Source organism: Leptosomus discolor, chromosome 2 (genome assembly GCF_034619465.1).
Source record: "Leptosomus discolor isolate bLepDis1 chromosome 2, bLepDis1.hap2, whole genome shotgun sequence".
In the NCBI taxonomy this organism is placed as follows: Eukaryota; Metazoa; Chordata; class Aves; order Leptosomiformes; family Leptosomidae; genus Leptosomus; species Leptosomus discolor.
This window is the reverse complement of record NC_141392.1, coordinates 119,051,484-119,543,044: the sequence shown is the minus strand read 5'-3', so window position 1 is coordinate 119,543,044 and position 491,561 is coordinate 119,051,484. Positions and strand designations below refer to the sequence as shown.

At 41.4% G+C, this 491,561-nt stretch overlaps 6 protein-coding genes across 9 annotated transcripts; 3 read left to right on the top strand and 3 right to left on the bottom strand.

Annotated features, from left to right (window-relative positions):
• Window positions 1-14,439: 14,439 nt before the first annotated feature.
• Window positions 14,440-30,176, top strand: LOC104339941 (WD repeat and coiled-coil-containing protein-like). The gene is made up of 3 exons (XM_086461622.1): window positions 14,440-16,359; window positions 26,148-26,268; window positions 30,010-30,176. The coding sequence occupies exons 1-3, from the start codon at window positions 14,440-14,442 to the stop codon at window positions 30,174-30,176; spliced, it is 2,208 nt and encodes a 735-aa protein (XP_086317748.1).
• A 13,704-nt stretch (window positions 30,177-43,880) lies between these two features.
• Window positions 43,881-53,716, top strand: LOC104339719 (WD repeat and coiled-coil-containing protein). Its single transcript, XM_009949117.2, has 4 exons — window positions 43,881-43,930; window positions 46,298-48,176; window positions 50,888-51,005; window positions 53,088-53,716. Exons 2-4 carry the CDS (start codon window positions 46,317-46,319, stop codon window positions 53,357-53,359), a joined length of 2,250 nt encoding a protein of 749 aa, XP_009947419.1. The 5' UTR covers window positions 43,881-43,930; window positions 46,298-46,316; the 3' UTR covers window positions 53,360-53,716.
• Window positions 53,717-64,810: 11,094 nt separating this feature from the next.
• On the bottom strand, window positions 64,811-104,109 carry MFSD2B (MFSD2 lysolipid transporter B, sphingolipid). Of its 2 annotated transcripts, XM_086461621.1 has the most exons (15): window positions 104,062-104,109; window positions 98,532-98,648; window positions 94,575-94,699; window positions 90,256-90,379; window positions 88,112-88,190; window positions 83,959-84,132; window positions 78,269-78,303; window positions 77,993-78,083; window positions 77,777-77,898; window positions 75,374-75,457; window positions 73,671-73,751; window positions 69,377-69,486; window positions 67,989-68,132; window positions 66,270-66,446; window positions 64,811-65,222 (listed from the first exon to the last, which is right to left on the bottom strand). In XM_086461621.1, exons 1-15 carry the CDS (start codon window positions 104,107-104,109, stop codon window positions 65,165-65,167), a joined length of 1,569 nt encoding a protein of 522 aa, XP_086317747.1. In that variant the 3' UTR covers window positions 64,811-65,164. The 2 variants fall into 2 exon arrangements, with proteins under 2 accessions (XP_086317747.1, XP_086317746.1); XM_086461620.1 differs by lacking the exon at window positions 78,269-78,303 and having other exon boundaries at window positions 83,963-84,132.
• A 2,502-nt stretch (window positions 104,110-106,611) lies between these two features.
• On the bottom strand, window positions 106,612-121,664 carry UBXN2A (UBX domain protein 2A). The gene is made up of 6 exons (XM_009952688.2): window positions 121,624-121,664; window positions 120,048-120,183; window positions 118,087-118,196; window positions 116,323-116,463; window positions 111,226-111,390; window positions 106,612-108,441 (listed from the first exon to the last, which is right to left on the bottom strand). Exons 1-6 carry the CDS (start codon window positions 121,662-121,664, stop codon window positions 108,153-108,155), a joined length of 882 nt encoding a protein of 293 aa, XP_009950990.1. The 3' UTR covers window positions 106,612-108,152.
• Window positions 121,665-134,265: 12,601 nt separating this feature from the next.
• Window positions 134,266-210,484, top strand: ATAD2B (ATPase family AAA domain containing 2B). 2 transcript variants are annotated; one of them, XM_086460344.1, is made up of 28 exons: window positions 134,266-134,421; window positions 149,348-149,502; window positions 150,270-150,316; window positions 151,362-151,515; window positions 153,712-153,814; window positions 154,339-154,447; window positions 155,762-155,878; window positions 157,311-157,386; window positions 159,198-159,296; window positions 160,482-160,593; window positions 161,330-161,445; window positions 162,213-162,387; window positions 163,173-163,261; window positions 164,284-164,443; window positions 165,419-165,509; window positions 171,192-171,503; window positions 175,309-175,441; window positions 177,375-177,561; window positions 178,238-178,423; window positions 179,042-179,177; window positions 179,490-179,686; window positions 182,210-182,369; window positions 185,723-185,845; window positions 190,486-190,623; window positions 204,085-204,780; window positions 206,369-206,496; window positions 207,646-207,774; window positions 210,199-210,484. In XM_086460344.1, exons 1-28 carry the CDS (start codon window positions 134,266-134,268, stop codon window positions 210,238-210,240), a joined length of 4,326 nt encoding a protein of 1,441 aa, XP_086316470.1. In that variant the 3' UTR covers window positions 210,241-210,484. The 2 variants fall into 2 exon arrangements, with proteins under 2 accessions (XP_086316470.1, XP_086316469.1); XM_086460343.1 differs by having other exon boundaries at window positions 149,321-149,502.
• Window positions 210,485-224,585: 14,101 nt separating this feature from the next.
• On the bottom strand, window positions 224,586-477,953 carry KLHL29 (kelch like family member 29). Of its 2 annotated transcripts, XM_086461618.1 has the most exons (13): window positions 477,693-477,953; window positions 374,448-374,561; window positions 367,963-368,104; window positions 366,657-367,199; window positions 298,637-298,775; window positions 283,191-283,390; window positions 276,570-276,829; window positions 263,478-263,676; window positions 260,189-260,371; window positions 257,229-257,409; window positions 244,934-245,127; window positions 236,526-236,670; window positions 224,586-224,769 (listed from the first exon to the last, which is right to left on the bottom strand). In XM_086461618.1, the coding sequence occupies exons 1-13, from the start codon at window positions 477,951-477,953 to the stop codon at window positions 224,586-224,588; spliced, it is 2,745 nt and encodes a 914-aa protein (XP_086317744.1). The 2 variants fall into 2 exon arrangements, with proteins under 2 accessions (XP_086317744.1, XP_086317745.1); XM_086461619.1 differs by lacking the exon at window positions 374,448-374,561.
• Window positions 477,954-491,561: the final 13,608 nt, after the last annotated feature.

Here is a 491,561-nt window from a genome sequence, read left to right as displayed (position 1 = left end):
CCGGTGGAGCGGTGCCGAGCGCTGGCAGGCCGGGAGGGCAGGGGAACAGGTCAGCGCCCTCCTAAACCCCTCCAGCGAGCGGGACGGGTCTGGAGGCGGGGGGGAGGGTCAGGGTTTTCCCAGCCACAAAGAGCCGCGGGGGAAAGCGCCCCGGCTGGCGCGTCCCGGGTGCATGCCGAGGGGAATATGCACCCCTCCGTGCCGGTGAGGGGCAGGGGCACCCCCCGGTGGTGCCCCCCCACGCCAGCAGGAGCGGCAGGTCCCCAGCAGGCCATTGAGTTTCACTGCGCAACGCAATTTAGAACCTCCTGCCCTAATCCGTGTTTTAAATAAGAAAATCTATGTATGTAGGTATTGCTCAGGTGCTCCCGTGACGTGGGATTACTAATTCGAAAGCCCGTGCAAGAGCTACAGCTACTTCTGATGGGTGCGCCCAAAATAGATGAAAAATACTATTTCCTCATAAACTCGTTGTGTACATGAAACTCACATTTCCACCGACTCTAAAGGAATAGTTCTGTTTACAGTTCTGTGCGTTCCAGGTTAAAAATTAAAATGGAACCTCAACATCATCAGTCTTCCAACTGAAAGAGCTGTCTGTATCCATCTAATTCCAACCTGCACTTGTGGAGTCTCCTTCTCTGGAGACGTTCAAAACCCGCCTGGATGCATTCCTGTGTGACCTGCTCTAGGTGGTCCTGCTCTGGCAGGGGGGCTGGACTAGATGATCTCCAGAGGTCCCTTCCAACCGCTAACATGATTCTGTGATTCTCTGACATTGCTTTTTCAGGATTTTTATCTGTTATGAAGTGAATTCCATTCAGGGAAAAAGATCTCCATATACACGGGGCAGTTGCCAGGATGATCGAACTGGGGAATTTCTGTGTTGTTTTGTAACTGTGATAACGTGGCCCTTGCATCTATGCTCTGAACAATACTGCCCATCTCCACCCTGCTTCTCAGGCTCTTCTGACCAGACACTCTGTTCACCCGCATGCTTTATTGTCTGTATGTTTTATTGCAAGGCAGACACTCCGAAATTACTAGGGCTGGCTGGCCGAAGCTCCCCCAGAAGTGGGCAAGTGAGGAAAAAGCATGAGTCCACACCAGTTCAGAAGCGGCAATGAGGACTGGACAGAGATTCCCTTAGCCTGCCTCCCATCCCAGTTAATTCTGCAGCTGTATAAAATAAGCAGTCACTTACTTCAGTTCATCAGAACAGGTCTGTAACAGTGCGAATTCTGAAAAGGGATTTTTTTCAATGCCAATCTCAGAATGTCATTTGAGATCTGATCGCTAGAAAGATACTAAAAATGTGTTTGAGAAATAGGAAAATGCCAGGTAGGAGATAAGTGGCACAGAAGTATTAAGAAGACATGAACATTGCTAATTGCAAATGTGCCTCAGAGTCATTACAGAGTACAAGGACGGCACAGCAAATGATGAGCAGGTAAGGGGAGTTACAAAGTGAAATTCTGTGTGCACAGTGTCTTAGTAGGGCCCTTGACTTTACAAGAAAGGCTGCTTTCATCCAGGCTCCAGGTAAATGTCTACGTCCTCTCAGACTATCAGAACATCAGAAGGCATAACTCTGATGAATACAAGCAATTTATACTTTGCTGTGTTCCCTTTAGCCTTTGCAAGTGTGTGCTTCCTTTGATCAGGGCTACACATCTCCCCGTGACAGTGGAAGAGTAGTTATTCCTGAGCTGTGTCTTGTGACAGGAGGAGATTGGACTCGATCACATAATAGATATAGTTCAGAAGGGACCATAGAATATCTGCTCCAAGCGTCATCACAAATAACAGGCCTTAAAGACAGACCCCAGCATCCTCAGGCAGACTTACAACCACAATAAAAAAGCAAAGCCCACCAACAGCAAAATGCACAAGCCTCAAGATGGGAGTAGCAGGGACCAAGCAGTGACCTAGGTCTAAACCTGCCGTAGTTGTAAGCATCCTATCCCATGGCCTCTTGCCCTGTGCAGGGTCCCTAAATGCAGACATTTTGGGCGTAAGCTAATTAGATCCCCTACACATGGAAAGAAAGGTGAGATCAAATTCCAAGACAGAAAACAGGGTCTGTGGAGGGTATCTCAAAATTGTTGGGTGAATATTTTTTAAAATCTTTGTCACTGCAGATATTGAACAAGTAATGTTGTTCTTTTTCACCTTCTAGTACTCACCATCATCAAGGTCCACTGTTGTTAACTACACAGCATATGAACATCTTGGAAGAGAAGACTGAAGCAAGGAACGTCCCCTATCTTCAGGAAAGTCTCTGAAATACAAAGGAAAGTGGTTTAGGGTTGGCAGAGAATTGGAGGAGAGGCAAAGAGGACAAAGGGGCTAAGAGGGAAAGTCCATGACCAAGGAAACTGCTAAAACCAAATTATTGAAGCAGACCGGGACATGGGTGTTTTAAAGAATGCTCTTTGAAAGCTATTGCAGGACATCCACCTTCTCCTCCTTTGGGATCCAGCATATCTGTACCAAGGATAAATTCTCGGCTTTCATGGCTCTGCAGGGCCCACCTTCCCGAACAGCAGTTTACCACAAGACCTTGCCACAGCATGTCTTTCTATCCTGGCAACAAAACCAGCAGCCTGGAAAAGCAGGGGTTTCTCTGAACCTCCCTTCCCGAATGTTATGATGGAACCACATGACTCCAATGTCTGAGATTCCTCAGTGGTCACAAAGAGGACAAGTTGATCACAGGCATTATGAGGTTTTGCAGAAACCCCAAACCTCAAAGTTTAGCAGCTGAGTATTTAATTTTCTTTAATTAAACCCCCTACAGCCTGCACTATTTACAAAGTATTTATGCATTTCCACTTTTAGGAAGATAAACAGTTTTCAGCTTTCTAGGGTGTTTTAGTTTAGTTCATAGTTCCTATATTGTGAAATCCCTGTGAATTCTTCACTGTTTTTAAAATCTACAAAGGATCTACAAATCATCTGTAATAGAATCCACATGCACATGAAGAGCACCCCTAGAAGGCCAAAGCACTAAATTGCCCATAAATGGAAAGCACAAATTCTGTAAACATATAAATTCGTGGAGGCCACAAAAAACCCCAGACAATACACATTTCCCTCACCAGCATCTATGGAGAAGGACTCAGCGTTACTTTGAAACACAACTGCTGTTCCATGAACAAATAATGCAAGCAAACTAAAAATGCTTTACAAATACTGACCTTTCCACTCGCTGAACCAACATGCACCATCAAGTAATTTTAATCCAAAAGTGTACAGGGCATGCAAAACCAGCACCACACTGGAAAAAAACCGACCAAAATAAACACCGGCCTGCACAGCTCAGCAGATCACGTCACTGCGAATGTTCCTGTGCATCACTAGCGTTGGTAAAAAAAAACAGAGGGTCAGGCCAGAACTAGTGATTTCCCTCAAAGCAGGTGCCCAGGGCAATTCTGATAGCATACCTGCAGTGACAGCGTTTGATGAATGGATCAAAACATACCAAAAATCTCAACGTGCCTGTCATAGGAGGGCTGTCTCGCTTCTCAGCACTGCTGGTTACTACAAGCCTGCAGCACAGTCACCTCCTCCCAACTAATACTCGTTCCAAATGCCCCAAACCAGACTAAAGCTTCCTGAAGCAGTTATTCTGAATCCTCATCTTCCTCTTGGAACTCCTCATCCACAGCTGTATCCATAGTTTCCTCTTGCAGCTGTAGCTATGAGTGCAAAACTGCAGGTGGAATTTTTCAGTAGTGCTAAAACTGACTTGAAAGCTGCCACCTCTCTCTGGCATCCTCTTCTGCCTCACCGGGCTCTTCCAAACTCAGATAGTCACTTATTCTCTATCGTAGCACTTACATGTAAGTCATTACGAAGGTCGTTGTCCTGATCTTCAAAGTATTTTACATGAAACCACAATGGGTGATGAGTGGATTGAGAGCAGCCCTGTGGAGAAGGACTTGGGGGTGCTGGTGGATGAAAAACTGAGTATGAGGCAGCAATGTGCGTTTGCAGCCCAGAAAGCCAATGGCATCCTGGGCTGCATCAAGAGAAGTGTGGGCAGCAGGTCGAGAGAGGTGATTCTCCCTCTACTCCGCTCTGGTGAGACTCCACCTGCAATGCTGCGTCCAGCTCTGGGGCCCCCATCAAAAGAAAGACACAGACCTGCTTGAGCAGGTCCAGAGGAGGGCCACAAAGATGATCATGGGGCTGGAGCACCTCCCCTGTGAGGACAGGCTGAGAGAATTGGGGTCGTTCAGCCTGGAGAAGGCTCCGGGGAGACCTTATAGAGGCCTTGAAGTACTTAAAGGGGGCTACAGGAAGGGGAGGGACTCTTGATCAGGGAGGGTAGTGGTAGGAGAAGGGGTAATGGTTTCAAACTGAAAGAGGGGAGGTTTAGATTAGATAAGAAGTTCTTCACTACAAGGGTGGTGAGACACTGGCACAGGTTGCCCAGAGAAGCTGTGGCTGCCCCCTCCCTGGCAGTGTTCAAGGCCAGGTTGGATGGGGCTTTGAGCTACCTGGTCTAGTGGGAGGTGTCTCTGCCCATGGCAGGGGGGTTGGAACTGGATGATCTTTGAGGTCCTTTCCAACCCAAACCATTCTGTGATTCTGTGATTCTATAATCCTATGACTCGGTGAGGTCACCTCAGGTATGCACAAGGAAGAGCTCCAGCTCATCGGGATATACACCACCAGCTGCTAGAGCCATGAAATCGGTAGCTTCTGCTCCGGAATGGAGGCAATACTTCCACGAGACCAGGGCCTAACTAATGGAGGTCACTTCCAGAAGAGATTAATGCAATTTACCACTTCCAAAAAACCGTGGGTTTAGATTAATGTCTTCAGATGGACTCATGCTCTCACAAGCCTCTGTCTCCTCAGTACAAGAAAAGACACTGACATATTGGAGCAAGACCGACCAGTCCAATATGGTTAGTGGCTTGAGAATGTGGAGAGTGTGAGAGAACTGTGTTTGTTCAGCCTGCAGAAGACAAAGCTAAGGAAGGATCTCAGTTGCTGTCTACAACCACCTAATGGGTGGTGGAGAGGATGGTGCCACACTCTTCTCAGAGATGCTTGACAAAAGGATAAGAAGCAATGGACACAAGTCATGGCAAGAGAAGTTGTGGCTAAATGTGGGGAAAACAGTCTTCACAAGATGAGTTATCAAACAAAGCCTTGAGGAACCTCACTGAACTTTGAAATCAGCCCTGTTTCAAGCAAGCAGTTGGACCATATGGCTTCTAAAGATCCCTTCTCCTAAATTGCTTTGTAAGTCTGTAACATTTTTCCTACAGAAGGAAGAAGAGAAGGAAATAAAGAAATGGTAGTGAGTTCTGAAACTGACTGCATGACCCTCAGTCACTTTGGTTCTGTTTGCAATGCATAATGCCCTAAAGTGACTAACACAGCTACTGGGCACTGCACAGCAGTGCATAAAAACTAGCTAGCACCTCTGATGCAATGTAAATATGAAGTTGCAGTATCCATCCAGGCTAATTAGAACTCACGCAGATTGCTGCACTGATACTGCTTCACTGCCAACTGTTTTGAAGCCAGCTTGCTGAACTGAAGGTACGCTCTGAATTGCTCTGTGCCTCAGTATTTCATTTATATAGAGAGAATGATGGTTCTGCCTTGTCTATTTAGGTTGCAAACAATTCAGGGCAGAGGTCTTCTTGTATTATAAATAAATGTAACACCTTGGGGACCAGAGCCTAAACTCGGGGCCATGCAGTGTGGTCTCAAAAATAAAATTTCCAATAATAATATCACAAGCAAACAGCCCAAGAGGATTAGATTTTCTCTTCCATCCAATCTTTCATAGCAAAAAAAAAAATGGATTAAAAAATGTAAGTAAGTCTATCTTTCAAACTGAACAAAACAGTACTGGAATCACATCTATAATCAGTAAACTAATTGTTCCATCTCTGTCATTTCCTTGGAAATTACAGAAGAAAGCCAGTGACTTTGAGAAACTTTGTATTTACAGTGCAATACATTTGCTCCCTTCTCCAGTACAACTCTTTTCTCTATAGTTTTGGTATTTAATCTGCTTGGTGAAGAAATGTCACTGGCAAGACATATTGGAAGCAGTTCAAACAACAGAAGAAAACCAAACAAACCGCAAATATTAGCTACAAGCTTCTGATTAGTCTTTCGATGATTTTGGAAAATGTAACTGTGGAAAAGAAATTAACTGGCATTCTCAGTCCTCCAGATAAATGAATCAAGGGAGTTGGGTAATAGATTCAGAAAATTAACGCCGTATTTGTTTTCTTTCATCCTACATGTACAATTATAACACTATTTAATGAGTTTCTAGAACTTCCCAACCAAAATGATCTGCAGTTACAACTAAAAGATCAGCAGGCAGAGAGGCAGGGTGTGCACATACCAGGACAGCACAGATAGATTGTAAAAAGTTGGGGGGGTTGCATGAAACTCCAGGGACGGCTTTAACTCTAGGTAAGTGTCAACAGATCGACAACAGCCACTGAAAATCTCAGGCTTTTCTGCATTCATCTCTAGGACAGACCACAAACACTAATCTTTCTGGTATTCAGCTCCTCATCAGGGTTGACCCAGCATTTGGCCTTTAGCTCTCTTACAGAAAGGCAAAGCTGAGTCAGCTGTTCTGGGTTTTGCATCTATGGAGCCAAGGTGGCTGAATCCCAGAGAACAGGTATTTAGGTATTAAACTGACACCTCAAGTGGAAAAATTTCTAATCCTTCCTACTAGTGAAGTACAACAGTATATTTTTTTTTTCTTCTAAATTAAGGCCTTTTCTGAGCCAAAAAAGAAGTCCAAAACAGAACCATTTCAGCCTTTCAGTAAAAATGCAGACACCACAGGACCTTCAATACAATTCTACCTAACACTTAAACTAGCTTAAGGGTGATGGATTAAAATTATCATCCACTATAGCTCTGGTTCAGCCTACACGGAAAGTTATAGGTGAACTATCTAAAAAAGCAGGTGGATAACAGCACAATGTTACCACTGTTTCGTTTTAATTATCGGGTTTGTGTTAGAACACTCACCAATATATTTATCTATATCATGGGGGGAGAGGTAGGGAGTTCTTGCCAAGTCTAGCTAGCAAGAACATTTCTAGGGAAGACCAAGTCAAAGGTGATTTGTTACAAGAATTTCCAAATACAGCTGGGAGGTAGCTCTCTTCAGATATTTCTGAAATTGTCCCGTAATCATCCCTAAAGTAGAACAGCTCTAGCAGTGACAGCAACAGCAAAACTATTCATGTAACCTGGCCATCGGAAGTGTTATCATCATACACACCCCATACATCAAGCAAAATCAGATTCAGAAAAAGACCCAACGATCTTTCTCAATCAATATTCTCAGCCATGGTTTAACTGCTTGAATGGATACTGTAATCCATGTGATTCAGAAGCAACAGATTTTGATATACTTTATGAAATTTGCTTTCTAGTGTGCTTTCCAAAACAGATGTTGCTAAGAGTTTGACTCTGTCTACACTGCCAACCAATCAGTTTCAATACGGTGTTATCTGGCTCATACTGTCCTGAGTTCCTTTACAATAATGAATTATTTTCCCAGGGCAGACAGATTTTAAGTGACCTTTACAAATTACCAAGCTGGGACAAGTATGTACCTGCTAAAAATATTACTATCCTTTGTTATTCTTCAAGTCAAAATGGGCTTTCAAATGAGAGTGATCTAACTGAGCATGCACACTCTAGCAAAGAGCATTTAGCCATGCAAGAAGTTCCGCAAATGATAAAAATATCACTTCAAAAGTACAAATTTACCTCATCATGTAAAAAAAGAAGGAACTAATAAGAGACGTCTTCAAAAACAAATACATTTAATGCCTGTGAAAGAAAAAGACTGGCATAATTTGGAAGCTGAATGTTGACTTACAGATGGAAAGACCTATTAGATCATTCATTCCCTCTCTTTGCCAAACAGGAATGTTTCCTAAAGAACATTTCATACTCTTCTGTGTAGCCTAATTTTCATAATGTGAGTCCTGGAGTTTCTGTCACTTTCCTTAAGATTCTGTTCCACACAAACCCAACTCAAGCTCAGGAAATGCTTTTTAAGAATGCCATTGAAAACTTGATTGCTGTATAAAGCAAGCACAAGAGACTGGCATATACATATGGGAGTATTAAGACACAAAATAGTGGTTAGAGAGAGAGAGGGCATTCAGCAGTGGGAAGGATGTGGGTAGGAAGTATGTAGCCCTAGAAAAGGCTGTCAGTGGGCTGATCATTGATAAATGTGCTAGTTATAACAGACATGTGTGTAATGATGACACAACCATTCCTTGGCATTCGTCTGTCCATAACTATGTCCTATCTGAGTACTTCAGCGAGACTCATAAAGCAAGAGCCATTTAATCTATTTTAGGGACTTTAGGATGGAATGAATCATGCCCTAAAAGTATCTATTTCTCACCACTGACTTTTAAGGGAGTCAGTAAGTAGAGTCTGACTTAGACAGCTACAGTGTGTATGCCTAGAGATATGTTAGAGAGCTGAGGCTCAACTCTGTTGCCCAGTGGGAGCTTGGGTACTACTTTCATGTAGGCAGCCATATGCATATACCTCAACATAGAAATGTTAATTTGTGAGAAGAATCCCACCCCTACAATTAAACGGGAAATTCTCTGTGACCAAATTCGCATAACCACCCTCTATGTGCTTTCCTTCCTAATTCCTCAACTATTTTGCTTTAGCATTGTGAAAGCCAGAAAAACAGTGAGCCCAACAACCTTGCTGGGTGCAAGAATGAAGTGGCCTTCTGAAAAGATTTGGTTTTCTTCTCCCCACTGCAATGAACCACGAGAGTCTCACTCTCTCTCTACACCACAAAAGGGAAGGCTTGGTAGATGAACAAATTCTCCGCCAACTCTACTCCCCCAAATTTGCTGGACTGCTATGTTAGAATTGCACCATATTTGCCTTTCTATTACAGGAGAGAGGGAGTTCCAAGAACCGCAAACATCAAGAGGACTGTTGACGACACTCCTGGATGGATAGCTCAGGTTGGAACAATATGACGGAGCATCTCTGGTGGCTTCCCTGAGATCCATGGGGATTTCAGAGAATTGGAGGTCACATGTGAGAGGACTCGCTGCAGTCGGTCATATACTTACTGCATTTGGAAAGTTGCCGTCTAGCAGCATATCGCTGAGTGTGGAAGTGAGTTCACAGAACTTCTGCAAGAAGCTGAAAAACTTTTGTCTGTACTCTTGCAGCAGTGTCTCCTCCATCACATGTGTCTGCACACTAGATGCCTCTATTTAGCAGATGACAGATCAAGCCAGCCTGTTACATTTGACCCAGGCAGTCACTCCAGAAGGGTAAGGCCGTGGCACTGCAAGTGTGAAAGAAATAGTCTTAGAAAGAAGCTGTGACTTTCCTGCCTGAAGTATCCTTAGTTTGAATATCGGTTGCATTGAAAAGATCAGGGCCTTTTCTTTACACAATAATTTGCATAAGTGGTTTTTTAATTAACCAAAGCTCTTAACAGTTTTCTTAAATATATTTATGTAAAAAATACAATCTGCCATTAGATCTTTCCCACTTTATGTGACATACATACAAAAACGTGCTAGCTAGTGGGTTAAATCCCATTCTGAGAGCAGTAACAGCACACAGACATATCACTGTCAAAAGAATTCTGATTTACATAGTGTGATCAGTAGATCTGCTCTGACAGATTACGTATTTTGTATCTTTATTAACTGTGCATCATTTTTACATTCTGTTCCAGTTAGCTCGTGACAGATAACTATTTTTTAAAATCAGATCTCAAGGCAAAGAAATGTCAATGTGGAAAAATAAATACATTACTCAGGCTTGTTGAAAGTATTGAACTAAATGACACATCGACTTAAATTGGTGAAATCATGGTGAGTAGCTTTAAATAGAAATATTTTTGAAGTAAAAATACCACAAAGCATTAGGCATTTTATAAAGTTGAGTTGAATTAGTGTTAGAAAAATTATTACTCTTACGTTTTTATTACATATTGAGCTGGATTTGTCTTCCTCTGAAGTCACCAGGAATATTAACATCAATTTAATTAACTTGAAGCAAGATTTAGCCCAGAAGGAGTTATATTACCATGAATAAAGGAGAAAATGAAGTCTGAATCTCAGCTTTTCCAGCAAGGCACTGAACTCAGATCTTCAGAGATAGTTAGATATTGATCTCCCACTGGACAAGAATTAGACAGGTAAATATACTTAAGAACCTGGAACTCATTAGCTCTGATCCACATTGAACACAAAATGTGTTCACCGTTTCCCAAGACAGGTGAAGACTTAGGCACAGCAATGTGGGAAAACAGCAATATAAAATCAGTATTATAAAAAAGGGTCGCTCAGCCTCTGCCATGATGAGGGCTGGATTAATTTTCCAACATTCATTATGAACCATGGGAACTCAAGATTCATGGCTACTAACTAGCAGCTACGTGCAGCTCGGTGGGTGGTGGTCAGTTTTGGACTTTGTGTGCTACTTCTAACAACCATCTCCTCCAAAGCAACAGAGACTGGCTGGCTGGAACCAGTCTGCAGGACAGAGCCAGCCAAGGCGCCACCAGCTGAAACGCCTTGTTTAAGCCACAGGTGACATCCTGATCTGAGTTATACCAAAGTTAATCCGAGGCACAGAGATGCTAATAGGATCAGAATCTAGCTCAGTATCAGTGTAAAGGCTGTGGTCGCTCACTGGAGTGTCTCAGATTACTAACAGATTACTCTTCGCAGTGCTTTCTTGGGTCTCAACGGAAAACTGTACAATTGCCAGGACAGTTTTCAACTACCAGCCTTTATTCTGAGCTTGAGCTATATAGATCTGCATGCCAAGGTGACACAGAAATATTATTTAAACTTTTTTTCCAGAAAAATGCACTAACTGAATGAGGGGAACTTGGGTTTTCCCCTCTAATTTTATCCTGTTTTTAAAAAATGAGGCTGTGCCAAAAAAAAAGTTCATTGTCTCTTTCATTCACCTTGTGCCTGCATCTGGAATTTGCTTTGATCCCAAGTATAACTTGTTTAAATTCCATAATCATGGCACAACTTATGGTTTGGGTTTTTTTTCCCCTTTGTATATTTTACAGGTCTTCCATGATTTACATAGTATTTTAAAGATACACTCTGAAAGGTAATCTTATCTCAAATTAGTTTCATCATATATGGTATTTATGGACGTACTAGATGATTCTGTTCTCACAGAAGTTTCTTGCCCACATTATTCTCTCCCTCCAAAAAGCCCAGAGAATGAACCATGGGAGGAAATTTTCCTTGAGATCCTCAAACGTTACCCCAAATGGAACCTGAGGTTCAAACTCAATTGCTACAGAATAGGCTTTGTGGTGTGTCCAAACTCTGCAGATTTCAAGGACACTGAGCCTTAGAGATTTTTAAAAAGGCCACAGCAAACTCGTCAAAGGTTTTGTGCCACTCCATGAGTCTGGTTTCTCAGTGAAGTTGTATTACAAACATTCCTTTTAGTCAGAGATCTCCGAATCTCCTTTGCTTTAAATGAACTGTGTGACTCCTTATCTGCTAAGCATCTTCATTGACTGGCTTCATTTTCTAGAAAAATTCGACCACAGGATATAAAGACGTTATGTGGTAGGAAACAGGAGGTGAATTATCCTGGCAAACCAAAGGTGCTAGAGTTTGAGGGAAAAAAGATCTTAACAGTGGACAAAGCAGTAATCACCTGTGAATATATCATGCCTCACTACCATGAGATGTTGTCATTTTTATATCTGAGTATCTTAGAGAATAAACTAGAAATAAACATAAATACATCAGATGAAGGCCTATTTCCTAGTGCTTTCAGAGACAGACTGAAACCTCACTGTGGCTCTGCTACAAATATTTTTCAAGACCTCAGTGTTTGTGAGACGTCCTTAATTGCAAAATTGAGGATGATTCTGTTACGGGCAAATCTCATAGATTCAGCCTTGTATTGCTCACTGATAACATCACAGACACTGCTGAGGAGCAGATGCATGCTATGAGACATGATGAAATAAAAAAAAAACTAGCAAAGGAAGTCCAGTCTTCCACACGAGTCGTCTGTGATCTCAAGATGTGTGCATAGCTGTCAGAACACACATCATCCTTAGTTAAACAACTTCTGAGCATTTCAGACATACTGATGCAGAAGTTTCTGCAACCAAAACGCATTTTAGGTTGCTAGAATCCAGCTGCAACATAGTTTTGTTACGACATGTAAAGCACCACTCAGAATGTAGATGAGATGGCTGTGCTAAAGAATAACTTTATCAGTTTCAGTAAAATACATCCAGAAGACAGCAAAGCAGCAAAGCAGCATTATTTTAAAGTAAAACAAGAATATCTTATACAGACCCTGCAAACTTGTGGAGCTGCTGGGATTGTATTTAGATGTAATCTATTCATTATAACTACTATGGGTAAAAAAAGCTGCCACTAATATATGAGACAATAATCCTGCTACCACTTTGAGGTAGTATAGAATAGTCAGAGCTCCTAGTGGAACAGGTATGGCGGCGTGGCATCTTAAGTGTGGCCTGGGCATCTGTGTCAGCAACAGGTAAGGTAAAATAATTTAAAAAAACATAGTTTCACTGCCAGTAAAGACAGGGACCAAAAATTTAGGAGTCTTGCATAAAAAGAGATCTTGTAAGTTGCATATTTAACTTTTTAATTTTTACCTATTCCAGTCATCACTGCTGACGTGTCCTTGATGAATATAAAGAAGTCTTGATTTTGTATGTAATCTTCATGAAATCATCTACAAAAAACAAGTAGCTGTGAATGAGAAGATGAAATGATTACTTTACATAAATTTGGGAATTCTTTAGTGGTACTCACCATCCTCCATAAATATACCAGGATAAAGGATACTTAAAAAATTCTTACAACTGCCTTCAACAAGAGGTCTGTTTTTCCCAGGTAATACTATAAAAATGTAGAAAGTATACATCAGCCAAAGATGCAGTATGTGTATAGTTAAGTCTTACATCTATAACCATAGTGATTATATTGATAATTTGTAAACCTCTGCCAGGACTAATTTATTCACATTATTTTTTCATGTAAACAGCAAGAGACACAAGTTACCTTAAAGCAGAAAGGAGATGCTGGCAAAACAAGAACTACAAAAAGATGCTGAGGATGGGATTCAGTTACCTCCTATATAAGCTTCTAATGCCATCTTAGACAGTCTAGGGACTATCTAGGGATCATCTCTGTTGCCAGCTGCCACTCCAGAATGGCACTACTCTTCTGTAAGTCTTATGCCATATTTGCTAGCCCAGTGTGGCTGTCTCAGATATCCTAGTGCACTGAAAAGAGTAATGGTTGCCTATGTTTAAGCAATGAATCCCACCCTGACAATTTATGTTCAACAATATGCAAGCTCTGTCCAAGCTAACCCCAGAAAAGGAGGGAAGAATGGAGACACCCAAGGTAGTCCATCTGAACCACCTCTGGTGAAGCAAACTGGCGTATCCTCACATGGCCCCACTGTGTTACATGAGTTTATTGGTTGGGTCTTTGTCAGCTCAAGGATCTTTGCATAATGTTCTGTTACATATTGTAGAAACTGCAGAGTTTAGGGAAAATTTTGGCTTCCTCTTTGCATTTTGGCTATATGATGAGGGAACAGTCCTCTGAGCAGACCAAGAAAGAAATCAGTATATATTTGTAGCTAGGAAATCTGTCCCAGTACAATGAACACTGTCATCAGCTGTCTGTGCTTCTAGACTATTTTGCTTTTTTTTAAGTCTCACCTCCCTTCATTTTCTTGTAGCTACTAACAGAACATGAGAACAGAACAGAGCATGATTTCCTTTTTCTACTTCTCTTTCATAGCCACTTCGGATCCTGCATCTTTTAAAGATGCTGTCCATCAGAGATTGCAATCTGCCTTGTACAGTTCTCAGGAATGTTTAAATCTTTTATCCTTCAAAGTCTGTCTGAAAGAAGTGTCAGGTCATTATTTCAGGCTGTAGCTTAATACTTAGACTTAACAGTGTACAGAGATCTCTCGCCAGCCTTCACCAAAGACCTTCATTCACTGAAGGTCAAGGTATTAGAGTGTTATTTTTAAATACACTCCCAGCAGTGAAGAGTTAAAAATAGACTTCTACGAAAACGTACAGTAATTGGTTAAACCTTGTTAGCCATCACATGAAGGTGATAACTCCTCCCAGGAAAAGACATAGCAAAAGCAGCTTTGACATGGATTTATACTTAGAAGAACAGCTGCAGGCTTACTGGGAAGGAGTTCACAATATAGGCTCTTGGACTATTAGCTGAAAAAACCAGCTTGATTCCGGAAAGGAAGGGAAGGAGACACGAGAAAAAAATTTCCTCATTGTGATCTGCAGGTGAATTCCATGGATTCTCTACTTTGGAACAACCACCAGTAGACAGAAAGCTTAGAAAGATGGAGCTGGGAAAGGCAAAGCTGCTGAGAACCGGCCTCAATGCTTTATATCAGGCCATCCACCCTGTGCATGGAATTGCCTGGACAGACGGGAAGCAAGTGATATTGACTGCTTTGTACTATCATAATGGAGAGCTAAAGTTTGGAGACTCAAGTGTTGTTGGTCAATTTGAACATGTTCATGGGCTTTACTGGGGCCCATGTCTCTCTACAGACAGCCCAGCGCTGCTCGCTGTTCAGCATAAAAAGCACGTTAGCGTCTGGCAGCTGGGCTGCAGCACTGCAGAGAGGAACAAACCCTTGATTTCTCAGACTTGTGAAGTTGGTGAGCCGTTTCCATTGCTTTCTCAGGGCTGTGTCTGGCATCCAAAGAAGGAGGTCTTGGCTGTGCTTACAAAAAGAGACGCTTCAGTCTTGCATGCTGTTCGTACTGACAATACTAGAGTTAAGGCAGATATCAAGAGCAGTGGGCTTATCCACTGTGCTTGCTGGACTAAGGATGGTAATCGTTTAGTAGTTGCTATAGGCAGTGCCCTGCATTCCTACATATGGGATGATGCTCAGAAAACTCTAAATACCTGCTCCTTTTGCCCAGTCTTTGATGTGGGAGGTTATATCTGTGCTATAGAAGCCACACTGGATTTCCAAATTGCTGTAGCTACGGAGCTTCCTTTAGATAATATCTGTGGTTTGAATGCGGGCATTGCATTTGATATGCCATCTGGTACAGAAACTGGTTCTTTAATCTCACAGTCTGCTCTGGTGCTTGGTGATGAGGAATACTCCATGGACCTACGAAGAAAGTCCACAGATTCAGACAGATCAGTTGTTGATTCACTTGCTTCTTCTTCGTCAGGTCCTGTGGATTTAACCCATATCCTTGCAAACCACCGTCGGTCTGATCCCGGTCCTCTTATTACTCTGAAACGCAAAGACTCTGCAGCAACAAATGGCCAAGATTCTTCTCACTTGATCTTGGTGACTTTTGAGAGGAAGGTAACCACTACCAGAAAAGTCACCATCCCAGGTATTCCGGTTCCTGATATAATGGCTTTTGACTTTAGAGCTCAGATTGTGGCAATAGCCTCTAATACTTCTAACATTGTTTTGGTGTGTTCAGTAACCTCTTCCTGCATGCCTCATATTCAACAAATCCAGCTGGAAAAAAATGAAAGGCCAAAGGGCCTATGCTTTTTGACAGATAAACTCCTATTGATTCTGATTGGCAAGCAAAAGTTCCCGGAGCCTAGTCTCATTCCATCTTCAAGTTCAGACAGGTATGTAATGCGTTTGATGATCAAAGAATTGATGCTGGAAGAAGATTCTTCAGCATTGCCTGAGACTAAGCAGAACACGTTTTATAACTTTGAATCCTCTGTTAATATACCGGGCAAAAGAAAGTTCTTTGAAAATCTTGCTACAGAAGACCAACCTCAAAGCAGGGAGCTATTAATACCAAGAAGCACAGTTATTCAGTCTCCTAGTGGCAGGAGAAGATTCATTGAAGAAGTAAAGAGCCCCAGTTATGAGCAGAGCTCTTCATCAAGTGTGAGTGACCTGGATGAAAAAAGGCTCCCAGGTGATCCCTCGGTGGCCTTGGAAACATTGGATGCTGAACCTACCAATCGTTCAGTGTCTCTTCTTGGTTTTGGAACATCTACCAGGCTTTCCAGCAGACCAGCTTCCCCTAAAGTGCAGTTCAATGTGATCCAAGAAACATCAAGTTCTCCCAAAAACAACAATATGCCAAGTGAAAGAGGAATGAATCACATATCTAGAAATTTAGAGAGACTTTGTGGCAGCTTCAGTGAGTTACAGCTGAGTCTTTCTGAAATAACGGACTTCGCTAAAAATGGGAGGAGGATATCTTTAGCCTATCCATGTTCACAGGAACCACCTGTCGTTCATATCACTTACCAGGTAACTTTTTTGTCAGCTTAAAAATATTGTGATAGGACACTGGATGTTTAAACAATCTTATATTTATTTAGCTTTAAATCAAGAGGATGCAGTTTAATTCTTATCAACCCATGAGAAATGTAACCTGAATTTGGCATCAAGCTTAATCTAAAATGGCATTACAATTTGTCATTGAAACAATGACTCAGGGTGATGTGGGTAACTTAGAGGATACTTCACGTGGGAGGTTTGTGCCTGTGCATTCTTTGATTATGCACAACTGCCCTGGATACTAGCTGATTTCGAGTGCGTCCATCAAAGAGAGAGCAGAGCCAAACAGTTGTGAATGTACAAAAGTTTTATATGTTAGTTTAGTACAGAGATGAGCCTATGAGTAGGGTGGCACAGTAGCCCACCAGAAACATACTCAATTCAAACCTGAGCTCAAATCCAAAGTCTGAAGATAGCTAGACTCTCATGAAGACTGAAACAAGTATTGAATCTCAATTTATGGAAAATTCAGATGGGCATGACATGAAGTCAGCTTATTTCTACTTTAATTTCTCGCCACTAATCTTCACAGAGCTGGACATAGTCAATTTATAAAACATATTACCACTTCAAATTTTCTGGAAAAAAAACCCTGTCAATATATAATTATCATTTCACTAAATAAATAGACGAATGTGAAATCATTGTGTTCCTGTCCCACCCTTGTTTTGGCAAAATTCCTTCAGTAAGAATTTCAACTAAGGAATGTAGGTTGGGTAATTATTTCTGGCTATTATTCTTTGTATAATTCACAGTAACACTAACATTATATTGATAATTTTTTTGGTCATGCTGATGCTAGTGGTATTGCTGCTAAAACTGGGGTCCCTTTCAGGATGTAGATGCCAATTATAAATGCATTCTTATCTACTGCAACATAAGCAGCATTACGTCAAAAGAATACATTACATTGTGACCACGCTGAAGTATGTACTTAGCAAACAACTCTGACTTCCTTTTAGTTTAAAGGAATACAAACAGACATCTGTGTACCTCCCCTTAAACACTCACTAAGAGAATGGTGACTCGATTCAATCATATTCATTACTTTTAAGCAATTGTTTACTTGGCAGTTAATCAGATTCTAATATGTTAGGTACTCTGGATAAAAGGAAAGCTTTCGATCTGAATTAGTCAATAATTTAACTTCAATACATTATAGGAATTCTGGTGAAAAAACCAGACGTGTCTATTTTAAATAATTAGGATTTTATTTGCCAAGAATCAAGCCCTTCTGTTCTCCAGCATGCTCAAATTATTTCTGATTTCTTAACATAAGTCAACTTATTTATTTAGCAAGCAGCCCTATCTCTTGGATTCAATTGGATTAACCTTTCCAAAGAGAAGTTTTGTTTGTGACACGTGACATTAATCTGAGATCTGAAGTCACTGTGCACGTTTGCTTCCACAAGCAGTAAGAATTAATTATCCTGTTTTTTTCTTTGGAAGCAAAAAAAAAAAATTAGTGCTTCTAAAATACTAGACTTCTAAAATATTAGACTAAATATATTTAGAAAGGAAGACTCTTATTTATCCGAACAGGTTAGTTTCACACTGAGCCAGCAGAAAGCACCACTAGCACCGCATTATAACGACTCAAAAAAAGTGCCACTTAATGTCTTTCCAACACATGTAGCTTTTCTGTGTAAGTCTCAACTAATGCCTTGCATAGTTCAGCCCCTCTTCTGAAACCTAACAGGATCACAGCACGATGCCAAAAAATAATGAAAAATAGTCCGATGGCAAAAAGGCCTCCAGACAGACAGGGAAATATTTGCTTCATAGACAGCTAATAATTTTCTCAGAAAATAGTTGTTTTGATTAGTTTGGATTCAGACATCTGAACCTTGTTCCTCCTTCAGGAGTTGATTAGTGCTCTGTGAGCTCAGAGACCAGCTGGGCTGTGGGTTCCAGCCAGGCTCTGTGTTCACAGTGCAAAAAGTCAGGAAATGGCTTTATTGCCTTATGATATAAATATCAGCCTGTGGAAAACATTCCAAGCTTCAGGAACACTGCAGTCCAGTCAATAATATGGCCATTATCTTTTAGCTTTTTGTGCCAAGTGCATGTCTTCTTAAGTGTTTGTATAAGCCCTAGCACCGCGGAGGCTCAATCTTGATTGAGGAAGCTATTGTACTATAAAATATAATGATCAATACTGCATAACCATATTTATGGATTAAAAGCATAAAAGGAAAGTTTAAAACGTAATAGATAAAAATGTAGTGATAATAAACAGGCAATAATTAACGGGCAATTACAAACGCTGTTGTGCAGAAGAATTATTGACATATTTATGTCTGTTTCCAGTTCTGTTTAGAAAACCATAATATAAAACAGAACGTGTATTAGTTAATAATTCATACTGTCTCTCACTAAATAGTCTTCAAAACCTTTGTTTATTCTGTTAGTGCTAGCCTACCTATAACTCCTCTGAAGTCACGTCCATGCAGTACTACCAGAATTTATATTCTTTGTAGCCCATAGCCATAAAAGGAAAACACGATCACTCACACTTTGGAAATGTCACTGCACTATCAGTTGTGTAATAGCATTCAGCCACCAGAGGTGACTTGATCATTCAACCCTGAAAAGCAAATATTATTGCTCTTTCATCACATCCAGACTTGTGATTCAGGATAGTGTGGGAGGGCAGACAGACACACACAGAGTAAGAGGATATTATTTAAAAAGGAAAAAAAAAAAAAAAAAGAGATGAGGATCAGTCACAGATTTGTTTCTGTTTCGTTTTGTAAAAAGATACTTTTATCACCCTTTTCCCCCAGAAAAGAAACAGCTGCAGAGTATTTAAACTCGCCTCATTCAAAAGCTAATTACACTGGAAATAAAGCCAATCTGGATTTGAAATTAATGGCATTTAGGCAAACCTCTCCAGGAGGAATACGATTAATCTTAATCCGAAGAATATCTTAAAAATACGACATTTTGCTCAGAAGCACTATTATGTCAAAAGTGTATATCACTGAGAGCATATATTGCATAATTAAGCAGGAAATAAATACCTTTTCAGCAATTAGTCAAGATTATTTTCTTTTCTTAGCACTCACCAATAATTGTATACAAGTCAGTTTGTACTTTTATAGGATCTTCATATAATTTACTATGAGAAGCTTTATTGCCAAGGTCAGCTATAAAATAAACAATTTTTTTTTACACAGAGCTGAGCAATGAATAGAAAGGATCCAAACATACGGCAATAAAGTTTGTCTGATAGAAATACATGAAGTTGAGATAAAGAAGGGCGGTATAAGGGTGGCACAGTAAAATGAGCAAAGACCAGGCTGCAATGATCAGCTGTAATAAGACCATGAACCCTTCTGAAATCCAAAGGGCAATTTTTGACTTGGGTTGAGCAATAGAAAGTAAGTCATGAAAATGATGGAAGAGGAAGGTGATATGACTGCTCCCTGGAGTAAGAAACTAGTCAGCCATCCTGAAGTTTAGAAGGAAGAGATTTAGGATGATAGTAAAAGAAAGACCTGCAGTAGTCAAGAGAAGGTGTGATTAATGCACGGATAACATTTTGAGCAAAGGTTGAGGGATTTGTTAAGAACAAATTCTGACAACAATGTTCTGAAACTGATCAATAGCAGACAAGCAGGGTTTGTAGAGGAGACACAATGGCTTTTATTAGAGCAGATGATTTGTTTGTTGGGTACAGAGACGCAAAAGAAAAGGACTATGTAATGTCAAAAATGAACCCGAGTTTTAGTACTGTGCAAAGAAAACAAAGATCTGAGTTAAAAACACCACCCAACTCAAAACATAAAGCTCATGGAAGCACAAGCATGAGGACAAAGGGTGCATCTTAGATGACAATATACCTGAAACAGCAGTTGTGCAACTATTAACAGGGAGTCAAGAGTAGAGAAATCATAGCATCATACCATCTGAAATGCTGATGCGCACTACAAATGCAAGCTGCACTGGGGTTTAAGCACCCCTGAGCACCTCAGACCTCTTCCAACATAAACATTTTACAGGCTTATGCTTCACTGACAGGTTAATTTGGGTTGCAGTTGGAATGTCCCACAGAAGGGCGAGCAAAGATATTAAGGTCTCCACCAAAATAAAATCAGTATCCACCAAAAATCAAACAGGAATCACAGCAACGGTAGAAATCATGACAGAGAAGGGGAGCAGCGCAGGCTGCCAAACCTAATTAATACTACCTGTGGCAATGCTGCATAAGGCTTAATGAGACACAGCACTTCGAATGTCAAATATCACACTTCTCATTCCTCTTCAGTGCTCTTCCTTAGCCATCTAACTCTCTTTTCATTGTCTTCTGGGCCAGAAGCCCCACGTCTATTTAATTTACTAGTTTTTTCTCATCCCGCACAATGAATGTGGGGGCAAGGCAAAAGCAAGCAGACTAATAGGTACTAAGGCATCAAAACTCAAATTACCACTCAAGCACAACACAAAGACCTGAAATCAAGGGTTTAAAAAAATGAAAAGAGCATTCTAGGCAACTACAGCCAGTTCATCTTACCATGCAGAGATGTGACTGACTAACCTGATACCTTTCCTTTACAAATAACAAATTATTAACACAAAGGATATGAAGAATATTTAAAATACCTGTAATTCAGTACAGTACTTGAAATCATGCCACGGGGGAAATTATTTGTTCAACAGCAGAGAATGGGAATTAATAGAAGAAATATAAAATAGTTAAGGAATTAGCCGTAAGGAACATGGTAAACGGTTATAGTAATATAAAAGAAAATGGAAGAAATTTACTAGTGGATTTTCTCATGATTGATCTTCAGGCTAATCTAAAAGTTTCATTAATGATCTGATGAGATACGCTAATAAAATCTGCATATGGCATAAAGTCAGTAATGTTTTCAATAGAAGATCATAGAATCACAGAATGGTTTGGGTTGGAAGGGACCTTCAAGATCACCTAGTTCCAACCCCCTTTCCATGGGCAGGGACACCTTCCACTAGACCAGGTTGCTCCAAGCCCCATCCAGCCTGGCCTTGAACACTGCCAGGGAGGGGGCAGCCACAGCTTCTCTGGGCAACCTGTGCCAGTGTTTCACCACCCTCACCACAAAGAATTTCTTCCTTATATCTAACCTAAACCTTCCCTCCTTCAGTTGAAAATGTTACCCCTTGTCCTATCACTCCCTGATCAAGAGTCCCTCCCCTTCCTATAGCCCCCTTTAAGCACTGGAAGGCCACTATAAGGTCTCCCAGGAGCCTTCTCTTCTCCAGGCTGAACAACCACAATTCTCTCAGCCTGTCCTCATAGGGGAGGTGCTCCAGCCCCCTGAGCATCTCCTTGGCCTCCTCTGGACCTGCTCGAGCAGGTCCATGTCTTTCTTTTGATGGGGGCCCCAGAGCTGGATGCAGTACTCCAGGTGGGGTCTCACCAGCGCGGAGTAGAGGGGGAGAATCCCCTCCCTTGACCTGCTGGCCATGCTTCTCTTGATGCAGCCCAGGATGAGATCTGCTGTGAGAGCACATTGCTGGCTCATATTCAGGTTTTCATCCACCAGCACCCCCAAGTCCTTCTCCCCAGGGCTGCTCTCAATCCACTCATTGCCCAGCCTGTAGCTGTGTTTGTGATTGCCCTGACCCAGGTGCAGGACCTTGCACGTGGCCTTGGTGAACTTCATGAGGTTTGCAGGGGCCCACCTCTCCAGCCAGTCCAGGTCCCTCTGGATGGCCTCCCTTCCCTCCAGTGTGACAACCACACCACACAGCTGGGTGTTGTCAGCAAACTTGCTGTGGGTGCACTCGATGCCACTGTCCATGTTGCTGACAAAGATGATAAATAGCACCAGTCCCAGTGCTGACCCCTGAGGAACACCACATGTCACTGGTCTCCACTCGGACACTGAGCCAGTCACTAATGCTTTGAGTGCGACCATCCAGCCAAGATCAGGATATTACACCTGTAATTCGATGACCTTAGCCTCTAGAATAAAAACAACAGATTGAAATGAACTAATATGAGCCACATAATGATATATTCCAGGATTAATAGAAGGAATTTCTGCTATAAAGTGGATATTCATTAGCTAAAAACAAACAAGGATGACAAAAACTTGCACCTGTTAAGTGACTACAAGATGACTGGATCAAAAATGTGATACGTTTATGAAAAGAACAAAGGCAGTCTGTGGGGACATCAGTGAGGTACATCCAGTAAGTACTGCAGTACTGGGTAGCGCAGCTGTGAGGCCTCATCTGGAAAACGTTTTACGTTTCTAGACATCCATGTACCAGAAAGACACATTCAAACTGCAATCGATCACTAACCCAGTGTTAGTAAAACCAGTTCTGATTGGTAGCATATTCTTATTTACATCACTGTTTCATCAGTCATTGAATTTAAGTTTATGAAGATGATCTTAGCATACAGGCAAGTGTAGGCAGTGCATTAAGAAATACAAGATAAATAGTGAAAAAGGTCAAGAGGCAGAGCATAGCTGACTGCTCAGTGGGGTTCAAAAAAGTGATAAAAGACATGTTTATTTGTCGTGCAGACATACAGTGTATAACATCTAATCCAGGAACCCCTTTTGCCTTGCTAAATGATTTTCTTCTCATATATATTTGCATTCCAAAACATGAGTTTTGAAAGACAGTTTGGCCACACCGTGATGGGCTGGCTGCTGCCCAGAAGACCCTGTATAGGCTATAAAACCTGATAAAGGGGCAGGTTGATGCGGATGAAGGAAAACACTTCTTGAATTGATGGTTTCTTTCTGTTGGATTTTTGTTGAGGGAGAGTTGGACTTGACATACTACAGGAACTTGGCTAAAGAAACTTAATCTGAAAATATCCACTCATGTATGTGGAAATATATTTGTTTCTTCTGTGATTAATGTGTTCTTAGTCTACCAATAAACTTCGGTTTGGGATAAAACAACTAACATCAAGAGATTTTAATCCGAGAACTGCAAGTCTTCTGGCTTCTATTTGAGATAAATGGGAAGTACTAAAGTGAGACTTTAGTTTTATTTCTAACTCTGTCACAAATTACTTCCATGACCTTGAGTAAATCTCTTAATCTTCCTGTGTAATGGTTTGATCACCGATAAAAAGGGAATACTAACGGTTACCTACCTCTCAAGAAGGCATCAGTTAATCTATGACATGACATGTGCAAACGTATTCCTCGAAGAGAAGGCATGTTACCATCACTTAAAAAACATTAAACAAAAAAGGCCAAATAATTAGAAGATTAAAACAGAGAAAGGTTTTTATCTGACAGAATTTGTCAGCAGACAAAAATATATGTAAAGATGATTAAGTTTATCATTATAAACAGAAGTATATGACAAAGACAGAGAGAATAGGTAATAGGAATGCTCACAAGTGATGGAAGACAAACAACTCTGAAACTTAAGCTTTGAGGTCTCTACTTGAAAACGTGGCTAGGATAAAAAATAGAAGCCATGTAGTTTTGTATATACAAAAATGTCTTTCACTTCCAATGGCTGTTCCAATAATAACTTGCAAGGCTAAGCAGAAAACATACTAGAACAAATTCATCCTCAGTATACATTTCCATTCAATGGATTATACTAGAACAAATTCATCCTCATTGTACATTTGCATTCAATGGATTTCAAGTCAACAGAAGCAAAGCTAGATTGTTTCCTGATTATTCTTGAGTCGAAGCATATCTATGTGAAAAAATGAACCACTCAGGTCAAGGCAATATGCCTGTCTCATTTACAGTCCACCTTTTTCTATAATTCACTAACTGAAGTACAAGTTTTGCTATTTCAACCTGAATTCAGGAAAATGAAGTAGTTGTTAGATGTGCTAATCCACAGCGTGCAGCAATGAAAAGCTTTGCACAAATACCTGTGCAGGCAAATAGCATCTCTGCAATGTAAATGCAAAGCACACGCTCACTCCTAAACATTCGGCCCCTTGAGTCTTAAGTGTATTTAGGTTCAATAGAATATAGTACCATATAATTTGAAGAGACCTAAAAATGACAAAGAAGTTCTGTTATATAGTTATAGCTGTAATAAAAGGTTACTATAGGTTTATGACTAAGAAAAGGATACTTCTTTGATGCATTCCTTAGGTACTTCCCTATTAATTACACAGCAACAAATTTCTGGCTGTTTTCAATGGGGACAGAGATGAGAAGACCTTAGAAAATTGGAAAGTTTACATTTTTAATGGAAAGATATTTTTACTGTTCTTACATCTTCAGTCAATCATAATTCATAAATAAATAACAATCAGCCATAGACTATCCGCATGGACAAAGGAAAAAAATAGTTCTGCAACAGTTGGTAGACAATCTGATTTACAGAATCTGATGTGATGGCCTGGCAGCATACATACTATGTACAGAAAAAATGAAAGTGATTGACTCAGAAAGGCTGTTACACAGCAGAAAAGGCACATGTTCGCTGAGTGAGCGACTGAGTCAAAAGACAGCACAATTAGAAATGAAGACAAGCATTAAAAGACATTTATTTAGTCAAAGGTTAGATTACTATGCACAGAAATAGAAGGTGCAGTTGTGAATTCGTTCAACTGTAAGTTTCATATTAGCAAGAAAGATTCAAGGGTATGAAGTAGACACAGACAGGGTAGGACTAGAACAGGAGTTCGGATAGATTACATCTTTCCAACCCAGTCTAAAATATTAGCTTGGATCCCTTCTAAATGTACAAAACACAAAGCTCTGGGAAATGGGACAAATAGACTGTTCATTCAAATAACAAATATATTAAATCTGGGGGTATTGCAAACATCAGAGACATCAAAGGAAAAAAGAGCATAACACAAGGGAACTACACAGGTGAGCAGTATGGAAAGAACAAAATGAAATTCAGAGGACAAAGTATAGGTTATTAGAAAGGTTATTAGAAGAAAAAGTCCCATTCACATATATTTTATAATGGTATTGAGTCACTGGAAAATTTTTAATGCTAAAATGACTTTCAAATGATAGCAGACAGGAAAATGTAAATGCAAATACAGATCCACGCCACAACCATTTTAGCTCAACTGTTTTGTGGTCCTTGCACTTTGCAGTATCAGAAAGACGGAACACAAAGGTGTTGACTCTCAAGGCCAGCTAAACGTCAAGAAGCACGAATAATGCCACCTTTATATTCAAGTGTGTTCTTTTAGTGAATGTCAGAGCAAATTCCAGGGCTGTAAATCCATACATTCCCTCTCTCTCAAAGAAAGTCACAGCATTCCCAAGCTACCTTGTTATGACAGCTTTTCATAAGCTGTCACCGTGTCCTGTCCCTCTGCAATTCTCTCTGTGCCAGCACTGAAGCTGTTTTACTGAGCCGCAATAGCTGACCGATGACTATCAAAACCACCCGCACGTACAGCTGACACTGAGCAGAGTACTCCTTCGCTCTGGTAGCATCTTGGACAACTTTATTCCAGGCATGATCTATTCTCTGCCACTGAATTGAGTCTTCAGGCACAAAGGCCCAACGGACGCATGTATGCAGGACCTAATACATCATCTACCCAGGGCTCACGCAGTTTTGAGCTGCATAAGCACACAAAGCAGAGGCATATTCCTCTTCACATGGGACTATGAGATTGCACTTAGAATTGTACTGCATGATGGCTATAAATTGTAGCAAAGGCAGGCAAAGGAAAAGCAAAATGACTAAAGAACTGAACAGGAGTAAGAGCAGAGGAATGGTTAAAGGAACTCAACTTGAAGGAAGTCTAAGCCTTTAACAAGATCTTTTCTTTTACATGCGTGCATTTGAAGAAAAGTTTTTCAAATGGAGCAGTTACTGAAGAAACAAAAGATGTTCTCCTCTGTGATGGCAAGATTCATTTGAATTTAGTCCAGCAGCTGTTTGATCTGCCCATTATTGAAATGAAACACGGTATGTTCTTTTTATTTCTGGTATCTGGTTTCACCTGAGATTTTTAGCATAAAAGAGGCATTTGTGGTAGAATAATTACCCCATATGGTAGTCAACTGAGACAGATAACTTGTTTTTGATAAGCATGTGTTTTCCTTTGTCTGAAATATGGCACGAGTGTCTCCTGAAATCACTTAAAAGCTAAGTAACTGAAGAACTACCTATTACCAGAGTAATACGTTAGATGCCTCTACAGAGGAAGGCTGAGAAAATAATCAGTACACTGTGTTACCTGGAAATAGAAACGCTTCCTTGAGACCTTTTGGCATTTTGATTTGCCCACCTTTACAAGCATGTCCCAGACCTGACAACAGAGAGTAGGTTGGAGAAAAATTCATTCTGAGAATATGCTATATATGTATCACATAGCCTTTGGGATTATTTTAATGTAAGATAAACAATGAAGCTCAATGTTCTAATTTGCCAATCTCATATTTCTAACACCCACCACCGATTAACTTGTAAGGACAGAAGCAGCTAGGGAAATCCTAGCCCCAGACTGGTCTCTGAATTACCTTGTCCCTCTCTGTTCATATATGCCACCTTCTCAGCAACATACATACTGCTATTTTTTACCCATTTCTCTATCATGCTTCTGGTGGCTTTTCACAATACAGTCTATTATGATCTTACAGTACACAGTAGTTGGTTATAATTATGATCTCTTTGCATGTTTTCTACACTGAGAGATCCATAAATTACTCTCTGTCTTACCCCTTGTCTTAGCCCCTGACAGGCTGAGACATAGTGACTTAATCAGTATACTCTGTCTTAGGAGAAATGAATTAAACTGTTGGTGAAATCAAGAAGAAAAGTAATAATATAAGCTATAGTTTTCTAAATAGTGACAGTTACATACTAGACTGCTATATAATAGGCTTATTGATGAAAAAGAAACCAGGCCTGGGATGTTACTGGTGTTGGCACCAAGGACAGTGGGAAAAAGAGATGTAAAATATGCACCATTCTGCCATTCATATTCTGTTTCTCTCCTTGTTGTTGATGAGACCACAAGAATGAAGAAAAGGGGCTACAAATACAACGCAAATCAGGGGAACTCCCTTTATCCAAGACCCATTGGCCATTTCAGTTTTCCCCAGGCTTACAGCAGTTTATGAGAGTTGGTCCAGAAGATAAGGATATGCAGGTTCCGTGTCTCTGTCAGCAACCTCTCTCGACTGTACAGTGCAGTGGAGCACACACGAAAACACACTACTTGCTGTTGAGGCCTGAGGTATTTCCCAGCAGGCTTCTGCGAGAACACAATGCCGCTTTGCAGGGCAAGGAGGACACCATTTTTGGCCTGTACTTCCAGCTCTTGATTTTGGAAACAAATGCCCATAATGAAAAAAGAGGTTTAGAATTCAGTATGAAAATAATAAATGATTGGTCTGAGAAAACCTATTTTCAGCTGTATAGAACAGTGGAATATTTGATTAGCAGAACCACTCCTCAATTTCATGCACTTGACTTCAGACATATCAAAAAGACAATGTCTCAGGATCACCCTAATGTGTCCTTCTTCCTGTTCAATGTGGTGCTCGGCTTTTCTGAAATTGAGTCCGTTTGTTGACAGCAAAAAGAACAACCAAAACAAGAATCTTTCTAAAATTCACCAAAGTCCTGCAAAACTATCAGGTTTGGGGCAGAAGTGGTTATGTAGGTCTTTATTCAGTGCTGACCAGTATGGGTTTATATTCCTAAATCTTTCCTTTGCCACAGGACATGAATATTAAATGTGATGTTTAAAAACATCGCTCCCATCCTTTAATACTATATAATTAAAGGGGACGTGATGAAAAGCGTGCTTGTATTACAGTGACAGCCTGGCGTTTTTTATTATGAATAAACACTTAAACATCAATGTATTAGGGGGAAAACAGTTCACAACTGTAGGCCAAATTCATACCCACAGCAAGGCTATTAAGATCACCAGCGTTATACGAGCAATGAACTTGGCCTCATCGTTTGCACTTTAAGCCCAGGACTGTAATGCCATTACCTGTACTAAATATAGCCTGTCATATAGTGCTCTGGCATTAGCACACAGAAGTCTCTCTTTTCAGCAGGTCATCATTGTAATAATTGTGCATAGCAAATTCTGCACGAGGTTTTTCCACCATTGAACTATTTTGTGGGATATGCTTCAAAGCAGGCGTTACCAATGACACAGAGAATTTCAAACATTTCGGTTGAAGAAAATAGAAAGTCCTGAGAGAGTTTGACAAAAGAGCATGCTTTATCAATTTGACCCACAATGTAAGTATCGATTGGGACAGCAGAATTTCCCCTTTCAGGCCCACTGCTTATCAAATCTAAAGTCTGTCCAGAATTAGAAAGAAAGTATTAAGAGCAGAAGATTAAAGATTCATGGTTTGGAATTGCAATCTTCTTATGATGTAACAGGTGACAGGACAACATGCAATAGTGCAGCAGCCTGGAAAAGTGCTTTGTTAATGGTATAAGGAGGGGAGATTTGCCTTGTCCAGGAACGTGACTCGTTATGACTGACAAAAATTAAGTATGGTTCTTCTGGATTTTCTAAATTTCATTTTTTCACATTCCTTTTCAAAACACTGTTTTATCTCCCCAAATTAAAAATTTCAACAGAACTTAACAGGGCTTTCTTTACCTCAGATCCCAACTAATGCCCCTGCTCAGCAACCACAAGATCATATGCTCTAAGAAAAGTGTGTGACACAAGGGCTCCCACAATGCTTCTCAGTTGCCACAGATCTTTTTTTCATTTTCATAAAATGTCAAACTGAAAAAAAGACAAGTAGAGAATTCACTATTTTATATAAGAACTGCGATATCTAGCCAAAAGGAAACAGATTAATCCCTAGAAAAAATATATATGGTACACATAGCTTCATTGGCAAGCTGATTTGCAAAAGAAAGTAAAAACCAAAGGGGAGTAGGTCTATTTTCTGCATCTATGCAATACAGAAAGTGAACCTGAATGGCTTTGATGTCTTTGTTTTTTAATCTTGCCTCTTTTTCCAGAAAAAAAAAAAAAGAGTATTAAAAATGTCATTCAGATTTTGTTCATTCTCTTCTTTATGAGAAGATTCAATAAATAATTAAAGGACAAGAAATGTGATTATATCAGCTTTTGTAAACCAGCTTTTGTAAATCATGATCTCTTTTGTAAACCACCTTCAAGGTCTAAGTTCCTTCCATTTGCTATATGAAATTGAAAACATACTGAACAGTCGTGGCTTGACAGGAAAGGAGATGGAAACCCCTACTTCATTCTAGAACAAATACAGCACAACCATTTTCTTTGCCAACTTTTTGAGTTTTTATGATCTCTTCATCATTTGGGTAGAGCAGATGAGCAAAAAAGGATAAGCAGAAGTAGATGTCACTGGAACAAAAGTCAGTGTGGAAAGGCTTGCCGAGTCTTCAGAAAATGGAGATACTTACTAGCAAAGACGCATCTGGTTTTTCAACTTAATTTAAATAAGGAACAAAATGCCTCAAGCCTTTCAAGACCTTTCTTTCAGCTTCCCTTTGCATTTACACACAGGTGCGTTTAGCATGGACTGTCAGACCTTAATGCCATTAGTGTAATAAGGCTTTAGCGCACAAAAAGAAAGCCTGCTCGGCTCGCGTGCTGGCTGACTTTTTAAAACGTGCTTGTACATTTACGTAACCAGAGCAGTACCCTCATTTTCTCTTTTTGCTTAATTTTTGTAGGCTCTTCTTGGATTGTGCTCACTGCAGACAAGGACGGCTTTGTGCCATTAATATTCAAAGCAACACAAGAGATAATCATAAGGGATGGAACTGACAGTTCAGAAGTCTCTGGAGGTCACTCCTACAAAAAAAGCATTTCAATGCGACCACCAAGCCGAGTGACATAATTTCTGAACAAAGAACGCTAATGACCTTCTTTTCTAATACAATACAGAGACATTCTGCAGTGTCAGAAACTGAGTGACTAGAAAGCTGTCTTCACTTCTTTCAGTGTATTTTAACTGTAAAATCTGTGGCATGGTTACCCTATAGCTAAATCCTAGGGCTGGCTGGACCCCCATGATTTCTTCTGAAGGATCAGACCTAGAGTGAAGTTTCCTACAGCTGCTGGACTGGAGCAGAGAGTCTAGCCACTACTTTAATTGTGGTCAGGATGTTCTTGAAGAAACAATATTATGCTAAAAATCATGCAGTAATGACCAATCTAGCTAATACAGGTATACAGTCCACACAAAAGCTGAAGAAAATACAACTAAAGAGCATCTATATTCATTAACAAAAACCGGGAAGGGAAGAGAAAAAACAACTCTTCAGGCTTTCTTTGCTGTTCCACTGGGATCCCATGGAAACCTGAAACATTTTCAGAAATCCTTAATTTTTATATAAAAATGTTCAATTACTAAAAAGGCTGCATCGCTGTCTCCTGTCAGTGTCTTACACAGCATGTAGATTTATACATGCACACAGAAGAGAAAGAAAAACGCTGCAAGGTAAATTAAGGATCAAAGACATTGAACATAAATTTTATTTGGCTAAATGCAGGTGTCTGCACTGAACTTGTCATCTAGACTCCTGTAAGATCAGTCAAAAAAAGCAAAGCACTTTTACAGATCACTCATGCCCTAACATAGATTACTAAAACTGATCGTGGTGAGCCATCCCTATTAAGTAAGTAAACAAGTGCCTATTCCTTTCCACTGACTGCAAAAGCAAGCTAGGGCGACTAGTTTAAATACAAATATTTACATTTAGGCAGACGAACCTCACCCTGAGACATGAGGCAATACAGATACATCTGAGAAGCAGGCAGACAGATTCATGAAAATTAAACTATCGTGATTATGGTGACAGAAACAGGCATAAGGGAAGAACTGAATGAACTCCCTAACTTTCTTCCTCTAAATACAAAGAGATGGGTAAAGTGTAATGAGTAGCCACGTGTGTGAGGCCTAGCATCTTGTACTGCTGGACAGGCCCCAGCAGAAACCATGGGAAGGCATGCCTGCTTCACCCTGTACATTCAACAAAACATAAAAGGCATGAGACTTACTTAAGCTACCATTAAGAGTTATTTTTCATACTGTGCATTTTGGGTCTTGTTAATACTCCTGGAGAGTCTTTTTTTCCTGCCTGGGAACCACAGCAAGCCTGTTTACAGAGCACAGATACACTAAAATCCAGTTACAATAATTCAGCCCATACCAAGGCTGGATCGAGAAGGTAGATCTACAGTCTGAAGGCACTTAATGGGTTTGGAGGTTTGGCATTAGTGCCATTCCAGTGATGCAGCCAGATAGCTCATGAGGAACAGTTTCAACTCCTGAAATAAATAAACAGTTTCAATTCACTGAATTAAATAATGTCCTCATGCAAGTATCGTCCCAGAGCCAAAGGAATCATCATTCTAAATCGCTTACAACCACAGGTATGCAATATAGCTGGGTGTATTTGTACCCCCTTGTTCGCAAAGATCTTTTTAAGCAGCCTCAAGGACCATTCCTGTTTGTAAAAAAAAAAAAAAACCCAATCCAAAACAAAATAAATCTGACCTTTTCACTGTTAAACACATCTATTACTTTACAGTTATTTGGTTAATGGGATTGCCTGCTACTTTGCGTGAAAATTGTGTTCAAAAAGGTATTGGTATTATTACTGCTTTAAAAACTGGGTGAAGTCATGCTTTCCTTCGCTGAAATCAGCACGAATCACTGAAATCAAATAAGGAACACAGAGGTTCACACACTTAGTATGGTGAGGGAAGACATTATCAGATTGCTAAATGACAGATGTCAAAGAAGCATACGTTTCTAATCCTGCAAATACACTTGAACAACATCCTTGCATCTCACAGCAATATCTGGTATTTACAGAACTTATGCTATGGCCAAGTAAAAGACAACTGAATTATAACTAACTAGAAAGATGCGAGGATATATTTTAGAGGACTTCTTAGGCTCAACTAAAGTAAGAACTAAAAGGAAATTTTTCTCACAGATACTATCTTCTACAGGTGGTAGTCTCATAGTTTGGTCCACTTGAAATGAGGCTAATGAAGCACAGAAAATACATTACATGGAACAGCCCTGCACTCTAAACATATGAACTTGAGGAAAAATGGGTTGATAACACACCAAGACACTTCTGTTTGTACTGTATAGTTTCTTTGAGTTCATTATATACATTATTCAAAAGGATTTCCTTATTGCTAGAGAAATACTCATGTTCTACCTTTTGTCATCTTCATGCCTTACTGCTGTTGCAACAACCAAAAAGGGAATTCTGAGAAGGTGAAAGTCTTAACTAGCGGAGACCAGTGAGTATCTAGGCACCAGATGCCTCAGAACTTATATTTATCACTAGACATTTCATTGTCAGTCTGTCACACTACCATTTTAATTTTTCATATATTACTCTTCTATAAAACAATCTGAATTTTGGCAACATCAGGAGTGAAAGGAGCTTCTTTGGATGGTTATCAAAGTCTGGTTTGGTTTGGTGTGAAGGAGATAAAAAGAGGCAAACTTTTAGATGACAAAATAGTTTCAGGGAGTAAGTGGTTGTAAAATTAAAAAACTTAGTTCTGTGATGCTTAATGAACTTTTGGATTTGTTACACTTTGGGTGACATTGATATCCCCTGCTCTATGATTCAAGGGTTATTGAACCTAAGTAGAAACTAATCTGCCTGAAGGTGCTATCATCACCCAGCACAATTAGTCTGGTAAGAAATGAGGACCATGGTTCATCTTGTTGGACACTTACAATTTTATACGAAGGCTTAGGAAAAATAGCAATTAAAATCGTATAATGTTAAAGAATAGCACTGCACACCCCCCGTTACGAACACACTATTATGTACATGTATTTGAAAATAAGTGTTTAAGTCATACACATGCACGTAATAATGGACAAAAATTGAATGAAGAAATACTTGTTTTCAGGTAGTGACATAGGAGCGCAGTGCAGTGCAGAACTATCTTATATAGTGTCTATCACAGGGCTGTAAAGTTAAAATTGAAAGTAATAGAGGCACTGGAAGAAGCATTGAAGAGATTTATGCAAAGCAGAGGATAAATTTTCAGCTTTGCTTTGGATGGAGAACAGATGGAGAATCAGTGAAGTAGAGAGACGTAAGATGACTGTTCTATTAAGCACAAGCTGTACAGAAGGCTTTTGCACAAACCGTGATAAAGGCGTGTGGAAAGTTCGGAAGAGTTTGTACTAAAGGAGTTGAGCAGACAGCAGGCTGTGAAAAGGAGAAAAGCATAGATTGAGACGCATTCACCGTCCTCCAGAAGTGCTATTTTATAGGGTCGAAACAAATCAGTTTAGAAAAAGGGGAGTTGTGCAGAATACCTAGATTCCCTGAAGGCTCTAATCCCCTCTTTTAGGCTCCTTATTTCACTAGCAGAAAGGACAGGGTGCTCTGTAACAGTAATGAGCCTGCTGGTGCTAGATTCCTGTCCAGAGTCACCCTGTAGGGGAGCCTGCCTTCTGTAATTAAAGCAGAGGAAAGCTAGGAAGACTGGGAGCTTAAACTGGAAGTCAAAGCAGAACAAGTACAGGCAGGATGCCGTACCAGTGGTGCTCAGAAGACTAAATGGTGTACCAGCTCCTCCAAAACATTTCCCCTGTGAGGAATAAACAATATACCAGAAAGTCTAAATCTCCATTTTCATTACTCTGCATCTTTATCCAGCACATTTATATGCATCCTAGTCTATTTCTAGGAGTTGGTATATCTTTACTTAAAAGTACAATCTGCTTCAAAGTAAAGTTAAAATTTACCTTACATTTCCCGTAACTATGCTGCGAAGCATGCAGCAGTCTGCTTTACTCTTCATGGTTTCTTGTATTGGCCCACTTCTTGAGAAAATGCTTACAACAGAAGTCCTGTGTGCCAGATAGGCTTTTTCTTTGTTGATTTTGAAAAAAAAAAATAAAATTGTGAGAACAATAATAAAACAATAAAAAAATTAAATGCAACAACGTCAAAGTCAGCTGAAATTCTGTTGGCCAATCCATGATGCTGACTTAGCACAATTAACTATTAGTTTGATATTCTTCATAATAGGTAAAAAATCAGATTGCTGCAGGAAGTGTATAGAGTAGGCCCTGCATGACCCTCAACTAGTTCTTCCCTTTTTCTCTTTGCTACTCCAGAACAGTATCATCTATACTCATGTGAAAAACCTTAAGTATCAATTTCCTTTAATATATTTTCAACCACTGGAACAGCATAAATAGCATCACCAAGCCTAACTTCCTTTCCCCTGATTCTCATTTTTATCTCTGTTTTCTCAGCTTGGACAATGAACATATTTTTAACCATTTTTAATTTCAGGTTTCCCTATCTTAACAGAAAACCACAAGCATTGGACCATTTTCCCTGTCCAATCTGTAGCTGAAGAGTCCTTCTGTCTAACCCAAGATAGTGCCAATTATTCTTAAATAACTCCTCGCAGATGTTTATCTAACTTGGTCTTAAAAAACCATCATATAGTACCAGATTGCAATTACAAAACCAGTCCTTTAGACCTGGACTCACCTGACATGACTTTTAAGCATGTGAAGTCAGGTGAGGTAAGTCCTAGGGGTTATGCAATTTTGCACATGGAAGTATGAATTTATTTTCCATTGTCCCACACAACATAAATTAACTTACGTATTAGTGGTTTATATGTGAATAGCAAATTTATATGTTTTTATACACATGTTAATCAGCCAATATTATGGCTTCATTTTTCTAACAGACTGAGCAATTTCTCAATCTTTATGTCAAATGCAAATTCACTTTGCTGAGATCCAGCACTTCCCTGCTGGTGCTCTCATCTAATGGCCAAGCAGAGGGCTGCCATTCTCTCCCACCTAATGACAGCTGGGTACCTCTCGTATGAGTTTCCAAAGCGCTCAGCGCAGTTCAGCCTCTGCTTGCAGGGAGCCAATGCTGTCCTTGAACTTTATGGTCCCCCTCCCTCCCCTGCCAGGTGCGATCAAACCTTCGGAGGCACGTGGTGCCAGAGTTCAGCACTGGCACAGGAGGACTTCCTGCGCAGGAGGTGACATTGCAGTGTTATACAGACTTGACAGTTAAAACCATTAGTAGTCGACAACCTCTGTCCTTTGGCAAGGATCCATCCCACTTGTCATCAGGCACCGCGATAACTTAACGCACAAGGGAGCCCGTAGCCAGGAGAGCAGTACAACCAAACACAAGTGTCTTACTACAGCCAAAACTGAACAAAAACTCCAGACAAATGCAAACCATTAGTTCACTTTAGAGACAACAGTCACTTCCTTCAAATCAAACATACTTAATACATTTCAAAAGTATAAAAGGCAGTGCAGAAAGATACAGTCCACAAACATCGTTTAAAAAATTAGTACAAAATTCACAGAATTGTAGAATCATTAGGTTGGAAAAGACCTCTAAGATCATCAAGTCCAACCATCAACCCAACACCACCATGCCCACTAAACCATGTCCCGAAGTGCCACATCTACACATTTTTTGAACACCTCCAGGGATGGTGACTCCACCACCCCCCTGGGCAGCCTGTGACAATGTCTAACTGCTCTTTCAGTAAAGAAATTTTTCCTAATGTCCAGTCTAAACCTCCCCTGGTGCAACTTGAAGGCATTTCCTCAATAATGTACTAATTTCAGCAATCAAAATATAAACTTTTGCCATGTAAGAAAAGCTCTAGTGTCCTAATTGGCCTCAGGGCCACAAAGATGATCAAAGGACTGGGAAGCCTGCCTATGAGGAAAGGCTGAGAGAACTGGGTTTGTTCAGCTCTGAGAAAAGAAGGCTTAGTGGAGACCTTGTCACCACGTTCCAGTATTTGAAGGGTGACTACAAAGAAGTTGGAGATTCCCTTTTACAAGGAGTCGCATGGAAAAGACAAGGGGTATTGGGTACAAGTTACTCCTGGGGAGATTCTGACTGAACACAAGAGGAAAACTTTTCTCAACAAGAACAATCAGCCATTGGAATAATTTCCCCAGTGAAGTGGTGGATTCCCCAATATTGGACATTTTTAAGATTCAGTTGGACAGGATGCTGAGCCACCTTATCTAGACTGTGCTTTTGCCAAGAAAGGTTGGACCAGATGATCCCTGAGGTCCCTTCCAACCTGGTATTCTGTGATTCTGATTGAAATTCAGCTGTGGGACGCTGAGGTGAAGTTTCAAAGTGATACTGGTGAAAGGCCTTCTCACTCTCCATTGGACTCCTGTTCATTCATCCTGCAGTCACTGGATGGAAATGTATGGGCCCAAAAAAGACCTACCAAAACACTTTTAAAGGGGATTAGTTTCTCAATTCAACCTACAGCTCAGCTGCACTGCTGTGCCAGCACAGTGGAGAAGGCATCATGATTCCTAAGTCACAGCAATGAATTACTAACATGCCCGTTGCTACCACATCTCATAACTTTTATGTCAGTGAATTCTGTGTCTCTGTAATTACCAATAAACTTATTTTTAACACTTCACTGTATTTTACAATAAGGCTAATTGCATTTCTTGACTTTTACGTACCATAGATAGCATCACCAACAATTAATGGACTAGTCATAATTTCATTTTATAAGTCTGATGCTAATTGTTTCCCTTGTTATCCTTCCATCAAAAACTTAGTTCACCTAAAAATAAGTCAAACAAGTCAAAAAAAGTGTAAGTCAAAATACTGGCTCCACTGCAAATTACTGTCAAAATTTCCCTTGAACTTCAAACAAGTCACGATTTCACACTCGGTTTGTAAATATTCTCATGCTCTTGTAACTTGTATACAGCTGTCATCTACGTTTCCATGTCTGCCTTTCCTTATTAACATTTTATTTAGATATCAATGATATTGTTATCAACACAAAATGTAGCTACACTGATCTTCATTCACACACTGTTATCTCAAAACACTTGTACCTGTTTAATAGCATAAAAGAGAAGTGTGCGTGATAACAGTGTGCCAAAATGCAGGATTAGCCTAAGAAGTAGCAAAGATGAAAGTAGTGCTTTTGCAGATTAGTTACATAAAAGGAAAACAGAAAATGCGACGGTAGGAGACAGAAGTATCTAGGACTGAATCGTTTACTGCCAGAAGAAAGGGTTCTCACAGCAAGATTTATAGAGGAGAAGGAGAAAAGTGTCCCCATATGGAGGCACAAGTAAAAGGAACTCCAGGTGCCTACCAGAAAGATTAAGATTTGAACAATCTCTCATGCGTGGATATTGTTAAATATCTGTAAACATGTGCTTTGTATAGCAGCTTGGTTCTGGACTAACCACACTTACAAGGATGTGTAATTTAAAAGAAGATACTATTTGTTCCGAAGAAGTATGCCTGAAAATGTGCTTGGAAAGGTTATTCCAAAGGAACAGCGTCATACCAAAAATCCTTCTTTACAACATAATTGTTTTACCCAAATCCATTTTCAAATACAAGGTTTCTCAAAGCCTATCTCATTTTTAATATGCATGATGTTATTTTGGGTTTGCATGTTAATTTATGGTACACAACAAACTGTGACTAGTCAGGAGACTAATTTTTACTTCCTAGCAGTTTCACAGCAGTGTAAGCACATTAGTTGGACATGGAGCTTTACCCTAGCGGACTGGAAGGCCCGTTTTCCTGCCCCAAAGCAAAGATTTTGACTATTCACGATTTGTCCTTTGACTTTTGCAGCTGTCTGTTCAACACCTGAGAACTGTTACGCCCATTCCGTGCCCCTTTAGCCTTCTATAAGCAATACCACTCCTTCAGTTCCTTTCACAGACACCACCCTTGGACCTCTTGTTACTCTCCCCTGTGCTAGCATTCAGTATCACTCTTAAACTGCAGCAGACTCGGTAGAATTTAGTGGAAGGGCTGTTTCAGACACAGGAGGAGCACTGGTGTAGGTTTCTACATACTGATAAAGTAGGCTGTCACAGCGTGAACAACTGCAGGGGGTGACAAAAACGTTCCTGAGTTTTCTACATTGCCCATGCCTTCTTCCCGGCGTAGACAACAATCAGCTGTTCGAAAATTAATTTAGACAATAGCCTGCGTCTCCTTTGTCTCTACCACAACCAGCAGTGTTGGACCTGCTGATGTCCAACCTGCCAAGGCGGGCTTCAGGAGACGTGGAGCGGTAGCTGCTTTCGGAGATGAGGTGTGGTAGCTACCACTGCAGAGAAAAGCAGTAATTCCTACTCCCTTCGTCGCTGTCCTAATCCCCCAAACTTTCACTGATCCTCTCCATTCCCCAAAGCCTGGAGCCACAAGGAACCCCCTGCAAGACCCTGCGCTACAGAGCACAAAATTCAGTTTTGCTTGTGCTATGGGAACACTGTGACCCCTTCTGGCTTCACTCAGCCGGGGGGGGGGGACAGACGAGATACTCCTGTGTCTCGCACACAACAATCCTGTTCACACACCCCACAACCATGTCTGCCTCATGGCATCATACTGACTCAGGTCTAGGTTATTTTCTGCAAAATTGCTCATCTTATATTATCTTTGTTACTAATCACCTCACAAAATTAAGATGGAACATTTTTAATCTAATAACAAAAAGCGCATAAAACATCTGTACCTTTTAGCTACTGATCTTAGAGCTTTACCACATCGTATTTTAGGGGTCTAAATTACATGACAGTGCCTCGTAAAGTTTTCCCATTAAGAAATACGATGATGAGATCAATAGCTCATTCAGTAATGTTTATAAACTGGATATTTTTTTTAAAAAAGGACACTTATGAAGTTAACAGGAAGTATCTTCAAAATACTCTTTTCCCTTATAACGTTATGTCCTCTGAATGTGTACATAGTCAATACGAGCAAAGAAAAAAACCTACAGAGTGCATAAGTAACAACTCTACAGCCTGTCTCCCCATCACATCCATTTCACCTTCTTTCCCTGTCGTTCTTTCCCTCTAATCACAACTGTTCTTTCTCAGACTGTCCTCTGTTCTTCTTAATGTCGTGTTTCAAACTAATCTGAAAAGCAGGCGCCCAAATGATACCACAAATTAAGTTATGAGAACGCAAATCTGTTCTCAGTGCAGGGACTGAGAACAAGACTTGTGAGGCTCTTCAGTGTTTGAGGACAAGCCTGACTCAATGTAAACACCTATTTTTAAAAGACAAAACGTGTGCTTTAAATGAGCGTGACCACAGGAAACCATTTCTGTAACTTCAGCTTTTTAACCACTTTTCCTTGCATAATTTCACTGCCCTACTTTCTGCTTTATATACCTCTCCTAAGGGGTTCTGCAGCACTGAAATCCCTGAAGTAACAGATGCATCACATATATCAGCAGCAAACAGCTTGAAAAGTTGGGGGAAAAAACCGAAAGAAACAAGAGATGTTTATTTGCATTACAGCTGCTGAGAAACAACCGCTGTGGCTAGGCACATCAGGGCTGTGTGAGTACCCGTGGCTACTGGCTGTCGGCCAAGTAGCCTACAGCAATTTTCATGCTGTTCTTCATCACGAAATAACCAGCCTGTGGTTACAAGTAAGATACACAGTGTTGGGGATGGAAATAAACACCTAGGTGTAATAATAACCACCGTCACACCACTCTGGCATGCTGGTAGGCTGAAACAATTCCATTTCAATCAAAATGTTATACAACTGACCACATTTTACAGAGCTGCAAATAACTACAAGTTTTGGTGATATTTCTGGTTCATTTGTAGAACTCAGTTAGTATTCCTACATGTAAGAGTATTTACATGATGAAAAGAAGTCTTAAAAAATACTCACCTGTATAATTATAGGTATAGGAAACAAAAATAAACATTTAATGTGAAAATATCTTCTGAGGCATTAGTAAATTGTGGTTTCTTCACCTGACAAAACACCATTTTAAAGTGATTATTTCTGTATATTAATATGGATGGTCAATTTAAGTTTATATGATAAGAGAAAAATGTGAAATCATCATTGTTAAACAAGATTCTTTCTGAGATTACAGGAATAAAATTAAACTCGGCGAACTGCTACTGTCTAGTACGGCCCCTGGTGGCTCAGGTTCACAGGCACCTAGTAAAAATGCTGCACAACCAGCCTCACTGCTGAAACACGTCCCCAAAAGTTTTCTTATTCATAGATGGCTTGACAGCGCTTTCAAACCACATCACCACCAAGCTGAAAAAATCAGAGGCATATCAGTAGTGCCTTAGGAGGTGTATTTTTCAGTCACTCTTACTCGTTATCCATAGGGAGAACGAGATGGAGAGCACAGGCTCTGTCTCGCCCTCTGCGAAGCACAGGACCAAGCACCCCAGGCACCCCCTACGCCAATAACCAATGTAATACGGTGCTGAGGGTTCGAGCACACGCAGTCCTGTAGAGGGGAGGGAGCCGACATGGAAAATGGAAACCACGACCCTTTCCAACCCACCAGGTGCCACACAGGCGCAGGCAAGAGAGAGCAGAGGTTCCTGGTGCTGTTCGTTCTGCTGACGCTGCTCCCTGTGTACTTCCCAGAGCTAAAAGAACGAGAGCAAATACGATGGTCGTCATTGCCATCTCCCGAGCAGGGCTCACCTCTGCTCACCTCTCGGAGAGGCATAACCCTGAGTGTACTAACATACGTTGTGAACACAAGAGTAGATTTCCAGGGGAAACTTTTCAGATTTCCTTTTCAATCCTGGGCTAGTTTCGGATTGTTCTCACTAGAGTTTCACCCTGTTAATGACAGTAAAAAAGGAAAATAGAGAGGATAAATATGATAAATTCTCATACAACTGAGAGCGGGTACTTGTGGAACAACACAGAAAAGCTGGCAATTGGATCCACTGCTTATCTTTCTAGATTAAAAATGTAACCTTGAAAAGCTCTTAACTATCTTAAATCTGTTTTTTTATTTACTTACTTACTGCAAGTTACAGCATCAAGCACCTGAAGCTGTCAGAAAACTCTCTTTCATTTCAAAAATACAACAGTTCAAACAAAAAGTCCTTTCCTGCGAGGCTGGTGAGGCACTGGCACAGGTTGCCGAGAGAAGCTGTGGCTGCCCCCTCCCTGGCAGTGTTCAAGGCCAGGCTGGATGGGGCTTGGAGCAACCTGGTGTAGTGGGAGGTGTCCCTGCCCATGGCAGGGGGGGTGGAACTGGATGATCTTTAAGTTCCCTTTCAACTCAAACCATTCTGTGATTCCAAATCCTATTCTCCACCCCTAGCATCCCTGTCTCTAGCCCATGGCCACTCTCCTTTGCTGAACAAGCTTCCAAAGGAACCTGGAAACTTTCAATTTGAATAGCAGCATTTTCTCTTCGACAAACCTTTTTCAGTATAATCATGTACAAGCAGAGTTCTTACTCCTTGCAGTCTTCTCAAACACACTGACCTCTATCTTACAGCATCTTGCAGGTGCCTTGTCAGCTATAAACCAGTCAGATTATGTTGAGCTTTTTCTGGGTAAAGACAGTACATGGAATTTTACCTTCTGTCCCACAGATATGTCTATATTCTCACCTGTAGTGCACCCCATGCCATTCAATTTAATCTAAAATCCATTTATTGAGCTCAGAAATTTGTCTGTGACTGAGGCAAAATTTACATTTAAATAGCATGTCCCTAAACCTCACCAAGTTTTAATTCGAAGATGAATGTAGAGGATCTGCTCTGTTGGTAGTTTGTTCCAGTGGTCACTCAAACTCACTGTGTCGTATAGATTCAAATTCATCCATGGCTCTTGTTAAACCTTCCTTCTCTAACTTAAAGGACTCTTTAGTTCAGATTTTTTTTTACTCTGCAAAGGCCTTCATGCAATATGGCCAAGTCACCACCTAGTGTTCTTCTTTAGAAGTTTGCTTACATATCTGACCTTGCAAGCATTTCAAGCACTTTTTTCACACCTTTGGCAGCTTTTTAAGGCACCTTTTCCAGGGTTTCAACGTCCTATCAGAAACGTTTCAGAAACTGCGTGACGATCAGACTGCTCCGCTGCACCAAGCAGTGACGAAGTGGTGCAGCCTTGCAACACAATCAACTTTAAAAAGGCTGCAGAGACTTGTAAGAAATTGTGCCCGATGCAATAAATCAGAACCAAAGCAGCCGTACTGGAGAAGTTCTGCATCCTATTTATATGCTTTCTTCACTTAAATGTGACCTCCCAACAACAACAAAAAAAAACAACAACAACCCAGCGAACACAAAACCAAGCAGGCGCACGTTTCATTTTGCAATTTTATCTTGTGCAGAAGGATCCAAACAACTCTCGGAACTTGCAGGCTTCGCCTTCACACCTGCCGGGCGGCAGGAGCTCTCTCTGACCGCCCCCCGGCCCCGGGGCGGGTGAACCGGCCCCGGGCTGCACGGCTCGGCCTGCCCCACTGCTGGTCGCCGAACGGCCGGGCACCCCTCACGCCGGGGGGGGGGTTCCACAGTGGGGGCTCAACGTCCTCCCGCCTGAGGCGCCTCCTCCGGCCCCTCCTCAGGCCGCTCCCTGAGCCACACGGACACGCGGGACGCGGGTCGGACGGGTCACAGGGGACGTGGCCCCCACCCCGGTGACCCCCACCTCGCCCCCCGGGAGCGATGGGGGGACGAGCCCCCGCCACCTCGACCGCCGCCCCTCAGCGCGGCCACCACCGCGGCGCCCCGGGCAGCCCCGCTCGCGCTGCCGGCGGGAACCGCTGTACGGGGAGCCTGGCCCCGTGGGACGCGCACGCGCGTCACCGCCCCACCCCCATTGCCTCCTGGGAGCTGTAGTTCTAGCGCCCGCCCCTGGTAGGCGCCGCCTGCTGGGTCATAGAGCTCCGGCGTACCCGGCTAGAGCGCCGCTGCCCGCCCCCCGCGGCCAGGCGGTGCGGGGCTGGGCAGGGCAGGGCCGGGCGGGGAGGCGGGGCCGGGCGGTGGCCGGGAGGTTCCCGGTACGGTACAGCCCGGCGCCGCGCTCCGCCGCGGGGAACGCTTCACCAGGCCGGGCCGCCGGGCGGGTGAGGCTGCCGGCGGTGGCGGGGAGGAGAGGGAGCGGGTGGGCCGCTTGGGGAGGTGGGGAATATCGGTGCGGGCGGGTCCGCGCAGGGAGCGGCGAGTCGCTGGTGCGGGCGGGAGGCGGCGCGGGGGAAGAGGCGCGGGCGGGCGGGTTCGGGCGCTCTCCCTTGCCCCCCCTGCCGTGACCACCCGGTGCCCCGCCGTGACGGCGGCTGGCGGAGGATCCCCCGCAGCGTCTCCTCGGCGCCCCGCCGGCTGCCCAGAGGGGCTGGGGCCAGGCGCCGCCTTTCACCGAGCACTCCGGCCTGCCCGCATGGCTGTGGCGGGAGCGGGACACCCGCCCCGGGGGAGCTCGGCCTTCACCGGGCCGTGGGGGGGTGTGAGGGCATGAGGCGAGGCCCGGGGCGGCTGAGGAGGCGGCTGCCTGGCGCTGAGGAGGCGGCTGGCGGGAGCCTCGCCGGTGGCGGCACGCCTCGACACCCCGTGGCCTGCGGCGGGGAGGCGGCGGTGGGGCGAGCGAGGGGGGGGGGCTCTGGGCTTGAGGCGGCTGGAGCGGGGTGGCCAGGGGGTGCCTCGATGCTTCTGGTTCCGCAGGGGCGCTGGGGATCACGCAGAACGTCTCCTGTATCGCAGGAAACTCTCCAGGCGGCCCAGCAGGGTTGGCACCTCAGCGTACCTTCCGAGGCGCCTCACCGGCTCCCTTCCACGGGTGAGTGCTGCCCAGCGGCGTGCGTGTGGCTCGGGGTGCTGGGGAACCCACCGCTGAGGGTTTGGTTTTCCTGTCAGTGGCGGTTGCTTGACAAGATCGATGTCGGTTATACTGGAGCTTAAAGGAGAGCCAGGGAGACAGTGGAGAAGTTGATTGGGAAGTATCTCAAGTGGTCTCTTGCCGTCAGGCAGGATCCAGTGTACTTAAACTTATCCCTGACAGATACTTACTTAATTGGCTCTTACAGATTATGGAATTCATGGAGTGCCTTCTCCCTCTCTCCAAGGTAACCTGCTTCAATGCTTAGCTATCATTTAGAGTTAGAATTTTTTCTTAATAGATGACCTAAATCTCCGTTGTTGAAACTAAGCTGATTATTATCTTGTGCTATCCAGAGTAGACCTGGAGAACAATGGGTCAGTGTTCTCTTGCCAGCAGACTGGTGGGTGTTTGCAAGTTTCCACTCACAATCTTCTCCAAACTGAGTGAACCCACTTCTCATGTTTCTTTGGTCCCTGAGCTCTGTTAAGTATTTCCACCATCCTTGGGCTGTTAAACTCAGAACTAGGTGCTGTACTCCAGTGGAGATACTGTTAGCTCTGAGGAAGCGGGGTAATTATCTCCCCTAAAAATTCCAGAATGATGCCGGCTTATTTGGCAACATTCTTACATTGCTAAAATAATCAAATTGTGATCTACTGTAAGCCAGATCCTTTTTTGCTATACTGCTACCCACAGAATTATTCCTGAAGAGGTATCCATGGGGTTTTTTTTCTTTACTAAGTATATTATTTTGCACTTGTTATTAGTTTGAGAAGAAGTTAACCTGGATCATCGTAACTTTTTCTATTTAATTTTGGTCTCTAAAATCCGCTCTTCAATCCCTCCCTCCAAGTTTGGGCTCATCCACAAATAGTTAAGTAGTGCCAGGCCCTGCACATTGTGATAAACCTTTCCAGTTTGGCAGCGTGAGTTTCTCAGACACTTTCTTCTTTTTTCATGTTTCTACTAAAGCTGCAACTCATTCTGTGCCATGGCTTTGCAGCTGAGCCAAATCCTACAGAGAATCTTAAGTGAGGAAACCACTGATTCCTTTGAATTTACTTCTGTGCACAGAGTAGGGATTGCTCACAGCTTAAAAACTAGAAATATGTGTGAAATCCTGAATCCTTGTGAAGTTTTCATGCCTTGCATACGGCTTCTGGATGTCCCAGACACCTGGTTACAGATTACAGAGCATGACGATTGCTGACAGTTTGCCATTCTCCCTCTTGAAGCTGTTGGGCTGTGCAGAGGGAACTGAAAAGGTTTCTCTAGAGATGTCAGGCACATCGTGCAACCCGTTTTTTCAAAAATAGTGGAATGAAGGTTTTCTGTGGCTTTTTCTAGCTATAAACCAGTAATTTCTACTTTGCAGGACACTGTGAAAATAGGTACTCCTAAAGCGATATCCCAATGATAAAAATGTCCCCAGAATTACTGCAGATACTAAAAAATAAAAAGGGCATTTACAAATGTACATATATTTTTGTATGGATATTCATATGTAGATATTCCACTGGTATGTGGAAATACCAGTCTGCAGGCATGATCAGCTGCCTGCTGCTTTCATCCCTTCTACCCAACAAACAGTGAGCTACAAGGTGGTTTGTGAACTTTGACAAAAAGGTGCTGAATCACTTGGGAAAAGAAAAAAAAATATTAAAATACCCCCACTGCATTACAGGATGTTGAAGATTATGAGTTGTTCCTGTGCTATCATAGTGTGGCTCATGCCTGAGGTAGATGAGTCTGTGTTCTAAGTTCTTTTACATTGTTTTCTATTTCATTTCCTCAGAAGAATCTGCTTGGATCCTAACTTTCTTCAAAATTGCATTTGGTTTTTCAGAGAGCTTTCTGGAATAACCATACAAATGTCTTGTTCTCACCCACTTAATACAGGATCCGATTTATAGTTAATACACTAATGCTTGGTTGTACTTGTAAGGGATTACTTTATCTGATCACAAATGGTCCATGAAGCTGATTGAGAGGCGATATTTTGGAAATCTTTAATACTGAAGTCATTTGAAAATACTCTGAGAAGCAGCAGCCTGTCGATTAGAATGAAGTGGTGATGAAAATGCAGCAGACTAAGATTAGGTGAACAGCAAAGTTTCTTTTTCTCAAAATTGCATTTCACTGTGGAAACATTGTAAACAAAGAAGTCTAGGGTTGAGGATTAAGCATAGATGAATATTCTGTGTATATTGACTTCGCTGGAAGGAAGAGTCTGGCATTGGCAGGGTCATAAGCAAAATAATCATACAGGTATTGTTCTCTGTCCTCTACAGTAAATTTTTTTTCTTTTCATTCTAACTTGTTTAGATGTCTCACATTAAAAATCATGGAGCTAGGAAAGGCAAAGCTTCTGAGAACTGGCCTTAATGCCTTATACCAAGCAATTCACCCTGTGCATGGTATTGCCTGGACGGATGGGAAGCAGGTGATCCTGACTGCTTTACACCTTCATAACGGAGAACCGAAATTTGGGGACTCGAGTGTTGTCGGTCAGTTCGAACATGTCCACGGGCTCTACTGGGGCCCGTGCCCCCCTGATGCCCCGGCTCTGCTCGCTGTTCAGCACAAGAAGCACATCACCATTTGGCAGCTCTGTTTTAACGTCACGGAAAGAAATAAGCTCTTAGTTTCTCAGATATGCGACATCAGCGAGCCGTTCCCCGTGCTCCCCCAAGGCTGCGTGTGGCACCCCAAGAAGGAGATCTTGGCCGTGCTGACCACCCGGGATGCCTCGGTCTTACACTCTGTTCATCTCAACAACTCCAGGATTAAAGCTGATATTAAAGGCAGCGGTCTCATCCACTGCGCCTGTTGGACGAAGGAAGGCAGTCGCTTAGTGGTGGGGGTGGGCAGTGCCCTTCATTCTTACATTTGGGATGATGCTCAGAAAACGCTGAATGCTTGTTCTTTTTGCCCGGTCTTTGATGTGGGAGGCTACATCTGCGCTGTGGAAGCTACGCTGAGTTTCCAAGTGGCTGTTGCCACCGAGCTTCCTCTAGACAAGATCTGTGGCTTAAATGCTGGTGCTGCATTTGAAGTTCCTTCGAGCGTTGAAACCGAGTCCTTCCCCTCGCAGTCCAGCTTGTGCGGGGAGGAGGAGTATTCCATGGATGGGGGGAAGAGGTCGCTGGACTGTGAGAAGCCCTTGTCTGTTGTGACATCTCCCGTGGATCTAACTCACATACTTTCTAGCAAGCAGGGTGCTGATTCCAGTCCTCTTCTTCATCTGAGGCCCAAGGACTACCTAACGGGAAGTGGCCAAGATTCTTCGCATCTCATCTTGGTGACTTTTGAGAGAAAGGTCACCTCTACCAAAAAAGTTAGCATCCCGGGCATTCTGGTCCCTGATATAATGGCTTTTGACCCCAAAACTCAAACTGTGTCGGTTGCCTCCAATACTTGTAACGTTATTTTAGTCTATTCGCTGACTTCATCCACTTTACCCAATATTCAACAAATTCAGCTAGAGAAAAATGAGAAACCAAAGGGTTTGTGCTTCTTGACCAATAAATTGTTACTGATACTGGTTGGAAGACAAAAATTCAGTGACCCTGCATTTCTTCCCTCTTCAAGGTCAGACAAGTACATGATCCGGTTGATGATTAAGGAACTCGTATTTGAAGTGGGTCCTTCAACATCTGGCTCAGTTAATGGGAGCTCCCATTTGAACCTTTCACACGTACCTCATGATCTTGCTGCAGACGTTCACCCTCTCAGCCGTGGACTCTTGATACCGGATCGTGCTGCCATGCAGTCCCCTACCAGCAGAAGGAAACTCATTGAAGAAATTAAGAGTCCTGTTTATGAGCAAAGCTTGTTGAACATGAGTGACCTCAAAGATAAAAAAGTTTCCATTCATTTTCCTCCAGTTGTTGAGCCTCTCGATGCCGAACCAGTTAATCGGACTGTGGCACTGTCTGCCGCGTCGCTAGCCTTTCCTAACAAGCCAACATCTCCAAAAAGGCAGGCGGATGCAGCTTCCAAAATACCAAATTCTTACAAGAATAACCTATTAAGTGAAAAGGAGGCAAGTTACTTTTCAAAAAACGTGGAAAAACTGTCTGGTAACTTCACAGAATTACAGCATCATCTCTGTGAATTAACTGAGCTGCTAAAATCTGGGAAGAGAAATCTTCCAGCGTACCCATCTTCACAGGAGCCCTCTTTTATTCACATCACCTGCCAGGTAATTTTAATATTGGAAGCCTTAATGATAAAATCAGGTTGTGGATGTGTGTTCTTTGCACAGATTTAAGACACGGACTCATGTCAGATTATGTGCAGGAAGGATGTCATCCGAGGAACGTTCAGTGTGTGCAGATTCGGTCCGTATGAATGACCTCGCTGCAGGCAGGTGCACCGGATCGGAGTCTTGTTTAGACTTAGTTAGGCTTTATGTAAGCCTGGCTTGGTTTTATCGCCCTTCTTCCTGTAATTGCATCTCAGTCCCTATTTATAGTTCTTTTAAATATTTGTATTTTTCTCTGATGGGAGGTGGAATGAGGGAAATATTTCAGATCATTTTTCTAAATTAAACTTCATGTATCCAAAATTATTGCCATTGCAGATGGATGTTGCAGTAGTGCGTTCATTCTTGCACCGCTGTCTGTACTGGTGGTATAAACAGAGCATTTCTGAAAAACAAACAAAAAAAGACCATTATCATGTTGTGGTCAATAGGATTAGATTTCCATCCTGTTGTAGGCGGGACTAATGTTCCAAGTCCCGTCACTCTGCAGGCTTTCAGTGTTTTTAAAGAGCTGTAATATTCGGGCACGTGCAGCTCCCTGTCCCTGCCCCGCGCTGGGCTGGGCTCCTTGGCCTGACCCGGGCAGCCGAACCCCCTCCTGCTGCACGGGGCTTCTGGCACCGCAGAGCGCCCACGCCTGACGGTTCACTTGCGGAATTAAAGCCTCGGGTGAAGTTCTAGGAAGGTGATGTTTTTCCTAGGCAACTCCTGGAGCTTTCTGTTTGGAAATTCAGTCAAGTGAGAATTTCCATGAGTGGGAGTTGGTATCAATCTCCCGTCCTCCTGTGAGGACAACAAAAATAATGGAGATTGAAACAAAAAAAAAAAAAAAAAAAAAGGAGAAATGCTTTGGCTCTGAAACTGAAATGTTGCTAATTAGTATTGAGAGCACCGTCTGAGAAGGAAAGACACCCTTAGGGACACGGTAGATAGTTCCATTAACATAGCTTAAAAATGGATTTAAAATCAAATTTCATGTGAAAGACATTTTCCTTGGCTGAAAGAAGGCACTTCCAAATCTCATGGTAGAAAGTTTAAGTTACCTGATTATCAAAAATTGGCACAAATCTACTAGGTCTCTTCTAGAATTCAGATTAATAAACCTTAGCCAATGTTCAAAGTCATTTAAATGACCATTTTCCTTTCAATAGACTCTTATTTTTCAGCTTTATTATTACAAAAACTTATTATTCTCAACTTTTGTAGCATTGAACTCTTAGTTCCTAGATCATATTCCCTCACCGTCCTCACTGTTTTCCATTGTAAACATTTGATTATTGTAATAACTCTTAATTTTTCTGGCTCTCTTAAATCTTAATTATATATGGGGCGTTACTGTGAAAAGTGAGTTCCCCTCGGCAGGTCTGGTGTCTCGTTTAGCTGTTGTCTAGAAGCCTACTTCAGTTGGAGGCGGCACAGATTCCCGTTACTCTTTCATATTCACCTCTCTTTTCACATACAGTCTGAAACCAAGTTACTGACCAGTTTGTCTTGCTGATCCGAGAGCTCGCTGAGCCACGCCTGCCTGGGAGGGCCTTGCCAGTTAAAGTAGAGCTACTGTCTTACTGTACATATTTTGATCACTGATTGTTTGTGGCAAGAAAAGCATTTGACTTTTGAATGACAAGCGACATTGGAAAGTCTGGCAGCAGATGCTGGGGTTTAGCTTTAGTCAGCATGGATTTGATTCACAAATGGTTAACAGGCAAACAGGCGTCCTCGCCTCCTGTGCTGAGCCCGGGTCGTCTCCCTACTGCCCGAGTTACGAGCTGTGTCTTACAGAACGTTGAGGAACCCCAAAATGTCCCAAATAAGCGGTGTCTTCAAGAGGGCAGAGTGTATCAGTGCAGGGAGCACAGAGCACGTGTGCGTCTCCAGCCTCCCCTCGGCCATACACCGGATGGATGGGTCCGTCCGCAGCAGGGAAGAGGAGCCAGAATTTACTTGATCGTGGTTTTGTCATGACCCAGCGGTGGTATCGAGGCTTCCCTGGGGAGTGACTTGGTTGTGTGAATTCTGTCCTATGCACAGGCAGAGTTTGTAGTTTTGGTAACAACTGATCTTTTGCAGATTTTAAAAATACTTTGCTTTGCCCCGTAGGGGTTATTCTTTGAAGGCACTTTGTGGATTTTAAGGGCATTGATGGTGAGAGGTGAGGCAAACAAGCCCTTCTGATTGAGACAAACAAGCCCTTCTGATCTGTCAGTCCGTTCCTCATCCCAAAGGCTCATGGGTGGGAGTTCTCACCCCTTCTGAAGTTGTGGATCAGGGAGGGGGGAGGATGGAAAACCTGCAGCTTTTCAGACGCCCCTGGAAAACGTCCCTCGGAGGCGCTAGGGTGAGAGGCAGGCGTGGGTGAAGCTCAGGAATTCTTCAGCAGCAGCAGCAGCAGCAGCGCACGATTTCCTCTGCTGTTGTTCTGGCACGTGCTGAATTAGCACAGTTGCTTGCTGCTATCGCTCGCAGATCATCCCTTTGAGAGCTGAGACTTTAAAGTATAAATCTTGCAAATGGGTCTGAATGAGTTTGACGTTCTGTAAATGATGTAGTTGAAGGCTCGTCTGTGATCCTGTGTTGATTAACGGCATTTTGACATCTCTGCTTAAATATACATCACAGTATCTAATGATTCTTTTTTGAATTTACAGAAGCAGCTTTCCAGGAGCGATGCAGATGAAAGACGAGCTGTTATTCTCTGTGGTGGTAAACTCCGTCTCAATATAGTCCAGCAGCTATTCAGTCTCTCTCTTGTAGAGATGCAGCACGGTACGTTGGGATGACGCGGTAACACCGCCACTCTGAACACGTGCGGCGCTCCCTGTGAGCAGCAGCAATGTGCCTAATCCCATCTGGAGAGAAAACAAGGAAGAAGTAATGAAAGATTATTAATAAATTTGTATTATTATTGGTGTTATTATTCATATTAACACTCATTCGTTTTGTAACATAAAGATTCTTCTCTGGGCTTTTACTGAGAGGAACCTTTACATTATTGAAAAAAATAATTGAGCAAACTTTCACGTGTTGATGCCCCCTTATCAAGTAGCAGGTTACAGAGGAAAGTGGCTGTCCCCCAGTATTTTATGTATGTTTTCAGCTATTCTAAATGGAGAAGCCTGAGCAATGAGGAGGTTAGAGTTGAGTGGTGGTTTTGGAATGCAGTTTTCTGTACTTTAATCTGTAGTCCCAGCGTCTGGTCCGCTCTAAGGAAAGGATCTCTCCATTTTAGCAGTGCGTTTCGCTTCGGTTTTCCCTGTGAACAAAACTGCATTTCTTACTGCTGTGGTTGCCTCTGCTGTCGTCCGTCCCACGCGCATCCTCTGTGTCGGTTCTAAGTGAGTTACCTTTGGCTGGGGTGCTTTTGAGGTCTGATCCTCCCTGCTACAGGTACCGTCTGTGCTACAGTCCGGCTACTTGCCTGCCCTGCCTGCTGGCAGGTTGCTGAGCCACTCTCCCAAAGCCTCAGGGCTGCTGTTCTTACCGTTGCGCCAGTTTTCTTTTGCTTTCGGTAGTTGCTGGAAGGTGTGTGGTGTTCCAGTACCGGGAGAAACCTCTAGTCGGGTGGGTCACTAGCGCGTGAATCTTGGCGAGGTTCTACCGCTCTTACACGAGTTTGGCAGTGCCCCCGCTGCCGGGTCGGTTCCCTGCATCGGAGCACAGCGACTGTTTTAGTGATGTCACGGCACAACCCAGAAACGTGCGATATACCCGGTGACGACAGTCAGCGGTTTTGCAGACACCAATCTCTTAATTTTTCAGACTGGAATTTTATTTCGAGCAATAAGACTTGAACAACTTCTTCCTGGCAAGAAAAATGTCCCCGTTACCTCTGTTAGTTCAACTTCTCATTTTTAGCTTAAAAATGTCGATTTAACAGAGTTGGTTGCCCAGGAATGAGTAATCATCATGCCTGTGACTAGCCTTTCTTGTTACATTTTAAAAGCAAATTTCTTTATTAATTCTACAAATATTACTAGACAAATGAGCACAGTAGGAATGGTATTTTCAAAGTCCTGAATCGTATTGATTTTGAAGTTTGGTCCAAATGAGATACTAAGCCAAAAGATTAAAGGGTTGCGTGCTTTTAAGCTACAATCTTCTCGTGACCTTACTTGTGACATGGAGTTACATAATGTAAATTTACAAACAGCTGGAAATGTTTCTCTGAATTCCCTCAGCCCCCACCGGCTCCATTTTATTTCTTCACCGGCTTAACGGGTACGAGTGTGAAAGTTTTCTGGTTTATGTGGGTTGGTAGAAGGCAGCGTTTCGCATTCAGTAAACGATTTCAAATGGTAAAAATAATGCTAATGGTGATGTGAAGTCAGATGGCGAATGGACGAGAGACACGAGGTTTGTACAGTATAGTACAGTATTTCTTCCTTGTATTTCTTGGGATGAATTACATTGAAATTACATAATAGAGGCAGTTTCTAAATTGTTTTTGTGATATTAATTTGTCATTTCACTTAATGAATTTCTGCTTTTTACAGTGTCTGCACAGCTTAAGTGCTGTGAAGTAGCTTATGAATACCTCATTAAAAACAGATCTGGGTGCTTATGAGTTCTGTTCAGAATTTCATTCCTCCTCCTCATTTGAAGCAAGCATTTATTATAGTCTTGTCTCCTAGGGGCAAGGTTGGTCAGAAAGCTGTTTCACGTAGTTATAAATTGTCCTTCATTTTTGAGATTATGCAACCTGTATCTCCCCATACTTTTTTTTTTTTGCTAGAAAAACTGTAAACATACGGAAGCATTTAACTTCAATTTTAGGAGAAAAATGTCTTGCACCTTAAACATACCTAATTACAGGAAGGCTTATAACCAGACATTCACATATCTCCACAGGTTCATCTTGGATTGTTCTCACAGCGGACAGCGAGGGCTTTGTTCCGCTGACGTTTACGTCCCTGCAGGAGGTGGTCGTACGAGATGCCAGTGCGAAAGGCTACAGCGCCCGTTCTTCCAAAACTTTGGACATCATCAGCTCTACAGAAGGGTGTAGGCCCGCTTCTTCTGAAAGCCTGGACATCACAAGTTCTTTGGAAGTCCTCAGAGACTGCTCCTCCAAGGCTTTAGACAGCAGCAGTGCTTCCGAACAACCCAGCAGTAAAATGTGATTTTTGACTGTGGTGTTGTCATACCCGTCTTATGTATGATGGGAAACGTCTAAATTTACGGTACAGGGCTGCAAATTCTAAACAACACTCTGTCTCCAAGCTCTGTTGGATTTCCATACCTTTTATTTTTTTTTGCATATCACTGTAAATTATTTATTTGATCCTTGGAAACGTTAGGGGTTGTTTTTTTATACTGAGCAGTTTTTTTAAATATGCCTCTGCAGCATAGACCAGGTCTTTGTATCAGTGGTTGAAAAGATGCGTTCTTGTGAGCTGAAGTTTACATCTTGGTCTTTAATCTGTTGGTGTTTTTAGATGATAGTCAGCTTGGATAATAAAGAAATCCTTGAAAACGCTGCACTGTCCCCCATTTCCTCACTTCTGTCAAAGCCTGAAACTTTACACTGTTGTTGCTTAGGAATGGTGCCTGCAGGAGCGCACGGGGGTTTGCACGGGTGTTGCTCGGGGTGTAAACACTAGTTGAGGTTTATGGAGTTTGGGACAAAGTATGATGGTGTGGAATAGCCGTGGTGTGGAATAGCCGTAGTGTGTAGAAGCAAGACCCTTTTCCCCTCCTGTGCCCACCAATAACGCCTCTGGGTGGATTTGGGGAGGTGGCTGTCATGTGTGTCACCTTTTGTGGTGGGCTGAGCCCCCAGCCAGCTGCTCCCCTATGCAGGACGGGGGACACAATGGGAAGGGCAAAAGCAAGAACAACCGGTGGGTTGAGGTAAAGAGAGTTCAAGAGGTGAAACGGAAGCAGTGGGTGCGAGCGGAGCAAACCGAGGGCGGTGGGTACGTCCCAGCGGCAGGCGGGAGGGCAAAGCTGCGTCACGTGTGACGGTGCCTTGGGAAAACGAGCGCCGTAACCCAACATCCTTTCTCGCACCTTTTATTGCTGAGCGCCGTGTCCGGTGGTGTGGGATATCCCTTTGGTCACCTGGCCCCACTGTGTCCCTTCCCGGCTTCTTGGGCATGGCCCGGCCTCCTGGCTGGCGGGGCAGAGCGGGAAAAGGCACAGCCTCGGTACTGCGCAAGCGCTGCTCCGCAACAGCCCCGGCTGGTGGGTTCAGGCGCCGATGCAGAGCACCATACAGGCTGCTGTGAAGAAAACTCCATCCCAGCCAGACCCAGTACATCAGTACAGGTGTAAAATGACTTTAGTTACATGTGAATAACTAAACATTTGCTAGTTAGTATTTCTAAACATCTCTTGTCTTCCTCTTACCTTGGGAACAGTACTGTTAACATTACCAACATGGCTTCAGTACTTCTCTTTTAGTTTTCGTAGCTAATGTCTGCTGAACAGGCTAAGGGAAGTCCAATAACCCATCACCTGGAGAACAACCAATTTCAAAGCTGGCAGAAGAAAACGTTTTATGGGCTTTTGTAGTGAGAGACACAAAATGCAAAGGTGAAATTTAGAAAACAGTGCAAGTTTCTGTAGCATGGGGGGCAGCATTGAAGAAAAGGCGGTAAGCCAAGATGCTACCTGTGAAATTAAAGTGTGGTAACGTTAAGCAGTTTATCAGGCACTAACTGTGTGAGAAGGAATTAAGTGATGAGATTATAGAATTGGAGCTGCTGTCTCAGGACTAATATAATTTTTTTTTTTATTGCCTATTTGGAAATTTAGCCATTGTCAAAAAATCATCTGTCCACAGAATACAGTATTAAAGACGCAACAAAGAGCTCTCAGTGTTGTGTGGTGCAACTGGAAGGTGGCAGCTTTCGATGAGCAGGGGAGGAGGAAAACAGGTGAAATAATTGGGCGATTCTGGGCTCCATCCTGTACGTTACAAGCATCCGTTCTCAGCAGTTGTCACTGCTGAAGCAGGAGGTGGTCCACGATCGCCGTTCCTCTTACCAGAAAGGCATCGACACCAGAGCCTCAGCACTGGGTGCATGTTCAAAGCAGGCTGGATGCTGGGGACGGTCCATGAGTCTTCTCAACCGCCTGATGGTCCTTCTTCATGCCAGTTCCTGGTTTCAACATCCCACTAACCCGTGGGAGGCGAGGGTTAGGGCTGAGTGCTCTCGGCCCTGCAGGAAACCTCTGCCACCTGCACGGGCCCCTGCACCCCGAGAGGGTGCCTGGAATTGCACGTGCCCAAAATGCTGCTTCTGTGATTTCGTTATGCAGCCAAACAGCACATAAAAATTAGCCAGAAGAGGCAGTGTCTCCTGCCAGAGGCATGCTCAGTCTCGGGTTGCTCCAGGCAGGTTTTCAGGACCCTTCCAGCTCCCCAGGTGAGCACCAGGAACTACACGTGCATGGGGCAGTGCTGTGTCGGGCAACTAGAGCAGAGACAGCAAGTGTGAGTCACCCACTAAAAGCTGGTCAAGGGATGACACTAGCTCTTTGTGGTGTTACGTCATGTGGACAAATACTGAATTTGAAATACAACCCTGGGAATCTCAGAAGAATTAAATCCTTACGTTTACAGAACTGCTTGTTTCTAATCAAGAAATCATTTCTAAAACTATGGGCAGGTCTGCACCAAAGTTGAACGTTAAACAAAGCCCAAATCACTGAAGATGTAGCAAGCATAATACTAACGGTAATGAAACCTTACCTACCGGTGCTGAAAACTTCAGAGAGGGATGTGCAAGCAGGTGGAAGTCACCATGATCTAACGCAGGGGGCTGGGGACAGGACTTAGCGGAATCTGCAACTGAGGCTGTTGCTCTCTTGCTAAGATACCCTTGGTAAATTAATAGAATCATAGAATCATTAGGTTGGAAAAGACCCTTAAGATCATCAAGTCCAACTGTCAACCCAACACCACCGTGCGCACTAAACCGTGTCCTGAAGTGCCACATCTACACATTTTTTGAACACCTCCAGGGACGGTGACTCCACCACCTCCCTGAGCAGCCTGTGCCAATGTTTGACCACTCTTTCAGGAAAGAAATTTTTCCTAGTGTCCAATCTAAACCTCCCCTGGCACAACTTGAGGCCATTTTCTCATCCTGTCACTTGTTACTTGGGAGAAGAGACCAACCCCCACCTCACTACAGCCTCCTCTCAGGCAGCTGTAGAGAGTGATAAGGTCTCCCCTCAGCCTCCTCTTCTCCACACTAAACACCCCCAGTTCCCTCAGTCACTCCTCACAGACCTGTTCTCCAGGCCCTTCACCAGCTCCGTTGCCCTTCTCTGGACACGCTCCAGCACCTCAATGTTTCTCTTGCAGTGAAGGGCCCAAAACTGCACCCAGCATTCGAGATGTGGCCTCACTTCAAATTAAGTGCTTTTTATATTTCAGCTGAACTGTAATAGGTGTTAATAATAATCTTGTGTATAGGTTATGTGGGCTGTAATGCTAGAAGTGTACCAAGTCTTATTTACGAATAAATTTAGTGGGATAACCAGCTTATTTCTTCCAGACAGTTCATCAAAAGGGTTAGAAAAGATTACATAAAAAAAAAAAAAAAACAAACAAAACCCACCCACACACAAAACCTTAGAGAAGTTAAACTTTGTTTCAATTAACACTTTGCATCTGAAAAAAGAGCAAAGAAACTAGTGCAAAACTGTTTATAGCCATTATCTTACTCATGTGTGTTGTTATTTACCTTAAGGACAACTTCAGGCTCGCTCCTGCTGCGTGAAAGCGTGAGTTCTGGGAGTTGCATTTGAAGCAGAGTTCCTAATTTACTTGGTTTTAAGTGTTTTTCTGAGCCTGGTTTTCACTGTGGCAAATTTCCCTGCATCCACAGTTGTAGATGGTACAAGTCGATACGGTGACGATGAGGAATGGTGTGTCTGGTGTACACAAGCTTGGGGATGGGACATGTACACAACGGGAGATAAAAAGCACTTGCTGGAATTTCCCTTGACCTTGAAGAGAGAGACGTTGTTATACTCAGGTTTGTGTCCATAAATGCACAGCTAATGGTTTTCAAAATCTCTGTGATGAAATGTTACTAAAAAAACCTTATGTTCATGTTCCGATTTCATTTCATTTTCTTTTACTTAGAGTTCTGATGGTTCGTGATTGCATGTGGATTTTGTTCATATCCGTACAAAGAAAGCCTGTGCTCTCAGTGCCTTTGAAGATAAAACCTTAAATGAATCTTTTTCATCTCAAATCAGACACTTCTATTCTGTTTACAATGTCCCCGAACTTTAAAAGATTAATTAACATTCAAAAACGAGGTAATAAAGTGAATGTCCCTTTATCTGTTGCATCCTTTGAGTCTAAAAGCAACTGCTAAAAGAACTTGCAACGCTATCCTATGACTTAAACCTTATTAAAATAAAAAGGTACAATAAAACTACCATTTCAGTGTCACAAAAACGAATTAGCCTGGGATAACGTGAGTTTCCTCATAAGCACATTTTCAGGTGTACACATTGCTACGCTGGTTGTACACCAACATGGTCATTATATACGATGTGTCTAATTGTCATGTAGTTAATAGCTTATTACTTCTCTCTTCTAATATATCTTCTAATTACAGGTATTATCCATATGCTCCATGGAATGTATCCGGAATTTCTTTTAGCATTAACGTGTTCTTCACCTGTATAACGTTCAACGAACATCCAGCAGTAGCGCTGAGCACTGGTGCCAACCAGGGGATCGCTCCCTTTCGAAGCGGCTTCCCATTGAAGGTCTGCAGTTCAGCTGGAATCCCAGAGCCGGGGTCTCCCATGAGGTCAGCCAGACGCTTGGGTGAAGTTAAGGAGCTGATAACCGTCTTCGCTCAGAGCTCCGACGCTTCTGCTTGAGGTAGAAGCTTATGGCTGCTGGTGAGCGTTCAGTTGGAGACTAAATTAATGGCATTGAAAAGCTGCTGCAAGAGTTTTTAAGCAATAATTTGAAGCCTCAAGGGATAATGTCTTCTTTGCTCCGGTCAGCTGTCCTTGGGGCAGCTTTGTTGGTGGCTTTGCTGGGAACCTCTGTGAGAAGTTTCTCCCAGTAGGATGGGACTCCAGTCCTACCGTTCCCATGGCCGCTGAGCAGCTGCAGAGCAGTTGCAGTAAAACAGGCTGAGCTGCACCGAGATTTTCTTTCAGTTTTAAAAACCACTTTTCAGTAAAAACCCCGACCTTTTATCAGGTGTGCTGAAATTCCTCTTGAATGGTTTTATTTACTTATTGCCAGCACCTCTTATTTATATCCCCCCTCCTTTTTTTACTGCTCTCTTGTTGGCAAAGGGGAAGGAAAGGGAAGAAAGCCAAAGCCACAAACCCTAGTGGCAACCACCACGTAGACCAGTAGACGACAAACTATCTCATCCAAAGATCCTTGGCTCTTCCATTCTGCAGAATGCAAGACCACACCACCAAGTAAGTGGCTTCTCACAACCAAGCATGAAAGACACACACACAAAAAAATAATCAAAGCTTCTTGAAGCCTGAAGCCTTAACATACACATACAGCTTCTGCCACCAAAGTCCCACCATGTTCCATTGCTTTATCCCCAGTGGGAGCATTATAGTTCAGGAGCAAATCAGATCATTCATCCTCAGCTCTCAGCTGTGAGTTTTCCAAATGAAACAAGTGGAGAGGTACAGGAACACGATGGAAAGCAAGGTGTTTTTTCTCCCTGCATCCTATTTCTTCTAAGATGGGTAGGTGCTGTGCTTCCTTCACCCCTAGCAGCTGCTTTTTTATTTTTGTGTAGTGGGATTTCAACCCCAGCTGGTGGTGGGAAGAATCATCTTCCAGCAGAAGTCCATGCCCAACACAAAATGTATTTGATGGATTCAACCTATTGCCTGCTCTGTCTTCAGTTTGTCCCACAAGATCCAAGTCCCTCTTTCCTATCAGTCTTTATTACTTCTCCAGGGACGTCTGGCTCTCTGGCGACTGCGAGCAACCACCTGAGTGAGGGCCACAGGCACACTAGTGTTCACCAAGCACCACCACTGACTGCTCCAAAACTATGCCCAGTTTCAATTAATTTCTGGATTAACTCAGCCTGCCCTGCAATGTGTCTCAGTCATGGATTTATCGAGCAGTTTCCTTTACTCAGGTCCACCTTGTAGGTAACAGGTACAATTGCTGCCCACCAGAGAGGACACGGTGGGGTCTGAAAAAGGTGAAGGAAAAGAAAGATGGAATTTGGGTTCCCTTTGTGTATCTTGCGTGAGTTCCTTGCGCATCACACCCTACGCTCGCTTACTGGTTCTCCTCATTTAGAGTGGGTCTATCAGGCTCTTCCAGATCGGCTTGATAATGTCCGCAGACACCAAGTCAGGAGTCACAGCACCAGGACCAAAACACATTCCCTTCTGTGCTGTGACACGGAGAAGGCCAACATCCCAGCAGGTTTTCTAACTGTCCCCTCTATCAAGCTCCTCGTTATTTCAGTTGCACGCCAGAAAAATTAAGATACGTCTTTCTCAGCTGTTATAGCATTGCTTCTGCCGACTGTCCAGTTCCTGGGAATCCTCCAGCACTGACATTCCACCCTGTTTGCTGCAGTCTCTGAACATCTTTTGGGTCAAGCTGCTGCTTTTTCTATTGATCTGCTTTTGTACGAATACGGGCTCAGGCAGGGGATCAGGGAGGGACAAGCTGAGCACGTGAATATCTGTTACCCAGAAAGTGTTCACTGATTCTCTGAGTCTCCTCTGCTCTGCATGTGGTATTTGGGTCTCCACATCCACCATCTTTCCACATGGTCATTGATGTCAATCCAAGAGCCCTTAGGGGAGGATTGCAGGGTGGTTTTAGGGAGATTTCTTCTCCTATGGCTCTTCTTTCACCCCTACAAGTCACTTCAGGAATTCTGGAGTTGCCCATTCTCTCTGTCCAGCCAGCTCAGCACAGCTGAGACTTTGCCAGGAGTCTGGAGGTGGCTTCAGTTTTGCATTCATCCCACACCGATGTCAGCAGGTTCTTCTGAGCACTGAGACCCACAGTCTGAAGTGACTGGCACTGGCAGAATCTCTGAAACTGCTGGATGTGGCGAATGTGCAGATTCTTCTTGATGACTTTGAAGGTGAGTTCTTTTTTGAAACACAAGGGCCATGCTTCCTCATGGGCTGCAGCCAACTTGGGACAGAAACTTCTCAGCCACTGTAAGCCTGGTTCCATCATGATGACAAGCTGGCGTCCTGAGCTGGCTTTAGGCAGGTGAAAAAAATCCTCTAGGCAAAACAGAGATGAAAGTCCATGATGGAGAATGCCAAGATGCAAAGGAAATCCTTTTGATCCTTTGCTGAATGGAGATGATTCCACGCACATCAGCAAAGACGAGCTGGCAGGGGATGGGTGCTGGGTCTCCAAAGCGTACCTCCGTCAGTGAAGCTGAGCAAGCGACCGTCAATTCCACAGGATCTGAGCAATCCTTCCTCACCATCCACAGCAGAAAGCAGTGAAAATGAGGACAGAAAGCTGAAGGACAGAGCTGAAATTCATAGTCTTGTCTAACGTAACTCGGGATGAGAAATAGATCAGGAAATAATATTTCTTTTTGCTTCCACACTTCTAGAGCAAACATTCAGGCTTCATCAGTGCCGCTGCTCTCCAGTTGGGGTGAGAGACCTCACCTCTGAAATGACACTGAGGACCCAGCTTTTCTGCAGAGTGACACGGCTTCAGGGCTGTTCTCCCTCTGTTGTTTGTCCAGCTCTGTGTGGTGCCAGTGTTTGTCTTCGGAGACTGTAAATTCTCAGGTGCAACACAGCAAAAAAGTCTCCTCCTCCGCTTCAGGGAGACGCATGCTGCTGCTTTGTCTTTCGAATGAAGCTTCCCAGCAAGTTAGCATCTGGTTTATGCAGCAGATTTGGTGCTTAATGATGTGAAAGCTATCCGATTTCATACTTTAAGCCTATAACATATACACATTTTTGTAACCATAATACTCAGCACTCTTGCTGGGTATCTGAACCATGGTCTTGCAGAGAGTTAAGGTAAAAAAAAAAAAATCATTCGGTGCAGCACGAGGAACTTGTGATCTCAAGAACTGCAGGAAAACAAAACCCCCTCCCTCACCTGCCAGTTATATGAATCCAGCTGACCTTTCCATCAATCGGTCTAGAAGTTTTCTGAAGGGAAAGACTTTATTATAACTTTTTGAGACTGTTTTCACATGACTATGATAGGAAATTTGTACAAGGTACTATACACTAGACTGCTGTTGGCTGTACCCCACAGCATAAGACTTTGAACTAACCTGCCTTCTCTTCCTCATCTTCAAAGAGCTGGATAGCAAATACCAAGTCTCAAAGGATCTGAGTTTCCCTTAAGTAAACTCCTCCTCTCAAGAACAGTGATTTAATTTTGCTTTTTCTACCTACAGCTCAGAAGGACAAGTAGAGAAGGAGATGAACAAGTGATAACTGTAAACAAACCATGAACCCCAAAAAAGTAGGGTTTGGCTTTAAAACATTGTCCACTTCAGCTCTCTTACTTAGAACGCAGAGGGTGAATAGAGAGGAGAGGATGCAGCAGGGATTGAATCTAGCAGCGGTTCTTATAAGGGGCAGGAGTGACTTAAGGTATTAGTACTCAAATCTACAGAGCCCTTCCTGAAACCCATGACCTGACACCGCAGGTCCCAGCCTTCAGGGACTCCCCAGGGCCAGATGCCCGAGGTGGTATTCACCTATTAAAGTGGGGGACTCAGCACGACTGATCTAATCCACCTAAGCTGTGGCAGGTCAGCAAGCTCAGGGGCAGACAGGGTACAGGAGGGCGGGAGAACACAGTTAGCAGGAGCCATGGCCACCCCCTCCTTCAGGGCCTGAAGGGGAACAGCAGCTCACCCACGCGCTTGGCTGTGACCCACGGCGAGACTCACCACCGGCGGTAACACACAGGAAGGTCATACGGCCTTGGAAGGTTTCAACATCATTTTTAGGTAGAAATTACAAGGGGGGTGAAGCTGCAAGAGAAGTCTAGTGACCGGTTCAGCTGCTGGCTGTGCCAGCAACCAGCCCAGCATAGCAGATCTGGGCTGCCACCACTGTCCTTCAACGAGGGCAAGGAACAGGCATGGCTTGCCATACGGGGGACTACCTGGTAAGATGTAGCTCCGTTATTCTTTTTTCTTCCTTTTTTTTTTGTGTAAATCCATTTGTTGGAACTGCTCATGTTGCCCATCAGGCACTCAGCTGGTTTAACCCAATCTCCCATATTCTTGCGACTGTATTTGGGTCTTACTTGAGTGAGAGCCCCCGGGGACTGAGCCTGGCCCTGGTTACTGCCAATCAGTGCAAGGCAGGAGGTTTACATCAGATTAGCATTTAATCCGAATGGTTGTCGATACAAGAATCTGCTGCTTTTGGCCAGACAATCTGAATGTACATAAAGCATATGTATGTATCCTTTCAACTGGCAAGGAGACGTACAAAGTTCGTTCACTTTACAGCACCAACACTGAGCCCTAAAAAAAGAACATTATAAAAAAAAAAAATCTTGCCCTGCACTTACTCTTCCATTCTTTTTACTTACAAAAATACATTCGTTTTCTTAACAAAAGTAGAACTCTGGTAATAAAATAAAATAATGAGATTTTCAAAATATAAAAATACTCTGCTACATTTCACCTACGGGAGCTTTCTATTTTATTTTGGCAGTGCCCATTATCGCTACCATAGGCAAAATGAAGACTGAGCACATCTCTGTTAGATAAATATCACATTGTCTCCTTGGAGAAGAGGAAAACAGTTTACAATCAACTAAGTTTACCTTGCAAGAGACTGAATTCAGATTGGGTGTTGTGCAATTTAGAGGTAACTGCACAATTGATCTAGAAATAATATCTTAAGCCACATTCAAATTACTCCAATTAACCACAGCCAGCAGTTTCTGCAGCCCTTTTATCACTGGGCTAAGTATTCGGCTTATGTACACTGACACAGATCCACTGCCTTGTAGCTACAGATTTATAGCAGCTCAAAACGTAACCCATTAAAAAAACATTAACAGCCTCTACTGGGATTTCTGGTTGTTTTTAAAGACGCCTATTCAGAAATACACAAATATTACAGAATAAATCAAACCCCCCAAACTGTTTTCTATGACGTTTTGGAGCTATGTGATATTACCACATAACTTACCTACTTTGAAGTGCAGTAAATCTGCTATTTAAAATTCCAGACTCAAAATTGTAAATAGGCTTATGGTTTTTATTGTTGCAAACACATCTGCCCCAGGCATACAAATCTTGATTTGTCCAAGAACCAAAACAAAAACCCCAGCCTTAGATGCCAATTCAACAGAAGTCTTAAACATAGTTAACTCTTACCCACGCTCAAAATATATCCTTAAAAGCTCACTCATGATTAAGCTTTTTGCTGAATTAGGACAGTTCACTAGGCCTTAGACTTCAAACTTGCCTGAGAAGGTTTCAGTATTAAAGAGACACTCAGTGGCTGCACTGATTTTACTTCACAGTGTCTTTCAGTAAAAGCTCTCCCAGTTTCCAGTCCCAGTGCTGTGAGTCACTTCTCAGATGGCCCTGAGCAAATTACTTGTGGTCACTGCCTCTGGTGACACCTACTGCAAGTGCTCCCGACAGAGCTGCAAGCCAGACCTCCAAAGGCACTTCTGGCACAGAATAAAGGCACCCTCCCACGTAGTGAAGCCAGTGAGCTGTACATTCCTGTCTTGTCTTGCATTGTGCTCATTTCTGCAAGGCAAGCAAGGCTTCAGCTCTTGGGTTCATCACCCTCCCCTCCACGTTTAGGTATGTCTTCAGAGTCCAGTCATTTTAGCTTCAGTTTGGAGTCATGCTCTGCAGGTCTCTGTCTCCACCGACTACAGAAGCAGCCCAGAATGACTAGGTCTGAACGTAAGTGCTCCAGAAAGTGCCTGAGGTTAGATGTGTCTTTCATCTACAGAAAGTGTTCAGCAGTGTGAATCTATAGTAGAAAAGAGGTTTCAGTTAATGTATTTAAAGCATGATGACACCCTTGACTGAAAAAACTCGCCATTTAAAAATCAGGTGTAGCCTCGTTATTATAAACCACTGTGTGCAAGCTGAGCTTAACGTCCATGCCATGGTGTTTTGTGAGGCAGAGCTCCTACACCACGTGAGAAATGGGTGAGTATCGTGATTACATAAAGGCCAAAATTCACAGAAATTTGAATGGCACAGTCTAATTTTTGGAAGGGACTACTGATTTTGGGTATCCTGAGTGGAGATGTTGATTTTGAAAACGTTAAGTACTCATTCTCTGACAAAGATCAGTTTACAGGTTTCAGAGGCAAGGAACTCCAGTAATGGGAAATCTAAGGTTCTGTTTCATACAAAATCTATAAAGTTAAATTACATCAAAATCTCTTTCAGAAAAACTCTTTGTGAGAAAATCCTCACGATATGTCTGCATCAGTGATTTGCTTCATTTCAAAACAAAGTAAATCCGAACTTTCCATAGTATACTTCAGGAATCCCAAGTGCTTTCCAAACACACTAGAGTGCAACTTACAGGTAGAGATTATGTTCAAAATCCCCCCCAGCCACTAAGGATAAAATACATCACGTGAGTTAAAATCTGGGTGGTGCATCACATTTACACTTTTTTCCCCTTGACCTACAAGTCCACAGACTCTCCTGTTGCAATGACATCACAGCTTGCTGTTAATCATTGAAAAACGAACAAAACCGACCCACACCTTCAACAGCTTACACTCATGAACATTTTGTAATGTCTTTTTTAGCGCAGTGCATGGAGTTATGTATTTTGCACAGTGGTGTCCCCTCTTGATTTCATGACCGTGTCAGAATCACCCTTTGTGCTTTTTTGATAACATGCGAGCAGAGAAACAACCTAGAAGGCTCTCACAGAGTTTGTGCATGGGATGTGAGACTGTCTTTGGAAAGTCATAGCATTCAGAGCTTTCAGACCAAGGTGTCCTCTTTGTGGTCATCCAGGTTCTCTGTGCTTTGATGGCTCCTTCTGTTAAAATCAGAACAAATGACACATGAACAGAATTCTGGCTTTTGTTGCTAACTAATCAAACTACAGTTTGGCAATCTCAAACTGAGAACCACCAGCAAGGTGTGGTTGTTATGGACAGTGACTACAGTATCTACACAGTGGCACCAGTCCCATTTCAGATTGTCTAGCCTGTCCCCTCCAGTCTGCAGCTGCCACTCAAGAAATCAGCTGGTGCACGGGAGGCCTGTGATGTGTCTGCCAACCCCAGGTGGGTACCTCAGATACCTTAGGGCAATGAATTGGTCCCAGATACCCATATGCTTAGGCCCTGGGACTGATCCCTTAGGCATGGAAATCAGTTTCCAACTCTAATAACTTGGGATAATAAAAACAAGACAGAGTAACAACGTATTTTGCTATTTAATCCATCAATCGGCTAGGGTAGACTGTTCTTACGTGTGTCCTCAGTATACCAAGGATTCATTTGACAGAGGTGGATGATTTTGAGCTAGGCAAGATTTTCTTTGCAAAGGGAGGAAAGGGGAGGAAGTGAGAGTGATAGGGTAAAAAGGGAAAGAACAGCTCAAAGCTGTCCTTTCTTTCTCTCCCACGTTCTTTCCTGCCTACGCCTCTAATGGTTTAGATGCTTCTTATATGCCATAAACACCAAGAATGCAGTCAAGAATCCCATTTTCTTCTATATAGAAGTAAATCGTAACTATTCACATTTTCTCCAGAAATTTAATTTACATAGAACATCCTTCATTTCTGTCTTGAAACACTGCACTGCAGTAGTGCTTTGTGCACCACCTCAGAGAAAAAGTAAAATATAGCAGGCTGATATATCTGATAAATGGCCCTCTAAGCAGGTAGTGCTACACTACAAGAATAAGATACTGGAGGATGTAATGGTACCGTTCCGTTAATAATTCAACTGATAGAGTGTTGTGTTGTGTTGTTGTAAGGGATACAGACATGTATGTTGGTAGCTAATAATTTTTTGCTCAGTATGAGTAAGAGCTGCTGCAGTGATGTTACTGCTGCTTGCTGCCAGTTCAAACCTACCTTAACACTTCAAGTGCAAGCTTGGTTTCCTTCCGACTTTCTTCAGTGATTGGGTAGAAAAGAAGTATAAACAAACCTACAAGGATGAGGATAGCAGGGACCGCTCCGATGAGGATTTTCAGGGTGAGGATCACATCGTTGGATTGTCTGCATATCCCTGGCTTGTACCCAGTAAACCTAAACAAACGGAAGTAACAGTGGTGTGTGTATGCCCGAAGTTAAAAGGCAGTTGTTCATCTGCAAGCCCCCTTCCCGGGTCACTCCTTTCCCCAAAAAACTCTTTAAAACTTTTCTCTCAATTTTTTCCGTCCACTTCACTTTTTCCTTCCCCTCATTACATGTTTCAAATCTTGTTTTCAAATCTCATCTTTGTGCTCGGTTTCAGGTAACGGCATCATTTCTGTGTTTTCTCATTATTATTACGTAACATGTAACAACTAAGAGGAGCATGGAATCCCATGTAAAGAAATTGATCTGTTATTTGTTTCCTGTTAATATTTAGCAAAGCATTTAGGCTCCGCTTTAAAAGTATGCAAGTAATCTGACCAATTTCAAGAGCAATAATTAACTTCAATTTAAACATACCCTTAAGCACTCTTCTCAAGGTAGACAAATTTACTCAAGTGCTTAGAGTTAGGTACACACTTACAGTTCATTGATTCAGGGCTTCCATGCAGTCCCACAACTGCTGATGTGCTCAAATTCCCATTCCCAATTTGTGGAATGAGTTTATTTTCCTCTGAACATGCACCTATGAAAGCTACAGCTCATTTGGCATCACTCTGTCTTCTGTGTTCTCCCACAAACATCTGCCTTGGCAAATTGCTGTGAGCTAACCGGAATGCAATTGAAGAGGGGCTAATTGGTGACCAGCCATTTGTTTGAGGGTGTTAGCAATAAGCATCTAAAATTCCTAAGTCCAAAATATTCGGCCAAGCACTGCCTGTTATTTAGCAGTTTCAGCTGAAGGCCCTGAAGCAAAACATTCTGGTTACCAAGACCTAACTTGGAGCCAAGGGCTAGATAGTATTTCAGCCGAGTTCCCCTCGAAGTATTTATTGTGTGTTTGTGCGCTGTAGCAGCTACAGGCAAAGGCCCTTTCTGCCAGGTCATGCACAAAAGCGGGGTAGGAGATGGCTGACCACTTTCTCAGCCTGACTGCCTAGTCAGAACAGACAAGGCAAAAGCAGGAAAAGAACACAAAGCATCTTCCAAACTGACATGGTCTAGGTGACAGGTAGAGAGCAGTGTCCAGTACCCTAAAACCATGCAGGAGTTGGTGATCCTTTTATGCTTAACAGGCACCCCCGAAAGCACTCCAGTCCACATAAAGACTTACAAGCTCATATACATCCTCCAGCCCAGGTGCAACAGGGAATGCACAAAGCAGCTGTCACTTGTGGGGACCTTCATCTGCTGAGGTCTCATGTTTAGTCCTTTATTCATACAAGCCACTAGAATTTACATGAGCAATTTGGAAAGGGGAAAATGTAAAGAGAAGTCAGGTCTTTCTGAACTGAAACATGTTAGGGCAGGTGACTTAATGCTCAGTGATCTGGCCTAGATGATAACAATCCCGTCTTCAGTGGTCAGCCATCTGGAGCTACTGGCACGTCCAGGCTCGGGGCAAAAAGGCAATTAACTCCACAGGGTAAAGGCGGAGTAACCTCGGAATGCTTTCAGAGTAGATCCACGAAGTGGAAACACAGTGTTACTTACTCCAGTCCTGCTGCAGAAATTCCTAAGCCAATTCCTGCTGACATCTTGGTAAAGAAAACATAAGAAGAATAGAAAATGGTTTCATGTCCTTTTCTGTGAGGATTTTGCAGGCGAAAGTTATCAACAACATCAGGCAGCATCGACCTACAGATGAGCAAGATAAAAGAAAAACTCAAGCCAAAATGTCTTCTCAAAGTCCAAACCTACTGAAAGACTACATCCTGCCTCCTTCTTTTAGGATCTGATTGATGTAGTCATGTACATGAAAGAATCCAGTTCAAAAAGTCCCACTGTTTGACAGGAGGGCAAAAATCTGTATAAGAAATGCCTGGCCACATATTACAAAGTAGAAAACCACTGAAAAACTATCAAACACTTGCTGGGAGGTGACAGAATTCTTTAGACTGACTGTCATTCCAATCAGAAGTTGTGATATTAAAAAACCCCACAACAAACCCCCATGTTTCTCAAGATTTCAAGGGACTCAATCTCTGAATAGTTTCACTCTGAAATAACTCTTTTGACAAGCGAAAAAAATTTTCAGACACCAACGAGGCCTATTCTCTCTCTACTTCAAAGAGACTAAATTCGGCAATGGGGAATCAGAATCGAAGCTGCTCAAATGTCAATTGTGAATTGACATTTTATTTCCAATATATGGCATGATTTACTGTTGGAAAAAAGGGCTTCTCACCCTTTGTGTAGAAAAGCTTATGTAGTCTGACAGCTTATTTCAAACTATGTTTCCACAATCTCTTGGAGTTTTCAAGGCATTGTACAAATGAGTAATGCAAAGCAGCAATCTCAGCAACAGTCTTGCTTTCTGGCCAATTTGACCTGAATAATAATTATTCCCTCTGGAGAGAAAACGTCCCATCCTGCTCATCCTTGAGTAGTTTTTTCCCCACATATTTTCAGTCCTCAGGAGCAAAAGACCTTGAATTCTCAGTTTCTTTCAATCATATCCTTGTGTTATTTGATCTATAACAGAGGACTGCTCAAGCAAGGACACATAGCTTGGCTTATGTTTCCTCTGCTACATTCTTATTTGCTCAGCATTAACTGATTTATCTAACTTCATCATTCCTGTAGTTATGTTAGAAACCAAACCCGAGCAACTGATCTGCTGTTATCACAACTCTATAGCTACTTAGATTATTGATTCATCTACATACTTTTATGCACAATGAGCAGTTACAGTAGACTTAATCAGGGCATGGCATCTGTCACCACTGCAAGTAACCTCTATTATAAAAGCAGAAAAACACTTTTGGAAGAAGTGACTCTTACCAAATTCTGCCTCTTTCGGAGGCAAATTCCATGTAGTTATACATACATATAACATAGACATACACCCTTTCCCCACCTCAAATGTAAAATTCTCCTACCATGGCAACAGAAGAGATGCTGCAATGCTCAGACCAGAGACAAAGGCCACAAAGTAAGCCAGGATCGGGTTTGGAATGGTCACTAGCATGACTGCAAAAGGAATCATCCACTGAGGAAGAAGAAAAACAGTAAAACATCTAATTTACAGTATGCACCGCTCAATGGTATATAGATTTTTCCCTTCAAAACATAAGATTGTGTTAGAAAACAGTTCATGCACAGCAATGCCTAACTTCAGCCTTTTGGTGAAATGGCACTGCCAAAGAGCCCTGAGCCAATCTGTGTGTATCACAGAATCAGAGAGCGTTCGGGGTTGGAAGGGACCTCGAAAGATCATCTAGTTCATCTAGAACCAGAGAAAAAGAGGACAAGCCATGGTGGTGCCTTCTCTGTTAGCAGTGCTAGATCTGTAACTGCACTAGTAAGTTAAACCGTCCCAAGAGCCTATTTACCAGCCACAAGGCCAACTGGCAGACCCTGGCCACATTCATACAGCTAAACGTTCACAGTCTCCAAAAGAAGTGTAGTTATATAAATATTTTTTGTGAAGAGCCCTTAAGTGGGCTAGTTCCCAAACTGTGCCCAGATACTTTTGGGAGACTGCTAATCAGCTTGTGCTAAGATTTTTCTGCTAATTTAGTAGCAGGGATGACCAAACACCAGTTTCTATCCTAGGCCAGTGCAACTATTTAATTTACTATTGGAGATGAAACCTCATCACACTGCAGTTCAAGGGGAGGGGCAGGGTTCGATGGTCATTTTAAACTGAAAATATCCCATTTCACGGATCATTTTGTGTCTTGAATGAAGAAGAGTTTGCTTACACCTTCATTTCTAACGGCCACTTTAAAGCAACGTAGATACTCGTCAATAACTAAAACCAAGAAGGCAACGTGGTTTACTCCCACGACGGACAGCCAGATACGCTCAGACATTGCGCAAGTCATTAAGGCTGCCCTCAAAACCAAACTAATTTGGGATGCTCAGGATTTGTTTTCTGGCAGTACTTTAAACCACCAGATTTCCTCAACCTCAACCTGAGGCAGTGGGTTTACAGGATTGAAAATCCTCTATTTTAAATGCTGATTGAATGCATACAGCCCAGCTGTCCCGTACCCATCACATGCTCCATCTCCCACGCCTGTGAACCATGGGCACAGCACATGTAGAATCCAGAACCAGGGGCTTATCTACAGGGCTTTTTAATGATGAGGGATTAGTTTAACATTAAGTGTTTCAATCCTCTATACTTGCAGCTTGGGAGTTGAGGGTATGAGAAGAGCTTTCGCAGAGAGTGATTCCCCTAAGCACTGCTATTTACAGTTCTGTATGATAAGTGATTTTGGGAGTCCTGGAGTCTAATCCATTATGTTTATGCTTTAAATGCATTTCCCATCTAAAGTATTTGCTCCTAACCTAAGGAAGCAGAAAATAACCTTTCCTGCCTGCAAGTTCCCAGCACAGACAGATAATCCTTGCATTAGCCCAATGTTGTGGCAAAACCGTTATTTCACCACAAGAGAGCACTCCAGCAATACAAGATTTTATGTTGCCTACAAGCAATTTTAATGACTGCCTTATGCTCCACATGGGACACCCACTCAGAAACCAAAGCACTTAAACAAAATTCTCAATCGATAATAATAATCACTGTAACTCTAATTTTCCACTGAAAGAGAAGCACAGCCCACAGGACTGAGGCTGCAATGCCCTAAAGTCTCACTCATGCAATGGTAGTGCAATCATGGAGGCAGTGTTCCTGCTGCAATAAACAGCTAATGCATCTCCTCCTTTCCTACTTGTAAAGCAAATAGTCTGTTATTGGCACCCTGCTCCCTAGTCACAGGGCTGCCGCCCTCCCAGTTATAACGATATCCTACAGTTATCACGTGTCTTCCATCCATTCCCTGAAAGCATTATGGAAGGTGACCCTACTGGGATGCTGAAGGTGGTACTGGACTGTGCAGCAGCACATTATTAAAGGCAAATCAGGAAAAGATGCAGCTAGGGTGTGAGTGGAAATGGGGATGGAAGAGTGGAAAAGGGGCTGCACAGCCATGATTCATCCAAGGGCACGCCTCCATGCTGCAGAGCGCCGATAGATGGCAAATGAACAACTGCATATATGTGGAGAGGTGAAAAGATTTAGGGCATTTTTGGGATTTGTTTTTCTTTTTCACTATATCCTCCAAAACCCACAGCCAAAAGCTATTTCTGACTAGGATGGAAGCTAGAGTTGTGAGAGAGTGTGATCTTCCACTTTCAGACACCTTGCCAAAACCATGAAACAACAAGCTGCCACACTTAAAGTTTCTCAGGACAACTTCACCTCCACCCACCAGCTGAGAGACTTACTGATTGTAAGTTCAACGATTGTCCCGGGAGGGCAGAGCAGACAATCTAAACGAACAGAGCACGGGGAAGCAGAAGCAAATAAACAGAAGAGAATAATTTCTAGCCTGTGCACCAGCCGGATCACGGGTAGAATGCTATCAAGGATCCTGCTTGGATATGACCCTGTGCTTCCAGAAAGTCTAGGCTTTAAACTTCTAGGAAGTTTAGATACTTAGTCAGTACTCAGACTGTTGGTCATCTCTTGTGCAGGAATGAGTAAAAAGGGAGCAGTATCAGTGGAAGGAAGCCTAGATTCTTGTTGCTGATCTACCTATCCTGCCTTCTTTACTCTTTTGGGGGTCTCTTCAACATAGAACCACTTTAACAGGAAAAATTAGTCTGGAGCAGTGTGAAATTTTTTTCAGGAAACTGAATTTCAGATTACATCTTCACGCTGAAAGGTTTTGAGAAAAAAATGTGTTTTCTCCCCTGTCTCCTTCCCGTCCAGAAGAACATTCCCTAGTGACAAACATAGGAGCCTTAAATGATGTGATTTTATTTCACAGTGAGAGAGAACAGATTAGTTGTACACATCACACAAGGTGGTTGTATAGGAAGCCCCTGTGATGCATTGCCAGACACAAAATCCATCACTGAACACACACTGAGTCCCTTGAGAAATGTCTACAAGGTGAAATAGAGAGGTGGTGCTTTTTTTTAATCCAGCCCCCACTTAGACCATAATACAGTCAAGCAACTCAACTGTAAAATTAAGTTAAACCATGTTTACAGAGGTGCTGACAGGCTTTCCAGTCACGTTAAACTAAATTTATAGAGCCAAGTTGGTTGAAGAAAGCATTTTTCATAGCCAAGTAGACAGAGAAGGAGATTTCCTAAGGAGGAAATCTGCATTCCCTGGTCCAGACAATGGTCCAATACTGCTTTTGGCAATTCTCTCCGCTTAAGTGGTAAAAAGAAATGAGGATAGGACTTGGATTCCAGATGCCTACTTCAAAACAAAACAATTCAGTATATTTGGAACATGGGATCTAAAGTTACTTCTGATTCTTTGGAAGTCATTCCAACACACAGATTTTAATTCCAAAAATTATAATTGTTCAATTATATTCAACAATTGTCACCAGAAGTAAACATTTCATCTTTGTTCAGATTTTGACATATAGCTTCAGGCTAGATTTTCCAAGTCCTCATGCTTTGTTGTGCACAAGGCAGACAATTTTTCTTTCCTCTTTCATAAGTCATTGAAGGTAAACAGTGGAAAAATGAGGAGGAATAGGCCTATACAATGACTCACTGAGGATGATGACAGCAAATTGCTACTGTCTGCACTAAGTGAAGGACTTAAAATAATCCACCAGAGATGAGGGCAGGCTCGCTGAGCTGGCTTTGCAGAGCTGTGTCAAAGTTAAACTAGGCTTCTTTTCTTAGGTAGGTCACCTATTTACCTCACTAATAACTGTCCATCTCCATTCAGAGGGACGGGGGCACCGCTGCTTTCTTACATTTCTAGAGAAGGATGTGTAACAGACTTCTGTTTCCTCCTCTGTGACTGAATTACAGATGGGGTCAACTCAGCACCACATTCAAAGACAAAACAAGCCTTGTAGAACAGATAATTTGTCAACCTGAGGCAACACAGATTTGAACTGATAAAACCTCATTGGGGTTCACTTCTGAGAGCAGTCAAATGCAGAGCTTGTGCAGGTTCTTAAATAAACTAGGACCTCCCTTCAGCATCAATCCATTTCTCAAAAGTTTCTCTTGGAAACTTGGAATCTGTCTGAACTTTGGTATAAAGATTTAAAACAAACTCTGAAACTGAGCAAATTTCGTGCAGCTTGGGGTTATAAGCACTTGAAAGAGCTCCTGAAGTGGCTCCAGTTGTCAAATGAAATGAGCACAAGCAGAATTTTTTTTTTTCTCTAAGGATTTGCTTACCGAAATCCCACATGCTGCACACTTCTTGCCAAATCGCTGCAGAAACTTCTGCCAGAAGGGAATGCTCACAGCTGCTGATACCTACAATTGACAAAAAAAACCCATAGCTGTACTGTGCTCACCGCCACTGTCTTCTTCAGCTGTGGAGTTCACAGACATCTTTTTGTCTAGTCTGAAAAGAAGGTGAACTTGCAGATTCCTGTTTCCCCTCATCCTTTGTGTGATTTTTTTTATTCACTATTATATATTACAAACAAAAGCTATCCATGAGAGAGTTTTCCACAGTCAAATATCAGAAGGCAGTGTCTTCAAATGTCCTTTTCACAATGTAAACCACAGCAGTTAAAGCTATACATGGTAAGTTATTAAAGTTCAAACATGTTGCAAGTAGTACTAACACCTTTTGTCTCATTATCTGAACCTGACAAGCGATAGGTGAATTAAGTTCTACCCCACCGTAGAGGAAGAAAGCTGAAGTGCAAGATACACTTACCTTAAGATATACTTAGAGTACATATCCCATACTATGTGTTTAGTCTTAGAAACAACCTGTAAGAGCAACGGTCACTTACAGTCAACACTACCATTTTGTGTGCTGTCATACTCACCTGATAGCAGCAACAACTGCAGGTAACATAGTACCAATGCACTGAAGTATTGTTACTGATGACAGTCTTATTGACCTAAATTCAAATGTTATCTTACTGTTAGAGTTATATTCCGCTCTTTACTGACTTTAACTCCACAGTCTCTTGTCTTGGTGTCCATTACTTGCATAGCATTAAGATACCCAACAGTCATCCCTCGCTCTCCAACATTTTGGTTTTAATCATTGTAAAAGATCTGTCTTATAATGTGGGAAAGGAAGACTCAAAACTGGGTAGAAAGGGTGGGAGGCTAGGACCAAGAAGTGGAAATGAATCTCTCCTTGGATTGTTCCAGCAAAGTCTCTGTGCCAAATGGGTCAGAAATCATGCATCAGCTTCCCTGAAAATGACTGCTGCAGTATTCTATATGGTGGATAGATTCTCTACAAAATATTTTAAAAGTGCAGTACATGCATATCACAGTAATTATGCAATGTTAAATGTTCTACTGGTGTTAAAAGGACTTTGGTCAGAAAGAGGAAAATGGCAGTTTTCAGCTAATACTACTTGTAATCATAAAGTAAATCACGCAATACAGGAGTTATGAGTATCACCTAAGCAAGCAGAAATCTACCTCTGCATGTCAAGAAAAAGGTTCTGTAAAAGGATCTTTTTATCACACTGCCAATTGCTCTAGAGAGAAATCTTCATATCTCTGGATATTTTAAATATTTATCCTTGCAAGCTGCCTAGCCCAGAAGGCTCATGGGTATGAACACACAAATTAAAGTTGTTTAATTTTCAGAATATCGGACTGGGGAAAGGGAAAAAGGAGCTAAAATTCCAGACCTCCTTTCTGGCAGCAGCTTTTCTACTCCTATGTAGGACAAAGTAACTTACAGGTAAAAGCAACAAGGAACGAAGTTCCAAAGCATTAGTTTTTTAGAAGTACAGTAGGGAACACCAACTTTATTTCAAACAGGCAATGCAAAAGATGGTGTAGATTCTTAACAGTTCTTTCTAGACACAAAACTCTTCCTGTCTTCTGTTGTTTTGCACCAAATACCAGTGAGAACCAGCTATCAAATAGAAGTATGGGAGAGAAGTGCAACTCACCAAGATGGTCACTACCAAATACTGGAAGTGATTGCGAAGATCAGCAGCATGAGTGCAGAATAGAACAAAGTTGCTCTGCTCCAGCTGTTGAAGACATTTGGTGACGACCAAAAAAAGACAGGAATATTAAAGACGACAAAAATGACATGGCACTCCATAGTAGGCAAACATAGTTGATGACTGATTTGTTATTGTCATTCTTCCCTCATTTGCAACAATTCAAAGAAGCAATAACTCTCCTGCTATCACTGCAGTAACATGCCAATAATATCGAGGCAAGCAAGAGGTAAACCATGCACCTAATACATAAAAATGACCAAACCAGGAACTGCCTTATGAGAGGATTCTATCTAAAGGCTTTATTCCACGTGTTGCGACTGCCTTATGTTGTTGTCACAGCCGCAGACTACTGCAAGAATTTGCCCTTCCTTTTCCACAGCAATGCTGTAAATCTTTCACCAGAAGCTCTTGCTCCAAAACAAGTTACTCTTCAGCTGCAATTACACTCATGCCAACCTCCTGTAGTAAAGCAGCTAACTGCTGGGTTTGCAGACAGCCTTGGCTATGGAGTGTAGCTTTGGGTCAGGTAACTCCCTAAGTCTCAACGCACTGGATGGGAGGATCTAGCTGCACTGCGTCACAATGACAGCTGAAGTCACTGCCACCATACTTTTGCAGAACTCTGGGGGGTTCTGAACACTAGCACATGGTTCAGGCCCAGCTCCAGCAATTCTGCAGAAGTGGAATGGCAGGGGAGGATTTAATATTCATGCCACAGCAGTACGATCAACTCTCGCTCCTTTGTGTGCTTGTAGTTTGTAAGAGGCCATCACCTGTGTACAAATTAGGATAAAAGTTATATATCCCTTCTCCATTGGCACCAAAGCCTTCCCTAGCTTGTGTCTCAGTTTACACTGCCTTCATTTTAGATGTAGAATATCATACTCTAGGATTACGGCCAATGCACCTTTACCTGCCTATTCCTTTGCTCACCAGCAATCCCCTCACTAGATTCCAAAAAGTCATTGTCCCTCCCTTGAATAACAATAGCAAGGGTTGCTCGTGCTGGCTGAACTGCAGCAATACAACTTCCAGCTTCTGCCTCCCTCACACTTTCCCTTCAGTCTGGACAAACAGAAAACTAAAGAGATATGAACTGCCTGAAGATCTTCCTTTCTCTGAGCGTTGTCAGCAAGTAGTTGGTTGCCAGCAACCAGATGTGCGCTGTATCCTTAGTGACTGAATGGATGCTGGAATGATCTGGACCAAAGGGAACTTTCATCTTCTCCCTGTCTCTGCTGATGCTCACAGTGTCTGCAGCTCCCAAATGTAAGCAGAAATGCTTCTGATATTGTTTCTCACCCTTGAGCCTTCCAGCAAGGATGTGACAGATGCTGTGAAGGACAGCCTACTAACTGTGCCCAAATCCAGACCAGCAGGAAACTTAAATGCTTCTTAGGCAAACTGACTTTTAAGCAGCCCTTCCAAGGAACTTACTAGTTCACCAGGACAGCGCTGCTCTCTTATATGCCTTGCTCTTGCCCTCTGTCCTGAAACTTACTTGATCAACAGCCCATGTGACTAAGAGTCTGTTGAAAAAAAATGTTAATATTATTTGCTTTTCAAAACAAAGCAAACTTCAACTGATACGTGCAGGTTCACTTTAAAATACCATATTTACTGAGTTGAATATAGCTCAAAAATTGAGCTTTAAAGACACTGCTGGACTATGGGGAGTAAGGGTTTCTTAGTGAGCAGTTTTAAGTTTTTCTACAGCTTCTCTCTATGGGAAGACATACTGCATCTTTTTGCTAGAGCCACATTCAACTGTGGGTTCTCATTTGCAAATTATCTCTATCTAGCTCTGAGACAGGTAAGACTCCTGCCTCTGAACATCTTCTTACTCTGACCTACTGCCTTCCATCACAAAAGACTCTGTAAGAGCCAGTTCAGCCAGCATCTGAGAACAGCCACCAATGCAGAGGAAAGGGGAAATGGTTTAAAGTGTCACGCACTACAGAGAGGAACAGAGAGAAGAGAAAAAGCATTTTCTAAGCAACTGGAACCACAGGAGACTGTAGATGGATAACATACAATGACCCAATCTGGGTCACTAGGACTGGTTCCTCACCGTTAATGGGAAAAAAAAAAGCGGCAAGCCATCTTTAAATGGTCAGGACTTCGGTTTTGCCTCTCGTTTGAAAGAACCATCTCCAGCCGCACAGGACCCCATGCACCAAAAAAGGACTCTGGTTCCCTACTGATTTGTAGGGTAAGGCACCACCCCCTAGATCACCACCTCCAGTCACCAGGCAAAGGTTGTTTGCATTTTAGCTGCCACAAACTCTCCCATGCTGGGAATGGAATAAGGCCAACACGCAGACTTAGAAAGTCTGAAGTTACCTGAACTGCTGTCGAGATGAGAAGAAATGAAGCTGTAAGCTTCATGTATGGACCATGCTTCATGGTGAGTCCAAGCCCCTTACAAAAAGGAATTGCTCTGTCTGAATTTAAGGCATAAGGATCTAAGAGGAGTAGAATACATAAAATAACAATCTTTTCCAGAGATGAATGTGAAATAATCACTTCTAAATCTAGGCATATTTAAATATATCTTACCATCTTTCTCCTTTACTCCAAGAAAAAGAATGACAATTCCAAGAAGATACACACCTCCTATGACGCCTGCTGCAATCATATAAACTTTTGCCTTTGAAAAGAAAAAAGACATATTTGAAATGGTGACAGGAGAATGACAAGTCATTATGAAAATCTCAGTTTCTTTCTGGTGAGACATCTGCAAATGAAGAAATGCCTGTCTACATACAGCCAACTGTCTGTCTTTTACCTCTGAAAAATGTTCACTTCTGCAGTTCATTTATAAACAACACCTACTTCAGGATAAATCCAGGGCATGTAAGTACATATTTCTTGCAACAAAAAAGAAGCTGTGAACAAAAGGGCTACTGTGTTGGCAACCTGAATGTTTTAAAAATTTGCTTATGTTGAGACTAGCTATAGACACACACAGTCATCTATCAAAAACATCCATAGAGTGATTCTAATTTTTAGTAAATCCAGTTGATCTAGCTACAGACAGCAATCTGTGTCTTCACGCTGGGTGGGGAAGGCCGCAGTACTGATGTAAACATAATTACTACAGTTACTGCATTTATACATAATGATAATAAAGACTTCCATTAGGCTGTAATAAATTTTAGAAATCACAGTTTTATGACAATGTTTCGAGAATATGGCAGCTTGCATGCTTGTTTTCCCAGTCCAGTGGTGCCCAGTGACAGGACAAAGGGCAACAGGCACAAACCGGAGCACAGGAAGTTCCACCTGAATGTGAGGAAAAACTTGTTTACTCTGAGGGTGGCAGAGCGCTGGAACAGGCTGCCCAGGGAGGTTGTGGAGTCTCCTTCCCTGGAGACATTCAAAACCTGCCTGGACACGACCCTGTGCAACCTGCTGTAGGTGAACCTGCTTTGACAGGGGAATTGGACTAGATGATCTCCAGAGGTCCCCTCCAACCCCTACCATTCTGTGATTCTGTGATTACTTAGTGAAATAGTCAAGCAAATTCAGAAATCTTTTCTTCCTATTAGCCAGGGGAACAAAGCCTCCAAAGATACCTCCCACACCATCAGATCACATTTATTGTTTCTATTTCTGACTCTGAAATAAAGCTTAAAAAAATTATTTTGCTTTAGTATTCTGTATTAATTTATTTTGTACTGTGTTATCAAAGATAAAATAAGTGCTGGTTACAGAGCTTTATGACACAATGATTATTTGATAGGAAAATTGAATTCCAAATTGTCAGTTATATGTTGCAAATGAAATGATTATAAATCTAGAAGCAGTCGGTAAATCAGCGTGCAATTACAAAAATGTACTCCCAAATATAAAATCACTTAGTATAGATGCAAAGGCAGTCAGATGAACCATGTCAGTATAGACAACCTTCAAAACAACACCTTTTTTTAAGATATTTACATTTCAGAAGGGGACATGGTGAAATATAGGAATGTAGGACTATTGTTTATTTCGGATAAAGGCCTGTTATTTCTACATGGGAGCTATAAATTAAGTCACAGAGTACTTTTATACTATTGGTTATGGCTTGCACAGACCACAGACTGCAGTATTGTATATACCTGAATTCACTTAAATGAGGTAATTTCAGCCTCAAAAGCAGCCTAGCCAGGAGAGAAAGGGCTGGAAAAAAGGATAGCAATAAGAATCCTTTATGAATTTTATATTCTGTGTCTACTTATTTGTTAATTTGCTCGAAGCAATTGAATTAAATGCTTTCTTTCACAGGTCATCATTAAGTGTAATTTAAACTATCATGGATATTCATCGTAGGCCAAATAAGATTCTCTGACCCTAAACAAAACTTGTTAGCCCATCTATGAACTATACCAATATCCATATGCTTGGTTTCCAGTAGGAAAGATCCACTTCTAAGCTTACAGGAACAATTTCAGAAGAGCTTAGAAATAACTGTTTCTTCCACTTCCTTTCCTTTAATTGTGAGCAAAATAGTATCAGTCATTCACCAGGTCCTCTTTTAAACTATGCGTGCTCTTGAGCAGCTAAGAATTAGGCCTTATGACCAAAGGAGACAGGGTCATACTCCTGAATGGCACTACAAGAAACAGTCAAGATTTGGCCTCTTCTAAATATTGTATTTTAGACTGATGGAGGTACTTCAGGTTCATAGACCCTAGTCCTGCCTCAACTTGTAACTCAGTGTCCATCAACCAAAATTCAAGATCCAACATCTGCTGTTGATGGTAATGTTAGATGCATATTCTGTTGTGCGTGGTGCAAACAAAAAGCAAACGCCCTGTCATGAGATGCAAGCAGCTCCCCCCCGTGGCTGGGTGGCCATGTACGCTCCTATAATCCCACCAAATAGACGTCTGGTTATGTGAACAGCAAAAAATTTCTAGTTCTCATAAAAGAAGGTAGCAAGGAGTGAGGTGGGTTGCCAGAGCAGTTCATTCAGACTATAGCCTCTGCCCAGGCCTGAGGGCTCTTTGGGGAAAAGGAAAGGAAAGAACAAGGAGTGTAGAACCTTACCCACGGAAAACAGTTGGACACCATAATCCAGACCGTTCTCAACCATGGGATGCTAGTCATATACAAAACCTGAGACGATGACATGCAAAACAGTGGAAGAAGGAAAAAACAAAGGCCAAAAGAAATGAACAGATAATCCTCACAAGAAATGAGGCTGCTTGTAAATAAGTAAGTGAAATGAGGAAGGTAATATCTTTAACTAAATCAACCCATATAGTTGAAAAAAAAAAAAAAACAAGACAAATTTCCAGTCACACTGTGACTTCTTCAGATCTGAAAAATGTTTGTGTGTCTAAAACCATTTTCATCGTTTCCCAGTGTCAGTAGGTAGTTTAACGAAAGATACTACTTCCACCTACAAACTCTGGCTACTTTAGGCTATGTATCTTTGCTATTTTTTCAAAACAAAAACCAACTTGACATTCAACTCGTTGTGAAGCTTCTTTCTCCATCTCTCCCCTACCTCAAAAAGGACAGGAAAGCAATGTGCTTAGACAGAAAGGACATAAATCCAGATCATGTATATTTTTTTCCCTTAAAGCCATTTAAGAGATCTGAAAGTGGAAGTTGGTGATTATAGCATAAAGCAGATTCAGACAAGGAATCTGCTGTGCAATGAAATTCAGCTTCCTCCATAACTTTTCAAGCTACTCCTCTTGACAATTCACAGAGCTGTAATAGCACCATAGTTTCCTACATCAAGCCATTGTCCTAGAAGCTAAAAAGGAAGACAGGATGATGTTCTGGGTCTTGTTAAAATATACACTATGGGTTACCCAACAAGCAACTTCAAAAACTCTTCAATCAGCTATAAAATGGCATGGCCACTTACCAAAGCAGCCCAGCTCTCCCCAGGCAGTTTCCCAGATCTGCTTTCTGAGAAGCCTTACAATGACCTGTGCCAAACACCAAGGATCAGGTGGCACAGAGGCAGTGTCTGGGAGCGAGGGGAGGCAAGGGTTGGTCCCCTTCCTGGAGTCTCAGTGCTGGTGCCAGGGTATGCAAATTCAAAGCATGCCTCAACCCAAGTCTTTAGCTTGCAATTTGACGGCTGCTGAAGAGTGGTAATAGGAACTATTCTACTGCAATAAGCAGAGCACAAATACATCCATCCTGATTTGCACCAAGCACCTGAGATTAGACTCAAGTCCAGGAATCTTCTTAATGGGAAATTTCATGTATCAGTTAATACATGCACTGACAGGGAAACAGATGAAAATATAAAAAGACTGAATCTACGAACTGGTAAAATGGAACCAACAAACAGCTGATTTCACAAGTGACATAGAAAAAAATCACTACACAAGGTAAATGTTTGATTCAGGGCCTGTTTCAAGACCACCAGAAAAAAATGGAAGATTATCAAATTGTGTTCATTGGGGTTTTAGGATTTTCTCCCAGATAGAAAACCTCCTTTGTTTCTCAAAAAATAGCAAATGGAAGCATGAAGAAATTAAATTACTTGTGCAGGATTACAAGAGAAATCTGCCGTGGAAAATGAAATAAACAAGCATGGATCTCTAGGTTCATTCCACATGTTAACCACTGAGCCGTGCTCCCACTAATTGCCTGTTACCAACCATTTACTTTCAACGGTGCTCTGTACCTTCACAAGAATACAGATTCCAAGTAAGACTTAGAGTTTTGTTCACATAACAGCCGTTAATCTTTACCAGAGATCTCTAGTGATATCTACTTTGAAAGCAGTATTGCTGAACTGAAAGATTCTGCTATAGCCACTCTTTCCATAGAATCACAGAGTTATTTGGGTTGGATGGTACCTTTAAAGTTCATCTAGTTCCAACCCCCCTGCCATGGGTAGGAACATCTTTCACTAGATCAGGTTGCTCCAAGCCCCATCCAACCTGGCCTTGAACACTGCCAGGGAGGGGGCAGCCACAGCTTCTCTGGGCACCCTGTGCCAGTGTCTCACCACCCTCCTCATAAAAAATTTCTTCCTTATATATAATCTAGATCTACCCTTTTTCAGTTTAAAACTGTTGCCCCTTGTCCCTTTTACCAGGCCCTGGTAAAAGGTCTTTTTCCATCTTTCTTGTATAAGTCCCTTTTATATATTGAAGGGCTGCAATAAGGTCTCCCTGGAGCCTTCTCTTCTGTAGGATGAACAAATCCAACTCTCTCAACCATTCTTCATAGAAGAGGTGTTCCAGCCCACTGAACATTTTTGTGGCCCTACTCTGGACCTGCTCTAACAGCTCCATGTCTTTCTTGTGCTGGGGACCCCAAACCGGGTGCAGTATTCCTGGAGGGGTCAAGTCAGCTTTTCTTGCTAAGATTCTAATTTAAACTGTAAATCAGCCCCTAGTGAAAACAAAGGGCGGCCATATACCTCCTAGCTACTTTACAGAGTTTGGCATCTTGCACCCTCAGCAAGTTTGCTGATGACACCAAGCTGTGTGGCGAGGTCGATGCGCTGAAGGGAAGGGAGGCCATCCAAAGGGACCTTGACAGGCTGGAAAGGTGGGCCCAGGCCAACGTCATGAAGTTCAACAAGGCCATGTGCAAGGTCCTGCACCCGGGTTGAGACAATCCCAAGCACAGATACAGGCTGGGCAATGAGTGGATGGAGAGCAGTCCTGGGGAGAAGGACTTGGGCGTGCTGATGGATGATAAGATGAACATGAGCCAACAGCGTGCGCTCACAGCCCAGAAAGCCAACCGCATCCTGGGCTGCATCAAAAGAAGTGTCCCCAGCAGGTCAAGGGAGGTGATTCTGCCCCTCTACTCTGCCCTCATGAGAACCCACCTGGAGTACTGCGTCCAGCTCTGGAGCCTCCAGCACAGGACAGACATGGAGCTGTTGGAGTGAGTCCAGAGGAGGGCTACCAAGATGGTCAGAGGGCTGGAACACCTTTCCTACAAGGACAGGCTGAGAGAGTTGGGCTTGTTCAGCCTGGAAAAGAGAAGGCTCCGGGAAGACCTCATAGCATCCTTCCAGTATCTGAAGGGGGCCTACAAGAAGGCTGGGGAGGGACTTTTTACAAGGACTTGCAGTGATAGGACGCGGGGTAATGGTTGGAAGCTGGGAGAGGGCAGGTTTAGACTAGATATGAGGAAGAAGTTCTTCACCTTGAGGGTGGTGAGACACTGGAACAGGTTGCTCCATCCCTGGCAATGTTCAAGGCCAGGTTGGATGGAGCCTTGAGCAACCTGGTCTAGTGGGAGGTGTCTCTGCCATGGCAGGGGGCTTGGAACTAGATGATCTTTGAGGTCCCTTCCAACCCAAACCATTCTATGATTCTACAATCTTCAGCAAAGCTCCTCAGTGTAATTCTGCTGTCACACTGAGAAGGGGTTGCGAAGACAACAGACAGGAAGCCTCATTTGCAACAGAGTTGTTGTCTCAGCTCTAGCATTACTGATTTTAATGAAGTCATGTTCATGCTCATCAGGCTGGATAATATGATATGGTATAACAGAAACACCTCCACCCTTCTCCCTAAGATATTTTACTGTGCTCCCATAGACACTTACTTGATGAGGCAGGGAATCTGAGAGGTCTGGAAAGCTGGGAGTGTCTCGCCAGGAGTCGGTTGTGTTTGCTGGGGGATTCACAGTGCAGTGATGGGAGGTATGAGCACTGGCCACAATCTGCCCTTGAACTGCAGCTCCAACCAAGGTCCCAAGCACTTCCATGGTCATTCCTAAAGAAGGAAGCACAAATGTGCACTGAGGATGAGAACTTGATTCCGCCACTGTCTGCAAGCTGGCTCATTTGTCTCACTGAAGAAAAACCTCAAACCATTTTCTTTCACAGCGAATAAGCAGAAAAAGCAATGCCAAGAACAGCAGATCTGGAAGTTCAGTAATAGAACATTTTCAAGGAAAGACAGTTTTGTCACCTATTTTCTGATCAGCTTTTAGAAGCCTCCATGGAAGAGCCTCTTTTATACAAGCTGCATGATAGATGCAGCTGACATTAAGACCTACAAGAGGATAACATAAAAACCTTTCATCTCGAAGACCAGAGCAGAACTACAGTTCAAATGTTGAATTCCATTTTTCCAAAGCAGGACTAGTAGCCATAACATTAAACTTTTCATCTCAAGCTTCACAGTAACTTGTGAAACATTTTTCAAGCTAGTTACCTGATCAGACCTCTAGGTTCTCCAACTGTAAAATAAAATTATTACCTCAGGCTTATGTTGGAAATAATACAGCTGCAAAGCTCTTGGAAACAGCAGGTGCTGTTCTTGACTGTCTAAGGCCACAGTCAAGCAGAACTAGCTACCTCAGCCTCAGAGAATGACTCAGATCACTAACACTGCAAGTACCATCGGAACAAGGGATCCTCTGAAAAAACAACCAAAGTCTCCATTTGGGAAAGATCTAACCATGGGCATCCAGCTCAAAGTCGGTCAACAACATGGCTAGTTGTTACAGCTCTGTTGCAGGCAAGTGGTGAGTAATGAGAGTTCTAGACCCTTCTCACCCTGAGGGGTTTCAAGCCTACCACTCCTGTGTCCATGCAATATGGCCATACTCAGCACCCCCATAGCAGGGAGATAAACTGAATTCCTGTCCCAGCTCCAGAGACTATCGACGCATTTTACATGAAGATACATAGGGTTGACTACATGAACAGATTAGGAACAGGGACCAAGCTCCCTGTTTATGAGGGAATGCTTTTCTAACCTAAACATCAGGCTTTTTCTACTTATTCTCTCTCAGTGGCTCCAGGGGTCCCACGTTCCTTTCTCAGAAGCACCACGGGGGATTTAAGGGCCTCTTCCAGAGTGGGTTGTGTCCTGGTGGTTATCATACTTTCCCTGGGAAGTGACAGGCGTTTCAAAAGCTCCCAGGTTTAGGTTTATTCAAGTTCCCTGCTCTATAACAGCCTTCCAAGGTGACCTTGGACACATGTCTTTTTGTGTATCCCTGGAAAGGAATAAAAGTATTTCTCCACCTAACAGGAGGGCAGTGCACACAGACTGCAAGGTGTTCCGACAGTGCAGTAACAAGGGCTGTATGTAGCTATGGAAGATCAAGTAAGGAAAAGGAAAGCACAGCTCCCTAGAAGACCTGGATCATTTAAACCATTGCTAGTATGTTCCCAAAGTGAATGCTTATGAATGGAAAATTCGAGGCTTCACAGAGCGTGAATTTAAACCAATGGGAAGTAAAAACAAAACAAAAGCTTCTTTCCCAAACCACATCCAGTTTTACTAACAATGTTACAGTTCAGTCCATACACACAAAAATGATGGTGGATGGTGGAAATCTCAACCTCAACCTGATCTGAAGTGTTTGGACACAAAGTAGTGTCAGTTGGGCCTTGCAGAGCTTCCAAACCATTGACTACTCAGTGCAAAGGCAATGCACCCGAGTCACACCTTTCATTCAAAATGCCACCTACACATTTGTAACCTTTATTTAGGGCTCTACAGCTGCGTTTCACCAAGCACTCGCAATAGAATAAAACTCAGGAGCACCATTAGAGGCAACAGAAATACAACTATTGTGAAACCTTATTTTCTAAGGAGTGGCAAGAGCTGAGAAACAGGCATATTTCAGAGTACTTGTGTGCTCAGAATTTATAATGTATTACATTCTACCTTAGCCAAGAAAGCTGATCTTTCAGAAAGCAGGTCGTACCTTGAAGTAGGTTATATTGTGCCCAGAACATAAGTAGATTTATGTTAAGGCAACTTTGGAATCCAGTATTTCTACCTTGCATTCATAACAAGAAGCAAGATAAAATTTATAATAAGCAGTTCTGCTTGTCTCCAGTAGAGGGTAATGGACCCTCTGATACCAACCTTTTTATTTTTTAAAGCACACTTCATATTACACAGCTGTTTTTCTTTAAACAGTTGAAGAAATGCCTGGACAACTAACTGCATCCAAGTCTATCAACAAGAAGAATTCTCTATGAAATCCAGAGAGGCAAAACTGTTTAAGTAAAACACTTCTTAAAAAAAAGGCAGGGGAAAAAAGATTCTTACATAATCACAACCATTACAAGAAAACTTGGCTCCAAACAAATATAATATTAAAATATACAAAAATAACAACATTTGAAAAGCCAAAACTATGGTTCATTCCATCACCCTAACTTGGCTTAGGAGAACAGCTGTACACTCAAAAGTTAAACCCTTTCTGAACAATAAAATGACACTATAAATATGTAACACCTCTCAGCCATGGAGTTCAACTGCTTTTATGAGCACAAATTTCACATGCCTATGAAGCCTTGCATGGGACTAGCAGATAGGAAAGTACATTTATTTGGATCACAGCCTCTGAAGACATAAAACCAGACAATAGAAAACACTAGGTACATGGATCTAGTTAGAATTTAGGCCACATAACTCAGAATACAGTCAGTGCCAAAGAATATAACACAACTGGAATCTCCTGCTGTTTAGTCCTGTCCTGTGACTGGCTAGCCCAGACTTTCTCTTGAGATAGTTGATGATGATGCAAATTGCAACTGTTCCATGTGGTCGGAAAGTGATTGGGTTGCTCAGGGGATACTGTACCTAGAATTTCTGACACGATTTTTTTAGCATTTCTGGCCATTTCATTGTGCCTCTATGGTCTAGTTTTCAACCTATTCAAGCAAGCATGTTGAGGGCTAGAAGGACTAATGGAAGAGAAAAGGGCTCTTGCCAGGAAGAGAAAACAGATGCCACAAAAATTACAAGTTATTCTAAAGAAACACTAAGGACAAGTTAAGACAGAAAAGTCCTTTGTGTGATATTTGACTGTTTTCTCTTTGTCTTGCTTACTGGTGGTGGCCATGAGAGACAGCAGTTACATAGTAAAGAAGGTGTGACAACAGAGCTGAAGAGAGTAGAAGGGAGGAAACTGTTCTTACATTCTTTTTATGATCTATACAGGAAAGCTTGAAAATATTTTCATTGCACTTTTTTTGTCTGATCGGATTGCTTCAAAGAAAAAACTTTGGTTTTGATTGTTGAAGAGCCAGAGATATGGTCTGGAAGCCCTCACTCTTAACTAATACAGTCAGAGCGCTAGTTATATTACAGCAAGATCTGTCCTTAAACTACCTGGCATATGTTAGACTTAAACAAACACAGATGAAATAAAAAGAGAAATTTCAGTTGGTGTAAACATGCACACAAAATTACTCTACTGTCCTTTTTGGTGAAATTAACTGCCTTGGTTCTATGAGTTTTTAGAAATTTTTCAGAGAAAACAAGTTTGGGATTTGAATTTACCACGTGAAACGCATCAACCTAAGGAAATCCAAACAAAAACAAACAAAAAAAGAGAAAATACTCAAAATTACTTCCAGACTTTCTTTAACTGAACATTAAAGAAGATCAGCACTTTGTTTTTTCCCCTACAAATCATCTTTAAATGAAATCATTATTCCCTACCCTGACTTGTGTAAGAGTGGTTTCTATTGTTTCGTCTGGCTAGCAATAAACCAAAAAGAGTTTATAGCTAATTTGAGATAATAAAACATTGATGTTTCCTATTTAGCTAGAAAAATGCAAGCATTTAGAAAATAAAATATTTTTCATCAGGTATTAAAAATCTCATATAAAAGTCCAGTTTAGGGACAGAAACCATTAGGAACTTCCTATAGATAAAAGAAAGATTTTAAATAAAACTCAGCCCTAATTCACATGAGAAAGCCCAGATCATACTCACGGTACGCTGTTGCAGAATCTCTCTCCTTTTGGTCTGTGCTGAGAAACATGGTGAGGGCAGAATACGGTACTTGGAATGACTATGTGAAGAAAGAACATCACTTAAGAAATGTCAGGATAAATGCTGTATTCCTTTGATATCCAGGAAAATGGTTTAATGTGACTTTGGAATTCACTCATTTAGAACATTGTATTTTTTAGCACAAAGACCTGTCTTTTCTCTCTGATTCGTAAAACGTATAAAAGGAAAAAAAGCATCTTTCATAATACAAATAATGAATAATAAATTACCAAGAGGCTTCACTTTGATGCTGTGCTCCTTCAGCTTCCTTGGGAAAACATCTTTCATAGCTAAGCTATAAAGCATCTAGTTTTCTTTCCACTAGGAGACTATCATGCTCCTAGCTTGAGCTAACTAACAGGAAGCAAAGCTGTAATGAAGACAATACAATTTTCCACTTTATTCAAACCAGAAGACTGTATAAATCCCCCACCATCTCACTGTAATTCCAGGAGATAACTGTGCAAACTACTTTGTCTTCAGCACACACTCCTTAATTCGAGTTAGGAATAGGTAGAAACACCCAATTGCTACGTCCACGCACTGACAAAAAGGTAGATGAGGACTGTTGCTTTTTTATTTTTACAGCACTATATCTAGCATGCAATTGATACCTTCCTGTAAATTCTTGGTGGAAACAATGCTCTGGTAATATTTATTGCAATGCTGGGTAAACGAGTTCCACTTTTACAGCAGGAGAGGCGTTATCTCCAGTAGTACTTGATTGAAAATAATTACTGAACATTAAAGTCTTGACCTTTTGGATGGTCATGATGTGAGTGGGATCCTGTCCTCACAGTGCTGAACTGAAATAAAATCTTGGAACATACAGATCAAACTCTCAGACTATTGTGAATTGGAAGCGGGACACGAACCTGCTTGAACAATCAAGTTCCCCGTGGTGTTTCCACCACCACAGAGATCTGTAGCCAGACAAACTAGACTCGCAATCCACGTCCTACTCTGTACAAAATGCATTTCTGTTCACCTCCACCAAACATGGCAAGTGTATATGTTTTCAAAGCTCTGCCATGGAAAATCTGGGGTTTTTTTCTTCAAAAGAGAGAGGAAAGAAAATTAATTTTTAGATTTATTTTTATTATTAATAAATATTATCTTAATAATAATTACTATTAAGATCATCTTTCTACAGAGGAGACAAAGGACCTAGGGAAACATTCCAGCTTAACACAGGAATACGGAATTCCCAGGTCCGACAGATCTGTAAACAGGAGAAAAGCCAAAGTCAAACAGGACATACAAACATTTAAAATGTCTGGGAACCACTTTTTCAAAACATGATCCAGTGGAATTCAATCAGCTAGGATACACCCTGCCAAATTGCAATGCAGCTGTCACTTCCAGTCCTAATCTGCTGTGTGATACTGCTTTGCATGGAAGATACCTCGATATTGACTACAAGGCAAAACAGGGTGATGCAGCCCCTACACGTACGGCATGGAACGTGTCACAGAAGTTCTTTGGGATCCACTGAAATGATGGCTTGCATAAATATTGCAAGTTCTGGGCTGCATTAAAAATTCACATGCTCAAACTCTTCTATCCAGGAATAAATATCTTGATGACTACCATCAGTACTATTTCAGCTCTGGTACCCTGACTTTGCGTTGCCTTCTAGCTTGAGTCAAAACACCCAGAATATGGTACTTGGAATGACTATGTGAAGAAAGAACATTACCTAGATGCCACAAATCTACTTGGTCTCCTAGTCTGCTCCTGAATATAGAAGTTATGATAAGTTAGAAATCTAACTGGAATTAGGAATCTGAATGTCTCTGTTGATCTACACAAGGGTGAATTGAGTATCTAGGGCACTGCCAATGAAAGTGACTGGAGGTAATCTGTCTGAATCAACAGGTTATTTGCCAGAGAAAGTATTGGCAGAAACCATCAACCTGCAGAGAGTCTGATAAAAGGACATCTGCCTATCCCTTAAACTCACTGGAAGTTGAAGTTAAATGTAAAATTTTGGTAAATCTCAGTTTACTAAATCTGAATGCATTAACGTAGATAGAAAACAAGCAAGTTACTGCTGAGAACATCATGACCTGTAATCTACTTACGGTGTTCAGTGCTTGGAAAAGGCAGTAGAAAGTCAGGTACCACGCAACTCTTCCCGATATAAAAGGAGGCAGGTACCACATAAAAAAATAGGACACAACTGTGAAGGGTGTATATGCCAGCATCCTGCAAAGATGATTAACATAGGTCAATAATCTTAACATAATAATAGCAAAGCACATTAAATTTTCCTGCTAATAATCAATATAATACAATTTATTTTATGTGCAGTTTTTCTAATACTCATTACAATAATGCCATGTTTTTAAGTATTAAGTGTTAGAGTGCATTAAATACACAGATTAATGTAAAATGTATAGAAGTACCTCCATAAAATGGAAAAAACCCCAGCAAATCTGAAGGAACGGAGTTATATTTCAGTTAACATCTGACTCAGAACAGACACAATTTCCTTGAAGATGCACTGTAACAGCATACCTGTATCACCATTCCTTAGTACATGTCTCAGACTACATATTTATTAGAAAGAACCACGGGAAACTAAGCTCTATTGTCACATCTCTTCGCACACTTCAGCAATTTTTACACAAGCCTACTTATTACAAAGGATTCCCTCTTCCAACGTTAATGACTTCAGTTTTCCTCTCAATTTAGCCTCTTCACTGCTACTTCAAGCAAGTGCAAATACGCTGATACAGTAAATGCTGGAAACAGCATAAAAGATAACGGACAGCCCACTGCTAGAGTTCCTACAGTCTGTATCTTCTTGGGTATATGCTAATTTGTTCCATTTAACTCAACAGCAAAACTCCCAATCACTTCAAACACAAAAGGATGATCTTCTGGTGAGGAAAGTGACTTAAAAAAAAAAAAAAAAAAGAACAACAGAAACTTCAATTCCAGACATTACCATTAAGCAGCAATTAATTACATTAGTCTAAAAATTATTGCATGCAAAAAACACTCGTCAGACTCCATGATATGGAAGGTGATATGGTCAGATGCTATTATTTCCTAAAAGTCTGAGCTGCAGCAGCACCAGGGCTCTGCTGTATTCTTGCAATCAAACATTAAACAATGTAATTAGATGACCAAGATCCCAGCAAAAAATATCCAAACACATAAAAGAGAAACCAGATTAATCCCTTCACAACAGCACTACTGACATTGGGGGTCAGCTGATTATTTTGCAATCGTGAACTGAAAACCTGGAATACAAAAGACTAATGTGGGTAAATAGTTTAGTAAAACAATGGCTTTCCCACACTGCTCTTTGGGATGGACAGCCTCACTGGGAGCTGAGCATTTATAAGGAAAGTGCCAGGTTCTGGTATTCTCTGTCCCTCCAATCCCAGGCCACAGTTCATCCACAGCTGGTCAGCAATGGAAAACACAACTAAGGGTAAAATCCTAACACATCTCAGGGAATCTACCTTCCTCTGCAAAAACATGAGCTCTTCCAGACTGCTGTCCAGACAGTCACCACAGTGAAATATTTTCATGGTCAATTTTTCATGCAACTTTTCAGCAATAACCCTCTTAGTACTCTTCTCCCCTTCCATCCTTTTTCGACATTTCCCTTTCCTCATTAATGTCAGTGAGTTTTCAGAGCTTTGCTGAAGTTGCTGAATACCTAATTGTTCACTGTTATCTCCTTTGACAAAATATTTGACCAGGTTTGTGTTTCAAGTCAACGTTTGCTTACACCTTTTAAACGTATTACATAAAAGATCAATAGTGATTGATGTCTTCTTATTATATTGAGTACAGTATTAAGCTATAGTTAAACATTCACCTTCTTTACTAATCTTTCTGCTTTGCTGGCAAGATTTTCTGAGCCATTTCCATTGCTTCACTTAAGAAGGCAGAATTTCAAATTACTAAAGTATTACTAAGCTAATGGAAGATCCATTTTTTGCTTTGTATAAATATGGTCTGTCCTCCAAAGGGTAGGAACAAAATTCCCATGAAAAAAATTACCACTAACAAAAAAACCCAGACAAAATCCTTCTGGAAAGAAAGCAGCCGTTTGGTGAACACATACTAAAGGGAGGGTTAGATAAGCACTTTTCCTGTAAGAAGTGAGAGTTGTACAGTAGTTGGTTTACAGTGCAAAGGGCTGATAAGTTCTTTCATATCCTTCATGAGGGCTGATATCTTGTTCTAGGATAGGAGTTATTCTAACATCAGTTTAACACTAACACATACATGTATTTGCAGTATTTTCAGAGAACTAGGAAAAAAGGCAGACTACATCTAACGGCATTTGTATAAAAATGTTATTTTCTTTTTGAATAACTTTGTTACTCGGTTAATTCAGTGCTCATTAAAAAGCACTTCATTTACCTGTGGAGTTACCATTTGCCACAAACCAAATCCTGAAGAGAGAAACAGCAGCAAGCTCCTCTTTCCCCATGGAGATCTTGACAAAAACTTTGACTTGAAGGCCCTTTTCCTCCTGGGGCCAAGAGCAGCTGCTCTCAGCCTTCTTCCAACATGTATCTGCCTTCTATTCTTTGTCAGATATAAGCTGGCCACAGACAAGTTTCTGTAGCCCTAAAAATCACACGACAGCATGAGAAACAGCAGCTAAAAAATCTAGGCTTATTTTCCATGAAAATTCAACTTCTTTGCTCACGCTACCACATTTACTCTTAGATTTTGTTGTGAATCAAGTTTGGGGTTACATTAATCCAAAATTCATAGTTAATTCTAAATATCTTACAATACATCCTGCATGAGACAGAGCAGTGATGAGAGACTCCCTATTTCACAAACTACTTAGTCTCCGCTTGACTTCCAAAATATAAAAAGCCCAACGAATAAATGCCCTATGGCATAGGCGAGCTTGGGTTCCTCTAACATGGACCAATCCTTTCCAATTTTCTTGCTTCACACCCATCAGTCTCCTTTCTAGACAAGTAACTTACTTTCTTCTAACCTCTCCTTATGGCACACGGACAGCACACATACAGATGTACTAGCTAGAGTGCATACAAGGGAAAAGTATGAAACAGTGAAACATTACACTGTCCCTTTAGAAATGCTGATCAAAATCTTACAGCACCTCACTCATTATAAAAGTCATTGTGATTTTTTAATGAAGTATTTCAATTACGGGGATGTAAGAGAAGCAGGACCGGAACGGCTGTTGTGAGGAAGAATGTCACAGAGTGTCAGGCAGTCTGGCTGCTGAGCCCTTCGATGCCATGGTGTCACATCTGTTCCACATGTATGCACACATCCTGTACTGAACTGAAAGGCCTAGAGAATTAAAGTTACTGGAGCTCCTGGAAGGCTGATGTGAGAAGCGAAGGCACACTGGGACACAAGTAGAAACAAGTTCCAACTTTGTGGAGGAGTGAAGCCAAACTAAAGGAATCCAGACAAAGATGAAAATTCAACCACAGATTCAAGAATGTTTTAGATCTGAGCTTCCAGTTTTGTTAACAACGCTGTGTCTTGGCTTTATTTGTTTGTGTCTCCAGTGGTGGAAAATGTCTTCTGTTTCCGTGGGTGAACACGTTAAAGGGAATCATAGAATCATTAGGTTGGAAGAGACTCCTGAGATCATCTAGTCCAACCCTTGACCCAACACCACCATGCCCACTAAACCATGTCCTGAAATGCCACATCTATACGTTTTTTGAAGACCTCCAGGGATGGTGACACCACCACTTCCCTGGGCAGCCTGTGCCAACGCTTGACAACCATTTTCATGAACAAATTTTTCCTAATGTCCAATCTAAACCTCCCGCGGTGCAATTTGAGGCCATTCCTCTTGTCCTATCGCTTGTTACCTCGGAGAAGAGACCAACCCTCACTACAACCACCTCTCAGGTAGTTGTAGAGAGCGATAAGGTCTCCCCTCAGCCTCCTCTTCTCCACACTAAACAACCCCAGTTCCCTCAGCCTCTCCTCACAAGACCTGTTCTCCAGACCCTTCACCAGCTTTGTTGCCCTTCTCTGGACAAGCTCCAGCACCTCAATGCCTTTCTTAGTAATAAGGGGCCCAAAACTGCACACAGCATTTGAGGTGCGGCCTCACCAGTGCCAAGTACAGGGGCACGATCACCTCCCTACTCCTGCTGGCCACACCATTGCTGATACAGGCCAGGATGCTGTTTGCCTTCTTGGCCACCTGGGCACACTGCTGGCTCATGTTCAGCCGGACGTCGACCAGCACCCCCAGGAAATAGATGTTGTGACAATTTTTCTTTTTGATTTTACATATGTAGAATGAATACAGTAACTGTTGTCTGGGAAACAGGCAAATAAAAGTGAGTCTAATTCCATGATCACAACACACACACAATATTAATATATATATATGTAAATATATGTACACATTTATGCTTACCAAGGCATGAGCCGGCCAATTTTTGTCCATCTACTTTTGCTAATAAAAAAGCCAGCAACAGGATCAGTAACTGCACCTGAGGCTTTGCCAATGAACAGCACCAAAGAGGCCTGAAATGGAGTAATCTGAAAGTACAAACAGAATACTGTAAACAAGAGCCATTGTTTCACAATACAATGAAAGAGCATAAAGCAACTTTCCAGAAAAAACCCTCAGTGTTTTAAAGAATAATGATAGTTCATTTACAAAACATGTCTGCTGCTGTCATAGAAATTGCTACTGGTTACCCACAGCAAACAAATGAGACACTGAGACAGGCACCACGCAAGAAAGGATTAGAGGGGGGAGAAGTGCAAGGAAGGAGAGATTATGATCGTGTTTAGAACTAGGAAAATGAGTCAGATAGTCAAACAGTGGACTAAAGCCCTTGTTTTAGTCATAAAACCTGACGGACTCTGTAATCATCCTCACTTTGCTCCCCTCATAGCCTTATTTCCCCATATCTTTACCTTGACCTGATCTAGAAAAAAGTAGAGGGAGCTGTTTAGGTGCATTATGTTTTTTCATCTCCTGAGATTACCAACAAGGCTGCCAACTGGTGGCATGTGGCTGTGGAAGAGGCTGTAGCACAGCAGACTTGATCCACTCAGAACTGAACTATGACAACTGAACTGCGTAAGGCACATCTGTTCAAAGTTGCCAGCACATGTTCAACAAATCTCACTTGCAAAATATTAATGGATTACGTAAGAATAAAATGGCCAAGTAGAAAAACCTTTGAATTTAACCCAGGAGGACCATACTTAAGTGCTATATAGAAATACAGTTGATCCCAGGCAACATAGTTATTTTCACCTATGGAGAGCTTAGGAATTCATATCACACAACGGTTAAAAAAGTTGGGTTCTCTTCCAAGTGCCCAGTTCATGCCACTGAATGTGTAGGCCTGAAAAATATCATTGAAACCTACATAAACATGAATGTTTCTCAAATCAATTATCAACAGAGAGACTGCCAAAACAGCCTGTGGGGCTTAAACAGGGACAGCAGACAAAACCCCTTCCGCTATATGCTTCATGCTATCGGTGCTCTAACGCAGCAGGAAGCCTGGTGAATGCGGCCGATACTCCACCAGGCTTGAGCTAGTATCCCCTGCTTTTCTGCAGAGCTTATTGCTCCTGGGCAGCATCACACGGCTTCCAGCTGGTGCAGGTCCCCTGCCCACAGAATTTGCTGTAGGTATTCCCTCGGAGGTGAAAGAAGGAAGCAATAACCTCTGAACGTCCCAGATGACCTTTGTAAAACAAACTTTTGTAATTGCATCTGTTAAATCTTAGCCCAAATTAGGTGAAACTGAAGGGGCAGCCAATCTTCCTGACACCACCAGCTCCGAGACACATACTGCATCCTCGAAAACTTGTGAACAGGGCAGGCTTGGGAACGGCAAATCTCCAGCAGGTAATGACAGCGGCTCTCCAAGCATCCTACTGCTGCAGTGTAGGACAAGGCTGGGATGAGCACTGTGCTGTGTCCTACAGCAGTTTGCTGATGTTGACCTCATCCACCTTCGCTGCCAGGCAGACTTGCCTTGGGGGCTGCACTGGAACTGCTCAGAAGTCACTACTGCTTCTCAAGAGACTAGTCAGCCAAAACAGCAGCCAGAAAGACACAGGGGTTGAAATACTGCAGTTACGAGGGATACAGGGAGAGAAAACTTAAAACTAGGTGGGTTTCACATTAGTATTTTGTTCAGATAACTTGAATAGACAGAAAGGAAGTGGATATTAGATAATAAAGATACTAGAGGTGGAAGAAAGCCTAGAGGAAAATTAAAACCTCTCTTATGTTAGGAGTGGAGTCTGTGTAGTCACCCTATCATCTTCATCATCAGTATGGGCTTACGCATCTCTTGGTTGCATTTTCTTAGCCCCCAAATCTAGACAGTGTCTGTCATCACCAATGCCAGAAAGTTCTCAGTGTTAATAAAATACAAGATAAAATATGCTAAATTCACCCATCTCGAAAGAAATAAAGACCAGGATCCTATTATCAGAGGTTTTGGTGTCTTCTAGTAATTTGACTCAACGATCCTGTGTGGTTTGGGGTTACAGTTATATGTCTGTAGTTTATACAAGTAATTTAGGTGGAACATGGAATTCAGGTGAAAAAACTGTAAGCTACAGAAAGTGAATACAAATGTAATTTTCTTAGAAAGGATCCAGAATAGGTAGAAAGATTACATCCAGCAAGTTTCACAATCTCTTAAAGAGCTAAAATAATTCTGCCCTCTAAGTGGGCAAGAATTAAATCCAGGTAGTGACTATAAAATTACATGCTCTACCCTGAAAATGTGTGGAAAAATTCACAGGATTTCAGAGCTGTTTATCAGGCCTTGAAATAAATCCTGTCCCTGCAGAATTACTTCAGAGAACAAACCAAACCATCAAGGAACAAATAATTAAGCCCCTAAATGAAGTAGTAAATCTATCATTACAAATATTAAGCAAAATTATTTGGTTGCAGGATGAGCTTTTTAACAAAATAATTATTGTTATATCATTTATTTAGGTAGTGCCTAAAGATGGAAGAATGGGCCCCCAGCTTTCTGGACACTCTACACAAACACAAAGAAATGACGACTCTCTAACTTCAAGAATTTTCAGTTTCTGCAATAAACAGAGTGTGGGGAAATTGCCATATTTATAAGCAACCTGGGAAAATTGTATTAATGTTTTTCTCATTCAGTTCACACTTCATCTGCAATGACTTGTATGTAAGTGTGAAACAGCTGTGGTCAGAGCTGCATCCAGCTCCCTGCTGCCTCTCCCAGTTACCTGTTCCACCTCCACCACAGACTCCACACCATCCAGTTGACATCCTTGACACTGCTGTCCAAAACTGGCCCCTTTTCTACATCTTGTGACTTTGATCTCAACAAGACACCCAAGTCAGTTTTACGTGCCAGTCTTACTGTGTTGGCAATTTCATCAAATCACAGCTCCGCTTCTGGCATCAGACTTTTATAAGGAAACCGTAAACCCAGTATTTTGGACATCTCCACCCCTCAAGTCACGATACCCTGTCTCTCGACATCTTAAACAGCAAATGGATAACGATATCTGATCCAGAACCTCCTGTTCTTTCCAGCAAATAAAAACAGTCATCAGCGCTGAAAGCCACTCATGTAGTTTCAGCCACAGCTGTTCTCACAGTCCCTGCAGTTTGGCCTCATCTCCCTAAAATCCTTTTTTCTATCCTGTCCCACCTAGTTACCAAGCAGACATACAAGACAACCCAAAACAGTAAAAAATGCTTATGGATGTTTTTCTTTGTTTCTCTGCTGTCGTGAAATCTAGCTGGAGCAGCTGAAAGTCAGATGAATGTGATGACTCCCACTGCTTTGTTTTACCAGGTCTGCTTCTGCACCAGAGAGCCGCAGACTGGACGCAAAGAACCTTCAGGAAGGATAACTCTGCTTGCTTTGCAAAGAAATTATCCTAGACAAACCAAATAAAGTTTATGTGAAATTATGTTGACTGCTGGATGCAACTGCAGTGATTTTTAACTAAACCAAATGAGCAAAACTTCACAACCTCAACATGGTAATGTTTCAGATGTCTCATATCTTATACTCTCTGGCTCTTGACACAGACAACTGCTTTTTTTTGTGTCTGCAAGCGTGCAAGTGCTACCGTGCCTAAAATTCTAATGTTCCCAAACTAAACGCAAACAATAGGCATTTCAAGACAAAGGGAAGTTGTGAAAAAAAAAAAGAAAAAAAAATATTTCTGGACAACCTTATGCAGTTTCCAGGATGCTGAACAGCTAGAGGCAATGATAACAAGACATTTTAAAAGCTTTACTAGCTAATTCACCTTTTATCATTCCAGGGACATAGTTGACAACATCAGGGTTGAAGTAAGTCTGCAATCTGTAAAGGTTTCTTGTGCTACTTACGTGGGCTATATCTAGCAGGTAGATCTGTAGGAAGAAAGCAGCAGCACTCCCTGCCATTTGGTTTGGGGCACCTCCGATTGCATAGCATAATTTGCCACAAAGGGAGAGCCTGTGTTCCTGTTCAAGATGAAGCAGAACAAATTATGAGAAAAACAAGGTACACAAGTTAAAAGCTATAGAAGTCATAAGCTTGAAGTGTAAGGTTAACACCAAACTTGGGTATTTGTTTCACAGGTATTTCACTAATAAATCCACAGGCCCTCAACCCCTATCGTCAGCAGGCATTTGGATGCTCATTGCTTTGATTTTTAATGGGTTTGTTCCTTAATTCAGCCCCTAAAAACAGATTACAGCATCCTGCAAGGGAATCTGGGTTTACCTACCTGCTTCTTGCAAGCTGTTAAAAAGGAACAAGTCTACAACAAGCAAGAAGCTGCAAAGTGCACATACTGGTACAATATTTTTCTGATCTTATTTTTGTCTTTGAATGTTTAATTCAGATGATTTTAAAGGCTGAAGACTTTTTTTTTAAAAAAAGAACTTCTCATATTAATCTTTCAGACCTTAATAATTGATATGTACTCTCATACCCTAGTAGTTAGACAACATTCATAGAAGGAAAGTTCCACAGCCAAATGCAGACTGAACAGATCGCAAACATTTGTGCTCTATTCCTTCTTTACTTTGTCACAAAATGCTGGTGTGACCCTGGCAAAGTCACTTGACTTACAGAAAAGTCAAGTCAAAAGGAAGATGTATCTTTTGTGAAAGTTGGCGTAACAGGGAAAATTATTTTGGGGCCCAAGTCCTCTTTAGGGGGAACTCATAAGTCACTCTAGGTGTGTTGAAAAAATTTCGTCAAACTGTGCTCTCTCATTTGCCTTTTGATGCTTGAAAAGTACAGTAAGTATCCAAGAATATCCTCTGATAGAATTGCCAAATAAAAGATAAAAGCTGAAAATAAGGTTTCATAACAGTAATTAAAAGACAAAAAATGCACAGAGTCCAACAGAAATTCTAAGGAAAACCACTGTGTTTTCCAATAGTAGGAGCTCCAGAATACTGGAAAGCCTTTAAAAAAACCTTAAGACTTAATTTCATGCCATAAAACTCAAAATACAGAAAGAAAATGACTCTTCATTAATCTTTTATTCCTATCAAAGTGACAACAAATCCAACTCAAATTTAAACTTTTAGGCTTCAATCCCTCTTTAAAGGTTGCTGTCAACAGGAACCAGGAAACATGAAGAGGATCAGCAATATTAATCCTGGGTCTGCCCTCTCTCTGAACTGACTACACAAGCCCTTAATTCTTACATTAGATCAGGATAAAAACAGAGATACGGTAATGAGATCCACCATGATAATATTCTGATACATTGCCTAATTGCTGAACATGTTAAAATTTACTACCGCCTTTACTACCTAACAGAATTTTGATAAGTTTTAGAATTCTAGACAGAGCTTTTCATCATCTCATCATTTTCCTTTGAACTGTTTTATCTGAGTGGGTGTGAACAAGCAAGCAGGAGTATCAGGACTCTTCCTTTTTGTGTTTCCACAGAGAAAGACAGGGTGGCATCCCATTACTACGCCCAGGTAAAGCAGACAGTGCCAAGGCACAAGCTGCACAGCAGGCCTCGCTTGTACTCTGCACTGGCAATTTTCTTCTTTCCAGGGGAAAAAAAAAAAAAAGTGGTAAACAATCACATGACAGACTTTATCAGAACAAGAATCTACTTAATTTGGTAACAGATTTTAAACACATCCTTGCTGTACAAAGTAATTCTCCATTTTTTTTAAAGTCTTATTAAATGTGAGCTTTACTAGACTTGCGGGGTCTATAGTCTTGTTCACTTCACTCATGACGCAGTCTTCTCGTACTTTCCTCCAGGGGCTGTGTACTTTTAAACTTTATAACACCATTTTTTTTTTTAATCATTCCCTCCTAGTCTCACCTCCATCCTCCCAGAAATTAAAGCACTTTAAAAGTTTATTTTCCTTTGCTACCTTCCACTCTGATCTCCAAGCATTAGCAAGATGACTTCCAGCTGAAATCAAGAAACATAAACCACTGCTGTCTGAATCCTGTATCCCATTCCACCCCCAAAATAAGCCAACAAAAACTTTTAGATCCATAATGCTGCTTTCCCACTTGTTTTTCCCAGTAGCGGTCATAGAATGACAGAATGGTTTGGGTTGGAAGGACCTTAAAGATCATCTAGTTCTACCCCTCTCTGCCATGGGCAGGGACACCTCCCACTACACCAGGTTGCTCCAAGCCCCATCCAGCCTGGCCTTGAGCACTGCCAGGGAGGGGGCAGCCACAGCTTCTCTGGGCAACCTGTGCCAGTGCCTCACCACTGTCACTCTAAAAATGTCTTCCTTCTGTCCTTCTTTCAGTTTGAAACCATTGCCCTTTGTCCTTTCAGTAGCTAAAGCCATGATAACACAGAAAAAGTAAGTGCCTATATATAGTAGACGTGATTCCAAAATATTTTTATAACACAAAGAATATTAAGTTCTTAAGAATTAGTCTAATTAAAGCTGTGGTGCAGGAAACAGTCAACAGAGATCTAAACTTCCAGGCTGTAGGCAGTTCTCCTGTCTTTACACCAATTTCATGGTTAGAAAATTTACAACCCTAATATTTTATTTAAAAAAAAAAAAAAAAAAAAAAGTCTCACTGATTCCACACACCCCCAGGATGCTGCTTAACTACTTTCTGAACCACACTCCCCGATCATCTCGGAGCAACATTAATACTTTGGTCACAGCAGTGGCTAAGTTTCCACTATATTTTTTTTTTCTTATAAATGTTATTTTCAGAACAAAACAAGCTGTGAGGTAGGCATAGCAAACAGAGATGTCAGCCACAGAAATGCAGGGAATCAGCAGTTCACAAACTTCCTGAAATGGAGGTTACATCCTGATCACTGTTCAATACCCGTTTTCCTTTTATTTTGCCTCATTACTTTTGGAACTCATTCGTACGTTAAGCCGTAACACACCACAGCAGTTCTACATGTGATTGACTCGTACTGTGAAAGGAAATGTCGCTGCATTCATCGCAGATCTGCTGCCTGGTAATTTCATTGAGAGCCTCCGAGTTTTTATCTGCTGAGAAATAATCATCCAGACTCCACATTCTGGTGTCTCTTTCCAAAAGCAGCAGCCTATAATCTACTTTGACTTTCCATACTGAAGTTATATGGTAATCACTACATTTTCTACCTCAGCACCCTATGAGACAGTGGTAAAAATGAAGGTAGGTCTCTGCACCAGTACAGTGGAAACATTTCTTTCTTTCTTAACTTCCTGGGCTTACAGTTAAGACTAGAAAAGACGCACACAGCAGCTGTCTGTTACAGGATCTAGAGGAGTAAGTCCCCCAGCTTTGGTTGGGTTTACATGGTATCGCTAATAAACGACACCAGAAACCATCCTGAGAAGGGTAACGTCGCACTCGTGCAGAGCAGCGTGACTGACAGCAGCGCACTGGCTATGAGCCCCTAACGGGGATTTTCTCTCAAGGCTGAATTTCCCCACTGCACTGCTTCCTCAAGCAACAGAAATTGCTTGGTTTCAGTAATTTCTGGTGAAAGCTTTTCCACCTGTGTAAGTTTGTCAGTAAGCTTAAAGTACTCCAGAAATTCACTAGAGATCTGAACGTGTAGGCAGTGGTCAAATAAGGAACAAAATATGGAGTATTTACAATGAAAATTTTGTTTAGAGACCCCCGTGGCGTCGTTGAATGTCAACATCAGCTTATTTCTACAATCTTTAGAAGAAACCTCCCACCCCAGCCTCTCATGTAAGAGAAAGGAAGATCAAATGAAGTTAACCAAAACCCCACTAAATACAAACCCAACACATCAAGTTATAATCTTTTTTTTTCTTCTCAGATTCACTTGACAATTTCATACTTATACATGCCCCAGCCATATCAAATTTAGTTGTGTTTCAAGGAAAACCAAGAAAGCACAAAAGCAAAGAGATTTGGTTTTGCTTCTTAAATAGAATAAGTTTAAATATTGCTACAGAAAATGAACGCATCTCATAGAGTGTATTTCCTTTATTTTTAATTCTCTAAGTTAAAACCATATTTTCATTCCCTTCCCCAACAGAACAGAAATTGAATACAGTGTTTACAACACATCATCTTATTTCTGAAGAAAGTACTTAAGCACATTGAAAACAGCTCTTTGCAACTGTGTGAAGATGTTGCATGAGCATTACGGACATAGGGAGCAGCTGCATTTTGTCCTAAGCTATTCATTATCAGTCGAGTCCAGAACTGAACCAACAAGTAATTTAAAAGCAGTAAGAAGAGAGAGTAAAACCTGTGACTCTGAGATAAAGGCTAGTCTAGGTTTATCTGAGAAACAATGAAAATGTCGCTAATGAGGAGCAGCTTTTAAGTCAGCTTTTCTCTCAATGTAGAAATAATAGCAGTATGGTCCCTCACAGAACAGAACCATTACAACTGTGTCTTAAAAGCACGGGATAGTCACAGGTGGCACCATGTCCCTCATACCAAGTATCTTGAGGACTGTTTTCAGGTTTCTTAGTGACATCAGCCCATCCCTGAGTGGAAGAAGTACCAGGAGCAGGGCCTGGGTGCAGACACCAAGGGCACACAAAAGAGGCAGGACACAGTGGTGCTTTCCTAGGACGTTCTCCCAGCAGCCGGCAACATAGCGCTGAGGGGCTCTACAACCCAAAGGTGGTGTACCCCTGTTTAAAACCTTCAGATTTCTCCCATGAATTCACCCAGATGCTTTCTGAACACAAAAATCCAAGCCAGAACAGCGTGTGCCCGCCGCGTCCCATCAGCTCCACGGCTTGAACGCCCCTCCACCGCACTGTGAAGGATTACCTCAGCCCCTCGGTTTTGAACCTGCCCCTGCCCAGTTTTACCAGATGCCCCCTCAAGAGCCAGGGAGCGCGGGGGGTCCTCACTTGCCTCTGACCTGCCTCTCCACTCCCAGCTCGGCAAGACCGAGTCTGAAGAGGAGGCGTTTAGATGTTCTCTCACTCGCAGCCCTCCTCGGGAAGCTGGGAGCCGATGAGAGGGTTTCCCCCAGGAGGGTGAACCCCCCTCCCGCCCGCGCCCCTCCCGGCACTCACACCCCACCTGCCTCCACCGCAGGGAGGGCACAGAGAGCGGGCAGCGAACGAGGCTTTTGCTGCCACCGAAGCACGTAGTGCACTCGAGGGACATTACACGGAGCCTCTCGGTGAGGGCGGGGCGGGCGGCAAGGATTTAAGAGCTATTTCAGGTACGTCGCTGAGACGGGCTGCGCCGCGCAAGAAGCGCCACACAGAACACGGCAGGAGCAAGTTCAGGCCGCCCCAAACACCCCCCGGGAGTGCCCACCCCCCTTCCCCGTAACCTACCGGCAATGTGAATAGAAACCCAGCGGGCTGGGGCCGGAGGGCCTGGGCGGGACCGCTCCTCACGCCCTGGACCCTAGCCCCGCGGCCGAGGGGCTCCTCAAGCCGCCTTTCCCCTTCCCCAGCCCCTTACCTCCTCCTCGGCCGGGCGCTCCGGGGTGTCCTTTGCAGCCCCCGCCATGGTAAAGCGAACAGCCCACCCCCGTCCGACACCTGCGTGCCCGGGGCGGGGCGGCGGAGGGAAGGAGAGGGAGAGCGGGTGGCGTCCTGCCCTCCCGACAGGGGCGAAGGCGCTATCGCTACCCTCCAGGCTCGGGAGAAGTTATTCCCCGAGACAGTGGCCCTCTCCCCGCCGCGGGCGAGGGCTGCACGGGCGAGCCCGCCGAGCGCCCTGCGGGCGGCAGGACACCCCCGTTCCTGCCGTCCCTCCATGCCACTGCCCCTGCGGAGAGGAGCGGGCAGCTCCCGCCGGCGGGAGCAGCAACGCCGCCTTCGCTCTAACCCGCGGCGGCTGCCGCGGCAGCCGTCCGTGAGGCAAACCCAGGCTTCGCTGTGCCAGGGGCCGGCTAACTAACCGGCAAACCCAGGCTTCGCTGTGCCGGGAGCCGGCTAACTAACCGGCTTGAGCGGCCGGCGAAGGGCCGCCACAGCGCCCGCCCCGCCGGTCCCCTCAGGGGCACCGCGGCCGCGGCTCCCGCCTCGCTCCCCGCTTGACGACCGGGTGTAAGGCGGTGGAGGTGTCTGGGGCGGTTTTCATCCAAAGTCTAAAAATCCCAGCTCTGTCCTGTTGAAGGGATGCACTGTTTTCCGATTTATATGCGTTTATAACCATGGAACCGGCAATGGGCTCTTCTGCCAACCGGACCCGAGATGACACAAAACCCGCACTTGACCCGGGGAGCACACTGCGGGGAGAGCTGCTGCCCTCAAAGCCCTGGAGGAGACACCGTTATTCAGGCAGTATAAGTTCACCACCACCGCCGCTCTGCCCACAGCAAAATGGTCTTGCAAGCATGCTCTGCATCAGAGGGGGGAAAAAAGAGGAATACTGCATTTTGAAGTACAAATTCTTTCAACAGTGAAACAGCCTGAGAAGAGGGTTTAAACAAACCAGGAAGCACACGAGGACTCAGACTAATCTATACACACGGGGCTTCCTGGCTCGACTGATCCAGAGCTCTGCTACCGACAGGGTTGCTTGGTGGGGACTGCAGAACCACGGCAAACCACACTGTGAAGTATTGGTACGCAAGTCCTGCGCTACCTCATTTGACAAGAATAATTATAGCAAATTTGCAAAATTCTGGAAGAGCAAGGCATTAAAAAAAATTTCTTAAAACCAGACCTTCAAGAAGTGAAACTGTGGCTTTGGTAGGCCTTGTTGAAAACTCTCTGAAGCTTTTAGGCTCCAAGGGGTCCCTAAAGGCTGAGGCCAGTAGGGCTTCGAAACAGAGGTGGACTGCTCAGTCCCTTAGCCCCAGTAAGTAATTTGTTCTAAAATACCAAGCTAGATACAAGGTATGCATGTAACATTCAAATACAACATTTAGGTTCTTCGTTTTCTCGTCACACAACATCCTCGTAACACTTTCAATCTTTATTACCTGTATTTGCATGTTTCTTCACGAAGGAAAAAAACTACAGAAGACATTTCCTCTCTTTGTTCTTTTCCAAGCTATTTCAATTTTGCTGTAAATTACGTTAATGCACAGGCTTTACTCAAAAGGCTTCTGAAGAAACAACAAATAACTGATAGTATTGGCGTGTTTCACAAACTCAAGCATTGATCAAGCTAGTTTTACTGTTGTTTGACCAATGCACAATAGCTATCTACAGTGCTGAGCAAGAGATTAGGCTGTCCAGACACTACCGGTAGCTAATCAGTCTTTACAAATTGACCGAAACCAATCAGATTTAGGAGCACCCTGTGTTCACTCCAAAGATTTTCTCCAAATTAGGAAATAAGTTATCCAATCACAGCTCGTTGCCTTTTTTTAAAGGCACTTTCTAGCCTAACATGGGATTAGGGCAGTGAACAGCACCCTTGACTTTTCAAAGATTTGCTCTCATTTTGTAATTAAGATCATGACACTTTCAAAGTGCAAACACACACTCAAGTACACCAAAGCTGTAGCCAGAAACACTCTATTTCAGTAAAGCACAACAGACCGCCAGGCAGAATCAAGCTATCCAGTCCCTTAAAATTCTGACAGCAGACATGAATCAATGTTGAAACACTAAATACTCACTGCTCCTTTCAAAAAACATGGTCTTTTGCTAACAAGCAAAATGGACTTACCTGCCTTAAAATTTGATGCACACCCCCCCCCTTCAATTACAATCTTACACTAATTATTTCTTTGAATTTCTATGCTGCAAATGCAGGAACAACATACTGCTACTTTGACATTTCATGCACCTTTTAGGTAAGAACAACTTACAAGGTAAGAACAGCTTACAATTAAGCAGGTGTGGTTTTCTAATGCTTAGTTTTAGATTAAGCCAAATTCAAAAGCACTAATTAATAAAATTCACTGTTCAGGAAGCTCTGCAAACTGAGAGTTGGGCCTGGGTCTGTATGTGACTTGTCTCTTCAATTTAATAGTGGATTTGTCTGCACATTTCTTCCCACTACTGAACTGGTAGCCTTTTCATATAGTAGAGGAGACAGTGCAAGAGGAAAGAAAATTTAGTTGTATTATTTGCTACATAAACCTGAATGACACAGTAGAACATGAAGTTTGTAGCACTGGAAACAGTTAACTGCATAGTTTTCAGAGATTTGCTTTCTGAATATCCTGAACAGATATTTGTGCAGTTGACTTTCATTTCAACTGCCCTCAAACATACCAGGAGAATGCTGAAGCAAAACAGTTTTACGTCCCTGGGAAGGAAGTAAGCCCATCCCCAGTTTGAAGTAACATGACTTTTAGACAGAATTCAAATCACTCCAGTTAAGTCATTTTCTATTTAGAACAAAACCAGGAAATCCCAAACCCATCTTTCATTTAACCATGCAAAAGAAGTTCAACCCCAACAATCATCCATTTGCGTAGGTAGCACAAACTGGTCAGTGTTCATTGAAGGCCCAAGGCGAAGTCTTACCTAGAGACTCTAGTTCCATTCACAAGCCCACAGGCTACTTAGCAAACACAGTACAACATCTTTAGTCTTTATGTTGATTTCCCCTTTAGCAAAACATGGAATAGTTGGCTATGAATCTTATGCCTCAAGTACTTTAACAGCAAAATAAAAGATTTGGATGGAAACGGGGCAGAAGGCAGGGAAGAACCCTCAGTTTTCAAATAAGGTTTTTTAACATCTTTGAAATGTGGCCACATGCAATGATTGTCTCAATCAGCTGGCCAGTTCAGGACAGAGGCAGATACATAATACAAAAGCAACTGTGTCCTTCTAAGCCACTATTCCTGCATGGTAATCTCCAGAAAAGCTGAAGTTTGTGTGTGACAAGGCTAAAAGTGGATCCCTATCCTAATGAGCTAGGTAGTTTAACATCACCCTATCTGTAAGACACCCGTAGCAGCACAAGAGAGGCAGAAACCACTTCAACCATTGGTAATAACAATTCCTTCAGAGCTTACTTTGAGGCACTTCATATGCAGTATGCACCAGACTACCTCATTTCTATCTTCTCACACATGCACCTACCACCGTGTGAAGACTTGATAGAACATTACGCTGCAGATTTTTGCGATAAAAGTTAAATCCTAAAGATACTGACATTGAAGATTTTCTCACGTTAGTTAGGACTTCAAATGTGAGCTTCCCTGCAGCATCTGTTGCCTAAAAATCACTGTGAGAAGAATGCAAACTGCAGCAGCTTACACTGAAATGTAAGTGAAACCAGTCAGTTCAGCTTCACTTTAGTCCAAAGTGCAAAAATAAATACTGTTTTTCCTTAAAAGGTGCTATCAGTAGTAATTAAGTCTCAGAGAACTGTTCTGCCTAAATACACTCATTAAAGAACTAAGAAGCTTTCTACCTAAGGAAATTCTAAGGACGACCTGTTGTACAGTTACCTCTGCTACATTATATAGCCAGGCTCTGACCACCCAGTACTTCTGTTACAGCAGATGATAGCACAGCACACATTTTGCTCTCTAAGAGCACAGTACGTGATGATGAGAGTGCTTCCAGATATTGCTGGTTACATTTTTGGCTTTGTCTAGTTCCACCTGTATGTAGTTTTTGGCCAGTTAAAACCTAATTTGATCTTGTACTTTTGATAGTACTTTTTTGCTCATTCTTGAGCTGTCCATTAGGTGTAGAAGTAGTTTTATAGTCATTGTCAGGCGCTTTTATCATTAAGAGTCTGAAAGGTTCAGTTGCTTTCCGAAGTCTCTGAACGACAACAGCGTTTTGCAGCTTTGCTTCCTCTAGCGTGAGTGTCTCGTCTCGCAGCTCTCGGAAGGGCAGCGAAGTAGTCAGTGTGAAGGGGACACTTCCCTCTGAGCCTTGATACTTTGTTATGAAGTCTCTGACATGGCTTATTCTGAGAAGAAAAAAAGAAAACTCAGCATTAGAGCACTCCAATCCCAATACAGACCATACGCAGAACCCACATGGGCGCCACAAGAAGAGAATGAGACACCCAATTCATGTAATAGCTGACGGCACAGAAACGGAGGAATACAGGTGGGGTGGTATCCTGAAGTGCCTGATCCACTTGAGAGGCAAAGACCAAGGTTTGCACAATCCAAGAGTAGTCCCAAGGAAAAAAGGACGAGTACCTTATTCTGAGCACTCAAGCGCTTCACTATGGCTCAGATGATAGTTACACAAGCCTACCATTTCCTAACCAGCTGGTGGAGCTCCTACCTGAGGCTTCCGTGGCCAAGAGCTAGAATAAAGGTGCCTCCAGTGTGTGGTACGTGTAGCAGAACTATAATAAGAACAAAGAAAAGTGTCTGGATAGCTTAGGAGTTAGCTAGGTCTAAATGTAGTCTCCTTCTACCAAAGCCGGTGCAGCAATGAATTCATCACAGATTCAAGCTGCCTGTTAAGGTGCGAAGAACCTTGCAACAAATGAAGCAAGACAGAGGTTTTCCTGTGCAAGAATCAGGATTGACCAACCTAATTAGAAAATGAAGATGTCAGGACACATCCGTACCAGTAAAACAAACGTAGTGTCAAAGTCCATTCTCTGATCCTGAGGCCAACTGGTAGACTCTGGCTACTGTCAAATTATTAAACTCATCCTTCCTCTCCCCCATGCACAGGGTAGCCCATGAGGTTTACTGCCTCCTGGGAATAGTCTATGACCTGAGCTAACACTTGAACCAAGCCTAGATATTGTTTGAGAAAGCACTAGTCGGCTTGTGGGAAAGCCATCCTAGCAGTTTAGCAGCACAAATGACCAAATTTTCATGCCTTAGCCTACTTCCTAGGACAGATAGAGTCAGCATCTAATTCCTGTGCACACAGGCCTCAGTTAAGAGGCAGTGCTTGGTCTTGTAAGCTCAGAGCCTGAAAAACCTCAAGCAGGAATAACTTATTCGTTGGACATTTACATGCACTATATCGAAGTTCATTGGGTCTCAAGAGCAAGTCAGGCAGTTGGCCACCAGCCATCTGCTTGAGAATGAACAAGTTGCTTTCCAGGCTCTGTACCCGATGCTCCAGAGTCACACCAACTTAGGAACTGCTCAAGAAAGGGCACAACTCTATTTAAGACATAGCTATGTGTGCCATTCCTACAGCACTGCACTGCTAGTTGCTTCACTCTCCTGTCTCCTCGATTCCCCATACTGCAGTGTCACACTGCTACCCTGCACTTTTGGTCCAGTGCTGTAACTTCAGTCTTTCATGAGTAATCATATCGTATCTAAAGTAGTAGTTACCGTGAAACACACACACGTTCTATCTGCAAAAGGGTGAAAGTAATCAATTTACCCAGGCAATACATATGCTACAGGTTATTTACCTATAGTTTCCTAAACAAAGAGTTGACTGTTTTCTACTTCTCCACTGAAAGCAGTGCTATACATGCAATCACAATGCTTGAGGATATGTACTCTAAAAGGATTTCCCCATTTCTTACAGGACAAACATGCTGGTCCCGTGGCAAGAGGATATGTTATGATGGAATATTTATTGCGAACTACTTCAAAAAGAGCATCACATCAGTAAGGCGGCTGTTCTGCTTATCTCAGACTTTTTTTTTTTCCTCTCCAAAAGCACTTAGCAGCTGTTTAAACTGCTATTTACCATGGAGACAAAAAGCTTCTAAATATACTTAAATGTGTGAAACCTGTAATAATTAAGCCCTCCAATGAAGTATTTACAATTAAAATAGCAATTAACCCTTCAGCAGTACATCACAACAGTGTTTCAGTTCATACTTCAGGCCACTAACAGCAAAGAAAAAGTTACAGTCATTAACCTTCAACTGCTGAGCTCTTCTGATTAGCCACAAAGACATACACAGTTTATCTTGACAGCAGCCTGGGTTGTCTTAAATCTATGATCACTTTAAATTGCTTCACAGAGAAACACAAGCAACATGTCCTTTCCACATGATGTGACTGTATAGTACTGAGTAATTTCTCAAATTACAGATTTGACAAAGGTCTCTGAAGACAGTAGTTCTACAATTTAATCTTAGAGTTAATCCTACTTTCTTGAAGCTCCTGCATACACATGCTGTGCTGACACCTTCTGATGTTACCCCCAGTTATAAGTCTTTTTGGGAACCAGAAATTTTACTAATTAAGAATTAAACACATTGGACACATTCCATTCTGTCCATGCTGACATGCAGGTGATGCACCTCCCCTGCCTAGCACCCTGACTCTGGCCCTCCCTAAAGGTTTCTCCGGCTCAATTCACATCCTCCAGCTCTCAGCTGTGGTGCCGCCTATGCCCAATGACTAACAGGCTTTTGACTAAGCAATTGGCTCCAGATGCAGTCATTTTGAGAGAGATCTGTCATCTTAAAAGCCATTTCCTCTAGTAATGAGCAAGACATACACCTGAACTTCCACTAACCTACAAAGAACTCCTACTGCTTCCTCAGATTTTCATTTATGCTCAGTTATGTGCTGACTATTAACATCAGTTTGCATTCCTCTTATGCTCCTTTCTTGTCAGCTTTCTCAGAATTTTTGTCAGATTTCTCAGAATCTGAAAGCAGGTTTTCTAGATACAGCTGAATACCAGTCCAACGTTAAGTGAACTGAGGAGGTAGATTATTCACAGAAATTAGAGACTCATCATGCATATGGGCATAGGACAAATAGTTCAGATGCAAATACACAGGACAATAAATAAATCTCACCTGTGAGAAACATTGAATTTCTGAATTATCCTTTCCCCATCAGCTAACCAGATCTGGATGTTAGTGATCGGCTCCAAATCATTTAACGGTACTAAAGGCAGGTGTCTTTTGTCATCAGGTCCTTGATGATCATCTCTTACTTTAGAGATTATCCTTGGAGTAGCACTGAAAAGAAAAGCCATACGAGGTCATGTCTTCTGTGTACACATGTTGGCTTAAATCTCCCCCCAAACCTCTGCTTCTAGAGCTTTCTGTCCTGTATCAGGGTGCATTGAGGACTTCTTTTTTAACAAACATAGGAATACTGACAAAGAAAAAAAGGTGCCATTTATAACTGTATGCCAATACTTTCTCTTGAAGAGTTCAACATGCTGAAGAATTTCACTTTGCTCATGTTAAACGTTTTTACAAGATGGAAGGGAACTTAAATATCAAAGGATTAAATATGAATACACAAGAGATGAAAGAGTCTAATCACACCAGTGAAACTTTAAGGGGTTTGAGTATTGAATTTGCATACTTAATGTTAATTTTCACCATAATGTGATTACAGTAATTCAATTTAACTGAATGTTGTTAGCCTTGATTTAGACCCCGGCATCATCTATTTCAGCTTAGAAGCATTACTCATCTATCAGAGAAATTGACTTAGTGTGATGCACACAGCACTTGGACTTTGTTTTTTCCTAAGGCACTTTTGACAGCTGACCCTACTACCATAAAGGCAAAGGTCCACAAAATCACTTAACAGAATGCAGGGACCTCAGTCCCAGTGCATGGCCTTAAAAAAAAAAAAGTTACTGGCAAACATTTTTATTCAGAACAAGTGTCTAAAGCTTACTGCTCCTTTCAGAACTAAGCTTGTTCAGCGTGTACAGTTTAAGTCATCACAAGGCCTGATCCAATGGGCACATCCTCAGCTCTTGTGAGTATAACCAGACATTTGCTTGCAAAACAATAGCAGCAATTTAAGGAGTGACCATTTCTTCTCTCAGCTCACCTGTGGTCGCCGACTATATAAAACTTCATGGTGGTTTGCAAAAAACCTTTCTTTTTGCACAGAAAATTGATGAGTTCTCACGCAAGAGAGAAGTTGGTAAGCAATGGCCACAGAGCAACAGCCTGAACAATACTACATCTGCTATGCAGACAAACTGCATCCTTATGTGCTTGTACCTGTCTTAGTTTAATCACAAAGCAGAAAAGTCACAGCCAATTTATCATTAAATCAAAGTTGGCTAACAACTTAATACATTCAAGCTAATAAAGTGAGTCCTGGGCTCAAGTCCTTCTCAGTCTGAGGTATTTCAAAAACTCTGATCACCCACCACCTAGTTAAGTGCCCTAACTTCCAGGCTATCAGCCAGTAAAGGCATTTCTTGTTTCTTCCATTGAAACTCTGCAAAAACAATGAGAATCAAGGAATCTCATTCCCAAGTGAGTGATAAGAGATGTTCATTGCAACTGGAGGCAGATGAGAGGCACGAATTGACTGTTTTGCATTACACAGAAATCAGCTGGGGCACAAGAACTTGGCACCAACAGATTCCAAGAGGCACATCTGTAGAGCATTCTGGCACTCCAAGTACAGGTGACTTACTATCACCCACCTGCCTACTGATTTACTTATCTCACACCCAGCTTCTGTTCATGCTTGACCTTAATACCAATTAAACCCTAATTGCCCTCCAAATCCGAGAAAAAAGCTGGAGCACCACCAAGATAATGTTAAACAGTCTTAGGAGCACAGCAAAAAAAAAAAAAAAAAAAAAATCAGGTCATACTTCAGTCCAGCAACGATCAGCTTTTGCTGTGTACTTCATCAGTGGTGTTCAGGTCCAGGTTCAGCCACTGGAGCACAAGCACTCCTGCGTGAGCCAGCTGTCTCCAGCACCGCGGAAGCTGGAGAGGGAGGCAACTGCACAGCTGCCAGGCCCCTGGTTTAGCCCATCAGTCACAGCTGAGTTCAGACAACTGCCACAAAGGGATAAAGGTTTTGGTGTCAATCTGACTTCCCCCATGGTCACATCTCAGAACTTGTGGTAGGCACTGCAGATGATTCTTTCAATAGCGAGTATGCGTGGAACAGAAGCCAACACATTAAGCTAAGCTGCAAGTTAGAAGAGCTATATTCACCAAGGTTTAAAGCGTTTCTACATGTAGCAACTTTGCTCTTTGCAGAACTGACAGATAAAGCCATCTAGTGGCGGGAGCTTTGAGTAAAGCCACAAACCAAGAATCTAAGTCTCTTATTAGCCTGAGATCAAAGCATTATCACCACTTTTAAAGGCTTACTCCTTTTATAAGATTATCAAAAGAAGATGTAAACCAAAGATCGAAGAGACCTAAGAGCCTCCTGTCAATTTTCTGAAAAGAAAAAGCCCAAGAGTTAGGTATCATGCCTTACCCTGACTAATGGTTAAGAAGTTTGACACACAGTGTTTTAACCTGATGAGGTTATAGAGCAAGCCCATTTCACTACAAGGGATTTCAGTCAATACTTTAATTAACATGCTTCTGAGGCAGTCTTTAAAATGCATTGACAAGCTTAATAGAAAAGTGTGGTTCCAAATCTTGTTACATCCCAAACTATTAAAAGTAGCTGAACAGTGGTAGCCAAAACAGAGTATACCCGTTAGTTATATAGGTTCGTAAGGGATATTGGAAAAGTCTGGTAAGTCTCATTTGTTTCTCCTGTACAACAAAAAGGGAGAGGATCAAGCTCATCTGAGTTATATCAACAACCATATTTCTAGTTCCATTCTTCATCCAACAAAAGTTTTAATGAGCCAGTCAACAGACCAATTCATAACTGCTCACCCACCACATAATCCCTCTGGGAACACTGGCAGAAAAATCTATATACTACTAAAAAATCTGCTTATTTGATAAGCAGAAGTTTAGCTAGGTCATAAGCTGAAGTTTAGCTAGGTCATAAGCTGAAGTTTAGCTAGGTCATAAGCTGAAGTTTAGCTAGGTCATAAGCTGAAGTTTAGCTAGGTCATAAGCTGAAGTAAACTATTCAGTCATTTGCCTCTCTCATTTCTGCCTAAGCACAAAAATGCAACTGTGAAAAGGGAGTTCTATACCTTAAAACCTGTTACAGGTCTCAGGCAGCACTACTATTTCCTCACAAAGCTTTTCTGCTGAAAAAGTAGTACGTGTATGCAATGGATATTTCTTAACATCAGGAAGTGAGCACTACCTTGTACTACCTTACTGAGTAAGAGCACTTACTGCTCATGTTTCCAACACCAGCAAAAGTATTCACTCATCTTTAAAGAAAACGCTCTGACAGCATAGCACTGAACAGACCATCAAGAGTAGGGAAAAAAAGGCATTTTATCCAGTCCATCAAGAAAAAAAAATGCTGAGCAAGTTGTAGGATGTCTCAGTGCACCAGACCAGTCAACCGCAATGCACAGGATCGCATGTTTCCAGAACCTAACTCGCCTGTTGGGAAGCAAGATCATTACTTGCTGCAGGCATGACAGAGCACAACAAGCAACCGAACAACCTACCGTTTAACACCGGTTAGCAGCAGAAACCCACACACTGAAGATGGTTTTGCTTTTGCTGTATACAGGTCTACTTGTAGACAAAATAAGCTGAAGTTCTTGACCCTCGTTTGCTCAGGATTTCAGTGCTACCAAGAGCAAGTCTTGCAGCACCTCATCCATCTCTCAAGGGCAGATTTTCCCTGCTGACCGTTATCTACTCAAGCATGTAGCAACTGAATGGACTGTGCTACAGAAACAGATGAAACTGATAAAACAGATACTTGCTTCTCTGAGGCAGCCTGGAACCACTCATCCTTTACTGCTATCAGTCTCTTACTCTGCACATTATTATCTTCTTCCCCTGCCTCATCTGTTCCTATCCAGGTCACGCTTTCCCTCAGCAGCAAGCCCCTTGCACTTAATCAAAACAAGCTGTTCACCTAAGGCTTCACCACAGTCTGCTAACCCCAGTGGGCAGGTCACTAGGCAGTCCCACCTCTGAAGGCTTCCTCTAGGCTCCCCCGCACTGGATGTGCTCTGTTCCCTAGCCTGAAGTCTGCTTTTATAAGCATGTAAGTCTTACACAACAGGGATATGTGAAGCAGATCATTCGGCTGGAGTAAGCAAAAGTCACAGGGATCAAATACGTGAACTCCTGGCTGCCCCTCTGCAACAGCCTTCCAAGATACAGTACTGTTTGGTTAGAAATCAAGTTCAGTTTTAGTATTAGTATTAGTGGCTGACACTGTCCAACCACGAGAGAGTCGTGGCGTAAAGGAAAGAGGATCACTGTAACATGCTAAAATGTATTACTGCAACAAACACGTGCTTGAATACTGAGGAATTTTTAAAGAATCCAAAGTGACCTCTTACTTTTTCAGTTCCCCTTATGGGACTGTCATACTCCCCTCTTCTCACACAAAGTATCACACATACAGCTTTCAAAGATATTCTTTTCTCTTAAACCACAGAACAGAAGAGTGACAACCTTTCAGCTAGAAACAGTTCTGCTAATATTGAGACCTTGAACAAAGGAAGCCAACAGCATCCCGGCTGTATTAACAGGAACATAGATTGTGGGAGCCAATTATCCCCCATGCATCGCTCATTAGACACACCTAAATACTCCATTCAGATTTGGTACCCAAAATAAAAGAAAGATGTTAGTAAACCGGAGGAAGTTCCACGGAGGGCCACCAAGCTGGCAGCAGGCTGGAGCATTCACCCTGTGAGGAAAGGTGCTTGTTCAGCCTGTGGAAGAGATGGTGTTGGGGGGACGCACACCCAACAGCAGCCTGCCAGGGTCATCAGGAGGCAGCAGCCAGGCTCTTCACAGCGGACGTGAACTGACACAAGAGATGTTCAGACTGGACATAAGGAAACTGCAGGCTGCATCCTGCAGGCTGCACAGCTTCCACTCCTGCAGGATGTCAAGGCCCAACTGGATAAAGGCGTGGGCAACCTCATCTGTCCCCACAGCTGCCCCTCCTTTTAGCAGGAGCTTGGATTAGAGAACTCCAGAGTGAATTACAAGATCCTTTACCACAGGTATAGTTCCCTTCAGCTCCTGAATCATAGATCACACCAGATTACTCACCTTCCTAATCTGTAACCATGTCCAGAAAAGGGATGAAAGACTGGCTTTTTCGATGACAAATACACCTTATCTTTTTTATCTTCCACTTTCACATCTATCTCCTCCTTATCAAACACTTTTCGTAGCTCAAAAGGCAGTTCCCTTATGAAAAAAAAAAAAAAAAGAAAAATAATTACTATACTGTTTTCAGTATACAAAATAGATTAATGATTAATACCTGTCCTATGTTTAGCCTTTCAAGGATGACGCTTTAAAAAAAAAAAACCCAAACACTTTTCAGGTATTTGCTAAGAGTTATGTTAGGTGCATGACATACAAACAACTTCAAGTTCCTGCACTGCAAATTAATTAGAAAGTGAACAATAAAAAAAAAACCCACCCAAACCCAAGAAAACCCCACCCAAAACCCATGATCATACAAGTTGTTGAATGATGTTCAAATCTCCTCAGCAGTTACCACTGCAAAGCACACATGTAGGAAGTTCAGTATCACCAAGTGGCTGCAAAAGGTTCAATTACTTTATAGGCAAAGTAAAACAAGAAGAAAAAAAAGACAATTGGCTTTTAAAGAGAAACAACTGAGTCTAGACACAACGTGTTTAATTAGAAATAAAAATGAATCTCAGCTTTTAAAAATTAGATAATCACTAATAGCTACAAACTCTAGTGCAGCAACGTCACCTCAGTAACACTTTATTTGCGTTCAGCAGAACACAATAACGCCTTTGTCTGTGAGCTCTGATGCGGATCCTACATTTTCGGGTGGTGGGGCTCAGCTGGCCCATGGGCCATACTAAGTACTTCCCTACCATCAACAATTATGCAGGAACCATCTTGTAATTAGCATCTTCACAAGCAAACGGTGGGAGAAAGGTGGGAAACTTTTGACACAGGCACACAACAAAAGCAAAGGGCTTTACACAGTGCAACTAATTGCTGTTACAACTAACACAGCTGACAGCCATAGAGGAGAAATACAGTGTAAAATTAGTGGTTTTGATGGGCTAGCAAAGTATGGAAAAGACAAAGAATACAATGGCTTAGTAATTTCACAGACTTGAAAAGGAATTATTAAATTATATTCTCTACAAAATTATATTCTCCTTTCCACTTGTATGGAGTGAGGAAACAGACTACAAATTAAAGGCTCAAAATTACAGTGGTCTATACAGTCAACCTGCTTTTTTAAAGTAACACTGCAAACACTAGCAGAAATCAGGACAGCATGTTAATTTTTAACGGGGATAAAAGTGAGATGGCTATATACACACAAATAGCAAGTTTGTACTAGGAAAAAATGTCTGAAATTTAAGACTGATCAGAGTTTCTTGATGTTACATGGAACAACTGTGCCCATTTAAGGCTTTTCATCAACAAAAAGGAAACAAAGACCATAAAACCAGAAATGCTCAGCCACCTGCGCATTAACTTCATTAGTCAAAGTACCATTTGATCAGTGGCTTTTACTGGGCACTCTGATTTATTCTTTATTTCATTCTGCACCTGCTGTGCCCCCTACCAACACTCACTTTTATCTATTTCATCAGCAACTGTATGACTACTGCAATGGAAAGCTTTACTAAACCTGTTGATGCTAAAACAGCCATTAGCACTGCAGGAACTGAGACAGGCAGTGGCCTACGCTCCTACAGGGATACTGCAGTGCAGCAAAGCCAAGCAGCTCTGTAAAAAATTTAGAGCATAAACTAAGTGCTATCCAAAGCACATGAACTCAGGCTGATTAAGAACACAAAACTCACTCACCCTTTTTTAATGGAGTCTAAGAACTGCTGGTTTGCAACATCAGCGTAGCTCCTGAGTTCGCCATCATTGACTGTAAACCCGTTTTTCCAAAGCTTTATGATTACATCAACCTATAAATTAAGAACAACTCTCATTATAACACTAATGTAAAACCAGCTTGGTGTACCCACAGTACCCTATGACTGTAAATCATCCACTGCATGGACTAAAAATATTGAGAGAAGGCTCATGATAATCTGTTTTGGCCCTGTGCCAACACACAGAGCAACTGCAAGGGGTAAGTGACATTTCTAAGTGTCTTGTGTCAATCAGGGATAGAAATAAACCTTCCCCCAATCACTTTGCTTTCCTAGGTCAAGAATGCTCCTTCAATTCAGCCAGAAAAAAAAAATATAAAAAAAGGAAAAGAACTGGAAGATCCCAGCCAGCCGCAACTCTTCAAGAGCTAATTTGAGAGCACACATGCCTGGTGTCGGAACACCAACTACCAGCATAGTCCAGCTGGGGATTTATTAGGGTAAAGCCTTGTTCTGATCATTCAGGAGGATTTTCTTTAAGTAAGGTGTGGAGATAATGCCTGTAGAAGCCTTTCACTCAGGAAATGCAGCAAGTATCAGAAAATTCACTTTCAGACAGTCACACATTTATGTTACCCTGAATTCCTGGGTATATGCAAAACCTTGGTGTTAGGGGAATGAAAAAATGATTTATCAGTAAGTCATTAACTTTGCCAGAGACCATCCACTACTTCAACTTGTGGCCCTCACACACTGTTCACTGAAATCTCTCCAACATTAACATGGATATATTTGGGATTGCATTTTCATATTTCTGCATTATGCCATTTAAGGAAGGATTTGATCATCCAGGTCTGATGCCTGAAATAACATCAACTTGACAGATACTTGGCCACATGTGAGGTACATGAAGCAGGTACAAATGCACAATTCACCTCAGCTGGAAATTAGTTTGAACTGGGCTTGATAGTACTCAATTTTCTTTATAGTACTTGACAAATTTTTTTTAATTTTTTTTTTCCACTGTGACTTGTTAGGAGATGATTGCTACATAAATACACAGCATGGGCAAACTACTGAATAAAATTCCTTCTCTTTTGGTTGGGCAATCTGTCAAAAAGGTGTATAGCAGTCATCAAGATTAGATTCCTTTAAGAAGTCTTGTCTCATGGCACCAATGCGTATGGAAGGAGTTCTCATCAGGGGTAGGTTCCTCTACAGTGAGCCAGTATGCGAGTTTAACATGGGCTAATTATTCCACACCAACTTCCCATTTAGCCCCTGACCCCAGCAGTGCCATGGAAGACTATTTCAGAACTGCAATTTAAGGAATTGCTCCTGACACTCCTTTTCTCCCAGGCTCAGCTGGGGATCCATGAACATAATGTCCAGCAATGCCCACTCCAAATTTCTCCTTGACGTCTTTGTTCTACACGGCCTTTTCTCCAGCCCCTTACCAGTCTTTGGGGAGTAACAGAGAAATGTGAAAAGGGCAGGATCACTGGGATACAAACCCGTACTAAACATCCCACTACTACCACACCTATACAAGTGAGAGCAAACGAAAAAAAAAAAATCTGGGCTATGTTTCTGCACAATAAGGCTGCAATTCTTTAAACAATTTCTTATGTAATACTAGTTGTCATTCCTTGCACCTCACGATCAGCTCACTCTCCTTACCAATAAAGCAGAAATGCCTTACCCAATGCCGGCGTAAGTCCTAGAACAACACTAAAACCACCATAACACAGTGAGAGCCAGGCACACAGAAGCACAGGCCTGGCTGACTAACAGGTGGAAGACTGTTCCTACTGCTGTCTGAATTCTGTGTGCATTTATTTACAGATGTACTAGATAAGACTGCTGGACTTCTTGCATTTATTTCCCAGAGTACTCCTGGAGTGCTATTATGTTAAACACGAGTATTTTTTCTTCACCACCTACCTGGTTCTTGACTGTAGTTGGGGGCATACATATAGCACCAACCTTCTGAGCTTCTTCAAAAAGGTTATCTACAAAGTAGTCACAGTTTTGTTCTGTATCATTCAAAATCTGATCACCAGTTCCCGATTTACACATCCTGCAGAACAAAGACACAAGTGAAAATGACGCCTCAGAGAGCACATTAGAAAACAAGCAGTTACCCTAGGAGTTCAGTACCAAGAGGTATAAAAGGCATGCTCCCCTGCACCCAGCTTGCTTGGCTGTTACAAAACATCAGGTCAACTTTGCCTTGTGCCTGCTCTAGAAACTTCTTACTAATCTCTAACCGCTCCTATTTGCACTTCAGAAGCACAAGTTAAAGAATGACAATAGGAAAGGTGAATTCATCATGCAGGAGTTTCTAAACTTGGTATCAGAGCAAGGAACGCAAGTTAGGTGACTCATACTTCTAATGTAGAGCATCAAACATTTAACTGCACCCCAGTGAAAGGCCTTCCTTAAAGCATTTCCATGACACAGGCTTGGGCGACTTCCTTTGCTGTAAGTTTTAAAAACCACATGCAAGAAAATTGCCCTGGGATTTACTCCCCCACCCTGGCTTGAACCTCCCCAATCCCAGCACCTCCACAGATGCACCATTACTGTCTTTGAAAGTGTGTTCTGCAGTTTCTCTAACAAGTGACTTGACACCACTTGAGCACACTGAAGAAATACAGTAGAAGGCTTCAGTACTGTGGAGACTGCCAGGGTATTAAAAACCTGCATCAACCATATCTTTTTATAGAACATCGTATATGTGACAGCTGTTTCTGTTAGCTTTTCACCAATCAAAATGCACAAATATGCAACCTGAATGAATGATTATCTTTCAGTTTAGATTCTTTGCATAGTAAGAGGATTATGCAGCTTTTGGTAAACATTGCAGGAGTTATTTCTATTGGAGAGCCAGTAACATCTATTTTAAGCAATTCAGAAAAAAAAAATCCCAGCTCTTGAAAAATACCCAGTTTTACATAAAACCCTGCATTAAATTCAAGAGTAGCAATGCTTACTTGAACGGTAATTAGATACATTTGCATAAAAAGGAATTGTTTGTGGTACATCTATGCAACGCTAAGAATCCCTACAGATTAACATCTTTAAACAAAAGAAAAACAACATTAAAGAATAACTTTCAAAAGTATGCTGTCCCCATTTTAGTTTTCTAATAGAAGAAAAGAAATTCAAAGCATTAATTTGGGTATTCACTATGCTTTACCTTGGAAACGTAACTGGAAAACCAAACACCTCCATATCAAATGTAGAGGTGCACAGTGAGTTAGCAATTTGGAAGGCTGACTTTCTACTTTAAATAAATATATATACACAGCTTCTTGCATCTAGGAAACACTCCAGGTATGTGAAAACTCTTTTAGGTTTTCGGGTTTTTTTAAATTTCAGTATATGTGGTGTAAGTGGATACAGAAAAAAAAACATTGACATTTTAAAACGTAGCGAAGTTTGAAGGGTCATGACAGGACACACAAACAGCAATAGGAAAGGACGAGGAAAAAGGGGGAGGGGAACTGGCACCTACCATTCTTTCTTTACAGTTTTGACATTGTCCATGTCTTTCATTCTGGTGCTTTGCCTAATTATGAAAAGAAGACTGTTTACAAACAAACCAAACCAAACCAATCAGACAAAGTGTCCAGCACGCTTTGTCTGCTTTTGTATCTGAAATGCTTTTTATAGTTTTTCCTGTGTTGGTAGTACATTTAACCAGAAACCCCAACCTCCCCCCCACCAAGTCTCCAGATGGTTCTTTGTTTTCCTGCAGTTTCTAATTTAATGACACATGAACCATGCATCGGTTTCAGACGTTCAAAAGGAAGGCCATTTTTCATAAATGTACAAAATAAATTCCACAAAAATCACGGGAACTGAAAATACCTGCCCATATTTACACTAAGCAAGGAAAAAATACCACATTCCTTTTCTGAGCAGCTTGATTTAAACTCCCCTGATTTTTCACACTACGAGGCAGTTGCAGAAAAACTGCATTGCCACTGCAGGCACTCTAATGACCTTCACCTTACAGTGTGCACTACTGAAAGGTGCAAGATTTGTCAGGTTCCTCTTCCTACCATACCTCAACATACCGGTGCAGCATCCCAGACACTGTGAATTATCATTTCTGGTTACCACTTAGCTGGAAAGAAAATCCTGGATTTGTAAGTAGTAAATATATTACAGGACTAGTCTGCCAAGTCAAAAGAAATGAAGAATGCCATACCGATCTCATTACACTCGCTTGCGAGCTCTCTGAAAAAAGTTACAGAAAGTCACAAAAAACCAGACACTCCCAAAAACATCCTTAGGGGGAAAAAAAAAAAAAAATCATTCTAAAATTAGACAAGCTCCCAGGAGAAATTTTAAGTTGCAGCTATGTTTAAAGAGTTATTCCTGACAACTGCTGGGTACGGGTTACACAGATGACATTCTGCTCCTGGCAGGTTTGGGACTAAGTCACAATATTGTGCGTGGCTTCTAGAGAGCGCCAAACTAAGCAATGACAGCCATCAGACTCCTGAAAAAGCAAGACTCAAATAAATTTTAAGTGATCTTGACATCTAAATTAACAAGATGGAGAGGTTAGGGGGAAACAACATTCACTGCAGCACTAACAACAACAAAAAAAAGTTAGTCAGTACTAATGCATGTTCCTCAGGAGGCTGATACTGGTATTCTTTCATCTTGAAGGTCAAATCCTTGTGAGATTCTATACATTCTATAGAAATGTAGACAAGCCTTCAAAAAACCCCCATAATGACCAAAAAGATTCAGTTGACATGTCCATACCGGGTTTTAAAGCCTTCAATTTAACTGGTGCTGTTATGCATCAGGTCAAACCACTGCACTCAGCACACTTTTCACATGTCACACAAGATGCGCTACAGTCTTCCCCCACCCCTCAAAAATGTTCTGCCAGAGCGTTAGATATCCATCAGCCAAGCCGGTGCTGGTGCATTATGGCCTTATCAGCGTATCTGGTCACTGTACTTGGAATTTTGTACCTGCACTTGGAAAAAACGAACTTTCAGCATCGAGTAAGTGTAGTGAATTTAAGAGTGCTTAAAAAATAGTTTTCCAAACTCCTCCCAAATCGTTTTAACATACTTCAGCACGAAGTACTTTTTGTTTTGTGTTGATGTGCTTATCTTCTAACCTTTCACTATTCAACAGACTACTCCCCAAAGCACAAGAGCCACCTCCAGCCATCTGCTTTTGTTGATTCTCTGTGACTTGTCATCAGCGCTGTTAAAAGAGACAGACACAATGAAGCAGCTCTTCAAATTAATTCTTTTGCTACATTAGGCCGTCCTCTAATGTGCATGAATAGTATTCAAAACTGGTCAGCTGTGAAAGTCGCTGTTCCTTCTACAGTACAACAGCAAATACACTTAGAAGAAAGGTTTGTGGTAATAGATCAAGGTAAAGAAATCAGCCTATACAGCGTATCGATGTTTATTATGACCAAAAAACCATTAGGAGATAGCGATCAGACTGCACTGCAAGCACTTTAGCTCAGCGAGCCAACCCAACCAGCACAACCAACCTCTCCCCGCAACTTCTGACAGCCATCCCCTAGGTGTCACATAAAACTTGAAGAGGTCTGGTACAGATTTTTTGCGTCTGTGACAAAAAACATCACAGAACCGAACCTTCACCTCCAGAAATTAAATTTAAAACCCAGGAAGAAGCTGAAGCTGCCAGCAGCCCACCACAGCTACATCTGGTCACTGGGGTACGATGCTCCCGGCCTCTCCTGGCACAGATCAGCTTCTACCTCCGGGGCTCTCCATCCCTGCCACCGGCTCCACGGGGGACTGGCCACTGGCCCAGCCGTGGCCTTCCACAGCCGGTTCTTTGAGACAAGCAGTTCTCACCTACACAGTCATAAACTTTAGTTTCAGCAGGTATTTTTCTGCTCCGTATTCTTGAGCCCGCACATCCAGTTAGAAAAACAAACCAGAAAGTACCTTTGGTGCTTTCCTTGCCCCGAAGGGCAGAAATACTCCAGCAGGCACACAAAGCCCCCCCCCCCCCGTGAAAGCCTGTCTTACTAACTCGGGCAGAAAGCAAACTGCTCAAGTTGAGAACTGTTTACAGCAGAGCACATCCCACCGCCACGCCACACAGAAATTAGGACTGAAAAAAACCCGCACCGTACCGTGTGACAAAGAAACGGGCAGCTACAGAGAAAAGGCAAGCGTCAATTAAAAGCGAGAGGCACATCAAATCTAATGGCCCGAACATGACTGATGTGCTCAGGTGAAAGTCACAGCACCAACGCTCCCTCCCCAGCTGGCTGAGGGGCTGCGCATTTTGGACAGAAAACTCCCACTCACAGCCCCCCGCCCCGCTCCTGCCAGCACCTGAACTTACCCGCACCCCGGCGGGGCTCTGCCCGCGCAGCGGCACACCGAGCCTCCTGCCAAAACCGTTGCCCACAGCCCGCCCCGCCTGAGCGGCAGCCCACGCCAGCACCCCGACGCGGTGGGCAGCCCGTGAGATATTTTTAGAGGCGATGAGGTAATAACGCGGTAACCACGCGGAGGAGTAACGCCCCAGGGTGCCCGAGAAAGGGGACGAGCCGGTTAACGACACCCCCCCGCTCCCCGACCTGCCCGCGCCCAGGGACGCCTCACGCTGACGCCCCGCTCCACACGGGACGGGACCGAGGGCCACCGGCGGAGCAGAGCGGGGGAAGCGGGAAGGCTCAGCCCGCCCTCCCTTCCGCCCTTCCCCCCCTCAGGACGGCCCCAGGGACGGCCGCGGGGAAAGTTCAAGCCGCGGTCGGAGCTGAGGGAGCGCTGGCTCGGCGGAACGCGCTGCCCCGGCCCGGCCTCTCCCCGCAGCGACTCACCCGGCCGCCGGCTACCGCGCCGCCCGGCACCGGCCTGCCCGCCGCGCCAACTCGTCACTGTCCCGCGCCCCACCGCGCACGCGCGGCCGCCGACGGCCGGGGCACCCGCTGCCCCCGCCTGGACCGGGCGAGGCGGGGAGGGGAGGGGCGGGAGGGGGGGCAGAGCTCCGCCCCCGCCACCCCAGGGGCGGGGCTTGGGCCTCCATGGCGGGGGCATGTGGGGGCGCGTCGCGAGTGGGGTTGCGTGGGGGGGGTCGCCTCTTCCCCAGAGCCTGCCCTGCCCGGGCTTACGGGCCGGTACCGACCGACCGAGGCGGGCCCCCTCTCGCACCGCTGCGGCTCGTCCTCTGAGGGCAAGGGGGCAAAATGGCCGGGCGGGCCCGGCGGGGCCTGGTGCAGCACCGCACCGCAGCGCTGGCTGGCGTCGCTGCTCAAGGGGCTGCTGTGGCCCTTCGGGGGGGGGGGGCGGGTAACCCTCTCGGCTTGGCATGCCGACGTGTTCCAGCGCAAAGGCAGACTGCTCCTGCCGACGGGAGGACAAAAGCTGCAGTTGATACGTCTGTGCGCGCGCGGGCAGGGGACAAGAAGCGGCATTCAGTGAGCCACCACAATGGGGGAGAATGGGCCCAGTGTCTGGGCCAGACGGCTGCGCCCACACCTCTGCTCCGGCCCAGCCGGGCTGCTCTGGCAGCACCGACGTGGAGCTGCCCCCGGCTCTTTGTCTTTCCAGCCCCGCGTAGACAGCAGGAACAGCCGCACACTGAACCCTTTGGAGATGAGGAATGCCTCATTATGCTGGAAGGGCTAATTAAGGGCGAGTGTTGACATATTTGCAAAGGAGCTCTGCCGAGGCCTCGCACCGAGGACAAAAGAGCGGCGTGGTGGTTGGAAAGCTCAGCCGCCGAGCTCCCAAGGGTACGTTAGGAAGGAGAAAATGGGACGGGGTCCTCGGAGAGGCAAGGAGGATTTAGCGGAGTCTCCCTGCTCCGTGCCGAGCTGTGACTTGGCGTGGCGTTGGGCCCTCGCCAGAGGTGTGCTCGGCGGGATGGTGGTGCATGGAGCTATCCAAAGCAAACACCGCGGGGCGGGCGGCAGAGCAGCCAGCGCCTGGGAACACATGCGGAGCGGAGCGAAAGCAGTGACTCCCTGCAATTCACAGCTTGCACCTGCATGCTTTTTAATAAGGGCTTTTTTTTTTTTTTCAATAATTAGCGATGCACTGTAAAACATTCAGAATTAACCTAAATTGAACAGCCACAACTAGCTAATTCACATTAATTAATGGGAAATCCACTGCGAATTTACAAGTGCGATCAAAGATGATTCTAAAAGCAAAGGTAATACTTCATTGAACGTCATGCAGGGCCTGTTTCTGCAATCCTTTAATCGTAACAATTACAACCACAGTCTTCAAAAACATTGAAATAAGATGCTTAGTCTCAGAGTTCAGTGAAGGTGAGTAAAAGAAGCAAAATCTGACCCTTGACAGTTGTTACTTCTTCCTCTTTGTAATGTACATCACAATGCACTAAACCTTTTGAAGGCAGTTTGGATTAATCAGTGAGTTTTAACTGGATGAGGCCTAATTACAGCTCCTGCCTATGAATCGTCAGGGAAGATAGTAAAGAAATTTGCCTTCTGTTTTGGTGTAAAATACATGGGGTCTTATCTTTCAAAATACAGATTTCTGAGATTCTGTTCTCCCTCATTTTGTTTAATGTTTTAAATAACTTTGAGATTTTTGGGTAGAAGGCACTTGTTTGTTACAAGTGTTATTGATTCCATTAAATGAAGTTTTATATGTTTACAACTTAAAACAAGAGCATCGTACCACTGTTGAAAAGTGCAAGGAGTTTACAAAGCTCTAGGCAAAACTTCAGAAGGTTGTTTTGCAGTGCTGGACTGTTATATGTTTTCTTTCAATATTTTAAGTACGCTGGCTCCATTTCATTAAACAGAAGTTCAGCAATATGCTTAACCCTTGCCTGGGCGCTCTTTCTGCAAACATTTTATAGGCCCGAAGGTAAACATAGAAGGAGGCGAGATTGGACTTACTTGGTGTAATAATGCAGTCTTCCCAACTGCAATCACGTATTGATTTGGAAGATTAGGTCTGTTACTGGAAATCAGAGTACAGCTGGAGCCATGCTGACCTACTACAATAGGAATTGGTGTCCCAGTGAATTTAGTGGTTTCTTAAAAGCTCTTCTAAGTACAGCTGTTCTCCCTCAGGACTGAAACTATTGACAAAGCATAGGAGTAAGAAAAATCTTCAGGAAGATATTACTGTGTCTTCAACACCAGTATAACGTAAAAAATCAGTTTTTCTTAAAAGCTGGAAGTTTTCAAGTAAGAGTGTTGTTAAAATCAAGACATCACTAAGATCCTTTTAGACTCTCTGTGTTTCATACAGCTTATTCTCTGGCAAGGAATAGTACACGAGATGGACAGAAACAAATGGCCCTTTTCTTACTGTGTGGTGAATAGAAGCAAACAGCCCAGACGGAGTTCGCTGAAAAAAACTCTGACAGGGTATTCACGAGATGAATACAACCATCTCATGCCCCCTTTGTCAGGAGAGATCAGATGCGCTGGGGTGGAAGACAGTAACAACCCCTCAGCGTGTTTTATAATGTAGGAGTGAATCTCAGTGTTGACAAAGTGTCGCAGTGTTTCAGCTGTCACCAACCATCCCGTCAAGGTCACACAAGAACCAGTGTATCTGAAAACAAGCAGAAAATTAATTTCGAAGGGATAGGTTTAAACCATATATTTAACAAGGTTAACCCGTGCCAGAGGAAACCATCAGCTACCTATAATTAACCATCAGCATATCAGCTGTATTGATTGACCTTAACTTGAGATAGCAGTTATTGCCTGAAGCCTTTTGTAAGTGTGTGCGCACAGAGCTGGAACAGAATGGGAGGGAAATGGGGCTGTAAAATAAACAGGAGAACCGAATCTGGTTATTCCGTACTTGGCAATTCCGTTGACAAAGACAGCACGTTCCTCTGCACAGTCTCCTTTTCCCACACGCTTCTTGCAGGAATGTTAAACCTTGTAGGCTGCCACACAGGGAGAAAGAGCTTAAGGAACCAACGTTTCTGGAAAGTTAGCTGTGCAATGGAAAAGTGAGTCCTTGTGTTACGGGAGACGTTGGGTGAACTGGCATTCGTGAAGAGGGTGTTACCCCCATGCAATGAAAGGAGTATCCACGCACGCTGCGGGACTCTTGGAGTGTAAATCCACAAGCAAAGTGAATAGAGCTTCAATTTTGAAAGTAGCATGGCATAAAACCATGAAAAATTCAAGGCAGCCTGAGCAACTGTTTGTGCCAGATAACACACATTTGGAAATAACATATGATGTGAATTCTCAAAGACACTCTCAAGAGAAATTATGATGATGATACGGTAGCGTAGTTTGAGATAGTTCTTGGATCTGTAACAAGAAAACATACTTCTAAAGCTAGGATTGTGTGTGAGGACTAGGGAGATTTATGAGCAAATAATGTTTCTGATGGACTTCCCACGTGACCTTAATCAAACCATTCTGCATTCGTATGCTCCTAAAGCTTATCTACAAATGTGTCAATAAATTGCAAGCATTTTAGGCAAGAGTCTGTTTTTTACTACAAAGCTATACATCACCCAGCATAGTAACAAGCTGGCGGTACTACTTTCATATGATTAATGATCATAAACACCAAAGTGAGATGATTTGCCACTTTTGTCCAAGATGGAAGCAATTTACAGCCTGAATGATAGTGAAAAAGAGACCCTGCAGATTCCTGGTGTACAATATCGTCAGCCTGTGTGTTTCACACAATTACTAGTATTATAAAAACTATCTACTGTAACTGTAGCTCAACGGGAAAAATGTTATGGAAGCTAATGGCTAGATGTGATGGGAAGATAATTTTGAAAGATTAGGAGGTAAGTCTTACCACTCCCATTTACATCATCTGAGAAATCTACTCTCTGCTCCCACTTCAAGTTGCACTGATGTTATCTATGGTCTTGCGGAAAACAGTCTTCAGATAGGTGTGCTGATAATGGGTCTGAACATTAACGATTTAATTCTAAAACACACGTATACATTTTTAAATGATAATTCAAATAATGAGCCATCTCTAATAACATTGCAAAACGCAATGTGGAGCGACTGCATCACCTTACGTGTTCAAGGCAGTACCAGTCCTGGCTACTGGACACTGCCTGTTTGATGTTTCCAAACTTGCATCCCATGGGCATATCTTCATAACGGACAGTTCTCAAAGGGGAGACCACACAATCTTAATTTCCTAACATCCCCTCGGGAAAGGACTTAGGGCAGGTTTACAGAAGCGAGATCTCTCGTGAATCTTTTTTATTTTGAGAGTCGACTGAACCCAAGATGAGCTGACAGCATGACCGAGAGGAGCACACAGGAGCTTAGAAATAGAGTCTTGAAAAGATGATTTGATTTCCATTCTTTGGAATGTTAGATCTATTCAGAGATACTGCAAAATAATCTCTGGTAAATTGCCCGTGATTGAAGCAAATGGTAACGCACTGAATAGAGCCCTCTGGTCCTTAGTAGGCTGAAATGCTCTACAAAAGTTCTGAATAAGAGATGAAGGACTTTTTCTTTTGTTGTAACACGTTCCCGATTTCCTTGTAAAATAGGGACAGGTAGCAACAAAATTTTCCATCTCCAAATATTTCTTGTGCCATTAAATACTACTCATGGAGCAAACAAGGCTTTTCATCCTGGGTCGTTTTTAAATGTCTTTTTACGTTGCTAAGTCCCAACAAGATTTCACTCCCCACGTCTCGGTTTAATGGAAAGGGATTCTTTTGCTCGAGTACTTTTTAATGCTTTTCCAACTTCCCAGTGGCGTACCTGCCACAGCAGATGGTGTGGCTTCTTCTTAATACACATTTCAGATACCTTCATCTTCTTTTCTGAACAACTGGAGACAAAAGGGTGTTGAACACTGCTGTAAGCTTCAGCGTCTGTTATAAACTGCTTCCATTTGAAATATAGTCCTTCCCAAAGGCTTTTATTTTGAGAAGCATTTAGACATCTGTCTGTAAGGCCAAACTACAAATCTTGACATTGAATCTTGCTGGGAATGAGCTCTACAAAATTTTTACCTAATACTTGTGGAGCGTGGCTCCAATCCTTCTCCCTTTCTTCATTGTCTTTTGTCTTTCGCTACTCAGGGTTCTTAGATTTTTATTTTTTTTTTCACAAAACTTTTATTGCATACAGTGCTAAAGAGGGTCAAAATAGGTTTTTAATTCTGTTCTGTCTCCATATGACACTTGAAACAAACAACGGATATAAAAAATGGGAACAAGTAAATTCTTGGGTTAGTGAAATTACTCTAAATGCATTTCTACAGTAACTCTTCCATTGTTAAACCACATTTAAATTTCTAAGTAGGTGTGATATCCAATATTAATCCTGTGTTAACCTGCTCTCTGTATTAAAAAGAAAAATGCCAGACAAAACTAACAAGCAAACCTTGTAATTTATGATTTATCAATTTACATCGTCAGTGCTAAGAATGGCGATGGAGCTCCCGTAGAAGCTGTAAAGCCGTGAGCTGTTTCAGTCAAAACAACTAGCCACACCTTGTAAGGGGAACAAGACAGCCAAGAAACCTGAAAATAAAACCATCTGTGAAAAACAATCTAGGGGCTAAACATCCAAAATGAAGCATGTTCCCTACTATGCTAACACAGTAAGAATAAACCACTAAAAAAGTTGAGAGGGGTGAGCAGGGATTTTGAACTACATCGATCCCTCTACAAGAGTAGTCCCTCGGGCATCATAAAGAGTACTCACTTGAGTATGGCTCAGGAATGAGATGAGAACACTAAAAAAAGAAGAAAAAAGGACACAACTATGGTAAAAATATTTAGTAAATATAAAATAAATAGCTTTTAAGTTGTGGGTTTTCTGTTGCTTCAAGCAGATCTGGATAGGCACCCAGGAAAGTCAATTTGCTTGCATAATGACCAAGTTTATTTTACTTTTAAAAAGTCATCAGTGTTCACAAGAGGAGGAGTGCTGGTTTGAATCAGGCATGTTGCAAACAGATGTTATGCAAGCTTCCCCAAACGGTCCTGCCAATGCATTGCAATCCTGAGTTATGACATTCACTACAACTGCTGCTGTCTGGGCCCTTTTTTGGGCCACAGATCGATCTGTTGGTTTTCCCAAAATGGGGATGATATTTTTGTGATGCATACAGAAACTTGAAGAAGATCAACATATTATTTTTCATTTTCAGACCAAAGAATTTGCGCACCACGTCTGAGTTACATGGCCTATCGGTAGTACAGGACAGAAACGGAAAAGTACGTTATTTGTCATCCTATGATTGTGATACTGACTCCTAGCAAACATATCTCCTGGTTCATTCCTGCGATGTGTTTGGTAAAGGACAGTCTCTTGCAGTTTCCTTCTATTCCTACTTTTGAAGGATAAAAGGAAGTGATTTCCAAACACCATTTGCAAAAACCATTGTAGGTTTTTAATTAAGATACTCCTTTAGCCTACAAGTGTATGAAATGGCTACATCCTTTCATAACCTTTGAACAAATACATGAAGAAACAAAGGATATAGAATCACAGAATCACAGAATGGTTTGGGTTGGAAAGGACCTTAAAGATCATCTAGTTCCAACCCCCTGCCATGGGCAGGGACACCTCCCACCAGACCAGGTAGCTCAAAGCCCCATCCAGCCTGGCCTTGGACACTGCCAGGGAGGGGGCAGCCACAGCTTCTCTGGGCAACCTGTGCCAGGGTCTCACCACCTTTGTAGTGAAGAACTTCTTCCTAAGGTCTAATCTAAATCTCCCATCTTTCAGTTTGAAACCGTTACCCCTTGTCCTGTCACTGCCATCCCTGATCAAGAGTCCCTCCCCACCTTTCCTGTAGCCCCCTTTAAGCACTGGCAGGCCACTATAAGGTCTCCCTGGAGCCTTCTCTCCTCCAGGGCTAATAAACCCCAATTCTCTCAGCCTGTCCTCATAGGGGATTTTCTCCAGCCCCATGATCATCTTCGTGGCCCTCTTCTGGACCTGCTCAAGCAGGTCTGTGTCTTTCTTGTGCTGGGGCCCCAGAGCTGGACACAGCCCTGCAGATGGGGTCTCACCAGAGCGGAGTAGAGGGGGAGAATCACCTCCCTCAACTGCTGGCCACAGTGAAACAACATATGAAACGTGGCCATATGAAACAACGAGTAGAACAACTATTGAAAGACCCTGCAGATGCTTGAACAGGAGCTGAAGTACTGTTGCTAATACAGATTAAAAGCTGTATGTAAGAATGTCAGATGAGAAAAAGACCACATTTACTACTCCAAAACACACTGTATTTTAGAGTATCCCTTAAAAATGAAAATTTGTTGCTGTTCTCCGTAGGAACATTTTTGCTTGGAAATCTAAATAGCCCATTTTCTTATTATATATCCTAATGTTATTGTTCCATATTTCAAAGTACTTTTTATATTTTTAAGTACATGCTCCACCATACTTTTTCAGCCTTTAATCTTGAAAAGAAAGATGTGGGAGTATGCAGGCAAAGCAGAATAATAGTTTTAACATGTTGTTCTTTACTAAAACATTACTGCACCTTCCATCTTTAAACAATAAAAGTACTTTGATAAAGCTTGTTTGAGCCTAACTGCCTGAGCCATGTGATCAGGAATTTTATTATACTGTTCTTTTTTGTTAAAGAAGCAAAAAGCACTGAAGTAACTTGCCCAGTGGTGCCAAACAAGTCAGTGTGAAAATTAAAAGCTTGCGACTTTGTCACCTACAGCTTCACGCTTGTATTACTCAGCTACATTTCTTTTACAAAGCTTTTGGCTTTGGGACTTATGTGCAGGCACTGCGATACATTCAGTAAAGGGCAACAAGTTGTGGTGAAAGAGGAGTGATTCTTACTGCACATCAGCGAGAAGGGATTGGATTATAGTTCGTGAATAGTTTGAAAAGCATTTAGGCATCCAATGTACTGTAATAAATACTATTCTTCCCTCCAAAATGCGGTTATTTGATCTGTGATAGAGGAGAAAAATAAGCTTTGCAACAGCTGAGCAATGACCATCAAACACAAGCTGAGGCTACCGGGCAAAACACAGAAGACGTTATCGGTGAGTTGTGCGGCAGTGAAGCAAGGGCACGTTCCCGATGGTCTGGCTATCCAGGGGATTTCTTAACAGTGAGACTCACCAGGCTGTGAAATAGTTTTCCACGGAAAATGGTAGAGATCCTATCCTTGGTGCGTCTGTTCGCCCAAGCTGTCATGTCAGTGACCGGAGCGAGCCCACCTGGGCGAGCAGAGCCGCCAGGCTCGAGTCCCCAGGTCCCGGAGCAAAGCCACCTTTCACCCTCCCGTGACCCTGGGCAGCCGCTTCTTCCCTGCCCTTGAACTCCTCACCTAAGCTCACCCTCGTCTCTCGGCTTAACCCTTCAGGAGGCGGCGGCGGCGGCTCCACCGCCCTGGCGGGTTACACCGGCAGCGCCTGGTGAGGCCCGTCCGGCGGCTCGCCAGCTCCTGACAGGCTTCGGGCAGGTCACGGCCCGGGGCCTGGGCCTCACTGGCCGCTCGGGGCCCGCTGCGGAGCCGGGTCCGGGGCCGCCGCCGCCCGGATTCCGCCGCTCCCCTCAGCCTGACAGGACGGCGCCCCCCGCCCCGGCTCCCCTGGAAACCGCCCCGCCTGCTGTGAAGCCGGCAGTCGCCGTCCCTCCGCTTGCGCGAGGCGGTGCCGGCCGCCTTCTCCCTCGGGCACGGCGGGGGAGCACAGCCAGGCGCCTCACCGCCGCCCCGCTCCCGTGGGACCCCGCCGGGGCAGGGGCCGTCGCCGCCGCCCCCACGGCGGATAGCGCCAGGCCCATAGAGCGCGCCGGCGCCGTGCTAGAACGTACGCAGCGGGGGCCGCCTCAGCCTGCGCGCGGCGGCGGCGGCGCGGTAGCGCCCCCTGGCGGCAGTTGAGAGCCTGGCCGCGGACCGAGGAGAGAAAGGGAGAAGGGACAGTAATGGCGGCCAGTTAGTGCGAGACTGAGCCGAGGAGGCGGCGGCAGCGACGGGAGGAGCCGGCGCGGCTCTGTCTGTGGCTCTGCCCGGCAGACCGGCTTCCCCAGAGGACTTCTTTTGCTTCCTCCCCCTCCCCCCTTCCCCCTCTCCCTCCCCTTCCCCTCCCTACCCGAGCCCCCGCCTGTCCGTCCTCCCTCCTCCCTCCGCGCCGGCGGCGGCGGCAGCGGCGGCGGCAGCGGCGGCGGCCCCCCGTGTCCCCCCTCCCCGGGGCCATGGTGAACACCAGGAAGAGCTCCTTGCGCCCCCTGGGCAAAGCGGCGGCCGCTGCGGCCGGAGCCGGCAGCCATTTCATCTCGTCCCGGACCCGCTCTTCCAAAAGGGGCACCAAGGCAGATGCGGCCGGGCTGGAAGAGACGGCGGCAGCGCGGGTAAGGACCGGGAGGTTCACGGGGGACGGGGACGGAGAGAGGCGTGGGGGGGTGGGGCGGGGGGCAGCGGCGGCGGTGAGGGCCTTGGCCGGGGAGTCGCTGGGGACAGCGCCGCTGCTGCCGGGGGGGCCGCGGGTACGGGAGCTGCGGGGGGGGGGGGGGGGAGACGGCTGTCGGCTTGAGGGGAGGAGGAGGGACGGCGGAGCCGGCGGGGAGCCCGGGGTGAGGAGGGACGGCGGAGCCGGCGGGGAGCCTGGGGTGAGGAGGGACAGCAGAGCCGGCGGGGAGCCCGGGGACGCGGGGGGGCGGCTGCGGAGAGCCACGCACCCCGCGTCCCAACTGGGTTCCCCGCTCGGCGGGGAGAGGGCGGACTCCGCCGGAGTGGTGAGAGGCGCAGGCCGCTGCCAGGGGCCGTGGGCGGCGGGGGCGGCCGAGGGGGCGGCCGGGGACACGGGAGGCGAAGTTGCTGTTCTGCTGCCGCCGGTGTCTGTGCCGGGCTGGGGCTGGCAGGGCCGGCGGCGGCAGGCGGGGGGGTCCGGCGGCGGCGCGGGGCTCCCCCTGCGGCCGCGCCCGGCGCTGCGCCGGCCGCCAGACAAAAGTTGGGAGCTGCGCCTGCAGCAACTTCGCAATCCTCGGTCCTTTTTTTTTTTTTTTTTTTTTTTTTCCGCTTTCCCTAAATGACCTTAGTTCGGCTGGAGCGGGTCTTCGCCGCGGCTTGGACGGGAGAAAGCTGATGGTTGAGAAAGGTCGCCCGTTGTTGTGACAGCCCCCCACCCGCCGAGCGGGGAGGGTGCAATTTTGCCGTCGGGTTTAAGTTAGATGCTTTCCCAACGTAACTTACTGTAATAGCTTTGGTGGTACGGTCTGCTGGCAAGTGAGTTCTACAGCCTGATTGGGAAAATCAACATTTGGTGAATTCTAACTGGAAGAAAGGATTCGTGAGGCTCTTTTTTTTCCCATGTTGTCTCTAAACAGAGTTGTTGACGACAACTGCATTTTTTCAGTTATAAGCAGGGCTTTTCTTTTCTTGACAAAACTTCACGTATTTCTTTGAAGATTTGAACCAGTGGTTTTAGTTGCCTAATTGGCATACATGTTTTAAAAGCAATGTAAATACGGAAGTGAAAATTGAGAGTCAAAGCATTTGACAGTCAAGCACCAACTGACAGTGTTCCAGCCTTTGCTAAGGATGAAGTTAATCAGACAAGTAGAAAAACAGCCAGAGGCAGATCAGAAGGATGACGCCTGGACTTTTAAGAAAACCTTTTGTCCCATCCTTTTAGTTTTAAAATACTGAAAAAAAAATCACTGACTAGATATTCTATATGTTTTGTGCTTCCCTTTCAGTTCTTTCACGCTTCACAGTTCTTCCCTTCCCCCATCTTACTTTTCCTTGTTGTCACTTGTTTCTTCCTTGTTTAATTTCATTAGACTCATGTGGATGCAGCACCGTAGCTGTAAAAAGCCGTTCTGCTTGTTCTAGTATGCAGTTTCTATTTATTCGTATTGTGGGTCTTGTGGTCTGTGAGGCGAAGTTTGGTGTAACCCTTACTGGCTTGCTTTGCAGGGAGTTTGCTGCTGCTAAAAGAAAAATAGGTTGGGCTTCTTTCCAAATATTTTTCATCTATGAATAGTATTTTAATGCTACAAAATATTTAAATTATGTTATTGTCATGGTGTAGGGAAAGGAGATTGTGCAAAATACTGTCATAAAATCTGTAAATACATACCAGGATATTACCCATGCTTTTAAAAAAGCATTTCTTCTAAAGTTAAGTATACATTTGGTGTATGGGAATGGACATGTTTCACTTCACGGCAAATATCATGTTTTTTTTTTTTTTAAAGATGCAGTTGCCAAAGATGAGCAGAAGTTACCCAGGAAGGTTTTTGTTTGTTTGTTTGTTTTTTCCCCTTTCTGTCAGTGAATTTTGTAATATATATATATATAGCCCACCGTATTTTAAAGTTGTCTTTGTACAACTGTTTTTATTCTTCAGATGTAAGTATTTGTCAGCGATACAGCATCTTTCCAAGCTCCTGAATCGTCTTCAAGTAGTGCCGGAGGAGGATTTCTGTGATTAGAACATGAATAAGTATAGCAGTAGGAGGACAAAGCCTCTGCTTTTGGAAGTGACTGTCGGGAGACAGATAGCGAGGCTGTGTTTTGTGCAGAAAGTGTACTGGGATTGTTCTCATGCAGTTGTATGCATTTTTTTTTTTTCAAAGTTGACTGGAACAGTGTGTCGTTTTGAAGTTATTTGGGTGTCATGTCAGGAAACCAGCCTTACTACCAGCAGTTAATGGGGTTAATGGGCAGCTAGAGTTTGGAGCTCTGGCAGAGACAGTACGCTTCTTATTTGCACTATGTGGCTTAATTTTCTTCCACGGAGGTTCTGACTTGGACTCACAGAGAAATGCTTTTCAGTGGCAATGCTTGTAATTACTTTTCAGAATATATTTTAAAAGATCATCTATTTGTTCCTTATTAGCAACAAAAACTGAGTTAGTAATCTAATGGCATCCTATAAGATGCTGATTAGACCACATGAGGGGTTAGAAGTTGCCTTCCACCTCTTTTATACGCATTTCCTTTCTCTCCTTTTTTTCCTCCTGGCTTTTTCTGGTATACATAGGGATTTTTTGGCATACGTTTGTGAGGATAACCTCGTACGCCTCCTCTCCCAAGAACTTGAGTTCAGTTGCTAGTCTTCCGGTTCAATGTTACGTTGAGTTGCATATTAATAGTGTCCATTTTTGTCTCAGCTGAATTCGGAAGCGACTCGCATTCTCTGGAAATGGGCTGTAATAGCCTCCAATGCCTTTATCGTGTTCTCTGTATTCCCTCTATAGTACTTGCTCATCTTAGAGAAAGCGATGACGTCAGCCTTGGGAAAGTAAACTGTTTTGAATTATTGACTGGTGACCATGCATTCAGTGATGGAGATGAATACATGTGTGTCCACTGACCAGAAGCCAGATTAAAATGAACAAAATCCCTCACTAAATGGATCAAGGAGCCAAGAAGTTTATTTTCTGAAATGATGTCATAGCAAAGTGCGTAGAGAGGGTATGGAGAGGAAAACCTGGTGTATTTTTTTCTTATTTCCAGGATTGTTTTACACACTATTTAATAGACATTGAAGCTATCTTTACAGAAATTTGTGTTCCGCCTCTATATAAATTATATGCGTGTTTTCCTTTCTAGCATTAAAACCTGGGAAGTCTTACAGCTTTATATTAAAGCATTCTGACAAGGAAAGGGCTTCGAAATCTTCCAAAGTTTTCAGAAACATAGAATTGTAACACAAGGCTTATAAATCCAGTGGACTTGATTCACACTATGAAAAAATTGATGGTACTGTGACCTTAACTGGTTAAATTTGTGCTGTAGATTTACCGGTGTCTTATGTTTTCAGGCATTGAGGTGTGATTGGTGGTAACACTTACTTGGCAATTGAAATTATTTTTCATGACCATCCCAAAACACAAATCAAAACTATTGATCAAGAAAACTAACAAATTTATTGTGGAATAAACACTCTTAAATCACGTCAGCGTATTAGGTAGACATTTTAGAAATGTATACAAGATTAGCTTAATTTAATTAGCCAAGAAAGCATTAGCAGTGTCTTAAGAGCTACTCGAGGGCACTGTGATAAATTGTGACACGTGATCCCAGCTAACGGTACTGCCGACATCGTTCAGCTTGCTCGGTGGCAACCTAGAGCTCTCCATTGTGCTTAATTGCTAACAGGAGCAAACGTGGACTTGAGGATTGACATCGAGGGCTCTAGTGTGGGGAGCTATAAAGCTAAGCAGCATTTTTGTGCTCTGTAATACCAGTGTATTTCAGTGTCTCTTACTGTAATTTCTCCGTCTGTAACAATAAATATTTGTCCTGATTTCTGAGTGCTACAGCAGCTTTTGTAGCATGAGCTCATTGCTGTGTTTTACTACTTCAAAAGTCTTTAATGGTCAGCTATTGAAAACATGGAAAATGAACTTTAAAAAAAAATTATTATTTCTCTTAAAATATTGGCTTTAAACATACTCCCTAGAGCTTTCTAAAAATTAAATTTTCCTTTATGAAATAGCCTGATTCAGATTAGCATATTTTCTTTGTCTTCTTTGTGAAGTGTCCTACAGTGTTCTGTATGTTCTGTGGTTTAGAATAAAGCTGTAGAAAAAGTCAGAGTTTCCTCCTTATGCTGGAAAAATTATATTTGCTGGTCACCTGCATGTAAAGCTCTTCAGGGGAAAAACGCTCCTCTCAAATATCTGTGTTTTTAAAGAACTGCATTGTCTTACTGTTGAAGTTTACAGTAACACCAATAAAGGTGCTGAGGCTAACGCTTTACAGTTCTTTGAAATACTTCCTGAAATATAGAGCCTTGTGAAGTTATTCCAAACAATTTCATTTAAAGGAAGATTCCCAAGAAAGCTCATCTTTTCAGGGTGTAATAAAATGTCAGGTTCTTTCTGGTTTAGTGGTCTGCTGCTCTTTTGGGACTTAGCGGGAGAGTATCAGTGATCTAAAGCGAATCGTGCAGTCTGTTCCTTAGTAGCATGGTATTAATACATCTGTGAGCGGTGGGAAATTGAGCAATTGTTGGAAGCAATCTATGTCCAAGTTTCTGTCACAATACCACACAGTCAGTATTTGTAATCCTTCCGTGTTTCCAAAGGGGTGTCCTGAGTTGGAATTCTTCCTAAGTATCTTGCCAAATTGGTCTGGGCCACCGTCAGAAGTCGAGACACCTGCGAAGTGTACGCGGTTTGTTTTGGGAGGCAGTTGCGCGTCCTGTTGGAAGCCGGTGATCTTTGCGGTCACGCTGTTGCAGGGCCTTAAAGGGAAGCAATCTCGGGCCTCTCCAGTGAGTGAGTAAGAGCTCCAAAGACTACTCAGGAAACGATGCTGATGTTGGTGTGCTGCATTGCTTCCTTTGACTTTGGGACAAGCCCAATATTCATATTAATAAAAACTGCTTCTCCAACTCCTGTCTCTTGGTTTAAACTTAAAGCAGGAGGCTTAACCCATTGCCGTGAGAGATCCCGTGACAGTTGTGCAAGAGTGGCGTACAGCTTGGGGTTATGCAAGATAATTAGCTCAGGTAATTATGTTCTGATCACCTCCATCCCCCTGCAGTTTCAGTTGGATGTGGTATAGTTTTGCACACCCTGCCCTAAATTGTCAAGTATTTGTTATACTGTGGAAAGGTTTTCATTCCAATGTAATGATGCTTTAAACGATTTCCACGTAAAACTTCATAAAACCCTTCTCAAACTAAAGCATCCAGCAAGTCGGCATCAGTGAGCTGAAGCTTTCACTGCTCTTATTTTTAGCTGAGACCATTTTAAAGGTTGCTGATGGTTTATTAGATGTTTTGGCTTGAAGGTATTACTTTGTGGGAGAGTGATATCACTCATGAACCCACTTTCATGAAGGGAGCTGACAATAATTTTTCAGACTTTTTTAATCCTTTTTTCTTTTTTTACTCTCCATGCTTTGCTGCTTTTTCTAAATAATTTTTCTGTCTCTGAGTTTACTCTTGAAATACTGTCTTTATTACCTTTGATGGGATTTTCATGGTTTATTTTAACCATTAATTTTGCTTTAAATTGTTTAAGTGTCGTTTTGCATTTATACTTGCTTGGACTCTTTTCCTGAATAAATTTAATTTCTTCTTGCTTGGTAGCTATTAAAACAGTCCACTTTTCAACCAGTTGTAAGATTAATGTGTTATCTTCTGTCAGCTTTTTCGTTTTGCACTGCTGAGTATGTGTATGCTCTAATAGCTTCAGCTGCAGTTGAACTAGGTATAAAGGAGGTAGCCTTAGTGCTTCTACCAGAAATACAGAATTTATGAGCTTGTCCAAGTTCTGTAGTTTTTGTAGCCTGTTCTGAATTTTGTGATTTTTATCCTTCTGCTTCTAGCAGTGTCTGTTAATGACCTGACTAATGTAAAGCTTTGGTGGAAAGTTTGTGTCCAGTTAAACTCTGAGCAGATACTTCAGTTTGAGTGTTTTCATAATTTGGGAAATGGGGTTTTTTGCTTTTCTCTAAACCCCAGTCAATTGCTTCATTTAAAATGGATAAGTAGTCGAGCCGAGCTATTTAAATAGCCTGAAATGAAGAAGCTGTTCTTTCTGTACACGTGGAAGAGATTACTTGCATTGAAATTTGTTGCCATGCTTCAGCAATCCCTCATTCCAAATACTTAATAACTACCTTCTATTATTTCTCTGATTCATTTTTCAGACCTTGAATGTTGTTTTTATTATGATTTAAATTTCAGTACATTAATCTTAAGATTTCATAGTACGATTTTACACAATTTTAATTAGCTTTTTCTTTTGAAATACTGTTTTCAAGTGCATTGTAGCTAGGGATATAGAAGTGTTTTTAATCCCACGGGTTTTTTTTTCATATGGAAGACTTCCTTCCTGTAGCTTCACTTGCTACAGGCGGTTCCTTGCTTAGTTTAGTGAGTGGAGTACCTGGTCATGTCCAAACCTTGGGGAACCCTCTGGTCTAAGGGTTCTCTCTGTTCGCCTACTTGCTATCCTCATTCAGATAATTCTGCTTATTTGTTGAGGTTTATAGTAGTACTAGAAGGAAGCTATGTCCTCCAGACTTTCTTTGGGATGGGGTTTTTCAGCAGGACTAAGGGTAGGAAAAAAAGTTGTTGTTTGAATGTTTGCATTTTTTCCACTTCTGAATTGTAATCATTCTTGACTGTTTACATAAATATAATTTTTGCTTTAAAAGTCTTTGTTAACAGAATATAGAAACCCATGGAAATGGTTAATAAGGTTCTGACTAAAAATGTCTTGCTTTTAGTATTCCTTCAGTGTTCCATTAGGAAGATCAGTGGTTTTAAAAACTTCTGATATGTGGATCTTCTAGAAAAACTTGTCAGTGAGGTGTGGACCCCCATAGAGCAGGTAGAGACCTCGGTAGACTTGCTCTTCTGAAGGTGTGTGATTTCTCATGTGCTGCAAGCTGTTAGCTCTGCAGTTGTGAAAAGGAATAGACTTGCCAATAGTAATGCTTGCCTGACCGTTCGATCAGCTGGATCAGGATCTGGTTATCAGTCCAGCTGAAACTAACCCTTCTCCCCACATCCTCCTGCTTCCCCTTGCCTCCCCTCCATCCCTCTGATTGGATTGTTAGCTGAAAATTCACAGTGTCTCCCTAACTTTAGTGAAGGCACAAAGGAGGAGTGAAGAACACTCATGGTGGAAATGCTTGGAGCAGGGCAGTGATGGCGGGTGGAGGACAAACCTCAGCTCACTGGTTTTGGGCTCTGTCATAGTTTGGCAGAGCCTGCTCTGTAGCTCACTCTCCCTTTCTTTCATGAACCTACAAGTAGGCTATAGATTGCAAGAGTTTTTTGGATGTCCGATCAAAAGCTGTTGGAAGGCACTCAACCTGGATACGAACAGGTGTCTCTATTATAGACAGAGGGAATGGTTGCAAGTGTGAAAATACACCATGAACAGTGTTGTAGGTAGTGGTTTCTGATTTTAACTTGTAAACTTTTAACTTTTCTCAAAAGCTTTCACGTTTATTAAATAACCTGAATTCTAGAGTTGAAGATTTTCAGGAAATAAAATGGAAATCTGTTGAAAAAATGAAGCAGATCTTCTCATGCAAAAAATATGTTTTTCACCTGAATGAGTTGGGAGGAATTTGTTCTTCTGAAAAAGTCTGGATGATGATATTTATATTCTTAATGGCTATTATCGATGTAGGCATAGTTTCCTGAAAAAAACAAACCGAAAAGCTGAATATTAAAAGAATTTAGATGATTCTGCAGTTGAGACATTCTTTACTATCATTATCACCAACGAAGTACAGCATTAATAGTTGTTTATTCCAAGATCATCAAACACTTAAGTGTGAATCTTGTTATTTTTCCTTAACACTCATGGAGAGCCATTGTCTGATAAATGACTGTGTGCAAACAAGTGGAAATTGGAGAATTGTGATCAGAAGATGGGTTCTTTTAAGCCAACTTTGTGTCTCTTCAAGCTATCAGTAAGGTTAGCACATGAGGTCCTTAATGAAACATGAAGTTCTTAGTAAGGTAGTTAATGTGCTTTAATCCAAGTACATTTTTTTCCAGCTTATTGTCACTTGAAGGCACAGGCAGTATACTTACTGGATTTTTAGGACATGAAAGTAGATGTTTAGCGTGCAGCAGTACATAGTGTACCGACATGAATGCAGTCTGCTGTATTATGCTGCGACCTGGAGTTGAGTCACGTTACCTTCTTCCCCCAGACAAGTGTAGCAGGTCTTACCTCTTCCCGCCAAGCAGGTAGTCAGTCCTCCCACAGAAGAGGGGCTAAGGGCATTTGCCAGGGAAATGTGGGTTGGGGTGTGGAGGAGCTTGTTGAGGATGTGTTGGTGCTGGAGAGAGTGGGTAGTGCAGTGTGTCATCCTGAAATTAGGACATAGTGCAGATGTGTAAGGCAAGGTGTGGTCCGTAGTTTGAGCAAGCTGATGGGAGCGTTTCGGCTACTGAAAATTTGTACCGAGCCTAAGGACAGTTGTAATCCTTTTTTTGTTGTTGTTGAAGATGCTATAAAGCAAAGTGACGAACTTAAAACAAAACAAAACAACTTGAAATATGGTTTGCAGTGATTTACTAGATTCTGTTCAGATGATATTATCACAGTCATGGTAGAAAATTTGTTTGATCTAGTTACTAGAATTTGGAACCAAATGAGAGCAAAACTAAAAATACCTCAAAGAGATTGTGAAGCCTTTTGATTTTTTTAAAATTCCTTAGTATGCCTAACCCAAAAATGCATTAGGAAGGATACCTAGCTCTTACTAACTTCCATCAATAGATCTTAAAGTAGATCTTTAATGCGATAAATTTGTAGAAGTTAATATATTAATCCCTTTTTTTTAACCTTTGCAGAAACTGATATATAAGCGAGCAAGTGGCTTATCCAGAATCACTGGACATACAGATAGAGAGTGGTTTTGGTGTATTTTATTGGTGTGTTTGAAATGGCGTTATAGCAGCAAGTTATTTGTTAACTGAATAGTTATCCGAGGGCAAAAATGAGTAATGAGCTTAACTAATTGGTACACTGGAGACACAATCATGTTTTTTTCATGAATACAAGTTTTATTTTGGAAAGACAACTCTTTTCATACCGTTGTGATAAAAATGTTTATTAAATGCATTAAATATCCCCAGGTATGTATTTTATTTCTTTTAATGGATAGCCTCTTCCACAGGAACTTTGCATGAACTGGTAGGGGAAAAGGTGGATCACGTTTTTTTCCACACGTGCTTTTAAAATATTAATCCAGATTATTAATATTCTGGGACATCTAGGGAGATATGTTGTTATTCGCAAGATACATTTTAAATTATATTAGAAATAACTGGATGACCTGGATTCAGTTTCTCCAGAGTTAGTAAGAATAAGATTGAGAGATGTCCAAAGTCGTTGTTGCCTTTTCAGAGAGTCAGATGGGGAGGAAAAAGTTACTTTTAAATATCAGAAGATAAGAATTAACTAAAGTTAGAAGTAGTGGTTTTTGAAAACCTGTAGCTGAAACAGATTTCTTGGAAATGCTTATTCCATTATTATTAAGACAATAGTAAATTTCAGGGTGTTTCATGCTTGTTCAGTGGGGCAAAAAGAAAAACTAACTAGAATAGTTTTTGCTTTTAACAAAATGCAGAGGAACAGGATTGGTCAGTTGAAGATTGAATGTCACTGTGTCTTAATTTCATGTCTTCGATGTGGGAGCAGGTCCCAGAAAAGAGAAAAACATCGATATTGAAAGGTTTAAAACATTAGCTTGAAAACTCTCATGTCTGACTTGTGCAGTTGTATGAGCTATCATGCTAACTTTCTGGGTGCGGCAGAGAGTTAGTCAGAAGAAGGGTGTGATCCACGAAATGTGGGGCAAGGAGAGCAAGTTTGACCATGGTGGAAAACTCAAATATTCATGTCTACATACCTGTGTTTTAATACAGCTGAACCTGTGGCAAACCAGATGGAGTCTTTTCAGAAATTGCAAGGTGTGGTTGTGGTTTGAATGTTATGTCGTCCCTTACTCAAAAACTCGATGAACTTGCGTTTGCGTACTTGGAGATGACAGTGATAGAGATGGTTCGTACTCGTCCTGTATTGCCGAGACTGCTGGATTATGGTCATCTTGGGTTGTTCAGACCAGCCATCTAGTGAGGAGTTCTTTGGATATTCTCTTGGCCAGGAGATTCAACTTAAAAGCCAGAAGAAACGAAAAGACCCCACCCTCTCTCCTTCAATATGGTAGAAGTAGTCTTTGTATTTTAACTTCAAAATTAATCGGCTATCATGCTTTAGCTAGCTGGTCCCTGTGATATACCTGAAGGCAAGCCCTTGTTGGTGAGGACTCCCTGGGTATGTGTGTTCTTCAGTCATGCTGAAAGACTGTGTTGATGTAGTCGCTTTTTTTTCCTAAGAGACTGAGAAGGAAGAAGTCAGTTTTATTAATTGATTTCTAGTTTATCTTCTTTCAAAACTTAAGGACTTGTGTTTAAATGTTATAAATAAAGCTCTGTTAGCATCAAATTATTGTTTTGAAATCTAGGGGTGGACATGGAAGAGACTACTGCTGATATTCTATGTCAGGGTTTTTGTAGCTTGTTCATGAATGTGTGTATTATAATAAATATTTTTCCCATCTTTTTCATGCAACGTAGACAAAACACAGAGATAAGTATGCAGCTATATTTATTTTATTGCTTTATTTACTTACTCATTTTAGATTTTGTTTCTAGATTTATCATTGCCGTCGTTCAGCTGCTTTCGGTGAAGGTGTTTTGCCAGAGTTTGCCCCACTACCTCTGCAAGACCCTTGTTGGTGAATCTTAGCTGAACAGCTAATTTGCAGTATTCGTTCAGCTGTCACATTCCATTTTACTCTTGAATCCAAAGATAATGAAGACTATGTTTTGCCAGTCTAGACCACGGATGGTATCCTGTTAACTCCAGTTATTTCCTTACTCATTATTAGTGAGAGTGCTCTCCGTAAGAAGCTGTGCTGGGTTCTGGTGGTTCTGGATCACAGCTGGAGTTTGGTGGGAGTTTTATTTCTGTTAGATCAATATAGTTGTGCTTAATTTTGTTTACCTCTTACCTGACACTAGGTAAACTCGTAAAAAATGAGTGATTTTTATGTGCTTGCTTTTTCTTTGTGGCTTTGGTATGCTTTTGAGCAATTTCTGACATGATTGAGATTTTATTAATTTGTATTGTCTGCATTCTCTCAGCGTGTGAGGATGTTTGCTTCGGTGCCAGTGTTTCATTAGGAGCTTCGAGTTGAGTGCATTGGTTCCTACTTCTGCAATTGCATTATTATCTTAATTTTTGAGTTTCTTGCTTGTATCATACATTTGTCTTTCTAGTCCCAGAACTAGTTTTCGTGATGTACACTGTTAAGTAATAAGTTTCTGGGTTGAAACTGAAGTGCTATTTTTAATCATTAAAGTTATAAAGAGACCCAGTTACTTGAGGGAGCAAGTTGAGTGCAGTGGAATCATTAGACCTCTTCTGCTATAAATGTGAGGAAGCGGTGGATAGATTGCTCTCTGTAAAGGCTGCTCAGATTGAAATTAATTTCTTTTCTTGTTCTAGCATATCCCAGTTTGGCTAATCTCTTGAGTGTAATGAAAGCTCCATCTCCATATTTTACTATAGGTAGGTGAAAGTTCTGGATGGCAGTCTAGGTGTGATTTCCCTAGAGCTTGAATTTTTAAGATTGTCTGTTAACTGGAAAATGGAGCTTGGATTCTTACTAATATATTTAAAATTTCAATGATTTTTCATTGTAGTAGCTTTGTCACTACTTCATGGTAAAACAGTTTGTATGTTAGTGCATCACTAGACCAGGTGTCCTAACTTAAGTTAGTGTTTGGGATCTACTGTCTTAAAATTTAGACTTGCTTTGTACTTGCTAGTGTACTTGTACTTTGTACACTTACTGTGTAGAGTTAATATGCAGACAAATGAGGCTCAACTGAAAATAATATCCTGAACAAGAAGAACCAGAGATTGTTGCCTCTGTTAAGTAAACCCCTTCATTGCTAGTCTAGTTCCTTGGGCAACTGCCCTGACGTGAGCACACCGACGGTTAGCCTGCCCTTCCATTTTTGGAAGCTATTGGCCAATATCTGTTCATTTGACAGTATTAGAGATCTCAAAGATACTCAGGTTTTATAAATTTTGTGAATATTGGTAGGTCACTAGCAGAGGGAGGAGACCTAAAGTACCAGATTTTGTCTCCAGGTTGATTACTAATACTTTGTTTTACCTGCCAGCTGACCGCTTGGCATGCACGTAGCTCAGGAGTAACTACATCGCTGTATTGCCTCTGACCAATGAATAGACAGGACAAATGAGGAATACTAGCTGATTTTGAGATTTGGGACTGGAGGGAACTGGTGGTAGTGCAGAGAAAGGTGGTCATAGGAGACCGGGGAGGAGTTAGGATTTTTGCATGGGAAGGGGTAGAGTTGGAGTATAGGAACGTGTGCATTACTGATTTCACTGCTCACAAAATAGCTTTAATGTTAGCCCTCATGAAGCTTCGTTACATGCTTGATCCTCTTCTGTAGTTTCATTTTCTCTGTCTCGCCTAGCCGGTTTGAAACTGGTTCTGTGGCTTACCTTGAAACTGCTTCTATCCTGCACAGGGCAGCTCTTGTAGTTTCAGAAAGTAGTTACTAAACCTGACATAGCAATGAGGTATTTCTCTAAGTCCACAGCTAAACTTGTGGCTGATTAAAGCAAAAAGTACATACACAAATGCTTACAGTGTTCAGAAGTGTGTATGTATGCTATTAAAGTGTTGTGAAAAGTCGGTATTGTGCGGTTACAGAGCATTAGAGAAAACAGCTGGGTGGCTGCGCATGTATTTTACAGGTGGTGTGTGTTAGGCGTGGTGGTAGTTACCTCTGCTGCCACTTTGAATAAGTCTTAGATCCCAAATTTCTACTTCACCTAGTTTAAAGTTTTAATTATGATCTTCTAGTATAGATATTATTTTGAGTTATGTTGATGTACTTCCTGAAGTGAAATAGTGAGGAAGAAAAAAAAGTGTGGAATTTGTTTTGGTTTTAGACTGGTGTTAAGGAAGTCCTAAGATTGAATCTTTATACAGACCTCTTTCTTTCCCTGGATTTACCTTAATGGACTAAAAATTATCAAAGTTCAAACTACTTTTAAAATGAAATGTGAACATGGGCTGGTTAACAATTAATACTAGTTTTTAGTATTTAGTATTTACTAGTGTTATCAAAAGTATTTATAAGTATTTATAGTATAAATAAAAATCATATTTTCAGTAAATAAATGCTATATCATGATAAATACTGTTTTTATTAATTTATTAGTAGGATAAGTATTTAATATTCGTTAAAAAGCTATTGGGGGACAGAATGTTAAGGTGTGATGCTGACATCCTGTTTCGCTCACAGCTTTCTCTCCCTGTAGACAGTGGTCCCGTCCTCCCCTCATGTTTTTTTCTTGCGTTATCTTTTGTACTTGTCTGATCCCTCAGTGAAATGATTCAGGTCACTAACCAGGTAGGAAGCTAATCCAACAGAAGGAAAGTGAACTGTGGAAGCTTTAGTGAGCTAGTTTGGTTTATGAGTGGGTCAGAGAAACAGAAAATGGTCAAAGGAGGTTGGAGGGGTGCTGTGTAGCCAGGCAAGGGAGTGCATGGGCCAGTCCCTGGGTTCAGGGGCGCTGAGGTGTCTTGTTGAACTGCGCCCGTACGTTTGGATTCCTTTAGGCTTTGCCACTTTCTAAATACTGTGCTGTGATAGTCTCTCTTCAGAACAAGACTTTTTTTTTTATTTTTTTTAAATTTTCTTGAGTACGTGAGACATCATGATGTTGAAGTATCTGGAGTACAAATCAGATTGTTGTTGTTAATAAGCCTGATGAACAAACAAGATTTCCGTTATTATCTCCTTGTATATAAATAAAATTATCTTTTGCTCTTAGTTTAAGTGCTTACTGACAATTCCTGGACCTTAATATTCGGAAATGGGTTACTCTGTTGTTGCAAGAGAGGATATTTAGTTTTTTAGTCAAGACTGTTTCCTTGAGCTAAAATTTGTGGTTTATAGAATCTTGATTTTTTTTTTTTTTTGTTTAAATTTGTAGTTCACCTTAACAGAAGCGCATCCTCCAAAGTTTGCTGTCTGTCCACTTCTTATGCACAGCTCTGAAGTAGGCCCTTGCTACTATCTCTGAGTTTCTGTCTACATTAGCTCTGATAAGCGCAGCAGAAAAAAAACCCTCTAGTAGTGTTTAGGTGCTTCTTAAAGGTGTTACGACTACTACTAGTGTGAATAATGCCCTTAATGAACACATTAGACAGCAAGTGCCGTCGAAGTATCCACTTTCAGTTACTCATAGCTGTGTGTGTGACAGTCTAGAGAAGAGAACAAGGTATTGCAAAACCCTTACAAGAAGGAAGACCTTAGTGTCACTGTTTAAGCATTTTAAAGACAAAAGATAATGTCAGCAGAGTAAATTCATGCTGTGTTTCTAAGTATCTTAATTTTCCTCAGTCCTTTTTTCTCTTTATTGCACCATTAGCTCTTTTGAAAGTAGGGTAAGAGTAGCAGTGTCATGTATGATATACAGAATACAGTGGGTTAGAATGCTCGTTCAGAAATAAATGTAAAGTATTCTAGAAAAATTTGACATTTAAAATTAAATATTTTAGTTGTTTCCAGTAACGTTTTCAGAATAAACATTTTTAGTATTTCACACAGGCTGTTACTAAGACTTTGATAGAGACTTCCCTTTTACTAAGTTTGTTTCCTCTTTTTCCATAAGGATATATACAAATGAGCCAATTAAGTATGGTCTGATGCTTTTTTCTTTTCAGAAAGATGAAGGTAGTGATGCTAGTTTGAGTGATAGCCACATATCTCCTCCCGCCAAACGTACCTCAAAACATGCTGATCCTGTGTGCAAAGACAAATCAAAATCGCGCAGTACTGGGCAGCGAGAGGAATGGAGCATCTCAACTGGACAGTCCAGGTAACTGGGTGCCAAGAGAGAAATGAAGTCTTACCAGTTTTTCCTGTATTGTTAACCCACTTACACTGTCTCTGCAGTGAGCTGCAGCTCGCACTGAAGAGTGTATTTTTGAAGTGTCTTATTTTCATACAATTTTCTTGTAGTTTCAGGCTCTGGGAACGTGGGTTTCCTTTCTCTGCATGTTTGTGCAAAAATGGAAAGTTAATTTTACTCGAGATGCAGTCTGAATTCTAGACTCTTGATACATCCGAATTTAGTGACTTAATTGGTATTTTTATGTACTCAAGCTATAAGAAGACATGACATTTTAATTAGGAAATCAGTATTATCATCTTTAGGGAATGGATAATGGTCAAGTTTGTTTCTTTCCGTTGTTGTTTTCAGCCTCTACCCTATTTGGTTATAAGGACTCAAGTAAATTTCTGTATTTTATTAAATACAGCCTCAGTCCTGCCACATTTTTATGACTTGAAAGAGAAGTAATTTGTTTCATTTTATAACTGTGATTAATAGTATTTTACAAAGTATTCTTGTGTTCATAAGGTTCTTCACATGATTACAAGTAATTATGAGACAGTGCAGACAGTATGTTCCTGGGCCATGAACTTTCAGTTAAAACAGATTCTTTTGTAGATACGTATTTCATATTTATGTACAAATCAAAATAGTTCTTGCAACGCATCCTGTGTGAGAATGACTGTAATTCTCTACCGGACTGTTGTCTGCTAGGATGTTAACATTATTTGTGTGTCTAATGTGTTTCCTAGGTTAACTTCTCAGCCTGGTGCTACACTACCAAATGGACGTAGCTTATGTAAGTATTACAGCAGACCTTTTTGTATCTGCTTTTACATTTAACAATGTTGTGTCAGTGATTTTCAGTTGTATATACTTTTGATAACTTTACTGATTACTCTTGACCATTTTGACCAGAAAAGTTACTGTTTTGGCTCAGTTTTCTTCTGTCAACATCTTGGATGCTCTCTGTGGACATGGGGAACATTCTTAGATGAAATTCCATTTCTCTTCTCAATTCAGACCTCTTGGCCATGATCTTATCTTGATGTTTTCCTTAATTCCCAAATTTACTGTTATGAACTAATTTTGGCCTTCCTCTCCCAGCTGGTCTCTTTAATTTACTTACTGTCTTTGCTCATTTAAAATTTGGCCTTCTGTGGTTCTTAACATTACTTAACTCTACTATTGCTTTAGAGAGACCTGCCTTGTCTGCCGCTCCTGCTAGCTTGAACAATTTTCCTATGTGCTTGTCCCTTGCAAACTTGACATCTCATTGCATATGTCGGCTAAAACTACTTTGTCTTTTGTGTCCCTTTTTCATCAATTCTGTCTTGTTTAGTTCTGTGTTGATTCTGTGTGTAAACCCATTAAGCATATTTGGTATTTTTATTGTTTATTGTGGTGCCTAAGGAACAATCAGAGCAGGATCTTTTTTTTTTTTTTTTTTTTTTTGGCACTGTACAGAGCAGCTGATATAAATTTGCTTGTGAAATCAATATGTTGTATCTGACCTTTTGATACTGTATTCGAAAGACTAAAAAGTGAAACTGTGGGCCAAGTGTGCATTTTAGTATTGTTGTTAACTTAAAAATATTGAATGCATATTTGTATGCCAAATTTTCATCGTAAAATAAGTTTATCATATAAGGAAACAAGTTTGAGTCTGAAGAAATAGCTTGTAAAACAACTTTGATAGGAATTTTAAAGATATATTTCTTTAGTGAATATAAGGGTGCTCGTAACTTTTGGTTTATTGTCCTTGCTAAGTATTCTCTTATTCATTCTTGTTTGTGAAAATGTTGTTTCCTGCATTTTGAAGTAGTAATACAAATTTCTCTTAGCTCTCAAAAGCCATCCCCTTCGAGGGGAAAAAAAGGGAGATGGGGACCATGCTTGCATAAACGGAGATATAGAAGTCAGAAAAAGTTGTCGGTCCAGGAAAAACAGATTTGAAACTTTGAATCAGAGTTTATTGTTTGATCAGCTAGTAAACAGGTATGTGGGGATACTTCAGTTGTATTCACAAAGCATCTTAATGATTTTTTAAAAAAGTTAGAAAACCCTGTCTTCCAGTGCCATCTCTGTGTTTTGCTGTGGGAATGTATTAGCGTCGAGGCAAGCTAGATTGTGGTTTGAGCTACAGGCTGCGTCCTGTGCTGTAACTGCCTGCGTTACCCACGCTCGAAAGGCAGAGCAACTTACCAGACTGTCATTGAGGAGTGAGCTGCTCTGTGTTTACACCTGGGTAGAACTGTGTGTGTTGGCAGTTACTGCAGAGCGGCAGACTGGCTGTAAATCCACACCCTAGTTTGTTTCTTCGTAACCTGTTTATGTAGTGATACCCTGAATGTGATGTAAATTGGTGATGAGCAGCAATGCTCGGAAGCTTTCTAGATTTTGCTTCTATGATTTTGATCATAAAATATCAAAAATTTGTAGCTTTCTTTTTCTTGTTTTTGTTTTTTACCATTTGTTAGTAATTCACATAGGGTGGGTGTCACTTTGACATTTACTGTGCAGACAAAGTAGGTCAGAGAGGGAGGCACGGTCTGGTCTGAGCATAGGAATGGGAGCCAGAAATACTTTTCTTGAAGTATTTGTTTCTGTGTGGCCCTGCGCGGGTCACTTAATATGCCTCAATTTTTCCCACCTATGAAGCAGGTTTTAATAAGTCACATCTGTGAGAGACTGCTTGCTCTATGCTTGGAAAATGATTTAAATATAAACATTTAATTGCTAAATATAATCTTTATTGTTAAATGTATTTTGTTGACTTTTTTATTAATTTAATTTTCTTTTGCAATTTGCTCAGTAACTACTTGGTATCAGTTTACAAATCTATATTGAGTTACATTTATTTTTCTAGTTGCAGTTGAATCTCCCTCTCCTCATCAACAGTAGAAAAAAGTCTACCATGAAGATTGTAATTTGATAAGATCATGGTACTGAAGTCTATATATGAACTTATACTGATAACAGTGTGTTCTGTAATCATTGGAGGTTTTTAAGATCAGGTTAGACACGTCTGTCAGGAATGATTTAGGTATTGTGTAGTTTGTTCTTGTCTGGCAGAGCAGGTGGACTTTTCCAGGTCCCCTCCAACCCTGTTTTCTTTGATAGCAAACTATAGCATGATTGTACTTGGAGTGGTTATGTCACACATCGCAGATATTAAAGAAGAATTATTTAAAATCTTGACTTTACTGACTTCTGTCACCAGAACTTCCCCTGACTTCTTTCTAGGCAGGATTTCACCCTTTAGATTTACTTTTAAACAGCTCAAAAGAAAGGAAATTAAAGTTTCTGCCTTCTTACTGTTATTATACAATTATAGTAGAACTCCAGTGGAAATATGCCATAATCACCGCAGAGAGCAGTAACTTGATGTTCAGGACAGGTGGCCAAGTGATTGACTTGGCCTGGCTAATACTCTGTTGTTTTCTTCCTTAGCAATGAAGCATCTTGGCCAAGGTTATTATTTCTACACCACCATTGTTTTGACAGCTGTTTACAAATACTTCAGATAATGAAAATGTAGACTAATTAAATAGTAGATGAGAAATGGTAGTGAGATCAGAAGATGAATGATGAAATTCTAGCTGTTACTGATTTAACATTGAAAAAAAAAAATCTTTTATGTATTAATGTCTTTCTGAAGCCAGGGTAAGAAGTTGTAAAGCTTATGGGGTGGAGGCATTAATTGCTTTCCCAGTATTATAATTATGTAGGTGAAAAGCTTTACTTTCTTATTCTGCAGACTTAATATTATCTTACATCTAATCTGACATCTAAGCAGTTACAAATTTATCTGCTACAATTTACACTGAGCAAAAAAGAATTTTAAAAATGTTTTTTCAAATTCTACAGCCTGATTTGAAGCCTGAATTTTAATGACATCAGCATTTTGTCTTTTGCATACACCTTAGTTTATATTCTGTAGGTTCATCTTTCAGTTTTCTCTGATGGTTGGTTTTGTCATCAATGGATAGATTCAAGTAGCTATCCTAAAATTTTCAGATTTTAATTCATTTGTGTATTTAGTTGACTTGTAGACCTTGGAATAGCCATAACAGACCGTAGAATTAGATACGTTAAGTTGTTGGATGTTATGTAAAATGTTCTGCATGTCTGCTGTTTTAAGACTGATTTTTTGTGTGTGTGTGTGTGTGTTAACTGTTACGTATATTTTAGTACTGCTGAAGCTGTCCTACAGGAAATGGATAATATTAACATCAGGAGAAATAGGCGGTCTGGGGAAGTAGAACGGCTACGGATGTGGACAGATACAGAATTCGTAAGTGCAGAGCGACTCAGAACTTGGATAAAAGTGGTATCAAGGGGGAGCATGTTTGTTTTTGCAATCTCCATACATTTGTCTGTAGCTCTGTTGAAAGGTTTCGGATCCTCTTCAGTGGATAACATAAAAAAAAAAAATCAATAAACTCAAACTCAGAACAAAATTCATGGATATATACTAAATCATACTTTCTTTATTGATGAATTGACTGCCATGCTCCCATGATCTACTGTGGTGATTCTCATTTGGTTTGAAGCACACTGGTAGTCTGAAAACAGGACCAGGGACTGTCACTGCGTTATTCCCTAAAACAGCTCGATACTGATGTTATCTATGTATTAGATGGACTAGATACTGAGAGACTGGTTTTACCACCTATTAAATGAGACTGAGTCTATGGAGGGCTCTGTTGGAAAAAGATTTGGGGGCTAGAGAATGTGTGGAGTGTTACTGAACTATGGGCTAACACTGAGGGTAACATGGGACAGTACTGATGGGAGTGTATATGAATTTTCTTCCAGGAAAACATGGATATGTATTCTCGAGTGAAAAGAAGAAGGAAATCACTGAGGAGGAATAGCTATGGGATTCAGAACCACCATGAAGTGTCCACAGAAGGTGAAGAAGAAGGTATGGGTTGTAAAGAATTGTAAGGGTTTGTCTGAAATACTTGTAAAACAAAGCTCTCCTCAACATAAGGTAGGAATTTATTGCACTACAGAAAGTAATTTGATTTTGCATCTGGATTTGGAGTTATTAAATAGACCAATTAACAAGACTATTGCGAATAAGTACACACTGAAGGATTCCTTCTCTTTAGAAGGAGAAGTTTTGGGGATCTCTACATAGTTTTCTTGAAACAAAAGCAAGTTTATCTGAAAGTAGCAGAAAAAGCCTGGTTTCTAAATGTGTATATACTATGTTCCTTTACTCCTGTTTTCCCTAACACTAATTGGAGCTTTCCTTATATTCCCTGTAACAATCCTGTGGTGGAAGCCAGGATGTGATGCATGTAGTCTGCAGCTATGCATGTTCTAACTGACTCGCTATTTCTCATACGCTGGGTGGCAGTTACCAGAAAGAATGTGTAATGGTCAGTTCTGCGTCCTTCCTTTGGGGAAGGTATTAATTAAAGTATCTGTTTTCTGTCCATCCACTGAATTTTGGAAGGCTTGTAGACACCTAACTGTATTTGAAATTCTACCTTCCTTTTAAAAATTTGGATGAAACTGGCCAGTGGGTTCAAAAAGTATTGAGAAAGAACGGATCATGGCTAACCTTGATGGGCATGATCAGCAGCATGCTTGGCTTCCTTAAGAAATCGGACTCAAACTACAGGGATCCGTCCAAGGTTCAGCGTGTAGTGTGTCTCAATTTTGAACGGACAAGTGCTGTAAGAGATGTGGTCTGTCCCAGTTAAGAAGAATGCAGTCTTAATTCTGAGATCCATGGATGGAAATTCCAGTCCTGTTAATAGATGGACCTAGGTGGTACCTTTCTGCAGTGTGTTTATTTGCTTTGTGTAAAAATGAGGTTGTGAATTTTAAAGTTGTACTTACTTTCATGCTGTGTCAAATATTTGTTTTTCTGAGGCTCCTATGGGAAAAGAGAAGAAAGGCATTATTCTTAATTTGAAGGATAATTATTGAAGGAAAAAGAGAGTGGATAGAAGTGATATTTGAAGTACTTTACAAATAAAACTAATCTGACTACATTTATTTTTCTTTTTGTTGTTTTTCCAGAGCCTTCTGTGGGAAACTAGAAGGAAGTTTGACAATGTGCTGTAGATTTATCTTTGTCTTCAAATTCCCAGTGATTTGCCAATTAGTGCCAGTTAATAAGAGGGGAATAATTCTCAGTGACCATTAAAATGTTAATTTTTAGGATGAAGATAGCACTGGCATCAAGTAGAGGTCTTCTGAAAATATTTTTTCCCCCCAACAGAGTCTCAGGAAGAAGATGGAGATATAGAAGTAGAAGAAGCCGAGGGAGAAGAAAATGATCGGCCATATAATCTCAGACAGAGAAAAACTGTTGAAAGATACCAGGCCCCTCCAATAGGTGAGGAACTACACAGTGCTCATGGAGTTCTGCTCTGCTGACCTCCAAGAATACCGTGGATGTGGGAAGGGAAAAGTTGGATGACTACTCCTCATCCCTGGCAGTTTCCATGCAATGCTTTGTGACTTCCACCTTGCCTCTGTTTTTGCTCACCACGTGAATCGGACTACTGAAACATAATCTATCAATTTGTTGTTGGTGGTGGCATTGCTAGTGCGTGCTGCCTCGTTGAACTTTGCCAGTACTGCCATGAGCTGGGCTCAGGGTCGGAGGTGAAGAGGGTTTAGGTCAAGAAATAGTTGACAGAAGCTGCATTCAGAAAGCAGTCTAGTAAATCAGGTAATTACATAGAAAAAATAGTTACTGTTACGCCTTGGGTAACTGTTTTCTTCTTGGGTCCTAAGCCTAATTCCTAACTGGAGATAAATTGCAGAACAGCAGTTACTACGTTGTTGCTAGATGAGAAATTTAGAATAGACTGTTTCAGTTGGAAGGGACCTGCAATGATCATCTAATCCAACTGCCTGACCACTTCAGGGCTGACCAAAAGTTAAAGCATGTTTTTAAGGGCATTTTCCAAATGTCTCCTAAACACTGACAGGTGTGGGGCATCAACTACCTCTCTAGGAAGCCTGTTCCAGTGTTTGACCACCCTCATGGTAATGTTTCCTAATGTCAATTCTCAGTTTGCCCTGGTGCAGCTTTGAACTGTTCCCACAGGTCCTGTCACTGGATCCCAGGGAGAAGAGCTCAGCACCTCCTTCTCCACTTCCCCTCCTTAGGAGGCTGTAGAGAGCAATGAGGTCACCCCTCAGCCTCCTTTCCTCCAAACTAGACAAACCCAGAGTCCTTAGGCGTCCTTACTTATAGGACATTCCATCAGGGATCCATACAGGTTCAGCGTGGTGTCTCTTGGTTTTGAACGTTTTACGTTTAAAATAATGTATTTGTGCATGTTTGGTTTAGATTAGTGGTGTATGCAGTATGCTAGATCTTAAGGCAACTTGGAAATTAAGACTCTGATAGAGAAATGCTGTTGTTTATTTGTTAAGAGAAATTTGTCATAAAGACATCCCATATTATCAGCTGTGAAGAGGTTTCTTTGTCGAGTTTCATACCCTGCGAATAACCTAAAAATGCTAGTGCCCTGGATGAATTATATTCTGTGCTGACAGCCATAGCTGTGATGATTTGAGGAGGCTGTGGGTGGAATTCCCATGACTGTATGAAGCCAAGTATGCTGATAGTGAAATAAAGCATAAGAGGTTTGATTTCCCTCCACCTCCCCAGTTCTTTTCTTAATTCGAGCTTTTGGAGAAACCGTTGATAACGTTATTGGTAAAGCAAAAATCTGCCACTTTTGTGCTGCATTTAGATTAGTTTATTATTCTTTTGTAATTGATGTTACAAACCTGTAACTTCTTTTACTCAGTGCCAGCTCATCAAAAAAAGAGGGAAAATACACTGTTTGATATTCACAGATCTCCTGCAAGAAGAAGCCATATCAGGTAAATGCCAGTCTTTTGGTATGTAGCTGTTTGTTTTCCCTCAGTATATTTCTATTAGCTTTTGATTTGCAAAGCATTCTTGAGTTGTACAGTTCATTCACACACATGTGCGGGTCTCTAATTGTATGTTAGGTTCAGGTCCTGGTCAGCATACAAATGTGAATTTCATAGCACTCCATAATAACAGTAGAAGCTTTGTGATAAACAGAATGGGTGCTGCGAGTGCTGGAGAGAGAGTTGTGCATTGCACACTGTAGGTTCTTCTGTGAGCGCCTATATTTAGTGTTTAAATCCAGAGCAGCAGTTTCACAAATGCCTCCTTTCTGTTCTACAAAAATAAACAAATCAGGGTAATGTTTTTTGTTTTGTTCCGGTTCAAATGTAATCCAAATAGTATTAACAACTTACGGAAATACTTACCAAGCGTAAGTTTTTGACTTTCATCTTTTGTGTCAAAGAAGTCTGGAATACACCAAGTTGTCTTGGAAATTGTTGATAGGCTTTATTTAACAAAACAGATGAGTTCAGAGCTTAATACGTTTTTTTAAAAAATAAACTTACTCAAAACTTCAAAAAGATAAACCTGTTCGGGAACAGAATCTGAGTCAATGAGTGCTAGTCTCCACTGAAACTCTTGTCTTATTGCTCAATTCAATGGCATAGTGAAAATATGAAAAATAATAAAATAATGGCAGAATCTTATGAGTCTACTAGTTTCTTTATAATATAAATAAAAACATTAAATTTTGAAGAGGGTTTTTTTTTTTGTTAAAGTGCATATGACAGTTTGTTGGGTAACCTCAGGACTTTTACTTGCTAGTAAGCTATAGAGTGTGAAACCTATTACTCCTTCAGGTTTAGCATGCTTATTGCTCCACGCTTTTTTTTTTTTTTTAATCTGTTCTAATCAGGACACTGTCATAAAAATTCTTCCTAATTGCATGATATTCTCTTTGATACATTTAAAATGTATCTAATTTGGGGTCATTGAACAGTAAAACTGATAGAACCGTGTAACCCTTTGGCAAAAAACAGCTGGTCAGTGCATTATCATGTTCATACAAATGCTGCAGCTCACTATACTCCCAAAAAATACACCAATTTTTACCAGTAGCCAACTTTTTCTTGCAAAAAGAGTGCCGACTTTTTTCAAATCACTGTCAAACTGAACACCTTTTTGTACAATGTAATGTACACTCTCTAATATTTCTGAAATACTCAGTTTTCTGAAATACTGTGATACTAAAATAAGAAATGGTTCATGCAGACTTTGAATAGTAGTTTTACTTAGATTCAGAAGTTAAAACTACAGTACAGGTATTTTGTGAAAGTGTTCTGCTGTTCAGAATCAATGACCTCGTAAAAAGAGACCATGTGCTTTAGGAAGTATGTTTTTTTTTTTTCCAGAGAATATTTAAAGGGAAACATCAAACTGAGTAAGAGATATTGGTATTTCTGTTATGTTAGAGGTGGCTAAAGAAGTTGGAAGCTTTCCTAAGTACAGTTGCTGCCTGATGAACTTGAGCAGCTTATTGATTGAATACTTCGTTCACTTGCTGAGGTGACATGGACTGGACCACATATGGGGATCTACTGTTTTAGTTATGTTGAAATCAGATATCCCCGTGACAGTAAAAGATGTTGTTCCCCTCCCAGATTTTTTTGATACTTAATAAATCTAAAATTTGCATGCATCTTAAACCTGAACAGTACTTCACTTGCCGTTTCAATTTTGTTTCTGTAAGAGAATCAGAACATGCCGTTCTACTCAAAAAGGACTGAGTTTTATCTTTGTTTTGCCACTTCAATAGGAGAAAGAAGCATGCCATTCACAGCAGTGATACAACCTCTTCAGACGAAGAACGTTTTGAAAGAAGAAAATCTAAAAGCATGGCCAGAGCAAGAAATAGGTATCAAAACATCCTTGGTCTTTAGGAGAGTTTGATTTTTATTATTCATCAGAAAACAAGCAGAACTAGTCTGTAATGTTCTATCAACTCTGCAGATTTTTTGATTCTGCCCGTAATTACCTGCAGACAAAGTTTAGGAGGAATGCTGGTTATATATTAACATGGATTTTGAGGTCTTATAAGTAGATAATTAACAATAGTGATAAAAATATGGAAAGATAAGAATATCTGTTTGATTCAGGTGGGTTCTGAGACAAACAACTTCTGTCAGTTAAAATAGATTTTTATTCTTGGTGTTACTTGGTCCCACTCAGTTCAGGTGTACTCCCAATACTAGCTCTTACTCTTCTCTCTTCCTGTTTTGTAACACTATGTGTTTTCTACGCAGCCAACACATAATTTTTTGACTTTACATTTATTCACCAGTTATCTAAAAGTGGAAGATCTACAAGGTATATGAGTAAATTTACATACTGCAACAAATACATTAGTTGGAAAACTGAGCAGAGTAAAAACTGTTTCCTCATCTTTTTTGCATCTTTTCCTGTCTGCCACACCATTCCCTTTTCAGTCCTGAGGAATTCCAGCAGCATACAACTACTAAAAGTGTAGTTCCAAGTGCAAACTGTATCTTACTGGTACCTTTCTTCCTCCCTTTATCTGTGTATTTGACCTGATGTAATACCTGTGTAGGGGCTTAAAGCTCCTTTGTATATGCTAGGAAGCTCAAATGGGTGGATGAGTTATGGCTCATCTGCAAGAAATATTTTTGTTTCCTTTCTTTGGACTCTAATGAGCTATATTTTAAAAAATCTTATTTTCCTGGTACTGGAATCCTTTTCTTACTGTACTGAACTTACGCAGTTCATCACTGTCAGTGGAGGGGGTCCTGTTCCTTTGGTCAATGTTGCTGCTTCTGTGTTTAATCAAAATAGTCTGTCCAGCTTAGTTCTCCAGATTGAAATGTCTGAATGGAAACATAAAACTATCTCTATATTTAAGGAACTTCCAGATATACAAGAATAATTACGACAATAAAAAGGTTAGTTGTGATTACATTATCAATCCAGGAAGGTTGCCTCTTGAGGTTGTAGAAGGCATTTAATCTCTTGGCTCTTCCCATTCCAGCAAAAGGATCAAAATCGAACAATATTTATTTGGTGGGGTTTTTTTGTTGTTGAACAGGTGCCTACCTTTAAACTTTAGAGCAGAAGACTTAGCTAGTGGAATCCTGCGAGAACGTGTGAAAGTTGGAGCAAGTTTGGCTGATGTTGACCCTATGATTGTTGATAAATCGGTAGGTTTTGTTAGAACTTCTTATTTTCTTTCCACAATTATGCATATGCAGAATTCACCACAGCCTTTCATTAGAGTTGAAGTAAATTCATAATAAGCTTTTGTTTTTTCTCAAAGCTGTTGTCTGTTTATTCCTTTGGGCTACAAAGCACTTGCTTTTGGCCTGTAGGTAATCAACAGGGTGCAGACATCTCGTAAATAAGCCAGAATACCAATTGCCCAACTGTTTTTCATTGTTTTACGAGTAATTGCAAACTTTGTATAGTAGAAGCTGGGATATGCTGAGCAGAGCAGAAAACAGAAGTACTGAGCCCGGGCTGGTCAACTTGGTGCTAGCCCTGTGGGTCCTGTGCCTGTGCAGAAACAGCAATGCCCGTTAGCTTATGGCGTGTGTTGTGCAGATGCTGCCGAATTATCACTAGAGCTGAACCACCGTCTAGAAGTATTTTGACTGTATTCACCTTACGCTGTGTCTGAGCTTAAAGCTGTCAGACTTGGGCTGGATCTCTGTAGATGTCCAAGCATCCCTGGCCCAGTTAACTTGTGAACCAGATAAACCTCATGTGGGCAACCAGGAGTTGACTTTCTCGACTTTTTTTACACTTCCAAAATTCAGGGAACTCCCACTGTTCAATGCAATGCTGTTTGTAATTTGTTTTTAAGTATGTTATAAGTAAAGGTACTTTTGTGGAAAGCTGTTACAATATATGCTTTGTATGCTTTGTTTTTTTTCTAAGGTGCGTTTTGATAGTATAGGGGGATTGAGCCATCATATCCTTGCACTTAAGGAAATGGTAGTGTTTCCTCTTCTGTATCCAGAAATATTTGAAAAATTCAAAATTCAGCCACCCAGGTAGGTGTATTTATTCTTATTCTTGTATTTTATTTTATTAAGCTCTGAAGAGTGCTTCACTTGAAAAAACATAGGAGATTGATTCTTTCCTTGAAGTGTTTACTGTTCAAATAGACTTACATGTTTGCCACCCGACTTGTCTGTCAGAATGTAATAAGCAGGATGAAGAGTTTTTCTTGTGGTGGGAAGGTAAACTTTGATTTGGTCAAAGAAAGAGTTCTCAAGTGTTCTATTTAGTAGCACCTTGCCTTTTTTTCCATTATGTTATGACATAATTTACTAAATAAAGCTAAATGCTGATGTTTCTTTTATAGCCGTAATCTCAGTAATGTTAGATTATGGGTTTAATATTTGTAAATTGGGCATTGTGGTGTGTGATTTAAATGGGTACACTAGTGTAAGTAAATTGAAAATTTTGTGATATTTTTGTCATTGAAAAAAGAAATATGTCCTCCAAAGAAGTAACAAACACTGGTTCGAGTATTAACATAAGATTTAATATTTGAAGAGGTATTTAACTAGTGTAAAACAAATGCTTTGGAAGCCTAATATGCCTTTGATTAACGTTCTCTACAAAGCAAAGATTTACTGATTTGAAAGCATAAAACAAACTTACATTTTATGAAGTCATGTGAGTATGCTGAATAATAATACTAGAATTGAAGTCTTTCTTCTCCAGGCTCCCTGTCTTCATTATAAAATTTGACTTGGAGTTTTTCAGGAGACATAAAATAAGTTTGTGACTGTGTTGATCCATTTATCTTCAGGGGCTGTTTATTCTATGGTCCTCCTGGAACAGGTAAAACCTTGGTAGCTAGAGCTCTAGCTAATGAATGCAGTCAAGGAGACAAAAAGGTGGCTTTCTTTATGAGGAAAGGAGCAGACTGTCTCAGTAAGTGGGTTGGTGAATCTGAACGTCAGCTTCGACTCCTTTTTGATCAGGTTAGAAGAAAATACATATTTTTCATATAATTTTTCTGTACGTTGTTTTTTTGTGTTGTAGGCAGCCAAAGTTACTTGCAATTGAAGCTAAATAACTGTAGATTTTCATAGATTGGGTGGGATTTGTCCAGATCATGCATTTAGATGAAAAAATGGAGGAATGCTGACAATAGTTTTTCTTGCTCTGAAAACTGAGAGGAAGAAGTCTCTTGACTTGATTAATGAAGAAGACAAAGTAGTTTGGGTAAAAATTGGAAAAAAAAAATCTAAATCAGTGAGTTTGAGTTTGACTGGCACGTTCAAGATAAATGTTACATAGAGGAAGATGCAGGATTTCATCGATCATATGTGTATTTTAGTGTCCTTATTTGGCTTGGAAGATTATGGACAGAAGAGAGAGTCACATAAAGTGGTGAAACGCAGTTGCACAAACGAAAGCTGTTTTCAGACAGAGACGTCTAAACAACCATGTTACGAGCAGATAAGATACTGCTTTCTGTAACTGAGTGTAAGGTGTCTCAGTTTGTCTTTAATCTCACCAACACACAGTAAAACTGATACACTGGTGCCATCTTGCTTGTTCAAAGGAGAATGCAGTCTTTTTTTGCTTTGTCTGAAACAGTACTGTAGTTGAAAATTCAGTTTTCAGACTGTACACTTTTTAACAAAGGTGTCTCAATATATCTGTTAGTTTAGCATTTGTAATAAAAACAAACTGTTTTCAATGTTGGTGGATAAATTGCGAATTAACAGTGAATTTTTTTTTTTTTTTTTTTGCATACCAGGCATACTTGATGAGACCCTCTATAATCTTTTTTGATGAAATAGATGGTTTGGCTCCAGTTCGTTCTAGTAGACAAGATCAGATTCACAGGTAATATTTCTCATATGCTGCCGTTATGTTGGTGTACGCTACGTTATCTTGGTAAACTCTTAAGTGTCATTTTATTCAGTTCCCAAGAAAGTTTTTTGCTTTTGCTTGAGCCCACTTACACTCGATTACTCAACAGATTGTTGAGTTTTTTTGGTGTCAAAAGTAATCTTTTCAGTTCCTCAAACAGACTGTCATTTGCTGGGAATCGAATTGTAGTGGCGAATACCCTTCAGCCACATCATTAACTTCAAGATTTCCACAGCCTTTCTCTTGGTTGCTGGTTTTGTACTGTAAACAGGTTGCCTGTTAGCAGCCCAAGAGAATAACCAGTTGAAAAAAAATTTATTCTAAAATGATGGATCGTAATGTTCTATGAATGAAGTGGGCACCCCTGTAATTTTGATTCTGGACGGCGTAGTGTGCAGACTTACTGGGAGTTGCTGTCGTGTCATTTTTAAAACATTTTTTACAACAGTTTATTGCTGGCTGGAATTTTTCTGGGGTGCTTTCAATCTCAGTTTTGCCGTGCTTTTTATGGCAGTGCACTTGTGTCTTTCTTTCCATAGGTGGTGGCATTTCTGTGTATACCTCCCTCCGCTCAACTAAGGGGGACAGGAGGGAAATTTTGGGGCCAACAGACTAGGAGGTTTTGGGAACACGTGGCTTTGTCTTGATGCACCTCTCTCCTGCCTGGTGCTACAGTTGCCCTGAACAGGATGATGCGTGCATTGTTAATGGAAGAGAACTTTTCAGAGCTGTGCTAAATGGCTTCCTCAGCTCATATTCCCCAAAACTTTTAAAGGAGGAAGTTTGAATTTGATGTAATCCTTACTGGAGTCATAATATTATGTTACTACAGATTGTATGAGAAGGTTTCTTCTTGCTTTGAGACTTGAAACAGTTATGTAACTGGGTTTTTTTAACTCAGCTTTTTTTCTTTGAAATTGCGAATGTTGCAGCTGAAAAAGTGAAAATTCTTGTGGTGTTCCCTATACATTCTTTTTTTGAAAACTCTCTTTTAGCTCTATAGTGTCTACTCTTCTTGCCCTCATGGATGGACTGGATAATAGAGGTGAAATAGTTGTAATTGGTGCTACAAACAGACTGGATTCTATAGATCCTGCACTCAGGAGACCTGGTCGCTTTGACAGGGAATTTCTTTTCAACTTGCCTGATCAAAAGGTAAAACTTAAAAAGGAGATTTATTAATAAACATTTCTAGTATATTAAACGTTTTAATGCCTGACAGCCAAGCTTATGAAATAAAAATATGCATTCTTACTTGTAAGAATGTTTAATTTCAAGAAGACATTTTTAGTTAAAACCACATTATATCCATAAAGTTCTATTGAACTTCAAATCTTCAGAATGTAGTTTAAACAGAGAGGTATATTGTTTGCATTAAACTGAGTTGCTGATCTAAAGTCTGTGGTTTTGTATGGATTTGTGTAATGAACCCTAACTGAACTGATGGAGGTTTGGACATTACGGTAAGAGAAAATAGCTTTATTATTATGTAGACTGCTAAGCACAGAAAAATGGTACATGCAAAGCCATACGTTGTTATATTGGCAACGGGAACATTTTAGTTCCTTGTTCCAGACTTCCTACAAACTCAGCCATAATATTTAATGAATCTGTACTTATAATTAAATTTACTTTGCATATTGATAGGTGTATTTGGATTCTATAGAATTTTAAAATGAAATAGTTTTGGAATTCATGTGTATGTACTATGCTACTCAGCAATAAATTGGTGAGGCATTTGACTGTAGAAGCTGCTCGTCATAGGTGCAGCAATTAAAAATTAAATAATAAAATTATGGTAATTCCTAGTAGAACACAAGTTTTGATCAGTTCACGTATAATGATGTTGTAGATTAAACAGCTATTAAAATGTGTAACTGGTATATTGAAAAAGTTACTGCTTTTATATATGAAATCAAAAAAAGAAGGGAAAACCTTGGTTCTTAAGAGACTTTTGAGCACTAAGTTCGATTTTATGTGTCTCAATGACATGTCAAAAACAGGTAAAATAACTTCATATTCACATGCAGAAATAATATTTTTGTTTAAAATATTATGACATGGATTTGACTTGCTAATTTTGATTTTTTCCCTTTTTTTTTTTTTTTTTTTTTTTTTTTTTTAAATCAGGCACGAAAGCACATCTTACAAATTCATACCAGGGATTGGAACCCCAAATTGTCAGATCCTTTCTTAGGAGAACTGGCTGAAAAATGTGTTGGTGAGTGTTGTGATGTTAGTACTTTTACTATAGATGCTTTCTCTTCTGTGTAAAGCTTTGAAGGTACGTTAAATGTATCAAGATATTTTATTATTTTTACCTTTCTAAACTTCTGTACTTTCAACAACACTCTTTTGTTGTAATAACAAAATACGCTTCTGTCTTACTAAAACACAAAATGAGTAGCTAGTAGTAATTTGAAAATACAATCATGTTTCCTTTCTGTAACATCACTGTCCTTATACAGAATGCATACCCTTAAAGAGAAGCAAAATGAAGTGGGAATTGGAGTCTTTAGGTAGACTTCCTGTTAAATTAGTGTGTTACAGAAGAGAGAGAGACATGGGGTTTTTTTTCTGTCTAGTTATGGAGGGAAAAAAAGAAAATCAGTACTTGCGTGGTTTTTTTGGGGTTTTTTTGTTTTGTTTTGGGGTTTTTTTGTTTGTTTGTTTTGTTTTTACTGACTGGCATGCTCTTCTCTGACAGAAATCCAGCAAACTAACCAGCCTTTCTAAAGATGAATTTTTTTCCAGATTGCTAGCACAGAACAACCTCAAAGTGTAGATATAGTCAGGGGGGAAAAAAGCACCACACCATGAGTACATTAAATATACCTTTGGAGCGCCCAAAGACCTGCTGTACTGAATGGAGGATGGTTGTTCAAGGTAAACCTGCTGCTTAAGAGCTAATCAGAAATAAACCCAAATATTTTTATAGTGAATTTAACAGAGGAAATGACCCTAAAACACACACCACAATCTCTTCTCAACAATTTGTCATGCAAAGATACATCCTCTGTCAAGTCATCTGCTTGGACAAGCACTGAAGTTCTCAGAAAAAGGACAGTCTCAAATATCTATGCATTGGAATCCATCAACAGAGAAATAAGAACTTTAAATTGAACATCAGTCCATTCAGTCAGCTACTGTACATCCGAATTATCCTCTTCATCCACAGGGACATCTATCATCGAAGCAGCATCCGTCCGCTTTTGATGCACAAAGATCTCAACATCTTCTGGTGAGGAGAAAACATAACTGTCCAGCAAACTCCAGTTTAAGCTTTGCCGGGTATAAGACAGCATGTGCCAAACCCATTTCATGTAAAGTCTGCTTGATTTGTGCAAAGACGTGGTGCTGCTTAGTGGGAGAGAGGGGAATAAATGGGATAAACCCCAGTTGTTTCTTTGAAAATTCACCGTATTTTTGCATTGAGAACACAACTATGTATTTTAAAATTTCAGACCGTAGAGAAAGCCATTTTGTAGGTTTGATTGGAAGACATTCTTTGTGCTCAATAAAACCTGTCAGTTCTGTGGAAAAGTCAACTAACAAAAAGAAATACGCTTTTCTGTTTTCCTTGGCTTTCCTACTGTCCAACTACTGTGCACTTGTCTCCGTTCTGTATCTTGGAATTTAAATATTTCCGTACATCCAAGATTAAAACCTTTTGACTATTACAAGGACTTTCTAAAACAGCTAAAGTAAGACTGGTTTATCTTCTTCGTCTTGAGATTGCCTCATCATTTCTATAAGTGAAATCTGCAGCAACTAATTTTTTAAACAGACTTTCCAGATTCTTTATGGCCATTGCAAATCGGACTCATTGGCACACTTGTCATATTGATACAGTATATACTGGACTGCTGTTTCCTCTTGTGTGCGGGTTTTCTTTAAAAACAACCAACCAAACACCCGCCCCCTCCCCAATAACACACCCTCTTCCCGAGTAAAAGCTGCCTAGACTCGACAGGCTTTTTGCACAGCATGGTTTATACCTCTCTCCAGTTCAACAAACTTGGCAACACTTAAATACAAGCATATGGATCCTAATGAAGAAAACTGCTGAAATACTACCAAAGTAGATGACTTTGGGGAAGCAGGTGTACATGCAACAGAACTTTTTAAGATCCAGGGGTGTAATCACAAAGAAATTAGAAGGAAAAAGCCCCAGGACTTTTTAAAAATAGGTTATTTCCTGAGGGTTGATTTTTTTTTTGTGTCCCAGGTGTTATGGGTTACATACCTTTTAGGAGATTTCTGTGTATGTGAGAATTAAAGAACCCGCTTCACCAAATGGCTGCGTGACTGCGATGTGTGTGAGACAAAGTGAAGCAGCTTGGGGAGAGCATAGAATTGCTCAGAAGACCGCACACTGATGTCTTATTAGTACGTTCAATAAACATGAATAATTATTATGTCTTTTTTTGGCCTTACTGGAGGTGGGCCCCAGATATCCTGAACTTTATAAATCCTTTCTTACCTCTTGTGCTTACTTCAGTGTTCTGAATGGTAACTTTCTGTAGGTGGAGAGACTGTTACCTATTAACTCATTCTTGTAGGAAACAAAACATATTAGCAACTGAAAAAGTGTGAGTTCTTCCATCTGTCAACTTGCAGATGAGTCTTTTTACAGTGTAATAAGGGTTATTTAAATAATGTTAAATAGAATTGTAAAGAAGCAAACCGTCATGCTCAAGATGCTTGTTAAACATACTCTATTCCATGCTTATTATTGCAGGAGTATTTTGTGGCAAAATGATATCTTGTTAGGTTTTTGTCTTTCTCATCCTAATACAGTGACAGAGGGGGAAGCTCTGGCATGAGTGTTGGTGTTTTTCACAATTTTTGAAAAAAAACGAAGTAGTAGTTACTTTTCATTTTTGTCATCCTGCAGAGTTGTTCGCTGTCTTTCCCTGCAGTCCATTTTAGGACTTGTAGGGAGTTGCACGACATCAATTGGAAGAAGTGGTCAAGATCCTTTCACCCAGTTCAGTACCAGTTTGTTGTAGGTTTTTTGGGGTGGATATTGGGCAGAAGAAATTTTAAAGAGGATATAAATTCTGCACAGTAGAGGTGGAAGAGTATGGCTTTAAAATTTCAGTCATCAGATGCATTCTTTGGAAACCTACTTGGGAATCCACTTGTTTGCCGTCCTGCTCTTTAAAAGCTGTGCTTGGAAAATGTTTAGCAGAGTGTGGTGGTGATGGGTAGAACGAAACGGGCTACTTGACAAGAGTATTTGTTTTGTGCTAAGTTAACATGTGCCAGGACATTTGCTCTGCCAGATTGAACATCCTTTGTGAGATGCTTCAAAAGTGGAAGCAAATGCTCTGAACCTTGGTTTTATATTATCGTGTCAATTTGGGCAAAAATAAATTGAAGTTATTTACTGTTGGCATCATACATTTTATTTTGCTTTGACAATACTTCACTCATTTTTTTTCTTCCTCGTAATCAGTGTACGTTTACTTCTTAGAAATAAAAAGCTCTTTAATGTTTCACTAGATACAGGGGTTTTGCAGTTTTCCTGTCACTGAAATGGGTGTACAGTATGCACAAGAGAGTCCTTCAGAGAGCGACACCAATTATTAGTCTTCAAATGTAATTGCTCCTGAGAAATGAAAAGTAGAAATGGAGACTAATTGTGTATCTGATCACCTGAGAATTTAATTTTAAAAATAGGCTACAGGCTATTATTTCCTAATTTTGCAATTCTTTGGAGATGTACAAGCGGTGATTAAAATGACTGTTAGAAAGTGATATTACAGCATTTATTAATAGAAAAATGGGAAAGGATATAGCTCCTGAGCTGCTGAATCTTTTGTCACAAAGGTACGAAACTAGTTTTTAAAGTGACAGGCATTTGATGTGCTGTATATCTCTAGCACATCTTTGATGTAAGCTTTGGTTTAGTGCCCCCCCAAATATTTTGTTTAATCCAATATGCTTGTTAGATAAGCATTGGATCAATTTAAATGGGAACGTGATATCTGATACTGAAAGAACAAAGCAGAGTTTAGAGGAAAAACCTCGGTTTTCGTTTCTCTGATGCACCTGTAGCTAGTGTCTGATGGGTTCACATGACTGATGGAGTGTGCCTGCACGGTTTTGGTTTCATGATGGAGGCTAGTTAAGAAAAAATAAGTAACCTTAGTGCTGAAAACAACTAGTTGCCTACTGATTAATATAATGGATGTATTTGAACATATTTCAAATGTCACGTATTTATTTTAAGGTAACTTGTGAATGTGGATTGCTACGTACGTTTTCGATAACAGTCACAGTGTGCTCATCAAGTTTACAGAATTGTAGCTACTAACCTTTTTATAAAATGGGAAAGCTTAGTTTAAAAGTTGCAGAAGGAGTGTGATATTGGTGATGATCTTCCATCTGGGTGGTTTTTTGCTTTTTAAAAATTACTTTCATGAATATATAAGAAACTCAGGTGGAATTTCAAGTCTCAGCCAATTTAAGTCATCGTTATAACTGAAAAGTTGGTATCTTACATTATTATCCCCCAAATTTGTATGTCTGATAGATGGGGATGGAAAACTGTCTCTCTTCCATATTAATTGCTTCCTTTTTTGTTTTTCAACACTGTTTATGGAATCAGCTTTGTTCCTTGTTGCTGTATGGATCTCGTAAAAATATGCGTGCCAGCAGCACTGAAAGAACATTAGAGGATAGAGAGAAATAAGGCAGGCTTCAGTTTTGGGACTTGGTGCTGCCAAGAGACCAATAAAAATGTAGAGTAGAAAAAGTGCAGATGGTGTAAGACCTGGCAGGGAGGAGGAAAAAAAGTTGATTGGTTAAAAAAAGTTGATAGTGATTAATTTAACTAAAGAATTGATTAATTAGCTTCTATAAACACTTTGTTGCAAATCCATGAACTTGTATGTGACAATACCTCAGTGCAAAACGTTTTCCTATAGCGATTATATTCTCTTTAGAAGAGTTTTCCCACTGGAAGAACGTTTTACGTTTTCTGAAAGATGGAGTTACATTGCTACAAAATACAGTGGCATATTAATGTCTCTTGCTGAGAGAGATGGAAAAATTTAAAATCTAATTTCTAGCTCTGGGGAAGAACTCCAAACCATTAGTACTGCAAAAAAAAAAAAGACACAGAGGTATTAAGTCTCTCAGTATTTCATAATTATCGGATCTGTGTTTTCCAGTAATGATGATTAAGCAATTATAGGTAGTTACCTGTAGATACTTACGAAGCTAGGCTAAATTAAAATTCTAATGGTTTTTAATAGTTTTTCTACTCTTATGATTATATTAGTAAAATTATGAAATTCTAAAAAGTCTGAAACATTTTTCTTCATAGTAAAAGTTCACATTTTTCCAAGAGTCCACAGTATGCTTTTTTAACGAGATTTCATCTCTTCCATATTCTACTCATGAAACATTTTTCTTTATACTGCTCATTTTCTCAGTCTGTAAAAGTTTAGTCGGTGATGTTCATCCAGTATAACAAAATTACTTTGCTATTAAAAATATATTCATGTAGAGATATTAAAGTAAAAAAGGAGGAGAGGGGCTAGACTGTAAAACAGAACACATACTTTAGACAATATTAAGGAAAAAGAAAGAGTGATGATGGGCGTATAACCCTGGGCTGAAAATATGCTGTATATCATACTATATAGTGAAAACGTAGGTCATTTTAACCTCAATGTGGAATTCTTTTCTCACTGTATTTCAATATACCTGTACATAATTTCTTGATACACAACACTGTCACTGGATTATGACCTGATAACCTTTTGGCAGATGCTTTGTGGACCTTGACAATTAAGTCTTACTGATTCGTTTTAGCTTTAGGCACATTTGAAATATATGGAGCACAGCAATGCTATTTCATGGAAGACATTCTTGTTTTTGTGTGCACTAGGGTACTGTGGAGCTGACATAAAAGCACTTTGCACTGAGGCTGCCTTGATTGCCCTGAGACGACGCTATCCCCAGATTTATGTGAGCAGTCAGAAACTACAGCTTGATGTTTCTTCAGTAGTTCTCAGTGCACAGGATTTTTATCATGCAATGCAGAATATTGTGCCTGCTTCCCAACGTGCCGTGACATCTTCAGGACATGCATTATCTCCTGTGATCAGACCACTGTTGGAACGTACCTTCACTAAGCTTCTTGAGGTTTTACACAAAGTATTTCCTCATGCTGAATTTAGCCAGGGTGACAAAAGTGAAGGTATGTGGTTTGGGTTTTTTTTTTTTTTTGCAAATGCTGTTTGAATTTGGAGATATTTCAGCTGGCTTTCTTGTGTTGCTAGCCTTAAACCTGATGTGTATTTGGTTCAGTGTTGTTAGTACACTGTTAGTACAGTTTGCTTGGGTGTTGTGTAATTATTTTTGCTGATTCCAGGTTGCTGTGGAATTGAATAAACTGACCTATATAGGTGAAGATCCAGTAGTGTGAGTGCCACCTGAAAAAAAGGAGAACGCCCAAGTCATTTACAATTTAAATGTGAGAAATAATGGGGCATAATCAGATGGCAGAATGGAAGAAAATAGTGAGATAGTGTTGCTCACTCAGTGTGTTTGGACCTGAATTGGTGGTCCTGTCCTGAAAGTCACTTAGCTGTCCCCAGTCCTTTGCTTGTTGATGGTGCAGAAGCAGGCTGCTAAGGAGTGCTATGGGGAGGTTGCAGCACAGCTGGCGAGACTGGGTTAGCCGAGATACCTGAGCCTGTGTAATGGTCATCTACTGGTTAAGGAGAAAGTCCTGAGGTTTCCCTCCCATTGAACTGGCCTGATGCACTCCTGATCCTCCGAGTTGATTCTACTGGCTTAGCAAGTGGAGAACTATTTGCTGTTTTGTCAAGTTAGCTTTTTGCCAAATTAGTGAGTAAAATCAACTCACTAAGGGGTCAGATGAGTGCCAGAACGCTGCTGCAGTGGGAGCAGTGGGAGCGCATTGAGGAAGCAGGGAGGAAGAAGGAACGCAACCGACTGTTTTGGCTGGCAGTGAGTCAATAGGTTCTGGGGTTTTTTACCCAGCTCTTCTCTGAGCCGTACTTCAATAGTTACTCTGGTCATTTCTTGGAAGTTAAAGGTTGAACAAGATGCCTTGGTTTTGATACCTACTTGTTCTGACATACTGTTCTTATCTGGGATCACCCTGACCCCCCCCCCCCCCCAACTATGTAAACAGTTCTTGTGGTTGTGTGTGATGAACTTGGAAATAGCCCAGTCATAAAGCAGATCTGTGACAGCCATGAATTTCTTTTCATTCCTATTCCAGAGCACACTTTCAGACTGCAGCCCAGGCAGCTTAAGCTGATCCTTGTGCTGGCTGCTGCAGTTTCTCCAGCCCAGCTGTGCATTTTTGCTTTATCCCTTCCACTTACTCAAGTACGTCAGGCCCTTTGTTAAACCATTTTAGCCAGAAAACTCATCCAAGAATGATGTATTTTTGTCGGGTTAGTTTTCTGCTGACTGTGGGATAGCTGGAGGTTTTAACAAGTGTTGGAGTTGGCATGAGATGCGGCCTGGGAGCGTGTGGTGGTGGGTATGGGAAGTGAGCTGGCTTGCAGCTGCAGTTAGGTCATATTAGGCTCCCTCGATTGTATTAGACTCTCATAACCAAAGTTGTTTAAGATGCTTAAGTCTCTCTGTATACTGGTAAACTGTTGGTAATGCCCAATTTAGAGATTGTCATTATTGTTGAAGAGTTGAATTAGGTGTCCCTGTCTTTGTGAAGTTCTAGTTCAGGATATTTTCTTTGGTTACGTATGTTATGTTTGTATTTATGACTGCTCATTATTGCTAACAAAGTGAGTTTGGAAGCATTCATTGATTTAAATAATAGTTTTACTAGATAATTCTGCTGCTATGGCTACTTTTAAATGTTTGTAGATAATTGATTTTGAAGAAAGATGAACTAAGGTTTCTTTTAACATTTCCTCTGTACCTTAGTTTTTCTTCTTACCCTCTTAAACCCGAGAAAACATTGAATAATAAGGTTAGTCTGCGTTAAGAACAGCAAAATCCAGTTTCACATACAATGATTTTAAATGTAGATGACATGCTAGGGCTTCAGTTTTTCCTGATTTAAGAGCCAGATATGTAGCCGATGCTTACTGGTGTGCTTGCAGTCTGCAAATCTAGATTGCTACATGCCTTTGCAGTTCACTAGTGATTCCTGTTTCTTGTAATTCAGTGAGTCAGGCAAGCAAGCAAAGGATGTTGCAGAGGCTTGATGCTTGGGATGAAAAGATGGGCTGCCTTTTTTTGACAATTATGTGTTTTAGGAAGTGAAAGCTGTGTCCAGTGCATGAGCATAGGACTCACCCTATGGTCTACATTTGGTATAGCAAAACCTCTGCCTGTTAGGGACTGCAGCGAGGCAAGAGTTAGGAGGCCTATGTCCAGCTGATTTGAAGGCCTCTATCCTTGCCCAGAGCTAAATGTCCGGCAGCTTCTGATCTGCTTTTTCTTGCTATGGACTAACTTTTGGCCACTGGTTGGTGCCTGCAAGCCTTTTTTATCTTTTCCCCCTGAGGAGTGACTGTCAGGTGTGTAACTGCATCATGCCTTGCCAAGGAATGTGGCACGTCCCCGTCCCACACCAGCACAATATTATTCCGGCCCAGCCTATGCTGTATCCAGTTCCTTACATCATACAGCCAACTAAGGGAACCTTTGTTGTCTCTTAATAATTTTTCCAGAGACTGTATCTCTAAATGCACAGACCTCAGATGGTGTCTTCATGTAACGCTTATCACTGCCTTGAAGTTGATTCCTTTGTCTCGTGGTGGTGGTTTGATCAGTGTAGCAGGACTTGTGCTAAGTCTTCATGGGAATCAGGCAAATCATGCAGTGGGTCCTATCTTTGAGAATAACGCTTTGATCTCCACTTTCATTTCACAGCAGTCCATTTTTCTAAGTGGCTGTGGCCAGCTTGAGCTACTGTTAGGCTGCCCGGTGGTTGCTCTGAACAGCAGTGTGCTGCGGTGACTGGGCTGCTCTGAAAAATGCTGCCCATCCATGGCAGAGCGTTCTGTTCCTCAGGAGACCTGGCCTCTGCGCCGCTCTTACTGTACAGCTGCACGGCTGTGACCATTTTCATCCCATCTGTGTGGACTGATTTCTCTATGGGAATGAGAAGGAGTGTCTTGCTTAGGGTAACATGAACTAAACTCCTTTCCTGGGGCAAATAGAGATCTTGCAGCAGTTTTTTCCCCATTATCAAATCGCAGCAGTCTGCTCTTAATCCTGTTGCAGCTCTGGTAGCTAATTTAGCTGTACGTGATTTTCAACTGTCAACTGGTTGTTTTGCTTTAGTGCTGTATTTATATTTTTTGCAGTTGTTTGTCCCTGCAGTCTCTCTTTTGAATGTCATCGGTCTCTTAGGTGTTTTGTTTCCGAAGGTTTATGTATAAAGTACTTCAGTTCATTATGCTACTATATTAGCAAAGGAATTAAAATAGGTTAAAGTGTAGTATATGAACATGGAATGAATTGAACTGATTTTGATGAAAAGTCATTTGATGTTCTTTGGCAGATTATCAGAGGGTGGAAAACAATTCTTCATAAACATAGTTTGTCTAGGTAGTCGTGCTGAGAATAATTTTGGAAGAAGTGTACCTGTAAAAATTTAGGCACTTTAGGGCAAATAAATAAGTACAAAATTCTATATAGTCTGAGTAATTACAGATTTTATACCTTTGTCCTTGAAAAACCTCTAGCTGTGACATAAAATCAAAGGAAGCGTTTCATAACAAGTTAAACGTTTGTTGTATTTGTGAAGTTGTTCTGCTTGATGGTTTAAAAAAGTAAATTGTAATTATATTAGACTTCTACAATATTTAATTTGTTTTGGTTTTTGAAATAATAAGTAATTATTCTGTGTTCTGATATTTAGACAGTTTTAACTGATTTTTTTCCTACATTTGAAAATGTGCTATAATTTCCATGAAGAAAATTATAATGTCTTTTCTAGTTTGTTGTACTTAGAAGCGATAAGGTTTTAATTAATGTATTTCTTGGAACAGATGTACCAAGTCTAATATTAGATGATAGTGAAGATGAGAATGCTTCATCAATTTTTGAGACGAGCTGTCACTCGGGATCACCAAAGAAACAGTCATCAGCTGCTATACATAAACCCTACCTTCATTTTACAACGTGAGTGTTTCTCTAAATGTGTATAACCAGACAGATAAAACCATGAAATTCTTACATCAGGAGAGGTGACAAAGATGATCTTTTGCTTTGTGGTGGCAATGGTGTTCTGTGACAGAAACACGTAAGTGTGTGGACAAGAGCTTCAGATATGTGAATGGTCTTAGGAAAGGCCACATCCTAGAAACAGTAGTCAGAAATATTTTGCAACAGACACATGTAGCATAGAAATAAGGATGTTAACAGCAATTCTTAATTGTAACAAGCTGTTCTGATTGGAAAGGTTAAGAACTGGGAAGAAAGGTATGTAGGAATATTTTGGAGGGACTGTTTGCTTTTTCTCAGTGTAAAGTATTGTTGAGCTCCAGCGTATGCAGCTGTTTGGATGCATTCTAAAATTCATGCATTCAGCATTTCTAACATCTTTTTTTCATTGTTTTTCATGGAAAGTTTAGGGAAAATGGGAAAAGTGTGTGTGAAATTTGGATGATTCTTTCCTATATAAATTGGACTGGCTACAGTAATTAATAATAAACTAACATCTCTTTGCTTTGTATTGAGAATAGTTTTGGACTACTTTATGTGACGGGTTCTGGAGGGAGTTTGCTAGATAAAGAAAATGAGGTTAGGAAAACTGTTCAGTAGTAGTACTGGTTAGGAGAGCCATCTTGTGGAAAACTACTAAAGTTTTTTTGCTAAAGAGTAATGCCAGAGCAGCATTTATGGAAATCTAAGCTTAAAAATACGGATTTAAGTTCAAATAGTTTGAGGTACATAGTCAAGTCTTTTAATGCCAAACTTAAGGTTTTGTTGTGAGATCGGGATGAGGGAAACCCAAAACCAAAACAACGATGTAGATTTGTGTGCCTGTGTGTCTAAATGAAGCCATCTTGAAGGGTACGTTTATTTTTGTGAAGTAGGTAAGCCTCCTTTAAGCTATCTTCCTGAGCATTTTTCGTTGCTATCTCTGTGTGTAACCACCACTGCCAGAACTGAAAAGCCAAAGGTCAACAATGTTCATAGCTGTTACAAAAGATTTAACCTGAAATAAAAGCAGGCAGTCTTGTTTCACTGCCCGAGCTGACTGATGTGCAGCTAAAAATGCCTTAATGAGAGAAAATGCAAGTTAATTAAAAGCTTTCTTGTTTCATAGTCAATTTTCTATAAATTGGAAAGACTTTTGATGGAAAAACCTAATGCTTCTCTCTTCGTGTCTCACTCTTCCCTGAAACAGGGCGAAAACCCCCAAAACAAACACACACACACCCCCCCATCCTTGTATGGATTCCTTAGGATTGCTCTCAACAGCAAAACCAAACAATAAGTTTACCTTTGCAGTTTTTCCTTTAAAATCTTTCTTCTGCCTGGAAATCTACTGAATAGAAGTGTATGATTATGCTAGAATAGAAGATGAGTAGTGATGTTATTCAGCTGTCCTTCAGGTCCTGTTTCTTAAATAAACAAAGTGTTTAAATGTTAGGTGGTTTTTGGAAATCTTGGTTGGCACTTAAGAGATGAATGGATTAACCTGGGATTCCTGAGGCTACTGAAGAGATGCTGTAGTAGTTAGGACTGAACCTAGACATGATTAGATTGGTATATTCAGTGGAAGTCCATTAAGTCTTTTTGTATGATCAAGGAATTGCTGTTAAATAAACTGGTTATAATAAAAATTTTCATGATTTTAGTATGTGCGTAGCTTCGCATAGATGAGTTTGAATTAAATTGTTGTGAAATCAAAGAATAGACAAAGCTTGAGTTACTAAGACTTGGAGTAGTGTTAATGTATAGTAGAGTTAGTTGAATCTTTTTTTTTTATTGTAGGAAACTTACCCATTACTGAAAGTCTTTTGGATTCTAAAATATCTTATTATGTGTCCATCCTTTGATAACAGCGGCATGTTAATTGTATTTTATAACTGTTCCTCTGTTGCAGGTCAGCTTATCACCAGCCAACCTCTTACAGACCAAGATTACTGCTATCTGGAGAGAGAGGTTCGGGTCAGACTTCGCACCTTGCTCCAGCACTATTGCACACTCTTGAAAAATTCTCTGTACACAGGCTAGATCTGCCAGCACTTTATTCAGTCAGTGCCAAAACGCCTGAAGAATCATGTGCACAGGTGACATTTCAGATTCTCTTGTAATGAGTAAATTAGGTAATTCTGGAACAGGTTAGTTGCAGCAATATAAAGGCAGCTAACTGCAATGTAACTTAAAAGCCAGGTTTTCATAGGCACCTTCTGGTTTAGCGTTTAAAAGAAAGGGGTCTCTGGAGAGTGACTGAGATCTCTCTGCTGGCTAGTGAGAGTAATTACATTTTTAACTTGCCTCCTCAGTCACATCGCTAATGTCAAGTTAGCTTAATCTAGATATTTGGTTCCTGATTTTCATTTTATCAGCTTGTGCGTGAGTTGGTGTGCTGTGGTTCTAGGTTCGTATAATTAGTTTTAAGTATTTTAGGTTTCAAAACAGTTTGCAGTGGATTTTGCATGGATTGCAAACCAGTTTAATTTTCATCTTGGTTGTTCAGTCTTAGCAAGTTTTTCAAACATATAAGACAAGTGGTTGTTTTGTAGTCTCCCTAGCACATTGATGTAAAATAGTTGAATGATACACAGCTAGCAGTCACAAACACTTGTTAGAAAGCCTTTAGCATTAGATAATTTTATTTTACTGGAACATTTGTATACAGAATACCACAAACATGAGTCATTTCGGAGTCCACAAGAATTTTATTACAAGTGATAATAACAATCAGTTTCTTAGTTTAAATGCCACTGTTTCTTTTTTAATTAGATCTTTCGTGAAGCTCGAAGAACAGTACCAAGTATTGTTTACATGCCTCATATTGGTGATTGGTGGGAAGCTGTCAGTGAAACTGTGAGAGCTACTTTTCTAACTTTGCTGCAAGATATACCATCTTTCTCCCCTATATTTCTCCTGTCTACCTCTGAGTCCATGTATAGTGAATTGCCTGAAGAGGTAAGTTTATTGTGGAAGGAGGTGTTGCTAGGGAGGTATGTGAGCTTCAGAACATTCTGATCATGTAAAAGCTTTCTGTTTTGCCATGGTTTTCTAACTTAATTCGAAATATGTCAAACTGAAAATGTGATATTAAATGTTTGTAATTTTCCTTCATGAGGGATGTATGTCCATGTTACTGATTTTCATAATCTCCATGCTGTTTTGCTGTTCATTTTGACAAATTACTCCAGTATAATAAAATGCAGGTTTAGTCTCAAGGCCTGACCTTAGCTTTACATCTTCTGAGGCTAAGGATGGGGGAGGGGAGTTCCTGTTTTTTTCCCCAACATTTTCTTTGATTTTTTTTTTTTTTCTGCTCTTCCTTTCACTTCAGAGGTGGCCGTAGTTACGACCTTGGGATACTGCAAGTTTAGGTGCTAGAGAAAATTCAGTGAGAATTAGAAGTATTTGTTTTCTCTAGGTTGTGTACACAGCTTTGGGTAGAGCTTACTGTCCTCTTGCCTGTGGCTGATTTTGAAAAGTTTGTGACTCGTGTTTTAATATGGTCATTACTCATGTATTTTTGAGGGGGGGCTCAGTTTTCATATGGCTCTTTTTTTTTTTTTTTTTTTTTAGGTGAAATGTATTTTCAGAATCCAGTATGAAGAGGTTTTTTATATTCAGAGACCAAGTGAAGAAGACAGATTGCGATTTTTCAAAGGGTTAATTCTTGATGAGGCAGCAATGCCCCCACCAAGAAGGAAACAGGCTGGTAAACTAAGTTACAGTAAAACCAATAATAATATGATCTGAATGTTGTATTTTGTGATATTTTCCTTTTTCAAAAAGTGTGGGTAAATGACACTTAGTGTAATTAACATTTGATAGTGTTAATCAGTGCCCAGAATGAATTTCGTGCATTAGTTATCAGTTTTGGAAAATGGGGAGCTGCGGGGTTAAGGATGCGGTGATAGTTAGATCGATGAAGCAGATTAAAGATATAATGAAATTTGGAGTGGCATCATCTCAAGGGCCACTGTGTTGTTACTGTTTCTGTTGTCTGACTTCTTGGTTTTTTCCCTAGCTCTTCGTGCTCTGGAAGTTCTTCCTCTTGCACTACCATGTCCTGCCCGTGAGCTATCAGAAGCAGAAAAACAGCGAATGGAGGACCAGGAAGAGAACACATTGAGAGAGCTGCGGTTGTTTCTCAGGGATGTTACCAAGAGGCTGGCCACAGACAAACGCTTTAACATCTTCAGCAAACCGGTGGATATTGAAGAGGTCTTGTTTCAGTAATGTGCAAACAATGAAGTTGAAACAATTAGAAAAAGAATATAAATTTAAAAAAGGAAATGGATAAGTTAATAAGAAAAATAGGTGTTTGATCCGTGATCTTTCCAATGTAAAATGCTGATTTTTAGCTTTTGAGGTAGTCACAGCCTCATCATCTGTGATGCAAGGAGTTGGAGCGTGTTCTTTGGCTACTAGTGACCTATTGAAAAACCTTGTGCATTCCTGTCAATTTTATAACTGAAATCAGCATTTAAAAATGCCATCACTCCTATCCCTACCAGTGCTCCTGAAATATTTCAAACCATAAATATAATTCTTTAATAAAAGCTTTTACAACATTGTAATCATAGGCTTGATAATATTGGGAAAGTGATCTGTGTTCTGTAATGTATTCAGCATTAATAGTATTGTTGAATAATTTCAGCAGTAGTGCTTGTGGATGCCATTAATCACAGATGGTAGCACATTATAAGGCATTAACTGGTCGATTATGGAGCATGCACACCTAACTGATGAGACAGTTTGATCTGCAAATCTATTTTCAGGTGCTGCCGTATGAATACGGTTGTGTTCAGCCTGACTTTGAGATCCGATGCTGGCCCACTGCAAGCTTTGCAAGTTTGCTAATTAAAAAAACCAAATGCTTAATTGCTCCTGAAGAGAAGCGTCTCTTTTGGAAGACATTAAGAGATGAATATGGGACATTGAGAGTACAGCATTGTAAAAAGCAGATTTGCAGTGTAAATTCAGGCATCTTTTATGGGCCCATGCAGTCCTCTTAATTTGAGCTTTCCATAGTGGTCGGTAGCTGACTGTTTTTGAAAGACTGGCAAGAGCTCTTTAATGTGGCAACTTACACTGTGAGCACGGTCTGAACAGTAACTTTGGATTATATTATGAAACTGCTTGGGAGCTCCATTATTGTAGGAAACTTGGAAACTCTTCATTCTTGTAACGCGGTTGCTTTCCCCAAAGAACTTGTGGTCTAAACTTATGTAAGTAAGGGCATGTAAGGAAAGAACGGATTACCGTCCTTGTTTTGTACATGGAGAGGATCAAAATTATTTAAAGACTTGCCAAAAACCCTGCTAATGTATCACAGCACTAGAAATTAAATGTGATCCTTTTCATCCCACCTGGTGCATTTGAGCACCAGACTACCCTTTCCTTTTCTATAACAGCCTGTCTGCTTGACTTTCTTGGAAAACGTGTTAAGTTTGTTCCACTCCTACTTGCGTTGCAGAGAATGCTGCTATGTGATAAGTCAAAGATTTTCCTGACTAATTCAGCAGCAATGTTTACAGTTTGCAATGAAGATTCTTTCTGATGATGGCTAACAAGAAAAAGAAGCCTGTGGCTTGGCTTTCCAATCACTGAACCAGTTATCATCATGTTTCCGTAGAGGGAGGCAAAAAGAGAATTTTTGCAATTTTAAGTTTTCATCATAAATTTCAATACGTGTATTTAAGGAATTAGTTGATAGGCTGCTGTCCCGTGAAGTAATGCATTAATGTTAGTTTATGTTGTAATATATTTTTGTACGAATGCCTGCAGATACTTTATTAAAAACAAATCTTATGGAGCCTTTATGACTTGATCTGAATATGTATTTAACTTTTCAGTACTTTGGCAGCCACCATCATACATGGGTAATTTCAAAAGAAAAAATGCGATATGGTTTCTGAGGTTGCCAGTACTTGTAATTGATAGTAATCTTAGTCATGTTGAAACATTCGAGTATAGGGGTTTTTTCCTTGAAAAGATTTTTTTTTTTTTTCTTAGTGAACTTTGTTACAGCAGCGGTGCTGATGCATTTGACTATCAAGCTTGAGACCCTTATGGTATCATTAATTACATTAAATACTTTTTAGTGTACCCTAGTGATTGCTAAATCTCCAGTTATGAGCTAAGCTCATAATAAGCTGTGAACTGTTGACACAAGGCTTTCTCTTTAGACTGCCCTTCTGAACAGTCAGTCTGACATCTTCAGTCGATAAAACCTGACTTTTTTTGTTGAACAAGTGACTGAAGGAACTATTCAATAGAAGGTATTTAAAAGCTGATAATTTGACTGTTCAGTTTAATGGGAACTTTACCTACAAGGTGAACAAAATATAGCTTCCCTAGTTTTTCCTAGTGTTTTGAGTTAGGCTTATTGATTTTGCCTTTCTAACCCAACACAGTGTTATATCATCATTTAAAAAAAAAAAAAAATCTGACTAAATAAAATTAAAAAACCATTTACATTAAAATTATTTGCCTCAAAAATACAATAATTTAATTTTGAAAGAGAATCTGATGAGCTACTGAAGAAAAAGTAGCTTTGGAAGTCTTGTGTTTTATTTAGTCTGATAAAACTTTTTTTTTCAACATAACTTTGTTTAGAAATCAAAATGTTTAGTTCATGTATTAGAGCTAAGCATATGGAATGAATATAAAGATGTAAAATTGGCAGTGTTCAAATGGAATGTATATGGTCCTGTGTCATTTCTGTATACTGTTTGTTTGTAGGTTTCAGATTACCTTGAAGTTATCAAAGAGCCAATGGACCTATCAACAGTAATAACCAAAATTGATAAACACAACTACTTAACAGCCAAGGATTTCCTGACAGATATTGACCTGATTTGCAGCAATGCATTGGAGTACAATCCAGACAAAGATCCTGGAGGTAAGGACCTACTTCTGTTGATGTATCTCAACCCGAAGGCCTGGTATTTAATCTCGTGTTTGGTTACTATTCAGGCATTTAAATAAACTGCATGCTCTGTGATAATTAGGATAAGCAAGTCCTAAGGGTCTGCGCTTTTAGTATTTTGAGGCATGTGGTGCACTGGGGGACATTTTAAGAGCAGAAGTACTACAGCATTCCGAGTTGTTTTCTAATAAATTAGGCTTTGTAGTTCCTTTTCGAATTTGATAGCTCCTTTTCAGTGAATAGACTTTGTATATGCAACAAAACCCCAATGTAATTTGGAGAGCTCTGTAGAGAATCCTGCACGCAATCTGGCAGTGGCCTCCTTTATTTCCACGTTGGCTTAGAGCATGAAATTCACACACAGACATTGAGAACTATGTATTTGGGGATAGAAGTAAAACAGGATAAATTGTCAGGCAAGAAAGTCAGTTGCAGCTGATTAGGAGAGATTAGAAGGTATTTTCTTGACAAAGTGCAATGGGATGCTTTCAATTAAATTGGAATTTGTAGATTGAAATGCATGTAAAAGTTCAAATTCATGGTTAAGGAAAGAACTAAGGAAAGAACATCTTGTGTGCTCTTCACTAGGGCTGCCTTAGGGTGTAAATTGCCAAAAGAAAGCCTTTCAATTGGCAGCTTCAAGAGTCATCAATAAAACAACAACAAAAAAGCACCCTTTTAATGTACTTGTGTTTTATGTGTGTGATACTTGGAAATCTGAGTCCATCTGCAAATGTCGTCCAAGCTGTTAAAAAGTTTTTCATTGAGTTTTGTGAAATCATTTTACCAGGTTAAAGCCGGTTTTTCTGTATTTTTCTTGCTTCTCAAATTTTTGATTTTCTGAGGCATTTGCAAATTTGGATCTGTGGGCTTGGTTGTTTAATTCTAAGAAATGTAGTCTGAAGAGGTCTTCTGAAGTTTTAGAGCAGGTCTTATGGGACTATAGACTTCAGGTCAGATCTGCTCTGGATCATAAACAACACAAGTTGCAGGTTCAGTGTGTCAGAAAATAAGATAGAAGAGACAGCTTGGGGAGCATTTAGTGGCAGAAGTTTTCATTGTGCTTGTCCAAAGAGAAAGAGTCTTAAGAAATATATTTAGGGAACCAAAATAGGGGTATTTTTTGATTTTCCTTGCTGTCAGGACTGAGCTGGGAAAAATGGATCTGGCTATTTCTACGTTAAGTTTTGGATTGGAGTTTCTCATCGTTGAGTAGGTAATGAAAGATAGTTCTGTCCTCTGCATTGTCAACAACTGATGATGTGTATTGCTCTCCTGGCGTGCAAGGTTTCTTGAGCTGTTGTACGAATACACTGCTGAAACAGCACATCGTGTCTATTCCAAGTAAGAATCACATGCGTTCAGGTGCATTAACTGAAGATTAACCTGTAAATGCTCACGTTCTTTGAGCTGGGCATATATGCTTGCCTTTGCTTCATGCTTGAATTTGCAGAAGAATTATACTGTACCTGCTTCTGCCCTGTCGTTCAGCTGGAAAGGCAGTAGCAGTACCAGACGAGCTGGTTTTATATGCAGTGCAGATACCTGAAGCTGGCTGCTTTGGTTTGTGGGGTTTTTGTTTTGTTTTGGTGTTTGTTTTTTTTGTTTGTTTTGTTTTAGTTTTTTTTGTTTTGTTTTGTTTTTTTTTTTCCCCTGCCCCTGGTACTTTGCTTTAAAATTTCAGATAGGTTATATAGTAAGATTGTTTTTTTCCTTTCTCTCCACTGTTTGGTCAGGAAATGTTCTTAAACGGTATTGGAAACATAACCATTGCGTGTTAGACCTAATAATAGTTGCCTCTTTGAAGCACTGTCTGTGGGAAAGTCTTGCCCATCACAGGATATGAGGAAAGTAGTAGTTCAATCAAATACTCTTGATTTTTTTTTTTCCTCCTTTTTTCCTCTTTATTTGTTTTGCAAGGGCATCTTAAACTTTATTATCTGACCAGCTTTTTGAGGTCTAATATTGCAAAATTACATCTGCAAAGAATGCAGTGTATTTTTTGTGATCATAAAACATAATGCTTCATAAATAAATGTGGGTAAATATTTCTAGTTTCCAGTTGATTTAAGTGGCAGTAGATTTCCCCAGAAAACATATGTAGAGCTTATTTGAGCTGGATACTCTTTTTCACTTAGCAGTTTTTCCAGCTGTAAAATTTGCTGTTTCTAGAATTATAAACCTTGTTTAATAAATGTTCACTGATATTCTTAATTGTTGTCTTTAGTGATTATTAACACAGATTAAATCTGCTAATTGTATAATATGTTGTAAGCGTTAGTGTTGATGTTTGCTGTTGAAGTACCTCCATCAGCTGGAAAAAGTAATTCAGTATGGATGAATTGACAAATCAAATATGTTTGTGCTAAAAGCAAACAATGAGTGTTGTAGGTTTCATTGAAAAGCAACGCTCTAGATGTCAATTTTCTCCACATATGGGCTTCTTAAATTACAATTACTTCTCAAAATTCAGCATCATTGGAATAATTTCTTTTGTGTGTTTCAAAGGTGTAGGAACTGTTCTTCTCTGAAAAAATGTTTTTTTCATGAGTCACATTTAGGCTTCCAGTGTGGGCAATATTTTTTGTCCTTTTCCCCAAATAGAGATGAACATGTAGCAAACTCAAGGCTTGTTTCTTGCCAGTTTTTCTCAACGGATTAAAATGAGAAATAGCTATTCAATACAAGCAATAAAGTAACCTGTTTTAGCACAATTTTGAATTTTCTAGCAGTTACTCAATAAAAATTAAGCAATAATTTAAGGGTTTTTTTAAGAACAAACAAACAAACAAAACCAATTGGGAGAAATATAGGCAAGCCAGGTCTACCTTACAGATTCAGGAGACGTCCAGTATGATTTTGCAGGCAGTGTAATTGTATGAATGTTCCTAGACCCCAGTGGGTAAATTAATTCCTGGACAAGTCTCCTGTTACTTTTGGGACTCTCTGTACTATACTGCATTATACTGTGTAGAAGCTGGCACACTGTGTAGAAGCTGGCACACTTGCTGATTCTAGCAAGTTTCTAAGGATTGCAAGTTGATTTAGGTGTGTTCATCATTTAATGTTTGCATTTGTTTATAAATGCCACTGTTGATTAAAGTAACAATTTGTACTTTTGAAAACTCCTGTATCTCTTAAATAGCTGGGTTGTGATTTTTGAGCATGCTATGGTGATGATCCATGTACATTTTCATGCATTTGTGGTATTTCCCAGTTACTTCTGTCTATATCAGTGTTGTAATATACAATACAGAACAACGTAAAATGGTAAAGAATTTGCATAATTGTGATAAAATTAAGAAGTGTGCTGTCCTGTTTTCTAGATAAAATAATTAGACATAGAGCTTGTACTTTGAAGGACACTGCTCATGCTATCATTGCTGCTGAACTGGATCCAGAATTTAATAAGATGTGTGAAGAAATCAAGGAAGCAAGAAGAAAAAGAGGTATGTTTAACTTCGTTTATCGTAACACAACGTATACGGGATAGAAAACAGAATTTGCAAATGTCCATATAAAATCTGAAATTTAAGATGAAATGTAGAATGCATGTCAGACTCAGTATGTGTTAAAGGATGACTGAGCTTGGAACTTGTCTATTTTGTCCAGCTATGTGAGCTGGTCCGATAAGGCACCGTCCTTCTTTACAAAAGATGAAAGCATTGCCAGTTGGAACAAAAAGTATTGTAGAACATGGTGAACAGAAAAATGTTGGATTTGCTGTATTAACTGAAGGTGTGGTGAAACCAGAGATGAATTCTAAAAATACTGCAGTGTAATAACAGTTACGATTAGGGAGAATGGCGTTTAAAACAGTGGATTTTCAGGTCACCCTGACCTGTGCTCAAGCATACTTTTGGTGGTAATGCTGATTAAGGAGCAACTATTACATCCACATTGAGGGGAGCATGAGGTTGACATTCTAATAGTCTAGGATCGGGAAATATAGCCCCCTACATTGGAGGACATCACTGACTTAATTTTGTTTAAATTAGTGCAGTTATTTTCAACTTGTATTCCATAGACCTCCAAGTCTGTGGACAGATTCTAAAGTGACTAGAAAAGGGTAATCAAAAGCCTAAACATATTCCCAGTATGGGAACAGGGCTCTGTTTATGTGAAAGATTCTGTACCTCCATGGAAAATTATTCAAGTTCTGAAAATTGAAAAAGGTTGAAAATCCCTGAACTATAACATTAGAACAAAATTTCATGCTCATTTAGGGATTACTGATTTCAGTAATTCCAGCTTTGCCTTGGCAAGTTGCCTCCTTCTTTGCCTCCTGCTTTGGTAAAAACCAGCATTATTAGATTTCTAGGTTGAATTTGGCTGATCTTAACTTACTGCTGCTGCTTCTTGAAATACTTCTATCAGTAAATTGAAGACCCGTTATTAATAATTTTTTTTGAACTATGCAAGTATCTGTAGGCTTTCTCTTCTTCAGGTTTAAATGGATGCAGTTCCTTTTATTTTCCCATTCAGTCATGCATTTTTGTGTCTAATTCTGTACAAGCTTCCAATGTGTGTTTTGAATTGTGGATAAGAGAAGCAATTGTAATTCACCGTGGTTGTAAAATAGGACTAATATAATGCCTTCGTTTCTCCTCTGTACTTTTCTATTAGAAGTATAAGAATATTCACAATTCTGGCCTTAGAGTCACACTGTGAGCTATGCTCAGTTAATTATCCATTATGAGTCCCCACGATTGTTAAAGGTTATTGCTTCCGAGGTTAAAGTAACTGCTTGTAAGAGCTCTTGGTTACAGCGAGTGACTATATAGCTTGTAAGTCCCTCCTTGCAAGTCTCCCAAGAGCTAACCGGAATGCTGCCCTTCTTTTTGTGGCAGTGACCAAGTAATACATATTTCTGGGGGCAAAACCTGCAGACCCTGTTGAAAGAGATGGGTTTTCAGAAGCCATAGTTAAGGCTGATGGTGTCATGCAACGAACTTGTTAAATCAGAAAAAGAGGACACTATTGGTGTCAGATGCTGGTTAGTGGACCTTCAGATACAGGTAGGTAACTAGCAGTACCAGTTGTTTGTGAGTGGCACCAGCTCACATACAACAATGGACAGGTTTCAAAGTGCATTCTGCACGTTGGCATGGAAACTGTTACAGAGTCACAGATATCTGCAAGTCACGTTTCAAAGATGCTCTTGCTTTTGGACCACATTGTGGTGGTTTCCAGAACAAATGAGCTCTTCAGTAGGTGCAGCTGCAGAGTGTGGAAGGCTGGGATCACTTACTGGATCAGCAAGGACAGATTTGGAATGCAGGGAAGAAGCTGAATTAGATTACCTGGTTATGAATAAAGAAAAATATATGAAGCTCTTGAGGTCTGAAGACCTCATGCTGTAAGACAAGCTCAAGAGATTGTCATATCCCTGGAACATGAGTTGTGTCAAAGATTGTGGTGTAGAAAGAACATCAAGAAGATGGCACTTCAGGCACGTAGTCTTGGCGCTGGCATTGTTAATGGATGGAAGGAGTGTGAACATTGATCAACCTTGCTGTTACTCCCATTTTACTCTACAGAAAATGCTCAGCAAGACAGCAGAATAGCAAAATCACAGTGCATCTGCTGGTCTAGACTTTGATATGTACCCTGTTTTGGAGCATTTCGGACAAGGGATGACAAAGGCATATACTTGCATTTTCTCCTTTGATTGGTTATTAAGGGATTTCTGGCTTCTTCTTTGGGTTGACCAGATGATCAGGTATAGAAGTGATCCCTAGATCCTCCGTCTTCCCCTCTGCTTCGTAATAAGAGTATATTTTGAAATAATGAGGAAATACTTGAGGAAAACTGTGCAAGCAGTGTAAACTATGCTGCTTGCTGTCTAAAGGCTTGGTGCTTTTAGGTCACTTAAATGCAGGGGTGGTTGTTTATACCAGCTGAGTATAGCCTGAGTGGAGCTACCTGATGAAATCATGCTGAATCGGGCATCCAGCCTCGTGGGCTGACCAGCGTATGGGGCAAAGTGGTGGGGAATTGAACCCTTAAGTACTTCTTTTTAATATCAACAAGAGATGTCCAAGCAAGGCCTTAAATGAATGTTGAGACAAGACACAGTGAGTGTGCTTCTCTGTATGATGCAGGTGCTTTTTTCAGCTCAGAGTACCCTAAGCTTCTCTTTTCATCTTCCTCTAAAAGTGCCAGACTGGCATGTATACAGTCTGATGGGGAAAAAGAAATAACACCATTCAGTGTCCACATTTCTCTGCATATATTTCTGGACTCATCTTGATAAAGAATCCTACCTTCAAGCCTTATCAGACTTAAAATTCTTAGCTTGCCAACAGATTTTTTCTGAAAGAAGGGCAATAATGCGAACAGTGGGTCAGAGGGGAAAAAAAAGTCCACGTTTATCATGAGAATCTACTAACAGTTCTTGGACTGAATATGAAACTTGTATTAACACCTCCTCAGAAGAGGTCAAGGTAGTGTTGCAGTTGTGAATTGAGTCAGAGTGGGTGGCTGTGGCCATCAGAAAGGAAATTTGTCTTCTGACAAAAAGAACATGCCCTGTACTTGGTTAGATCTTGGCCAGCATTTTCTTGGCTACATTTGGAAAGGCTTCAACATTCAACATGAGAATTAGATGGAGTCGGGAAAGCTGATCTGCATGAGGCTTCTAATAGATTCTCTGGAAATGTTATCAAGTGTCTCTGTCTGCAATCACAGAGGAGTTTAGAAGGCAAGTGACACACGCTGTAGGCTTTTTAATCTTTACGCAGTTAAAACGCCATTGATTTTCTGCATTGTGCCACCTATTAGCTCTTAATTTATTTCCAGGATACTGAAGATGAGGGTTAAGGCTATGAAGCTCCATATCCATTTTCCTCACAATTCTCTTGGCATGTTATTTAGCAATCTTAAATAGTTTTACAATGGAAGGTATTTTCTACATCGCTTTCTTTTTCCCCACCTTTTCTGTTTTTTTGACAGAGCTGCCATTTTTATTTAGTACTGAAACTGGTGACCAATCTCAAAAGAAATACTGCAGTATAACAGAATAATAAAATGTGTTATAAAGTCAGTATCTGTTCTTGTATTACTGAAATGAGGTGCTGTTGTTGAAAGACTGTAGATCTGAGGATAACAAGTTCTAAGTTGGTCACTTAAAAAAACCCAACTAGATTATTGGAATTTGCAGTTTCTTGTTGAAACCAGCAGATAACAAGGTGAAAGTGGTGGATGTTTCAAGTAATGACATATGCTTGGTATGCAGTTGAAAATACTTGTAGTGGTACCTAGAAACTTATGCTGTAACTATAAACTGTTAGGTGAGTGCTCCTTTGTGAATCTGGATTCTGCATCCATCAGTTTTAGAGCTTCTTGTCAGCTCTTGATCACTTGGTTCTGGTTACTACTGGAGACATAGTATGACGTTGTGAAGACTGTTCTGGTGGATGGATAGGAAATTGTAGTTCACAAATATGAAACTTCAGGGATTCATTTATGTCTTTAAAATGTGCTTAACCAATATGAAAGTTTGCAGTTTTAGAATTTAATTAAAAACCCTTTGAAACAGTAGAAGCTATTAGATGAACTTACGTTAGAGAAAGCAAACCAGACTTTGTTAGAAGCAGAATTGCATTTTTCTTAATATCGGAGCTCGTAGTGACTCTGAAATGGATCCATTTTACGTTAACATAGATCATGGTGACAATACAAGGTTTTTATTCAGATACTTTTTTTTTGATGTGGCATACAATGCCATTATGAATTGCCACTTATTTTAAATCATCTGCTTAAAATTAGGAAAAATTGAAACTGTCAATAGGAATTTGCTTTGTAGAGAAAATACAGATAGCAGAGTGCAATCTTTGGGGACCCAAGTGTGAGAGACAGTCATATTTTTCTAAGCTGTCAGAGCTGACAGTTTTAAGACCATACAACCGGTAAGTTATGTTGTCAGTAGAAAACAAATATTCTTGATTCTAATCTTTGTTTTGAATGTCTAGCTAAATATTAATTGATGTGTTCTTATTGCAGCATGGTATACCAAGTTTCTTTTTAAATTCAGTAGTTTTATGCAGCTTGGTTTATTTAAATAGGTATGGTTATCTTCTGTATGCAGGCTTATCAGTAACAGCAGAACAAATAAATCCTCATGGTTCTACTGTACGGAAGACAGAAGCTAGAGTTGAAGAGGCTTTTCGGAACAAACAAAAACCCACAATGGCGGTGTGGCCCAACTCTGCAAATAAATGTGCATGTGAGTAACTTGCGTGGTAATTGTGCAACATGAGAGGTACTTCCCATGGCAAACGTTTCATATGTGTCTCTGCTGCTGTTAAATGATTATTTCCAGAAGTAATTTTGGGCATGAAACACATGGAACTTTAGGAAATACTCTTTGTCTGGCTACATGAAATCTCTGCCCAAGAAGTTGTAAAGAAGCAGGATTTCTGTTTTTGTGATAAGGAATAACTCTTTCTAATGTACTATGAGTACTACATTTTTCTTTGTAAGAGACTGTTTTGGATATAAGACAACTCTGATCTAATGAGAAGATCACTTTTGTTTGTTCGATGAGTGTTAAGATTTGTTTACTCAGTATGTGTATTCACAGGTACATACCTACATGCAGCTTCATACTGCCTTACCTACACCATTGTTACTCCCTTCCTATCTTCAGTGCATAGAGTATCATACTAAAAGTTAGAAAAGAAATTGCAGATTTAACTGTATTTTCCTTTACGGCACCTGATATTCAATAGTCAGTACCCATTATTGGAGGATGTTAAGATACTCTCACTGCAGCCTACTGGATTAGTCCGATTAAGTGATCAAAATCTCTAGAATTGTGAGGAGTGACTGTGGTGTAGGTAATCAGAGACACTGCTAATTATTTTCAAGGGGTAAGTTGATTAGAACAGGTAAATACACAACAGATATTTTTGTTGTAAACAAAACAAAGACTATAAGAGAAGGTGAGTATAAGGGATATACTGGTAGTTGTGCATGGCTTTCCTGTTGAAGATGTGGAATCCATTGTTAATATATTATCAATTATTGCTTGATAGGCAAAGTGATCGATTGAAGCTGACAGATTTTCGTTGGTCTTTGTGCTGGCCTTCATGGTGCTTTTCTTTGATGAGAAAGAGTTTTCTAGGCATGGTACTAACTGCCCAGAGATGAACATTGTTTATATATGAATGATAGTGTTGATGTCAAATAGTTTAATTAATTAGAGGAGTATGGTTTTTATTTCCTGAAGCTGTAATTTCTTCCGTTTAAGGCATTAAAGTCAATTGTACAGAGTTATAGCTTGAATAAATTGTTATAGAATAAATTGATGATGTGGATCAGAGCTGTTCTTCATTTGGCAGCTTGTGCAAAAACAGAGAGGAGGGAAGGGATTCTCAATTTATTTTTTTTTAGTTTCCTATGAAATCCTAGATGGAGATTCTCACTCTGGCTGATCTACAGAGCACTTTCCTGGCTCTGCATGCTGTGCAGCAGACGGTAGGGTTTATAGACCTCCAAGCCAGACATCTCTTTGGGCAGAAAGATAGCAGCCATTACTGGTGGCTTGTACAAAGGGAAGCTCTGGTACCTCTGCTCTCTTCTCTACCTAATGTGGATGCAGTGGCAGTCATTTGAAGACCACAATCATTGACTGAAGGAAACTGCCAGTGTTTCTGTGTGTAAACAAAAAAGAAGTTAGTGTTAAGGCACTGTTCCTACTAGTGTTCTGGTGATTTAGGTTGGAAGGCAAGAAAATTTGAGACTTGGTGGTATTTGGGACTATGCTTAAATGAAAATCTGCCTTTTAAGACGGAGTCTGGCAAAGGTAACTAGTCCAGGAGGGATGTGATGCATCCATTAATCAACAGAGAGAACCGGGAACTGATGAGCAATCAGAAATCTACAGAAGGGATTCAGGTAGTACATGGGCACACTTAAAAGACTGATGTGGTAAGTTCAGTATAGACTAGAAGCTAGGAAGAGAAATAGTCTTAAAAGGGTGTTTGGAGGAAGGATCTACAGCAGGGTGAGAGGAGAACTGAGCAGATTGTAAGGAACTCGAATAGCAGTCACTTGTATGGTGGACTGTGACTGTATAAATGGAAGAAGGGATTTCTGAACAGAGATCATAAGAGTCATAGAATCGTAGAATGGTTTGGGTTGGAAGGGACCTTGAAGATCGTCTAGTCCAACGCCTCACCATGGGCAGGGTGCCTTCCACCAGACCAGGTTGCCCAAGGCCCATCCAACCTGGCCTTGAACACTGCCAGGGAGGGGGCAGCCACAGCTTCTCTGGGCAACCTGTGCCAGTGTCTCACCACCTTTGTAGTGAAGAGCTTCTTCCTAAGGTCTAATCTAAATCTCCCATCTTTCAGTTTGAAACCATTACCCCTTGTCCTGTCACTGCCCTCCCTGAACAAGAGTCCCTCCCCACCTTTCCTGTAGCCCCCTTTAAGCACTGGCAGGCCACTATAAGGTCTCCCTGGAGCCTTCTCTCCTCCAGGGCTAATAAACCCCAGTTTTCTCAGCCTGTCCTCATAGGGGATTTTCTCCAGCCCCATGATCATCCTCGTGGCCCTCTTCTGGACCTGCTCAAGCAGGTCTGTGTCTTTCTTGTGCTGGGGCCCCAGAGCTGGACACAGCCCTGCAGGTGGGGTCTCACCGGAGCGGAGTAGAGGGGGAGAATCACCTCCCTCAACTGCTGGCCACCCTTCTCTTGATGCAGCCCGGGATGCCATTGGCTTTCTGGGCTGTGAGAGCACATTGCTGGCTCATATTCAGACTTCCGTCCACCAGCACCCCAAGTCCTTCTCCCCAGGGCTGCTCTCAATCCACTCATTGCCCAGCCTGTATCTGTGCTTGGGATTGCCCTGACCCAGGTGCAGGACCTTGCACGTGGCCTTGTTGAACTTCATGAGGTTTGCACGGGCCCGCCACTCCAGCCCATGATAAGATAATTTTAGACGTAGAGTGAAAACTTTTTTATGGTCAAGACTCGGGATTTTTTTAAAGACTAAGGTGTATTACACAGGCAGAGTAACAAGGACAATGACTCATGTATTTTAAGTACACAGGATAAAAACTGTACTTTCTAACTAATAATTCTGAAAATCTACCATTTTTTTCCTGCTATTTGAACTTGAATTATTTTTTTTTTCCTTAGATAAATCTAAGGGAAAAAAATCACCTATCATAACACTATTTTCCTGATTAAATTCATTTTTTTAGGAGCTTTGTTTACTATATTTTAGAAAATAGGTGCAAAAAGGTCAATTCAAATTAAACACTTGAGAACCCTAAAGGAAATTATTGTCAAGCATCTTCTCTAAAAACAGAGTGGACTACAGGCAGAGCAGCAGCCTTGCCTGATTTAAAGCCCTGTTTAGAGCTAATACAATAGAGAATGAGAGTTAGTTTATCATGTGTTGGTTAGTTTTCTGAGGTTATGTATTTTGTATGAAACTACATTTAGTTTTTTAGATACCTATTATTTTGCAACTCAGTTAATTTTTCTAATGTATTTTAGATTTTTTTTTTTCTAATTTCATTAGACCAGAGGGGCTGTCAGAAATGTGGCACAAAATTATTGTTCTGTTTGAAGGCATGATGATACACGTTCCTGAGTAAGATTAAATCTGCAACTTCCATTTCCCTTGTTGAAGCTACACAAGGTGGTGGATTGTGTATCGCAGTATAGATGAGTTTTAAAAGTATTGCATTACTAGAAGTTGCTGAAAATCCATTTGGGAGAATTCTGACACAGATAATTTAAAATATTTCTATATTAACTGTGTATTTTATGAACAGTGCAAGGGTTCTCATGGGACCGTAGAATGGGACATAGGTCAAAGCCTGATATAAGTAGTTGTGTGATCATAGAATCACAAAATTGCTGTGGTTGGAAGGAACCTCTGGAGATCACCTAGTCTAACTCCCCTGCTCAGAGCTGGTTGCTCAAGGCTGTGTCCAAGTGTGTTTTGAGTATCTCCAAGAAGGGAGGCTCTGTGACATGCCCGGGAAACCTCTTCTACTGCTTGGCTGCTCTCACAATAATTCCTTTTTCTTAATTTTGAATTGAATGTCTTGTGTTTCAGTCTGTACCCATTACCTCTTGTCACTGGGCACTGATGAGAAGGGTCTCGTTTCGCCTTTGTACGACCGTGCGTGGAGAAGGAAACCGCCAGCAGTGTGCAGCTTGGTGTGTCTGGGAACTTAATCATTGCTATATGGTTTAGATGCACATTAGCACATAAAACATTAGCATCTCTTTAATTATTGGGGTGCTGTATAGTAAAGCTTTGTCCTACTGCTCTATTTTGCCAGTAGATGGAGTATGTTGCATATTATTTTACCGTCTTGCAGTTGCTTCCTTTAGTGTTACATACAAATGAACCGAATGGGGAAGATTCAGTTTTACATTCTTATCTTTTTTTGCAGTATTTAACAATAATATATTCTAGTGATAGACTGCAGATTTTCTGTTTTCTTCATGGAAAAGACGACTTTTGCTGCATGATAAATATGATAGCTGAGAAAATGGCATTTTTGGGAAATAAAAAAATTAAATATTTTGTGTGAAGTATTAAAAATAGAAGTTTTATATAGAAGTAATTTTATGCAAGATGAAGTAAATTCACTACTAACTTTTCCCAATAATTGAAGTGATCAGTGGTCTCTATAAAAAGAACTGTAGGGAAATCAAGCAAGGATCTTAAAAACTGCTGCAGAAAATCTAGTTTGTAAATAAATATTTTGTGTACCTTTTTGTGGTTTGTTTGGGCTTTTTTTCTAAATGGCGATCTTTGCTATCACATGAAACCATGCTTCTGATTTATGGTGGAAGTAGGTTTTGTTTTGGCAGGAGTATTTTTAAAAAAGATTTTTAGAGAGAAAAGGTCTTCTGTTTATAATCTTTCTCAGACCTTCTTTTATTCTCAGTCTTTGTCTGATTTTCACCTGTTCAGTCTCTCTTCTTTGACCTCTCTGCTACAGTGGTATCGGTGGTTGCTGTACTTCAGGCATTCATGTGACTACAGTAACGCCTTATCAAAGGACATGGCAGACCAGATGCCATATGGTTTTTATTATTTTAACTATCTTTTGCATTTTGGACTAGTTCTGAATTTGGATTCAGAATTTAGATACTGGCCTAACAGTCATCCAGGTGCTAACATTGGAATCGTAGTAGCTGCTGATGTTTTGTTGCAAATTCTACACTTGGTGCTGTTTTCTTTCCTCCTCCTGCTCTCCAGAAAAGGGATTTGACTTGGATTAATTCTCACGTGAGACAGAGGCAAGTACTGTAACTTGGCCAATGTGATTAAGTATTATTTTTTGGAATTTGAGGACATTTTACTCAGAGCTGAGACAACTGTCTCTTTTTGTTTATCATTTTGTTCTGGGTGGTGTAGGAGTTGGCATTCTGGATGAGAGTAGTTTGGTCTCCTGTATCTGATGCTGGCTTCAGCCATACGCTTTAAAAGGAAGTTGCAAACATTTGAAAAGTAAAAATTACTTTTTTTGTGCCTGAGTTTGAAGGAAATACCGATTTAGCTGATTCTGAGTTGGTTAACAGTTCTTTTAAAACCCATAGGCTTTGTAATTCTTCTAATTTAAAATGCCATTTAGTGAATTTGTGGGAGTTCTAATGAATCCTGACTGCCTCTTCTTCATTGGGATCCCATCAAACTTTTGAACTCAGTGATATGTAGTGGCAAAGAGGTTTTCCTTCATTGCTGTTAAGTACCTGCCTCTTGAATTAATCAAATATCTTTTTTCTGTGACAGAGGGCAAAGAGGGTCCTATTTACCTGCTCAGTGACTTTTTTTATATTCTCTTGTTGTTCATCTCCTTTGTAACTCAGTAACGCAAGATTGCTCAGCCTTTTTTTTAAGGAGGAGGATTTCCTGAACGTATCACCATCACCTTTCTTATAAACCTGGTAAAAAGAGAGACTTTTTAGAAAAAAAGATTTCTTTAATGAGATCTTCTAGAATTAATTTCTTTTCCTCTTAAGTGGCATGCACAAAGTGATGTAATAAAAAACAGTTTTAAGACCTTTTAGATACATCTTACTCCTTCCTCCCTTTTGAAAACTGTGGCAATGTTTGCTTTGAATTGTTTAAAGACTTAGCATAAGGTTTCTGTCTGCAGAAGTTGTTTGTTTTCTTGTGATTATTGCCCATTTTTTAACCTCAGTTGTCTTTGGTGGTGCTTTGTTTGGTTGGGTTTTTTTGGTTTTGTTTTTTAAATTTTGCCTCCTTGACACAGAAACCAACCAGCAGCCATGAGCCTTTCAGATATGTGATTTAAATGAACGCTGTAAACTCTATTGAATGTAATTTTAATTAGAGTAGGAGCCTCTTCTCCGCTTGTGAAGTTGCAGGAGAACTTTCCGTTCGTTCATGGCTCTAGCAGCAGGGAAGGTGTCATTCAGTGGTCCTTAAGAGCCAACTGAATGTATCAAAAATGTACGTAGCTGTAATAGCTGCTGTTGTAGAGAGCTCCTCATCAGAGGGAAAACGAGCCCACCTATAGAGGTGGAAGGTCTAAAAATGATCTCCACAGGTGATGTTAATCTGATTGTCTCTTCTCTTTTGACTTCATTTTTCCATTTAATTTTCCTGTGTGGCTATCTTGTCCTGTACTTTACTAACATAATTACTCTGGTTTCGTGTAAATTATATTTCTAGCTTGGTTTCCCAAGAAAATAATACCTGTGCTCTCTGTCCATCTCTGCTCTCCTAATAACTGGCAAATCATTTATCCAGGTTCAGGCAGATTTGACAAGAGTTGAGGGCTGAAAGATTAGATTCCTGCAGGTTTTGTGAAAATTGGTGGCTGGATAAATCTATGCATGTAGTGAAGGAAAAGGCTGTAGATTGAAAATGGTAGTTAGCTGTTCTGCTGGGCCTTGTTAGCTGATCAGTTGAAACGTTGTGTTGGCTAGGCATGGCATGCACACCTCAGATGGGGAATATCCTGTATCTGGTTCAGCTGGGGTGGGGAGGAACAGAAGATAATAGGGAGAGTTTTGTGAGAAATACTGGGAAGAGCTTGAGGTGAGAGCGTTATAAAGGATGGTAGTTAACTAGGGGGAGAAAATGCTGTAGATTGCACAGCCAAGGTTTTTCTTGGAAACGCGCTTCATCTCCTTGTGGAACTTGACTCTTCCTTGTTGAGTAGAAGTGCCCAGGTTCTTCAAGTATTTGTTTACGTAACATGAACTGTTATATACACTGATGAAGATCATAAATATGTGAAGTGGTTGCATAGAGGTTTTTTTTGAATGTATTTGTCAGGTCTGTGCCTGGAGTGCCTTAGTGCCTTCCATCTAGGTGGAGAAGGTCTTCTAGAGATTAGTTCTACAGTCACTTCAAGCTGGTCAAACTGCAGGTTACTACTAAAGGTGCTGTCTTGCCTTTTCATTGGTTGCATATTCCCACCATCTCCCCTGCGCCAGCACCATCGTTCCTGAGTTGGAAAACTCAACTGAAGGTGTTGAAAACTAACCCAGGGGAAAAAAACCCATAACGTTTCAGATGGATTTAGTTCCCTTATCTGTTACACTGCAGGAACAGTAGTGCCGGCACAAATGAGGTAGTGGAAATGCTGTAGCTGGCTTTGGAGGGAGAAATGACTTTGTCTGTTAGTGGAAGCTGGCACCTCATTTTGCTTTTTAAGCCATTGTGGAACTGTGCTCTGTTCTTTCTTGCTGCTTATCTCTGACTGCAGTTTGGGACTTTGTGACTAAAAACTCCAGAGACTTTCAAGTGGACTGTTCAGTGCCCCTTGGTAGGGAATGTGGAGCTACTGGAGGCAGCTAAATTACTGTGGCAGATATCTATATATCCTGGATGCTGCATAAGAGAGCATAAATTGCTGGTAATAAGTGCTTTCTCAAGGCTTTGAGTTACTTTACACGCAAGACATCAGAAAGAAGTTCAGGGGTTTGATCATGGAAGAAAAACTTAAAACATGTGCATTGCTTCAAGTGGTTCTTGATGATACTACAGACACAAAATCTAGATCCATGGTGATCTTGCTTGCCATGAGAAGAAGCTCCTTTGGATTTAATCCCCAGGAATTCTTCGTGAAATAAAGGTAGCAACAGAGAATCTGCTGTTTGATGGATGTGAGTTTTATCATTTAATGACAGAGGATTCACATTCTCTGATGGACTTTTAAGCAGTGCAGAGACATATAAGGGTCTTCTTTCCTGCAGCATAAAGTGAACTTGCTAGCCTCTCTGATACTGTACTGCACTCAATATACTGTAGTAGTCAAACTGCAGAAATTTAAAGAAAAAACATATCTGCTTTGACTGCAACATCTTCTCGTTAGAGTTCATCCATATTAAGGCAAGCAGACTTGCTTGTTAATGATTGATGATCTTTGAATCTTCTAATTATATCTGCTTCCTTTTCCAACTGGTAACTTTATTTCTGTGTAGTCTGCAGTTCTGTCACTGTACTGCTAGATTTGGGGCACAGCAACAGTGTGTACCTCAACCCTGAAGCTTCTGTACTGTTTACCCGTGCTTTTGAGATGTATTTTCCTGAGACCATACCAAACAGAAAGGTCACAGTTACCTCCAGATCTTGCAGAAATATTTCAGGAATGTGGGAAGGATTTTGATGATTTTTTTTTTTTTTTAAATATTGTTCCCATTGTTTGGTTTGTGGGGGTGGTTTTGTTTGTTTGGTTTTGTTTGTTTGTTTGGTTTTTTTTTTTTTTACTATCACTGTTCTTGAATATCCAAGAACTGTGCCCTGCTCTGGACAGGGTTGGTGTGCACCTCTAGATAAGAGTGTTTATTTCACCAGAAGATGTTGTCATTACTTGGTGTATCTGACTTGAGAATCTCCAAGCAGAACCTGTCAGTGGGCAAGAATTCTAAAAGTCCGCTACAGGCTTCGTTTTACTTAACTTACACCTGGAGGACTAGTCCTTCTGAAGTAAGTACAGAATTTCCTTTTCAATCATGGGAGCCCACCTCTGAGAGAAATGCTGTCTGCCTTGAGTTTAGGGGTCTTTCAGCCAACTCTTAAAGTGTCTCAACATAGGAATGGAAGAATTGAGAAACCTCGCTTACTACTTAACAAAATGTGGAGTAAATTTGTATTCAGTGATTGGTTACGTTGTCTTACATTGCACTTCTTAAAAACACCGCCTGCATGGACTGTGCACCTTGGAGGGGGGAAGTGGGGAAGGTTTGTTTTTGATTCATGTGAACCCAAGTGAAATGCTGTGTGTGACTTGTGGTCAAACAGGTATTTATTGCCATTAAAAATTCTGAATAACAATTTACAAAAAAGCAAACCAGGGCGAAGCTAGAACTGAAGTGAGGATCCCCTTGGCAAATCTGTAGAGGTTTTGTGAAGATTATAGAGAGAAGAGTTCAGCAATTCAGAAGGCAAGTGAATGTATTCATATGTGAATAATTGGTATTATAATAGTTTGAGTTACAGAAACTCAGTTCTACAAAGCAGGGTTCCTCTGACAATAGTATTTCTACTGCCTCTGGCACAAATACTGCCAAAAGAGTGGCTATCAATAGGTAGATTTCAGATGAGTGGTTTTAAAAGGAGTAACTGCAAAAGTGTTAAGGTGTTAACTTGCAATCGTATACACTCTGTTAATTTTTTTAACAGTTAACCTAAAGTTTTTTCTTCTGTAAATCTCTAGCCCATTCTGTTACTTATTGAAAACTTTAAGGTGACATGAATCATACTGACTGTAAAATAAGAAGTGTGGGATTCTGCTCTTGAATAGTTTACGGTCTTATAAAATACCAACATTAAGGTAGAGAAGAGGGGACTCCAGGTTAAGTTTATTTTTTAGCAGCAATGCATTAACCCATTAGTTTCTGCCCAGTAGCGCTTTAGTTTTGCATCCTGTGATAGCTTCTGCTTCCTTTTTTCAATCGTGTTCAACTGTCTTGCAGAATTCAGAGTTAAATTTTACTTTCTCCTCCCTCATGACAGCTTCTCAGGTTCGTCTTATTCTCGCAGTAGTGCCTTTTTCTTTCCAGTCAGTATAAAGGGAATCAATCTAGGTGATGCAATCTGGTGTTGACATCTACATTTGGTCACATGGTTCCCTGCTGCATTAAACGCTCCTCCTACTTGTACCGCTCCAGTAGCTTTACGGGGAGAGGTGGGCAGGACAGAAGGACAGACAGGTGGTGGGTTTTGTTTTTAAATGTTGTATTCCTCGCTCGACTTTTCACTTTTCCTAGAGGCTTGGCTGTCCATAAAAAGAAAAATCTGTGTAACTATGTTGTGGATGCAAAGGATCTGGAACCAAAATTTCTTCTCTTATCCCAGAAGACATTCCTTTGCACAGAGCAGTGCAGCCTAGATGAGAACAAAAAGGTGTCATTTTGAGGGGGCAGTTTAAATGTGAGGACTAGAAGTCTACTTTTGATGTGACCAAGAAGGTAAACATGGTGAATGAACTCAAAGATATATTAGGCAGGGGACTAAGAATCTCACTGAGGTCATGGAAATGATGTGGGTGATTTCGTGTTAAATAAATTCAAATGAGAGATTTAGGTGGGTTTATGAAAGCCTGAGGAGAACAGGATTCAGTGGATGGGATGGAAGGGGTTAAAGGCAGGAAGGCTTTTATTTGAATGACTGGGAAAAAGTTGATTCATAGATGTATAGGGACAAAAAGAACCAGGATTTTAGCAGTGTTGGTCACCTGTTGGTTACAGGTCTGGGTGGCTCTGGTGATGATAGTACTGCATCAAAGTAAGATCTGGTAAGAGCCTGGGAGGGAAAAAATTCAGCATTAACTGAGTTCTGTTGACTAAATGTGGGTGAAAACCCAGAGTAGCTCAATTATTGGTTTTGTCAGTAGAAATACTATTAAATGTTAGTAGGGTGTGTTCTGCAGTATCTGGCAATGAAATGCTGTTCTTTCCTAAGTTTCAGGAGTTGGTTGGAGATCTCAGGGTTTTTTTTTTTAATATTGTGACATAATAGCAGATTTATAATAGTAACAGTGTTTCAAGCAAAGCTCTGTTTTGTGTGCGTATTTTGATGAGGTTGCTGGAAAGTTCCCTTGTTTTGATGCAGTGTAAACCTCAGAATTCCTGGGAGGACATCTTCTGCAGCACTTTTTGTGGTTGCTTTGTCCTAATTAAAAACAGTAATAAGAAACAAGCACAATGTATGTTGGAATAGTGCTGCATGAAGGAGTGTGAGCTGGACTTGCTGACTGCCATTTAGGAAGAACTGAAATTTAATGAAATGTGTAATACAAGGATTAATTCCACTTCACTGTAATGTGATTTCTTCCACACTTAGGAATTTCAGGAATGTACCTGTATGTTTAGGCAATTATGGGTTCTCATCCCAGGTAGAGCTCACAGGGTGGACAAAATGGATGCACTAGTAAAATGGGCATATTCAAAGCATAATTCATTGATATAATAAATGTCAACTATATATTTGACTTGATATCTGACTCTTGCAGCAAATTCAGCCTAAAAAGCCAGAATCAGTGTATCTTTAAAAATTTCAACTTTCTTGTTAATTTATACACTTTAGGACGTACTGAATTTCCTTTAAAAGACTTTTGCTCCCCTTGTGTGTTTTTATTACTCATCTTTGGAGTAGACCTGAGGCTAAACCCATTGCCTAATAGGGGAATTTTTTTGTCTGTAAGTTTACATCTCCCTGTTTAGTTTCAGATTTATTAATGAAAATCTCTTGCGCAATCTAGGGAAAGATTACATGAGCTCCTGAAAATTATGTGAATAGGTTGTAGTTTGTCATCAATAAAAGGTGACACTGACTGTAGAAGCCACGATCAAATCTACAAAATAGCTGGAGAAAGGGGATTTATTTTTTTTTTTCCTCAAATCTTAACAGTTCTCCATAAGGATTATTTGTAACAATAAATACACATTCCAAGTGAGGCTATGTTGGGGTTTTTTTGTTTGTTGTTTTTTGTTTTGGTTTGGTTTGGGTTTTTTTTGCAATGGGATTGTATCTAGATAGCTCTAAAGCTAAAAGGTTAAGGTTTATTCCTGATGCAGTGGTCAGACTGCCTGCTTACATACACCACTCGTCGGGAGGAAATTCTGAAGTACAACTGTGCTTCTCTGAGCTTCTGTGAATTAATTCATAGCACTTGTACCTGCATCGTACTTGTATCTTCAAAGCAAGATCTTTGTAACTCAGTGTGAGGTAGGCAGACATAGATGTAGGAGTTAATACCCCATAAATCAAAGCAACCTACAAATACCAAGAACATTATGGAGGTGCTCAACACGAGAGTTCATTTTGAAATGGAAGAAAATTTGTTAAACTCTGGTGACTGTTGGCTGTGATTTTGAATTATTTTGAAGTTGGCCACAACTTCAGCAATTTTGCAAAAATATGAGCAGTCTGCATCATTACTTCAATTTAAATATAGAAGTTTTAGTTTTTCTCACTCTTCCATAGTCTTCTGAGCTGTGTCCTGTTAGTACTCTTGATGTTGATGTTAGTGTTAGGTTTGAATGGTCTTCCTTCTGTATTTGCTGATCATATTGCAAATGTGCCCCCAAACCTCTTTTAGACTGGTGCCTTAGTTGTATCTCACTGCAAATAGGATAGTAAAAAAAAAAAGCCCTTTCTGAAAACAAGTTTGCTCTGTGATTTTTGAAAGGCACAGAAAGTACAAATAAGAAATAGGGAAAATGAAGAAGGATGCAGAATAATGACAAAAGGATCACATGCCCATGTTGCTTCAGGTTGAGTTGCATAATGGAATGGGAGGCATTGGTGATGAGGCTAGTTTATGGACCTGTGCTTCCCCTTCTGCGTACAGACTCATTGCACTGGTGCAGGTGTTTGTGAGGTCTTGCTGTAGCCAGGATTGCTAAATGGTCTGGGTCTAAAGCAAAGATCCTAGTTTTTTCAAAACCACATTTTGTAACTGCAGTGAACTTGAGTACAGAGGTGGGAATGAATGGAAGATGGAGGAGATTTAGCTGATTTAGACAGTGAAGATGCCTTTGAGTGACAATAAATTGAAATGAGAAGTGCTGACTAGATACAGGGCAAAAAGCCTTTTCGCTGTTACGACAATTGTGCATCGGTATGGGATGCCCATTGAGTCTGCATCCATGGAGGTTTTCAATACATGGCTGGATAAGCCCTGAGCAACCAGGTCTGCCTTCATAGCTGGCCCTGTTTTGACTAGTAGGTTGGACTAGAGACTTTCTGATGTCCCTTCCAACCTGAATTATTCTATGAATCTGTGGATTGCACTTCCATTTGTTTCATTGTATATTGATTTCAAATCACTGAGGTTCTAAAAAGGGAAAATGAGAATAACTGTCTTTAGATTCTGCATTTACCCAAATGAGAATGACTGACTGAGCTCTACGTCACTGCTTAGCTGTTTTCTTTTTGTGTTTTACCTACGAACGGGTATATATAAAATACATTAAAATCCATGCAGTGGGAAAGGCTAGCAAGTCTAGAGTAGGAATTGTGTACACGACTGAGTGTTCACTCTTTATACTTCTGAAAGTCCTTGGTATCTGTAATTTGCTCGCATTGAAATCAACAGAGAGCTTGCTTTTTCTTTGAAATGTGAACACATTTGATTGCCTCACGTATACTGCAGCGTATTCTGATATCTTAGTATGTTTACTGAGGGGTACCTGTGCATCTGAAAGTTTCTTTTTTTCATTATAATTCAGTCCGAATAAGGAGAAAATCAAGACGGCGCTCACAGTGGGGTAAAGGCATTATTAAGAAGAGGAAAGTCAATAATTTAAAGAAAGACGAAGATGATGCAAAGTTTGCTGATGATGAAAACCATGGAGAGGACAGTAAATTGCTGGAAAATGGAGAGCTAGAGATCAGCACTGACTGCATTGAGGAGAATGGGGAGGAAACAGGAGATCTCTCTATGACAAATGATGAGTCCTCTTGTGATATTATGGATATAGACGCTGAGCAGAGGCTTAACAATGGCACATCAGGAAAGGAAAACAATTTTGCATCCACAGAAGAAGAGAGCTCAAATGAATCTCTGTTAATAACCGACAGTGTTACCCTGAGTGCTGAAAAGGAATTAAGGAAGGACTCTACATCGAAAGGGGACTGTGTGAATGGAGAGACATCTGTACACAGCTCAGGGGGTATACCTGTTCCAGCATGTCATAACGGTAAAATGGAATCAGTTGATGCTGTTTCACCCTGTGACAACAGCGATGGGGCTAGTAACAAGCAAAAATCTTCATCTGAAGATCAGCCAAAGGAGAAAACGGAAGCTTCCAGTGAAAGTCAAGGAGCTGATCTAGTGACAGCTGAGTTACCACATTGCAGCAATAATGAAAAAACACTACACAGCACAGATATTGAAACTAAAGATGCTGAGGCAGATAAGGAAGGTATAGCTTATTTTCAATGTATCTGTCCTTATCTTAGTGTCCAAGTTAATGTGTATGTATTTTTAATTTTAATAGCTTATGTTACCATTATTATTATATGAACTGCTGTTTATTTGAGACTTTTAGTATGCTTACAACATTTAATTCAACATAGATAAATTAGAAGTCCACCCTTGACTTGCTGCAGTGTTATCTTAGGCAAGTAAGTGTGTCTATGTACTTACATTATTCTGTTTATAGGCTTTATGGGACATACTGTAAATTCTGAGATAGCATTTAATTAAAGATTTAAAAAATACTATCAATGCAGAAAGGTGTATGATAAATGTTTCGGTCTATATGGTCCATCTATATGTTCCATGAGCTCTGTTTTGATTTATATGATATATTTTGTCTTACTTTGTTAGAGATTTATGATAAAAGTATTAGTGACTTTGGCTGAAAGACCATAGAAGTACAGAATGTATTCCTTTAAAAACATTTGCTCATAGCAAAAGTTAAAGCAGTTTAACTCATAGCAGAAGCCAGATAAACTGTTGTTTATCTGTTGGAGAAGGTATCTGGCTTTGGAGTTGCAGTCAACACAGTAACAGTGCAGCAAAAAGATAAGAGGAGGAGAAGGGAAATCCTGGTGGTGCATAAAAGAAGGGGGCACGTCCTTTGAAGACAAGAGACATAGTTTCCTCAGGGAGGAGAAATAAAAGCCTTACGCGTGATTGCCTTTTTAATTAGCTTTTCAGAATTATCTAAAAGAGTGAAATCTCTACTTCAAAAATTAGCACTGAGATTTACAAAGTAAATGAGCTTTAATGAGAGATCTGAATTATGAGAATATCACTGAATACATCTTGACTGTGTTTACATATTTTCTTTAAGGGTAGGGACAATAGTAGAAGAAAGATCCTAAGAATATCAGAAGAAGAGTCTGATGTATGTTAAGAGCCTTTACATTTCTAAATTTAGTAGCCGAATTTTGTATGCATTAAGGATGGTTATAACAGGGAGTCCTCAGGAAAAAAAGGCATTTTAAATAGTTGAGGAGGAGAAAAACAGTGAATGAGTGTAGGGAAAGAATCAGGAAATATTGAAGTCCAAGAGACTGGACAACAGCTTTAATAGAGAGGTGGAAGAAAACAGAAACGTTTCAGGAGTAGAGCAGATGTTAGAATTACTGAGGTGATGAAGAAATGGGATGCTTTGGAGAGAAAAATGAGGATTTGATTCACTTAATCAGAAAGATTATGAGCATTAGCTTAATATTTAAACTTCCAAGCTATGTTAATTTGACGTTGCTAAGTAGAAATGATACAATGGCGAAGCGTTTTCAGTGACGTTCCGTTTTCTGTTGGGACTTCCAAGATCAGTTTTAAAGATGACCAGTTTCGTGTGTTTTCTGCACTGAGGTTTTGTGCACCTATAAACATTGTGAATTCTGCAAAGCTTATGAATGGCATGCACTGCTATAAGCATGCTTGCTTAGTTCAAAAAAACCTCAAGAAACCAAACAAGAAAAATCAAACCAAAGTGAAGACACAAGCTGTTCATTTTGAGAGACTGATAGTGCTGATAATTGTTTTTCAAATTACAGGTATATTCAAAAGCAAGAAAACAAGAAAAGTCGCTATGGAACAGTCAAAGCCCACAAGTTTGGAGCAGGTCCCAGAGGAACCATCAGATCCCTTACCCTCTGTAGTTGTTGACCATGACAGACTAAAGGTAATGGAACTGAAAAATAAATGGAGCTGTTAACAGACTCCATGAAAAATGCTTCTCTGTTCTGAAGGAATGTTTCCTGTGGTTCTGACTGCAAACAAGTAGTATAGCAGCAGTAACTTTTGAAGATGATTTGTTGATCAGTGTTTTTTGGATGAAAAGTTACTAAAACTACTGAATCCTTACTGTCCCATCATTACTACCTTTACAAGTCCAGTAATGGCACAGCAGTCCGCTGTTTTAATTGCAGTTTTTGCAGGTACTCATATGTGTTAATTGGACCTGCCAGTTACTGAGGAACTGCTGGGTGCCTAGTAATTGGGAGTTAACGTCGTCTTTTTCCCTTCCCGTGTACGTATACTTGGTGGAAAGAACTGTTAGCGGATTGGAAAGCAAATCGGAATTTGTGCTGATGTTTTGGTGCCATAGACGGAACCCCTGCTAGTTAATTTTCTTTCAGTTTTGTTTCCTTTTAAGCAAAGTTACAACATTTGCTCTCTTCTGTTGTAGAAACTACCTTGACCTACTATGAAATTTAAATCGCATTTACTGTGGAGTACAGATGATAATCTCTTTGGAAACAATAGAAGGGTTATGAGAGGAAAAAAAATTGTAAATGTTACTCTCTGCTACTATGTAAAATACACACTTTCACCTTTTTTGTTTTATGAGCAGTTTTGCATTGTGTTGTCCATCCCCTTCTTTTATTGTACTGTTTTTCAACATTTGTGGAATTCCAAATGTGTTTCCATTTGGTACTTGATACAATTTCATGTCAGTGTAAGTTCTTAAAAATGTCTGCTTTAGCTATCAAAGCAGTTTTTGTGGTTTGCTTTGTCATAATTATTGACCAAGATGAAACGGGGTGAAGTATCATTAAAACAGAACAAACGTTACCCCAGCTATACTGAGCATAAAATCTAAGACAAGAAAAAAAGTGTGGGTATAAGCAGAGAAGTGAAAAGAGACGTTGAGTCCTTTTTGGATGTACCTGGAGGCACTGACCTTACTGATACCCAGGTGTGGTCCATTTTATTGGTATGTACCCCTCCAAAATGGGGCTTCCAAAGGAGGTTGCATTTCTGATTTGTCCTTAAAAAAAAAAAGTGATTATAAAAGCCCTCTTAACTTAACCTTTCGTTGTTCCAACAGAAACTGCTTGATTTGGTGGTGAAGAAAAGTGACAACCTGACTGTTGACCAACTTGAGAGATTGTATTCGCTCCTCAGTCAGTGCATCTACAGACATCGTAGAGACTATGACAAATCACAGCTTATAGAGGTGATGTTTACAGTTTCTTTTATTCTTTATCTGAATTTTGTGAGACTGATTTTTCAAGAACTAAGTTAATCTATCAATTTATTGTACTAGCAGGCAAAAGCTTTAAATAGACTTTGAGGGAAATATCTATAAATTGAAAAAAGTTAGTGTAGTAATGACTTAAAAAAACAGAGGTTGTTTCTAATACTACTTTCCTCAGAAAAGGATTAAGAATTTAACCTAAAAGAATGGAGGAAAAAGAGAATACAGCAGCATGAGGCACATACTAGCAGAGTTAAAATGGAGTAGAAGCAGTTTCCACATTTGTGCTGTGAATAACGGTGGACGTGAAGTGGCTACTTTATAGGCACACTGAGCCAAGGTTGCTGTGGTTGCCCTTACTTGCATTTGCATAACTAGGCCAAAAAAACCAACAACGTACCTCTGCTCCATGCATTTTGCTGATTGTGGTTTTCGTGCAAGACCTGAAAATTTTGGAGGCTTGCTCTAGATCGGTAGGTATACCCTTGGGGAAGTCCAATACAGCATTCAGCCAGCTGTCTGCTCTGCTGTCATCCTTTGCCTCTGAAGGGTTTGCTGTCCAAGGCCTCCTGTCTGCATCAACAGTAGGTTGGTCGTTTCGCCATTAGCATAGGCTGATCATAACTCTGGACGTGCATTCCCTCCAACGTCATTGTTCTGGCTCTAGAGGGGTTTGGATCAGTGTGGTGGGATGCCAGGTGCCCACCAAAGGTGCTCTATCCCTCCCCCTCCTCAGCTGTATGGGGAGAGGATGTACAACGAAAGGCTCATGGGTTGAGATGAGGACAGGGAGAGATCATTCACCAGTTACCATCACGGGCAAAACAGACTCAACTTGGGGAAAAAAAAAATTAATTTATTACCAGGCACATCAGAGTAGAATAATGAGAAAAAACCCCAAATCTTAAAAACACCTTTCCCTGAGCTGTTCCTTCTTCCTCCGCTTAACTTTATTCCTGTTTTCTCTACCTTCTCCCCCACCCTTAGTGGCGCAGGGGAATGGGGAACAGGGGTTGTGGTCAGTTCATCACACGTGATCTCTGCTGCTCCTTCCTCCTCAGGGGGAGGACTCCTCACGCTCCTCTCCTGCTCCAGTGTGGGGTCTCTCCCATGGGAGACGGTCCTCTGTCTGTGGACTCCAACATGAGTCCTTTCCACAGGCTATAGTTCTTCACAAACTGCTCCAGCATGGGCTCCTCTCTCCATGGGTCCACAGGTCCTGCCAGGAGCCTGCTCCAGCACAGGCTTCCCACGGGGTCACAGCCTCCTTTGGGCATCCACCTGCTCCGGTGTGGGGTCCTCCATGGGCTGCAGGTGGATATCTGCTCCACCATTAGCCTCCATGGGCTGCAGGGGGACAACCTGCCTCACCGTGGTCTTTGTCAGGAGCTGCAGGGGAGTGTCCGCTCTGGCACCTGGAGCACCTCCTCCCCCTCCTTCTGCACTGACCTTGGCGTCTGCAGAGCTGTTTCTCTCACATACTCTCACTCCTCTTTCCGGCTGCAGTTCCTCTTGTGCATTAACTTTTTCCCCTTTCTTACCGACGTCATCCCAGAGGTCCTACCATTGTCGCTGTGGGGCTCGGCCTTGGCCAGCGGCGGGTCCCTCTTGGAGCTGCTGGCGTTGGCTCTGTCAGACATGGGGGAAGCTTCTGGCAACTTCTCACAGAAGCCACTGCTGTAGTCCCCTTGCTACCAAACCCTTGCCTTGCAAACCCAATAAATCAGCTTGGTGATTTAGCTGATAACCAACACTGCTGAAAACAAGGACAACAATTGCTAGTTTCCAGTTGGATCACTGAACACTAAATATTTTTCTCCATCAATATTTTACAACAAAACCTGGAAAAGCCTTAGCGTGGGATATTGTAGAGTTACTGCAAAATAGTTTTCAAACCATTTTCATGCTATTCCTCTGCCATCTTCACCTAAAAATATGTTGAAAGTCTGTGCCAAATGTTAGGTAGATTAAAAAGGCATTTATCTAGCAGGAGTATATAGAGACCGATCTTTACTTTGATTCTCCAAAGGGTGCAGATACGTGTTTACAGCTGGGTCACCAACAGCATAAGTGTGCAGTAAGACTTGAATTCATGCAGTGTGCCATTGAAATGCTTTCTTAATACATATTGAGTACGTTATTTATAGAAGTGACCCTAATACACTTCGATTTTCTCATGACTGCCATAGTGGAGTGCTTTTCTGCATTAATACTACTTTAATTAGTTTCGTCTTTTACCGTCTTTTGCTAGCAGGTAGCAGCTAATGAATGGAAATGTCTATTTTCCTATTAATCATTTGTTCAGGTTTTTTAAAAAATAGCCCATTAAATACAGTCATGTAACCTAACTTTATTTCTGTCTCTGTGTATTAATGTGTAATTGATGCTTTGTGTCTGTTGCAGGAGATGGAAAGAACAGTTCATGTGTTTGAAACATTCCTGTGAACTCGTCAAGATGGGTGGGTTTATCCTCTCACACTGCTCATGGGAGAGCAGTCCTCTGAGCCATTCAGTTTCCATTTGCACCAAGTATGTGCGGAGCCTTGGTCTTAAGTGCTCTCTCTTTTTCTTTCTGTTGAATTTGGTGCTATTGTCTCAGGTACCTGAAACCAACCAGCCTACAAGAACCAAACGGAACTTCATATAGTTGTATCTGATATAAATAAAGAATACAATGCCACAGCTTGGAGATTTTTGGTGCTACAGAAACTGTTCTCATTTCTGCTCTTGTTCACTCTACATGCATTATCTTTGGGGAAACTTCAGGCAAAGTGGAGACCAACACATAGAAGAGGACTGGAAAGAGCAGATCTAAGTTCAATATTTTTAAACAGGCAACCTTTTTTTAATTTTTTTTTTCCAATTTTTCTCTTCTCTGGGGTAATGGACAAAAAAATCTGTTCTAAAGAAGGCAGTGATGCATTGTGGTAGGAATCTTGAGTAACTGGATGTACAGTAATTTGAAGATGAGGCTCTCTAGAACTGCCTTTAATGTGCCTTTTAGTCAATTGAGAAAGATAAGGCTAATCAATTGGTTTGGATTATAGCAAATGGCAATGTTAGAAAGCTGTCTTCAGAATGAAGATCTCCAAAAGGATGATTTGTATTATCTTCATTGGATGGCAACCAGTATTATGGTTCTATAATGCCTGTCTTACTCTACAGAACTAAACTAAGACACACTGAAAAAGCCACATACTTTACCAAAATGGTGAAATTCCTTTTTCATTGGTATATATTTGTTTTAGAAACAAGTTACACAGTGAAACTCTTCGGTGTTGCTAAAAATGAAGCATTTTCCCACCATCTCCTTGTTTTCCATTTTCAGTTCTTTAAGAAAACCGAGTTCAATACTGGCAGGTTTCTTTCTGAAGTTCCATGTTTGTAATATAGCTTGGACTGTGCAGTGCAGGTAAGAAGACGCTATAGTCGGTCAAACAAAGTCCTGGAGCCCGAGCTCACTTGACAATAAAACGTAAACTAGGCTTCACAACTTGGTCCGTGCAAAACACTGTTACTGTTGGGGGGATTGGAGGACAGCCTCTTGAATCGATCTGTTTGGATCAAAGTTCTCTGGGTCTGAATTGTGCAGTTCAAAACCTTTCCTTTCTGGCAGCTGGAGAGAACAGTCTAGGCAGTTTCAAGAAAAACATGTTTTATCACAAGCTCGGTATTAAACCGTTACCTGGGCCGATTTATTTCAAACCTACGTGGAAAGTGTTTTAGCGAAGTTGGTTGGTGTTACCATCGTTAACCGTTCATTGTGACTGTCCCTACGTAGCTGCGGAAGTGTCTTTCCAGAAATATGCAACACAGTGTGATTAGTTTTTAATGAGAGAAAACAGTCTTGGACTACTGCAGAGATACTGAGCTACCTCAGCTTTTTGTATTTGAGTTACCAACAGTGTTTATGGAGGACTGTAATCACTCTGCTCCCATTTACAAACCGAAGCTAAGGTACTTGTCTCCACCTCTACGGCTAATAGTAGTGTAGCGCTGCAGAGAAGCAAAACATGGGCCTTGGGCTACTGCAGTAATCCAAAGTGCTTTGTGTGTTATGGTTAAACATCATTCTATCTAGATCTTTTTCTCCCCCGAATGCCACTGTTTTCTTTATAGGTAATGGCAGAAAAAGGTTTTGGGCATTCGCGTCCATCTCGTTACACCTTCTAAATGCAACCCATGCAGAAACACTCTATTTTTTAGGTGGGAAAGTGCGATTAAAAACAACGAAAACAAGCAGAAAACACATTTTAAATGAGATTCTTTGATCTCAGATTTGATTATGGGATTTTTTTCCATGTTTCGTTTAGTATTTATTAGCATCATACCTGTTTGAGATATTTTTGTGTCTGGTACATTAACAGCATTTTGTATTTTGATGGAAATTGTTACAGACTTTAAGATTTGATTAAATAAAATGTAGCAGATTTTTTGTAGCAAGTTTCTGATAAAAGGGTTTTTTGCAAGTCTCAGGTTCTTGCTGCAGAATTTTTTAAAAATATTTATTCCAGTTTCACTTACTCGAAGTTTTTGTTCAAGTAACAGCAGCACTTGTGGAAGATAAAACTGCATACATTTTTAAGATAATAAATTTATATGAATTAAAGTTGAGAATTTTAGTCACCAGTGAGTGTGAAAAGGAAGTTTAAGCTAATGCCTAGCATTACAAATGGTTCTAAAAGGTCAGGTTTCTAAAGGAAAATTTTTACTGTCAGTTGTTGATTGGGAAAAATCGTAAGAGGCAACTTTACTAATTGAGGAGCTGCCATGTTCTTTTAGAGAAGAGTAGCTGATACCAGATATTCTAGTGGACAGCTTACCTAAAATGATATACTCGCCTTCCTAGCCCAAATAACCACACTTCAGTTTTTGTTTTCCTTTACAGATGTCTGGTGGTTAGAGAGTTAAAACAGCTGTTAATCTGTCCATGTGGTCTAAACTTGTTTACTCTTTGTATGTTTTTAATTTTTTTGCCACATAGCACTGGCAAGAGTCTGTACAAATTGACCTCCCTTCCTTGTTTCTTGTTGTGAAAATTGCAAATAAACTCCTGTGTGAGTCCTTGTGCTGGGGTCAAGGAAGTGGGGCCGCCCAGAAGGAAGGAGGTTTCTCTCTGGGGCTGGTGGGGCTGTCTTGGAGATAAATAGAGTTGCTCTTGGATGCAGTTGATGGCTATGGAGTTAATTGTATTTGCAAGCTTGAATCTCGCCTGTGATTAATTTTTTTGTTTTGTTTTGTGTCCTCTGTATTGTTACTTGATTTCCTCATATGCCAATGTATTTATAGGATTACTGGGTTTTGTAATATCTTGTCTTCCTTTTTTTTTTTTTTTTTTTTTTTTTTTTTTTAAGTTGGTGGGTCAGCTCTGGTTTTACCTTCAGTCTCCTGAACGGCAGGTCCTGCAGCTGATAGTCATTTATTTTTTTGTTCTTATTTTATTTTGTAATCACAACATAAGCTTGAATTTGGGCTTGTACTTGCATCTTTTGTATCTTGTACATTGGGTTATTTAGACATTGGGGAGTCCTGTTTGGTTTCATTAATGTGTGTCTACTTTGTGGATTAAGTAGACTTCCTTCATCAACTATGGTCTATTTTGGATTCTATAGTTTTATTCAGAACTGTGTTTAAATTGATGTTTTGCATTTTGACTTCATTTTACGTTAGTTTGATGTAAGTTATTTAATTTTTTTGAACTTCTGGAAATTTTGAACATTTTACTGTAATTTGTAATATAACTGCTGTGAAATACTTGAATAAAGATGACAAGAAAACACAGCTTTAGCTCCTTCAAAAATGTATTTAAAAGAAATGCTGCCTCCTAGCTGATTTCAGTCTTTGTCTTACCAGACCTCCTTGATTTCATAGTTCAGATATTTTACTCTGGGATCTTGCTGTTTTGTTATTTTGAGCGGTTTAATCCGTAACTTTTGTTTTCAGTGTTTGTCCATTAAAGAGAAAAGGGCATTGCACGTTGGCGAGTGAATAACGTAATTGTTATGAAGTTACGCTCCGTGCTTAGAAGGTGTTTCATGTTTAATTGCAGGGTACTGCCCAGGACTGCTTATAGTACATCAGCATCCAAGTAATACCAGTTTCTCATTAGAGGTTTTTTAAGGAAAAACTCTTTCCTTCCAGTTTCTCAAAGTTCTTACTTTGTGTGATTTTTGTTTGTTTGTTTTAAAGATGAACTTCTGATATATCTAGGAGTTCCTATAGTGTGTCTACCCGCCCTCCCCCATAACTCACACATAGGAGAGCAAGCTGCTAGGGGTTATGCAAGTGAAGAATCGACCCACATCTCGCTCGTTGGCAATTTACCTGGGGCTAACCAACTGCATGTGACGTACGTGATGTGGAACAGCGTATGAGAAGCTGTTCTGTAGGTCTGTTACGGCCTCGGCCTCTCTTGGTGTGTCGGACGTGTAACACAACCTGCTCATTTTCCTCTGTTCCTTTCTGTGTACCTTAAACTATAGGGCTCCTGGGCATAAGGCTAGCGGAGGAAGAGGGTCATAGTAATTCACTTCATGTCTGACTCTGATTCCAGTCATATGCAGCTTTAAAAGCACAATTAGATATGAAACACAATATCTAGTCTATAAATTATAAAGCACAATAATGAAGTTGATCACGGAGAGCTGAGGCTCCTCTTGTGTCAGCACGGTCAGATGTGGTGTTGGGCCTTGCAGACACCAGCACCACGCTCGGCACGGTCCGAGGGGTTTGCAGTCTGTGAAGAAGGGATGTAGGGTATGGGGTCCTGCGTGTCTCTTTCCATCTTCCGGGAGCGGGGATGGCCATGTTAACAGAGAGAATAGTTTCAGGCCTGGTTTCTGACAGTAACTGTTAAAATAATCAAAAAGGGACAAAACTGCTTTATTTGGGCATTGGCAAAAGGATTCTTGTAAAAACACTTAGTGAACTTTGGTGCTTCAAAAGCATGAATTAGTGAGGAATAGTTGGGTTGCATCACGTGTTGTTAATAAAGCCTTAGTAAAAGCTTGTGCAACGCTCATGTTTGTCGAGTGTTCACTGCTTAATGCTGCTTCCTTCTGCTGTTGGTTTCTGCCTTGAATGTAGTTTTGAAATGCAATTTCCCGTATTTCCTTTAATTTGCAGTGCTGCACATCCTCCGTTTTCTCCTTTAAGCTCCTCAGATAATTTATTTAAGTAAATTAAAAATGAGATCCTTTTGTTCTGTATCTTGGGTAGGATTTGGACTTAAAATATATGGGGTTTTAAGCTAGCACTGCATGTGCATAAATTCTGCCAGCTAAATGAGTAAACTTACGGACTGATTAATGAAGCCAAACACTTCATTTTTTTTTTTTTTTCCCTCCTACTTTTATGCATCACTTGTGGTCATGTAACTGTTATGTAAAAATGAGGGATTATAAACTTTAACACTAATTAATTCAGCTTCATTCCATTTCGAGTTGAGTAATTTATTTACAGTGTGATCATTTGCATAGGGAGTAGAGTATATTTCAGTTGAACCCACTGCCAGTCAATGGCTGTGACTACTACTAAATTCCATTTATTTTAGGAATGCATTTGAGTTATGCTATCTTGAACCTTACTTTAATAGTAGGGAAAATCCCTTTCCTTTAAAAATAGAAGCTGCTAAGATTTAAAACGGATTCCCTGCTTTTAGTGGAATGTTAGTGTAAACTGGCCGTCCCGATAGGTGGGTGCTGGGTTGGAATAAAGCTGCTTTCAGGTTGCCGGTGCAAAAGGAAGTGTGGAGCTGAGCTGTGTTAGAAGGCTCCTCGCATTCAGTTACAAGAGCGGGGGCAGCTTGAGAGCAGAGGAGCAGCTTGTTCAGGCTCTGCACTGGGGGCATCAGTGCTGCAGCACGCGGGGTGCGTTGGCGCACTGCGCGCGTTGAGTTGGTTCTGCTGTGGTGGGCTCCTCTCCGGGTTCGTCTGCTGCGCTCTCGGCAGGCGGGGATCGGGCAGAGCACGCGTGAAAACCGTGCAGGTCCCTGAGACGGGGTGGCTGCTGGGAATAATCTCACCATTTGTCATCCTGGGTTTTTTTTTTTTGTGGAAATGGATTAACGTCGTGATGAAAACCTCTTTGCATCAATGTGAAGTTCAAATTGTGCCGTAACCCAGAGGTGTTTGACCGTGTCCATATGGAAGTAGGAGTCTGCAGAAGATGACCTGTCAGCTTTGGGACTCTAGATTGGGAGAAAGGACAGAGCTGGGGAAAGGGCTCCCTTTGATGTGTTTATTTAGCAAAGGAAGTAAAGCAGAGACCAAAATATAGAAAATACATTCAATTTGGACTAAATTAATTTTAAGAAGTTGAGTCTTTCTGCTGTAGAATGAAAAGAGCCTAATTTTTTAGTTAAGGAACTATACAGCTATCTCCAAACCCCAGCTCTACTTCTGTGGTAAAGATCTTGTGTTCTCTTGCTGGCTTCATTACACCTTGTAGGACCCCCGCTGTCTGTGGAGGCCACCTGGAAGAACAGTGATACCCAGTTTTGGTGATAGGGAAGGACAAATGGCCAGTCCATTTTAGGTTTCTAATGAGCGTGATTCTGAAATGAGTTTTGGAGTGATGCCTACTGCATTCTCTGTGGCATTGTGAGGTAAAGGAAATATAATGTGAATAGTCATCTGTTGCAGGTGACTGTTAACATCAGTTTAGTAATAAATTACTGTTTTGTGTAGACATTTTAAGTATTGGAAGTACAAGCATGTAAGACCACATTTTCATGAAGCCCTGGAGATGTAGCTGGTTTAAAATTAATGTCTAGCCCTTATATTGGGGTTAGAGTGCTTCAGAGTCTTGCTCTAAAATGTAAAGCGTGTCCTGAAGGCAGAAGGCTTTTTTTAAAATAGCTTCTTTTTCACAAGATCCAGAGGACAGCCACGAAAGCACAAGCCGAGCATAAATTTTACAGTGTTAATCCTTTCCATACATGAGAATAAATTTTGGGAATGGAAATGAGCTGACACCGAGTGATGAGTTAAATGTTTAGCAATTTGTCACAAAAATTCGGGTTTATTCACGGAGAATGCTGTCAGCAGAAAACACTGGTTTGTTGAATCTGATGCTGTGGCACGTATGATTTGATCTCATGCATGCGCAGGGTCTGCTGACTTCTGGGTGGCTTGACAGTCCTTTCAAGAAAGGCATCTAGTCTTGATCTGCAGAGTTTGGACATCTGCCCCGCTCTTTGAGCTCTGCCCCGCTCTTTGAGCTCTGCCCCGCTCTTTGAGCTCTGCCCCGCTCTTTGAGCTCTGCCCCGCTCTTTGAGCTCTGCCCCGCTCTTTGAGCTCTTCATCAAGTGGTTAAGCTCATGCGTAGAAACACGTGCCTTGTTCCTCATTTGTTTTGGTTTGGCTTCTACTTCCAGGCACTGCTTCTTGTCTTCTCTTTATGTTCCAGACTTTTTCAGACCCAGATTTCCACCCACCCCCCCCCCCCCCCCCCCGAAGATACTAATGCACTGTGATCAAGCAGCCTCTCAGTCGTCTTTTTGCTGAGCAGAATGAGCTCTTTATGGCTTTCCCTGCATTTTCTCCAGCCTTTAAGTCAATTTTGTGGCTCTTTTCTGCAGTAGGTCAATTTTTCAACATCATCTAAAACATTTGTTCACAGAGGAAATTGATGTGATATTCCAGCATTGGTCCCACCAGTGCCATATATACAGCTAAAAATCAGATTCCAGCTCGCTGTTCCCCTTTTTACACATCCAAAGATCAATTTAGTCCTTTTATGCCATGAAATTGGGCTGGGAGCTCTTGTTCCTTGACTCTTCTCAGCCTCGCAGCTTTTCACAACGCTGTTCTCCATCCTGAATGTCAGCTTTCACATTCCCAACTCTGAGGTCCCGCTTAGCTTTATGAAAAGTTTTGTTTTAGTGGTGCCAGCCAGCCACAGGAGCCAGCCCAGTGCGTATGACTTGTTCGGTCCTCATCACCTCCTGCTCTGCCAATCTCTGTTTCCACAGGTCTGTGACTAGTGATTTATGTCAACATTTTCCTTCAAGAGCTGTGGAAGAAGAGGATCCCCGATCAGAAATATTCTGATAATGCCAAATTGAGAATTAGTCGAACAGATTAGATATTCCTCAATTAATCTGCCTATTTTTAGCCTGTTTAATATTTGCTGTCTGAATACTGTACGGTGGGAAAGTTGAAGTATTTTGTCACATGCTGTTGAAAATCTATTACCTTATCAATCAAATGTGTAATCCTGTCAGAGAATGAGATCAGGTTTGTGTGATACAGCCGATTTGCTAGCAAATCATCATATTCATTCTTATCTCTCTGATTCATGATCAGTTTAGTTAGATATCATCTTTCCGTTTTTACTTGGGATTGATGTCAGGTGAATGCCCTGTAATTACCCAGTCATTTCACTTGCCCTTTTGATAACTGTCACATTATCAGCACTCCTGCTGAAATACCCATGTGTTATTAAAAATGAATGTCAGCAGGGCAGAGACTTCTGGGCTTTCTGGAGATGGTCGAGTGTTAGGTTACCTCCTGAATTTGAAAACCCTTGTCCGCTAGGGAACGCCTGATACCCTCTCCAGGTAGTATGCGGTCTGGACGTCTTAATCCCCATAGGGGACACCTCTTGCCAAATAGAAAACAGAAATGTGAGCTATTCCCAAGCACTCCCTGCCGCATTTCCACTCTTCATTTTCCCTGGAAGGGCTGTGTGTGGCATTTATATGTTCCAGCACATAAACGGGCAGCCTGCAGAAAAGCTGGCCGTAAATTGAAGCAGGTGAAATTGAACTCGGTGTCAAGGAGTAACGGAGCACGGCATTCATTGGACGTGAAAGTAAATAACTTATTAAAAGGCACTGTCTTTTAATGGGAACAGAGTGGCTGCAGAAATTCCAGTGGGCTTGGAAATCTGGGCTTGCTTTGCAAGAGCTGATTGGTTTTACTTGAGTGGAGGGACAGTGTTTCTGGTAGAGCAAAATGCTCGTTACACTCTTAAGGCATTTGGTGCGTCGCCTTCACTGTTCGGTTCAACGATCCTTACTCTGATGCTGTCCACCAGCACAAGGACATTGCATTAGAAATTAGGGACTACTTTAAGTTCCCAAGGTGGGGAGAGGAAGTGGTCCCTTTCTACCTGCAAGAGCTATTGTTTTTACAGACATCTGTGTTTTTGATGAGGTGGGAAGCTGAAGCCTGTGTAGGAGTGCCACTGGTGACCTTGGTTAGGGGTCTGCTCTTTTGCCACAAAAACATGAGAAAAAGTCACCAATGCTGGATGCCGGAGGAAGTGTGTGTATTGCCTGTGCGGCGAGGCATGACTTTAAGCACTTTTCAGCTTAGGCCCCAGTTGTCATCACAATTCCTAGTTCCGTATTAATTTGCTTACAGGCTACATGCTGAAGTTGCCTGTCAAGCTATTAAAATCTGGGTTACTGGTGCTGTTCTCTGGACAGGTCGTGAATGAGTTTGATACCGTTGCCAGTATGAATTCTGCTGTGTAAGATCTGGGATATGAACTCCAAAGGAAAAGAGAGTGCTGTTCAAAAATAACAGATGATGAAATTAAAACCAGCAGGCAGCCTTTCAAACCTTCACTGTATAGACCACCACTAATGAAAAATTCAGAGGCAGATTTGGCTTGATGACAGCACTGGAGCTTCCTTCTCCCAGGTGGAGCGCCAAAACATTTAATTCTGTGTGTAAAGCTGCTACCGATGGAAGTAGAATTTGTTTAGATAAAGAAAATTGGAATTTGGTACTCTTCAAGTAATCTGCTGTCTAAACAGGAATTACTAAAAGTAGTGTGTTACCAAAAGTAAAAACACTGGTGAGTAGCAAAGGGAGAGTCGTTTTTCAAGGTAGTCTGCCAGTTTGGTTTGGGCTCCTCACTGTGAGAAAGACATTGAGGTGCTGGGGCGTGTCCAGAGAAGGGCAACGGAGCTGGTGAAGGGTCTGGAGAACAGGTCTGTGAGGAGCAGCTGAGGGATCTGGAGTTGTTTAGTGTGGAGAAGAGGAGGCTGAGAGGAGACCTTATCTCTCTCTACAGCTGCCTGAGAGGAGGCTGTACTGAGGTGGGGGTCGGTCTCTTCTCCCAAGTAACAAGTGACAGGATGGGAGGAAATGGCCTCAAGTTGCGCCAGGGGAGGTTTAGATTGGATATTAGGAAGAATTTCTTCACCGAAAGGGTTGTCAAGCACTGCAACAGGCTGCCCAGGGAAGTGGTGGAGTCACCATCCCTGGAGGTGTTTAAAAGCCATGTAGATGTGGTGCTTAGGGACATGGATTAGAGGTGGGCTTGGCAGTGCGAGGTTAACAGTTGGGCTCAATAATCTTAAAGGACTTCTCTAACCTAAATGACTCCACGATACTTTTTTGTTTCCAGTCTGCAGGAGTTGGAGACTGTGCTGGTCTGCTTGTCATGCTTGCGCAGCTCAGCTAAGGAGCCTGTGATGGCAGCTCTTGCCTTCATGAATTCTAACCTCAGTGAGTGTTTAATCATGCCTCAGAACAGATTAGCTTTTCGGAGGAAAAATGGTGTTTCTGTTCTGGTATCGCCGTCCAGCTTAATGTAATGAGTGATGGAAACACTGTGCCTGAGACACATCCATCTGCTTCCCTCCAGACCGATTTCTTTCTGGCTTTTTCTGCAGCCTAAAGTTATCAACCCGGAACACTTGCCGATGATGGGAACTCACTGCTGCCTTCCCGTACATGCTGGCATCTCTACTTCAGCCGAAAGCATGTTTTTGAGCCGACTTGAAATGGGAAAGAAGGCATTAAGGGGTGAGCTTAAGGGTCTCATCCAATTTAAAAAGCTTGTATTAGCATGACAAGTTGTAGAAGTGTCAGGATACAGAGTCAGCGTCTTCCTAGGGACCTGGCACAGGCTGTAGCCTGCCGGGACCTGACTGCCTATGCTGGTTATCCCCTATTATATTGTATTATTACATTAAGTCACCTTTTTCAGTTGGTGGTGGGGAGGCAGCATGGCCGTGAGACCTTGCGCTTGCATTTGAGACAACAGAGAAAAGCTTCGGGGTCGGTTCCAGATTTTTTCAGAGAAATTCTTCTCGAGAAGCCGGGCGGGTGGATAAGTACTTGAAGGGGTTTGTGCCTTTGCCGCATCTGCTGGTTAAACCTACTGGTACTCCTGAAGTCGGGCAGAAGCGCAGGCTGCAGCTCCCTCCCAGCTAATCCCCGCAGCTGCGGAAAGCGGGTGCTCGTGCTGGCGTTCAGTTTGTCTGGACTCCACCGGGGGCGAGCTGAAGTGTAACGAGCGCTCTCATTAGCTTGCTCCAATTGCACTGCGCTAAGCTCAGCCTTAACACCTACCTGCAGTTAATTAAAAAGATGGAGTTGCTGAGGTTTTATTAGTACAGCGTGTTTGCCAGTAGATGAAACAACGGGAGAAAGGTGGATGACTTGTGTAAATTGTCAGGGGTAGGTGATTACCTGAACGCAGTGAACAGCCCGATTTGGAGATCAGGCTCCTTCCCAGGTGAGCATCAAACCGGCGAACAAAAGAGTTTTTATCATTACCAGGCTGCTGAGCCAGCCTGTCCCCTGAATTTCTTAAAGCTTTTAAGAAGAAAAATCTCTGAGCAGATATGTGCACATGATTCATTTGGCAAAAGCGCTCAGCCAGCTTCCCAGAGGGGAACTAAAATAATTTCCACATACAAGTAAAGCAAATAGCCTGTGTCTTGTTCATCCTACCAAGTATTATTGACTAGTGCTGAGTAAGAGATCTTTGCAGAGCGTTGATGAAAAGGTTGGCAACTCATTCCAGTTGGTCTGGATTATTGCAGCATGGTTGTGTAATACTGAATTGCAAGTAGTCTTCATGGGCTGTTCAGCCTGAGCCACTAAGCCTAAACTAAAATGTTTAAAAACTGTGGCTCACGCTCTTAAATACTTGCATAGATGTACTCTGCAAGAACCAGAGACAATTTAATATCTGTTAGATTCTTCCTGTTGATGTGTAGAACAGATACTGCCTCCTGAGATCCAGCTGAAATGTTCCACTGCGCTGGTATTTGAGACTAGTTATATTTGGCTCATCTTAGTTCCGTATCCAGTTTTACAACTACCAGATGACACCCTAATGGAACATCAAAGAAACCACGAAGGGTTGCACTGAAGTGCTCTCTGAAAGATGTGCTCGGTGAGGTACAGAGCTCCCGCTCTGGATACGAAGGAATTTTGACCACAGGGCAAAAGTGGCTTTCATCTTTTAGACACTGCAGCAGCAGTGCAGTACAAATCCTAACTTCCATGTAAAAGGAAAGAAAAACCCAAAAAAACCCAACCCTGTTTATCAGTGCTTTTTTGAAGGTAGTTTCCTAAACTATCTTGAGCCCTTTTGTTCTTTACTTAGGAGTAAGTTTGGGAAAATAGATGAAACAGTCTTGCTGAATAAAATCCAAAATCGCTTCTAAGATTTTTTTTCGGAAAGGAGAATGGAAGTACTGTGGAAGCTACCGAGCATTTAAATACGAGCAACTCATTTTCGGGTTTGCACGAGAAGCTAGCTGGATGGAACGAACGCATTTTCATCCGTGGCTGGGATGAAACCTGAAGTCGCCGCTCACGCAGCCTTGTTTCTTGTGCAGTCGTGACAAAATTAATCCAATCTGGATGCTGAATCTAGATCTATAAATATATTTATTATAATATAACAAGAACTTAACAGTAAACATAAACTATATACAATACCATTACAGATAACCCTGTTTTTAATATTATTCACAGAAATAGCCAGTTTTGTTCCAGTGTGAGAAATGAAGAAATAAGCTAAATTGGAAATGTTGAATGTGTTTCGGTCTTGTTGACAGGTAGCACCTCCTTTGGAGGTAGACACACACCAACACTAAAATTAGTCCTGCCCCAGGCAGTTAGAAACTTGTGCTCCAATCTTTAGGTTCACACTTGCACCCTGTTCGACATAAATACTTTAAATGACATACTAGTATATAATTTTGTTGTGCTTATTATTTTTTTTCTTTAAAGAATAAATAAAACAACTGCATAACAAAGGCTGGAACCTCACTGTCAAAATGAGAGACTTGAGTCACCCTATAGCTTGACTCAGCTGACTTGAGCACGTTTTCTTTAAATACTGCAAGATACAAATTTCTTTTTTTTTTTCTTTTATTTTATAAACGATTATTAATAAAATAAGATGATTAGCTAACCATCTGCATTGATTTCCCCAAAGCTGTAGGCAGACCTCCCTCCCTATAAAAAGGCTAGCATATTTGGTATGAAATTCAACTAGAGATTAATGGTAAGATCTCACCCATGCCCTGTATAGGACCCTCCTCCTCGAATTACTGGCATGGCATTTGGGATTTGAGTCTGCAAAGGCAAGTGTGGCAACTGTTTTCCCTTTACTTGGAAAGAAATAGGACAATCCTTAGCTTGGGGTTACTTCCTATTTGTGAATTTTAAGATTCTTTCCCCTGCCCCCTCTGTGTTACCCAGTCCATCTCCCATTTGATCCTTTTATGTATAAATTTATAAAGAATTTCCACATCACAATGCTCTCTGGATAGACAATATTTTAATATATATAAAAATATAACCCCTGTGCTGTGCATATACTTACAACTCTACATAGTCATCATTTTAAGTCTCATACTGGGCTTAAGTCTATGCATTTTTCTACCATGGGATTTAAAGTTGTGTGTTTAAAATCTGTAAATAAGAGAAGGCTTCCACACCTAGGGGGAAACTTGAGAAATAAAATGAAATAAAAAACTTCTCAGGCTTTACACAAGAGAGTGGCCTATATCCCACCGTAAGGAATTTTTAGAAAGCCAAAACTGAGTGCGTAGCCACAACAGGAGGCATCCTCTCCGTTTGATGAACACGTGGAAATCCCCCACTACGCTGCGTGCTGCAAGGTGATCCCAACCAGAAGCCAAGAGCCAGTTCAGCAGGAGAATGCCCCTGGAGTCGACACTGTTTTCATTTTGCACTACGGGGATCGAGCGCTGCCCAGTTCACTCATCAGCAGAAACAGGGAGGAAAAGGATTAGAAGCGCCCCCCCGCCCCCGACCTGTGGGCATGGCCACACGTGCCCACACAAGTATCCCCGGGAGCAGAAACTCATCCAGCCCAACAGACCTTTGTTTAACTCATTTTACATGGAATTTGTTACCAATGGCTGTTCTTCTTCTCCCCAGTCCCCACCTCACCCCCCCTTCTGGGCTCTGCCCTAGAGGACCGAAAGATTCGTTTGAGCTGATGGAAGACTGACACCGATGTAAGCCATCTGTCACGCAACATTTCTCTCAGTCATTGGTATTGAAAAGCATGTATTTGTTAAAAACAAATGTAGGAATCAAAGTGGTAAGGGCACTTTGACCTTTCAAATAGATTGATGCCTAAAGTGTAATAGTAAAACTAATCTGCATGGTTATTTTAAGAATCAAGCTTGAGCTCTAAAGTAAAATGCAGATTATTTTTTTTTTTTTTCCTCTCTTCCCCAGCTTAAAAAATATGTGAAATTCTATTGCACCTGGGTTGACCAAAAGCCGACATCCAGAACAAGTGCCACTATAACATCTAGTGACACCCTTGTGTTATTAAGTTACAATATCTTACATAGCACGGAGCTCTGTGCTCCTTGTTCACCAAAAGGTGAGGATGATTTTTCTACATTCAATGTAGACACTATTCAAGACTTTAGAGCAATATGTTCACTGGCTGGCTTTGCTGCTGTTGCTTCTGAAGTAGTAGTATTCTTCTGGCCTGCTTTCTACAGGTACAAACAGTTGTTGCAAACATCCGACTCCTGGGTAACATCAGCCGCTCTGAATGTACTTCTTGATTACTACGCAGCCGTGTCGGAAAACAGGGCAGGGCATATTTGGTAGAAGTGTCCACGTGTTTGTTTTAGGGTCGTAGGCTTCCATGTTGCCCAGGGCGGGTCCTTCGCTGCTAACGATCCCACCAGTGGCATAAATTTTTCCATCCAGAACCACAGCGCTATAGTTTTTAAAAGAAGAAAGTTTTAGTTAGTTGTCTTACCCAACAATTTTCTTTTTAGACTTAAAACAAACCCAGTCTTCTGTAACAAGGGGTAAACAATGAATATACCTTTTAGTCTTATCTATATAAAGCTGTGTGGGCACTTCTCTTCCCTCTCCATTTCTCTCTCCCAAATTAATCCTTTCTCTCTTCCTGCCAGGCAGGTAAATGTTATCTCTAATTTAAACAACAGAAATTAGTCCAAGAAAGACGTTTCTCCAGCCCACGTATGGGATCTGCAGCACATGTAGCAGGACGATGTGTCCCTCTAACATCATGCACACGCAAAAGCAATCCAAGCAATTTGGGGTCCCTGCCGCCTCGGTTGGAATAAACCCTTGCTTCAATTTATCCTCTAATTATCAATTAATGCTGCAAAAGCAGGGGAAAAAACCCCTCCAAAAAATGCTCTGTTGCTTCAGCCCCTTCTGTGGCCGTGCTCTGGCATGGGATCCCGGAGATCCTGCTGGCTTGTCCCCCTCGCACACCCAGGAGAGGTGGTCCCAAGTGGAAAGCCAGCCCAGGGCACGTGGATCTGATGGCTGGGGACATGCAGCCGAGGGACTGGCAGGGGAGCTATAGGTTGGCTTCTGAAGAAGACAAAAAACCTTACTGCTTTTTTAAAAGGAAAGCGTTCGAGTTCAGACATCTCGTGCGTATCAAGGGTAATGAGGCTGGGCTAATCCCGTGGTCCGCAGGCTCTTGGCAGGACAGAAGGTGCGGAGGTGTGGAGGGTATTTGAAAGAAAAATTGCCCTTTGGGCTCATCTCCTCCTTCCACTTAACCCCTCGGCCTCTCCAGCAGCCGCGCGCAGGGCACGACACTTGCTTCGGGCTAATGAAGACGGACAAGGAGGGGCTGGGCTCCTGCCTGCGTGTGTGCGTTTGGAAAGGGCAGAAGGGCGGCAGCGGCAGCTGGGCGGGAAAAGCCTGTGCAGGGCTGCCGTGTCCTCCGGGCTGCCCTCCTGCTGGGCTCTGCTGCTCATCTGCCTGAAAGCTTGAGGTTGCCCCCCAACGTTTAGAGATGATGTTAAGCCGCCTGGGGGTGGCGGTGGCTTTTCTGGTAGTTGGGGTCCCTTCCAGGAGCAGCGGGTGGATGGTGGTGTGGGGAAGGAAAATGGAGACTTGGAGAGTGTGTACGCACCGGAGGAGAGCAGGGAGAAAAAAAGGGGGTGGGAAGATGAGAAATTAATTGCAGCCCAGAAGGTGGCCTAGAAAGTGGAGAAGGGTGGTAACCCTGTAGGCTTAGTAAAAGGAAATTCATTTCTTCTGGCTAATTCTGGAGCAGTGGGAAGAAGAAGGATAAAAAGCGATAATGGCAAAAGACAGAGCGCGCTGGAAGACGCAGGATGAACTGAGACTAAAATGGCACCGACGAAGCCACGTGTTTCTGAAGAACACAAAACTCTGATGTCCTTGCGGAGAAGCAGAGCCTGAGGTTAAAAATAAACCCACAATGACAACAGTGAGGACTCAAATAAGCCTAGTCCCTGGGTACTGCCAGGAAATAGGAAATAATGAGAATCTTGTCAAAATAACTGTTAATCTGAAAGGAGGAGGAAGGAGAGAGAGACTTGAAACACTTGATTAGAGCCTATCCACAAATCAGCAGGGCTGGATGATACATAGCCCAGGGTCCTAAGGGAGTTTGCTAATGAACTTACTGAACCACTGGTAATTATTTTTGAAACGTCAGGGAGAAATGGGAAAGAATGAGGACTTGAGTAAAGCAAGTGTCATCCTGAAAGACGGCTCTGAAAGACAACTCACCTCCGAAGGAGCCAGCGCTGGCGGCAGAGAGGCCCTGCCCAGCAGGGACTCCTGCCAGGGCTTGGGTCCCTACGGCCAGGAGGGAGTACAGGTGGCAGGACCAGCCATGCCAGCGAATCAGACAAACGTGCAAATTAAACCACGGTTTAGGACCTAAGATACTTGTTGGGGGGTGGGAAGCCCATCTCTGTACTGGAACAAGTTACTATTTAAAATCAAGACAGGCTGGGAATTACAGCTTGCAAAATGCAGGGGTGTGGGGGGGAAGATGGTCCCACCCCATGCTGAAACAGTCCCGGTGTGGTGGAGGGACTGCTGAAACCAGCAGGATGAGAGTTTAGAAATGAGGCCATGGGGTAGTGGTTGCCGTTTGTGTTTCACTTTGTTTCCCCTTCATAGCGAAGCTGAAGGAGGTGGAAGCTTATTTGAATTGGGATATGGTTTGGGATGTGCTGGGCGGAAGAGGGTCCGGTGTTCGAGATGGACTGCAGTACAGAGCAGCTTTGCTGCCTTCGTTCTCTAATGAAATGCTGATCAGTCATTAAAAAAGTACCCCTACACAGAGCTTGACAAAAAAAAAGGCAAATGGGTTAATACAGCAATTTTGTTGGGTGAAGTGGGAAAAACCAAACAAACTGCCAAACAAAGAAAAGATCCCCAAGAGAGATCTGGCTGCAGATCTGTCAATAATGGGCAATTAAGAGAAATACTAATGTGAAGCCTGGAGCCTGGGGTGTTGATGATCAAGGTCCAGTGCCCACGAATGGCCTCAGCTAAGTTTTAATTCACTGGTGTGGACACGCTAGTGTAGATGACAGCACCTCGCACCAGCACAGGCGAGGACCTCGGTGACCTATGGGGCCTGCCCAATACTGCTCGTTACCCGATGAGACTGCTCTGCACGGAGCCTCTGATCGGGGTGGGCAGAATGGGATGGACAGAGGGAGGACTCTGTGCGGTGACCTTTCCATCGGCGCTGTCGGTGACCCTGGGAACAGGAGCCCTTCCTAGCTGGCTGTGTGCTGCACAGCTCAAGTCTGGCCTTCAGTGCCTGGTGTCCCCTTGGGCACCTAGGGTTGGGTCTCCAAACAGGGACGTGGGCGCTTTACAAATTCCCGTCTAGTATCTGAGCTGCCCACGTTTCTTCTAGTAAAGGCTCCTCTGCGGCATGTTTAGTAGCAGCTACTCTAAGCCAGAGCAGGCGAGTAGCCAAGCACACCTTCCCGAAATGATCTGGGCCTGGGTTCCTCCCCAGGCCCTGCTCTGGATTAGGGGTCACAGCGGGTGGGCACACGGTGCTCTTGTTCTGGCACCCGGGCTACAGCACTGAAAGAAATTCCTGCCCAGCTGCTGGGACCAGCAACTCAATAGTGTAGCTAATGCCCTGGGGAAGAAATGGATGCTGAATTCCACCCTCTGAAAGACTGTATGAATTTTAAATGGTGATTAGAGTAGCTTCTGCCCCCTCGCTATGCAATTCCCATAGATAAGACTGGCATAAGGCTTAGTTTGTGAATCATGCCTGAGGTTAAGAGAAACAGGGAGCTACTCCTGCTATCAAGAAAGAGGCAGTTTGAAGTACGAAGCAGGTACTTACGTGTGCAGGGGACTTTGGAGACATTCAGGCATCTCCGGGGCTAAAGTGGCAGGTAGGTACTTAAGATCAATTAGGAATTTAGTCCTAGATTGCTGCTACTGTGCAGTATTAGGACAATCACTGCTAATTTCTGGGACCTTAGGGAATAGGAAACTCAAGTGGGCTCTAAAACCTTGAAGAAAGTGAGTGGAAAGGAGTATGCTCATTGCTCTTCATTACTGTGACAATATTTCTTTTCTCCCCTCCCTTCCATCCCATCAGCTGTAAAAACATCATTACCAAGGCTGACGTACAAAGAAAGAAATAATTACAATAATTAGGATGCGAGTTTATTGCTCGGTGCCATTAATCCTGAGAGATAAAATGATTACAGGCTGTCAGAGCCTGGGAAGGAAGCAAGCTCTGCGCCATAGAGCCTTGCTGTGGGGACGCAAACCCTCTGGCAGCTTCAGGGGCAGCGACCTCCCCAGCTAAGGAGCAGCTGGACCTCCGCCTCTCCAGCAGCGTGCCTGGGGTGAAGGTAATCGGCATCAAAACGGAGGTCACTCCATCCCCTCCTTCCAGGAAAATACGTTTCAGCATTTTGCAAATTATTACCCGGCAGGCTAACAACCCTGCTTCCTACTCCCTGGGTAATTACTGCTGCTACTGGAGACACTTCACCTACAGCCCTGCAGCCGATTCTCCCGAGCTGCCAGGCCATCCTTCCTTGCCCAAACCATGAGCGGTGGCAGAGGACCACGCTCTGATTATCCCCCCGACACCGCCACCATTAGTCCGGCCCATCCGCTGACCCCCACGAAGCTAAGAATCGCGCTCCTAAGAAAATCCCAGGGAGGCTGAGGTGCACCAAGGGCTGGTGGGGACCTGGCTGTCCACGGTCGGAGTGCTTGTGTAACCTAAACGCCCTTTAAACCTCTTCTCTGCCTATCCACCTTGCAGACCTTCCCCAGCCTGAGCAAACAGGTGGCAGAGAAGGTCCCTCTCTGACGGCTGGCCATTAAAGGGCTTGATAGAGGAAGTCAATCACTGAATCATAAAGTCATAGAACAGCTCAGGTTGGAAGGACCTCAAAAGATCATCTGGTCCAACTTTCCATGGGAAAGGGACACTAGATGAGGATTATCTAGCACCCTGTCCAGTTGCATCTTGAAAACTGCCAGTGATGGGGACTCCACAAGCTTGTTCCAGTGGATGATTGTTCTCACTGTAAAAAAATTCTTATATTGAGATGAAACGTCTCCTGGTGCAACTTGTACCCATTGCTTCTTGTCTTCTCCATGTAGCTCCTTGTGAAAAGAGAGCCTCCATCCTCCTTGTAGTCACTCTTTAAATGATGGATGAGGTTCCCCCCTGAGCCTTCTCTTCTCCAGGGAGAAGAGACCTAACTCCTTCAGTCTTTCCTCACAGGGCAGGTTCTCCAGCCCTTTGATCACCTTCATGGCCCTCCTCTGGACCTTCTCCAGTCTGTCCATGTCTTTTTTGAATTGTGGGGACATAGTACTCCTGCTGCGGCCCGACAAGATGTAGAGCAAGATGATCACCTCCTTGTCTCTGCTAGGAATGCCTTGCAGATGCAGCCTAGAAGCTGTTCTGCTTTTGTTGCTGCCTTTGACTTTGCATTGCTTTTTAATTAACATTTTTTAATCACATGTGAGCAAACCTACCCGTGCTCCAGCACCAGGGCTGGGCACACATGAGCTGGCGGTGCTTTCAGCTGGGGCCTTGCTGAGTTCAGCTGCCATTTGCTTGGTGGCCACCTTCCCACCAAGAGTGGTACAGACCCTCCACTTTTCATTCAAAAGCATCTTATAGGGAAAGTCTCCTGATGGGCAGTAATTTGGAAGCAACCCAAAGCAGAAGACGTCAGCACCAATTTTCTGTAGAGTTTGAGAGCTGAGTGCCTGGGAGTTCCTGCTCCAGCCCTTCACTCTCCCACTTGTGATGGCCAGACACCAAGCAGTGGGGCTACCAGCAAAGTTTGTTAATTATTATTATTATTATTATTATTATTATTATTATTATTAAATTTCCTGCTTAGTCCTGAAGATCTCATCAGTCTTATCAGGAAATGTTAAGAAAATAATTAAAAAAAATTCCTGTCTTGTAACGTCTGGGGTTGTAAAAGGTTTGAAATGGCGGAATTAGTGTGTTATTTTGACTCCTTGAAGCTTAATATCTTCTGAGGCCACAAATAAAGCTCCTCTCTCTCCTCACTCCTGGCTACGCACGTACACACATTCGCTAATTTATTTGGAGCAGTTCCGTAAACATTATTAAATGTTATCAGTTAGATACACACAGAATCTGCTTAAAAGAAGAAAAAAAATATCCCCACATTTATTAGTGGATGAATTTCCTTCCTGCCCCAAGATTTCAGGAGGGCTTCACTGGAGGTGGGGCTGAACGAGGCTTGTCAACTGGGCGGACTCAGCGCTCGGGTAAGAGAAGCCAGCGGGTACCAGCGTCTCCGTGCGGTGCTGGGCAGAGCGGCAGGCGCTCCTCAGGCTTTTGCTTAAACCAGGGAGCTGTCGGTGAAACCCGCAGCGGGGTTCGCAACGCCCAAGCGCAAGGCGTTGCTGCCGCCTCCGTGGGAGCCGGCGGTCAGGGTGCTGACAGCCTCGGTGGCAGTTTGCGGCCGGGTTGGCAGCCAGGTTGTTATGTTTGGGAGGGCTCGAGCTCGGGTGGCCGTGTTGTGCTGCCAGAGGTGTCGTCTTTACAATGAGATGGATGAATGAGGGTCCAGATTAGTCATGGTCAATTAGGAGGATATCATGCCACTTCTTGGAGCAGGATTATTAGTGTGGGTGTTTTGGCCAGGCTCCACTTATATTCTCCCCTACTCTGTGAGCACTTTCCCGTGCTAATGATCCAAAACCATCATGTGGCATCGTTACTTGTTGCTGAAAACCAACAATGTTTTATTCCGAAGTCCACCGCACATCAGTAAGGTCCCTAGTGCTCTGTCTGTATCAGTTAATCTTTAATACACACCAAAATCCTTCATGTCATCAATGGCTACAGAAAATATTGCTATCAGTCTGGTGTGGCAGTTCTCATCCGCTGTCCGTGGAGCATCATCCCAGCCACACGTCTCCTTCCAGACATGCTGGAGGATTTTGGTTTTTCCCTTCTGGACCACAAACACTTCCAGTTGCGAATGCTGCCTGCTGAACAGACCAGCCTTTATGCCTGCAGGCTCGAGAAGTGCACGGCCATTAAGGAACTGTGCTCCGTAATAGCTTCACCTGGGAATATGCATCCAAACAAGCTGTGCTCTAACGCCTTCCAGCGCCTGGAGTTACCATGAACTTTGCAATGAGGAAAGGAGTCAGCTGGGGGAGTCTGCGGCTGGTGCTGTACATTAGCAATGCCTAGTAGTTAAGCGCAGGAGTCACCATGCTTCGCTGTTCAAGAACAAGGGCTTATTTAAAAAAGAAGAGGGAAAAAAAGAAAAAAATCTACAAACTGACCCTGGTTTTGTGCTGTTCAGCCCGAGTCGAAGTTTTATTAAAGATTTCCATTCGGCAGAACCATCTAATAAATCTTACTGGTTAACAGTCAGAGGAGGAGGAAGAAAATGCTTTTCTGGTGTCTGTTGGGAATTGCTGGTACTAAATTAGCTGCTCTGGAATTATTGCTGGCACCATCACGCTGCCGCTCGTGGAGGCTCTCTGTAGCACACGCCTGTTTGCACGCTGCCTGCATCCTAAGCAAGCAGAATATGGAATTTTTAATCATCCACAGAAATGCATTCGGTATTCTTTTTGCTCGTGGAAAAATAAACCCTTGAAGGGCACAGTGGGAAGGGAGGGCGCCTGCCTGCAAAGCGAGGACTTGCCAGCGCTGGAAGGGAGGGATGTCTTTGCAAGTCTTTCTGGGGGAAGGTGTCCAGAAGAGCAAGGTGTGATCATCTCAGCTCTTCATCCCCATCAGCTGCTGTCTGCCGCCTCCGTCTCCGAAGATCTTGCAAACTTGGAGCTGCCAAACCGGGACGGGGTCCATGTGGCAAGCAGGACGTGCTTGCCTGATGTTTGGGAAATGCCAAATATTTCCCTCACCCGTCGTGTGGAGGATGTTCAAGACCTGCATGTGAACTCTCAGTAAATTTTACAATGCTTTAGGCATATTATTGCTCTTTGCCCACTTGGCGCCATCCCTCAATGGGTTAATTCCAGGTCAACACGAATTTCTTATTGGATTCCATCAGGCCAGGCTTAATCTCAAAATGATGCTCAATTCGCTCTTCTGTTGATTGTGAGCTGGAGTCCTGAACCATTTATTTTTTGTTTTTCATTAGAAGTAATTTAATGTGATATTAAAACCATTTGAATGGACCTTTAATTTTTCACGTGCAGGGAATGCCACAATACATTTCTTTTCCCCGTGCTCGAAGCCATCACGCTCCCCAGTCACTAACATGTAGAAACAGTGCAGATGATAAAAATAAAAGTGATGCGGTCAAGATTTTTCCCAGCAAATTTGATATTGAGTGATTCCTGGTGAGAGGAGATCGATAGCATGCAGTTAATTTTTAAGTTGTTTATGTTGCTGCTTTTAAACCATGTTTTTTGTGATCCATGCTAATGAGTGGAATGAGGAATTTATAGATTCATAGACTAAGGTCAGAAGGGATCTCTGTGCTCAGTTAATCTGAGCTTGTGTATGCGCAGGCCATGGACTTTTCCCCAGGCAGCATCTCTCTTGGAAATATATCTAATCTCCTATTAAAAACACAGTGTTGGTGAGTTCGCCCCCTCCCTGGCTGGTTCGCTGTTTAATTATCCTTGCTGTTGGGAAAGTGCCTCACTTCAAGGCTGAGATGTGTAACTTTCTAGCCCTCCTCGCTGCGCCTCTGTCTGCGAGACTGAAAGCTCTTCCACTTGCTCCCAGTGATCAAGTCACCTCTCAGCCTTTCTTTGATCAACTCCTTAAACTTCATGTCAAAGATTTGATTTGCAACCCGGGGTCATTTTCGCAGCTTCCCTTTGAACTTCTGTGGATATTTACCCATGTTGATGCGTGGACCTGCATTCATCTCGCCAACGCCATACGCAGCAGCTCTCTCTCTTCCCAGCTTCAATTTGTTTTCATTCCAGCGTTGGGGCTCATATTATATATATCCAATATTGCACTGGCCTTTTATCCACCGCATTGCGATGACAGCTTGTGTTGTATAGCTCTGAGTGGCCTCCTTTATGTCCTCCTCCGAGTGCCCGACTTTTGGAGGGGAAGGAGGGAGCAGGGCTGCTACAATTGTGCTTCCTCCATGTAGTACTTTGCATTTAGAATACCACTGCTAGCTTGAGACCACCCAACTGAGACATGCAGATAACTGGCTAAAAGAGCTCCTTCTGTAATAATTTTTCCCACCAAGTGTTATGCTACCTGCAGCCTTTACCAGGGGAGATTTTCTGTTACCTGGATTGTTGGTAGAAATATTAAATGGCATTGAAGAAGAATCAACGCTTGCTACCAGTGGCCTTGCTCAACGGTATCTTCTCATTAACAACTATATTTTGGTATCTGTCAGTGAGGCAGATTTAATCTCTCTAATGTGTGCCTTGTTAATTCCATATAATACCAGCCAAATACCTTGGAGAAATCACAGTATATTATAGCATCACAGTTGCCTTTAGCAGCCAGGCATGTTTTATTAAAAACCAAAACAAAGAACCCAATTGCCCCCTCAAAAACCAAAAGACAATGGGTTGGTATAACAAGACCCATTTTCCATGAAAGCGCGTCGATTGCTGTTCATTATATTATTAGCATCTACTTATTTGTTGCTGCAATCCCAAATTAACCACTCTGGTATTTTGCAGAGGACCAACGCGAGGCTAAGTGAGGCCACTTAGCCTGATGCTGGTACTTTGCGAAATTAATTGCTGCACTAAAATCCTCCCTTTCACCTTTTCAAAATACGGAAACACTTTGGCAGTGCCCTGATCCATCCTGAACTGTAAGAGTTATTGTAAGAGTTATTAAAAATCAACATTAGTGGTTCACTCAGCTTCTCAGCGAATCCTCTAAAGACGCCTGTGTCTAAGACGGCTGTGTTGCCTGATTTGAGAACTTAATTTCCAAGGTCGCATCTTTCCTTGCTGCCAACAGTGACTGCTTTTGGACTCTCACAGCAGAATATGGAACCAAACCTTCTTGCTCCCTTCCAAATACAGATGGGAAATACCCATCCCATCGGTCTGTGTTACACTTTGCTACCTCATCAGCCTCATCAGCAATGGTTTTATAACTGATTAAAATTACAAATTTGATCCCAAAAGGTTTAAAATGCCTTTCTTTTTATCCCTATTAGCCCTTAGTACTTCACTGGTTCCCTCAGCCTCCCGTAGCAGCAGCCAGTTTTTAACCTATTTGTTACTGAACCTCCCATTTTCTCTATTTCCATACCTACTGATTTATTTAGGTTTTATCATATGTTTTACACTTCCTTTTGGCTGAAATATTTTTCCTTGACCGTTTCCCAGCACATTTAAGAATTTTTGAAATTCTGCCTTTTTTTTTGGCATCCAGTTGGGAGGTACTGAACTATTCATTTTTGAGTGACTATCCCACCATAAATGTAGGTTTCCAGTCCACTCTTGCGTCAGGCTTTAGAAAAAAATGTCATTTAAAAGTTTGGAGTTACTTTTTACTGATGGGTGTCAGATTCTACTTAAGCAAAGCCAGTTTATTACGGTGCCTAAGCAGCAGCTTGTATTTAGGTCACCGGTTTACTCTCCTTGGTCCATCACAAGGTCTTCCACTGATTCCTTTCCGCAGGGTGCAGAGCAAAGCATCCCTTCACATTAGAAACCCTGTGAAGTTTTCAGGTGAGAGGCTCAGCCAACAGCCCCTGGTTGAAATCACCCTTGCAAGTGTATTCCAGATACTGAATCAACAGATTTTTGTACCGCTTTACAAAACAGGTGTTCAAAGAGCAGTTCGTCCCTCTCTATGAGAAGACACCGGCATGTATCAAATGTGAAAGTCCCTCGTGTTTCATTTTACTGGTTAGTGCTCTAATCCCGAGCTGCATCGTACCCTTTATTTCTGGTTTGCAGAAGAAAAATATCATTAGCAGCTGCCTGAGCACTACAGGCTCCTCCTCATCCCGCTTCACCTCCTGCCAGAGCGGAGGGACAAGGAAGACCTGTCCGCACACAGCCGCAGCCACCTGGCATGGAGCTGGCAGCTCCGACCTCTTTACTTACAACGAACTGTACTTCAGCAGCCAAGAGAGGGCACTCCATAAATTAATAAAAGAAAAGGAAAAAAAAAAAAAAAGGAGAAAACCAGAAAAAAAAAGCAAAAAGAGAAAAACTGGTCGTGCTTTCTTAAAAAGGAATTTTCTCATCTGCACCAAAGTGAAAGGTTAAATGCAACAAGTTAAAACATGGAGGTGTTTTTCAACCATAGGATGGGGACTAGGGACACCCCTGGGGCAAGGAGCAGAGCTGTTGGCTGAACTTTTGGGAGATGCGGGTCCGTTGCGGCCCCGCTGCTGCCCCATCGCTGCTATTCCTCCCACCCCAGCCAGTGTTTTGCCCGGGTGCTCGCCCGGCACGACTCCTCCACCCTGGTTTCCCGGCACGTCAAGACGCTGCTGCATCAGACATCGATAACAGCCCCTCACCCAGAGCCGGCGGCAGCGTTCACGGCGCAGCGATGGCATTTCCCCGTGAAAGGGATAGCTCAGCCAGTCCCCAGCGTGGGGAGCTGCTCTGCGAGGGGCTGGCGCTGCCTAAAGCCTGACACCAGCCCGCCTCTCTCTAACAGCCACGGAATACTTTTTAAAAGGCCTTTAAGTTCTGCCAGTACCTGCGATGGGTGCCAAGTTTTATTTTTGTCAGCCAGTTTGGGAAGTTTGTTAAACCTGTGACCGGGACTGGGGAAGCGAGCCCAAAAAGCAATCAAAAGCATGTAATAAATAATAATTAATATCAGTGTGTGGTGCTGACTCAGTGTTTTTTTTTTTCTTTCAAGGATCTTTTAGCTAGTTAGCAAAAACATGTTCCACATTATGGTGGGCTCTCCTACAGCGAATATTTATCATCCTCCAGTTATACATGGCAAACTGAGGAAAGCAGCATTCCTGTAGTCACTGGAAGAGCCCAACACACATCCCTCCCCGTGATCGTAAGGAGATACATGAACCATAGAAGGGTCCTGGATGTGCACTTTGGGAAATGCTGCATCCCTGAACGCCTACAAAAAAGAGATGAGGGAAACCCCGAGATGGTACACACCTCCCTTCCCCTCGCCCCTTCACTGTTAGGTTATATTAGCTTATTTATCAGCAGAAAATGTTAAGGCACCGGTAATTCAGTTTCAATGGTTTTTCTCACCTGCAGAACTGCCTGGAGTGGTTCATGTTGGGACCTGCTTTAATATTGCCTTTCTCTGGGTCATAGATGGTGGTTGCTCGTGCATAAGCTCCTCCAAGAATAAAGATGAACCCATTGAGAGTGACTGCAGGAGCATATTTGTTATCTGTCAATGGAAAGCAACACTGAGATCAGTTTTAGGCTCAGGTTTGGAGACTTTTTTTATTTATACATTCCCCTTATTTATAGATAAGTCACGTTTCTCTAAACCTCCAAGGTTAGGGAAAGAAAAATGAGGAAACCTTTCCTGGTTTTGTCCTCCTCTCTCCAAGTTCTCAAAGGCACGTTTTAAAGTTCACCAGTCCTTCATCCCCCAGTACGCACCTCCCTCTAAACTGGTAAAGAACAATTATCCTCTCCCGAAGCCTAATGGAGTCACCACGAAAGCTCCACTCTTACATATGAAATTAAGATGTCAAGTTGTTTCAAAATTTTGAATTGCTGCACATTTTAACTCAGATGCTTCTGATGCCTGTGCAGTAGCTAAGTACAGAAGAAACCCACAGCGCAGAGACCTGCTTAATAATATCCAATAGCTGATTCTCTTTTGTATTCTGCTTTTGCTTGTGGGAAGGTCACCCACATAATCCGGAAGATTTTCTCTTTTTCCCCTTCATTTGTCTTGTAAATTCACCTGCATTTTTATTTTCAGACGTGTGTGTACCTCCAAGCAGTCCTGTATTTTAGCAATGAACTGTGTGAGGTTGGAGTTTGAAATTAAGCAAGTCCCTTATCCTCAGACAAGTTCAATCAAAGCTTCCAAGGATGCTTTAAAATTCTTATGTTAGCTGTGGCATTATTAGAAATATTGGTAAAACTAGCCAGAAATTATTGAATAAAATAATTCTATTTTAATTAGTTGACTTGTCCTGTATGTTGCTAGCACGCCATATGCACATTATTAAATACGAGCCATTTGGGCTGAAATTCCTCATGATAGTGTCTGTCTTGATGTGATACAGCTTTTTTTTAAATCAACATTTCAGTGAAACCAATCAGCAGTGTCTGGGAACAAAAGATGGAAAATACATTGCTTTATTTGAGTTAAAATAAGTTTCACAACCAGTTCTCTAAGAAGCAAGAACCAAAACCCTTTGCAGCATGAAGCAGACATTTCCTGGGTGGCTACCCTGGTGTGAGGGGACACTTCTACTGAAATCATCCCTATGTGGCTGTACGTTAACGCTTCTCCAAAATCTACATTTTTATATGCTCAGAAAGGGGTGATCCTTTTGCATCTCCAGTGGAGAATCAGCCTGGACACAGTCCTGGCATCTTCAGCCCCTGCAGCCCTCCACCCAAGTGCGGGGAGCTGGGGGCAGCGTGCTGGAGAGGAGGTGCGATATCATCTTTACTACGCTCTTACATCTCCGCTAACAGCCTCTACATCACGTTGAAGGGCTCTGTGTGTTCCTGCCAGAGCAGTAAAACTATGACTGTGTCCTTTTAGGAAGACAAAAAGAGACGGGCTTAAACCAGGCCCAGCAGCTTTACCGTTGGCATTTGCTTACCTCTTGCACGGCCGGCCTTGAAACCCTGAGGTTCTTGTAAAGCCACCTTATTCCACTAAATATTTAACAAGAGATTTAATTTGACATGAGTTAAGCAAAAGCTGATGATTTTCTCCAGAAAAGAAATAATTTCCTTAACTGGGATTCGAACTGGTTAAACTAGAACGACGATGCCGGGTTTGTGCTGCTGCTGTTCCAGCATGGCCATGGGGTGCTCTGGCTCAGTTCACCGCACCCCACATTGGTGCATGCGCAGGGGGATGTACGCAGGTGCAGCACCCGGCATGAAAACACACAAAACGTGTTATGGGTTAAAGTTGGGCTCCTATTATGCTGAGTATCTACAGGCATATGTCAAAAAAACACGGATGTATTAGGAAAATGTCACTGATCCTTGGGAACAGATGGGAAGAAACTAATTCAGCCAGAAAATAGAACAAGGAGTATTCAGTTTCTTCTCAGTGCCACTAAGCCACTATAATTTATCAGAAAGACTTATCTGTCCTAACAACCCGTCTCGCATCCCCTTCCAAATCAGACTTGCATATGTGACATTTTTTCCAGTTAAAGACACTCATCAGAAATTTTCTGTAGTTAATTATCACGTCTTCCGTTTTTGGTTTTTTTTTTTTTTAATTCGACTAGCACTGTTTTGCAGAAGAATGAAACTTGCATTAAAAAACCCCTCAGCTCCCAAATCTCACAGGGAAATTATTTGGGGCTCCCTCAAGGCAGAAACAGTGACTTCTCAGGAAACTGAATCATTGACTTCACATTCCTTTTTGTTAAAGAAAGAGAGGAAACCCCCTTAGTTATTTTTATAGTGACTTTTTTTTTTCCTTTTCAAACAGGCAGACAGTCTGATACCCTTTTTCTTTCTTTTTTTTTTTTAAGAGGCAATCGTGTTTGATTCTCATCAATTTTTCAATACATCACCTATCTGTTGTCTTTTTACTGCTTTTGGCTTTATCTACGATTGCATAAATTGGTATAAAGTAAGACTGAGATAGGGAAGCAGAGAAAACTCTGCTGTTTCTTTCAGGAAGGGAGAAGTTCACAGCAAACAGTCTCCTAATCCTGATGAAGATATGGCAGAAAGACACAAGAGACACCCCTCCAGAGACAGGTAGAGAGAAAACAGTGTGTTTTATTTTTGTTTTGTTACCATGGAGGCAGAAATTATTCATGGATACAGGGAGCCTGGAAATCTGCTCATTCCTGCTACCTATGTGTGGATGATCACCTCCAGTCTTTAACCTTACTTTGTCCCAGGTGCTACCCACACTCTTCCCTTGTTGTTGTCCTTTCCAGGGCTTGGTAACCTCATGCAAACACTCAGGAGACTCCAACTTCTGTCGCTACTCTAAGTGCTTAACATGCCCATAGCACACAGCGGGTGGCCGGGGAGCCTAATTTTTCAAAAGCATGTCCCGGTTGGGCTTTTTGGTCAATGCTGCTGGGTGTGGACATGAGCTTCAATGGGTCAGAGGCTTACTGTGGGATACAGCAGGGACATTGGTTATTTCAAAAGTCTGCTGGAGGAAGGAAGAAAGAGGCGAGGAAGCATGGAAACAGAGAACCAGCCTCCTTTCCCCTCCAAAATTCAAGTGTTGGGACTGAGATATAGTTACCCGTTTCAGGCTGGAAAATCTTAAACGGGATTTCTCCAGGACAGCAAGCACACTTGAGATTAAAAGGCAGAATAAATGTAAAGGAATTAACAGATAAAAGGTACTCTTCTCTCTCCAAGTGGACAACATCATAACATCACTTTCCTTTGCTGATGCTATAGGAAAATATGCAAGTATTTCTATTCTAGTGACAGGACATTGCAGGAAGGGGTATGCACTCAACGACAATCCCAGAGCCGGAAGCGTCCGTCACATGGGGCTGATAATTTAATTTACAGTTGTGTTCCTCACTTACTAATGACAGCATGCTCTCTGTGATGTGTTTTGTGGCTCTTGTATCTCTCAGTACATTATATGGTCAAGTAGCACAGTTCTGCCCTCCCTTCATGATTGCTTAAAGATGTCACGGTGCCTTCCAGTAAAACGCTCGGTCAGAGGCTGAAGTGGCATTACAATGAATGGCAGCAGCACTTCATGTGGAAAAAGATCATTAAAACCACGATGGTCTAACATTTTTATCAGGAGGAAGAAATGCGGGCATGCCACCAGTCCAGATACAATGCCAACTGAAGGGTCTCCCTGCAGGCACAGGCGGCTGGTGGAGGGGTTGATGCAGATTGGAGAAAGGAGACTAGTTAACAGAAACTAAATCTATTTTAATAGTAAGTGTCTCTTCCCCTCCCTGAATACTATGCAGACAAGCTCAAGAATGGCATAGTTATGGATAAGATAACGTCCCTCAGCTGCCGGGAGACTGCAGTCTGATCCTTAACATAGCTCGTGAGGCTGAAGTGCAGATACTGCAATTAACAGCAGGGTCTCAGATGTCAGCCTTTCTGGCACGGTGCTCTCCTGTTAGCTGATTTCTCATAACTACACGACTGGTCGCGGGGCCCTATGGTTTCCCCAGTGACCCTTGAGCAGACCCTCCTCAGAGACCCCGAAGTTGAGTGTCCTCACTTGCAAATGCCGCGTTTTGTGTAAGCTGTGCCAAAGCAGGCGGCTTCTCCTGCCGTTGTGGGGCAGTCTCAGCATCAAATTTACAGGAAAAATGTTGATGAACTGAAAAGAGTTGGACAAAGCACAGCCACACAGGTGAAGCAGAGGTAGGAAGTGAAAGGGAGGACATCTGCTAAAGGGCAAACACAAAAATACTGACTTTGCTGGGTAGAGGGCAGAGTAAGTTTACTTAGGGGGGAACACATCAAGGAGCGGAAAAGCCCTTCTGAAGGGAGAATATGGCATATATGGAGGAGAAATGGGTGACACAAAGGAAAGTAAAATTTGAGCTTATTAGTAGGAAAACCACTAAGAACTAGTCATGGGAAGAAAAATACATTGATGGATGAGATGAAACACTCATTGCTTTGAGACTTCTAGGTGAGAGCTGGCCAAACCCGCACACGGGTACTGAACTATTGGCCTTGGGGAGAGGGACAGGCCAAGATGTACATCTGATTTTTCTTGGAAAGTCTAAAAATAAATTAATGGGAATGATTATGCCTTTTAGCCAAAATAAGGCATGGGGCAGTGCAGTAAAAACGCATAGATGCTGCTAACACAGTTTTCCAGATAGTTCTTGCATTTTTAACTCTGCGATCGTCTCACTTTGGTCAGATACATCACGGCAGGAGTAAACAGTATGGTGAGGAACCAGAAACTCAGATTAGAAAAGAGAAATGCTCATAGATCTTTGACATCTGTGTTACCACAGTTCTCTCCAGATTTTAAAATTTAATAGTGGTGATGACTAAACACTAGTTTTCTTACAATACAGAAACATTACTTGAAACTTGTAATTCCACAAATACAGACACTACTCAGGGTATTAAAAAAAGGTCTATTTTAGTGACCCGGCATGAAGGCGCAAAGTGAACTAAAAGGCAGCGACAAGATAATTAGGCTTACTTACAATCACTGACTTCAGCATGTCTATGGCCATCGTGTTAAATAAGACAAACCTCAGGAAGCTGGGCATGAAATACATTTTTAGCAGAGCTATCTAGGACAGCCGGGCAAGAAAGGGAAAGGAAGGTGCTGCAAGTATGTAGCCTGGGTTCATTTACTGTTGTAGGACTTCGGGTTGACAGCAGCAAACTTCTTACGGTTCAAAACACAAGAAGGGGATGTGCAAGGTGTTTTACCAAAAATACGCAACATGAAAGCCCTGAGAGGCTCCGTTACCCCAGTAACATCAAGCTGAGGGCTGCGCTGTTGTGGGAACATCTGCCAACTCCAAAGGTGGGGAGGACAGATGCAGGGCAAAGGTTGGGACACTGAGAAAGACCCTCTCCTCTCCAAACATGGATGTGTGTAATCAACCTACCCAAAGGTTACCACAGCATCCATGTGCAACGTGTTGTGAGTGTCATACCTACTGCACGCAGGCACCCACATCCCAACACCTCCTCGAAGATGAAGGCTAAAGAATAAATGGAAACTGTGAGTGAATTCTCTACTTTTTCCTAGAAGAAATCCAGGCAGAAGAGGGCAGGGGCTGAGCTGCATGGACTTTCTATCGGTCCCTACTCCATATCTCCTCTGCACAGGCAGGATGTCAGTATCCAGCCTGTTTCGCCTCCATTCAGGTTAGACAAAATATGATCCTCCTCCTTGCCACGGTGATGCCAGTGTTGCCTTGGATTAGGCCGGCACACGTCGCATTGGAAGAGATGGACCTGTTGGGTTCAAATGTGTGCCATGTTGTGTTCAACTCACTATCATAAAATACCACAGTGACTTGAGATGGGTACTACTGGTCTAAAAATCTCCACAGACCTTGGCTACTTTCAATTCCTGCATCTACTGTCGCATATCTGAGCATGCTTGAGGCGTTTTTAAATAATCTGTTGTCCTATTTGAGGTCAAACATGTTTCACTGACCTCTGGGGTGACCTTAACCAACACAACTCACTGTCAGATGTCTCAGCTGACTTAGCTCAGAGGGACACCTTAAGAATTCTCACAAATCAACACAAAAAGGCCCTGAGGCTGTCAAAGGCACCCCAGCAGTGATCATATCAGGGTTAATCTTAGCTCCACTTTGCAAAATGCACCCCAAGACTCCTTCTACTCCCTCTTTGTTTTAGACAAATATTGACTGTACTGCACTTGGCACAGCATCCAGTTCTCTGGGGATACTTTACAAATACAGGTGATACCAGGGTTCTTGTACAGCTGGAGAAATTAAAATATATTTCCAGTATTCCCACCGCCTTTTAGTGAAGATCAAGCATCACATCAGCTCAATTTCCCAGACATTCTCCACTGGGGTGCAATTTTTCAGGCTCTGTGTTATTTTACTTTATTTGCAAATAAATTGATGCTATACATCTCCCAACAAAGACACACAGCAACTTCGCATTTCATCATATATTTTATGCCTTCAGCTTAACTAATTAACTTCGCTTACACCAAGAAAATGTAAATACCATCTTTTAACTTCACCGGTATCTTTAATGTATTTTTGTTAGAAAATAATAGCACAACGGGTGATTAAGCCGACTTTGGATGGTTTGGATGATTTTTTTTCCAAGCATGCATGGCGTTGATGCCTGCAAGACAGTATAACGAGCCCAGGAAATGATTTGTTAGCTTCTGTGGCACTTGTACGGTTTTGGCAAGGAAAAGGAATACCTCTTTTCATAATGTATTCATTTTTGCAATACGCTGTGAGTACAGGAAAACTTCATACGGTCAGTCAGTGGATTAAATAAACAGCAGCAGCTGTAGCCATGTAATGGAAAAAGCCAGGCACCAGGGCTGTTTGCACTGCTGTATTACATAAACATGACTGGTGCCGGTTAACGCCCTCCCGCTGGGCGCTTCATGCTGCATCATATGCATGTCATGTTGTGTTAGGCTGGACACCAACAGCAGCAAGGGAGTCGGAAAGCGGCAGCGCTGGCTGCACAGGGAAGGCTACAGCTGTGGCCGTACCAGCTCCTCCTGACCTCATCTACTAGGGAACCCCAAGAAGAGAGGCCTAAAAATTATAACAAGCTGTAATAAGAAAAGCAGCTTATTTTAGCTTTCTGAATATGCTTAGGCCTCACCTGAGTACCTTATAACTGTGCTTCTATAATTTATTACTTGCTACTCCTATTGCTCTACCAGGCACAATACTGAGACTGTGAATTATTTTTTTTTTACATGAAGCACCTCATGTCACAGTTTCAACGCAACTAAGAGGTTTAGAGTGGTGAGACCCTGGCACAGGTTGCCCAGAGAAGCTGTGGCTGCCCCCTCCCTGGCAATGTTCAAGGCCAGGTTGGATGGGGCTTGGAGCAACCTGGTCTAGTGGAAGATGTTCCTGCTCGTTGCAGGGGGGGCTGGACTAGATGACCTTTAAAGGTCCCTTCCAACTCAAACTGTTCTATGACTGGATGCAAAAGCAAGCCAGCCCAGAGCAGCTTCTCTGCAATGACTGTATGAGTGCTGTTTCTTTGGCCACCAGAGTACAGCTGGACTGAAGGCTGCCCGCAGCCACCCAGCGCAGAGCAGGTGGCCCAGGTCAGCTGCCACCCTGCAGTAATGTCTTCATGAAGCTGGACACTAAACCCCACTTCCAAAAGCAGCCTAAACACTGAGGGTGCAAATCACCACAGAAATCAAATAAGTTGCAATCTTCTGAGTGCTATCCTAATTTTGGAAGGATGGCTGCACCTCTGATGTTGGCTTGTACAGGGGTGAGTTTGGCCTCTTGTCTTGCTCTTTGCTCTGTAAAACGTTCAGTGAGCTCAAGGGCATCAGAAACGAATCAACACGTTTTTAATAACTTACATGTTTCGGAGATTTCAGCCTCTGAAGCACATATGGCTTTGGGCACCACTGATAAATCCCCGTTAGGAATGACCACCACTTCTCACAGGACAGGAGGCATGTTAACAAACCCATGAGTAATAATCCATTAACTGAGCAGCGTTGTAAAACCGCATGGAGCAACACATGATGCCAGGATGCAGTTTCACTGCACTTTGCGATTTTTTGGATCTGAAAGTACTAGTTGTCCATACCTAATAACTGCTTTCCTTTCTCCTCTGCTTTGAACTCATCACTTGTAGCTGATACCTAGCTGTATTAATAAGTGACAATTGCCTTCAGCAAAGATCCAGGTAATTGCCTCTCTGGTATAATATACCATGCTTTCCACAAAAGCATTAAAATACCTGTAGCACAGAGATTTCTGTTGTGATACAGGTTTCGTCTGACACTACGCATCCCTTACCGATCATTGGAGACTCTATAAAACTCCAGGAATTAGTCTGAGGGATGTAGGACTGCAGGACCCCCGCAGCTCGGCCGGCTTCATTCACTCCACCGAAGACATAGATCTTCCCACCGCAAACGGTTGCAGCGGCTGAATGGACGGCCTTTGGCAGAGGAGCGATGGTCTCCCACTGGTTGGTGATAGTATCGTACCTAGGACGACAGCAACTGGAGTGAGCTGAGATGATGCAACACCGGGTGAACAGTAAAGAGAGGACAGACAGGCAGAGGAAGCAGGTTGGGATATAACAGAAAGGCAGCCTGACAAGGAGAAGAAAAGCAGAGGTGAAAATGTATTTTTTAACATCCTACAAATTCAGCCACTTGGTAAACAGTGTAACTAATGCTTTTTCTAAGCTCTTAAAACATTAAGTAAAGCCCAGAGAAAACTGGTTCTATTTTCTGTATATGCCTCTCAAATCTCATTATAGTCCAAGCTAAAGAAACTCAGGACATCTTTGTTGAGATGTCTTCCACTAATTAATTTCATTTAATGAGTATACAATGAGATTATTCTTGCAAATCAGTGCAGTGATATCCAATAGCAACCGCAGGCAGGCAACTGTTAATATACTTCAGTTGTTCAGCTTGTGGAATAGATCTCACCTGCAACATAATACAACACGATAGCTCTTTTTACTCCAGTTAACTGACCAGCGACGCACACTTTGTGCAAGAATAAGTTGCTTCCATTTAATTTTCATTGTACAAATCAAACTACTGTGCTTCATTGCAGGATGCTGCAAACGTTAATGCTGGAATAAGATTTCACCATTGCATCCATATTTGACATGAAGCAAACACAAAAGAGTATGCATGAAAGTGCTAAATTAGTTTAAGGTCATCAGTATCTGATTTAATTAAGCCATTGATCATAAGGGATGTGCAGTTAATAATCCATGGATGAAGATTCATTTTAGACAATGTCACAAGTACAGACGTCAATTTTTTAAAAGATTTTTTTAAAGATAATGTAGTAGGGATCTAAATAGCTGCTCTAAAATGAGTCTTGGATACAGTGGAAAATAATGTGATTTTTAGGCTTCTATATTTCCACATAATAGTATATTCAGTCAAATAGGAGTTTCTGGCGTAGCGATTATTCAGAATTGTTGACTGCAAGAACAGAAGCCCTCATTACCCATTCAAGGCTTTTGCTCTTAATATTAGTGATATGCAATATGCAAACATGAAATGAATCCATGGCCATGAACCCATCCGTAAAAATGATTTAGCAACAGGGGGATTCTCCCTTCACAACATGTCCCTCAAATTCTCACTGCCCAAACCTGGGGAAGGAAACAGGAGACCTGGTTACCCAGGACATTGAGAAGGCTGAAGTACTCAAAGAATTTTTTTGCCTCGGTTTTCACCGGTAAGTGCTCCAGCCACACCCCCCGAATCGCAGAAGGCAAAGGCAGGGGCTGGCAGAACCACCCACTGCAGGAGAAGATCAGGTTTGAGACCATCTAAGGAACCTGAAGGTGCAGAAGTCCATGGGGCCTGATGAGATGCATCCGTGGGTGAGAGGGTAGATGTAAAGTAGACATTAGGAAGAAATTCTTTACTGTGAGGGTGGTGAGACACTGGCACAGGTTGCCCAGAGAAGCTGTGGCTGCCCCCTCCCTGGCAGTGTTCAAGGCCAGGTTGGATGGGGCTTTAAGTGACCAGGTCTAGTGGAAGGTGTCCCTCCCATGGCAGGGGGGGTTGGAACTAGATGGTCTTTGAGGTCCCTTCCAACCCAAACCATTCTGTGATTCATTCTATGAAAATAAAAGGGAGAAATTATATAAATGGAAGAAACAGCACAAAATAATGTGCTTAATGAAAATGCATTAATGAGTTTCCAAGTAATATAACTGAAAGTAATTAACACTCTCATAAAACTGAAGCAAAAGCAAGAGGGAGGCAACCTTTAACTAAAAAAAAAAAATTAGGAAAGTCTCTTCTAATGAGCATGGAGAATGCCTTGTACCATGCCCTAAATTAGTTATTGAGAAATTAAATTCATCTACAACAAGTGATCAAAGGGGAGAAATATAACAAGATTAAACAACATGGTGCTGGGAGCATTTAAGGCAACACACCTACACTGGGCTGATTCTTAACATTTGGTCCCAAACCCGAGCCTGCAGATGCATTTTGACTGCACAAGCAACTCCTCCAGGTAAGGCACCATATGCTGCATCTCCTGCATTTGCCCACAGCACTCAAGGCAGCACTCACATCCATCCTAGCAGATATGCAAAAATCGTGCATAATATAAACAGTTCCATACATCACCTTTGGGTTACACTTTGCTAACTCACCTACTGCAGTAATTTGGGGCTTGGTAATTTAATTTTTGATGTCTTATTAAAAGCTGGTTAAGAAATTGTTTATAATTGGTTAGCAACCAGGAAAAGCAATAGAGCGGAGAACTGACCTAATGTTCCTTTCTAGTTCCTTGGCTTCTAAGATATAAATTATACCTGTCACCTGATATAGATTGTCTCACACCATCCATTCTAACTTAGCACCAGAAACATTTGTGGCCAGTCGAAGTGGTCTGAGCCATGCTGCCTTCCCGGGCGCTGGCAGAAGTACCTGGCAGACCACTGTTCCCAAGACAGATACGTTCCTGCCAACGACTTTCTGATCATCCTAATAGGTTTTTGGGAAGGAGGGGTTATACACTTCACATACGCTGGGGGCTGGATGTGGTTGGCGACCACATCTATAGGAATACTGGAGAAAAGTTCAAATTACAAAAACAATCATCCTTTTTCTGGATGACTTTCACTACTGGGACCTCAAGTCCCCTAGACCCTATTTTTCACCCACTTTCTCTGCTCTCCATTTATGCCCTACGACAACAGAACTGATTTTTCTTTCTCCGATCCTCCTTCATCTGTCACCAGGAAACCAAAAATGACCAGTTTCACTTCATCTGCTGAAAGTCAAAGGCTGCAAATCTACTGGATATAGGTGCAAGTGGGGCAGCTTAAAAAAACCCCACTCTTGTCTTAAGGGTAATTTGGTTTAAAAAATCAGTGAACCATAAAGCAAGTCCTTGTCCACCTAGCACAGGAATGTAACGTGGGTTTTACATCTGTCACTCAGTGAAGCAATCCACTTAAATGCCTAACTTACCCCTGGGGCTGAAGAAGAGGAGTTGGTGCCTTCATGGCTTCCTGATATCTGTCCATTAAGTCCCTCCATTCCCCAGGAATTCATTCCTCTGGTTCATTCCCTCTTTGCAAAACTGTAGACCTGATTTCTAGTCTGTTTTGCTTCAGCTCCCACCCCCCAGAAAGTAAGGGGTTTTTTTTTGCTATTGGATTATAAAGCTGTCTGCTATCAAATCTCTCACGTATGGACATACAGAAAATAATAAAGTCACCTCTTCATCTTCCATGGGATAAACTAAGTGGTCTAAGCTCCTTAAGTCTCTGCAAGGCAGGTTTCCATCATTTTGGTCTATCCCAAGTCAGCTCTTACTGTGTTCACACAAGGATTTGTACCAGATTAACTAAATTGGTTTAAAAATGAATAAATTTCAATCTTTGTAACCCTCCAGGACAGGAAATAATGACACCTGCTTTACCTCTCTGCCCTAGGGCTTTCCATCTGCTGAGTCATCTCTGGCGTTGCCATCACTCCACCGCCACTAGTGCTGGTGGGGCTCCTCAGCTGCCTGTAGCTCCGGCTCTGCTCAGGGGCCAGCAGGGAGGGAACTGATTTAAAGAATCATCACTTTGATCTCTTTCCATTAGTCAAACTTTGCATTCGATTCCCCTATTTGAAGCCATTGATGGAGACTTAATGGGAGCTGGCTTCAAGCCAAGCAAGGGTTTTTCTTCTTCCTCCTCCACTGCTCCCTCCAGTCCCAGGGTGTCCATGCTTGTCCTTGGCTATCAGCGTACCAAGCCCATCCAATTTTTTGAACTTGAAACTTGAAGGACATCTCCTTTCACATGACTGACTCCTGGTTTTGCAGTCCACGCTACAGACTCATGCGTGCTTTGACATGGATGCCCTTGCATGCCTTCCTCTGTCCCCAGAGCAGTCCCTGCCTGCAACCCTGTGGTCCATGGCCCTGCTGTGCTCTGGACATCAGGCTTTCCACGAGTGCAGGATTTCTGTGTCCCTGCCTGTCACTTCACATGCACCGAGCACCATCATCTCACCCGACCCTTGTGCGTCACTATCCTCTGGTTTATGTATTATTTATATACCCATGATACAGCAAATTATCTGAAACCAGCAGAAAATAGAGCCCAGGCTTGAAGAGAGCACACGCAGCAATAACCTTGTTGGTCCCACAATTCTCCACTCTTACCATTCCATCTGGGGGGGCCTGATCTTCCTCTTGCTTCACCCATTTTGTTCAATGCTTCCTTTCTTGCTCTTTCCCTACCACCCCAGTAAAAACGGCAGAAACCCCTTCATTTCAAGCTGTGCCATTTGCTTCTCTGTCTTCTTGACTTTTGATCTCTTCAGTACCTGAAAACAGCTGGGTTTTTTTTTTCCTGTCTCTTAATTTCTCTCCTAGGTTAAATAGCCATATAAGTATCTTCATTTATTTACATTTTAAAATCCTTTCATCACAGTCAGTTGCTTACAGACATGCACCCTCCAGTTTCTTATACATTATTTAATTCTGTTTGCAACAAAGCTGCTATTTAAAATAAAGCTGTATAGTGCCATATTGATCTGCTCTTCAGATGATTCACATGTTGTTAAAAATCGCATTAATGGATTAATATTTTTTGCCTTTTAATTTTCTTCTGACTGTTCTGAGGACTTAAGAAAGTACCCTTGGACAAGGCTATTTATTTAATTTTCTTAAGACATCACAGAATCGTTTAGGTTGGAAAAGACCTTTAAGATTATCGAGCCCAACTGTTAATCTCGCACTGCCAAGCCCACCTCTAAACCATGTCCCTAAGCACCACATCTACATGGCTTTTAAACACCTCCAAGGATGGTGACTCCACCACTTCCCTGGGCAGCCTGTTGCAGTGCTTGACAACCCTTTCAGTAAAGAAATTTTTCCTAATAACCTCCCCTGGCACAACTTGAGGCCATTTCTTCTCATCCTGTCACTTGTTACTTGGGAGAAGAGACCGACCCCCACCTCAGTACAGCCTCCCCTCAGGTAGTTGCAGAGAGTGATAAGGTCTCCCCTCAGCCTCCTCTTCTCCACACTAAACACCCCCAGGTCCCTCAGCCGCTCCTCACAGACCTGTTCTCCAGACCCTTCCCCAGCTTCGTTGCCCTTCTCTGGACACGCTCCAGCACCTCAATGTCTTTCTTGCAGTGAGGGGCCCAAAACTGCACCCAGCATTTGAGGTGCGGCCTCACCAATACCAAGTACAGGGGCACGATCAGCTCCCTGCTCCTGCTGGCCACACCATTGCTGATACAGGCCAGGATGCTGTTGGCCTTCTTGGCCACCTGGGCACAGTGCTGGCTTATGTTCAGCTGGTTGTCAACCAGCACCCCCAGGGTCCTCTTCTGCCGGGCACCTTTCCAGCCACTCATCCCCCAGCCTGTAGCGCTGCGTGGGGTTGTTGTGACCCAAGTGCAGGACCCGGCACTTGGCCTTGTTAAACCTCATAGCATTGGCCTCGGGCCATCAATCCAGCCTGTCCAGGTCCCTCTGCAGAGTCTTCCTGCCCTCGAGCAGATCAACACTCCCACCCAATTTAGTGTCATCTGCAAACTGACTGAGGGTGCACTTAATCCCCTTGTCCAGACCATTGACAAAGACACTAACCAGAACTGGCCCCAATACTGAGCCCTGGGGAACACCACTTGTGACTGGCCGCCAACTGGATTGAAATCCATTCACCACAACACCCTGTGCTTGGCTGTCCAGCCAGTCTTTTATCCAGTGAAGAGTATGCCCATCCAAGCCATGAGCAGCGAGTTTCTTCTGGAGAATGCTGGGGGAAACGGTGTCAAAGGCTTTACTGAAGTCTAGGTAGACAACACCCACAGCCTTTCCCTCATCCCCTAAGTGGGTCAGCTTGTCATAGAAGGAGATCAGGTTTCTCAAGCAGGACTTGCCTTTCATAAAGCTGTGCTGACTGGGTCTCATCATCCAGTTGTCCTGTACGTGCTGTGAGATGGCACCCAAGATGATCTGCTCCATAACCTTCCCTGGCACCGAGGTCAGGCTGACAGGCCTGTAGTTCCCCAGATCCTCCTACCAGCCCTTCTTCTAGATGGGTGTTACATTTGCTAACTTCCAGTCAACTGGGACCTCCCTGGTTAGCCAGGACTGCTCATAAATTATTCCAAGCGGCTTGGTGAGCACTTCTGTCAGCTCCCTCAGTACCCTGGGGTGGATCCCATCCAACCCCATAGACTTGCGTGTGCCTGAGTGATGTAGCAGGTCATGAACCATTTCCTCTTGGATTATGAGGGCTTCATTCTGTGCCCTGTCCCTATCTTGCAGCTCAAGGGCTGGGTACCCAGAAAACAACTGGTCTTACTATTAAAGACTGAGGCAAAGAAGGGATTAAGTGCCTCAGCCTTTTCCTCATCCCTTGTCACTGCGTTTCCCCCATATCCAATAAAGGATGGAGATTCTCCTTAGCCCCCCTTTTGTTGCTAATGTATTTATAGAAACATTTTTTTATTGTCTTTTACGGCAGTAGCCAGATTAAGTTCTAGTTGGGCTTTGGCCTTTCTAATTTTCTCCCTGCAAAACCTCACAACATCCTTGTAGTCCTCCTGAGTGGCCTGTCCCTTCTTCCAAAGGACGTAAACTCTCCTTTTTTTCCTGAGTTCCAGCCAAAGCTCTCTGTTCAGCCAGGCCAGTCTTCTTCCCCAATGGCTCATCTTTTGGCATACAAGGACAGCCTGCTTCTGTGCCTTTAGGGTTTCCTTCTTGAAGCATGCCCAGCCTTCTTGGACTCCGTGGCCCTTCAGGGCTGCCTCCCAAGGGACTCTGTCAATCAGTCTCCTAAACAGGCCAAAGTCTGCCCTCCAGAAGTCCAAGGTGGCAGTTCTGCTGAACCACCCCCCTACTTCTCCGAGAATCAAAAACTCTATAATTTTGTGATCGCTATGCCCAAGACAGCCTCAAACCATCACAATAGGTCCAGTGGGCTGTCTTCCCTAGTTATCTTCCTCACACTCCAGGAATCTCCTGGACTCTTTCCTCCCTGCTGTGTTGTATTTCCAGCGGACATCTGGTAAGATGAAGTGCCAATGAGAACAAGGGCTAGCGATTGTGAGACTTCTCCCAGCTGCTTATAGAATATTTCATCTGCCCCTTCATCCTGGTTGGGTGGTCTATCACAGACTCCCACCATGGTATCTGCCTTGTTGGCCTTCCACCTGATTGTTACCAATAAGCACTCAACCCTGTCATCACCATCATTAAGCTCTAGACAGTAGAAACTCTCCCTAACATGCAGGGTTACCCCACCACCTCTCCCTTCTTGCCTGTCCCCTCTGAAGAGTTTACAGCCATCCATTGCAGCACTCCAGTTGTACGAGTCACCCCACCATGTTTCCCTGATGGCAACTATATCATAGTTTTCCTGCTGCAAATGGCTTCCAGCTCCTCCAGTTTGTTGCCCCTGCTGTGTGCATTGGTGTAGATGTACTTCAGTTGGGCTATTGATCCCACCACCTTTTTGGGGGCAGAAGCCCTAATTCCTACATGACGATGTCTTAATAAAATAGCAGGTTCTGAAGCAGTTTCTAAAGCTTATTCTCTACATATTGAATTTTTTAGACTGTCTTTCAAGTACACACTGTCAACCAAAGTAATCTCCCAGTTTTAAACAACCCTATTGTAAAAGTGCTGTCAGGTCAAGGAGATTCATCTTCTTCTGTCCTTCAAACAGATAATAGCCACAAAGCACCCACATTTCCACACTTTTAGTCACATATATTGTCTTGTCAGCATACGCAGTCTTCTCAGCTCTTAAATTGCATATATTACAGGGCCCATCCATTATCTAAAAACCTAGTTCGTGGATCCACTTCATTTCGCTGCCTCCCAACTCAACTCATATCTCAGAAGAAGACAGAAAGTGTAATACCCTCTCGCCTAACACCTAATGACTCGCTCCCTGTCACACAGAAACTTGCCAGAGGGGCTTGATTGAGAACTGCAGCTGTGCTGTTATTTCCCTAAACACTCATTCCAAAAACATAACTCTCCCTGAACATATACCCATGTACAGCAAAAAAATGGACTTATAACTCATCCCCTCTGGCACATGCATATTGTTTTAAGATGAGTAACAAATGACTCCTACTCGTCTGTTTGTGATAGTCCTGTAATATTATCCATCGAGCTGGAATTTTTACTGCCTCTTTACAGACAAATGGCAGATAAAGGGTAAAAAATCTCAGCCCTATTGAAGCCGATGGGAAAACACCCAATGATTTAAATGGCACTGGAATTTCTGGTTGAGGCTGCACCCTTCAGCATCACTGACACAACCAAAAGCATGGAGAGAGGAGCAGAGGAGCTGATGCCATAAATCATTAGGAGTCTGGTGGTCCCTACTTGCTTTAATGCTTTCTAATGGTGCAGCAGATATATTAGGCACAGTCAGCATGTATAGCTAAGATGGGCTGACATTTGGTTTTAAAAACCAAAACACAGTAAAAACATCTTTGTAAGATTTTAACCATTCAGGATGAAATATTAGAAGAAATTCAGGAAAAACAGGTGGAGAACAAGGAGGAAACTGGGAGAAAAATATTATTTTCTTCATCTTCAAAGACCCGCTGTGGTGAGACACCCTGTAGTCTCCATGCTCTGTGGCTGCTAACTGGTGAGGTCAGGGCAGGTCACTTTGGACTGGAGATGTGCCCTCCACCACACCATGCATCAAAACCTGGCCAAAACTGGACATGATCACGCTTGAGCTAACTGAGCAAGCAGAAAGGAAAACGTGGTTGGGAAAGATAAGCCACGTGTGCAAGAGGGGAGGTGGTAAGTGGCCCAGTGAGGGAGGGTGTCCAGTACTTTGTGCTTCACACTGCCTGCACAGCCCAGGACAGGATTGCGCATCAGGCCTGGATAAGCCTCTGTGCCTCATCTGGGTGGATAACAGGGCTATAATCTCACATGTCTCCTTTGAGGTGAAAAACTAACCAAAACCCAAGAGCACATGACTCTGAAATTCAACACCGAGGGGAACAATGTAAACAATGTAATTTTTGGCATCATCTGACCTGAAGCATAGGATCATGTCACCTTATTACACCTTATTATTTTAATATAGTGCTTTTGTAAGACCTCCTGGAATGACTGAGAGGTTTCCCCACTCCTGAGAGATGTATCTCAGCGTCCCATCCAAAGCAACACAATATTTGAAGAAGGATGTGCAGCCCACACAGAAATATGGTGGGAGGATGGTTGCTTGTAGCTCTTGAGGGGTCGGGGGGGAAAGAAATAGAAGGCAGAGTCAAGAAGTGGGCATTAACTGCACATAAGACAGCAGACAATTAAGTAAAGTGACCTGACTTTGTATTTTAATGTGTTTTTTTTTTTTTTTTTAAAGTTGCAACCCAAATTCAGAAAGCCTCATTGCTTGCAAAAGTGGGTAGGGTGATTTAAATTCCTGAGCGCTCATACAGATTAGCTGCCTGGTCCAAATGGGAAATGCTTTTGTCTGAAAAGGCCTGACTTTGCTCAGCACAGCTATGAGGGTCAGCTTTTTCTCGCCTGCATTTCAAACAGCAGACCCTGAAACATCCTTTCCAAATCACATAGCTTCAGCCATGCCATGCTTTGCTTCTGTCATTTTAATACAAAGAATAAAAAGGAAACATCCCCAAACTTCTCTCATTTCTTGGCATAACCCTAAGGAGGCCATGATGCACTTTTTCCATGGCTTTGTCTCACAAGTCACTTTATAGACAATAGCAGATTAATTATAACCACGGGTTTAGCAAATCCCCATGACAAGACATCCTTATTGTGCTTGAGACAGCGTGTGCTGAAATGATAGGGAGGAAATCTGCTCCTTTCCCACATACAAGTCTCTTGGTGGGCTTGTTAGAACTGAAAACCAGCACGGCTGCTCTCACTGAGCCACGCAGGGTACGCCGAGGGCCTGAGCGTGACTTTGCAGGCTGCAATGTCGTTTGTGGCAAGGGGGTGGGTGCCTGAGATGAGAAGGAAGGAGAGGGGGTGACTTTGCCTGATTTGGGGCTCATTCAACTGACCAACATTTTGGATGCTTTGTTAAAGAGAGATCACGAGAATCAGAGCAGAGACAGAAATGAGACCCTGGGATAAATGAAAAGACAATTTAATCAACGACATCTATCAAGACACCTATCTGCAACAGCATTATTTCCATGTTCATCTTTATCGAGAGATGGAATGAAACATTGCATCTCTTTCCTGGGCTCTCTTCTTCCCACGTTCACAAAAACATTTCTGCTAGTTAAAATTTACTGACTTAAATTACAGGACAAATACCCTCAGAAATCAGAAACAAATCTGTATAAAACAGTGCGATTTCCTCCAAAGGGAGTCCCAAGGGCAGTGCCCACCTTAAGCTCAGGGTTAAGGAGGGGAGCAACACTCACATGTTACATCCATTGCTACGATTTATCATTCATTCTTTGCTGTCTGTGTTCTCCTGACCTGCTGAGAGCATCATCACCAACATCAGTTCTTCAGCCCGTGCCCAGGCTGGGAGAGAAGGCTCCCTGCACACCTTGTCTCACAGCACACGTCCTTCCCAGGGTCTATTTTGTCACATCCTGGTCTCCTAGGTAAAGTAGTGCCAAATTTGTGAAGACAGAGGAACACAAAACTAGGGCCATATGTGGTGACCACCCAGAGCCGGATGGGATCTCCCTGGCCATGCATATAGACAACTGGTCTGTCCTATGCACTGAACTAGGCAGAAACCCTTTGGGGAGAAAAACCCCAGTCATCACACAATTGAATTTGTATCCAAAAGCACATCTGCAGAAGGACACTTTATTTTTGGCATTTCCTAATTTCTTGTGTGTTTGACTTTGAAACATTAATAAACTTTTAATACAGGTTTTGGGATGCAGTATTTACAGTATCAACATAAATGAAAAAATAAACACTCCCTGCATAAATGGAAAATAAATGCTGCAGCACCAAAATCCAGAAATAATAGATTGAAAGCATCTTTAATCCTAATCTTTTGAAAAATGTTCTTTCTCTTTATTTATTTTTTTTTTAATCTTTCTTAACGACCTATCCCTTTTTGGCTCGCCTGTTAAGGCAACCTTTACTGTGAAATGCCTGCTTCAAAATGTTGCTGAAAAAGTATTCAAATTCTGCACTTGAAACTGACATGAAGAAAAAAACCTCCTATTTTTGGTTGCCAGATTCACTAAGGAAAAACATTTCACAAAAATGTATCATTAATCTATTGTCACAATGCATTTTCAGAGTGTTTGGGCAAGGCTAGGGCTGTATTGATCTTTTTGGAATGGAATATTCTTGTATACTGCATTTCTATTTTTTAATGGAAACACTGATATGCATGTAAAATTTATGGGTTTATTGAATGTTATGGTTGACATAAAATTAGTTGGTTTTGGAAGTCTACTTTGTGAAATGTTTCTTTTGCGCTTTTGTTCCTTCCTTTTCTTTTAAGTTCCATATACGAAAAGGAAAATTTTTATATCTAGAGCCTTCTTGAAAAGAGAAATTTCCATTCACTCCCATCTCTATTCAGCCCCTCTCGGCCAGGAATTCAAAAGTGTTTCCATTTATTGGTTGTTTTTCTCGGAGCTTGGCAGGTCCCAGCCACCGGCCAAGACCACCAAAGGGAGGATCTTCCTTCCTGCCAGGTCAAGGCTGAGGTGCTTTACCAGGAGAGCACATGTGAGAAACATACTTTGCTGCTGCTTTTTTTTTTTTTTTTTAAGAAAGGATTATTGTGGTCTGTAAAGCCTTTCATCAGTACTAAATTCAAAGGGAGTTTATTAGTTCATTGTATAATCTGTGTAAAGTGTCCAAAGAAGCTTAATTCCTCTCTTCGCTCCCCCGAGCAAACTAGCAAACACACTGGCAGCTTTCGTCTTTGGTTTTGAAACAATGCTTTCCACTGAAGCTTTAAAAAGAAATCTAATCCTGCATAGTTTCCTCCTTTCTTAGCTGTTACAAAAGCTTATTTTAACACATACAGCCCATTTGATGTGTCCTTTAAAAGGGAAATGGTCCTTTAGCATAGCATGAAGAAAAAGCTCCAGCAAACAGCACGGTTTTGGGTTTGTTTTTTTTTTTTTTTTTTTACCTTTCCACATGGTCAACGTTGCCTGCCACACCGACCCCTCCAATGGTATAAATTTTCCCATCGTACACCAGACTGTTATGTCGACACCTTGGGACTGTCATGCGGGACACGAGGTTCCAGTTATCGAGCAAGGACATGTAACACCAGACATCAGCGAGCGTGACACCCGACTCCATGCCGCCTGGCACCGCCGTGCGGGTGAGGGAAAGAAAAGGGGAGAATTACGTGAGATCCTGGAACGGCAGCAGCTTTGCACACAGCAATCAAAGCCAGTTACAAAGTAGAAACTCTTCAAATGACATTTGAGTAATTAAAATAAATCACCCTCAATATTGAGCATCTGTTCTGATGATGCATATCTGTGTCATTTATTCATGTGCCCCAAAGGCTGTTTTGTTTTTTTTTTTTTAATAAGATGACATGAAGAAATCAAGATGTCAGACTATGAGGGACACGTACATAAGGGGATAGACCCTTTTCAGTGTTCATCAATAACTTCAGGCTATTAAAGTACTGCAGCACTTCCAAGAAGGTGTCAGGAGGCAGAGCCTATCTTGGCTTGTGAGACACAGGCCAGTCTGAAATCTAAAATGCTTAATACAGTGATGGATTGAAGCAATACATACATGGGCTGAATAAAGTCAGTGCTTGCACTGTAGGCTTAATGTCTAATTTTCAGGGACAAATTTCTTATTTATTTTCATTTGCTGATAAAGGAAAGAACCATCTGTACCACTCCTGTAAAACAGTTCAAGATGCTCCAGTGAAATATTTATATTGGTCATTTTTTAACCTCTGACTGAAGCTTTCAAGGTAGCCACTTAGTGGGTGTCTTACTATTCCCATTTTGAAGCACAAAGAGGTGAAACGATTTATGTGAGACCACACCAGGTGTCAGTGGTCATGCCAGGAAAAGAAACTAGACTCAGTTCTGTGGTTTAATGAGAAAGTCAGGCATCCTCCTTGGTATTTTGCTCTCCAGACTTATGCTATGCAGTGTAAGGTCTAGTACTTGGAGCTTGCAGGGGTTCATTCCCAGTTCTGTTGGTTCCCTTTCCCTTTTTCCTGGATCTTGTAAGTTTAGGCAAAGTAAAATATCAACTGACACTCGGCTAGGTTTCCAGCCATGAGAGACTTCCAGCTCGCCTGTTGTAGCCACCGAATACCATCAGGTCACTCACCCAGATTCAAGGAAAAGGCCTGAAACAATCTTTGAATTTACGATTCAGCAGCTTCTGTTAGCAGGTATGGCACAGCCTAAAATGGCCCTACATATTGGAAAGTACCTCAGCTAAGAATAACTAAAAGTCAACATCTCACAAAAGCTTCCATAGAAGGCTTTTGCTCCAGAGGCAAAACGAGCATGGGCAAAAAACTGTCAAGAATTAATTTCCAATCAATCCTTAGGGCCTGCGGTATTAATGGAATTTAATACCACAGGCAGCAATTTACCATGGAAAATGCAGTGAGGGAACTTGGCAAGGGAAAGTCAACAGCTGTAACCCCTTACTGGTACTGCCTGGTGCATCTGCGCTCCCAACTACATCCTCGGATCACAGACATCTGCACTTCCCTGCCCAGGCTCCTCTTTTTATCATCAAACCTCCACTCAGCTGCCATCACAGCATCCTTGCATTGCCTGGTGGGAATTGCTTTTCCCCCTCCAGCCAAGCAGAGGTACCACCAGACTGCAAAAAACCAGACACCGTGATGCTACGGGCGTAGTGTAGACAGCTACTTTGGGAGTTAAAGCCTTTTAAGGAGCGTGGTCTCAGTTTCATCAAAACCAAGAAGATTATAGGGCTAGTGACTACTGTCAAAAGAGAGGTCTCAACAACAAGTACAAAACATAAATGCTCCTGTAAGCAAATACCGTAAGTGTAGGTCACATATTCAGCAGTTCAGCCTATCTGTCTCAAATTCCATAACCCACCATTTAGACTCAACTACAGCCAGTATTTTAAATTGTGTTTCTATGGCAGTGAAACCTCTTTGCATGCTTGATGGTTGTCAGACCTATTTTCTTCACATTGCAACTGCAAAATATTGCTGTTGACTGCTTTGAGAGAACGTTAATGCTGCAGAGAAATGGAGAGTGATAAAAGCAGGGAAATCCGTCTCTCCCAACCTCCCTCCCACTCCTCTTTTTTTTTTTTTTTTTTTTTCCCAGGAGCAGCTGGATAAAACTCTGTCATGTCCTTCTTTGTCTGTGTTGCCTGTGTTGTAAGGAGGCAACTTTTCTTCCAGTCCAGTAAGTCTGGGGGATGAATGGATTGAGAGCAGCCCTGTGGAAAGGACTGGGGAATACTGGTGGACAAAAAATTGGAAATGAGCCCAGAAAGCGAACCACATCCTGGGCTGCGTCAAAAGAAGCGTGGCCAGCAGGTCAAGGCAGGTGATTCTCCCCCTCTACTTCACCCTCATGAGACCCCACCTGGAGTACCGTGTTCAGCTGTGGGGTCCCCAGTGTAAGAAAGACATGGACCTGCTCAAGCAGGTCGAAAAGGGGCACAAAAGTGGTCAGAGGGCTGGAACATCTCTCCTATGAGGACAGGCTGAGAGAGTTGGAGTTGTTCAGCCTGGAGAAGAGAAGGCTCTGGGAAGACCTTACTGCGGCCTTTCTGTACTTAAAGGGGGTTTGTAAGAAAGACGGAGAGAGACTTTTTACTAGGCCTGTAGTGAAAGGACCAGAGGTAACAGTTAAAAGATTTAGACTGAGCACAAAGAAGACATTTATTACTATGAGGGTGGTGAGGCACTGGCACAGGTTGCCCAGAGAAGCTGTGGCTGCCCACTCCCCGGCAGTGTCCAAGGCAAGGTTGGATGGGGCTTGGAGCAACCTGGTGTAGTGGGAGATGTCCCTGCCCACGGCACAGGGGATGGAACTAGGTGATCTTTAAAGGTCCCTTTCAACCCAAACCATTCTGTGGTTCTACATTTCTATGAAATCTGCTGCTTACCTGAGAGATAGATGTTGTCCCCAGCGCTGACCACGCTGAAAAACTCTCGATCATAGAACGGCAGGCTGGCCAACGGGTACCACTTGTTGTTTTGAGGATTTAGGCAAGTGACCGCTGTTAAAGCACGTTGATTCATGCCAATCATCTGACGACCCCCAACTAAGACTATTACCTCGGCTACACCTAGGATTGAAGTAAGAAAATTAAATGATAAAAAAGTATCATCTCTCAACCAGGCAGGAGCCTATTAAAAAATACTCGTCAGTCAGGGTAATTTTAATGTACCATATATAAATCTGTTTTAGGCTGTGCAATCAAACTAAGAAGGGTGAGAAAAAAGGGAGTGTGTGTGTGTGGGGAGGTGGTGGGTGAGGAATGACACTATGAACATGCTTGGGAGAACTTGGGAGGGAACATGCCATCTGGGCAAAACTTGAAGGGAAAAGAAATAAAAAGGTAATTCCATGGGAAGATGTCCATTGACTTCAACAGTCCTTGAGTGAAACATGCGTGTAGCTAATACCTGTTTCACTGAAGAAAATGGGAAGTTTGTCAAGGATTGTGATAGCTTTGCAGCTTGGCCATTATCCAGAGAAAGTATATTTGGACTTTAACCTGAAGACCATGTTCTCACACTAAAAGCTAATGTCTGGAGGAGATTTAGGCTACGGTTATGGCTCTTCATCCTGATCTTCTCTCTGCATATACTCTGTTAACATACCTTTTTCTGGTGGGGTGGTTTTTTTAATTTTTGTGCTTTTCCCAGAGGAAGCAGGTTTAGATGTAGATGACATGCTCAAGCCATGGATCAGGGTCTTAGTGTGCTAGGAAACGTGACAGAGATGACTTCTGCCCTACTATAATTATTAACTGAGATTTATCTGTGCTTGAACAGCTCCCCCAAGCCCATAACACGCAGGGTCTACAGCAAGCCAAATTCTCTGTTTGTGTAAAAGACAAAACTTTTGCAATCCACATCTCAGAGTTTTTATTCCCACTTCACAGCCAGAGCTGTCATAGAAGCGTAGAATCACAGAACAGTTTCGGTTGGAAGGGACCTTAAAGAGCATCTAGTTCCAACCCCCTGCCATGGGCAGGGACACCTTCCACTAGACCTGGTCACTCAAAGCCCCATCCAGCCTGGCCTTGAACACTGCCAGGGAGGGGGCAGCCACAGCTGCTCTGGGCAACCTGCTCCAGTGTCTCACCAACCCTTGTAGTGAATAACTTCTTCCTGATATCTAACCTAAAGCTTCCCTCTTTCTGTATGAAACCATTACCCCACGTCCTATCACTACATTCTCCAATCAAGAGTCCCTCCCCACCTTTCCTGCAGCCCCCTTTCAGCACTGGAAGGCCACTCTAAGGTCTCCCAGGAGCCTTCTCTTCTCCAGGCTGAACAACCCCAACTCTCTCAGCCTGTCCTCACAGGGGAGATCAAATGTGATCTATCCAAGTGTTACTCCAGACATCCCCACAGTGATGTGTCACGGTTTAACTCTAGGACATTCTTTGTCTCCAGCCCCAAAAGTCAAGTGCTGGGGATAGTTCGCATTTTGCATTTAGCAGAAGTGTTAAAAATCTTTCTGCAGCAATTGTTAGTCCCAGTGCAATTTGTTGCCAGGACAAGTAGGCTCAGAAGCAGGACCATGTGGCCATGAGCTGGAAGGAACTGCCATTTCGGGAGCTGTGCTTGCGGCCGGACCCGTTGCTGCGAGGTGTTACGGTGCCCAGCCTAGAGACAAGTGTGCACGGGTGGCCGGGTCAGAAGTGCACAAGTGAGATTGCCAGCATGAGAGATTAGGAGCTGCAGTGGAGAGAAATGCGTCTTCAGAGTAATGGATTATCGTCATTCTTCATCAGCGTTTTCAAAAAATGTGTCATTCAAGCAAGGTTACTCTCTTAAAAGTTATTAAGTTAAAGTGCTGTACAGTTTTAAATAAATATTTCTCAGTAACAAGAGATCATTATTTTTGCACCATACCAGAAAATCTAATCACCTGTGCAAGACATAACTTGATTATAATCAATGACCTCGAGAGGGCATGTGACATGCTGCAGCAAGTTCACAAAGGGTGTTTAGAGATCCTTTGTGCCTACATGAATGCTGTTGATATGCAAAATAACATGATTCTATATAATTAGACTCTGACCTAAAAAACTATAATCACCCTCTCTTACCCTAAGAGAATCACTTTTCCCTCATCAACAAGCTTCTGGAAATGGATCATATTACACCTACAAATTTATATACATATAATAAGCACTTTTCAAAAATCCCTTCAAACATCACACCTTTAGTTGTCTTCAATGAAAGACTTTTTAAGGTAGATTGTTATTGAAAGTCCTCTACATTTCATCGTTCTGAAAGGTGCCTTGATGAGGCAGTCTCCAGAAGCTGCAAATGCCGTGGTTTGCTATGCCATCTCCGTGCCACATTAGCATTAGTGGCAGCGACAGAAAGTTTTGCCTGGCTTTGTGATTGTACTTACGGGAGGCAGAAGTACAGGCAGCGTGTTGAAACAATTCACCTGTTTCATCTGACTCCTTCTTGGATGCAGTTTTCCTATATGGTATTTGCACCACTCTGTTCAGCAAATATTTAGGGTATTTCTCACATCACCATGATACGGGCTTTGCTGGCAAGTTCGGCACTTGTTTTTTTTTTGCATGTATTTTTAAAAAAAGTAAAATGCATGCATTCCTCAGGTAAGAAACTTTTTGAAGAGACATGGTTCTCCGTAGCTGCTAGGTTTTTAAAAGGTAATATATCATGTGTGATCCATTTGTCTTGGAGGCCGCAAACAGCCTGAACTGTATTGTAAGACTCACCATATGAAAATAATGTATTTATACAGAGCTGTGAAAGTAAAGGTGTTTTATGAATATTAGTCAGATCCTCCTCACAAGAGGCTGAATGGCAAAGAAGCAAATTATTCACCTATTTTCGCAGCTAGAGAAACTGCGGCACAGAGGGCAAGCGGCTCACTTTCAGGACAATGGGGGAATGTCACGTTCACCACCAAAGATAGTAACTCCCAAAAATTAGGCTCCTTTTAGATCTTGTTGCAGTAGCATACATCTAAACACCCACGTCTGACCATTGGGAGAGGCTCCTAAATGCTGGAGCAAAGTAGAAATGGAAAATCGAGCTTGAAATATCATCAGGCTCTTAGAAGGAGCTAAGGGAAGGACCTGAGGTCTGTGCCCCACCCCAGGGCGAGTCCTGGCCACGTCCAGGAATGGTCAGACCAGGGAACTAGTGTTGTTGAAAGAAGTTTTGCTTTACCTGCAGAGAGCCTGGGCCGGGTCCTGGGCGTCTGCATCTCTTGTCGGGCGTGTGGCAGCATGTGATAACGTTTGGCTTCGTTCACTAGGTCCCGGCAAGCCTCTGAAGACTTTATCAACTCCTCGTTGTCAACAACATTTAGCAGATAGCTGGGATGGATGAAGGGGAGGCGCACCACTGCCAGCAACTCCGCAGCATACTGTGAGGGGGCAAAAAACAATAGCACGCTGCAGCCTTCATGCCAGAGCTCAGCCACTTGGCATCTCCGCCTCCTTCCCTGCAGACCATCTCGTTACCCAGCCTGGAAAGATGTTTGTCATGGATGCTGCATACAAGCCCTGCCTAGTGATCGTGTGGGACAGAGACAACGCAGCCCTCAGTGCTCACCAACCCAGGCTGCTTTTGGTCCCAGGAGACTGAAAATAATCTTCAAAAGGTGGCAACTCTTGTTATATAGCACTGTATGGAGGGACTTTTGAAATGAAAACTCATTCTGAACTCAGGCTGAATGCAACATCTTGTGCAGTGGAGACATACAGTAACCTTTGGAATCTTCTGAATTAACCTTGAAATGTGAGTGTATGTGAGTGTGGTTGTTGCACTGCAAAAAAAACCCCCAAACAAGTATTTTCTGGCACTGTAAATGTTAAACAAAAGCCTATAAATAGGGTGGATTTCAATAACTGCTATGGCAGAGACTGAATAATATCAGCCAATTTGCTAAAAATCTTTTAATTAATAGGGTTTATGTGCTGGTGAAACAAATAATGTAGCTCTATATTTTGGGAAAGTCAGACTCCAGAGGGTGCTATACAAATACTGACAGTAAGTTTCATCTTCTAAATAAATACATTAAACCTCGGAGGGTAAAGAACACCCAAGCAAATGAAGCTGTCTGTCACTGAACATGGCTTAAAGCAGAACAAAACCCCAAGAGAGAAAACTGCAATTGAAAAACCAAGAGTCCATCCCCAGATTGTTCTTTTTATATATAATTGGTTATATCACAACACAGAACAACAGTACAGTGAAAAGCAGAGTAATAGGAAAGCATGGTTCTCGAGAAGAAACGCACACAAACAGGATTCAAACTAAGGCTGCGCAGCAAGAAAAGATAATCATCTGTTGTAATAAATATTCATATAGCGACAGCATCCAAAGATCCCAACTGGGATTGAGGCCAGGATGCAAATAAATATTCCTGAGGTCCGTGTGACTGGTCCTGAGAAATGCTGGGCGCCAGCAGCATCTGCTGCCCTGCAGATGCCTCTGGTCTTCCAGAAGCTACTTGGCTCTCGCTTTCTTTTTCAGCAGCGAGCCTGTTCCTGCAGCACATGAGAGCCAAGTCACAGCAGGAGCAGGGATGGGAATCAGGCGGGGGCACAGCGAGATGGGAGGGCAGGGATGTGGCCTGAGCCAGATAATGGGCTGGACAGGCAGGTGAGGATGCAGTAACACCTGGGAATGCTTCCAGGGCTTCCCCTTTTCCCACCCAAACCGAAGAAGCAGGCTTCATCTGAGAGGAAAACAGGATTTCTCCTCCCAACAGCAATTCACACTGCTGTCCTGCCAAAGAGCCACATCAGCCTGTTATAAGCCCAGTCAAAGCGAGGATGTGATTACCCATGGGGAGCTGAACCCCACATGGCAGCAGGAAGATGACCACAATCTCTGGCTGACTCCTAGCCCCCTGCTCACCAGCCTTCTCTGACAGCGGGGCCAGCAATTTTAGGTACAGCCCAAAGAGTTCAGGTCTGGCCACCCTGCAGTTGTTTGCAGATGAAAAAGAGAAGTAATGCAAAAGGCACAGAAAAATGACAGTGCTCATCTTCTGGAAAAAATCCCATGTGAGTGGTGAGTCCATGGCTCCTTGTTATTACCTCTGGTGTGGCCCGGGGTCGAGTAGGGCTTGAGATCACTTCATCAGCCTCCAAACCAGAAAAGAAGACACTTCTCTCTTTTCCCTTGCTGAAATCCATTTCTAAGACACTTTCTAGGAGGTAAAACGGCTGCTCCCCTTCCCTGGAGTCACAAATGTCAGGCACTTGGCTGCAGATATCTTAATGTCATTAAACGGTACCTTGTAGGAGAGGGAGCAGTGGACATATGGCAGTGGGTGGCAAAGCTCTGATTTCAGGAAGTGCTTTTTTTAAGAAGGTTGGAGGCGTTTAACCTTACATGGGAGCCAAGACGAAATGTGGCATCAGGACATGGGAATAATGCGGATAGCGGGTATACAGGGCCGAGTCAGACAACCCCCACAGGGGAGGTTAATCCCCACTACAGCCTGCTCAGGAAGCAGCACGAGTCGCTAAAGGGCAGTTTAAATAAAGTTGTAAAATATATATATATATGTATAGCAGAACCAGCACCTTCCCTTGGTGTGGTGGGACACACCAGAGCTGCCCCTGATGTTCCCGAGGCAGGTCTGTGCTGGAAGCAGCTGTAACACGAAGCAATGCAGAACACAGGCACAAAGAGTTGTGCCACTAAACTGGGACACGGGGTTCAACAGGCACCACGATGTCCCGTAGTAGAGTGTGAATCAGCACTGGGAAGAGAGCTCCTCTCCGGCAGGGATAGACAATTCCCACAGGCCCAGCAGAGTGACTGCCTCCATCTCCCACCTTTCCCAGAATAAATGGGGCAGTGCCGCTGCCTGAGCACGGCGAGCTCTCCCTCTCACTGGCCCACCTTGCTTTAATTAGGTAAGTGAGAAAATGTCATTCTGTTTCTCTCCTGGATTTTCTCCCCCCTGCTCTCTCTCCTCTTTTGTCTGAGCTTGTGGCTTATTTTGAAGGGGAATAATAATTAGAACATCTTGCTCCCTTTCATCAGCTTGAAAGTTAATGTCACATATCAAAACCGATGTCACTTTTCACTCTTACTCTTCCCTCTACTCAAACAGCTAGAAAAAGCCGGCTCTGTGCGTGTGTGCACGACTGTGCGCTGTCGCGACTCGGGCTCGTTGCTGATAGCATTAAGGGTACATAGAATCGCAGTGTTTTTCACCAAGGGATCTGAGGAGTATGTACCATCGCAGCGTCTCTAGAAGACAGGAGAGGCTTTTATAAACCAATGGCTTTTCGCATCACCTCTTTTAAGCACTATAGTCAAGGGTGAATTTCATTTAGCCTCACTGATTTAAGAATATTCAAGTGATTTAGGCAATCAGCACTCGTCTTCTTTTTGATTCTCCCTCATGGAGGCTTCCTAGCTCTGTTAGCTATGATTGTACTAAATATCCTGTTACTATTATCCTTTTCATTTAAGACTGGAATAAGCACGGTAAAGCATTTCAACCTCCTTACCATCTGTTATTTGCTCTCCATTCTCTCTTGTCTTTCCGTTGTTCCTTACGTAGCTATGAAATATCTACTGCACCTACTGATGTTACTGGTTTTTATTAAACTAGAAGAATATCTGCGCAGGGCACATTGTCAAACTCAGCAGACAACAATCTCGAGTCCCTGGAGTTGCAGTTTGCACCTGTAACTCCAAGGATATTTTCTTCTCTCTACTTGGCTGGACAAGTAGAAATATTTTTCAAGTCTTTGCTGGGAATCACTTACGACTACTCTACAACATGCATCGCTTGCCAGGGTGAAGCAGAGACTATTAATATGTCCCTTCTGGCCTAAAATTAGGAGTTATCAACTCATAAATATGGGCGACCATGCCTCAGCTCCTTGAAAATTGACACTATTATGCAAAAATCTAATGAATTTGTTTAAAATGCTAGGGAAGTTTTTGAACACCATCAGGACTGGTTTTTCAGCATAGCTCCCGTTGGATGAAGGGAGCTGCTTGGTCTTTGCACACAGCAGAAGATCTAGTCCATAAACTTGCTGAGTAGTCCTGCTGCTGGATACCCCCGCAGTGCTGTGCACAGCTGGGGTGATTCTGCAGGAGCCAGGACACCGCTACTACATGAGCAAAGGGTTTTTGGAAAGTCACTGGGGACACAGTTGAGTAGTGACTTTCGAGAGATGCTATCTGACCTACTTCAAGGCACCTATTTCAGTGGCTGAAGTGCAAGCAGGGTCTTCAAGCAGCCTGCAATCACAAGTGTGTTTCGTAAAAAACAGGGAAAGAAAATCTTAGAAGATCTTATCTTTCCTTAATTACTGAAACATTTCAGGGGAGAGATTCAGCTCTAGATTCAGACACCTAAACAGGCACATACAAGCAAGTGTTTGCTTGTCAGCTAGACATGTGTAAACTCATGTTATAATTAATAGAGATTCAGTCAACACACTTAACACGGTCCCCAGAGCAATCCGAGCTGAGAGGATGCCTCACGCACCAGGGGAAGCAGAGAATATCAATGTCCCCTTCTGGCCTAAAACCGTGAGCCATCAGCTCCTGGGAAAGGGAGCGTGTTTCTCAGACCATGCCTCAGACCATGCCACACTGAGATGTCTACAACCAGATGTCAACCCAAACTGGAGGGTGATTAATTCTCTCTTCTGGTGGGAATTTTCGCCTCCATTTGCCCTTGGTACTGTACTCAGAAGGTCGCAGTCACGCTATGAGGAAGCCTAAATGTTATCATTGGGTCAGTGTTGACTCAGAGGAATATATGATCAACATGATCCACTACACCTTGAAGGTGACCCTTTCAAGCCTTTCCCTAATAATCTGTTCATACATAAGTTTCTCTCATCTCGGTAGGCAGGCCAGAGCTTGAGCAAACTAGATTATAAAACAGTTCAATGTGGCTTTTTTTTTTTTGTTCCTGGCTGGTAGTTTGAGTGAGGACATTTACTTTGATAAACTTTTTGTGACATTTCTTCTCCTACTAATTATATCGGTATTATGAACGCTTGCTTGCAAGTGGGCTTTGTTCTGGTATCTTCTAAGTCTCAGTTACAAAACCCTCTTCAGTATCACATTAAAAATAATCTTTTTATTCTCAAATCTCTAATCCAGTAAAATCCTCATAGGTATTCTCCAAAAGGACTCTCAATGTGCTCCTGCATAGACTTGGGCTACAACAGTGTACAGTTAGTTTTAAAAGGAAATATGTTTACTGCTAGAGAGTCAAATTTCCTGCTCCTTAAACACTACATTGGAAAGCTCTGAAGATTTTTAACATTTTTGAAGTAATGCCCAGAGAGGTTAAAATAATGTTTCCCTTATGCCTTATAACTCATCTGTCTCTCTAGTTTACTGTTCTTCCTACAAAGGACCCTTTGTGCTATCTGCCTAAAGAAATAGGCTTCAGCTAGAAATACAAACACAGAAGTTACATTACCCACATTACGATAGGGTTTTGCTCCAACAAACCGCTGTTTCAGCTCTTTATGCATAATTCCAAAAGAGTCTTTAAAAACATCATTACATAGGAATATATTTGATTCACCTGAGAGCTACGAAGGAGATTTGTGTCATCTCACACGAACCCTGGGTTCAGACTTGCCCCACGGCTTGCGCCAGCCCGATCTGAGAGCTGCAGCAAGGACCTCCTCAGACAGGAAGCCATCAGGGACAGATCTGAAGCAGAATCAGTTCCCCCACTGCATAAAACTCCTTCAAATGAGAAGAGGGCACTCTAATTAAAAAACACCACCCAAAACCCCCAAAACTGTGCTAGCCTTTGATGCCTACCCTGCGGCCAGCTCACGAACCGCCCAGCGGGCTGTGCCGACGGTGACGGCTGGGGATGCGGCACAGGGGCCATACAAGAAGGTGCACTGGAGGGGTGACGTGAGCGGGGTCTCCTCGCAACCCTCTCCAGCCTAGCCCAGGCTTCCCCAGTGGTGGTACCAGATATTCAGATACCCAACCCGATATTCAAAATATTGCCAGCTCCAAGTTTCCAAGTGCAAGCCCAGCAGGGAATTGGCTGGTTTGAGGAAGCCAAAGCTGTTCGTGCACTGCTTTGCCATTCTCAGAAATATGCCTTTTTGGGCTAGATTTTCATGGCGTTGCCCTGCTGCCTGGTTGTGAGGGTACTTGCTTTGATAAATCTAACCCCTGGGTTTTACAAAAACACACTGTGTTTTCAGTAACCTCCTGCACGTTCCTACACCCAAGGTCACATCTAAGCCCAACCTAAGCTCTCTGATGTGCTCAGTACATTTATTAATCCCCCATATTGACTTCTTGGAATTGCAACGCTGCCTTCAGATGAAACCAAAAGGCTTGGTAGCACGTCATCCGGCAGCCTCATAACACCATGAGATAAACACGCAGAGAAAATCTGGTTCGCGGGTGCTGGGTTCAGCCAGTGGCTTGGTGGCGGGATGCCACGTGCATAAATCTCACACCTAGCAAGAAGGAAAGAGCAGCCCCTCTGTCTTCCTGAAATAAGGTTTCAACGTGACATCTTTATGGCAGCACAGCTGACTAAACACTGTAATGTCATCAGCGCTGCGTAAGGCAAACTGCTGTCCTCTTCTCCGAACCGTTTGCAAAGCAGCACACGGGCAGGCATTTCTAGCAGTAATATGATGAGAGTTTTTTAAATACGCAGGAAGGCAAATTACTGATCCATCATACTTGGAATTCACCTGATCCTAAGGCTTAAAAACACTTCACTCTTACCATGCAACCTCTAGCTTGCTGACTAAACTCTATCAAATAAACCCCCAAACATTACTACAGAGGTGAGCGGCGTTTCTTTTGTTTATGGGCAGTCACCTATTCAAACACCTGTATGCACACAGATGCACCACAAAAGCATGCTGCCAACAATAAAATGGCTGAAGCTTCTAAGATGCTTCATAGAACCAAGCAAACTCCTGATGCGTCCATCCCTACAACACAGTGACACGTGAATCCATGTGCAATAATTCTCCAAAATGCTTCTTGCCTGTGGTGTGAAAGGATTCTGTTTCTGAAGGTCAGTTCTGAGTGCTGGGGCCACATGCAGCACAAGGCAACACAAGTGAGCACGTGTGAGGAGCTACTTGCAGATGTGTGTCTTTGTAAGGCTGTTGCTTCAGCCCCAGCAGAGAAATATTTTGTAAAATATAGGAAAATGTGTTGGAAAAGCCACAACTGAAGAAACTTAGGAGATTGGGAGAACAGGGTGCTCCTCAAACCAATTTAAACGTCAGAGAAATAATTCAGTAGATTTTCAGCCAAGGGTATTCCTTTTAAAAAAAGTGTAGTATGGGAGGAATTTAAGGAACTGCTAATGTCACCTGCATCCTCTTTTTTTTTTTTTTTTTTTTTTTTATTTAATGCAGTTTCTTCCTCCAATATATAGCCAAGGGCATGTTCCTGCACTGACTGTGTTCCTGCTGCTGCCTTTTCTTCTCTCTCTGTAAGCCTGTACAGGCTCTGAGTGTCTCTGCAAAAGCTTCATTTAAATCTGAGCTCTTTGAGCAGCCCGTCCCTGGGAAATCACAGGGGTTACAGCTCATCCCTTGCGTTTTTCACTTTCAGAGAAATTGGAGCTTCTTGTGCTTTCATTATGGCATCTTTTTGAATTTGCCTGCTCTTCCCACAAATGGATTTCAAAGCATCAGGGTAGTCTGGGCTTTTCAAAGGAGCCTAATTGAACTGTAATAGAGTGTTAGCGCCTAATTCACCTAGGTTCCCTTGGAAGCTTCCTTTTCATATTTATTCCAACACTGCTTTCCCGAAGCTCAATGCCCTTAAGTACACTGATTGACCGATTAATTTCCTATTACGATGAACTTAAGTAATTTGCACATGCTAGTGTTTGGTATCAGCTTCTGAGTATATCATTACCTCCTTGTCACCGCAGAGCAGAGTTGGGATTGTGCTTGTCCCCATCAGATTCTCCATTTTCTTGGAGCAAGCCACTCTTCTGCATAACTTTGGAGACTCTAAAATGTGCCTGAGAAATTATGCTACCATTTCAACAGCCTAACTGCAGACCAGGGGTCTTCCATCTGCTCTCTCATGGTTACCAACCCCTTTTCCTCTGCAGAATCTTGCCTCCGAACTGCTATTCTCTGTCACTGCCAAAATATAGCTCACGGGCATTTGTAGCATTTTTGACATAAATTGTCTTCTCCTTCTTTCTAGCACCTTTTTTTACCCTCACTGACAGAGACATGGCTTTCAGGTGAGGTTTGTGTTTGCTTAGACTAATTTGCCAAGTCTCAAATTCATCCCTGTGGTCCTTATTGTTGTTATACCCCTTGCATCCTTCCAGGCAATGACTCTCCTTGGGGCTTCAAACACTTGTAGATGATCCCTCTTTAGCTGTCATTAGGCCAAGTCATGCATATTCACATCTTTTAATCTTTTTTTTCTCACATCAGTTCCTTCAGTCTTTTAATCATTTGTGTAGCTCTTCTCTAAATTACCTCCAATTTGTCTACGCATCTCTGGTTCTCAGGCACCATGAAGATGCTGTTTAGACAAATCTGCCTCTGAGGACACAAGTTCATAGAAGCCTTGTTAATGCCTTTATGGGGGAGACATTTCATTTTGCTGCTGGACACCATGAATTTAAACAGGGTTTGAAAAAAGGGCACATGATTATAACCTTGCAGACTGCAACAAAAGGTGACTGCCAGTCAGCTGAGCCTCTCATTTGTCACTCATCAGCGCAGTACCTGCCTCTTTTCCAGCAGTACTCCAGGCAACTTGTTGAAATGTTTGTCTTCTCCTCACTTCTTGTCCCTCCTCAGGGCGAGAGGGAAGCTTCATGAGACTGGGAAACTTGTTTTCCCAAGCTTTCTGTTATTAATAAACATGTTAGTATGTTCTTTATGTCAGAGAAAACAGATACAACTTTGGACTTGCAGCAGAAGGTGGGAAAGCTTCCAATGAGCTTTGGTATGTCCATGCTCTGGGCAGGCAGCAAATCGCTGCATATCCAGCAACTTCACATCTTCCCCTTCCCATGCTGAACCAGGTGGGACTGCAGCTCTGTGTAGTCATCCACTGGATCCTCCCAACAACCCACCTGGGAGGCATCACTTCCCTCCAGCTTAGACTGTAAGAAATGGGGGGAAAAAATGTGTAACAACCTGCCCAAGGCCACGCAGAAAGCTGGGGGTTGAGCTCAGGTGAAGACGTCTTGGGGCCTGGCAGAAATCTGCTTGTTCGGACAGCTCAGACCATGCTGGTTTCCTGACAGTAAAGCCTCCATTATACAATTTATTTTTTGCATGAGTTTGCTGGAGTTGTAATAAGCTTATCAAGGGGATAACTGTTAGGATAAACCCTACAATCTTGTCAGTCAGTCAGGAAGAGAAATAAATAGAAAAAACCCAGTAGATTCAGTGTTTCCAGATGTGTCAGTTGACTGCAGGCTTTCCACTCAGTGACAAGCAATCAAGGTGACTCCTACAACCAGTGCTCTGTGTCCACTGGTACAGGAAATTACCTACTTAGTCCAGATGTCACATCACAGGCTGCTGTTTCTGGTTAGACCGATTTTATGCATCTGCACTACCAGCAGCACTAAAATAGCTCCATAAACATTACCATATCAGCTGGTGTGCTGCTCCAACGCACTGGATACAGTTATTTACCAAATCCTAGCTTAAGACATATGTCATTATCTGAACTGCCTTTCTGTTGTAGGTAGACGGATCAGTAACCTTTAAAGCACTGTTCTTCTCCTTTTGTAACAAGGCTCGGATGCCTTTTTATTTGTAATGCCACAGAGAACATTTATAAGCATAAGACTTTGCACGAGGACAATTTGCAAAATTAAAAGTCAGCCAGAACACAGCTTTTCAAGTTGCCTTGCAAGCAAATCCTGGTTCTTTCCCTGCCACTGCCTTCCAGCCTGGTGGGGAAAGAATTAACAAAAGCAGAAATAATTAGATATCTGAAGAAGACCTTTTAGAAAGACAAAGAAGAGCAGGAGGATAGCAAACTTAACACCCTTCCAGGAGAACAGGACGCTCTGTTGAAAAATCTCCTTCCCAGAGGCTCTCAGAAAGGGATCTGGACAGGAGGGGAGGCAGCGATGGATAAGTTGTCATAAGAGTGTGGCACAAGGAGCTGCCGTGTGGGGAACTCAAGTGGTGAGATTTACTGTCCCCAGGCATAAGCTTGCACTCCAGAGTGACACGAAGCCATTAAAGCACACGGAGTTTTGGAGGGCTGCAGGTGCCCTGGGGGCAGAGGGTGCTGATTTAGAGAGAAGGCTCCTGCTCCAAGCTCCTCTGTGGGGATGTCTCTGCTGAGTGAGCCCCTGCCAGGGTTTGCCAGAGAAGATGGACACGCAGGTGAGACGAAGAGCACAGACCTTTCCCTGTTTCTGCCAGACATCCACCTTTGGGAGAATCACCACTCCAGTGCTTGGAAGAAGCTGCCCGAGATGCATTTTAATCACCTGCTGTTGGAGGTATTGAAAATAAAAATGTGATGATAGAGCCTGTCCTGTCAGGCAAAGGGAGATGGGAGATAGGAAGAAAGTGTGGGCCCTGGAAATCCAGGCTCTGAAAGATTTAACTGCCAGGACTGCCTTTGGGAGAGAGAAATAAAACCAGGCTGGTCACCTGAGAGGAGCTCAGTAGAGCAGGAGTGATGTCTTGGGGCTGTTGCAATTCATGGCTAAAACCTCTCCAGCAACCCTCCCAACAGCCACCAGCCGGGTGCAGAAGCAACAATCCTGTTGCTGCGCTGGTGTCCTCCACATGCTGGTTCCCCACCCCAAAGAGTCTAAAGAGAGCTGAGTAAATCCCTCTGATCGAACTGTGAATAAAGTCAAACTATCCATGCAGAGCTCCTGCAAGAAGATCCATCCTGCATTTGGTATTGCCATGGTTGCCCAGTTCTGCAAAGCTCTGAGCAGCCTGCGCATCTCATCGGAGCTTGGGCAGTTCCTGGCATGGTGGGCCTTGCTGCACACCAAGCACAAATTTTCACTCATCATCTTTATCAGAAATAAGATTATTTAGGTCTATTTTCCTTCCTATGCACTGTCAGAGCTATTTGTTCCAGCACTCTGAAAATGCAGAAGTCATTATTGTAAAGATGGTACTTTCCATTGTAAGTATGAGTTCCTACTTTTAGCAAATAAGTACCTATTTAAATAAGAGCTGTATAATAGATCAAGCAGTGCACAGAGTATAAAAAAAGTGAGAGCTACGATCCAAAGAAACTGGTTTAGTGGTAGGCTTGGGCATGAAAAAAGTTATCTGCTTGGTATCTTTAATATTAATTTATTCAAGACCCTCATCTCTGGATAAATACAAATTAAAAATTAAAAGCCCTTGTAAAGTAATGCATGAAACCAAAGCACCACAGAGAAATTTGGAGAAGCAAATAAAACTGCCGTCGTAAACTACAAAGGCACTGCAGAAGCAGGGCAGAGGGGAAGGCAACTTGGAAATAAAAAAACCCCAGAAAACCAACATAACCACAACAGGAAAGGAAGGGAGGAGGAGATGGCAGTGGTGGAAGCAGCAAGAGGGGTCTAGAAAAACCACCACTTAAAAAAATAAATTCATAACATCACCGCAGCAGGGCGCAGAAGGAAATATTTAAACCGGCAATTTTGAGGACGTAACCTGGACCGCCTGGTGAGTGACACCTTCTGTTTGCACCAGGCAAACAGACTCCTGCCGCAGGGCTCCCGTACTCCGGCCCCTGGGAATAATCCCCGAGGTTGCATTAGGTTCAGAGCTCAGAGCTGCACAGACCTGAATGCTGTCATCAAACTTTAAGCAAGCAGGGAAATACTCTGTAAAACAGTGTGTTTTTCAAGGCCAGCGAGAGCCAAAAAGGGGCCCATTTCATTAAATCAATGATATTCTGTAAATGTTTTAGGCAATAATAATATCAGGCAATACTAAATGGAGGAGGTAGTCAGAGAGAGCGGCGGGTCCCCAGCACAGGATTGCCCTGCTGAGCTACATCACCTGCTCGCACAGGGCAGGACAAGTCTGGAGAAAGGCCCTGGGGGCTGCAGGCTGCTGGCGGGGACCAGGGGCTGAGCCAGCAGTGGCAGCACAGGGGGCACAGGCAGCAAGGCTTGGCCTGGCATGGAGTGCCTCACCATCCTTAATGCTCTTATCCTCATCCAGCAGCGCAGGGAGGCTGGGAAATGCTATTTCTCCCACTTTTCAGGTGAGGAACAGAGATGCAGCTGCTCCAGATCACATCCAATGATGTATTTAACATCCCATTGCACGTTTAGGTGCTTGAATTCCCATTTGAAAAAAGAAGGTACATCCTTTCATGATGTGGGATGGCATCAACAGTGCATGGCCAAGTGCTTCCTCGAGTCCCAGTCTGGTCCATAAGCAACTGGACTGTCCTCCTTAAACCAGCCCAAACTGACTGGGGATCAACAGAAGTTGGCCTTGCCAGGATAAGCCAGCAACTTTGGCCTCCAAAGGAGGGCAAAGGGGGAAAACAACCTTCCCCTTCTGGGGTCTGTGGGGACAACTGGTCTCCAAATGGAGAGGTTTGGGCTTCAGACCACCACAATTCACTGCCCACAAAAGCTGACGTGCAAGAGCTGCACTGAAGGCAAGTGGCAGCGTTTTAAATATCACCAGGGATGTCTTCTGGTCCCAAGGACAATCATCAGCCTCCAAACAGTCACTGCTCCTAGCTTTAATGTGGAGACAGTGCTGGGCAAAGAAATACACTTAGTTTCTTTAGTCAAGAGCAGACTGCATGGTTCAGATGGTTGAGGAAAGGCTAACTCTAATAAATATGTAACACCCAAGGGGTTATCTAAGCAGCCAATAAATATACAGAATCTTTCTTTTTAGGTAGTGAAGTTATACTCATTCAGTATGTGGCATCAAAACAAATACAGATTTTTCTGACAGATTTTTATTTCCCACTGTTACTAAAACACATCCCACATCCCCTTCTTAAAGCAGCATCTCACACAACTCTAATGCTTCCTGATTTGTTTCTGACCGAGCCTGCAGCCAACAACTCGAGGCCCTAGATTTGTACCATGGATGTCACAAACAAGACTTTGATTCTAAATGATCAGGTATGGGGATCAGATTTTGAAATTACATACATTTTGTGCATGGCCTACATTCCCTTTCTCTTTTTTTAATCTGAACTGCCCACCCCATCTCCTATGCACCCTCATGTTTAAAATTGCATGGGGATAGTTTCTATTTTAAAAGAGGCATTCATGGGAACAGAGCGAAGTGAGGCTGCTGAGATTATTTTTACCTGAGCTCTGATTGCAGCGTCCTTCTTAATCCACTTTATCACTGTTTCATACACCAGCTCCTCTGCTTTGGTGTTCAGGCTGTCATTGGACATGTAGGAAATGAAGTCGTCTTTTGAGATATTAAGGATCTCTTCCTGGTTTGCCACCTCTGGGAAAATTTGCAAGGCGTATGCTTTGGCCATGTTGTATAGTTCAGTGCACTGCATGGCTTCAGCCATGGCTAATATTCCTAAGCAGTTGCTAGCAGTCAGCTGTTTTTCTAAAAGGAGCAATGGGAAAAAAAAAAAAAAAAAAAAAGCAAGTGAATATTATGAAAAGCAAGGTCCACATTTTTACCGAGATCATGAAAAAGTAAGTGCCACAGACAAACCTCCAACCCTAATTAATTCCAGGGTGTTAATTAGAAGCAGTGCCCTGGGTTACTTTAGGGTTGGGGTTTAAATTACAAAAATCAAAGTCTGTCTAACAACTGAGCTGGGGATGGGGACAGAAATGCACTTTCTGAGTTTGCTTTTCGTGTAAGGCTTCATAAGGCACTGGGGAAACCTACTGACATAATAGTGTCTGGGGCTTCCCAAGGGACGGGAACCCAGCCAAGAGACTGCTGCTATTCCTACCGCCTACAATGTTGCTTTAAGAAACAGCAAAGATGTAAACGCCAGTGCAGACACTTAAGAATAAATGCAAACAGCACTAAGGACATTTCTGAGGATGCTGCAGTCGCTTTATGATAATTTTTGCCCTGTTCAGCTACTAAGCTACTTCAAATAAAAAAAAAAAAATCCTCCCCCCTCCTTTTTTTTTTTTTTCAAAGGAACTTTGTTGCTGCTGAATGTGATGACATCCCTTATGCAAAACACAGATTATACTAACGCCTTCTGTTAAATGTTGTGTAGTGGGTTTCAAAGAAAATCACGCACAGAGGAGACAGCATTATCTCCTACCCGGCAAACAGAAGTAACGGCACAGTGTGTAGCTTTGCGTTAAAAGTGTGCTACACCATACATTCGACTGTACTTTTTCCCTTTTCAGCTATTCTGAAGAAAATCCCATCAATTTCAGACGTTTATAAGAGAAACTCTCCGATTCTTCTCAGCTTTTGTTAACCAAGCCACTACTAATAGGCAGAATACATTCTTTTAAGATATAGGACCAAGAAAAAAAATAAAACAAGAGAGAGACAGACTGCAATAGATCACAAAAGCATCAGTACCAGTGGCAGGCTTCTGTGCTGTCAGAGGAGAAGTAGATCACATTTGGGCAGTGTTATATCCTATTTCAGAGCACTGGACAGGAATGTGTGATAGCCCCACATCTCTTCAAACAAAACTCCCATCAGATTGCTTCTGCTGGAAATGCTCAGGGATTTTTTCCCATCCAGCTTCTGCCTTCATCAGATTTAAAACCTGCACACTATCTATATGTGGCTTTTATTTAAACAGGATTAAGACTGACTTTTTTTTTTTTTTTTTTTTTTTTTTTTAACATGGCATGAGATTAGGAGTTCTGTGTTTTGTTTTGTTTTGTTTTGTTTTTTTCCCTAACTCTTTTTATTTTCTTTTACAGATCCAGCAATCTTGAAACTAGGTTATCTCATTTTGCATCAGTTGATTGTACCAACTCCAAGGAGCCCATTTCTTCAAGCAGACTGGAGCAGTGGCACTGTTTGCTGTCAGTAGATTTTGTCACTCAAAGACAGCCCAGAGACAGGCTGCAAACTGATAGCTACGAAGCAAAAAGCTCCCAAAATTTCTTCTTTTCAAAAAAAAAAAAAAAAAAAAAAAGAACCAAACCCCTCTTCCAGGTTTCTTGGTTCTGTCTGTTGGCACAGTTTCATGTATACATATGGCTGGGGGTAAAATAATCATCTAACAGAGCCCAAAACTCTCATCATTGCTTGGCAAACTCTCAAGCCAAAGACAAACCTGATGTTGCTCCACCTTATCCTCACAGGGTTTATAATAAAGGTAATAATCAAGTTTGAATCATTAAGCAGACATTTACTAGAGCATGAGGGAAAGACTTGCAAGAATGAGTCCTTGCCTTCAAGGGCCTGGATCTGCCTCTGTCAGGAGAGATTCCCATACCATCCCCAGCTGAGCCTGTGGCATAGGTCAGAAAAAGCTCTGGTCACAACGAGTTTCTTCTAATCTGGACAGGTTTTTCTACCTCTAACAATGCTGGGTGACTGATGCAGCCTGGTACACTGGTGTCCAAGCAGTTCCACCTTGTCCCTTTAGGCTTCACTCCTTCCTCTTCCCTGAGAAACCGCTCAGTGGCAGACCTGAACAACATTATCCCTGTCTGATTCAGCCAGTATTGTAAGGAGGGGTGCCAGGGAGATGCAGACTGGGGTATGCTCAGGAGGCTGGTGACACACTTCTTTGCACTTCATCACTTTTGATTTGATGAACACCACAGCAAGGTGGGCATAGTGATGTCTTTTTAAGGTAAGGGCTGGCATGTAAACTAGAGGGATTCATTGCAGGTGAGCAAGACAGAGGTTGGGGCAACAGCTACAGGAAGTACGGAAAATCTCTATCCTGTGAACAGAAAAATCCACATCCTCTATTTTTCACCTCTGACTCAAAATTGGGGGCAAGATTGATCTCTCTTGATGCCAGCTGTCTATGGTGCAACTGAGCAACCACATAAGTATCCTGTAAAGTCAAAAACATACAATTCCAAGAAGGAAGCTGGTAATATTTTGGATGAATCTGGTAATATTTTGGATAATGACTTCAAGGTGAGCAGAACCACGTCTTACCAATGCCTGTTATTCTTCACTAACTATAAAGGGAGCCTGCATGACTACTTAGATATAGACTCCCGATATATATAATACAGCCCCTCCCAAGTGACTGCAATCTAGGGGCACTTCTGGATGCTGACATGACAAAGACACCCAAGGACCAGTTCTGCTCCATCTGCTTCTGAGCCATTTCCCTTTGGACGCTGACATGTTTACAAGAATTGCTGGTTTTGCCACAGTGACACTGGACTTGTAATAACACATTTTTGTGCAGTTTCACCTTGAGTCCATTCAGAATACAACTGCTGACTACTAAGTTATTCCCAGCGCTCAAGGACAGTTCATAACAGACTTATGTGCGGACTTTTAAAGATACCAGGTGTAATCTAGCAGGTTCTCAGTACTTTGAGACAGAGCTGGATAGCGTATTTGTTTCTGTGTGTGTCACAATATTGCAGATCAGCAGCCAGTACTCTCCACTTGTGTTAGATGTGCTTTTGGAATGCGATCCTGTGCAGAGTCATCATAACATAATCAGCCAGGCAGACTGCTAAGGCCGCACTTCTGCAAGTGGGACGACTTGAGATAAAGTCATAGATAGATGGATTGTAGGAAGGATTACTCAGCGAGATTGCAGTAAGAGTATGATGTAAGCCCCCTCTGTGTGCATTAAGTATTGTATTTTTAATTAGAGATGGTTTCTAGATGATGACTTGGATATCAATAAAATTAGCATAAAACATGCATTTCGTTATCACACTCTGTGTACTTTTTGATGGGGATCTTATTGCTCAAGTATTCCTACTAGTGTCAAAAAGCATGTGGAGACAGGAGATAGGTGGAAGACTTCTGGATGCATTCGTTGTCCAGAAGATTTCACCTCTCCTGTGAGAGTGTTCCTCATTTCTCCTGTCTCCAGATATGATTGATGCATCAGTGTCTCCAGTGCTGGGCAGCGTAGTCCTCGAGCTGGCTCAATATTCTCCACCTTTGATGAACAAAAAATTACCCATAACACTTTCTCTTGAATTCATAAGGACCATAAAGGCCTATTCTTCCCTCAGGCGCATATGCCTATTTATGCAGGTCTCATCGCTGCTCGGTCATTCACTTTTTTCATAGCTCCCTCTCATACTCTTTGCAAATTTTGTCTTCATGCCCTTTGCCTGGGAGACTAAGAAAATTCAGAGCTCCTGCTCTTTCCTATTCTGCTCCTTGAATCTAACAGGTTCCATCAACTTCTTTAGCCTTAAGGAAGAACACTTTTATTTTATCATCAGCAGGCTGAAGTACAAGCTCTGAATTTGTTTATTCCTGTTTATTATTTGTTTATTTATTCACGGGGGTCCCTGCATCGAGGACCCAAACCGTAATACTGATGAATCACCTGAAATCTGATTTGAGCCATGACTGTGATGACAGTGTAAAATAAATATGAAAAAAAAACCCAACCAAGAAAAAAACCTTCAAGTCTTCAGCCATATGGATGGAGGAAATACCTTTGATGTCCTGACCAGTTTGCAAACATTTGCCCAGTTATCATATGGTGCCTGCACGAGCTTGTCAACATTGTTGCATCAGTTGGCACAAAACTGTTGTCATTTCTCATGGTCTAGACAAAAGCAGAGCAGACAGCATGTGGGGCAGAGAGAATGTGGCTATAGTTACCCCAGTGAAGCTGATTAAGAAATTTCCTGTTGAAATGAAACAATTTTCCTGACGCATTTGTGGCATGTTTCCACCAGAAAGTGCGAGTAGACTTGAGGTGCCTCTGCCCAGCGCTGCTGAGAGGCCCAGGATAGAGACACAAGAGCTGCCTGGACATCAACTGGTTAGGACCCTGCTGGAGTTTCATGGCTAAAAAACGATGACCTGAATTTTCCCTGGAAAAACCCCTGTTTTCTACCGTATTTTTGCTTTGTGGGGAGCAGAGGTGGCTGAGATGAATAGAAAAACCACAGCCATAGAGAAGAAAAAACGCCTTTCCCTAAACTTTTTAGATGGCAAATGTTCTACTATCTCTGTAGAGCAATCCAATCACAGCTATAAATAAAAATAAGCAATTACACTCCATGAATTCTCCAAATGAGAATACAAAATTCCAGTGACTCACCATATATCACTGAACTTATAACCAACTCTACTATTTCATACCATAAAATGGTTCACTGATTTTGAATATTAACTATTGCAAAAGAGAAATCTCACATTGATTTAGTGAAATAAATGTATTTTGGTTTTGTGTCTGAATCTTTAGAGACAGTGCAACTTAAACACATCTGTTCTTGGAAAGGCTGTATGATCTAATTACTTTAAAAGGTGATGAAGGGAAGCTGAGGGAAAGCAATGCCAGAGCCAGAGCCCTTACTCAAGTTGCACAACCAACACAGTGGGGTTGCAAAGCACAGATTTCACTTCCCCATTACCCACCCATTTGAGAATAGACTTTTAAATAAGTGCCATATAAAAAGCTGGAAAGAAGAGAAGAATGCAGTATCACAGACTCTTTACTGATGCCTGCATTGTACCAGCCTAGTCACACCATTCATGTTGCCAGCAGGTCAGTTTAGCAGTGAAAATTAACACAGCAGTAAACTGGGCTCATTTGAGTTTTGTGGGGTTTTTTTCGTTTGGTTGTGGTTTTTTTTTTTTTTTTTTTTTAAACGAATGCAGCATTTTCTAAACTCTCATCTTCCACACTCTGTAATTCTAAATGTCAGTTTTAAATGAGAACTGCCCAAGAAGAACCTAAAGTTGATGTAGGCTGAAGAAATATTTGGGGTCCAGAGAGAATGACATCTCCAAAGTTGAGGGAGCCTGAATAGAAATCAGATGCCCAAAAAAGATATTTGGAACTTTGACATGGGAAGTAAAGATCAAGTTCACACTTTTTGTATTAATAAGTTTGTCAATAATTTGTAAATTATTACCATCTCATTAACTGATATCATAGCCATGTTAGTGAAGGAGTGGCAAGTGATATGGGCAGGAATTTGAACCAACGTGTTTCAATTGAACTCCAGTTCCAGCTTGTTTTTTGCCATGACTGAAATGGGGATGGATGGTTCCAGTTCAGACCAGTAAAGCTTAGTTAACTGAGCTGGTCACCTTGGACTGTTTTGAAATAGTCTATATTGGAAAATGTAGAGAAAATTCAAGGAGCAGGATGACATGGTGCTCTGGACAAGAAGAATGGGCCCCTCACGTGGCCATGAGAGGATGGACAGAGGAACTGGTGATGACGTTGACCTCGCTGGGGCAAACACTCGCCAGTTACCAAGGGAGGGCACAGAAACCTTTCATTCCCATCCACCACTTGTGACGACATACACCCATCAGACCGTAACTCTGCATGAAAGAACAAACCCTGTGAACATTCAACCTGGAGTAGTTCAACCAGATCTTGTTTATGAGAGCATCGGGCATCTGAAAGATTTTCTCACGGATGCAAGAAAACTTCAGATCCTGACTCCTCTGTGGGAGTCCACCTCCAGCTCTTTCAGTGCTTGACCAAGCTGGCCTGGTGTAGCACCCAGCATTTGCTGTCACACTTATAAGCAACCTCTGTGTCGTTGGAAAACAAAATGTCATCACATCAAGTAAGAACCAAGATTCAAGAAAAAAGACTATCCACGATGTGAAAGTAGTTGCCACTCAAACACAGGCTACACTTCTATAGATCATTTTCCACTGGCCACTGTGTCAGCATTTTAAATCTCAACCCAAATGAATACTGTTTTTTTTTTTTTATTTTATTTTGTTATATTTAACCTTGCATTTCCTAATTATCTTTTAAGTGTTGTTAGAAAAAAGGCTTAAAAACCTTAAAAAGAAACCTTAAGACCTCACTAGATGGAACGATTCTTACCTAGAAATGAAACGCAGACTTTACAGAAAGTATGAAACTGGAACTTGCTGGCAGCTTCCAGTAGGGTTTTTGCATTGGCTGAATCTATGATCAAAGAACCTGTATAGACAAACTCCAGGAGTAATTCCAGGACATCCGCAGTGAGGTTGGACATGGCCAATTCCAGCTTCTCTCCGCTTCTGCTACTGTCTCGTGGTGACCTGGTAACAGCAGACAATTAAATTATGGACATTACACCATCCCCATTTTGTTGGCATTTATTGATTAGTGAGGGCTAGAAAATCGCTTTGCACCTCATTACATTTCTCCATTATTTTTGTTTACGGAACTGAAGAATATGAATTTTAAAATAACTGAACTTAAAAACTTTAACTGGATCTGAAAGAGAAGAGTCTTAAAGCAAGTCTTACGAAAAATCTGTTTATTGCTACTCTGCATTTTCATGCAAAAACAGTTGCAAAAGAAAAGGAAAGAAAAGGAAAAAAAAGAAAAAGAAAATGAATGAGCCAACATTAATGAAAATGAGGAAGAGGATTAGCTTTCAAAGGGAAACAATACATTTTAACATCTTGGTTAACATCTCATCTTCCAAGCATAATGTAACTTTTAAGGAAAACCCACTCCAATTTCAAGAGAAAAGGTCATCTACTTTTTCAGAAATCCAGCACTGCAATAATTTTAAATGTCATGTGCACTTAAGGATACATTTAAAGACCTTTTCATAAAAAATAACAATAATATTAATTTCTGTTTAGTTTGAACTTCTCAGTATGTTTTATTATAGATATGATATGCATATACAGATGGTCATACAATACATATATATGCTTATTCTAAAAATCTATTGTTCCCTTTTAGGCACTAAAGAAAGAAAGCCCTTCATGGCAATTGCTTTGAAAACTGAATACAAGACAAGATAGACAGACAAAATGGTTAGAGCAAAGAAGGGAGAGGGGGGAAAACAACAACCAGCTCTGCCACAGGAAGCCAGCAGCCATCCTCTAGGAGTTTCATGACTGTGGCCTACGGTTTTTCCTGCATGAAGTGCTGAACAATTTGGGGATCAAAGTATCTCCTGCATTTGAAGTGTGGATTAGTGCTTGTGAAATTATTGGACAAAAAGAAAATTATACTGAATTAAAGTAAGGGCCCAGTTCTTAATGCATGGTTGGCTGATGTGTCTGCAACACTAAAGACAGGTTACACCTGAAAGACAAAAGTGATGATAAATTTGGTAACATCAAGGAGGGGAGGGGAAATCTGTTGGAGTAAGAAAATAAACTCTTTTAATAGTTAGGACCATCCAGCACCTTCTCAAAGAAACATGAACTTCTCCTAGTCACTGGACAGTCAACGTCTGCTCGCTCCAATTCTGCTGGAGTACTTGCAAAAACCATTGCACGATTGACACAAAACCGGCATACGATGCTGCGTGACTTATACAGACTGGCCAAAGCATCACTATTCACAGGCAACGCCAGCTTTAAGCATGAGCAAGAACGCTACCCATCTCTTGGATTCACAAAGCTGCCTAGAAAGGTGATAGTCAGACCTCTACTACCATAATGGAGGAGAAATAAACAGCATATGAGGTTCAGTTCTCTTCCCTCACGACACCCCACCCCACCCACACCAATAACCCCTAAAATCACTTGCAGAAATGCTTAAACTTTGCAGTGGATGCTTTGTCAATGGTCTTCCATTGACCAGCCCCATTCAAGTCAAGGGCACAGCTTTAATTCATATGAAACTTTGCAGGATCAAAGCTTTACAGAGGTTTTGTTTTTCTACCGAAAGTATTTAGATGGTGTCCATTACCACAATGGAGGAGCAGCTAGCAGTCCTTAATTTCATATGCTTTTCTAAGGTAACAAGTGATTACTCCCATTCACAAAACAAAACTGAGGCACAAGAGACAAAATCACTTGCCTATGATCATAGAGAAAGTCAGGGGCAAAGCAAGGAATTAAACCCCATTTTTTTATTTAAATATTGGACTAGCCCTTTGCATGAGAATACAGGTAGCTTAGATCCTATTCCACAGGCAGACGGATAAGAATGCACCCTGATCACGATACCTGTGGTACCCCTGCATGCACAGATGCGTATGCTACTCTGAATCCTTATGCTTTATCACACTCTTGCATATGGATTAAATTTTGCATTCAAGGCAGAAAACCTCAGGTGTCAAAACAGAAGAGCTGCCATTTCCTAGATCTTCAAGAGGATGTCACAAAATGTTATTTTTTTTTCTTTTTCACACTCACATACCAATAACATGTCCCATATCTGATTTATCTCCAGTTGTGCACACATCCGGTGCTGCACCCTGAGCTATCAAAATGCCTCCTGGGACCGATGTAATTCTTGCTAAATTGTTTCCAGAAACAATTTGTACCTGACAGCGAGTTCATGTTCACGTGGGCTGGTTAATAAGGACGTTGCCTAAAATTTAAGTGAGATTTGGAGGTACCCAGCAAGCAACAGAATCAGGCTCTCAGCACTGTGGGAAGCCCCACTGTAAGCAATTATTTATTTAACGCCACTAATTGCACTGTGCTGGCGATGGCTGCGGGAACGACTGTGTGTGACCCATTGGGAATTGCACACTCTCACTCAGCGCAGAGACCAGGAGGCACAAAGGAAAGGATGACGTGACACCAATGTCAGTGTAGACACATACCCATGTTAGCAACAAATGCAAGCTGCTATTTTTCAGAATAATTAAGTAATAATCTCTTTTACTTTGTAATACACCAAGCAATAAACTGCTGCTGCAATTGATTAAACGCCAAAGAAAAGCTAAGGTATTTAATCAATCACTAGAGCCACTTACAGCAAGTATAATACAAAGCTACAGAGATTATTGATATTACACAATAAGCCAGAAATGGGAAAGAAAATCATCCCTATCCCTTTCTCTGCGATGCCTTGAATGTGTTGTGCTGTTTTGCTTGCGCTTTCGGCTCCACGTTCAGCTGGATCAAACACTGAGCGCAGGCTTGGTTCAGCCTGCACAGGGAAATCACAGCTACCCTGGCTTCCATGCTGGGGATCTGGCTTGGTACAGGCTGGAGATCGGACAGGGAATTGGTCGAAGCAGGTCCTAACGGATCAAAACCAAGTGTTTGAAGGAAGAGAAGAAAATAATGTGAAGTGACTGAAGTGGGAAATTCCATAGATTTCTTCTTGAAATGATTTCAGTGAATCACGTTGTGGCATCCCCCTCCAAGCCTGACTAAAGCTTTCTGTGTTCCTTGTTTTCACACGTATGAAATATCAATATGCTCTGTGCAGTTATACTTAATCTATTTGGGATGGAGCCACCTCTCAGCTGCTCTAGAGGAACTGCAATGAAGTGGCTAAAGCTGTATTACAAGAACAGAATTTAGTCCTGTAAATGCATATGCAGTGGATTGGGGGAAATCTGTATGAAGGTATACAGCTCATCCTGTATCACATCAGGAGGAGTTTTGTCAGTGGCATCGGTAGATGCAAACATTTAGAAAAGTCTGCTCTCAGAAAAGCACTGACTTCTTGCCTTAAGAGCTGGGAAAAGACACAGCTCTGCCTGGTACATACACTCCTGTTCCCCCAGTCCTGGCACTAACGGGGTATTTTGGGGATGGAGAGCCTGCCTGCTTCGTGTTCCAGTCTCGCTTGAAGCCAGGCAATGTACACTTGTCGTCCATGGACATCATTAAATGTGGCACATTCTGCTATTTGCCCTGCGAACTCTAAAGTTTAAACAGAATGATGTCATTTTATTGGCTTTGTAATCATTGCTCATATTATAAAGGTCACACATTTCACATTGTGGCAGAAAATCAATAGCTCTCCCAACAGCCTCTGGGGGAAAAAGTTTTGCTTCTGAAGAATAATATATAATAAACAATTTTAGTCCTTACTTTATCATGGCTGTAATCTTGGAGAATAGTTACAGCAAAAATCTGGCAAAGGCTGATATATAAACTCATTAAAATTGGGAAGTGATTTAGAACAGGACTTCCAGAAAGATTTATCTTGAGCTAAACAGCAAAGAGGTTTGTTTAGGTCTACATTTAAACAAGCTCCAAGAGCTCTTTAACAGCTTAATTTTATGGTAGCTGTTGGGGAATTCTTTCAGATTTACAAATCATGTATTTCTCCAGCAAGGTGATAGACCTGAGCAATGCGCAAGCAGAACTGAACCCACAGATAAGCAGGAAGCACAGATGCACTCTGAATCGGTAAGGGGGGAGTTAATGAAAAATATTTTGTACTGTCTTGACTAATTAGGTCTAATAAAATAAGGTCTTTGAACATGGTCTAGCTACTTATCCTTCAACTTAATTACTTAAACTAGAGAAGACAAAGGCAGAGGGAACTTTTTAACGCAAAAGATGGCTCGACTACACTCTCAAATAACAAATGAAAATCGGTGTCCCTTTCCGTTAACTAGTATATAGAAAAGAGCTAAAACGTTTAAATACTAATAGCAGGAAAAATAGCCCTGAAACCTCATCCACAAGATTTAGGAGTGGAACTGACAAAAGAAGAAGTAGAGAACTGTACATTTTTGGTATTCATTTGTCCTTGAAAGTCATTTCCATACATGTAATACACAAAGACAAGAATCAGCGCTAGTGTTTTCATGCTTAATAACGATGCAACCGAGTTTTCCGCATCTTGAATTATAAATTTATACCTCTCTATGCATTTTCCCTGCATTATTCGTATCAACACATTCACGTAACAGAACTTCTGTGTGATTCAGTTCAAAACATTTAATAGTGAGATGCCTTGATTTGCAAAGCCGCATTTAGATCTGGCTAAAGTAGCTGGGTAAGTGAAACGCTGCTAGCGCATCAATTTGTCAATTTATGGACAGCGCTACTGCCTCTAATTCAGGCTTCCCTCATGGTTTGGATATGCTGCCTTTAACCAGCTTGCAACATTATTTTGACTGACTAATGGTTTGGCTACAGCCTCACTCAATTTTAGATCAAATACAAAAAGCTACCTATACCCGGTACAGATGCCAGCCAACTCTCTGTTTACAAGCTATAGCCACAAAGTCAAAACAAATTCTGGATGTTCAAAATGGAGCCATCTGCACAGAATAAACATGAAAAATGTGAAACATTTTATGTAAATGTACATTACTGCCTAGGAACAGTTGGTTCAGCTTCCTCCCAGGCTGCCTGCTTGAGAACAGGAGGACTGACAGAGTTTGTGACACCTATTTACATTCGAAGCCATATGACTCACTGTGCCGTAGACTCAAAGGTATGATATATATTTAAGCTTTGTGCTCCAAAAAGGCACTGAAATAAATGGTTATCTTTTAAAATAAAGACACATTCAGAATTAGCATTTGTGATCTTTCCCTGGACATGTAGGGCTTGGTATGTGTCTTCTACTGTCTGCCTTTCCAAGGTCCATCATTCCTGTGTGTGAACAGAGCACCTAGCACCATTATTTGCTTCTCCCAACAGGAGACAACAGCAGAGCTAGCTCCATAATATAGTCTCAATTTTGTTCATATTGCACTCAGAATTTATTTTTAAGAAACAGGAAAACACACTGATTCTGGTAGTGTAATTAAAAAAAATTGCTATCTTTGACTTCTTATTGCTCAGCATCTCATACAACTTGGGAATCTGAATATCCTCCACTAAAAGCACGTTTGAGCTAATGGGAGGCTATGGGAATGCCGGCAGGCAGGCAGGAGCTCTAGCTCCAACCTGGACTGAGGCACCTGAAGCCCATATTTTGGGGTTGGTCCCTCCTGGTATGGACCAAAGCAACTGCCTGTCCCACCGGCCAGGTGCCTGCTGCCCTCTTCACCTCGTGCCCTCCCAGTATCTGCCCCATCAGCTAGACATACTGATCTGGCTGGCTTGCTTTCATAATTAGGAGCATAAATGTTTACCCTATGTTAATTGTGTTCCCATTCCACTAGAGTAAAATATTTTCTACCAAGAGAGATAGGACTGGAAAAAAAAATCACATTAAATTGCTTTGTTCCCTGGACGCTGTTTCGGTCTCCAGAAAACAGGAAACCCAAGACTTTTATGTAAGAGGAAGCACTTAAATGAAGAGAAGCTACTTCTTTTTATCTCTGTCAAATTATTCTGGTTACCAAAAAAAGGACTCCAGACTGGGCTAGGCAGCTTCTCATGAGGCTTAAGAGTCTGTTAGCTATGTGCTCATTAAAAACTCCTGTTCAAGTCTATACAATTTAGACTGAACATCTTGTTTACTGTGGAACATAATCCTCACAGCATTGAAACTCAGGGCAAAGAAGAGAGTGCAATGTTGCTGCAACTTAACTGTCCACTGTTTGACTTTTCATCATCTTCAGAGTTATTAATGGTTCAAAACCCACATGTCTTTTTATCTTGGGAGAAGCCACAGAGAAACTTCATTATAGTATAGCCAACCTTCAGCTATGAACAGAACAGACACGGCGCTCCACATGGAAAGTTGTATTTTGTACCGAAGAGCTTGATTTATTATAATTACATGCTCATGAGATATAAAAGCATAGATACTCAAACATACCAACATATATTTGCACGACACACGCACCAAGATGCATGTGCACACTGAGGTAACAGGTTATCTACTGAGTTATTCAAGTTTATGCAGCTGCAAGGTAATCAGTCATGTAAATGATGACAGGAAGGGACATTTATAGAGCAACATCATTGCAATATGTATGTCATAAGGCACTGAATGTTCTATTAAATAGGATTTAAAAAAAAATAAATTACACCCTAGCATCGCTTCCTTTGGAATTATTTTATCAGCTCAAAATGTATTAACTTGCAAATCTCTGCCTTCGTTATACTATCTTGTAGATAAATATTATCTTTGAGCCTCAGCCACTATCCATCTGTCTCATGAGAGAACAAAACATATACTCTAATGGTGGTATTGTATGATTACGATAAAGAACTAGTAAAATCACAAGATTAAATAAATTACATTGTTTAAACACAGGCTGGCAAATTTGTCATGAAAATTTACCTGACCAACAAATCCATTTGCTCACTTTTTACCAGAATGTTGATACAAACAATGTTCCTTGTTCCAGGCAAATAAAATTTGGCAAGACTAGTGCAACTTATTAGGGTTAAACGCTGCCAGTTTGCACCTGCTCTATCAGAAGAAAATCAAGGAAAATTAATGGCTGTGAGCTCGGGCATGCACTAGCAGCTCCTGCTAATTCACCATCACAGAAATGATCATTACAAACCAAGACGAGCAACGGGACTAACAGCAAATGCTTTTGTTCACGGACAACAAGGCCAGAATAAAATGAAACAAACAAAAGAGCCACATCTCCTATATTTCCTTAATGCTATTCACCGACAGAACACAATTTAACTGCTCGGTCAAGACTATTTCTAAAGGCGCGGGATCAGCGGCAGCCTGTACGCTATAGTGTCGGAGATCACAGTCGGAGGCACAAATCTGCTTCCCCGCTGAGATTTAAGAAAGAAGATGACGAGTTTGAAGATTCTGGCTTAAATGACTAGCAAGTGAATGAAGAAGTGAACAGCGAATGCCCTTGGAAGAACAGCATTTCACGACCTAGACTTCTGCTGTGGACTGAGAATAAACTGAATCTCACAAGGTACAAGTGGAGAAGTAAAAAACCTGGGCCAACAGCACGGGATCTAACTTGTTTGCAATTATCTCTGGCAGCCTAATTCAGCAAATATGGGGCAAAATAGCCTGTGGTGAGAGCTACAAATAAAAGTAAATAAAAGATGCAAGCAGGTTTTGGTGGATTAGATGGGAAGGAAGAGTAAAAATAAAATGACGGAATAAAAAAATTATTCTCATCAAACTTAAAGCTCGCTTACTTAACCAAGTCCTATCTGATTTGTTTTAATGATATTTATTACACCATCAAAAACCAGCTTAGCAGAGAGCTGGCACTATGCAGCTAATAAATCTGTTTCTTAGGAATGTGGTGAAATTTATACAAGTAATTATCTAGGTAAGTCTATCCAAGGCTCTTTCTCATCATTGCAATGTCTAGAGGGAAAACAATAATAAAATAATGATAACCACAATTATTATTTATTACTACTACTGTGATTATGGTAGTGCCCAAAGATCCCAATCAGCATTTCAGTAATTAGAATTAATTCTGTCAGGCACTGGTTCTTTCTCACTCAGCTACAGGGTGTTGCTAGTGCTTTTCTACAGCATATGTAGAGCCAACCTGTGCTCTGGACATCAAGGAAAGGTAAGATACTGCATCACCTATGGCCACAGTACATATGGCAAAGGGCAGGTAGCTCTTTTCATCCCATCAATCCCTGCCCATCCCACCCCACAGAACTGCTCATAGCATTTCAGTCACCGAAGCTTAGCGCTGTGCAAGCAAAACGAGGGGATCATGATCTGATATGCTCATAACCTGGTCATATTAATTCAAATTAATTACCCAATCCAGCAGTGGCTAATCCTTGATGATTTAAATGAAAGGAAGTGAACTGCTGATCCCTGGAGCTACCTGTGAGCACGCTGGAGTTGGAGAATTGATTACCCTCATTTTAGGGCAGGACTAGCTTTTGAAGTGGCCCAAAAATGACAGCTTTCAGGAACATGGCTCCACTTTCAATGCCGTGGAATTTTTTCTCATTGTCTTTGATACATTTAGCTTGAACTGCACCTCGTTAGATAACTGTTCCCTTTCACCCCTAAATTTCAACACCGTCAAGACTAGACAGGGCTGTGAGATGTAAGTAAATATAGGTAGGTCACCCGCACCAGCATCTTATGAGTGGTTGTATGACAGTTGCATGGCTTGCAGATAGCTCTAGCCAGAGCAAGAGAGGTGATTAGTCTGTCATTTTTCGGATAAGATTTGCAGGATTTGTAGTTGTGTCTAGAAATTATGTGAGCGAGAAGCCCAAACTACAGTAAATAGAGATGCTGTCAATGAGGGAGAGGAGTGAGAGGTTAAGTGATTCTGCTCGGTGCCTCTGCAAGGCAGCAGCTTAATTTCTGTGTGGCACCTCGAGGCTTGAAAAGGAGCCTTTCTGTCCTCCTTGCCACGGTTTCTCTTCAGAGAAGGGCACGTCGATCTGTCCCTCCTTTCAAAGCAGCAACCAGCCCAAGCCACTCACCCTCCTAATCCATGGCCATGCTCACCAGGCTGGCATCAGCCGGGCTGCGACGCCTGCTATGGGTTTTGTGGCAGTTCCTTAGCCTGGCAGCCCAGCCACACCACTGAATATCTGTAAGCTGCAATTCATTTATGTAGAAGACCATACATTTTTGCTTAATGAAAACATGTTTTCCAAGGCCTAGCAGCTGCAAAATTTGAAACGCAGCAGGCAGCTCCGACAGGCGGGCAGGCGGGCGGCTGCTTGGCCAGGCAGAGCAAGCGAAGCGCTCACAGAAAGGGGCCACTGAAAGCAGAAAGCTGTTTCCCGTGCTGAGATTTTGTGCCCAACAGGCAGCAATTATCAGTCCCTCGTTTAAGAGAAAAATATCACCCATAGCATAATTTACACCTGCACCCTGGCAGTAAAGGGTGAAGAATATTTTATCCTCCCATGAACCTCCCACTCTCATAGATTCCTTTAAATGGTTTAACAGAAACCACTGGCGCTGTCTGTCTAGGCACAATATACCTCTCCTGGCACCTGAAACAAACATCCGTTTTTTAAACCCCTATTTCTCTGTTTTCAAAGAAATGCTATAATTTGTTTCCACATTCATTCTGTTCTACAATGGAGCTGAAGCATGCAGATGTAAAAATGCTGCCTGCTCCTCTCCTGGAGTTAAAAGCAAGGTTCCTAATAAGCAGGAAAACACGAAGGGGTCACTAAGAGTAGATTTTTCTTTCATCTGCTATTTCTCATTTTGGGACTTTTACAACGTAAACACAAACCAGACAGTCTGTTTTCCAGACACCTAAATGCCTTTGCAGTTTTGTCAGACTGTTTCAGATGGATAGTGGCAGGTTTCTCTGTCTTGCATCCAAATGCTGCCTTTCCACACAATGGTGTAAAATGCAGAATGACATCTCTGTCTTCAGTGTAGGTGTAAAGCAAAAGGAATTTGGTCCTCTTGCCCTAAATGCTTTACTTCTCCTGCCCTCCCTTCAAGCCCTCAGAGAATACATACAACCCTATTTTAGAAAAAAAAAAAAAAATCGGAACACTTGAAATCATGGGCAAGGTATCATGGAAAAGCAATTTGGCCATGAAGTCACAGGCTCTGCCCTTAGGAAAAGAAGGATGAACGTAGCGTTGCCAGATTTCATGGCATCAAAAATGCTTGCTTCTTGTGACCAAATCTCTTTGTGCATGTGACTTACTGCTCTGTCCTAGTGGAATCAGGCAGCCAGGATGACTTCAAGATTAGAAAGCATCATTAAAACCAAATCTTGAAAACATAAAGCTTGTAGGACAGGATCCATGTGTCTTTAGTAACTGACCACAGAGAAATAAAACTAAAGTCTGTTTATAAAAGTCAGCATTTCAGCCAAGAAGAGACTTTTATGTCAAGTGCTTCCTATTATTAATGTCATATTTGGTAGAGATTCCAGCACTTTGGGTTGGGTTAAGAAGAAGAATGCAGCAAATTAAAATGTTCCGGTGAAACACTCTTTGTTACAGAAATATCAGACAGTTCATTTATCCAGCAGCTGTTATTTGTCTATCCCAAATACAGCTGGAAAAAATGATGCCTCTTCATGGGATTTTTCCATTCCTTCCTTCCTTCCAGAACACACACTTCTTCCACCATTTCTTCTAGGCAGATACAAAGACACAGAGCTAATTTCTCTCCTCCCCCAAACCAAGAATGGTTTAAACAAGAAAATCTGTGCTCTGTGAGAGGGTCATTTTGGAGATGGGTTTTTCCACTGATCCTGATCTATTTCTTTCTTTCTGTGTACATATATAAACATAAATATGTGACACTCAGAGAAACACCAGTTTCCGGAAGGAACCATTCATGTACTTTTAGACAACTACGATTCAGGCTGGGTGACTGGCCTTTCTGGGCAATGAAAACCGAGCACTTCCAGAATGCAATTCATGCTACTTATCATAAGGTGGGATGAACCGCCCTATGGACATCCTCTTCTTCCCTCACGACTGCAGAGGAAGCCTAGATAACCAGCTTAGGCTGGATGCCTGAAGGAAGCAATGTAACACCCATCATAAGTTTTCAGTCTAAGCAAATCACCTTGTCTCTCTCGTTAATAGTAAAGAGAGATTGCCTTCTCCTTCACCTCATATCTTAGACACCTATTTTATGGTGAGACGACTTGCCTCCTGGAGAGGCTATCTCCCTCTCTGCAGACTATAGCAATAGTCTAGAAGGTGAGATTAGACTAAACCTGCCTTAGGTGCCAACCTTGGGCCTAAACGTTGGTTGACTAACAGCGAGAGACAAACACCTCTCATTGCTCCAGAGGGATCTCCTGCCTCCTTGTGTATAGGTACCTGAATCAGGAGAAAGGGCCCCCTCTGTAAGCCTTCAAGGTGCTTCTCTTCATTGCCTGTACCATAAATTAGGCCCTTGCTTTGGGAAGGCTGATTTCTTAAGTACCTAAAATACAGGCACAAATTAGAGGCCAGAGTCAGGCAGCCTGGAAGCAACTGTGGTTGGCAGTGCACTCAGAATACACAGGATGGCACGCAGGGAACAGAACCCTATTCCAGCTGCTATGTATCATCCATATTCTCCTATACTGAAGTCCTATACTGCAGTAATCTTGTATGGGTCACAGTTTGAAGAAGCTGACCAACCACACGATGTGCCTAAGTGCAGATCAAGTGTATCAACTCCTCTATATGCTCTGTGCCTGAAGGAGCAAGCAGTAAGGCCAAATACTCAACACATACCTGTCATAAAGTAGGCTCAAATATTCACCTGAAAAAGGACATACTTTAAAGAGCATTTTATGAAGAGAACTTAAGGAAACCGAGCACTCCTTAAATATGTTTAATATTGTATAAAATTGTTCCTGAGGTTGTTAGCCACAGCCCCATAGCCCCTGAGGTTACTGCACTATGTCCTACTGCAGCATCAGCCTTGGGCATGCACCGATCTTCACACATCCCCATCCCTCCCCTGCACCTCACTTTCCTCCCTTCATGGGCACAAGGAAGTGGAACAGACGTCAGGAACATTTTACACCTGCTGTTCCTAATATACCTAGTCCTTTTCAGATGATTCTGTACTGAAAAGGACCAAGATTGTTTTTTATGGTCAGCTGCTGTTGGGAGATGAACGTCGAGTCCTGACTTAGGCTCAAGTGCTGCACAGCTCCTGACGGGGACTAGTCAATCCATTTCCAAGAGCACAGTGCTTGGTATGGTGCTGAGCTTAGGCTCAGGACTGGACTAACCCAACCTCAAAAGGGCTGTGCTCATATATTTAGAAGATTAATCACACAGAACAAGAACTTTCCTGGACGAGGACCAGAACACTCAGCACATTGCAGGATTAACCATTTTCTGAGAAATTAAGGGGGTTTCAAAGTGTGGTCTCATTACCAAATTTGTTTCACAAATAATAAATAACTTCAGAATTGTTTTGATCAATCAAACCTGGTTATCATCTTTTCACTACAGTGCAATAAAAATAACATAGTTTTTTCCCTGCTATGACTAATTCTCATCAAATAGTCTTCCTCGAGATGGGCAATAACTCTAGTTCTATTATGCTTTTTATCTATATTTTGTTGGGTTTTTTTGAGGAGGGGATAATTGATCTTATTTGTTTTTGAACATTTCCCTTTTATTCTTTTGAGACACTACTTGCTACTCTACCATCAGATACCAACTCCAACACACAGTGGAATCACCGGCAGAATGTGAGGCTAACAATAACTAGCCTGTGGCAAAGAACAGAGGAAATAAATACTCTGAAAGATTTTTTTTTTTTTAATATGGATGCACAGAGCACCTTCATGAATAGATCATCTTCTCATTGATGTTTCTGGTGACCCATTGGTGCCTTCAGTTGAAATAGCATTAGAGTTTAACCCTAGCACGCACTGACTGAAATGCCCTTTATATTATAATTACTATAAAGAGATCTCTCTTATTCTTTAAGAAAAACTGCCATTTCTTGTTTTGAGTTCTATAATAACACAAAGAGTGCAATATAATTCACATAAAGCTTTAAGTACTATCTCAAAGGAGCCACTAACAAATATCAGGAGAGGATTCCAGATGTATTGTATTTATAAACATACTGACTCTGTGAACTATAATGATTCTGCATTATTAAGGGCATGATCCTACAAAATACTGAGTGCCTCTTGCAACTGGAGTCCTTGACTTTCATTGACTTCACGGGGTTACTAAAAGTGCTAGGCTTTACACTACATCTTCTGAAAAGCAAGTCTTTAGAAATTCCACCCTATAGCCCTGAGTTTATTGTCTTGAAAAGGCACATTTGCTCACTTTACAGATTAATATTTATTTTTCTCACCTGACAGTTTTGCAAACTCAACTAGACATCAAGCTGGATTTTTCCCTATTCAAGCATCATCATCAGTAATAAAGGTATTTTTGCTTTGGATACACCTGTGCAACTCGATTAGCCTTCATCAAGGTTACATGTGCGACTGAGGTTATATATGAAAGACAACAGCGATGGAGAGACCTGACTGTGGACACAAATCGACCTCTGGAGTATTTATTGCTGCTGATGATGTGAAAGAAGACAAAAAGTGGTGAGGTTGGCAAATGGGCTAAACCTTGCACTATTTTCTTCTTGTAATGCATGTGAGCCTTATGCGAGCAGCTGAAAGACAATAAATGCTGAAAAGCAGGGTTTTGTTTTCACAGTCTCTTTTCAGGGCATTTGAAAAGGTTTGGGGTTTTTTTGTTTGTTTGTTTTAAATGAGTCCGTATCAGAGCAGTGTTCAATCTAATGTATATCTCCATTTGATAACTAAATAATAAAGCAGCAAGATTCCTCAGTGTGCTTCTAGAAAAAGATGCTGCCTGGTGACTTCTGCACACAAGCAGATGTCTTCGCAGCAAAATGACGGTCTTTGGCCAGTCAGTTATTGGATTTCTGAATTCTAAGATTTTTCTTTCCCTATAGACTCTACTCCTTATCACCCTAAAAAGCATATACTGTAGCCTTAACAATTAAATGATAATGAGCAGACAGAAGAGAAAGGACAGGAGAGATCTGGCATAGCTACAGTTAGCAATCATTAGATTTACAGAGGGGAGAAGACATGCTTCCTAGGCCAACATATTATTTATGAATAATTGATAAGGAAGTCAGCACAGTTATATCATAGAAATGTAATATATATCCATAATTATAAAACCAGCTTTGTGCAAAAGGACATAATACACTGAAAGGAGATACCAGCCAATATGCCATCCTGAAATAAAATACAGTCACTATTGTGTTAGTTGGCAAAATTTAAATACAGGATTTGAAGCAAGCAAAATGTTCTTTAATCCCATTTTTTAGCACAGTCCAGGCTCAGTCTGCTCAGGAAAATACTGCAAGGCAAAATCAGCAGCTGCATTAATTTGCTGATGATTGAGAGAAAAATGAAAGTTATCCTCATGTTTTTTTTTTCTCCCTACTTGCTACTCTAACTTACTAATAATACGAGAGTACCAATTTATTCCTATGTGAGTATATGAAGCATACAAATTGAAAAATCAATGTAATGGAAAAAAAAGATCATCATGCACTGTTTAGAATCAATCAGCTAGAAACAGAGGGGGGAAAATGCAAAGGCAGAGACATGATGTTTAGAAAATGTACATATTGTACCTACCCTAAGCTAGAGTGCTTGCAGGAAAAAAACTACCATTAGTCTAACATGCAGACTGAGCTATATTTTGACCAGAAAATTGTTTTATTTCCCATCTTTCCTAGAGAAATTCATCAGTTGTCTTTTCTTCTTTTAAAAGTCCTCAAATAATAAAAATATCAATCCCTTTGCCCATAAAAGACACACAAAAGCATGTAACAAAGATTTCAGGGTGAAGGGATTATGATACTCAAAATGCTTTAGTAGCAGGACGTCTCAGCATTGTTCACCAGAACGCTGATGGCTTATTGTAGCCCCAAGGACAGACTTTTGTCGTATGTGACAGAGTTCCTTGAAACCATCGACAACAATAGTTTTTAGTTGTGGTCTGAATCACCATTAGCAGTTGAGTTTAAATCTTAGATCTCTCAGTGGTGGAACACTTTCTTCGGCCAAAACCAGCCTCTACTCATCAGAAATAATTACACTGTACAAGTCAGATGTGTAACAAATGGGTCTTAGTCTCAGTTTGGAAATACATTCAGAGGAGGTGGAAAGAATGGCTACTGGCTCTGTGACAGGAGATTCAATCTTCATAAACCTGCAAGAGAGGGGAGGAAAAAAAAGCGACACAAATGCGCCCTACAAAAGAACAGAGCAGATCACAGCTGGAAGGAAGGCAAACCTTTTAATCAGGTCCTTGAAATACAAGCTGCAGGAAGCTAGAACATTTTGGTGGACTTCAAACTCTTTGCCTTCAACAATAATTTTCAGGTCTGTAAACTCTTTCGCTCTGCGTTGCTGGTTCAACTCCTTCAACATTTCTGCAGAACAGAGAAGACAGACAGTGCCAGGGTTCCCATTAAGAGTTTTTTATTTTTACTTTTTACTTTTCATTTTTTTTTTTTTGTAAAGAAGTAGAGAAACAGGAAACAACTGATATTTTTGTTGGTAAGACTGGCTCAACACAGACAGTCAGAAGTTACGAACATAACATATTAACAAAAAGAAAAAGAAAAAAGCAGGAACCAGTAGGTCTAAACAACTGAAATATACAGAAAAAACGCAAAAACAATCCTAAATTTGGAAGGGTTAAAAACAAAACCAAAATATTACAGCATCAGCAAATCAGAAACACACAGAATGCATTATCACAGAAAAGTTAAAATAATTTGTTATAATAAAAATCAAGAGCTAATGAGTTTCTATCCAAATGCAAATAAGTTCTGAACATACTAGAGTAATATTAGTAAAAATATGGTATCATGATGCAATATGAACTGGATATGGGTCAAAATAATAAAACCATAAGACCTGCAAAAATAACTTATCCTTAACATAGTAAAAATGTGTTAAGCCTCTCAGTTAACAGAATAAAATAGTAATTCTGTATAATATATAAATTACAGTGCATAAAAATTAGCCAAATTAACAATGCATCTTGCAATATACCTTAGCTACATAGGCTACAATTGTATATGTTTCAGAATTAGCTTAAAAGCATCCTTATGATAAAAAATAATCTCACGCAGAGAATAAATTACTGCCTTTTATAGCAATTCCCATTTTTTGCACTCCAAGGATTTTTACCATCACAGCATTTTTATTTTTTAGCCTTCAATGGCTTCATTTACAGCAACAATCAACTTTCACACATCATGAAAGAATCGTAATGATTAAAATAACCTATGAAAGTGTTTCCATCCTGCAATAAAGCACCTACCTTGTGTGATGCCTCCTTTTATAAAGCCTATTGGGACTAACAGAATGAAATAATAGTGTGCCACGTTTTCATGTGTGGATGTGAACTACTAAGCAACCTACATGTTTTATATGCTGGCTGGACTTTTAAGGGTAAGACTTCCCTCCAACTTTGCAGACCAAAGTGGCTATCAAGATGACTAATATACTTTTCACCTGGGCAATAGTCTGGTGGTTCAGAAGCCAGTGATCAAGATGATAAAGGAGCTGATTTTAAATACTAAAGGATTTTGGTTTTATTTTATGTTTGCAATAGGTCAAGGTTCTCATTTTCTCAGTGTAACACCCTGAACACTTTCCTCTTCAGACAGATCTGTAAATCAACAACAGTTCTTTACGTGGAGTCTCTCCTTACGCAAAGTAAAAGGGACTTGAAGACTGAGTAACTGTAACCGCATTTAATGCCACTGTTGGGCTTGGGCACTGGGCTGCCAAAGCATCACCAAGGGCCTTATGGTGAAATGAAGACACAAATAATCTTTGTGTTCTCCTGCTTCGTCCATGAAACTCAACAGGAATCACTTCAGCGAAGCACTACTGGTTAAACAACATGAAAGCATGCAAGTATATAACTGTTGCATGAAAAGAAATTGCAGTTCTCCCAAGCCCCAACATCTGTGGTGCACATTTTTCAGGCCTAAGTAAATAAATGTCACCTTGCACATTTATGTCTATTTAATGGAAACACAGTAGTGTCTGAAAGGCTAATTATTCTGTGCTGAAATGGGTCAGTGCTCTCCAGAGAGCAAGCAGATCATTAGAGAGGGCACAGAAATAACAGCAGGCTTGTGTCAGATCTATAATAGGGGAAAATAAACCACTCTGTCCTGTGGGTGCTATAGCTGGGACTATTTTTAACAAATTTGTCTGAGCTAAAGTACAATGATACATTTGGAGAAAAAACTTAAATCAGGAACCGAATGTTCACTCTTCTGCAGGAAACTTTCAGGCTTTTGCTGGAGGCGTGATGCCTAAAGTCTGACTTGACCATGAATGCTTCAGGCCTCAGTTAAAGACCAAGGATGCTTTGGACACAGGGGGTGTTCTACCTGATTTAGGGTCAAAGTGACTAAGGTCTTTGGTTTCACAAGAAAAGCACCAGGTGCTTTCTAGCTGCATATTTTTTGGAGGTGATTTTTCTGTCCCTTTTCACATATGAACGATTTTGTTTCTTTCTGTCTTGGTCCATTTTCCCACTTTCACTCACAGCAACTACATTTTCCTCCTGACCAATTTTCTATCATTTCATGCCTTAAAGACAGCTACTTTTCCCTCTAAATTTTCCGATATTCTCTTATCCGCTACTTAATTTCACTTTTGTTTTCCGTCATTCCCCTTTTCAAATTCGCCCAACTACTATCCTCCATCCCCATTTCCACTTTTCCTAAGTTCCTATTCAAGATCCTTTGCTCTAGTATCTGTGGCAGGCCTTTACAACCTTCCTTGCAGAAGCCTTTCAAGATAAGGGCTCCAACAAACACTAAGTCAAACGAGTTTAAAATTACACTTACACAAGGGGTCAATCTCCATCTGGCCTCATTCAATTTCCTCCTTATAAAGCTCATGATCAATTATTCTTAGTGTTGAAGACCACAACTGTATAGACAGATCCTGTGCTCCAGGAGCGGAATGGAAACAGAGTTTAGTTGCACTCTGAATGGGCTGGGGGCTTTCGGAGCTGAGCTCAGGGTATGTAGGACAGTAGAGACCATCCTTGAACTCATAGTTGTAGCCAAGATTGCCAAATAACCAGACACAAAGTTCAGCCACTGCACCTATAGGTGTTGTGTTCTCTGTGTTATTTTCATTCAGCATTGTGAGAGCTGGTTTGAGCATCTAAGTCCCCAGGTGGCTCCCCCAGGTAATGGGCTGATTACTTGGACTTTACTGAGCACCCTTTAATTACACCCAGTCCTGCAGTTCCTGGGCACAGTTTCTATCTACGCTCTTTACACACTTCAGTGTGCTTTATACCGCATGGATTCATTAAGGGATGCAAACCAGAAAACACAGGTCTGGAGCAGTGGTGCAATTTGGTTCATAAAACCCCAGAAATCAGAAACTGAAGCTCCACTTTTTCCTATAGACATTTGGAGGCCGTAATACCTTCCTTGTCCCCCTGTCTTGTTATAGTGCTTTCCACAGAAAGATAACTACGAACAGTCCTGTATTTTTTGTAGCTCTGTTTCTGAACTAGAAAGAGAAGAGGCAGGTGGAGAGGAGGAGGAAGAAGTCAGGAGACTGCATTGATTCATCGATCTTCCTCACTGAGGCTCCTTTGTATTACTAAATAACTAGCAGGCATTAGTATTGGACACAAGGTTATATCAGAACGGGCCCTCATTCTCAGAGTATTTGTAATGCTCACACTGTGCTTAGCCAGGCATTAATGATTTATGAGGACTCAGGATGAGTTGCAAAACAAATTTTTTCACCAGGTAATAATGCCTGCCGATGAGTTGTAAAAGGAGAGACAACACAGTGCAGTCCTGGCAGTGAAAAATTATCTCAGCTGTCTCCTGCTAGTCCCTCTTTTTGGCTCCTCCTAACTTTCAGTGTTTCCTCCAACAAATTTCCTGAAACCTTTAGAAAGGGATCTGCTGGAAATTTCCTAGTGGTTATTTATTCCTCTGGTTTCTTTGTTTTTACAAAGGGTTTTTTCTTTGCTTTTATTCTCATTTGCTGTTTTGGTTTGGTTTGGTTTTTTGGGGTTTTTTTTGTGGTTTTTTTTTTGTTGTTGTTGGTTTTTTTTTTTTTTGCGAGCCAGTTAACAATGAAGTGCAAGGACAGTTAAGGTGCAAGGTTTCAGCAGGGTGGGCACTGATGTTCCCTCTCCTCAGTGAATCTCAGCAAATGCTCTCGCATCCGTAACGCAAGGGATTTTCATTTCTGCCCCAGGTGCACACATGCATTGGGACTGCAGAGACCAAGCCAGTCCTTTCTGTCGTCTTCATCATTACTGATGCTAAACCATTCTTGGTCAAAGACTAGTTGAATGTTTTCTTCATAAAGAAGTACACAAGAGACACCCTTATGTTCTTCCACAATTACATTAGCCACGTAGCGGTAGAACCTAAAGGGGACTTGACCTGAAACCTGCAACTGAACATCTCTGTGGAGCTTGTGAAAGGAAGCACTTTCTATCTTGCCATTATCAGCCTTCATATCATTGCTTGGGGGCATTTAAACATAATTATATTGAGAATCCCAGAGACAATATGGGCCAGAAGGGGTAAGTGACTTTCCTCGGGTGAGGAACAGAGTCAGGAAGAACTCAGAAGCTTTCATTCCTGGTCCCCAGCTCCACCCATCACACTACATTTTCTCCTTCTTAATTAACGGACAAACTACAAATTAAATTGAAGAGCCCACAAGCCTTGGATCAAATGTAGGACCAAGAACAACTGTCTAATTGTGTAGATCAAGTAAAGGGAACAGAAACTATACAGTGAATCTTCTTTAAAATTACTTATAATCAGAAGTAAAAAAGAACAAGGAACTTATTCCCCAAGTTTATTTATTTTGTATTTCAAGCACAGTGAGACTGGATACTCAGTCAAAGATCCTTTCTAATGCACACTCCTGTGGCACAGTGGAAGCTCTCACGTTTATTTCCACTTTTAATGAAGAATTCTTTACTTAAATTCTAGTAGATAAGGCTTTAAAAGGGGGCAGCAAGAGTTAAAACATAATGAGCTGTGAAATACGGAAAAACACTTTTTACAAACAGTATTTTTAAAAATTTGCTCAGAAAAACTAACCTACTATAAAACTGCAAAGGGTAATTGATGAAACATCACTAATTATTGTTGTGAAGAACATGCAAGATGACCAGTGCTTGCCCAGACAGTCCCATGCTTTCATGATTGGGACAGAAAATGTGAGAGAGCCAAGAAAAGTTACCAGAAGGAAAATCCAATTACTTTTTTGCCTTAATAAGTAAGGAAATTAATTCCCAAGGTTATGCTCTAGTTATGCAAAACAAGCATTTTAACCATTAAGTGCCAGCCCTCACACACTTGCTTATTTTGATAGACAGTGGTAGAGCGTGTGTAGCTACCAGAAATTAAATTATGAAGCAAAAGACCTAGCAGTGAAACAGGAGTTATGAGTGATGGGTAAATGTGTACCATGGTGAACCCGTCCTATTGAACCACACAAGAATTCATGATTTTTCAACAATTTTGACAAGTCTCTGTTCCTCCTCACTGCTACGCCCACAGACACACAGAGAACCCCAAAGCCTGGAGAATGCCACAATAAACTGCTCCATGTACCCTCATGCTGTTGATGGGTATCTTGTAGCAGCTGCATAGAAAGGTAACAACTAAATGCTTAGTTGCCTCATCAGTCCAGTGTGGTGGTTTGGTGTCTGGCCGGGTTTTGGCAGTGGGGGAGGGGGCTATGGAGGTGGCTCCTGTAAGGGGCTTCGAGAAGCTCCCCGGGCTCCAATTTCGGACTCGCCTCTGGGCAAGGCCAGACCGATGGCGCCTCTGCGAATAACTATTTAAGAGTGAAAGAAGGGGTTGGTTGTGTCTGTGTGTTCTGTTTGGGCCGGTGAGCCAAGGGGGATGGGAGAGAGACAGCCCTGGGGACACCCCGGTCAGTGAGGGAGGAGAGGGGGAGCTGTGCCGGGGCAGGGGTTCCCCCGCGGCCCGCGGTGGGGTGGCGGCTGAGCCCCTGCAGCCCCTGGAGCCCAGCGGTGGCCCAGAGGTCGCCCTGCAGCCCGCGGAGGGCCCCGGGCCGGAGGGGCAGGGACCGGGCCCGGAGCAGCCGCGACTGCGGCCGCGCTGGAGCCGCCCGTCGGCGGGAGGGCGGCAGCCCCGGGAGGGCCCCGCGCTGGGGGGTTCTGGGGAGCTGCGGCCCCGCGGGAAGGGCTCGCGTTGGGGCGGGTGGAGGGGGAATGTCTGCCGGGAGAGGGACCCCGCGGTGGGGCAGGGGAGGGCTGCGAGGGCCCCTCGCCCTGAGGGGGAAGGAGCAGCGGAGACCCCTTGTGCCGGCCGGGCTGGGACCCCCATTCCCTGCCCCTGCGCTGCTGGGGGGGAAGAGGGAGCAGAGCTGAGCCCGGGGAGGCCGGAGGGGGGTGTGTGTGGGGGGAGGTGTGTTGTATTTAGGACCTGGTTGTATCTCTCATTCTTGATGGTGGTGGCTGTTTTGTATTCAATGTGTGTTGTTATCCCCAAGTTGAGTCTGTCTTTTCCTCATGACCATAACTGGTGAGTGAGCCCTCCCTGTCCTTTGTGTCGACCCTCAAGGCTTTTTGGTTGTTTTTTCTCCTCCCCATCCCTCAGAGGACAGGGTAGGGGTGAGCGAGCGGCTGCGTGGTGCTTTTGGAGCCAGTTGGGTAGGCTCAAACCACGACGTCCAGTCTGATGAAGTTACACAGACATACTTGGCATTGCAGTGGCTACGGCTGATCTCCACTCCCCTGGGGCACCTTGACACTGCAGACCAGCTACCACTGAACATCACCCCTTAGGGTCTCCCATAATTACTGGGCAGGAGGTTAGTTATTTTCCAGTTCACAGATACACCATCAGCTATGGCAGCTTCGATGTGGTGTGAAGACAAGTACACACCTCTGGAGAACAGCTTCCCACTTGGGCCTGAGGAGAAGAAAGAGGTCCCTTATTCTTTTTTGGCCAGAAACGAAATAGTAACAGAGAAAAAGGGGAATGCCTTGTGGGAATCATTAACAGATGAGGATGTCTCAGATACTATCTTGTGATCTTCAGCATCCTTCCTGGACTCTAAAAATTAAACATCCGTTTATCTGGACTGCCTCTGTAGTCAAATAGAGACAGAAACATGTCTCATGTACAACCCAGCCCCTGCTGTGCGCTCAGCCAGGTAGGATGCACTACCACGGGCGTCTCTCCCCAGGGATTTCCAAGGGAGATTAGACAATTAGCTGACACCAGACACTTTTTTTTTTTTTTTTGGCAAAGGAGAGAAATAATTTCTTGCAGATAAATACTTTCACTTTTTCCTTTTGGATCTCAATTCCAGTTGAACTTTTTCATCAAGAGCAGAAGGGGGAGGAGGAGTAACAAAGGCAGGACTCCCCTATATGAGGATCCTTTATTGGCGAGATGGGGGGGGCAGACAAATGGTGAAACACTCTTACTCTGTGCTGTGAAGTGCCAAGGCTGCTAATGGCTTGGGATGGAGGTGCAAAATGGTGTGTCCAGCCCTCCTGTCCCAGTCTGTATTGATTATCTAGTTTCCACAGGATGCCATCCTGCTCCAAAGGCATCTGAAAATGCTTGACTGCTTGTGGCCACCTCCTGGACGTTTTGCTTTCATAAGGCCTGGAGCCAAATACAATGAACTGAGAAAAGTTCAATACTGACTACAGGAGCAGTACAGCCCCAAAGCACAGGCGCAGCAAGGCCGTGCCCTACAGACTCTTGGCTACCCAGCTACACTCCCTAGTGAAGATGGAGCATATGCTGATGGAGAGGTATCACTGCTGGCACAGGTACACCAACCTCTGAACAAAAGGCAACGAAAGTCATCTTCTGCTGGGTTTTGTCAGCACAGCAATGTGAAATGCAAGGTGTGAAGTTGTCATACTCTGAGCTGATACAGCTATGGCAGTAGGACTTTGTAGTGCTGACCAACCTGTCCAGATCTTAGTCTTGTTGACAGTTATACACCTGTGCTGCTAAAGAAAACAGTAACAGATGCTGGAGAGTGAGGAAATATTTCCAAATCCCATACTGAACAACATGTCTGTGGCTCAAAGGACTGTTGGCCATGAGATTCCCCATTGTGCTAAATAATTTTTCGTTGTTCAAATAGACAAATTCTTCTCACCTTATAATGATGAGAAAGGGTCAAAAAAGTCAGCTGCAGTGATTACTCACTTGAGGAAGACAACTACAACTCTATGTGTAAATGGAGCCTTTCTAAATATATTAAAAACTCAGAGAAGTCACCATATCATGTTTTGAAACCAATTTTCAGGCTATTATCATCACTAGAACTGACATTAGGAGGTTCCTCAAGGATGCCTTCACACATCACAGAGTTGATATTTCCCTATATTAGGCCGTAGAACTATTTCAACATATTTTCTGACTATATTCAGAGATGAATTACATCCCTAATTTATAGAAAATCTACTTTAAATGTAACTTTGGAGAGATTTTGGCATCACAGTAATGCATAAAATAATAAAAAGGGGGGTTTGGGGGCTAGATTGCTTTGCTGCTTTGATTTATAAGGTAAAGTCTTCTATGGTATCCATGCTTGCTAATTTATAATCATACAGGGCTACAAATGCACAGTGAGTGTATGTGACTGGCTTTGAAAATGAACTGTATTTACATTACATATATGGATGCACAGAAAGAATGAGAAAAAATACGGAGACAATCTGATCTCTTTAGTTTTCCAACACGGGCTGTGATCCACACAAAGACAAGCAGCAAGACCAAAGGATCCAGCATAAAAATACCCACTGAGATGTTGAGATAAAGATGCAGCTTCCTATATCAGGATCTGCTGGGGTTTGGTTTTTTTTTTTCAGGATTCACCGCTGATTAAATATAAAGTTGGCTGCAGCCTGTTCTATATTGGCCAAGGCAAACAAACCCCAGGGGATCCCAGCAAATTGCCAGCCTGGCCCCCTGTTCCATATATAACCTGCCACTATTTCAGTTAGCACTGTAACTTGATTTCCAGGCAGACAATAATTTTCTCTGGAGACAAAATGAGACACAGAGACAGACAGAAAGAGAAGGGAAAAAAAAAAAAAAAAATCCGTGAGCGCTGGAAATGGAGAATAGCCCAGATTCAATGAGAAATTTAGTTCTGATTTGTTTTATTTACCAGCAGGCAGCCCTGAATATCAATATACACTTAAGGGAAGGCTAAAATACTTATTACTACGTGATCTGGGATGGATTCAGTATTATCCTAATTGCTTGTAGCAGAAGACCTGCAGATAGCTCTTAGACCTTTTTGATCTCTTTATGTAGTGCAAGGCATTAGCTAAACGTTTCCTAGTTTTGAAGGCTTTGAACAAGAAGCACCCATCTGTGAAACCGCTAGTGTAATCAACAGGCTCCCCGACATGTCAGCAATAGTCAAACGCTGACCAGGTTTGGTGGTGTGAGAACAAAAGCTGCGAGTTGTGTATTAACAGCAATCAGTCACACGCGTGTGCATACGTACAGCCGGCAGGCAAAACGCTTGTTTTCCAAAATAAGAAAAATAAGAAAAGACAGGTTGCTGAAAATAAAGTAGTGATGCATCCAGGACAAATTGCAAGTATTAGACTGAAAAAAACCCCCACAGAAAACTGTAAGGGGTACACCTGACAGTCAGAGACTTCAAAGCACTTAACAACATTAATTAGCAAGGGGTAGGGGTTCCTCTGCCCACTGTAAACAAAGGCAGTGCTGCCCAGTTTCAACAGGGGCAGGACTTAGTTTTTTCTTAAAATGTATGTAACTGTAATCAACACAGTTCTTTGAAATAAATCCGTCTTTACTGACCAGTGGTAACACACCTATTTTCTACCACTCATATACTGCAGTATATGTTGCCTAATGAAAGCAAATAAAACCAATTCAAATCTTTGGCACTGAAATCTCACCCTTTCAGAAGGTATTATACATCATCTATGAATAAAAAAGTACTAAATCAAGTATTTAGGCCTATATAGTTGGTGGAAGGCTTAGTACTGGGCATATGTTATGCACTGGGTTAAATGCACATGACAGCACCTCTTGGTCCGGTGGACATGTCCTGTGATAGAGAACTGTTCTACTGGTACAGACTGTGTCTCCACAATGAGTCTCAGTGATTCATTACACTATCAGAACAGACAAATGTAATCAAATATTGCAACATAAAAAAAATAAAAATGCTGCCAGTCAACTCCAGGCCCTCCGTTGGGGTAGTCCGCAACCCAACAACTCTGCTTCAACAACTGGTTCCCTGTTCTACAGCTTCAGGATGTGTCGGTCGGTGGCTGCACTGATGTCCACTCACGATTACAGAAGTAATTATAGTAGTTAAATACAAGGCTGTTAGCTTACCTAAGAATCATAAATGACTACAGGTTTGGAAAAAATTATAAATAAGCTATTGTTTGTGCCCCATGGGCTTTAGGAACATGGTATTTTATGTTAAAAAAGCCATAATTTGTGTCAGATCTCCTTTGAACATCTCCCTACTTACATTTTCAAAACTCTAGATTCTACCTGTCCTAAAAATGTGAAAGACTTTATATTTGATTTTTTGTCTTCTTTTATAAGGACTGTAAAGTTTTCAAAGTCTAACTGTGTTGTAGCTGTTTAGGAAATATTTTGTAAAATGTCCTTCTCACTTCTGCCTAACTCATGTTTTTCTTTAATAGGGTAAACCTTGATTTTTAAATCTTTATTTTTAAACAAACTTCTTGGAAGGTATTGTTGTTAATATTAGGTATTTTTGTATAAATCCTAGCAAAGTCACTTCCTAGTATCTGTGTTGCCTGAATAGTGAGTTTGTACAGTAGGCAAGAGAATGTGAGCTGTGACTGGCTGATAATGTAAGAAACCATTTAACTGCAAATGTTGTTCATATTCATAGAGGAACGAGTTATCAGGAAGTGTTTAAGTAGCTGCCTTACCAAACTCAGAATAAAAAAAAAAAAAAAGACACTTTTAAGAAGCCTGTTGAGATTAAGGGACAAAGATTTATTTAATGAGTATTAAAATTTATGGGCTCTCTAAGAATTAAGCAAGCTTATAAAGACTATTTTGAGAGCTGAATGGCTTTCACATAATGAAGATGGTTGATAAGACTTGGCTAAAACATTACAAGAACAAATGAAAACAAAGGGACACCTCAGAAAACACAGTGATTAAGTCAAAATTTCAACTGTGAAGGCAATATACAAATTTCACAATCATTTAATAATCCGAAAATGCTACTAAGACCAACTCGCAAAGGTGCTGAACCTATGAAAGGATGACAACAGGCAATTTTGAATCTAGACAAGCATGAAAGAAGCATGTTTTTCTCCTTCTGTGTAGTTATGGAAACAGAGAGATATAAAACCCCTCCTAACCGAACAAGGGCTTTTTTCCTCTCTCTGCTCCCATCCGCAACTTTACAGCTGTCACCACAAGTCATCCTGCTCGCTCCTGCAAGCCAGCAGGCAGCAAGCAGGCATCTAAGGCGAGGAGAGAACAAAAGAGGCTGCAATACAGCTTCAGTTCAAATGACAGCCTCACCAGGGCTCCAGATTGCACTGGGAAGACAAAGTTGTAAAGTTTTATGAAAGAACTGAAGTAAATTTCTTTTCTAGAGGTCTTAGCGGGAAATCAAAGATCTTTTTCAATTTAAGATACTAGCAGCTTCTCTTGCTAACGACCGAAATATCTAGACCAATAGCTCCCCAACAGTAGTTTGCAGGATGACAGGAGTCCATAAAACCACTTGCACTGTTCTGAAAAGCCATATACAGAGTAAAACATTAACTGTTTCCAGTTTGGAATCTGAGTGCTAAAGATATTGAAAGGTATGGGCAGAACAGGTAACTCTGAAAGACTTGTTGAAACCGTGCAGATCTGGAGAGGGGACATACTACAGCTTTAGGTAAACTGCAAATAACAGGATCTAATTCAGAAAGAAGATTCTCGATGGGAATTGATTTGTCTGTCTCACAATAAAAAATCAGAAATGCGCTGATGTAGATGATGTAGAAACCTCCTTTGGTTCACTGGACATAGGGAAAGTCACAATAGTATTTCCATTGATCCGTTTCTTGGGCTTAAACTAGAATATAATCCAGGATGCCAAATTTAAAATGGAAAGAGATGTCCATCTATAAGCTACTTTACTAATCTCTACTAAAACAGGGCTTAGTACTAATTTGGAGAAAAGGGCTGTCCTTGAGGTCCTCTCAAAAGGTGTTGCTTTCTTGCAGCCTTAAAGTCAGTGATGAGATCTCCAAAAGGAACATACAGACCTGGAAATGAAATAACCACCGTTTATTGTCTGTGGTCTTTTTAATTTTTATTTTGAACTCTTCAGGGACAAAACAGTTGGTGATTATTTACTTTGTCTTCAATGATATTTTGCCCTCTGACACAGAGCAGAATCTGGTGTCTCTAACTAGTGTGAGCCGTGTGTCTTAACTGGTTGCAGGAGAGATAATTATTATAATTTCATTTGTTATTTCTCATTTCTCTAGACCATTAATTCTCATATATCATATACATATTTATGAAAAATGTGGTACTTTTAATTAACTATATGGTATTAGCAGTTTATATGTACAAATGAACAACCCTGGGAACAAACTCATTAAAAATTTATGGATAAACTTCAAAGGCTTTGGGATTTCACCTCTTGTGTACTTGCCCTCTCCCTGCTCTGGCAGCAGAAGGCTAACACGTATTAAAAAGAACAAATATCTACCTGTGCAAAAGCTGCCCTTTACGTTCCACAGGAAATGTCAATATTTCAAAAGTTGGTTTTGTCTTCCCAAGTATCTGTGACCCTTTCTTTGGACTGAAGATTTCATACAGAGGGTTTTAAAAATGAAAATTGTACTTAATTTCATTTTTTTCATTTGCATTTACATTTTTACACTGCTTAATAAAATGTCATTAATAGTGACAATATGGCACAACTGTCATTTCTCACTGTGCTGATGTCTTTAGGTTAGTTTGGAAGCATTTTTCTAGGTCATTATTTTTAATTAATACAACGAATTAGTATATTTTTATTCAAAATGTCAAACTGTTTTAATCATAACACAAATATGAGATGTTAACCTAGAAAATAGGATGCTTCTCTGGTACTAAATAGCAGCAACATAATTAAAAGCACGACATTCTAAAATGAAAATAGAGTATTTGACCATTTTACATCTTAATGTACTATCATATCTACTTGCTATTTAAATTTTAGTAAACTGGATAATAAAAATAAAATACATTTTGAAGCAACATCATCTCTCATAAATTCTGGAAATACGGCCCTTGTTAATGATGGTTAAATGACTTTTCCAATTACTATGATTTGGAAAAAACTGTGATTGAAATGGTGTCTTACAGCAAAAAATAGTTTCAAGGACAATTTATTTCTGTGAAGCTACTGTCAATACTACATCAGGCGGCAGCTATTTATCTATAATCAGAGCTTGCTTTAACTCAGTTACGGCTGTGCAGTAACTAGCAGAGTTAAACTGACACAAAGCCCCTTTAAGTAACACTAAGTGTTTACCAGTTCTAACCAACACACCAGTTTAACTGAGAACAGAATTTGGTTCCCACTACTGTAATGTAATACAGTTATACAGACACATGCTTGCAACACCACCAAAGGAGCATTGTTTCTTGATTGCCTGATACTTTAACGTTAACTTTCTAGTCAGCTTATGTGATGGATTTTGTTTAGTTTTCCTTTTTTTCTGTTGTTACGTCTTTATTCTTCAACCCCCTCTTGTAACACTTGCAATCTTCTCCTAGCAGTATTTTTTTAAAGGCAGTAATATATCTTTGATTATATATGTGATTAAGATAATTCCATGCATGCCTAAGGACATTAAATTGCTGGACTGAAGTGTAATTTGGGTAGACTGCAACTTTTTTTGAAAAATACATAATGCTGTAAGTGCAAAATAAATCTGAAGCTAAAGCAACATCTTCCTTATCTGCAAGAAGTCTAAGAAACGAAAAAAGCCGAGAAGATTTAGATTAGATTTTGCAAAATGCCCAAGTAACTTTTGAGCCTGAGACTTAACAGCACTTGAAAATTTAACCGATCTATAATTTGTCATAAAGAAAAACAATGATTTCTCCTGAAATAATAGGGTCAAACTGCTTTTGACTAATCTAAGTAATGTCAAAGATTAAAAAGGTAAAGCTGGAAGGAAAGCACCTACTCTGTAATGGAGCTTTAAATCTCTGCTTGTTCTGCAGGGAACAGTCTGCAATGACAACTTCACTTAAAAGTAAGACATTCCCTTTTGTAGGCGACTATGCAATTCTTGTGTTAATACTCAAATTTTACATCATTTTAACATCTACCTTTAATACTGGTTTAAGTAAAAGAAGCCAGAGTTCAGGACTGGAAGAGCAAACTAGGTATTCTGACGGGGTTTTTTTATTCTGTAGCTGATGTAGCCAAAAAGTAGCCCAAATCAGTTCTTTCGTGGCCTTTAGTATTTAATCTATGAATGAGAAAAATTATTATAACTCTTTAAAAACAACTATGAAGTATCGAAGAGAGCTTCCAGAAGGGAAAAAGACATTCAATAAATGACTTGGTTTGACTCTTTTTGAAGAACCTTATTTTTCAAGTCCTTTTTGAAAGCAAAAAGAGAATATGGTTGCTGTACACTCTTTTTGGTGGAGCACTGAAACAAAGTCTTCCCTATGCCAAAAATTAGAAAGCCACTAAGACTGCCAGTATGTTGAACTTTAAAAAAAAAAAAAGTATGTTTTTTTAATATGTAACAAGCCTGCTGCTGTAGATTTTTATGGAATCTACTGACAAACAAGGCTGCCAATGATATTTTTGAGTTATTTTCTTTTTTTCTTGGAAGAAAAGGAACAGGTAGACTTATAGGCAAAATTCAGAGGAGTGAAGCTAAAGGATTTTCACTAGGACTAAACCTAGTGAAAAGACATCTTGGAGCAGGATAGCCATAAATAAAGTATGATTGTAAAGCAAGAAATTAAAAAAATAAAAAAAAAAAAAAAAAAGGAAGGACCTGGAGTTTCAGGGGACTATGCCAAGCCATAGAAAATGGAAGGCATGTGCCAAAGCACCAAAGGTAGAGGTCAAGACCAGGTTGGATGGGGCTTTGAGAAACCTGGTCTAGTGGGAGGTTGCCCCTGCCATGGCAGGGGGGTTGGGACTAGATGGTCTTTGAGGTCCCTTCCAACCCAAACCATTCTGTGATTCTATGAAGACCATAATGAAAATCTGATACTATTAACTGTGCAAAGCAGTGTTGTTTCAGGACTGTGCCACTGGCAGAAATCAGCCTGCAAATGATCAAAGAGGCTGTTTTATGTTATAAAAACCACTTACTATCTCACATACACGTACTAAAAGTGAACCAGGAACATTAATAGCTGTTTTGCTGGAGTTTAATCCTCACAGACCAGGCTAACTCTAAAATAATGCGAGTATAAAAGATTTTAGAAAGTTACACAACTTCCTAAGTGACAGGTATGAAGAGAGGAGCCCTCTGCTACATTGGACTGTCCTCAAAGAGACTTTTTTCCTCCCATGAAAACAGAATTATAACTATGCAGCTGTGGCAGATGTTAGCATATGAATATTTATATATCCAGAGGATATTTTGGTCTACCTCACCAGGCATGTTAATATTTGAATAGATTAATCAAAGCACTGAGTTCATGAAGCAAACTGCCCCCTCACCTCCTCATAGATGGATGTGCTTCATACTTTGTATGATGAGATGCTCCTGATGCACTCAGCCTCAAAACTCATGCCTGCATCACCTTGTCGGGTATCTCCAGACCACAAAAGGGAGTGCAGGGTAGCAGCAATGGGTTTTGAAAGGACCCAGGGCATGAGAGAAAAACAGCACAACATAGAGTGATGAAGTGTGGGCATCACTAGCTGCGGACCAAATGCAGGCTGGTCTGCTGATGCTGTGCTTGAACTTGTAACTCATCCCCCTAGGAATGACTTTCAGCTGTCCAAGGGTCCACAGGTCTAACTAGGCTGCACTTGGACCTGTGACAACAAAGCCCTCCGGGCACAGTACAGCATGGTTTTACCCCACCGGCTTAAGTCTCCTTTAACTCAAAATGCTCTAAATCAGCCTTCTGGCATCTAAAGCAAAGCACCACACATGTCCTGAGGCATTGGCCATGATGGGTTGGTGGAAACTTCATCAATAAACCTTAAATGCATTATTTTCATGGACCTATAGAAAATTTAGAGTTTGCATGAATAGTGGTAACACAACAAAATGTTTTAACCAGAACAGAACTATGTTTCTTTTTTAGAAACATGTTATGTAGACACTCTCACACACGAAAGGTGCTGACATTAATGTGGGAGGAATCTAAATGGCATCAAAGCAAGACTACACTTCAAATTGCTTTTCATGCCTTAAAAACCAGCAAAGGAGAACAATGTACTGTATATGCCTATTCATTCCCACTAGACTGGAAAGTAACACAACTCTTGCCCTTTTATCAATTTCAAGTTGAAGTACTTATTTTGTATGCCCATTTTCAAGTTTGTAACTTCACATATACGATATACATGCACTGGCAATATATAGTTAACTCAGTCTTATTTCCCAGTATTAATGCTATCCTATGCGGATCAATGTTTTTAATAAGAAGAATCACAGCTGTCCTTGAGTGATGGAAAAATAACTGAGCTATCATTATTAAAATCTTTCTTCTTTTTTTTTTTTTTTTTTTTTAAAAATGAGAAGTGAGGCATTCTTGAAAAATCTACAAAATATTTAAGGTAAACATCTGAGCAGGTTGCTTTTTCTCAAGGCTGGGAAATGCTAGAAAGATCTTTGATGTGTCAGCTTTGACAGTTGTTCCAGTCCACCTCTGTTAGCAATTGCAGCAGACGGCTGAGGATGCGATTGCTTTCCTTGTGCTCACTGGTCCCTCAGGTAGAGGACAGGAGAGCACTCCTCAAAATGCTGCTTATTAAAGTTGAATTGGATAAACACACTTGCATACTTTTACAGAGGGTACACAATTTGGGCTGAAATTAATCAAATCTACATTTAGCTGTGTAAAAGGTATTTAGCCTTAACTTCATTATCTAGGCTCCTTCCGTAGACCAAGACAGGCACCTCCAGAGGGGGAGTCTTCTCGCCTCCTCGGACATCTGTTTCAGCACAGCTGGGTTTCTCCCAGGATTGTCCATCTCTCTCTATTAAGCACAAAGGAAGGCTAGCTGATTATCTTTGATTAGCTGCCCACAATTTTCAACTCCTTTGATCTAGCTGGATTGACTCTCATCCACTGAAAGGCAGAGATTGCTGAGGGCTGCCTGCATCGCTCCCAGTGGACAGGGAGCACCCGGGACAGGAGCCACTGGCATGAAGAACACCATGCATATGCTGGCAGCTGATTAGGACAAAAAGAGGTCTCCTGGTCTGGGGAAAATCATCACGTGACTTTTTTCACTATTTCGGAAGTCACCGGGAGGAATTGAAGAGGCTTCTGAAGCCATAAAAGCTCTGAAAGCTCTGAAAGAAAAAGCATGTGAACTGAATGCAAAGAGGGAAAGGGGAATTCAGATAGAAAGAGAAGGAAGTTTAGGGTTTATTTTAACAACGAAGCTGTTGGTCTGGGCATAACTGAGGTGGAAAACTGTTATAACCCAAAGGCTGGATGACTGCTTTTGAATAGTAGCTGCATAAAAGCAAACCTTAATTGGTACTGTTTTGTTCCTGGACTATTCTGGTGCAACTTTAATTTCAATACTGCCATTCAGAGCCTAGAAGTATTTGCCATCCAAAATCACATTGAAGGAATAGAGTAACAATTCATAGATCCGCAGAGACTGAGGAACCACAGTAGCATATCTCATAGAGGAAAAAGAGAGCTAAATATGGATAGGAGACAATTTATTTATTTAAAAGCATTCAGGAAAGGTTGTCTTTAATCTGAATTACTTCTGCCAAAAAATAGTAATTTGAATGAGCACCAAATGAAGGGCAACTTAAGACTTTGATTTCTTTATGTATTTACACCACCCCACTGCTTGCTGGCTTCACCATCCCCTGCCACACGCTGCTGGCTGATTTTCTTAGGAGCTGCTACTCATCCCTGATCGCCCCCTCCACTGCGGCTGGGCTGTGATCCTCATGGCCCTGCTATCCCAGAGTCTCCAACCCTGCTGGCACAACAGCCCTTCCCGCGCCATTCCAAGGACAGGCACGGGGCAACCTCCGCCGCCTCGTTTGATGGTGAAGTTGACAAACGACGTGCTCCCTCTGGCTCGGGAAGTCCAAACGCACCCTCCGCGATTTTGATCAGAGAAGCAGCACGGCTCCGTTTGCCTTAGAAACCACGCATACATCATTGGAAACATTAAGAGCCACAGCCAGGCTGGGACTTAGCGCTCCAGCTTTACCCTGCAACCCAAATCTCCCGGCTGACAATGAAATGCTTCGTTGCTGCTCTGCCAGGACGTAATTTTCTTTCCACCCAGCAACAGGCACGAAGGCATTTGAAATCACACTGTAACCCTGACAGGCGCTCTGAAGCCTTTCAAGGCCAGCAGAAAGAAAAGACAGAGAGGGAGTGAAAGAAAGAAAGAGTATGCGAGGATGGGGAAACTATACTGAATTAGAGTTAATTAAACCCAAGCTTTGACAATGTTTAAATAACAGGATTCTACACCTAGCCCTGGAATGCCTGTACGAGCTGTCATTTAATTTAAAAGAGCACAATAGCTAAATGTCAGTCTCCAGGCAGATCTTCTGCACCTTTCTGATACTGTATTAAAAAATTATTATAAAGCAGAAGTTCAGAATTTTTTTCAGAGTTTGATAACAGCCCTCTCAAACTTCACATCACAACTACCCGATATGGCACTTGTTCATGTGAAACCAGGAGGAGAGTTATCGTGGATAGCGCTAGGAAACAAAAAACCAAAATCTTGAAATCATCTAAGCGAAGTCTTAGTCTAACCTGAAGATGAAAAATAAGAAAGTATTTTCCTAGCAAGACAAATCATCTAATAGAAAAATGCCCCAATAATAAAATCAGTTTATAAAAAAGATCAGAATCCCTCCCCCATTTGTAAAACATTTGATCAAAACTTAATGAATGTTGTACTGCATGGTTTTAAAGAATAGTGCTAATACTTGGCAGTGCTATGTTCAGCTTTTCATTTTTAACATGCTTTAAGAAGGATCTCATTAGTTCTCCCATATCCTATTCAGTGATGTTTGCGGATCCTTTTCAACTGCAAGTTTTCAAAAATGTTTTCTCAGCTTGAATTTATTTGAATTAGCATTTCTAATCAAAATCAAAACAATTAGAAATTAAGTACCATATTTTGATATAAAAGTTGATAAAGAAATCTTTCCTATTTTAACCTACTTTCTTGAAAATAGTGTATCTTCAATGAAGTTTGGCTACTGTTTTTTCAGCTATTCAACAGTTAAAATTTTGCTATATTCATATTTGGTTTTGGTATTTAATCTCATATTATTCACAAGACACCCAAAATCAGAAAAATGCAAAATGACCAAAATTGTCAGATCCGTGCACAGGAGTTATAAGGAAGAAAAATACAGCAAGCTAATATTTAGTCTTTCAGTAACGATCTTGATGCCCTACAGTATTTTAAGAATAGCATTAAGGGCTCCTGATAACAAACTCGACACATTGATTTGAATATATTTTTGACCCAATTACTAAAATAAAGTAAGGTCACTGAGGTAATCTATGGCAGAGGTAGCAATTTAGATGAGATGCTAATTTAGAAGCTCCTCTCTCTCAAAAAGTGGAAAACAACTTCGTTTTGCACTAGTCAGCTGGAAATACCACACTGGCGGGCGCCCCTCCAGATAGGAAATCAGAGGATGGCATCTCAGCTGCAAGTGATCCTGGTGCATGTAACAGAAATAAGATACTCAGTTTCAGCCAAAAGTACAAGGAGAAAGGTAATCACCAAGGACAAGATTCAAGTTGCCCGAGGACTCTTGTGGACACAAGCTTTAGGGTCATCTAGAAAGTGGGTGCATCGGCACTGCCTGACAGTGAAGCACCCAAAAACTCACTGAGCATGGAATCATAGAATTGTTTAGGTTGGAAAAGATCCTTAAGATCATCAAGTCCAACCCTTAACCTCACACTGCCAAGGCCACCACTAAACCATGTCCCCAAGTGCCACATCTACACGTCTTTTAAATACCTCCAGGGATGGTGACTCAATCACTTCCCTTGGCAGCCTGTTCCAGTGCTTGACAATCCTTTTGGTGAAGAAATTTTTCCTAATACCGAAGCATCTCGCTTGTGAGGCTTCAGCTTCCTGGACACCAACCCTCCAGCTCTCAGTCCCAAGTCCCAGACCACACCAAACTCCACTATAGTCCAGAGTACAGCATCAACCCTGTCCTGGGTCCAGAGGATCAAAGTCTGGGGACTACCTTCTCTAAAGACAGCGAATAACTGATTTCTGGCCGAATGCTGGAGCCTGAAAGCTACATTCAAAGGTAGGGTAGAGTGAAAGGAAGACTTCTGTAAGGTTTGTTTTTGAAATTGTTTAAATACTACCAGAAATCAGACAAATGAGGTGGATGGGTAGACTGCCTGACTGTAATAGAGGCTGAATCTCTCCCTTCCAGAACGCATTTATGTGTACCGATAACCCTCCCTTCCATTTGGAGGCTGTCAAATGTTAAATAAATGATCGGCTGAAATACAGAGAGCTCTTTGTGGGAGAACGCAACATCGAACTCTTTTAGCAGTTCTCCTTCTCACGCGTACCTGAAAGAATTTCAGTGTCGTACTGCAGTATGATGGGGTTGCTGAGACACAACATTATTCACACCGTGAACCATGGAGCCGAGCAAAAGGTGCCAGGAAATCAAATACTGTGATACAGGACAAATGACATTTCTAAAGACAACAAATAACTCTTTATTTCAATCTGGTGGAAGCAAAAGCAGAAAGGGACAACACACTGTGAAAAATACAGGAAATGAGAAAACCCTGGGCTATTAATAGTTTCAGTACAAATTAAAACAGCACAGAGAGAAATATTCCTCTTGTTCCCTCTGTTGGGCTCTACTGCCCTACTAAAAATCTTCTCTCTTTAAGCAGTAACCTTCACGGATCCTAACACGGGTCTAGATTTGCTTGTGTGCCTCTCTCTTGCTGAGAAATCTGTCCTTCCTAATTACTTCTAGAGCAGTGACAAAAACCTTGTTGATCCGACCAGACAAAATCTGGCAAGTAAAACATTCAGAACTGTAACTATGAAATGCCGACTGCTGAGAGACGGGGATGATAATAGCACTGTTGATAACAATGAAAGGGACATAGGGAAGGATGAGAACTTAATTTTTGGCCATGTTCCATTTAAAGCAACTACAAAAGACATCTAAAAGAGATGTCAGAGGCAGAGACTCTGACAAGACATCTAAGAGAAGATGTCAAAAAGGCAAGGGGCTGCTTACAGAGATTTCACTACCCGGCTGAAGTGATACAATCTTCCTTCTGGACTGTCTCCCCAGAGACTGAATACAGGTATAACGACAAGCGATTTCTTTTTTTCTTTTCTTTTCTTTTTTTTTTTTTTTTTTTTTTTTTAATTGAGAAAGCAAGACATTCTTAAAGGATCTTGATATACAATGTATTTTTGTTGCAAAACCTCATGTTACAAAGTGTGTTAACATCAGAAGCAAGCACTCTCTTCCTTGAGGGAAAACATGCAGCAGTTCTGTGGTTTACAGTGGGCAGATACACTAGTGGAAATGTTTCAGTGCTTTACTATTTAAGCTTTAAATAATAAAGCTAAATTTCTATCTCTTTTCATCTTTGAACAGTGGGTTACTTGTGTTTGGTCTATCCTCTGCAGTCTGTTGTAGCATTGTACAATACAGTCTCAAACACAGGTCCTTCTCTAATAGCCTTGAAGATCTCCTTCCTTCCTTCCTTCTTTCCTATTCAGAGGCATCATCGCTGTTTTCACTTGAATATTGACAGCATTTTAGGTGACTCATCATTCTAACTGATCTATCATGTCTCTTCTATTTAAAAACAAATGTATGAATACCACACCCTGTTTGAATGGACTTGCTGCTCTTCCAGGTTACCGTATCGTTATCCATTTTTTAATTTCTCCCCTGCTCTCTTATCAGTCATGACCAGTCTGGGATAATTATGAAAAGATCTTGATCTTTATTGATGAGAAGAGTGAGACTAGGGCATGGACATGAGGGAAAAGCATCAGAGAGGCCGTTTGTGCACCTCACTTTACAGCAAGAAGCCCTCATTAGCAATAGACTCAGGAAGGGCATGACTACAATGGAGACTGAGTCACAGGACTGTCAGTAAATTCTGGTTTTGCTCCTCAGAGTTAGATACTTTGTCGTGACCGGTGCCTTTCTGCATATCTGACTAATACTTGTTTGCAAGATTTTAAATATTGCTTTCCTTCATTTGTTCTGGGCTCAGGTCTGCCTGTTCTCAGGATGAAGCTGATGCCTTCAAAAAGCACAGGTTAAGCATTTTCTGCACCAGAGATGCTAATGTAACCTCACATCAGCATCTGTCTGCAGACCAGACTGATAAGCATCAGTATCAGAAACAGTGCCAATGCCAAGGGAAGCAAATGTACCTTCTGCAGGACGAGCAGTTAGTGATACAGAGCCACATCTTCTACCTAGCTGTATTTAGGGGAACCTCCCTGGCAACACTTTGTGTGTCCTTCATATACCTTAGGCGGGAACTTACTCTTTTGCTACTTCTAAAATGTTTTTTCTGTATCATTTCAGTTTCAGCTTGTCTTACAGAGTTTCTGTTGTCTTGGTCCTTCACAGAAAAATGTTGATGCCTGATGGACTCTTCTGCAATTGTAGTTTTGCAAGGAAGAACAACTTTCTTAGAAAAGCCAAGGAAAACACTCCTGCCCTCTGTTCTCCAATTGCCAGAGGTCTGCCAGACAATGATTCCCATTCAACTCACTCTAATGGAGTTTTCCATATAGTATGCATGTACAATGTACAACACACGATTTTTTTTTATCAGAAAAATACCTGTATTTTCAAATGCCATCTACAAGTTAAAAATACTCACCCATAGAGCAGAGATTCTGTTACTACCCTCCATAGGTATGTGCAGCACATTGGAGAGCATCATATCACAAAGAACATTTTTGGTGGCTTTTCTTTTCGATAATTCTGCAGTTATAACACAGAAGTCACTATTTCAGAAAACATAAATGCTGCTGCATTAGTGGTTCTGTGGCACATAACCCCCCCTTGAGCAGCGTAACTGAGAGGACCCCCCCCTGGATTTTCAGTGACTATGTTTTACAGTAAATGAGTGATAAAAGATGTACTGCTTGGATTCTTGTCTTTGCTAATAATTTCCAATATATATGAAGAGAATGAAACGTTTAAACTCAGGGATGGGGGATTAAAGGATATCCATGATGAATGAGCTGTAGAGCTGAAAAGAATTTGTTGTACATCCTGACCAATATAGCAGTGAAAGTAATCAATCCATTACCTCTCTACTGAGAGAAATGGCAGAGAGATAAGAGGATAATGAATGCCAGGCACAATACTGATAAGGAAGACACTTAAAATGACCAGCCAGAATATATTCCATAGTTAATAGTGCTGACAAAAACAGTGACAAAGTAATAATTTATTCATGGAATAAGAGCCATTCCTGTGAAAATCAAGGTAGCATTTTAAATTAAGGCAACTATTGAAATCAGAGTAGCCTTATTAACAAGTAGCTGTTAATGAAGTATTGTAGAAAAGAATACTTTTAAAGGCTCATTTTGCCATTAACATATGGGCCAAACTGCAAAATCCTGTTACTTACAAATGCAGATTTTTTTTTATTCTCTGCCAAACCTTTCTGGCTTTTTCCTTAACCCTTTTCTTTAATGCAATAAAAATTCATGTGAAGCTCTGCATATTCACATGCAGCCTGAATGGATAATGCTTTTGCCCAGTGCTGACATGCCCCTTATCCTGCAATCTTTTAAGAGGCTGACCTAGATTTTCAGTCCAATAATAACACTGAGTACTGCCAAGACTGAAATTTAAATATATTTGATGATTCAAAATGCAACACTTAATTAAGAAACCACACCTATCTAAAAACTGTTGGTTTTTCTGTCTCTGTGCCTGAAGAATGTGCTGTATGAACATACTGTGCAACATGAAGTGTTGGAGATATATAAGGAACAGCAGCAACTGTGTTGAACGAAATAAAATCTGCATTTGCTCCAAATGGCTAAGGTTATGACTAAAAACCAGGCTGCTCCATCCCAATTTTCTTTTCAGATTTCATTATACCATTTCTTAGCTGTTTATACTATTTCTAAGAATGTTTGGGGTCATTATCTGCTTGGAAACTGAACCTGTGGTCAAGCATACTGGTTTTCCTGGTACACAAACAAGCTATGTAACCACGCAACCTTCTGACCTAAAAGTCTATTATCAAAACTTTAAAAATTTCATTTTCGACAAAAATATCTTCCAATTATTCAAAGAATCTCTTTCTCATATTTCAGTCCTGGTGCCAGACAGAGATGGGTTTAGAGGGTTTATCACTTCCTACATACAATAATTTCCTCCCTGTATGTCCATGACAGATACTGAGCTGTACTGTCAGATTTGTTAGACAAAATTAAAGTGTAACTTTCAGGGATATTTTGAGAATTCTATTTTTATATAGAAGCAATTTTATATATCCATTATAGTTAGGAAATTGTCTATGCTAATAAATGTGCCCACCACAAACCCTAACCGGGCAACTGCATTTTTCCTCCTTCTTTCTAATAAGGATGGTGAAAATTTTCATAAGCTTAAAAGTATGTTACTTAGGTCCTTGACAAGAAAGCGTCTGAGGGAGAAAACAGTCACTAAATTAGGTAAAGGTTTCTTTCATGGGCAGCACAGAAATGCTTAGGGGACAGGGAAAATAGGTCTTTAATGTACATATACAATATCTTCTGTTGCAACTGAGCTCACAGAGCAGACGGCTGCAAGAGGTAGGAAACAGGCTTCAGATCCCGCAGCTGCCTGTATTAACCCACAGCCACTGAAAGCAAAAAGAGGGCTTGCTCGGTACTCTGAGCACAAAACAGACTTTTATTCAATTCCATCTGAGCTCACGCAGAGATAGTGACAGTTTTCTCAAAAGGGAACACAAGTCGCCTTCTCAGCTCCTGAGGGTCTGTAACGAGCCGCTCTAATCGCCTTAGAGTGGCTCAAAATAACTGGGCAAAGGAAATACTGCTAAAAAAATTGCTGAAGTAACCCCTGTTTTACGCTGAAACTATCCTATTTTGTCATGTTCTGTTCTGGGTTTTCTAGGTGCGATTCTGCCACATTGCAGTGGATAGACAGATAATTTTGAGAGATCTGATAATTCTCTTAGGCTCACAATACTCTGACTGATCACACATAGTCCCTATGGCTACAGAGCCTTCAAAAACCTGAACATTTGGTCCATGTGCACCCTCAATACTGGGGATTCAGAAAGCAGATGATATCCCCTTCACAACTCGCCTCCCCTTCTTTTCTCCCTCCCTCCACTGACCTGCTTTCCTTCCTGCCTGCCTTTCCCTATTTTTTCAAGAATCCCATATCTCTTTTGGAGGTCTTGTCCTTTTTTTTTTTTTTCAATGACTGGAGTTGGCAGTAGTGGATTTTGTGGATTTCTCAGGGAACTTTGTCAGGTTTCCCTGCATTGTGGGAATATGCCTCATCGGTTCTAAAGAAGCTACACCCCAACATCATGATGACCGCTGTAAAAAGATTCTGTCAGGAGCCCATGGTAACTGTCCTCCTAGAGACTTGGACTAAATCATCTCTTTGAGGATTATTTAAGTTCACGAGAAACGAAATCACCTCTCTAAGTGAACGCAGTCTTTTCTGGTTTACTTTGAACAAAAGGTTTGGTTTGATGGGGAAGAACGATATTAAAAACACTCAGTGCTCATCAACACCAATCCAACTCACAATGGTTTCCAGCTTACAAAGCAAGACGAGGAATATGAGGAATAAATTAAATGAATAAAATTAACATGTCAGCAGAGAAAGTAACTAATCTCTATCAAGTCTCTTATGTAATCCAGACCCTTTTGCTGCTGTTATTATTCAAAACCCTTAGGGAACCAAGGATCTAGGTCATCTGCAGGATAAAGAGTGTACTATCCAGGAATCAATATTCACAGTAGTAAATTAAATTATAGCCCTCTCCACGCAAAGAGTTTTATTATTACAACGAACGTTACCAATTTAAACTCAACAGGAAAAAATAAACCTAAGCTATCAGGTAACTTCTTCACTATGGCACCTCCCTATATGCTATGCTGTCACTTAAACTGTCAAAAATTCTTTAACTTTCCGTGAAATAAGATACTGTACTTTCCCAGTAAGCATATGGCTACTATAATGATAGGCTTAGATAAGCCACTGTGTATGTTGGAAGGGCCATTTCAATTAATACTGACAAAGTTATATTGCCATTAACACTAAAGAAACATCAGCACCACTGATGAGGCATTTGAGACAACCTACAGCATGCAGTTGCCACTTGCAATGGGATTTTTAACCACAGTGGTGCGATAACAGAATTTCTAACGCCTAAAATATGATAGAGAAGTCGATTTACAGGAATGCTGGTAAACCAGCCTAGCAGCCTTAAGAGCTGCCATTAGCTGCAGTGTCTCGGTGTAGTCTCCTACTGTTTCTTCCACGTTTTGGTGGTCAGACTGAATTTACCTATGACCAACACCCCAATTTAAGACACTGCCCAGATGCAAAAGTCAAGTCTTATGGTAGTTTTCAGGCTAATTGAAGTTGATAGCATATGATTGGGTACTGAAGGCAATTGTATAGCGTTTATCTAAGCAGTCACATTTCTGTTTTTAAACCTCCACAGAAAAGCTTCTCATTTCATGGTACATTATGAATCGCATTCATTGCATTAACTGATGAGGAAGGCAGACTGGTTTGACTGATTGCAAAAACTGGCAGAGCTCAACTCATCTTAACTGCGCACTCTAGGGCATTCATGTGCTGCTCTCTGCGCTGTGCCGGGTGCTGGCACAACCTCTGCTGCCTCCCTTGATCCAAGCAAAGGGAAGTGGCCCAAGTAGAAGATACAGAGCTTCCACTTTCCATCCCTAACAACATGCTGTTTCCTTGTCTAGCACCAGCCATGACTTTTTGGATTCAATTTGTCTTTGTAATCTGGTGAGAAAAAATGAAATGTGTAGATCAAGGAGAAATGTTGCTAAAGAAATGCAGCACTATTCATGTAGGAGAATCAGCCGATTCCTTTTCTCAGACGTATATAATCCCACACAAAAGACTCTATAAAGCCACATAACAATGCTACTTTGGGAAACTTCAGAAACCTGAAATTCAGAAAATTGTGCAAGTAAAGTGTTAAGATCAGAACTAAGGAATGAGAGAAAGAATTGCTTCATTTTTAGCTCAACAGTAAGGCAAGGCTCAAATACATCCAAACGCCAAAGTCACAGTTTGCTAGTTTATTACAGAACACCCGAGGCTCAGCTTGCACAGAAAATTAAGGAAGTTTTCCTTAATTGTTTCCCGAGTGTACAGATGACAACACATAACTACAATTAATATATTCTTCTGCTTATCTTGGGAGGTGGAAGGCGTTACTATGAACCGGTGCTTCTCTTGCCAAATGAACCAGCAGATGCAGCAGGCCCAAGAGATGCTGAACCTTCTGATCCCAAAGACAGCCAAGTTGTCATGATGCTTCAGCAGCATCAGATGCCTTTGAGGAAAGTGAAAGCACCAGGCACTGCATACTGACACGTGAAACGGGTTTTCACGTGCCACTCCAGCTGAAAGTGTATGGGAAAAAACCCACACGCCTGTCCTTCCAAGTGCGCGTGTCTTCTAGGTGAGGGGAAACGACCTCCCGAGATTATTGTCTCACTCTTGTTTCTGTAGTGCTCCTCTGCCATTCACAGCCAGAGGAGTGCCGAAACCATGCCTGTCAGAACAAAGAGCTTCTGTCAAGTGCCTCTGCTGATCATAATTAAAGTGGCACAAAAAAGATATTTAGAAAAATGGAGAAAGGAGAGAGCAGATGGATGGAAGTAGGAGCTGGTGGTTCACTTCTGGCTGCTTCTCCTCAGCAGTCAGATTGCAGCAATAACAATGGGCTTTCTCTCCTGATCTTATCCTAGCCAGATGATTAAATACCCTTTTTTGTTACTGCAGTCTCCTGGTGACTGAGATCTGCTCTGGTTATAGATGAACTTTTCCTTAATCATAGCGAAAAAATCACCAAAGCTGTTGCATTCTGTAGCACTCTGCGTTCACCAATTTGCTGAGAGCAATGCAAAAAAATAGTAAAAATAAAAAGCTCTTGCACATTAACCTACCTGGCCCAGGAAACACATGTTTAAAAGACCATTAGAAAGGACCTTTATTATGTTTGAGCATACAGCACAATTGCCAGAAGACAACTGACGGACAAAGCTGAAGAGCAGCCAGATCTGACCAGAACCCAAATCCTATCCATTTTATCCTCTCTTTTATCAAGCCCAAATCACACTCTCTCCAGCTCCTTTCCCTCCCTGTCTCTATACACACCGAGTTAACAAAAAATGTCTTGTAGCTGTTAATGAAAGCTTATAGCCTGCAATATACCGTTGAGCTGCTCTGATTCTATCTAATACACATTTTATTATTTCAGGATTAATAACAAGAACAACTGACAACACTACAATATACTTACATGGCACCTTAATTTGAAGATTGCAAAGGATATTACAAAAGACTGAATAAGTATTAATATGTCTTTGTCCCTGGCTAGCAGAAAACACTGATACACACACAAACAAAATTCATTTGGGATCTGAACAAAGAATCCTCATCTCTGAATGAGGAGGGTGTCCATAAGCCTACTGGTACGCACAACTTTAATTAGATATTAAGATACACCGCTGCCCCGTGACGGAGGTCAGTATGCCATGCAGGAGCTTAGCAAGTTTGCAGGCAGGCTTGGATGGCTCCAGTGGATTGTGTCCCACCGCACAGCGCAGTACTGTGTGTTCAGTACCATGAGCTCCTGTCAGGCTCACATTTACTGTGGTCACTCTGGTTTACATGGGGGTTTTTGTATATTTTATGGATTACACAGTTGAAATCAATGCTATATTATGGCTTTACAGTTAAGAGTTAACTGCGTGGCATTCATTTATTCTTTTGTGCTTTAGATTTTATCAGAAAGGTCTGATTACTTATCAGTGCTGATGCCACATGAATTACATCAAGATGAAGAATTTACATGAAAATAAGTCATCAGCACTTCGTGCTGAGTTCCATATGACTTCAGAGAAAATTATAACCTTCTATATAGTTCAAAATTCCTCCTTTAAAATCTCTTTACAGTATTCTATAGGAGGGATGAAAACCTTCCCCCTTTCTCCTCCCACTCCCCCCCTCAAAATCTAGAAAAGGATGCTATTATCTATTAAATTAGGTACCCACGTTAGTTTACAAAAGCATATATACTTTTAAAATAATCTCATAATTCTTATAATCCAATCAGATTATGCTAATTTATATTTTTATAGGCTTTATCTATATGATCTTATGCGTAATTTTAAATGCACAAATATTTGCAAGCTAAAATGATCATTTTGAGTATACAGATTGCAATATATTAGTATATGCTGAGATCATAATATGGCTGAACTGCAGTTTCGTTTGCTGTGTGTAAAACAGAAATGTAATTTATGTTCAGAATTGGACTGCAATGTTGAAATGATCCAATACCAAATTGTACACATGTATACAAATATCCAGCTTCGTTATTTTTACATTTAATTTCTCCAGCTCTAACAGCATCTATATGAGGTTTAAGACCAGGTAATTTCTGAATATTTGGAAACAGTCTCCCAGTACGATGAGACTCAAACATGTGTTTAATTGTGTGCTTTGCAGCCCACTTTAAGGGAGCTTTTAAAGTTATTGTTAATTGTGGCTACTCTTTGCTAAAGCTTCCCATCAGCAGATCCCTCTCCACTTTCCAAAGGAAGGCAGCACCATAAAGCACGGACTCTAGGACCATTGGCTGCTCTAAAGGACACGTTAAATATCTGCATAAATCATTGCCGGATTAAGGTCCAAGTCAGTTTGGAGTTTCTGACTGAAATCATTCCTTTCTGCAATAAACTAACACTCAGCTCATCAAAAATGAACACCAGAACAGACAAACCACATTTGGAAAAAAATACAGCTGGTGTAAACCAGTTGGACCACAGTATGATAACTCTAAAATGGCCAATGCCAGTTTTAAAATGCACCACCATAAAGAAAGCAAACACACGCTTTTCCAGCCCAAATCCCTGAAGGGATGTATTTTTTTCCTGAAACAATTATAAATAACTAAAAAAAAAAAAAAAAAAGATTTGGTAGGAAAATGCCTCCCACACAGCCTTCTCCACAGCACTGGTAATGTGTTGCTGTAACACTTTCTGTGAGTGATTATATATTTCAGCTTTCACAGACCCGCTGAGTTCAGTCATTTATTTCGATTAATTTAAACGTAGTTACAAATAAACTTTTGAAAAATACAGGTAAAATGTGATTTTATTTTGATTTTCAATTTTGTGCTTTGTTTGCCTTTATTCACATCTTTCTGCTCTTCCCCCCCAAAAGACACATCTCCCTCTCCTCAGTTTTCAAAGACGAGCCTTGCCACTCTATTACTCTTAGTCTGAACCTGGGAGATAACAGGGCAAATTTGACAAAACCTGTGCAGGAAATGAACACTCATTCATTTATTAGTGAGTCTCACTGGGCACTATTAAACTTGTAATAAAAAAGTTATCGAAAGGAAAAGAACAAACCTACTGAATTAGAAACCCAGACGTTGGTGATGTCTTCAGCTTTTTCACTAATTCCCAACAGGTTGTTAATGGACAACGTTGCTCCCAGCTACAGGGAATTAAGGAGTTAACACTTAAGGCTGACAGGGAGAACAAATTATGATCCCACTGTACAACATTACTTGCTCAGTATTGCTGCCAAGGGGCAGCAAAGGTTGGGGACCAGTGCACTAATCTCATTGCATAATTATAATATTACCTTTCAACCCATTTCTGGGAAATCCTGAAGCTCTGCACAAAGTGCAGGTGACTACAGCAATCCGGAGATAAGCAACACTGACTTGGGAGTCTCATTTCCCTAGCCCAGAAGTGATTACACAGGATAATTGGAGATGGTTAGTGGAGGTGTATGTATCTCTGGTAAATTCTAGATACGGTACTTTGTATCCTGCATTTTCAATATATGGGATAAGTACGTGAAATACTGAGACTGGGTATCTTGGGAGATTTTATGAATATAAATAAACAAAATATACTTTGGAAAGCAAGTTTGAGAATAGTTTTCATATTCAATAACAAATTACTTTTTAAATGTTTATGCATTTTATGATCAATGCTATTAGTTGTTAATTAGCTAAATAAATATGATTAACTGTGTGAATTTCTAAACCTTCCTATCTGTTGCTTAGATAAACAGTTACACAGTGAATGCTTTATTACATACATAAAAATGTCTCATGTTATAATGCATAAGTACATATTGATGTTACATTTCCCTGCTGTGATATATGCATTAAGTCCCAGGCCACTCCGAAAAGAAACTACAGATCTTAATAATTTATGTTCCAAGTTTTAGCCAGGATTATCAATGGTAGCTTTTGAACTTTTTCTTTTAGTAACATAATATATCATAGAAAAAATGCACAGACAAGCGATGTGTCAGTTTGATTTTTTCCACCTGATTCAGCAACCCAAAATTCAGACACAGCAGTTTAAGCAGAGTTGCACACTGAAGAATTTAAGTCTAAGCATTTAATCTGTTCTTTCCATAAATTTCTGCTGCTTGTGCTATTATAATGATGTTACCAGAGGAAGTTTATTTATATCACAGATTTTCAGCATCAGCACATTCAGAATACAACAGCAATCATTCATTCAATAGCTAACAGCAATGTAATAATATCATCACTAACACTCTAAATATCAAAAAAACATTTAGAGAAAAGACAACGGAAAATGAAGTCACTTTTAACAATCTGTAACACAGAATTCACTAAACCCAAAACGTATCTTTTAAATACACGTACACACAAGCCTGCACAGAAATAAATAGCAATTATGCACAGCTATTTTGCAGCAACAGGTTGCATATAATTAAACAATAATAAATAAGGGGATCTTTATGGGCCCATTAATAGGAACATGCACTCTAGAGAGCTGCATTTTAAGATCTTAAGCCTTGTGCATCCCAAAACACCTAAAGAGATTTTGTTCATGAGCAAACTATAGACAGCATGACTGTAAAGCAGCGGGGGCAAATCTGACACTGCTCTGTCTAGACTATGCACAACAGGATCGCTGAACGCAAACACGAAATGCCAAGACTGATGGTGACAGATATGAACTAGCTCTTTTTTTTTTTTGAGACTATGCACCATAACTTCTTTTTTAACAGGCTCAGATCTACCATGAAAGCTGTTCTCCCTGCTGTTCTTAATGTATATTGTAAAGAGCTACCGAGAACAGCACTTTAAGGAGTCACTTGTCATTCTCTCTTCCCTCCCCTGCCTGCTTCCCCAGTATTTAGATAATAATGGATCTGGTTAAAATCATGAAGTCCAAGAACGCACTGCAGAAGGTTAAAAAGGCTAGACCTGTAAAAGCACAGACAAAGACTTCTATTGAAAATGATGTGAACAAAGCACTACTCTCAAAAGGTGAAGAAGTGGTCAATCCTGTGTGTACCCCTGTTTTAAAAGAAAAAGTAAATTATTTCTCCATATTTTTGCAGCATGTGTGGGTGTGAGTGGGTGGTGGTGGAAGAAGTGCAGCTTCAGAAAATGAATGGGTGAGCAATGGGAAGAGGAAAGGCAATGCAAGTCAGAATAAAGTTTGTTAAAGCAACAGGTAACGTGAACACTGAGCTTGTCATAGGATTCTGCGCGGCTTCAGTCAAAATGGAAGCGTACATGAGGACCACTGGATACAGCCAAAGTGCTGCCTGGCTCAAGTGGAAAAATCACAGTGACTTTACTCTTCCAAGGGGACAGGCAGCTCAAAGATACTGACGTGTGCGTTAGCCATGGACAAGGAGATGTCTCAGTGGTGATGCAGTTTGCCTTTAAGCACAGATCTCCTAGAGCAACCTGTGAGCCCTGAGCAAAGGCTAAACATGAAAGAGGACGGTTTTCCAGATGGACTGGAAGGAGAACTATGTGGTGCTCTTAGAGACGCTTATAGGCATACTTCCCCAATGCAACCAGCAGCACAGGAAAACAAAGTCCTGGGTTGAAAAGGACAGATCGTTTCCTAAGCAGGTATGATGTTTCAGTTATGATGTCTGAGCAAAGCAACTTCTTCAGAATCGGTAGACAGGAAACGCACAGGTTTTTGAAGACCTTCAATCCAGTTAACATATTTGATGAAGCAGAATGAATGAGGGTGACAGAATGATTCATAAAGTTGGGAAACCTGAAGACAGTTTACAGTCTTTCCAGTACCTTCCTCAAAATCTGTGAAAGGAACAGCCCTGGTCACATCAAAGCCAAAGAAAATGAAGCTCCAGTGGTTGAGATGTGAGATGAGGAGAGACGGTAAAAGAGGGTTCGCTATGAGAATGACCTGGAAAGCCTGTGTCATAGGAAGGCAGAAAAAGCTGCAAAATTTTTGTATTCAACTTGGCTGTGAGGAAGGAGCCATACATATTGAACATGATGATAGCTGGAGAGCCCAGGTGAGATGATATTGTTGCTCACAGCAACTGAGTAAAGGAGGCAGTGACTCATTTGGTTTGAATAAAAGGAGCTTGAGCTGGTGGAAAGACACATGCAGAATTACAGGCTGAGATTTTAGTAGGACATAAGGACTGGGACCCATCCGACTTGGTGTAGATGTCTACAGCTGGGCCAGTTGTTCCTGGCTTTCTCAATAGACAGTGGAGATGTAGTCAACAGAGCCAACAGAGTCACATGCACAATTAATATTTTGAGTATCAGACTAATTGCCCCAGACTCCCTTGATCCTAGATCTCCACTGACTGGAAAAAGCCCATGACAACTATCTCAAATGTCAACATCTACCCTGTAGATTGCCTGAAGTAAGGTGAGATGAATCTTACCCCAGAAAACAGGTTTGGGGAGATCCAAAAATCATTAGACTAGATACGTCTCTCAACATAGTTTTTCAATCTTGCTGCAAAGTGTAATTCTCTTCTTGAGAAACTGAGGAGCAAGTGGATAGTTGTACAGGGGTTCATTATTGTAGAGGGCAAAGATGATAATATATAATGTTAGAACATGTGGTTCAATACATTACATGTTGTGTCTACTTAAATAATATGAATAAATCAGCCTGGCCTAGCCCAGGTATTTAAAACTATAGAACAAAATAAATAAATATAATTGTGGACAGAGAAAGCAAACTGCCTGGAAGGTACCAGCACAGTCACATTGAAAAATGCCACCTCATAAAGGCAGTAATCTCTCTCAGACAGATCTTCATTATAGCTAATCACTATTTTGCCAAAGGCACTTACAGCAACATATTTCTAGGGGAAGGAACAGGCAGGCACAGGGGAAAAGGAAGAAATTTCTCAAGCCCCTGGCCTCTCACCCCAAAATTGCAGCCCAATGTGAAAGTCAAATATTTCACTTCAGCTGGAAAATTCTAAGAAAGAGTTCAAATGGAATACTGTAGCAGGTGAAATTGAAAACGGGGCAGATAAGTGGTTGCAAGGCATATACTCCCTTCTGGCACTTTTTAATCAGGAATACAGGACTCTTAGGTGGAGGCAATATCACATACTTACACTGGATTATATGGTCCAAGTAATAACCTTGCATTGGTAATAAATTAATTTTTTTCCTATAAAAGTTGGTTTCATTTGAACACAGATATCTCTGCTGAGGGGTATAGTTGGATATTTCCACATCAGCACACATGCTTAGTGCAAAATGAACAACCGTGCTCTCCTCCTCCCTCCTGATGAAGCAAAGATAGTCCAAGACAAAGCCTGGTTAATAAACCAGTTGTAAACAATCAGAGAAGACAGGCAATGCACTGAGCTGTGAATTGCCTTTATACAAACCAGGGGATTGCAAGCTAGATATGGTGTGAAAGCCATCTTAGAACCAAGATAAAAGAGACAATAAAAAGAAAAAGATAGAGGACAGCAGACAGACAGAAAGCAGTAGGAATATAATTTCCTTGAAAAATAATTGCATTCAATTTATGCTTTTACCTGACACTCCCAGTACTAAGTAATCTAATCAGATGCATGTGGTTTTATTCACCAAGGTACACACGAAACATGCAATAAAACTCCCATAAAACATGACCTGTGATGACTCACTGCAGATTTAAGAGGGTATATATTTTTTTTTCTCCTCTTGCTCCACGTACCAAAGGTCTTTTGCAACCTTGTGGTCTTCTTCAACACCCCACCTCCCATGTAAAACTCTCCCCATGGTTTTAACCACATTTTTTGCTCACTTGCCCCTGTCATCTTTTTGGATTAGGGGCACTGGAGGTGAATCTCTCTCTTTTCTTTAGGCAAGAGGATCTAGCTGGAGGACCTCTGCTCACTGCTGTGAAGTAGCCATCCTTTCTGAATCTTAATTTTGCACGGCTTCCTACGACCAGCTATTTTTGACACTGAACATTTTATTTGGTTCTCCCCTAATTGAGTCTTAATGTGGAAGAACACACAGACATTCATAAGGGTCTAGCAGCATCTGTAAAACTTTCTTCCTCTTTGCTTTGCCAGTGTGAGAAGGGCAATTTCTTCAGTAGGAAAAACAAAATCCCAAGTTAATGTTTTCAGCAAGAAAGCTGGACAGGTATTTCATGCATTTGATTTAGAAAGAGAGCTAGAAAACAGCCAGGGCAAGACTGATACTCTGTGGAATAAAGGCAACGATATTGAGGATTTACTCATTTATATATCTAGGTTGTGTATTACGTATCATTAACAGATTTTGAGCCTTAAAAAAGTTTAAACTATAAAAGACTATTTAGCAGAAAGTATGCAGATCAGGCTGTATTTCACAAATTGATTTATAGTTGTTCTCTGATTGCAATGCCATTGTTCAACAAGCTTTGTACCAGATCCATTTTAACAGCTAGGACCTGAAATCAGCCCAAATACAAACCCATCATGAAGGGATGTGACGTTTTGATCTCATTTGCAGCTGATATATTCCAGAAGGCAAGCCCCAGTGTGCCAGTTTTCTACCTCCAAAATCTTCACCAGAGATGTTTCCCCTAATTTCAGCTGTTACACCCACACATAAAAGAAAGATCTCCTTTAGACCTGCAGAACACAAATCACATAGGGCATCACAGATCACTAGGAATGTCTTAACTTACCCCTATGGCCAAATGGAAAGCCAGGACGTCTTCCAGGGAACTCATAAAATCTGATTTTCACCTGCATGTGCAGAAAGCTGCAGCCCTTGTGTTGCTTTGCAGTTCTCTTTATGAGTAGCCCCATGCGTTTGCTTTATTTATTAATTTGGGTTATTTATTAACTTATACAAGACTCCAGACACTCTAAAATTATTAATTATATACACACTTCTCACGTTAAATTAATTAGACTATATATATAATTAAAGTAAATCTTGGCAGCCTCAAAATTGTCAGTCCTACAGGATCACAGTCAGTCAACTAGGAGCCTGTTTCATCTTCAAGGAATGATAGCCTTAGCCTTCCCATCAAATCTTTCTTGCATATATACTAAGAATATCACCAAGAAATTCAGATAAAAGAGCAGTGATTTCCAGACTCCTCGCAGACCGTCCTGCTAGCCTGATTTAGGACAAGGGGACTTAAGTAGATGCACATCCATCACACAGCATAGCATGCACCAGGGGGTGGGACCATTAGTGAGGTTAAAAAGTGAAATGGCACCAGAGTCACAACTGTTAATGGCAACCAGTAGAATTAGGATGCCTAGCTGTACACCTAGGCACTGTTAAGTGCCTGGATGGCCAGCGGACAGGCCCACTGATTGGAGTGACCGCTGCTTCCCCAGAATCATATACTTTCCCACATCTCTGAAGTTCCTGCCTTCTTGTCTCACTGCTCCAGAAGACCCCCTGGGATCCCCAGTTAAACCAAGCCCTGTGCTTTTCTCCTTTGCTGTCAGCTGTGCAACTTTCCCATTTGCTTCTCCCATGAGGCGTGTCCTGGGGCTACAGTTTCGTTACAACATCTGTTTTCTACAAAACAGGTATTTACTGTCCAACAGCTCCAGAAAGGGTATAAAAATTTAGGCCCTTTCCCACCCTCACAGATGATTTAGTGGGCCACGATGGATCTCCTTGCCTGATCTTCTAGCTCCATGACTGCCAGAACAGTCTAACTTCAACAGTCAGTGTCCACACTAAGGTTATTGAGGATGGCTACTCCCTTGAGAGGTGGGAGACATGAGTTTGAGTCCCTAACATAGAGGAGGGAACTAAGTCTGGGTTTCCTATTTGTCAGGTAAGATCTGTACCCAACAGACTGTTCTTCCTTGCCATCCCCCCTCTACTTGGTCATACACGAAATAAAGGTCTAAATAATGGAGTCTGAGGGTATGAATCCAAGTTTCCAAAAGGAACCCAGGTCTTCAAACCAGGTGAGATTTTAGATGTACCATTTTTTTTGTTCTCACCTATTACCTGTCCTATGTGTGATGCCCTGCTGTGCCAACTGTCCCTTGCAATCTCTGTTCTTAAAGACCAGCTCGGAAGTGCTAACTCCAGCCCAGAGCCCAGAACCTGACTCTGGCGCATTGGCGTGCTAATGCCTAAGCCCCTCTGGGGCCAGGGGGCCAGACAATGGTCCGGGTAAAAGAAAATAAAAGCAAGCAGAGTGGATTGCAGTGCCAGGGCTGGAGGGCAGCAATGAGACAGACTGAGACTGGTAGGAAGCCACAACAGCTCAAAGAGACTGTAGAAGTGTCATGGTGAAAGGCAGGCAGAAGGCTTTAGGGATTCAGCCAACAAAGGAATGGGTAGAAGGGTCTGCTTCAATATCTAGACCATGCAGAGGTACTATAATCTCTTTCCTGCTGCCGTCTAGTCAGTGGCTTTCTGAAGTTGCATATTTTCATTCCAGGCTGCCTGATAAAGACCATTCCAGAGGTGAAGGGTTCTTTTTCTTTTAGTAAAAATGCACTTTTTAGAAAACAATCCCATTCTCATGCCTTTTTAAGGATTTTAATCCCTTTTCTGTAATGAGAAAATGTGGGGGAAATATACTGCAATACTATTATTATCTTAAATTTAATAATATGTGAATTTTGGGTTTAATATGCAGAATTTCCAAGCTTTTTCTTCTACGCTGTTTTACCCATACACATGATTAAATCCATTGTGCTCTCAACAACAGCAATAGCGAAAGTTAGAGGAACCAGAGAAAGGGGTTTGCGTAATGAAAGCATGGACATAACTCTGTAGGTTTGCGAGTGCGGCTAGCACGATACTCAACTGCTAGAAAATACAGAACAGCAAACGTCTCATTTCTAGCTCCATTCTGAGGGTAAGGGAAAGGCTATCACTGACTACCTAAAAGAGAGCTTTCTGCAAAGCAGACTGCGGTAATCGGTCCGGAATTCCTGAGCAGTTCATAATTCAGTTCTTACATTAAACAAAAGGAGACAGCCAAGAGATAACAAAAGCGAAACCCCACGGGAGAGCAGACAAGCCATGGACATGACTGGCCACTTTGTACTCCTACTCCTGTTGCCCTCCAGTGAGAAGGCTGAATGCATTGTTTTAAATTTCTGAGTAAATATTGGTACTTGTAGAGGTTAAACAAGATGCTGTACTAGAACCTGCCAAGCTTTTATTTAAACCTAGCCAGGGGACAGGGTAGGCAGTTACAGGAGCATACACTGACAACTTCTTTTAATCCAATCACAGAGAAACCACCACAGGAATGGAAAGTAATGTAACAGGCAGGCTTGTCCAACTTGTCCTCATTCTCTACACTGAAGATTTTTTATTTATTGTGGGTTTTAGGATAAGAATATAAGCACACGAGAACAACATAATATACTAGCGTCACAGGCCAGCAGAAGCTGTGGTATCAAAACTCAAAGAAAACAGTTTTGGCGTCAGGATAACAAGAACTCATTCCACATTCCAGACCACTGAAAGTAGTGCAGCCTCCAGACAAATGCAGTATGGTCTCAATGGGTAATTTGCAAAGGCAGCTTGAATCATTTGGTCAGTGAAATCATGAAGTGCCACCTACTTCAAGTCCCTAATCCTCCATAACATAGAACCCTTGCAGAACTCCCACACGTCAAGTTGAACACATGCAGACCTATTCAGGGTTTGACGCAGGACTGTGCTGGTGCCTGACTGCCCTATATGAGGGAAAAAAAGGGCGTGTGTTGGAATAATGGTCAGGAGAAATTGAAACCCTGTTGGTAAATCAACATCAGGGACCAAGGCCTAAATAAGTATGTGTGTTAGCATGTGTTAGTCTCATTTCAGAAGAGAGGAGCAGATTGCCGAGACCAAGTGCTGTGACTCAAAGCTGTGTGACAGATATGCTCTGTGAACCTTAGCAAGTCACCACAATTTTATGTCTTGGCCTTCTTGTCTAAAGCGTGGGGGAATGACTGGGAAGGGACCTGTTCCAGCCAGCAAGCATGTTGGGGCCACGCACAGTGTCAGCCCTGTCAAGCTGTTTGCCACCTAAGAATCTGACGGCCCATACAATGGTAAAATATTTCCTCTGCAGATACTTAAGCAGTTGCGTTGCTCTAAGAAGCTTCCTTAGATGAGATTTCTCTGAACCCTTGCAATTAATTGTATTTTATGCTTATTAGTCAACAGCCAAAGGCCTTACTCAGTTATATTAGCATGATGCAGGGGAGAGCAACGTTTGGCCACCAGATATTCATCCAAGAAAAACAAGTAAGTCTGTGAGCATGCAAGGATGGTTTCCTAGGGAGGGAGTTTCGTGGTTGCATTTTCTGGTTTCCAGGAAGACTGAGCTCTGACAGAAAAAGTGAGGCCTTCCTAATGCTCCTGAGATGTTCCGCATTTCTTCAGTGTAGTCAATGTGGAAGTCTCTCTTCTCTACTTATTAGGTGTTCAATGAAATTGGGAGAAAAAATTACAGTCTTTGAGAACAGGAACCCTTTGCAAAATTTGGCTTATATGGGCTAATCAAATTAAAAAATAGTGGAACAATTTGTGAGAACCACTGATATCAAAATACTGTGATCATATAAGCTTCAGACCCTCACAGAAGTCTTGGACATCTCTTTCTGTTCTAAATACAAGCTGAATTGATTTTGGATGAAAGTGAGCATGCGGAAGTGGCAATACCACAGAAAACCTTTGTAAAATATTCAACCACATCTTCCCTACTCCCAGGGAAACCCTACTTACCTTTCCAGCTAGCTTGCATAAAAGGTAAACAAAGAGAAAATCCTGTTATTCTCATCCTTCTGCCATATGGATTTCTTTCTACTTTGAAATGATGAAATATTAATAGAAGGAGATTTCAAATGAAAACAATGAGATATATAAGCTTAGGAGAGGTCCTACAAGTGCCTCCTGCAGAATTTCTTCCCCTTTTTCTTCTAAAAATCAGATCTAACTACTGTGCAAGACACGATGGCAAGGCAGGCAGCTCAGAGCACTGTTTCAATTTAGCTGTTTTTACTTTCCTTTACATTTTTATGTGTAACACATGTTGATGAAAAAGAATGTTTCTTTAAAGAGATGGGAGAAAATCCCTACAATATCCTCTAAGGATCTCAGTTCTACAGGAGTGGGAGTTAATCTGGTCATATCACAGGGTGAAAACTGGGTCCAAAGAATCAGTGGCTAATTTTGCATATGCAAGTGACCTCTTAGGTCTTTAGTCATCTGTCACATGTATTACTATCAAGTTTACATACATAATTGCTCTAAACCATGCATACGTTTTTGTGCACATTTGTTTCTGAGACTCATACCCATATACACCCTGCTTCCTTCAGCTAAACAAAAATAAAACATCTTTTTCTCTCCACCTCTCATAGTAAAAAATGGTATCACCTGCACAATTAGGTAGGACTTCCCAACAGACTGGGGTCCTCCAGAAACCATAGTCTATTTCTGATCACTTTTGCTGCAACCTCTGATGAAGAACGACATGGAAACAGTAATTTGAGCGCTATCTCTTCCACATCTCATTGTAGGAGGTGGCATAAAGTAAGAATCATGGTATGGAAGGGGAAGGGGAAGGGGAAGGGGAGGGGGAAGAGGAAGGGGAAGGGGAAGAGGAAAGGGAAGGAGGAGGAGAAGGAAGGGGAAGAGAAGGAATCCACTGTCAGACCCCTTCAAATTAATTCAGGAAATACCCTGGCACCACTCTGCTGCTGTGCTTCAGGAACCTTCTTCAGGCTGGGGGAATGTTCTAATCCCAGGCCCTACACAGGCATCCAGGACTGGTAATGTTTGAGAAATCTGCCTTTAGAAGATTTTCATTCACAGTAATGAGGCAAACTAAGGCAGCAGCAGAACAGATTCACCATGACAATATATTTGGATTTCTAAGAATCTGATGGGCTAAAATGGATGGCATATGTATCATATTTTACCATTTACCCATACTTTTGCAGTTGTGCATTAATATAATAAATGCTATTACCACTGCTGACACACACTGGTTTTCTCTTAAGTCCTTGGCATGTTGGCCCATGCGTGTAAACCTCTGTAGGTTTGTCTTCTTGTACTGGAGCATCCTTAGATGGCCCAGCCTTCTCAAAAGTTCTCTGTAATTTTCCCAGTTGGAAATGGCTGTTTTTTTCAGGCTAATGGCTGTCTTGAAAGCTTAGTGGATGGGGAAAGAACACTGTCTGGGCATACACACAGATTACAATTAGTTATTCGCAGAGTATATTTTGATTGCAGAGCATTTTATACTTTATGTTCATTAAAGAAGCAGCTTTGCTTATGTTTTCCCCATGTATCCATGGTCAAATCTGTAAAAAATGAAGTTATTTTCTAATAAAATCTAATTGCTACAGAAGTACTAATGGATTTGCTTCTAAAGGAGTAGTCTTGGTCCATGTTCGTAGAATGTTCTTAATATTAACAAGGAAAAATTGTTCTTATGAAACCTTTAATTTGTCTGATATTGGGAGGATGACTATCACACTGCCACTAAAGAAAACTGAAGATGTTCTTCAGGGAAATTTTCAGAATTAAGACAAAGGAATGATAAGAATTACTTTTTTGGTTCAAATGAAAAGTCAATTTAACCATAGGAAGGGAAAGAGCAGGAGCTGTCAGAAACGGCTAATATTCTGAAGTTTAGGGATAATCCTCTAATGACCCTTGTAAGTATAAAGGTAATAAAAAAAGAAACTTTAATACAAAACAAAAATGAGAGTTAACCCAGAGATTCAAAAGAATAGTCACTAAAGGCGTTCTAAATCTATACTGAGAAATTCCAAGAGATGCTGGATCTCCCTTTCAGATGTAGAAAGATCTAAAGGTCTTTAAGGCTGTATGATAAAACCTCTTTGTGAAGATGAAAGAAGTGTACTTTATATTACATTTTGGTTTGTACATGCATCATCATGGGCCATGCTGTGAATCTGAGAGCCCTCTGAAACTCCACCACACTTTCAAATGACTGCTTCAAGTTTTAATGAACTGGGTGGACTTTCAAAATTTGTTTATTATCCATTTGCCTCAAATAACTTGGGACTAACAAATCACAACCCAAGCCTGCAGACTTTTTATCTATCACCAGCACTAGCCCAGGGGAAGCAAGAGAATGTCTTTGAACAAGGATTGATAAGATGTCTATTGACTGAGGATAAAGCCAAGCCATGCTGAGAAAGCAAAGCAGTTCATGGTGATTTTGTGCAGCTAATGTCTGATTGGTGAAAAGGCGCTTCTGAAACATTCTAAAATTAAATCTGTCTCAGTGGCATAGATGGATGCAAAGTACCATTAAACACAAGATCCAGGCAAAGCAACGTACCCCCATAATGGTTTCTATAAAAGAAAGCACAAAGTAAATACACAAATGCTTCGTCTTAGGTCAAAATTATTCTGCCTCCAAGCCCTGGATTTTGATGATAAGTAATGTAACGAGATTGGACTGGGATCACCAAGTTGTTTTCACTCAACATTTTTGCTCTTGAGTACTCATGCACTCTACTGCTAGAAAGCTATGGCAACTTGAGTGTTTACTTTATTGAATATACAAGTTTCCAGACACATTGTGTTGCCATCTACATACTTAAATTTTATTTTCACTGGTGCTGGCAAATAGAAAGAGGCAAAGTGTTATTTTTGCTTTCAGCATATGATATGCAGTAGAAGACAAAAGACAAATTGAAAAAATGTGTCATGCTCTGTAGCTAGAACACATACGACTTCCTGACTTCAGGCTGTCAGTAACCCATTAACTAAGACAAAACTGAGTCTGACACAGACAGGAGACAGACTTAACTTCAGGGACTGTCACATTTTAAACTGTAACTTATTTAATTTCTGGGAAGAAAGCAAGCCCAAAGGAACAAAGCCCTGAGAGTGGTCACCCATGTACTCGTGCTGAAAATAGGTGTTGAGGAGTTTTAACACCTTTTCAAAGATAAAATAATGAATTATAGACTTTTAAAAAAGTCTCATAAGTATGCTGGAAAAATCGAATGTGATGTTAAGATGCATGCATATTTTCTCATAGAAAAATGCCCCAAACCTATTTTCTCTAATGCCTTTGTCCCACTTCCTCAGGGTTAGTGCCACAGTACTGTCAGCAACCCCAGTGCTGGGGAAGGAGGGGAAGACTAAGCACAAGCTGTGCCTGCTGTTTTCCTGACATGGGCACTGAGGAACATGCTGTGTTGGACAAGGCTACCTGGAACTTTGGTCCCCTCAACCCTGGGGGCAAATCTTGCTGTGTACTTAACACTGACTGCCATGTCCAGCTTGGGTTTCACTAAAGGGATGGTAAGAAGGAGAATGAAAAACAGCTTCAGCCATTTGATGGTTTTAAAACTAAAAAAAATAAAACAAATGTCACAGCCAGGAGCAAGCCAGCCAAGTCAGTCCCCATTTTGGTCTTTTATTGCTATGTTTATTGCTTTGGTATTTCATGAAATGCTTTTGAAAGTGGTGTACTTTAAAGTATAGCAAAATAAAAATGCTAATCAATAGTGTCTCTATAGGGGCAACTACCTTATGCCAATTAAAGTGCCTTAGAGAAAAAAAGACTTCTAAAAACCAATTTTATATCTTACAGTGGCTTTCGAGGTGGGAGAGGGGCTGAAATCCAATTTCCCCTAAGGGAAGATTAGCCAAACACGATTTAACAGCAAGGTCTGCATGTAAAAGGATGTGGCTAATATGCCTGTCTAGCTGCCATGTTGTAAGCCAAGCTAACGGCATTATAGAATCTATTAGGGCGTCACACACAAATGTTACGGTTTGATCAATTCCCACTGCTGGCAGTGGTTTTTTTTAGTTTTGAAAGTAGAAAAAAAAAATCCCTACATGAAATAACATGCCATTGCAATGTTTGACTGCGTGCTTCTGTTGCACTTAAAACTACTGAGGAGGAATGTTTGGAGAATTCTGGCTACTAAAACGAACTACAAAATCCACTACTTCATACTATGTGAAAATGCAATATATTTTGCAAGCACAGTGACAGTTTACTACATGCGTCATAAAACAAAGCCATGAGACAGTGTCTGTGATGAACAGCCCATAACCAGCATCTCAATAAGGATGCAACAAGTGAGAGTTGTATAAAAACTGGCTTTAGTTTACTGAAAAGAGAAGGACTAGAAAAACTGGATGTGTAAAGTATATAAAATTGTGTACAGTACAAAGTCTGTAGAAATAAAATAAGCTAAGTCTGCCATGCCTCCCTCTAGCGGTTAATTCATAGAAATGATGGTGGTCAGTCTACACTCATTTAATTTGGGCAAAGAGCCAGGATTTGAAGTTAAAGGTTCAGCTTCTCTACTGGCAGATGATATTACAGAGGATGTTGTCCATCTGACGCTGTCATATGTGGGCTGAAGGAACAGCATGCTGTCGTCCCTAGTCCTAATGAATGAGGAAGATTTGATGGAAAGCATCATAGAGACCCTATGAAGTAACAGATAATAAGGAGAATTGGCAATAGAATGAAAACCAAACCATTTTAAGAGTAAGTATAGGAGAAAAGCAAAAAAAAAAACCCAACCCCCCACGAAACTACACACAAAAGCATCCAATGACAGGATGGAAGAACATGCATTTACTTGGAACTCATGAATAGGAGTTTGTAAGCATGGGCTCCCCAAGGATACAACTGTACTAGTAATTTCAGCATTGCCAGGGAATACTCTTCTGCAACGGAACTCAGTTGTGTCTGCCACTCACGTGGCTTTGGTCTGGGCCAAATAACATTCTCCTAACAGGACAGGGACCATTCCCAACAGACAATTTACACACAGGCATCTTCTCTTGATGAGTAGGTCAGTGTAACAAGAAGGATGCAGGCTGTTCTGTGCCACCTGGATCACTGTACCAGGGAGGCATCTCATAGGTACTTAATTTATTAGTGTAGATGAGGTCTGAGGGGCTTAATTCACCCAACATATCCAGACAGTACTGACTTCAGCATCAAACATACCAGCTTCTCATATGGGAACATATCGGATGTCTAACGGCTTGCACATGAGAAGAGACTGTCTATCATCAGATCTGTGTGCTGGACAGGAGACACAAGAAAAAAATATTCCCAGAATTTTTTTCATCTCTCTAAGAACCTGATTTGCCAACAGAGAGCAAATGGGTCCTGGAGGGCAAACTGTGCACAATTCAGACAGCAGCCAAAGGGAAACTTTCAAAGAAGAGATTTAAAGTAGCTCTGTGACTAGTTGAAAGTTATGCATTTCCCCACCTAATTTTAATTTTAAGGAACTGTTCAAAAATTTAGACTCGGAGAATCACAGAATAATTTAGGTTGGAAGGGACCTCTGAACTGTTCAAATAACTTCTAACAGAAATACAGAAGCCCAAGCCTTGCATTTTGGAAGAAGAACTTGAAATCTGAAATAACCATAAACCACCTCTTCCCTTTAAGTACGGATAAGACGTATGAGGAAATGGAGATGTGCAAAGCAGTCTGCAAGCAGTATTAGGCTTATAACTCAGCATCCAAATGTCATACCCCTATTCCAAGCCAGTTGCACAAGTTTGCTTGGCAATCAACACAAAAGATGGCCAGCCCTCTAGAAATGCCTCCTTCTCCTCTGATGATAGGTAGAGACTGGCTGGTGAGCTATGCGAGGGCTAACAGTTTATGTGGAAAAGCTAGGACCAGCACTTAGAAACAGATTCAAGACCCTAATCACGATTTTCCCTGCTGAAGCTGAAGTAGTTGAAGTCTTGCATTAGTGTGTGGGTCCTGGCTCTGCAAATGCTTTTGACCAGGTAAGGCCCTTTAGGAAGGATATAGTCCCACTGATTTTAGTGAAAAGCACTATTCCTGGCTGCAAGACCAGGAAGGCACTCATAATTCACAGAATGCTTTGTGCAGCGACCTTTTATTTTTTCTTTTCTTGTTCTAAATGTTACCTGTATAGTACTTGTATATAAATAAAAATAATGTAGCAACAGTACAATGGAGCAGATGTACAAAATAAACCAAGGTTTTACACTTGCCGGCAAGGTGTAAAAGTTGGTAGAGGCTGCAATTCTGATGGTCTTGCTAGGGTTTATTATATTGAAGTTTGTCTGAGTGGCTTCATAAAGAAGCTCCTAAAATACTCTGGTTTACTAAAGTCCTTGCTCCTTCCCTTATACCTGGTTCGATATATAAAGCTGTAATTTAATTCTTTCTGATGTTGTTCATGGGGTCTCTGAGATGACTATGCTGGAGAAAATGGAAAATGTTACAAATATCAGAGTTAGAAGCCAGCTGTTTTACAATTATGCAGGCCAGTATCCAAGATACGAAAAGATTAAAACCTGTGATTTTTAAAAAGTCTTCTCTAAAGCAAACTTGGGAAGAAGAGAGCAAGAAGCCATTCTGACTAACTGGGAAGTATTTTACACATTCTGGAAATCAAGCTGATGAATCAAGCTTGCAAAAGCAAACAAACCTCAACTGAGTTTGTTTAAGCTTCCAGGCAGACAGACACATGCAGGAGCAGCCGACTTTGGAGGAGCAACAAACCAGAGATTACTAATATTTGCATATGGCAGTGCCTCGAGGTTCAGTCAAGGATCAGATGCCCACTGTGAGAACTGCTGTCAGGACACGCGGTAGGAAGGTGGTCCTTTCCTCCCAACGTTTGTGATTTATTGGCCCAAACTTGCAGCAGATGCTGAGGTTGTGAACGGAGAGCACGATGCCTGCTCAGCACTGCCCATTCCTGGGCCTGGGTTACACTCAACAGCAAGGTCAAGACATAGGGAATGAGGTAAAGGTAAAGTGAGATGGCTGCTGTATATTAAGCCGAGGAATCTTTACGTCCATCTAAGTGTTGTCCTTGAAATTGAAAGGAACACCCTCCTCTTGAGCTCTAGATGCTATCTTGATTGTACGGCCAAGAGGTGGTTAGTGAAATCCTGTATGGAGAGTTGAGACAGAAGGGATCTATGCGGTGGTGTGATGCTCCTGTCACCTGCAGATCCTCTGTGCTAAACCAAACCCTAAGCCACCTTTAGGACCATGCCCGCTATTCCCTCTCCTTGCATGCTGTTTCACACCTGGTCTGTTTTTCTCTTTTTCCTAGCTTCCTTTTTTGTCTCCTGTCTAATTGATTCCAAGCTTGACCAGCTCTGGAATTAATTTAACTGCATGATATCATCACGACGACAGGCTCAGCCAGCTTGAGCTGACACAGCCCAGTGTGAGGGAGAAGGGGTGGGAGGAGAGCAGACCGTACTAGCCAGATGTCCTCCCAGAACAGAATGGTAAGCCAGAGCCAGAGGCTATACCATACCTGTGTGCCGCGAGCCTCTCTCTTGCGGCTGTGTGCAGCATGTGAATAAAGCAAAACAGGAGTTTCCTCCTTCCCATTCTTTCCTTTTGCCTTCTTTTGTCATGTTTGTCTGAAGAATAGGAATAATCTTCGCATCTGTGGCTGAACCTCCTCAACTTCACATTGTTCTCTTTCTCTGCAAGGATGTCTGGCACCACCTGAAAGGTGGTTAAGCAAAGGGGTTTGCTTTTTTGTTCCCCTTTAACAGTCCTCCAGCTAAAGCAAAAGGAACACTCAGACTTTTCAATAAAGAGGCCATGTAAACGCCTGAGTGAAATTAAAGTACTGCAGATTATCAGAATGAAAAATACTATCTTTCAGGTTGTCCTTCCTTTCGCTTTACTTACTGATCTCAGTAGAAGATTACAGAAGGTTGAATGCCCTTTTCAAACTCCATCTGTGCTAAAGCTGTATTGCTTCATATTTAAGCTTTTCACAGCATTTTTGCTATTAAAACTGCTACAAAGAATCAAGTCAAATTAAGGACAACATATCTTAGCAACTATACACCACTCGCAGTGAGAGAGAGGGCCCTCACATGCTACTCCAAAACATTCCAGAAGTGACACTTATTACTATAGTCAATGCCAACCAAGTGTCTGGCATTATCTGGGGCTGATGTAGTGTGCAACTGTAGGTGCAGTCACAAACAAGAGAGAAAACAGAGGGTGTAAAAGCCTCTGATTCCTGATCAACCCAGGGCCCTTTTCACCAAGAAGAATTTTTGTGGCAGCTAGATTCCTGTCTCCCTCTTTCCCTTTCCAGTTGGATGTGGCACTCCCCATCTCCTATATTTAACCACTGCAGCCTGGCAGCTGCTGCCTTTCCCCCAGGAGCCAGTCAGCTGCGCAAATTCTAAGAAAAGTGTTTAGAACCCAACAGGTGCTGGATCTCGCCGACTTGCATCCTTCGGTGCCAAACGGCTGCAGGCTGCTACCCAGCTCTCTAGTACAGCTGCTTGCGGAGCTACTTTGATTTACAGTTCTCTTGAGATGGCTTCAGTATAGGCAACTCAACAAAACAGAATAAATTCCCCGGTATACAAACAGAAAACTCTGGGGACCTAAGCTGTTGGTGATGCTCTTGAGTTTTCTTCCTGTCTTCCTTTGGCACATTACAGCTATGACTTTCTGTCTTTCAGGACAGGTCATAGATTTCGGAGGGGAAGTATTCTGTGGCCCCTGGTACATACTGGCACGTAAGGCAAAGTGATCCTTGGACTCTAACTACATGTTTCAGACACGGTTACCTGTGATTGCAGAAGATTGGACAGAATGACCCAGGAGGCCCTTTCTAGCCTTGCATTTCTAAAACTTGCTGCAATCCAAACAAATAAATAAGAATAATAACTTGGCAATCTTGCAGCTTCCCCCAAAAGAAAAAAAAAAACTGGTTCTTGTACCCTCCCTCTCCTATTCCTTCTCTTTTGACTGGATCTGTATTTATAGACCTACACATTTTAATATACATGCAGTCTTTGAATGAAGACTTCTGTCCTTCAGATGATTTCTGGCATCTGCATGATGTTTCCCACAGTGCCACCAGCTGCTTCCCCAGCTGCTTAAAAGCATACATATTTGAGGCCACCACAGCTATGGTCCTCCTGGCCATTTCCAGGATCCACTGCAGGAAGCCAGTGGCTCCGAGTATCTGCCGATTTCTGAGATTCTACGTAAGGATGGAAAGAAACCGTGCTTGTACCTAAGGATCATTTGTATGAAGGTAAAAGTGAATCAGCACGTGTGGCTCAGAAGAAACCAAGGCCAGACAGAGGCAGTTTCACAAGGGATTCCTAGAAGGCAAGCTAGGGAAAAGGAATTTCAAGTAAGATGAAATATTTTTTCATTATTAAACAAGTTAACAATAAAGCATAGCCTTAGGAAGGCGTATGTTTGAACAATTTGGAGCAGACAAGATTCTCAGTGCAAATCAGTGAAGGTTCATTGCTTTCATTACATTGCTGATGGTTTACACCAACTGAAGAGCTGCCCACTGTGTGTAATTTCTCTGGACCAGGGTGGAAAACTCATTAGGTTACATGCTCTTTTAATTGCTAATGAAACTGCCATCAAGACTCCTTCCAACCGGATTTTAAAATTATCCTGTTCCTTTTTAAAATCAGCAAGGAGCTAGAGTCTGAGACACCACCAAGGGAAGTTTTTACAGCACCAGTAGGTTAGCTGCAACAGATATTACACTGCCAGCCACAGCTAAGATTTAACATAGGAGAAATGCTAATAGGTCTATAATTCGTTGAGGTAAAAGTCTACCATCATTTAATAAGAAGGTGATGTAATTGTACATATTGCAGCTCCTTCTGCATTGCTATAGATAGCTACTGTACTTAAAGTGGACATTAATGCTAATTTACAATGAAACGCTGGCTGAATTACGTATCACATCCCCATGAGACTATAATGAACTCCCCAGAATTAATATTATTAATCATGGGCCTAGCGCAGGGGGCACATATCATGCATTTCATGTCAAAGGTTCTTATTAATAAACATTTCCATTTTCCCAGCTGATGAGAGCTAACAGCCTGCCAGAACTCCTTCTATCATTCAAACCTGTCCCAGCTTTATAACCCATAATAGAGCTCAGCTCCGCGCAGGTACCACTTCTCTCAGACTTGGGGTGGTCAGCACTTTGCAGTAGTCACTAGGCAACCTGCATGACGTATCAAAGCTCTGTTTTCACCGAAACAATTCTACAATACATCTGCATGGGGTCAATGGGGCCTGACAAGTGACCCCTACAACCGCATACGGTGAGACATGAAACACTGAAGATCTGACTCAAATGTTCAAAACTGAGGTTCTGCTTTGATTTTAACCCTCGCTGATACGCACGGGTCTGTGCAGTAAGTCAGCGGCCCAAAGCTATCGTATCATCCTGGCTATACTCATTTCTGAGATCCAGTTTTGCTGCAACAGATAACTTTTAAACTGCTACTATCAAAATCTTTCAACACCAAGAACTGAAGAAACTCCAGATCCTTTTCTCCCACCTGCCTATAGTTTCCATCAGAGGTGAACAATATTTTTCATGTAAAGCTTTTTGTACTTTATCCTTCCTTTGGCTTCCTCTTTTTACTTTTTAATGATGTTAAATAATAAAAAAGTCACTAAATTCCCTGTTCTTTTATGAAAAATCATAGTAATTTTTGCTGAAGATAGCTCCATACTCCCTACCATTGACAAGATAATGGTTTTATTAACGTGTACTTTGGACCCTACACTTACATACCTGTAGCATGGCTCCTCTGGAGTTGCTATGGTCTGTGTCAATGCCTGCTTGAGGAGGTAGGTATCTCTGGAATCCAGAACAGATCTGTGTATCAAGACTTTTCTTTATATAAATATTTCATTTGCGAGACTTTTTTTTTTTTCCCCAGCCAAAGTTACTATTCCAATACAACCTCCGCTATGAGAACAGAGTTGAGGTTGTTCAGTCTGGAGAAGAGAAGGCTCTGGGGGGACCTTATAGTGGCCTTCCAGTACCTGAAAGGGGCCTATAAGAAGGCAAGGGAAGAACTGTTACAAGGGTTTGTACTGATAGGACGAGGGGTAATGTTTTTAAGCTAGAAAAGGGTAGATTTAGGTTGGACATTAGGAAAAAGTTCTTTAATATGAGAGTGGTGGATCACTGGAATAGATTGCCCAGAGGGATAGTGGAAGCCCTATCCCTGGAGACATCCAAGGTCAGGCTTGATGGGGCTCTGAGCAACCTGACCTAGTTAGAGATGTCCCTGCTTATTGTAGGGAGGTTGGACTAGATGACGCCCTTCCAACCCAATACATTCTATGATTCTATGAATTCCTAGTCTGGACACAATTATACCAGTTTACAGATGTCATCACACTATCACTCTCAATTTTTCTTCTTTACTCCTTCCAGAATAAGTTATTCTATGTGTCTTTATAACAGTGTAATTGCATCTACACTGAGGAGCTCTGCTCTTCTCACTACACAAAGATAATTAATCCAAAACTTCTAGAAGACAAGTCCTAACAGCCTTCTCACCACCTGAATGCCAGTGATGGAAGGGGTGTATTTTTTCAGTGCACAGACTGGGAAAAAGCTTACCTGAGCTGCAATAAACAAACAAACAACTGCATTTCTGAGCCCTTCTTTGTGTCTGCTATCCATCTTTAAGACACTATTTTTTCAGCAGCTGAGAAAGGCTGTCTGGCTCTGCTTCCCAATCCTGGTTTTAAATGAAGAGGGGCCTGCTGCCGAGAAACCGGAGACCTCTGATCTCAGGCCTGCTCTATCTGAGGAATCTGCGACGGCTGTTAACTGCTGAGACTCCTGCACCAGCGCCGAAAATGATCTGGCAGGATAAAAAAGCAAGGCTACATTGCAGTCAGGACGGAGGAAGTACAGTCGGTTGGGCTCAGACTTCATTTCAGGCATGCATTCTCTCATGGTGTTAAAAATGGCAGCAACCCAACTCCATAAGGACCCAATGCTGAGAACTGCAGTCACGCTCCTATAGAGCAAACCTCCTGGCCAGCACTTGCCTGCCTGTTGCTGCTGACCAACACAGTTTGCTTGTGAGTTTTTGGGGGTATTTGCAGTGTTTCAAGTGTTCAAACTGACCATTTTCTCTACTCTCTGACATCCTTCCAAAAAGCCAAAATGGAGAATAACTCAAAATCTGCCAGAATACATACAGTTTTCTAACCTGTCCTACATCTCCCAAAATGCCTCACTGAAATGAAAAGCCGTGAAGAGAAAAAAAAAAGAAATCCAAATGTTGGCAAAGGAAAGTGTGAGAAAAGGGAGGGAGAGAGGGAAGTGGGTGAAGACAAGTTGTCTCTTAAAAAAATACAACCGTGATTCCCTTTTCTTTCCTTCCTTTATCCTATCCTGTGGGCATGTGGGCTAATTAGCATGACTCGTACATGCCTGCCATCGTATTACATAGGATTTACTACACACTACTCTTTGTTGAGAATTCTGCCTGTGTGGGAAGTACAACGTAATGGTGAAAGTAGCAACTTCTAAAGTCTAACTTTTCCTGCTTTACTAGGAGCTATCACCAGCTGTACAAGTCAATGAAAATTAACCTTCCACCCTACCCTTTGGATATCCAGTAAACTCAGATTTGATCCGGATGTTCTGATTTACACGCAGCTAAAATGCAATCAAATGCTTGATTTTGGGGGATAGATTTGCTTAAATTGTATTAATTCACAAGGATAAACACAATTAGTAGAGCTCATTAGCTTGCAAAATGTAATTTATTTTCTTGAATATACCCATTTCCTTGGATGAAGAGCTCCATTAGCTTTATTATATTTGCAAAGCTTATATAAAAATCCAAACCATGGCAACAAAGAGAAAATTGTTACTACACAGTCACAGCAGTCACTTTTCCATGTTAAATAAGTTTGGCATTTATTTATATTTAAATGAGACTATCTACAACTATCAAGACCAGGATATGGGGCAAGTACTTATACAGAATATAATTAAAACTAATTCAAGCAACAAATGTGGCCTGAAATTAAAATACCCCCCAACTTCTTTAACTGAAAAATGATTCAATGTTCTCCCTCAAAAACCCCGTTTATAATCACTTAATTATGATAACCAGCAATAGTAAAGGGACTCTAGCCGCTTACAGTCTCATAAGATGGGTCTGCATTCAGGCACGTCTGGTTTGCTTAGCGCTGTGCTTTAATTTTGCTGTAATATAAAGGCCAGAGAGTGGAGAAAATGAATACATGGCAAAGTACCTGTCATTACTTGTATCATATCACCGAGGTATTCTACACACATAACATGAAAGCGGCCGGTGCAATTTTCATACTGTTATCATTTTTGATATTATACTGTCTAAAAGCAGTGACACACAAAAGAAATGCTTTTATCATTTTCAATGCGGGGATGATACTAATTACATCATCTGTCATCATTATGCAGCTAAACAAAACTTTTCTTTCATAGAAAACTGCCATTTAGCAAATTAACGGGTAATGACCCATAATATACAGAAGATTGAAATTTGGGAATTACATTCACATTAGTTTGTTTTCTGCTTTCCCCTCAATTTTATTCCCTGCTACATCACGAAAAGGAAGAGAGATGGAGAATTTCTCCAACTATCTAATTTGCCAATAGCCCTACCGTCCTTTTGGAAATTGGTGCAGGATCATCTCCATCCATATCGATGCATAGTTTGGTTCTACTTAATGATACAGACTGTCTGCCAAGCCAGTAAAAGCCAGATGTTAGCATACTGATGCACAAAAAACCTGCCGCTGGGGCCAGATTTTCAAAATTAGACATGAAACAATGAGCATACATTTGCTTGCAAATAACGGATGAATGCTTGGAAACCAGGTACTGGAACGTGTCTTGCCTCCTAAAACCTGACCAGGTCACATCAGAAGATGGCACGTAGGAGGTACCTGAGATGTTCCTACAAGGAACCCAGTAGTAAGGCCAGGTAGGGTAAACACTCCTCCAAGGGCCCTCCTGCTGCCTGGACATTACTTCATGCCTGGTATAACGCTGCCGTAGAGCTATACTGTAGGAAACGTTTGAAAGAGAGGTCTGTAGGGATTACAGGAGGCATAAACCATTGTGGGTGAGCCCTTAGCTCAAACTCCCATGCTTTTGGGAAAGAAGAAGAGTAAAAAGACTTAATTTTTCATTGTATCTGATCATGCTATTTTCCTCAACATAGAAGCAGAAATAAAATGTAGGATAGCAGATGGATAATAGCACAGATTTTAGGTGCGATGTACTTACTACCAAGACAATATAGCAAATCCATCCACTAGGTGCTTCAGATACCCAGTAAAAGCAATTAAGCATTTGGCCTTTAATTCCCATCGTCCATATTGGGGTGTTTAGGACTTTTCTCTTGCCCGTAAAATGATTTCCTGACTTAAGTGAAATTCTGAACTGAATGTATCTGTAAAGTAAGGAGGAGTTCTCAGTTCCAATTTATCATTGTTAAAGTGGATTAAAGGATTTTTTATTAGTAACACTTAGAGCTCACTTGTTCATGTACCTGGAGACTTCTACCAGAGGAAACCTTCCCCCGCAGACAGCCTGGCCAAATCAAAAGCTGAAAATGAGCGTGTGATGAACACATTACACAGGCTGATGAGGGCCGTGATGAGCTGGGAATTAGTGAGGAAACCTTTGAGAAAAGACCAAGCACTGGTGGAAACGGCATACATGGTTCTCTTTTTTTCTGAGTCACTGCTGAACCAAAAAGCTCAAGTACCCTGCGGACACCACACTACTGCAAGTGATGTCTCCTGAATGAGATATGTAAGCATCTCTCTTAACCTTAACCCTCTTGGTAGGCCTTAATATATTAAACAGTGTAAGACAGCACTGGAAATGATGTGAGATAGCAGTGTAAGTAGCAGTTTAACATACCATGAATCAAAACTGTTGACAATATATGCCCAAATTAGCTTTAGTTATGCTAATGAAAATGATGCCTGGTAAAACACTGGATCTATGATATTAGAAGTAGCCTTCCATGAGCAGATGAGGAAAGCCAGCTTGATCACAAACAGGGATTTGTTTTGTTTGCTTACCCCACCTAGATCAGTATGTCTCAGTGTTAATAGGCAAATATTGTATTAATTTTAGGTAATTTTAAACCAACAATGTCAACATACCCTCTTAGTACAATGACAGCATAATAATACAAGGGTTGTACTTTGTTACATTGTACTTCTGACAGTGAAGCTGTGTTCACACTGAGGTTTCCATCTACTGAGACTCTTGACACTATTCCTGAAACTTAGGATGGGATTCAGGTTGTGGTAAGATACTTAAATTCAAGTGCATTCTAGGTGTACAAGCTCCTATAACATCTATGGAAACCCGATTAGTGCAGTCAACTGGGTGATTCAACCAGGCAACCACAGCAGCTCAGTGCAGTCACTGACACACTGGTCCCTGATGACCTCTGACACGTTCTGGGATAGCCAAGACCCCTACAAATAGCCAGCACCTATGGAAAAACTGTGTCCTGCCAGTCACCAAGAGAGCACATAAGATGTACTGCAGCTCTAGGATAAACATGGCCCTAGCTGCCCGTGTTTAAATGACAGTGATATGCTCATTTTCTAAATCTAGGTAAGTCAGGGAAGAAATCTTACCTAAGATTTGGTTAGGGTTCTTTAAAAAAACACTTCAGTTCTGAATATAAATGATTCTTCTTTCTCATTTACTAACCACATAACAACATTCAAAGACATCATCATGTCTTTTCCTTATTACAATGTCTTTTTTCACATATTCTGTTGTGCATTTAAGATTTTAAGTAAAAGTCTCTTCATTTGTTTTTGGGAGGCATGTTCAAGGTTCCAGGTAGGTTCCTTGAACTCTTTTGGTTCTGAGTTCAATTGGCTGATAGACAGTTATCAGCCCAGCCAAAGAGTATCTCTTTTTTCTTCACTCCAAACTTGAATTATTAATTTCAGTGTCTTGGCATAGCTCCAGACTGTGTAATTATAATCTAGATCCAGGCTGAGTAATTATAAATTATATCCTTAAAACCACCTCTCTCATTTCACTGGATGCAAGATGGCTACCTCTTTTTCTGTCCTAAACACACACAGTGTGGTCCCACTCTACTCCAAGGCTGGCTAACTCCCACTGCAGTGTGAAGCTCTCTTAAAAACCCAACATTGCTCTCAGCGCATTCAAAGGGGTAGGAACCAGCCAATGTTACTAATTCAATCAATGCAAAAGCACCTTGTATTTCTGAAAGAGGCTCCTTCTCTTAACTGCCTACTACAACATATTTTGATAATTAGAATTTGTCTTCTAAATATGTTAACACTTTATTTTCAGACACTTACATAGATTTTCAGTATATAAATAGTCCTTCTCTACTTTCTTTGACACACAAAAAGAAGACTCAGTCTCAGGAAATACCAAATCTTACTGAAACACTGAATCTAGCACTCCAACATCCAAGAATTTGGACAAAAATATATACTAAAATAATTTCCTGGTTGTAGTAAAATTTTTGAATGAGTTTACCCTTAAAGCCAAGAGGTGTTATCAGCAACTTTATCTCTATGACAGTGAATTAAAGCATCCCTGACTGGTAATACCTAGATTCACTGCACGTGGTTTGCCTATACGACGGCTTTGAGAGGAAAAAACCCAATGGTAAAGTAATGATGGCTTATCCAAAGGCATAAGGGGCCTTTCCAGGGAAGGGCTGTGGAATTCATTTAAGTTCTCACAGAACAAAGTCTTGCTGGTGCAGGGCTTTAACCCATTGACTGTTCTTGTAATGTACTCAATTTCTACTCACGAGCAGATTCGACTGCCCTTGAATAGCTGACCCTTGGACAGGATGTCAGATTTGCTTTTACCATTCTAGCAAGTAAAATTATAGAATCACAGAATGGTTTGGGTTGGAAGGGACCTTCAAGATCATCCAGTTACATCCCCCTGCCATTGGCAGGGACACCTTCCCCTACACCAGGTCGCTCAAAGCCCCATCCAATCTTGGACACTGTCAGGGAGGGGGCAGCCACAGCTTCTCTGGGCAACCTGTGCCAGTGTCTCACCACCATCACAATAAAGAATTTCTTCCTGATATCTAATCTAAGCCTCCCCTCTTTCAGTTTGAAACCGTTACCCTCATCCTATCACTGCACTCCCTGATCAAGAGTCCCTCCCCACCTTTCCTGTAGCCCCCTTTCAGTGCTGGAAGGCCGCTATAAGGTCTCCCTGGAGCCTTCTCTTCTTCAGGCTGAACAACCCCAACTCTCTCAGCCTGTCCTCACAGGGGATGTGCTCCAGCCTCCTGAGCATCTTTGTGGCCTCCTCTGGACCTGCTACAACAGATCCATGTCTTTCTTGTGTCGGGGTACTACAGTTGTTACAGTACTGAACACAGTACCGCAGGTGAGGTCTCACAAGAATAGAGTAGAGGAGGAAGAGGAGAAGAATGACCTTCCTTGACCTGCTGGCCACACTCCTTTTGATGTAGCCCAGGATGCAACTGGCTTTCTGGGCTGTGAGAGCACATGGCTGGCTCATATTCAATTTTTCACCCACCAGCGCCCCCATCTCACCATGTCTGCTCTTAACCCACTCATCGCCCAGCCTGTACCTGTGCTTGGGATTGCCTTGACCCAGATGCAGGACCTTGCACCTGGCCTTGGTGAATTTCATCAAGTTTTCAGGGGCCCACCTCTCAAGCCTGTCAAGGTCCCTCTGGATGACGGTCAAATGCATGTCTCTCCAATTTAGAGACAAGGATGTTGTGCAGGACGGTGTCAAATGTTTTCCACCAGCCCATGTAGATGACATCAGTTGCTCTTCCCTTATCCACCAATGCTATAACCTTGTCACAGAAGGCCACCAAATTCCCTTAGTGAAGCCATTTTGGCTGTCATGAAGAACCGTGTTATTCTGGGGCTGAAGGAACACGAGCCTCTATTCTTGCTACAGTTATACAAATGAAAGAGAGATTCCTGTATTTTTTCAGAGTGCAAGGACTGTACATACCGATAGTTAAATATCTGCATCTGTCTAAACCTGAAATCACTTGACTGACCCTGCTGGAGCTACCTGCTATCCATCTAGTGAAAAGTTTTTTCTGAAATGGTCCTGAAAAGTGCTTTTCCATTTGGATGCTCAATATGGCATGGAAGTATAAAAAAATCCTCCCAAAGAAATGCACCGTTCATAAAACAGCACAGTTTGGCCATGATAGGAGTATATCTAGCAGAAAAACATCTAAATCCCAACAAATTCAGCCATCTAGAAAATTCACATCTGTAACGAAGTCCGCGCAGCATGCAGGAAAAGGCAAAGAGCAGACTCTCCTGTTTGCTAGGTTACAGGCAATAGGAAACTACTAGCACTGCTCCTCCATCTGTTTTCCACAGGATGGTAGTGTTTTGTGCAAAATGATTCTTGTTTTAAAGAATATCCACAGCTTGGGGACGCATGGAACATTTCCCTATTCATTCACAAGGAAAACGTCAAGCAGAGGAGCTGGGTTTAATGTTGGATTTGGATCCTCTATAAATCAGTCAGACTGAACGGGAGTGTTAGCCCACATTTCTTCTACGAACTCTTCCATTTTAGCCAATTTTGTCTTTTTCATGCCATCTTCCTCATCCTCGCCCAAATACTTCAGTGTGCAGATTGATGGACAAAACATATTTTGTCTTCCTCTGAAACATCAGAGGAATCACGAATAAAAACACAATGTTTTCTTTAATCCTATATTCCTGGTTTTGGGTTGGTTTTTTGTTTGGTTGGTTTTTTTGTTTGGTTGGGTCTTTTTGATGTTGCAACACCAATGAGCATTGTGCAAAACATCATGTACAAAGTCTTTAGGCAAACCCTCCAATCTGCTTTAGCTCCTTGGAAAGTATTACACAGTCACACTGTGAAAACTTGACTAAGTATCTTGGCACCTTGTTCAGTCAAATGTTTCTGACTTAACTGTCGGTACACACAGATATGTGTCTATATTACTGTCTATGCTCCTGGTCAAATACGTATCTTGAACCTCCTGATTTTGTCAGCAGCCCAAGGATTTTTCCAGTACAGTAGTAAGCAAGTACACTACATGCTGTAATTTTCTGAATTTAATATGACAAAGCTTCATGCCACTTTTACTTGCACATCTAGATGATGGAAGTTTATGAGTAATAATTCCTACAAGCTTACGTACCTCCTTCCTAGTGATCATTTCATCACCTTATGATACTTTCCAGAACATCTAGTCTGAGAATCTAATGCAATAATTTGTAAATATTAAGACTGAACTATATACAAATACCTTGTTACCCTCACTTGGTACAACTAGAAAGCTGAATATCTGCTTAACACAAACTAGACTGAATGCAGGAAGCTTAACCATCCTACTGCGCAGAAAGAATTTAGTCATGAATCTTTGTGACAATGCACAGGAACACAACATACTTCTGTATGTCCAAGTATGCTAGGAAGAATTTTGTTTCATGCATCATTCAAGTTGTTGCCCAAATTATTTCTTTAAGAAAGAAAACCTAAAGAAAAGAAAGCATTACTACAAATGCTTGTGAACTTACCAATCATTCCTCTCCTCATAGTATGTATCCTGTGAACATAGAAGACATTTGAAACAAGCAGATTTGTGCACTGTTACACCAAAAGTAGTTTCCTAACAGCTATTCTTGCTTTTGCTTCAGCCAAAGTCCTAGTATCTTTAGTCTTACAAATATGCACAGCAGCTAAGAGAAGCAGTTAATTTAAAAAAAAAAAAGTTCCATAAAAGCACTTTGAAGATGCTTCCTATCATGTAATTGCATGTTAGTATTATTACTGACTGCAGCTCAAACCCAGCCTTGCCGTGGGACAGTGGAACTTATCATCAGCAATCTCAAGGCACAGCAGGGTAAGAAAAGTCGCTGTCTGGAAATGTTTGTATTTCAGAAAACTGTTTAGATTTTTTTAATCTAACACAGGACAGAATCATTCTCATTCTGAATTCAACAAGACCGAAATGATTCTTCTTCGTTCAGAGTTCAGGCACTGCTTCATGGAGGACTGCTGATAGCAAAAAAAAGCACATTTCCACTTTCTTGTAGGGAAACCAAAAATCATTTGCAATTTAATAAATCCACTTGTCTGGAGATCTCTGGAGATCCCAAAATAGCCCATTTTAAGAAGATTTAAGTATATACACAAATGCACAGTCTCGCTCCTGATGGGCCCAGCTTGTCTTGTTCGGACTGAATGTGAAGTCCTCATTCTTTGCTGACTCTGTAACAGCTATAACTTGACTGTCCATTTTTTAAGTCATGAAAGCAAAAGAAGTGGAATTATCCTGTTCTGAAGAGGAAGAAATCTTAGTGTGAAATTTAAGGAAAGGCCAAACTTGTGGAGAAAACTGAATGCTCAGGAAAGGTAGCTCTAAGGCGGCTCCAGGCATATTGAGGACAGCATGAAAAGAAACAGGTATGTTTCCCATTGCATCCAAAGGGTTGGATGCAGACAAGGGTTTCATCCAAATATGTGTCAGGAGTTGAACAAGACAGAGGACCAAGGGAAGACGAGGTCAGAGAAATCAGAAATTAAACACAAGGATTTCTGAAAGGAGAACAGAGACTCTGCAAGTGTTCTGGATAATTAGTAACGTTCAGAACATCCAAATGAAGTTCCAGCTCTCTGCAAGCGATTTTTGGAACAGCATTTGGATGGATGGATAGATAGCTTGCATGGAAATTTGGTCTGTATTTATAAAGAGTTGCCACTTATGTATTCTGTGCCAAAAGGGAGCCTTGATTTTGGTTATCATCCAGCCCCTCAGAAATTTTGCACTTTGTGAGTATAGTGGTGTATGGGCAGGAGAGAAAACAGTAATTCAACAGAACTCTGCCGCCTGTCAGATTTATCTTGAATGCATTTAGTGGTCACTGTCATGGACAGAACCATATTTCTTAAGAAACCAATTCTAAGCAAACCATGTCTTAAGACTTCAGGGTGGGAAGAAACTCAAGACATCTTCAAATGTATCATTGTCTAATTATCTACAAGTGATGACATAATATCACATAACAGAGTAAAATCCAAGTTTTTCAGCTCTATACTTTCAAGAACAGATGAACTACAGTTGCAAATCTGGTGCTTATTTTAAAAAAACAGCTATAAAAAACCCAGCATGGAGCAGATGACTTTTAAGAGCAGTTTCAGGGAGTTTTAACACACTTTAGCAACCTCACACTGTTTTTTTACAATAACTCTTATAAAATATTGGTAGTGGTGAGAGGCTCCTGCTCCAGTTGAAACTTTGAAATCTCAAGTCACTCACACACTGAGAGCTGTCAATCAAAAGAGAATTCGATGACCTTCTTTATGCTATACATCTGGCAGGCAACGTTCTAGAACTATTACAAGTCCTCTTTGACTCTTCAGTGCACTTAATCACTGTCACGACCTGACCGATAATGGCATTAAAAGACAGGGCAGGAATTACCAAAAATACTCCACCTGCAACACAAAAAGGTGAAATGTATTTCTGTCTCGCTCAAGCGATGGCTTAGATACCCTCATCAACTTTGCAATTCTGTTAAGATTATTCTAATGACAGCGGACTGCAATTAGTCTTGAAAAAGATTTGATTTTAGAGGGTCTGTTCAAGCAGTTTGCTTTAAGTTCATTACTGTGTGTGAACACGCTAAAACATGAGCCAGCAGCGTGCCCTTGCAGCAAAGGTGGCTAATGGTGCTCTCGTCTGCATCAGGCAAAGTATTGCCAGCAGGTTGAGGGGGGTTGATCCTTCCCCTCTACTCAGCACTGCTGAGGCCACACTTGGAGTGTTGTGTCCACTGCTGGGCTCCCCCAGTACAAGAGAGACATGGACCTACTGGACTCTCCAGATGACGAAGGGACTGGAGCATCCCTCCTGTGAGAAAAGGCTGATAAAGCTGGGACTGTTCAGCCTGGAGAAGAGAAGGCTCAGAGGGATCTCATCAATGTATATAAATACTTGAAGAGAGGGTGCAAAGAGGATGGAGTCAGGCTCTTTTTTGTGGTGCCCAGTGACAGGACTGGAGGCAAAGGACACACACTGAAACACAGGAGATTCCCTCCGAACATCAGGAAACACATTCTTACTGTGGGTGACTGAGCACTTGCCCTGAGAGGTTGTTGGTGTCTCCATCCTTGGAGTTATTCAGAAGTCATCTGGACACGCTCCTGGGCAAACAGCTCTAGGTGGGCCTGCTTGAGCAGGAGGGCTGGACCAGACAACCTCCAGAGGTCCCTTCCAACCTCAGCCACTCTGTGACTCTGTGAACTCTCAGGCATCATCACCAAGTTCAGCTTACAAACAATCACTAGTCATCTGTATCTTGGTACCATTTAGGCTGCCCCAGAAAATCAAGACTACCTTAAGAAAAACACAGTAAGAAGCACATACAATGCTAACAGACTTCCATGCTAACCTAACTCTCCTACAAGAAGCAGGAGACAGAATACACTGTTATTTCTACTGTAGACTTCCTTCTCCATAACTATATGCATGATATTCATATATATATATGTACAGATGTACACACACACACACTAAAATTTTATGTACAATTTTATATCTATAATTTTTATAATCTATCTATCTACATATCTGTATCTACAGATACAAAAATAAGGGAGATTTTCCTAAGGTTACACAGGCCATGTATTCTGGTGCAAGGTAGAGAACTGAAAACAGGCTTTCTAGAGTCTTCATCATACAATAGCCTTTAATTAACGTTATTAGAATTCCAAATACTAGATTGCACTTTGAATTTAAACACCCAATCACCCCCCCAGCATTTTCATGTCTATACTCAGAGAATTACAGGTCAAGCTGAAATCCCTTTGAAAATTCAGCCTTTTGTGAAGAAAAAGTTGATAGTTATTGACAAAATGTTGTACTCTGCCTTGTTACTATTCATGATTAAGGAAAGTAAATATTGTCTGAGGTCTAATGAGAATTCCAATGCAATAAAGTCAAGTGTGAAAGGTGCAATCAATAAGTGATGATGCAACAGTATTCGTTTGTTGTTTTGTTATTGTTTAGTTCATGGTATTTGGTGATGCTTGAAAATGAAGTGTTAAGAAATTAGTGCTACAAGGATTAACATTCAGATTTTATTTCAGATGTTATGTTTCTACAGTCATTACATTCTGAACACTAATTAGCATCTGATTTCTTTTCCCACTAGTTAAGGACTGCAAACCAAAGAATTATAGAACAAAAATACTACGGAAACAAACATCAATATTATCCATGAACATCCACAAATTAAAACCATGATGTCCATGGTTAATTTTACACTGCAGGAGAAAGTACTGCAATGAAGAACTGTATTTTCCTCATTTTTTTTGTGTTAGCAACTGCTTCAAAGTATATCAAGTTTATGAAGAATACATCTTTTCAAATGTATAACTGATCTCAGAGTCCAAGCTGGAACGTTTATCTTCCCTCATATGGCAAGGCTATCCACCGAGGGTTCAGTTTTGGATTTAATACAAGATTTGGATGTAAAGAAGCATACTGCCCCTACAAAAAGGACTAAATCTCAGTTACTCAGTTATTTTGCAAGGATACCAATCTCTTCTAGTCCTTCATCCGACTGATTAATTTCTCTCTGTTTGGGCTCAACTGGATTGGCAGGCACATAGACATTGGTCTCTCACTGTGCCATGGCATGGGATACCGGTACCTTGTGTCAGAAACCGAAGGGACGATTTCCGTCCCTCTCTCTTCTCTGCAGGCATGTTGAGCAAGTGACAACTTGTGCTGGCACATCATGTAGCCTGAAGATAACGAAATTATGTTTGAATATTATTTGCAACTCTGTATTTTCTGCAGAAGCCACACGAAAACCTGGCTATGCGAACTTCAGTGGATCTTCACTGAATATGTTCACAGTGAACATCTTCCCGGTTCTGAATGCTCTGCTTTATTAATTCCCCTGGCACTTAATCTTTAGATTAGAGAGCAAGACTTAGGACATGGATAGAAAACAAGGGCTGATTCTGTTCTAAAATATTAGGTTATGTGTCTATGTTAAGGTGACATGCCTTTTGAAGTCAGCTAGGAGTATTTGGCATAAATCCTATCCAAAGAGCAATTACAGGCCTAACCAGACACCTCTCAGAACTGCTGTTGATTGTGTATGGTGAAAGATCCCATGTATTTCATAAGGCAGCTCTACAGTTCTTCGCACATTGCTAAAAGCAATAATTATTTTGAAACATTATTTATATCTCTCATAATGTGACTGCTTTATAAATGCACTATTTAAATGGATCATGTAGCTAAGCTTAACATTCATATTTAACATATTACAGAAGCAGTAACAAATCCCTTCACATAATATAACCCAGCCAGACCAAGAAGATTCTCTAAAAATGCAAAAATTATTTTCTTACAAGTAGTTTCAATGGAATTAGATAGGACACTGTAAAGATATTGACATATCTGTTTTATATCACGATTCTTGTTAGCAAAATGTATTTTTTACACAGCCATGTAAATGACTCGACTCTTTCAGTCACGTAAGCGAGATCTCTTGACCTATTGCAAATGAGATGGCATACTAGCAGTGCCTTTAACTTTTGGTAACTTATTTGTTTACTTTTGTTTAGAAACGGTCAAGTAAGAAAGCTAGTTCTGTATGAATACAGTATAATGTGGCCCAAACATGTACACAGCCAAATGAAAGATAACTACGGGAAATAAAACATGATGTTTCAAATCAGCTCCCCAGTAAAGTCTAAAAATCTAAGAAACCCTACTATATCAACCAGCAAGAACTGCTCTTTCACTTAAGGGATAGTTGGGTAATTATTCAAACCCGTACAAGACTGGATTGTCAAGTGAAATAATAATACAGAGTATGTCAGGATAATGAGATAGATCTTAAGGCCATTAGCAGTGGCTCTTATTATAATACTGGCCAAAGTTCCCCAAGAAAGAGAGAGAATATTTAAATGGAACTTGTAGAGAACTAGTTTGAACTTTTATATTTGAACACCGTAGTACTGTCTCATACTTTCCATTCCTTCCTGGGGAGAAAGGTGCCTATCATGCAAGACTGCGAAAACAGTCAGGCTTCAGAGACTGAAATCCCTGAGGGCAGAAATTAAAACAAAAAATAATTTGAAAATCAAGCCACATTGAAATCCATCCAGTTTACATTAAGAATCTTATCCTAGTGAGGTTTTAAGGTCTGGTTAGACGCTCAGTTGCCTTCTTTTTCCCCATTCTTTCTCTCTCATTCAAAACAACCAAACCCAACATATACCTTCTCTGATGTTAGATTTGACAAGAAGAATTATAGCTTTAGACGTATGGGCTTTTAAGATTGGAAATGGAGGAAGAAATTGCTTTTTCTCTATAAAATAGGTCCTGCTTCTGAGACATTTGTATATGCATGCTTCATTATCTTACGTTTGTTTGTTTCTAACCACTACGGGAACAGGAATAACTCAAGAGCTGACAGTCATAGAGAAGCTAGCTACTCCCTGGGAAAGCAGTTGTCTAGCTCGTTTAGCAGTTTATAAGGTACAGTACGGCTAATGTGTTAGCAGTTGTCATGGATTAGAAATACGGCTTGTTTTAAAATTCTCCTTACGAGCCTCTCCTAGGTACAAACGCTTCCAAATACCGGACCAGAGCTCGGTCTGGCATGTCTGGAACACTCTAGCGAGGGACACTCCTCACCTTAATGAACACCTTCTTGGCTGACTGCACTCAGTGGCGCTCAGACAATTAGACTAGACTAGGGTTTACAGCAGGTTAAGCAAGAATGCTGACTGAAACTTTGCAAATCAAATATTAAAAGACTGATTAAATATTTTACGATCTTTTTACTTAGGCCTGATTTGAATTTTACTTCATCTGCTAGCCAGAGATATGCTGAAGGTTAATTGATGAAGGAAGAGTAAATAACAGCTGATGCTGCTGGCCCTGAGTATGCAAGGCATTCAAGAGTATTCCTAACCTCAAGTGTGCAGTCACTGACGTGCTCATTTGTCTCACTAGGTTAGTGTCACTAGGGCTCAGATATGTGATCAAATTACCGCAGTGAAAGTGGTTTAAGCTTATGTGTTTTTCCTTGTATTGTATATTTGCACATGTCTCCAATGACACCAAGTAATCCTTTAAACTGTTAATTTGATCATGTACCCGAGTATCCAGTGCAGTAAATTGGGATAGGTGGCTATGAAAAGTGGAGATGATGCCTTTTAGAAGACAAATAGCTTCCATGGAGAAGAGAGACATCCAGCAGAATAACTACAGCTCAGTCTACCAGGATTAGAGTATAAATCTCTCCCCTTTCTTCTTCTACAAAATCAAGGGTTTGTACCTCACAAACCTGAGCTGACAAATTGCTTTTGTGGATTTTGATTTTTCTTTAAAAGGGAGAGAATTAACAAAACTCTTATAAAGCAATTATTAGTCAATTTTTGGCTACGTGACTGGGACAGTCACTTAAAGCCCATCTAGACCTTAAAGAAAAATTTAGAAGCTCACCATCCAGCAATTGTTCTCATCATATTTGGAGCTTAGAGCTGAAAATTTAAAAGCAGTCCAAACATTTAGCTTTAGAAAAGTACTGCTGAGGTTGTGCCTGAATTCCTTTTCAAGAGATGTTTAGTAAGGATTTGTACATACTAAAGTACAATTTACGTAATGAGCAGGAAGAGTTATTGGACTAATAATTTTTAATGGAGATTCCTTGTCTTTAATACAGAGCTACACAATAGAACTTAATAGCTTGTGGCAAGTAAATAATTTACACGTGGATTGTGTCTGAATACAAATGTATACATAAAATATCACAGACTTAATGAAGCCTTTGGGGTGTTTTTTTTAAAATCAATTTAATTGATTTTGCAGATAGGTCCGCGTTTATATCTTTGTAAGCTACATTTCTCTACCTGCGCATGTGGCACAGTCATGATTTTTAATGGAGGCAGGGAAAACTCTGCAAATGAAATTAGAAACTAAATACACAGAGCGTAGGTATTTTTGAAGTGTCTAGGGTAAGACACTTGGAAATAACACTCCAACGTGACCCAACGGTGTGGCTCATTTAGAAACTACTTATCAGAAAAGGTCAACCTCTCAGGAACACTCATGACTATTCAGGATGTTTTGCAGCATTGGAGCCCAATGAAGCTGGTAATGAAGCGTTTTCCCCTTAACGCTGAACGTTTGGGGTTGTTCACAGCTTCAGTCAGCAGGCTTACTTTGCATTTGGCTTGGGCTTCTGCTAGAGTGGGAAGAAGACAACGGTTGAAGAAGGTGGTTAGCGTTGTGACTAAGGCACAACTGAAGCCAGAAGAAAAGTGGTTGGATGGAAACATGGGTGTGTGTTTCAAAGGGAGAGGCACGGGATGATGGCTGCTTTACCATCAGGAGCACCAGCTAATCTGACGGGCCCGGAAGCTGTCACTACAAAATACACCCACGGCTCTTTCTAACGCACTGCTTTTTGTCATCATTAACTCATACGAGGTATGCATCAAAGGAAAGTACGGAGATAGATGCCGGAGCTGAGCCGGCGGGCCCGAGGAGAGCGGCAGGGAGGCCCAGGGGTCCACCGCCATCCTTGGCCCCGCCGCCCGCCCCCGCCCGCGCGCCCCGCAGGGCCGAGCCGGCCCGCCTTACCTTTGGGGTGCCAGGGGTCCGTGAACTCGTACTTCCCCACGCCGATCGTCCGCAGCATCTGCACCCCGTTGGTGTTGTCGGGTCCCCCTGCCGCGTTGGGGGGCAGCGGGGCGGCCGCCTGCCCGTTGGTGGCGGGCGCACTGCTGGGCAGGGCGGCCGAGGGCAGGGCCGGCGGCGGCGGCGGCAGCATGGGGCAGGCCAGGTGGCCGTTGCCCACCGTCCCAGGGCCTGGGTGGGCCACCGGGCCCACGCCACTCATGGAGGACATGCTGAGGGGCTGGCTGTTGGTGTACAAGGGCTGGCTCTGGAGGTTGACCACCATGTTGCTGAGGGGCTGGGAGGGCTGCGGCTGGAGCTGGTAGTGGGCTGGCATCAGCGGGAGCTGGGGGGTGACGTGCGGAGGGAGGGAGGGTGTGACGCCGATGACGGGGGCCTGGACGTTGGCGGCCGGGCTGAAGGTGGGCGGCTGCGTCATCCCGTAGGAGTGCGTGATCAGGGCGGGCTGGCTGCCTGCCGCCACCGTGGTGACCCAAGGCGCTGCACCTGCGGCACGAAGGAAGGCTGGCAGTGGTGGCGGGCTTGGCATGGGGGAGAACAGAAGAAAAAAAACCAAACCACCCCCAGCCTTCCTCTCCTGCACCCGTCTGCTACCAAATTGCGCCGACGCACCCTTCTCCTTCACGGTACCTAAAGTGGTTCAGGATCTGCAGCTGTTCCCAACCAGTAAGTGTGTAAAATTGCTATGGTGACGTGAGTGCAATTGTTAAAATACTCATCAGGTGATGTGTGGAATGTTTGCAGCTTTATGTATTTTGCACTTTACGCAGCTTAAGCGCACGCTTCCAAGAAAATTAACCTCTTTCCCCACCGTGCTTTCATGGCTCCCCGACAAACACTCCGTGTGTATAATAATGGTGCTCCAGCCACTACAAAGAGATTGTAATTAGGCGTCTGGCATAGTAGCACAATGTATGATATGTGTCTGGAAGCTGGAAATCATTTCAGGTAGTTCTGGACATAAAAGAGGTCTTAAAGTATTACAGAGTGCCTTTTCCTCTAGTGAAGTCAGAGAAGGGGGAAAAAAAAAAAAAACACTCTAATGAACTTGCAGGCTTCTTAATACATTTACATTAGCCCCAGCACAGAAAAAACTTGAGGGGTCTTTACAATGAGAGAAAAACCGTGCTAAAGAATAAAGAAAGGGCTTACAATGAAGTCTAATTTACGGAGGTAAATGGAGATAGTGCACCGAATTTGCTTTGAACGATTTTCCCTTGTAGAATTACAAATAAGATTAGAAACATACCTGGGTTTTCATTCTCCCTCATCTGTTTAGATGGAGGCTCATCAGTGTCCCAGGGTGTAGACTGATTGATGGGTGTCTGTCCCCACCTGACGCTTGTTGCAAGTCCTTGAGGCTGATTTTCAGTCTTGGAAATGCAAGGTGTCTACCAGAGAGAGAGAAAAATATAGAATAAAAATGTTTAGACTATTGGGAATAATTACTGTTCCTCATAGCTAGTAGCTTGCTTGTTTGTGTTTTTGTTACAGTCCAAGAGGATATCCTAAGATCTTTAAATATCATTCTCCTCCAGGCTTGCATGAAATGTCCATACGGATAATACAATACATTTGAAAAAAACCCCAAACTTCTGGAAATTTAATAGGTCCACCTTTAAAAAAAATCCACAACAAACTAGCATTTTCAGAAATAAGTTGCTTCTTTTGCCTTGAAAACAAATTAAAAACCCAACTCAGATATGGTAGTATACATTCAGTCACATCTTACATAAACCGGGACAATCTTCTGTTTGCTCAAATCTCTTCCAAAAATGGTGAGTTTTGTTTAGTAGAAGGCAGAACAAAGGAGACTTATTTACAACTGTAGGACAAATTACTGTGGAACAGTAAAGAGAAGTCTTAGTATTTACTGTCTGTCAACCCTTAAAATTGAATGCCAATAAAAAAAAAGCAGCATAACAGTCATTGGCTGTTAAAGTGGGTATGTTGGCAGTTCTTCAGAGGCGTTAAAATAACTGTAAAGTAGGGGAAGGATCGGGGCTGAAAAATCATCAAAGGGGGCATGATCTGAAAGAGATTTCTTGATAAAGAAACTATCCCATGGATTTAAATGCTAAGCCAGCCTTCCCCTTGCAGTTTTAGAGGATCTTCCCAAACAACCATGCCTTTGCTGAGAAAAGGCCCGCAGAAAACAAGGGTGCTCCAAGAGGTCTCATTTATTTAAGTCTGCAGCATATTTCATTGCTGGAAGATTAAAAGTTTTTTTGTTTTGTTTTTACTGGTGTCAAAACCTCTAAACCAAGAAAAAGGAACCAGCTGCCTGTTGCTGAATGAGTATTGAGAACTGAAGCCATAAAGAACAGGAGACCAGTCTGAGTCATCGCTTGTTTGCCTTACATCTGGGAAGTAATTTAGCTCTGAGATGGGGGTACAGCAGCTCCATAAATGCCCTGGGTCACATAGTACCAATGAAATCTCTGTCAACACCAGCAACTTTTTTCCCCGTCACCAGTACCTCAATCACCCCATGAAAAGAAGTCATTAGCAGACCCATTTATGCCCTCTGCAAACACATGCACACCTTTCCCAAGCCCATCATTCATTCCTCCTGTCTTCAAATCCGCTGGAGGTGCCACTTCCTCCTGCCCTCCCTTCTCTCCCACTAACACCCCCGCTCGCTCTTCTGCCCTGCTCCAATGCTGCCTCCTTCATTCAAGTGCCTCTGGCATCTCCTATCACCCATTCCCATTTCCACCTGAGCTTTATCCTCCTTGGCCTCTGGGAGTCAGGAGTCCTGGGTGCAGACCTTCACAGAAGACAGGGTTTTCATTGAGCTGCTCTCTTTGCTCCCAGAAGCCACAATGGGAATATTTTCCCCACTAGAAATGGTGTACTTCATTAAATGCAGTTGTTCACAGGGAAATGTGATTATTAATGTCTTTTTTTTGGTATGGAATCTTGAAGTTAGAATTTTCAGCTTGCATCCAAATTATCATTTTGTTTCTCAAAATGCATCAATTTATTCTTTTCCATGGTTTTGGGGGTCTTTTTTTGTGTGGGGTTTTTTGGTGTTTGTTTTTTTTTTTTTTTCCTTTCCTTTTCTATAATTTAACTTCTCCAGATTTTTTCTATTCTACTGGCACTGAGGACAACAATATCCAGGTTTTAGGTTCACATTTCCTTCTTCCCCCACCATTTCAACTACTTCTACAACTTTTGCAATTGAAATAAAAATGAGAGTCAGGAAAGGCAAAAAGAGAGGACATGCAGACACGCAAGAGCTTTAAGATTCATTCTGTTGTATTGATGGCAAAGAAAGGGCAGGAGGGGGAAAAAAAATCTCAGTTTTGAAATGCTTTCTATTTATAAACTGTCCCGAGAAAAGGCTCAATCTGAATACCTTTAGCTTTTACATTGTACAAGGTCTTTGACACAGGAGGATATAACGCTGTTGGTGGTTTACTAGTTCATGTTAGCAGTATCCCTTTGGATCTAGCTAAACTGTTTAACAGTGGCCAAAGCACTCTGCAGTAGAAAAAGAAAGAAGAAAAAAGAAGCACCACCAGCATTCTCTGCCTATGTATCAGCTAAGATACTTCCCCAGAAACACTATTATTTATCCCAAACCAAAGCTTTAAAAAACAGTAAATGCAATATAGAGAACTGGACATTTTCATGAATCATCAAAGACAGACAGGAGGATTCACAACTCAAATCATGCCCCGCATGTTCCACGTGTGGCATCTGTGTGTTGCATTTCTTTGTTGTATGAACTGGTACTTGTAAGTGGGTTTGAAATACGTACTTCTCATTATTGTGTGGCATAGTCAAGATGTGCAGCTTCTTGTGTAACTTTGTTACATCCCCAAGCTGCTTTAAAACAGTGCTGATCTAAAATAAGAAAAAAATATTCCTGTACCTTAAATAATACAGAACCACACACATACTGTAATTTTAAAAGAACCCATATGTTCTGTACAGAATGGGTAAGAAAGGGACTATGTAACACAGCTTTCCTAAATCCTACAAAAATCTGGTTGCCTATTTTGCAACTGAAAGCTTGCTTTCAAAAAAACTAGAGCACCAGCTCAGACACATTTGAAATTGGTGGAGGTAGCACTCAAATCTAGATCTAAATCCCACACTTGGAGCATTAATAAAAAGGAAGGAGGTTTGCAGGTTTGCTGCCAATAAATACTTCTCCTCCGCTCCAGAAAATGCTAGGTTTTTCCAAATTCTTTTTCACTGAATATGCTCACAGACCCTACTTCTCAGAGGCTCAGTGGACTTAAATGCAGAAGTCCAGCACATTGCTTTCAAACTGTACTCCTGAGCTTGTATTTGATCAGAAAAAGCTAGAGATTAGTTGGTATGAAATCACAATGCACATTCATGAAACACAGTTTAGACAATAATGGTGGTGGAAACAGAAAAACAGCTTACTGAACTTCTTTTTATATATATATATATATATATATACACACACTTCTGATCTCTGATCTAATTTCTGCATTATTTTTCTTAATACATGAAGGGTTACATTACAAGTGTTACATGTCTCTGATCTGATTGCAGCAATTACCCATTTGCGTATCTGGAAAGCAAAATTATTTCCAACGTTATGAAACAAAGGAACTTTCTGTCCATGTGCTCAGGCACACGACAGCGCTTTATTTGATGCTTTTAATGTACAACACAAATGACCAAAAAACGGCCTGTATTATGCTAGTTGTGCAGGGGGAAGAGACGTGCTCCATTAGTGATCTGCAGACTTCACAGAAACTAATTGTACTATGTTACACTTTTATCTTTAGCTTTCATGTCAGATGCTGGTTTGAATTAAACACGAAACACACGAAACAAAGGAAATGCATTACAAAATCTACTGGGTATATGTTTTAAAATACTGCCAAATGTCTATTTACATGAAAAGACAAGAAGGTTTCTAAAAGGTCTGTTGAAGCCAGGCTAGCCAAAAGCAGCATTGGCTATTTAATTGCCTGAAATTCATGGCAGACTACAAAGATTACTAAAGCAATCATCAGCATCTTTGTAGCACCTCTAAAACGTCCAATCTGTGCTCTTTGTCATGAATAGAGTACCCCAAATCCAAATCTGAGGATTTTTTTCCTCTTTTTTTTGAAACAACCATTAAGAACAAAAAAAATTTTCAGTTGAAGCTTGCATTTCACCTCATGCCTGCAACTTTGAACTCCAGCAGTGAGCAATCTCCCAGTTTTAAGGAAATTAACTGCAATACAGATGTACGGGCAGAACAGAGCAAGATGGAACAATTTCAGAATTACATGAGACTAACACAGATAAGTTGCCAGGTTGTCGATTTTTTGTAGCTCAAACAGTCATAAACCATGGCCCATAGGCAACAGTAATTGGTGTACAGCTGGTCCACTGAACCTTATTAAATTAAAACATTAAAAACCTTCAGATTCATGGGGCTTTCCAGAATATCCACAAGAAAGTTCACGAGCTCACAGCAAGCAGTTAGTGCTAAAGATTGGGAATTAGCAATTTGGTCTATACTGCATCAGTTTACATGGTTACTATTAGGTGTTCAGGAGGCATAGCTACAACTAAGTCTGACTTTAAGTCCAAAGTTTTACAAATATTTGATGAAATAAGGCCTAAACTTTTAGTAAGACCTTTTCTACATCAATGAAAACATAAAACCTATGCACTACTACCAGCATTACAGAGTATGTTAGTGGAATTAAAAAAAAAAACAAACAACCCAACAACTACAAAAATACAACAACAACAATTCCAATACAATTTTCCCCAGGCTGAACATCACCAAACACTTCCTGGGAGGTCCTTATAAACACATTTGAACAATTTCCCCAAAGGCTTGTAAAACTGCTGACATACATCCTGCTACAGCTCAGAGTGGTAAGATCTATTCAAACAGTTCCATGAGCAAAAAAGAACTAATCTGGATAGAGGGATCCTATTTGTGGTTCCCAGTGACCAAAATTATTTTACTAAGGCCTTCATTTAAAGTGATGGATGAGAAGTAGCGATTCTCTATTCCAATTATCTGAAAGAGATTGTGAATGGCAGCTTAATACTAAGATAATGTATCCAATATGCAACCCACTCTACTTTCTCTCCCCATTGAAAATAAAAAGGCTAAGACACATGCATGCATACAGGTAAACATTCCCTCCCACAGATTCAGGTTTTATGGCCTGTCACGGGTAGAAGCAACTTCAATTTAATGAGGGAACTCCTTTTGAAGCTGTTAGCTATGCCTTGCTCTAACGAGTAATGACTGGTGGCCCTGGTTGGGTTTTAAGCCTGAACGTGTCTGGTGCTCTAAAAAGCCTAGTGGTCTCTGCACCGAAGAGTTTATGGTCTAATTTGTAGTTCACGCTGCTAAATATTGCATGGAACAGGCATTATTTGTGTGCCTGAGGCAGGCATGTAAAATCTGAACCACAAAGGGATAGATCTTCATCTGGGGTAAATTCCTATGCAGTGTTGGATAGGATTCCATATTTCTGAGTTCAGTCTGTGGCCAAAGAAGCTCTTAAGGGTGGATGCAGAGCTTTTAAAGATGCAGTGGTGACAGCAGTATCTCCCTGGCACTGCCTGTTGGGCTGGGCTACAGAAATGAAACTGCTGTTTTAAGAGATGGATGTACTGTAATGTATTAAAAACCTAAGAGATATGGACAGGCCAGCATGCAAGAGAACGAGCTGTCCTGCAGTAAAACCTCATTCAAGAACTTGCTCATGGGTGGAGAGATGAACTCATCTACGTTACAGCTCCCATCACTAGGCAATTCTGCGATGACACAGCGCTGCTTTTCTCTTTCCAAAGCTAATGTGGGAGCAGCGAGAAAGAGAATCATTCAGTTAACTCACAGGAAAAATGTTGCTGCCCTGCATAAAAGACAAAAAAAGTCTTAGTTCCCTCTTGAGTGAAGAGAATAATTCAATACTGGCATCTTAAACACCATCCAGTGATGAGCCACCAGCCAGTGTGAGCTCTGGAGCACTAAGGTATAGCCTCCAGGTGAGACACACGGCTTAGCAGCGGGGTACAGTCTGCATCCATTCCCTTTTTTTCAGAGGATTTAAAGACATTCCTCACCTTGAGGTTAACAACACGGGCTTGGAGAAACCCATGAGTGCTGTGGGGCCCATGTCCCAGACAGGCACAGCATAACTGCCTTTATCCAGTCCTGATCCCAGCTCCATGCATAGCGGAGTTTCTCACCACCCGGTCTGCGAGCTGCTAAGAAGGCAGATGTATAGGCATGTCCAGCTTCTTCCCCCCGCCAACACCGACCCCACCTTTCCCAGGCTGAGCCTCTTAGCCATCTCATTTGCATTTGTGCCTCGGTTACCCTCCTAAGTAAGACGGTCAGCCAAATCTGCAAGCTCTGACAATGCAATGGAAGATACCTCCATACTGGGAAGGGGTCAACCGCTACTGTCTCGCCAACCCTTTCTAAGGCTCACTATCCACATTGGCAGCAGGTCTGGGGGGGGTGAGAGGAGAAATGAGGTTATGGAAAAGGAGGGAGAAAGATGGGATAGAAGGCGGCTGTGAATTGACCATAGGTGGTATCTATTTCTTTCTGGTGGCTGCACTGCCCAGAACAATCACTGCTTTCACACCAATGCTCCAGTTAGGTGCTCAGCATTAGGGGGAATGAATGCGGGACCATGGAATGATAAGTGCTTCACAAATGGCACTTTGTATTCTGTCTTGGTAAATTTCACCAGCAGAGGCTCAGGTACTCACCCAGCTGCCTTCGTTTCTCAGCGAGAACATCAGGGAACGGAGCTGAGGTATCGAACCAAGGTCCCGGCTGCGACACTTGCTGCTCCAGGACACCAGGGACATCAGCGCACGACACTGGGTTCGAGCACAGAAGCCCCACTTTAGCCTAAGCAGAACCTCCTCTACTAACACGGTCGGCATGCAGATCAACCCCAAATCAGAGCAAAGCTACGAATGCAAAATCATCTCAACGGAGGAGAAAATGCGCAACATCAGGAACAACGCGGCAGCACGTACCACAGAGAACATGCACTATGCAACGCAAGAGGGCTCTCAGAGATCCTGCAAGCATCCCATGGTAGAGGCAGATAAATCCAGTTCATCATAAGTGCTTTTTGTCAGAGGGCAAAAGGAAATATGCGTAATAATGGAATAAGTGCTTGTCAGACCAGAATCCCAAGGGTGTACAAAGGATGTAACCCCAGTGTACTGGCAAAGCTACTCAAGAATGACCTAACGGCAGACTGCTTGAAAATGAAACATTTTTCTTGAATGTAAATGCTGGCCATTGATAGGTTCAAGTCACTCCATATGGCAATTTTGATGCAAATTTCCCACGGATTTCTTTTCATTATTCAAACAGGACCCTAAATTTCATTCTGGATCAGGGCCTAAAGCAATAGAAATAGAGAGAGGAATACTTAGAAAGTAAAAGTCATGTGACTTATGGCTCCAATCCCAGTATTCAGTTACTTCTGTAAAATTTCCCTTTTCTTGCATTGGATGCCGACATTTTACATTCGAGCCCTCTGAATTCAGTGTTCAAATTGTAGTACACACTCTGTGGCAGGAAAGTGCATGTTCTCTGCCTACACAGCAGGCACATGAAAAAAAAGGAAAAAAAGAAAACCAAGATAAGCCTGTGAGTGTTGAACAGTGCTGCATGATATTACCGATTTATTAACTTAGCTTGATCAATAAGGCTATCATCAAGGGCACATTTAGTTTGCACATAAATTTCACTTTCTAACAAGCACTTTTGTGTGCTCGCTTTAGTTTCCATAATCTGACCCAGGTCTCAGGAAGCTTTCTTTAAGGGAGAACAGAGAATTCTTTTTTTCTAAAAAAAGGATCAAAGTATACTCCGTCAACTCTCAAACAAAAGGACAGTCAGTACTGTACAAACAGAATGCTTACCTTTCACAGCAAAAAGCGAAATAAGCCTATAGGTCCAGATTTTTCACTGCCTTAAGTTCATCAACATCAATTGAGCTATTAAATTGTGGCTGAATCTGTCTTACAGCAATTTAAAAATTTCAACTTTCTTTGAGAGTCTTCCATCAGTAAGATGCTAATTTAATGCATAATTTAAACTCCACTGTCCTTTAACTCAGCATTTGTAAATAATTAAAAAAGAACTAAAAATCCTTTTACATTTATAAAGCTGCCCCCCTTTTTCTACTGCAAAACAACAAAGACTTTTCAATCAAGAATTTATTTAGTCTTTAAATCGGAAAGTAAAAGCCGTATAAAAGATGAGGAGAAACTGATTTACAAGATAAAACAATTAGCTCTGGGATATGTACATTAAGACTAATAAATTTCACATCATATTTGAAAGGAGTGGAGGAGGAATCCCAGACATATTAGACTTTATTCAAATTCTATTGAAATGTTCAATTAAGAGCATCTTACGAAGGTAAGTTATGCAGTCACTAAAATTAAGACGTGAAAAACAGGATTAGAGCCCTGCATCTCTCAAAGAGACTATACACTTTAATAACCCATCCGTTTTCCTACACACAAGATAACATCTAAACTCTGGCTATTCCTGTAATTGCTCTGGTCTTGTTAAAAATTAGGGTTTGCAGGAGAAATACAAACGTATTCCACAGAAAAAAAAAAAAAAGTAAAATAATATACTGCATTCCCTTTTAATCAAAATAACGTAACGTATCTCAATGATTCTTATTAAAATCTTTTCTTCTGTGCAGACAGATGAAAATGCATTTTAAGACTCAAACAAGTCTGTGCAAAAACAGCTCGAACCCATCAATCTCCCAGTTGATTCTTAAAAGAAGCTAAACATTCACCAAGCTGTTCCGACCAGACGTGACTGGCAGATCCTTTTTGGGAATGAGGTCTCAAGATGCAACTCCGCTTCCATTCAGATTCATAGTTTTAATAACACAAGAAGTTCAGTGCAGGATCAGCCAGTTGGACAGTCATTTAATTTGATTTACAATAGACTGCTAATATATGTTTTTTTCTGGAAACACAGTCACCGTTTTCTCCAATTTTTCCGCTCTGTAGGTTTTACATCAAAGCATTCCTGCTTATTTCGTTTCCATATCTCTATGCTACTGGTGGGAAGCTGCCCTGCTCTCCTGTTTTCCTTCGGCAGAACTGATTCGTGGACTAGCATGAACGCTCCAGCTGCCTCAACCATCCTTCTAAAAGATTTATGGCAAACACATTGCATACCAAGCTATAAATCTAGTAAATGGCTATTAGACATACTTTGCTGTCCACAGCCACACAATTTAAAGTAAAACAGATACTGGTATAGCTGTGGCTAGCATTACTAGTAGACCTGTCAAAACTATGCTTCATTGCCACCGTTTTTTCCAGGCACCTCACTCTCATTTTTGGGGTTTGATTCAAATGATCCTTTAGTATTACTCTATTTGTGGGAATCTGTGATGCTAAATAGCCCTTCGTCATCCAAAGATAAATGGGTACTGTTAAGATTAAGCTCTACTTATACTTCCTTCAACAACAAATTGCTTTTTATGACATTTTCCTTCACTTTATGATGAAATTCAGTCTGGTTCGGGCCATTGGACTCCTTAAGAAGAGGAAACCCATCAAGGGCAGGGAGTTTGCCCAAAGACTTCGTGCATCTGAAAATCCTCTGTTATGTATGTTGTAAATACAATTGATGCTACTGAAGCCATAAAACCTCCTACTCTCTGCTCTTGGGAAGTTAACTCAAAGTAAACCATCTCTAAAAATAATCTCCCACTCAAGAAACTTCAGGGTGACAGGGAGAGAGAGAGGGCTTATTGTGAGCCCTAAATAATGCAGGCTGGTTCTGTAAGCCATGTAGGGAAGGACAAGCTAAAATTAAATGACCTTTTGTAGGGATACCTAACCTACAACAGCAAGTCATGACCTGATCTTTCTAATTCTCCTCCTCCACTGTTGCAGGTCATGGTCCATCAGAAGCTACTATTTCTGCTAGGATGGGTGCAGGGCAGACAGTGCCCTCGTAACCCCCCAGGATGAACTGCCAGGGAGACCAGCCTGGGGTCTTTGCAGATAATACCCCTTAAGAGGCAGTGTGTCCCCTGCTGAACTTGCTGTGGCTTTCAGGAGAGGCAAAGGCAGTTTTAGCTGTTGTTTGTGCAACCATCACCTTGAGAAGACAAACAGAGCCTTGGTTTGCTGTAATAAAGCTTCAGTTAGAGCACAAATCTACAAATATCTAATAGTGCAGATCAAAATGGCCAACTTTGGTTACAAGTACCAACTGGAGTGAGAGAAGAGTCAAAACAGGATCAAACACCTACTTTAAAAAAAATAATTAAAAATGGGATACTTTCCTTTCCACACAACAGATAGAGATCAAAATAATCTTTGTCACAAATCCAAAATCTCCTTTCCCACCCATACCAGTTTTTGGAGTAACTGTTAGCTACTGATTGCACACCAGACTATCCAGACCATATTAGAACAAAGCACAGAGCGTTATCTTGTTTTTTACATTTATTGATGATTCTGTGCCAAATCCAAACATAGATTACATGCTGATTCCCTTAAAATCACCGAGTCATTAAGGAAGTTGAGTCATGAAGCAAGACCCTCCACCCAAGTTACCCAACACCCCTGCCTCAGAAGGGGTCACAGAGTTTGTGAGATTAAGACGCTTTGAAAGGAGACACAAACCTGGACTAGATGATCATTGTAGGTCCCTTACACTGAACTACTCCTATTCTACTCTTCCTATTCCTATTCCTATTCCTATTCCTATTCCTATTCCTATTCCTATTCCTATTCCTATTCCTACTCTTTATTCCTATTCTATTCTATTCTTTATAAACAATTAAAAATACGTATATATACATATATATACACATCTCTCTCCTTGTACTACTGAAATGTGGATGCTATTAAAATGGTCATTTCTGCTTCTTTCTAAAGGAAGTACAAACTCCATGTACTGAGGAAGAAAAACAAGAGGTAAAAGCTAACAGACTAGCTGAGGATCTGCTTTTCTAATGCTGCATTTGATTAATTATGTGATTTATTTTCAATGACTGGTTCAATCAATCCTGATCAAATTAACAAAGACTGATCAGAAATATCAGACTAAAACACAATACAAATGATTTGGTTCCAGGGGATCCAATCAAATGAAACAGGATTAAATTAAACAGTGATCGGATCAAGAAGAAGTTGCTGTACAAAGCCAGAAATTTATCAGTACTTCAGGCCATTTGCTGTGTCTGTAGGTTGCCATTTCCAGCTCTTCCTAGAGCTCTCAATAAACTTTAAACAAAATTGTTTTTCGTAGGTATCACAAAGGGAATGTGGAAATTACTACTACTATGACTACTACTACTACTACTACTTCACAGTACCATAGTATCTGGGGCTCTGCCATAGGAGGCACCCTCTAATGAAAAAATACTCCCCTACCTCCACCCCCAGCAGTCTGTACCCGAAGGAGTTTACAGTCTATGTGCATAACACAGAGATCAAAAGGTGACAGAATATCAGGATACAATCAAAAAGTCAGAAAAACCCATTTAATTCTACAATGCTAGCAAAGCACAAAGATGAAAAAGCTACTGTTCAACAAGGAGCATTAATGAAAGTTGCCAGTGATACAGCTGGAAATGTAGTTCTTACCTAAAAATCAAAGTCAATACAAGTATCACAGGCAAAGTACTTCCATTTGCTGTGTACAGACCTAAACCTTCAGCAGCCAACAAGGTCCTACAGCACTGAACAGAGATGTACCTTCAAACGCCTTGAGCTCACGCTGGTTCATCTGGACCCATTAGTAACCAGCTGCAAAGAGACCCTGTGACCAAAGCTAGGCAAAAGAAAGGCTGGGGACATCAGAAGTCAGATCATTTGGAATCAAAGAGGAAAATGTAAATGCTGAGAGAGAGTGAAACCAAATTCAATTCCTGTCCTTTTTTTCCATTAAGAGAATAATTCAAAAGATAAACTTGAGGGATGTGAAGTGGTATTCCCTAAGGACTTTTAATAAAGCTGCTTTAGGATGCTGGCAGGCAGTCCAGCTTGTGAATCCTGGCCACACATGCTACGGTGGGATGAGGAAGAACACTGGACTGGTGGATGTGCCACTCACGTGGCAGCTGTCCTCAGTAACACAAGACAGGAAAGCTACACAGCCACCAATCACGCTGTGCACATTAGGGATTAAGCAGAGGGTTTTGTCCAGCTTTCCAAAAAACACCCAAACAAACCAGGAGTGAGCCTGTAACCTGAATAAAAGCCAAAGCACATGTAAACAGGTGAGATCCAAATCAACTGTGGCACCCATCTAGCGTCTCTTATAGAAGCATTCAGGAGTTGTAGAGGAAGACTCCTGCCCTATCACTTGGTACAGTACCACTTCAGTTTTTAGGTATACATTGCCCAGTAACTGTAATCAGACATTATGTCCATCCTGTGAATGTGTATCTGTCACCTGACAGGATTTAGTCACTTGTCATCACCCTAGGACTTTCCATGTATGCAGGGAACAGACCGAGCCAAGCGTTTTGGCCCACAATAGGTGACACCTGGAGTGTCTGTTGGTCTTTGTCTGAAATTAAACCACTACAGACATCAGACTAACTTCTGATGGTCAGGAAGCTCGACGTTCACCCACAGGATCTGGTTTGTATGGCCATGGCCATGTGTCCTGGCCTTGCAGCTTACCATTTGCACCACAGGTATTGATGGTGAAGGACTATCCTTGTAAGACTGAATGTCTGATGAGCTGCTTTACTTACTGAGGTTGAGAAAGTATTTAAAGAAACATTCCTCTCTCCCTTCCCACAACTTATAGACTTAATATTTTATCTTTGTTTTCAGCTACCATGGTAAGTATATTTTAAAGCATCAGCTCTTTCCAGCCAAAAGACAGTTGGCATTATGATTAAGAACGCATTATTTTTTTCTATTCTGTCCCCTTAAAGGATATCTTATTTGTATGTGCAGGCTTTTTCGTCTGCTCTTCCTTGCTACAATTTTTTTCAGTCTCATTGCAATTTTTTTCATGAGTATTCTCAGTTTCATTTTCTTACTTTATTTTCCCCATGTCTCTATCTCTCTCTTCACCCTTTCTATCACGCTCTCTCCTAAGTGAAATGAGAACCCAATTATACTCCTGTTAGAACTGAACTTTCAAATCCATCACATGCTAGTGGGCTCAAAATTAGGCAAATAAATTCCCTCAACCCTACAAATTAAATTGAGTCTTTGCATATGTTCTTTTAAGAGCACAAAGATGTCAAGTACTCACCCAGCTGTCACAAAATATGATGAGCAGGCACTTTTTATTCATTTTCTAAATCGTTTGTCAGATTTAACCGAAATGCTAATGGCTCCAAAAGTAAATTCTAATCTATCCTAAATATCTGGTTATTATTTGTATTACAGTAGGACTTAGAATTGTCAGTTGAGGATCAGAGCACAATCTCAATGCATTTTGCTCACAAAGACAAAGATCATTTGGATGATGTGCAGGTATTATTTCTCATTTTCTCAAATTTTATTTCATTATTCTAGCCAACACCCTTCTCACAGGTATACTCAACTTCATTTAAGAATAAAAGTACCATCAGCTTGTAAGCATCATGACTTAACGCATCTGCTACTGAAACCCAGGTCCTACATCTGCTAAAGCCAGCAACTGTCTCCCAAGTGCATATTTGGAAGGAAAAAAGCTATCATGAATGTCACACTTTGCTCATGCTTCGTTTCAGTCAAAGATGGAAGTGGGGCTGAGCAAGATTAGCCTCAGCATGTGGATGGGAACTTGCACAGAGGTGCTGATGCTGGCGGGCTGGACACTACACAGTGCCCCTGTAACTGGTCTGTGTAGGTCCAGCATATCCCAAACTTGTAGGATTCGCTGCCCCGACACCAAATACCTGTATAAATACCTGTATATTATTTCTCATGTGGTCAATTCAACATATTCAGGGAACCTGTGATGCGACGAACATATCCTGGAGAGTTGTTCTCTGTGTACTACCCTGTCTAAGAACCTATTAGGCCACTGCTTAAAGCAGGAGGGCAGCAGATCCTGGCTGTCAGTGATAATCCACTGCCAAAATCAATATCGTTGGCAAGCTTGCTCCATGGATATTTACGATCAAAGAGCACATTTTCCAAGAACGTATTGTCAGTCCCATTGTCTTGGCCCAATTTCAACCCCAGTAATTACATTTCTGCCTGCCTAATATTCCCCTGCTGCTTTGAGGAGATGTGGGAGCCCTCTCATCCAGTCCCACATTGTTTCACAGCATCACGGCCACGTTCAGCTCCAAACTGGACAGATTTTAGCGGCGGACACAGCTTTCTTTCCCTGTATATATTGTAGACAGCGGTTACTGCCTAAACAGGTTTGTGATTCTTAAAGAGGTGAAACTGCAAAGGTATTGTTGCTGTTATTTAAAAAATCATTTATCTGCCTCTGGAACTAGTCATCTTGAGACATCTTTTAATTTCCTTCTCTTTCATGAGTAAATTTGTACATTTAAATTATTTACCAAAGGTTGAGCTAGGTAGGTTACAGTTGGTGGTTTTTTTTTATTATTTATTTCACTAATAAAAGTAAAATATCTATAAAACGTGACTGTCTACAGCTTTTCAATACCCAGCTTCAGGGAGTTCAAGCCCTTTCAGATCTAACCAGGAGAGTTAACTCCACTGGCAAACTAAAAATCTGCTTTTCTCAGTGGAATAAAACTCCTGTTTACAGCTGTACAGGGCATAAAATGGGAGGTTTTAAACTTGTGACATTTCCATGTCTGGAAAAGCTGTCACACGCCCAGCACAGCATCTTACCTCGAGCTGTAAGCCCAGGGGCATTAGTAGCATTAGCCCAACTGTAAGAGTACCAGAGGGAAAGAATGGTGTAACTGAAACGCTTTAAAAACCTCATAAAAATATTTCCTATATTCAGAAAACAGAAGTTTCCCCGATGGGGAGTAACTCCTATTTCCAGTTGTACGTGCTTGCAATCTTGCTTCTCAAAAAGTTCTCAGTTGTACTCAACTGACCGACACCTGCCCGTCGGAAATCCTGGCTCACGTTATTTTGGGAGAGATCTCTGAATGCGCAAAGTTAGAGAAAGCACTGGTTTTTAAAAATTCTTAAAATTGTTTTAGTTTTAAAGACTATGCAACTATTGGAGGCTGCTCTGAGCCATACTGGTCGAATCAATCATGTAAACATGATTTTGTGTGTACTAAATACAAGTCATCGTCAGCTGCCTTCATCCTCATTCCCTGCACTCCTCCCACTTCCCAAAGGGACCATTTGGAATGTTTAAACAACTGCAATTTTAAATAGACACTGTTAAGCATATTTTGTATTAAAATGTAAAAAGAATGGCAAACAAAACAAGCCCAGCAAAAAAAATGAACCAGAAAAGTATGCATATGAGACAGACTAATAAAGTGTAAGTGCATGAATGTATTCTGGAGCATTTCCATGTGTCAGAGAGAGCGGAAAGGCGGTGATCAGAAGATGAGAAAATATGAGATGAGACACAAAATGACAGAAAAAAGCACCAGTTCAGGAGGAAGGAAGCAGGCAGGGAAAAGACTGTCTTGCAGATAAGCAAAGACTCTGTGTACAACACGGGGAATTTTTAAACGCTGAGCTTTTACCTACTAACATCAATATAGTTATTATAACTAACTTGGTAAGACCTAGGGGCAGCAGTTAAACAATGTAATACAGGTACCTAATTTAGGTGTCATGCCTGCTTCTCTCCATCGGCTCTGTCAGAAGCTGGAGTCTGGCAGCCCTGGATAACAAGTGGTCTAAATTACTCATCACTCTCTGGAAGGCAGGAGCCATTGTAAACTCTCTGACTATGCCCCCGTGTGCACTGCAGCAGAACCAGAGTGAAAAAGGAAAAAAAAAATGACAAAGAACATCATCCAGCTATATTACAAGCAGAAGAAAGAAATTCAGGAACTCTATGAAGAGAATCATGACCTAAACCAAAGAAGATGGGATACTGGAAGTTAAATTATCTGTGCGGAAAATTTAATGTAAAAAGATAGAAAAGAAAAAACAGTCTATGTAGCTGCAGCCTGGTGCATCTAAAGGGAAAAAAGCCAACCCCCCCCTGCCCCCCGCCCCCCCCCCCCAAAAAAAACAAAAACCAAAAACCAAACCCATAAACTAAACTAAAGAAATGGGAGTGCATAGAAAGGAGAGAGATTTTTTGATTTTTTGTTTTGGAGTATCTAGTTCCTAATTTAATCTTAATCCACTCTGACATTTATCCTCATGGATAATTCAGTATACAAATTTAGGGCAGAAAAAGAATCCATAAAAATAATAAAATAAGAGCTGCTTGCAAGGGCAGTAAAAATCGCCCTTGGGTAAAAATAGTTCCTGCTGCTTTGTGTCCCGCTCAGCTTCAGGCGATGTACCAAGATCCCAGGAACTACTTTTTTTTTCCCTTGTGCAATCATTTGTGGCTCTCATCCAGCCTCTGATTATGCTAATTGTATTTGATGGAATTTGTATGTACTCTCCTTCACTCTCTGAACATATACAAGATGCATTTTTAATTTTTAACTCTTCAAAAATAAATAAATAACTTAACTTTCTCCCCAAGGTTGTGTAAAAGTCAACCTTATTACTAGTTCTAAACAGCAAATATACAGCCTTTATTACTAGCAAAACAAATAACCTTTTCTATATTAATATGTTGCAACAAAGCTTTTAGTTAGTGTGAGAGGAATGTCATAATGTAGGAGTTTGCATAACACAGTCAGATCATGTCACCTAGACACAATTTCGTTTGCATTAAATTAAATCCATCATTGGAAGTGCAACTTTAATAAAAAGATACAGCCAAGTTGGCTAGATCAAGAGCCTACATCGTTTTGAAACAGATACTCAAAACAGGAGAGACGGTGAGCTGTTGTAAAACCATTCCCAAGGGTTACTAATAAACCCCAGGACTTAAATTCCTGAATAAACATTTTTTTTTTCTTTTTTCCCTTTCAAAAGTGTTCTTGACCAAGTAATTAGACATCAAAACCCACTTGATTTTGGTGAGACAAAATCAGATGACCTTAATGGCCTCAATCCAGGTTCCTTAACTGTCTTTGAGGTCCATAAACACATCGGTGACTGGGTTATTTCATACTTCATGGACATCCTCTGAACCTCTAAATTATTCTTTAATTTTACAGTGTAAAGGACTTGCTTCTTCTTCTATGTCTAGCTTTTCATTCTTTATTTAAGTGAATTTTAGTGAAAACCACTCAATGGGCAGCCCCGCGCACCTCAGTTCTGCTCTTCCACAGCTAAAGGCTCCCATCGCTCATATGCCTCCCCAGGATGCTCACCTCCTAGGGCACCTCACAGGTTGGACCATCCACGCTAAACATCACGCTGGCAATGACTCCTAGGGCCAAATTTTCAAGGGTATCCAGGTATCTTAATAACACAGGTAGGCACCAAAGGGATTTCCAAAAGTGCTGAGGCAGAGAGGAAACTTGATTTCTGCCAGCGTCCAGGGAGATGAAGTTAGGTTGGTCAAACTTGCCAGCCTGAAAATCCAGAGGCACTCAAAGGCTTTTGAAAGCCACACTTAGGGGCCCAGTCACCTCCAAAAATGGGACACAGGCGCATTTAGAACGTGAGCTGCTATCCGCATTGGAGAGTGCCGGCAGAAATGAGGCAGGAGATTCAGGCTCGACACCCAATCTCCCTGATGCAGAGCTCTGAGTCCCAGGCCACAGGCTTTACCCGTCCTGCAGAGATGCTACACATGGTACTGACCCATGCAGCAGCAGCAGGGCCAGACTGACCAGCTCCTCCTGTCTGAAACAAAACCGAATTCTTCCAAATTCAGCAGTGCCAACTGAAATGGCTTAGGAAGGTGCAAGGAGCGTGTGTGAGGGAGAGGGACACTGTCCACTTGTGTAAGGGACAGAAAGCCCCTTCTTTGGTCACACGGATCCTGTTTAGATGCACAAGAGGCTCTGTTTTGAAAGGTGAGAGTTTCATAGCAAAGAGCTGAAGAGAAAAAGCACACCAGGCTGCCTAGTCATGTGTCATTTAGCCAGAGGGGCTTTTGTGAAATTCCTTTTTGTCCCCCATCCCCAACATACATGTGTGTTTTGGTGGTGACATCTGAAGGAGGCAGTAGTGAGCCATTGCCCTGTATTCACTGCTGCTCGTACTACAGCTTTCTCCAAACTTGTTTTTACTTTTTTTTCCAGGCATCTGAACTGCCTGTGGAAATTATTGGTGTAAATATTAGATCTGGAAGCTGGGTACCCTGCCACCCACAATTTTGGACCCTGACAGGAGCAGTCAGCCCTTCTGAGACGGCCTCTTTGAGCTGTTTGCTGGGAGTGAGAGCTCTCTGCATGTCAGTGCAGACGAGAAGATGCTGCCTGCCATGGGAATTTATCCATGGGGGAATTGACTCTTTTCCTCAGCCTCTGTTTTTTCATTCTCCACCCTTGTAGAATGAACTGACTGCAAACCACTTCTCTTGCAAGGGCAGCTGCATGTCACTGGTAAAATGTATGTCATTTATTTGGAGATCAGCCTAAAAGTAACTCTATTTAAAAAAAAAAAAAAAAAGAAGGAAAAAAAAATGATTCTTCAAAGTTCTTGGCATCCATGACATACTCTTAAAACACAGTACCACAGGAGTTACAAAACATAAATCATCCATAATAACAGAAGCACTTCTCTCCACCTTGTGTCTGCTACTACCTAAATTCTTTGTGATTCTTCAGGCACAGTTGTTATACACATGCAAATTTTAATTAAGGGAAAACTTGGCTGAATACTAGATAAAATTATTTGTTGTATAGTATATTTGAAAAGCAATGCATCATTCTAACAGATTATTCAGTGGATATTTGCAACCTTCTATAGATGTCTTTAGGTAATGCAAAAAAAAAGATTAATTGAATAATTTATTTTATAGACAACAGCATTATTCATCAAATACATTATTCAACTAATAGTACTCAACCAATACTAATTAAAAGCAGAGAAGCAATTGCTTTCAAGTACAACTCATTCAGATCCCAGTTTTGGCTCCATTAAGAAAATGGACTCCGCAGGAGAATGTCTCAATGCAAGTGCAGACCATGCAGATACTCTTGATGCTAAAGGAGCCATGTCCTGCATCACAGTGTCCTTGACCAAATATATCTGCATGACTGTGGTAGGATTTGCACCGCTTAATGAATTGCTTGCCTGTACTGGGGCAGGATTGGAGCATCCTTAACCATGAAGGCATCTTAGCACATGGAATAGATTAAATGAGTGTATTTAATACGTAACCTGCAGCATGGATCCAACTTGCTAACTGCTCCAACAACACTCTTACTTGGGAGCTTCCAGATACAAGAAAGAAATAATCTGGCATCTTTTTTGCTACTTGGTTTTCCAAGTGTTTTGCAAACCCTCTTCCACCCTGTGACCAACACCCACCATTACCCGATAAAGGTACAACTGGTTCCTTACCCAGCCTGGTGACAGGCCATGCCTATGTCCCATCATGCTGCAGGACCAAAGAGCATTATAAGCATTACTTACACAAGCTGTTGTGCCATCAGGCATGCACCCAGCAGACGCTATGCAGCTCTGTCCTGCAAATGGGACACCGCTGGGACAAGCCAGTGAAGCCACTGTGCTTCAGACACATCAGCTTCTCACGCTACAAACATTCTGATATTTTTTTATTTAGCAAGGAACAATGAAGAACATCAGGCTTTAAGAGCAAAAGGCTGACCACAGATGAGTCCAACCTATTGAGGGAAAATGCCTTAAGTACCTCCTAGCAGCATACAAGAGTCGAGAAATGCTCAGACAGCGCCATACAGCCCACCTGGTCACCCTCCCCATAGATGGGAAAACCACCATCTGAATAAAACGAGCTTCATGATCATGGTAGAAGACACATTTAACATAGCCTGCACGCAACAAAGAATAAATACCATACTAGGACTTTATAGACATCATAAACCCTTGTTAAGTTCCTATCAAATATACCGTGGAGAAGGCAGCCATAATGGTTAACAAATAAAGACCCTCTTAAAGTTTAGTAAGCTTTTAAAAATTTTTGCTATTTAACAAAAAAATGTTTCCCCTATTTTGAGGGGGTTCTAGGACAATTTTCAGGGAATAAAGTTCAAAGCAGTAAAAGAAGAGCTTGGATCACACTGACTAAGTATTAACTGAAACAATTTTGCTAGCTTAATTTACGTTACTATTTTAAGTAGAGTTTCTTTTAATGATTCAAGACACACTTCCACTCTAATCCCTTACTCCCGTTTGGAAGGAAACAGATGAATGTGATGAAATGCAACAAAGATGATAAATTCATGCCACTCGAAAAGTGGCAAATGACATTTACTGGTCTCTCAGTTCCCATTTCATGATTGATATAGAACCATAAACAAGAAAATAAGTACTGTTAAAAATCTTTCTCTACAGTGGCAAGTAGAGTTTTAATGGTGGTTTGCCTGTGCTTATTAACAAGCCATGGCAGTTGCTGCACACTGATCAGTAACTGCGTAAGAGCTCAGCCTACTGTAGAAGTCCTGAGTCTATGTACTTTCAATTTTAGAGCATAACCATCATACGCTCCACAAACCAATGAAATTTCTAATAATACAAACCAATGATGTGTTAAATTGAGACACTTCTAGCTTGAATGCCAAAAACTTCACTATGATTTAAAGGATCTGTGCTTACCTTTCTCTATCAATTTACTGTTAATTTGCTACTATTGGAGCAATTTACAAAAAGGAAAAAAAAAAGGTAATATTTTATTTAATTTCTAACACCAATCCGGGTCATTTCAAATACACACTCAAATGCCATTCATTGTACAAAATGCAATACAGTAATTCAAGAGGAGGAAGAGATGGCATGAGAAGTCTGGGGGGGGAGCAGGCAAAAAGAAATCACTCTGCAAAATATCTGCATTTAGAAATAGGTGGCAATCCTCACTACTCCTCTTAAAAGAGGCAGAGGCATTAACAAAATTTTAGGTCAAAAGTTTGCCTATCTCAACTGTAGCAAGCATTACATATTTTGTGTATTATATAGTACATGGTTTTGTAACTGTGCTAGTTATCATCTTATTGTAGCTTTACAGATAACCTGTCAAACAACATGAGAATGTCCTACAAATGTGGGTTTTTCTAAATGTGCCTTCCACCTTATTTCACCCCAACTCCTCAAGATGGCACCTAACCATTTTTTAATGACTTTGATTGCACTTTATATCAAAATCAGACATATAGCAACATTTTTTTCCCTCACTATCCTGTTCCCACTTTCTACTCAGTTACAAAGATAAATTGTAATGACCTTGCATGAATCATACTGACGTCACGCAGTCTAGTCCGTGGAATAATTATGAAAGCACTGTTCGATCTCTGTCTCCAGGGGCTCTCTAACAGCCCCTTAAAATCTTTGCCACATCTTTCCACTTTCCCACATACTTCTGGGGCAAATCTAAAGTCACAGCTTGAAAGAGAATGGAAACTGGTCAGGATGAATTCAGGCACCTGTAATAAAGAACATTTAAAATTGGCTTTACGATTAAACTATTGCCTAGCCAGGTTATATGTGGCCTTCAGCACATCAGAATACACTGAAACCACTGTAATTCTTTTCGCAGCAGTTACACTGCTAAGCAATTCAGGAAATTTCAAGCTCTGCTACTAGACAACAGCGGAGCATAGCTCAGGTCAAACTGATCCCTAGTAGAAACTTAGTGAAATGCAGCAGCTCTACCAAGTATAGATCTGATCCTCAGAGTTCATGTACAAGGTTAGAAATTGATAAATTAATTGTCCAACATGAGGACCTGCAGCAAAAGCAGTTGCAGCAATTAAATGTTAACTTTATATACCAAGGGAAAGCAGGAAAGACCTCACCCATCCGTATCTCCTACTGACCTTCAGTTGGCTGGATATCATCACGCCCAGACTACCTCGTTCTGTGCCACATTCAGTGCACAGTGGAGAGAAAGGTTAACCAAACAATGATCTCAGAGCTCATTTGTGGGTAGAAAATGCTAACCACTCAGTTCGCCTTATGGACATGGTATTTAACAACCTGCCCTGGTACGCGGTTTGCTCCATCTATCCTTGGTCCAACACCCATCCCCTGCACTGCTGGAAACACCATTAAAGTAGCACAGTTTACTGCACGAAGGTGTCTGCAGGCACTGTGGCCCCAGACACAAAAGGACAGAAGAAACTTCAAAACAGCTCCTGCATTGTCAGAAAGTCAGTGTTAAGAGTGTTACACTGAAATGATGAGCTGGACTACTGAAGCTGGTTTTAAATCACTTTTGTCAAGTGGTTTATAAAATCACGGCATAATTTAAGTTGGAAGGGCCATCAAGAGGCCATCCAGTCCAACACCCTGCTCAAAGTAGGGCCAACTTCAAATTTAGATCTGGTTACTGGGCACTTTGCCAGTGGAGTCTGGAATATCTCCAAGGATGGAGATGCTACACTTTCTCCAGGCAAGTTGCTCCAATGTTTGACCACGTCATTTCGTTCTTAATATCTAACTGGAATTTCCCTGGCTGCAGCTTGTGTCTGCTGCCTCTGCTCCTTCTGCTGTGCTCCTCTGAGAAGAGTCTGGCTCTGCCTGCTCTTTACCCTCCCATAGGCAGCTGTACACAGCAGGAAGAGCTTTCTCTTATTAAGGCTGAACAAAACCCAGTTCTTTGAGCTTTTCTTCCTATGCCATGTGCTCTGCCTCCCTAAACAATTTAGTGGCCCTTCATTGGACTCACTCTGGTATGTCCCTATGTTTCTTGCACTGGACTAACCAAAAGTAGACACATGAGTGCTGAACAGAGAGGAAGTAACACTTCACTGGACCTGCTGGCTACACTCCCACTAAAGAATACAGCCAGTATGCAGTTCACTTCCATTTCCAGAGGAGCACACTGATGTCTTGACATCCTCAGGTCCTTTTCTGCAGAGCTGAACCCTGAGGAACACCCAGGAACCAGTCACCAGCTTCACGTCAGGACCACAACCCTTCAAGACTAGTAGTCCAGTCAATTTTCCACCCACCTTACAGTGTACCTATGCAAAATATATCTCCAGTTTGGAAATAACAGCTTCAATTTGCATACAAGGGTACTATGGGAGACTGTCAAAAAAGCCTTGCTTAGGTCAAAGTGAATGACTTCCAGGGCTCTCTCCTTGTCTGGTCCAATGGTCTTGTGCATGTCTAGGTGACTAAGTGGCCCCTAGGCCAAAATTCTTCTACCATTGGTAGTACTTTAGTCCTCCAAACTCTGACACTAGGAAGGGAGCTGGGAAGACCTGACAGCAGACTACCCTTGGACGACAATGCTAGCTGCTCTGCTACCCATGCTCCGAGAGTATGTCCTTATGTCAGAGTTTCTTGGGGAAAATTTGAGATTAGGTTGGGCCTGATGACTTCCCTTATTTCCAAGAACATAGCACCTGTCTGTAGAGACAGAAAATATCAGCGTTTATGTCTAAAGAAAGACACTACCACCTGCTGTCTCCTGAAAAGAAACAAGCACTATGGGACACACACGACCTCAATGCTTTCAGCAAATCACTTGAGTATAAGGTAAATTGGGGAATGCTCTTTATCACTTGGTAATGCCTATGACATGGGAAATGCAGGCCCTGAGGCATAAAGACCTCATATACTTTTCATCAATACCGTGCTGTTCCTTTGGCAACAGAGTAAGGTCCATCCCTTATGGGACACTTGGGGAAAGCGGGCTCAGGACTGAGTGGATGCAATGGGGGAAATCTGAGCAGGAAAAAATGCATAACAGGCTCTTAAAACTGAGGTAATTTGTGGCTATGAATGTCATGGATGAGTCGTGTTTTATGTGATCTTACCCGACCTTTCATGAGTTTTACATGTTCCACAATTTCATTAAAGGCTCCCCTACTCATTTCAAAATGAGACACAATTCAGTTCTCTGTGCTGTTTGCCATTGTATTTATGTACACACACCTGTCTACACACAAATGAACCTTGATAAACTACACTTTTCTAGAGCACATATTCCTTCTTTCTCAATGACAAACATGCAACTACCAAAGCATTAATTCCTGACCAATTTCTCTGTATTAAACACAATGTTTGTGTTGTCTGTATTGCAGTTGCCAACGGTCAAATCCTTCTTTGGAAATGTGAAGATATAGAGGAAAAGCCAAAACCATTCATTAGCTGTAAAGTCTTACTGTACCTAATATAATCTTACTTGTCTTTGTTCTCGTTGAACGCCAACAAATATCTTCAACTTCTTACAGGTAGGGAGGTGGTGTTGATTGCCTGTTGTAAACTATGATGCAACAGGTTTAACTGCATGCTCTGCCTCCAGATAAATGCCGAGATTTTTCACAAGCTTCAGCTTTTCATATGTCAATTTTTGGGTTTTTTGACACACATTCCTACAGATGAAAGTTTAGTCACAGAAGTATAAACTTCTAAATGCTAAGTGATTTTAGTTATGTAATAAATTACAAAATTTTGCCACTATAAAAGCTTCTCTATTATAAAAATCATATCAATGAAAATGCTGAAAAACAAACGAGTGGTTGCAATGCAATTCAACATTTCTTTCAATTTTTTAAAAACTTAAAGCTTCTTTTCATTCCCAAGGAACTTTCATCCACCACATACCCCCATAAAATTTCAAAGTGACTTTGAAATAAGATCAGCCACACATGTAAAAAAAAAATATTCTTAATGTTCTTTGAAAGAGGAAAGAAAAGTCCTTATTTCCAATGTCTTTTTATGTATTAACTTTTTTTACACCCTCTAAAGAAACTACTGAGGAACATGGGTGTCTTTCTCAGCACTGATGCCTGTGATGTAGAAAGAGAGAAAACATCCAGCACTTAAGCAGAAATACCCTGAGATATCCTTTCACACTAATTCCATCAAATACGTCTCCCCCCATTCAAAACAGTAAGTTGCCTTATAGCAGGTCTTGCCCCCTGTACACAACCAACCAGTTGCTCTGATCCCTCTGCTCTCTCCACTCCTCTTCTGTAATAGCCTGTGAAAACGAGACCAGGGAGACTTGGATGCGTGTGTGTGTCAGTTTGCTGCTCTAATTTGTTTGAGACATATGCCTGATTAAACCATTTTGGAAGCCCTCCCTCTGTGCCGAATTGTGGCTGTCCCTGGGGCTGTGGACTCTGACCACCTGGGCACAAGAGGAAGCTCAAGCTCACAGCAGGGAGCCGGTGGTGATGTGGTATTCCAGGCTGCTTCACCGTGGCCTGTTTGGAGATGCCGAGCTTTCCTAGAGCTCATCATCCTTCTGTCCTCAGCCAGCCTGATGGGAACTGTATCAGAAAAAGACCTAGACCTACAACTTCTTTTGTTTTCTCATGGAGGTGAGAGTACGTGTTCATAAATACCTTTAAGCTACCTTTGAAGTAACCAGTCCTTATTAAACATGTCTGGTCTAAAAGGTGAAAGAGAAAGCTAACACCAGCTCTGCACTATCGAGCTACACTAATTGTTTTTGAACTCAACGACTGTAAGTACAAACTACTTCCTGATCCACTTGGTCTTTCCACACTGCTGTCCTGTTCTCTCCATCACCACTTTTACCTCTCTGGATACTCTTCTTACCTTGATAAGCATCTCCTGAGCTCTGTTTCTTCCCTGCTTTAATAACAGTGTCCATTGATTGCACCATCTTGTCAATATATTTATGGAAAATTTCAGAAGAACAGATGCAAATCTATGGTTTGGACACTTGAGTACTTTCCCTCCACTCACTGTCTTTTGCTTTGCCACACACTATTTGTTATCACTCTATTTGTGCATAAACCAGGTTCAACACTTGCAGTGCAAACTTCTCCGCATCACAACAGCACTGAGCTCAATTTTGAGCTTCATGGCATCATTTGGTGACTCCATGTCATTGTGCTGTCCATCAGTGAATGCAAGACAAAATTAAAACCAGCAGCATTGTTTATCTATACCAAACATGACTTGGACGGCAGTTACTACTCCTGTACTCATCACAGAGCCAAGTACAATTTACACATGGTAGACCTCACCTGGATGACCACTGTCAAACTGCATTTCCTTTGTCCCCATGGACATTAAGGCTATATTCACAACCGTCAACCAAGTAGTGCCAACCTTTGCAATGCGACTGGGAACTATTTGGGAGATTTTCAGTTGGGTCAAGACAAAATTGCACCAAGAACCATTTACACAACTGAGCATTACCGGGTGCCACGGCCCCAGATTGTGTCTGTTCACTGACACTGCTTAACTTAATGGTAAACATGCAGCCTGCACTTACTAAAGGATTACCATTGCAATGGGGCAGCTTTAGTCTCCATACACATTTTTTACCATGTGAGTGTTTTTTCTACCACAGATACTCAATTATAGCCTCACTGGCATTTTCCAAAACATTAGCTCGCAAAATGTTAGCTGCTGTTAAATTCTAAAAATGCTTTAAATAATATCTGTGTGTATAGAAGTTCAGCTTCATTTATGAATCTGAAAATACGATGTGTAGACTTATAGCTGTCTGAAGTGACGAAAAATAAAAGCTTGAAACAAACACATCCATGGATTCTCATTAGAGCCCTAGCAAGTGAAAAGACTGTAACACCAGCACATCTGAGGTCAGGGGAGACACAAAGGAAACAGCCTGTGAGCACAAGGACCATTCAGACTCTCCAGAACAACCACAGTGCTGAAGAAGCTAAAAGAGTTTTATTATAAGCAGCTAAAGACTTATTGCACTGAGCTTGACAATGTCTTCCTAAGCCGAAACGACAGAAGGGCAGATAGTTTATGCAGTGTGCAACTGAAGACTAATTCAATGCCCCAAATTCTTCCCTGTATCCATTTCAATGACTTCAAGGGAGCTATTTTGCCAAAAGTATTATGAGGATATTTTTATTTCGATAAAATGGCTACCTTGCCGGAATTAATTCCGACAGATGTTTCAGCAATTATGAAATCACTTAACTAATTATCTCAAATACCTTTTTGTCCATCTCCACTACGATAAACACCTCAAACTAAATTATACTGAGTAAACTGCAATGGGACTGTACAAAACCTTGGCTTTGGGAGAGACAGGATGGAAGTAAGTGCTTGGCACTTAATGTCATCAGCATTATAATGACTCAGGTAGAGTATATATAATTTTGTTGCTGACCTTACATTGTTACATAATTAAGGTAATTTAAATAATTACTTGCTAAAAAGGCTAATTTTGTTCATCAACATAAAGACTCTCAAAGCACAGCAATATGAGGAAATTAGATTCCAATACAGCAAACTGGGAAGAATAAGAACCTCCAGCGAATAAAGCGAAACAGGAGTAAGCAGTAAAACAGAAGAAAGGACAGTGAAAGTTCATGAAACCTGGCTACTACTCTCTGTTCTGTCACAGACATCCCCTGAAACTCCCCAGTACTCTAAACTTAGTAAGGATTTTCTTGTCGCCTGTAAGGAAGGTATCCACTGTGAGACTTCCAGCTGCAAACTTAAATTTAATAAGTAAAGCAGCTAAAACTCTTCCCCAAGCCAGGCAAGAAAAAATCTTTCCTTAGAGATGTCTGTAATCAGAGTGACTCTTCTGAAGACAATTTTGCCTCTCCCCTTCAAAATAAGATTATCCTAGAAGATCCTAACAAATTAACTCTTTAATTGAGTACACTGAGTACACAGCAATCTCAGTTATTTCAAGCCATAAGCTCATCCATAAAAATAGCCCACCTCATTCCTGCACAATAATGTAATTTTAAACCGCAGAGTTTTTCCGCTGGAGACAAGACTTATTATAAATGATCATATTAAACACTGGCGTCTTTTGCAAACATATCAAGAATTAAAAGGAAGACTCTGATGTCAAAAGAATGTCACATTTGAGAAACTTCAAGAAAAGTTTTTTGGATTACTGTCAATTCATTGTTTCTTTCAGAAGTGACAACCTGCTTGTTTATCTGTGTTCAGACACTAAAACTTTTTCTGCCTTCAAATTTTGTAAAAAAATTAATTCCTATAACAGAAATTTATTTATTTTTAAACCTTGCTTGTGGTTGTTCCGCATGCTATTTTGAACTGGATGATGATGTGTACCTGCTTTTATGACAGGAAGAAGATTCTGTTACAAGTAATCAATATCTTTTTTGTTTATTAACTAAGGAATTGTGTGAGTATATAACTGAGGAGTTAATTATTTGGCAGGCCTATGAAACACGCTAATTAAAATTTTAAGTTACAAGAAGCCTACAGAAGTATTTAACAGAAGAAGCTGCACTTGAAGAGACTATTTTAGTACTTCAAGCAAGTGTGCCATATTAAATATATAAACTTTCAAAGCACTTTATCTATAAAGCCAGGAGACTTTGATATATACAATTTATATTTTTAATGCAAGTGAAAGAACTTTCAAGCACTCTTAAGAACGTCAAGCTTAAGAATTTACAGGACTGCAATGATATTGCGAAGAACAGAGGTTTTCAAAATAAAATTTCAAAGGCATTACACAACCTGATGCATTAAGAATAGAAATTACTGCCTAATTCAAAAACATCACTGCAAGCAGAGAAACTCACCACTGACCATATATATGAGAGACAAAGCAAAAGGAGGACCCCCAAAGAGCTCTCAGTATTGTCAACAGACACTAGTTGAGATTTTAAGTGAATACTTTCGGAGCTGCTTCATCAAGTAATTGAATTAAAGTCTTCCTCTAGTTACAAAGCTTCCTGGGATTTGTCTTCTCGCAAATATTTTTAGTTTTGGTAGGTCAAAAAAAAGACTTACCTTTCTAAATAGACTTGTCATTAGAACTGGCTGGATAAGCTATGATAATTATCTGTGCTTCATCTTAGGATTTAATACCACTTGCCTCCATGATAAAAGTAGGTATGATTTGCATGGATGATGCAGTTTGCATCTTTCCTAGGGAGTAAGGGAACTAATGTGGAGTTTTCTTGCTTATTTTTTGAACACCATTTTTGATATGAAGAAAGAAAAAAAAACAGATTTGTGATTAATAACTTCCATTTCCTTTGTTTGCTTACTTTTGTCAGGCTTTCCTCCAGGGCATGGTAAGAATCTTTACAGGATGACACTAATAGGACTGTCATGTCCCTGAAATTGCATCACATAAACAATTACATGTAATTTAGTTCATGGTTTCCTCAGAGGCTTCCTCAAAGGCTACATTATTTGGTTCCTGACTCTAAAATATTTTCTCCTTCATATCTACCAACACTAAAAAGGATAGGACTTCATCAAAGCCTAGTGCTATCCTACAATGGAAAAACCTTCTTGTTCTTTAACTTAATGGACAAAGACTAAAGGGATCCAGTTGCTGGGAGCTGTAGAAGGGTACATTCAAATGGGAAGTGAAATAAAGTGAAGGTTTTGACATTAGTTATCTATTAGAACATACTGTCAAGCAACAAGGAGGATTGCCCATCATGAATCAAACTAAGGATGAAGGGGATTTTCAAGCCATGTTCTTGCTCCATCATAAAGTATTGTATCTGTTCTAGGATCACTGAGTGAAACTCTGGCTTTTCAGAAGGTAATCACGGGCATCATCTGTGGCCTTAGACTCAACAAATATATGGAGGAAAAAAAATCTTTTATATGTTGGCCAAAGTGGTTATGAAGAAATAAAATGTGTCATATAAAAACTGCTGATGAGATATTAAATGGTAAAAGGAAAGGAACAAACATAAACAGCATTGACTGGCTTGAACAGGGTTCATCTCTAAGTGCTTTTAATTGGAAAAAATGGTGGATAAGCTTGGCTTTTGGCTAATAAAGTATGGTGGAAAGTTATGATAGGTCTGAAGAGTAAAAAGCTCTATTTTAACAATGGAATATTGAGGGATGAACTTCTGCTGTGGAAATGGGACCTTTTCCTTTCACCTTCAAATAATTTTCAGCAATTTTAGTATCTATGTGAAATAGAGTTTATTTTATTATCCATAAGATAGAGAAGAAAATATATTTGTTTTTATTGTCTGCTTGTGTAATAGCATTACTCATGTATTTCCCTGTGTATAACTGTCATCATCTAAGGAACATGCAAACTTCCCAGAACCTGTCTGAAAGGTCCAGTCCTTTCACGCATGAACCAAGAAGTCAAGTGGTTTGAGAAGTACAGCTAGGTCTCATGGCTGTGGGTTTCATGTCAGCCATCTACTAATACTTTCACACAAGTAAACAACAGACAGCATTAAATAAAACAAGGAAAAAAAATCTGTAAACCTACATGCAGTCTAAGTTTTCAATGTGAGAGTATTAATGTGCTCGTCATTCTTCAGAATTGAGCTACTTCTAGAGGAAGTTCAAAAATAAAATACAGTAAGCAGGATGAAATATTTTCAGTCATGAAATATTTCCATTGCACCTTACAACTTGGGAATCCACTGGACAAAAATTGTCATTTCCAGGAGTAAAATAAAATAATATGACAACACAAGAAAATTATTGTTCTAAAATATTTACTCCCGTCCATGAGCATGTAAGCTCTTGCTGTCCTTGGTGGGGATAAATTTGATAACCACTCTAACAGGTAATGCCAACAAAAGGTGTATCATATCCACCAGTGTGAAGGAGCAATCTTCATGACACATAGCCAGCATGTCTGCTGATGCTGACTTTTTCAGCTATTTCTGTGTTCTCCAATTGACCTGCAACTTCCTTATTTCTGGAGCTATTAGCATCCTCTCTCTGACTTCAAGGTTATTTCCTGAAATTGTCCTTTTTATAATATTAGTCTAGTAAGACTGGCATGAAATAAAACCCTGACAAGCAATCAAAGAAGAAGTTATTTTCTAAAGGAGTTTCTCTAGAGAATCGGGTCAAAAGCCTGCTTCTAGCCTTGAACACTTGGAAGACATGAAAGAAAGCTTTGTTTTAGTAGTTTAGATGTCTACACACAAAGTTGATAATTGTTTTCTCTTTTTTTTCTGTTTATTGCTTTTGAAGAAATTCAGTCCGAGACCTAGGATGCATCAAAGAAAGATGTGTATTTGCATGAGCTTTGTTTGATAGCAAGAGCTTTTCCTTATTAAGTCATCAAAACAGCCTGGAGTGAGAAGGTAGCAGAAGCCTTCTGGAAGAAGAAGGAGGACAATCACAGGGCACAGAAACTCGACAGCTTTTATGTTCTCTCTTTTTATGTGCACACAACTAGGGAGCTAGATGTCACATGTGTGAAGAGCCAAGGTGTCTGATCCGAAACTCATCAAGTCAATATAAACACGCCCTTTGACTTCAGATGAGCTTGGCATAAGCCCTCAAAGATTTCAGCACTAATGAGTTAGAGCTTTTCTGACATCACTTGGATAATCTTCCAGGTCGGGGTGGTGGAGGGCGGTTTCAAAAGCAGATCTGAGCTCTGCATATTGGTTGTGATCCATCAGAGAAGATACTTTCTTTGGTCAGGCAGGGACTGTTTTTCTTGTATTCTCTATCAGGGTGCAAAGGCTTTTGCAGGAATACCAGCACATACTCACCTACCAAACTTCTTGCTGCTGCAACAATCTAGGACACTGCTGATGTGCTACTGTGTTATAACATAGTTTATGGCTTTTGTTCCATTTCAGAATAGGCCTTAATTTGTACAGCATGCTAGACATTTCTTACAGCCTATGGATATTGCCTATGGAGTAAACATGGACATGATGCCTACGACTCCATTGCCGGTGTACAGAAGAACTGAGATATGCTGTTGATCCTCTTTAGTCTTACATGCCTTCTGTGTTTAAAAAAAATAAAAGGAATTGTATGCCTTAAACTACTAACTTTCACAGTTGCATCAGAACATTTCTTTTTGTTGCATTCAGACCTGAGCCAGCTCAGCTTTTATCAGTCAGCCATGGGTTTCAAACCCAGTCCACTTCAGGGGCAAGTAACGAAAATCGTATGACGTCCTGTGAGACTGTGTCCTTGCCCTGCCTGCCTGTGTCCTTGCCCTGCCTGCCTGCTCTTACCCTCGCTCCTGGCTCTCCCTCACTTGCTGAGAAGCCACTGCTGCTGCTCTCTGACAGTAAAGACTGGTGTAAAGATCCTGGAGCACATTTAAGTTGCTGGAAACTACACAGAGAGGAGAAGGAAGGGCAGGAGTGTAGAAGAGAGGCCACAGAACGAGAGAACAGCTCAGGTGCCACCAGAGCCATCCCTCTGTCACTCCCCTTCCGTCCTTTTCTTCTATCCTTTTGCTTTGTTATGTCTAAACCAGACCCCTTCTGATACTGATTTTCAATCTGTAACGCCATGAATTCCAGACATTGCCTTCTCCAAGTTATTCGGGCTTCTACACTATTGCATTGATGATAAGGCCAGAGACATCACTATATTATCTGCTCTGATCTCTGCCATAACAGAGTTAAAAGGCCTTTCCTAAAGCGTTTGAATAACAGCATGCTTTTAAATGGCACCTCTTTGTACTTCTTCATATTTTTGATTTCTAAGATACCATGAATAGAAACCTGCCACAATTCTTGGTAAATTTCCCCCAAAATAATGATGTCCACTACCGGAGCAAAGTGTTTAATTTCTAGACAAATCCAGTTCAGATTCAGCTTTCATCCCCCAGTATCTAAGAAATCATTGCCTGATTGACGGTTGAAGCCCCCTTTCTCTTGCAAGAGTTTTAGAGCTTGATTCTCAGCTCATCCCCTGGAGAGAGAAGGAGGCAGGAGGTCCCAGATACAGGCATGCCTTCTCTGTGAAGCCGTCATAGACATGGTGTCACAGAGTTTGTTCTTCACTCAAAGGACTTATTTTTATTTTCTGATTTTGTTTTTGCTTTTGAGAGATAATCTCCATTATCACATTCTTTCTTGTTCAATGCTTTTTAATGTATGTATTATTTATCTTAGGAAGGTCCTTTATGCTCTAGTGTGATTTCCAATTGTTATGGCTCATTTTAATTTCCTTTAAGGCCCTTGGCCATTTTTGTGTTGGAGTATAGCTGGTTCCACTTAATAAAAGTTTTGCTCTGCAGACACATGAAGCTTCTGTGCTCCCCCTTTAAATCTCCAAATAAACAAGGCTACTCTATCTGATATATTTTATACAGTCAAATACAAAAGAGATGACAGAGCCTAAAGCATAGGCAAAGTTGTGCTTATCTCTAGTATATACAACAAACAAAAGAATTTGAGGTATGTGTCAACAGAAAACCAAGTAATTTAATTTTCAATTTATTTTACTTTTGCCCAGTTTGGATGCTTATCTGTATCAGTGGTGAGGAACATAGCTATCATGTGGCCATGTACTTGGTCTAGATAATCTTGTTATCACTGGAAACCTTCATCAGAGACACAATTAGAAATAACAGCGTTACATAGCAAAGAAAGATGCTTCTCAAACTCATCTCAAGTCAGATGGACGATTTGATCTCAACACTGCTTCTGAAGAATACTGTTGTCTGAATGTTAGGTATTTTTCAAGCAAATGGCACTGTTTGACAATACCAATAGCAATTTCAACTGTTTTCTCATGTGTAATTTGTTTTTTCTGCAGTTTATCATATCAAAACAGTTTGAATAGAGAAAATAGCCATGACTTTTCCATTTAACCAAAACCTTGTTTTCTCTCATTTAGTTTTTGCCTCTAATCATGACACAATAAAGTCAAGTATTTCATTGCGTGTAACATCATTAGGGACTGTGTGATACGGATTTCCATGTCTGAATAGAAAAATTTAGAAAATATGATTCAAGTATTTTACTTGACAAGTATGGGAGAGATGCTGGGATAAATTCTGCCTTTCTCTGTGTGAGGTGAGGAAAATTAAATTGGGTAAAGGGCTCAAAAGCAGTTTAGAAAGCTGTATCCAAACTAGTGCATGGGACCCAAAAGAAAATGCCTCCACGCCTGCCGCTCCATGATATGGCAGAAGACAAACCAAAAGAGGGTCCCCATCTGATGTGCTGAGAGGTATATCAGCCATTGATGCTATATGCCCAGCAAAAACTGCTGTAGATTATCTGCAAACAGCTTCCAGCTCTTCACGTGGTATGTCTGAGGTCTACAGTCAAGCCGAACATCCAGTTTATGCCAGCAAGCCTACCCAGAGGCACAGACATTTTGGAAAGAATGAAGATTCATTTTAGCTTCCATGGGTGCTGTGAGACTTAATTGTAGGGAGCTAAGCAAGGCACACCTATTTTTGAAAGGACACACAGTGTTGTGGGTTGTGTATTGCCAATCGTGAAGGTATTTCCTATGGACAGTGGTGCACCAGAATAAACAGGGCCACGTTTGCTCAGTTCTCAGGTTAAAAGTTTGAGACCTGACCTTTTTACAGCCATATGCCTGCCTTTGCATGAGGAACCGGTCAGAAGACAGATGCACTGCTGTGAAGCATCTATTCCTTATCTAAATGTGTGCCAGTTTGGAGCCTACATTTATGTTCTCCAAATCCACATCTAAAATACTGTTATAGGTGCCCCAAACCAGAAAACTGAATATATATCCTTTGTTCACCGACAGAGGCCAAATTAAATTCAGTGTGTTCTTTATGATCTTTGACAACCACAGTCGTCTTGCACCAGAGCACAACAAGAAAAAGCGTATCATACCTCAAATCCCTGAGATTTCATCAGCAAGAAAAAGATCACAGCGCTACTGAGAGCAACTTAAGTGTCAAAGTCAGGTAGAAAAGATCTCTCTTTGGGAGTCTTCAAAGCAACTGTTTCTCCCCAGTGACTTTATAAGGAATTTATGCACTTACTTCGCAGGGGCATCTTCACCAGCCACCTAAAGTTTAGGTGCAAATTAGGCACCTACATTCCCACATATGATGCACTGGTGACTGGCTTGGAATAAAGAAACTTCCAAGGGATTGAAAAAACCAGCCTGAAGGATGTACAAAATACATGCATCTAAAAATATACAGACAGTGAATGTTACAGTTATATACATAGACTCGTAAGACAAAACTAACTGCAGCACAAATGCTCATAGTAGCCAGAAACACGAACACTTAGATTCAGAGTCAGGTTGGACATATCTCTCTATACCCTGCACATGGGGATGGGCAACACCAAAGTCCTTCACAATGCTATCTGATATTTGTTAAGTCCAGATAAAAGGGAAGGGTTTGAAGTTGGAGATTCTACCCTGCTTTCTCATGCTCAACCCCAGTGCTGCTGATTCTGTAAGATATCCAAAGACAGATACTGGAGTAGGAAGGGAGGAACATGCCTCAAGGCTACCAAAATGTTCTCAGTAATAGGTTAAAAATGTGAAGCATTTAAAGTGTCTGATGTTTCTGTTGATATTCTCCAGGCGATTTCCTAAATCAGCTTCAAATTTTACTCATTTTTGGCTTTAAAACAAGCAGCGCCACAAATGATTAAAAGAAACAACAACAACAAAAAATAAACACACACCCAGATGGTAACTATTATCTGAGCCAGAAAATAGAGACAAATACATCCACTTAGGGCAAACTAACATATTGTATTATATCACTATGATGTACTGTAATGGGACATGATTTACATTAAAACTTGTTGTGAATTAGTGATTTAACTTATGGCCTTTCTCCACAAATTACAACAACAAACAAGAGCACGAAAATAAGCTCCAACAACGGCATGCATCCCATCAGCATTTGCTGGATTACTTCTAGACCAAAGCCATGGATAAAATATTAAAAAATGCAGTTTTGTAACATTATTCTAGAAATGTGATTTAAGTGAAAATCCTGAATCCCTGCGGTCAGCAAAGATTTTACGGTAATCTTCCTCAGAATTGGGGTGTTTTAGGTGAGATTTTGACTATAAAACATTCCAGAACAGTTAGGCAGATAGAGTGACCATGGCTTATCACGGCAAATGTAATGGTCTCACTCGTGCTCCTTCCATCTGTTTGCTCTATCCACCTCTTGTCTTATATCATTTTAGGGACTATCTTTTAGCTATGCATGTTGAAGCATCCAGCACAAAAGAAGCCAGCACTCTGGGCTTTCCTTTGTTAATGCAACTGAGCCAAACAGAAAAACAACTTGTCAGGGATGGGTTTCCCACATTTACTCTCTGTAGCAAATTGTACTTCTAATTGGATAAGGTTCTCTTCCCTGCGAGCCGTCACCTGGTTTGTCACGTGGTGCACCTTTTAAGCACTGCAAAATCTCTTGCTGAGACAGCTGCATTTCGTGATGGATACTACAAACATACACATAAACACAACATATTTCAATTCCCAAATTTATATAACTGCTTCCTACAAAGATCCTAGGACTGAAAGTTGCTCTGCGAGGGAGGATGACACGGTAAGTGGATTCCAAAGATTTGAGGTTTCTTCTCCTTAAGTGATTAGCCAGAGCCAAGCTCATCTGTATGCGCCAATATTCTCTAAATAATAATAACAAAAAAGGATAATGTTTCCTCTCCCGATGAATGTGCACTCAACTTTATCCATACAGTGCTTTAGCAGCTCTGCAAAAATATAAAAAAGCTATCTAATTTCCTGTTTAACTTTGTCTAGAAACAATCACTGAGATCATGGAAAGCAGCTTCTCCCTGCCGAATGTGTGTCTGTCTGAGAGCTTGAGACTGGGAGGGGAATGGTGAATACTTGCCTCCAAAGTTAAAATAGTCCTATTCCTTCCTGCTCTGTTGCAAAGGGTTGGACGGGGCGGGGGGAGGAAAAAAAAAGTGTTTGAGCCAGAATTGGTAAGCAATTACAAATGCAGCACCTCTAGCAGTACTTGAGACAATGTTAATCTAGCTGCATTGGGTACCAGCGTGAAGCCTGGATCCTCACCCACATGGTGAGCCACAGATGACATTTATCCTGCTGCACCTCCTCTGTTTTTGTCACAAGCTACAGTGATTAAGGCTAGGATGGTGTCCTGACTTGTACCATGGTCTCAGCTCTGTTTACAGCATAGGCTGACCTTTTCTTACTGACTGAAGAAATATGAATGATGTATCTGTAAATGTTAGCCTTTTTTTTTACAAAAAAGGAATGTTATTATCTAGCCATTAACAGTAGGAAAGCAGGAGCTGAAAAAGAGGAAGACAAAATTTAGCTACGTGTGTCTCCTTGGCTTTGGGAGAGATTCTCACATCAGCAAGCCATTTCTGAAATTAAGATGGTAAGAAGAAAACGATGGGCAGAGAAGGGAGAACAAAATCCCATTCAGGATGAGTGCATCAGATACCCAGGCTGGTGTGACTGCTCTGCTTGGGGAAACAGCTGAGATCACTCTGATTTCTTTGAAACTTCTGGAATTTGTGCTCACTGCCAAAGGAAAATAAGGGAAACTACAATGAAACACAGATAACAGTGTTATGAGAACTATGCCAGCAATGAAATGTTAGGGAAAACAGTAACTGGAAGCAGAATATGTCAAGGAGAGATGGCATATGATGTCACCATGGTTTACTCTGCAGAAAAAGAGAGATCAAGTTTTGTAATGCTCAGTCAGGCAGTAATGAGGTAGGAAGCAAAGCCACAAAGTGACTCACAAGCAGGAGGCTACACTCTTCTCTGAAAACTGGAACTTCTCATGAATTTCATAGTGCCAAATATGTTTTTAGCAATTACCCTACAGACTCATTTCCTCCTCATTTGCAACTGCCTAGTATGATTTTAGTAACTGCAGCTATCCCTGAGTTAAAATAGTAAAATAAAGAAGGCAGAAATTTTCTTGCTACCATTTTTAGCATTTTGTCCTTTTTGGATGAAATGAATCATATTGTTTACTACAGTCTTTCATTTTAGTCCTCTGTCTTATACTCCAGCTGGAAGTGGGTAGGATAACCAGCACTCTGCCCAGTTACCTCACAGTTGGTGTTAAGAGAGCATGTAACACCTGAAACGAGATGGAAAACATATGTAGGAAGTCAGAAAGACATGCCATGGGGATTCCTCCTTTGCTGTTATGTTCAGAAGGATAAATTACTGCTCAGCAGAGCAATGGAGACCCACCAGCTCTGCCAGCATGGCACCTGCTAGACACAGGTCTGAGTGTGGACACTTGCAGCCACTCCGTGGCATCAACCTTACACCTGCAAAAAGAAATTAAAATGATAAATACCACATAAAATTCAGCTCTCACACAGCTTCAACTGTAAGCTCTTGCTTTCCCCCTATAACCTACGCAAAATGTTTCTGAAGAGTAAGGAGTGACGTGCCACAACAAAGCTTCAGCAGAGAAATGAACCGCTAGCTACATGTGCACTGGGAAGTACGAATGCCAAAGAGCTAAAGAAAAGCAAAGAGCAAGCAAAAAGATCTGAAAAAGAAACAGTCATGGTAACATGATATAAAAATATCTGATGTAGCTGAGAAGAGCAAGCGGGACTTAATGCCTGCTACCCTTGTTGGCGCTGCATAAATGTCTTGCTCTGTTCCATTCTGGTGTTATTCCAGGGTCAAGCATATTCAGTGTCCTTTATAATCAAGCTGTCAATATACGGTCTTGATACTCTACATTGATTTTCTGCCACAAAAACGAGGAAGTTATCCCCTTGTGTTCAGCAACATCGCAGTGACTTAATATTTCTTAGACCACAATATTTGGTATCACCACAAAGACCAGGGCATCTTCGCCGCCCCACACATGCTATCTGCGGGTTTTATACATGTAAGTTCTTTACAAACGTGTCGACAACGTAATGTAGCAATTTATGTAGTAGCAATGGGAAATCTGTGAAGTTCCAGTTTGTATCAATAAACCAGTTACAGAAACTTCTGTGAACTAAAGGGAAAAGGGCAAGAAAACGCCCCTGAAATCCTCTTAAGGAAGATACAAAAATGTAGGACTTTAATAAAAAACTGTTCACACAATAACTGATAGTAACAATAATATTTAGCACTTACATAGTTCTGTTTCTCTAAATTACTCCAAAACTTCACAAAAGAGATCAGACTGAGCCTCAAAGTGACTAAAGAAAGTGAAGAAGAGTTACGTGAGTTGCTCAAAACAGCGTACAGCACAGCTAAGAAAATTTGCACTTTCAGTTCCATTTCTTGTTGTTAAGCAAATTCTTGTCTTGCCAATTTCCTCATGTGTTTTTAGCCATAAGCAGGGATGATACAAGGGCTCTTCTACCTGAACTCCCAGCTACTTAAACTGAAAATGAAAGCCCACAATGCTTTTTTCTAAGGAAAATTAAATGTTAGAAAAAGCAGTTGTCAGAGCAGTTCTACGAGCATAAAAATCCCATCATTATAATTGTCAGGTGTATTTCTTTATTCTGTGTTCAGATAGTATTTGTCAAGAAATATGTTATGAATTACAGGAAGATGTATTCAGCAGGAAAGGAGGTGGAGGGCTGAGCTCACACGATGCCAACGCTCTTTCATTACAGGATATTGGTTTGGTAAGATGAGCCCAGCCTGCAAGGTATTATCCGAACACAGAATAAGTAGAAAGCTGGAAGGAGATCTACCAGCCACCTCAAAGGTGGTACCCACAAACACAGCCTGCCCCTGCTGTACACGTCTCATTAGTTCTTAAAGTTCTTCTAAGAAGACAATTCAAAACCTTGCCAAGGAGCCCAGTCCAGTGCTTAACTGTATCCGTCACCAGAAAGATTTTCACACCGGCTGACTTAAAGCTCCTCTTTCAGTATTGCTTTCCAGCCACTGAGCTCCCCTTTTCTATTTGCACATTTGTGTCGTTTTTTCCTTTCCTGCTTCCACTTCTACTTACAGCATTGCATTGCACTGATAAACCACGCAATCTGTTGAAAGCAGCCTTGGTTTTCTCCAACCCCTTCATCTCCTCCCTGCACATCAACATCCACACATGCCGGCACTGCCTGTGCCAGCAAGGTGAGCAGGGGACAGCCTTGGCACAGGCCAGCCCATGCAAAGCCTTTTCTTGGGCTGCCCTCTCAGCTCGACCACACTTCCTTGGTTTAATTAAGAAAATGTTACATGTGATCATATCAAAAACCTTATTCAATTCACAACATACCAACTTCACCATTTCCTCCTCACCTGTCGAACGGTTTCTGACACCCTGCTACATGCAAGCAGAATTAACTGGTCTTTTACTGTGACACTAGACCCCAATGAATACCGTCAAAACACTTTCAGTGAGAAGTTTCTTACCACACTAAATATTTGCTTTTTTCAACTTCATTTGCTAGCCTGAAAGCTTATTATTTGCTAACACCACCTATTTAGGGAGCTGGCTGGCTCACAGTCTTCTTCTAACAGGATTATGTAGGTCTCTGGATACTTGTCATAGGTGATTCCCATTTCCAAAATAGACAAGGAAACTCTTTGAACAAGATCCACGGAAGAGTAAGATCCATCTGTTTGAACAAGATCCAGACGAGCTGCTTCAAGTGATTACAAGGTATTTCAGGGACATTTAGCAGCCAATTTTACTTGGCTTGTGGCTGATCTTCGAGATTTTTAAACAGGAAGATTTCAGATCACAGATTTTTAGAATTTTGCTGAATTTCAAAAAATGCTGGAAAAAAAAACGTTGGGAATATATATATATATATATTTCATAAAATAGGACCACATATGGGTAGCATGGAATATGTGACTTCTTGAACTATCAACTACTGACATAAAAGACATGCTGCTTCCCCTGGGGCTGTCCTGTTCAGAGCAGCAGGATGCTGGTCCCCAGGTGCCAAGCTACCCATCCTGTCCTCCCTCAGCACATTTCTCCTGCAGTTTTTTGGCCTAAGCTGTGGTTTTGATATTTCCATTAGGCATCACCGATGGCGAGTACCCACGCATGCTGAGCGGCACATTAAAACTACTTTTTAATGTCTCACTATAAAACTTGCTTTCAATATCAAACAAAACATTAAAGATCCATTATTTCTCCATACCAGCTAAAGACTTTTTAATGAGATTAATTACAAGAAAAGAAGAACGTATTTTTCAGAAGATCAGTTGAATAACACAATGCGTAATGTTTAGCAACTTTAAATAGCGTTTATTAGATCTGATGTTATTTGAAAAACGCCTGCGAGTATTTATAGTATTTCACGTTGTTAAACTGGACACATTCTAAAACTGCCAGAAATAAAACTGCCTGTTCTTCTGTTATGTGCTTTTAGAGCTCACTACACTTTTCAGAGCTCTAAAGCTTCACATGCCTTTAAGAAATTTACATGCGCCTCGAATGGGAAATGATTCGATTTTGTACAAATGTGTAAATAAAATGTCTACCACGATCTATACATAAAATCTGAGATAAAGCAAAAGTTATCAGCATTAACCTCTCTTGTTCTGCTCACAGGAGTCAGTCAAAAAAAAAGTATTTTAAAATGGATTTGTAGGACGATGGCTCTGTCACGATGGTGACAATCTTCCCATGTAAAAGACCAAACAGCAGACAAGGGGAAGTGAAGAAAAAGATTTTTACTTAATGAAATTTAAAATACTATATGCAGGCAGCAAAGAAAGAATACTTACGAATTTATTTTTTAATCTTACTTCAGGCAGGGAGAAAAAAGACCAAGGAGAGCAAGCACAGGGGAGATGATGCTTCACTCGCTCACTGGATCTCTTTGAGCATATTACAGCCTTGTTCAACAAGGAAAGAACAGCAAAGATGAGCTATCTGGATTCTAACACCCCCACCCCCACCCCCCCACCCCCCCGACCTTGCTTCTCGCTAAAGGTTAATGTCTACGAGAGGAAGAAAATTGACATACTTCTACAAAAGCCTAAAGGTAAGAGACAAAGGGCAGACTCAAGTGGATACTTTTCCAGCTAGAAAAGCTGTTGCAGATCAGTGAAGGCACCAAGACTTACGGGTGCTATTTTTATTACTAATATGAACAACCTTTATTTGCATGAAGAGTTCTAATTTTGCCAGAGATGCTACGTGAGAGGCAATGGAAATTATTAATGCTGAAGGATCGGGATAAATCAAACACCTGAGCACAGGGAGCTTCACGCGAAGCAGCAGGAGAGTGGCACAATTCCTGGGAAAAAAGAACCAAAGAAAGTAGCCTACATCCTACATGCCCAACTAACCAGAAGACATGGCTAACCTGGCTGCTCTCATCAAGATACAGAGCTGAAACGCAAGTTAGGTGAGGAAGACAAATGACAATGCTGAAATGCAGGAAGAAGATAGGAAGCACCAGTTTGGATTCATCTATGCAATCACACGTGTACTGTCCTCAAACATGAAGTAACAGCACAGCTCTTTGTGGGGGGCTTGGCTTCAGACTTTGTGACACAGTCAGAGGTGACGGGCCCATTGGGCTCTCTGGTATCAAGCCTGAGCCATGGAAATGCATTTCTCAGCATATGCAACCGCTTCTTCTATGTATTCCAAAAAAAGAATACATTCAGAACACTTTTAATAGATCTTCAGTATTAGCCAAGAAAAAAGAAAAAAATCCACAACCATTCCCCCATAACTTGACAATTTCACAGCCAAGGTTTTCAAGCCAAATCAAAAAAAGCCACAACAACAACAATAACCGTCCTTCTCTCTTCCTCTTTCCAAATCAGACAGTACTGCAAAACTTGCAATCAAATCACAAGAATTGGCAAACCTGAAGATATTTATAACATTATGAATTACATTATGTTTCAGAGATTTAAATCCCTGGGAGAGGCATGTATTCCACAGGCTAAGGACATCATGGTGACCTTACTTTAAGAGAAGGACAGTGCCAAGGTTGACAGGCCCCCAAATTATAATCTAGTCCAGCAAATACATTTTTCAAATGTCCTCCTGATTCTGAAAAAATCTATCAGTCTGCCAAAGCAAGGGCTTCAAGATTATTAAAGTGCCAACTACAATTTATGCCCAAGATACCTAGCTGGCCATCTCTCATGTTACATAGTGCCAAGGCTCTGGGTCACCCATCCTTTGGAAGCCCCCATTTTATTTTGATTGAGGTCAGGTCTTCTCACTGGCAAAGTCCTGTCCCTGACCATGCTTCCCAGCTTCTTGCTGCTTTCTTCTCCCAAAATTTAGCATAAGATCAAGCCAGACGGGCTATTCCTGCCTATTTTAATTTCCTTTCTTTATTAATGTCCCACGGCTCTGTTCTGGGGAGTTGCAAGAACAGCTGCTACAAGAACAGACTTGTAGTAATTTCTACTTACTGCTGTATGGTGGCATATATATGTACAGCATGTTTTACGAGTCTGGTGCACAGCAGAGCTGATGTGAAATGAGACAGATTAAGGAAAACCAAGTTCAGTATAGCCCTCTTGAGAGGTGGGAAACGGGCTCAAGCCTTGCCACAGCCTGCCTCTGGGTGTATGCAAATAAATCCCTCTGCTTTTCAGGACAAAGCCTGAACTCCTGTGTGGTGCAGCCTGCTGGGATGGAAATATTTTAACTATTCATCAAGAAAGAGAATATGAAGGTGTGAGTAATGCCATGGTGAGGATATCCCCCTTGCTGCTGCGAGTCCCTGGACCTGTGGCGGGGATGATCCACCCAGGAGGAGGAGAAGAGTGGGTGCACAAGGCTGGCTGCTCGCAGCCGGAGGCATCCAGGCTGTCGCAGGCAGGAAAGGGATGGCAGTCCTGGTCAGTGCCACCCTGAGTGCAGACTTGAACTGCTGAGCTATCAGGTGAAAGGGGAGCCATGCACTTCTCCCCATCCATGAACTCTGCCTTTCTCTCCACCACTTTTCTTCAAAGGACTCATGCTTCATTTTGAGTGCATTGGGCTCTTTCATTTGACACTAAAACCTCATTCTCTCAGTACTTTCTTTTTCCTCTCCATTTTGCTGCTGCCACGTCATTGGCAGAAACAAAACCAGTGCTGTTTAGTCATCTACGAGCATTTAAAATGACATTGGCGATGATTTTTTCCAATCTGGCAGTCTAACAGATGGATCAGTTATTCACCGAGCTTTAATTTTAAAGCCATCCACTGTACAAAATGCAGGTCAGGGCAGTAAGGGTTTGTTTTGCAATCAGTTTCTGTGCAAGAGCAGGATTCCTCTATATTACAATACTCTGGTGACTCCTGAGCAGAGAGGGGGTGTGATGTGCAGACACGCTCATGAACACCAACCCAGAGCCCTCAGGTGGTGTTGGTGGTTGGTCACCTCACAGATTAGTTTCTGTTTTAACTATGCAATGTCCCTTACAGAGAGGAATTTTTCATGTATTGAAATATTCTGTTTGTTCAAGAAGAGCAGGGACGACAGGCAGAAAAGCAGGATGGTGAAATAGGCACGTAGGCATCTCTAGCAATGCAGTGCCGCTACTGTATGTTTACAGCATCCCTCCTTTCAAGCCTCCTCAGAGCCCTGTTTGCTTCCACGCACACCTCCCCTGCACATACAAACACTTTTATATTAAAATCAGCAGACTCACGGATAGATGGACCAGAAGGCTGCCTGATTCCACTACAGCTTACGCCCTTCTGATACCACTGTGGTGTTGCTTTGCTGATTTCATTGCAAAAGCTACCTAAAATCCCACATTTCGGTTTCTTTTACCCCGACTGGGCAAAAAACCCAGGATGCCTCATGCAACTCAACCAGTGGAAAAGGGAGACAGCAGGGAGCCAGGTGGGAAGGGAGGAGGAAGCAAACAGCATGTGGCCGATGTGCCACCACGTTGCTCTATGCCCTACTACTGCAAGGAGTTTGGACACGGCAGCGATGAGCATGGCGTGAAAACTCGGGTGAAACAGCTACGTGCTGCTCACTTAGTTTAGCTCTGCTTGGCCCAGCTCTACATCAGAGAAAGACAGGTCCTTCCCCTCTTCGCTAGGATGGGTGCAAGATCCCCCACATCCATGGTGGGTTTAGCTCATATAAAGTGCATCAGCCTTCTGCTCCTCACCTCGCTCTCCATCTCACCCAGTCTTCAGGCTTAGAAGAAGGAGTCGCATTAGAGACCATAGTGTCATCTCCAGCAGAAGAAATTCCACTCTTCCCGGGAAGATTCCCCATAGGAAATCTGTAGCTGATTTTTAACCCAAATTTTTGCAAGGGGGAGCTCTCACACACTGGAGAATGCAACCGCAAAAGCTTAATGGAAGCACAGCAAAATCCTAAGTTAAAATGAAGGGAAGAAAGCAAGGAGAGACAGTCTTTAACTGCGAAAAGTTTGGCTTTATTTTCCAATTTTACTATAGGATGCAGCAGAAGAATCCAGTGCTATTATTTATTGAGAAGTGTCCCATGTGCACAGCAGGGCTTTGCACACAAATGAGACAGTGTCTGCTCCAAGCCAAGACACAAACAGTTTGACATCTGAATACACCAGAGACAAGCTCTCCGTGAAGTGGTGTGGATATTTTCAGAGATCATTGCTGGAAGTCTTAAGGGAAACGAGGTAGAAGGCAGAAGGCGTTTCATAGAGAGAGGCATTTCTTACTGAATACATAATTCAAAGGAGTTTCAACAGTAAACAGGACACAAAATGGGTGGTCAGAAGACAGATCTGGGAAAAATGTAAGATACGAGTATGAAATTGTTAACAGGGAAGTTAGGAAAGAAAATACTAAAAGGAACTATGGACAGAGGGCAGAATTGGAGGAGAGACTGGAGAAGTCAGTATGACAAGGCTGAAATGGTGGCCGATGCTGACCAAGGAGCTCAATTCAGACCTAATGTCACCCACAAGCCAAGTGTGTGATGGATGAACACCACCCCAAGACCTCCATGACAATGGGCTGGTAGGCTTTGCTATTCATGAAGTTCTAACTGCTGTGGATGGGGTACCAGAAGGGAACACAGATCCCACCAAGAGACCCAGTACAGTTTATGAACCCTCTGGAGACCATGATTTCATTAACATCATCTATATTTAAACAAGGAGTATGTGGAGGATGGCTTGAGAGCTCTCCATCACCACTTGGTCCACAGTGGATTTGCCTGTCTTGAAGCAGCTAGCCAGTGACAAGGAGGAGTTAGGGGCTGCAAAACTCTACGGTGTGATAAACCCCCTCTTGAGCCTGAGTTAGGATTTTTCAAACTTCAGGTGAGGATGGTGATAGCAAAGGCACCCCACGTCTTTACTCTGGGCCTTGATGCCTCTCCACATCCAACAGCTCTGTGCCAAGCACTGGCTGGCCCATCTCCTAGGATTGATGCAGTCCCACCAACCTGAGCTTGCTTCTGTGCTCAGACCATTTGGTGAACTGTGGGCAAAGGAACTGCAATGACAAGGACTCTATGGAAGCTATTTAGGCTTACCCTTTCCTCAGGGGAAACAAGGGGCAAGAGGCCAAACACCAGTTTGTAAGTGGTCTCCACATCCCTGTTCTGCAGAATTATGGCTATTCTAGTGCCTCATGGTACACCTCAGCCGAAGCTGCAGTCGTCAGTTGCGTGGAGCAGCAAGTACCACCTGGAAACTGCGTAAGCAGGAACAAAGAACTGCATTATGAGTGACGGTGCAGTGCTGATGTGTTAGTATTACTCACGGGACAGACAAAAGGACAGCATGCTGATTCCTGGAGCTCTGCCATTGCAAAAGGAGAAGTTCGTGGGATAGCCACATCTCAGTACACTTCAAAACATGTGTGCAAGGATACACACTGCCCTGGCCAGATCCCAACTGCTGCAAAATAGCCCCTTCCCAACCAATAACCTGCAAAAGTGAGGAGCTTCAGCATGACCCCGCTGGCCACAGACAGATCCCTCAACTGCCCGCAGGGGACTGCCACAACAGCACAGCCAGCGTGACCATCAGCCCTGACCCAGCAACATTATGGGGAGATTGAGACCTTATTCCTGATGTCCGTACCAGGATCAGGTTTACAGATACAGCAAAACCCTTTCCACTTTGGAATTATCGGGTACTCACGGGGGAGGGAAACACTGTACAAGGTTAAGTTGTCTGCCCAAGGTCACAGAGGCCAGCAGTGCGATGAGCTAGCAAGTGCCAGAAATTGCTTGTCGACTCCTTGGCCTCCAAGCCAGGCCACCCACTTCTTCCTGAAAGGAGCTACTTGTGCAGTTACTGCTTTCCAGCAAACTCTTTGCCAACACTCTAAAAAGTAACTCCCGCAAGTAGTTGGATTTGACAGGGCCCGATGTGGTTCCGACATGCAGGGAAGGAGGGACAACCCCCTGGCAGCCACTACCATCCACAGAGGGCCCACTATTTACAGGATGCACTATCAACAACCTAACTCTTTAACTCCGTAAAACTGAAACCAAAGCACAGGAAAAGAGCATGCGAAATTCTTCTCTCAGCAATGAACTCCCTTGGAAATGCACGTAGTCTTAGCTCCCATTTGAATTTGGCCGGTGTGTTTATTAGCCATAATGCATACAAATGCATTTTGCTGGAGAAATGCAGCATAAACAATTAGCTCATCAGGCTGTAGTGGAACGAGCTATACTATTAAGTTATCTCAATTAGCGATTCTGCTCTACCTGCGTAGCGCGCTCAGGCTCCCCCAGCTTACCTCATCATCTCCAGGGCTCTGAAGGCTGCAGCCATGAGTATGGGGCTTCAATTTGAAAGGCTGCTTCCTTGCTACTTTTAGGCAATCCATGAAAGCAAGGGTGGAAAACCTCACAAACCAACGTCCAGCCATCAACCATCTCAGCGAGTTGTGTACTAAAGGGTTTGCAAGGAACTGCTCTTCAGGGTAAAAAATAAAGTGCATATGCTTTCCTGTCTATGTTTCAGCAGCAAAGGCTGCACATTACAAAGGGGCCTTTTGTTTATTTGGCTGGGGTCTTTCTTCCTTTGGGAGAAAAATCTTTGATTGATACAGGCAATTCTTAAACATCAACCCACTTTCAAATGCATGATCCACTTCAGTGACAATACAGGGAACTGACAGGACATCCGATATTAACGAGTATTGACGTATGAACATGTGCACACACAGAGAGTGATGATGGAAACCTGATGGTATGAAGCTTTGATATAAATGTGCCATGGAAAAGAATAAATCACTATTTAACACAGAGTTATTATGGGTCTTGTATCTTGCTACATCAGGAAGACCTAAAACGCATTACAACCCGAGACTGACTTTCCTCCTCCTCCTGTTACAGGCAGGACGGGATGTGTGGAGGAGGAAGAAGAGGGGAGGAAGGCTTCTGCATCACCGAGAGGCAGGTGAAGGGGAGTTTTTTACCCTTTGGAGGATGGGAACAACCTGGGTATCACTGCTGTGTAAGGTAGTAGAAGACAGCTACTAGGCTTAGAGCATCAACTTTACACAGAGTTTGTGACCAGTACTGCATAAGAGTAGTGAGGCCAAGAAAAAGGGGAAAAGAAGTGTAAATGAGTTGTACCCATTAGAGCTCTTGGGCTAAAAATATCCATGTTGGAGGGGGAAAAAAGAGAACAGAAAGGGTATACAGGAAGACAAATGTCTACCAGCAGGATTTTACACTTCATCTGGCAAACAGATCCAACCATATCATTCAATACATCCAACAGGAACAGGGCATCCAACAGGAACAGGGTTTTCTATGAGAAGAAACATAAAAAGCATGAACCCTCAACCATGCACATGTGCTAGCATGAGAAAGGCTCAGGCAAGACATCTTTCTTAATGTCATGCAAAAGTCAGTTGTATTTTTGATTTCACAGAAGAATCTGATCAATAATCAGATACATCCTTCCGTCTTCCTGGCACACATTTAACTGCAAGAAATGACTGAGACGTTGTGGGGAAGTCAGGTCGTACTGCAGGGTGGGGGGACCCACAGCACGGATGGACTCCTGCAATGAAAAGCCACCTCTTCCCTTAAGCAAAATATAACTGATGAAAGCAAAGACTTGCACATCTGGTACTGCAGTGATAAAACTGGACTTCTCCCGTACTGCCAGCTTCATGTTTGCCCAAGCAGGTTTATTTTTTAATACAGTACTGTTTCAGACTCTCAAAAGATATGGTCCAAAAAATTGAAATCATTGCCATACTGCCAGCTGTAATAATCCTAGATGTATCTCCAGTCTAGTCACAGTTTGTTTTTTCCGTTGAGCCTTAGCTCTTGGTGTACAACGACTAATGAAGAATATGACTTTCATTAGTGATTTCTAACTGCTTTGGTTGGGAAGAACTCAGCCACTGAGGGTTCAAAACCCAGAAGACAAACACCTGAGCTTCAGTTTTGAGGTGTGTTTGTAGTAGTACAACAAACAGTATCTTTGTTTTTAGTCCTCTGTGTGTGTTAAAAGGATTTTTTCAACAATCTAAAGTTTAGCAGACCTACTCTGGGGGAAGAAGGGGTCCCAGTTTCAGTAGTAACACCAAGATATCTATGGAAAGCAGTATTTGCTCATTTGTGCTAAGTATTAATATATGGATCCCCTACTAAATGCCTATACTTTAATGAGTCCTATAATCTGTTTGCCTCCAAGACAGACCATTTGCTTCAGTTGACTATTTGGAATATGGAGGGAAAATGATACTTTTAAGATCGGTCACAACTCACGTAACTGGGACAAGACTACCACTTTAAAGAATTAATTTAAAATAGAGAGTCTTTCGTCAAACACTTAAATGACCTCAAGCTAAGGCATCACAAATCTAGAGTTAAAATATAGCTTAAATAGACATAATGGAACGCAAAGTAGGCTGGTTAAGTATGAAAGTGCTAAAGCTGTCCATAGGAAGCACAAACCAAAACCCATGTGTGTGCGCAGCTTCTACCACCCCGACTAAAGCCAATGCCAAAGCTCCCTGATTTCAGCTGGGCGAATCCTGCCCTCAGTTTTTATTTAAGCAGCAAGATTTCTGTACTTGCTGGGGACAGAAAGAAACAAAACAGAGAAAAGGAGCTCTCCTAATACATACACAGCACAACGCGTTCCTTATTTTACGGCTGTGCGACTGGAAGCAGAGAAAGCTCTCCTGAGGCCCAGCAAAAATCTGCCATTCCCTCTCATTTTGGGGCTTATTTTGGGCTGGGGAAAACACGGCCAAGGAGCTTGGATGAATGAATACCTTCAAGCATCTTCTGATCCTGCCATGGCGCTGCCTTCATGCGTCATTTATAAACAATCCTATCCATTGCAAAAGGTGGCGAGCATTGCCTCGGTTACACGCTGGGAGCACACTGACCAGCTCCTGGCCTTCTGCATTGACCTGGCGGTTAACTCGGAGCTGCTGCTTGCCTCAAGCACTCTCCTCCACGCTCCATTTCATGTGGAGAGTAGAGCAAGCTGAGAGCTTTCGCTCGGGTCTGCGCTTTCCTTTTTTCATTTCTAGTGCATGAGGTGGGAAGAAGGACAATTGGGATTCGGGTTTGCAAGCCAGGCTGTAAGCCAGCGTATTCCCACAACGCCACAGGAGCATACGCAAGTGAAAATGAGATGGTGAGGGATGTGACACGGCATTTTTACCAAGAGCAGCTCCCGAGTACATCCACATGCCTGCTGCATGGTTTTGCCTCTGCTTCTTTGAGTGAGCTGTCCTACAGCTATGCTAGCTGGTGTGCACCTGTATTTACAAGGCAACCTTAGCAGGATGTTAAAAGTCAGCATTGGAGGAGACAAAACAGGAGAGGACATGCTGCCTGCTTCTCAGCCTGCTCATGGGTAATTTTAGTACTTTCCTCAAGCACCTAGGTGGCACGATGACTTCAAACTGTGGCCACCACTGTTAGCACAAAGAATTAAGTACATAAACAACATTAGCTGTAATCGTGTTATAATGTACGTAACCTCTTACTAGGGAATTGGAAATTTAAGCTGATGTTTTCTTTCACAGCAGAGGTAGGAAGCCAAGACAACACGTTTGGTGGTGAAAGTTAGAAAGGAAAAAGAACAATTTTTTTCAGACGCTTAGTGCAGAGTGCCTACAATATTGTACAATAATAAGCTGAAAATACAGACTTTATTTCCCTTCGGAATTCAAATGCTTGTACATCAACAGGGCACCTCTAATATCTAAGTAATAAGCATAGCTGCTCCGTAAGGACACTATTGAAACTCAAATTCCCTCAATACAATTTCAGATTGACAGTGTGAGCTCAGGGAAGGAGAACTTTATTACATTTCATAAGGTTCTCTTAAGCATTTTCTGAATTTAAAGCTAAAACCACAACCTCCAGTGGGAGAAAGTACTGCACTCTTCTCCTTTGAATCTGCATTCATTTATCTGATACACTGCCACTGGACAAAGTAAAAATGCTTTTATTATTTCTGCAGACCTTGAACGTTACATTGAAGTGCTCACAGAGGCTGAGAACAATGACTGTGCAATATGTATTTATAATGCAACTATTAAGATGTTCTGACTCGTTTGCTTCACTTCGGTACATATAATGCACCAGCAAAGCTGATAAAAAATTGTGTTTTCCCCTTCTTCTTGATAGCTGATTATATGAGGCATGCCTGGCCAAAAAACATTTTCTACAGGGCTGGAAGAATCCAGGTACAGTACAATTTGCTGGCCCTTAGCTTCTAAGATATGCTAGTGAGCTGACCCGGGGAAATGGATGCCCACACAGTAGTAATTGAAGAGTTAATGGTTTTTAGTTGTCCCTGGATAAGTGCAATATTTCTGTATCTTCTCAAAGTTGAAGATTAAACAAGTTAGGAGTTCAAAGCAAACAAACTGCCTAAGCAAACAGCAGACGCCCCGCGAGGATTCTCTAAATAAATGCCATTGCATTTCATACCACTACCTCCAATTGCACTGAACCTCTTATTTGTTTATGGTATCCCTGGTTCAAATGGCAGAACCTCTAGATCCAATTTAAAATGCTGAAGAGGTCATTTAGAATTGTTGACTGAACCCGGATCAAACCATAAAAGAGACTTTGTAATGAAATAAATATTTACTAATCAGATTATCTACCCAGAGCAACAATCTTTGTTGGTAGGCTGCCATTTATTACGCTTTCAATCAACCCCGTGGCTTCTAATAAGCTGCATTTTCATGTTTTTCTTAATATAGAACTGCTTGTCATTCAGCGTTGTACAATGCGCTGTTGTGCTCCAGGAAAGACGCGATGCCCAGGGCGAGGCGAAGGCTGACGGTGACGCCGCGGAGCCTCTTGGCTCCCTCTTCTCGCTGACTCGCTGAGGGCAGCGGGCAGAAGCCAGCCGCAGCAGCACAGCTCCACGGCAGGGTTTGGCGGGACCTCCAGCACCCTGCAGCGTGTCTCGGCAGAGGTCAGGGTTCCGTATGAAAAACCGTCTCAAAAAAACATTTGTTAAGTCATTTCAGAGATGCAAATGGAAAAAAAAATCACTTCTACCTGTGCAAGGATGCAAGTGTTATTATCCACACGTGGCAGGCACGGGCTGTTAATTAGGAAAATGAATAAGAAAAAAGGTTTCATGAGGTGCACAGCTAACATTCCAGGTGCTGCCAAGTATAAAATATGCTGTGAAAAATTAGCCCTCGCAGAGTTTGAGGAGATGGATTATCAAAAACACACAGTCGCACTGACAAAACATACATATCTGCTTTGCCGATACAATTAAGATGCCTGCACTCATCAAACAGGGATTGGGATAAATAAGTGCTTGGCTGCGCATCTTTTCTGATAATCGCTGTAAGAAAATACCTAATATTTAGTATCAGCACCACATTCACAGTAAATGCATCCATCCATTACATGGCTGCTCCCTTGAGTTGGAAGATGCAAAATACGGCCACCTGAAAATGCCTAAAGTCACAGATCTGCTAGAAGAATATTCCTTACCAAGAGAAAGCACTCCCTACCCAGATAACTTACTATTTTACGCATCCACGATCAGTAGTTTCATGGAAATTTCCTGCATTTCTAAATCTTAAATCTGCGGATTTTAATACTGCCTGGTAAACCAGCCACAGATTCAGCAACGCAGACTGAGGGCTGTAACTATGTCCTCAACTCACCGCCATGTGCATAAAAAATCCTACAAGCTCATCAGCGGTTAATCCGTCCTATCAAAAGTGCCACAGCACGTTGACAAAATTAGAAATACAAGTTTGTTATTTTAATGAGTCACTGACATCTGCTGCTTATTCTTAGTTTTCAGTCGTACTCCCCTGCTCTGACATCATGGCGCATGTGATTTTCATTTGGTTACTGCTCTTAGCACTGGCTCAGTCCTTTATATTACTTTGACAGCATTTCTCCTCATTCATTATTTAACAATAACTTTTGCTTACCAAGCACATTTCAACACAACTAACTAAACTAAAAGCATGTCCTAATCCTTAATGAAGTCCAAATGCTTCTCCTGGGAGGCAGGTAAGTATCATCATTATTTTCTGGATGGCAAAGCAGATATTAAGTAATTTGCCAAGGTCATGCAGCCTGTCTGTGGCACAGGTCAGGAAAAAACTGTTCTCAGGAGCTCTGACTATCTGTCCCCAGGTGTAAGTAAAAACCTTAACCAGCTCAGGCTACTCTGGACCCAGAGCAAATGCAGAGGGAGAGAACATGAAGGCATGGAGAGGCATGAAGAAGAAGGTCCTGCAGTGGGGTCATCTCGTCACCAGAAGGCTGTGAGCCTCCGCAGTTGGGTGACGAGAACTTTTCTTATCAGATAATACTGAAAGAAGGCAGTCCAGTGCCCTGCTTGGGAGCCCAAAGGTCTGGAGACATTAACAGTGGATTTTTTTTTAAAGTCTTGCATTTCTCAGTCTCTTTTCAACTCCATGTTTTTAACAATGATGTTATTTAACACATGCCAGTATGAATAAGTTTATTCTTTCTTCTGATCTGCCCCTATAAAAGGAGCTTGTGTTACACAGACTGCCTATAATTCATTAAGCCAAATTCCCTTCCATCTGGAGGCTTATACAGTTGTTGAAAAGCTGTCACTATAACCTATTGTCACTGCAACTTTTTATGAACCAACCTACATTTTTATGTCAAAATTTATCTCAACAATTTTGCAGTACTTACTTTCAATTATTTCTATATCATCAGCCTTTAGGTAATGCAGCATTCAAGACACTGGGATAAACTTCTCTCTCTGACTCTGTTCATACTGAAAATAAATACGGGTTTGTATTTTAACAGGAGACACAGCTTCATGTGCACAACCCAGTGGACACACAAACCAATGGCATTTATTGATTTCATCCACCCCCAAATGAAACAATCATAAATAAATGCAATGGTCTACGTTAGAAAGAAAGAATGGCTATTAAAAGGGGATTTTTCTCAATGAAAAAAATGTAATTAGGCTGTCCTCAATTTGTTTTACAAGTAAGACACATACGCCTGCAAATTCCACATGTTCCAAAGGGCAGATACATAAAATCATGCACAGAGGTAACAAAGCCAAAGACCAACAGCAGCTGCTTCATTTGTGTCAAGCCACAATTTATACAAAGACATGTTTTCCTCCTGGCGTCCCACCCTCTGCTAGACCCACCTGATATGTAAAAGGAGACTAAAAATCCACTGTGCAAGGAGTCAAAACATCCTCAAATCTGTCCAACTTGGGAAGGAGCCTTACTGACTGAAATTCCAGCAATCGGGACATGGCCTTAGTCCTTAAACTCTGTGATAAAGCCCTTCAGACCACCTTTTCCTGGACTTTCAGAATGGCTTTACAACAGATTATGGCGTTGCCTATAGTAGAGGGTTGTACTGGCATAAGCTGTACCAGTATGACCAGGACTAATTCTGCAGTAAAGAGGAAGCCAGAACACTAACACACAAATTAGAAACAACATAGCTAATTGGTAGAAAACCAGGTTTTGGCATGCCACTCTACCACAAAATTCGTCAAGGGTGTATCCATGTTTGCAATATGGCTTCATACCAGAATCACTATGTTTTCTAATAAAATAAAAACTGCAACTTGAACTGGCGTGACTGGATCAGTAAGATTTAAGTCTTGACTAAGCCCTTGAATTTAAGTACTGTTGCAAAAGGAGGTGAAATACCAGCGTTTTTCGAAAGCTTAGTGTTGTCCAACTGAAATAGTTTAAAAGGTAGTACTGGAAGAGGAAGTGTCAGTTTTGGAAGCGACAAAGATCAATGTGTCTTCAATATGGTATATTTGGCAAACTGCTGTGCAGTAAAATAAAGCGTGACACATAACTGCTGAAGCAGTCTCGGGCCAAAACTCACGATTCTTACTCATCTCGCACTAAAGCAAAACTGTCTAATTGAAATGATAGAGAGAAGTTGAGCTGAGTAGGAACAGTAGGGCTTGGCTCATGCAATATATATATGTATGTTCTGTTGGTAGCTCGACTGCAGACCATACAAGTTATTTAAGGTTTTATTTCTTTCAAAGTATGCATGTTTGGGTGGAAAACAGAACCAGATGGAATAAAAGCAATCGCTGTCAGGTCTTATGTTCATAAGACTATCTTTCTGAATATAGACACAGACACCCGCCCCACGTACTGCATTTTCTACTTGTAGCACCTACTGACCTATGAGCCGAGGATCAAGGCATTATTATGTGAAGATATATACAGATGAACAGCAGCAGGATGGCCTCATGTCCCTGTATCTTCACTGAAAGGGACGAGGAGCATTGTTTAACCAAATTCTCTTGACTGGCTGCTATTAAATGGTAGAATAGTCTACAAGCAAAAAGCAGAAGCCCAGTGGCTAAAATTTTATTAAACTAGGCAGACTAACATTGCAGGACCTCCTTTTATCAGAAATGGGAACAGAAATTCCTTAAATCTATGGATCAGCGTTATCAATCTCTTGCGTTTGCTGTGGCATTTGCTATATGTTCAAAGGCCTTTCACCTTGTGCTGACTTGGGCTCAATTGCTGTGTTTTTGGATCCACTTTAAATGCTGAACTTACAGTAGCCATTTCAAGGACTGATTCAGCTACAGAAAAAACAAGTGAAACTGTATTTGTAATCTTGTGGGTACTGGCAGTGTGCACACACACCCCCTTTGGCCTCATGATAGTTCCCCACTGGGCAGACTCTCCCTCTCTATTCTAGATCTTGGCACTGGGTCTGCTTGGTTTTTGCACTGAAAGAAGCAGGAATAGGGAAGGGAAAAATATCTCAGTGATCTCAAAACTGCATCCTCCTTGTTTCTGTTAAAGCCCTAAGAAGGAGTTACATTTCTTCGCCTTTTAGCCGTGTAGTCATCCAAAGAGCACACTCGAAGTGGCTCAAGTGTATTTTCCTCCTTCTGCCTTCATCCAGAGAAATCTCTAGCCAGGATATTCTTAGCAGTTTTCTTACCTTCTCCTCAACATGCTGTATCTCGCATGCTGTGGTGTCCTTTCACTTTTCCTAACTCCAACTAACAACAAAACTAAGAGTATGCCAATGGGAGGAAGAGAAACAAACAGATTAGATCATCTATTTAATATCCTCCGGCTCACCAGGTCTGAAATAGCAGTGTTTTTAACAGGTATAACCTCTATTTAAAAGCTACAAACTGTGTTCTCCACCAGAGATAAGTTCATGGTTCAATCTGGCACCATGGAAGGTGGATCTTGTAGGGAGCACATGGCCAGGACGCCGACAGGAGAGGTAACAGCATGAAGATGTATAATTGCTCTCTGTTAACACAGGGGGTAAACACAAAACAAGGTTTGTTCAACAACAAATGGCCAAGACCTCAGTGAACACACCAGCAGAAAAATGAAATTCTGAAAGGGCTTCCTTAGAAAGAGATGAGGATCAAAATTTGGCCCAGTCTTTAGGCAGTGCTTCACATATTTATGAATCTACTCCAAAGAACATGATTCCATGCAATATTGAGTGTTTAGATTCAAGGAGCAGAAAGATCCCTTCCAGGCCTGCATCTTATGTAGGGAAAATCTCTTGTCCTTTAAAACACATTTAAAACACTTTTACACCAGTTTCTGTATAAATAAATACAGGTCCATGACCAAGAAAGCAACTCCCTTTAGATGGCTTAATACTCTTAAATGCCGCAGGAAACTCAGCTTGGATGTAACATGGCTACAAGCTAGCACAACAGGCATCTTTAGGATTATTCCTCAAGCCTTTTCCTGCTAGCTCATCCCACCACATAATTTTTGCATAGTTTAAAATAAAAAGACATTATAAAAATCTTCTTTTAATTAGGGTAACTGATGTTCTGTGACCACAAAACCACAGGTTTCTAAAGAATATGCAGACCTTTTTGGAAGTATGAGGGAAAAAATCCAGCAGAGAAGTCACATGTGCTCTCTAGGGAAGGTCCTTTCTGGCAATTTAACTTCAAAAAACCAAGATCAAGACCTTAAAGGAGCACGAGGAAGCCATCACCCACAGCCTTCTCAATGGAACAACCTTATCTCCAAAAATATACGATTATTCTGCAGTATCTGAAGGGGATATTCAAAGGAAACAGAACAGGAAGATTTGAAAAATTATTTTCTTTTGCTTTAATGATGGGAAGATCAGAAATGGTAAGGATCTCTGGGATGACCCCCGAAGGCCAAGAGCTGTAGCGGGATCTTCTGTTGCTACCATGACAGAATCTGCTCCTCTGGCAGTTCTGACAGTCTGCAGAAATCAAAAGGTCCGTTATGAAATGGATGTTTGGCTTTAGCACTAGACTGAGCCGCTCCTCTATGTGTCCTCAACAACTGCCAAGTGGATCTGCAGACCTCACAGCAATGCTGCTGGATCTTGGGAGGGAACACTGATGAAATGAAGGAGATGATTCACAGTAGCACTGGTTTCTTGTCACGCGTGACAGCCACACATCAGGTTCTCTATGTTCTAAGAGAACATCAATGACAGATTTCTTTTATCCCTTGTATCCTGTCTTCAGTGACTGCTGAAGGGTGAAGAAGTCCAGGGTCCTCTGCCAGTGGGCTCTGTTAACATCTCTGATCTTTGGTGAGACCAAGGTCTCTAGAAAGCCACAGTTTACCCTCTGCTCCAATGACCAAAATCTAATCTTGTCCTGTCTTTTGCCTAAGACTGTGGGACAGGCTGTAATGAAACTATTTCGGCTTCTTCAGCATCCCCTGTCCTTTGTTGCCCTGAGTTTCAACTTCATTCCATGAAACCCATTACAATTCCCATTGCTTTCAGGTAGCTAAAATCAACTGCAACCAGCCAAACAGATCATGAAGCACAAACTGTAGAAAGAGCACAGAAGGCAAACCTTTTACTTAGAACTCTTTCATTATTAGGCATAACCCCACTCATTCACACGCAAGGGAAAATACTATGAGATTTAATTAGGAGACAGGAATGGAGTCAATTCAGGAGGCTCACAACAGCTGGCTTTGTGCTTTGTGTAGTTGGGAGAGACTGTTCCTTGTGATGTGTCTCCACTGACTATCTGCTGCAGGAAGGCTGAGTTGGAAGAGCAGGTATTTCCCTAGAAATAGTCCAGAATGTACGAACTTGCAGGATGGGACAGGATTTCTCCAACTGGTTTCTAAGAGAAAAAGCTGTCTAAAATTTGCCTCAAATGGGAGCATAGCCTGCATTTTCAGAGGAGAGTGCCCTTCCTTCCTCCCCTTCACAAGAAACTTTCAAGGAGGAATGTGTAATAAACATAATTAACGCTAATTTTTATTACTACTGAGGTTATAAAAACAAATGCCTTCCACACAGGCTTATGAGCTTACCACTCTCCTCAGTTGCGACTGAAACAGCTCAGATCTATACATCTTCAGAGCACATCATAAACCCCATCAATTTGTCAGGTAGCTTCAACAGGCATCTCAAGCATGTTGAAACTTGGTTAATTATTGCTGCTGAACAACTCTCCTCCCTTCTCCTGTCTGAATTTTGTCATTGTTTTGCTTTATTGTTGTTTTCTTCGCTACGGATTTTGCTTGCAATGCCTGCTGGGGTGCTTCAAACATTGGAGACATTTTTTAAAATGCTGAAAGGAAACTAATAATCATAAATAAATAATTCTTTAATTTCTCTCAGGAGTTGTCCAGCAAAAAAAGAGAAATTGCTGAAGTAGTTCAAATGTACAAAATAAGACAGGAGGAAAAAAAATGCTTTCCAGAATCTACCTTCAGGCTTTCTTTCAATGACCCATTGCAAGAAAACCACAGAAACAAAAAGGGGAAGACAAATCTGAGTTTTCATTTATACTGTGAAGGTGATCTACCCAAGTAAAAATTTGCGCTTGTTGTATATGATGGAAAGCAAACTGAACCCCAAGATCCCTTTTGGCTTACGCCTTTACAGACTATTTGCAGCCAAGGCACCAACAGGATAAAGCCACTGTGGATTTGAGGGGAAAATAAAGCAGCCAAGATACAGAGATGCTCCCTTCAAAAGTCCTCTGATATAAAAGTGATAGGAAACATATATTATTATTACTTCATTTGATATATTCAACACAGGTTTCTTGTTTTCTAAATTCCACATCTATCACTTTAAACTTACCAAAAAAGAAAAAAAAAAAGGCATGTCAGAAGTAAAAATAATCTCTTGCTAGGAGACTTCTACTACTGTCCATCATTCAGGGGGACATCTGTTTACTTCCCTGCTTGAGGATGAGCAAGGCTAGGACATGGGTTAAGCTGAAGGGGCATTAAAGAGTTAGTGACACGAAATGAAAGCATACTTCTCTTTGACAGCTGTAGGCTGCTATAATTTTTTTAAATTGTGCATTAAGATTTTGGTTAACATATCTTACATTCCATATAATGCACATTTTATGGCACTCAACTTCCAGTAATGAGGATTTTTTTACCTGTCTAACAACCTGAGTTATGCTTGATACACATTAACCAGTACTTGTCATTCCAGTTTAATTTTTCCACACCAATCCCCTGGTTTCTTACTCAACTGACAGCGCAGGCACACAATAAAATTGAAAGCAGAAGACCTTTGGACTGACACAAAATACAAGCAAAACAGAACAATAACCAGATCTACAAAGGCCGAACTGAAACGAGAATTTAATAGAATTTTTTGGAATTACATTAAATTCTTCTACATAGGACTGAGGTTATATACAGATGACCGCAAGCAATTGAGTTACTGTAAAATAACAAGTAATAACCAAGCTGCAGTAACATATCATGTGCTTTCTCTCAGTGTGCCTCTCTGGAGAAGGAAAATGAGCTTAAGCCACATGTGTACATTTGAGACTTAAGCTAACATGTTTTTCTTTAGAAGCGAGGCAGGTTATAGGAAGGCACACATTTTGTTACTGCAGCTGAGCTGTTGAAAAATACCTCACCACATGATGGTAATGCTGCCCACTGTGATCAGGGCTCCACAGCACTGCTTAGACTCAAACTGGCTTTAAATTCCCAAGGGAGCTAAACCAGCCTCAACAGAAAGCCAGTGGAGCACTGAATTAGGAGGCTGCGACATTGCCTAAGTCATTAATTTAAAACATCCTTAATTTAAAAAAGTTCTGCTTACCTGCAGTCTCTACATTTGCAAGCTCTTTATCTTGGAGGTTCTTAGTTTAGGTATCTCTTAGTTTTTTATTTATACATGTGCCCACGGCTTGAAAAACTGTGAAGAGCATCATTAACAAAGCACCTTCTTGTCACTGAAGGTAATGCACTAATGTCTTTCCCTTTGGAGAATGATGGCTTACAAAAATCATTCCAAAGTAAACAAAACAAATAAGCCAAATAATTAAAATATATCTTTCCTAATTGAGGAGCTACTTTCTCATTTTGCTCAAGTTGTCCCAGCTCCACATTGTTCTGGAGACTTTTTCCATTTACTTGGGGGCCACATCTCACTACTGAATTTCAACAAGGGTAGCAAAGATGCCCTAATAGCTTTGGAGAGTACATTTGATTTTACGTATCTGTCATTGAGATGGCTGTTCATGGTTGGTGTTGAAGAATTTTTCATTTCTTTTACCAAGCAACATACACTGAGGAAATTTTCAAATGGCGAGTAGACCACGGCCACCCCAAACCTGAAAATTTATACCCTGCTTAAGAAAGCTAAAGTAGTTACTCTAAAAATTCCCAAAACCACTTGATTTATTGTCCTAAATGTGCACATATATCGGGCGCTCTTATGGCCACGAACGATTTCTATAAAAATCTAAATTAATAGTTCAAGCTTCCAGAATGTTTGTCAAAATATACAATAAAGTTGTTTACTATAAATTTGCAGCTTACATTCTGTTTACACAATGTTTATAAAATGATATTATTTAAAAATGATTGCATTTAATTGCTACATCTTAAAAACACTGTAATCAAATTAACTCCAGTTTTATTCTTCAAGTGTCACTGAGATTTTTTAAGTATTCTAAGTAGGTGCCATAAAACAAAGCATGTATGAGGACATCGATCAAGCCGTAGGATTATCTTGGTAAGAATAATAACAAACAAGAAAGAATGTAAGACAGGTGAAGCAGACAATAGCAGCTGACTTACTGCTTTTTGCATTTCCTAAAAAGTGAATCATCCAAAGCTGATGGTATAAAAAAGAACATTCCTGCCATTGTTTGAACTAATGTTGCTGCAGCTTACAGAATTAAAGTAAAAGAATTCTTTGTAGCCTAAAGTTGGAAGGAAAATGTTTCCATTCAGAGACTTAAGCAATTTGCTGAATTACTGGGTTTTGCCCAACATAATCTCAATTTTCTTTCACTACAGTGGATGATAGTGTTGTTATTGTAAAAAACACTCTTCAGGAACTCTTTTCAATGTAACTTTTCCATAAATGTACCTCTAATAAGACTATGAACAGATGTATTTTATATAGTCAAGAAGCAGAGGCATTCTCCCTACCCCGCCACAATAACTCCAACTTTCAGGGTTCTCTGTGCTTACCCAAAGATGTGGGATGAAATTCTGACTTCTACCAAGTCACTGACTCCAGCTGGGTTGGGATTGTACTCCTACGGGTAAAGGTTGTTTTTTGACTTAGTCTGAAGAAACCACAATGAAAAAGACAACGTACATATACCTTAAGAGTTTTCAACCCATCCTAAACTATCCCAAATATTCACTAATGAGTCTTATATACTGTACCTATCTGAGCAGCTCCCAGCAGAGCATGAAGCAGTGACTCATATTTGGTACTGCTAGGTTGTACATCTCAAGTAAAAGATGCCTGTACACTGGTACATCTTCTTTCACTGTGAGTGTGGGAGATGGTTTGAGGAGTTTCTTTTTTATTTTTATTGCTACTTGGATTTCTTGTGATTATATCTGTTGCTAACTGTTTATGCTAAAAAACACAAGCAAAAGAAATGCACCTTGCATTGCAAGTAGAATAGCGAAGATCACCTGACATACATTGCAACGGAGGTATCGCCTTCCAACTATCGCCAGCAAATAGAGCCTCACTGATGAATTAGAAGAAATATCCTTCAGGACTACCTCAAACCTTCAACTCCACGCGTGTAAAGCGGTCTTGAGGTTCTGAGAAGACTCCCAAATGGATGAGGACTACAAATGTGTATTCAAATCTCACTCCTGCAGCACTAAATCCATACACAATGACCTTTAACATTTCAGTAGCTGAAGTGAAGGCATATTATTGCTAATAAATATGCAAGACAAAAGTTCTCTGTGCATTTGCAGTAAACGCCATCTGCCCAATACTGCTCTTGCAAACACAGGATATCTTCTTTATCTTCTTGTTTGTTTTGCATTATATAAGACGAAGCCAAACAAGCGTATACCCTTCCCAGAGGTTCACTAGATGCTATCTTACCTATGCAAGCGCTTTTGCAAAAAGGCCAGGCAAATTCCAGCGGAGCCATGCTAATCACTGAGATTCTGGCAGGAACTTAAAGCTTGAGGGGCACTTTTATTTCTAACATTTATGTGCACACTACATTTTTGCAAAATAAAACGCAGTAGAGGGTGTAAGGACAGAAAGGTGTTTGTTTAAGTGCTGCTCCTTCTGCGAGCAAAAACCTAAATATTCACAGGAAAACGAAAAAATCCGGAGAGAGCTTGCATTAGACTTCGTCCTGGAGCTGGTGGAAATCTGTGGTGCATGAGCAAATGTATTTGTTAATACAATTATTTTTAATTATTCTTATATTGCTAGGATATTAACACTGTGTTAGTGCTTCCTCACGCATTGCTGCGCTCACGCGGATTGGCTTTGTTGAGTCATGTAACACGTTTAAGCTATGAGGATCTCTTTCCATCAAATTGAGACAGACCACAAGTGCCAAAGACATAGTATCTCCTCAGTCATAAAGCCAAGTTTCTGACTACAGCATGAGATTACAGAGGATACCAAATGCAATTTTGGAATTAACAGTTAATACTATCTATCTTTTTATACCTGACCTTAAAACACTTGTATGTATTTTGGTTACCGCGATGCTTTATGTAGATTGCTTCACACGAGGCATCCTTCATTACAAATCATACTATGTGGCAGGTTAGGAATCCAGAAATCACGTTGCCCATAAGCAAATAAACCTACAAGAGCATCTTATCAGAAAAAAACCCACACAGCCCTCATGTACAACATACTAGTTTGGTGGAGATTATCATAAGAACTTTGTAAGACGGCTGTACCTTTGGAAAGTGCCTGGTGATGAGAAAGAATTTTAGGATTTTGTTAATACAGAATTATTAAAAAGGGGGGTAATGCACCGGATATACTATTAGAATTATAAACTATTGGACCTTTTAACCTTTTTTCTTTCAGCAAGGAAAAAAATGCTCTAATTTAGACCTCCACAAAAAAAAGACTAAAATATCAATATATAAGCACTTTGTGTTTCTCCAAATATTAGGAAAAACATCTATAGGTGTAAAGCTGTACTTCTCAGTGGATACTAACTACTTCCGCAGTGCTCACTGTGCTTAGGGTTATACAAGATTTTCCTCAGATGCATATTTGCAGACATTTTTACTTGAACACAGACTTTCCATACTGTAACTGCTTGATTACATTTACAAGAATGCTAAGATATTTTACGCGCATTTTTACTTGATGCTATAACCAATTTCTAAGATGAGGCACTATCTGAGCATAAAATGTTGTGTTAACTGTCAAACTAAGACATGAGTTAGTTCTGCAAGGATCAGTAAGGAAAAAGGATATTAATTTATTGAGTAAACACTTGAGTTGAAATTTGGAAAATTTAGAAATCTTATTTTCAGAAATCCATGCTTTACTTCTGGGGAATAGAAGTGAGTTTTGATTCAAGTTAGCCCTGACAGAACTAAAAGGATAGCTCTGATCAAAGAAAACATTAAAAGTTTTCCACTGTAACAACAAAAGCAATCCCAAAGCTGCTGCCGACCCACTCTCCAAATTTATATTCAGGAGCAGAAGAAGCTAACAAAACCAAACTGGAGAGGTAGGGAGTGAGACAAAGGCAGCACTGGCTGGTGTCTGAATTCAACCACCACCTTGACAGATGATTTTACAGCAGAAGCTCTCTCTGAACTGGGGCAGTGAACAGCAGAAGCCTCATCAAAGCTTTCACAGCTTGGCTCACTCCAAGCAAATCTTCTGCAGCAACAAATCGTTAGGAACAAAAGACCCAACGGCGCTACTGAGAAACAGCAAGTCCAGCACTTCTGCAACTCCGTGACAACATTTAGGCTTCAGCATCACTGGTGAGAAGGCACTTGCCAAAGTCCTTCTGCTTAGTCAGAGTTTTCTTTGCTTCCTCTTCCCCCCGCACCCCCCCCCCCCCCCCTTTTTTACAGCTTTATAAGCTCCAATAAACCATCTACTTTTACTTTCTTTTTCACTGCTTTTATAATGGCATACTGAAATATCTTTGCAATTTAACAGAATAAGAGCTTTTGTTATGCTCTGTCAAATCCCAGGTTGCATATTGCATATACTATTATTTCTCAGAAACAGAGAAAGAGCAGGACCTATTGAAAAAATAAGATTATTTGTATTAGTGTATTGACTATCTCAAAGGCTTCCTTCTACTTCCCTCAGAAAACATTCTTTGGTTTGCTTAAGTTAATTTATCTTTACATGTTTGAAAACTGTTTAAAAAAAACCCCCAAAAAACTCCAATGAAATTTAGTCTGGATTAAAACAAAGTTGATTTAGAAAACATTGACCCAAAGGCAAAACCAAAGTGAAGCTCCATTGTCATTCTTAAGACTAAATTAGTAACAGTGAGTATTCTGAGGTGGCATTAACCACTGATTTTGGAAATAAGATACTTCGAACTAATATAATTTAATTTAGACTCTGCTTAAGGAATAATCTGTACTGAAGAATTTTTAATAAAGAGCCACAAAGTGTCTCCAGTGAAGAAATGGCAATGCAAGAACTTTCTAATCTTCCACTTCAAATTCCTTTTCCTTCCTGTTTTAACAGTAAAAAGCCACAGCTCAACCTGCGATCAATTTGCTGTCCTTCAGCCAGTGAGTCCCCAGAAGGATAAACAGAAATGTGAGTGACAAATAATATGAATCACATCTTTTAATTATTGCTACTAGAGATAATTATTGACATTTAGCTGACCCTGTCTCCTACCTCTGGACCACAAATGTACAGAGCAGTAATCTGAGGGGCACAACTACAGGGCACTCAACACCACAGAAGCTCCTGACATCTCACACCACCTTCCTTGCAGAGAAGACATTAGCTGAAGTCTCAGATCAATAGCAAAATACAGTTCCCAAGACAAAATTCAGTTTACACGTCAGTTCTTCCACGTTCACTCACAATGAGGAGTAGCTCCCCACCTCAAGCATTCCTGCTGATTTCCAGAGTGATTAATCTCTCTGATTAAAGGTGTCCCTAGCTGCAAGGGCCATCCTTTGGTGCAAGTGATGGAGTTGATACATCCTGCTAAAACGTGTATTTGTAAAGATGCAGAGCGGCATGCTATCTCTTGGGGTTGTGGAGACTGAAGGACTGAATATTAGATCAAAAGGCAACAATGCTTATGTTAAGGGATGCAGATTCTTCTGGCAACCTGAATTAAAAGAAAAGTGGATGATGCTATGAAGATTATCAATGTTTAGGCAATGGAAACATTTTTGTAATCCAACTCCTGACATACCTACACAGGTAACTTTGATCTGATAGAAGTGAGTGGTTAAAGTGGAGAACAAGTATATTACCTGGAACAAATGTGAAATGGACTCTCCTGGAGTAAGACTGAAAGCTTCATCTCTGCTGTAAATGATTGTTTTAATTTACATGGAAGAGCAGCAGTAAATCTTCATAAAATTAAAAACAATACTTTATTAATAACACGAACAAAAATGTAAAAGTTCAGTCGCTAGCAGCTATCCAGAATTACACGAGTAGCACCAAAATAATTAAAACTACTTGTGTTTCAAAAATAATAAATACATGTCATGACCCTAAGCAGCAAAACAACATTAAAATCCATTTGGTATGTAAATTCACTCGAATGATAACAAGTCACATATCTCGAAAAAGACAAGAAAAGAAAAAAGAAAAAGAGAGAAAGAAGAAAATATTTACTACATAAATTATGAAAGGAGAATCAAAGAATGTAAAAAACTCAGTTGTGTGTCTACTCATTATGTTGCTTTAATTTCATCTAACTTTGTGAAAAGCCCCATGGGCTAGGGACATTAATTTCTTGCTTTTGCTGTTTTACTAATTCCTAATGGAGAATTACAAAAGAATTTCAATCACATGAATTGGAATCATGGGAAGGAATGGGCGAGAAAATTGAAGAAAACTGCAGGATATCCAGAAAGCTAAAAATAAATTAGTATATTCTAAACGCCTTTCGAAAAAGAGGAAAAATGCCCATGTCACAACCACAATCCGAGCTGATTTCAGCACCAGCCAGACAGAAAGAAAATAATCTAGAGGAACTTAAAAGCAACAAATCTCTAGGACCAGATGGAAGTTATCCCTGGGTATTAGAGAAGATCAAGAAAGAAACTTTCGGGCTACTGGCAGACATCATGGAAAGGCTGATAAGTTCCAGATGGAATACAGAAATCAGTAAATATGGCACCAGATTACGAAGTGATATGAAATAACATTTTAGTGTGAAATTAGCAATAAATACGGTTTGTAACACGGCAGCATATCACAATTTTGACATAATTTGACAAGTCGCAATATAAGACACAGTGTCAGAAGCTATCAAAGCAAAACAAAACAAATCTCCCAAGTGGTTTGCTGGGAGAAAAGCAGTTATTTCGCTCAGAGTTTTCATACAGCAGTTCCCGATTTCCTCCTGCCCAGGCTGGCAGTGTATTAAAGTATTATTGCTTTTAATATGGCTAGGGGACCAGATGGGAGTCCAGCCGTGCCAGGCACTGGCCAGCGCTATAGCAGGTCGCTGGACTCCAGTGACCTTACGTCCTAAATGGGTGAGATAGATGATTCCCAGGAGGAGGTGTCAATGCCAGGAGTCAAGCAAATTTTTCAAGGTCATAGAGCCGGTTTGAGGAAAAGAACTCATATTTTCTCAGTCCAGGCCCTAGCCAACTAGATTACTACGTCCAAGTGTCATTGCCTGTTTGTGCATTCGATGACAGTCCTTCAGTTCCTCCTTTTTCGTAACTATAATCGTATCTCACTTCTCCTGGCACTCTTTCCACCTTAGCAACTTCTACTTCTGAATCACATCACTTGGAAGAAAGAAGGTATACTAAATAATATTCCATTTATTTTTTTTTTCCTTGCAAAATAAGCCGTTCTCAGAAATCTACTGAGTTCCTTTTCTCATGCTGGCTTCCTCATCTCTTCCTCTGATCATCACCTGCCACGGTGCTTGCTACCACAAGGATGTCACTGATTCCATTTCTCCTCTCACCAAGGATAAACTCTTAATCAACGTAGAGTGTCTACAGTTCTCAAAGGCACAGTGCTTAATTCATTGCAGTCTGTAACGAAATTGATGTGAAGTTAAGCTGAGGGACATTTCTTTAAAAGGAGTGCAAGCACTCAGCTAAATGATCAAGATACACAGCAATTTCATGTACTCCAGTATTTGAAACTGGGAAACTTTAGCTTGGATTCATTGTCTAAGCATCTGAATGAGGTGTCTCAGGCACGTTGTCCCCAAAGCTCCCTCTGTGGTCAGTGTGGAGATGGGTCAGACCTTCACTGGGCACCCTCATCTGATTATATGGGGACCACCCTGACTTCGGTGTCTCATTTAAGTGTCCAATGTTAGATAGGATGCATCTGAGTCTCTCAAGACATACTGTGAAATTCACACGACAATATGATATATGTCACAGATAAAAGCATAAAAATAAACTCAAAGCAATTATTCACCACCATGATGACAATGGGTTATAGGTGTTTCATCCTAACCCTCTACCCTAGTCTGTGATTGATGCCATATATATATATATATATATATATATATATATATATATAAAATAACCAGGATCTTTGGTGCTTGGCAGCAGAAAGAGAGACAAGGAAGAAGAGTCATAAAGTTTTTGCGAAACTAAGTTTGACAGAAATGTAAAGCAATGCACTGTCGTCTCTGAAGTAGGAAACACATGTCAAAAATAAATGGAATTGAACTTGACCACAAGAAGGACTTTGAAAACGCCCTGGAGTAATAGCGGAATTCACTCTTGAAAACACCGTGGCAATGTTAAGGAAGAGTCAAACAGCAGAGCGACTAGGAGGCAGAGGGCTTAGGCACCAATGTCTGACACAAAATAAAACCCAAAAAAGCCAGTCCATCACAAAAAAGCATACTCAGAGTAATAATGTTACAGGCTGAGCTTAAAATGCAAGAAGAAATCCAGAGTTAAGGCTGGTGTTCTTGCTTTCAAGTCATCTGGAAGTCACATTTTTCAACTTGGTAATTTTGGGACAGAAGAAGGTAAGAAGTACCTTAATGAAGTGAGTTGCATAGTGGTAACACCGATGGACACATTATCTGTATGACCTAGCAGGTCTTCTCTATCTCTTTTTCTTTTAATGAGAGCAGCTGTATCATACAACGCTACAATATCAAGACAAGATCTACTGATCAAACATTATCTTTTCCTCGGTCTGCTAAGTCCCAGCAATGTTTTCAGTCTGAAACTTACCTCTTTCCCCTCCCAACAAATATTTTAACTTGAAGTTAAGGTACGAGAGAGAACAAAGCTGCTTTCAGGATTAAAGAACAGAATCTAGGAAAATCACTCCAAGAAGCTTAATTCATGCAGCTGAGGAAATAAATTAGGAAAAAAAAAACCTACTTAATTAAAAAAGTCTTCAGTCCCAATCCTTAACCAAGGGAAGGCAATGGCAGATAATATATAAGGAATACATAAGGATCAATCAACCTGATGATAAACAGAATGGTGATCTGCATAAAATATCTTTTCCACTGATGGTAAAGAAATTGTGACTGATTGAAATGAAAATGCAAAAGTTAGCTTGCACCAAGTCCCTCTTCTCTCTTTCCATAGGAAATGTAGGAAAAGTTACAATTTAAATGTTCACCTGCAGCAAGAAATCTGTGCTTGATGGAAAAATAAAAAAAACCCTCCACCATTATCAGGAGGTTCTGAAAAAGTGGAATATCCATGCTGGAAATAACAATTACAGCTTCAAGATATGCCACAGCTACTTTCAATGCTTTTTAGCTGCATTGATAAAAAAATCACATGCAGCCATCCCATATCAAGCTTCTAAAACATTTTAAGTTTGTGACTCCATTAGACACACTGCAAGTACTGCGTAACGACTAATGTCTTACGTACTGATAATGTGTTCAGTGCCTCATGTCAGAGCATCATAAATCTTTACTTAGCTACAACAGTCATTCTGAGCTTGGCTACGCTATGCAATATAAACTTTGCTTTTCCTCAATGTAGTATTTATTCTTGGGCTATATATACACATATTTTCCATTTTGAAGATTTTCTTCACATTTCTCAATTAATATATTTTATTAATTGCAGCTTTCTCAGGAGCCTGTAAATCTGGCAGCTGAGCATCCTTATTTATTTTCCTTCAATGACCTCTGTGTAAGACTTGCTTAGTTTTCTCTCTGTCAGGCACCTTGGGATCCATATTTCAAGCTGGATACTTTTTTCTTCTTATCTCTAGTTATTATTATTTGTTTGTTTGTATTACAGCGGCATCTTACAATCCCAGCTGGGGCTAGACACGCCAGGAATACATAAGAAAGAGTACCTGCCTCAGGAGAGAATCTCTAGCTCAAAAAAATTACAGAAAAACTAAGAGATAGGAAGAGGACGGCAGAGAAAGTGATGCAAAGAGATGCTATGACTTGCCTAACGTGATACAATAGATAAGTGCTGCCTGGACCCCATCCTATCGTATATACCCTGCACAATGAACCATTGACACAAGCAATAGAAATAATTAATTTTTTGAATTTTTTTGAAGCACAAGAGAGAAAGAAACTCAGCTTGGCTGTTCTATAGCAGTAAGTCCTGCAAAATCAACGCAAGAGGCTCAGTATTACCAGTCTGGACTCATAAATGAGCAGGAATACTCACGTTATCTTTACTTCACTGGTGATAACTGTCCTTAATATTACGTATCCCTGCTACTAAGCCAGAGTTAGGTCTTTTGTCTTCAAGAAATAGGACTCTCATCACGAGCCTTAGCCAACACTACTCTCAGATTTGAGGTGGGGTTTCGGCATTGTCTTCTTAAGCATCACAAAACTGTCTCTAGAAATTGTTTGTCTGAGGGAGCACAAGAACAAATGAACTTAAGATTAGCGCATCAGCAGCCTAAACTCTGGAACAGATATTAAAAAAATAATTAAAGAGACGCTGGGGCTGTAATATGTATCCTGTTCTGTGCCACACAGTGCTTTGCTGGAGCTGCCAGCAGCTGCTGCTGCTTTCCAGTGTAGAGTGACACTAAAATTACAGGGAATTTTGACAGAACTGCTGTTCTCCACCCCCCTGCTCATCTTCAGGGCCTCCATGCTATAGAGCAGCAAGGACCAGAGCAGGTACCTTTGCAGTCACTACACACTTTGAGTGATCTGCAGCAACACAAAATACTGCCTGCTGGAGACCAGCAGGCTCAACGCTCTTGGGATGTGGTACAGTAGTTGTGGCTACAGCGAGCTGCCACTCAAAGTTCTTGTGCACAGCCCCAGCAACACCGACCAACCATCACAAGGATGGTCCAACATATCTTCTCTGTGTCTCCTATTTTACTTTCCTAGCAAACTGCACTTTTATTGCAAGGTCCTGGACTCTCTCTAAGCTGTTCCAGAGCCTTGGTCCTGAATGCTTGAAAGATTGTGCTACGGTGTTGAGTGAAGATGGCAGACAACAGCTCAGCTCTCCAGGTGAACGCAACACACCATGGACAGAAGGCTGCGGAGGGAAATCCTGCCCCACTCCAGGGCAGTAAGAAGCATCATACTTACCCCACAGCCTGCTCCATGTGGAGGGCAAATTTCTTTAACCTTGTCGTCACCAACAAGGATGATACCAAAGTAAATCAAACAAAAGTAAACAAACAAAACCCACGGTACTGCACTGTATATGCTTCCCAACGCACTAATCTACAGTAGACACTGCAGCGTGATCTGTACAGGAGAGAAAAGAGCAATTCACACATGGACTAAGTGACATAGGATTTTGAATCTCTATTCCAAAACTATGTTCTCAAAGATGTCAATAGGGAGATAAATTATAACCACGTGGGTTATGAATACATATTTATCCTACTAGAAAAAAATTGTATTTGCTTAACCTCAAAATACAGTGTGTTCCTGTCTCCAGCGTAGCTGTGATTTCTTAATAATGTTCTGAACAATCTGCCAGATTTCTTCAAACATGCTTTTGCAATTCATTTAGCATCAGGCAAGAGGAGAATTGTATTTTATATAAACTGTGATCTTTCTAATGGTCTTTTTTTTCATAGAGAAGGCCAGAAGGGACCTTTCAAAATTATCCAACCCGGCCTCTTGCATAATAAAAGCCACAGAACTTCCCTGAATTGATTATTGTTTGATCCATAGCGCATCTTGTAAAGAAGCATCTAATCTTCATATAAAAATCAACAGTGATGGAGATTTAGAGCAAAAATCTCTTGGTATATTGACCTCTTGGTCAATTGCCCTCACTGTTGAAAACAGGCTTAATTTCTGAATTTACTCTGCATTTGTCAAGCTTCAATTTCTCAACATTTTGTTTGGCAGACATATTACTTTTGTTTCACAAGGGTAACACGTGCATTGTTTATAATAAACAAGGCAGGCAGAAAAATGCGTCTTCTTTCCAAAAGCAACAATTAAAAATGAATACGTGCCAAATAGCTGACTCATTCCCACACGTCAGTCAGAGCTACCAATTGCCTCCCTGGTATTTAATGTCAAATGATCTGCTGTATCAAACTGCAGACATGGTTCCACCACAGTTATAGCGCCTTTAAATGAACCAACTTGGTTCTAGTAGCAGCCTGGCCATTACAGGGTGATGGAGAAGGGAAGAAGGGATCAGGTGTCTCATGCCAAATGCGGATTCAGTGCCCTGTGTGGTTCCAGAGCATTGCATAGCAAACGGGAATAACCCAGGAGGCTTTCTACAACCTAGCTCACACAGAGCTATAAAACCTGTCTGAGAAGGTGGCAAATGCTCAAGAACTTGGCAGCAGTTACAGTACAGACATACCGATATGTAGAGGGGAAACCTCTCTCCCTGCTCTTGGCACCTTCTAACTTTCTACTCCAGCTAGAGAAGACAAAGGTCTTTCAGTCACTGGATGCAAGGCTCAACTCTTATCGCCATGGAGATTTCCATACACATGAATACTGGTCTGGCAAGGCTTGTTGGGTGCACCTTCATTATCCTTGGAAAAATTCTTAGTAGTTCCCAAATTGGTACCTAAATAGCAACATCTATTGCAATAATTAAAAGCTACAGTGGAGAACAGAGCTTTGATCTAGGCCAAATAACTCTTTCCTCCGCTGCCCTAAAAAGCTTTGAAATTAAGTCTGTTTTTACCCAGCGCTTATCTTTGAGTGGTAACTGCTCTCCTCTGCCCAGTTCAGAGTAATTCTCCTCCTATTGCTTTTATGCAATACGTTTTTGTTTTTTCTTTTTTTTTTTTTTTTTTCCTTAGTTGGAATCTATTTTATTTTCCAGGATTAAAAGGCGAACCGGAAGGCTTTCTTACCTTCCCTGACCAGAGTTCAAGTTTCTTTATTTCCCAGAAACTACTGATGAATTGTGAACACCTGAAAACAAAGCTCGACCTGGATTCTCCATGCAGCCTCGAGCATCAGTGATTCATCAACCCCCGCACAAGACAACTTTCAAGTCAGTACTTTATAAACGCAGAAAATGCTGTTTAAATATTTTGCTTTAAAACACACTTGCAAGGTTCAAGGCCACACAAATATGCTGCTAACAATCTGGAACATTAAAGCATTATTTAAAAAAAAAAAAAAAGTTATTTATCGAAGTGATTTCAGTGCATGGCTAAGGCACTAGCTGGCTGGTTTCAGCGAAGCTATTTCTCTTTGTGGATGCGTCGCTTTATAAATCGCTCACTCATCGTGAATCCTTCTGGATACTAAAGGAATCCTATTTAAGCTTCTGGTAAGCAATTTGCTTGGTTTACTAAATTTTCCAGTCACGCGTCCATGCAAAAGCTGCTTTCACTTCCCACTCAAATTCTCCGTTCTGCCCGCTATTTGTCTTTGCCACATCTGTGTTTATTGTGCAGCCGCGGGCGATGGCATGCCTTGGCGGCTAGGATCTGCCCGATAACCGCTGTAGGACTTGGCTGCCTCTCAATGGTGACCTGCCAATCAAGTTGCCAAATTTTTTCATTCATTTTAGGCCACGTGAGCCAAACACCCCAGCAGAGAAACAAGCGGGAGGAAAGGGAGTGCCTTGTTTCAGACTCTCCTCTCTGCCGGCGTTAGCTTCGCCAGGCTATGGCTGGCTGGCTCCCGCCGCGGTGTGTCCCAGAGCGCACGAGACGAAGGCTTGAAAGTACGCCATGGCAAAACTTTAAGTTTACTACTTAAGTTTTCTCCTCATGCTGTGTGCTTCAGTGTTGACAGTTAACTCGCATTTAAAACAACCCTCTGCAACAGAGCTGTCAGCCGGAGATGTATCTGAGCCACACAGACCCTTTAAAATTCTTCTCTGGCTGAAGGGACATCAGTCAGCCAGAAGAGACCCTTACCTCTGTTGAGAGTCTGAGGGATATACACAGCATAACCTTTTTTTTTTTTTTTTTTTTTTTTTTTTTCCCTAGTGTTATTTAGCAGAAAAAATTGAAAGCAAAGAAAATCAGGTCACGGTGCACAAAGGGAAGGGAAAATATTAACTGTGTTCCTGAAGGAAGGGTCTGCACTGAGCCCACCACCTTCACCCAAACGCTAGTGACCAGCTGCAAGCTTACCGATGGTGCTTGCAGCAGCTGGGGCCTCTTCAAGGGTCGTATTTTACTGAACGGGGTCATTTTCAATCCTGTTAACACGGTCCATCTCTGCAGCTGGCCTTCAGCTGCGGTTCACACACATAGCCCAGAAGTCAGAGACTCACAAAATGGACCTACTTCGAGAAAGCAGCTCAGAAACTGAGTAAAAAGTGTTCAACTGAGGTTTTTTCCATGTACTGGAAAACACATCAACAACACCTACTACGAATCACACCGGTCACATTAATAACTACATACAGGTTTTTCCCTCTCCAGTTTTACCTAGCTGTTGTGAAAATAGTTTGATAACATGATTCTTTATGAATAATCACCAGCGATATTAACCCAGCAAGCTATGAATAAAAGAAGGAAGTGAAGACTACAGGGCTTCCTCTGACACACACACAAGCCACTTGGGAAAGACAAACTAAGACAAAACCAGAATATATTTATTTCTCTGTAAGAATACAACTGCATTAAAAAAAAAAGAGAATAAAATCCAGGGAAACAACAGGAAGACCTCTAGCTATCTTGCACGCCAGATCTTATCTTGTCCATATACAACAGGTGGCCTCATGCATATCATCGAGCGTCCTGTAACCTTCTCTGACGTCCCGTCCCAGCCACATCAGCCAGCAGTTTAATACAAAACAGTACTGACAGATACTGTAGGCATTTGCTGAATGCAATGAGAGGCTCTGCAGTGTCTGATCTCCTTAGATCAGGGTTCTGCTCTCTGATTATTACTTCATGTTGTCTCATCTACACTTTCTGAAGATTAAGGAATAAAACCAAACAAACACCACTGCACCCTCAGGAAAACAAATTCTTGCATCATTGTTAAGCTTAAAAAGAGAAAACTCCCATAGCAAATTGTTGAGGGTGCTTTTGCCTGTTTGCTTTTGAACTGTCTTTTCTTCATCAAAAGGCAGTGTGATAATAACTGGGTCTGATTTATAATATTTCCGACTCTTTGATTTATTTTAGATAAGCATTTGATAGTTCAATGTAGAGTTGACCTATTCGCATATCAAACCCCACTCGATGCCCTATGCATCTGACCTGACTGAAACCAATTCCCCTGGATTTTCCTGCCAACCTTACATTAATTTACCAAGCTTATTTCGAAGAATAACAGAAAATTTCCAAATATGAAACACCGTGTTATTCCCTGTTCACCAATTATATTCCAGAGCGCTGCACGGTATGGACTGTACAGCACAACAGGAGCTCTGCCAGTAAACTAAAATATTCATGAGACGTAGGGTTGTGCAAGACTGTTAACACGACTTGCCTCTCATTTAGCACTCCATCGGGCTGTACCGATGGCAATGTCACCGGTTCCAGATGACTCTTCCAGGCACTAGCAAAAAAGGGAAGAAGGCTAGAAACCCACCGTGTGCAAGCGCAGGGCACACAGAGCAGACTGGAGGCAGACGGGTGTGCAAGAATATTTAACGGATGTCTCCTCCTCTTGGTACACACAGACCCGCAGCCATGGATCACCTTAAATGGCATTACCCAGAAGAATTTCCTACCTAAACACCAACAAAGACGATTAGAGGTGATAAACACACGACGATGACATGGTATCAGCATTTTGAAGACTGCAGTGGCACAAACAAACATCTCAGCAGGAAATGGGAGAAAAGCAAACTGCTATAAAAGCCACATTCTGCTGCAAACGTAATGGAGGAAAAATAAAACAACTGAACTGCTGGCTTTCCCAGTTGGCAGGTATTTTAGAATCTAAATGGCCCTGAAAACTTACTACAGTATAAAATTGCTGTAATTTAAAAGACTTCTAATTAAAAAGCTGTAACGTTAACTTTTGGTCGTCTCCCAACCCCCCACTTCTTTTCCTTAAATATTTGCCTCCACTGTATAATAAAAATGAAATAAAAAAGTGTATCTAATCACTGAAGGAACTACATCAGGCAGAAGATTTAGAAAAAGAAAAGAAAAAATGCCAGAAAATATATGCAGGTTTAGATTTACTCAAGACTACGGAAATGTACAACAACCCAAAGCCTTAATTTTCCATGAAATCCACTATGTAATTTATTTTTTGCTCATTCCAGCTAGATTGGCATTCTGATTTGATCACAAGCACTACATAGGAAAAAACAGCCATTAGCTCATCCAGTTTATGCTGATAGTGCAGGATCGCCCCCTAATATGGTTTCTGCAGTGATAGCCCATCCAATTATGCAGTCAGGAGTAACAGGGCTTCCTCCATATCACCTAGCAATACCGTAAGGCTCACTATTAGCAGCTGTCCCCCTGGCTTAGTCCGAAGTTTTCAAGTTTTGTTTAAGTCCTCAAAATCCCATCACTTATCAGGGGGAATCTCTGCTGCCCCTCCATGAAGGACAGTCATGCTCATGGTGGATAGCTGGAAGACGGGACACATGGGTACCTCATGTACCTTTTTATCGGGGCCTGCTTTAACAGGACAAGAAGCAACGGTTTTAAACTAAAAGAGGGCAGATTTAGGCTAGACATAAGGAATTATTTTTTTACGATGAGGGTGGTGAAACACTGGCACAGGCTGCCCAGAGAGGTGGTAGAAGCCGTATCCCTGGAAACGTGCAAGGATAGTTTGGATGGGGCTCTGAGCAACCTGATCCAGCTAAAGATGTCCTTGCTCACTGCAGGGGGGTTGGACCAGATGATCTCTAAAGGTCCCTTCCAACCCAAACTATTCTGTGATTCTAGGATTCTGTGATTCTCACTGCTGCATGACTCATTAATCCAAACAACCTGCTGACTCACCACAGTTCTGCTGCCTTTGCAAAAAGGCTTCACAATTTAGCACAAAATAAATTAATGATAGTAGATATTCATCTGCCTACACTTTAGTGTATAGTGCTGACTTAAATGCCCAAGGTAACTCAGAGAACTGCACCAATCTGGATCATACAACACAAGTCCTACAGAAGACCTACACTCTCATGAAGCTTAAGGCCTGGTGGGGTACCCCATTGCACCTGTAGTACCTGTAATAACTTATTTTTAAAGAAATTGAGTCTCACTCTTTCTATCTGAGTCTATTTCCAGTGAAAACCTCCACAGACTATCTGTTGAATACACACTATCTAATATAGACCTTCACTGAGGTATATGACGATACAGCCCACAACTGAGATTAGCTACATTTACAGGTTAGATACTCATCATAGTTGCACAGTGCTTCCTTTCAAATAATTCATGGGGTTATTCCTCTGTTCACACTTATTCAAAGATATTTGTGTTGCAATGTACTTTCTGACCTGCCCAGGCAGATTTCCATTTACTAATGCAACTGTGCTACCAGCTCTTCAGTGTCACCAATCTAAATACTGTGCAAGTCCCGCTGCTTGGGAAAATACATGACAGCTCTGCACAAATAGTGCAGAAAGACGCCAATGTACTTTCCTGACTGCTTTGTCCACCTCAGTCCTGCACTAAACTTCTTGTGTAGTCCCTCGTCTTTTCAGTATGAGGAAACATAAAAAATCGCATGGGATAGTATCACCAGGATGATATACAAACTGCTAAATGTTTTCACTTAATGTTGCATTTAGATGGGAGGTTCTGGAGGTTGGATACTAAAGCCTGGATCCAGAATAATTGAAAGCCAGATTTAGGTTCCTAAATGAACAGTATTCTCAGCATGCACCCACCTCAGTCTCATAACATAAAAGGCATGTAGAATGGGATGCAACAAATTGTAGATTTCTACAGTGCATAGATCTCTCTGCATCTCAGCAAGTCACCCTGGGCTTCCTTTGAGCTTTCCCCAACCCCTGTCTATACAGTGTATTTACTTCAGTTATTTTCAGCTGTAGGAAAAATCTTTTAGTGAGCCACAGACTGTGACCACTTGCTTGGAGAATTTTACACCTATGAAATACTGTCCATGTCCCTAAACCATTTTAGCTGCCATATGTGCTCCAGACAGGAACACTGCTAAGATGTCTGTATGGTGTAATCCTGTTACAAGTTTGCATTTGTTTTTTTTTCCTATTGCATCAGACTTTTATTACCTGACAGTCTGCTGTATACGGGTTACTTTGCCAATCTGCATCTCCTTCTAGAGCAGGACTGTCAGTTGCCTCAGCTGATAGAGATGGAAGTATTAAGAATTGTAAGGACACAGTAAAAAACTCCCAACAGCCAGGACTTTACTTGTACACAGTTTTTTAAACTGCAAGTAGAAAATCAATGAGAAATTACAGCCTAGTTAATTTCTTACAATTAAAAAGTAAATGACTGATACTAATTAATCAATTCATATTGTGGAAGCGGTGGCAATGGAAGGATAGATGGCTGAGCAATTCAGCTGGACTTGTAGGTTAACTTTTAAACACCGCATTTTAGGGCTTTTAAAAAAGACTTCAAGAGTTATTTCCTGTGCCTAGAAATATGCACCAAAAAAAGAGATCTTCATAACTTAACATCCAATTAAAAATATCCTCAAAAAAACCCTCCAGGTCCAACTAAATCAAAGAAAGATCCAAACGGGAACAATGTAAAAATGCGTCAAAAGTCAAATCTTCCAGCCTTCCACCCCAAACAAGCAGAAATTAAAAGCCAAAACTATTCTTAACCTGTGCCTTCACAGCAGCACCACCATTAACCCTCATCCATTCTCCCCTTCTGCATCTGGTCCCCAGCGGCACATGCTTGCCTACCCCAGCACCACGACCTACTACCCTGTGGTGGCACACACCCACATAAAATGCCGTCAGGTGGCATTGGGAACCACAGACCTCCCTTAAAAAATATTCTGATGTTTGTTTCCAGTCCCCTTTAGTCATTATTGATACTGCTACAGACTTTGACACTTGAAACCAGAGCTTTAAAATTTCACTGCTGAAAATGGGCAGGACCGGGAATCGGAGAAGACTATTTCTATGTCTTCATCTTATATGGTGGAGCCAGGATTTTTGGATGATTTTTGCTTTCCTCTGTACTTTCCCAGGTCCAATAAGAACCCGAAACTCTGTGTCAGGCATTTGGACTTGATGTACCATGCCCCACACATACGTACTATATGTCTAATAAAAGCCAGCAAATCCAGCAGAAAACTCCCAAAAGGCAAGAACCTCATTAAGTATCTGCAGCCTGATGGGAAAGCTGGGCTAAGAAGCGAGTCTCAAATCCTCCTGCACTTCACTCAGGGTTGTCTGGCTCTGCAGCCCCATGGTGGGACGAGGAGGCAAGAGGCAGGTTCGTATCCCTGCTCTTAGAATACTGAATATTATTCAGAAACGTTGAAGTGTTATAAAATACTCCTGGAGACTTAGGAAGTGTAAGTCTGAATCTCCTCTAACTGAGAAGGCAACCAAAATAGGTCTTCTATTTCATAGGCTAGTGGTCTGATACTGTGGTTATTGTATAAAATTAAAGGATCTTTTTGTACCGTTTCAGACATGTGACAATCTGGGGCTTGCCTGGTGCACTAAGAACTTCTCTGCCTCTTACAAGAGCAGCCTGGCTTATATCTACAGGGAAATGCTGCTCTCCAGAGCCCAGCAACTTTTGATGCCAGCTCTCTTACAAACCCTTGTTATTCAGATGGAGATAAACCCACCTCCCAGGCTAGAAGGTTCCCCGATGCATGCCGCTGTAATTGGATTTTTCACCTCCAAAGGACACATGCATCCTGGATTTGCAAGCTTCAGACTTTTAATAACAGACTGACTTCTGAGTGAAAGCATCACAAGAATATTCTTGCAAGATCTGAAGAGTTATTCTATTATTTGCAAAGTTAGAATCACCTTTAAAAAAACCCACCCTACCACTAGCCCACTAAAATTAATCATATAATTACAACAAGATCCTTTTTTAGCTATGACATTATGAACTTACACTTTGTATCAGTTTGAGGGACTGAGAAACAACTCAGTCTCCAATACTCTTACCTTCATTTCACTGTTCATTGGATCTGAACCCCAAAACTGTGCTGCAGCTTTGAAGCCCTACCCCACAACTGCATGTCTGGAGACTATGAGACTACTTCTTTTCCTTCTCTTGTTTTAATGAATAATAATCTTTTTTTCCCTTTCTTTTTTTTTTTTTTTTTTTTTAATTCTTTTAAACAGCAGGATTGCACCTGCTGGGCATGCATTCCTTTTGCTGAATACAGGATATATCCTTTCCTCCTTCTTTGGACCTTTTTTCTTTCCCTCTTAAATATGAGCAGAACATCCACTGCCAGGCCTTGAAGGAAAAAGCTTCTCCAGAGAGCGCACACCTGACCCCAGAGCAGAGATGATGAACCTGCCACTTGGAATGCTCTATCCACAAATCCTTGTTCCCCACAGTTTTTGACAGTTTTAAGATCTCCTGGTGCTACACTGTTTTTTAAAAAAGAAAGCTTCTGCTGACCTTATGTCTTGTATTCAGATTTCCTTAAATCCTCTTTTTTTGTAAGGCATACCCCGTGAAATGCCACTCAGTGGATTTAGGTAAAGGAATACTTGGTTTCCATGTCCCAGACAGGTTTAGCTTAAGCCAGGGACAGTTCTGTCACACAGAGATATACAGTTGAAGATGTCAGGAGTATTCCAGACTGTCAAAAAGTAAGGCACCTATGGAGCTTTTAGGGACCCCAAGAGTTAGGCAGCACAGATTTTTAGGTTTACAACTCTGGACTTCGGTGTTTGAATTTTGCTTCCCTCTCTGCTCCCTTGGGAGCACTCTGTTTTATGTCACTCAAAGTGACGTGGCTCCAAATGACTCAAGAAGGCCAGCTCTGCTTACATTTAAAAAAGGTAAACATTTTCTAACCCTGATGGTTACAGGGAATAATGTGAAATGCAACCTGACCATAATCCAAAACCTCAGAAGCCATAAAGGAAACCAAAGCAACTCCAAATTTAGTATGTCGTAAAAATCTTACGATTTTAGGGACTGCGCCACAACATCTGAACATCTGGAGATGGTAACACTACAAGTCACTAATGCTAACAGGTGAAAAATGTGATAAAATAGATAAGCAACGTGCACCACGACAGTGCAGATGCTTGCGTGTTTTATAACTACATAAACATTTCAGTGTTATGAGACTAAATGAGCTTTGTCACGACTTCAAAGTCTGTATTTCTAACACTGTCACCAAAGACCTACCTAGAAGGCTCTCAGAAATTTGGGCCTGAGAAATGTGAGATCAAATATAGAGATGTAACAAGGCAAAACCCAAAAGCTGAGTGTCCTGGTTTAGCAGGGATACATACATAGGCCAGCCATGCCAGGCAGGCTGTCAGCAGTTTTGAGTCAGCCAGGGCAGCTGACCCAAGCTAGCTACAAGTGTAACCCATTCCATAATGTCATGGTCATTGTAAAGGGGGAAGGTTTGTGGGGGAAAGGAAGATCCTGTGGGGTTCCTTCTGTGCCTCCTCTGTTTTTTTCCCTGCTCCCAAGGACTGCTGCGTATTCATTTGGCTGAGTATAACTCTGTATGCCTTTGTTGGTATTTATGTTGTTTCGTTAAGTCTGTTTTCATTTCAATGTGTGGGTCTCCCCTACTTTACCTGATTCCCCTTTCTGGCTGGTGAGGGGTCATGGGGTGATAGAGCAAGTGTTATAGTTTAGCCCTGGGTATGGGCTGAGTCAAGCACTGTGAGCTCCAAACTACACTACGTGGTATGGACTCTTATGCCCTGTTCCCCAGCAGCTTAGCAACATCACCAAATGCCTTGCACCACAGCCTTCAGTGATGTGACAGTGAGTAACATCTGTCATGCAGTTTGTTTTCACATCCCTCTCCTTCTGTGCCCAACTCTTACAGAGAGACCTACATGGGTTTACATATTGCTAGACACAAGGAATGGTCTCCCTGGTGCCCCATTTGTTGAATGATCCTAAAATACTCAGTGCAATCTGATTAACTGCTACATTATGTTAACAACTGATTGTAATCCTAGTTACCATGTCATTGCTATTTAGATAAAATGAGTGATACGATTAAAGGAAATATTTAAGAGCTACAAAGGCTAGAAAAAAACCTGGGCAGAAAGCAGTACTACAAAAATGGTGGAACAAAAGAAAGAAATGCGAACATTTAGGAATACAGTCCAGCTGAGGACCTGACATTTGGAGCAGACCTGATAAAAAACATGGTAAAGTCATAAGTAAGATTAACACAGCAAGCATCTTTCTCTGACCATAGTTTTAGATCCCAAACAGCGATGCAGCTACAGGAGTTTCATTTTCAGACATTTTCTCCACAAAGACTTTCATAGTACGTCATCCAATAATTTTGCATTAGAAGAACTGTGCTTTAACGCATGCACTGAAATCTCCAGAAAGAATAGTAATAGGTTTAAAGACAAGAGTCTTGTTTCCCCCCAATTTCTGCAACTAAGAGAATGTACTGAAAAAGAATCAGCTAAATATTTATGGTAATTATAAAATAAACCTTTGGAGTGAAGAGCTACTCAAGTCAAAACCACTTAAGAGGGTATCAGAAGACATCACAGGACCTAAGTGGAAGACTCTGGTCCTTTAGTCATTTAAAAGTGCAGTTTTTATCAAGTGTTCTAGTTCTTTTAGATTTACCACCCAAGACTGAAAGAACTTGTAGGATCATTTGGGATGACTTGATTTCCCAATACCTTATAAGTGCTCCTTCCAGTCACTCAGTACTGTTTGCAACATTTACATGTTCTCCACTTCACTTATTTTTCCATGTGTCAGCACCTAAGCAATCATCTTCCAACCTTCCTTCAGTAAACTGAATAGATTTTATGGCTTATTCTCCAGGCCTGGATAATTTTTATGGTCCTCCTTGACACTTGATTTAGTATTTTTCCATCTTCTTCAACCATGGACACTAGAACTGGGCAGAGTATGTAAGCATCAGTCTTACTAATAGAACAGACTAACCAAAGTACTTCTCTACTTTTGCTTGATATTTCTCCTTTTGTACAACCAAGGTCTTCGCTGGCTCTCTTAATTACACTATTATACTGACAGCTAATTTTGAGGTGATTGTCTAGGAAACTCTGATGCGTCTTCCCGAGGGCTTTAAGAGATAAGTCCTGATGGTTTAAGCCATGACGTCTAAGACATTACTGGCTCCAGAAGTCCATCTCACGGGACAGCAGAACAGAAAGTGCATCCAAGCTTCAATTGCAGCAGTTGAGCAGACCAGCTTTATGCAGAAAGATGTGTTTCTATTCACAAACCAAACCAATAGCATTGTCACGGTTTGAGGCTGGGCTGGCCACTAACCGTGACAGATTTATTGGTACCCAACGTGGGGCCCGACCAGAGCTCCAATAAATTACCTGAATAGCACAAACTCCCGCTTGTTTTTAAAAGAGCGGAATTTTTCTTTTGAGATTCTTGAACGGTTGGAAATGAAAACAAACAGCTCACAAGATGATGGGGTTCTTAAGTTTAATACCATGGGGTTCTTTACTAGAGCTTTGTTTTAAATTAAGTGCCGTGATATCGCCTCATCTGCTGTATGTGTTGAATTATTGTTTACTCGTTGTTAGCCTTATCTTGTGGAATATCCGGTCTGAACACTGGGTGAAAATTAACAGTACACTATGGAGCTTATCGCTTGTTTATGCTGGGATAAATTGGTTAGCGAATTTACCCGGGTACATCTTGTGTTACATAGTGGATTCTTCTCCCATTTGTTGGGAGTAGTATGAACTGGAGTCAAAGGCAGCTAAGTGGTATGCTACAACTGACATTGCTAATGCGTTCTTTTCTATTGCTACAGCACTAGAATGCAGGCCACAGTTTGCTTTCCTCTGGACGGGTATCCAGTATACCTGGACTTGACTGCCCCAGGGGTGGGAACACAGCCCTACCATTTGCCATGGGATGATCCATTCTGCACTGGAGAAGGGTGGAGCTCCAGAACATCTGCAATATATTGATGACATCATTATATGGGGTAATTCAGCAGAAGAAGTCTTCGAGAAAGGTAAGAAGATAATTGAAATTCTCTTAGATGCTGGTTTTGCCATAAAAAGGAGCAAGGTCAAAGGACCTGCATGAGAGATCCAGTTTCTGGAATAAATCTGTCACGGTTTGAGGCTAGGCCAGCCACTAACAAATGACAGACACTCTCTTTTAACTCCTCTCCCCTCCCAAAAGGGAAAAGGAGAGAGAACAAGGGAGAGAAACTTTATGGTTTGGAAAAGAAAATTAAAACAGCTTTAATGAAATAATAACAATAAAAGAAAAGATAATAATAAGATTAAGGAAATAATTAAATATATACAATATGTACAACTATATACAAAACGAACACCAAACCCAACTCCCCCCACCCTGATGACAATACGTCACCACCGACACTGCAGGGCTGGCACAGGGGCAGTCCTAGGCTGGACTCGGCAGTAGACAGGGACAGGATGCAGGAGCTGGACTCAGGCACTGGATTCCGGGATGCAGGATCAGGATCGATGACAGAAGAACAGACAGAGTCCTCCTCAGATATCGGCCATCGAAGAAGAGGGATTGACCCTTGTGATCTCTCAGCTTTATACTGAATATGACGTATATGGGATGGAATATTCTGTTGGTCAGGTTTGGGTCACCTGTCCAGTTCGCTCCTCCCTGTAGGTGCGACCTTTTTTGTGCTTGTGACCCTTTTCACTCCCAGCACCCCAACATGGAGTACAAGATTTTGCAGTGACCTTGGTCGCTATAAGAACAAGTATAAGCAAGGGCCTCTCTGCACACCAGTCCTTGGTATGGACTATAAACACCAGGCCTTATCACTGCTGGGAGCAGTCACTGTCTGGAAAAACATGCTGCTGTTTCAGAAAGTGCCGTTAGTTAGAGGAGACTTAACTGAAAAGTTAAAGCCCTAAAACAGAATTAGTTCTGATTTAGCCCAAACCAGGACAAGCATGGACAACCAAGCTGCAGTTACATATCCTCATCCTGCAGTCCTTGCTATGAATGAATTTGTGGCAAAGGGGGAGACAGGTGAGGCAGTCATGTTTAAAAGCAGTGTCATTTTGTCTTCCAAAGTGTGCTTTTAGAATTTCTTCCCAACGTCTCTAAAGCTAGAGTCATGTTTTTGCCATCAGAATCATCGTATAGGCATTTCATAGTGTCTTGGTTTTCTTGTGTTTTCCTGGACTATGGAATATTCTAGACCACCTTTCTTTATCTTCCCCAACTGCATTCAGTCAGCTGTAATTTTTTCTACAAATGGTGATACACTATCATTTGATAACGTATGGTAGAATTTAAATCAATTTACCTTCAAGCTGCTTAGTACAATTTGTTCTTGCATTGCTCTAGGAATTTTAAAGCATTGGGCCCATGCCCTGGCTGTTCAGGGTACAAGTACAGATGTAGTCCTGGAGTACCTCATAATCTTTGTGTTTATCCTCAAAACTACTTCCTTGATGTGGGTGCTTTCCTCTCTTTTACTGAAACAGATCACTGAACTCCAAATCCACAGCTGTCCACACCTAAATGCTACCAAAATCAGGAGGCAATAGATATTGAAACACCTGGATGATTTTCCCAAGACCTCTGTGCAGAGCACACTCAAAACCCCTCAGATCTCCTACTAGTTCCCTCACCACTCCACTACAACACCATTCAGGGTGCCCCACTACCAGGTAATGGAGACAGAAAAGGTTTCCCTGCCATCATAATCATAGAGATTAGACATCTACAGTAGGGACAGTACCTTCTGCAAGTGTTATTGAGCATAGTGGGCCATCAGAGTACAGACGTTTTGGAAAGAAACACAAGCTGTGGCTTGTTGCAGCTGAGCCTCCGCCCTTCAAAGTCAGCCCAAGGGTTTTGCTTATTTTTGTCCCTTCTCAGCTTTAAAACAGTGCCTATCTCCTCAATAGCCTCAAAACTTCATCGTTCTTTGTATTAGTTTTCCAGCTCACCATGGCCTCTACAGATACTCAATCATATTCCTTTATAGTCTTCCTACATAACTGAAAATGAGCAATTTGATCAGAGATGGTAAACTGCTTCATTTGAGCGGATATACCTCAAAATCTTGAGGTTGAGTGCTGTCTTTGCAGAGAAAATAATTTTCAGTAACAGCAAACTCCAGTGTGATAATGTCGCTGACAATCTAGAACGAAATTTTCTGACACTTTTCTGTTCATGAGAAAGAGCAAATACCTTGTTTATGACTAAGCTATGTGTAATGGGCCAAGCACTTCCTACTAGTGTCACAAATGAGAAAATTTTGCATTAATGAAGATCAGCAAAGGGAAAAGTAAAATAAAAAGGAGAAATAAATGTATGCAGTGAAACACTGGGCATAGTTTCTGCCACTCGAACAATTCAGTATAAGCAAGATGTGACTTTTTTCCCTCAGCAGGTGGATGATAATAATAATACTTACAATATCAATAACCATTTGCAGAACATGTATTCTTTTCACATTTAGATCTTTAAGTACTTATATAGCTTTTGCTGACATCGGTAAAATGATAAAGCATGTGAAGACGGGCTTTGTTTCAATATCAGATATCCAAAAGTGATCTACAGGGTCCCTCTGTAGCTGACGGGAACAGAAAAGCACACCAAAGGAGAGCTTCTACCCACCTATTTTAGGATGAGAAAAACCATCTTTTGGAGAGCGCTATTCCTCTCTGCTGAATGAAAAGGGAGGCTACAAGCAAGCTTTAAATAGATGCCTAACATTTGGATGGATAAAGATATACAAGGTGAATCAAAGCTTCAATGACTCATCAGAAGCTGTCAAGTCAAATAGTATTAAGCTTCAGGTTTCCCTAAACTTTTCCTTATGCCTCATCTGCTAGACTTAGCATGTTCCCAGGAGTGCAACAGAGAGCTTCCAGGCACCCAACACTGTTGGAGGTAAAAATAAATGGAAAGGCATGAAAATGGATGAGAAGCAAAAAAAAAGTGCATTATACATGACAAATCTGTGTAGTAGGCACAAAAAATAAAGCCTTCCAAGAGCAGGGAAGAAACAAAAGATGAGCCAGTTCATTTATGTCTCATCTATTTCATTTTTAGTGCTTAAGTAATAAAACAAAACAAAAAAGATCAATGAAACAATCTGAGATTTTCTGTTTTCATACAAGAATTTTCATTAAAAAGAAACAGCTTTTTCTATTTTTTTTTTTTTTTTTCATTAGGAAGAGCACAAATACAGTTGAAAAATTTGATGAGTCAGGAGGAAACTCAGCAGAGAGAAAGAATGTTTTGTCAGGATCAGAGGAGAGGAAGCAGATGTGCAGAATGGCCCAATGAGCAGCAGAAAGATTGCTCCCTTCAGGAAGATCGCTTTTTCAAGGGAAATGTTGCCAAGTCTGTTTTTTCATTCCTACCATGTTACTTAGTCCATGAGCTCAGTCTTTTAGATGACTGACGTAGCCTCTTGGCCAGGCCTTCAGGGCTTGGTCTTGATGACACTGTCAACTTCTCAGCTTGGTCAAGGACTGACAAGCTCAACTTTGGTAGCCGTGAACAGCGCAGAGCACTGCTTCTTTGCCACTGGCCTGACATCATCACATTTCCCCATATAAGGACAAATCAAAGACTTGCTGCGAACTTGCCTTTTTACAGACACTTTTCTTGAAGCATCACCATTTAGTTTTAGACAAGCCTTTTCCAAAGCTAGGTTCCAAAGTCTGTAACAGTACCTAAATATACAGATACCTAAAGGGCGGGTGTCAAGAGGATGAGGCCAGGCTCTTTTCAATGGTGCCAAGTGACAGGACAACGGGCAACAGGCATAAAGCAGAACATGGGAAGTTCCACCTGAACATGAGGAAAAACTTCTTTACTTTGAGGGTAACAGAGCACTGGAACAGGCTGCCCAAGGAATTGCGGAGTCTCCTTCTCTGGAGATATTAAAAGCCCACCTATGCAACCTGCTCTAGGTGAACTTGCTTTAGCAGGGGGGTTGGACTAAATGATCTCCAGAGGGCCCTTTCAAGCCCTACCATTCTGCAATTCTGTGTGATTCTGTGATTAATATCTAATATTATGTGACCATGGTCCTGCCCTGTGCCAAGCAAAAGCTTGCTTCTTCCTTAAGGTATTTTTTTAAAACACTCATGCTTGTGGCATCTCACTTCTCAGGCTCTTTCAAAAGAATTTCCAGGATTACAACACCCCAAAACGGTCTGAATATCAGCAAGACCTGGACCTCTGCCTATGCAGGAATTTCAAAGGTGTCCGTGTTCAAATAACTCAAAAGAGCTGTTTAAGGAATCCAATAGATCCAGAATAAAGAAAAGTAAATACTATTAGTCCTGCATCTGTAGGAGGTGGAAGGGAAAGAAAAATAGTGGGAGTCCTCAAGGCCAGTCACTAGCTAGTTTCCCTGAATCCTGCTGCTCCAATATTGTGTTGTGTTGCAAATGTCATTGATTTTTCATTTTCTTCTTCTGAAACCCCAAACCTGTAATATTAAATAAGGTTGAGGGAATTTCATTTTGTATCCAGAATACACTAAGCAGACAGCAATCCACTATTGTCTGTCCTAGCCCATTAACTTTATTAAAAAATGCAACAGAGCTGATTTCTGAAAATGCAATTTATCCGTCTGCAGTACAAATATGGTAGCAGTTGAAAGTTATTTTACTTGAATTTAGGTATTCCTTGGCCAAGATGTACCATCATACCTTCTAAGCTTGTCAAGACCAATAAAAACACAGGTCAAAAGTGTATGATAGGTATAATTGCCTTACTCTTCCTTATCTCCCCTTTAACCAAAATGTGTAAGCTTATATTGCATTTCTTTACAGAAGAAGATAATTATTACTGTCACTGTCACATTCGTTTCCTGGTCTTGATAACAAATGAATTAAACCTGGCATCTGACCAAAGATCCTTCAGTTACCCTGTCAATGCTAATTCATGATACAATACATTTTGCATAGATTGGTGTAAGGGAGGAAGGATGAATGTATACTGTGTAAAGTTCAGAATTTGTTTAGCATGGAAGACTTCGATCCCTAGTTACCCTACATGCTCCAACAGGGTAAGTATGCTTCCAGAGGGAGGTGGAAAGACTTCAGATGACAAGATTCCCTGGACATTCATAGAATCATAGAATGGTTTAGGTTGGAAGGGACCTCAAAGATCATCTCATTCCAAATCTCTTGCCATGGCAGGGACACCTCCCACTAGACCAGGTTGCTCAAGGCTCCATCCAACCTGGTCTTGAACACTGCCAGGGATGGAGCATCCACAACTTCCTTAGGCAACCTCTTCCAGAGCCTCACCCTCAGGGTGAAGAACTTCTTCCTTGTATCCAGTCTAAACCCGCCCTCTCCCAGCTTCCAACCATTAATGGGTACCGTATCACCAAATCTTGAAACTCTGTTGACAGAATCTGCCATCACGCTATTTGAGATCTTTACGCTTCAAGTCCAACAGGTACGTTTTAGATTTGCAAAAGCAGCCAGATTTCAAGAGCAGCTTGGACTGTTTAATGACTTACTGTAGTTACAACAACTAAAACAGACTAGAGACAGAAATAATCACACCTCATGCTTGAGAGTACATGTTAATTTGAGAAGGAATACTCCCTTTACTCAGCTTGCTGCAAATTTATTGAAAACACTGTGAGTTTTTCCTAAAAGATGTGCAGGCTCACATTCAAACTGCTTAGACAAGATATTACATCTAGTGTATCAATATTCTGTCCAGTATACGACAAGTCCTAGTTTACTGAACAATTTATATCCAAGCTTTTGGCAGTGGCAAACTTTGTAGGCAGCTGTAAACTTTATTGACAATGTAGAACCAAATAAAGGTTTGCCTAAGAACTCCAATTCACAGCTTGATGCCAAATTAGCATAAGTGAAATATGAGTATTTAATATAATAAAACATAAGCCACAAGCATCTAGCCCATCCCAGGAAAAATGTGAAACCAGAAGGCATTTTAATGAAAAACTGGAAGCAAATATCACAATCTAATGTTTAAAAGCCATAAGAGTTAATTTTAGTTTGAAAGGAAATCATTTTTCAAAGTTCTGTACTCTGTTTAAAAACAGATTGAGCAAGTTTATTAAATTAGCAGACCACTGCATTTATGAAATCCATAAGTCAGATCAATGGTGCACAGTCAGCTCTAGAAAGTAATTGCTGGCTTCTCTCAAAATGGACAATCCAAAAACTTCCAAGGACTAGTTTTTCCCTCCATTATTTATAACGAGCAAAACATGGTGCAATAGATTCTAATTCATAATGCCTTTTTAATGTTTTTATAGCACAACATTTGGATTCATTTCTAATCTCTGTGGATGACAGGTTGCCATTATTGAACTCCCATTAATATGAATTATGGGTACAATACATTTTACCCAATATTTTCTACCCCAGGACTAACGTGAGTCTACAATAAAAAAATCACACGGTCAGCATTTTTTTTCAGAAATAGAAAGCACTAACACCCATCACAGATTAGTCTTGCTATAACACTATGCGACACTAAAACTGACCTTGACCTTGCATCCATCTGACTCTACAGAATCACTAGCCATAATTTATGGTTGTTAAAATGCCAGTATTTAGATAAGTGTCTAACCACAGCTTCCAAGCAGCAAGTCAAGACTTGCTCAGTGGGCTTTCACTCCTCTGCCCAGCTAGAAATTACTTGGTCATTTGGGCTAGGTAATGCAAGATCAATGGACATGAGCTGACTCCTGTCCCTCTTGTGCATGCCTCCAGATACTGATGTGTGTCTGAAGAACCCATTCTCCCTTATGAAAACAACTCTTAAGGACCAGGCAGACTGAAGCACACAGCTCACCAGCAGCTACCTATCATGGATATCTCTCCATCGAAGTCTCAATCCATCTAAACAATTAAACAGTAGGCATAAAAATAGCCATCCTGTGGTCAATGGGGCTACTTGCATGCTTGAAGGGAAGCATATACTTCATGTTTCACCAGATGGTTGAAAGACAAAGCTGCAACATGTGGTTAAAGAAGTCTCCAAGCTGCAGGCTGTGGGAAGTACAGACCAGGGAAGTATACACACAGTGTATTTGCAATGTAAATCTCCCATTGGAGTCAGAATATCGAGCTATATGAATGCATAGTGTCACCTACTATGACTGTTCTTGTCTCTTATGGACTGAACTAGGATTAGCAGCATAAAACACACTTTTAACACTATCACTAATACTGGTAAAGTACAGCAGTTACTTTAGAAGAATTCTTTTTTAATGGTCGCCAATGAACTTCGTGCAGACCTTGCTGCACCAGGGCAGAAAGGCAATATAGCGTTTTCCTCTGATTTTCAAAAGACACGTAGCAATAAAAATCTATTACATGGAACAAAGAACTTCCAAAATGCCAAGAACTGGCATGGTCCCTGCCCTGTGGAGCTCACATTCAAAAATGACAAGAAAACAACGTGTGAAGAAAACAGCACAATAAGCAAGTAAGTAGATGACAGGTAACAGTGTTGAGTTATACCATATGTGTTTCTGTACACACACTCCAAACAGGTATTTGGCCAAGTCTGCTCCTAAATACAGGTGCATTCAGAAATACTCACAGCCCAGCTGTAATCAGAGGATAAGTTTTTGCCAGCATTGTGGTGGTAAATAGTTCTTTAGGAGAAATACACGTACAAAGAGGGCAGAGGGCTTGCAAACAATCTCTGGAAGCACATGCCAGGCATAGAGGATAAACAAAACATTTATCAGAAAAGCAAACAAAAAGGTAATCAAAACCAGAGTCCTTGGGATAACAGATGGCAGGATTAGGGACACAAAAAGATACATGGGTGGAAGCCGAGCAGGGGGTTGTTTGAACGCTTCTGACATTTCTTTAAATGTCAGCTCATAATTATGACGTCTCCACCACCACCTTGTAGGTATATAGCCACTTCTAGCAGAGGCCTCGCAGCTCGCAGCTCGCTGCACTTTAGCATTTTGAGCCACCCGTCATGTTCCCACCTTTTATTCTGGTGAGAATGAACAAGCAAACACCAAACTCCCACTGAACACCTACTACTTCAGTTTTAATTTCAAGGTTTCCTCGCTGTTCAGTTAAATCTCTGGGTGTATTACACAGATTTATATGGAGTGCTACACACTGAGAAACACTGCGAGATAAGTGGGAGAAAGGGCAATATTTAAAGAAGTTCGGAGAACCCTGTGCATACAGCGTACTCTATAAACACTCTGCCAGAGAAGGAAAAGTGTGGTATAATCTTTTGCATAAGTTTACATGTGTAAAACCTATGTTAATAAAAATCAATCCTTGTTCACTATTTGAACACAAATCCCATTAATAATTCCATTAAGCTACCACTTCAGTTCATTATTTTACCCGCTTGCACTTCACTATATTCACTGTCAACATCTGCTGCTTTCCCCGAGAAAGAGGGCGAACAAGGCCACGCAATCGCATTTATGTTCAACGCTATACCCTTGGCTTGCTGGTGAGCGGTGCTGATATAAAGGGCATTTCAACTCTCTCCTACCCAGAGACAGAATACATTGCCTTCCAACACAACCAGCCTCCATCCCACGACTTAACATCTAACATCCATCCTCGAATTCAAATTACCTAATTACCAGAGCTACACAGCATGCTTGTTCAATACTTTACTAAGCAGATACTTTAAAGAGGAAAGGGGAGATAAAAAAGTAGTAAAGAGGACTGACACACAGAGAGTAATAGATATCAAGCAATATAAGTTTAGATTTTGAAACTAAAAGCTTGTCGGGGGGGTGGGGTGGTGGTGGTGGTGGGAGAACAGACCCAGACAAAAAGAAAAACTCCCCCCAAAATCAAGCCCCGCAACACTTTGATCATCTTAAACATTCAGAGAGGCAACAGATAGCATAATCACAATGCACAGCAGGGTCCTCAGTGAAGAATGGGTACACGACTCTTAAAAGGTTATTACAGCAAATTTAAGCAAACCAATTGCACAGAGACCAGAGAGCAGCTAAACAGAGGTTTTCAGGACTTCTGTTCTGATCACTGAGGCTCATTCCAACTGCCTCAATTTGATCTAACAATCAAAAAGTCAAATGATATGAAGAAAGATATTTCCTCCAGTAAATTGAAAAAGGTGGAGTGGGAGCTTATTTAGATTCGCTTCCTGCAACTGCATTTCTTTCTTTCTTTCTTTCTCCAAGCAGTCTTGCTCTTGTAAAAGGGTTTCAGTGGCGGTACGCATATTTGCACATTGCTCCATCTATGTACTTTTATTCTGTCCAGGAACACTCACCTCCAAAGGAAAAGAGAACAGCCAGGGCACTAAACACAATGAAGCAGAAACACAAAGGGAAAAGGGCTGAGAAACAGAAGCTCATTTCCTGCAGCACTGAACAACTACCTGGTGCTAATAGCGTTACATTTGACTGAACCTGACTGGCAAAACACCCCACTATTAACCCCTAAGCTGTTCATCAAATAGACTCGTAACTGTTCCTCTACAAAGGTATGGTAGATTTGGCAGATTTTATGGTTGATGGGATGAAGAAAGTGAGTCACCAGAGCTCTTCAAGAAATAACACCACAGGTAAGATGCACCAAGCTTTGTTTCTATAGCCTCCTCTGAGGGGAAGTATCCCAAATATAACAGATGCTCATGGATTTCTGTCCAGGTGCCATCATAAGTAGACCAGTGGACATAGGCTGTAATAAATACTTCAGATAAAATACCTGGCATTGAAAAGTCTCCAAATTTGTCAGCACTGACTGAAAATCAAGGTCAAATCCAGCCCACGTGGACACACACACATTAAATGTGCTACTTCAATTTTGTTTGCAGGCTGTGGCACGTGCAAGAGGGTGTATGCGGTCTGTGAGAGCCACTTGGGTGAATGCTAATTTTAGTTCATATGATGACCAAAATGCTGAAGGTAAAGCAAAACCTCAGGTCTCTCTTCTTGCAGTGCTAGTAGGATGCACCAACAAGGCAGTCTGGAGCTCTCCACTCATGGAATCAGGCAACTTCTGTTAATAAAAGGCATTCATAATTTACCTCCAAAAAATCAAGATGCATACATAATTATACCTCAGGCAGCTGGAAATGGAAGCATGTAGATGAAAACAGGGCAGGACAAAAGGATATAACCATACTCTTGGAATCTCACCAGTCCTGGCAACTATCACAGGTTTATTGGGCTTTCATTGGCAGAAAGCACTATTATTTTCTATTCAATGCTGTGGTGACAAAGGAAGAGAAAAGACGGTCTACTAAGTGAAAAAACAGTTGTGCAGGTAGCGAGAGGTGTTTCTACTTCAACGCTTAATGGCTAACATCATCTTTCACACCAGCTGTATGCCAACATCCATCGAACATCTAACACAATCTCTTATTTCCAGATCTAATAGAAAAGATAAAAATCATTCCCTGGCACCAGGAACATCTGCAGGAACACATTCTTCATTCTGATACACGAACAGAATTTGCCAGCAATTGGTGGCCCATGTACAAAACCATGACAAAGTTTTCTGAAAAATAGCCGAAACAACTCCCTAGAAGATACGCTTCTAGACTCTCTTAGATGATACATTTCTATTCGTAATAGCAAAGTGGGTTCACAAACTATTTTGGTGACAATTTACAAGAGGGACAGACCACACCATCTTAGTGCACAGGTACATTGGCTGAAAGAATAAATGAAGCGGAGATGTGCTCATGCTCCTTACTGTTCAGCTACAACTCAGTCAAGTATGAAACTGTAGCGTCAAGTAAAACCAATTACACTTGCCTCAAACACAAAGCCATCTCAGTAACTAGAAAACTAAACAGGGCCAGGACCTGTTATATGGCTCTGAGGCCAAATGATATGGCCTGGCCACATTCGCAGGATTATATACTTTTACCCTCCAGAACAAGGTGGCTATATCCAAACTGCCAATTGGGAATGGCTGCTGGCCCTTGCTAATCCCCAAGCCATGCCTGGGAATTGTTTATGACAGTGCTAGCTGGTCCAGGTCGAACACAAGGCAGAGCCTGTGCTACAATTTAATGGTATAGATGGTCAAGTTCCAGCTCTTGGGCCTGTGCCCTGGCACCACTTAATCTGCTAGCATAGACCTAGCCAAACGCAGTTGTACTGTGAGCAGAGCTGGCTGGAAAACAGACACAAAAAAGAAATAAAGAGTATCTGACCAAATTTAAAATCTCTATTCAATTTCATGATTCCCTTCCTTATTTTTCTGGTTTTTTTTCTTAAGTTTTATTTTCCAGACAGCTTTGTTTCCACCGAGATGGAACAAAACCAACAGAAGGTAAAAATAGTTCTGGTAAGTGCCCACTGTGTTTCCACTTCTTACCCGTGATTCAGTGGTAGTTGCCAGCAAGCTATGGTGCTTCCAGTACAGTCAGATACGCTGTGGGAAGTGTCAGAAGAGTTTAAATCAAGTCTCTGATGGAAAATGGGGGAGAAGGACAAAGATGTCGAGAGCGAAGCAGAAAGGCGAAAAGATAAATGAATGAAAGCTTGGATTGGTCCACAAACTTTGCAGCATTGCTTAAATCTTGTTTAATCTCCTAGTTCAAAGAGTTGGATGCAAAAAGGCATGCTGCTTAACAACTGCTGCAATTGCCTTATCTCTCTCTGTTTGTGAACCACCTTCTTTGTTCCATATCAAAAGAATGACCCAAACAGTCTTTACTGCAGAGCAAATCTGCTTCCTTGCCAGTGGGTCACAAGGCTAGGTAAGCAAGATTGGCTTTGCAGACTTACTGCCGAGGTCAAGGTAACTTCCATAACTACTTTTGTTTGGCAGGTACCACCTCTCTGTTCTCTGAAGGAAACCTTTTAAGACAGCCTAGACTGACTTTTCTCAAAGACTCCTCTCCATAGCTGTTTGCAGGCTTTCATTACCAGAAAATAATCAGACTGGTTTTGTTGGAAGGGGCTCTTGAAAGCCACGAGGTACATCCCGTGCTCCAAGCAGGCTAACGCTACAATGGATTGCTTAGGGCTTTGTCCACTCAAGTTCTGGATAACTTCAGTGTATGCAACAACATCTCTGGGCACCTGTGCCAGCGTTTAGTTACCCTCAGTGTGAGCATTTTCTTTCTTTCTAACCAGGATTTCCTTTGCTGACTTTCACGTGTATTGCCTTTTGTCCTTCCATTGTTCACTGCTGAGAAGACTCTGGCAGTGTCTTCTCCACAAATACGCACTAGAAAGCTGAAGACAGCAATCACATCCCCCTCAGCCTTCTCCAGGCTGAGCAAACCCAGCCCTCAGCCTCTCCTCCACCATGTGCTCTGCTGCACTATTGTATGGGACAACCACCCAGCACAACCTGAGGAGCAACACGGCCCACAGAGAACAGAGGAGGAACGCAAAGTGAAGTGGTCACCTTGGGTTTGTCTGGATGAATTTATAATTATAAGTGTCTTGCTCTACTCTTTTACTTCTGGTTATTTTAAAAGGGTCCTCTCTCACTCCACTTGGTTCACTGCATCAAAGAGCATGCTCCAGTCTACAGAGCACTGACACTGAATTTTTGCTGTCTTGTTCCTTTACAAAGCAACCGGTAGTGGAAACAATGTCAACTCACAGGAAAACTCAGGAATTAGCTACATAACATGAAGATGGAAATGAAGATGGATCTAGTGAAAGACTTGGAATGACTATACAATCCATAGCTTAGGTGACATCTAAAAAAACTTGAAATAGCATTATTCTCCACTGCTCCAGAGTTAAACGTTATTGTAAAGTCATTCATATTTCTAAGCAGCCTGAGAAAACAAGGTGAATGGCATCTTTGTATGTGGCAAACAAAGTATCTGTGACCTGTATCTTCAAAAACTGTGCATGATGACCTTAAAAGCCATCAATTCTACACATCAGACACTTCATTCACAGGGAAACTACCAGAAGAATTACTGTAAGCAGTGGAAAAAATGTTTAGGAAATGGGAGTTTAAAACTTCATGAGCAAGAATGGAATTAATACACTCAAATTTTCCTCTATAATCCAGCTTGAAGAACCTTGCAAAGATAAATGCTAGACCTTTAAAAGCAGGGATGATAAAGATAATTAATGGAAGCTTACAAAGATAATAATGTCTCAAATCCATGTGGGGTATAGCTATTGCTCAGCTTTTGAGGAAAAGGAAGATAAATTATTCAGTCTTACTCCATCCCAGCATGAGGCAGAAATTCTAAAAGAAACAAGCTGTTCAAAAACAAAACTGTGATGACTATGCCAAGATAGGAGTTAGGCTCGGAAGACCTAAAATAAATCCAAAGTTCTAGTATTTATTGGCCGATAAGGATTCTGGGTACTGTTTTAACTGACAACACCTCTGCCTTGCAAAGTATATGTAAGTGGTGATTCAATTCTAAGACGATGTCAGAATCACATCATAGAATGCTTTTGGTTGGAAGTGACCTCTGCAGAGCACTTGGTCCACTCCTGCTCAAAACAAGATGAATTTTCATGTTAGATCAGCATCCTCCTGGTCATGTCCAGTGTTTCTGATGGAGATTCTGCAGCTGTTCTGGGCCTTTGCTCCTGTTTTGGACCCTGCAGCGAGAATTCTTTTTTTTTTCCTTATATATAATCGTAACTTCTCTTGCTACAATTTGTGCTCATTGCTGCTGCTTCTTTCACAGGGTACTTCTGAGAAGAACCTGTTTCTCTTCTCTATGCTCTCCCAATTAGACAGGCACAATGAAGATATGAGCCTTATCTTCCCCACACTCAACAGACCCAGCTCTCAGCTTCTCCTTGCAAGTCTTGTGCTCCAGTCCCCAGATCACCTTGGTGGCTCTCCACTGCACTTGATCCAGCAGGTTAGTGTCTGTCTTAGGCTTGGGAGCCCAAAACTGGACATGGTACTCGAGATGTAGTCACAGAAGTGACAGACAGAGCACTTTGCTTGAACCGTTTGCTAATCTTATACTAATACATCCTAGCATTTGGTTGACCTTCATTGTCACCACTACTGATTTTCAACTTGGTCTACCACTAGGACCTGCAGGTCCTTTTCTATAAAGCTGCTTTCTAGCCATTTTCTTCTCAACCTTTACTGCTGCATGGGACTATTTCATCCCAGGTACAAGGCTCTGCATTTGCCTTTGCTGAGCTTCATCAGGCTACTAGCAGGCCATTTTTCCAGCTCATCTTGGTCCTTTTGAATGGTAGCACTACAATCTAGAATATTTACTGCTCCTCTCAATTTGTTATTTATGTATTCATTGCCATGCCCAGGTTACAAATAAAGATATTCAATGTTATCAGCCCCAATACTGACCACTCATCCCAGTGGGACTTTGAACTGTTGCCATCTACTCTCCCTGAGCCTGGTAGTCCTGGTAATTTTCCACCTGACTTGTAGTGAATCCATGCAGTACATATCCCTCCACGTTAGTTAAAAGGATGCTTGGGAGACTGTCAAAACCTTGCTAAAGCTAAGTAAATAAAGGCCCCAGGCCCCCCTTGTCCGCCAACCCAGTCACCTCATCATACAAGGCCATCAGGTTCATCAGGTATGATTTATCCTTGGCTGCTCCAGTCACCTTCTGGTCCTTTGTGTACTTGGAAATGCCTTCAAGCATGATTTGCTATACAATCCTCCTAGACATTCAGGTTAGCCTGACCAGCTCATAATTCCCTGGATCACTCTTCTAGCCTCTCTGAAGACAGACATGACCATTGCCTTGTCTTGTCATCAGGAACCTTCCCTGATCACCATGGCATTTCAAGGATAGCCATGTGACTTCAAAATGGCATCTGCTCATCTGCCTCCCTCAGTATCCCTTGATGTATACTGTCTGGGCCCATGGACTTGTGTATGTCCAGTTGACTTCAGAGGTCTGCGAGTCCATTCCTCATCCTCTATCCCTGTCCTCATGCCCATCCTCTACCAGGGGCCATACTTCACCCCCTCAGACTCCGCTGTTAAGCAAAGGGGCCTGGGAGAATCTAAGAGCAGATCTTGCCAGTAAAGACCAAGGCAAAGGAGGCATGAGTAACTCTGCTTCTCCTATGCCCATGTGGGACTATGTCCCTTATACCCACTGAGCAGTGGGCCCACATTTCCCTTCTGCTTCGCAGTGCTAGGTCTTCTTAAAGGTCTTCTCCAACCTAAATGATTCCATGAACATCAAGAAATAATATTTTACTGTGAGGGTGACTGAGTACTGGCACAAGTTTCCCAGAGACGTTGTGGAGTCTCATCCTTGCAGATACTAAAAAAAACCATCTGGACATGGTCCTGGTCAACTGGCTGTAGGTGACCCTCCTTGAGTAGGGGAGATGAACCAGTTTACCTCCACAGGTCCCTTCCAAACTCAACCATTCTGCAATTCTCCCTGTTCCCTTACACCTCCCTTGTTCATTTGAACTTGCTTAGGATTTCCATGTTCAGGCAGGGTGGCCTTCAGCCATGCCTGCTTGGCTCTTGTACACTGGCTGAGCAATTCTGGTGCCACCAGGAGGTTGTCACTGATGAACTACTGGATTCTTCTGCAGGGTCTTGTACAACACAGCTCCTCTTACAAAGACCTGCATTTCTGAAAAACAATATGGATTTGCAGGGGAACACGTGGTCAAATTACGACCAGCATTGCTCTTTGGCAGTGTTCCACTTGTTGGCTGACAAATGTACCTTGATGCATTACTTCAGTGGTAAGTGAATGCATGGACTTTATATAACACTTTCTATTCCTTTGGGATAATAGGATAACTTTAATTATATATAATATTATAATATAAACACTATATAATCTTAAACATTCAAATTACGCAGCCAAAAAAGCTTCTCTTTCTTGACATGTTTGTGTAACAACTTAGCAGTAGTAAATATTATTCACATACTTCTCAGTGCTTTGTTCCAGGATTACCATAAAAGAGCTGGGATCATAAACAAGATGAAATAATGCTATGATATGAAGAATTTATTACTAGTTATTATTCATTATTTATACAGTGGGTGCATATCGCTTTACATACAACCACTTTACAGACTTATATTTCTCTGCAGAACTTCTACAAGCTTTGTTTCCCAAAGTGAACCAGTTTGGTGATGCTAAATTGTAGGGGATAACAACCACATGTTTCAGCTTGACAGGAGCTGAGAACAACTGAAAACAAAAGAGGCAGAGTAACTTCTGGGAGAATTCAGAATAGTCAGTTCCTCCAAACTAAAGTAAAATGTGTGTTTTATTTGCTGAAAAGTGCCCATTTCATCCAAGAAAAATGTTACAGCAGTTAACGAACACTTGGACATTTATTTATGCTTCAAATCCAAGAGAAAACCCAACAAAATAACTTGAGTACCTGCAAGTTTATGCTTTTCTACATGCTGGTTTTGGGTTGATTATAAACCTTTGTCAGAGCTGCTTCTAGAGAATGAAACCGGAGTCAGGAAAAAGTGTGAGGAATTCCTTTCATAGTCTCCCCTACAGTACTCTTTCAGGGATTCACAATAAGCCTGTGTTTTGCCCACTCACAAGATAGTGAGTCACCATATTTCCATTTATGCAGAAGATATCTGCACCTTGTGTGGACTGTTCGGACGGGATGGAGCACAGCTCAGCATCGCTGATGTAACGTGACTCCTGGCATTACATCTGTGGCATCAACGGAGCAATCCTCCGTCAAAACAGCACAGGCTGCCTACGTTTCATGCCATCAAGTCACAAGATCCTCATGCTCTTCTTTAAGGTCTGGGCACTTTTTCAAGAGGATTTTCAGGATTGTAGACAGGGCAGTGGTGCCGATTTAATATCAATTTGGAGTGTCAGCTCTGGCTAATCAGAGCTTCCCAGTATGCCCAGGGCACATCAGCCTGTGCCCGTTCGCAGGTGCTGCGTTCAGCAGTACGACGAGCCAGAGAGCAGAGTTTAATGTACCGTTTATCACTCCCAGGGCCAAATTTATTTTTATGTTTACCAGCTTCATAGACAACTGTTGTATCAAGCAGGAACTCAAGGCTCACAGAAGCCACAGGGAGAGGTGAAGCTGGGCTCACTTCTATTTCTTTTGCTCTTTTTTACTCATTTGGTTCATTTGTTTTGCAAGAAACTTCTACATTGAAAACTGCAAATCAATCAGCAATTTGATATCAAGAATTTATTACCTGCTTGGCAAACAATTTATTTTCCTTCTGATATGCATTAAAATTGTGTTTTTAAAAATGACCATTGTTTTCCTGTTACTTATAACAAAAAATTATGGTATGGAGACATCTCACCCAACTGCTTCTGCAGCCTTCCAGAAACTGCATCAGGCTCCTCTGTACCCACAAAATACCTTAATCCACTCACCCCTTCCCTCAATGATTTCTCTGACATTACCCTCTTCATGAAACACCAAAATCAGAAATTACCTAATTGAGAAAGGATCAGCTTTCTTGAAAATAATTTGCAGGGCCTACCTGTCAAAGTTAAGCATTGACAGCAAAAATATTAGGAAACGACCAAGTGAATCCTTATAAAATTCTTTTTGTAGCTATGTTTGATGGTGACAACAGCAATACGTTCCTAAATGACAACAACCAACCTCAGGACTGTATGCACCTACAACTCAGATACAACCCACTCTCCTTGAGAAGTACTGCTCCTTGAAAATAAAGCTCTAACAATCAACATCAAATCACAGGCAACGAAGCTCTCAGGCAGGCTTTTTTAGCCTGACAGGAGTCTTGGACAAATTTTCTAATGAAACACCCATGCCTCCTGAACGGCAGAAGCATATATTCTGCTGCATTTTTAATGGATAATCTGCCACTAATACACACACGAAAACACAGTAATGATGAGAAAGAAATAAGAAAATAAAAAGAACTCTAAATAATTTCAAAGAATCAAGCACTTAAATCCTGGCCAACACATATTTTGTTTAGGTTACTCTTTATTACTAATATTTATCCCTTTTGGAAGTCAAGATACTTTTTGATCGAAGTGCCAAAGCCCTGAAATACTCCTTTTTCTTTATCCAAAGCTGTCATGTTTGTGACCTTGTAAGCACTTGGCTATGTCAATTAGTGCTTCAAAAATGCTGCCTTTCATCTTCAAATGGAACTGGGCCTAGAAACTGGCCAGACCTCTTAGCTCTTTCAACAGATGATAAACACATTGCGAGTCAAAAAATCCAAGCAGCTTTTTTATGACTTTACAGATTAATTAGCATGTCAGGGCTTTCAGACCAATTTCAGCCCAAAAAAGTATGTGCTAAAGCTGACAAACTAAAACCACATTTTGTATGTTCCAATTTCTATACCGTTAAAAATATGTAAAAATACATCTGAGAAAAAATACTAAAATAAGATGGTGAGAGGAAGTGATAGATCATCAGCACAATTTAAGCCCTCTCTAGGGCCACAGATCATTAAGAACAGCCTTCTACAGAGGAACCTGAAAAACGCCCAAGGCATGTCTCCAGTTTGTTCAAAGGGAAGAATTGGTTCCTCTACTTCAAGGCCTTCAACACATCAGTTTCGGAACCCAGCACTGATCTCACTTTGCTCTCTTGTCCCTTGGTGGCACAATCACCTCCCAGGAGTTGTAACTTTTTCATAGTAGCTTAATACGATTACTTCAGCCGAAGTCATTGCTGAGTTCAATTTACAGAGATTTTTGGTCAGTTTATAATTAGCAAAAAGATAAAAAGCCTCCTGGGAGTCAATGATCTGATCTTTGTGTTTCCTCGTCTCACTCCTCGTACAAGCTCTGTCCATTCCTCAAAAGCAACTCTCAAAATTATTTGAGGATACCAGGAGGATACCATAACGATATATTTTGCGGTGCACTTTGCAGGTTTCACCGTAGCTGGGCTGGTGTGACAGCACATCATCGCCAACGTCATACACTTTGGCTGTCTTTGCTTGCTTGCAGATTTGTTACAGAATGCACAGTCTGGAAGCTGCAGTCCAGTTAAATGGTGTGTCACCCCAAAAGGTAAATTGTGCAAAGCTGATTGAACTTGTAATGGGTCTGCGTGGCAAGGTTTTGGTCGCGGGGGGGTTACAGGGGTGGCTTCTGTACGAAGCTGCTAGAAGTTTCCCCTATGTCAGATATAGGCAATGCCAGCCGGCTTTAAGACGGACCCGCCGGTGGCCAAGGCCGAGCCCATCAGCGACAGCGTTTTTCGCCTCTGTGATAACGTATTTAACAGAGTGAAAAAAGTTGTTGCACAGCAGGAATTGCAGCGAGTGAGAGGAGTGAGAATATGTGAGAGAAACATCCTGCAGACACCAAGGTCAGTGCAGAAGGAGGGGGAGGAGATGCTCCAGGCACCGGAGCAGCGATTCCCCTGCGGCCTGTGGTGAAGACCACGGTGAGGCAGGCTGTCCCCCTGCAGCCCATGGGCGGTGGAGCAGATGACTGCCTACACCCCGTGGAGGGCCCCCACGCCGGAGTGGGTGGATGCCTGAAGGAAGCTGTGACCCCGTGGGAAGCCTGCACCGGAGCAGGCTCCTGGCAGGACCTGTGGCCCGTGGAGAGAGAGAAGCCCACGCTGGAGCAGGTTTGCTGCCAGAGACCCCGCGAGGGGGCTCACGCTGGAGCAGTCGGCTCCTGAAGGACTGCACACCATGGAGGAGACCCACGCTGGAGCAGTTCATGAAGGACTGAACCCGTGGGAAGACTCACGTTGGAGAAGTCATGGAGGACTTTCTCCCGTGAGGGGGACCCCACACTGGAGCAGGGGAAACGTGTGAGGAGTCCTCCCCCTGAGGAGGAAGGAGCAGCAGAAAACAACAGTGTGATGAACTGACCACAACTCCTATTCCCTGTTCCCCTCCTGTGCCGCTGGGAGGGAGGAGGGAGAGAAATTTGGATCAAAGTTATGCCTGGTAAAGGAGGGAGGGGTGGGGGGAAGGTGTTTTAAGATTTGGTTTTATTTCTCTCCGAGTTAATTGGCAATAAATTACATTTTTCCTTTAATGGAGTCTGTTTTGCCCGTGACGATAAATGCTGAGTGATCTCCCTGCCCTTATCGAAACCCCACAAGCCTGTTGTAATTTTTTTTCCTCTCTCCTGTCCAGTTAAGGAAGGGAATGATAGAGTGGCTTTGGTGGGCACCTGGCATTTGGTCAGGGTCAACCCACCACAGAACTTTCAAACCTAGAGAAGCAGGAGAATGTGATTTGGGTGCCAGGGATAACCTGTCCTTGTCTTCTGTTACAAACCAACAAGTTCTATACACTCTGCGCATTGCTCTGATTTCCTATATATTCATGTAATAGTCTGTCATAATTAGAGCTTCGTATGCACCAGAAGCCTCTGCATAGGTAGGAATGGGCTTTCATCTCATTTACCAATGAAACTGGACATTACTCTATTTTAAAAAAATTTTCATAGGTAAAAATATATTCCTGGAAAAAATCAGTTGCACTATTTGGCATCCAGCAACCAAAGCCTCGTTTACCATCACAGTAATTTGCCAAAAGAATCAGGAGGATCTTTAATACAGCTTTTCCCACTATTGCACATGGGCTGGACTACTACACCGTGTCCAGATCAAAGAATGGACAGGCTACTATCTGAAATGGTGACAAAAATATGCCAACTATCATACAAACCCTAAAGGGAGTGGAAGAGCAGCTTTGCACAGAGAAGCTGGAAGAGCAAATCCTATATACTTCATCACTGCATGTTTTGACTGTTTTCTAGCAACTGTTGTATTCCAATATTTATAATCTCTCTCTTTATGCAAGCCTCTTATGTTTTATAATAAAAAGAGTACATAAATCTCAGTTACCATTGCAGAGCAAATTGTTGTACGTAATTAGTCATGTACAACATAAGGCGTAACTTGAAAAACAATTCGTGTTTATTTTTCCTCTGCTTAATCAATATTTTAAATATTTGTGGAAGCCATACACCAGCTTAGCAAATCATCACCTCCGAAGCGAGAGAAAGAGAACAGACAACACAAATTCTGCAATGTACAGGAAAACATCTGCATATGACAGATTGCTGTTGAGGGAACTACATTTTTTTGGACCGTAAAGGAAAGCAGCATATAACATTTTACTTCTGTGCCATTCCACTTTACTCCTTTTTACCGTGCATTCTTCAGCCACACTGACTTGTTTTTCCTTTAACATAAGAATTTTCTTCCCTCCCCATGCATTTCTTTAACACTACGTAGTTGCAGTGATGCGCAGAGACGAAGACAGTGGGGGTGATTTTTTCCCCTGCAATCCTTGCCTGACTTTCCAGAGAGGGTAACAAATGTTTTACCACCTCTGTCTTTTCTCCCACATCATAACTGTGGCTAACCACAGTGGGATAAAAACTACAGTAGCAACAACACACAAGTCTTAAATGCTACAGGAGTATTGTAAGTACAGGAGGCCAGGATGACATCTCAGTTATGCTATTTAAAGACTTCTAACTATACAGTTACCCCTGAGCTAAACTAGAGAAAATTTTACCAAAACTGATGACTGACATTTTTATAAAATTTGTCATAGGCTTAACCTTGAGAATAACAAATCATTAAGTATGTGGGGGCTTAAGAATCAATTTATGTTCCAAGCAAAGGGTTTTTAAAATTAAGGTTGAAAAAAAAAATAGATCTCGCCTCGTGTTGCACAGATTCTGTTGATGTATCAATCTTTTCAGGCATTTAAAAATAATATAGAGATGATAAAAGTAAATGTTCTATAACCAAAAAATCTCTTGGTAATAAAATTTCAAATTACAGCCCATGACAACACTTCTAAATTGAAGCGGTGATACAGGAGCTTTGATGGAGAAAATTGTACAAGTAACTTGCAAAGTAATTCGGAAAAGCAACAAAGAATGAAGGTGCGGCTGAGATGAACAGAAAACATAGCTGGAATGGTGTGCAGCATCCTTAAATGAATTTTAGACTGTTTTGTCGCCAATATCTTAAGCAGTGCTGCAGTCTTATATGGATTTCTTTGATAGCTTCCTTCTACCAACAAATAACCTCACTGCAGGAAAAAAAACCCAAAATCCCACTGCACACAGACAAACCCAAACCTGAGCTCAATCATCATACATGACTGGGCTCAGAGTGTGACAAATTGATCCCAACGCAGCAGTTTAATGGCAGGAATTGCACTCTCCTATCGACAACTTCAGGCATTCAAGGGGTTGAGGAAGCATCTCCAGGGAAGGACTCATCCCTTCAAATCGCGCTGACTCTGGGTGCGGGTCTGTGGCCCAATGCTTTGGATACAGCACTAGGGTAGAAAAGCTGAATTGAGTAAAAGAGCTGGAACTTTGCTCACAGCAGCACAGAATGAGCAAAAAACCCACTAATCGCTACCTCCGAGAGCCTCAGTTTCCCTGTCGGTATACTCGGTGGCAACGTTAAACTATTTCTTATAGGTTGTTGAGGCTTAAATAGTTTTTCTGATGCCTTCTGGCAGCTTCCAACAAAATGGGTTACAGCAGTGCTAAGTATCATTGTCATTTTGTTAGCACAAAATAAAGCTCAGGAAAATACAGCTTTTTGTTTAAATAACTCAAACCAAACATCCATAACCACTTAAACGTGGCAGATCCACTAAGTGTGATTTGTACCAAAGCATCTGTGGTAAGAAGGTTACAGGTACGCTTTGAGAATAAATTTCAAAGGTCTGCAAAGTATAATTAGTTCTAAAGTTCTCCTACACATTAATAATTAGTAATAAAATCCTTCTAAAGCCCTCCACAGAAAGATGTAAAAACCTCTTCCAGAAGCATAAAAACACATACCAAACCCAACCCCCTCATAGCTGGGTGTTACATATCTTAAGCTTCCCTCTGAAGATGGTTTCACCTCTCTCCAACAGTTAATTCGATCATTTTTTTCTCTCTCTTCCAATGCTTTTTCCGTTCACATCACATAACTCGGGGTGAAGTCTTTAATCTTACATACATTTACATAATAATTTAAAGACCAAATGGTTCAGCCAGATTAGATAGTCTAGTGGTCCTTAAAACCATTTATCTATGAATTCCCTGACCAACTTCATCACCAACACAGCAAGTTTCATAGTCCAGTTACATGTCAGTGAGAAAAGAAGTTTTTTTCCTACATTTTGAATTTCTCACTTCAGGATTCAGTTAATCGGGAGCTGAAGGACAGGAATATGACCAACGTCTGCTGATACAGGTATCCAGAGACAGCTCTTGTCAAATAGACTTCATTTCAGTCTTTGACAACACTATGACTCTGATAACATGTAATAGAGGACGATGCCATGTATATGTATTTTTAATAATGATGGACTTAGCACTTTGGCAAAACAGTCTGCAGCAATTATTAGCTGCACAGACATGGGAAGAAGGAAGGGAGAAGTTTCATCACCGTGTGAGGGAATGGGGAGTCTGATGCTGAAAGTATGCATATGGCTTTGGTACCTATATTTTCAAACGCAAATGAAGAATGGAGAGGATGCAAAAGATACACAGTTATTTGGAGGCTACTAAAACTAGTAAACAGCAGGAAACTAGAGGAACTACTGACCAAAAGAAGACAGACTAAATGGTTTATAAAAAAAAAAAAAGAAACAAACTTTTAACTGGGAGGATATTTCATTAGTAGAACACAAAATGAAGGGATATGGATGGCTGGCCCTATGCTTTGAGATCTTCGAATGAGCTGGGAAGACAGGCTAAAGTCAAAACTGGTAAGTGGAAGACACAGAGAGTGCTTTCTGTCCTCAGCCTGGAGGAACACTGATGGCTGTATGCATATCCTTGGACAATGAGACAAGGAGAACCAGGCTCTCAATCTTCTTGCACAATGATACTTTCTTTACTCAACATGTCACCTCTTGTGTGGGGCACCCCTTTGCCTCTGAGTTTAATGATATCTGCCATAATGTTGGGGAAGGTTCAGACTGCAGAAGGGCAGCTAAGCAATCAAACATCCCAATCCTGACCACAAAACCCAAGTAAGAAATCCAGCTTAAGATGACACCTGTGTCCCATCAGCTGATACCCCACAAAAATGCTCACAAAAAGGGTGCAAAGTGTAGATCGTGAACTCTCCGCAGCTCAAGGCAACTTGGCACATTCCTGTCTTTTAAAATAAACCAAGCAACTGCATTATTCTCCTGACTTGTGATTTCCTCATTATTCAGATTTAATTTTTTATGCCTAACCATTAGCTGGATTCTACAAGGGAAAGGCACTGGCTGGTTACACTGCTAACCACAAGTGTAAATCCTGCTGTGTGTGAAGGAGAGAGACGGTCAGGCAGGGTGAACATGAGTATGTATGAGCAGGTGATGTTTTTTTCTGACACCGTTTCACATCATTAGTTGGAAGCTTGCTAGGCATATTCCTTACATCTCTGTTCACCCTACCTATCTCACTTCTTTTTCAAAGTTTTTTCCTCTTTAGTACATGCAATTTTGAATTTTTAGAGCTGTTTAGCTGATCCTCGGCAGAAGAGGTTGGGGCAAAGACTGTATGCATTTTTACACATTTATTTTATGGGACATTACACAGCTGATTAACAGTTCTCAAAATAAAAACTGTCCCATGTTACCTTCATTCTTCTCTATTTATTGCTTTTGATCTATTCATGCCAAAACATTCTTACTAATGAAAGTCATCAGAAAATCCTCTAATAAGGTAATTTAGGAGACAGTTCAGATTGAACATATGATCAAAAAGCATTTAATTTGCTGTTCCTGCCTCCTCTCCCCCAATAAACACATGGTTTACTGGCACTGCTACACTTCAAAATGGTTTTGAACATCTGGGAGAAGGGTTGATCAGCTCCAGACAATCGTTGGACTCTAACTAGACCCAGGAACAAAGGTCATGATAAATGAAATGACTGCTTTGGCTCCAAAATTGCCTCAATCTTCTCCAGACAAAGCATGATTGAAATGCATCTATCTGTGGATAGCATCTGGAGAACTCTAAATATGTTTTGATCAGAATCCGATTGGCTTCTTTCAAATGAAAATAATTTGAGGATGCCATGGAAAAATTTTTAAACCAATAACAATGTAAACTTCGGCCTAATGTTTCCTTCAGCAGCATTGACCTTGTTTTCCTAGTGTGAAAAAAAAATCAATATAATAACGGTACTGCAGTAAAATTTCAGCTTGCTCTTGGCTTACTTTAAATAACTTTATTGTCTCCTTTTCCTCTGTCTGTGTCTGCTGTATTTGGCACTTGCAGTTATTAAAATGAAACCAAGTTGAAAGAAAATGTTAAATATCATAAAAAGAAAACCAGCAGTGCTTCTGGCTCACTTTGTTAATGCTGTAGTCACCTTTACAATTTGCCAGGATTTTCTATTCCCCAGCTGTTCTACCTGAATTTGCATGCAGAAAGACACCCCAACTTTCTACTGGAATAACAACTTGTAGTTTGCAGATTGAAGAGAGCAGAATGTTTAAAAAAAAAGGAAAAGTCACCCTCTTCCCTCCAATTATATACTACAACAAAAAAGCCCAACAGTTTACCAGTGATTTCAATTCTTTGCCACATAACATTTTCTTACTCCATACTGTGCATTTCTGCACATATGAGAGAGCCGGGTTATAGCAGTCCCACTGTTATGCTCCACTCTGCACTAAGAACAACACTTTGAGAACCCTATAGGAAGTACCAACTAAAAAACCCAAAAACATTCAGCCAAAATTATGCCCTTTAGTCACTTTTCACTCCCTCCGGACGAAAACCACATCCACTTGTCATCAACCACAGCTCTGCCTTGGTCAACAGACAAGAAGAGCATTCCCAAAAGCAAAAGTGGGAACCACATGTTCCAGGGAAAGCAACAGAAAGCCCAAATGTAGGTGCTGCTGAAAGGAAAGAAGCATTTTCTCTGCTTGGGCCTCTCAGGAGCATGGGAACCCTCAGTCTTGGAGCCAGAAAGAGATGTACTCTAGTGTATGTACAACACAAAACTAATAAAAAAGGCATAGACTGCTTGCAGGAATTTTTTTCCCTCCTCTTGGCTACACCATGAACACAGATTTTTCAAAGGGACAGATGAAGCTCCATCTCTAACATCCCTTCAACACATCAACCACGGTAAAAAAAAAAAAAAAAGCTAAATTCTTACTTTGGTAGTTGAAGCTGGAGACGAGTTGGCCACCAGGCTCGTGATCACATCGCTGTTGACGGTGGTGCAAGAAGCGGTGGCCGGGGTGGGGAGCCGGGAGGGGACGATGGGCAGGGGCAGCAGCCCGGGGCGGTTGTTGCTGTTGGTGCTCGCGGCGCTGCTGCAGTTGGTGCTGCCGACGTGATTGCCGTTGGAGCTCCAATCCCGGCGATCCCACCCGGCCCGATAATCTCTTTCAAACCGGCTGTGGTGCCGTGACATCTCGATGGAGGGCAGCTTCTTCTCAAAGGGAACTCGAGAGCTTGCCTGAAAGATTAAAACCAAAGAGGTGTTGGGAATGAGGTCCCAGCACAGCAACTGTACTCTATAACCAGAGCAAGTCCCTGCCATGTCTGTCTCAGGAGAGCACTGTCTCTCCCCTTTTGCCAGCTAAACGTCAGGATGAAGAGAGCAGTGTTGTAGCAAATGTTAATCTAGCACACAAATGAGAGTGTTTGGACAACTGCAAACATGCGGTGGACAGGCCAGTCCCACAGATCTGAGGAAACACTGTCTGCCCAAACTCTCCAGCAGAACAACAAACAACAGCACAAAAATCATGAAAAGCCGAGTTAGAAGCAAATCATCATTCAGATCTTCTGATAGCAGGAAAATGTTCCTAACAGCTCCATCTTGCAGTTTTCTCAGTAGCCTTCAGATCATTTCTGTAGCTTTGTTCTGCACCTGATGCGTGACCAAATATTAATCCTAAAGATCAGAGGGAGAAAAATCTACTGGCTAAATCTACCATTACTTCTCTATTTCAAAGCCTAATAGTGCTTTACACAGCCCCCTCCCCTCATTTTTGCTAGACCTCCTTACTGGAAGCTCCTACAGGAACGCTTCAAGCTGTGATACCTGAGCTCGCTGCAGCGCGGCTGCTCTCCAGGGCAGGCCAACATGTCCTGTCTCCTCCCGTGCTTCTGGCTAGACTTAAAAAGCTTAATATACCTAAGAATATCAAATGACCAAGTCACTTCATGTGATCATCCTGTCCTTATCATTACTTGCCTCCTCAGTCTTTGTTATCCATGGATTTTATCTGCCAGGAACAAGATGTCTGAACACAACGCTGGGAGTTAAGACTCCCAAAATCTAATCATAATTCTGATAATTATATGTTATGTAGCCTAGAGCAGTTACTTAAGTCTTCCTGCCAAGGTCTCCTAACCTGCAGAATGGTGGCAATGAAGCTATTTTCCCAGCAGAGTCCAGAGTAAGTGAAAGTTTGCAGCATTCAGAATTGAAGAACAGTATGAATAAATACCAAATAGATTTATTCCCATAAAAAAATAATTAGTATCTAGGTCACTGCAGCATCTGCCTTATTTTATTTGCATCACACGATCCAGTAATTTCTTTGTAATAATAACGTCAGGTCAGTTGAAGCAATTTTATTTCACAAATTCTTAGGTATATAAATGGACAGTAAAAACATCTGCTTGTAATGGCTGAGGAGGGAACTGGAACTAAAGTCACCCAGAAACTTAAAGATAAGAAACTACTTAAGAGGGATATAACTTAGAAGTGGTATAAATTAGTGCACTTACCAACAATGTCATTCACCTGGTAGAAATTTTAAAAAGAGGCAAACAAAGCTGACTATTATGACTGAATAATTAAAGGTTCACCTGTTTCGCCAGAGAGCTACTAGCTCGAGACGAAGAAAACTCCTTCTCAGTTAAAACTTCAGTAATATAAAAATGTATTAAAAAAACCCCCAAAAAATCCCTCCCACAATCATTATCTTCAACAAAAGGCTGAACCAACTCTCCCAAGAAGCTGCATCACAGTAGTGATGGTTATGTTGCCCCTCTGCAGGAGTGAGCACCTCCAGTGAGAGAGTATATTGGGACCACACAGCAGTGTTGTAGACGTTGACCACAAAAAATTAACATTCCTCTTAATCCAACAGAGACAGCTATTTTTTCTCCGGTAGGATTTGATGCAAGATTTGACTTGATGATTTGACAGTTGATGATTCACTGATCTTTACTTTAATTCTTATTTCTTGTATTTTTGTGGCCATCTGATACTTTAATTCGGGAAGCTCATTTCATAGTTTCCAAAGGATTATGTGGAAAGAGCAGCTATACACTGAAGATGGTAAAAAGCAGAGACACAAGTGCTATGAAAGATGCTGTAGTGAAAACAGAAACTCCTGTTTTAGTAGAGGTGAAGAAAGCAAGTTTTTCTGCTAGTGGCAACCATCTCAGAATAAAATCAGTACTTAAACACAGTGTTACAGGTTAGAAATTCCACAGGTATAAACACCTTGTTGTTTTAAAAACCTTCTGCAATGTCAGGCAAAAAAGGGAGGCTGTAAACTGCAAGATACAATTTCAAATATCCTTTATTATTGCTTGCCTTTGGAAAAGTTTCTTTTTAAATCTGCATGGTCTCCACCAGCGTATGAAGCTATCTTTTCTGGCTGTTTGGATGGTGGCTGTCAAGTGAATGCCCTTCTCCTTCTGAGCTCCAGGATCTCCATTAGCTGTATTAGTGCACTTCTTGACAAGGCAACCAGAGAGAACCAAATCACATATCCCCCACCCACCCACACACTTGAGTATATCTGACATTTAATTCAGCGGAGAGCAGAGGCACACATGCACATAAGTCAATAGCTAGCAGTTTTTGCCACACGATCCAAGACACCATGCCCCCAGCAATTCTACTATCAGATGAGACTGACAGGCAATTACGTCAATAACAAGTAGGAAAAAAGGCTGTGACTAAGCCACACATTAAGAAGTTTACTTAAAAGCCACCATCCTCTTCATGAGCAAATTCACGTCTTTGTCCAGCTACTTTATTTCATGATATTGCCAATCAAAAATAAAAACCAGAGCCGAACATCACTTTTTTTCCTATGCATTGCATTAAATATACATTGCTTGTTTCAACATGTCAGTTTTGGCTGGGTACAAAGATATTTGACAGCAACAAGATGTGCAGAAAAACCTGAGGGGATAACTATCTAATAAATGAGTATTCATCTGCTAGTGCTTGCTATTAATTGTTTAAAATTAGAAACAATATAAAATGTTCTCATAAATAGCTGCTGAGTGAGCTAAGAAATGGTTTGTGAACAGGCTAGCTAATTTTTAAATGTATTTTTGGATCCAGAGTTTATGCTTTGTCTAGACTATTTTTGTCAAGGATCATAATAATAATGCTTTAAACACAGTTTGTACTCATAAGAAAAACTTCTCCAACCCAGTGTGTTCTGAGCCAAGCATAATCATCACATTCCTCTGCACAGAACTTGACACAGGGCAGCATAAACCATCTTGAGAAATGGCAGTGACGGAGGCCAGGGGAAACCACACACGAACAGCAACGAGGACAGCAGACACCGTAATCAAAGATGCGTGAGCATTTTCATCCTAGCCCAGTCATTACCGGTTTCAAAATATCCAGTTTTAGGCTAAAATTTTCCAGACAGATCCTTTTGCATTTTTTTTTTTTTAAAGAATAAACAAAAACCTCCTCCTTTCTGTTGGGGAGACAGGGAGAAGGAGAAAGCTCAATACCTAATACTTACAAATATCCATATCGATTCCTACGAATAATTCCTATGCTTTCCCTTTTTAAGGGAAGTCTTCCTCAACATTTATATGCATGCATTTTTCTCTTAAATAGCTTTATGTCCCTCTGAACAGCACTAAGGAAGTGAATGAAGGTTTTTACCCCTTTATTCAGACTTGGGGAACTCCCAGTGCTGTCTGCACTGAAGTTCACGCCCCAGCTAAGCCTTGACTAATTATAGATCTATCAATCCCAGTTTTGGGGCCAATTTTTCGGCGAGCAAGAAGTTCCCCACTGCCACATCTAGAAGTCAGTGCTTGAGCAGATAAGTTTAAAGCTATCTCAGATAGGTCTACATCAGAGCCATAAAACTGCAATGTAGACATAGCCAGCAATAGAAAGATTGTATGATTTGCGTGTCTCAGAATAGAAGTCCACGAGGAAGCATACTGCATGCTGCTACTGCTGAAAACCACTCTGTACAGCTAATTCAGCTGACATACCATCCTGTGAAGGTGGTAAAGTCAATGAGACAGGCCTTCCCCCACTCCCTACTCAGGATGTAATCACTGGAGTAACCGGGTGTCTTTAATCTCGACTAGAAAGGAAACGTGTGTTCCTGTTTGTCACATAGAATCAAAGGATCTTATTGTGCAGTCAAAAGGAACAAAAACTCTCTTAGAGGGAAAAAACCCACCCTACTAAAGAGAGAAAAGAGAGAGAAACTCATAGTTGCTACTGGATGAACTGATAAATTCAAAGCAAAAAGGAGATCAAATTGGTATTAAGAGAGAGCTGTGGAAAAGGCTATAAGCTAAAGAAGAGAGATCAAGCAACCAGAGGAAAATGAAAATCCCATGACAAATCTGAAACGAGATTTAGTGATATGGCAAAGCAAGCAAAATGCCTATCTCATTCCCCAAAGACTGCATCGCTGTGTTTGCGTGCAAAAGTCATGCCAAAACATAGACAGCCTCCTCTGTGTCAGAGAAGGGTACTCTGGAGCCAGGCATGAGGATTATACATGCACCCAACCCCTTCCTCCATAATTTACTATCACAGCAAGACAGGCTTGGGAGGGTAGAACAGGGAAGGGTAAGACAGTAATGAAACAATCCTGAATGCCCTTCTGAGGAATGTGACAAGCATCTCTCCCAGCCCTCCAAGGCCAAAATATGCAATGCAGCAGGTGAGAAAGACCATAAAAAGAAATTACTTTAAATCTATCACTCTTGAGGGAAAGTAAAATGTGAGAGTACCCCCACCAGAGAAAATAACTTTTTCTATGACTAGGAGTTTTAGAAATGTCTCATATAAGCAGCTTGCTCAACAATAGAATTTGAGAAAGTTTTTCTGCAAAATGTGAGTGTCTTCAGGACTAAAAAGTGGGGCACCTACACAGATGACTACATCCAGCCTCCAAATTTACCCAAAACACTTTGACCATTTGGAAATCCTCCTACCATCTGAGTTTAAAACCACCTTCCTCCTGGTACTCATTTTTCACATCCCTTATGCAAGCTCATTTGTTCCTTGTTTCCACAACACACACACACACACACACAGAGGCAAGAAAAAGACCAGAGGCATTCAAGATAGCAGCATGCTAACTACAGGCCTCTTACCAGGTTCAAACAGATCCTTGCTGCAGATTTATTAAACTTAAGTGATTAACATTTCATTTTATGCTTGATACATTTAAACACAGCCCTTCTTCCCCCAAGCCCAAAGCACTCACTGTTACGCAGAAAAAATGTTTCCTATTCATGTTTCTCTAAATGACAGTCCGGCTTGAGCCTTAGAGCAGCTTTTTCCCTGCTCTCCATGCTTATCTAGTCAAGGTCTCCTTAAAATGCCTGTCCACACAGATATAAATATAAGGAAAAACAAGCTTTCAGCCAGTCTGAAGCTAGAGAATCAGATTTCTTAGACTATTAGTCAACTTCATTAAGTGACTTCAAAAATAAAGGTCAACCTTTTAATTTAAATTTTTCCTGGGTAAGCATTTGTTTCTAAATTTACCTTTTAAATAATAACATTAGAGAAATATGATAGGCAGGAGAGGCTGGGAGACAGAGCAATGGAAGTAGATACACCGTCATTAAGGAAATGGAAGAAAGGAAGACAGAAAGAGTCTTAAACACTAAAAAAAGCAGTTAAATAGCCTTATGTGTTTTCAGACTGGATGAACAGAAGCACAGATAAAATAGCCTATTAAGACAGCTTCAAAAGCAGTTAAGTGCATGTAAAGGCTAAGTATTTTACAAGATCCACACAAAAAAAAAGATGAGGAAGAAGAGAGAGATTTGCTGTAATCAGATCTAGCATGAAGAACTGTAACTGATAAAGAAGATGATGTCTAAGTATCTAAGCGTGAATGATTTCAGATATACGCTGCAGGGAAAATGTTACTGGATGCTGTTTTATCAGAGCATACCGACACAACAACCTCTTCCTGAGGCACAGGACTGATGACATAATTTATGCATACAGCATCAAAATCACATTGTAATATATCAATGTTACTTTGTCTTTAAGAAAATCTTATAAATAAAATAGTGTACCACTAGACCTGGCAGCTTCAGGAGCTACTCTTCACTTCAGAGGTGTGACAAACAAAATGTTTTATTTGAGCTCAACATTATTTATAACCTACAAAGACTTTCTTAGACACATATGGAATCAGGGTTTTAAGCCCACATGGATCTGACTAATCCATTTTCACAATTTTTACCTAACTTCTTTTTTTCCATTTGGGTGACTTCACTGAAAGACTTCTTTGTTAGAGAAAGGCAGTAGGAATCCAATCAAGAGATTCTGCAAAGCTGAACTACAAGCAGCTGTGTAGAAAGATAAGACCCAGAAATATTTGAGGGGCAAGGAAACAACTTTATTATCAAGCAAGGTCTACTTTTGTAAACCCTTGATTTAGTCTTGTAAACAGTTGTAAAGCTCTTGTAAAATCCAAGACAAGGCAGAGACACTTGAGCTGCTTTGCTACAATCAGATCTTCAAAAAAAAAAAAAAAGAAGAAGGAAAAAAAGCCCAAATCCTAACCCTGTAAGTGATAAAGGAGCAGTAGATTTAAGAGATTATATAGGATTTAATTTTCCAAATATATGCTGGAAGAGGCAATGCTTTGGGATGTAAAAAAAATAAATATCAGAGCAGCAACGCACCCGTGTCTTCTCAGGATAGAGTTCACTATGCAAGAAGCACAAATGAGACTTTTGCTTCTCTGTCTCAAAATATTGTAGAAAAGTGTGTACACTTATCATTTCTGAGTACTTAAGACAGATACGGAAATATTATCTTTAGACAAGTAAAAATATAAACTATACCATCCAACTGAAAAAAAAAAAAAAAAAAAGAAAAAGAACCATAATGCAAGTGAAACCATACCTTACCAGTCTGGTTTCTTTCCCTCCAAGTTGGGAGAGTATGATCTTCCTAAATAAGGGGTTACTAAAATATCTGTATGTGTACGCTTTATTGCTAAGCTTCTGGGAGATTAATCTTCAATATGATCATTTCCTATATTTCATCATTTGCTTTCAAATGCTAATTCCTTTACAACCTGAGCGGAGTAGGTAACACATCCTGCAATTCACCCCGATCATGAGCATTGGCAGGGTGAGAAAAATTCACAGAGGTCCAGAGGCACCTGTAGTCCTGCTGCTCATACTGTTGGAACAGAGGATGAAGACCAGTCCCACCCTGAACCCTGCTGCATGCCAAGTCTGGACACACTCAAAGTTATGGGGTTTACACCACGTGTAGGGGTTTCCTTCTGGGGAAGCCCCCCATCATCCAAGCGTCTTGGACTATTTTGAAATGTCTTCACCCACATCCTCAAATGCAGTTAATGTCAATTAAACTGATAGAAAATATGTCAAAATATACTGGTTTGGGATATGTGTCTGGAGGACATTCCTAACTCCATTCCTCTTTCTTCAGATTTTTATCAGAAAGATCTCCCACTTGATCTGTTTCTCTCCTTTGCTTGCTGCAAACCACCCCCCAAAAAGCTTGGAGCAAGATTTGATCCTCACCACCCTCCATTCCCATGAATCAATTCTAGCTGCCATCAGCTGCAGATTCTTGGGCTTTCCAAGGTCCTTCTGCAGCAACACGAGTGGAATTTTACACGGCAGTTTTCTAAATGAAAATCCACCAGAACTTTATGCAAAGGCATAATGACTTTCTCAGATGTCTCTACAGGGTCCTGGGTAGCCGGCACTGTCTGGAACCCACCCTTGTTAAAAATGGGGAGAGAGAAAAACGTTATGCTCCTCTGAAGCACTTCTGCTTGCAAAACACTGCCCAAAACATTGACTTCCCTAATTAAATTATCTCATTAGCATGAAAAGCAAACAAAAGAAGACCAAATGCCAAAAGCTGCTATATTAAAGGCCAGTTCATGGAGGGTTTGTGCAGAAAGACTCACACGGCAGAGCCAGTGGCCAGCACCCCGAGCCTCAGCACAGGAGCTGGCTGAATGTCAACTGGTGGCCAGGGTCCAAAGGTGCCCACCGGGGAGAGGTAGAGGAGAGAAGACAGGGACACGACTAGATTTCTTCTGGCGAAATGGACCATCTTCTCAAAATGCATTAAGTGGTTGCCAGCACCTGACATACCTAATCTCGCCTAAGACTTCATAGTTAATAAAGCAGAAATGTAGAATAAGCTACTGTCAGTGTTGCCAAATGTCACAAATTAAATCTCACAAAATTTAATTAACAGGATCTTGGCTCTTTTGGGGCTGGTTTCTTGTGGGGGCGTGGAGGAGGGGACTACATCTTCCAATTACATTTGGACAAGGCAGGAGAAATTTCCTTTGATTTACTGCTGTTCTCAATTTTCCAGCCCCTGGGGAAGACTGATCAATCAGTCAAAACTATTAGAGAGAAAATTCTCTGCCAAGGAAAGGGTTAAATGCAGCACATTTTACAGCCTAAGCTCTCTGGATCAGCCGTACCACTGCAAAACTGTATAATAAAGAAACCATACTTCAAATTTCCCTCTTAGAGGATATTTTTGGGTCATCCCACCCCTATCATTGTTCACATTTAGAGAGCTTCAGCTAGCACCAGGGGGAGAAGTAAATTTTCTCTTCTAGGACTGATGACCTCTGACCACACAGAGTTTTCTGACACACATTTTGTTGAAAGGAGACATACATCACTCTCCCAAATCAAGACCACATGTACACTTACAGCATAAAACAGTCACTAAGCATCTGGTATATAAAAAGAGCTTATCAGACACAAAATACCTCAGAAAAAACCCAAGAAACATTAAATCTACTGAACACTAGACTAGCACAGTTCGTACCAACATGCATCCAAGAACCTTAAAGGTTTTAACACGATTCGCTTCACACTGAGGTAGGAAAGTGCAATTATCCTGATCCTGCAACAAGAAACTGAATTTCCAGAGCCCAGGCAAGATCCCTACCCTGACAGGAATGACTACAGTTCTTCCAGTTTCTGGTGCCCCAAATGCAAGGCTGTCGCTAACTTCCACTCACATATCCTCAAAAGCTACCTCGCTCTTTGTTTAAGGAGACACGTACATTCTTGTTGCACCTCTGGAGGTCATGAAGCGCCTGTGGAGGGGAGCTTCTCTGCGTACTCCCACAAGACATCTGTTTGCTTCATGGCACCGGTACCGTTAGTACCAGTACATTGGTACCAGGCGCCCCTTTTCCTGGCTGGAAATACTGGACTTCTAGCTCACCCAGCAGACACTTAGGGCTTTTGAATCTAAATGTTCCTTTCCTGGTGCATGTCACTGAAGTTGGCCAGAGCCCACGTTATCTGTCCACCTGCAGTCACAGCTCATCACCTCTTGTGGCCTAACCATGTTTTATAAAATGGATTGATTTTATTTTCAGTTGGTTCAGGAGAATAAGTATCACTTACATCCACTCACTATTTATGTTTTGTTTTGAAAGGCAATGCTTCGAGAATTAGAGGGTCATTGCCACCATCCCAATGAATTAGTACCACGCCCAATATCAAAGTTAACTGCTTCTCAGCTTGCCCCTCTGCCTCTGAAAAGCTATTCCTCTTATCACTTCTTCCACCACCCTATCTTGTTTCTCACAATTGCCCCCAGTGACCCATGTTTTATCTTTTCAACTGTTAGATGAAGACAGCAGCAACCTGCCTTTTCTAGGCCAGAGGTCTGAAACTTTTAATTAGCTGCTTTAGAAATAACATGATGAAATAAGAATCAGCTCATTTCTCAAAAGCATGAACCATTCACCATATCCCTCTCAAGGTATGTTAGGTGATGCAGAACCTTTAAAAATTACAGAGAGAAATCAAATCATGTTTGGTAAGCACCTACTTAAATATGGATTTAAGAATACCGAGAATCTAGTTATGAATATAACTTTAAACCTCCTAGATTTGCAAGCACTAGCCAAAATCTGCATTTTATCCTGAACAGCAATCATTCATTTTCGTTCAACCAAAGCTGTCAAAAACTCTATATGCAGTCTTGTAGCGAGATTCTTATATACATGCCAAATGCCTGTATAGCAAACATCTGGCCTCACTTCTGTTCCATGGATTTGTCAAAGCCCAAGTCCATCAGTTGTTTTTTTCTTGTGACTTTTTTTTCCCCCTCTCTGCTGTGCCTCAGGTCGTTTTTCTTAAAATGAAATCATTAAAACAGGCAGGAAGAGCAGAGGAAGGAGGAGTAAGAAGAAGAGCTGTAGCATCTGAATAATCTTCCAGTGGGACTAATTTTACTAAGTATTTGTGCTACTGCTACCAGTCAATCACCACAAGTATTATTGAGAAGCTAAAAAAAAATAAAATTTAAACTGCATTTAGCAAAGGATATTGGCATGAAAAGAAGGAAAACCACATATGCTTTTCTATAAACTAGGAGCTCAGTTTACCTGAATGTCCTCAATATCAATATAAAATGTATTAACATAAAAAAAAAATAACTTGCTGTTCCCTTATTTTGCATTCATTTTACATCAGTACTTCTCCGAGGCAACAGATCAGAATGGTGCATTGCCTTCCCCTCAGGCCAAGTGTAATAAACAGGCAGGTGTAATATAAGGCTGCAGTGTCTCAGCTCTCCTCCCAAACAATTGATCTTCCAGGCCTATGGTGTAATTCAGTCTTGGTAGCTCCCTTCACTTGCCTCATTCCTGATCGGTCAATTATTTCAAATCAAGCAGAATTAAAGTGTTATTTTTGTGAGGGGGGATGATATTCACCAGTGACCAAAGTGAAACTAATAAACTAATTTCCCTTTACTGCCTTGGGCAAAACAGAAAAATTCAAGTCTACGAAAGAAAGACTGCAGCTGTTTCATCAGTCTGATGCTCAAACGTGCTTGCAATTTGCTATCTTTAAAGTCAATTTTTATTCACAGGACAATTTTGGAAACAGAACACAACAAAAAGAGAACAGCAAAAAAAGGAAGCAGTGAGGGTATATGACTCTGCAAGACAGAGCTGTGCAGCACGAGCTTCCCGAGAGGAGTGGAACAGCACTCTCCTGTTCTTTGAAACAGAGCGTATTCCTCCTGCCAGTAGCAAATTTATCCAGTAGATGTCAACACCAGCAAAAAATGTGTAAAGCCAACCTTAACAGCAACAGCAGCCACCTTGATTTACAGGAGTGCATCAGAGGATAGTTTAATATTTGGGAGCGTCACATCCTTATTTGCTACTGTCCCATCCCTGCATCTTCCAGAGCAGATCTGGCCTGGTCCATCTGTCAATAAACATATGTAGAGCAAAATAATTTGTTTTTTGCTTTTAGAATAATTTTGTCTGGTTTGCTTTCGGATTAGATCAGAGGAAATTTTTCAGAGGAGGAGCATGGAGGAGTGTGGGCAAAATACTATGTGGTGCAAAGCGACCACTACAAGCAAAAACTACATAGTTACTAAATATAATCCAAAGAGGTCTGTTCCCTTCTGACCTTTCGCTGCATGGTTAAGCAATGCAATGATTTCATGGATTTCGCTCTTTCCTCAAGAAGCTTCTCAGTCTACAACCATGACCCAAGATTCCCACGCTGACCCCAGGTCAACAGATACTTGTTGTTCCTGTAAGGTTTTTTTTCTTTTTTGCAATACACCAAGGACAGTCTGTTGTAAGCCTTTAGTGTTATTATCACTCAAAAGACTGAATTTGCTGACAAATTTTAACCATGCAAAAAAACAAGGCCATTGCTGTTGACACTTTTAAATCTACTATTAAGATCTGACTGTTTGAACAGCTTGTGTGTAGAATCTGAAGTACAGATTTCTGTTTCCTTTCTGTTTATTTTTAGATAAACCTTGTGTTTCTACTCTGCAATGTTTGCGTTTGGCTGCTGAGCATGCAGTAATCACATACATTATATGCATTGCTTAGAGACACATTGCATCACAGCCCATCAGGTTTTTCTGGGTAGAAGAAAAGAGAAGGGAAATAACAGATCATTTTCCTGATTGATTAATCTTTCCTCACATTGCCATTTCCTGATAAACACGAGGAAGAACAACAAAAGTATGTTGTGACATCTAATAGAGACACGTTGAAGCAAATTATTTTATTACTGCTACAAAATTTACGAAGGAGTTTTCACAGAGACCTAAAACATGGCAAGGAGACAAATGAATATATTACAGAGACATCACTTTGAGCAGAGTTATTCCTCACGTGTAAACCTTACAGCTCTTAAGAGAAGCATACATCCTATGTAACAGCAACAACGTAGTTTCATCTTATCTGATCAGTTTGGCCAGAAATTCAGGCAAAAACAGTGGTCAAAAGCTGAGACTATGAATCACCATCATTTAAGCAACTCTTAGGCATCAACAGAAGCAGGCATGGGAAGATCAGGCAAAGGTACCGCACTCCCAGTAAATAATCCAAGCAGATGATGGCATGTGAGAGAATAAAGTCACAGCTCTAAACACTGGGGGAAAGGCATTGAATGAAAAATCTAGCCCCGTGCAACACAAGGCATCAACAGCACATCCCGTTTCGGGAAGCCACGTCCTGCTCCATAGCTCTCGGTGCAGGCACGTACAATCCAAGTCGGAGCCATAAATAGTTTGGAGATAAGACACATATCTTCTGAGGCACACCAGAGTTTCACAGCCTTGTATGAGCAATTCTTTTAATTACCGTCAACATTTTATCTGAATCCCCGTCTCGAAGCAGTGGAAACTTTTGATTTGCTGTGACACCTTGATTGCCGTGTGGATGAGTCACTGCACCAATTCCTGTTAGTCTTACGAATTTATAGATTTTTAAGGCCAAAAAGCACAGGAGGCTGTTACGACTGCTCTGCTCTGACTCTGTGAACAGCACAGCCCTCCCGCCTCATCCAGCAACCTGCCTGGCTGACAGAAACAGGGACTAGGTAAGTCACGCACAAAATTATAATACGTGTTTAAGCTTGCCCACAAACACCTGAACAGTTCACACTCAAAAAAAAAAAAGAAAAGAAAAGAAAATAGTAAAATTATTGATTATTGCAATGAACTAACGTACTTTCCCCATCAGCACCTTCTTTCCTAGTAGTTTACCTAAACCAGGGAGGCTGCAGGGGTGGTGTCCGGAGGAGGAGGCCAGGGGCTGCCCAGTGCTGCTCACAGCCGCTGCCAGCCATGATGGCCCCACCACAGTGCACGGCTAAGCCCGTCAGCCAAACTGGTGGTGCCTCTGTGAAACATCTCACAGAAAGGGCAAAAACACTACACAGGCAGTGAGGAATGAGGAAAAAAGTGTGAGAAAAAGCCCTGCCGACACCAAGGTCAGACAGGGAGAAGCGTGAAAAGGTGCTCCAGACGCTGGAGCAGAGATTACTCTGCAGCCTCTGGAGAGGACCACAGTGGAAGCAGATATCCTCATTGCAGCCCATGGTGGACTTCATGGTCCTCTCCCCACGGAGAGGAGCCCATGTTGGAGCAGGGTCTCAGCAGGAGCTGCGGCCTGTGAAGGACCCGCACTGGAAAAGGCTCATCGTGAAAGACTGCAGCCGGTGGGAGGGACCCTTGAAGCAGTTTGTGAAGGAATGGATCCCACGGGAGGGATGCCACGCTGGAGCAGGGAAGAAGCATAAGGAGGAAGGAGCAGTGGAGAGGAGCTGTTACGGACTGATCACAAACCCCTGTTCCCCATCCTCTCACTAGGGATGGGCGAGGTGGAGGAGCTGAGAATCAAGGAGTGAAGTTAAGCCTGGGAAGGGGGGCTGGGAGAAGTTGTTTTAACTTTTCACTTTGTTTCTCACCATCTAACTCTTATTTTCATAGAATCATAGAATAGTTTTG

What these genes read in the sequence shown, in the direction of transcription:
- KLHL29 (XM_086461618.1), bottom strand. Translation starts at nt 477,953, where the DNA reads ATGTCACGGCACCACAGCCGGTTTGAAAGAGATTATCGGGCCGGGTGG. An exon ending in CCGGCCCAGGCTCTCTGCAG is followed by an intron (nt 260,372 to 263,477) that starts GTAAAGCAAAAC and finishes CTTCAATCCTAG; the next exon opens with GTGTAGCCGAGGTAATAGTC. An exon ending in GGACAACATCTATCTCTCAG is followed by an intron (nt 257,410 to 260,188) that starts GTAAGCAGCAGA and finishes CGGCGGTGCCAG; the next exon opens with GCGGCATGGAGTCGGGTGTC.
- UBXN2A (XM_009952688.2), bottom strand. Translation starts at nt 121,664, where the DNA reads ATGAAAGACATGGACAATGTCAAAACTGTAAAGAAAGAATG. An exon ending in TTAGACTCCATTAAAAAAGG is followed by an intron (nt 116,464 to 118,086) that starts GTGAGTGAGTTT and finishes TTTTTTCATAAG; the next exon opens with GGAACTGCCTTTTGAGCTAC. An exon ending in AAATTCAATGTTTCTCACAG is followed by an intron (nt 108,442 to 111,225) that starts GTGAGATTTATT and finishes TTTTCTTCTCAG; the next exon opens with AATAAGCCATGTCAGAGACT.
- LOC104339719 (XM_009949117.2), top strand. Translation starts at nt 46,317, where the DNA reads ATGGAGCTAGGAAAGGCAAAGCTTCTGAGAACTGGCCTTAATGCCTTA. An exon ending in TTATTCACATCACCTGCCAG is followed by an intron (nt 48,177 to 50,887) that starts GTAATTTTAATA and finishes TTGAATTTACAG; the next exon opens with AAGCAGCTTTCCAGGAGCGA. An exon ending in TCTTGTAGAGATGCAGCACG is followed by an intron (nt 51,006 to 53,087) that starts GTACGTTGGGAT and finishes ATATCTCCACAG; the next exon opens with GTTCATCTTGGATTGTTCTC.
- ATAD2B (XM_086460343.1), top strand. Translation starts at nt 134,266, where the DNA reads ATGGTGAACACCAGGAAGAGCTCCTTGCGCCCCCTGGGCAAAGCGGCG. An exon ending in TTCGACTCCTTTTTGATCAG is followed by an intron (nt 162,388 to 163,172) that starts GTTAGAAGAAAA and finishes TTTGCATACCAG; the next exon opens with GCATACTTGATGAGACCCTC. An exon ending in GGAAGCAAGAAGAAAAAGAG is followed by an intron (nt 185,846 to 190,485) that starts GTATGTTTAACT and finishes TTCTGTATGCAG; the next exon opens with GCTTATCAGTAACAGCAGAA.
- MFSD2B (XM_086461621.1), bottom strand. Translation starts at nt 104,109, where the DNA reads ATGGCGGGGGCTGCAAAGGACACCCCGGAGCGCCCGGCCGAGGAGGAG. An exon ending in TTCCCTGCCTCATCAAGTAA is followed by an intron (nt 78,304 to 83,958) that starts GTGTCTATGGGA and finishes TTTTGTTGCAAG; the next exon opens with AAATATGTACTTACATGCCC. An exon ending in TGGAGTAAAGGAGAAAGATG is followed by an intron (nt 77,899 to 77,992) that starts GTAAGATATATT and finishes TACTCCTCTTAG; the next exon opens with ATCCTTATGCCTTAAATTCA.
- LOC104339941 (XM_086461622.1), top strand. Translation starts at nt 14,440, where the DNA reads ATGGAGCTGGGAAAGGCAAAGCTGCTGAGAACCGGCCTCAATGCTTTA. An exon ending in TCGTTCATATCACTTACCAG is followed by an intron (nt 16,360 to 26,147) that starts GTAACTTTTTTG and finishes GTGCATTTGAAG; the next exon opens with AAAAGTTTTTCAAATGGAGC. An exon ending in CATTATTGAAATGAAACACG is followed by an intron (nt 26,269 to 30,009) that starts GTATGTTCTTTT and finishes TAATTTTTGTAG; the next exon opens with GCTCTTCTTGGATTGTGCTC.